The sequence below is a fragment of the Chaetodon trifascialis genome, chromosome 14 (assembly GCF_039877785.1).
Source record: "Chaetodon trifascialis isolate fChaTrf1 chromosome 14, fChaTrf1.hap1, whole genome shotgun sequence".
NCBI classification, from domain to species: domain Eukaryota; kingdom Metazoa; phylum Chordata; class Actinopteri; order Chaetodontiformes; family Chaetodontidae; genus Chaetodon; species Chaetodon trifascialis.
Window position 1 is genome coordinate 6,008,978 of NC_092069.1, and position 521,074 is coordinate 6,530,051.

The window sequence follows — 521,074 nt, forward strand, 5'->3', positions numbered from 1 at the left end:
CACTCAGTCTGCCACACAGTACAATAATGTGTGCAGTTTGTACTGTTGAAATCAATATTTGGGTTAGGGTTATTGAACTGTCATTGAAATCTCAGCCATAGTTTACATCAGGCAATACTTAACAGAGTTCACTATTGTATGTTATCTTATGTATGGACTGCATGGCTAAGCATTTTGACTGTCTTGACACAAGGACTTGTCATTGTGACCATTTGACATTTACACAAATATAAATTTTTGATCAAGTTACAGAACAGGCTTTTACAGGTAATCCATTGTGTGATGAGTGAGTTGTTTGAATACCCTTGACAAATGGCTCCTTTTCAGAACAGGGCCTCAAGATTAGGTCAAAAATTGTATTGGTTTTTAGTTTTAAACATCATTGTGATTGATAATATAGTGAACCAATAATGCTACCTGTGATTTTATACATGGCCTCTTTTATAGCCAGCATAGACAAATGACCAGGGAACATTACAGATATTCAGATATTCAGTTCTTCAGAGAGAGTCAGAAAAACCTTGCAAATAGCAAGGCATACAGTATTGCTCAGATTTTCTGCGTCACTAACTGAATGCACATTGGTTCCCATGGCATAAAAATATGACTGTAATTGCTTTGCCTGGTTAAAATCAGCTTGCTACTTACTAATGCTTAGTAGTATTCTTCAGTCCTTCTGGACTGTGTGTCAAATGCAAGCTACAATTTCTCTTTGAATGGTCTTCTTTAATTAACACTAACACAACAAGATGGTGTTCACCCAACTTCACTCTCTCAGGGTTTATAGCAGAGCCCCCATTCTGCTGCTGAACATTATCTCCAGTCTGTCACACTCAAAACTGTCAATTGTGAAATGATAGCAAAATCAAATCTGAAATTACTCTTAGACAAAGGTGACGTGAAATAGCAATTTAAATGTTACACACACGTATGTACATTTATCTTCTCTTTACTGTTATTATCTAGTCAGTTATATTCTCCATCTTATTTTTACATTGATTTTCTATCCCTGTTTTTATGTTAATTCTTTCTCTTTTTACTTTCTCTGTTTGTGTCTCTGTGTATGCATGATGTTCAAGCCACTACTGTCAATGATCTTCAAATATTACTTAATATTCAGACTTATACACTTGTGATTCTGGACAAAGATGCTTTCATCCCTTTCTATCTTCCAAACTACCTGAAGGTTTATGGCAGGGGTAATCAACTACATTTGTTCAAGGCCCAGAATTTTTCTAACTAGACACTATGGGGGCTGGACATTCAAATGAAAAAAAAAAAAAAAAGTTAGAATTAATTAGCCAATTAATTGCTTAATATTGTCTATATTATAAGAATATTAATATATATATATATAATTATATTAATATTGATATTAATATTAATATTAACATAATATTAATGTTATTTTGATTAGCCTGTGTTAGTGTGACCAGACTCCTAAAAAACATGGAAAATCCATAATGTACATAAATAAAGTGCAGAGCCTCCATTGTGATCCAGTGGAGGTAGAGATATTAATGCATGAACATGAGGACTATAATTAAGCAATACATCAAGCAATACACTAAGGGCGTACCTTTAGCCTGGTATAATGAGCGTATATCAAAATCGGGCAAGATTTGTGTCGTCTGATTGCAGGCTTCTACTTTGGGACATATTTTGTTCTCTATTTTGATTAATTACTTGGGTAAGGACACTGCAGCCAAAAAAACACCTCTGTGCTGATGACACTCTCATTTATACACATGATCCTTTCATAGTACAGGCAAGAACTTCAGACTGCATTTCATTGTATATGTTACACTTTAATGTGTTGTGATTGTGGACAACTGCTACCTTGGCCAGGTCTCTCTTGTGAAAGCGATTTTTGATGTCAATGGGACTTCCTTGTAAACTAAAGGTAAACTGAAAACTAATAAATAAATAGAGCCCTACATTATAGATTGTGATGAATATTAGTGCACGTACAAGGTTGCTGCCACAGCAAAAAAGCCTTATGAAAGAAAACAAAACATTCTGCGATCACTCATGTGATCCATTTCCACAATACATACTTTTCCTGTTAAAGTTTCTGCATTACTGTTGGTACAAACTCAACAATTTCTGTATCTTAAACGGCCTCTAGCATTTCAGTGGACAGAATCTCTTCATTTCTTAACAAATGCAAGGTAGGTTCATTCAGATTTTATCAAAGTTGAAATCTTTTATAGGGGTTGGTGGGAATCTGGGTAAATGCCTTCTTGGCAATCAGTTTTGATCAAGATTCAGTCAGTGTTAAAACTGAATGCTGCACTGTAATCACATGTGGCATTTAGCTCCAACAGTAAAGCCCAGTTCAAATTGGATTAATATCACATGGGGAGGTGAGGAAGGAAACATTCACTGTGCTCTTCCATAATTTAACTGAAAATAAAAAATGGTTCTCACACATAGACATGAAACACAAATTGATATTCAGTGGTTTATCTCTGACATCCAATGTCCATAAATCCCCTTAGAAATCACAGAAAGAAAGACACTTAGAACTTTTAACAACAATCCAGTGATATTGATCCGTAACCCAGGCATTGCAAACAGAAACTTCTAATAGCTAATTTGCATTCTTTTAATGGTGCCAACTGAAAAATTGTTAATGAATAAAGCGTAAAAAAATGGATTTCAAAAGAGCAGGCCTACCTCTATTCGACATCGCTAATTTTATGAGACCTTGTTCCCCTGATGACTTATTCTATATTTTTCTGTTTTCAAACTTGCTCACGAGCACAGTCACACCGCAATACATACTACCGCAATAAATGGTTAACACATAAGAATTCTGACCAAAATACAGAAACAATTTTCTGTTCTGTCTCACAGTATATTAAATGAAACAACCACATTGAGTCCGACACCATAGGACCCCCCCGCATCTAATACAGACATATATCACATACATAAATAGATCATATATACTTTACTATGTATACCATGTATAGTTAAGAGTCATTATTTCATTATTTGAGCTGTCTGTGATTGCATCTGTCTCCCTTTCTCTCTTTCAAGGTAGATGGCTGCCAACTCAGAGCCTGGTTCTGCTTGAGGTTTCTGTCTGTAAAAAGGACGTTTTTCCTCTCCACTGTCACCAACTGCTTGCTCATCAGGGAATTGTTGGGTCTCTGTAGATAAAGACTTTGGTCTGTATCAGCTCTATATGGAAAGTGTCCTGTGACAACTTCTGTTGTGGTTTATATAAATAAAATTGAAAATTGAATTGAATTTCTTATGCCCAACGTTCATTTGTTTCTGTGGTTTACTGAAGCTTAAGCAACTGTTCAAAGCACACAAATCTCTGCTGTTTATATATTGTGTACTTACTGATGGTATCAGTAATGATTGATAAAGACCCAGAGATTTGCTATGAGCTTTCTGTATGTTTTCATATTAAGCAGATTACCCCCATCTGCTACAAAGGGCCAGAAAAATAAAATCACTTCCTATACACTTCCCACAAAGCTTACTTGAACCTTGTCCAGTAAATTTAGTAAGCCTGGTGACAGACAGGTTATCGCCTGTCCAACTGCTTCTGAGGACAGAAAAGGTGGAGGACGGAGGTTGGATTCAGTGTGGATTGAAAAAAATGAATGATATCCAGTGGGATGAAAAACTCTTTCTTTGAATGAGGATGGAGTCTCCTGGATTTGTCAGGGTGCAGCTCAAGTACATTTGGCTATCTGATGTAATGTCATCAGTCCTCAGTGGAGGTTGCCGAGCACTCCATTGGTCATAGTCAGTTTGCTCCACCTCCTCTGATTGAGGAGTTTGCGATTTTGTTGAACTTTTACTCGAACATCAAAAACCTCCTGGATGGCATTTTTGAAGCAGTGGAAGTTGTAGTCAATCAGTCCTGTAAGGGACAGAGAGAGGACAGAGTTATGTCTATTACAGGTCAAAAGGAAGAAAGAGTGAATGAAAACATAAAAACCAACAAAGTTCCACCATGAACCATAATTAGATGAAGGCCTGTAAGGGGAACTCACTCTGATTCACACTGATGTGAATGTTAATATTTTCTTTACTAACTTATGTGGGTATGTAGTCTAATGGTAAATATTGAATTTTAATCACTGTAAACTCTTGAGTCTATATTTAAAACATAATGCAGTTTGTTTAATCGGTGACCTGTGCAGAGGTGCATATCAGGCAATTGGTTAGATTTAGGCCAATTCGAAAGTTGATATGCATTTAAGTGGATTGTTTCATAAAAGATATCTTTTCAGTTGAACCTTAGGGTAAACCACATACAGCTGTAAAACAATCTGTCATGTCTGCCAAATTCAAGTACATTAATGTAATTTAGCAGAATGTGTGTCATCTTTAAATTCCATTGTGCAATTTGTGGCCTTTCACTTACTTTATCTCAGTCGGTATGGTCTTTTGGAAAAAAATGCCCTCCCCTGATCTACATTAAGCTTGTCATTAATTATAGTGCGAAGACATTAGTACTGTTGCACCAACTCAGTCTGATGATTAATCACCACTGGAGAGATGACTGTAGGATTCTTTATAAAATTTATGATGTCCAAGAAGGACGACTTGAACTTGTCTGTAAATTCCACTGCTACAGGGCCATGATCGTGGCCATGACAGCTGAGAAGAGACACAATGACAGAATTGTCAGCAAACTAGATATGACGCATCACATACTGGCTTGGTACCTGTTAGTGTACCAAATAAATGGAAGAGGTGAGAGGACACACCCCTGGGCTGATGCTTGTAGGGGGAAAAGGAAGCTGATAAAATGCCATTAACCTTTGCATGCTGCAACCTTTCAGTTTAGAAATCCATTGACCAGCATATCAGGCCAGGATCAATGTTGCAGACGCTCTGTAACTCTCCTGCTAAAATGTGAGGCTGGATACAATTAAAAGCGGAAGAGAAATCAATAAAAACTTGTTGCACAAAAGAATTGTGTTTTATAGGGCGCCTGTCAACACCCATGCCTGACCTGTAAGCAAATTGGAGTGGGTCCAAAATTGCTTGATTGTGTTCTGAAGGGCATCCTTGACAATCTTCTCAAATGATTTCATAGTGAGAGAGGTAAAAGCCACAGGCCAATAGTCATTAAGTGACTGTGGAGCTTTATTTTTTGGCACAGGTAAAGTGATGGAATCCTTCCAAAGACGAGGAACCCTCTGGAGTTGGTGACACAATGTGAAGACAAAAGACAATTTTTCTGCCATTCTTAAGGTTGATCAGCATGCACACTATTTTGCTTGGGAATAGCATTTTTTTAAGATTGACAGCTCATCACTAAAATCAGTAAAATTAAAAAGATTAGAAACCAACAAGTGACTTACTGGTCACTGCGGGATCTCTGTCAATGCAGAGGGGAACTCAAAAACCTTCTACTTCCAGATTGGAGTGTAAGACTTGAAAATTGGGCAATGTTTCCTTTAGAGCAAGAGGATCAATGAACACTGTTACAGTCTAGGGATGCAACAATACCAAAAACTCATGGTACGATAATACCTCAATACAAAGTCCACTATTCATTATTTATTGTGAGAAAGAAAGAAAGAAAGAAAGAAAGAAAGAAAGAAAGAAAGAAAGAAAGAAAGCGAGAGAGAGAGAGAGAGAGAGAGAGAGAGAAACATTACTTTAAAAATGCCCTTTATTAATAAATTAGTGTAAACAGCATATTAATTCACACAAAATGAGTTTCTAACTTAAAGTACATCTGCTTTCCTTTCATAAAATAAAACAAAAGTAGCCAGCTATGATCTAAGCGTGGCAAAGAATTGGCATGAATTGACTTTGGCACTGAAAGAATGAACCATTTCAAAACAGAAACAATGCAGCCATCAGTAGCAGTCCTTTTATAAAATAATTAAAAGAGCTGTCAGTTAATGTACTGGCAGGTTTAACAGTCTCTGTTTGGTGGTCAGCTCAGCTGTGGGAGTTGAACTGTAGTGAAAAAACTCTGCTACACCGCTCACTCGACCAAGCAGACGGCTGCAGCAGCCTACGTTCAAACCCGCTGGTGAAGCAAGGTTGTCCAGCCTCTCTCACTGCTACATCCATACTTTGTCCATTGTCTGTAACAACAGCAATACCATGATGATTGTTGTTATTCTTCATGTCGAGCTCCCACTCCAAAATGTCACATTTCAAAACCTCAGCTATGTTGAGTAGCTCGTGAAGTTCACCCATCTGTGGTTATTGAGATGCACTCTGCTTATTTGCAAGTATTTGCAAGTTGTTTTGTGTTTGTTTCCTTTTTGTCATTGTCAGTTCTTGAAATGTTGCCACATATCAGCTCTAAAAGTTGAGCATCCTCAATGTCTTCTTTATTATCAGCTTGTCATTGTTTTCTTGGGTTTATTTTTAGCAGCGCTTTGGCTTGAATGCAAAGGATGACGGTAGTCTGTCTTCTAAATAACCATGTAAAATCACGGTAGATAGCGTCAAAGTCCCACGACAGCATCGAGCCAGACTTCTATCACGATATCACAAGATTCAATATATCATTACATCCCTATTATACTCCGTCAGAAACTTCACATTTGTTCATCAACTTTGTTGTGTAGTGACTGAATATTGGCAAGGATGACTGTGGTATAGGGAATCCAAAGGTGGCCCTGTCTCTTGAGCCTCTGGTGGACACCACTGCATCTTTCCCTTTTCTTCACACCCATTGGTTTGGATGCCCAGCGCCAGTTCCCACAGATGGATAAGGCTGGATGATCTCTGTGGCAAGAACTGCCAAGGGATGACGGCCACAGCAGAGTTGCACAATGGTGCAAGAACTCATGACAGAGAAGCCCTTGGTACCCCCAAAGTCCACTGAAAAAGTGGTGTTAAAGTGTCAAATCAAACTGATGTTGAGTCATTGTGATAACTTCTGTCACACACAGATAAGGTATGGCCATGTCTTCTGTCAAATCCAGACTTAAACCTTTGTTTTTAGCGAGACTCTCAAATAATGTAGGACCAGATTTACTTGAAGGCACCTTTAACAGGGTGTAGATGTAATGCATTTGGTCCCAAACATTGGTGTATTCATCAAACAGACACATTAGTCTAGAGTCACAGTTTGGGTGTCATTTCAGTGAGTGTCTGCAAGGTGTGTCTCTCCTCACATGTGTATTTCAGGGAGGATCGTAAAAATAACAGGAGGAGACACATAAAAGTTCATTACATGTTCTACTGGAATTACAAAGTCACACAATTTGCATCTCTCAGTTTTGTGGAAAAAAATATCTGCCTCTGAAGAGCAGAAGTAAACGTAGTGTAGGAAGCACAAGGAAAAGGAATAGACACAAGAAATGTACATTGCATACAAGCTTGTTTAAAAGATGTAATGATTTGAGTTCATCAAGCTTCAATGCAAACTTGTTAGTGCACCATAAGGAACATTCATATACCTAATGTTAACTAAACTTCTCTTTCTTTGGTTAAGACATTAATTGTGTGTTTGGCTGCATTTACCTCATCTATATCCCAGGTGTTTGCAGGGCTACCAATGTTAATTTTAAGGCTTTCATGACCTTTTTTAATATCACATAGAATGCAATACAATATATGTTTCACAATCATATGAACAAAGTATGAAGATATGATGGAAACAAGATTATTACTTCACATTTTGTAGTAAAACTCAAGAGTATATAACAATAATTCTTGATGACAGAATTAAGACAAATAATGCATCCTGGACCAAGACACGGTAAGCAGCAGAAACGGATGTCAGATTAACCGATTAAAAATGACAGAAGCTTTTGCCAAAATTTGAAAGTTTTGATTTCCAAGTTTTTTAGGTTTTTGCCAAAATTGACAATTGTCAATAATGAGCTGCTGAAGTAGTGAGGGGGTTTGCCGACAGAGATACAGATGACACACCTGTCTGAGGAACTGCCAGCTATGAACAACAAGTTACACAATCACTTGGTGTTATTCTTGTACATTCATCAAAGTGCAAAAAGCTAAATTTGACTGAAAGGTAATAAATGTAGTTCACTTTTACTCTTCACAAACACAAGACACAAGTTTTTCTTTCATTATTGATTAGTATACATTACATATATTTCTTTTGACTTACATTACTCACTTTAAGATAATTCCTGAGGTCTCTTATGGCTGCAAGTGAACAAAGTAAGAACTCAGAACAGGCTTGTTTTATCACTCACCAAGTGCAGCTGCTGCTTTCATGTAAGCTGTTATCTCCTGCTGCATGTCTGATTCCATATTCCTCGTGGGCAAACAACTGAAGTTAAAGGTGGTATTCATTTTGTTTGCGATCCATTTCCAATGCATGGAAATTGGTGGGTACTTGTCAATGTGATAATAAATTGCCTTTCATAATATTTGTCTCCTCTATCAGCATGAGACTCTCCTCCTTGATCCAGTTTGGTTTTCATTTTGTTTTCCATTTTCCCTAAATTTCAGTCTAAATTCCTCCTGCCTATTTGTTGATTACTTGCTAGTGGAGATACAATTTAGGAAAAAAATACCATACAGGTTTTTGCAGAAAAAACATTTTAAAGCATAAACAAAGGGGCAGGTGTTCCCTCTGAGCTCTGATCTGTTTGATCATGCAAAGTCTTTTTGAAGCTGATGTAGCAGAACCGGCCTTTAACTGACCCCTTCTTTCCCTCCTTTTCTGGTGATACTCAAGGGAAATGGAGGTGTAAACCCGCCAACCGATTGAATTATAGACCGCCTGGTTTACCTATAATGCAATCTGATTTCGAAGAGAGACAGGAAGTCTGGTTCAGTAAACTACTTTACTCACACACTGAAGAAAGAAAGCCAAAAGGTCAACGCCTATCTCTAAATCAGGATGTCCCACGCTATGCTAATTACTTCCCCAATAGCCCGAGGACTCCATACAACAAGACTGCCTGAAGAGACAAATAGCAGGCCTCAGAGGAATCCACAGACATCAGCAAATGCTGATGGTCGTAAACCGGACATCCCTTGAAGCAACTAGTGACTCACGTTTGTGTGTTTTCCTCAACACTCCAAGATAACCAGATTTTATGTCAAACTTAACTTTTCATGTTTTCGACTTACAGGACTCGGGGTACGCATAATATTGATGTTTTTCCTGTATCTCTGACCCGAAGTATGACCAAGTTGTGATTTTAACGGTTTTATAAAGTTGTATGAATTGTCACCACAAACTATACTGCCATCCAGAGTTTCCTAACCGTCAGATTGAATATGCTTTACTTGGTACATTTATCGATAAGTAACCGTAATCGTGATAATCATTTTTTTTGACAAATATAATCTGCCTCTCTTTATTATTACCTTTATTTTTGTATTAGTTATTCATTGAGTTATTATACCTGTTAGGATAAAACTGTACCATGATTATCATTTAATGTTTTCACCCAACCATAGAAAGTGTCTAATGCATGCTGTGAGCAATGTTGAAATGCCATTGAAAATTGGTCATTGAAATTATATGTGATTGACCATAGTGAGAAGCAGATGAGCCCTCGTATGATTCTTTGATTAGTTCAGCTCCATGAGGCGAGATTACACCGCGCGTCACAAAGAGTCTCCCGTGATTCGATGGCCTGCCTTTCGACACGCCCCGGAGCGACCTTTAAAAACTGCGTGTAGTGCGCGTTTCAGCAGAGTTATAGTAGATTTTATAGTAGAGTAGATTTGTAGTAGATTTTAGTTTTTGTTTTTTTGTTCCGTCTAAGTTTTGTTAGTCAAGTTTTTCTTTTCAAGTCTAATTACTCTCAGCTGAGTTATTTTCTTTGCTTTTGTCTTAAGTTTTGCACAGCCGTTTTGCTCCTTAAGTTTTCGTCTTCGAGCTACTCCAAGCCATTCCGAGTAGCGTAAATAATCTTCAGAAGACGTATTCTTATAATTTGCCGTAAACTTCAAAGTTAACTTCCTCTTTAGCCAAACGTTTTGTTTTGTTTTCATTAGTGAAATTAGGCAAGTAATACTAATTTTGTAGCCTTCTTCGACCGGCCATCGAAGAGACTCTTAATTTGTACTATCAGTCTAAAATAATCCGTCACGGACTCAACCGAACCAAACCCTGCGGCCAGCTGTTGATCCTTGGTCCGGTTCACAACCATCCGGAGCAGTCCATCATCTGTAACCGACCGCCGAACCAGTTCCAGAGACGCCCCGTTCCGCACCAGTTTGTCATCTTGGAGGTCTGGGCCTTCCACTAGACCACCAAGTAGATCGAGCCGCGGACGAACATCTGGAACGTCTTCGAGCCAGTTCGGAGCAGAGCACAACGGGACGCCAGCAACCAAGTAGGCACGCTAAGTGGGTTTGAATAAGAGTTGGTCCGTGAGGTTAAGATTAGGTCAATTCGTCCAAATTCTCTCCATTAATCGTTCTTTCCCCTTAACTCCGCGTTCGCGTCCCCATTACTCCTTTTAGACTGCCTCTCACTATCGCCAATTTATTTACCCTTGTGTTGCCATAAGTTTCTTGTTTATTCTGTCATATCACCTCCCATCTTCTGTCTTATTGTTCATGGTACATTACCCATTATCCACAATTCTGCTTAATAAATGATATTTTGATTTAAGTCCTGGTTAGACGGTGTCCTTTTGAACTGAATATTTACGATCCCTGTATCCAGAATTTACACTTCAGGTTATCAGACTGGTTTACCGTTAGTTCATTCGTTAGTATTTATCAGCGTTATAGCAGTTAATTTCTGCAGTCCTTCTTAGCTGAGGAAGGTGGTGCCCCGACATTTTATCGAATGCAACATCAAATTAAGGTAGTACACACTACACTGACAAATAACTTCTTGGAGCTGATGCTGAAAGTCACTTTTTGTTCATTTTTGTCTCTTTAGAGCATTTAATGTTATTGTCAGAACTTTGGTAATGCGATGATGTGAAGTGACTCCAAGGACATAACCTTCAGCCAACGTAAGATATTGTTCTCATCTGTTGCCGAACACATAGTGTTTATATGAGATATGACAATTGCATTTGGAAAATCAGAGAAGCACTGACAGAACAAGCTGTGGGCGGCTGTGTCTTGACATTCTAAACCCAGTAAAAGTCTATGCACAGGCCAGAAGACAAACTGCTCAGCATCTTGTATTCTTGTCAGTCACTGAAAAGTACAGTTCTCCCTTTGTGATTGCAGAGTCTGTGAAAAGTGCAGTTCCAGAAAGCTTTGCCATTTGATTCCGAGGCTCTTGACAATCAATCATGCTGCTGATGGTTCATCTCTCTGGCATGTTTCCTGCTGTAAAACACTATTCGAGTTTGAACAATTCAAATCAAACTTCAAATCAAACTTTATTTTTATAGCACTTTTCATACTAATAAAATGCAACACAAAGTGCTTTACAACAGTTAAAAACATTGTAAAGGAAAAACAGAGAAAACCCATCTCTCCCACCCTCAATTTATATACACACACACACACACACACACACACACACACACACACACACACACACACACACACACACACACACACACACACACACACACACACACCACTGGCAGTAGCGGATCGAGGAAAGCGCCATCTTTGGGGCCGTCCACACTGAGAGGAGTTGCAGAATATGACCACAGGAGGCACCGGCACCCAGGCCCCCAGGCCCCCAGGCCCCCCCGACACCAACAGACAGGCGGACCACCACACCAAGGTTGGGAGCCCCCCCAGCCAGCCGGGCCAAAGGGACCCGAGGACAGCACCCCCAGCAGCAGACCAGGCACAGCTCTCAGTGTGGAGGACCCCCCTGAGGAAACACTGAAAAAAATAAAAGCATAAAATAGAATAAAAGGCATGAAATAAGAGTAAAAGTCAGGGCGCAAGGCCGCTAAGACATATAAAAACTAGTAAAAGAACCTTAAAATTGATCCTGAAACAGATGGGGAGCCAATGCAGCGACTTTAAAACTGGTGTAATTATTCATGAGAATAAAAAAATGTCAACAGTAGTCTCTAATTCATGTTAATCTTTATCACTCTTTATAAGATCTCCATTGTCCTCTTTAGCGCTGCATAATGCATCACACATTTTCAATGGGAGCAGGTCCTTTCCTCTTTAGCCCAGAGGACAGGTCATCCATGATTTCAAAGCATAATTTGGACATGTGGACCACAGCCCACTCCACTTTGCATCAGTCCATCTCAGATGAGCTTGTGCCCAGGGAAGTCAGTTTGATAGTTGTAACTTGCATTTGTTGATGCAGCGACAAACTGTGTTGACCAACAACAGTTTTCCGAAGCGTCACCAAGTCCATGTAGTCATATCCTTTACACAGTCATGTTAGTTTTGAATGCAGTGCTCCCTGATCGAAAATTCCCAAGACAAACACTACAATCACATGCTTTGAGGTATCATTAAAAAGCAGTCCAGTGCTGACCCAGATGGGCCAATTCACTTCTCAACTCTCCCCACATTCCAATACCACAATACAATTTCACCACATGCTGCAGTGTGTTTGCGTTTTAACTGTAATCTGACTCCGCAGCAGAGGGGTCCCCCTGCTCTGTCTGCGCTTTGCTGTGATTGGAAGTCAGTGAGGGAGTGCTCAAACTTGGCCCAATGCACATGAACTCGGGTGGATTTTCTGGTTGAGAACCATCAGAATTAACAGATGGGTTGGGGTACAATTCACTACAATTCACGTTCAAGGAGTGTGCTAACACTAGCAGCAGGAAACAACAACAACCAACTTTGCAGCAGAGACTGGAAACGCGCAAGAAATGTCCAGACACAACCCGCGGCTGGCAACAATAACAGAAGCTCTTCTGCAGTATGTTGCTCTTGATGACCAGCCTTTATCAGTGGTACATAATGCAGTATCGCCTTCTCAGTGTACAGGAGCTGAGGTATGACATTCCCAGCTGTCACCACATCACGGAAAAATGACCAATCAGTCTCTCATCAAACTGAGGCGGGCTCTGGGAATATTTAGGTCTGAATATGTCCTGCCCTGACTATCTCACTTGTCTCATCTGTTCTGGCTCCGTTTGAGGAGTTGAAAATTGAAGCGTTCTGACACTTTGAGATGAGATGTGATTCCTGCTGTGACTGTGCTTCAGAAACTTTTGACCAAGGAAACACACAAGGAAGCGAACCTTAGCTGTAGCCATCAAGAGATGCTACACTTCACTGTGTGTGTCAGTCTGTCTGTGTATGCCTGAGAGGGACTTAGGGTCTCAATAGCACAGACTTGAACAGGTATGTTTTCCACAAAACACACTATTTTAAGAAGCTAAAGTGTGAAGTGCAAATCTGAGCAAGCATTCAAAAGCGTTCTCCAGGGCCACAGGCGCTTCAGCTGGTAACAAAAAAAAGTATAGAGGTTTAATATCTCACCATAATCATATCCATCTGTGCTGTCAATGAAGAGAATTAATGTCTGAATCTTATTTTCTGGTTGAATTTAAATAAATTTCCAATCCTTAGACAGATTGTGTTTTAATTGTTTGAAGTTTCTGAAAGCATAATTCTACAGCAGTCAGCTTAATGACGTGCTTCGGGTATAAACATACAGTACATCATGCAGACTGTTACAGATGTCTTAATATGAACTGACAGAAATGTTATCAGACTTCAACGTGGCTCCTTAACCAGACTGCTAAACTCATTATGTACTCAGTCAAAAATAATCACAGCAATAAGAGTGAACAGCAGAGCAAACACTTCATCATTCAGGACATCAAAAGGATGCAGCCTCACACCTGCTGAGCAACACTGATGAATCAGTCAGCGAGACACAAGACCACGCACGTTTTCCAGCTGTTTGTGTTGTACATTTTACTTCTCTTGAAGCACATTATTCTTGGACCTTCTGTAATGTGCTTATTGTGCATTTGAATCAAATTCAGCAACTACTGTCACCTCCACATAAACCATTGCCTCTAATCTTCTGTTCTAAAAGTTAGGTCAATGAAGTTAATTGCAGCAACATTATATGAACCACTGCTGGAGGTTGGGGAAGTCAGCCTGGGACCAAAGAATTGCAGATTCAAATCCCTGAAGCCTGAATACAAATATGGGAGGATGAACAAGCAATGCCCTTCACTCCATCAAGAGCCAGTGGATAAGTACCCTTCAGAGAGGCACAGATGCCCCTGCTGCCAGGGCAGCTCCCAGTAGCTGACCTGCCTGCTCAATCATTATAAAGCACTCTGTGTAACAGCGGAAGAAAATATACACAAACCCCCCTGAGCTGTGCTTCCTGCAGAAAACAGGCTCTTTTCTGCAGGTACACAATCATCTATCTTGATGTTATTTAGGCTGTCTGTCTACTAAAGCAAGGTAACAGGTTTATTTGTATAGAATCTTTCAAACAGAGAAGCAAATTACAGTGCCCCTGAGAAAAGAGGGAGATTAAATCAGAGTAGAATTAAATGTAATGGAACAAAATGGACAGCAAGTAAGTGTAACTAAATAGTAATTAAGTTTCAGTTGGCAGTTGATGTAAAGGGGTGTAAAGGGGTAAGTTGAAAAGGGGGTCCATCAGTGTGATTAACATCAGCATTATCCTATATTGACCTTATGCAGCTCTGTATTGACTAGGACTTCAACCGGCCACCCTCTGGTCCCAAGTATTGTATCAACAGTAGGGATGCACTGCTGATACTGCAATACTGATACCAGTATTGGGTATCAGGTCAGACACTGTGCTCATGTACTTGTAGTCATAAAACCACCAATTTGATAAAACATCTAAAGAACCAACAGAATGCAGTTCAAGGGGTTTGTAAACAGCAGCAACCAACTTTGCATCAAATGCTGCAGAAGCAAGAAAAAAATGTCCAGACACAACCCACGCGTGGTAGAGATAACAAAAGCTCTTACCCAGCCCATTGTTCTTGATGACCAGCCTTTGTCAGTTGTACATAATACAGGATTTTCTTCTCAGTGCACTGGAGCCAAGAGATTCCCAGTCATCACAACATGACCGAAAGCGCATTATCAAACAGGCTCTCATCAAACATGAGCAGGCTGGAGGAATATTTGGCTGAAAACCCCGACAACCACTGCTCATTTCTAGAAAAGGCTCTCATCTCCTCTGGCTCTGTTTGAGGCGTTAACCTGAAGTGAGCTCCTCTGATGCTTTGGCATCACATGTGAATCATGCTGTGACCATACTTCAGAGACTTTTGACCAAAGAAACAGACGAGGCCCATGGCATCAATAAAAGGAACCTTAGCTGCAGCCGTCAAGAGATGCTTCACTGACATGGGAAAAAAAACCCTGATATGAACTGAGACGGTGTTTAGCTGATCCCTGCAATAAAAATTCTCCAACTGTTAGTCATGCAATGTCATCTGTGGAAAAAAAGAATGTGACTTTTACCTGCAGAACCAGTGGCACCCAAATAAGCTTTTCCCACTTCCAATTTGAACAACTGTCTACTGTGCATGTATTTTAAAATGTGCTGACCTTTCCGCTCAAAGCTTTCCTTGCGTACGAAGCAGACCATGGCGAGGAACTTGGTGACCTCCTTCAGGTACATGACCGTAGTGTTGTTCAGGTGGATAATGGCCATAGACTCCTTGTCATAGGGTAAACCACCTTCACTGTTGGTCAGACTGCAGGAGATGAGACAGAAAAAACACTCCCATGAGTAAAAACTAATACATTATCTGACACACAATACTGGCCCTGTTTCTAACACGGGGGGGACTTCTATTAAGGCAGCAGTTTCAGTTGTTCAGGAAACACTCAGCATGCTATTATAGCTTCTTGTTTTGGACAATTTCAAAGCATGCACACAGTGGTTGCTTTTCAGAAAAACAACAGACCTCTAATGTCTGATCTGGCATTCATCCACAGAAATTTCAAGGTGGAAAGGGTAGAGACAGAGAGAGAGAAGGGTGGCAACGATCAGAGAGGTTTAAAAGCAGAGAGAGAGGAGTCTCAGAATATCAATAAAATGTTGAGCAGGACGCAAAGAAAGTGAGCACTGGACGGAGAGGACATGCTGTTCTTTCTTGGTTTTCACGTGTAATTCATGCTGTTTTCACAAAGAAAGATAACAAACAGAACACAGGAAATGGCTCAATTCCCATCTTTTCCCAATGAAAAACAGACATTTCATTTTAGAGTATATATACACTGCAGCACGGCGTGAGAGGCAAGCTGGAAGAAAACAGAGTTGAGGATAAAAATACACTTCTGGTGGCAGTTACATGTGTAAAGCACAAGTGAAACCGTGAAGCTCTTACACAGCCAGCATAAACAGCTGAATCATAGAGATATGGATGAGGGTGAGAAGAGCAGCTAAAAAATGCGGAAAAATTTCATGTTACGTGGGTGTAATAGGGACATTTTTTTTGGAAACAGAGGTGCTGCCCTTGAATATTTCTAAATGCTTTGAGTGTTAGGCTGGCAATGCCACCAAATAACTGGACCCAGTAATGCAGACCCGGAGGCAAGACTTAAGTGAATCAAACAATAATTTATTAACAAAACGAGAAACAGAAAACACGCTCACCGACCGGATATGAAATAAACAAAAGGCACACTCAAAAGGAGTGGAGAATAACAAACAAAAGATGCACTCGAACCGAGTGGAAACAAACAAAAGGAGCTCCGACGAAGCGGGTATGAGGCACGCGTGGAAGCGGCAGGAGACACTGAAAAAGAAAATACAACACACGGTAAGTGGCTGGAATGTAGACAGAATAACAAAATAAACTTTCTCTGAGAAGAGATAGAACAAGAGACTTAGTACTTACAACCAGAAGACCGAACACACTCATGGGAGGACGAGAGAGAATAATCCGGCGTCTGGGAGACGACTGCATGCTCTTTAAATACTCCAAGCCATGAGGAAATGTGCTCCAGGTGAGCACCTGGAGGCGGAGCCAGCTGCAGGTACAGGGATGCCCAGCCGCGGAAACAAGGGTGACAGACAGACACACACATAGGGAAAAGGGAGAGTAGACACAAAAGGAGAGACAGGAAGGTAGGATCCTAACATTGAGTGCCACAAACTAAATTCCATGCACCTCCTTTGTGTTGAGGTGGAGGCAGAAAATGGTGAAAAAATGCATTTTGGAATTTGGGCAAACCAATCTTTTAACTGCCTTTGACACGTGTGCAAGGGTACTTTAGCCATGATGCATTTCCAAAGGGATGATGTGAACTTTCAACAAGATACTTCTCATCATCGTGTCAAAAATGTTTCAACTAACACTAAAACAGGTGAAAGAACAATAATGGTCTGATCACTATTACAATCCCCTGCCAGCAGACCCATGAGAAAATTTCAGGATGAACTGGAATGCAGCATCAATATAATGGTGCATTCAAATACAGTAGTACATAGGGCAATGAAAGCGACATTGTATGCAGTTTCCAATTGGTGCTGGTCCACATGTCCTGGAAGGTTTCAATGTCCCGGACAAACGGGAGGACTTTCAGTCAAATATGATGTGTTTATGGACTTTTCTATTTTTTGTGTCTAAGTGACTAAGGGAGACAACAAGTATGTCCAGTATTTAGCAAGAGCGCTGCAGCTGTAATGTAATCCCTCTGGATATCCCACCTCCATGATCGAGTTGACAGCTTTCATTATCTATGTTCTTCAACTTTAGACAAACTTGCTCCCCTCAAAAATAAAAAGATTTAACGAGTTGAATTAAAGCAAACTGTAAACCAAACCTTAGATAAATGAAAGCATTTGTAGCTGTAAGAGCCTGTGGAATGAGTGGAGGTAAAACAATACTAGTCTCCAGGTCAACTATGAAGGGGCTTCTACTCCATTATAAAAGATGCAAGAATTCGGCAGTTCTCAAATCTCATATCAGGAAACCAGCATAATCCCAGGTTTTTATTCAACTATCAATCAACTAGTAAATCCAGAGCCTCCAAATGTTCCTGTTGAATGTGATGCTGACTGTGACATATTTTTAGCTAACTTTACAGAAAAAGTAGTCTATCAGGATTAATATAATGCCCTGTAGAGCTTTTACTGATGCTGATTCCCCAGAATAAGACACCCTGAGCATATTCAACCCAGTGCCCCTTACCAAGATTTTCATTATAGTAACTCACATGTGTCCTCTTGCCCATTTGATTTAATGTTGTCGTTGATCTCAAAAAATGCTTTAAAAATGGCTAAGAACCTCCTAGCTGTGGACAAACAGCATTTTTTAAACCTTTCCATCTGGTTTTTGAGAGACTACACTTCCCTTCCCTTTAAATGACCAGTAATTCTGGCATGGGTTCCATTCTCGTGCGGCTTGATTGGAGTGCTGCTTTTGACACTAGCGATGATATCATTTTATTAGACCAACTGAGGAAATAGATGGGCACATTGGGTAGTGTCCTGAGTTGGATCATATCCTTTCATTTCAGGCACAAAATTCTGTGTGTCAACAACTATATGTCTTCGTTTGCTGTTTTCAAGTGTGGCATACATCAAGGGTCAGTTTTAGGACCAATGTTATTGTCTTTATGCTCCCATTATGAAATATTACATGGTGTTTTCTTTCACTGTTATTTTTAAGGCACACAATTGCATGTTAAACCCACTGACCTCAGTATGCTGACTTCTTTGTAGAAGTGCCTAGTAGATATAAGAAAATGGATGCCTCTTGGTTTTTTTTTTCAGTTGAACTCAACCAAAACAGAAACTCCAGTTATTGGATCCAGCAACACAAACATTCTGGGTACATACTTACTCAGCACCTGTTTGAATACATTAAGCCAGTTGCTGGGGATCTTTGCATCTTGCTTGGCTGTAATTTAAGCTTTGAGTAGCACATTACAAAACTTAAGCAAACATCAATGAAGGAACACTTCCAGAATTTGACCTGTTAGGTTTTAAAGATACAGGAACTATTTAGAGGTTATCAGGGATGTCTGTAACAGCCTTTGTGTGAACTGAAAAGCTGTAAACCGGCTACAGACAGCACAGAACTGAGCTGCAAGACTTTTAATCACAGTAAAAGGACTGAACGCATTAACTCGATTTTAGCTGCTTTACACTGGCTTCCAGTACGTTTTAGAATTGATTTTAAGGTTTTTTTTAATTGCCTCAGTGTATCACAGATCTTCTGTCCTCGGGCAGGGGCTCTCAGCTGAAGACTAATAGGGACAGAACTTTTGATAATAGAGCATCAAGGCTCTGGAACACCCTGCCCGAGGAAATACGTCACGCTCAGTCATCAAATTCCCATCCATGATTTAATCTGATTCTAGTTTTTATTCTGTTTATGGATTTTGCCATTTTTATTTTTTAATGTGGATCACTTAGCATTTTTATTCTTTTATTGCTCTGCTTTTATGTGTTTCTGTTATGTTTTTGTATTCCTTGCTTGCCATGCGAAGAACTTTGTAACTTTGTTTTGAGAAGAGCTACATAAATAAAGATGTTATCTTTAGTTGAAGTATTTTGAATGATAAGCTGTTCCAGAAGAGTGCTTTGTTTTGTTTAACAGTCTTAGGAATTGGTGGCTTGTGAAAACAGTTTGGGGAAATGGAATAAATTTCACAAAACGTGTCTAACTAGCTGTGAAGAATTATAACAGTTTCACATGGAATTATTTTTGCACATTAGGCATCAATCTACACTTCACAAGGGCAAAGAGACAGCGCCAAGCTGAGCTTCTATTAATTTTGAATCATTCATATCTGTACCTGAGGCATTGCTGGCAACCAACACATCACACAGTAGAAATATGATAAAAAGCATCTCTATGCAGCAGATGCTGGATTCAATGTAATTATGTAAATGAATAAAACGCTCTCTCATACTTAATCTCATGTTTTCATGGCCATTGGCCTAGACGTGATGACATATTTGGGCTAAGAATAGCTGCAGTGCTCGACAGATTGGAGACAGCCAAAGAAGAGAAACATGCACAGCTAATGTGCCTTTCATGAAATGTGAATTTATCATTGTTGTCAAAGAGAAAAAGAAACAATTGCATTTCACTGACAAAAGACTTGGCTTAGTTTGTTGGCCGAGGAACATTTCAGACACATCTGAGCTTTCCAAGATTAGCTTGCCAGGTTTCTCACAAGAGAGGAGTTCATTAATTAAATGAGGTGAAAATAAAGACTCCGTTTACGGAAGCCTCTAATTAAGGACAATATCCCAGCTGTTTTGTAATGATAATGATGGCAGCCTTCTGTACAACAATCTGCTGATTTATATGAGCAGGTCCAACTCGCTTCCACACTTGTTAATACTGAACATTTCCAGGACGCAGGTGAGTGCACACATTATTGAGGGTTACTTAAGCAGACAGTTACGGTTGTGTTTACAAACAGAGTGGAATCCACAGATCTCTGGCGTCCACCTCGATCCACTGTCAAAATGTAAAACGAGCAGGAGTCCTGTTTGCGCCCTTGGCCACACATTCCCCAACACAGCTGTGACGGGTTAAATATTCATTCACTTCAGGCCAAATGTGGCCTACTTCACTTAAAGCCCCCAGCTGCGATGCCTCACACACACACACACACACACACACACACACACACACACACACACACACACACACACACACACACACACACACGCATAGACACACGCTGCCCTCTATTATCTCAACAACAAACATGGGTCAGACAAGAATCACCTGCCCAGAGGAGGCATCGTGACCAAATGACTTTCCAGAATTCAATTTGGGTCGTACTACATTTGCCCGTGTGTACCCGACCAACGTCATCAAAACGTTGTTTGTTTTGAACCCTTTCCACCTAAGATTTTAATCTACAGGTTTGTAGCCCGAGATACTGTCTTCTATGGTAGTTGAGAAGCTCAATGCATTGAAACATAATAAAAGAGACAGAAGAAAGTGAAATGAAGACAACATATTGGCAATATATTAGAAAGCTAAAAATGCAGAAAATAAATAAAACACGAGAAAGAATTATGCCATAGGAAGTTGTCATAATCATCAATTGTTCTTAGTTCACTATATAATGTGTTCACCATTTTGTGGTGTTGTCCAAATGACTGATATAAATGATCGTGCCCTATATACCACACTCAAATCATGTGACCATGTATGCAGAAGGTGTTGTACAGTTAATGGTCACTAGTTGAGAAGCAACTACCATCATGCATGCACAGACAGGGAGAAAGGAATGCCAGGTGAAGTGTCTGAACACCCTCTTACTAATTACTCATGTTTTCATTAGTTTTACTGTCTCCCCAGAAGCATCTGCTGTGTCTCTCCACTTGCTCCCTGAGTCCCTTTATAACTGGAGTGACAGCTGGTCTATGTTCTTGTCAAGGAGTCAAGAGTTTTCTGTAGGCAGTGGGCTGCTCCAAACCATGACCTCTGTTCTGTTTGGAATGTTAAAGACATATCCCTTGTTGGCCTTGAGGCCATGGTACTCTGTTAAGCTAAAGTATCTCAGATCTTGCTCTGAGAGGGTAAGATGGAAAGGGAGATCAACGGATAGACTGGCAATTCAGGTATTGTCCCTGATTGTCATATGGTAAGTGACCGCAGCCTAAAGGCTATCAAATCACCTGTCAATCTACATTCCAACCCTCACCTGTGGTCTGGAGCTCTGGGTAATGACCAAAAGAGAGAGTTCATGGGTACCACTGGCTGGCCTTACAATATCTGGAATGACCGTGGAGTCGAACCACTGCTCCTTCGCAATGAAAGGAGGTTTGAGCATTTGATTAGGATGCCCCCTAGATGCTTCCAACTGAAGGTTTTCTGAGACCCCTGGGTAGACCCAGAAGACACTGGAACGATGGCATGTATTCCACCTGGACTGGGAACACAGTGGGACCTATCAGAAAGCACTGGAAGATGCCACAAGGTAGAGGGGCATATGGGCTACCTTACCATCCATCCATTTTCTATACCGCCCATCCCTTTTGGGGTTGTGGGGGGCTGGAGTCTATCCCAGCCGTCAACGGGCGAGAGGCGGGGTACACCCTGGACTGGTCGCCAGTCGACCGCAGGGCAACACACAAGACAAACAACCATTCACACTCACAGTCACACCTAGGGGCAATTTTAGAGTCACCAATTAACCTAATGAGCATGTTTTTGGTCTGTGGGAGGAAGCTGGAGTGCCTGGAGAAAGCCCACGCATGCACGGGAAGAACATGCAAACTTCACAGAGAAAGGCCCCGCCCGGGGATGGAACCGGCAACCTTCTTGCTGTGAGGCACGCGCACTACCTGCTGCACTACTGTGCAGCCCGGGTTACCTTACCTTACTTACTTACCAAAATGTCGCTTGCTGCATCAATGTGTTAAGATTAAGATTAAGATCCTTCCTTTATTAATCACCCACACAACACAACACGCATGCTATTCGGTGCACACAACAACATTACATGCACATGCCATGCTTCGGTGAAATTACTTCCTCTGCATTTAACCCATCCTGGTCAGTCCTTCCTCCGTGACAGACAAGGAGCAGTGGGCTGCCAGCCGATGGCGGTGCCCGAGGACCAAGTTGGTCAGGTGGTGATCTTCTTGCATGTTTTTTAGTAGATTATTTTTTTTTTTTTTAAGGAGGATACCCCAGGTGAACACGGGGAGAACATGCAAACTCCACACAGAAAGGCCCCCTTTTTCCTTGAGCAGCAGGCATCAAAGGCATGGTGGAGGACATGCCACCAGCACCCACAGCGGGATTCGAGCCGGGACCTTCTAGCTGTGAGGCCACAGTGTTACCACTTGTGCCACCGTGCCACCCAGGGAGTGGCAGGGTGTCCATATAATGTAAATTTTATCACCTACCCATGCCTGCAAGGGTTTCATGTGGCCCAAAATCTGTAGCCAGACAGTCATACCTACAAATGTGTGAACATGAAAATGACCCCCAATGTATAAACTCAACCCCATGCACGTCCACTGTGAGTCTTTGGATTATATCCAGCAGGTTAGCCTGTTGCAAGAGGACTTGTACTTCTGAGTGGCAAAACAGATAAAGTCATGGATTCTTTATATCCAGTGGGTTTATGCTATGCACCTTGCATTTGTATCTGTTTTGTTTATTTGAAGTATTTTTCTCTGACTGTGAAGTATATGTTGTCAAGGTGATTAAAATATTTCCTTTCTTTGCTTGTGCATTGTCCATTTGCTTGTCTTTTCATTGGAAAAATGAAATTTCTACAGGTATTTTTTTTAGTATTTATTTGATCAACCTGGAGACAGATGCCTCTCTTAGGCAATCTAATTAATGTCGGCCAATGGGAAGAGTCTGCTCACTGTATTGTTCTCTTACTGCTGCCTTTGATGTTGAAAACTACTGATGTAATGACAGGTGAGAGTAAAAGTGAGATTTCTGTGGTTTGATCAAGTCTAATCATCCAATGCTGCTTTCAGCTGCAGACAAGACATGTTCAGAGAGATAACACTGGCAAGACAGTGAGACTGTCAGGCCAGGCTGAAGCTGGGAAAGAAGGGAGTGAGTCAAAGCAATTTTCTACAGATCTACAACTGTCACAGGAGTGAATTATGATGCTTGAGATCTCAAAAGGGATAAAGTAAGGAGTGTACAATGTGAGGTCTTACTTCAAACGTCTATGGTGTTCCTTTTTTTTCCAAATAACATTAAACATTTTTATATCGAAAATTTGTTTCTCTTTTTCGAAAGATAAAGCTAAATCCATATCAGTTGACATATCATGAGCACATGACTGGGAGATAACTCCTTTTGAGCATGCATCTCTCCACACAGGCACACTTGCAATGAGGCTAAGACGCAACAAACGAGCTGAAGAGGGCATAAGGGAAATGTATCGGAGCCTTCAATTAAAACTCAAATTTGAAGTCTCCTAACTATTTATAAGGAAATAAAAACTATAACAATACCACATCTGCGGGAAAGAGCATCAAAGCCTCTAGCCTCTGAGCGGGTGCTTCCCATGACAGCTGACTGACAGCTGAGAGCTGGCTTTGCTAGCAGTCACTGTTGATCCGCTATTTAAGATTTGGAAGGTTCCATGCTGTTATAGTAACTTTGAATTCCACTCAAAAAGTGGAAGCTAGTTAGACTAGACTCGCACTGATTTTCACTACACGTTGCTTTTCCTCTGTGTTATTTCAACACCTACTGAGTCATTAGTAGCTCCTGCACACTCACTGCTGTGTTTGTCCTGCATTATAGAAAGAATGGGCCTGTCCAGGGCGAGGTGATGGCAAATGACCAAATTGTAAAATTTCTCAGACAAATGTATTCCTGTGACCTCAGTAATAACAAAGTCACAGATGTGGCTAATAATCCCAGTACACCACCAACATCATCAGTTGGAAGTTAAGTTAATTGTTAAATGCATAACTATATAGACAGACATAACATTTCCCAATCTATGCTGATGCAAATCAATTACGGTCATTCTAATCCCATTTGAAACTACAGGTCATACAGCAGTCGCCCTCCAGTGTGTACTCATCTTCCTCTCCCTGCTGCTCTTCTTCCATTGCCAGCCTCTTTTCCATCTCTGACTGGTTCTTTGTTTAAATTTGAAACTAAAACAAAGCCTTTCTACACATCACCTTATTTCCCCTTCAGCCATAAAAAGAATACTGGAAAAGGCAGCCACCACCAAAGAGACGCAGGTTTAATCCCAGACAGCAGCTTAAACTGACTTGATATTGTTACACAAATCACACAGAAAACTTTTTTTTTTAATTATATTGTGCAGCATATACAGCATGAATGATTTGACAAATCTTTAGATAGTTATTAATAGTCAAGAACCATGTGAAACCTGTCTGCTCAAATTTTTTCTGTGTAAACCCCACTGTTCCATTTTCCAAAGTCCAACTTTCTCGTCTCACGGCGGCACATTTCTTTCTGTGGTCTATCACACTGGACAAAGACAAACTTATTACTGAGGCATACGAGTATCTGGACATCTATGACCCACTGCCCTGGCTTTATAGAGCTATGTTAATAAGACTTTCCTGGTGAGCCACAGCTACACAGATGACCTCTTCAGGTGAGGAACATGTGAAGTAGCACACAAAAGACTCAAGAATACAAAGGCAGACCTTCAAATTCACTATTTCTTTCATATTGTGCTTCGTATGCTGTGTGGTCCTGTTTTTGTACTACACCATGATACATCTTATGTGCACTGGGGGTGTCATCTGACCTTTATCATACAGGTATCACACACCAGGTTTTAACTCTGCTGTGTCAAATCAAATCAAATCAAATCAAATTTTATTTATATAGCACTTTTCATGCATATTAAAACGCAACACACACACACACACACACACACATTCTCACCACAGACAGTAGCAAGAGTAGCGAGACATGGCAAGGCACTGAGGATCAAGGAAAACACCACCTTTGGGGCCGTCCACACTGAGAGGAGTCGTCACAGACTATGAGCACAGGGGGCCCGGCCCCCCCTGACCCTGACAGACAGGCGGACCCCCACACCAAGGTGGGGAGCCTGCCACCAGCCGGGCCGAAGGGGACAGCACAGCCAGCTGTGTTCAAAAGTGTATTATATTTGGTGACTGCTATGTAGTTTTCCATTCATGACCTACTCATTCATTTCAACTTTAATAGCATCCACATCTGCCAGGGACACCGGCTTTCCTTTTACATAAAAAAAGGTTTTCTCATTTCTCTTGGAGAGTGCGACACTCTTTATCTGCTAATGTTTTGTTGACAGGTGCCATGATGCACTGATGTCAACCACTTTGTGTGTGAGACCACTCAAAATAGTAGGCTAACACATTCTTCTATGGATGGATGGATGGATGGATAGACTGAAGCTGTCCCCTGATTTCTCCATTATAAAGGAGGTATATTATGTGCTCGAGCACACAAATTCTCAGACTCTAAATGAACTGCAGCCCTCAGAATGACACACGTGTAGATTAGGACCTAATTATAATCCCAGCAGGAGTGATAATTGAAGTGAGAATATAGAGCAGATCGCAGACAATATACTGGGGGACCAGGAGTACAGAGAGTATGCCTTGGGATTTATATCACATTCAACCCTGTACTAAGATAATACTGTGTGCCATATTCACTCTGCCACACAGAACTACCCAGCATACTTCACCTTGACAAGGTCAGTGATTTCAGCCACTACAATTACACATCTCACGGCAATACTCATGACCACTAGTTAACGCATATGCATCTGTGCAAGCTGTGATGAAGGATTGGTAATATTTCTATCTTTTACAATTCGATTACTCGTTAGCATGCCAGATTCACCGTCCTTTCCCTGCCCCCACCTTCTTCCTTCCCCTTGTCCTGTGCACAAGAATGAATGCCACCTGTTGCTGATTGGCTGGAATAGTGTTGTATGGCTCGGTCTGAGCCACTTTCTATTTACAGAGCCAGGGCTGTATGCAAAAAACTACCATTATTTTCAGTGCACTCACAGAAGTGACAGCTAGAGGACCATGAGGAGATGAATTTCAAATTCAGCAAATACCAACAATCTTTTTCCAGATTGAGTCACTCCACCTTTTAGGTCAGCTCATCTCCTCATATCCTGTATGTGTTTTGTTGTGACTTTTTTCTACACATTACAGTACAATAACACATTGATATTGAGTGACATTTGTATAACCCTGCTTAAACCAATATTCTCTAGCTTGGTCAAACAACATGTAAAAAAAATATAAGAAGTGTAACTGGATCTGTCTCAGCATCACTCACAGCGCTGTGATGGAAGTCCCTCGTTGACAACCAGCTGCATTGTATGTGCAATGCAGCCTAAACTATGCACTCTCATGCTGCCCATCGCCTTTCACATGTTGCTGGCATTGTCCCTCAGAATCACGTGGACCTTACTCGACGTACGTCAAACATTTTCTTCAGGGTAGCTGCGATTGCGTCTCTGCTGTGTGACCCACAGAAGTTTGTAGCATTGAGCATTGCACTGTGTGGCACATAACTCTCATCCAGCCAGTGTGCAGTTAAACCTCTCTGTGATTTTTGTTGCCTGGACACTACTAGGTGGAAATTTTTCACCTCTTTCCTTCATCTCCTTCAAAGTTAGCTGCGTCATACCGCCTCTTTTTTGTTTATTCAGTTCAATGAACTCAGCGTGCTCCCTGGCATGAAATCTCTGTAGGTGCTTGATTCAGTTGGTCGTGTTATAACTTGACGTTTTACCACCGGCCCTCGGAACATTTACTGCGCAGGTATTGCAAGTAACCGTCGAGTTTGTAGACTGAGACAGTTCGAAAATCTTCCAGATAGGCGATTCTTTCGCTCGCTCTATTTTGAAAACAACGTGGTCCACATTGTGTGTGCTTCAGCACTTTGTGTTGCTTGCGCATGACGCCACTCACAGCGCCTACAGCATAGAGTTAGACTGAATAGATCAGCCCCTATGTATCGGGCCCATTGTCACCGATATCAAGAATTTTCTTCAACATTGGGACTGATACCGATACCAGTATCGGATTGGTGCATGCCTAGTTGTAACTTATTTTATACTGAACATTTTCCTTTTGGTGTCATACCACATGATGATGCCCGTGAGGCTATAATTTATCCACACGTCTTACCAAGTTATCATCATGTGCTCATGCACACAGTTTCAGATAAAGTGATGGATTACACTCCTATATGAGTTTTGCAGCATTCTGGGCTCAAAAAATCCTTTCACTACTTACAGATATGACTACTATATACACTATTTAAAAAGGCCTTTTGTCAGTTCTTGACATTTTGGCCCTTTGGAAATACACGCTTTTTGCCTTTATCATACTGTTCAATCACTGGGTTTGCTGCTGCAGTTCATCTGTGGAGACTGATGAAGTTTTATCTTCTCAGATCTGGTCTCAGTATTAAATGAAACTGTAACAGTGTTGCAGTGCATCTATTCCAAGGATTTCAGCCAATCATATCTGACTTCTATAGAAGCTAATGGCTGTTAATTCAAAGGAAGGAAAGCATACAGACGTCAAGGTTTATTAAGCTGAAGAACCTTCAAACAGTTCACATCCATTATTCCAGGATGAAGAGTTCAGTTCGAGCCTTCATCGTTGTTCAATTGGGAATGAATGACAGATCTATTTTGCAACTCAACACAAGTCCATTTAGCAAGAATACTGACAGATCATATTTTCTGACTATTCCAGTATTACTGAAGCTCAGTTAAACAGCAACATTTGAAGTGACAGCGACTGGAAACTGTTTCATTGCAAAATTAGGTCAAGCAGAGTCCTGGAACTCTTAATCCAGGTTATTTTTCCAAGAACACGCATATTATGTGCAAAAACTTTTTTTTTCGATATCTGCTTGGATTTGGAAGTTGAGTGAACCCTCCCTCTCCATGACAAGGCTGGCAAGACTCCCAGGTCTATTTTACACGTCAACTGCCACATCAACCAGCAGAGCACTGGCAGACTACAGCCCCAGTTTGTGTCTCTCACTCACACTGTAGCTGCTGGTAGCGTAAGCATCAGCGAGTCTGATAAAACCACTGTGCCAAATTCAGAGCATAGCAAGATATTTACGCTGACAACCACAATAAACAGCAGGGCTGCAGCCATGTTCTGACACTCCCCCGCAGACACACACACCAGGAAAGTCTCTCCAACTGAGCTACAGGGCAGGTACCCACACAGTGCGTGTCTTCCTGGAGGGCCGAAGAGCAGCCGTTTATGGCTAGTTGGCTCTGACTACCAGGTCTATACCTCTGACAATGCTACACCAAGCGGTGGTCAGTCAGTCTCCCCTGTGGCCCTGAATGCCTGCATCACACACAATGTAGCCCTGAGCCCTGTAATACAGTAATGTAACGAATACCTAACACTATTTCTGATGGAGCTGCATTGTTTTATGTGTTGTGACATTACAGATCCACGGATTGACTGGTAATATTATGGTCTGTTGAGAGTGTCCGTTGGCTTACCCATAGATGCAGGAGATGTCAATGACCACATCGATCATGTCACAACACAGTTCATATGTCTGCATGTCCACTGGACTGCTGTCTGTGGCAATGTAAATCTTACTGACCACATCGAACAGGAAGGCCTTCTCAATGCCTGAGTTCTGAAAACAGAGACAGAAACAAAGGAGACCATCACTGTGCAAATAAGTCATATTACCACACCTGCTGGCGAGTAAGATTCTTCTTTCACCAACTCCACAGACAGAAGGTCTTTGATACACACATTTATTTGTTAGGAAAGGGTATAACTGACAAAGGGAAATTTGAACAAGTGCATCCAAATGAATGTAACTTAAACAAGCGATAAGATTAAACAGATGGCTACTTTCAATACAAATCTCACAAAGTGGGCAATTTTTTTCCTCAAGAAAAATCAGTGTGAGTAAGATAAGCCAACACAAACAAACAAGGCTACTACAGACCTATTCGGAACACCTACTCCAAGTGTTACCAAGTATTTTCAATGGAAAGTGATGACATTTTTTTATTAATGATGTCTTAATGAAAAATGCCATTATGGATTTAAAATCAACAAACTGGCATTTTACAATTTAATTAATTACTGACATAGAAAGTATATAATGTGGCCATTTTTTAAAGCATGTCTGTCACTGGATCATTCAAAAATGAGATTTGAATGTGGAACAAAAATACTGCAATCATTTCGAGAATGTGTTTGCTTCAGTTATATGCAGCATCACATAAAGCACAATGTGTGACTCAGTTCAACCCCTGAGACCCACTGACAGAGAATCCACATTCAGCTGTGTGAGGAACGAGCAAACACACACACACACACACACACACACACACACACACACACACACACATGCACGCATGCACACACACACAAACAAATGCAAATATATGTGTCCTGTTTTTAATTAATGGCGTTGTTTATTCCTAATATTATAATGTGATTTAGCTGGCTTTTGTGGGTAAAATTTCCTCGCTCTTGTAACATCATTCTAATTTATTCCACGGAGATGAGTCAGGCACTACATCCTAAATACCAGCCTCTCTCAAGGGACTGTCAAATCAACTGTTTAATTGCCTCATAGAAAGGCGTGAACAAATTAAATATAATATAAAATGTGAGAAATGTCAGTAAAATAAATTGTGATAATTACACAAGCATTCACCAGGCAAATTACATTCAACATAAAATGCATTGTATTATACATGGAAGTGCCTCCTTAGGAGAGTAAGAGTGAGTGGACATCGTAAGTACACCTTGAGTGAGTATTTTATCGAACTCTGGAGGAGGGGTTCACAAAGTGAGGCCTGTGGGCCAATGGCAGCCCTCAGAGACATTCTGTGCAGCCCCCAAACATGAAATGTGTGCGTTATATTTCAATCATTCCATTTCAGTACATTCACTTTCAAAAGCCTACACTTAATATACTTCTCAGCTACAACGGCAAACTGCGCCCCCCGAACAAGTGTCAGGTTTGGAATGACAACTTCTAGAAAGCTATTGGTTGCATGGCAACTAGAGGCACCTTGTGAGTGTTGGGGGAAATTATATTCTGCCATCAATTAAGGTGCTTTATTTCAGTGAACAAGTCGGCAGTTTAATGTGGAAGTGAGACTGAAAAGCCACCACAGGAAAATGCTAAACAGAGGATAAAAGGAGGAAAAATTGTACCAACTCTTACTTTGTTGGACATCAGGGAACAGATAAAGTAAGATAATGCAGTGATTGTGTTCTGAAACACTAAGTACACTTATTTAACAGTAAAGACATAGCTGACTAAATGTGAGTTAATTGGTCTTGCGAGATTCAGATGGATTTTGAAGGTCCATCTGTCTGCAAACAGGTGCAAACAGGCTCAAGAAACTTCATGTTCAATCACTTATGAGAGCATTCACAAATCCTACAAGTTCACAGGTTTTCCTGTGGAGCACTCAATCGTATGCTGGCTCCCTAAAGTGGCACTAAGTCATCAACATTGTGAGGACCCCAGCTATAAAGTGGATGACATTTTGGAAGAATATGGCCAAAGAAGCAAGGTCAATGTTGTTACAGTAGATAATGGAGCCAACATGAATGTAGCAGTAAAAAGGTTCCAAATCAGTGAGCGAGGCTTGTACACTTTCAGCATGGATCGACTGCCAATTGTAGGCTAAGTGCTACACCACTTTTTGCAAATCATCAGAAATACCTGCAGACTCATGTTGAGGAGGTGAAGGCGTCTTCTGCAGATAACTGCAATACACTCACATGAGCATAACTAGCTTCATCAGTGATTCAGAAATTTGTGTTTTGTGTTATCATAACTGTCACATGTTTATGATGTCTTGCAAAACAGCAATATTTCCATGCGCTTCCAGATAATGCTGGGAATAAAGAAATCACAGAAACTGAACAGCTCAGCAACTGCAGTAGATTTTGTTGTATGGCATTGTTGTGTGAGTGGTTTACACACATTACTGCCACCAAACCAGGGAGGTATTTTCTTGCACCAAATACATAACTGCAATGCACTGCAGGTGATATACAGCTCTGAAGTGACCATCGCTCCCTCAGCCCTCCGATGATCGATCGCACCAAGTTCACTTCAGGTTTTTAGATTTATGGAATGACACTTATGATGGCAGTGGGCATCCACCCAACGGCAAGTGCCGAAGGGAAGCCACCGAGGCCACGCTGGAAGACTAATGAAACGCACCTCACAGATATCAAGCCAAGAGGTCTGTCAGCAATTACAATCTTCATAACCTGCTAAATGTTGAACTGATTTTCAAGCAGTTTGGTTTGTTGCAAATGCCACACATGTTGATGATACAGGATACCTGGTTGAATTTAGAATGCGGGTTTCATGCCAAACTCGTAACAGTTGTAGTTTTATAACATGATATTTAACGTACTCTCTGTAATTGGTTTCTAAATATATGAATTTTTCTCCATGTAATCTGCCTGCCATGATATAATTTGGTTTATAATTTTGGAACTAAATGAAGGTTTAATTGAATAAAAATTAAACAAAAAACACTGAAGTTAAAAGATTAAGAAAATGTATGGCAGGTTTCTCAATTGTATTGAAATTACATTTATAGTGAAATATTAAGTTAAACATTATATTAAGTTAAACATTAAACACTGTAATAAAATAAGGTTACAGTTTTGGTATAAGAGTGAATAAATGTTTGTAAAGGAGAGATGACCACAATTTTGCTGTAATCTCTTTAAAATGTAGAAAAAGACTGAAGATGATTAACACAGATTATATCATTTTCAGCACTTTACTGATATAAACTAATAAAAATGTTAATTTATGTTTACTTTACTTGACACAAGTTTGTTTAACTATCACAAAATTTTATGTGAGCTTAAAATAAAGATACCTTACAGCAATGAGAAACAAATGAAACACTGCCAAATGAATTTCCCTTGTCCAAATTTAGACAGGAACAGCAGGTCTTGTTCTGCTGCTGGTGAAGGAGACAACCTTTAAATAGTGAATTCTTTTATGAAGTGATGTCTGCTCACAGATCTGAGCTGTGGCCAATAACTTGAATTTATTGTATTCTTTTACAGAACAAAGAAATCTTTTGGATCCTAGTTCTTAGTTGTTTCACCACTTCCCATGTCTGTTTGGGATCAGATATACGAGAACAAGAACACTTTCCAGATTTCATACTGTATGAATTCAATATGTTATTGACATATGATGATATAAATGTACTGAGATTTGTGCTGCTCAAAGTTTTGTATAGCAACAGCTGTTTTGTCCATGAATTGTACCATTATGGACAAATAAAGAAAATGCCTGCCTGAAAACATTTCTTGTGAAGGTTTGAATGGTGCTCTGTATGCAACACTAATGTCCTTTACCAGTCTGTTTAATGAACTGCACTACTTGAGGTGGGCTTTAGAGATGGGAACAGATGTTTTATATGTTTTTTACGGCCTGTGGTACAAACCTTTAAGCCTCTGCAGCGCAAGCACTATGTGCAAATGGGGAGAGGTCCATTTGAATTGAGTTTATAGGGAAGGTTATGTTTAGTGTGATAAACTCTTTTTGGCCGCTCTCTATTGTAACTTATTTTGAAGGCTGATTTGTGTGCTGGGAGAATAAACAGGAAGAGATTATGCCTGAACCAAAATTCTACTCAACTCCATTTTTGTCGACTCGAGTTCATCTGCTCCAAGAGAACAAAGACCTTCTGAGGTATTTTCAGCCATGCTAGCAGTGTGGCTCCATGGATGTCAGTCAGCCACATCGGTCCAGGCTGAAAGAGCTCAGTAATTACTGGACGGATTGTCAAAAGATTTTGTACAGACAATCACAGACTCCAAAGAATGAGTCCAACTGATTATTTCTTGGCTTGTCATCTAGTCTATTTTGAGTGAAGCATCTCAACAACCCAGGTCAAAAAGCAGTATACTGTGTACTAAGAATATAATCTAAGTATAGAAAAGTCATTACGAGTACACTTTTACTTGCATAATTTAAAGTATGTTTGACATATTCTTTTAAAAGGTGTGCAAACTATATGTCATTCAGTTCTATGTTACTGCTGATACTAATTATGCAACACTTGAAGTGGTCTTTCAAAGTACTTAGAAAAAGTATACTAAATTGCAAATACTTTTAAGCGTAATAAAGTGTACTTTATTAGCAGAAAAGTAGAAATATTTATTATTTATTTAAGTCTTCTGAAATAGACTATCCACACGCTTAATCAAAGTGTACATTAACTTCATTTTATTTGAAGTATATTTAAGTATATTTTCAAGACATTGGTGGTACAATACAATTGTACTACAAGTGTGTTTTGAATGCTCATGAATCCTGATTTTCACTGCTGCACTTCAGTATATTTAAAGTTTGTTAAAAGTTGTGGCAATTTAGCAATTATTCACATTTCAAGTGTACAAGTGATTGAGTATTATTCAAGTGGTACTCAAGGACTACTTGACTACACTTAAGTATGCTTAAAGGTGACAAAAATAGTGTACTTAGTCCACTCTTCAAAAACTATAATTTCTGTTTAATATTTTACATTGTACATTGATGTCCTCCTCAGGATGAACTGTAATAATTCTGTCATCCACTGTCACTTACACTTGCATCATGAACTGATGTTTGCATTTAACTGTAAGCAGTGCTGTGCCTACATACAGCCTCACAGAGCTGTGGAAGTATACTCTTTTTGTGTACTTTTTTTTTTTTTCTTTTACTAATTATTACACCTAAACTTAAACTAAAGCTATAAATCTGTGCATTCTTCAGGTTTGTGTTTTAGTTTTATATTACTAAATCAATGACTGGAGTAAATCCAGCCAAAGACAGATGCTGTTTTGTTAACATGGGAGATGTCCAGAGCCTATTGGGACCGATTTGGCATATTTAAATAGATCAGTATCAGCTAAAATAAAGTCAAAATCAGACTCTTTCTTGATTGTACTCTACTATGATCGCCCCCCTCAGCCTGCTGGCGCTGCAGCATTACTCCCCTTTACAACAGCCTATAGTGTACCATTTTATTGCATATATGAGTGAAAATTAAAATGCATGAGTGTGAAGACTTACTTGGTTGCACTGGTGACTGCTCTGACATCCAGTTGAGCAAAATTCTCTAAGCTCTAAAGCCGTAACCTCTCCTCTCTTCTCTCTCTCTCTCATTAGCACAGCTCAGTGTACAAAACATTCAGCTAGCAGCTTCTCATTTTCAGCCATGCTGGCGATCACTTTCATCAGTTATTTACATAAATGTAGCCAGCAGCAGGAAATAGTATCAGCTGTCACTAATTAATGTTAATTCCATGAGCAACTTAACAACAAGCCAAAATAAAACCCTGCTGTTGTTGGTTTGTGTGCTCTTTATAAGCTCATGTCTGTAGTCAGTAAATGATTGTTAATGGAGTAAAAGAACCATCAGTGTAAGTGGATCACAGAGTGATATGCACAGATAAAAAAAACACCCAATGTGATGTTATGTCATAACTCATGGGATAACTGTCTGCTGTCTAACCTGGATAATGTTTACAATCTATGGGCAACACCTCTGCTCACTCACTGTGGAGTACCTAGATGCTTTACTAAGTACAAAAGAGAGGAGGGAGAGATGTGTAAATTTAGTGTTAGAGCGCAGCTGGTTCATAACTTGTTAGCTAAGTCAAAGTTATTGGTGTGCTAGCTCTCAACAGCAGTGATTTGTGAGCTAAACTAATAAGTTATAACCACCAAACATTGCATTAAGGCCAATCAAGTGTAAACACAGAACACGTTAAGCTATTTATTCCTGAATTTACCCAAGAACTTAAACATTCTAAGCAGTTTCGCCATGTACTATAGCATATTAGCAATGCCATGAGTATTTGCTAGTGAATTTGTGTGTGTGAGCATGCGTGAGAGTGAAAGAAAGACCTTTCCAAGTGCACAATTGATGACAATAAATTAATATCAGGTGTGATTCTGATTAATTTAGGATTTATACATTAAATATATCGCTTAATTTTGCATATTATCCATTGAAAATACCAAAGACAGTTCATACATATCAAGCTCACACAAAAAGGAAAAAAATAAAAATAAATACATCAAATCATTGTAATATAAATGCAGAACTGTAATATAGAAATGCTGGGGTTACATATCTAAACATATGAACATGGTGAACAATTAAGCGAAGATATAGCCAATAATCTCAGGTCTGATCTCAGATGCTACAGAGTGCAGAATGGAGGCGAGTGGTGAGAAGGGACGGGTATAAAGTGTCAAGCAGTACATTATGTTTTGTACAATAATATAGTCCAGAATAATGTAACACAGAACTGTATAATGTGCATGACAGCGGTAAATATTATGTATTCATTAACTCCTGAGTGGCATTCTACAGATAAACTTTCCTTAACATCATATCAATAGTTTAAACTTATGAACTTATAGTACCAGAGCCTCTGTACTTGGATCAGCTTATGAAAAACAATGTGTGCCAAATTCAGAACCCTACACATCACTTCAATGTGCCAGACACATTAAATCTACATTTAGGTACGTATAAGGACCAGATTCAGTATCAGTATCAGAGCTATTCAATATTAACACACATGGATCAGGACACCCCTGGCTAGCATCTCCATCTGACTGATATCTGTCAGTTCTAAAGCTGTTCACTGAGCAGCTAATTAGCTATCTAGCCTCCAAACTGACATTAGCAGTGTTTTTTCCCCAGCTGACATTTGTGTGGTGACTCGCTCCGCAAGCCAAGGTGCAACACAAGAAATGTGCCCATGACTATAGTTAACAAGGAGAAAAGTTGGAGTCTGTGGCCACTGGGATGAAGAGAAAGCCAGTCGCACAGACAGACATGCTACAAACACAGAGAGAGTCATACTTGAAACGGTCATTTTCTGGACAGCCGTATTGATTTTTGATGTTTTCACAGAATGTGGCTCTGGTCTGTAGTTCTACATTCATGTATAAGTATTTCTATCCAATACATCTGTGAAACCAAGCATCAATCTTCATGTCAGTATCAGACAGCATACAGTCTCAATACTTTCCAGCATAGCTATAATTTTGTTTGAAAGCCTCATTTCAGCCTCACAGAATTAAGGAGTGTAAAGAGAAGAGAATCAAGCAATCCTGAACAAGCATAATGTGCAGCTATGTTTAAAGGTAACAGAAGGTCACTGGTGGGAAAGCATTGTCCAGTTAAGTCCTGCCTGTTCTCCTTTGAGAACTGAGAAACTGAACGGTCATCTGTTGTCTTGTGCCACATAGAAACTACATTAATTATTGTGCCATTGTACTAATACACAATCTTCATGGGAAGCCACTACAAGCGTCGTGACTGATAACATAGTTTCAAAATGTGCTCTTTGGTTTCAAAAATAAGGATAAAAACAAGCATCCAGAGATTAATCTAATTAATTGAATTGTATACATTGTACATGTATACAGTTGACTCACTTTTTATTCTGTATCCTTGTTATTGTCTTTCTGATCTTTCAATGTCTCTCTTTTTTTCTTTGCTGGCTGTAACTTTAATTTCCCCAGTGTTGGATTAATAAAGTTTATCTTATCTTACCTTATCTTGAGTATAATAATGGCAAAATACCATTATCTACTAATCTAAGCATACAAATTCCAAACCTTAATTTTTACTATGCCAGATAAAATTAAACAATAAGTTGAAACAATTTCCTCCTCCTCCTTCATGTTTTTTTTTTTTTTTTTATTTATGAGCCCCCCCCCCTTTCATTTTTTCCTCTAATTTGTGTATTTGGTCTCACACCTAGAGCATGTACATGGAGGCTGAGAGTCTGCCAAGTAAACACAGTTGAGCTGCTGATGCTGATGCATACTACACTGCCATCAGACTACAAAGCTCCTTCTGGCTAGATTTTTGTTGATGTCGATATATTTTAGCACTACTTAGTTGTACAAGGCGCGAGGCCTTCTCCTAACCCAACATTTTAGGCTGGGTTAAGGTTTGCTGGCTTATCCAAAAAACGGATGAGAGCCAATGAGAACGTGCATCAGGCACACAACACTCAGGATTAAGACACCTGATAAAATAAAACCCACCATATTTAAAAAAGAATCGTGGTCACAGAATTTAAGCATATTGATCTGAAAACAATTGATTAATTGTTTAAATGGAACACTAAACACCCCTTGGGGATCAATAAAGGAATCTGAATCTGAATCTAAAAGCAAACTGGCTAAAATCCTCCAACAAAAACTGAACATTAGAGTGGACAAGAAAACCAGTACCTGTCAGTGTAATGCAATATAGCATCAAAAACTACATCTAAATGACCATACAGTCAACACACGGCGGGACAAGCCATTGGGAAGTTGAGGAATTTTCCTGAACTGGATCAGTCTTGTCTTTTTTACCCCTAACCATTACAGCACAGAGCCTAGAAAACCAATCAAAAGGTCATCTTAGCTGCAGCTTCACGGCTGGTGCAATCCGTAATAGCAGGTTGCAAGGTGCCAGCATAACTGAAACTGAAAAGCATCAAGCACTCGAGTTAGTTCAGCAATTATTGACCATATCTATGGATAGAAAGAGAAAAACACCCCGCGGCTGGCGGCTTTTATTGAACTATGGCCTGTAAGGCATATATTATTTGACAGCCAACCCAGCGCTAAATATCTTCTGATAAATACTGACTCTACAGGTGAGTGTGGCTCTCAAGAATTATTTATTGTGGCCTTTCAACAAAAAGAATGAATGGCAAGTATGTTACATAATACAGCACATATTCATAGTGAATTTAATGAATACAATATTTGATTCTTATGTCAGATGACACGATCTCTTTTTATGTATTTTAACAAACAGATGAACCTGAGTCAACAGGAGATAGTTGCCTGTGACGACCCACCAGTGGTCCTGAAGGATAGAGTTTGAAAGACATTGAAATGTATGGATCGATATGCTTTGTGGGTCTTAGGGACTGAATACAGCTGAATGCTGGTCATCTGGAAATTTTGGATGCAGAGTCAGAAAGAGAGAGCTTTGACACAGACGGTGGGTGAGAGGCAGCGATGTAAGGAAACCGAATTTTTTTCACACGACCTCATTCAGTACAGCTGGCCTGTTTTCTCAATTTCCAGCCCAAACAAGATGTGCCAATATCGATCACTGCTCTCAAAACATTCCACAGCATGTAGGGTCAAATCACAAGTGGCTGACCTGCTGTGGAGCCTAACTCACTGTACAGGTCTGTATGTTGGGCTTTTTGTGTTTGTTCAGGGAGCTATGAATACCTGCTCCCGCTGGTATCAAAGAACTGAGGAACATGAACGACATGCCACACACAGAGAAAGCACTAATGCATATTTCTTACCAGACAGTAAAGCAGATACTGAAGGTTTTCTGAGTTCTAAGCAAATGTCAGAACATAAAGAATGAGTCTGAACGAGGCGTCAGATGCTAGAGCGCGTGATCAATGTTATTATATTTGAGCTGGATGATGAGACCACCACTTTTTTCCCTGATATCACTATTGAACTGCAATATGCTTTGATTCTTTAACAATATTGTTCGCCTGACACTCATGTCAATAAAATATCATGGATTTAAAAAAAATGATGATGTATCTTCTTCAAGTTTGTATGATGTGTGTCTGCGCGACTGCATTAAAGACGCTACATGACTGCAGGGGCAGAGGAGGGAGGGGGTCCCTTGTTACAGTCCATGCAGTCACTGAAACCATCACTCAAATGATCAAGGACAGTATTGCAAAGGAAGTCAGGGAAGCTGGGATGTTTTCAGAACAGCTTGATACTGTCACGATTTGGTTTGTTCCATTTTGTTACTTCCAGCTTTATGTTGACGGTTTACCTCATGTGTCATCTGCTTTACTTCCTGTTTTCCCATCATTGTTAGTGTTGATTTGTGTCACCTGTCCTTCATTTGTTTTCACCTGTGCTTCATCATTCCTCCCCAGTGTTTTTAAGCCATTGTTTTTCCCCTCTGTCTTTGCCAGAGTTCTTTTTTGTTGGATTGGTTTGCCTCTCTGACATCTACAGCACAATACCTCACTTCCAAGGAGCAATGCTCCAATGTCGATCATGGGAGGAAGAGGTTCGGTGCACTGGGCATTCCACAGCGTCTGCTATTTGTTGACCTGACTCACACATTGTCAAGCATGGGAGTAGATGCCACTCTCAAAGTCACTGCTCAAGTCAAAGCTGAAGCCCTCAGAGAGTCACTTCTCAAGTATGAGACCATCCTCACTGCAAATGTGTTTCTCAGGATATTTGAACACATCACCCTTTCCAAATAAATGCAAACATGCTGGTGAAGGGGACTCAAGAAAGCCTAGGAAGCGTGCCAGGGATTCAATTGAGCAGACCAGTTTGTAATGTGTGTAAATAAGAAATTGTGGAGCCACACTGACTGAGGTGAAGACGCAGAGTGGAATCCAAGAAAAAGATGGGAAAGAAGAAGGCTACTGTATGGGAGGTGAATTGGCATCGGATGAGAACCCATCAGACCCTGTCTGAGTATGAAGTCAAAGTGGCACAAGACAAAGGGTCTCAGTTTTGAATCAAATGCAACAGTCTGGCCAGAATTTGCAAACCTGGATCTGAAGAACTCAACACAAGGTCAGGTAAAGGGTGTGTTTTTTGTGACCTCACCCAGGTCAACCAAATGGATGGCAAGAGTCCATCATCCATGATGAGTAACCAAAAGCTACCTGAGCCACATGCCAGGGACGTGTGTGCACCTTTCAAATGTATTTTCTGGCCTGTTATATTTTCATCATCTGTAGGATCACACACACATATGAAACCCCCACTTTTCACACTGTGAATTGAATATGCTTTGTGTGGTATTTTGTAAATGTGCTTTGTGTGAATATAATTTAGCTCTGTGTTTGTTAAACACTGTTGACTGATATTTTAAATGCAGCCTATTAAGTCAGATTATGTATCAGGTGATCATTATATTGACATGGGGAGGAAAACCTGGAAAATGAGTTTCTTTGTTTTACATATTAGCCTAAAACAAACCATCTGTGTGTGTGTGTGTGTGTGTGTGTGTGTGTGTGTGTGTGTGTGTGTGTGTGTGTGTGTGTGTGTGTGTGTGTATGTGTGATCAGGTATTTATCACGTTGTGGGGACAAAAATCTGTTTACACAGTCATATTGTGGGGACTCACCTCCCTTATGGGGACAAAATGCAGGTCCCCTTAATGTAAATCATTAAATTTTAGGGTGCAGACTGAGGATTGGGTTACGGGTTAGGTAAGGTTAGATTAGGTACAGGGTTAGGAACAGGCAAATAGTGGTTATGATTAGGGTTAGGTTAGGGTAAGGCTCCAGGAAATGAATGTAAGTCTATGTAATGTCCCCACAAGTGATATAAACACAACATGCGTGTGTGTGTGTGTGTGTGTGTGTGTGTGTGTGTGTGTGTGTGTGTGTGTGTGTGTGTGTGTGTGTGTGTGTGTGTGTGCTTTTAGTTGGCCACTCTGCTCCTGAATCAACACCTCTCTCAAAACAGTTTCAACAAAAACTGAACATTAGAACCTCCATGAAGGTTTGCTGAGCTACATTTAGGTAATGCAGAATATTCAGCTGTGAAACTCTGAAACAACTTTGTGAATTGCTATGTAGGCTTACATAAAAATATGCCTGCAATTATTTTAAAAATACCTCAGATGAAGGAAAAATGTTATTGGGATATACAAGACAAGTTAAAACAAGCAGCCCAGTTAGAGCTGCAACAGTTGGTCAATTCATCTTTTAGTCCATTAAGAGAAAATGAATAAATTCTTTAGCAAAGATGACAAACTTTTGGTCATTGCATCTTCTCACGGGTTACGAATTGATCCTTTCCTTTGCCATACATGACAGTAAACTGGATATATATGGGTTTTGGACTGTTGGTTGGACAATACAGGACATATGAAGACCTCACCTCAGGCTGTTGAAAATCACAACATTTATTTTCTAACATTTTTTGGACCAAACAATTCATCAATTAGCTAAAAATATAATTGGCAGATGAAAAATAATGGTGAGCTGTAGCCCTAAATCCACAATATGGATAATTTCTTTGTTCATCCTCACACAGTGCTTTTTTCCAAGCATTTACCATATTAATATATTGGAAACATCATACATAATGGACTTATTTTGCTCAAATTTTAATAAAGGAAAAATTGCCAACATTTTACCATTTGTTTCACTAGGTAAATGGTTGCCATACTTAAAGGTTTAGTGTATTTACATGTATGGTTTATAACTGAAATCACCAATTTTATATGCTAACCTTTTATTGATGTACATTTTTATGACATCAAAGGGACATTGTTCAGTTTCCATAGCTATCCGTCATACATAATTACATATATTATATTACAAGTAATTATGTATTAAGTATCACTATAAAATTGAAGACTGGTTTGAAACTCAGTGAATAAAGGCACTTGGATTTGCACGGGACAATAAACAACACAGACAAAGAGTAAAAGGCAAAGATAAATATTACATGCACAGTGGATTAAGACTTAACTTAAAAACATGCAGGGCCTGCTTTGAATGAATGGCATCAGCAGAGGTTTACAAATTTCATTTATTTAATTTGATTCTGCAATTTAATTTCATTTAATTTGACATTTGACATATAACATAAATATGACTTAACGTGCTCTTTGGCAGAACAGCTATGAGGTGGATTCAGTTCAATTTCAAGTACCACAGAGCAGCAGGAGTGTGGGCATTTTGGTGGTGTGGTAGCCAAAGGCATGTAACAATCAGTGATGAATGCATGTCAGTGAGCACATCTAGTTTGTATTCTTTGGTTTTCTCATTGATTGTTTTGGGGTTTTTTCACAGGCTAATCAGTGGTGGCAATCTATGCAACGTTGACGTTCATGAAATGAAACCCGTATATCTATAATGTGTCACCACCACCTAGTGACTGGGTCGTAAAGTGCAGGAGGACAGGCCCATGCAGTACAATGCAATGTGCCTCATCTTGATTATTAAAATGTGGAGAAATACAGAAGCACATTGGTGTGACGTTTGCATAGAGATTTGGCTACAAGTCTTTAGTCTTTCAGATAAATTCAGCTCATTCAGCAGCAGGATTACTTACAGATATAAAAATGTTGAGCAGGTTTTCCAGTGTAGGCAGCTGTGGGATGAGCTTCTGGACCACTTTACTGAAAGCCTCAAATATGGAGTGGTCGTATATACTGGTTAAATAGAAGCTGTAGAGATCAAGGAAAACGATCTGTCTCAGAGGAGGGTTCAAGAACAAACTGCTTCACAGTTTAATCCTTTTTAGCTTTTCAGCAATCAACAAAACAGCATTTCAAGGACATCACACACACACAGTATTACAGTCCCAACATTACAATTCCTGTAGATTAGGGAGAAGCTTAATGAGCATATTTAGTCACAGTCAATGATAGCAATCATCTTGTTAAGGATGGGGAACATTTTTCAACAAAATTCTTTTTGTTGTTTAAAATATTGCCTAACTTTGCCTCAAAATTGGTCAAATTAAGATTTAAATGAGTTAATGTGGAAAACCCACCTCAGGTGTATCCGCTCCAGGCCTGCATCTGCGAGGTCATCGTTGGCTCGTTTGTGAATGTCCCTCTGCTTCTCGATCTTATGGTCATCTGAAAGGCCGTCCACTTTGTGAATGAACACCTCAAAGTTAATGTCCGGGTTGACTTTGTAGGCCCTGGTCACAGTGAGATGTAGTCTGCTCAGGGCCTCCACATAATCATCCTATCATGACGAAGATAAAAGTTGTGCATCACTTAGGGAGTAATCCCTCTACTGTTCAGTTTCTCCTTTGGTTTGAACTAGGGCTGGGTGATAAGACGAAAACGATATGTCTTGCGATAGATACGTAATCACTATCAATAAAAAATGCGTTCGATAAAACATTAGATTTTTTTTATCTTCGTCGGAAGAAACCTGAAGTTGCAAAGCAAGGTTGGTTGCATGAACAAAGGCACTCGCTCTCTGGTAACTGAGCAACATAGGGAGTAATCGCTAATCAGTGAGAGAGACACGCTAACATGGCAATCATGTAGCAGTATCAAGTTCGGTTGCGCCATCTCGTTGTCTTGTGTTTCATGCTCCACGAGGAGTGAGATGAGAAATAGAGAGTGAGCGCTGCAGCGAGCAAAGAAATTGTTGATAAAACAGGGAAAGTCAGCTCGCCAGTATGGCAGTTTTTTGGATTTTCTAAGTCGGACTGTAGTCAGACCAATGTGGTCTGTAACTTATGCAAGACTGCCATCCCCACTAAGAACAACAAGTAGCACACCACCATGCAGGGGTATCTGCTTCAGTGCCTGATGACAAATCATCTAAAAGGCACAAAGACATAATGGAGGCAGCAGCATATCATATAGCTAAAGACATGCTTCACTGAGCACTGTGGAGAAGCCAGGTTATAAACATCTCTTACACGTACTTTTTTTTTTCTTTTCTTTTTTTTTTAACGCACTGCAATAAAAATATAATTGAATAGTTCATGTATGTTTAGAGTAAGAAGAGTGACTTGTTGTTCATATGTCTAGGCTGGTTTTATAGTTCAGCCAGTGTTACTGTACTGTCTATCATGTTTGTTTGTTTTTGTATGTTACAGATGTCAAGTCTACCTCAGTTTCTGCTATGTTTACAAAACACTGCACATATTTGAAAACATTTTATTCACCAGAAGGTGAATCAGCTTGTGAACTTTCTGCACTAAACCTGCAGAAAAAAAGTTCTCAGGTTTCTCTCTGTTTACATTTTTACACTTTTTTTACATTTATTATTTGAGTGTTTTCCACGGTTGTGTTGACATTTTCTTTCCTTTCTGCCTTGATAGCTGAGGGGATTATAATCAGAGGAAGGGTAGATTCAAAATAAAAATGTTTAAATGTATTGTATTTTTCTCCTGGTCCTTATTTTAAATAGGTCGTAAAAAATATCAATAATTATCGATATCGACCGATATAAAACACATATTGTGATACAGTTTTCAGCCATATCGCCCAGCCCTAGTTTGAGCTACAAAAGTTGTCTTTGAATGACTGTTGGTTAGTGATGGCTAAACAGTCTGGCCAGCGAAGGTCAATACAGAAATGTCAAAGATACATCAGGACACGCTGTCTACCTCTACCTGTGTTTGACAGCAAAGTCGCTGAACTGCTTTCACAGTCTACAGTATTTTTGCTGAGAACTGCACACGTGGAAAAAACGGACCAGACTCCAAATTTATAGATGACATGTGGTGGCTATTTTGTTGGGTACAAAAACTAAAGCATAAAAATGATACGTTGGGGTTTTTTTAGGGGTTCATGTGCTGGACTATTTCCTGGTCTCTATGTCCTCAAGCCTGGAAATGACAGGTGGCAAACTGGCTGCATGTTGAATAGGATAATAAGAAGTCCTTCAGGACATTATAAAGGATTAATTGCTTTTAGAATACAGCTTTGTGGCCTGACCTGTGAGTCGATGACAAAGATCAGAGCTCCGGTGCCTCTGAAGATCATTTCATAGTCAAAGGTGGGGTCGAAGAAGTCGATCTGGCCGGGGAAGTCCCAGATCTGGAAGCTGACGAAGGAACTGCTGGAGACGTCTTCTCTGCAGATCTTATTGGTGCTCTCCAGGAACAAGGTCTCGTTGGGTGACATTTTATGGAAAACTACCTTCTGGATGGAGGACTTCCCACTCCTCCGAAGGCCCATCAACAGTATACGAGGTTTGACCTCTCCATTCAGGGAATCACTGAAGCCCAACACTACGCATCAACAAAAGGACAGAGGCACCATAAATTAGGTGATTAAACCTACATTAGACAACCACCTATGACACATTTACAGGTTTATAGATGGCTTCAAGAGGGATTCACTGATTTTACATGTCATAGTCAACTTACTAGTCAATTTACAAATACTACTAGCAGAAGTGGGTGATAGTGCCTCAAAATATCATGATTATGGCAGAGTAATATTGAGATAACAGTCTTAATGACAATGTGATTGAGTTCCAAACAAACCAGCAGGATATACCTATCTAAACAGAACCAACTGCCCCTCCCTCATGACCACTGCAAAGATCTCCTTGATAACGCCTCTTAAACACTTCTGGTAGAGCTGTTTAATAGCCAACTGATCTGACTTTGTACTGACCAGCTGTGCGAATGTGGATCAATACATTATTTAATATTGTTCTTGTAGTACTTAAATACCCAAACATTAAAACACTATTCCTTCTCCTTACTCTATCAGCAGGAAGCAGTATGAACATACGAGGACTGTCGGCCTGAATTTCCTGTCTCCCCAGGGAAATGTACAGTACTACAGAAGGACAAATGTCTGTGTGCATGTTTGCCTTTGTGTGTATCACATTCCTGCTTTGACATTATGACCTTGATCACTCCATGTGTGGGGCAATAAAATTAAACCCATTCTAACAAAAGGCTTTCTGCTGCAGCCTAAAAGACTGGCCACATACTTGATGAGCTGTGAACTGAGGAGCCTTTAGTCACTGTACAGTAAATAAGTCAATAACACAGTGTCTGATAAAACAATAGCACCCATTATATCTCCACTCCATTTGACTTCATCTCAGTGCAATGTCAGTGTGGGCATAAAGAACTGCTGAGAGGACGGCCATTGACTTTCCAACTATTTACTATTGGCAAAAACATACTCATTTCCATACCTCCCTCTCTTCCACATATCTCATTATAAGCATAAGCATTATAAGAAGACACAAGCACCGGCTAATGCTTCAGGAGTATAACCTGCGTTAAGGTAAGTATATTCTCCTAGATGTTCCATAGTTGGTAAGACTAGTTTTACCTATAGTGCACCAGTTGGCTGGAATGATGTTCAGAAATCACTCAAACTCACAGCTTTCATTTCACCTGCTGAGTTTAAATCACATCTCAAATATACATCTGCTCCTGTTTTAAATTCCTGATCTTATTTTATGTTTATATTTATTACCTTGTCTGTCCTAAATATGTGAATTGTGTTACCTTGGCCAGGGCTCACTTGCAAAAGAGATGTCTATCTAAATGTGATTTTTTTTAATCCCTGGTTAAATAAAGGTGAAATTAAAAAAAACTCCAGATTGAACTAATTTATAAGAAGAAAGGAGGGAGGAAAATGAGGGTGAGCTGGAGACAGAAGTGATTGGAATCCAGACAGCTGTTTGATTGTGTCATCATAGAAGTCCATGTCCATGACTGACCAAGTGGCGCTACCTCGACCACACTGCAGTCCAACAGCCTCTCACAAATGAGTAATGCAACAAAGTTCAATCAGTTCTCATTTTACAATTCTCTACAACTCAAATCATAATTCATTTCAAAAATGAGGCACTGAAGGACAACACTCGCGTTTTAAAGTAGATATTCAGATAAAGTCAAGGTGTCCACAGTCAGTCATTTTCATCCTCTATTAGATTTATTTCTGCCGGTGTTAACTCCCTGTGCCGTTTCTTCATTTTCTATTCAGTCTTTCTGCAGATGCAGCCCAGCCTTCAAAATTGTCATTATCCAAATAAGTTAGAGGAAATGTTGAAGCACCTCATTGTTGTAATAAGTTGTTAGCTTGTGAACAAGTTGCTATAAATTGGAAACAGTGATTTTGACTGTGTCCCTGTTGCTATGGTTACTCATTTTGGATACACTGATTGAGCGCCAGGTGGTCCCATGAATCATCTGGTAGAGTAATACACACACACACACACACACACACACACACAGAGAGAGAGAGAGAGAGAGAGAGAGAGAGAGAGAGAGAGAGAGAGAGAGAGAGAGAGAGAGAGAGAGAGATCTCCCAAAATGCAACACAAGACTGTAATAATTCTAGATAATAAATAAACTATTGGGTGATTTTCCAACGTACTTTTTGTTGTTTTTTTCAGTCCAGCACAGGCTTTAGGGATAAGGTGGTCTAATGTGTGATTTCTATGTGCGTATTGTATTTAAACTGTTGATGTAGGCACATACTCATAGAACTGGAGTTACATCCATCAACGACTATTTTCATGCATCTAGATTAAGGCACTGCAGGTGAAGAGGGTAAAAATCTTAACAGAGATTACTTACATTGACTACTTACATATTGACAATCCGTTGTATTACAAGTAATCATTTATTATTATTATTAAATATGCAAGTGGGTTATTATCATAATAGATGCTAATTCCATACATTGTTATAGAAATCATTAAGAAACAAAGTCCCCAGTTGATCACACATTATCTATTAAACATGTATAGATCTACAGAAATGTTCAGAGCAGAGACCTGAGCTAAAATAAACACCTGCATGTCATTTTTCTTTCCATTAGTCTTAAAGAAGGCATGTTATCAGAAGTTGTGCTCGGCGCTGCGGTCACGCTAACTTTAAGCGCTGACGTCCACTCCGTTGTCCGCTGACGCAGACATTTTTATTTAGCTAACCGGACAGCAGGTCAGCTAAAGTTAGGAGCGACGGCTGCTGAAGCTCCACTAAGACGTGTGAGCGGCGAACACAGCAGAGCCAAGCTGACACGGGACCGTCTCCCCCCGCTCTCTGCCGCTCTGTGACCTTCCTCAGCCCCACACATGTCCGCCTACCTCCGTCCTCGCAGCCCAGCTCGGCGTCTGAAAACGCCTCCAGATCGTCCTCGTCGTCGTAATAACCCAGAGCGGTGTCCTCCTCATCGTCCCGGCTCAGCGCAGAAACCCTCTCACTCGTCATGCTTATTTCTTCTACCGTCGTCTCGTTTCTGCTTTGGGTTTACGCTGCTTGTAGTGTCAAACTTTTCAACAGTGTCACCTGATATGCGAGAGCCATGATGGTGAACTTTCACCGCCCGCCCCCCATCCTCCTCCAGTCTGACAGCGCGGCCGCGCCTGGAGGGTCGGCTGCCAGTGAAGAGGGTGCGCAGTGAAACAATGGGCCTGTAATAGATCTGTGTAAAATCAGTTCAAAAGAACCAACCAAACCTTTGGCGCCAATAAATAATATGTGTGTACATACTGTAGCTACATAATAACACCCTGAATGACACTTCATCTCTTATTCTACTGAAAGATGAAATGGCAGATTGAATAAGATTCGTTGAATCTTCAAATATTCTAGTAGGATTGCAAAGTAGAGGGAACAAAGACATATCAAATTCACTTTTCCAATTTCCTGTACACTGAAATTTGCCTCTTCTGGGACATGTCTTTGTACTCAGGGTACTTAGGGTCAGAGTTTAATTTGGTTCAACTTTGGGCTAAACCTGGTGGAAAACCACAGCAGCGCACATTGTGTGTGAGCAACTTTGACACAAATGCATCTTTAAATGCGAGACAGAGTTCTCCTTATTACGTCCATGCATGGTCCGCTACTGTCCAGGACAGCATAGCCCATGGATGCAGGCAGTAGGGCTGAGAGGGCTGCAACATCCCCTATAATGAGGTACAATAAAAGCCAGTTTTATCTGTTAAACTTTATGCTAAGTTAATACTGAGAGTGAGAGACTCTCTGCGGGGATGAGACACCGATGGCCAGGAGAGACGGAGGTACCAGGACAGCTGATGGTCCAGCAGAGAGAAGCCAGGGTGAAAAGAGAGGGAGAGAGAGAGAGAGAGAGCATTTTTCATCGTCGATTTCTCGTCATCAGCATAAATAAGGGCTGTGAGTCTGAACATTAATAAATTCATTTAAACTGAGACTGACCCACCAGAAGGATAGTGGTAACTGCTAACTACTCCTGAGGTATCCAAGCACAAACTGAAAGTAAAAGGGTGAGTTTTTAGTTTCAGTTTAGAGGCCTCAACAGAGTCAGATGTCTGATGTCAAGAGGGAGCTTATCCCAGAGAAAAGGGGACTGACAGGAGTCCCTGCAGCCAGCTGACACCTTTTTAACTTCTTGGCCAGAAAAAATCCCTGTATTCTGAGAGCGTAGTTCATGGGATGGGATATAAGGTATGATAAGATCACACAGATATGAAGGAGCATTTACAGTTTTATAAGTCAGCAAAGCAAACAACACAAAGAAAACACAAAAAGCACAGAGTTGTTCGTTGTCTTTCTGAGAGTTTATTCTGACGCCTGCAGACGGACTTCCTCCTTGCTGTCTCGAGTGTGAGATGAAAAGAAAGAGCCCGGAGCAGGAGAAGTTGTTAGATTGTATACAATACATTATCTTTGTAAACAGGATGACTTGTTCTATCATCAGAACAATGTCGACACAATAGGCGCGTCATAATGTGTTGTACAATCAGGACACAAGGTTCACTTAATCAGTGCATATTAACATACTGTATGTGGTGTCATGGTTAGCAGATTATGGCACACGCACACACCCAATCATATGACATGGTTATTCATCTGACAGTGAATGCTTATGACTGAGTAAAAGAGAAGATGAATAATAAGAATTCCCATTACATTCCCCCATTTGAGCATATTACGCTCACAAATTAGCATTAATGATGATCCGCTCACTTGGTGTTATCTCATCCGTGGGCTCAGGGATGCGTTTGCAGTGGCTGGTGTGTATCCGGGTGGCCTGTTCTGCAACTTTCACAGCTGTTTCTGTGGTGAATTGGAATTTGGAATGGTCTGTTCCACCTGTGAGAAGTTTTCTGTACAAGCAAAATCATTGAAACAGCATGTAGGAAGTCCTCCAGCGAATGAGTCAAGTTTTGATGAGAAATAGGCTACAGGTCTGTGTTGTCCCCCGTGGTCCTGTGTCAGTATCGAAGTCATGTACCCACCCCGTCCGTCAACAGTCTGTGTGAATGATTTGGTGCAATGTGGAAGGCCTAATGTCGGAGGAGACTGCAATGCCAATTTCAAGTCCACAAAGGCTTTTACTGCCTCCTGTGTCCATGTGACTGTCTTTTGCTGTGAAGCCTTTCCCATGAGCGAGAGCGCTTAATGGTGCCTCAATTTCTGCATAGTTTGGGATCCACTGTCTGCAATATGACATCATTCCTAAAAAACGTATAACTTGTTTCTTTGTTTCAGGCTGTGGGATGTTTTGAATTGGGTGAGAGGGTTTTGCCCTCTGCTGTGATGACATGAGCCAGAAAAGTGACTTGTTTTGAAACAAACTGAAGTTTTGACAGGCTGGTCTTATGGCTGTTATCATGAGGTCATCCACACATTGCAAAAAAGCACTACCAGCCAGTACATTGAGTGAATCTAGGTTGTCCTTTAAGGCTGCATTAAAAATGGTTGGAGATTCAGTGTAACCTTGACAGAGCTGTGAAAAAGTATACATTTTGGATTCAAATAGAAAATTGGCTGTCTTTATCCACTGGGATACTGAAAAATGCATTAATGCATTTTTTGCGAGGTCAGCAACTGAAACCCCGAGAGTGAATTTGTGTGAATTTGATACATTTGGTTGCATGCATATAGACCGCAGCATTTACTGCTTGCAGATCCTGTACGAGTCTCCACTCAGGTTGCCCAGCATCTCTGATTTTCTTTTTTCTTTCCAGGAAAGATTTGGTGTTCGCACAGGAGATTTTTCACATGGAATGATTACTCCTGCTTCAAGGAGGGATTCAAACACTGGTTTGACGCCCTCAATTGCATCTTTTTTTCAAAGGATATTGATTTTTGCATGGTCTGTATGAGGATTTTGGTGTGATCACAACCACTTTGGTGCCTTTAATCAGTCCTACATCATATTTGTGCTTCGCTAACTCAGGAATTTCAGAGACATCTCTTATGAAAGAGTGATCACTGAAGAATTAATCAAAAAAAATCTTTTACCTCTGTAGCTGTTTGGAAATCTGTTTCTGTAATGAGCTCGACAGTCTGTGCTGCAGTCAGTGCAGTAGAAAAACCTTTTTTGGTGCACCTTTGGATGCGGATGGAAATCCACATCAGGATCTGATGTTTTTCCCCACCTGGAGGCCTCATTACATGCTTTTATCCAAGGTCCCAAGTCCTTCCACCTTTTAATTTTGGCTTTGACCAGTGAAACATGGGAGTAGGAGTGTGGTACCCTGAACAGAGTTTGAAGAGATGGATCACACAGAGTTACTCACACAGCACATTGAATCCAGTATAACCAGTTTAGCCCAAGTGTGTCCCTGTTGTGATCTGTTTGATAACAAGTTTCCTTTAACTCACTATCTGATCCCTGAGAGAGTGCAGTGCAGGTTTTGTGCTGTCATGAAGACAGTGTGCGTGTCGACAGTGATTGTCTTGGCCTCCTGTATCAGTGTGTTGTTGACAGAGTTGAGTGGAGTGTCTGGAATCTTCCACTGACAAGCACACACTAGGCGTTCTCCTCCATATTCGACAAAGGAATTTGTTTGGGTAATTGTCCTCACAACAATACATTGCGGAGTGGAAACCAAAATTATGCCTAGTTGTTATCCTGACGTGAGAGTGGAGCTGTGTACTTCTCTATGACATGAGTGCCTGATGCACCCACTGTCTTTGCATACCTGCCGCTTAGTTTTGGGGTTTGGCTGATATCTTTCTGCATGATAAACTGATTCTGTGGCACCTGAGTCTACCAAAAAAGTGATGTCTCAACTGTGAGTGTGTATTTTGGCATTTTCTTGTGTGCCTCGTGTGTGAATTTTGTGTAGATTTCAGAAAGTCTTTCTTACGGAGCCCTGGACCTGACATGGAGAAAAAAAAAATTAATTCGTGCGAACGAAATACTTATTTGTTCCCACGAAATACTAATTCGTGTGAACAAAATACTAATTCGTTCCCATGAATTAATCACAGGGTTATGCTGCTGCCAATCGCACGTGGCACAATGCTTGTCAACAAAGCGGCGGCACACAGCCACATACGCAAGCACAGTCTTTGATATGTCATCAGATACGATGGGACGCGCACAGCAGATAGCCTACTTCAGATATCCAAATCTGCCTGGGAGGTTTTGCTGACTTGTAGGCCTATGCACAGCGCGCAGGTCAGCCAAATTACCACTTCACTGACTGTATTGTGAGGAGCGCGTCTCAAGGGAGAGCCCAGTAGCCTATCTGCTGTGCGCTCCGCGCACCCACCCGCTTCAGAGAGCTCAGCGGCACACCGGTGTCTCATCACCGATCAACCCGGAGGTGACAAGATGGGACTCCGCTCCAAACGGATCGTTAGACTCTACCAATCCGTACGGAAATGGTCTGCAGATCCGGCGATGAACAGCTGTGTGTGTAGTTTTGGAACAAGTGGATGCACGCTGCACTGACCATAACATCATTTTTATTGTGATGTCCCAATGGGACCGAAACACGCGAAGTGCGGTTAAAATTACGCTCATGTTTGAGTTCGTGTTAAATAGGTCTCTGTACAGCGGAGGTCGTCGATATGCATATCAAAGTAAACAGGACGATCTCCTCTACAATGTGGTATAAAACACATGGCACCAAAACGCACTATCGTGAGATCCAATGCTGTAGTTTAAGTTAGGAATTTCACCAGAGACACAGTTATATAAAAGCTATGATCAGCTGTGCAACTCTGTGACACACGCCCACACACAGAGACTTCAAAGAAGATGTCAGGCGCATTTCTGAGCAAAATAATCACAACAAACACTATTTACTACATTAAATTATCTTTATTGATTGTCCCATCGTATCTGATGACATATCAAAGACTGTGCTTGCGTATGTGGCTGTGTGTCGCCGCTTTAATTGTTGACAATAAGCATTGTGCCACGTGCGATCGGCAGCAGCATAATCCTCGTGGGAACGAATTAGTATTTCGTTCGCACGAATTAATTATTTTGTTCCCACGAATTAATTATTTCGTTCACGTGAATTAGTATTTCATTCGCACAAATTATTTTTTTTTCTCCATGTCAGGTCCAGGGCTCCGTATTTTCTTCACTGGTTTTTTGTGTAGACTAACGGCCTGTGAAGGTGTTGCTTGCTGTCTGCGTCTATTTCTGCCTTGTTTTGCATGTCAGTGCATGCATTTTTACTTTTCTGCTGTGTGGAGTGATCTACCGTCTCAACCCATGCGTCATAACCAGATGAGTCCATCACTGTCCTCTGCTCAATCCCTAGTCAATCAGCCTCGGTCTTGTTCTCATTTCCTTGTTTTTCAGACAGTCTCTAGTCCAGCATCCCATCATTCCGTCCGTAAAACAAGCGGCAGGTGCCCCATGGCCCGCTCCCTGTCATTTGTTGTGATGTCCTCGGCCTCGCCTCGGCCGTGTCCACGCTCCCTCCCTCTCGCTTGGCATTCAAACACTGTGAGCTGCGCCATTTGCAATCTCAATCTTTTTCTTTCAGGAATTTGAATATTGAATTGAAATTTCTCCTCGTGGGACGAATAAAGAAATATTGAATTGAATTTCTCTGCATGTATGGCATGCAGTCTTTCAACTTCCTCAGGATTGCCACAGTCCCATGTCAGAGAGCTGCGTTTAACCCCTCAAAAGTGCCTCAAAATTGGACTTGAGTAAATGTTTTTGTTTACAAACATTGCTACATTTCATTCTGCCAAAAAAAAAAAATCATTTGTAATACTTGGGTGTGGAGTTCCCCTAATACAAGTTCTAACCACGTCCAAATATGCTTGCAAAGATGTCATTGGCTGGGCTCAGTATGGTTCCACTTCAGTACTGTACAAGTATGGCATTGTGTTCAGGATCTGGATGTGTTTTGCATATTCAGTCTGGCATATCACATATGTAACAGTAACATACTTATTTTAAACCATGATCTATTCCTAAAACTAACCATGTAGTTTTGTTGCCTAAAGAAAAACTGTGGCAGTTTCACAATGTTCAGGAGAAAGGTTTGTTTAGATGACGCTCATAAAAAAGCTCCACCTTTGTCTCACCACTTTGACGATGTACTTTGACTTGACTTTTTTCTTTTTTTGGTCTAAAGAATGAGGGCGTGCTGTACGTGAGCATGGCGTGGCTGTACACACTTGTACATCCAGTTTGTTCAGTAGAGCTCTGAGACTCAGATGTAAAAACAGCTTTAAATGACTTCTGCTCTGAAAGGATCATTGCGGCAATATTCCTCTTACTTTGAAAAGCTGCAAAATGGTACTGCAAGATGCAAATTAGGATTACACTTTTATTTCAGTGTTTCATGCTATCATCAGCTAAATGTGGTGAGTACTGTATGCATATGACACAGTCTCAGACTTTTGTTAACCTTTTCTTTTCAGCTATGGTTGCTCATTGATTGTGCTTATGACTCCACTTCATTTTTTCTACTACTTTTTCTGTGTTTGTTTTGGCAAGAGAATCGTATTTGGCAGAGTTTTGACATAAAGATAGTAACAGTAGACACAAGATCAGATTTTTGTTTAGTGTTCACTTGATTAGCCTGTTATATGATACTGTAATCAACGGGACACTAGGTTCAAGGTTCAGCTCTAGTGTCATTATACAGCACAGGCTGACACAAAGAAATCCAGAAAATGGACAAACGTCTTCTTATTTTGGAATTAGACAGAAGTGGGTGGGTGCATGTGCATAGAGAGCAAGTGCCACCTGGGTGTTTACATTTCAGTAACGGTTGGCAATCAGATAGTCTAAAGATGGGTTCTATTGCTGAAAATAGACTTAATTCAAATATCACTGAGTTGGTTACAGAAACTGTGATACAGACTGGCCTCCGAGTTACATGAACAGAGCCCAGAATGTTTCTGACTCTTTTTCAGATATCCACACTCTGGAGTTCTTGTCCACAGGACGTGTGCAGCCTGGAGACAGACCTCAGTTTGAACAACTAACTGTGTTTGATGGAGTTCCCATCTCTTACTGTGACAGCTTAAAGAAAAGAGAGGAGCTCAAATCGACCCTGGAATCAAACAACTTCCCTGAATACTGTCATGAAGCAAGTTATAATATCTTAGACTCTCTCTATGAAATTCCACCACTTCTCAGCAGTACAGTGTGTACGTTTTTAAAATATTTGTTTTTGTGACATGTGGATTAAAATTTGGTGAAGGGCCATCTGCTATGTTTTGAAACCAGAAAAATTAATGTTATTTTCTTGCTTTCTAGATGTTGTACAACGGCGCCGTGGCTGCACCCAGTCAGCCAATGGGACTGTCTCTGCTTTTGAAGGCTGGGCAGTCAATGGGATGGACTTCATAAGCTTTGACCCTGCATCTCAGAGATGGATGTCCCAGTCTCCCTCTGCAGTAAGACTTAAACATCACTGGAACAACAGCACTGCAAGGAATTTTGCCTTTAGACACTTCATCACAACACAATGTCCACTAATGATGCAGAGGATTAAATTAAAACCAACACACCAAAAAACAGGTGAGAGCTGGAACAGAACAGTTACTGGGTTATAAAGAATATATGTAGAGAGAGCGCAACTAAAGACTGTGACAGTTAGCATTGGATGTTAGCATTTAGCAGAAAGTACTACTGTAAATCCTCGCAGAGGCACTAGCGTGGCTGTGGACTCGTATTCTTGTTATTACTCAGAAGTATTTGTGCTACTGTGCGCCTGGGAGTGGTGACAAGATGACACCTGAGCTGTATGACAACTGAGTACATATCACCCGCTGAGGGAGTCCATCAGATGTTATTTGAAACCTAAAAAATTATTCTTTTGTGAAATTACTCCAAGGTTAAGCATGAGCTATCACGCTTGTATGTTTATATTTCCTGAACAAGGACCCATGGGGAGGTCATGTGAATTATGTGTGTTGATGTTAGGAGCAAAGGTGTAGCATGCAGTGATGTAGCTGCTCATCCATTGGATGGTGACCCTTTTAGCCTAACACTGATCGTGATCATGGTAACTTTATTTCTCTGCAGAGCTATATGTATTTGCCAAGCCCATTGTTGACAGAGCACAGGCACTGCTGAGGTGTCATGTGACAAGTACAGACAAATCTCTCAGCTCACTCCACCTGATTGGGGATGGGGCTTCAAAGGCCAGCTGGATCAGCGTTATCGGACCCATGCCTTCTGAAGACGGATCTGTGATCCTCAGACTGACAGCTGGGATCTCCCTGAGCCAAAACACCGACACGTACGGCTGTGAAGTACAAGCAGGAGGTCACAACATCACTGTCTTTTGGGGTGAGACCTTTTGTCTTTTGGAAACTTTGGCACTTGTATTTGGTAAATTATCATGTATTCCAGTACAACTGAACACAATCTGTTGATTCAGTGTTTCTCATATTCTGCCCTTCTCTCAGTATACTGTAATCACATCCTATAGCTGCACAAAAATGTTGATATTGGACAGCTCAAACATCTGTGCATGGCAATTACAGTATGGCTACGATTAAGGAAAGATGGTTGAGGCAGTGCAGTGTAGCATCTCAGCTAGTTCAGGCAGTCAACTAGAGTCTGCTGCCAAACATATGGACATGTTTTATATAAATACATTTATCATTTATGTGATACAATAACACTTAATGCTCAGTATTGTCTTTTATTACCCTAACTAAATGTTTTTAATAAGCTCAGAAGAGAAAGTGAAAATGATTTTGAAATTTCTATTATGTTTCCGTGTACAGTTTTGTCTTCTGTGTGATCTCACAGAATGAGAATGAGGAAGTGAGCCAGGTAATAGTCAATATGAACAGAACACAAGTTCACCCCACCTCCACCCTAGCATCCACCTGTAGGCTCTGAGTCTGTGTTACCCGAGGGGGAAGCTGTTATCGTCACCCTGCCTTCTTTCATTGCAGATGGGAAGACTCTTGATGGCAGAAACCTTCTTAACATGGCAGTTCTCCAGTGGAACGCAGTAATCCTCGGATTCTTCTGCATTATGCTTTTAATCATTTTGATATCCCATGGAACAATACTTCTGCTGAAATTTGGTAAGACTGTTTCTGTTATCACACTTTAATAACTCACTACAAGTACAGCTAGACCAGTAAACTGACTGATTAGATTTTTACAGGTGCATGACTGATTTATATGTCAGCTGATAAGTAAATGAGATTTTTAAGAACAGGAATGCCAAAGTTATGCTTGCAATCATTTCTTACAGCAGACACACACACAACACTGGTCTGCTCCACATATATTGGACGAGTTCAGTTGAGTAAGATGTGACTCTGGCTGCCATTGTTAACAGAGCCTCCAGTCTGCAGTGTAGGTCTATACACATCAATAATAAACCACACTTGCACAGAAATGCTTGTTTTCACCTCTGCTTCTGTCCCAACATGTAGCCATACTGTACTCCAATCTGTTCGACAGCCATAAGTCACAAGTTCTCTATCCCAGGTCTTCACTGCAACACCAAGGAATATTGAGTTGTGATTTCCTGAAATGACTGTGAACAGCAATTGTGTAAATGACCTGGCTGGACAAAGAATCAGTTGAAAATGGCCAATCTCCTGATTGAAAATGATCATTATTCCAAATTGGTGTGGATTATGGAATTTAAAGGGAGCCCCTCAATATTTATCGACAGCATTCCAGACTTTAAGGGAATTATATGCAGTACTTCCAAATCTAAGCTGGTGATTCCGATTACCTTTAGCTAAGTCCTGAAGCCTGTATGGAGTAACCCTGCAGGTTTCAATTTGTTGCCATGCTGTTTTAAATGAATGATGAAACCATATCCAAAATAAAGCTTCAAATCAGGTAGAGCCATGTCCTCACATAGATATCTGCATAAAGAAGAGAATACACAGACTTTGAAAACACGCTGCATCCTCTACATTGCTGTGAAAAAACTCTGAAATCCAGTGTAATGAAATACATTCAAAGTTTATTTAGAATGTCATGTAAAGATAATTTATTATCTAACTCTACTATCTTATTTGCCAAGGGTCTCTATACAGATATCAAGTATCCTCTGTGATGTACCAGTCAGTCCACTGTACCAGATGAACGCGCTGTAACTGTCATTGTGTCCTAATTGTGATTCCAATTTTCATTGCAGTTAAGAGGAAGTCCCGTCGTCCTGCAACAGTTGATCTACAGCTGATTGAGCAGTTTGCCAGGATCAGGGAGAGTGTTACCTCTCCAGATCTGCAGAGCGTTATTGCTGCATGCATACAGGGTACAGAGAGAAACAGAGAGTGGGAACAGTGGTTGGAAAGAACTATACTGGCTGAGCAAAACTTCTATGATGCAGAACACTTTGCTCATCAGGATGATGGTGCACAGTGATAGCTATGAAAGGACCAGAGCAAATAATGTGAAATTGTAGGAACAAAACCATTTTAACTGTCTGAAATCTCATCTGTAAATATTTGCTGTCATCGCTTCAGATCAGTAAAATGCTATGCACCCTACTTTTTCCTTCCGTTCTGGAAATATTTGAGGTCACTATTTAGTGTATAAGCTTCACACTGAGATTTCAGACATGTTAATAAATATCCAAAAGTCATATGCTGATTTACGGAAACAGACCATCAGTCCTCAATCTGGCCCTCATCCTGTATGTAATTCACACTTGAGGCCACAGTGGCCACTGTTCAGCAATGTTACATGTCTCGCTTTAAATCCTAAAAGTCTACATTTGAACTATTTAGCAATAAAATCACAAGACCCTAAACTTCTATTCATGAGGAATTTCACTAAAAATACACTCAAAATATTACTCTGGACATTACATCATTACAATATGCACTATGATCAAATTATGTACTTTGTAACATTATGTTACACACTTTAAATGATTATATCAACAAAACTGAGCCTATTATCACCACTTAAAATGCAGCTTCTGGACAAACCCATGAAACCCGTGGTAAGTGTACAGATAAACAGCTTCAACAGCCAGTTGCAAAATTAGAAATAGACAGGCAGCAGTGGTACTAAAGCAGTAATGTATTACAAGAGCAGTATCTCTGCAGGTTGAATAGCTGCCCTTACAAAAACCAGTGATGAGTATCATACACTCATGAATTTATCTCAAGAGCTGGATTTTATCTTTTTATCTCGAGACAATATCAGTCAGTGATAGCACTATGAGCAGGTCTACTTTCTTTGCACAGTGACACTGTATGTAAGTAATGCACATGTAAATAGCATGCAAAGAGTGACCTATAAACTACTAAAACTATAAATACCTGAGCTAACATTTCTATGTCTTGTTAAGCTACTTTCCAGTGTTATTTAGCATTTATGTAACATGCACTTTCAATTCTATTGTCTGCTCAGCTCTGTCTGGTGAAGTTTGGTCTCTTATCTCGAGCTAAGACAACACTACAAAATGAACACGTTTTCTGATGCCGTTACAGACGCATTTACATCAGTATTTTCTGTAAGAGCTGGAGTAAACAAGTCTTTATTTTCAAGTGTGATACGTTAAGGAATGGACAACTCAAACTCTTCAGTCATGGATTTGAATGATCTCAAATGTATGTTGTCAAACAATTACATTAAATTAAATTAAATACAGATTGAACTGTCTATATTTTAGAGAAAGATCAGCTAGGTTTCTGTCCTTTCCCCCACAGCTGAAGTTCATTTTATGTTTGTTTTATTGTGTCTGTGTCATTTCCTGCCTAACATATTTTGTACAGTAAAGTCAAACATGTTCCCTATTTGATTTTGTCATATTTGTAATGAGGTTTGTGTAAATAAAGTTTAATAATGACACTGAATTACATTTCCTTAGTTTAAATTGCCTTTTATTTTTCAGTATTTATTCATTTTTACACTTGAACACTTCATCAAAATGCTATAAGGACCTTCATGTTTGTAAGACTCAGAATCAAGTTCAGTGGGCAAGAAAGCTGGCACGTTAAAGGAATTAGACCCTTATGAGTAGCTCTCAGTGTGCTCACACACCCACTGTGTGTGTATGTGTGTGTGTGGAAAGCAGGGGGGCTCCATGGCTCGTTGTTCTGATACCTTTTCCCAGATGGCAGCAGAGTCCATGGGAGGGGTCTTTGGGTCTTGATCCTGGAGGTCGTGTTTGTGCAGTGTTTGGTTAAATTTTAACAGATAGAGGAGAGAGGTCCCAGTGATGGACTCTGCTGACTTCACTATCCTCTGTAGGGACTTACAGTCTGAGTCCTTGCAGCTTCTCAGGAAGCTCTTGATGGTGCCTCTGTAGAAGGTGGACAGGATCTGTTGGGGGGGTCGTAGGCTGGCTCTCTTCAGACGGCAGAGGCAGAGGAGGCGCTGATGTGTTTTGTCGATCGGGGAGGTGCAGTTGCACTTGAGGCTCTTGACTCTCTCCACAGTATCTGTTCCATGCAAACGTGCTAATATTGTAGTCACATTTAGCGTGGCAGTCGTGGGTCATTAGTGTGAACAGCAGTGGGCTGAGCACACATCCCTGGGGGGCACCAGTGCTGAGTGTGGTGGCGTCTCTGTGAGAAAGTCCAGAATGCAGAGACAGAGGGAGGTGTTCTGCTCCTGGGGAATTATTGTGTTGAATGCTGAAGTGAAATCAATAAACAGCCTTCTAACGGATGGATGTGGATGTTCGTTTCCTGTGGACCTGTTGGGATGTTCTGCAAACTGAAAGGGGTCAAGTGAGGCAGGCAGACAGGGTTTGATGCACCCATGACTAGCTTCTCTAAGCACTTCATTGTGATTGGTGTGAGTGCTACAGCGTGATTGTCACTGAGGCAGGACCCTGTTGACCTTTTTGTGTCTGGGATGATGGCGGTGGCGTTGAGCGCATCTGCCAGCTGCTCTGCAGACTGCCTGAGAGCATGTTCAGGCACATAAGTGATGTGCATTTCTGACAGTAAGAGCAACATTTTGAGGATTGCTTGTGAGACTTTCACATAGTTTTTGTATTTTTCTCCTGGGTTCTTTGGTCAAACTTTGCCTAAAAGTTAGCTACCACTATTTTAGTTTAGTTTAGTTAATTCACATCATCCAGGAGATACAATTCATGATATATACAACAAGCATTTTTACACGGTCGGATGTGTGAAAAGGGTCACCCCAAGTAAGCTATTTAAAGCTTTTAATAGGGGGCCCGGTTTTCCATGAACATAGGATATTGGCCAGATATCCTTATAATATGGACAACATACAGATAGACACACAACAAACAATAGAAAATCTCAGCATTAAGGTTACATTGGATTTGATGCGAAGTACAGTAGCAATGTTAACCAAAAGTAATTAATAGATGCAATAAGATATGCCTAGGAACACAGATTGGGATGAGGTCACATAGTTTATTATTTAGTTTGTGGACAGTCTGGTACATTACACAAGCATTCTGAAAATAGTTGTACTCACTGAGCCTCAGAAGGTTATGGTGGTGGAAAATCTTTTTAGTGGGAGCGTTAAACTCAGACCATGTTAAGGCGCGTATGACTTTTTTTTGGAGTATCTCAAGCTTTTTTAAATGAGTTGGAAATGTGTTACACCATATGATATTGCAGTATTGTAAATGAGGTTCAAACAAAGATTTGTACAAAATAAGAAGTGCAGAGAGTGGCAGATAGTGTCTCAACTATCTGCTACTGCTAAAGCTCAGCTCTGTAGCTTTTGTCTGCTTTTTGGTTTGGCATCCCAAACCAAAAAGAATTCAGTCTGCTGACATGTCAATGCCTGAAGAGAAAACATGAAAGGAACAGTTTAAAAAACTGAACAATTTCATCATACATCACTGCAGAGAACATTCTGCTGTCTTGTTTGCTGCTATTAAGAAGAGTTCTGTGTCACAGTGCTGCCTCATGGAGAAATTTAAGTTCAGTTTGAATCCATGGTGGACACCTGTGTCTCTGAAACTGTGTCATGATTCCCAATAAGCTTAGTTACATTTTACATCTCAATGATGTATTTCAATAATTTGACATTCATCCCAATAATAAGATGAAGTTAGTATGCCTATGCAAGATATTGAATCCAATTGCACCTCAAAGTTGAAACCAAGTAATATAACATAGTTTTTACATTTTTGGTTATTATTATACTGGATTGCCTTAATTAAACAGGGAGTATATTTGCGCCCAGGTAAGAATAGTCACACAACCGCTCTTTGGCTATTTACACCTGTCACCAGGTGACTTGATATAAATAGTGACCAGGGAGTGCACACAGGGAGGAGTTTGTGGTGGATGAGCGAGTCAAACACAGGACTTTAACCCAGGAGACTGGGTTTGGAGAGGTGTGTGAAACCAAAAGTCAAGTCAGATGTCTCACTATCTTCAGCTTTCAATTGCAACAAAATGACTGATTGATTGATGAGGTACCAAATCTGTGTCTATAGATACCTTGCTAGAGATAATAATAATAATAATAATAATAATAATAATAATAATAATAATAATAATAATAATAATAATAATAATAATAATAATAATCGTCTATACCCGACTATCCCTTTCCAGGGTTGCGGGGGGGCTGGAGCCTATCCCAGCTGTCAACATGCGAGAGGCGGGGTACACCCTGAACCGGTCGCCAGCTGATCGCTGGGCAACATATACAGACATACAACCATTCATGCTCAAACTCACACCTAAGGACAATTTTAGTCATCAATCAACCTAATGAGCATGTTTTTGGTCTGTGGGAGGAAGCCGGAGTACCCGGGGAAAACCCACACATGCACGGGAAGAACATGCAAACTTCACACAGAAAGGCCCCGCCGACCCGGCGACCTTCTTGCTGTGAGGCACGCGCACTACCTGCTGCCCTATAATAATAAGAATAAGAAGTAGAATAAGATGGAGAATAAAACTCACTTGATAATTTTTTTTCCTTTTTTTTTTTGTTTTTTTTCTTTTTCACCAGTCTGTGGTTGCTAGTGTTCTCCTTAGTGGTGCTGTCTGTTGGGGGAACAGTATGACTGTTAGAGACAGTAACAGGCTGGATAAGCTGATCTATCTATCTATCTATCTATCTATCTATCTATCTATCTATCTATCTATCTATCTATCTATCTATCTATCTATCTATCTATCTATCTATCTAATGGTAGTAAAAGTAAGATACGGATGAAAATAAAAATAAAGACAATGCACAAAACATAATAAACATAATAAATAACATAATAAAATACAGACAAAAATAGATTTCACAGAATGCATAAAATCAAGTAAAATACAACAATTTAGAAGTGCAGCATTAGTGGCATCATATGCTGTCTTCACTAGACATTTTAAATTTGACATCCTCTGGAAATTAGCTTGATTTAACAAAATGTCTAATAGATTTCTAGTTTAGCCATAATGTGTCCTTCGCTGACTCATCAATCCGCTATCATGCGACCCTTTTCCAGCCTTGAGCGTAGATGTATAAAGCATGAACCTAAATACCAGCAGTTAATTCAACATGGATAAAGGATTACAGCCATTGCTGACCTTGTTGTCTTTGCTCGCAGCTGCTGTGCATTTAAATTCTGCATTTTATCATACCACTACTGCTTACATACACAGGAGGCGAGCTATTATTCAAGAGATTTGTGACAACCAGAAACCAGGAACCAGCCTGGTGTGATAACTCTATCATCTTGTTGTGATTCCCAAGACTGCGAGAAAACCTTTGAATGTCCAGACTGGCCATGATCAACTTCTAAGCTTCTATAGCTAAAGACTATGTATATGTGAAAGGAGCAACCACAAAAATAAAGGAGGGAAGGCTCCTTTAACATGGGAATGTTAAAAATGCTGATGGTGAATAATAGCTTTGGTTAGCCTGCCATTCATGTATTCATTCATTTGTTATTTAGCATTAGAATTTAGCAGTGCAGCGAAGATATTATGAATTAGTACAATAATAATGCAAAAAAGAGAAAAGATTATTCTTCTGTGAAGCAAATACAATTCAAATGCAGTTTTGCAGCACAACTAAAAGACTACATGTGTATGTAGGCTACTAGGCTATAAGTCACATGTATTACATTGTGATATTGTAATTAAATAATTAGTGTTGATCAGTGACTTTATTTGAAGCTTTGGGTGCCATGATATCAAGATTTACCAGAGGCTCTGAACCAAATAAAATAGAACTTGTAGTCCAAGTTTCCCCAGTAGAGGTCACAAAATAACACTCACAAGGTCACACACAGCGACAGTGAGAAGAGGAGCAACCTACTGTACTACTGCAAATGTCACCAGCTTGTCATGTAATAAAGCCTGGTGATCTGGCCAGTGGATTTTCATGTTTGATAATAACCTCACAGTATGTAACCCAGCTGTCATCATACACCATGATGACCTGACTTGAATTTCAATTTAGCTGGACATTTTTTCCTCGATCCCTTTTCATCAGCATATTCAACAAAAGCTTAGATTTAAATGGCAACTTTTCCAGCAAAGCAGGGTAAGTGAGAGATGTGATCTGTGTGTCCTGATCCTAATCCACACGCAATGCATTTCAGAAAGATTCACCAAAGACATGCAGGCCCACACTAGAACAGTGTGTGTGTGTGTGTGTGTGTGTGTGTGTGTGTGTGTGTGTGTGTGTGTGTGTGTGTGTGTGTGTGTGTGTGTGTGTGTGTAATGGAGATTGAAAGCATGCTATTTCCCAGACAAGCCAGAAGTCAGCTGACATCATTTTGTAATTTCACATCAGGGATGCACTGGTCCTAAACACAATTAAAGCTTTTTACATTACCATGTGCAAATGTAGATGGAGGGATAAAGGTATTATTGTAGATGTATGTACTACATTCATTCTCTCTCTGTCTCTCTCTCTCTAAGCTGTAATGCAGTACAACAGCTGGCATCCTCTGAGCACATCCTCACACACTGAGTAGCCAGCCTGCAGCAGCATCATCCGTTTACACACTACGAACACAGCGACCAACTCTTTGTGAGGCTTGTTTGGATTTTCAATGGACGCAACTTTGTGCTACAAGAGGGAATAAGTGACATCTGCAGGCTCTATGGAGGATAAGGTAAAACATATGGAACTGGACCATGCGCTTCTTTTCTGTCAGAACTGAGCAAACATTTTAACAAAAGTCTGCCTCAAGTTTTTTTTTAACAGCAGTAAACACTACAGCTTCTCTGTTCAGTCCTGCTGAACACGTTTTAACATGTAATAAGAATATTATTTGTTAGATAATTTGTTAGCTTTTAATTAGACATCCCCCATTTCCACTATTCTTATGATAGTCTTGCTTGTGCTGCACTTTCTATTCAGGCAATTCAAATTTTATCCACTTAAGTGACTCAGGATTAGTGTAAGTGCTACGTATTGTTTCACAAGATGGACTCAATGTTACAGTGTTTTTTACAATTGCTAACCTACATTTTTCTATACTATCCAACTCTATGAGGAGGTGATGTTTATGTTTGAGTGAGAAAACAGTTTATGACTTTTGACAGATGAGGTCATTGAATGCATTTTGTGTTAAAGCAATGAGAAGTGATCCACACTGTGTGAAGAGTTTTGAAAAAGAGTCAATACTGACAAATGTAGCAATCAGCAAAAACTGTAATAGGATATGTTATAGTACAGCATTTTGCAGTTTATATACAATAAATTTACAACTGCAAATATTTTTGAAAGAAACACTGTTTGATGGAGGAAATGTTTTCAACTGTTCATATCGAACAAACCTACAAAATGTTCACTGACTTGTTTTTCTTCAATATTTACTTGTAGAAGCAGAAAGCATTACAAAAGGAATTGATGGTTCCATTGAGGCATTCACAGTACTCAGTTGTATTTGGGGAAACATGGTGGTTTTTTAGCTTATTTCTCTTGTATGGTTCAACCATTCTTTTTTGGTTTCCCATTGGCAAAAGTTGGGGATGGGACCTGGTACCGGGTACATTTTTGGTGTCAGCACGATCAAGGTTCTAAAAGGAGAACCCATACTACAGTATGAGCTGAACACACTGCAGACCACTGACTGGTCGGAGAGGATCGTCACATTTTCTGAAACAGTTTGTGTCTTTGCTGTGACAAACAGCCGTGCCTTTGATATACTCCATTGTTCCTGTGTTTCTGTGTTTGTGTCACACTGAAGATGATCACAGCAGTTTTACCCAGCCTTGCTATGATGATCAGATAAGAATCACAAGCACAAAACATGTTAATTTTATTCAATAATTAACCAAAAGCAGATTCTCACAAACCATAATTAAAGTCTCTCTGGTGCACAAACCAAACCACACACAGGATACTAGATCCCAAGCCCAGTCTCTGGTGTCTGATGTTTCCTCAAAGACATATTAAACCAAAGCCTTTAATAATTTCTCTGAGACGGTTTCAGTTTTTGTGCATTTGAGTCAAGATGAAATTAAAAATGCCTTTTTAGCCCTTTTAGATCACATAACCGGTCACAGTGCACCTATTTATTTTTTTATATGGCAACCCCCCCCCCCCCCCCCCCCCCCAAAAAAGTCTTTGTATTCTGATATCAAAATCAAACTATGTTTTCCTCCTGTACAACAAAATATGACACACTTACAAAGGCTTGAACCAAAAAATAATATTGTAAGGCAGTCAGCAGTATGTTCTCCCCTCTCTCGATCGCCTTACAAAATGTGTGATGTGTTGCTAAATGCAGTATGTTGATTGGTCAGTTTATTTCAACAAAAGTTAGTTAGCAAATTATCTCTCAGCTCATTGTGTGAGCAGTTCCAGTGTTCTATTCTTTGAGCTGTTTACTGATGTAAACAGCTGTGAGTCCTCTATTCACATGCTGAAGTTTAGTGAAGTTCATAGATGGAAGGTTCCTTGTTCTGAAGTGAAGTGAAATTTCCACTCACCCAGGTGTAGGCAGTGTAACCGAGCTCACTTCAAGAGGTCCAAGTCCAACAATACCATGACATCCACCCTTCAATACTGAAATGAAAAATGAAAATAAAAAAACTGGTGATCAATGAAAAAGTCTCTTCTGTTTGTCCTGCTCAATGACAAACAATCCATTGCAATGGACAATGCAATCCAAATAAAGTCAGCTATTAAGGCTACAGGTTCAAACAATGTTTCTTCTGCATAAAGTGGTTATAATCTATAACACATTTCAAGCTAATTATTTCTTAAACAAAAAGGAAAAGGCCATTCTGTTAAATAAACTACTGTCTAAACTTTACCTTTTTGGGAAATAATACATTGCTTTTCCTTCTTTGGGCTGCAAACTGTAACTGAAATTAAACAATCTGAGATGTTTAGAGGGGAAATGTTTTTTGTTTTTTTTTGGTGGAACTGCTAACAACTCATTGACACCTATAATGTGACAAGTGTCCCCTGCCAGAAGCTGTTTTATTGTGAGGGGTCACAAGCCAAATAAGTTGGGAATCACTAGTTTAAGTTTCAACAATGTACAGTATTTTATTTCTGTTAAACAGATGAGAAAACATAATCAAACAGAGGATTTTATTCATTGTGCATTAGTGTAATTACAGATGTACAGAACCAGCCTTCATTGTGTGGGATAAGAATGTGTCTTTAAACACAAAAGGATTAGAATGATTGTGTGTGACACAGGTGGGATTAGTACAGAGGACTTAGTAAGAGTGACTGATGAGCCCAAGTGTGTCACTGTTGTATGTACACATGCTTTGGATTCAAGACTGTTTATAATCACCCATAAAGATTAAAGGCTGGCTCTTTGCACGGAAATAATCTGAGCTCAAGTGCAGCAGCGTCGACATGAAATCCTTTGTCATTTGGGTCAGTTGCTTAAAAATGAAGGAGCAGGACAGTCAGGATGAGGATTCAGGTCAGTGGTACTGAATGAGTAAGCCAAGAACGTTAGTGAGGTGCAGATGTGAGAGACAATATCTTACGTTTGCTTAAAAAAAATCATGAAATTAAGACTGTCCCTACACAGGGGCCCTTCACATGATACTACTATTATTTATTTATTGACATTACGCACACTGGAAAATGTTCAACAAATTATCACCAGCCAGGTGATAATTCATTCCTGCAGTTCCCGCAGTTCCCCTCAGCAGGAGCTAAAACATAAGATAAAAGATAAGATAAGATAAGATAAGATAAGATAAGATAAGATAAGATAAGATAAGATAAGAATTTCATCACCAACATTTTGACTGTTTAAATTTAAATAGACAAAAATGGCTGCTTAGCACAGGTGGTGTCATGAGAAGATGTGTGGAGACCATGTCTCCACAGTGGCACAGTCAGTGAGTCATAGGGGTGGGTATTGCCAAGGACCTCACGATACGATACACATCACGATACTTGAGTCATGATATGATATTGCAATATCCAAATTTTGCGATATATTGCGATATTCTACATAGTTCACTGAAAAATGTAAAAGGCATTATGCATCTTAAAATCCGAGTTGTATGTACATCAGATGATAGTGATAATGCATGGGACAAACTGAGTCAAAACAATGTAATTCAAATTATCCATGCCATTTTATTGTAACTATACAAGTGCAAGTTACAACAAATATTCATCAATAACATGAGCTGAGCTAATATGTCGGGGTGGTGTCGTGCTAAATGAGTTCGCACGTTTGTTGTGTTACCCGAATATCTAATGGGAGCGAAACAGTGTTTGCAAAGAGCGTACTCTTTGTCCAACTCACTGTGTGTTTCTCCTTTCCTTTGGAATCCAAAGTACCTCCAAACATCAACACAACTTGTTTTTTTCCGGCTCCACTTCCTCACTGCAACCGCCAGGGGAAAAAAAGAGAAGAAGAAGAAGAAGAGTGCCTTGCAGTGAGGTAGCGGTACAGCGATACCCCGCGGAAGTCGTATTGGACTTACAACCCATCTGAAATCTTATTTATTAATTGAAAAAATATCGATATTCAAATTTTGAATATCAATATTGAATCGGAAGTCAAAGTATCGCGATAAATTGCGATATCAATATTTTTGCCCACCCCAGTGAGTCACCTGTGATTTAAAATTAAAATTGAATGGAAAATATTAAACACTAATATGTTCATACAAATGGAAAGTTAAATTTCAATTGGATTAAATTATTTTACTTCAATATTGACAGCTGTGGATCTTTTTAAGTGGAACATATCAGTGGGACTGATGGACTTGGCGAGTTAAGTCGATCATCATCATCCTATCTTGTCTTAAAACTGGGGGAAATCTATATACAAGTCCTTGATTTGATTTTTTTTGTTGTTGCTGTTCAACTAAAATTATCTTCTATTGCTTTAATAATGTGTGATATTCTTGTACATCTATGGGTGTTCATGCATGCACACATAAACTGTAGAGATACGTAATCCTGTGTGCATGAATGTGTCTGCAGTGATGAGTGAGGACCATGTGCCTTCATCACGCCAGGGCCTGGGTCACCAGACGGCCCTGCACCGAGCGGCCATGGTGGGGAACAGCGATGCTGTGGCTGCTCTGATTAAAGGAGGCTGTGCTGTGGATCTGCAGGACAGAGTGAGTGGTGGACATACAGCACGTCCGAACACTTTCACACAGCTACAGGAAAATTTGTTTATGCATTCTCAATTTGTGTGGTTGTTAAAGTGATGATCGTTGTCTGTTTGAGGATGGCAACACTGCGCTGCATGAGGTGTCTTGGCATGGTTTCTCTCACTGCGTCAAACTCCTGGTCAAGGCTAAAGCTGATGTAAACATCAGGAACAAGGTAGGATAATACTAATATTTAAACAAATAATTAGAATTAGAATTATGATTACACGTAATTTTATTATTATTATATAAAGATGCTACAATGGACTGTTTCTCATAGTCTTCACAGTGTTTGGTTTGTTGTCACTGATGTAAATACAGCATACTCTCAGTCTCTCAGTAGTGAAACAAAATGAAGTAAATGCATTAATACAGAAATTTATGCCACATTCTTATTATTTTGTTAGCGTTACGGAAGATGCACAGAGGAATTTAATTTTATGTGTGTTATAGGTGTTAGATTTATAATAAATATTCTTGTATCTGTTTGCATTACACTAGAGTTCATTGTAACTGACACCAAACCTACACCCTCACAATATCAAAACCTCATGTGATTCCAACCCAGACTGTAACTAAATTCAAGTGCACGGTTTACAGTTACTTACGTGTCCATTATAATGTGACAAGAATGGTTCTGCAGATCAAAACCATACCAAATATCACATTCAATGATGTGGACTGTCTTGACAAATTCTCAGAATAACATCAGAATATTTGCCAACAGTTTAACATGAAAGCACAGTGCAGAGCTGTGTTTACTCTGCTGTAACTCTATTATGTCCATTCAGGCAGGAAACACAGCACTTCACCTGGCCTGTCAGAATGCACATGCTCAGACTGCTCGCATTCTGCTGCTCGGAGGATCCAAACCTGACACTAAAAACAATGTGAGTCCTGCGGCATCCCACAATGCACTGAGGTCTCCATGTACCGCGGACTGTCAAGCAGTAAGGACTAGTTTCACAATGCACTGAGCTACAAACTCTGTTGTTGTTCCAGGTGGGTGACACATGTTTGCATGTGGCTGCTCGCTACAACAACCTGACCCTGGTGAAGATTCTTCTGAGTTCTCTGTGCCGTGTGTCAGAAAGAAACCAGGTACAGTATGTGTTATCAGTGCTATTGGTATGTGTCCTGTTCCTAACTATGGAATTTGGTGATAATTAGGGAAAATAGAGACAAAGGTCAGAGATATTTATTTAGACATGGGTGGAGGGAGCATTCAGATTCTTTACTTAAATACAGTGTCATCCATTACAAATAAAAGTCCATTTATTAAAGTAAAAGTACAGAAGCAATCAACAAAATGTGATTAAAGTATTAAAAATAAAGGTAGTTATGACGCAAAAATGTTTCTAAGTGCTTTCCAAAGGCAACTGGACCCAGCTATGTGACCCAAACGAATGAACGAATGAACGAATGAACCACAAGCAAGTCCAGGTGCCTATACATGTGTCTGTGTTTGCCTGTAGAGAGGGGACACAGCTCTCCATGTGGCTGCTGCTTTGAACCACAAGAGGACAGTTCAGCTCCTACTGGAGGCAGGGATTGATGGGACCATCAGAAACAATGTAAGTTCTACTTCCCACCATGCAACCATCCAAGTACAGATGAAACACTTCGGCCAAACAGATTTACTTTAATTATCCTGATATCGCAAAATATCAAACTGGTCTTAAATGATCATCTTATTTCTAGATGCAGTCACAAGTTGTGCTCATAACAACAGTATTGTGTGTAGTCTCACATTCTTTGATATTATTCCTCTGTGAGATATAAACACCACCACTAAACCATTAGTACCATGAGGGCTCACTCACACCTTTCATAGTCTCAACCCATATGTGTTCATGATATACTGTTCACTTCCAGGCAAGTAAAACAGCCCTTGACAAGGCCAGAGACAACAACCACAAAGATGTGGCACTTCTCCTGGCCAGAGCTCCTCAGGTTGGTATCTGCATTCTAAATGTAGGATATTCTTGTATTAGATAGATAAAGGAAGCCAAAACATTAGAGTGTACAGTGTTAAGAATATGATTTGTGTCTTAGCTGTAGCGTTATGATAGTAATAGTTTTTAATAGCATTAGCAAACATCTTGTGTTTCAGGCTTATTGTTAGCAATAAATAACATAATGTGGTAATTACTATTTGCTGACACTTGACAAGGCAACTTACAATAAGTGTATTCAGCCATAAGGATAAGGATACAACCCAGTCTGCTACAGTTTCTGCTATCCTGATGTGATCTTGTTCCACCATTGTGGAGCCAGAACAGCATACAGCTGCAGTTTTGTTGAGTGGTTCCTCTTGTAGTGAGGGAGTAGCATGCAGACTGACAATAGTAGAATGTAGTGGATGAGCTGGGATGGGCCTAAGTCAATTGCAGCATGGTAGGCAGATACCAGTGTCTTGAATCTGATTTGAGCAGCCACTGTTAGCCAGTGCAGGGTACAGAGAGAGAGGTGTAGTTAGGGAGAACTCTATTCTGGATGAGCTGTAGTGGTTGGATGGCACATGCAGGCACACCAACCAGAAGTGAGTTTCAATAGTCTAAGCACAAAAAAAAAATAGCCTGAACCAGAACCTGTGCCACCTTATGGGTGAGTATCCTCCTGATGTTGTGGAGAATGAATCTGTAGGAACTGGTTATCACAGCAACGCTGACTGAAATCAGACAGCTGGTCCTACATTGTCTCAGTAGAGATTTTGTAATTGTCTTCAGGTACATCGACTCATGCGAGGAAGAACAATAAGGAAACGAAGAGAAAGACTGACAGCTGAACGCAGGACCCAGTCTGTCACCAGAGTAGACATTCTACCACACGATGTAAGAAAATACAAACAGCAATACTCTATAGCATGTGGTGGATGAGTGTCAGCTATTGAGAGAATTCTTAGAATTGAGTTTGTCACATTGGGTCAAATCCTTAAAATTTCAGAGATTAAATAAAGGTTCACACATTTCCTATCATTATTTCAATGACTACAGTTTTCATTTGAATTGATCTCTTTTTTATGTGTCCTAAATAGGACAACAGCTCTGTGGTGGAGGAAACACCCAGCAGTGAACAAATGGAGAGCAAACCTGCCATCAAGGTGGGTCCTCGCCAGCAGCCAAAGCAGCAGCAGCATAACCACAAGACTGCCATCAGCAGCCCCAACAACCACCGCAAGAGGAGGAGAGTCAAGGAACAGGTAGGTCAACAACGGAGACACCAACAGCAGCATGCTGAACGTGTGGTTCATTGACAGATCAGCAGTTTGGCTTCTCGCTGTTTAACATCCGGACATTTTCATACAGCTGTGTACAGCTGGGCCATTATATCTTATCACTTCCCTGCTGTTACACTCATGCCATGCTGCAGCTATAACTCCAGCATACCCCTTATGTGTTAAAGTGTAATATTGTTGACTTTGCTGCATATAACAAAATATAATGATAATATATCTCTGAACAGAGAGTATGTAGTTAATGCCGTGTGTGTCATATGCAGGAGGGATTAGTTCCCCTAGCAGAATCCTTGTTGCTGCTCAGATTTTTGAGAGCTCCATTATAGAACCGAGCCCTAACTGCAAAATCTATGTTACAATTTGGAATAAAATGTCAAATCCTTGGCATACCTACTGTATGTGTCTCTGAATGAACAGCCAGACATCAGACAAATGACCACCAATTCTGTAACTTACTTTAAAGTAAAAGTGCTTCACTTTTGGCCAATAATGTGACATATTTTTCTTGATTTCCTGGAGAAAATTTGGTAAATAAGGCTATTAAGAAAGTGGTGTCTGTTTGCAGTATTAATCTTTTATCCCCTCTGAAGCTTGTTGACTTTGATCTGGAAAGCACCTGATCCAGCCATTTCACCATTTTAAGAATCACTGCTCCCCCATTATTATACTTCCATCAATGCATATATGACATTGAGGGGGTTCACCACCAAAGTGTAGCTGCGGATGAACCTCCTGTAAACGCTGGTGAACCCCAGGAGGCTTTGCAGCTCCATTCAGGATGCAGATGGAAGATGGTGGCTTTGTGACTCCTGGGGCCTAGATATTTGTCAGTAGCAATGAGGTCATCCAGGTCAGAGGGGGGATCCCAGGCAACCAACTAACATCAGAACAATCAGTCCATTCTAAAAAGCATCATAAAGTGTTGTGCATTCCACTTAATCCCCACTGCCAAGGTCTGGAGCTGTGTGATCATGTGTGAAGGTCCATATGACTGCTGTGTTGCAGAAACGACAGGCAGAATGGCAGAGCTTCATAATAAAACTGTAATCAACTGTAAAACACAAAATATCACAGAAACAGCCAAAATATGGATGCAATTTATAAAAATCAGACTTTTCCCTATTATAAGCATTTTCCCACAGATATTTTGTGGAACAAATGAAGGAGTCAGGTCTGTTTCTGCTCAAGCATTGTCAACAAGGAGGAGCATTGCCCAAACTTGAGAGTAGCCCTCATTACATCTGCTTACCTGCTGTGTTCGGGCTGCATATGGGGGATGTCAGGCAGAAGATAAAAAATTGGGCAATGTTGTGTTACATTGAATCAATTGATTTGAATTTAGAATATTTTCTTATTGAATTGTAGACATTTTATTCATCCACCATATGATTAGACCCTCTTTCTAATGACAAAGAGTGCTTAAATCATAAAACACAGAATCAAGCAAAATTAAAAGGAAAACAGAATATGGGGGGGGGGGGGGGGGGGGGGGGGGTGAATTTCACAGGGTCCTATGCATGCAAGCTGGCATCTCCAAGAAAGGGAGACAAGAGGCTGAAGCTCTGATCAGGGAGCAGTGAGTGAGGACTAGCCAGCGTACCTGCTGGCCAGAGAACTGTTCTGGTGGTTTGTGCCCTGGTTTTGATGTGCTGAGTGGGTGAACTGGTATGCTGAATGGTGTAAATGCTGCTGAAGACTGGCTATTAAATCAGCTGAAGATGTTTACCATAGCTTTGTTTTGACATGGATAGGCTTTGTTTAGAGACCTTGTCTTTGAGTTGAGCTGTTGCACGTGTGTCAGTGGATGGCATCAGCCTTGGCTGACAGGTTGTGCCTTTCTAACTTGACTGGGTTCAATCTGTCCAGAGCAGGGATGGCACTGAACAGGCAGAAACCCACAAACATGACTCTCTAAGATCAAAGCTCAATGTCTTTAATGCAAGAAACAGTAGGCAGTCAGAGGGAATGGAGAAGAGGTGAGTAGGTGAAGCAGTTCCAGTGAATAAACTAGTATAAAAGGGGTTATAGGAGGGCAGGAGAGAGTGGCTGTCTGAAACAACTAGAAAGTTAGTGACAAGGAAAAACCTGTCAGAATGCATGAGTGAATGAATGATCAAGAAGAATTCATGACAAGTACACTTTGCAGTCTGCTACTTTTACTCCTTTGCAGGCTTTGAAAAAAGATGATCTGAGCAAACGAAAAAATGGCTTCAACATGAAGATGGATCTGCTCTGGGATGATGGTGAAGATAGTTCTGCTCAGAATGGGAAAACCTACCAGCTTTACACACTGTACCGTGACAAGGACGGCAACATCAGACAGGTTACTGATGATTTGGATTTTGAACTGAAGCACAGCACTGAGAGGGTAAAACTGTCACTGAACTTCTGAATTTATCAAAAAAAGCAATGCTTTGAACAGAGTTTGAATAGATCTTGGTTCCAAATCTTCACATTTTCATCATGCTGAGCTATGTTGAGCACATCTGTAAGAAAAGACAAACCATTATCAGAGTGTGCAGCTTGTGACTTGTGACCATTCTCTTTAGGCACCAGCCAATGAATGCCACTGCAATCCCCTGCTCAGGAAGCTGGAGGGCCAACTGAAAGTCACGCAGGAGGAGATGCGGCTACACATCCTCAACGTCCAGGAGCAAGTCAACAGTCGTCTGGGCAAAATGGACCGCAGGAACAGACACCAGGTCTGTGTCTACTTCCTGTGTCTGCTGCTAGATAATGATCTCAGTTTACTTTACACCTGCAGTGTCTTAAACTGTTAGCTCTGGTTATTTAGGTTTTCACAGTTTAATATCAATGTCTGCTTCTTGAATTTGAATGAAAAACTGAATTTTGATTTTAGTTGAAATTAAAGACAATTTTCATGCCAGAATGTTCCAAAGTCTTCACATAATTGCATAATTCAATTTGACTTTTGCTCGGGCAGATTAAAGTGTTGGACATGCTGAATCAGGAAAGAGCAGCAGCAGAGAAGAAGAACATGATTTACAGGATGGAGCAGAGAGTTGCCCAGGGGAGAGAGGAAACCCTGATGGCACAGGTATCAACTAGCACTTGCAGCTGACACTGGATTTCTTTCTCTGCAGGAACACTTTGGAAGGTCTATGTTATGTTTAGCCTTCATAACTGGCCAGTGAATCAGCAACTTCCTGCTTCCTGGATGAAATATGATTAAAACACCTTGAAAAATTAGAATTGTAGGAGTAAAGGATAAATCTGAAGAAAACGTCAGATGGAGATCTAAGTCAGAACGGGCTTTTGTCATGGTTTGCACTCCACAGTGAGACCAGTCTTTTTGGTACAACACAAATGGAAATGAGTAACACCAGCTGCTAAGGTCTGATGAGTATGTGCCCTTCTTAAGGAAAGGTTTTGATCGTGCAGCAGTTCTGTTTCTTACCTCAAGCAGGCAGCAGTGAGTGAAGAATTGAAGAGGTGGTGTGTGTCCCAGCTGAAAGACATGAACGTCCACATCCCAGCCAAAACCCAGTATTACAAACTCCTCCCGTCACCGTCTGTGGAGCAGTCTGTGGCAGACGCTGACCTGGAATCACTCCCCTTGTTGTCCGTGGCATCTGGAGACAGCAGCACTTCACTGGCTACCTACGTCAACATCCTGCCGTCTAAATGCACCCACAGCCCGGGAGGTCCAGAGCGGGAGCTTCTGGGAAACAGGACATACTTTGAAATGAAAGTGGACAGGTCACCAGGTATGTCCAAGAACAGCTTCTACAAGGAAGTCACAAACATTTTTAAGGGGCATGCAATGATTCATAACTGTTATTACCGTAACAGCATCAGCAGCTCAGTGGTACAGCTCACAGTGACCTGTGACTGAAACACACCATAATGACTTCTCAGCAGAGAGGAGTAAAGCAGCCAATGAGATCAACGGAAGTATCTAGCACAGACGTAATGACACAATAACTGATTAACATCTTCTTTGTGAATGAAAATCCAGAATCAGAAACTGCATTTCATTTTCAGTCAGTGTGCACACACATTTTTAAATTAAGCATGGAATTTTCTTGACCTTGCAAATAACAGTTTGACAAGAGGAAATCTTGACTCAAGGTCCACTCAGCCTTCGCTAAAAGTTTCAAGTGCTTCTCATGGTTTTCCTCACGAGGTGGATTTTGCTCAGTTTTCATGGAGATGTATTGTAGTTGTAGGACAATGGAGCCATCTCCATGACAACTAAGCAAACTCCATCAGCTGACAAGGACCATTTCAGAAATCTGACTTGTTTGTATGAATGGCAGGAATTCTTCTCTAAAGTCTTATATCTCAATTACTGAGTGAATGTCATTTTTCAATGCAATTGTCATTTGCATATTGTGTTTATTTTCTATGGGAATATACGAACCTTATTTATTAAACTGATTCATTTTGTGTTAACGCCTCTCCTGTCAGATGACTATGAGAACACATCACTGTTTCCTCTGCCTGCCAAAAACACCTCAGGCCTCCTGCTGGGTTCTGCTGACCCCCTCTGGCAGCCTCCGGGACTGCAGGACAGCACTGTAACAGCGGTGGTGCCGCTGTGTGGGGAGGGCTTTTCAAGCAGCAGCAGCCAGTCCAGCATCAGCGACCAGGGAACCAGACTGATCCGTCAGCAGGAACACAGCAGTGATAGACAATACAGGAAACACTTTAGAGAGCTGATAAGTGCCCCCAGATGTGCAGGGATACATACTGAGGGCAGCAGGACACTGGAGTTCTTCATCGACCGTCCCGCTGAGCCCACATTCAGCCAGGAGAGGGACAATCTGCATGCCAAGGAGGTCAGTGTACTAATGACCACCACAGCAGCCAGTGACAGGCTTTAACGTCAACTGTCAATCAAGCAAACCCACAGCAAAACATGCTTTTCCTTAAACTGTATTGGATAATCCCACTTTATTACAACATGGCCTTATTTTTGCAATTTAGAAAATCATCCCAGTCAAGATAGTACCAGACATGATGATTTTGGGAGGTTGTTGCACACAAAGTAACTCCCCCTGATGCCACAAATTATGGTTCTTATTCACAGATTAAACTAATGGGATACAATGCATGAGTGAGCCTTACAGGTACTGTTCATTTTGAAGCAGGCTTGCTGTGTCTCCCTGCTTTCAGGCCTTATGCTAAGCTGTGCTAATTGCTGCTAGCCCTGCTGCTGGGAATTAACTTTCTGGGGGGGATATGAGAATTCAAGCTGCTCTTAAAATTTCCACTTCAACTGTTATTTCTGCTTTTCTATCAGGTGACTCAGCGTTTCTTTGAGACGGTGTCCAGTCAGCTGGAGCGTTGGTATGAGAGGAAGATCGTGGAGGTGGAGCAGCAGACAGAGCTCAGAGCCCAGCAGGACAGGACAGAGCTGTTGCAGCGAATAAGCGTGCTGGAGGAGGAGCTTCAGAAGATGAAGACCAATGAGAATGCAGAGAGCTGACGCACCTGACAGTAATTAATACTGGAGGGAGAATTGCAGAGAGTGGCTGAACTTTCACTTTAATTGAACTTACTGAAATGTGCATAAATACAAACGAGATAAGAGAAAATAAGAAAAAAAGTCAAAGTAATTACACATGTAGATGCAATTATTGATACTGTATGTACAGTTTGTATGGGGTAGCTATGGAAATACAGCAGTACTAGTTAACTGTTGTACTGACTGTATAAAGAGTAAAAAAAGTGACCTCAGTATGGAGAAATGTGACAAAGCAACTGACAATTAGCTGTTGACTCTGAGTACAGTGGAGGGCACAATGAAGCAAAAACAAACAAAGTATATGCAAGTGATATTTGTGTTACTTTCATCATTCTGATTAAACTGATTGTCATGTGTTCAGTTGATGCACACCTTGACGTCTTTTGCTTCTACTGTTTGATACTAAAAATAAATAAAATAAATCATGATAATAATACTAGTAATAATTTACTCATACATACTTATTTAATCAAACCTTTGCTGTTTAAACATCATAACTCAGCGTGGGTTTTTTCTTTAAGCAAAGTCTTGAGGGAGAGTTTCATACTTGCTGAAATGTGCATAAATACAAGCTACATACCTGCATACCTGAGCAATCATTTGTAAATATTGCACAGCCTATTACGTTAAGCTTGTAGTGTGAATTAAACTGATAATATGTGTTCCTGTTTTGTGTGCGATTTAAAGGTGAGTGAAAAAATGAACTTCTTTGTTGACACCTGCCATTAAAAATTGGCATCAGCATCATGTCAAATTGAGAGATGAGACTTTTTTTCTTTAGAATTTAAGTGAAATGGTGCTTCAAATTAACTCTAGTTCTCTTTCACAGCAGATATTTTGACTTGCCACAGCAGACAACCCATCAGTGAAATTGATATCATTAATTACGTCTCAATTACTGAAATTATGCCAAGCAGTGTCAGTGAACCTGCATGCACAAAATCAGGACCCTGAAGCTGATGCACCTGAAAGGATCACTGCTGTCACTAACCAGTGTTATGAAGTACAACTGTGCCTTTACTATGGCACATCTGCAGTCTTCTGAAGGAAGTTGTGTTATTTTAGAATCCTCTGGAGTAATGGATACTCTTCAAGCTGAGCATTGGACAAAATATTTGGCTTGGAGTATGATTATTTTCCACAGAAAAAAAGTGAAATTACCTTGTTAAAATCCTGAAACTTCTATCTGCGTCTGCTCTTTCAGTGAAAAATCAATGAAAAATATATGATTATCTAAATATTCTTAATTTCAGATTCGTCCTACTTCACTAGTGTGTTCATTCTAGGTGTACATGCACTGGAGGTCCCAGGTTTCTACATTACACTTATGGAAGCTGTGTCCTGGACCAGAATTGGGTTTGAAACCAGTTGTGATCAAAATCATACATAAACACGTCTTAAAGTCAGATCTAGGGAGAGCACAGAGAAACTTCCCCTCCTCACAATGAATGTGAAAACAAACTTATATGCATATACATTAATCAGCAAAGTGATGGTAAAACATTAAAGTGGCGATACAATAAGCAGAACACATTCCAGTGGAGCCAATTCAGTGATTAAGATCATAATAAGTAACGATAAATAAAGAGGATGAGGCCCATAAAAATATTGCTCTATAGTTACTAGTCATAAACTCCACAAGGGACAGCAAAATAGAAGTAGCAATGTCACACTGTAAATAATCCATTACATTGGTCCTGGCTTCAAAATCTTATCTTACTTCAGTACTACTTTCTAGTGTTGTCAACAAAATGTACTATAAGTATTAGACGTATGGTTGTGCCCCAGTAGCCTAATGGATAAGGCACACACCATGTAACATCCATGGTTGAGTTCTGACTGGAGACATGTGTTTCCTGTGCCTTCATATTCTCAGTATATTCCAATTATTGGATAAATATTAGTATCACTGGTGCATTAGTGTGTAAGCAGTAGTTTAATGTTGGACTAGTTATCAGTAAAAAAAAAAAAAAAAAAAAAAAGGAGATGACACATCCAAAAATTCTATGCAGTGCATTACTTTTACAAGCTTATCATCAATGTTGTATGTAAAACCCAAATTTGCAAAATAGGAACTTGCTTTTGAATAAATGCAGTGTGATAAGAATTATATTTCCTTTCTGAATTACTGAAATACATGTGTGAAATAGCATAAAATGGAAATACTCCAGTGTGAAGTATAAGTACAAATAACTCAAAATTGTAAGCACAGTACTTGGGTAAATGTACTTTGTTAAATTCCTCCATTAGTTGCTGAGTAACCAAGGGTTATTGAATTAACTGAAAGTGCGAACAAGGATATCCAGAGCAGCATGTGGGTGAGTGAGGTCTGGTGTCAACAAACAGACAGACTGGACCAAGTCCCGCCCTTGCTGCTCAGCTGTCAGTCAGGCCATCCGACGGAGCTCCTGATGAAGCAGCCGTTGGTTGTGTAACCCAATGATCCTGCTGTGACATCTGGCATTTGGCCTCAGCGGCCACAGCCACAGCTTCTGAAGGGAAAATCAAATCAATGCTCCATTGACTCTGTCAGAGCACGATGGAAACCTAATTAAAGGCCCTCCGGGCACAGCTGGTCATTTTATGCAGCCAAGCACCAGGGCTCTCAAATCAAGCCAGTAATATGTACTATTGCTTTACTCTGTGCACTGAGGGAGGGGGACTGGGGACCTTCCTGATCAGGGTAGTGCCAGCATTCAGCCTGTTAAAAAGTCAAGCCTGTGTCATTTCACTCTTTTACACTTTTTTGACATACAGCAGCGCATTATGGTCTGAACCACACTGCCTCAGTACACCGTTTACAACTGAGCTAATGCATGCCCTGCAGTAAGAATGGGTTAAAGGACTATGTGTAATTTTAAATGTTATGTCTCTTCAACTGTTTCCTCTTTTGAAACAAGAGCCAACGCAATGTATTAGCAAACAGTTGCTTCTTGGAGCATTCAGTGTTCACATACTGATGAATTTAAGGCCAATTTGAACTCTTCTGGAGGTTTATTTCTGATCTCCACCAAGTCCTTAGAAAAACATCTGGCCCTTCAGCTGCTGAATGCTCCACTATGTTCAGCAGCTAAACTGTCACTGTGCCTGTCTGCTGTCTGATGCTGAGCAGGTGGAGTTGCAGGAAGGGAGGATGACAAGAGCTGTGACGCTGAACCAAAGCAGTAAGGAACTAAGAGATGCTATAAAGAAGCAAAAGAATTGGTGAAAATTCTCCGTGGATTCATCACAACAACTGACACCTTCCTCAGTTGACCAGTTGTTAATGTAAAAATACTGACTGGTGCAAAATCCAAAATCCAAATGAGGCCAAGAGTAATCCCCAAGTCCTATGATGATCTTCATGTGGGGATGATGTTTTTTTCACTATTGAGTAATTTTCACAAAAAGACTTTTACAGTGTCCTCAAATTGAAATTGAATTTACACAGCAGGGATGCCAGGCAGTCATGCATGCATGTACATGGACTGACATGCATAACCCCCACATCCCAAATTAAAAGCTGTGTGCAAGAAGGCAGGTAGGACGTGATCCATTAAACCACATTATGCACATGAGATGGGTTAACTGAGCCGAACTTGAATGTTAAGTTCTCCTTATTGGCTCAGTTACATCTTCATGTTTATGGGCACCAGAAGCAGACCCTATGTGAAAGACCAACCATAAAAATATCACCCTCTCTGTCAGAGAGGGTGATATTGATGGCACTGGTTAGAGTTGGCACTGTTGGCGTGGGAGAAGGGAGGGGGGTGGGGACATTGTCCCGTCGGGAGGTGATCGATGCTCACATCCTGTGAACCCTGCATGTAACACGGGAGCGCACTCCCAACACACAGGCAGCCACAGCACACACAGATACACAGAGAGACAAAAACAGGGGAGAGCAGAGGGATGTGGACTATAGTTTGGGACCGGCACAAGAGGACCACCAAACATCTCCATGGGGTAGCCATACAGACACAGTCAGCTTCTGGGATGCTCATATAAACACGATGAAGTGCACCAAGAGACAAAGAGGGAACCCATACCAGTGATATGTAAGTGCTGCTGAAATGCTTGATTTATTGAATGGAGTCATTTGCTGTAATGTCATGCTCTAAAAATCGTGCAACATGCTGGACGCCTTAAAAAAGATTTTCCATTTTACGTCTATGGCACTGCACAATGAAATTTTAGGTTGTCTGTGTGTGCCTCTGTATCAGCATGGGCTGTCTATGAATGTGCACCAAAAAGTAGCTTCGGGTCATAGCAATGGCATATCTGAAAAAAGGATGGCCGCACACTGAGCTCCAGTAATATGACCACAGTTGGTCTTTTGGTGCCCCAGCTGGTCTTTCTCAAAGCCAACTGTAGTTCAAACATCAGTGATACAATGAAATCACTGGAGCTAAGTCATGTTGTTTTTAACAAGTGTCTCTGAGCCTGAGGTTGTTCTGATGATGTCATCCAGGCACGACTTCTGGAGCTACACCATAGACTGCATAATCAAATAAAGGCTAGAGCTCCATGGCAGCAGACAATATAATGGTAATATACTAATATACTGTAATATACAGTTTGGCTTTTCTCTTCTCTTTGGTCTGACCAGGACTAGTTTTTTACAGAGTGTGTACAACACATGATTGACAGTTATCTCCTTCAGCCAGTCATCAAGATGAACCCTGCAACAGCTGATTGGACGAGCATTTGCTGGGATGTCAGGGGCCCATTTTAAAAATGGAAAAACAAAGCAGTTCTCAAATTTCTCCACAACTACCACTGTAGTGTATGTTTAAATCACCTGTCTAGAACATTTCATTGAAATAGCTGTTCATGATGTTTGGAAGTTTTGAAGGGCGTAACATCAACTTGTAGACACTCCCCTCAGTCTGCTGATTGATCCAGCATTTATCTCAGTGCATCCTCAATGTAAATGTTTTTGATTCTGGTGATAATTTTGTTTTTTGTCAACAAATTCCATGTACACTTTCAAACTAACAATGAACGCAAACAGTTTAGTATTATGTGTGTATCCAAATATCTTATTCCTCTGGGTTATAGAGCTCCATCATTGTCCAAAAACTATTAAAAGCACATCAGTGTGCCACACTGTTCCACTGGGTGACGTGTTCCTTCATTACCATGAGTTTACACACTATAGTTTACTTTCACTCCCTCCGACATTCACCGCCCTGCTGCTGGAAATACACTAGAGCACCAACTGTGGAGACTCAGCCGCTGACAATAGTCCCCAGCAAATGCAGTATTTCCTCCCGTCTGACAGTTTGACAGCATCCAGTTGTCTAAAAAAATGGTGTTGAGGCTGAGAGCCAAAGACAAGGTGGGGAGGTCAGAAATTACTGAGAGCAGACTCCGACATTGTTGGTTTGGGTCTTCTAAACTACAGCTTTTTTCTATAAAGGATAACTGGGGTTTATTCCAAATTTGTTTTTGTGGATTTGGCCACTGATTTTATCAGTTCTGATAATTATTATTAGTAGTAGTATTAGTATTCACCATAGCAGTTCCTGAGATCTTGCAATGTCATGACGTTGGCAAAAATAAGTGCAACAGGGCAACAAACACAAGCAGTCTGACCTTCAGAGAGGTTGTAAACAAACCGCCAGATTAGCTACATTTATTTGGAAAAGAAAGGAATGCATATGGTAAAAACAACAAACCAAACTGTCTTGTGTCAACATCTACAACATCTTAAAACCCAACTTTCTGGCTGTACTTAGAGCAGTTGTGCAATCAGGCATTATTAGTGACATTTCTGCTGCACCCACTCTCAGTTTTACCTCCGTAGCAAGTAGTAGGTAATCTGGCTGAACTATCACCTTGTTTACACACTGTTTGTGTATCTTTCCTTGTTGAATTAATTTTTACTAATGTTGCCATGTCCTGAGATCTCAGGAATCACTTTAGTGTGTACAGTGTTATCATAACCAATAGAACTGTTGGCTTGAGCTGCACAAATATAACCCATGTTGTAACAAACTCTACCATTACCTTAGAATTTCAGAGCAAATCTAATGTGTCTAATATGTAATCTGGCTTTGTGAGGTTGATGTATGTGCATGCTGTCTCTCCACAGATTGAGGACATGTGGCATTGAAGTGGTGAGAAGCTGACCATGGGTGACTGGAACCTGCTGGGCAGCATCCTGGAAGAGGTCCACATTCATTCTACCATCGTAGGCAAGATCTGGCTTACCATACTCTTCATCTTCCGCATGCTGATCCTGGGCGCGGCCGCTGAGGATGTGTGGGATGACGAGCAGTCTGAGTTTGTCTGCAACACTGACCAGCCGGGCTGCAAGGCGGTCTGTTATGACCGTGCCTTCCCCATCTCCCTCATTCGATTCTGGGTCCTGCAGGTCATCTTTGTCTCTGCGCCCTCTCTGGTCTACATGGGCCACGCCCTCTACTGCATCCGAACTCTGGAGAAGGAGCGCCACCGCAGACGGGCCCAGCTGAAGGAGGAGCTGGACGATGCTGAGTTGGCGTTGGACGAACATAAGCGCATGGAGAGGGAGCTGAGGAGGTTGGACGAGCAGAGGAAGGTGAAGAAGGCTCCTCTCAGAGGCTCTTTGTTGAGAACTTACATCATCCATATCCTTACACGCTCTCTGGTGGAGGTCTGCTTCATCCTGGGCCAGTATGTACTCTATGGTGTCCAACTGGAGCCTCTCTATAAGTGTGAGAGGCTGCCTTGCCCCAACAGTGTAGACTGTTACATCTCCAGGCCCACAGAGAAGACCATCTTCATGGTCTTCATGATCATTATTGCTGGTGTGTCACTTTTCCTGAACATTCTGGAAATATCCCACCTGGGCATCAGGAAAATCAAACAGACACTGTATGGAGAGAGGTACACAGAGGATGACAGTTTGATTTACAAGTCCAAGAAGAAGGCGTCCTTACCACACCTCTGTGTAATGAGCAATGCATCACCTCACAATGGGCCTTTGACTCAGACCTTCAAAGTGATTCCAGAGGCGGACATGAAGTCCCCTCATTACAATACTGGGCTCAGAGCCAACCAAGATGCACCAAGATACAACAGTCTGTCTCATCCGGGACACAGTCAGACCAGCTATATCTGCCCCCAACCTAGGATGCCACCCAGGTCTGGCCAGAACTGTGCAATCCAAGATCCCCAAATCCATCAAGATTCAGAGGTCCGCACAGCCATGGTAGACCACCACCCAGCCTGGGCTTCTGCTGTGTCCAATGTGGAGAGGAGTACAACAAGCCATCATGAGGACCCCCCTCAACCAAGCCATTTGGAAGCTCTGCTGTCCACTAGCACCTTAAAGCCCAGTGCTATCAGAGACCTGGATGAGGATGAGCGAAGGGAGTCAATGGGAAGCGAAGTCCTTATCCCCAACCCCAGGAAGACCAGCTTCATGATCAGGCCACCATCTGAGAGCTTGTCCTCCATCAGTCGCTCCACGAGCCCCTCCTTACATACCTCAGAGGAGTCAGACGAACTGGGCTCCCTGCAGGGAGACATGCCCATGATGCCACCTCCAGGTGGTCGAAGAATGTCAATGGCAAGTAAAAGGCAGAAATTGTGTCATTTGTCCAATCTCTAGTGGAGAGAACATCGAATCCAAAGTTGTAAACAACAGAGTACACCTATCAACCTGGGTTTCATTAGCAACTGCTATCTGGAACACAACATTATATGTATGAAACATGAAGCCTCTGCAAGTGTATTTTCAAAGTCAAAGTATAAAAAGTTACTCTGAAGCTAGCTTGCTCATAGAGTTATGAAGTTGAGGATTTAGCTGACTACACTAACCAACACATTTGGCCAAAATACCCAATATCAAAGCCAAGACAATGTGACACACAAAGAGACAGACAGACAACAGAGAAAGTGAGAAAGTGATGTTTTGAAGAGAGAAAGATGGAGAGAGAAATCTCATTTCTGTTGATCTGGGTGAAGCCCAGTAGTGACAAACTGGAAGTCCATTCGGTGTTGCCAATGAAATTAAACACAAAATAATGAATAATTGTAAAAATATCAAACTGCACAATGAGATTCAATATGAATCTCACTGATTACTTATCCTTTATAAAAATATCTACAGCACAGAACTCTCACATAAATAATTTGTGTGCACCAGTTAGTAATTCATGCTCTCAAATTATTGCAAGAGCTTTAACAGAACATGCAGAGCATTAAACATGTGTTTAACATTTAACATTTGTTAAAGGGACGTCAAAGACAACACATTAACAATGGGGACTCGTGGAAATACTAACCCTTTACCCTGTTAAAATGTTGACAAAATAATCATATATTGTGTTAATAACTTCATCTATTAATAAGTTTGACCTGCTCTTATAATTTTGATGTTTATTTCTTCATGACACCTGTCAGGCTCCATAGATGTCATATTTAGTTTTATATTCAAAAGAAGTTATTATAGTGCTAACTTATTGGCAATGGTATGACTGAATGTTTTTACAGAAAAACATATATATCTGCACACTATGTTTCTCTTCCATAGACGCATCTTGGATAGATGTAAAGGATTTATTCCTGTTCCAAGATGTGAAACTATTACAGACGTGTTCGAACACTTGAAGAATGTCACGAGCGCTCTCTCTTGAGCAACACTGGATACGCTTTCTGTTTTATGTCCAGCACCGGCTGCAGTCTGAGTCAAAGCTGTCTTCTTGTCTTTTTCAGAGCATGTTTCTGGATATCTCCTCTATCATGAAGAAGTGAAGCGACAGGGCTAACATTATGGCTGTAGGAGCTGTGTTCCGCAGCCCAGCTGGGTCACAAACAGGGGAGGAACTGTATCAATGATCCAGCCATCAACATTGATCCACCACTCAAGTCACGTGGGGCCAAAACCAGTCAGTCAGCCATGATGGGGCAGTGGACTCAGTGCCAAAGCCCAGTATGTTCTGAAGCACCTTATAATGCCTACATGTGGGTACTAACAGGAAAGGATTGTATCTCTTTAAAAACATCTCTCCACATGTTGGCTGAGTGTTTAACATTGTGCACAATGGATAACGGAGCAACTTCCTCAGAGGATTGGTTTGCTTCTGTGACGTGGACTTTCTTAAAAGCTTAAAATACTTTTTTTGTAACTCGCAGACTTGATTAGAATATGTATGTGCATAGTCATTTGTATACAGTCATTTCATGAGAAATTATGATACTTTATATTATATTCAGATTAAATGCTTCTTAACAAAACAGCCATCAACTTGTCAACAAATATTGAATCAAACTGCACACACCAACCCCACATGGTAGAATTCTCATGCTTTTTATTTCTCAACAAAAATTGCCTGGGCAAAATTTTTTTTTTCTTTTCTTTAAAATCTTTTTCATATCAAAGAAACAAAACATGACATGTTGCACAATATTTACAAAAAATATATAAACAAAAACACAGGTCATTTGAACATTCAAAGATAAAAAACAAATCAAAAATGCTGAATCTGCATGTAACAGTCATGTTGCAGTTACTCAAAAAAAGGACACGTAAAAAATGGCTCACCAAAATATACAAATACAATGAAGTAACCACTGTAAAAAGTTAGAAACAATGCCACAGAAACTGTCTACATTTCTATCATACAGTCCTTACCCATACGAAGAGGTATGCTGAATCATCCAGGTAGATAAGTGCTTAGAGTCGGTTCAACTAAACTTAAAAAAACCTCGAAAATCAGAATCTGAGATTCAAGTGGCCCCGATTACCACGTTCTGTAAACAGATCGGATTAAATAATGACTTCCTTTACCGTGCCACCATGTACTGTCGTTCACACTCAAGGCATTTGATTCCAAAATACTAACTTTAAGGGAATGCTCTTCCCTAAGAACCGCTGCTCAAGGTCTAAACAGCACTGCTCTTTGAGATATTGGAAAGTTGAAATATGCAGTGTTACAGCTATTCAATTGACTATTCAGAGAAGTAGCTTAAGTCCCAAGATGGGAAGAACACCTGTTAAAAATGCAATGATGTTAGCCACATCATTTTCAAAATGTCATTAAAGGACCATACCAGTGGTTTTTCTGAACGTCAGTTTGATAATCAACCTGCAGAGACTTGCTGATCTGATCTGTCACAGTGTTTCTGTGGCACGGTGATGCAAATGTAAGAGCAGACTGATCTGAAAATTCTTCCATGCATTACCACACGACAATAATGGAACCCTGGCAACATTAAAAGCATGTGATGGATTACCTAACTCAGGCAAGTTTCAGGTCTCTGGTACCATGCTGAAATGAAGTGAAACCACATCAGAGTATAATTCAGACTGTGCAAATGTGGAATTTGCAATCAATAGACTAACACAAGAACAAAGAGAAACCACTGGTACGGTCCTTTAAATTCTGTTATCGCCATTCTGAATTTGACATTGCACTGGTGTTACAGATGTTCCATGCTAAGTGGCCAACCAATACTGCTAGACACAGCTGTTCTTGTCAGAATTTCAATATTAATGTCTGATCTTTTTTGCGCCATAATCATGTTCCATACATGTGGAACACTGTGCAGTGTCCATGTTGCACCCCAAGTCCTCACAGTTGGACAAAATGCAGAGCAACCTGCAGCGAGTACAGCCTTCAATTAAAGCAACAGGTTTTTAGTTCTTTTGTTTTTGCATTTTAGCATGAGGAGAAGGAGAAGAGAGGTAAACTTCAGAATTCAAAATGAGGCACAGAATCATTTCGGGGAATTTCTTCATCTGTTTTGTTCTGCAAAAAGCCTACATATATGGTGCAAAAGCATTAGCTAATATAATATAGAATATTTTGATATCAGAAATTTTTGTTTTATGTCAAATGAATTATTTAATTCTGTAAAATGATTTGATGCCTAATTCTGATGTTTACTCCACGAGCTTCCTTCAATTTTCTTTAGCTTATTTGCAGAAATATAACTGATTAATTATATCAGGTCAGTTTTTAGCTTTTAAACTCTGTTATGGTATTTTCCTTGGTGACACAAGAACATTTGGCTTTTCCATATGGAGACCCACAGTGGTCAAAATTAAATAAATAAGATGTGGCGAAACAAGAAATCATACGAAAGAATACACATGAAATACATAACGTAGCCATGAAATTGTTAAATAATCCAATGATGTTTTAAAATTTGGATTATTATTAGAAATATTATTTCTTTTCACCATAATAATAATTTATTACATTAAATTTCTTCTTATTATTTATTTCATTTATTTAATATTGAACACTTACGGTCTCCATATTTACAGAGGGGACAATGATGCACTGGCTGATTTTACTATGTCACAAAAGGGATTATTAGGAAAAGTGAGGCAGAAAGTCTGACTAATTGTACTGTTTGTCTTTTCCTCTTGAGGCGTCATCTGAAACAAATAACATGCAGGGGCCAGAAGGGGCCACGTGGATATTTTCTACCACCGCTGCCGCTCACTTTGTGAAAGCTGCAGTGCAGTTTCCTCTGAACCACATCCTCTGATCCCTTACTGGAGAGTTTGGCCTCTGTAACCTCTAAGGCAAGAAATTGTAGCTGCACTTGCATTTTTTCTCACAAATTCATCTACACTTTTAACTTATGTCAATAAAAAAGAACTTTATCAGCTTTTCTATTCAACTTAATTCCCAGGTCTTAATTATATCTTTACAAAACAAAAAGAACAGGTAATACACAAAATTGTAAACATTCTCACACCCCTTGAAGTTAAAATATTACAACTTAAGTAAGTACATGTGCGAATCGTAAATGAAGACTTCTTTTTTGTGAAATTGTCAACAATGAAAGAAAAAATACAACCATAAACAAATCAATTCTAAGAAAGGGTAGTGACCTACATTTTACATCTATGCAATTTCCTCTACACCCGACCCCAACCCCCAACAACAAGAGTCCAAATAAATAAATGAACAAGTTCACATTAAGGAATTACAGTCTGTGAAAACCAGCTGAGGAGTGTTCTTCAGTGTACTCTGAGCATTTAGTACATTCTAATGAGATTATCATTGGCTAACAGGTCCTGTGGTGATGTCATGAGAAGGATCAGCGCTCTTTCTTTTTGTTCTTATTTCTTAGCTTCGCTAACATGGTCAGGCTGCCATTAAAGGATTCACACGGTTTGAATTTAAGAATTCCCATATTCCACTTCGTTCAAAGCTTATCATTTTACATTCACAAAACCACATTAGGAAACAGCAGCCCTTTCTTTGAAGAGTTAACCAATTTCTGACAATCAAGTGCAATGAAATATTGCCAGTTCCAAATCCTAGGCTGACCTTCCCGTGCTAAACGTGACTTCACCCCAACCCTGGTGGACAAAAGAAGCCCAAACACATCCAGTATTCCAATGCCATGGACGTGCTGCGCTGTGAGGCTGACGGTGCAGCAGCAGAGTGTCGGGCAGCAGCACTCACCCCTGCCACGTGCCTCACCATCGACTTTTCTACAGCAGATGAATTTGGCATCTCCCTCAATCAATAACGCGCCAGTGTGTTTGTTTGGAGCTTTGAACTTCATACCCTACACTATTAGGGATACTGATTTGTAAGTAGAAATTGATCATTTTGCTTCATGTTTGAACAAATTCACATACGATGTGTGAATTTGAACATGTAGGTGTCTGACACCAACATACTGTACCAAATACATTTAGCAGGGATATTTGTATTATGTACAATACAAGAACAGTGCAGTTAAATACATGATTACCATAAGTACAAACACTAAATTCTTACTACTTATAAGACAATAAATAAATGTGTGAAAAAGAGCACTTACAGTATGATTTGTTTCAGCTGTGGTTTAAAAACGGTCACACCAGTGTGTTCATCAATTTAACATAGATCACAACCATCCATTTTCCAAAGAATGACAGTGTTTCAAATTTTTAAGATTTTTTTTCTTTCTTTCTTCTTTTTTCTACCTTCCAGGAAACTATTGGTTTCCTTTCATTTCACTCTATAACAACACATAATATCTAAACCAGCCTGGAGAGCTGTGCAGGTACGGAATCCATCATATGGGCAATAGAGCTGTTGTTATTTTTGATAGTCATTTCATTCATTCACCATTTTAGTTTGTTGTGTAGACTTTTCAAGTCAACTTTTTGGAACAATTCCCAGAAACACCTTATTTAACAGGTGCTGTAATTCCTATATAATGAATATAGGATCAAAAATCTGAAATAAAAATAGAACTTCAGAGGAAGTGTCCTGGCGATCATCATGTCATTTGGTACTAACTACACAGAAATGGAGAATGTGTTCTAAGACAAAGCATCCAGTCAGTCAGTCACTGGAATACTTAAAACAGAATAAGGAAATTATGGAATAGTAGCATAGCTGAGTTTTTAATCTCCAGAGTTTATTTTCCAGAGGACAGGCCTGCTCAAATGGCAATAACTGAATAGAGATCAGTTTTAATGAATGTAATTTAGAGCTATACAGATGGGCAAAGATTAAAAAAAAAAGATTATGTTACCAATTCATTGAAATTAAAAGAATGTATACCAACTGTCTCCATTTTGCCTACAATTAATATCTTTCCTGAACCCTAACCTTGTTAGGGCATAACTGGGAAACTAGGAACCTGTATAATAAAGCATCACCCAGTTTGACCACCAGCAGAAATGACGTCATGATCGAGCTCAAGCAGCTTTCAGCCAACTGTCCTGCATGTTGATTTTCATACTGGGCACATCTTAATCAAGTCAAATGAGGGATATGACAGCATTCTTTGGAAAATGGTCGGCGGAAATATAAACTGACACTGGTGTGGTCCTTTAAGTGATTAGCTTGGGACTTGCTTTAAGTGCCAGTGTCACAATGCGCTTGCGCCGCTTCCTGGAGGAGCTGGGCAGTGCTTCAACTTTGTAATGTAGTTCTGTCTCATAGTGCAGAGAAATGAAAAAAGGGAGAAGAGAAATGTGTAGAAATGTCCTTCTGAGTACGAGAGAAAGTAAAAGTGAAGCTTGACAAAAGCAACTTTGCATAATGAGAGTTCATTTGAGCATTTCATCTAATGTGAAATTTAAAAAATACACCTTTGGTAACATTTTACTTTGAAGTCCTGTGTCACTCAACAATTACTAGACCGCTAAAAGTGTCATAAAAAGGTAGGCTGTTTGATGCTGCATCATCCAGTGAATTCTTTAAAGGATCAGTTCAACGTTTTGGGAAATATATATATTTGTTTTCCTTCTTGGAGTGAGGTGAGAAGATGGATATCGACCTCATGTCTGTGTGTTCAGCACAGCGCAGGATGTGGTTAGCCAAGCTTGGCTAAAACAATGAGTGTCATCAACAGACCGGAGTAAGGCTCGCTGTTTCCCGCTTCTTCCAGTCTTTATGCTAAGCTAGGCTAACTTCGCCCTGTACTTAACACGCAGACATGAGGTTGACGACCATCTGCACGTCTCACTCTGTTGAACTCCTGCCTTCGCGAAGTGACGGATGCTGAAAAGTAAAACCGATGTGGAGGTCAAAGGTGAATAATATAAACCAACTGTATGCACTGAAGTAATTATCCAGATTTGACAGGACAGTAAAGTAAAGTGTATGTACATGTTAACAGGGACATTACTGAACATTCTGAGGAATTCCTGAGTTTAACCTCCCGTGACGCAAGAGAGAGGGAGGGAAGCTGACAGGAAGAGAAAGTCAGGATGAGACAGAGAAGGAAAGAAAGAAGAGAGAAAGAGAGAGAAAGCTGCCAGTGCTTCTGTTTTATCACCAGTCCAAAAATACCTGTGGAACAGTATTGCTGATAAGACAACACTTGTGTCATCGATTACAAAAAAGAAAAAAATACTTCAAATATCAAGGTATAGACAAGTATGAGCGTGTCATAGACCGAACGGTTCGCCTCCAGACTCTAAGTACAGGCCTGTCTCCTCTGTTCCTCCGTTGTGCATTTCTCAGTCATTTCCTGACAGAAATCCACTGTTACAGTGGGGCTACATACTTCCTCAGTGGATCCAAGCACCAGTGGGCACTCCAGGTTCTCCTGCTCCAGACCTGACACCTCCACCGCTGGCTGCCTGTCCTCTGGTCCCCCCTGACTGGGACCCACATCGGACAGATATGCAGCGTCGCTCTGCTGCGACACGGGCGACCTGGGCTGGGACGAGCCCTCGTCAGAAGAAGGCGATGGCGGGTTGGACGTGAGGTCGATGCTGGCGGAGACGGGAGGTGGCTGGCTGCCCTGCACCTCCCTGCACACTTGCTGGGAGAGAAAGGAGAGGTTCTGCCACAGCTCAGACATACAAACCTTCAGCTGGTTGCGCTCGCTCAGCAGCTTCTCCTTCTCGCACACCTGAGTTCATAAGACACATCATGGTCAGGTCAGCTTTGCAATACTCTGAGACTCTCATCACCATAAAAACTAGAGTTACTGCCTCCACCGACCAATCAAGGTGCAGTTTATATCCGTGTGTGTCCAGACTCATAATATCTGTAGTGAAGACTTTGAACACTAGAGTGATGTTGATGTAAAGCCTCAAAACAGGAAGTTGGGTTGATAGCCCCATCATGTGACTCTGACACTGTTTGTTTCGCCTCCCAACAGTCAGTGTCAAACAAAGCATTCCTGATAACTGTAATCAGCTGTGGTTTGTGATGACGATTCCAGATTCTGAACATTTAGGTCTTATTTTCAAGGTGTCGCTTCTCTCAGATATAATAACACTGTACTTAACACGTTTAGTTGCTTTGTTCTAAAAATATGAGGCGACAAAGTCCAGAAACACAAGCCATTGATTACAGTTAAGTCCCAATATCAAAACCAATTTTTTATTTAGAGGTCAGACTGACTGCACATGAAATATCTGTAACAACACCTCTTTTCACAAGAAAACTCAACTACAGTAAGTACAGCAGGTCAGAGAGACAGGTCTGTAAACTTTGATGGAAATTTTCAACAGACAGTTTGGACATCGCTTAACTGTCCAACATTGTTTGTCTTAACTGAGAGACATGAAAATAAGACCCAAGATATTAGAAACTGTAATCCTTTAGCCCTTATTTTGTCAGCCACCCCAGAACACCACCAGAAGTTGCACTTCCTGCTGGTCAACAGGTGACAAACATGTAAATATCAGTGGGAAACTCCATAATATTTCACTGCAACACAGTGATGGGGAAGTGGAATGGGGAGCAGCAATCAGTTAAAGCTGAACGATGGGACTGAGGGGCTGCAGTTCTCCAGTATGGCAGCCAGGGGGTGTGTTACACCACCTAAACGCACGCCATTAACCACCAACATTAAAGTCCTGCACAACATACTGTTGTGTGTGTGTGTGTGTGTGTGTGTGTGTGTGTGTGTGTGTGTGTGTGTGTGTGTGTGTGTGTGTGTGTGTGTGTGTGTGTGCGCTTATCCACTGTACGATAGGTTTTTGTCATGTGATCGTACCAGTTTGCGGATCTCGCTCTCCAGGTTCTGGATGCAGTCCAGCTTCCGCTTGCGACAGCGCTGGGCAGCGATGCGGTTTTTGCTGCGGCGGCGGATGTCGTGGATGAACTCCAGCTGCTCTGAGGTCAGCTTGTGCATCTTGACAAGGATCTGGAAGTCATTGCGTGGCAGGTTGGTGATCTGGTCCACAGGGAATGGCAGCTTTACCTAAAAGGACCACAGGGTTTGGGATGATTCGGTCAAACTGCTGATTCAAATGTCAAGAATGAACTTTCATGGTAGAGAAAAATAAAAACAAGCATACAAACTCTATAGGTTCAGTTGCTAATTTAAGCCACCTTAAGTTAATATTCAATTAAAACATCAAAACACCTTTGCTACCCTGGGTTTTGCCTGCCAGGCTTCATACAGGCGATTCAATGGATCTGTCCCAGTACACACACTTGCAGCCTTGAGCACTTTACTGCATGTTCATGCTCCACCAGGTAGTTTGTCCCCGCTGGAAATGGCAAGCACACATTAAACTTGACCTATACTTGATGTGACACACAAATGCTGCGGCAAAGCCGTGTTCAGGGCTCAATGCATCGCACATTTCAATGTGGTCTGCGGCTCAACACAAGTCCAGTTGTGGGAATGAATGCAACTTTAAGCTTAAAGACCAGCAGTCATCAACAGACAGGCACTGGTGCGAGGCATGAGGCGTCCACATAAACGATGTGTGTCACTGTGAGCTCTGATGATCTCCCACATGCTCAAAGTCTAAATATTCATTGGGCACTGTGGCCGTTACTGGAAACACATCACATAAGTGGACATTTGACTACATGCAAATATTGCAGGTGTGGGTAATGGGATGGACCCTATGATTGGTGGAGCTTACTGCCCCATAAGCTGCTTGTTCTTTGTTAAATAACTCTTTTAGTCTGTATTTTGACTCACAGTTGACAATATGTAATTACAGCTGAATACCAATGAAAGACATGAGGACAGCGCTCTTTGTAATCAAGAAGCAAGATACAACATGATCTATCTAATTTAAAGTAAATTAACGGATCAATAAAACGTCTACAAAGTATTTCTAAGAAACACATATTTTATGATGAACCATTTTTAAAGCCCAAGAACTATTTCCATCATAATGTCAGAATGTGTTAGACTTTTGGAAATGTATTCACTATAAATGCAGATAATGGATATAAGCAGCAAATTTCTTGTGCAAAATTAATATTTTTTTTATGTTTTTACATATTCTTTTTCTTCTGTTACATATTTCCTACTGTGCAATAGTAAACACTGTATTTCATTATCCATATCTTACCATGTGCAGTTCAAATACTCAAGGCGATATTATTTTTATTCTCTTTTTGCATATAATGTACATATAGAAAAATATATTTGATTTTTATTTTGTGTCCTTTTTATTGTGCTTTTGTTCTTGTATTCTTGCTGTCTGTAGCATCTTATTTTCCGTGTGGAATCAATCACATTACATGGAGCGCAGTGTGATGTCAAATCCACTAGGTGTCAGTGTTAAGTTGCGTGCTGACCCCAGCAGCTCGAGCACAAAGAGAGCACAGGATGAGCTCTTTGTTTCCACCGGCAGCGAATTTTGATCCCAATTGTGCAAAATTTTAAATATATATAAACACTTTCTTACTTACTATTTCTTTCTTAGCTGATTGAATTACTGTCTGTTTGATGGATTAGGTATTATTTACATTTTTAACACATTTTCCTATGGAAGCATTTATTTACATCTTAATTTTATATGTATCCATTCATGTTGTCATTCACTCTAACTCACTAATTTGTGTAAAGCTTTTGTTTATCAGTGCATTCATTTATCTCTATGGCTCTGCCTGCTATGTGGCCAGTCATTTATTCACTTGTTTGTTTGAATCCTGTAGCTGTGGCCGTCTAAAGCAGCAGTCTTTCTTTTTAAATACTGCTCATCTATCCCGTTAAAGTGTTGACGAGTGACGGCCACTTCTGCTCCGTTTGCTGCGTGTTTCAGGGCAGTAATGTATCTAATGCTTCAGAAGAGTCTGCTACAGCAGCCCGTGTTGTTTTCCTCGTCCAGCAGTGTTCAGCGCAGCGCTTCCAGTCTACGATGATGACATCATTCACTGCTCTGACAACAGAGGAAAGGGAAAAGCGAGGCGAGCGTGTGGGTCTCTGTGTGTATGCTGTGTTTAGGTGCTGCCTGTCCTTTACACTATAGACATCTATATTTAGCTCCACGACTCTCAGCAGTCACATAATAAGGTTGGAATGACAAAGTGTGCAATGGATGGTCATAAATCCCCTCACCAATCCCCCTCCCTCTCTCTCTCTCTCTCTCTCTCTCTCTCTGTTCTGATTTCCATTTCTGACACTGTACATATCCTTTGAGATACACTTGCACTTAGTCACAGTCACAAAAAATAGTTTAAAGCATTCATATCAAGTCAAACAAATAATTGCACTGAATGTAAAACCACTGTCTGATCAGACAGTACGCACAGACCTACAGAGGAGGATCGGGGCTGCATGATGTAACCGCATTTGAATTCTGAGATCAATCTACGAGTGCTTTTATGCACTGGTATCCAGGCTATGATCAGGTTTCTGGAGACTTTGGTTATCTGTTGCACATGGAAACATCATGCTAACTGGAGAGCTGTGGTTTTGGGTTCTGAGCATCCTTTGCTGCAGGCAGATGGTCAGAAACCTGTACACTGTTATGGTCATGTATGGGGATATGAATAACCAGGATGTTCATGCTCTATGTAAACGCCATATCAGATCCTGAATACAGTGATATCAGTGTGCATAAAGCTGACACTGTGTATTAGCCATGTGGATGAAAAGGGGAGAAAAGAAAAAAGAATGAACAGGAGATTTGAGAGCTTCAGAATAACTCATTATTTTGGGATATATTCAATATCTTGTGTTTATTTGCTTTGAAGGCTTATACCACTCTCATGTCTGCTTGTCCAGCATGGAGTATGGAACGTGGTTATCCTAGCTTAGCATAAAGACTGGACGCAGGGTGAACCAATTAGCCTGACTCTGTCCAAAGTTAAAAAAAACTACACCAACAAACACCTCTAAAGCTCACTCATTAGCATGTTATATCTCATTTCTGGCTAGCTGCTTACACTCCTCGTGCTAATCTGGACTCCAGGTCTGTACTTAACAACCAGACACAAGATTAATATCCATCTTACTCTCACTCTCACAGAGAGAGCAAATAAGTGCTTTTCCCAAAATGTTGAGCTCCTTCCAGCACAGTTATATCTACCAGCTGATGTGCAGCCTAATCAATGTCAAATGAAGCAGGATCATGTTTTAAGTCTGACATTCTGGTCTCGCAAAGATACTGCAGGTTCAAACTTTATGCTGCCTGTCTATACAGCAGTAGCTTTTATTCAGATTTTCAGATGAAAGCATGTGAAAAAAACACCTCCCCACCAATGAACTATGTGGAAAATGTGAGTCACATTTCCTACAGAACCCCAGTACAAAATACTGCATCCACATGATCCTGACAAGAAACACAAAGCACGCAGCGGGACCTGTAGAAACACAGACGTCGCTTTACATGTCAGTCTGTCATGTTGGAAATATAGCAAACCTTGCACTGCAGCCAGCATCTCAGGCTTTTCAGAAATATGTAGGTAGATTTTAGTACTGTCAGTCATAAATGAATGTACAGTTTTCTGTTAACCTGTCAGTGTTTTTTTAATATAGTGATCTACTGACATGGGCCCTGGTCTTAGTCGTATTTTTATCTGATTATTCAATTAAATAATCAGTAGTAGTAGTACTTGATTAAGAAAATATTCAAGAATCGCGCCCCTAAAATAAATACTAATCTTGTAAATACTTACCACTACTAAATCAAGACTTAAGTAAGGAGGAAAAAAGCAAAACGGCAGAATGCAAAGAGTGTGTGTGTGTGTGTGTGTGTGTGTGTGTGTGTGTGTGTGTGTGTGTGTGTGTGTGTGTGTGTGTGTGTGTGTGGGTGGGTGTGTGGGTGGGGGCTTGGTGGGCTGGCCTAATTGGGGAGGGCAGATCTGGGGTCAAGAGTAGCAGATGGTGGAGGGGACGTGGACAGGACACCTTCCACCTGCCTACAGGGCAACCTAGGGTGTGTGTGTCCACTCTGTATGGGTGAGACAACTGGGTCAGGCAAAGAAGTGGGACACACACACACACATGCACGCACGCACACAGTACATCAAATGAACAGTGATAGCTTTCAGACTGACAGCACCACAATTGTTAGATGCCTTTATAAATATGCTCAGTTGCCAGTTTATTAGGTACATCTAGCTAAAATGAATACCACAGTCCTGCAGCTAATCCTTCCTTCATGAAGGTTATACTGCTCAGTGTTCAGTGAAGGTAGGATTTATTGCAGGAATTGTTCTCTGTGAGCCATGAATGTCACAATTTCATGGCACTACATCTATTCATTTTTGAGATGTTTCAGCCTGCACCACAGGAGGAGAGCCATCAACACAGAGCCATGCTGCTGCTGTGACTGTAAATCCATTTTCTGTTTAGGGACCCAATGTACGCTGAAATTAGTAACAAATATGTTCCCAAATCTGATTAATCACACATCTACTTCCTCTATAACTGAGTCCCATGTATTTTAGGATAATAGGAAAATTGTATAGCATTAGCCTGAAAATTCATCATTAACCCAAACTCATGATCACATGAGGATTTTAACGTCTGTTTCTACCTCGCTTCTCTTTTTTATGTTGGCATACACAGTCAACAGTCATTCTAATGCTCAACCAGCCTCCATGTCTGTTTGTCTTTGCTTTGTTGTAATCCAACTCACTCGTTAATCAAGACATTACATAACGAGGAGGCAGGATGACTTCAGTCAGTGTCGTGAACACCCGAAACTTTTAGGATATGATCACACATCAGTGTGAATATCCACAGCAGATGGAGCATTTGTAAGATGTTAGAAAAGCACAAATGGCTGATAGTGAGTCTACAAATAGTTCTACGCAGTAGACATTTAGAATTGAAATAAGCAGAGCAGGTCTGTAGGTATGACCCCTGCAAAACAGTTCTCCAAGTCTCTGTTCCCATAGGTCTATTCAGAATCGCTCAGCACCTTATAATAGATTTACATCCGCAACACATTTTCACTGACTCATCCACAGGCCAGAGGCCACGAGCACTCAAATCTAATAAAGCTAATATCCTCTCTATGTACGCGTGTGTGTGCACATGTGTGTGTGAGTGAGAGAGAGAGAGATTCATCTCACATCTCATCAGATATTGCATGTACTTAGGCATCACCATGGCAACCATACAGCTCTTTTAAATCCAAGGAGTACGTGTTGGAAGTGTTTGTGTCACTTCTCATGAGAACACAGTCTAAAAATAGCCCCTGCTGAAAATCACACCTAGAAAGAGCTGAAAAATCATTGATAAATGCTATTAACAGGTTCTAGGTTAAGAGAGAGGCCAGTTAATGCGCAGATACTGTGGTAATATAACATACTGGTGAATTGCAAACCTTGTCATTTATACGTTGTACAGCGAAGTCTGAGAATGGGAAAATAATTGTTAAAAAAAGCATAATTAACATGCAGTATGCATGTGTAGTTAATTACAAAGAAGAACACTAATCAGATGTTATCAGTTCAAATCAAGAACGCTGTCACTGTGATTACTAACAGGCTTATGGCAGCATCCGTGCACGTCTTAGCCAGACGTGCCATTTATTATTCTCAGAATAGAATGGGCTACACAGACACGTCATCAACTGACAAATGAGTAGTACTCTACACAGTATAGTAATATTTAGAATAGTACCTGGAGTACTTTTTGAAAAAAGTACAGCTTGTTAAGCAGTGTCAATTTGCTGTTTGTACAGTTTGTGCATATGAATGCATAGAGGAGTGCTTCAGGGATGCACTGTGAACCATGTTGATGCGACACTCAGCATATTCAGAGTCTACAGCCGTAGCACCTCTGTGGGGCAACAGCACTTTAAACCAAATGATAACATCAGCGTGCTAACATGCTCATAATCACAATGCTAACATGCTGATGTTAATTAGGTGTGATGTTAATCATATTCACCATCTTATCATGTTAAATGCTGTGTGTTTTGCTAGCCAAGTTTCTTCATGGCTACAGGTAAACAGAATATATTGTTGCCAATAATGTAGTCAATGAGTTCACCAAATATTTTCTGTCACTGACATCTAGGCATTTAGACATATTCCAAAACTAAGGGCGATCTCATGAAGCTAATTTCCAGCCAAACAAAACAAGACGTATTAGAAATGTCCTATAATTAACTAACAGATGACAGTGTGGTTTGCAAATATAAAATGCACTTAAGAAACATACATATAATTCTGCAAACACACATTTCAAATACATCATGCCTCAGAAACAGAAAGTGCAGAAACATATCCGACAAAGACCCCAAACACATTTGTGACTTTTGGCACAGTCTTTCTGTTCTATCTAAGGCAACCTATGCGGCTGTAAAATGAAGCCCATCGCAGGAACTGCCAAAAACTGCATTTCCTCAAGTGGCCACTTGAGGCTCTCTCCAAAAGCCAGTCAATCTACTGAGACCATGGCTTGAAAGTTATGCATAACTGTAGGCTTGGGCAACTTTGAGTGACAGCTAGCTGCTCGGTTTCAGCTTCCAGGCTTCGTTTGCTCCACCTCGACGGATTAGCCAGGAGTCAGGCCCTGCCAAGACAGCAACAGCCGGAGTCGCTGTCACTGAGCGTCACACTGGCTCTTCAGAGACCTATGGGTGACGTCACTGAAAGGTTTGTGCCAAAAGCCACATATTTTTTTGTCTTTGTATGACATTCTTTTTTAAGGCATGTTGTTTTTGTTTGTGTGTCTTTTGTAATTGCAAACCACACAGTGTCTGTAAGTTTGTTCTGTATGTTAAATGTTATTGTGATCAAAATTATGTGACAGAAAAATGAATAGGCTAATGCTCATTATCATTAAAAACATAAAATACTAAGAAATGTAAATAAATTTACACAAGATTTTAGCAGGTAACAGATAAACATTTCAATGGTTTTATCACTGATGTAAAACCAGAAACAAACACATGCACAGGCATGTTTGTTGCTCCCTGCTTGTGATCTCATTCCACTTGCTCTCAGACAGATTAACAATGATGTTTTGTTTTTTTCTAAATGACTCACCATGGAAAAAGATTCAACTGTCAGTGTCTGGACTTGGTAAGTCTTAAGAGTGTTACAATTTACCTTGATGCAAACACAAAGGAGAATCCTGGGTAAGAAAGCATAATAAAGGACCATACCCACCTCAGGGGCAGAGGCTCTGGAGATGCCACTTTCACTGTCTCCCTCTGAGAAAGAGCCTGATTCGTCGCTGGAGTTGCCCCCACTGGCACCGAATCCCCGTTCACTTTTGATCTTGGTGCAACCCTGAGAGAAGACCACCTCTCTGCTGTGGGGGTTCCTCTGCTCCACTACCCCAGCCAGGCAGTGAGACAGTCTAGAGGTGGAGCCTGAGTGCGGGGACGAGGAGAAGTCAAACTGTGGAAGGCTGGAAGGTGAGCTACCACTGCCTGTGTCCTCTGGGTAAGAGAATGAGGAACGAGAGCTGGAAGTCTGGGTTCTGGGCTCAGAGGGAGGAGGGGAGTGGCCTGATGTATTGATGGGAATAGGGCAGCTGCTGGTGAGGCATGACCGACCAGGAGAAGGAGCTTCTACCTGCATCAGGGTTGAGACTTTTTCTCTGAACTTCTCATCCATGTAAGAATGGGCCAACATTTGACGCTCGCCAGCTGCTGAAGAGAAAATGACGCTGCATCTGTCCAGCTCCCCCTCTTGTTTAGAGGAGGCGGCTTTGGACGCTGGCCTTTCCATGCTCTTGCCAATGCCAGTCAGCGCTGCTGGTATTACATCTGCAATGCCAGTCTTGAGGTCCACTTGACCCAGAGATTCCCGCTTATGCCTCTGCCTGTCTTTGACCAGCTCCCTGTAGTGGTTGAGGGACAGTCTGTTGGTGAGTAGCTGCTGGATGGTGGTGCTGGGCACGCCACTGAGGTCCAGGCCACCTCTCTGGAGGTAGGAGCGCAGGCAGGAAGAGGGTGAACCTCTGCTCGGAGAATGCTCAGCTGCTACTGGAACCCCTTCTACCTCTAGCTCCATCTCCAGTACCTCTTCAGTACACAATTCTGGGTTGCAACCACTCCTTTCCTCTCCTTCATCCTCAAACACAAATTGTTCCTCTTTGATCCTGGAGGGTGTAAGAAGAGTTTGGGGAGCAGCACTGCTGTCTGCGAGCTGTGAGCTCACAGGGCTGACTGAGGTACGGTTGGCCAAAATGACATCATCACTGCCATGATGGTTTTCTCCATTGTGCTTGTTGTCACAGATCTGGTACTGATATTTCCTGTATTTAGGACATTGAGAAAGGTCAGCGGGAAGTGATGCAGTGCTTGCTACATGCTGCCTTGTCTCTGAAGAATCATCCAAAGATATTGCCTCAGAAAAGACTGTGTCCTCGGCTGTGATGTCATCGTCATAGTCCACCTTGCTATTACTGGCATGTTGGTCGTCATTCTGCAGCTGGGCTTGAAGGAACCGGAAGCAAGAGTCTTCCAAATTGTGAACACCCAAGAAGTCAGCACACAGGATGACCTCACGGATGTTTTCCCGACTTAAAACCAGCTTAGCTGTGTAGGCAAACTGGAGTAGTGGAGCAAAACCCTTAGCTGTCACCTGTAGAGAGGAGCAGAGAAGAAATCTCAAGAAGTGACAGATGAAAGAACGGTTTTCCTGTTCAAATGAGTAAATGTTGCATCAAAAACAATCCTGAGGAGCAGCAGCTCCAAACAAAGACATCAGCAATGATAATATCTGACATGCATGAAGTCAAAAACATTATGCAGGCCAAACTCTTCCTTTGCAATTTATTGTTTCTTATACAGATCTGAGCAGCACTGCCAAAATTGTAAGCACTGCGAGACGTCTACCTAACAGCCTCCAACTTCTCCAGGGAAATCAAGTCCAGGGTGTGTCTGGGGGCCCTTCTACTTTAAGAAACTATTTTTAAGCTTCAAGTCTTTTGTCGTTGCTAATACAGACCAGGGGGAATCATTGAGGGGGGTGAAATGACCTCCAGTCTATACTGACGGTTCACATGGTAAATTTAGTACAACCCCGTTTCCAAAAAAGTTGGGACACTGCGTTAAATGTAAATAGAACGAGAGCGTGACGATTTACAAAATGTCATTGTTTTTGAAAATTATATCCACATTTGGAATTTGATGCCAGCAACACAAAAATGAATTCAAATTCATTTTGAAAGTGGAATGTTTTCCCATTCTTGCTCGATGTACGATTTCAGCTGCACAACAGTTCGGGGTCTGCTTTGTTGTATTTTGTGTTCTGGAATGCACCAAAAATTTTCAATGGGTACAGACCCCTGCTGTTGGAATACGGGCAGAATGTGGTTTGGCAGGGTCTTACCGAAACAAGCCAACTGGTGGTATGTAGGCTGTATAGCTACTGAGGCACACAGACAAATCTCCACCCACATTTGCAGATCTCTGCCATGGCAGAAGTGTAGCAAAGGTCACATGTAAAACGTCGAGAGGCCTGTCTGAGTTGTAACTGATGACTTGTCCAGCTTTTCCAGCTTTTGGAGCAAAACTCATTCAGCCATTAATATCCATGAACACATGCATTTAGAGATTCTTTAACACATTGACACATCTTATTATGCACACACATGGTTGCACAACTCTCAGCTCACATTTGTAAACAGTGTTGGGCCAATAATGGCCCCATAGACTTCAACAAAAAGGTGGTAAGCTGCCAATGGATGAAACGGAATTTTACCCCACAAGCAACAAATCCACTTTTTTCACAGTCAGTGTTATTTGCCATATTCCCACTTTATTAATCTTACATGTCTTGTCCTCTTGCCTGGATCCTTTTGCTCGTTCCTCCTCTCCCACCCTTCACCCTCTCATCCCCCCCGCTTTCTTCTTGTTCCCTACAGTCAGCATGGCTACTGTGTGCACTGTGTCTTCATACATGTGCATGTGATGGAGCGGATGCTGAGAGTGTGTGTTGTTCCATGCATGTGTTTGCTCTCTATATTGCTGTGTGTGCACATGAATATATATATATATGTGTGTGTGTGTGTGTGTGTGTGTGTGTGTGTGTGTGTGTGTGTGTGTGTGTGTGTGTGTGTACTGGTGTGCATGTAAGCCTATTTTCAGCTAGCGTCAGCAGCTGCTGCCTCCTGTGCAGGAACACATCTTTGTAGGCAGCCAGGAGAAGCTGCACTCCACCTTCATACCAGTCTTATGAATGACAAGCAGCGGAGACAAAGATGGCATTGGAGGGAGATGGGAGTAATCAATGATTGATCATTAGGCACTAGCTTTCACCTTTTCTTTCATCTTCACTGACTCTAAGGTTAAAAAAAACATGTTGTTCTACACTGCCAGACAATACGATATATATTCTGCATCATCTTGATGCTGTGTGATATTAACACTGGCAGAAACTGTCTTGTGAATCCTTTTGTCCACTTTCATCCCAATTCTGACATATTTGATATCTTTAGCAAATGTGGGATCTTCACTGGAATTTAAAACAGTTCTGTGGGTTTGAACAATTTTCTGTTGACCCATTGGTTAGTCAGTAAGGTTTAGGGAATGAATAGCGGCTCTCAAATTCAACTGTAAATCAGAAGATTTTAGAAAGGGAATTAATAATCACGCATTGCGTTACCGCAGAGCTATATTATGATTTATTTCATTTTGCTTCATGTGATACATAGAAATTAAGGAGCTGTGAAGAAAAATGACCTTCAGTACGTCTTCAGAAATACACAGATTGGCTCCACTGGACGATCATCATTTAAAAGAGGGAAATTTTATGGCTAAATCAATTCCTTTCAATTACAGGGATGAAGTACATACAATCAATAGTAAATTGACTGACCTGCTGTGCCTGGTGTGACCAGACCTTAATATAGAAACAGGATAATTATGTGGTTAATTGGAGGGAAATAGACTTGAAGTAAAAAGCAAGCTTCAGGTTGCAGCTACTTGTATTAAATGGGAGTGAAAAATGAGTTGCTGTGCAGCTGGTGAAGAGAGCTTTAGGTGCACACTGCACATGAGAAAAGAATATGACAGGTGTTTATATTCTCTAATTCAATGTTCTTTATAGCCATTTTACAAGAACCGAGACAACTAGTGTTTTGTCTACTGCCAGAGTATAACAGTAATATGGCAGTCATGAAAATACAAGATTTCACATCCAAATTTCTTTAACTCTGAGCAACAACGAGTTAAAGTCATTTATTAGAGGGTGAGCAGAGAGGATGTGGAAAATAAAGCCGTGTTGGAGTCATTCGGGGATGGAGTTTGAAGTGGTGGAGGCCTGTGCGAGTGATTACTGGATAAGGTAGAGTCACACAGACATATTAATCAATATGACAGATATGGGCCATTGTATGGTAACGTCGGCTTCTGGGATCATGAGCTGTTCCCTGATCAGCCCCCAACTAACAAGGTAACTGCACTGATACTCATGCCCAGTGTGCTTTGATAAAGAGATTCATTTGTGTCAACCCTGCTTGTCTTTTAGCCTCATCTATCCCAGAAAGGTCAAGCTGCTTTTGTCCAGCACCCTCCAGCCCCTGCTTCACAGTCATGCTCATTCACACTGCCAGCTGACCACAGTCAAAGAGACCTCGACCAGAGTCAAGCTGGATCTAAGGTGTATAGCAGAAGATAACAGTGTCTGAGGAGGGTTCGGTTTTATCGTTCTGGCTCTGTCTTTCCATTATGCTCCACTGGCTCCCTGCTCCCGCTTGCATTAAGTTTTAGTCTCTAATGCTTGCCTACAGAGTGGACACTGGCACAGCACCCACCTGCCTGAACTCCCTCACGCAGGTTTATGAGCCTTCTCATCCTCCACGGTCTGCAAATGAACGACGACTAGCCCTTTTGCCACTGCGAGGCAGGAAGCCCTCCCCCCATTCAAAAACCACTTGAAGACCTAGCAGCTCCTCAGGGAGTACTGACTCACATAATGTGCTCCTTGCCTCCATCCTTCTCTCTCTTGAAAAAGCAACTTGTTATTTCATGCACATGCTGCCTTGAGTGAGGTGGAACATGGAGCTGAGTGGATCGGACCGTATTTGAATGTCAATTTGGACAAAAGCGTTTGTTAAATGACAAACTGTAAATGTAATGTGAATGTGCCTAACACCCAACTGGATCAGACCAGATTCCCTAGCAGCTCTGATCATGTGGTGCGTCATCATCATCATCATCATCATCATCATCATCATCATCATCATCACAGAAGGTTTCTGAGGCAGACAGAGAGTGAACAGTGCAAGCAAAATTCCATGTAGTATTAAGTGGTGGAGCATCTTGCCCATGTTGTTGCTCTTTCTATGTTTGCATCTGTTCAGGTCCTCAGGTCTAATGATCCTCAGGTCCTTTGAAGATCCCGTTTCTCTTATTGAACAGGAAAGTATGAATGCTGGGTAGGTTTTCTATTATATGAAATATTAAATTATTACTGCAGCAATGTTGAGTATACTGTAGGAGGGATAAATACAATAACAAAATCCCAAGTTACAATAAGAATATTTCTACTATTTAAGCACCACATTCTAGTATGTAATATTGAATATCACTGTACTAAGTAGTATAGTATTTTCAGCACATTGGAAGTTGCTAAACATAAATAAATAAATAATTTCCTCATTCGAGACAACAGTATGGTGAGTGAATTTTCATATAACTCATTGTTCAAATTCTATTAAGGTTGAAAGTTATGTATAATTATGGGAATGACAGCTATCTGCTAGGTTTCAGCAGCCAGGCTCCATTCGGTCAGTCTCAGCTCCACCCACACTCCACCCCTGTGCCCATTTTTGGATTAGCCGGCAGTTTGAGGGAGTCAGGCCCTGCCAAGATGGCGACAGCCGCAGTCACTGTCACTGAGCTTCACAATGGCTCTTCAGAAACCTATGGGTGATGACATGGAGACAGCGTCCATGTTTTACACTGTCTAGCTATACTAATCTCTTATCCCACTGTTAGATGGCATTGCAGCGGCCTCTGGAGCATGCGGTGCTCTGCCAGGGTTAGGGGTGGCAAAGCGCCATGAGGACATCTTGAGGCGAGAGGGACTGGGGTCTTAGTGGGGCTCACAGGGCGATCCCCTTCTCCTTCTGCTGCAGATCCTGCTTGTGTGTTGGGTGTTTGAAATGATTGGAGGCAGCAGGGAGAGAGGCGGAAGGTTGTGCACAGCAAGCAAGAGCAACCCTCGTCTTTGTGCGTGTGTGTGCGGTATTACCAGTTGATAGCAACACTGCACATGTACTGGATTTATTGTAGTGCATCTTCAAAAAAGGCAAATGTCTTTGAGGCTAGATGAAGGTGAAGTACTTTGTAAATGCCTCACCGAGTTACAACTCGGGTTGTAACTCGAGTTACAACGCTAGCAAATGTGACTGGCTGACAAACTAACACTGCCCCATTGAGAAGAAAACAGCTTGGTCCATAGTGTTTCATTTCAAATGCCCTGCGCCTGGACAGAAAGTCTGTTGTCCACTGTCGGGAGGCAGAACGTTAATAACAGCACAGCGGAGCGCTCCACTCTTTTCACCCACCTCCAGTGCACACACCAACTTCTAGTTTTATTAAAACATTTATTTTCATTTCATTATTCTCACGCAGGCAGAGGACTATATTATGCTTCAAAATCAACACTGTTATCCTCTCTGAATGAGAAAGGTGCATACTTTCACACACTTTTCTCTGCTTTTTCTCCGTTTATCAGATGGTGACCTTCATCAACATCATTTATCTAAACACAAATGAATGTTGTTGCACACATTGTACTTTTTGAGGAGAGACCTACCAAAAATCTGCACCCATGCCCCCCTGTACAACTCATAGCAGCGACTTTTTCCTGTCTTCTCGTTGTGGACCTTTACCTTGTCTGGCAGGTTAATGATTGGCTCCACTTCGCCCAGTGCCCCGTTGTGCCCCAGCAGGGCCTGCAGGAAGTAGCGGCTACTGGCGGCGAGGACGGCCCTGTGTGCGCGCACCTCCCTCCCCTCCACCAGTACGGTCACGTCGCACAGGATGCCCTGCCGTCGCTGCTCCTCCAGGCTCAACAGCACATTGGAACAGTGGACCTTGGATTCATACACGTACATGGGCGCTGCCGCCTCACCATCCTGCTCCTCGCCTGTCGACATCACTCCTTCTAGCACCCTGCACAGAGGAAAGAAAGACAGGACGTCAGCGAGCAACCTTCATGATAATGCAAAGCCCACCTACCTGAGGAGCCTATGAAACTCTAGGAATTCGATATGGTCTCTGAGAAGGTATTTCAACATGGCACAAAATCTACTGCCATGAACAGGTTGAAATGCTAACAGTGTTCTTTTGTTTGCAGGCAGGTTACCTGAATAGGATTAGGGGCAACATGGTGGTTAAGTATTGCAGTATTTTTAAATGGCCACTGCTCCTCGATTTGAGAGAAAAAATAGGACCAATGCAAATGAGCTGGCTGCTAACAATAGCAATTCAGAGGCATTGTGAAGTTGCAGCAAAAAGGACATGAAGAGCCTGCAAACATCCATTAGTGTGTGGTGCATTCTGTAGGATGTGCAGTATGTTCTTCAAATCCAGGTTCCCATTTCAGAATCAATCACAATCACCCACGAGCCACTGTGGCATCATCTGCAGATGCTACCCAAGCAAGAGTACTGACAACCCCCTGCCAACCAACAATGATAGGTCCAACCAGAAATAATGAGCCCTTTTGGGAAAGTGGGGAAATATAAAGGGATCGTACGAGAGAAAAGCTGATGGATAACAAATTAGTCAAGCAACAGAAAGTCTGTTACTTAATTTAATGAACTGAAAGAGCAAAAATGAAACTAAATAGACTGAACTGACTAAACTATTATGATATCTCAAAATAATCAGGAATTTTACTGTAACCCTTCCTCTAAGTACCTCTACTCTCCTTTGTACAGTAGAAGGACACAAGAGGGTATTTATGTAGTTATTCGCTGCAGGGTTTTTGTTCCAAGGTGTGTATAATCACAAGCACATTCACATTTCCACAAATAGATATTAAAGAAGCAGATATAAATAAATATGAAGCAGCTTTCCACACGGACTTCAGGCAGCTCTGTCCATTGTGTTTCATTTCAATGCTGTGGTACATAAAGCCCTGACACAGACAGCTGAGCACGCAGTCTGTCTGTCTCATCAGCCCTCAGCTTTGTGTGTGTGCGTGTGTGTGTGCGTGTGTGTGTGTGTCAGCAGGCACTGAGGGGGCTGCTTTCTGCTGATTCATGGCTTTTGAAAAGGCAGAGCCCAGCAACTGGGGGCTTGCTGAAGCAGTGTTCTGGCTTTTCTCCCTGTGGCCCACGGGCCAATCATCTCAGCATTGTAGATCATCTCCTGCTCCCCCGGAGGAACACTTCAGGCTCAGACAGTTCTCTATTGCTTTTCATGATGCTTGCAAATTGTTCACGATTTACCCACTGCACGACTCGGTTCATAATTTTGAGCTATTCTGCCTGCTCGAAGTGAAAACAAAAGACAGAGGAAAACATGTCTAATCATCTCAGACTATTGGCTTGGTTTACTCTTACTGTATTGTACTCTACTGTATGCTATTGTACCCTGCTTTTGACCTGTGTATAACCATAGTCTTCATAGTATGGGTGACTCGTGCTTTGGGACCATTTATTTTAAGGCACTATCAAAATAACACTTCCTCACAAACACTGCAGTGTGATGTGATTGTACTGTTACGTGACTAACCATCAAGCAGTTTTAAATGGAAACTTTGCAGAGTTTAAACCAGATTTGTATCACCACAATGTGGGAAGTGTATGCAAGTGAGCCATGTTAAACATGTTGCCCACAGCCAGAGCTGTGTGCTGGATGACGCGAATCGGGCGGTTGATGGCTACAAAGAGTATAGAAGGTGGACCGAGAGATTCGGCCCTCTGTCTCCTCTCTCAGATGGAAGATTTTGATCAGACTGCAAAACTAGGCAGCATTGATAGAGTATGAATAAATACTGCATCACCAATTTCTCACCTCAAATGTTTTCAGAAGCATATTTTAGTGTACTGCTATAACACGAGAGAGTCTGTCACAAGGCCACCATTGGATAATCAAGCACTGTCCAACCTGTAATGCATCACTCACCAACGTGTTTTTTTTACTCCATAGACAGCCCAGAAAAGACCATCCTACCAGCAGTGTAATACCTTTTCAAGCATGTTTAACTAGTTCCTGATGGTTGCAGGAGAAAAGTCACCAAAACCAAGAGGATTCATGAGGGGCTGTAGGTTCATTCAGTGTTAATTTTTTGCGGTATAATTGCATCCAAATGATATGATATTTTATAATTTTACAAACTATGCTGTAAAGTAGTAATTACAAACTAAACAAAATTAGTCTGCTTTAGCACAAGGTCCTATTGATGAAATTGTATCTGTAGTTTCAGCCACATCTCGTGGTCTTCATTAGCAGATCCATTCAAGGATGAAGGCCTAATAAATTGAGTTTGTGCAAAGAAAAATTTGTCAAACTTGGTCCAAAAACATATTGTGGATGGACTTGATCTGCTGACGAAGGCCAACACATGACTCTGAGAGCTCCTGAAAAATGTAGAGCAAAAAAGCAAAAAGGTTTCTTTGCACTGAACATCAACTTAACAGCAGCCTGAGTGATAATAATACCCAAACTGAATACCAAAAATATACTGTTTCATATCAGATCAAGGATAACCCTACAGAAATAAAATATGCAGTAATACCAGAACAAATAAAATCATGGATATTATACTTCCGTGCACACTGTCTTTAAGGCCAGAGCAAATACGCTTCTGTTACACTCTCGCCAAACTGCAGAGCACCTCTTCAGAATTTTAAGTAGCAGCACTTGAGCAGATAAGCAGCTACAACCAATTGCACCACAAATAGGAAAATGGAAGGAGGTGATTAAGGAAAAACAAATGGAGATGATAATCATTAGGGATTCAGTTGATTTATGTGAATTAAGATGGACTAAGATAGGGAAATGATCATTATACAGAGAAGTCTGAGAGCTATTGCTTTAAAATCACCGAGGATGAGAAGAAACTCTGTCATTATACTAATATGCAGCTTGGTCCATTTACAGCTGAACTTAAAACAGCCCTGTGATGATTACAGGAGACGTGAGAGCCAGAGGTGGCTCTGCAGTCAGGGCTGACTATACCATCACAACAATATGCAGAAATGATTTGGAGAAATTGCATAAACATTTCCCACTTTCCACATTTTTCACTTCAAATTAGCCCAGTCTGACGTTTCAAGCCTTGCTTCGCCATGTTTTGCTCTCCCCCCTCCTCATCACGCTGGGTAAATTGTTCAGAGACAGTTGAGGGGCTTTGGTAAACAAGACATTGCCAGTGGTTTCATCATCTTGGCTGGGCTGTGGTTTAATACGTGTGAGGGGAGGATGGCATGTTTCAGCAGCAGACTGAGCTGACAGGCAGCTAACTGATATCCTTAATCCCCAAACTGTAAAATTACAACTGAAGAGCAGTTTTTCAGAGCGTAACTGAGCAAAAACAACCTGCCTGAGTGAAGAACTGTAGCTGCTGAAATGCTCTATGTGAAACCATATAATTGACTATGTTTAGCCAGTTATTTATGATAAAGAAAACACAGGTACAATAGCTTTGGCCCAGATACCCATGAAGGGCACAGTGGGAGTATGCTCTCTATATATGATATTGCTTTATTAAGCTCTTAAGAGCCATAATGATGAAGAATTGAACTGCCACACTGGGCCACTTAAAGAACAGCCAGGTGCTGTGAACAGAGCTACCTGAACCTTGTTAGAAAACTAGTGTGTGTTGTGTTTTCTCACACCAGATTTAGTTGAATAGCTTTGTGCTCGTGTGGCGGACGATTTAGATTTTATTCCATAAAAAAGAAAAAAAAAGTACTTCAGACCAATATATGCTGGCTGATGTCACCTTCTTGAAGATAAACTGGTACTGATGTTTACGTCGGCCAATAAGGACCCAGAAATATCAGCACAGAAATGATAAAGTAGGTTTTTAGAAACAGTGTCTCCATTGAAGACACGACCATTTACAGATGGTCATTAACTGTGTTTTGACATTTGCTGGTGCTGTTTGGCGCACCTGCCAAGAGGAGCTGAGGAGGTCATTCATGACAGATATTGTAATAATACAGGATGGGGAAAACATTTTCAGAACCGGCGTCTTCTCCCACTTCTAAACTCTGTTATAGCTTTTTACAGTTTGCTAAACCACGTTTTTCTATGCTGCTGCAGTTCACTAACTAACTTGCTGTTGTACTGAATGTGAGAAGAAAAAGAGATTGTATTAAGAAAAGCAGCTGTGAACAGCTGGAAGTATGCTGGGGACAGTCAAAAAACCCCACCCTAATACTTTCCATATAGTCCCACTGTTACCTGGAGGGTCTCGGAGAACTGTTTCTGCACCCTTTATGAAAAACAACAGTCAGGCCTGAAGATCATGATCAGCCTATCAAATAAAGGATATTTGAGAATGTGTCTCCTCACAACTCAGAGCAAGCTGCTCCACACAAAATGTTTGAGACATCTAAACACAGCTCTAAAATCACAATCAACAGGCAAACTCCCCCCTGTGAAGCAGAGCAGCAGGAGTTACCTCCTGTCCAAGTGGCACTGCCAGTGTTTCCCACAATACAGTTCTCTGTGGCTGCTCAGCGCTTTGCCCTCATCAGCCAGTTGTTCCGTTAACCTACATTCAACCCAGCAGAACCATCAATCAAACACAGACATCTAAGGCCATTCAAACCCCTGAGACAGCCAGAGACGAGCAAAGGTGCCCACAGACACACACACACACACACACACACACACACACACAGAGACACAGACACACACACACACACATGCACACACACACACACACACACACACAGACACACAGAGACACAGACACAGACACACACATGCACGCACACACACACACACACACACACACACACACACACACACACACACACACACACACACACACACACACACACACACACACACACACACACACACACACACACACACACACACACACACACACACACACACACACACACACAAATGGTGCAGCCCAGCAGGCAGAGTAGATGCATCCAGGACTAAATTATTAATCACAGGAGCAGCAGAGCCCAAGACCAGGCAAGGATCTTGCCCCAGAGCTGCTGCTTCACACAAATATTAATTAACAAACACTAATAATGCACCAATTTCACTCTATGTGTCCATGTGGGTACAGTCCAATGGACTGCTATGGCCTACTTTCCTGTCGTCTCCCCTGCCCTGATTATGTCTTTTTTTCACTTGATGGTGTCTGTGGGGTATACTGAGTAGTGCTTATATAGATACTATATATGTGTGTGTGTGTGTGTGTGTGTGTGTGTGTGTGTGTTTGTTAAGAGCTTGTACATCTATGAGACGAATAAAGAATGGTGAAGACATCTGATGACATGTGTTTGCCAACAGCCCTGCCCAGCTTGAATCATTTATGAAAACAAACTTTATGAAAATGTTCAACAAACATTCCTAATCCTAAGGAAGGGGAACGCAAAATACAGTTCCTGAAAATGAAAGTCAATGGGCTTGTAAGGGCTGAACAGACGAGTCTGACTGTTGGCATGTCTCACTGCTGGACTGAGACCCTGCGTTCCTGAGCGCTGATACGCTCTCGTCAATCAAACCTCTGCAGGCGATTGGCCGACAGGGGAGGGTCATCACATGATTAAGACGGCCTGGGACCTCAAGCTCTGAAAGCTGGCCCATCCGCCCTGCAGCAGTGTCTTTTCTGCTCACTTACACACACTGATTCACTCGTGTTGACTTAAGTTTTAATAAATGACTATAGTTTTAAGTCAGTCTCTTGGGTGGACTTCCTCTTTGTCACATTCTCTGAGCCAGTTTGTGAAAAAAAGGGATTATGCAAATTGGCGGTCCTATTTTCATGGCTGCACAAAGACCAGCACAAGCAGCGTATTTTCCTGACCTTGAAATTCACTTTGTTCCTTCTGTGTGGTATTTTGCCGCCTAGTGCAGAGCGCACAGAGCACGGCTGAGAGGCAGCGCACTGTGAGCTGTTGGTGTTTTGGTGGAAAATGTGTCTTAAGCATTGTGCTGGGAAACCACGTCCACTTCACTCAGCTGCTGCTTCAGTGACTGTATCAGCAACACCTACATATCCAAAATAATGTTTAAAATGTAAATGAACAATTTAAATTAAACTCTCCAAGCAGTGGATGTGTTTGAATCAGCATCAAAAAATAATGTTTCACGTGTTTAAAGCAGGAGCTCGAGTATCTGCTGTCCTCGGCCGCTGTATGAAAAGCTTCTCCTGCAGGTCCTGAAGGCCGCAGGACAGAGACATTGTGAAATCTGCAGCCTCTGACTGGAGACGTGCTGCGTCAGAGTGCAGCGATTACGCACGGACGTCCACTGTTTTAACCTTCATTAAATCATGTTAAGACAACACCAGACCGTCACACACACCTCCCTCCACACACATCAGATGGGTCTGTCATAACTCTGCATTCTGCCCATTTATGCAGGAGACATCGGATTACCGGAGGTCATTAATCCTGCGTGTCACAGCCTCCTTTCATTGTTTTATCTGTTTTATTGTTGAAATGCACCAACCAGACACTGCTGTGTCACATTTTCAAATGTGGAAGCAACACACCACATTTGTTCTTGTTACTGTAACAAGTGTTGTGACAGATAAAAGGTTGCAAAGGTTGCCATTGATCAGAGAAATAAAGCCACTATTTGACAATTTACTATGTTTTTCCTAAAATATTTCACAGTATTGTTGCATGTTAAAACACCCACCTCTATTGTCTACATGAGCCTACACAATGGTGACATCACAATGTGCATCGACTGGACAGAACAGACCACCATCCTACTGCCCAACATCTGTCACCTCTTCAAAAACATGCACTTTGAGCACATCTCTGACTGAGACTGGCACTTTCAGGTTACTGTACCCTGAGACGACGACTTCTGTCTGTACGATGCTTCCAGTGCGTGCTACAAATGTTAACTGACCCAAATAATGTGACACGCCACAATGTGGCTGATGCATGTCACACGATTACAAAGTCTTATTGTCAGCATGCAAATATGCTCACAATGGACACACATTTAACAATGCACACGAAGCATGCGACGTCATGAAACCATCGGTTCAGAGTGGAGCGATGAGTACGCTGATTCCATCCAATATGCCTGCTTGCTCGTCGTTCATTTCTCACTTCAGCAGAAGAAACTCATGCAAATAATGCAACTTTATATGAGGAGGCCATTTCTTCAAAGCAATTCACAGCTAAAGATAGCACTACATCCTGGCTACTTCACCAGGGGCCCTCCCCTGGGAGTTCCTGAGCTCCGGAAATATCCCATCATGACATCAGTGTCTCCCATTCAACAAAGAGCCTTTGTTGAGAAAGCAGCTCTGGGGAAGCTCTCACTTGCACTGTGGTCATTGAGAGCCTGATAAATGACCTCTGAGGTCATTTCCAACAGTGTTTGTTCAACCCTCATCCTCCATCAACCCTGTATAACTCATCTTACCATTGTCAAGTGGAATTGGATTTAGTGAAAATGAAACCCCTTCATCCCTCAGGCGTGCAGCCAGCTCTCCTGAAGAGTACTCATATGTCAGAGGCATACTGCAGCAGGCCTGGAATTAAGTCATTTTTAGGGCAAGGCCGCTTTGGCCTTTGATAAGTACAAGTTTAATGGGGCATCGCGGCCAAAATGTAGGGCGCCAAGGCCGAAAGCAGTGGTGCAATAACAGTAATTCATAATTACACATTATGAAGACAGAACATTACACTATCAACAATTAGGATTCAGCGTATTAAAAAACAGTAGAGCTTATTAAAACTGTAACATGAATGTTTGACCTTCACACCTTGCTGTCTGAGTTCTGGCCACGCTCCCGGGCATCCACAGCATGATGGCGTTTGGCTGTGGGATCGTTCCTGCCGTGAGCGAGGGGCAAGTAACCTGCTGTCTGGCTGAGGGGTTATGGGCAGTAAATGGAGTCTATAGCTTGGAAGATGGTGGAACACTGATGGAGGAAGTCATACTATGTGCTGGTATGAGCAGGAGGGGTGGGGGAAATGGCTGCAGGTGTGTGTGAGTGTGTGTGTTTAACCAGGGATTAAGTTACAATCTATAGCTGCTGAATAGCTGACCTAGGTACTTTGGCTCTCATGCCTTCTCACTCCCCATCAATACCTTCACCTTTTATCCTACAAGCGCGCACACACACATGCACACACACTTTTAACCAGATGAAGGATTTTAGTCATTGAGTGTGTGGATCTTAAACTGTTAGAGAAACAAGTCCTGATTCTTAACTTGAAAGCTGCTTTATTCAGTGTTTTGATTACCAGGCCCGTCCTCTGTGGATAAATCGGCTCCTGCTAAAAACCCTGTGAACGATCCAGTGAAGAAATGCTAACCTAATAACAAGCTGAACTCCTATAAACTGGTTCGCAGCTCCTCCTCACTTCCTGCATCCACTGGAGACTGTGGGGAAACACCGATCTTTAACCTGAAACTGCTTCATTCAGTGTCTTTACCTGACTTAATGACCTGGTCCGTTTGGGGGATAAGACCTGTACAGATTAATCAGCTCCTGATAAAACCCCCATGAACAATGAACACTGAAGGAATCCTAAATGACAATGGTGGGTGTTCACAACATCATCAAAATCCGTCTCTGGTTCTTGTTTTGATCGAGACCCCGAACGGCACTAAATTACATATTGTGTGTTGAAGCCTCTCAAATCAGTAAAGCTTGCGCACTATTATTTCAAGGAATTTCACGGAAAGAAAAACACCCCTCATTATATTGCCAATTACAGGGGGGTGTGATGGCTTCCACAGTTTAAACAGCCATGTTCATATTTCCCATTTAGAAGTCACACCCCTTGGGCTTATAGCCTGATCAAATGTGAAGCAGAGTCTTCTTTCCCAGGGTTATTGTGTGGGAGTGACAGTAACAATGTCAGTCAAAACCAAATGTTGATGCAGGCCCACAGAGGTCTGCTGCTTCATCCCTCTCACGTCATGTATGAACAACTTTTCTTTTATTCTATTACAAAATAGAAGATGTCAAACAGCTGCCAGGGATTTTCACCCAGACGGACATTGTATGTGCAGGTTGAAGCACCGACAGTGTTGCAGGTGCACATGGGTCGAGCAGGACTAAGCAGAGCATCTGCCCCTCAAATCTGCTTCCATCAAGAGACCATTTGTAACCATGAGAAGAACACTTTCGCTACTTGGGTGTTCAGGAAAACCACACTAAGACATTTCACTGCCTTCAACTCTACTGCCAGACAAGAACACTGATACTGTATGATTCAGCAAAGCCCAGGATTACTCTCAAGTACAGAGTGTTTGTTTTCAAGTCTAATGCCAACGTCAACATTTTCACTGTCTATAATATCTGTGCAAAGCAATACAGTATGGTTGAGGTTATAGGTACTTCTAGTATTGTTGTGCTAGCAAGGTATTCAAGTCAGGCGCTTGTTCAGTCTATGGTCAGGAGACGTGTGCCTGTGCATTGACGCCCATAGTGAAAACAATGCCCCAGGCTTAAAAAAATGTGATTAGGTTGCTGGAGTAACATTTAACAGCCTTACATGGTTTGTTTTTTGGAACTATTCATAGAACAATGCATGGGCATTGAGCAGGGCAATTCTATAGTACATAACATTTCTATTATATAACTCAATGTTTTTACGTAGCATTTAACATTTGACCCAATAAATATAAGTATAAATTAGCAAATTGCCCTGATATGTATGAATTGAAATGAAAATAGTTCAGATTTCATTGTACAAATATACTGCACTCTGTGTGGGTCTCATGCTTTTGCAGCAGCATACTTAATATCTACATGTCTCGCTGAACCTTGTTTTAATTACAGTCCCAGTGAAACCACGAAGCAATCAACCACACGTCAGCCTACCATGGTAACCACCCTTCAGCTGACCCTAAAGTATCCCAAAGATGAGTTGATCACTTCTGATCTATTAGGTACTGAGCAGCAAATCAGGATTGTTTTAGTTTCAAGTATGGTTTCGGTATTGAGTGTTACGATACTAAACTTGGTACTGGAACCCAGGCCTAAATTTTGGTGTTCTGACATTCAAAAACATGTTGGCAGGTGGAGGCGAGGATCGAACCACCAACCCTGTGGTTGATTATTCGATAACCTGCTCTGCCTGCAGAGTATCCTAAGACTGAAAAGTCGCTCCTGACTGAACTAAGAGAAAGTCTTAAACATAAGGGCCCTGTCAGTCCTAACTTGAAAACTCATATGTGCGATCTCAAAGAAAGACCACCAGTTCTAGAAGCCCCTCCTCAGTCTGAGAGCAGAGGCAGTCCACAACAGTGCTGTGAGAAAAGTCGAGGTGTGCTGTGGGACAACCATGCATTATTACTGCGAATACAACTCGCGGTGAAACATCAGCCTTGTCTCTGGAGTCTGTGTGAGGAGGAGTCGTGGTCAAACCTAGAATAAACTTTTGAGTTGCCTTTCATTTTGTGGTTGTGAACTGGATTGAAACTGAACTGTTTTGGGGTTATGGGGAAAACAAAATAAACTAGTTACCAAATGGGTTGAACTCTGGGATTGTGGGATGATTATTCACACACACACAATCACTTTTCTGCCTCGCCCTCTTTTCAGTTCCATTACCTCATGTGACCATGGGTGAAATTTTATGTTAAATGTTTAATGAAGAATGTAGTTGTTTGTCAAAGTTTATTTTGCTGAGGTATGAACAGGGAAAAGGTGTGGCTTGGGTTACTCAGGTTGCCGACAACGTGTTGCATCCCACCACGATGTCGGTAAAGACTCATTTCTGTAATTAGTCTGATCAAAAGGAAGCTTTGCTGGGTGTTAAGCTAACTGGCTAGCCTTGCTAGCTTGCCCTGCATTACTGTGAACACATAGTTTACATGGTTTCAGGTTGGTATTTTGTCAGTAGTGGTTACAGATCACATTTTACAGTCCTTTAAATGCTTTTACTTAAGTTATCAGGAACAACAAATATGGGAAAACTGTTTGTTTGTTCAGGTCCAAATCTTCTGTCATTGAGTTTCAATAAACAGAAAAGGAGGAATTGTTCTGGTTTTGTTCCATCCATATGAAATAAAAGTGTTTGAGAAGTCTGAATGGATTTATAAATGCAGAAGAATCTATTCGTCCACCCCCAGCCCCAACCTTCCTACTTCAGTCTGACAACAGTATGGCCGTACATGCTGGCCCTTGAAGATGTTAAACATAACAAAAATGACAATATCAGAAAGAAAATCTAAGAGGTAGAGATGTGTATAGAGACATGTGGAGAGTAGACAGGCTGCTTGATTAGAACAAGAGAGTGAGCCAAAAATAACCCAGCGGACCAGCTGAAAGGATGCAACTGTGTCCCCCAGTCCCTGACTGAGTTTAGACATTGCAAGAAACTGAACTGGGATTAGCTCGTAACCGAAATGGACCTGGCAATGTAACTGGCAATATTCCATGCATTGTGTAGTCGGTTGTTACTTGTGTGCTGCCTCTAAACCCCTGGCTGAACTAGTTTAATTGTTCACAATGCTACAACTGTGCTGCTGGTCTAAAATACCTTCACTGTGTTCGATGCCTTGTTTCCATTTCCTTTTTCTGGTTCACTGCGTTTGTTTCGCTCTCAGTGCGAACAAATGCCAGTTAACTCTTAAGTGTTAACCGTTTGAGGCTCAGCTTGCTGAGCTTCTTAGAGGATTTCTGCACATTTATGAGGATCAGGATACAAATGACAACACAGACTTTGCTGTTGAGGTACTGCCCTGAGACCTTGTTTGCTTTTGTCTGGTTCACACGGGGACCTAAGGATGGCAGTATCGCCAGACATTCAGACCAAACACCGCACCGTGGGAAAAGAAACACAGAAGAGGCAGAGATGAAGAAACACATACAAAGAGGGCCAGCTGAGCCTGTTGGACACCAAAGTACTGCACAGTGGTTATGGTATGACAGGATTTTACAACTCTGGAAAGTTAGCACAATTCGAACCTAAATCTAATGGGCAGATTGCCATGAAATAAACACTATTATTTTGTTTTACCTCAAAGCCTTTTCCCGGGCATCTTTACGACAAACATTTTATATTTTGGCCCATTTAGGGATGTCAGCTTCGCTTAATTTTGCTTTTAATAGCTCGACACCTATCAACAGGTGACTAAGTGGTTCATTTTGAGCTGCGAAGCACTCTGGGCTGCATGTCACACTCAAGGTTTCTGTGAGGAAAAATTGGTGGGAGAAATTCCAGTCAAATGTTATCTGTGTTGTATGGGTCCTTGCAGAGATACACCTTTTTGTTTAACCAGAAACAGCAGTTATATCATTCTCGCCAAAACCGCCGAACTCCATTCACAGAAACACATTCACTCAGACTCGAGAGAAACAAGACTTAAAACTAAAACTCACCAAAACCTTCATGGTGTCCCACTGGTGCAACAATCACCACCAGCTCTGGTTTGGTTGAAATAACCCTTTAATTCAAATAGGATTTGAATCAGCAGTCACAGTAGTTCATAACATACTCTTTTCCTCTGCGTTAACCACACTGATCGGCAGCAAATGCCTCTCAGTCATTCAGCACACCTGGTTGATTGCATGACTGCATTCACACTGTGTAAATGAACCCACAGACCGACATGCGTAATCAGTCAAAAATATTCCTGATGACTAACTGTTGAGTGTTAACCGTTGACATCCCCAGTCCTACGTCTGGTAAGCTTGGAAAAATCATCATTGTTACACTGGAAAGGAACAGTAGTGAGCACTGTTACAAAAGCAGGAAACTCCACCATTTGGTGCCTTTAGTAGCGCCAGCAGTGGATGGTGTAAGCTCTCTTTCTGCTTCCTTTTCACACAAAAATACCATTCATCAATCACTCATCAACATGGCCAATCAAAGATCTCCATGCTTCAGCATTTAAATACATGGGAGTGTGACATATACAATGTCAATTATATGATCATATCTGGTGCAAGGCCAAATGTGTCACATCAAAACTGCAATAAATGAATAATTTCTGAGAGGAAAGCTCTCAGTTGCCAAATGAGTCATAAAGGCAGGGATGTTGAGCAGAGGATTGTTTCATCTCCTTCACAAGGCAACACTGCGTAGGCGTGAAAATGAAAGTACACATGTGGGCTGCTAGACGCCCACAAAGTTTTCATAGAGGAAAACCGACATGATTAACATCACCTTTATGGAATAGTGATTGCTTTCAGTGTTTCAAATGTTTTGCATTGAAGGAAAAGCAAAAGCAGCATTGTGCTGCTGGAATTATACACAGCAAAGGCAGCTTCGGTGACTCAGATGTTGATCTCATCCATACACTCAGGGCTGTCCTGGATACTCATTTCCCATGTTCCTCTGCAGTACGTTGTGTGAACATATTATCCCTATCCTCACAACTCCTCCTGTTGTCATACTGAACGTTGTGGTGACGCCACTAACCCAAAAAACCATTGAGGACAGTTCTGGTGCAGTGGATTTGATTTCACTTGTTTGACCGTTACAGATGTAGCGGCGGAGGACTTTCTCTCCCCGGGGAGCTCCTCTATGGTCATCTGTGTTTCCTTACACCTCCATTTCCTCCTTTCAGCTGGGAGGCTGGGCTGACATCACCTTGCCTCAGGCTGCTAGGGAAGCGTAAATTGGATCAGGCTTGTCAGGTTTCAGGGAAAGTGAAGATTTTGCTGTGTGAGTCATGCTCGGGATGGGAATGCTGGAGAAATTCAAATTTACTACTGTTGGAAGGCTGCCAAATCAAAGAGAAACGAAGAGATGGAATAAAACAAAAAAGAAAAACTCTTGACTCCATATAAGCCCTTAGTGTTTACACATGACACTGCCTATGGTCTTACAGCAATTATGAACAAGCTTTTTCATCCAAATAGCAAATTAAAGACAAGCTTTTTTCTTAAACCAACACTTGGCAGCTGTCTCTGCTGATACTTCCTGCTGACAACCAAAACAATCAGAAAGATCATGAAGCCCAACTGTCAAGGGGCCTCATAACTTGAGTGTGTGCAACATGAAAGATGCATGTTCCACTTCCCACACAGAGGTTTGGGATTTCTGAAAACAAACTGTGTGCACCTGTAATGAAACTCCTCTTAAAGTATGAATGTTTTGGAGACTAGGAGAACTAATAAAAAACTGGTTAGGTGTATGCACCAGAACACTTGGTTAGGTTTAGGGGAGAAGATCATGGTTTGGGTTCAGATGATTCCTCTGAAGTCATGGGACCTTTGCCATTATGGCTGCAATGATCAACACTTGGTTAAGATTGTGGTCATGGTTAAAAGAAACAGACATCAACTGTCAGTAACAAACAGGAAACAAACAGCATTCTCTGGTTCCAGTCTGGTATTTTCTTGACCCATCCATCCACCCACCTCCCCCCTACGCAGAAATGTGTCACCATATAATAACATCATGTGACTTCCCCCTTTGCTCCCATCATAATGACTGCAGCTTTGTCACTTGAATGTAAACAGATGACGTTTCAGGGCGCTGGTTAAAATGACTGATGCTGTCATTGTTCCTGGGAGGACAGTCTCAGAATCTCTGTGGCACGTGGTGTTGCGTCTTACCAGTCCTGTCGTCGAAAAAGCACCAAAGCTAAATGACTGCTAGACCCTGGTGCTGTCAGGCGACATAAATAATTAATGAAGTTATTGGTGCTGTGTGATCCGTGGGTAAATTGTGAACATCACGTCTCTCACACTGGACAGTGCAGGCAGGTTGCATCATTCAACGGCCATTAAACTGCCTTAATTGCATGAAAAGCTGCATTAAGGAGCATCCTGGTGGTCGACTGGTTGGGGCGGCACCACGTGGCCACAGTGTCCACACTTCAGTTCTGAGCCGGGGATCTGTGTTACTTTATCATGCCCCTTTCTGTCTGTGTATCTACATGTTCCATCTAAAGAGAGAAGAATTTCAGTGCCTACCACCTTCCTGCCAAATGTAGACTTCTGCTTGCCTGAGACTCTTAAAAGAAGAAAGAAAAATGAGTGAACAGAAGTCGCTCCGCCATCACGAAGTAAATTATGCCAGGCTGTATCTGGCCTCTTGTCTATTTTCTCCCACATGTAGATCAAATGCGCATCAATTACACAAAGCTTTCAAAAGTATACCGCCAATTATTCTCACTATCTGGCATTCTGTGTGATGAGACACCCAGAGAGACATCAGCCTCTGTGCAGTTCAGTGAGTGTTAATTGGACATGATGAAGCTAATTAGCAGAAGCCCCAAAGACCCTAAACAGCGAGTGTCAAACAGGACATAACATGGTGCTTAGTGCAATTAACACTTCTGCTGCTGGTAATTAACAAAGTTGAAAAAACAACAGGGTTAACGCGCTAAAGGACATGCATCATGGCCCCCTCTGATTTCAATCCAAGCACAGAACAAACAGCCGCATGCATGAACCATCACAACGAAACCTTCAAACTACTGCTGAGAGCATGATGAAATGTGTGGTACTGTTTTCTTCACTGGTGTGCTTTAAATTCACATTATCAGAACAAAGGGCTTCGAGGAGGCTCTTGGAACACTGAAACAGACAGGAAGGAGCCCGGGGGCCAGCGCAGACTATAAGACCTTTGCCACAATTTGTCTGTCCCACACAAATTTCTCTCACCTCAGACTTAAACCCTCAAGTCAGCACAGAGTCCGAGCTTGTGCACGTCAGGACGAGTCCTCTAAAGCAGTTCAGAGACGGGTCTTCACCTCAGCATCAGGCAGTGCAGGGAGCGAGAGGGGCAGCACACACACATACACACAGTTGAAAAGCAGCCATTAAATTCTTTCAAGGAATCGCCCTGTATTGGATTTATTATTAGCTGTCTGACGTGACGGATATTCCTGTACATTAAAAGTCATGTTTCTTTTCTCAGCCATAGCCTTCCATGTTCCTCCTGTTTGTACATTTGGTGCTATTTTTACTCATGCTCTTTTCATTTAGACATACCCCACAAATGTGTGGGTGGAATGCATCATTTTGCACCTGAAACACTGCCATCTACCCACAGTGACCTCTCCCGATTTCCTCATGTAAACTTGAACGCCTCACCCCAGTGGATCACCTCGCTCACTGATTTCAAACTTAGCTTTGAACCTACAGCGTTTAACGATTCAGTGATCTTTGATTGTCCCTGACGCTGCCTGTCTTTGTATCTGCCCCTTGCACTGCTGCTGTGGTGCTGTGTTGGGTCTGAACGCTACCTTAAAGCTAGCCACATGATTGCAAAGCATGACAGAGTGCTTGTTTATCACCTCCACTGCTGTAATCCTTCATAGCACACGAACCCTAATTGCATCACATCAAAGCCAGAGCCATGAGACATGGAGATGGATGTGAGAGCATGTTAATCTGTCTCGACAGGTGTAACCTCCACAACATTAAGCAGCCTTTGCAGCTTCATTGGCGCGGTTACATCAGCCAACAAACAGCTTCAATGGCCCTCGACAAAATACTCAACTGGCTAACCTGTGGGTGTACTGTTTGCCATCAGACAGTTTGAGTACATGTGAAAAAATTTGCACAAATACTACAGTGCGAGGGACGTGGGAGTCTACTCCTCATACTGGTTCAGTTATTTTCTTTATTCTTTTTCTTCTGTCTCTGCAGTGTTTCACCATTAGCCAGCTTGTGCTTGTGATTCGTGCTTCATCAGTCATGCAGCATGGTTTTATGGATGCCATCGCTCCATCGCTTTGGTCCAGGTTGAAATAAACTTCAGGATGGATTGCCAAGAAATTTGGATCACACATTCATGGATCCCTGGTGATCAATTAGAATCACTTTGTTGGTCTCTCAAGTTTGCATGTAGCTGCATCATTAGGTCATTTTTTTTAATTTGTTTAATACCCCAACACTTACACTCACACTGTAGTTGAGTAGTTTAGGTCTCAGCGTGGGCTCTGAGAGGATCCGCTCTGCTTTTACCCTTTCTCTTATTAACATTACAGCTCAGTTTGCAAGTCATTTTAAAAACAACACTTGTCATCCTCTCTGCATCAGCACTACACTTAATCTAGAGAGCAGCAGAGATGGAGGTGATGTCATGCTGGGAGTTTTAGTATGGACCCCTCCCTCCCCCGTGTCTCCCCGGGTTCAGTGGGTTCACTTGGTGAATGGGTGACAGTGTTACGCATGGGGCTGAATGCATTCCAAGAGTGAACCTCATTCACTCGGGAGCTCACCCTCCAACCAGCTTCCTTCCTGCTGCTCCGCTGGGAGGATTCCCTGTCTACTAGAGCTGCTGCAGCTATTTGTTCATTTGATAACAAAGGATTACATCACATATGCATTAGCACCCACCACTCAGCAAATGCAAGTTTACAAATAAGGTCAGCCATTGGTAGGTTGCTAAAAAAGGCCGACTACACTACAAACTCTCATTACCACAACACATATTTGTGTTTTTGCATCAACTCTGATGGCGGCATGCAACGTATGGCCATAAACAACAGCACCTCAGTTCTTTGATTGACCACTGCTGCTATGGTTACGCTTATTTTATTGAGCTAGCTTTGTTTTTCCTTTCATGGGAATTGTAGCTGGGCTTACATATTGTATCCTTTATTGTGAAGTATTTATGTTTAATTGTGAGAGTGAAAATCAGGCTCTTGCAGCTCCAGCCAGGGGCCAAAAGATTGAGATTTCTAAAACTATTTTATACAGTGCATCACGTGAAAAGACTGTGCAGATATGCACAGTTTTAGTCTTCATCCTGAATGGAATTTAGCACTGTCATGAATAGGCTGCAGGCATTTATACTACAACGGGTTTATACTTTAGAATTTTTTGCATTACCGATTCATCTGTAGAATTTGTTTATCAAACGTTTTGCCTTCATGTAGTGAAAAATGTCCATTACAGTTTACTAGAGCCCGAGGTGACATCTTCAAATATATAGTTTTGTCCACCAAGCACTCAAAAATCCCAGAGATATTCAGTTGACGATGATATAAAACAGAGAAAAGCAACAAATCCTCACATCTTAACAACTGAGCGGCATTTTGGTTAAACAACAGAAACAACTCAAATGTAACGGTTGTTGAGGATTCATTTTCTAATGTCTAACTAATTAATCGACAATTGTAGCTCGACACATTCTGAAATAGTCTTTATATCTGTATCCCCCTTACGTAGCACAGCAATTTTCTTTGCTGTGGTACGTAAGGGAATAAAAAAAATAGCCTTTTAGCAAAGAAAGTTGCTGTGGTACGTAAGGGGGATACAGATATGAAGACTATTTTTCATTGCAACCTTACAGGAAAATATCAGGCAGTCAAGTATCAGAGCATGTATCTGCTTGTTCTCTCAGCAGGTTGCCTGCTTTCCTCCGCACACCTCCTCATTTCTTTTATTCTCATTCTCCATTAGCGTTGTCCCTCTGATGAGACGCTCTGCAAGCTAAACAACAGATTTAGCTTTAGCTTAGCAACCCCTACATGGAATACGTGGATTTAAGCAGTGCCCAAAACAGCTGACCATCATCTCACCATCTGCCCCCCTGTCTGCACCAATCACCGCCAGCCATGCCAGATGGGTCGCCAGATCTCTGACAAGGTTATGCACCAGATAAACCAGAAATGCCAACAATGCCCTGGGCAGGGGCAGCTGAGAGTGGTGCAGAGACATGTCTGACTTTTGTTGTTGGTCATTTGGCTTGGATTTTTGGAAAACTGCACTTCATTAAAACGGGTAAGCTGTTCAAATTCGACATATCATCATCTCATTACAGTAACATCCTGAGCGCTGTGAGGATACAAACACATTCTTGTGGACAGATTGTCTCCTCATCAGGAATTCTCAGTGTGTCTCTCAGAAGTCCAAACAATGGCTGTTCAAATCTGTTCCAAGACACAAATTCATGGCAGCAGCTTGGCGTTCGATGAAGCGCTTTAATGTCAGGAACGCCATCTCTCGCACTGGGATTAGAAGATGGTTTTCTGCCATGACAAATTTGCTGCTGGTGACACTTTTCATTGTTGCGAGGTGTGAACAGATGGATCCATGAAATATTGAATGTGCAGTAGTACAAAAAAGGCAGCTGTGTATTCTTTCCAACATGTAGGCCAAGTCAATCTTAAACCAAAAGAAATGTTCTGGAATATTCTGCTGCACATTGGTCGACTGTCTGATAAGACAATGAGGGAAGCGCAATGTAGTGGAGGCCAAATTTGATATCTTGACAACAGTGTATGGAGTGTTAACTGTGGAAACGGTGATCTGAATCACTGGGTTGTGCAACAGATTCATAAAGGCCAAAACATATTTCAGCTACACAAACGTATGTTGAAGTTTCCAAATTTTCCTCAAATCTTTTCTTGTGAATTAATGGACAATAACACCTCAAGAAATGATTCAAGTAAAACCAGGGGAAAAAAAGAATGCAAAACCGGGACAAGAAATTTGTCCAATACTAGTTTCATCCAAATATCTGCAAAATGAATAAAATTCCCATCAGCCTCGGCAGCACCCTTGAGTTTGGAGCTAATTAGCAAATGCTAGCAAGCTAATGCATTAAATTAAGATGGTGAATGTGCCACATTATGATTGCTAAACATTAGCATGTCATGAGCATTGTCAATGTCAACATGTTACCATGCTAATGTTAGCATTTATTAGCATTAGCATTTAGCCAGAGGTCAAAAATAAAGCCAACAATAAAGTCAAAAACTGCAGTTCCTCAAATGACCACTTGGGGCTGGTTCCAAAAGCAAGTCAATCTCCATAGACCACCATATTACAATATTCATCAGCAGAAATAAACATGTTTACAGCCTGGTACAAAATGATTTTGCTCTCTATTGTAAATTTTCCTGTTCATAACAACTATACGGGCGTTTAGGCTTAAATTTATGTCTAATCTTGGACCTGGCTGCTTTAAGCAACAGCTAGCCACTAGGTTTCAGCAACCGGGCTTGATTCAGCCTGCTTCAACTACACCCACGCTCCACCCCTTTGCCCATTTTTGGATTAGCCAGCAGTTTGGTGGAGTCAGGCCGTGCCAAGATGGCGATGGCCAGAGTCACTGAGCTTCACAAGGGCAGTTCAGAAACCTATGCCTGGCCTCATGAAGACTACGTCCATGTTTTCTACGGTCTACGGTCAAGACAGAAACCTCCACTTCACACCAACCACACACCTATTGTTCAGAATGACACTGCTGAGCTAAAGGTGATAAAAATGTGAAGAGGGAGTGTGCAGAGCAGAAAAAATTATGAAGAGCAAGGAAGAGGAAGGTATGGACATTAAAAAAGAAAGATGGAAACACAGAGTGATAGAGAAAGAGATCCAGAAGACATTCTGAATCTAGTTTCCTCTGTCTGCCCTCGAGCTGTGCTACGCCTCCTGGGACAGTGTGTACTTATCACCTTCACACAGTCTCTCTCTCTCTCTCTCTCTCTCTCTCTCTCCCTCTCTCACACACACACACACACACACACACACACACACACACACACACACACACACACACACACACACACACACACACACACACACACACACACACACACACAGTCTGCCCTTGATCGGTTCCTTTCACCTGCACACACACGCGCGCACGCACACACACTGCTGTGAGTGTGAATTATGTATCAGTTTTACACAAACAGTCTTCAGATGGTCTCAGACAGACAGAAGCAGAGAAGAAGAAAAACAGGGAGGAAGACAACGAGCCCTCTTCATTATTGAACTGTGATTGTTGTGGTTTAGCAAATCAAACGCTACATGCTGTCATGGAAACTGTCTCACGATAATGCAGCGGTGACCTGTCCTTTTTCATGCCGTGTTCATACACATGCTGCTGTGATGTTTGATGGGATGCAGGTCGCTTTTACATCACTTCATTCATCCAGCCGGTCAAGGTTAGTCCATCTGCTCCCTAGTGGTCACTGTAAGGCATGACACACACTGATCCAGGGTCAGTCACACAATGCCTCCGTGCCATCCTGCTTTTATATGGAAGGTGCTTTGCATCTATGACACCGCGCCTCCTTGTTCCTCATGTGCCCTGTTTCCTGATTAATGCAGACTCAGCGTGTCCTTCATGTTTACCTGTTGTTTGGATAAATTCAGCATAAAGTACATTTCCAGACTCTCTCTGTTAGAACTACTTTTACCACTCTGCTGAGAACACTTTGCTCTTTTTCGTATCTTTTGAAACACGCTTTTCATTCACTGCTTCTCCCATTTGACAATTCATGTTCCAGCTGCTGTAAAGCTAATGTCAATACCTCAACACCTAACAGCTGTCTTCACATTAAAAACCTTCTAGCTTTTCCTGGTGGACTTTTAATATGAAAATCTGCAGGAATAGTAGACTTAAGCTGATGATACTTTAACCCTTGACAATTTTGAAAGAACCTGTACTTTTACTTTTTCATATCAGATTTTTCTATTTTGATTTCTATTTTCCAAAATGTTCTCTTTTAAATATGTTCTGAACGACATAATTTTCCACACTGCAGTGAGTAGGCTGAATTAAAAAAGTGGAAATTCAGTCCACTCCCATCAATGTAGAAGAACCTGGATGACGACAGGGCTCTGTGTTTGATTTGGGAGGTTTGGCTTAAAAGACTCTCAAAGAGATGTTCCTGGCAGAAAGAGAAAGCATTGTTTTTTTTCCCTTTAAAAGCTTAAAAGAAGAGATTTCTTGACTTCAAGATTAGTTTTTCACAAAGCCTTACTTGTGTGTAATACCTAAATTGGGCAATAAGTAAGACACTGTTCCAGGCTCTTCACTGTGCTGCTGAGGAAAAGCAGAATGTACAGAAAACTGAAGCTCGCTCGGTCCTGTGCTTCACTTCACTTCACTTCACACTGTTGTCATGTGTGTGTGTACGCACACAATAAAAAGTGCATACAGGGGACATAAAGGAATAGAGCAAACACTGACACATAGTACAGACATTTGTGAAGCACGCACACACACATCCCTCAGTGAGAATGTCCTCTGATGACGGCGTGAGGATGAAAATAGACTGTGGGTACGACAAGTACTCGCTAGTGTGTTCAACCCCTTTAAAACAGTGACATCACCCTAACGATTAACATTTCTTAAGATTTTGGGGTATTTTGACAGGAAGGATGAGGAAAAGGTGATAACTCGCAACAAAGGTTCTTTGTTAGACTGCAGATATACCGAGCGAACATATGAAAAGACACCGTTTTCACCGTCTGCTTTCACACAGGCTCTGTTTGCCAATTATGCTTACCTAAGGCTGTTAACCTACTGTAAAGGTGGTTACAAAGATGATCAGACATGCAGACTCAGACCTTCTAAAAAGAAAAAAGCATACTCACAGTACCAAAACTGACAATCTGACTGGAAGGCCTGCTTTAAACAGTGACTGGTCAGGTGTGCAAAGGTGTGAAAAAGCACAGAGTTCCAAACATGCTCCATATTCTTCTCTTCACGTTCCTCTCGTTCCTAGTTTCATGTTCATGGCTCGCCTACAGCTGTGTTGTCAGTGATGGAGGCGGTGTGCCTCTTATGCTCCAAAACAGATGTGGACAGCAGGTCCGCGAGCAGATCCGTATAATGTGCATAGGTATGGCACACGTGTAGTTGAAGCACACGGACGTTTGCAGACATAAGCAAAGCAAAATGAATGTCAGAGTTTTGCAGGTCCTCCTACAACCCTGATTGCAAAAAGGATGGCATGCTGTGTAAAACAGAAATAAAAGCGAATGTGGTCATTTGCTAATCCTTTTTGACATATACTCAACTGAAAACAGCACAAAAGACAATAGTTTTACATCTTCTGAGTCTGTTTGGATCAGCTGCCGCTTTCATTTTGTAATCCTGCCTTTATCTAAACTGCACTGTGTTTCCTGTCTTCAAACATGCTCTAGTCATTTTCTTTAAATCATCCTTAAACCACATTTATTCAGTCACATCACACCACCGAAATGTGGAAAAGAACTGACTTTTATTTATTTTACTTGAGTAGATTCTTGGAGAAAGATTTCTTTTTTGCGGGTTTCATACATAAACATCTTTCTGCACCACAGTCCGCCCACCTATCCTGCATTTCAGTCCACAGCACGATATCTCAACAACTACTGGCCAGCTGCCATGAAGCTTGGTAGAGATTCATGGTCCCCAGAGGAGAATTCCAAATGACCCCATAGTTGTTCATCCTGAACCATCTGGTCATAAATTCCACTTCAGCAACAGAGAAAATATATATGCATGCATATACTCATAGTCTTCACTATGCGTCCAAATAATCTGGTGATTCTCAATTTTGGGCTCAATTTTGTCTCTAAAGCCACAGTCAATTAAGCACACACAATATCTCTTAGTTATTCCCAGTCATTTCAAATTAAATGTACTAAGTGCTGTTTTTTGTTTATTCTTACATTGGTGGCATGTATGGCAGTATCAGGAGTGACAGGGAGGTACTGTCGGTGCTCCTATTTGTATCCATGTTCACACTGGTTTGCTTTAGAGTTCTGCTTAAGAGAAACTTAAAGGGGCGTTCCTGCAGCTTGCACCTCCACACAGTTCAGGGACTTGCAAGAGACAATGTTTCAGAAAATACTGTCAAAATCTCTACAGTAGAGGCCAAGACTTAAAGTCCCCAGTGTGGGTCTGAACATATCTGGTCTGACTCTCCTAGTCCACACCCCCAGTTAGTAACACGGGTTCACAAATAAAGTTATAGTCTCCAAGCCCAGGAAGAGATAACCCTTATGACATCATTGGGGTTACTTTCTCAGACTTGACGAAGCTCCACAGAAGACATTATGTAATGTCATTGCTTTAGCGCGACGGGCAGTATCGCAGGGCAGGAATTATCCCACAGCCAAACGGCCCGTCCGAGGATGACCCAGCGTGCGGCTGGAATGTCCCTTCTCCCACACAGCCAGCTAGGCATGGCCTGTCTTGAACTGGTTGATGTGCTCTTAAAAGAAAGTTGCGGATTTCCTCATTTAAAACTACATGCAATGCAAATAAACAAACTCATGTTTCCCAGCGTCTCCATCATCATGCTGGACATCAACAGTCACACAAGATTTCACCCGGTCCATAAAAAGAAACAGCTACCCTGCCAGCTAACAATTAACGTTTTGTGTTAAGCACAAGTGAGATCTGACTTAACACTTATCTGTGTACGGCATTCAGTAATATTTGATTTCCAGTGATGTTAATAGGTATGCGCCCTGCGTTAAAATCCAAAAGAATGACGCTACATGAAGTATTAGCATTGTTGTGAGCCACTGAGTCATTATGAGTAATTGGATCGGTTAATGGTTTACAGCATTATAATGTGTGTTTGTATTGACAACTGACAGTGGCTCATCAGGCTAATTATCAGCTTTGTGTGCATGTTCTTAAAATACTTTCCTAAATATGATGTGTTTGATGTTCTTATTGTTGACTCCTGATGAAACTTGAAAGCTCAGAACTCTTTTTTTGGCTTCCCTTCTATAAGTAACATTAATATTGACATTTCGCTGTGCGTCTGCAGTGTATTTACAGATTTGTGATTTTTCATATTTAATTATCAGACATATTTTCAACACACCCTTGCGTCCCTGGGACTCACAACATTAAAGACCTACAAGCCCTACATTTTGGCAACAATGCCTCAATAAATTTGTAAGTATCAAAGTGGCCTTGCCCTAAATATGACTTCATTCTGGACATCACAAGTCAACTGACGTGATGTATAAAATCAGGGTGTCTCTTTAAAGCTGCAGTGTGGAATTTCTGTCTCCCCCCTCTGGTAGTGGGAGTAATTACACAAACACTGCTGACATATTGATGATAAGCTCCGCCATATTCCTAGCTGCTGTAGCCTACGCTGTAGCTATGGTTGCTCCGCTCCGCAGCTCTGGCAAGCCATTCATTGGTTGACAAAAAAAAACACATCACTGGCGGTGCAGCTTGGCGGGAACGCCACCACAGACCCAAATTTAAAAACTCTGAAAAACAGAGAGATTTACCCGGCGGTGACAGGCTTAATCAGAATTGTGTGAACTCATTTGGCAAAGGCTTGAACGGAACGGACATTTGATTACATGTTCAATTCCGGCACCGCACCTTTAACTTTCCTGTATTTTCAGTGAATGGTCCCTTTAAGTTATGAATATAAGAAGACAAATGAGAGCGTAATGTGGACAGAAAAGCAGGAATGTCTCAGTCCTCTTTGCTCAAGATAACTCGTCTGCAGCACAAGTGGTGGTGGTAAATATTTAATTGTCCTCAGTCACCTCTCATCCGCTCCATTCAGCTGAATTGCATTTAAACCATGACAGACAGACACCCATTATAACCCAGAACTGAAAATACTCTGATGTTGCCGTTTTCCTGTTCGAGGAGAAACAGAAGATGGTAGAGGGGAGAGAGGGGCTTCGTAGGAAGGATAACAAAGAGCTAATCTGTTCACAACAAGGCTTGATCACAATGGCTTCAAGAAGTCATACAAACAGCCACTAACTCCTCTCATATGTAGGCACAGATTGAAGGTGTTAAATGAAAATCTAACTGTTCCTTGATACATTTATTCAACCTGTCCTGAAAAGAAGACCTCACTGATTCATACTGTATTTTAGACCTTTAAGGTCGCGATTTGTCTTTTAGGTGAAGGCCAGTGGCACAGCTAATAGTGACGCATAAATTCTCCTAGTTTGAGCAGAATTTAAGATAAAATGCATATAAAAGCAGGAATTTCTCCTTTATTCCGACGTAGGTGTTTACTGAAGCGATTGCTCAGCGTCTGAGGGCGGGAATAAGGGGGGTGGGAGGCTGGCTCCTTTGTCCCTCAGCAGCTCCCTTCCTCCCCCAGCGTGACAGGAGCGCGAGCCCCGACCGTGGCAGCGTTTGTCTCCCGTGCAAAACATGTGCCCTCCGTTTATTCCTCCAAAGATAGATGTCAGGGAAAGGGTTATACAAGTGGGATGTTGCTGGCTAATAAATGGCGAGCTTACTGATATAAAGACCGACAACTTCCTTGTAGAATGAACGGACGCGCGCGGTCTCTCCTTCTGACACCGCGCGCGGGGCTGGTCGGCACCGTGGCCGTATCACTGTCAATGCTACTGTCACTATCCGTGCTTTCAAATGACGTGAACTGTGTTTGCCCTTTTGCGGCGGTTTTTGAAAAGTTAGCGTCGGCAAAACAAACAACCTAACGTGAGCTTAAACAGCCCGAATACACAGACACACTTCGGCAGGGCTGTGCGTAATACCGAGGCGAAGACCAACACGTTTTTGAGGGAAACACACATCGGCACAACACCTAGCTAAAACGTGCCGCCGACCACACCATCCCAGCTAACACCCCGGCGTCTAAACCAACTCAGGTAGGACACACAGCGCGGTGAACGCAGCATGTCTACAACACAAACAAGTGAGGAGCGCCGGAGCGAGCAGACAGATTAGTAGAGGCAAATCCAAGGCTGACAAGGGGCTCTGCTTTATCCAGGCGTAGTAAAGCCCAGCGCTTGCTTATCATCCCGGTAACGCGCGGACCGACTTACCCGTTTTTCCTGCTCGTCTGCGTTCAGCTCGTCAGAAACAACAGTGAGTCCACATCGTGTTTTATCTCCGCAGCGCTCCTTCAGCCAGACCCGCTGCCGTTACTGGACCGGAGGCATCAGTCGGTGTGTGGCAGCCGAGTCTCCCGTGTGTGTGTGAGTGTTAGGCTGAAACGCCTTTTCTCCTCTAGGAGCTGCATTGTTGACATTGGCTTCCTGACGTCATGCTGGCCCTCATTCACAACAACGGCCAAGCCCCCCTGCTCTTACGAGGATGAACCCCCCGCCTCGCCTTGACGAGAAGCAGCCGAGGTGTTCCGTAAATTGCCGCTCTCTGTCATCAAATGCTGGACTACTACACATTTTATCACACATGTAGGCATTTCAGCAGACACATACATTTCCGGATGATGTGTTATTGAAGTGCACAATAACCTATGGGAGATTACTTTTCAATTGATCAATGAATCGTCCATAAAATGTCAGGAAAAAGTAGAAAATACCAATGAGAATTTCCCAGAGCCCGAGGTGACATAATGAAATGCCTTGTTTTGTCCAAACAGCAGACTAAAACCCAAGATATGCACTTATTATTGTTATCATCAAGAAACACCAGATGCATTTTTGCCTGAAAACTGGCTGAAATTATTAACAGATGATTAAAACAGTTGCTGATTAATCTTATTGACTATAAATTCTTGACATTGAAGCATTTGATTACAACAAGCAAAATAACTTAATCAAAACTGTGACATGAATCTATTTTGAAGATCTTTAAAGCACCCTCAAGGACACCTAGCTGGAAACTAGAACCTTGAAAGCTCTTCAGAAATGTCTGACATCCCTCTTGGAGGCCTCGGCAGGTCCACAAGGACCCCCAGAACACAAACACAACAAATCCATGAAAGGGGACTCATTCTGAAGTTTTTCTCCTCTCCTGTAGTCTCATTTTAAATGTTTCTACCAGTCAGAATTTTTTCTATGAATTAATCACATAGCCAAAAGCAGTAGTAGGGGTGCATAGGATCATGGATCCTGGTTGGCCATGCCTCAGGAAAACGCTTTGCCCACTAACACTGAAAAAGCTTCACAGAGGTGCAGACTGTCTGCTTCTTCTCATGTCAGGCATTTTGACATGTGACAGGAGGACAGGCATTGGCCAATGATGTCTGAATTCCATTTCGCTGCTTCTGTTCCAGGGTCCTGTATCATTCACGCTGACTCACTGTCACACTGTCGCTTGAATAGAACAGAGCAATCATCAGTGTTATTAGTAACACCCAAGCTTTTCCTGCTGTGACAAATAAAATGGTATGGAAAAGCCCTTTGGCTCAACACACTGTAACAAAGAAAACTTGAACAAAACATCTTTATCAGTTTGACAACACATGTGCTGCAAATACTCACAACACAGCCAGACACCAAAGGATGCTGGAAGTAGCACAGAAGACAATGAATTTGTTTCCATGGGACATGAAAAAGTGATGAACTCAGCTGGGATACAATGGCTGTATTCAGAACCACCCACTACATACTACAAACGTTGGTACTGTTTTTCATTGTAGTATTCAGGATGAAATTGTTAAATTGGTTTTATTTGCAGTATGTGAAGCCAGGCTTGGCAAGTTTCTGGTTTTGGAAAGCACAAGTAAACAATAACACGGCGAATGACAAACCACCACTACTATATAGCATCCCCTTCTGCTCTAAGAAAGTTCTAAATCATAACTTAAGTTTCTGAATTATAAAAGTGTTTTTTCTTATGAGAGATTGGTGACGTTTATCTGACGAAAGGGACCAGATTCACCAGTGTTTCATTGCAAATGCAGTGCGAGTTAGAGCTCGTCCTCCTGGTGTTTCCATTGCTTTGGAAGCACAGCGTTATTCTTCTTATCCCTGGTTCAGTTAAACTGGCTGTCTTTTAATAAAACGTTTTAATTGATGGTGTTTTGGTTCATGTTAATGCCCACGCTGGTTTTATCATATTGTGAACATTCCCCTCTTGGCAATAGCTCTATAAGTTCAATAAAAGTTCAAAAATCAGTGCAATGACAGACAACAGCAGCATGAAAAATAAAAATGTCTTTATGTTTAGGGTCTTTTGCTGCAGTCTGCTGTGTTGGCTGCAGTGGTCTGTGGGGTAAGAGGGGTCTGTGAGCGTGCAGTGGCGTTGCTAGGGTCTCTTGAGGCTCCAAGGAAGAAATCCATGGGGCCCCCACCCCACCTGTGCACGCTGCAAAAATTTGGTTTTTGCACACATAAATGTACAATTTCTGGGACATTTGAGATGAATACTGAAAAAAATAGATCAGTGGTTCTCAAAGTGAGGTCCAGGGACCAACAGAGGTCCCTGAAAGCCCAGGCCTATCAATAATTGTTGTTGTAAATAAGTGGCCAGGGTCCCCTTAGTGGCCCGGGGGCTCCAGCAAATGCCTGGCTTGCCTGTCCACAGTCCCCGCCCCTGTGAGCATGATTGGTCAGCTGGTTAGCTAGCAGCTACCTGCACAGGTGCTAATGGAGCTTCTCAACTCCAAACATGATGGAACACTTCCTCACCAATTTTTGTAAAACTTCCAATATTTGCGACAATCATGGTCCCAAGAGGATGAACCATCAACACCATGAGCACCATCGGAAGCTCAAATTTTCATTTTGTCCAATGCTTTGGTTTATGTCTGAATAACTGCAAAACCAGTGAAATTCTCATCAGTAGCTTCTGTGTTTAATGCAAATAAGCTCATGTTAGCATGCTAACACAAGAATCTAAAATGATGAACAAGTTTTGCAAGATTACCTGGCAAGCATCAGTTTGCAGCCATCACTAGCATAAGATCAGCATCCAAAGAGTGTCAGGGCTCCAAACATTTGGGAAAAACTGGGACCTGTACTGCGATGCAAGGTCAACATACCCAGGATATCTTTTAGTTATCAGATCTTACTCCAACAGCCGCAATCTAAGCAGTCACACGATGACAGTGGTTATCAGCTCAGTAAGGCAACCCAGGTTTTCCCAATTTTACCATGAGCACATTCACGTTTAAGGTGCAGTACAGTATATAAGAAATCATAAACATGTAGTTATGCATATTTTACAAATGAAGAGCAAACTATGATATTAGATGAATATGAAGAAGTTCAACACATAATATAGACTGTGTGAAAGCACAAGTTACACATAGGTGCCCCATCATTAGGGTACAGGTACATTTAACTATAATTACATTTATGTATTCCATTAAATTAGTGTGTTGCTTAGATGTATTATTCTGGTATGACAATTAGCCCTTTTCTTTCAGCTACAATGCTGGCAGGGTCAAACAGATGTAAATAATAAACCTAAAAACATAATTTAAAGTGCTATGGCTTACTTTCATATGTTACAAGTGCAAGGCTTTAGTGCTTCAATCAGTCTGTTATTGGATGAAATCAGTACACAAAGGCTAAACCTAAAAAAATCAAGGAAAGGCAAGGGGCTTTGCCGCCATTTAAGAGACCCTCTCATCATCTGTGCACCAAGCTCCATGAGATCTTCTACAAATGGTGATGCCATTTTCCAAGAGAATTAATTGGTCAGTAGGTGGTGCTTTTATACATGTTGATCTGTTATATCAAGTTTGTGGCGATGTACCTCAGTGAGAAATAAAGCATCCATCACTGGCCCAACTTAGCCACAGAAAGACACCTTTAAAACCACCAAATCCATGAAATATATTAACATAAAGACATACAAACAACCAAGATACCAAATCAAGGCTGACCCAGACCAGACCAGCAGGATCCACACCAGCAGCCTCAGGAGCTTTCAGCCATCAGATGTAGCATACCTGGGCAGAGCGAGAGGGGACGGGAGAGGAAGAGGGACAGACAGCACAGGGAACACACAGCTGTAACAAACCTGAAGTTACCTCACTCACCCCAAATCCTGCTCCAGACTCTGGTCTTCTATCTGACAACGGGGAAAAAAAACTCACAAGGTTCAGGTTTGACTCAACTGTGTAGTACCTGAGTCACTCAGCATTTTTTTTAACTCTAACCAGCAAATGTTGATTTTGATTTGTTTCATTTCTTTCATTTTTTCCTGCTAATGAATTTAAACAATTAAGAATAATATGTTGAGCTATGCAATGCCATAATCAGGTAGTTACTGAACTCACAAGACATGTAAATTTTATTAAAATCAGACTGTGACACCAAGACGAATGAATGGGATCAAGTTCAGAGTAATTCCTGCTTGAATGAAAATCAAATCACAACCGGCTTTGCAGTGTGCTGAGGCCATTCTGAACAGGACAGTAGGTACGATATGGTTTCTAATACGGAGTGTAATCCTGCAGGAGCTGGCAGAGCTGTTACGTTTTATCAGTTTGCCACAGACAGGCACCTCTTGGGCCTCATTCTGAGCGGCTGGATTCAGATCAGCCCACACTCTCAATGTCAAGATGTTATAAATAGCCAGAACTGATTTGTACAGCTCCTCTGGCAGCTAACATCAGCTCAGCGGGGGACGTGATGTTCTCAGGGATGGATCCATGGGTAGCCTGATAGGGGTGGAACGACAAAGAAAAGACAGCTGGTAGCAGCATCCTGAAGGCGCACATGCACCTCAGAGGACGCTCTGTATTTCTTGATACAGAGAAATGATTCGTGTTAGCATGAGTTAACTTGAAGCTGCTATTGTCAATGACAACACAACAGTATCATCCCTTGACTCCCCTCACTTCATTGTTGATAAGCTGCATTTTTACTACAAGGTGCTCAAATTGTGGAGCTCAGGTTAGTCGTTACTGGTTGAGTTGGTGCTCCCATTCCCCGCTCTTCTTGTCCACCTTTCAAAGCGTTCTTGAGCAAGACACTGACCATCACACTGCTCCCAGTCTATGAGCATGAGAAGTGTCAGCCAAATGGCCGCTTTAAAATCCATAGGATTAGCCGCCTCTTTTTCTATATTTAGCCCGTTTGTGCCTCTTAGCTCTGGTTCCTACATAAAGTAGATTTCATAATCTACTGATCATAAAGTAATTTCCAAAACAGCTGACCAAAATGTTCCTCAAACAGGAGGAAATAATGAATTTGCTGGGGATTATTGTCAGGTTAATTCACATTTGGTGCTCTGGTGAGTATTCCTGGCAGCACAGCCAGTGTAGGTGGGATTGAGGTGTTCATGATAATAAAGGAACACGCTAACATGCAACAATGTAGCTCCTTGATGTGTTTTTAAGTGTTTCTAGACAATAATGGAACTCTATGTCACAGAGGAACATGACCTATCAAGCTTTAGATACACACATAATACTTGCTGGAGAATCAGTTCCCAAACTGATGGCTCGGTGGTAACACTGTTGCCTCACAGCTAGAAGGTCCCCGGTTAAAATACCGATGTGGGCGCTGGGGGCATGTCCTCCACCATGCCTTTGGTGCCTGCTGCTTGAGGAAGAATAAGGGGCCTTTCTGTGTGGAGTTTGCATGTTCTCCCCGTGTTCACCTGGGGTATCCTCCATAAAAATACCCCCACTAAAAACATGCAAGAAGATCACCACCTGACCAATGGTGACAAATGAGAGTTGGGTCCCTGGGCACTGGTCGACTGGCAGCCCACCGCTCCTGGTCTGCCGTGGAGGAAGGATTGACCGTGCATGGGTCAAAAAGCAGGAAAGAATTTCACAATTGCATGGCGTGTACAGTTTCCCTCCTCAACTATGCATGTTGTGTGTAATGTGACAAATAAAGGAATTCCTAACCTTAAACTGCCCCGTCTCTCTGAGGACCCTGTAGCCACTCATCATGGTCTCTGTTGTGGCCCTGCAGTGGTGGAACAGATTCTCTGCTGTGGTCAGGACCACAGAGCCACTGCTCATTTTCCACCACAAGCCGGAAACCACCTTTTCAGACGACACTCAGTTCTTCAAAATGAACAAAAACTAGGTACTTGTACTGTAGCACTTTAGGTTGTGTGCGTGAGAGGCATCTTCTTACAATTTTTGATAACATCCAGCTAATGGATGGATCTAATGGATTTTAAATCATTTTGGTCAAAAGAATAATGACAGTGTCTTCATCATGGCAGGACTGGGTACAGTAGACTAATCGATTTAAATGTCATTTAAGAAACAGAAAGTGAAACTCATGCACCAACTCAATTTGGGGGAATAAACATGGGTTGCAGGCAAAGATCTGGATAATCTTCAATAATTTTGTGCGATGCAACCTTGTCCAGCAGCCACCTCTGATGGTAATGATGGAAAATGAATGGGCACTTTCAGCTGTAAAAGCGTAAGTTAAACAAGATACATTACTGTGATGGACACACTCAAGCAAGTATTTTACACTTGACTAATACATGGTCCATCAAACAGCGATGCCCCGGGCCAGTAATTCGGTACTGGCCTCTATTAACCCCCAGTCTCACCCCCCCCCCCCCGGACATTGTGCAATGTTTGCACATTTTCTATACCAGATTGAGTGTATGACAGATGATCATAGATCTTCATCAGCACGCTGTCACTACCTCAGATTATGGAAAACAACTAAATATCTGACTATATTTAACGTTGATGACATTGAAAACATAATTTATTTAATTCACTAAAATTAAACAATAACAAAAAAAAGTTCTCCATCTTATCTTAATGTACATAAACCTGTGCTGTAGCTTTTAACGCATGAGCAGTGACCCGTGGTAAGGACCCCACCAGCATCGAAGACGACCAGAATGATGGTTCATGCGTCAAGCTAATTAGTTATCTAGCCTGCAACGAATGCTTATGCGTTTGAGTGGTTGTTCAGAGTCAGTGGCTCTGGTGTTGCAGACTGTGATAGAACACAGACGCTTTAGATAAATGTGGTTTAAATGAAGCAATTTAATTGGCTGTATGGAAATCAGCTCTGCATCTAGTTACATAGACAGAGAACTAATGCCTCTGGAAAAATAAAGAAATAAATTCGACCTGTTCGACCATGCAGCTCAAGCAGAGAATCCGGTGTGTTTATGGGGTGGTGGAATAGTTTGGGAAACCCCGCCCACCACACCTCTCAGATTTGGGGTTGTGTCCAACCATTCTGCGACTTTCCAAAAGAAAATGATGTTTTATGTCCAACTTGCTTTACCATAGTGTAGGAGTGCTGCAGACATGCCGAGCTCAATGAAACGGTCTAACAGCGCGAAGTGACAGATCCAGCACATCCAGCACACACTTGTGTTTTCTCTTCAACTTTAAAAGGTAAATGATATCTGAGTGTGACATTCATAACAGAGGGTTCAAATTCAGTTCAACCTATCATCCGGGAGCTTTCTCTCTCTCTCTCACTGTGTGTGTGTGTGTGTGTGTGTGTGTGTGTGTGTGTGTGTGTGTGTAAAAGCAAATTACCACAGAGCATGTCAAACTGTTGTTGAAGGGAGTACTGGGATCTATAAAAACCACTGCATTGCTATGGAAACAGTAGCCTTGCGTTTGAGTGAATCTGGTCCTTCACTGAAACCAGACACACACCTCCAGTGGAAATGACTGCTCACATCAATAACCTGCTGTACTGTGGCTGGTGCCGATGAAAAGGGCTTTGGGGACAAATTGTTTCACCTCATTTGTTTTTCAATTTACCCACAAATCAAAGCAATACTCCCAACTTATCCTCAACCAATTGTATCTTCTTAAATGGTCTGTTTAAAGATGTTAATTTAACTGAGCATGAAATTAGAGAAGTTGATAATACATATTTTTGGATGCTCGGTTTTCGAGTCATTGGATCCATCTGTTACTGTCTAACTGCAGCATCCATGCTTTTCCATGTATTCTTGTAATTTGATTTGAAGTGTTAGTGATTTACAGTCGTTCACTGTACCTGTACGTCATGCATTTTTTCCTCTCTAGGGATACAAATAAAACATATTAACATTGCAGCTGGCACTGTATGTTTATTGCTGTATTGTTTGCTCTGCCTTTGATAACATTAGGGCTGATGCACTTCACTTTTTTTGACAATGAGACTCAAATGATCAGCTACATAGCCAAAGCTTTCAGGAGTCTAGGTAGCATCCTTTGTGAAAATAAAGCTAAAGCATTCGGCTGTGCAGTAAGGGGCACAGTGTTCTGGCTAACCGGAGACTGTAAATTGCCTGCAGGTGTGATAGACGGCACCCGGTCCAGGTGGATTCCACCTCTCAGTGTGAGCTGTGGTAGGCTCCATGCCCCCACAAACCCCCAGAAGATTAGGTATAGATGATAAATGGAAACATATTCAGATGTCATGATTTTTTTCAAAATGTTTAATACCTCAGGAATTTGTCTGGGCTCATGATGTCTTAAAATTAAATGTGTTTTGTTTACAAGCCCTCAAAATTACACAGTTCTATATTTTGGGTTCTCACACACTCACAAATATCTTGCTTACCACCAGTGAAGCCAAAAATGTATAGTCTGTCCTGCAGGTGGCGACACAAGAGAGCTCATGGGATGTCAAATTGTCTGGAATAGATTTGGGTTCAGATTCACCAAACAGCCGAAATGAAATGCTACTCTTTTGCATCATTTTTCACTAACTGAGTTAACAGCACCTTAGAATGAGACTGGACTTTATGCTGAAATGATTTATGTGTTTTCTTTTCTTAAAGTGCCTTTGGTTTCATTGATAGGGAGCTGAGACTGGCACTGTATTAACATCTCTAACAACAAAAAAAAATCACAATAATAGGCTTTTAAACGGCGAGAGAGACATGTCCTCCTGCACCCTGTGGAAATCTGACATTTTAGACTAACAGTGGCTCTTGATAAAATGTCACTTTGTCACCAAAACATATTAGGATTCACCCCTTTGGCACACTGAAAGTCTACAGTGTGTTCATGCATGTTATTGATCCCATTGCTTCTTTGACTTGATAATGGAGCTTGAAACGTGATCAAGGGATCCCACAAGTTAAAAGGGTTCATTCTGAGAGTGCGTATTCATACCAGATTTCACAGCTATTGTGCTCATCATTAAGATAACTTGCTCTCGACCAAAGTGTTTAATGGACTGACCAACTGACACCAAACTGCCCTTGAATTGCAGTATTTAGACAGACGAGCCCTTTAACTGGCTGTGCACGGAGGCTGCAGGAATGTGAGGAATGACAGTGAGCTGAGCGGACAGGGCCTGGACAGGCTGGCTGTACGAGTGGGAGGGTTAGCTGCCGTCCTGCAGACAAAGCTGTTTCTCTGTGACTCACCGTGAGCTTGGCTGCCCCGTCACCGCTGACCGACCTGCAACTGCAACATCAGTAGCAGCAGCACAGCACATGGTACGTTCAGAGAGCAGTCCTGTCAGCCAGGAGCACCATGTTAAAGCTTTAGGATAGGAAATCATGCCATCTGCTGCTTTCACAAAGACTTATTTAACACTTGGGCTACTTTAATCCTTTCATTCTTCATTCTTTAGCCATGAAAAATGATATTTTATTCTTTATTCTTTTTGACACACTTTACAAGAAGTGGTTAATGTGTCCACTCTGGTGGACAACATGCATTTATGTGTAATAACACACAAATTAATGCTGCAAAAAACACACATTTAACACACACTGCTCTGGGCCATACATGGGAAAAACCATACAACCACAGCTCATAGCACGCTGAACTGTGAGGACACTGTTTCTTTACTCTCTATTTTGCCTGCTGTACTCTCCTGTGTTTTATTTTGTTTTTGTGGCACGGTGGGACAGTGGCAAGACTGTCCCCTCACAGCTAGAAGGTCTCAGGTTCGATTCCCACCTGGGATGCTGTGGGCACTGAGGGCGTGTCCTCCACCACGCCTTTGGTGCCTACTGGCCCTTATCTCGAGGAAAGGGGCCTTTCTGTGTGAAGTTTGCATGTTCTCCCCGTGTTCACCTGGGGGATCCTCCATAAAAATGAAACCCCCCTCTAAAAAACATGCAAGAAGATCACCACCTGACCAATGGTGACGAAAAGGAAACTGGGTCCCCAGGTGCTGGTCGGCTGGCAGCCCACCGCTCCTAGTCTGCTGCAGAGGAAGGACTGACCAGGATGGGTCAAAAGCGGAGGAAGAATTTCACCAATGCATGGCGTGTGTGTGCATGTTGTGTGTGACAAATAAAGGGCTGACAGTCACAACACAGAATCTGCCTTCAGACAAACAGCAAAGCTGGAAGAGAAGCATGACTGTAAATGAAGACAAGTGACAAAATACTACAAACGCTTTGAACTTTTAAAAGCATATAATTGCAGTCTGTACATTTTAAAATCACAGGAGAAACGTTTCAGGCTTTCTTAGGCTTCAGTTAAAAGTATTGTAAAATAAACTGAGATGAACAAATGAAATGTATAAGAACAATGCTAAGGCAACATCTGAACGAGTGCATTTAATCACCAACTCATCCCAAACTAACCCCAAGAAACTAAAGTGAGTACAACACATGCAGAAGGTTTCATTGATCCAAATAAGTGCAGTGCACAATACCAGTTTGTATAATTCAGTGAAATATAACTGTCTGTGAAAAGTAACGAGAGAAAACTGAAATGAAACATAAAAAAGGTCAATATTCTACACTTATTTCCATTTCAAACAGCCTTTCAACAACGCTTTTCTTTTGCTGCGAGGCAGCATGTCTCTGAAGCTCAATTCCTTTGGCAAGTCTTACATTCACAGTAAAATTGGTTGAAAATGACACCGCCCACACTCCAAGTGCCTCTTCTCTTTTCATAAAACACAATAAACGGGTGTGATAAAGGCAATACATAATACTAAGAATTTACACATCGCAACTGTAGTTACTTTTCAATAATTGAAAAAAGAAAAAAACAATAAAACAGAAGTCACCTTCTAACCCCACCACACCTGAAGCTTCATGTTTTTTCTGAATGGAAATCATCTCTTTGGTCCCACTGGATCAACACTGTCACGAAAGACTGCCATGACCATTTTAGTCAATCTTACGGTCAACCCCATCACATGCACAGACGCCCAGAGAAGAAGTGATGGCTACTATTATTTCATTCACCTCTAGACGACAAAACATGCTCACGTTTGTTTTAAAGTCGAACTGAAATTAATCTGTGCATACATGGTCAAAGCTGTAACTCCCAAAAACAAGTTTGGTCACAGGAGTACCTGTTGCTCTGAAATTTGACGGTTTGGTCATTTGTCACCACCATCTAGACCCGTGAAAGAGTCGCCAGGTAGATTTCATCAGTGGTAATGTTAGCAAGTGAGGCTAAATAGCTTCCACGTTCAGAGAATAACACCCAGGTGGAAAAATACCAGAATTTCCATTAAACAGCTCTCACTTGTCACTCAGCCGATATCTTGGGAGACGCCCACTAGACGCTTTTCCCTCAGATGCCCCAAAACCGGTTTTGATAGCTGCCTTACCGTTATTCATTTCAAGTTGAATTTCAGTTGGACTTTAAAGCCTATAATTGCACAGTAACAGCTGAGTTCCAATGTTGATCCGTTGTTTTCTGGGGAGTTAAATCGTCTTTTCTCAGGATGATGGGCTTCCCTACTTTCTGTTCAGCTCCTCTTATCCTCAGAGAAGGAGGCAGTCCAGAGGAGAGCAGAGTCCAATGAGCAGAGGAGACGTGGACTGTGTGCTGCAGTCCGGCCTCCTGGCCTAGCTGTGGTGCTGGTTCTGGCTCTTGATCAGGCTCAGTTTGCTCTTCAGGCCCCTGCAGTGGGTGGACAGGTTGCTGTTGTCCTCCAGCAGCTTGCTGTGCTCCTGGATGAGTCTGGATGAAGTCTGCTGCTCCCTCTGGTCCTGCTCCAGCTCAGACACCAGCTCCTGCCTAAACAGAGAGAGCAGCACGGAGCTTCTGTTAGCGTCATCAGCACGGCAGTTTAACAAGTCGCTCTCATGTCTAAATAAGCACCCTGGAAATAAGCGATAAGCGGTCTTACCGGGTTGGACCCGTAATATATCCCTATTACTTTAAACATGGCACAATGACCATCAGAGACTCTTGTGTGGCTTCAGCTCTACCAGCTCATCTATATCCTGTCATCAGTACAGAGCAGACCGGCCTGGTTTGCGACCATGTGTACTGAGCTGGACATGTTTGACTGCAAAAGTAAACCTGTCAACACTCTCTGCTGGACAAACTATGCAACAGTGAGCCTGTTTCAGAATGATCTTCAACTTTGCTTTTTCTGAACTGCAATTTCTTTCTCACTTGAACAGGAGCCCCAACTTCACATCCTGTCATTCACTGTTGGATATTGTACAGCAGGCAACAGAATTCTCCATCAAATAACAGGAAATGTTGCAATTGATGTGAAAATGTATCTGTGGTTTCACTGTTAGAGGCAGTGGTAAGCGTCCTTCACACTCATGATGTTCATTAAGGCTTCGACACGTCAATACCTTTTAAAATTCATCAGACACAGCCTGAGAGGGAACCAAAAACTGTCTTCTTCCGCGCCGTCACAACTTTTTGAACTCACTGCTGTTCCCTCTCTCTCTGTGCCAATTATCACACAGCACGCTGCTCATTCCATAAAGATGTGCCGTCATGTCTGAATAAGGCATAAGGAACATCAGTGGAAGAGTCTCCTGTGAAGGAGCCATCCCTTTAATAGACACATGAAGCAAGGCATGTTGAAGTATTCAATGCCTGAAAAGGGCTCATGTCTCAAAGAATAGTTCAACATTTTTTGGAAATGTGCTTATTATTCTTTCTTCATCTCGGTAACAAGACAGAACATGGTTAGCGTAGCCTAGCATAGCATAAAGGCTGGACCTGGGTGCAGTGACTGTGTGCAGCATCGCAGCGAGGTTGGAAGGTTTGGTGCCTTCATGCCTGCACAGAGGCAAGCAGCTGCATCAGCAGCACTATGAGGACCCGCAGGGGGAAATCAAACTCTGGTGACTGACAGCAGAATCAACAGTGCTTAACTGAACCTGACGTGTTTCTTCTTCATCTCTGGTGTTACAGAGAACTCACCAAAAGAACTGCAGCTGGACCTCATGTATCATAAATGACAAACAGGTAGGAAGAGGATGACAAAGAGCCATTGTGTACTGTAATATTAAAGTGAGAAAGTAACTGTGTGGCCACCATGTTTCACTCAGGAACTGATCAACGCCTCTGTCTGAACTCCTCACTTTCGAACTGATCAGGGAGAATCCCTGTACTGACGTGTGGTTACCATGGTTACTAACGATCTCTCAGAAAGAAATCTGTTGTTTACACACAGATGTACAGAGATCCAGAAAAAATAATAACGTTCAACATGTGACTTGACTTACTTCCTCCGAACAAGGTTAGCGATCTCTGACTGGACTTTGAGGTACTCCTGAGCCATCCTGATGTGCTGCTCAAACACGGCCATGGACTCCTTGGAGTTTGGACATGGAGCCAGAGGCTGAAAGCACACAAAGCTCAGTGATGAATACACAGCTCCAGAACAGGGTCTACCCAGCCTCATTTAAGACAACATCAACAACTGGACCACAGTAACAAATCATATTTGTATTTCTTTCACTTAGAGTCATGATGTATGCATTCCATGCATGTGTTAGCATTAATCTGTACTGTCCGTGGGTGTGTCTCTGCATGCATCTTGCTACTCCCCTGCAGGGACATAGTGTGTATTGTGGAGGACGCACTACAGCTGTGATCATGCTCAAAAGCAGACCAAAACAAAGCGCTCTACTGACCCATGATCCATTTTACTGGAAGATATAAAAAATAAAAAAAAAACTGAAAAACTAAATTATGAGACAACAACAACAACAAAACTATGAGACATTATCATTATTCTTACATTATCAATATCAACAATTCTATAGCAAACAAACATATATTTTCAACTCACCTGTAACTTGTGATCCAGTTTCAGGTAGGCCATGGGAATGGAGCTGTCTAAACCGTTGGTAGCTAAAGACACACATATACACATCTGTCATTGGCACTGTAAAACAGCTCCTGCAGCAGAAAGCACACACACCTGCACAGATACTAACACTGGTAGGCTGCACTGTAATGCCCCTCAGTGGTGCAATGCGGTCAGTGCAGCATCACTCAAAGCTCTGACTGTGACTGCATCGGTCCTGGAGAGGTCTGACTCCTGATGAACCCAACGGGCTGAAGGAGGACTCTTCAGCCAATCAAGTCGCAGTTTACATCCATGCCTGTCTAGACTCATATATGGAGTGAAGCTTTTTGTGTGGTCACAGTGACCTTTGACCACCAATATCTTATATCGATATCGATATCGATATCGATATCGATATCGATATAGATATAAGATATATGCCCTCCTAAGATCACTTCTGAGGTGAGGTTGCTGCTCAGCTGTAGTGAGTGTAAGGACGGTGGCAGAGGTTCCTAACAGTAAAATGTTTGATATAATTCTGTGACTGCAGCCTCAGTATCAGCTGTTCCTCCCTACCTGTGGGACTGAAAGTCATCCTCAGCTCTGATTGGCTAGTGGTGGTTACAGGACTGATGGAGTGGGTGGGACTTTGGGAGCGTCCTGGTTGACTGGACAGTCCAGTACGCAACGTGGCTGTCTGAGGGGGAAGGACAAAAAGGTTGAAATGATCAAACTGGCTTGAAGGAAGCACAGTCCTGACAGTTTGGTCTCTTTCTATAGTTATATTACCTTCGAGGGCTTGAACTGCAGTGGAAATTTGGCCTCAAAGCTTTTCAGGGTTTCTTCTCTGCCGACTGAGTTTCTGTGTTCTGTGTTGTCGTCACTCCTGTTACTGTTGATGGTGTAGTCAGCATATGAGCCTGCAAACAGCAAGACGGACTCATGACAACACTTTCTCTGCAGTAACATACAGGGAATTCCCAACACACACAGAGCCAGCTTTTGACGAGACATTTTCTTGAAGTTGACAGAAACAATCGTGCATTAGCATAAAGAGCATAGCTGGCAGTTACCTGAGCTTGTGGCTGAAGAGTGGTGAGGGAGCTTGAGCGGTTCATCAGAGCCGGGGAAGTACTGGAAGATCCAAACACACCAAGCAGCATGTTTAAAAAGAGCTCATGACCTCTACAGGTGTTGGGAGGTGAACTGATCTTATATTTTGTTTGTTTATTCTGTACACAAACAGACATGTAAAACTGATCATTTGTGGTTTTAGGGGGAGTCACAGTGCATCATGGGACTGTACCTTCATGAGATTGCTCATGGTGTTTTTGACCTCCTCCATGGACGGTCTCTGGCTGGGTTCTTTGTCCCAGCAGCGGGTCATCAGAGTCTCTATGGGCTCTGGAAGGTCTTTGATCAGAGGAGGCCGTGTACCTGCATCACAGTAAATGACACAATCTCACAATAAAGTATGTCTGGACACCTTGGACCCTGCTAGTACATCTGATGCTACTAAGGATCGACAGGCAGTCTGCAGCTCTGTGAGACTTTCAGCAGCTTTCATCATTCTTTTGGTTCACTGGATGACGACTGCCTCCATACTGCTCCCGCTGAGCCCCCCGTATAAAAACAAGAGAGCTGTTGACAGCTGAGAAGCTCACACGAGCTGATTGGATGCTACCTGCCCAGCATCAAACAGCAGAGGGAGACAAAGTCAACTATTGTGGTGAGGAAATGGGATGCAGCACCAGTGTCAGGGCATTTTTTAACATCCACCCATTTGGGCTGCTTGATTGAATGATGGAGAAACGGTCTACTCAATAAAGAAATATCGACAATGATCTCCAATAGACTCAACATGGTAGGATTAGACCAATGGAAATGTTTGTACAGGTAAAAACAAAACAAAAACAAGAGAAAACTTGATATCTTAAGACAATAAAGCTCACACACATCAACAATTCTTCCCCTTGAAATGTCTTGGAGGATAACTGTTGAATGTCTAGTATTCACAGGTGTTTTTTTTGCACTGGTTTTGTCCACCAGCTCCTAAAGAACGAGATGTATGACTTTGTCCACTCATCAGCTCTCTGCCATTTGGTGCAGTGAACGCTCTGATCATTGGAGCTTGTGAGCTGAGAGCAGCAGATTGTGGACTGGCAAACCACAATGAAGCGCAGCCCAACAGTTTTGGTGGTAGATTCAGGTGTGTTATGCTGGTGGCAGCTAACATAGACTGGAGCCTGAAGCAGTGATGAGGATGGCTACAGGAGATTGACATTTCACATTACAGGAAAAAAGGACCAACAAACAAAACAAAACAAGCACATCATCACAACAGCTGGCGCAGGAGATTGCTCACCTCTGTGGACAGCCCACATGATGCAAAACGCAGAGCCACCGATCTCATCAAAGGGTTTCTTGCGTGTGATGACCTCCCACAGGATGATGCCCCAACTGAACACGTCACATTTTTCACTGTAGTTACTGCCTGAGGAGTACATGCCAAACTTATGTGCATATGTTTCATTCAACCCATAGATTTAGTTCCTGCTCATTTCATGAAGCAGCTCCCGGTTGGAGCTCCAGAATGAGAGGTGAAAGCAGTGTTTGCGGCTCACCTTCAAACACCTCTGGTGCCATCCAGGCCGCGCTGCCTTTATTGTTGGTCATATAGGTCTGAATATCACAAGCTGTTCCAAAGTCGCATATCTTCAGCACGGTGCCACGAGCCACGAGGAGCAGACTGAAAGCACAGTGGACTGAGATTAGAGACCACAGAAAATATGTTCTCAGATAGCCAGACCTCATGTTATCTCCACAGGAAAGCAACTGCTGCTGCCTGCTGCGTGAACATGCATTATGGGACAGGTTACTCCTTCCAAGAACACATGCTGGCCTATACCTCTTTTTTCTTTTTTAAGATATGTTCCTTTACATTGCTTATGAAGTGAAAAGTGGAGTATCACTTTTATTTTTGTAACACAGTGATATAATGCCATCACCTTAAGAAAAAAAAAAAAAGTGGTACACAAATTTTAGGTCACATGACCCACCCCAGTCCACATACAGCACTTACCGACTGTGTAACTTCTAGGAGTTTGATAATAAAGAGTCTTACTTTGGTGGTTTGAGGTCCCGATGGATTAAGGCCTTTGGCTTCATAGCGTGCAGATACGCGACTCCCTGAGCACACTGCAGACACCAGCTCATGGCATGGGATGCTGTGTAGTGGGGCTGCGGGTCCGCGCTGTGCAACACTTTAAGTGACAAGCAAAAGTGCAAAGAATGAGATAATATGATATGTATGCTCGTGGTATGACAAAACAACAAAACAAAACAAAAAATGAACACAATTATACTGTTTCCAAGACTAGTTCCTTTATGAACAATTACTATAATTACTAGCTTATGTTGTTGATCCTGATACCCAATCATCTTAAATCAAACTGTACAGACATAATATGACTTACGGTTGTATAAAGAGCCACATTCTGCATACTCCATGACCAGACAGACCTGAGAACACACACCACGTTACCTTAGTGAAAGCGTGATAGTGAGGCAGCTACAGTAGCTGACAAGATGTTCCTGCTCAACATAAGCAGATGGGCAAAAATAATGATGTTTTTAACCCACATTATGTTTATTGATGCTTCAGTGTTTTCCACACAGCCACTCTGACACACTCACTGTGTCCTTCCATTGTATTGACTTTATCTCAGTGAGTGGGACATTGCATCACAACATCATAAAGAATGTAACTTTCTCCATGCAGTATTGTGTGTGTTGTTGCACTGAATAATGAAGATCCTATGTGAAATTCACTCAGGCTTTTCTTCTGAAGGCTACATGTTAACACTTCTGGGCTTGTATTTCCCATTTTACTATTTTAAAATGTTGGTATAATATATTTTCATGTAGAGTTTGCGCACGTTTTACAAGGGAATGATCTGTGTTTCAACAGGAAGCAATGTGATTTCCATTTTTTTTTTTTTTTTTAATGAAATGTACGTATTGCACTTAAACTAGCTTTACTTCCTCTTTTTGGTCTTTTTTTTCCAGAAAGGCACAGAGAGCATGGAGACATTGTTTCTACAACAAAGACTGTAGAAGGCTTTTTTTTTAACTTGGCTTTTAATTTCAAGATGGCTGCATTTGAAGGTTTGTTTTGTTTTGTTTTGTTTTGTTTTGTTTTGTTTTGTTTTGTTTTGTTTTGTTTTGTTTTTCTCTCACTTTGTTCAACACAAAAGTTCCACTGACATTTATAGAACATGACATTAGTTCACTATCATCATCGGTGTCATCTGCTGATTTGTAGTGCTATACATCTCGCAGGTGCTGTTCTACTAGCATTTCAACACAATAAATGTGAAGATACCACTCCCAATAGCACACAGAGATTACTGTCACATGTCACTGGCCTGGTTTTGCCTCGCTGGTGTATGTCACACATAAACAGTCCATCAGTGCTTCTCCACTGACACATAACACTTGTTATTTCAACAGTCACCACATGTGGTTCACAGAAAATGAATGGAGGTTCCACTTAGAGTGGACAAGAGCTCAGTCCTGACGTCCCTCTCTGACCTCTGACCTTGCTGTCAAGTGAGGTGATTCCTGACAACAAACAGTACAATGGGTACACACATTTATGCTTTCTGAAACAAATCTCATCTGAAACCTCTGTGGTGAGCTCTGGAATTCATTCAGGAGGGTGATTTGTCCTCAGAGGAGGACACCGATACGCTGAGAATACACAAGCTACGAGCCTGACAGTGTTGGGTCCTGTATACTCACTGGATTGTCACAGGAGCCATAGAGCTTCACAATGTTGGGGTGGTTCACCCTGGAGAGCTGGCGGAGCTGTGCACAAAGAACACACATCACCATGAATATATTCTCCCATATACTCATCTCTCTTTTTGTCTGTCTGTATTACACTGCATATGTATATATGTATGTATAATATGTAGTGTATTGCACTACATATTGTGACCTATAATGTATGAAAATATAGAAACGATGCACTAACATGACTGTGATCAAAGACGTGAACAAAGGCGCTCACAGTACCTCAACAAGGAAAGCGTTCCTTTCATTCTCACTCTCGATGGTCTTGATTGCCACATCCTTTCCCTTCCATATGGCTTTGAACACAACTCCAAATGTCCCTCTGCCCACAGCCTGAAGAAAGACAACAGGACAACACAGTAATCAGGGGTGGAAGGGGTATCTTGTTACTGTATAAAAGTCGTAGTTTTGTGTACAGAGGATTTTTAATCCAGAATTTTACTTAAAATAGTATTAATAATAAGTATTTTACCTTGCTACACTTTAAGCTTTAGAGTACAGAGGAAGTCACATAAAGAAGTCCTGATAAACTTTGGGAGAATGGACCTTCTACATGTTCACCTGCACTGGCCAAGTGTGACGGGGTGTGGGGGATGCAGTGAACCAAGGTAAGAAATGCATTTTTTCTTTTGTTTTTTGCTTTAATATGCGTGTTTGTGGGCTGTAGCTGCTTTAAGGTTTATATTGTCTATGCATCTCAGTGTTGACCGCCTTGGTAAGGTTAAAGTATTATAATAAACTGCATGTCGCCTAATGGGTCGCTCTTTGTATTCACTGTTGGTCACTGTGTTGAGGTCATACATTTAGAAGTAAATGTCACTTGCATGCACAGGCAGCAAATATCAACCCATAGTAAAGAACTGTATTGCTGGTTTGGACGGTGTCGTCACACCTGGGGCCGGCGAGATGTCGACATGTCTGACCTACTTTTTACTTTTATCAGAGTGCAGTTTTACAAAGGTAATTTCACTTTTCCTTGAGTCAAACATCCGCCTACTCTTTGCTCCAGCTGAGGAAGCCATGCACAGAGATGGAGAGGAGCCGGGGGGGTGGGGGGTTACAGGGGTCCAGCAGCTCATTTTCATCCCGGACGCAGGGTTAATGCGGCCATGGCAAACAGGACACAGAGTATCAGCGGAGGGGATTAAAAGCTCTCACTTGTGTTGTCTCACAATAATAACATGTATGTTTACAAACTCTGAACTTTAAGAAGCAGCTAGTTTGACTACCCATTTCATCAAATGCTATCTCGTGGTTTGTTCGGTGTATTAAACCCTCCCTGTATTTCACACCAAAGGACAGTAAACACTAATTATACCATCAGACTTGCTTTCTAACCACCCCGTGTCTGTCTTTTACCCCAGCTTTGCTCATAAAAGGAGACGTAGCTGTACAGAAACTCCTGCTCCCGGAACATTTCCCCCCAGCCAAGCAGAGCTAACGTTATTGCCCTCTTTGAGCTGCTGTTGCTCAGTAAGTTTACCGCTTCAACTTGGATGTCTTCATACTGGATGTCTTCAAACAGACAGCCAGCTGGAGTCTCCACCATCGCGACAGAGCGGCGACACTCTTCAACGCGTCTGGACGAGGCTGGAGCGGACACCCAAAGCTTATCAGTTGGTTATCTGGACAAAAGTAAACGCCGTGGGCTTCGTCGGCTCCTGCCAAACAGCCGTTTTCATCTGTTGCTGTGAATTCAGGAAGTAACACCAGCAGCTCGCGCAGCGTTGTTGCAAATGAGCCATCTGAGGGCTGGGCGCTCGTGAACGTCCCACAGCACAGAGGCGGGAGAAAGACAGCAAAGTGGAGCATTTCTGTCACGTTCAACCGCGATTTCATTGATTTGGTGCATCGAGCACATTTTGCTTTCAGCCTGTGACCTACAGTGTGAATTCATACTTTTATAAGGTTGTAATGAGGCTTTGTCATACAGGCGCTAGCTGAGGCGCGGTCTTGAATGCAGCTTTGTTTTGTTTCTGCGTGCACGAGAGCCTCCACAAGGGGCGACAAACAATGTTTCCATAGCGAATACACAGTACATCATGCAGCCCCCATCCCCATCCCCGCCCCCACCCCGAGACCCGCGTACACCTTGTATTCATTAAGCCTTAATTACCATGAACATCACTGTGTGTTCATTGAACATTCTGCGGTTTCTCACAGTCACATGTCCGGGACGGAGCTAATAAACTGGAGTATACTGTGAATATACTGTCTGTGAATGTACTATCTGTGAAAATACTTCATTGCATGTAGTCTGGTGCTGCTCAGTCTGTTTTGGCCCAGCAGTCAGGCCCAAGCATGCAGCTGCATTTTAAACAGCTGACAGTTTCGGTTTAGCTGAACGGTGTTGATGTGATTAACACCTCATGGCCACCGTAGTTTTCTGGCTCTCTAACTCCTATTGTGTGTGTGTGTGTGTGTGTGTGTGTGTGTGTGTGTGTGTGTGTGTGTGTGTGTGTGTGTGTGTGTGTGTGTGTGTGTTGTGAGGAAGTGGACTCACGAGACAACATAACCAAACATTGTATGTTTATAATTCATTATTATCATTTTAGTGTAACAGTAACAGTTTGACAGTATTGTTGTGAAAGTTACTGTTCTACTACTTCAGTTCAGCTCCTTTAAGTCTTCCTCAATTCTTACCCCAAAAAAATCTAAGAAAATGACAGATAATATACAATCAGTAGCTAACTACATCATGCTTCCCATTTTCACAGACATTCTTACTTTTATTGACATTTAATGAGGTTGACATTGGTGGCATCAGCTGTTGCCAGCAGCACAACCTTTTGAGCGGAGTCCAAATATCCCACACAGTTGAGAAACTGTTTCACACCACAAAACACAAAGTTTTGGAGAGATTTATGCCTGTTTGGAAGCATTCACTCCTCAGGATGAAGCATTTTGATGCTGTGAGGTCATGGAATAGAAATGTCAGTGTTATGTAAATGGACCCAGATCATGGAACATGTGAGTTAAGCATCAGTTTCAACCAAAGAAGCCATTCAATTTTAGTTTGCATTCTCCACACAGACAGAGCTGTGAGCAGAGTCTTAAAGACTGACCACCATCTATACATCTGACACAGTAAAGTTTTCAAATTCACACAGCCAGCCAGCACATCTGAAGCCAGCACATCTGACTCATTGTTAAAATGAGCATTAACATAAACAATTATACCACTTTCCGAATTTCCGAGTGCCTTATCTGCAGCCAACACTCATTCCTCAGCCTTTTCACCACATGCATTCATGGACAAGCTACAGCTGCTTGGAAATACAGCAGCATCCAATGACCAAGCCTTGTTTGGGGACTGTAATTCTGCTGTTTAGCCTGTACACATTTCAACAGATAATACTGATCCTTGGTTGGAGAAATACAATCCTAATTATCTATTTTTAAGGAATGCAGTCCACCCCGTTAAAACAAAGAGTTTTGATAAAAATTATTCTTAATGTTGAAAACGGACACATCAACTTTACAAATGCAACTATTGTACGATATATTTGTGTCAATATTCACAATCTGTTGTCTAGAATGGGTGGAGTCTGAGTAGTGTGTGACAGACAGCAACAAACACTTGACTTGTGAGTGCAAGGAAGCTGTCAGAACTTTAATATTGACAGTTACTAAATTATCCAATGTTGAAAGTTGGGATACACACACACACAGACAGAACTGATCAAAGCAAAGGTGTGCAGTCTCACAGAGGGATGGTGTGCAAATGGACAGGTGATATTCTAACACGATAAGCTGTCAAACATATACTATCTGAGATACATTTTGTTACTTTTCTCCTCTTTCACTGTCTTTGTCCCATGAATAAAACATAAAAACACTTGAGATCAGTCAAAGCAGACTGAGATTTGGAAGGGCCTTCCTCAGTTAGTATGATTGTACAACAAGGCAACAAGGGACAGTTGTGCTTCAGGTCAGTACATTAAGATACATGGAACATAAATCGCACTGTGGGAGCATGTGTCCGTGGTTTCAGACAGCTCAGTGTTGTCTTTACCAATGACATAACACGGTCCAGGTTCTCAAGAAACTGAGACATTCTAAATATACCGCAAACAAACAAAAACACACTTCATCCATGTCAAATTTATCCAAAATCATGAATTTATGCCACTCATGGTCAATTATATATTATGTTATACTGTGCAAAATATCCTTTACAGACACATTTTGAACATGGGAAAAAGCAAAACATACTGTTAGTCAATCATCATCATCACATTCATTCTTCCTGTGCGAGAGTCGACTCAAAAACATGGTACATGGTTGCAGCCACACTTATAATACACACACACACACACACACACACACACACACACACACACACACACACACACACACAAATTAAAAGTTTAAGTAGTGCAAGTTGAACTTATACAGGAAAACTTTGGGGTCTTTTTGTCTCGACAACTGCAGTTTGTTTGTTTGTTTGTTTGTTTGTTTGTTTGTTTGTTTGTTTGTTTGTTTGTTTGTTTGAAATACACTTCGCTTTCTGTCAGGCAGCGAGATTAGAACATGGATGTCAATATACGTCAGAATAACAATTTGCACTGGAACAGTTTCTTGGCAAACGACAGTCACTGCGTGCAGCTTCCTGGAGGCTTGTGACGTTGGATGGTAACCAATCAGAGAGGCCAGCCATTGAAATGTCCTGTATCTGTAACTCGATGGGAGCGGAGTCAAAGTTATTTGTCTTCACTCCCCAAAGGTTGAACTTTTCCTTTGAGTGCTCGCCGTATGAAGCAGTTTATTTTCTCAGTTGTGATCTCATCACAAATGGCTTAAAACATTATTAGCAACCAAATCATCTTCTCAGCCGTGGCCCTCCACTGTGCCAAAGAACAGTGGTTGCACTGTGTCTGTGTACTGTATATATGTGTCCGTATGTGCTCTGTATACAGCCGTGACCTTTAAATCAGAATGTGGATTTCAGTGTAAATGCTAACTCTGTGCCTGGCACAGTGTCCCTGAGGCATTCATGTGTTCCAGCAGAGCTTTCACAGTCTCAGTGATGTGCTGCTGTCCGTAAAGTGTCCTGTTACTGGTTCAGCTTTGTAACTGGTCTCTCTCGGCTGCTGTCCACCAAGTTTTGTTTGCGCTGTTTTCTGCGGTTCATTTTGGACAGATCCTTGTCGAACACCTCTCCGGAGCGCAGAGCAGACACCAAGTCATCAAACTCACCGCCGCCCTCTTCCTCATGTGCTTTCCTCGCCTTCAGCTCCCTCTCTTTCTTCAGCTGGAGAGGAAGAGAGAGAGAGAGATTATGACAGAATGGATGTCTGGGGTTCATTTAGCATCTTTGATGTACATTCATCATGCATGAGGTCATCATCAGAGTATTTAGAAACAGGGAAAGTGGGCAATGTCCGTTACATAAGCTCCACATTTTGTAATGAATGCGTGCTTACTTTTCATTTACTTAACTTCTATGTAACAGACACCTGGTAAAGAACGGTCCAGATATGCTGTATATTCTTTCAAATGACTGATTTTCACATGTCTGCCTAGTGTACATAACCCTCTTATCTGAGCCCATAATGTGTTCTAACCTGTGCCTCCATGAGTGCCCGTCTCTCCTCTTCCTCCTTGCGTCTGGCCATGTTCTCGTTGTCCTGTTTGGCCTCTGAGAACGCTGTGAGGAAAGTTTCGAAGATCCCAAAGAACCCGTCTGGCTGCAGGTTGGACAGTTCTTCTCCAAAGTATTTCAGTGCCTTTCCAAACTTCAACAAAAGACATGATGGGTGAAGCTGGTTATCTGGTCACTCGCTCCACAAGGATACAAATGCAGTGTCTTTAAAAGCACAGTTAAGCTGGTATTCAGTTGGTTGCAACCTCAATGCCAGATGCTGCTAAATCCTACAAACTACACATTTAAGTACAGGACATGGTTAGGTTAGCTTAGCTTAGCATAAAGACTGGAACCAGGTGGAAACTGCTAGCCTAGTGATGGCAGTGGAAAGCAACATGTCACTCCCACATCTCCTATAGGTGTTCAGTGTGTTTCAGACTGCTCAGTGTTATGCTGATGTTTTTTGAAGGCAGAAGCTGAAAATGGGACACAATGTGAATCACTTTTGTCCACTCACCACTTCTTTGGCCTCACTGAGCAACTCCTCTACATCAGAGAAGCTGAAGGAGGCCACAGTGATGAACTGACTGACCACAGAGACAAACTTATCTTCAGGACCCCGAGAGGACTGAGCCTGCTGGTACTGCAGCTCCTGTAGAGGGACAAACACACATCGGACAGACATGCAGTCAGACTGATGTACAGACACACTCATTTCAAATGTGAATTTTTCCATGGCTGTATATGAAGTCTACTGTGCTTACTCACCGCCTCAACACTCTTTAGGCCAGTTCTCAGACTGCCAATGTCCTTCAGCAACTCTGTCATGCTGGAGAGACAGAGGCAGAGGAAAGAGGTAATGAGCAACATTACAACAAAAAATATGCAAATATGTCTCATTTCACAAGTTTAACAGTTGGACACAAGATGTCTCCCACACTCCATTCTCAGAGTGTATGGCTTCAGGTTTCCACGTCACACTTATGTGGAATATTGGACCAGGATTGGCCTCCAGGCAGTTTGTGACGTCACAAATCATGCTTGCATGGTCTTAAAATCAGGTTTTCAATTTGCACGGAGAAAATTCTTGCTTTCAGATCACATCATGTGTTGGTCCTTACTTGACTTTACTAGCTTCTGGCACATTCTGTAGCTCTTCACTGAGAGCCACCACCTTTGGGTACTTCTTTTCCAGCACAGTGATCATGTAGTGGAGCAGAGTGACATTTCTGCAAACACACCACATACATTTAAACACCAATCATTTATCATTTCTCAGCAGCGTTTAGAAGAAATAGTTTTGACTGGTTCTAGCAGGAAAAGCACAGGTGTCACTTATAACATTACAAAAGAACAGTGTGACAGTGAGACAGCATGAACAATACTAAGACCCTGGAACTGAATTCAGCCATCATTCACTGTGTTAATTGGACCTGTGTTTTTCCCACCATCACATGTCAAAATGACTTCTGTGAAAAGTGCCTATGATGTAGAAAGCCTTGTATGAACTTTACCTGTCAATGCTCGACTTGGTGTCAGCTATCTTGTTGAGACTGGCCACTTTGAATCCGTAGGCATTTCCTCGTTGTCCTTTGTTCATATAGTTCCCAAAGGCCAGGACCACCTCGAGGAGCTGACGCAGTGCCCCGCTCTGTAGCACCTCTCTGGAGGCAAGACTCAGAGCTGAAAGTCAGAAGTGTTCACAGACAGCACTCAGATCAGTATTTAAATATCTCATATCGCCATACAAAACAGGACTTAAAGAAACTTTTAGATAGAAATGTATTAATCCTTATTCGTCACATATATCTTTGGTTCACATGTAACCCTCCTGTCAAACACTGACTCTCAGCCATTGGTTCACTGTGAACTGACGAGCCTCTGGGATAGAAAGTACCTTTGATTTGAGGTTTGACCTCAGCCACTCTTTCAGCAAACTTCTTCTTGAAGTAGAGAGACTGGAGCCTCTGATGATAGTGGTTGATGCTGGGTGAGGACAGAAAATAGACAGCAGCACCGTGAGAGGACTCAAGCCTGATACCAGTAGAGGAGTTCGGACTGATGAGGGAACCTCATACAGTACATTTATTTCAGCTTTCCTGACCTCACAGCTATAAACATGTAAGCAGTTTTCCTGGCTAAGGTTTTAACTTGGGAAGCAAGTGTTGTCCTTTCCTGGGAAACCATGGCCTTCAGGTGTTGTTGGTGGAAATCAAAGGTTAGTCATCTACTGAGGAGTTGAGTGTACAGCCTAAACCAGCATAAACCGGCAGGCTGTGTGTTCAGACGTGCTGCCGTGTGTATTCTACCTGCTCATGTCGTACAGGAAACGATCTGCTTTGGCCATACGGTCCAGCTCATGCTTGTGTTCTTCTAACAGCTCAATGTCACTCTTCTCGGGAACAAACTTCAGAAGCTTCAGACACAGACACACGGACCATGATGAGCGCATTTGATCGGGAAAGGTCCTCATGTGATTATTTATCAGACATGTATGAGGCCAAAATGTTTCGAGACATGCATCACAGTTGCTGAACTGATCCAGTGTTATTAGGATTAGTGAATTAGGCTCCTAAAATCAGTCTAGTCACTCTAGATGTCTTTGAATCATTCCATCGTGTGACGTAGTGAATCAGTACAAACACCAGTTCTCACATTGTCTGCAGGGAAAATGAATTGGGCTTTTCCCTCAGGAACCCTTGATAGCAGACACTCCCCCTCCCACTTACCCTCCCTCTTACTGTATTTCTCAGAGTACTCTTAAAATCGGTAATGGACATGGAGCATGTCCATTATGTCCTCAGATTGTGTGTGTGTGTGTGTGTGTGTGTGTGTGTGTGTGTGTGTGTGTGTGTGTGTGTGTGTGTGTGTGTGTGTGTGTTGCGTGTGTGTCTGTGTGCGTGCGTGCGTGCGTGCGTGAGTTCTTTTATGTATGCGCATGTCTTGGCACCTGCTCCAGCATGTCTTTGGGTAAGTCTTCTTGTTCATCCATGCTCAGGATGGCATAGCGGATCTCCTCATTGGTCAGCTTCAGCCTGAAATTGAGATATTATTATTATTATTATTAATATTAATATTATTATTATACAGGGTTTTAAAATGAAATGGAATTCCTGGTGCAGTGCATTAAATGGACCCTGTGTTATATTTTGAAAGCAATCTCTGTCACAGCTGTGACTGCAGTGTGGTGCGGTGGGACAGAGAGTCTGAGCAGCCTGGTTATATTATTCTCTGAGAATGACTGAACCTAAAGCAGACTGTGGAGGACTTCAGGTGCACAAGATTCACAGAGTGATGTTCAGACGGCTTTTTCTACGGTACGAAGCAACATAGTGCTGCGTGTGCCCTCCACAGTGTGCCGTCGCTCTGTGGTGTTTATTGTTCATACATTTCCTTTTTGTCTGTTTGGGTGATGTTTTATTCTGCTGTTGATTCTATGAGAAGTGGAAGCGTAGTATAATCAGGCTGCCAACAGCTAGAGTCTTAATATACGACTCTACACACACTGACCGTGAGAGCAGAATGTTACAGTTCTGTGCTCGGCGACCATCGATTACTGACAGCTCCTTTACTTTTTTGGCAAAAGTATGGTCATCCTCAGCAGTCTTCTGTTAAGACACAGAGAAGTGTTAGAATGCAACAAAATACAGCACATGTAACAGAGCTCTGCAATGCCAAGACTGGGAACATGGCATTTAAATCATGACGATATCATTATCTGGAGATAACAAACTCAAGAAGAAAGTAAGATAAAAGAAATCTGTGAATGCAAAGATAGATATGCCGATGACTCAGAGAATTAATGAACATGAAATAAGAGGCAAAAGAGAAAGTTCTAGTATTGCTGGAGGCATGGCAGGGATGACGCGCAGTGTCAGTGTGTGATGTGTTACTTGTGGCTTCTGGTAAGCTGAGAAGGTCTTCTGGAACTCCTCCAGATCCAGAACTTTGAACACCCTCAGATCATCGATCTCTTTCCATATGGTTCCTTCTATCTTGTTCTGAAACAAACAATATTGCAGCTTGTCAACATAATGTTAATTCAAGGTCCAATGAATATATGTCTTCCAGAGAGACCATTTCATCACAGAAGACTGTCAGATACAGCGTGCAGATTTTCAGCATTATGTTAGAATTGACACAGTGTTAAAACAACTTGTGTACCTCAGGAAGTTTGCTCCAGTTGAAAGACTTCAGTGGGTTTGATGGCTGAGGAATATTCTTCTTCTGGGCAGCTCCTGGTGGAGCTCCTGGAGGAGGAGGTGGGGCAAATGGAGCCATGCCAAAAGCTGGTGGGCCTCCTGGGGGAGGTGGTGGAGGGGGAGGAGGAGGAGGACAAGGGATGGACAGGACGGGAGCAGGAGGAACTAAACTACCAGGAGTTACAGGAGGTCCTCCTGGAACACCGGAGGTCTAGGAAGAGGAGAGAAAATAACTTCACCAAACAAAGATGGAGTCATCATAGAGAAACAGATGACTGAGACATGAGGGATCATTGTGACGCTGGGCTCTTACAACTGTCAGAAAATGATAAAAACCATCTGGTTTGTAGATCATACATTTTAGCACAATATTCCACAAACTTGTCTGTATTGCTACTGTGTGTGTCGATGTCTTTCCTCTCCCCCAGATAAATGTGTGTGTGTGCTGGTGAACATACAGCGCTGAGCTGCTGCAGCCGAGCAGACAGCTCTGCCACTTGGAGTTTGGCTTGCTTGTGGTCGTTGCTCTCTCGCTCCAGTTTGTCTTTCATCTTGCTCAGCGTCGCCATCATGTCTTCTTTCTCCTTGTTCTTGGCCTCACACTCCCTCTCTTTCTTTTCAAAACGCTGCTGTAAGTTGTGATGTTCTGGAGAGGAAAGAAGGCGAGTCAGCTTCAGGGACTCACAGGAGGGTGTTTGTCTAAGAGCTGAGTCACTTGATGAGTGAACGAGCATCTTGACTCACTTACCATGACTCAGTTGCTTACATAGTGAAATTAGCAAAACATGTACTAAGCATTTATTTCCAGTTGATCAAGCCAGCAAACCAGATTTGGAGTGAATTAATTAAAACAAACAGATGTGTCATTGTAATTTAGATTATTCTTTGCACATGTTGCCCTGCAGTCAAATATGCATTAAAACACACCAGTCTGGCCAGTCTTTCCCCTTTGCTGTAGCAGGATGCAAAATTCACAGTCATATATAGTGCGTGCAAGTGTGTGTGCTTACCTTTTCTCATCTTATCAGCTTGTTCTTTCCATTGTTTGACCTCGTCCTCTTTGACCAGCCTATAGAAACAAACATGCACACACAAACAAGACTGAAAGAAGTTTTCCAATCATGATTTATTCCTACATCTACACACACACACACACGCACGCACGCACGCACGCACGCACGCACGCACGCACGCACGCACGCACGCACGCACGCACGCACGCACGCACACACACAGGCTGGAGATGGAGGGTTTTGAGTCTCCTCTTACCTCCTCTTTTGAAGTCACATCATTTATTGTATAGTTATAGTTATAACACATTGTGTTACAGTACAGTTTCTGAAACATGTCTTTATGCTACGCTGACAATTATGTTGCATGTTTTTTTTATAGCATTTAATCAAAATTACAAAAAAAACTATCTTTTTGTTTGCGAAATGTTCACTTCATGCAGTTATTTGACTTGACTGTGTCAACATTAAGAGGTGTTAGATTGGTGTAAGTTTATGGTTCATTATCCAAGTCAATCAAGATTTTGTAGGATTACTGTAAGAACTATAATAAAACTAAACCTTGTCTTGGCTGAATGTGATGTGCAACAATAAACTGATCTCAGAGAGCAGCAGTATTCCACTGCTTCTGTTTCAGTATCATCTGTGGTCATCATCAGCACTCATGCCCCAAAGTTAGGAACCCTGGAAACTTACATGCGTACAATATTTTTAACGTTGAAGTCCTCCAGTGGCGCGACATCAGGGTTTTCACCTTTGTCTGTCTGCAGAACCAGCTGCTGAACTATCCGGTCCAACAGCGTCCAGTACTGCAGTGTGGTGCTGCTCTGCTTATCTGTACACAGACAGAGAGGAGTGCTGTCAGAGATCATTTCATGGCAGTTATACTAAAACATAAACAGGCAAACTGCAGATGAGCAGAGAGACAGCCGGTCTTACATGGCATCATGAGACAGTGCTGCAGTGTGGACAGGAGGTGAGGGTAAGCTTCAGTGTGGTTCAGTTTCTTCTTGATCAGCTCAAACATCTGGCTGGCACTTTTAGTTTCTATGTGGACCTGAGTCAGCATACCAAAAGACATTCATCATCACCTTTAGACGACTTCACACATGTGATTTCTAAAATAAATGGAATGCAAGAGACATGCCGATGCAAGTGTGTTTTATATGACTTACTGCATCGAAGCGTTTGGACATCAGAAGCTCGTCTTCATTCCTCAACATCTCAAAGAAGTCCAGATGTCTGGAAACAACAACGTATGCATCAAATGAACTCAGCTCCAGGGCTTGATGGTGCAAAATGCCAGCTGTGGGTGCACCTCATATACCTGTCCAGGGTGGCATTGTCATGGGAGTGTAGTTTGTCAATGACCGGCTGAATGCCCAACATCAGAAACTCATAGCGCAGATGGATCCGGAACTCCAGACTGGTCTGAAAATACACATATGCAATACACAATGTCATCATATAATGAAGAGATCACATTCATCTTTTTGGTGGACCACAGTGAAGGTAGGACAGGTAAAAAAAAAAGATATATATACATGATATTTTATGAGTTATTCATATATTTTGCATGTACAAAATCTAACTAAAGCTGTCAGATAAATGTCGTGAAGATGTAGTGGGGAAGTCAGAAAGATGCCAGTTATCCTTTAAGAGGATACAGGCTGGAGGAAAGTGAGTACAACAAAAATAAATCACATCATGCTTTCAGCATCACAGAGCAAGTCCCAAAGGACATCTGAGACATAAACTGATGATGTGTAGAACAGAAAAGACAGACAGACTCTTCACCTCTCCTGCTCCCTGACTGAGCACAGCATTGATGAAGGACATGATGGCAGTCTTCAGATTCACTTCGTCTCTGTAGCGACCTGTGGATCTGTCCAGGTCTGACAGCAGGGTCTGCAAGCAGAACAGAGAAGATGCGAATGAAACCTTTGTTTTTCGTGTTTGTGTGGATGAACGGCTAACAGGAGAACAGGAGAGGCGTCAGCATGTTGCTCATCCTCTTTCTTCTGCAATGCTGATGCAGCCTCTGGTGGGCTGTGGTATGCTAACCACATCTGACATCCATCATATATTTAAAAAGGGATGGCATACTTTAAGATGTGTATTTACTGTGGAGAGGTCTGAGCCACACTTGCATCGTCCCTTGCAGAAAAAGAAACAAAGCATAAATTCACAGAGTGAAAGCAGACCTGGAAGCGTGTCCTCTCTGAGGCAAATTTCTGGAAGTGCAGCATGGCCTCTAGTACTTTCCTATGGCCTCCTGGCACCAGACACACTGCCCCGAGGATCTCTAACACTGCAACCTGAGCAGAGAAAGGAGAAGGGTCGGTCAGAAATGAAGAGGAAGAAGTATTTACTGGGATACACCAGATCAAGTTTTATTCTTAAAACAAAGTCATGAAAGCCAAAACAAGAATATATCATCTCAGTGTCAGTGTATCCTCTCTGATATGATGATGATGTCCTCAGGCTAAAATGCTACGAGCAGTACAGAGGTCATGGTGTCTGTTGGCATCCTGTCATAACCAGTGAGGTCTTTTGGCAAACTGATGGATAATCTGTCCACCTCATTAACAAACAGCAGGATTCTGTTGTGACTGATTGGGACCCTCCATTTCTGACAAAACAAAAGCAGACAGCAGCATACAACGAAAACGACTGCAAGCTTCAGTATGTATCAGACAATGTTTCTCCTTGCTACTCTTTTCTTGTACATTATCATAACTTTGAACAAATTTTGTCTCAATATAAGTTTGTAAAATGTGTATTAAAGTATAAAGTACATATATCCTGTACAGGTTTACAGCCTAGTTTAGTCTATTTTTGTGGTCTTAATGTGCCTCCTTGATATCTTTTTTGTGTCTCTCAGGTCGCTCAGTCTCTGCTGTCTTTTTTGTGTCTCTTTCAGGTCTTTTTTGTGTCTTGTTCAGGTCTTTTTGTGTCTCTTTGCTGTCTTTTTTGTGTGTCTCTCAAGTCTTTTTGTGTCTCTTTGCTGTCTTTTTTGTGTCTTGTTCAGGCCTTTTTGTGTCTCTTTGCTGTCTTTTTTGTGTCTTGTTCAGGCCTTTTTGTGTCTCTGCTTTCTTTTTGTGTGTCTTCAGGTGTTTTTGTGTCTCTTTGCTGTCTTTTTTGTGTGTCTTCAGGTCTTTTTGTGTCTCTTTCAGGTCTTTTGCATCTCTTTCAGATCTTTTTGTGTCTCTCTCGGGTCTTTTTGCGTCTCTTTCAGATTTTTTTGTGTCTCTCTGCTGTCTTTTTTGTGTCTCTTTCAGGCCTTTTTGTGTCTCTCTGCTGTCTTTTTTGTGTGTCTTTCAGGTCTCTTTTGTGTCTCTTTGTGGTGGTTGTTTTGTGTCTCTTGTGGTCATTTTTCTTCTCTTTATAGTTGTCTGATGGACTTTTTCAACAGAAACATTAACAGTCACTTCACACAGATGGGACCTGGGACCAGTCTGTCCAGGGAACAGTCCATGTAGGATGGTGCCCAATTTCAAACCATCTGTATTCACCATCCCTCTCAGCATCTAATAAACCTGCTTCATAATTGTAGAGAAAGTTCCAGACTGAGTGATTTGCTGTGTGTGTTGCTTGTGTGTACCTTGGTTTTGATGTTTTCGGTGGTGAGACTTTGTGCGATAATATTAATGCTCTCACAGTGACCCAGGACATGAGCTCTGCCCTGAGAGTTGTTCATCAGAGCTTTGATGCAGCCGATCAGTGAGGTGTGGATCTGAGACTCGGTGGTCTCATAGTCCATCGACTTGAGGAAATTCAGGACACAAGACAGACCGTCCAACTCAATGAACCGCGTCACAAAACTGGGGGAGATGAATCAGAACGGCAGGCTCAGGTTATTCTTTAGGTGACCAGCTTTGGGAAATCTCAACAGAGTAACGTGTGTGCGAGAGCTGGAATTGAACCTCATTGGCTGAGTCCTCAGTGCTGTCTTTAGGTCATCGATGATCTGATGCCTTCCCTGCTCTTCATCATCCTCCAGTGACAGCAGAGTCTTCCTCTGGGGAGAGAGAGGTGAAACAAAATAGTTCCTCAAGCTATCACTTTGGTGGTTTATGTGATATGAGCTGATAATAAGGTAGAAAAAAGTGCAGTGTCATTTAAAGTAACATTATTATTCAAAAACAAATATACCCTGAGAAAAAAACATTCATATGAATTTTTTTAAAAAGGTAACAGAGCTAAATCTGTGAATACGCAGAAACAGCAGGATGAAATCAGACTGCAGAGTGTTACTCACAGCGGCCATGGACCTGAGCTGGTCAATATAGTACTCTGGCCAGCTGGTTGCTCCTTTATTCTCCTCTGCCTCCTGAAATACACACACACACACACACACACACACACACACACACACACACACACACACACACACACACACACACACACACACACACACACACACACACACACACACACACACACAGAGGTCATGCTCATGGGTAGATAACACATTGATGTGTCATATGTCACCTATTAGACTCCCATATATCAAAAGAGAGACTGGCAGCTGCTCCAATAAATGCCATGGGAATCTTTCAGTTTAAGATTGTTGTCAAATTTACACAGGATGGGTGCATAATTCCAGTCACAGTGTCAAACAACTACCTGCAAGTAACATCATAGATAGATACAGCTGTGCATTGTCATCACAGACTACTGGAAATATGGACGTCATGATCACACATTTCTGAAGGGATATTTTGAAGCTTAGATTGTGATTGTTGTCAATCTTTGTTTGTTACTGAAGCTGGAAAATCCCATTTTCACTAGCCAGGACACTGCTGTCTGTTCTTCAGGTGAAGACTTCAGTTTGCCTCAAATGAAATATTTGTGTCGGTCATCCTATTGACATGGGGGGCCTGAAAATGACAATGTTTGTGTCTGTCTGAAGCTGAAAATCCAGCATTTACACCCACTTCATGCAGTCGTTGACACAGGTGAGGAAGTAAGCAGAGTTTGAACTGTCAAACTCCACTTTAACCATCCGCTTCTGTCACTCGACGACTGCAGCACCAGCAGCGTCCACTAGGAGAGGCTGTCTGAGACGTGAGCCATGAGCTCCTATCATAATATTCATAGGTTCATTGCTCACGTCTCTCTCAGATCTGACTTTTCAGTGTGGCCATATAGAACAGGTACAAACATTTTAGACGTGCTCGGACAACACTTCGTATAACACAGTTCATTTAAGGCAGACTGAACTCGTAACCCAACAGAGCCGCTGCCCAGGAGCTCAGGGTACATAAACTGCCATATGCTGGCTGTTATAATAAACTGAAAAATCTTTACCATTTTCTTACTACAGTAGATCTGCCACTTCTTCTCTGCCGGCAAAGCAAACATGGCAGCTCTGTGCTCCTCTGTGAGGTCCAGTTCATCCTGGGAAAGACCACAGAAAGGACAGAGAGGGAGAATGAGGGAGAGAAGAAGAGAGACGCTGAATGATTCTGAGTGTTTGTTGCTCAGAGTTTGATCACTGGTCTGGTTTTGCACTCACCACCAGCTCAGTGAACATGGAGTCCAGCTCTTGAGGGGGGGGCATGGGCAGGGTGGGCTCCAGTGCGGGGACACTGTTGATGTCATCATGGCGGTAGATGATCTCTGGTTGGTCGCTTCCTTTGCAGCAGCAAGAAAAGAGGGAGGACAGGCTACGTCCCTCGGGCTGCTTCACCCAGGACGCCATGGTTACAGCGGGACCTCACCCGAAGTATGGACTGAGGAGGAAGATGAAGACTATCAATCAAATATTTTCCTACTGAATACTATTAAATGAGCATAAACATTTATTGGCTTCCACACCCACAAAAATGCCTCTGTCATTGTTTAGGCTGCACAAACACTCGCCTCCTGTCCATCAACACCAACACCATCAAAACACACACATGTGCAAATTAAGGCAATGAGGCGCACACGAGTTCAGTGTGGTGTGATCAAGAGGCCGGGAGCAGTTCTCACTCCCCCTGATGAGTCATGAGGTGTGGCTCAGCGCGCTTCCAGCACAGTCATGAGTCTGATCATTTATTTAAGGATTTGATTTATGACAGAAACAGCGCTTTGGTATGTCGCACCACACGAACAGTTTCAGTGGAGCAGTGAATAGCAGGTGCACACTCCCTCTCTGACGCAGCCACGAAGCATCTGCAGATGGTACGGCCTCAGAGTCACGATGAATACATCGTTCTATACATTTCTTTGGAATAGTAATGCACGTCACAATGCTTTATGATGTGTTTTATACAACATTGTGGTTATATATACAGAGATATTCTACATTTAACATAATGTTACACTATCTTTATGTTCTTTAGTCGTTGAGAGATTGTCACCAATATCTCTCTTAAAAGCTCATCAGCAGACTTTAAATCCTGCTCTGACAGACTCTGTTTCTCAGAATTACAATCAGCGACTGCATCTTTGGACTTTCAAAATGTGCTCTCATCAGCCTCTGTTGTTGCCAGCAAACTGACATTGTGTCACTGTAAAGGGGTTGAGTCAATGAGCTGTGTGATATAAAGAATTCACAAAGGTGTGATTGAGGACAGGCTTTCACAGTGTACTCTGTTTATACATCGTGTTGGTTCTGTGATCTTTGACAGCTTGCAGCTCAAACTCACGTTCTGTGTTTTTAGATGTTAGCGATGAGGCAGAAACAATAAAGGGTGGATGCGAATTTGCACACTCATAGAAATGTAATTTATTTTTTTACTGTGCTGTACATGTAGGCCTACACTATTTTCCCACAATGCAATGCACAACAGAGCTCCTCACAGCTGCAAGAATTAAACATAAATCACAGATGGTGGTGGGAGAGCGACATAAAACCTCAGAAAACCAAAAATAAGTGATCAGATATTTGAAAAACCGGCAAATGCAACTGACAGTGACATTCTAGTCCCAAGTCAGTTTATGTATTGACACTGATTTACAATCTGGTTTAAACAGGGGATGCTGATTAATAACTGGCTCCCCTCTCAGTGCGTAAAGTTCAGAGTTAGCAGTAGAGAGCAGACTGGGCTGACAGGCGGTTCAGGAGCGACAGGACGGTTATGTGAAGCATGTTGATTTGATAGACAGGCAGCCAGAGGCACACCCTCTGCAGGAGGAGTGTACTGATCAAGCCGACTGATGCTAAACCAGATTCAGTGTGAAGATTTCACGGCTTTTAAATGAAAATGAAAGTCTGGGAAAGGCATGTCTCCTAAAAATGACAGTTATATCAGTTATATACAACTAATCTGCAACAACAAATTTGTTTTGAAGGATATATAATGCTGATTGAGTTATGTTTGCATTAACATAATGAGGAAATGTTGATGTACGTCCATGGCAAGTGGGCATTATTCAGCATTCAGCTACTTAGGCACTGACAGCACTTGGCTAATGTTAGGGAAAGGTCATGGTCATGTTAATACAGGAGAAGTCAGCAGCAATCACAGTCTCCCTCCAACGTTAGCTAAGGTGCTTTTGTTGCCTAAACCTGACCACAGTCTGGATGTGAACTCCTGAGGCTTGAGTCACAGTCCTGCACTGTCTACACCTCCATCCTCCCTCACTGTGACTGTGCAGTGCTTCATTCACTCAAACAAACGCTGACTGATTACGTCTGTCAGCACAATGTAATTCTAAATGCAAATTAGTTGGATAGAAATGGAATTTCTACGAGACAAGGTTGCTGCTGGGTACAATTACCCATGAGGTGCGGTTAGGGCTGGAGCGTACCGTATACCGACACAACAGTGTGGTCGTGATAATGTTCATATAATGTAAGAGCTACACTTATCAGCACAGTTTAAACAACTATTACATCATCTCTGTGAAAAAGATATGAGATCTGATTTAAATGCTGAAGAGAGCGGTTTTTAATTTCCCCCCTCATGTAGCTTTTAGATTGTTACAATCATCTCTGTCCACTTTTGACAGGATCACATAGATTGTATGGATCATATCACCACAGTCTTTTAGATGTGTATCATTTTATACAGTTTACCTCAATGTTTGGGAGTGTATCTATGTTCCCAGGGTCCAATGTTCTCCAAATTAACCTCTGGGTCAAAATCTTGACCCTAATAACATACAACATAGGACTCTTCATCACATTCTCATGACGTGTTACATGAATGTGGGGAACACAGGACTCATGGGAACGTAGGAATGATTCTCAGAATATAAGGGGGAAGCAGAACAAGCCACCTAAAATACAACCTTAGGGTGGTGTGACAGTTCAGGGGATGTGCGCTTGCTTTTCATCAAAGTGAAAGTTTCTTATACAAACCAAACAAATTTAGGTTCATCAGTGTCACTTACGACGCTGCCGTTGCTGCCATGTGGTGGTCGGTAGCATCAATAACTCAGCAGTGATGATTGGTTCAGTGGTAGATAAAGTTTGATAGTTGTCACTGTGCCTTTTACATGCAGTAACTGCCAAAGTAATTCAACCACTTTTGTGAGAACTAGCAGCTGTAACTATAGGCTAGTGTTCAGTAACTGCTGAGTATGTCACATTTGACCCACTGCTCATATGAAAATGCTCATTACAGCAGTCTTAAGTAAAAGTTCTCCACATCAAGCAGAATGGTTCCTGTCAATTCATGACATTTTTACTAATACATTGATATCCAAGCAACATTTCAGTGTTGCAGCTGCTGGAGGTAGAGATAATTTGTACTTTCTACAAGCTGTTTGAGCGTGGAAGGTTATTCTTCAAATAATCTGAACTCAACGTCCACCATTGAGCTTCTTCTGCAGCTTTAAACTGCATCTCACAGTCTTCATCAGCAGATGGAGTTCGCTGGTTGTCACTGAATTGGTTCAATTGTCATTGTGTGACTTTCAGTGTTGACCTTCAGTCTCATAATACGTGGCAGTTTGCTGATGAGGACTGTGAGCTGTGGCTGAAAGCTCAGAGAAAAGCTTGTTAATATTATTTTGTCAAACTTTATAAAGTACACAGTTATATATACAGTTTTACCAAGTGCACTGTATCATCATTTATAAGGTCATCATAAAGTATGTCTTATTTGTAAAATAACTTGCAACTATAGCTGTAATTAGATGAATATAAGCATGTTTTTCCTTTGAAATGTACTGAAGTTATAAGGTAAGAGGTATAAATTAGCATCAAATGGAAATACAGAAGTTAAGTACATTGGAAGTGCACAGTTAAAGTACAGTACAGTGATTGCACCTCACTATCACTGGATATTACTACAGTAGATTTTTTTCAGTCTTTGCTGTTGATAGAGAAAATGTCCCCACAGACATTGATTTCAATGAAAAATGCTGTATGTATTCCATCCCAAAGTGTTGGACAGATGCACTCACCGAACGGCTGACATGATTATACTTCAGCCCCACAAACAATAGACACACACACACACACACACACACACACACACACACACACACACACACACACACACACACACACACACACACACACACACACACACACACGAATAAAAGCACAGGGACTCTTCCAACTGTGCATGCTGATGTTTACCACTGCTCACTGTCAACGTCACGTAAATGCTTTTACATGCACATCAGTGGCTGCTGCAGGGTGCTAATAATGATCAGTGTGTGTGTGTGTGTGTGTGTGTGTGTGTCCATGTTGCATATAGATTAATGACAGAGTTATGCTCAGATGAAGCAGGCAGCTCAGAGTTTGCAGGGTTTAGTCAATGGTTTATGGATCCCTGGAGAGAAAGTGTGTTTTCAGTCAAAGGTCAGTGTCAGTGACAGAACGGCAGCGCTGGAGTTGCAAGGACAGATCAGCCAGTAAATGTTTGCTAGAGGTTGTTCTTTCCCACCATGAATGGGTGTTATTGATGAGGCTCTCTCAGTATCTGTCACTGCTGATGAGGCACTTTTAAATAGCTTCATCCAATTTATGCGGTAGTGAAAACCTGAGGACCAACCAAGAGCAGGTCTGTGATTGGTCCTAATGCATAAGATGAGGCTGGTGTTATTAGAAGAAAGTTGGGATGCTGTGTATAACCCAAATAAAAACCAAATGTGATGATTTGCAAATGCAATCATGTGTTCACAAAGTGGTGAACCTCGCTCCATCCTCGCTTGTGAATGACTGAGCCTTTCGAGAATTCCCCCTTCATACCCAATCCTGATACTATCACCTGTTACCAATCAACCTGTTTACCTGTGGAACGTTCCAAACAGGTGTTTTTGGAGCATTCCACATGTTTCCCAGTCTTCAGCTGCTCCTGACCCAACATGTTTGAAACATGTTGCTGCATCACATTTAGAATAAGTAGATATTTACAAAAATCAATGAAGCTTTTCCCCAATTTCTATTCCCATTTAATTTCATTTTTAATGATAGACTAAAGCACAGGTCTCAAACTCATTCCACAAAGGGCCGAGTGGCTGAAGGTCTTCTTTCCAACTAAGCAGGAGCACACCAGACTTGACTCATTTCATCAGCTGATCTCAGTCTTCAGACAGCTGATTGGTCAGACTGCGTGCTTTTGATTGGTTGGAGGAAAAACCTGCAGCCACACGGCCTTTTGTGGAATGAGTTTGAGGCGCCTGGACTAAATAATACTTTCAATGTTCATTCAAAATTGATCACAACTGTGTAAGTGTTGTGTTTACAGACTCCTTAACAATGTAATCTTTAGCTACCACTTCCTGACATACGTGACGTTTTAAAATTTGAAGCTGAGTGATTGGATGTTTCTTGCTGAAATGCACAATAGGAAAGTTGTTTAATCGTGCCTTTGACTTGTTATCGCAGAGCCAGAGCACAGGTGTTCATCTTTGTACTGATGACTCCACTGGGAGTATTGGGTGCCAATCAAAGCCGTTTTTAAGTGCTCCAACAGTCAGTCAGCTCATGTTGTCTATAAAGAAAATCAATTGGACCTTTATTTCCGGAAACTAGGGAGCTAAAAATAGATCCACCCCCTCAGCAACTCAATGAAACTGCAAATGACTCATTTGAACGTGTCCTCATCCTGTCATGAGTGGTGCTTGTTACACCGCAGTGTTGCATCGCCGCTGAATTCCAATACAGGTGTTTTTATACATGCTGCCACACAATATCAGAACTAAATGACAAACATCTGGCTGCTGTAATGTCAGTAGGCATTTGTCATACACCAGGTGTGAGCCAGTAGGTTTCGCAGTTTTACAGTAAAATGCACTTAAATCTTTCTGTTTTATGCACAATCAGCATCTAATTGGCAGCGTTCTGTGAAATCACATGTACGAAGGTTAAATGTTTCTTTTTAACAACCTCATGACGCTTCCACTGTAGCACCAACAAACTTTTATCATCTTCAGTCCCTGCTCTGCAATCAGCTCACGGCACTTAAGGCCGCATCAACAGATAATCTGGTGTTCATCTGATACAAACTGCTGCAGAGATATGCTTATCATAGCGTTGCTGTCTGCTCACAATATATCTACAATAAACAATAAAGAACACAACATACAGACTGCTGTAGTTTTATGCCATATAGTAACTGTTTTCCACAACTTCAATTTACTGCATCTAGTAGATACACTATTTACAAAAACACTGACAGTATAATTTGTTATAATTTGTTTCTTGTTTTCTTCCAATCTACCCACCTTTGAGCACCAATAGCCAAAAATTATTTATTGGAACCTGTTTTTCATGTTTTCTTTTGTACAGGGTTGGGTTGTGCTGACGGTGTTTTGGACTCTATTTCTAAAATTCTGGTGACATGCCTGATAAAGCCTGAGGATCTATGATGTCATCATCCTCTACATTAAGTGTGTGGGTCCTCGTGAGTGTCCTACCTCTGTGATCCACTTCTATGTGACGCAGAGTGATGCCATGTCCAGCTTGAGCAGTGTGTGGAGCAGCAGGCAGTGTCAGATGAACATCTGGAGCGGAGATCATTCACTCTGTTGTCGCCACAGCTCGAAGTCCAACATTCGAAACAGGTCGCTATTAAGGCTGCTCTGAATGTCTTCTGAAAGACAGTTTTATATGTTTTATATCACCCAGAGCAAAGATAGAGAAAACAAGGGAATAAAAGTGAGGCTGAAATGAAGCTTTAACTCCAAAGACTACAGCAACTAAACTAAACAGAAATAGAAATCTGACCCTTAAATCAGCCCGTGGAGCTTTCAGCAGAGCTGGAGTTGAATTCAAAGTGTTCAAACAGAGTCTGCAGTCATAATCCTCAAGAGGCTGGTTCACCTAGAAACTGCTTCAAATACAAAATCCACAATACAACGAAATTTCCCTCAAGTCTGCCAGAAACTTGCAGGTGTCCGATAAAGTGCAAATCCTCTTTCATGTGCTTCATCTGTCATCTGTGTGCATGTGAGGCAGAGAGAAACTGACCGATCAGCCTGAGTGAGAGCGTACAGTATGCAGAGAGCTCAAAACACACACTACTGCATTCCTGATGGAGGCGGTCATGCCCAGGCCTCACCCACTGCATTGTGTGTGTTCGAGTGTGTGTGTGAGAAAGAGAGACAGGCAGACAGAGAGAGAGAGAGAGAGAGAGAGAGAGAGAGGTGTGACAGGCTCTGTGGTAATATCTGTTCATTGTCTGATGATGAAGACATTTTTCAGATGTTGATCAGCAGATTACTAACAATATCATGTTACATCACCGACAAGTGCAAGTGACTGGAACAGTCCTGATAGAGGACAGTGAGGAAATGTCTGTGGTAAAAAATGAACTTTCAAGCAAGATATATATAAGATATATATAATTATATTCTGTTTTGTTTTTTGTTTTTTTCTTTGTTTTTAGGATTTGGGATGAGGTTGCTTTCAAATATCATATGTTTATATATGAAATAGCAGTGAAAAAAGACAAAGTATGAATGTCCCATGAGATCAGACTCAATAAATGACCCCATTTCTCCTAATTATTATTCATTTGTGACTATTTTGACCATACATTACGTGTATATTTAGACATGTAATATAATTGACTGTTTTTTTGTTTTTGTTTGTTTGTTTTTTTGTTTGTTTTCAAATTAGTGGTATTGTGTAGCCTGTTTAACTACAATATCACTTCACAGATATTGATGTAAAACGTCATCTCACTGCAGGACTGCATTTAACAGTTCAATGGTGGTCCGATCGTTCACTTTTGGACTAAACTGAAGCTAAAAACTAGTCCTCAGTGGTCTTTAAACTAATAATTGTCATCATAAACCCATTTCCTAATCCTCGGTTTTTGAGAAATGAGGTCTTGTAAGACATCTCTCTAAAGCTTTGTTATTACTATAAAATCAAAATTCCTCACTGCAGCACTCACACAAAGATTCATGCACACACACATAGCACAGAGATGCCCAGCTGTGTATTCTGAGGGCAAAGGTAGCAGCAGATGTTGACACAGTTGATACAGAGTAAATACTGCTTGATACACAGAATCAGAGGTAAATGGTTTGAAGAATGCTGCAAAAGGATATTTTAAATACAATCAGCAACGTGTTTATTTCCTGTGCCACAACCCAGCTCACGGACACTCATGTCACAAATGTTTTCAGGATCCACTCACTACACACACCCATGCTGCTCTTTCCACAGATTGTATCGGACAGTTAAAAGCCTCCAGTCCAAACTGAAGCACTGAAAACTGCAGTGTTTTGGGAGTTTGACTCAAACTAGAGAGAAAAGTCTGGATGTTGTGTCTCTGTTGTGTCTGTGTCTCTTGCAAGTTTCTCAGTTTTACAGAAGTGCTGTAGTTAATTACTTGCATTCTCCTCAATGTTTTTAAAATGGATGCAACTTTTTACTTTTAGTCTACTATACACACACACACACACACACACACACACACACACACACACACACACACACACACACACACACACACACACACTATAAGAAATCCTGTATATACGTATCCTACTCGTCATGTCATCAGATGTCATTAGAGTGCAGTGAATACCTTGATGATTCCCTCCTACTCCTTTCTCACTCTCTCTGTGTGTGTGTGTGTGTGTGTGTGTGTGTGTGTGTGTGTGTGTGTGTGTGTGTGTGTGTGTGTGTGTGTGTGTGTGTGTTATGAAGCCAGGTGACATTCCAACACACATGATACTGTTGTAGAGCAGTGAAGGGTGCTGTTCTTTTGTCTTCAACCCCAGACTGATGGGTAATATTAGCTTTGCTAGAATAAACCCATTACCTCTGAACCTGTCACGCTAACAGTTTGTTTCACACCACCTGCACTCATGCAGAGGCCATACTGGCTGGAGCTCAAACAGAATCTTTCGCAGACCAAATTAAAATTCAGACAACATATGCATCAACTGCAGCTGCTGCATATGAGCATCGTTCAAACATTTGGTATCAGAATGAGTATGACTATCAAACAGTTCTGCTATTATTCAAGCTGAACAAGACTAAAACACTAATACATTGCTGGCTCCCCCTAAAGGACACAATCTAAATTGCAGCCCACAGCACAGCAGTACAACCTTATATTAACCTGACAAAACAACTAACAATGTAATGTAACTCTAATGCACAAATAGTAAAGATCAAATGCTCATTATTACATCCAGTGCTTGAATTGAGATAAAAAAGTAAAAAAAATGTGCCAGTACTGAACCAGCATTTGCACAGCATGTGGCTTTCATCCTTTACCCTGTGTTATATATTATACTCAGAATTTACTAGACACTAAACTTCCTGTGCAGTTGGACCTTTACTGATACATTGCATGCTTTAGGATTGTCCACTTTACAAACAGTATTTCCTTTTAATGCTACTTTTCACTCCTACTACAACAGCTCAGATGAAAATATTGTACTTTTCCCTAAATCTATCTGACAACTGTAGTAAGTACTTACTATAGAGGTTTAAGTTTGACATACAAAACATATTATGAACATGTGAAATGTGTCTATTGGTGAAATCCTGCTTGCACATTAAAAACAATTATACAATAAACCAAATGTACAAACAATACACACCCAAAGCCCTTTTTTGGCATTATGAGTATTTTTACTCTTGATTTGAAAGGGGATATCTTTACATTGCAGTAAAGAGTCATGGATGTGAATACTTCTTCAAAGAATGCAGCTCAGGTTGGAGGGACTGGCTGATCATCTCCTCTACATCCAACATGTTCAGTAGCTGAAACGCTCTATACGAGCAAAGGGAAAGGAATGAACGTTGGAGACCAATTCACTCAGAGAAAGCAGTTGACGTTGGCAGTTGGCAGTTGTAGCACTCATATCACTGCAAATGTCACAGTCATGTATAAGTCCTGCTGTGTTTAATACTTTAATTATGTGATTAATGATTAAACAGGGTGCTGTCCTTTTCTGTTCACCCTTAGATCTCCTGTCCTGGTTGTGTTTGTCTTTAAATAGCCCTGCAGGGGAACAATCTTCAAAGACAGATGACCTTTAGGGTTCAGTAGAGGAAAAACAGCATTCATGACAGAGGACAGCAGCTGCCCTGCTGAACAAAGTGCTGGCCCACTGAAAGGAAAAATGTACCGTTCCCCTCCTAGTTATCATTTAAAACTGCAGTTTAGTCAGATTAGCTTAATCATATCAGCTTGAAATGGTTATCACCATGAACTTCAAGGCCAGTGGGTGAAGATCACAGACATGGAAACCAGCAATCTCATTTCTTCATATGTACAGGACACTGATTCCCACACATGAACTGAAAACAGGTGGCAAGGATGTGAAACTGTTCATTTTTATGGGTCTTTTATGCCCATATAATTTCCTAACAAATAACTGTAAAATGTGGCACTAATGATCAGGATAACAAAAAAGTTTAGAGGTACTTATTTAAGTTAGTTTTGTTGCGTTCTTGAGCAGCTGTTGATTTACTTGAAAGGCAGCTCCATAAATAGTATTATTCATTTATTAATATAAATGTGTGTGTGAGCTTGCCTGTAGACAAACTTTACAGTTTGCATGTTGCTGAAATGACTCAAAGCCATTAACTCAGTTCACTGAAAATGTAGTGATTCAACCCTGTTTTTTCTGTAATTACTATAAAATTGCTTATTTATCAGAAACTTCCCAGAATACATACAGTAAGGAAGTTAGCCAGGTCAAAGTGATAAGAAAAACATTTTTTCCTCCTGTTTGGCACCTGAATCCTCTGCACTGCAGCGCCTGTGGACAGTGGAGCTACAGTGCACTGTCTGAGGCTGGCTGATGTGAGAGGCTGGTGGATAAATGGATACAATTACAAGGCTTAGTTAAAAATAAGACAGCAGTTCATTTGGATGAATGGAGTTAACACCCAAGACTGAATTCCAGATGCTTGCCAGCTGAGGTCACTACCTCTTGATATAATCTTATTAGTGCATGGAGGTGACCTGATGTAATCAACCACTCTCAATGCACAGTTTTTGACTTGTTTAAAGAAAAGCATTAGTAATGGCAGTATTTCACTCACATGTACCAGCGCTGCAGTCGTGGCGCTGCACATGGTGCTGGCTCGCTGACATGTCTCACCTGGCACACCTACAGTAAACTGAACAGAGCAATCATCAGTGTCATTCACACCTGTGCTTCTCCTGTTGTGACAAATCAACAGGTCCCATGTGAAGAATGTTGTTTTCCTGTGTTTCCTGTCAGCTACCTGCAGGTCAACAAGCTGTGCTGATGACCACTCTGGTTTTAGAGGAACTAAATCAAGTACAGGGTTGCACAAGACTTCAACAGTGAGCACACACCTTCATTCATTATCTTCTCCTGACAGGTGGTTGTGGTTGGTATAGGCTACTTAATGATAGCTTGCACTACATCCCTAACCAGAGGGGGCTAATCAATACATGCGACCAGCTACATATATGAACTCGGCACGATGACACAGCACAGTGATCAGGAAACGGCTGCATGTGTGCAGCCTACGGAGAGAGGCGCCAAAGGCTAAAACTCAGAGATCCTAGTATCCAAGCCCATTTACTGACGTCTTCACAACTTAACCAAGCACTTCAAGGGTTTGTTGTTTATTTTTTAAATACAAGCACTTTCCAGATTTGTGGCAACACTGCAAGTAGAGGAGTCCATTGGGCCAACGTGAAGAAACAGATCTTTGAAACTCAATCATAACTGAACAAATCAGTAGCTCAATGTCAGCTTATCACCTCAGCCTAAAACTGTGTTATTTCCTGGTTAAAACATACTGAAAGACTGCAAAATGCACAAAATCAATGACGGGAATATGACGGGATAGCTCTGCTAGATGGGTGGTTGGTGAGCCATTATAATACGCTTAATTAACAAAGCATATATAGTCCTGCTCAACTGAGCAAAACACTCTGAACCAGGAAATAAGTGAACTTTTAATCCAAACTGAAGACCATGACGAGCAGCACTGTGACATCACGTTGCATTCAGTGACGCAGTCAAATATTGCAGCAGGGAAATGTTCATGTGCCCAGGATGTCGTCAAACATGTGATGGATCCATTTTTTTCCTCATCAATGCTCAAAACAAGACTTCATATTGGTAGTATCGACACTCAATCCGCCCAAATCTACAACATTGAAAATGTAGTCCTCACACCTTAATGACAAAATAGTTCACGTGGATGCTGACCTAACTGTGTAGGCCAGTGCAAGGCTCAATGAGGGACTGGGAGGTACGTCTGCCATGTAGGAAGCTGAAGCAGAGGACAGTGAGGGAGACACAAGAGGAGGATTATTGTCGTTTTCTTCTGCTTTTGATAACAGCTAGCTCATGTATTTATGTTGTATTCATGTTATCATCATGTGCCTCAAAAAGAGTTTGCCATTCTGTTGAGAGGTGGGTTGCATTCAGGTTACACCACTATTCTTTGTAAATATGACATCTATTACAGCTTATCTAGTTTAGTCTAGCTTATTTAGTTACTGTTTAGACAGGTTTAAAATATCAATTGATTCATTGAAATGGGAACAACGTAGGACCGCTGAACCTTTGCCACTTCAGATGTAATGATACACGACGTCCAGGTCTGGCACAATGACTATGATGGACATCACAGCAAAAGGTGGAAGTCTGCACACCAGTTATTGTGACTACATTGTGTTATTTAGTGAGTACCAAACCCTGTCTCAATCTCCCTGAGCACCTGACTAAAAAAAGCTTTGTGCACTGCTGATCTTAACCTGCTCTGCCAGACTAGAAACTGCTTCACAAAAGCAGACGGTTTGCAGATGAGATGATGCGTCACTTGAATAAATTGCTTTAACTCAAGAAGCTTGCTGGCTGAACAGTGGTTTGAAGAGCTACTCTAACTGGGTGTTACCATGTTCCCTGCTGGCTCCTGTGTGGTTAGCTTGCCAGCTACAGCTACAGCCTCACTGTTTTTACAAAGATGTGTGGATGGCTCCATTTAGTTTTTCCTTCACCTCTGAGGAAGAACAGTCTAGTCATTAGGTGTAACTTATAAGCACTTGAGAAACTGCCTTGTCTGGTTGTATTTCCTTTCGTAAAGAACTTGGTAGCATTGTTCAGAAAAGTGCTATATAAATAAAGTTTATTACTTTATTATCATTACAGAAATGGTTTGCATCGCCTTCTATGTTTAATCACTGAGGGGATTCAGGTGGTCCCATGGATCCTTGAGGACTTCATGGTGCCCTCCAAAGTCAGGAGGGAACTTTTACTGTCTATTGTACAACAGCTGCTTAAATACATCGTAGCTCAAATGAATCTTGTGATTCCTGGACGAAATCTCACTGAGTGGTGGTTTGAATCAGAAACATTTCTGAAAGTCTGTGATGTGAAGACACATAAATACTCCAGCATTTCCAAAAATGTCACAAACTGGAGATAGCAGTCTCTCGGTTCACAACAACAAATACAGATAAGATGAAACCAATCGTTAGATGGTCAGGAATGTCTCCAGAATGTCACAGGCTGGTGTCAGCTGTCTTCATCTTTGGGGCGCTGACAGAGTCGGCTAATCTTGCGGTGTCAGGCTGGGCGTCCCTGCAGAAGACCACAGCAGGGTTTTTACAGGCCCACATTGCCACCTCTCCTCCCCCTCCTCCTTTCCCAGGACTTGAACTTGACAGCCGGCTGTTATTGTTCACCCCTACACGACTCACGTAGCGGTCCCTGATCCTCTCTGCTTGGTTGAGCCGAATCTCACGGTTCTGGGTTTGGCTGGAGAGGTACGCGGCAATGTTTCTGGTCCGATAGCCCTCCTCTCTGCTCCGCCCCAGTAACATGGATATATTTGGGTTCCTCAGGGCGTAGATCAGAGGGTTGATGGCTCCATTTGCCCAGGCTAGCCAGATGGCCACCGTGTCCATTGCGGGGTTGAATGTGTAGTCCCCCATTGCCGTAACCAAACCCATTAAACAATATGGCCCCCAACAGAAAATGATGAAAACAATCATAATCAGAACTGTGGTGGCTGTTCGCATTTCACTGTAAAATCGCAGCAAGTATGCGTACGTCGTCACCGGCCTGACTCGGATTTCAGAGAGCCGAACTGTCTTACAGATGTTATAGTGACAAAAGCACATGAGGGAGAAGGGCAGTAGATAACACACAACAATTAGGCAGATGCTATAAGCTGTCCCCATGCGAGAGCTCCCAGAGTGGAACACATACATACAGTGGTAGAAACCTCGCTTATGGATTTCTGGAGGTGTTCGGACTAACAGATACCAAGGCAAAGAGAAAATGACTGCAGTTAACCACACAGCTATCAACAGCTGAGTCGCTTTCTGACGCCCTATTTTAGCCTGTGGCTGTCTGACTATGGCGTAGTATCTGTCAAAGGAGATCAAAGTCATAGTCAGGGTGGAGATGATGCCAAAGCAGGTGTTGAAAAAGCCGTTGGCCACACAGAATCGGTCCCCGAACATCCAGACGCCGTCCTTACTGAAGAGCATGACGAAGGAGAATGGCAGACACAGAACAGCCGTGAGGAAGTCCGATAAGGACAGCGACATGATGAAAGCATTGGTCACCGTTCGAAGCTGTCTGTGTTTGATGATGACGATGACGACCGCCAAGTTACCGAGGCTGGAGAGGAGGAAGATGGAGAGGAGAACCAGGGCCTGCGCCGCCACCGTGATGCCCTGCAGAACAGAGTTACTCTCAGCGGCGCTCAGCACCGACGGGGTGGACACCTGATGGATGTGACCCAGCTCGCTCCCTCTTTGGTCTCTGAATGCTGAGAGATTTCCTGCGGTTCCCACTGTGATCTCTGTGGTGGTGGTCACAAGGCTGGTCACTATGGAAACAACCCTAAGGAGACAAAAAAAACGATAATCAGTAGTGAGTGATTTATTCATCCAGCCAGCCAACACAATAATCAGAGAAGCAGTGAATGTCTAACACATCAATCAAAGAAATGGTTGAAGAAAATAATAACAATTGCTGAGCTGTTGTTTCTGCGAGTCAGCTTAAACAATCCACAGAGCTGCATCCATCCCATCCATATTTAGAGGCATGTTTAGGGCCATTTTTTGTCACCACTTTTCATAGATGTAGTTTGGTAGTTAGCTGTTTATGTAGGAAGATGAAGATCCTGCCTACAAACCTCAGATTGGCTAATTGTTTCTGCACCCAGAGCTGCTCAGTGACACCAGACCTATTTGAATAACAAATCAGCAATTCACACATCGAAAAACAGGTTAAGTCAGATTCTTATTCAGTAGGTGAGATCAGGCCGAGTCATCCTGTTCCTCACAAGTTGGGTTGATTCATGTGAAATATGAAGGTGATTCAGAGGAATCTAAAAGAATTTAGGGACTGACATGTTAAGAATTAAGCCTCTGCCCTCTGTTCCTCCTGTCCTCCATGCTTTAAGTCACATACACGTCACTCCGTCACAGGACCAAAACACAACAGCACTTAAAAACCCTGAATTTCGTATTATATTGTCCGAGTTCAAAAGGCTAATGATAGCCATAGAACAAAAGTTGTGCAAAGACAAAAGGTCTAAATTTGTTTCTGCGAGCCAACTAGTGGAAGGGCACCTTGGTGGTCAGCCTGAAAGGACTGGGTGGGTTCTTTCAAAATAAAACACTGGAATTGGAGGTTAATATGTCAACCCCTCATATGAACAAATAATTCAGTATCACACTGTGAATTCTGAAATGAATTTGGTATTAATTCAGATTTTCACACAGATGGCTTGGTGCCTTATCTCATTTATTTTTTCCAAGTTCTGCACAGTGCTTTCATTTCAGAGCAGAAAGGACCAATGGAAAGGCGGGTGGACAGAGGGACTCACCTTGGCACAACAGGTGAGGCAGTGCCCAGCTGGTCGGTGAAGCTTGGACCCGAGGCATCACCCGTGTAGTTGCTGCCATCGCCGCCCCGCAGGGCCGTGCTAACAGGTGAATCCATCGACGAAGCACAAGAACATAAGGACAAAACTCATCCCTCGCCTCACACACATCCATTCAGATTAGTCAGTGTGTGTTCGTTTCCTGGGTTTAAATGGAGATGCTCATGATTCATCCATTTGTATTTTTCTAATTCATTGTCTCCAAATCCATCAACAGCAGAAAGGAGAAGACAAGGGGAAGTCAAATCCACGTTCATGGGCGAACACTGACTTTTCAGTCTGGTTGGACTAAACTGTGGTTGTGCATCATCTGGTGTTTCTGTTTGTTCATAACGCCGATAAAAACAAAAAGTCTTTAAGATGAAAAGATGCTGTGCAATGCCTGACCTTATTTTATTAAATTAATGATGGATAATGTTTTACTGCTGAAAACAGTAAGTTACCCTGTGAGTAATTACACATAAAGACAATTATGCTTCAGTGTTGTCACAGCTGCTGGCTCACCATGAAATTGGCTGACTGATGGACAGCAGCTGTCATAAAGAGTGCATGTGGACAGATGAACTGACAGGATTTCACTGTTTGTTCTGTGAGATGTTCTTTATGGATGGAACCACCTGTGCTGTGATTAAGCCAGTTTCATCTCAGTTCTCTTACATTGTTATTTACATACACGTTTGCCAATTCTGATGGAATATTTGGCCCAAATATGAGCTTTGCTTCCTCGTTTTTCTCAGTAAACTATATCAAATTGTATTCTGGGTAAGATTTTGCCACATCATGATACAGATATTATTATTATATTGTAATAAAGATATACTGTAGTGACAGTCATTCAAAAATTACACATCTGCAGTATTTATTTTGCATTTGCTATAACGTTAGTAAGATATGAATTACAGATGTTTAGGTACAGCCTAACGTTTCCACAAAGAAAGACCCAAAAGCTTTAAAAAACATGATCTAACTGCATATTTGTTGGCCTTCACATCACTCTGTTTCTTATTTGCTCTTTGTTTCCATTCAGCGGTGTAAACATTGATTTAAAGCGTGTGTGCTACGTTAGCATAGCTGCCCGTTATTCGGCACTGAGTCATGGTTCTTCATCTCCTGTCCTCCTCATGTCACCTCAAACTTTGATCATTTTCTTAACCACCTGTCTCCAGCAGCCTCCACACCGCCGGGCGGAGGCTCCCTGTCAGTCCCTGAGCTCGTCCCGGAGCTTCGGCTCCGCTCGGCGGAGAAAAAGCCTTTTCCTCGCGGTGTTTGGGAGCGCTCACGGCGGGCGGCTCACGGCCCCGCGTCGCTCATGTCCGCGCTGGGATTGTGGCCTCCTTCGTGAGGAGAAGACAACAAAGTCAGTCCGTGTGTTGCTCCTCAGCTGTGCTCTGCAAGACAGAACAAAACATCGCCGGAGAGCCGTTGACTCCCACCCAGTTGATGTCTGTCAGTGCACATAAAACCAGCCTTCTTCTGCCTCTCTGTATCTCCATTAATAACAGCTCTGAGGCTCGATGGCTGCCTCAGAGCTTCCAGGTGTGGACGGGATTCCGCACTTGCATGTCCCTCTTTCTAGTCTGTCTAAGGGTCTCTGTACCTGCCAACACTCCGACTCCCCCCCACCACCACCACCTCTCTGAAACCACGCCTTCCACAGCTCACAGCTTGGTATGACGTTTCACACGGTTGCCATGGCAACTGCTGATGGATTTTTGCATCCATGTCCCTGGAAAATGATATTATAAGGCGCTTGCAAGACACACAGTTGAGATTGACTCCAGAAATAAGATTTGATTCTCACGCTGGATGCTCACATTTGAGCTGCTCTGCCTGGTCTCCACAGCCACGCAGAGCTTGATCAGCATGCAGTGTGCCGGCAGCAGAAACTGTTCATTCTGAATAAGGAAATAAATTAAATACATTTTGGAAGTCTGTGGCTGCCAGTATTAAAATCAGTTAAGTTTTAAGAAAACCTATATTTAATTTTCCACATGTTTGTAAATTATGATGAAATCAAATTGGATTCAATCTAATTTCCATGTTTGAAAATGCAAACTTCCTGCCAAAATTGAAATAAAAATAAAAAGCCTACATATTAATAATGTTCTGTGTGGACTTACTCCTCGGTGTAACATAGCCATAATAATAATAATAATAATAATGATAATAATAATATTAATAATAATAATAATAATTGCTGCACGGTGGTGCAGCAGGTAGTGCGCGTGCCTCACAGCAAGAAGGTTGCCGGTTCGATCCCCGGGTCAGGCGGGGCCTTTCTGTGTGAAGTTTGCATGTTCTTCCCGTGCATGCGTGGGTTCTCTCCGGGTACTCCGGCTTCCTCCCACAGACCAAAAACATGCTCATTAGGTTAATTGATGACTCTAAATTGTCCGTAGGTGTGAGTGTGAGTGCGAATGGTTGTTTGTCCTTGCATGTGGCCCTGCAATCGGCTGGCGACCGGTTCAGGGTGTACCCCGCCTCTCGCCCATTGTAGCTGGGATAGGCTCCAGCCCCCCGCAACCCCGAAAGGGATAGGCGGTATAGATAATGGATGGATAATAATAATTAGTATTATTATTTAAAGCATATGTTTTCTCAATGGAAGGATTCTAAAGGAATTTAAACTTTTATTTTGGCGGTAATTATCCAATTTTAAACAGAAAAACAAAAATTGGATTTAACATTTTTAACTTCAAACTCGCCATATATTTTGCAGACACAATAAAAATGTATTTTAAATTGATTCATTTTTTTCATTTTGATCCTGGCAGCCACTGGCCTCCATAACCAATACACTATATAACAGTTAAAGCTTGTTTACCATCAAACACCATGAAAAGAGCAGCAACCACCATCTGCTGGTTTCTGATGGATTTAAGCAGGAAGTGGATTAGCGTGGTTCCATATTGATTACTTACACAAAACTAATCAATAAGAAGCCCTTAACCTGACTTTATTATGATCCTGAGCTTCACAGCAGATATTTAGGGTGGGAGTATAAAAACAGCCCCTTACACCAGATATGAATAAGAACAAATCAGCTCTGTGTGCTGTGTGAAAATCCTTCTGTTTGCCTTCTCTTGGTGCTAACTGCTGTTCACTGCCACTCTTGCAGTTGCTCATTTCATGTGGCAGATCGAGCTAACAAGACAACTGTGAATGCAACCTAGAAACTCAGAGACAGATGAGACTCAAGCCACAGGTTTGTCTAAGCTGTGGTTTAAGGTTTAATGTGATAGTCCAAGTGTACCTTTAGTGGTCTGTGGAAGGACCACTTACATGGTCTTGACCTGTGATCACATCAGCTGATCAACTGATGCTGTCATATCACAGCAGCAGAAGAAGAGTGGCTCCAGTCATGTCAGTGTAGCTTTACTGTCATTGTTATTGGTCAGCGGGTTTTAGCTTCCATCCTGTCTTATGGATTACACTGTATATACTGTATATGTTATGTATTCTTGTTATGTATTTTTTTTACTATTATTATCCTGTAGGTTTTCTTCTCATCTTATTCAACATTGATTATGACATTCCGCTCCTGTTTCTATGCATATTTATCTTATTTTCACTATGATTATCAAGAGAGTTTTATTTTCATCTTGTTTATCTGTCTTTTTATGTGAATTCTTTGTTGTAAAGCCCTTTGAGCTGCAGTTCTTGGATGAAAGGAGCTATTATATGTGGCCGTAATGTGTTGTTGTAGCAGTGATCTGATCTCTAATCAGTGTAACCATTGCATGATATTGAAAGCAGCGCTTCATTCCATATTATTCTATATTACACTTGAAAGGACAGCCGGGAATAAAATCAGTAAAATCAGTTTAATCACTGAATAACTTTGTATAGTCACAGATAATATCTAGACAGTGACAGTGCATGACTTATGTTAATCATTATTTTAACATGGCATCCCCTTGGTCCTGTGGTTTTTTGTCCCCCTTCTCTTCTATTTTTCTATCCTTCTCTCTCTCTTTCTCCAATGCTGATTCCATTCCTCTGTCTTTCTTCTCTCTCTCTCTCTCTCTCTCTCTCTCTCTCTCTGTAATTCTTTTTAGTTCCTCCAGCAGCTTCTTCCTTTTAGTCTGCTGCCTCCATATATTACTTCTTTTAGTTCAGGGATGTCATCTAATAGAAACAGTAAATTGTGCTGTTAATCTTTCTGACATGCTAACGGTTTATTCCATTCACCTTTATGGATTAATATTACTACTAAAATGTGTGCCTTGAAGGTTTCAAACTCAGACAGCCTGTGGTGGCACTGTCAAAGAAAGCATGCTGTGACAGACAGCAGTGCACGCTGATGCACCGCTCATTTCACTCATTAGTTGATTTTTCTAAATACAACAACACAATACAACAAGATTTGTAAATAATAATACTGGGGTCCACACACCTGACACAGAAAGTTGCACTGGATGAAGACCCTCATGCACTTTGAATGGTTGACTTTGCTCCTTTGGCAAAAACGAGATCAAGTTAATTCATCATTACTTTATTTTGTACTCACCTTGATAACTTTTGGACACATTGATGTGGGAGATATTTTTTGGTCTCTGTGGTCTTTTTTGGTACTTGACTTTGACGTTGAATTGATTACTTTTTAATTTTTTTTTTTTTTTTACTACTGTCTCTTATCCCATGAACACAATGAAAAATCTTCATTTTGTACCAAATATAACCCTGTTGTGTGAACATCATACATCCGTATTTCTGGATAAAATCTGTGAAAATAAGGAAATTCTGAAGACATCCCTTGTGTTAAAAATATTATGTACAAGTTTGTCAGATGATTTATAGTAATGCTAATATGTTTATTTTCCGCAAATGAATTCATTTATTCTAGTTTCAGCTCTATTCCCCCTGTACTGGTGCTCTGACGTCATGATCGTTTCCGTAAAGGCGTTGAATAAACTTCCTGTTTGTGCTACCTTGTTTCCTTCCGCATCCGGTTTCGGTAATAAATGAAAACACGGCAGCGCTGAAGCCAGAAAAGCTTGTTTTTAATCACCAGCTGGCCCACGATGGGTAAGTTACAGTTGCTTTGTTGCTTTGCTTTTCATTGTCGCTTTTCATTTGAAGATAACCGGCTCGTTAAGATAGTCTGACCGCCGCGTCGCTCATAATACTGCGGTTTTACCAGTTAGCTTAGCTTTGGACTAGCTAACAACGTCCCACTGCGCTGATTGTAATGAACGAGCCCCAGTGATTCAGATAAATAAACAGCTGTTTTCAGGACAGTTTAAACAGCCAGCACTGAGGCTAACATTGTTCTCCTGAGTTTTCTGTCTTGTGGCTTTGTCATGCTAACGTTAACGCTGTGCTTCTTCCCAGAAAGCTCTTAGTTTGAAATAGCTGCTGTAACTGCATTAGCTTTCAAACACAGATCGCATGGAGCAGGTGGAGGAGAAGCGCGTGAAAAACACCTCCCACCACACTGTGGTTTATCTGTTTGTTACCAGAAAACAGCCACTAACGTTATCAGTCAGTCAGTCAGTCAGTCAGTCACGTTTCAATCCAAGATGCTTTGAAACGCACTGACAGTGATAATGTCTAAACACACCTGTAAGACAGCCATCACGTCACCAGACTGTCTGTGTCCTTACAGCTGTGGCCATGAGTTCAACGTGTCCGGGCCTGTACTGTGGCAGGATGATGGTCAACGACTCAGTGGAGGGAGAGTGTGGTGTGAGTATGAAACATCAGTGTGTCTGAATGCTGGAGGGTGTGTGTGTGTGTGTGTGTGTGTGTGTGTGTGTGTGTGTGTGTGTGTGTGTGTGTGTGAACAGGTATTTATCACGTTGTGGGGACAAAAATCTGTTTACACAGTCACATTGAAGGGACTCACCTCCCTTATGGGGAGAAAATGCAGGTCCCCTTAATGTAAATCATTAAATTTTAGGGTGCAGACTGAGGATAGGGTTACAGGTTAGGTAAGGTTAGGTTAGTTTTAGGGTTAGGAATAGGCAGATAGTGGTTAGGGTTAGGGTAAGGCTCCAGGAAATGAATGTCAGTCTCTGTAATGTCCCCACAAGTGATATAAACACAACATGTGTGAGTGAGTGAGTGAGTGAGTGAGTGAGTGAGTGGAGGGCATCCATCTCTGCTATAACAGAGATACTTTGCCCCCCCCCATGTATGTGAATGGAATGGACAAAATATTAGAGACAACTTTCAGTGAAATGTACGACATAATCAATGACGACCTCAACAACAGAACGATTTACCCTAACACAACAAAATCATAAAAGGCTGACAAGAAAACAAAAACGTCAGTCCATTTTTTAAATGAAACTGAACATTTGGCCTTTATCTTTTGTTGAACTGCTAAACAAAATTGACATTATTAATTATTCTTTGCTATTATTTTTCCTAAGAAAGAGTTTCACTGAACTCTGACTCCAATTTATTATTTCTGACATGTTCATGAAGAAGAAAATATACGTTTACCATAGTTAAAAAAAACAAAACAATATCTTAACAGGATTTAACTCATCTTTCCTCTTTTTCTGGCATTTGCATTTTGCTGCAGTCTTCCTTTTGTCTCAGCAGGAAAACAAAGTTCCCCTCATCCCACCCAAACACATGAGATATCAATGGAAAGGCCAGGACGTGCTCTACTGAGCACACCAGGACTTAGTAGGGTAGCTCAAATGAGTCAAAAGATATAGACCAAAACCAAATGTCCACTACAGAGGACACAAATGAATAGGCTGGGTCTCAGGAGGATGAAGGGCTGGGTAAAATAAAGACCTCAGTGCTCTTTATTTTGCCATTTTTTGTATAACTGCTAGTTTTGAGACATCATTAAACATGTATAGTTTTGGTATCAGTCCTGAAGCTCTGATATCAGCAGGTTGGTCTGAAAGGGGAATACATAAGGAGCGTAACACCTCGACAGCCTCGGGCCCTGCTCTCATGGGACCAGTATTCCTCTTGTAATCTGTATTAACTGTGGAGCTCGTCTGTAATGTTAATCCCGCGCTAACTTGCCACATCTGTACTTTGTAAAGTGAAAAGTCCATAAAATGAACTACCATATTTTGCCAGTCAGGTATTAATATTTGTCTGTGAAACGGCATCTCAGTGACTTTGGGTCATGTTCTTTTTTTTTTTTTTTTTTGTGCCTTTTTGTAAACTGTCCTGAATTACTGTAAAGGAGAAGTAGGCTTCTTCTGCATTTGAGCCGTCAGTCTCCAAATAACTATTAATATTTGAACCCATTTCACCATTTTAAGTTCCATCACATTTTACTTTTATAACATGATTTAGACCAGCTGACATTAGTTTGAGTAACTGGTCGATGTAAAAAAATACAGAATGGATGAGGCTGTCATTGTGAGGCTGAGCATTAGCTGTCTGTTACATTAGCATTACCTGTTTTACTGTTTGCTGTGCACCTTAAAGATGGCTCTGCTGCAAAGAACACAGTATAAATAAAGATGATTCATTCATTAACTGTCTGTCTGACTGAAGACAACGGGTATGAGCACACACATATTCATGTAGAGCAGGTGGGAGCAGGATTGTAAAAGCAGCATGCAAATATGACTTTAGTGACTTCTTCCTGAAAGTATGAGGGCTTTTTCTCAGAAATTAATGTGGATACCCCACTGGCCACCAAGACTACACACTCCACCATTGCCATAAATGTCTCTTGTGAAAGCAGAGCTGAAGAAGAAACCAGAGGACTTCTTATTGATTTTTAATCCTTGTTCTTACAGTGAAATGCAGCATAATGGTTTAGATTTGAGTGAGAGAAAAGTATGAGAAAGTGGAAACAATGAAGTGTGGCTTTTGAGCCTGCAGTGAGGTTCTGTTTGCCGTCTCTGATCACAGTCGTTTTTGTCTGTCCCTCCAGGTCTGTCCTCGTGGAGAGCGGACCAACCTCCAGAAGGTGTGTGAACGCTGCACCGAGTCCCCTGAGCTCTACGACTGGCTCTACCTGGGCTTCATGGCCATGTTACCACTAGTGCTGCACTGGTTCTTCATTGAGTGGTACTCTGGAAAGAAGAGGTGGGGCCGCGCACGCATGCACGCGCACACACACACGTCTTCATATTTCATATCTGAGATATGTTGCCGTGTGGTCACTTCACTTAAGTCTGCTGTGTGTGTCTGTTGTTTGAGCTTGTGTTGTTCCGTCTGCTCTCGTGCGTTCAGCTCCAGCGCTCTGCTGCAGCACATCACAGCCATGCTGGAGTGCAGCGTGTCAGCCGTGGTCACCCTGCTGGTCACAGAGCCGGTGGGAATGCTCAGCATCCGTTCCTGTCGGGTCCAGATGCTGTCCGACTGGTACACCATGCTGTACAACCCCAGTCCAGACTACATCAACACGTTACACTGCACGCAGGAGGCCGTCTATCCGCTGTACGTACTGCCAGCAGGGGCGTTTGAAAACCTGTGCAGAGACATGACCCTCCAACCACAACTGCCAATGAGGCCTCTCTCGTTTGTCTCCTCTTCAGCTACACCATTGTGCTGATCTACTATGCGTTCTGCTTGGTGCTGATGATGCTGCTGCGTCCCCTGTTGGTGAAGAAGATAGCGTGTGGTCTGGGCAAGTCCGACCGCTTCAAGAGCATCTACGCTGCGCTGTACTTCTTCCCCATCCTCACCGTGCTGCAGGCTGTGGGAGGAGGGCTGCTCTGTGAGTATTCACAGGCCTCGCAGCCAGCTGCTTGAGTTGTTTCATGATTCCTTCAGGCGTGCAGTTTGAGTTACAGTGTTTGATTGTGCGTGTTGAGCCGTGCAGCAGTGAGCCTCAGTTTGTGTGTTTCAGACTATGCCTTTCCTTACATCATACTGGTCCTGTCTCTGGTCACGCTGGCTGTTTACATGTCTGCCTCTGAGATACAGGTAAGAGCACACACTGCACTGTGTGCATCCCCTGCTGGTATTACTGAACGTGAGTCTGTTTATGTGAAGCTGATCTCCCACTGTTATTAACTCTCACCTCTTTTCTCTCCCGGCGTGCCCTCCCCCTCCACGACCACAGTCGTTTAAGAACCTGGTGGCTAAGAAGAAGCGTCTGGTCGTCCTGTTCAGCCACTGGCTGCTCCACGCATACGGCATCATCTCTATCTCCCGATTGGACAAGCTGGAGCAGGACTTGCCGCTGTTGGCCCTCGTGCCCGGGCCCGCCCTGTTCTACATAGCCACTGCCAAGTTTACCGAGCCCAGCCGCATCCTGTCTGAGGGCGGCAACGGACACTGAGCTCCTGTACTCACCGATCCAACATCGATCAACATGTGATGAATCTAAGGTCAAACCTGTCAGCTTCTTGTAGTGAGCCATCCGTAGACTGACATCAGCAGTTCATGAGCACATAGTGATGACATCATGAGGTGTCAGCATGGCTGCGCATGTTGTTTAACTTTGGAAAACAACTTCATGATCAAGATCAACTGCAAATGCTGTGCAAGTTCATTAACAGTTCAAGTCAGTTCAAGTTTTTTGTGTATTCTTTTTATGATTAGTAAACAGGAAGTCGAGGATGACATCATGGAAACTAGCCCTTCACTCTTTGTTTGCACAGTCCAAGTTGAGAACTGCTCACAGAGCTGTTTACAACATTTCATGTCGGCCTGGATGCAGCTAATGTTTCAATTCAATCGAAGGACGTGAAGCTAGCCATCATTTTCCCATTCAGTCTCCCACAGTCCATTAAGATGAAACCAAACAACAAGCTACGACACAGAAGTGATGTCATCTAATGATTTCTTTAGTTTGACCAACAGGTCAAACCCACAGAGACTCAGTTTCCAGTGATGCCAAACAGAGCAGATGTGGATGAAACCGCTCTCTGTCCGCTTAATGATAAACCTGAGTTTGAAGCAGCTCACAGGATGCTGTGTTTCTTCATCTAAATCGGGGTAGTAGCTGGAAATGAGTTGAGCTTGATGAGTTATACGAAGCAAATTTTAAAAGTTTTATCATCTGTTTATCTATGTTACATGAAACTTTCTTTTTTATTTTCATAGAGTGGCATGTTTGAGATCAGAGGAGAGCTGGACAGGAAATGAATAGACCTTATTATGTTGCAGCGGACAGAATGTGTTTTCATCCAGATGGCTCGAGGGGTCTTGCAGTATTCTGGAAATGTCTTCAGAGCTGTCGTGGGTGGTCCAGCTTTGTGCATTTATCTTTCCCACTAACACCCGATGAGTCACAAACTTGGATTACATGTGAGAGGACACGTAAATCTTGTCACTGCTGAGTTGAAGCTGCTGATGCGGCGTATATGTCCGCTGTTGTAAATATATGTGTTTGTAAATAGTGTAAATTTGTGTTCATTTGTGCCCAAATTACACATGAACGTTTCACTACATTTAAAGTTCAGCGTCAGTCTCAGCACTAGTGCTTTTATTGAATCTGTGAGGTGAACGTCAGCATGAGTCTCTTGAATGCAAACGGGAGAGATGCTGAGCACGTCTGTCCCATCAGTGGAGGGGTCGCAGTCGGCAAAGTTAACCTGATAACTCTGAAACACTCGATGCTTTTGCTTATCTGTTTCATGGCTTCTCAGCACTTTCTCTTAGAAAATACATTTCATGTGCCAAATGTTGCAATAACACGCACAGGTTTGTTAAAGTGGACTCATATTTTCTGAGAAAGCTCCTTATTTAATTTCTCGTGTGAAATATATTGCAGGACATTTAATGAACTGTAAATCGGTGAGTATATTTATTCTGAACTTGCCTTCCTCCTGTTTACCCACATCCCTCCTTGTTTTCTGTCTCTCCTCTGAGGTCATGAACTTTTGCAACCAGTGGCAATATTTAGAAGGAGTCTGACAGAATGTGCTCGTGACTATTTTTTGTATTCGTTGTGAATGTGTTATGAGTCTGTTCCAAATATAACTGCAAGAAATAAAGAAGCTGTTCTTTCCATATGATCACACAACATGTTGTGGATTACTGGGTGGATTGTTTATGTGACCAAAAGGAAGTGGAAACAATATAGGCGATGTCACGCTGCTGTGTTCCTGTGTCTGAAAGTGAGCGCACTACATGGCAAAGTACAAGGCTGCTTTGCACTTTCATTGGCAGGCTTTTGTCTGAAGGAAAAGGAATTTATTACTATTATAAGTGATAGAGGGGACTGACTTTGGTCATGAATTGAAACCGTTTCAGAAATACTAACATTTCTTCAGGTGATAAAAGTGGTAAACCGCTGATGTTTGGGCTTAGATGACGACGTACTCCAGTTTTTATGGCGTCACTGATAAACACTTTTGATTGGGCTTGGTTGGTTGTAGCATTGAAATGCTAGCAGCATGGCTCTGAGGGTGGGCATGCCTTGGTTGGCCCTTCGGTCTTTGGTCCAGAGTGAAACATCTCAACAGCTATTGGACGGATTGTTGGCAACTTTGATTCAGACTCATTCAGGTTTCCTTCAGGGTGGACTGTGATAACTTACTTTGGCTTAAGAACAAATACCTGCATAACACTGCTTTCAGGCACAGCTGTACTAGGTTTTGTGCTAATCAGCAAATGTTTAACTAAGATAGCGAACATGCTAAACAGCATGCCTGCTTAGCATCAGCATGTTAGCATTAAGCCCAAAGCATAGCTGAGCCAAACTGACATCAGAGCCTCACAGAGCTGCTAGCAAGACCAAATGTATCTCATGTTCATGCCTGTCTTGGGGACACTGAAGTTAAATGAAAGTAAATAAGTACTTTAACCTAAGTACAATTCTGTCGTACAGTTTCAGGTGTTTTTTTTTCCATCGTACGTTACTTGATGCTCCTACTGAATTTGACAGCTCTAGATGCTAAAGAAAATACATACAAAGGACATGCTTTGTTTATGGTGCCTTGTTATAGGTTTAACTACCTGACATAAGTAATCTAGTTATAATTAGCTCCTGCTGACATGTAAGAGCATCTGTCATAAAAATCTAATCATATAGAATATACTGCAAAATGCATCTTATTCACAGTTAATCGGGTCATTACCAACACTCCTTTGGTGAACCCTGTAGTATAAAAACACATTTTCACATCATTACCAGGATGATGGAAGATTTTGAGAGAATTCTCATTATTAAACTCAACTACACTGGAACCATAAAACATGGTATTTAACTACGAGCAGGGAGTTTGTTGTTTGAACACTGACATTGTGAAATGCACTTGCCTCCTTAGTACTGACTTTCTGGAAGTTTGTCATAAATGAAATATACATTAAAAGGATTTTGGCAGCGATTCATTTAAGAGAATATGTGAGATGTTGTAGTACCATGCCAGCAAATCATAAATACAATCATATGATCAGCACTGACAGCCAATCACATGAGCACTGATCATTGTTTGAACCCTTTATCACCGTGGGTTATGATGCAAAGAGCAGAGTTTACCAGTTCATTTGTATGACAAATAAATGGAAATGCATGGATACATAGAGGGTGGGGATAAACCGGACAATCTGAGACAAGACAGAACAATTGGAAAAAGGTTTGAAGTGATGTGGAGCATTTGAGTTTTTGTTATACGGGATACAACAGTGACAGCCAAAGACCATTTTTAGGAACGCAAACTTTTAATCATAGACATTGCAATACATTTTGACCCAATATTTCTCTTGTAGGTATGAATAAAACTCTGTGCAAACACACTATACACAATAATTTATGTTCAAAATAACTAATCAGTTCCTAAAAAAAAAAAAATGAACAAATGCAGCATGGCTAAAGTGAACATACTGTTCATCACCATCAGTGATGTTGTTTCCCCTGGACACCTTTTCTACTCAGTAGTAAACTTGAAAATCAGTGTGATGGCTACAGTTCTGTTACTCTACAACAGTGTGTGGTCAGTTAATATGGACATCTGCATGTTTGAATAATCTGTCAGCAAAATGTACAACAAGAACACAAGGGTAACACATGATCAACTGTAATGTAAAAGCTACCTGAGACTACAGAACAATTGAGGTCAAATCAGTAATAATCAACCTTTAGATACTCACATACTGTTAAACATTTATTTGGGAGATGAGGTGATGTAATCAGGTTTATTTCATTTCAACCTCATTAGACATTTCTAATAAGAATCCCCCTATATTCATGTGAAACCGTTTAACATCAGATTGGTTTGGAGAAAACATAATGCTGCAAATGCTTTTTAAGATATGTCAATAGTGATCATATATGCAGGCACTGTAAAATGTTCCACCCCATCTTAAGTCTGCACTGGAGCAAAGCACTGCCAGTGACTGTCAATAGCTAACACAAAAAGAAGCTGCAAAAGCAGGTAATTGATAGGAGACAGGGTTGGCCTCATCTGCTTCAGTTTGCAGCGTCAACGTTCAGCTTTGGATTTATGTGTTTGCGATTGTGGACATTTTCCTCATTCAAGGACCGAGAACACCACAGCCTGAGAGGGCTTTCAGAAGATACGCAAAGGATGATGAGTATGACGACAATTAGATATGATGATTAAAAAGAGGCATTTACTGTTTACCGCCCTCAACTAAAGGAGTTAGGACAGACAGGTTGAGACAACTGCGTAACTCACAGTATGTGTAAATTACACACAAACAAACACACACACAAATTGAAGCTGTTTCACAATATAAACAAAATCTAAAATCAGTATCGACTGTGATATTTTGGTATTGATATTCTATCAGTACAATAACCAGCTCTACGCATAAATAACCTTTGGGAATGAAGTGAGCGTAACACTCCAGTATAGTTGTGTGTGGGAACAATGTAACAGTCACACTGCAGCTCTGCCACATTAGCAGAGACACACTGGAAGACGATAAGCACAAAAGATGTTTGCATCCAGTGCAGAAGTTTAGTTCTGTCGCTCCACAAGAGCTGACAACAACACGACTGTGTCTGTTGAACACTCATGGTTTCTGAAACTAAATAAGTGTTTTATCCCAAGTTATCAATTCTTTGTCTTTGCATGAATGTGAGAAATCTTTAATTACAGACTTAAATTTCTGTCACTTCCCCTGTCAGTGGAAGCCCACTGCAATCTACTGGAGATGTACCGACGTTCAATTTCAGGGCTGATAACAATAACTGATAATGATCTGTTTTATCTGGTCGAAAGTAAGTTAATCAAGCAAGCAGAAGCACCAAGACAGAAATTCAGAGAGGCAAGGTCGCTTACTTGTTTAGAACTGGTCCCCATTCCAGAACCAGGTTTTGCAGATGGCATGCTTCTCCACAGCTGCTGTAATTACTGGATAAAAACACGAGCTGAAATTCCATTACTGGAACAAGAACAGTGACTCCACTTTCTCATTCATCAGCCATCAATATAGTGTGCATTGCTAGTGTAGAAGAAAACAGTTTGATTTTTATCTTTATTTGTGAATCATCCCTCTTGAAGTGCCTGTCCTATATGACAGTGAGCTCTGTGTTGAGGCAAACTATTTTACATGATTTAACAGAGCTGTGTGATTAAATCTTTATCACCTTGTCAGGAGAGCCTAGACCACTTGTGATAAGTCACACATTTACTGTCACAGAAACTTAGCTTCCTATTCAGCTGCTCTTGTTTTTGGTCTTTCATCATTACAACTGTAATCTGAGTAACACTGAAGTGTAATCTATTTTATCCAGGAAGCCCAGTCATCAATTTGCAAAAGAAAAACAAAAGAAGAAACAATTTTACACTGAAATTATGTCAATCTACTCAGACTTGTGAGTAAGGTCTCCCAGACACCCTCCCCTCTCGGGGTGAGACCAGATCTACAATTTCTTGCGACCTGTATCTAATCCAGACCAGAACCTCGCTCTGGCAGACTGAATTGTACAGCCTTGTTGTGAGCACCTGAACCAGCCACAAAGTAAAGTAAACAATTTACAGTAAGGTGTCACAAGAACAGAACATGAAATGTAGTATGTCAGCTTTACATTCAGCCGCTTTCTTATGATTGATTATTGGAGCCATATTACTGCTGTGCTTGCACATCACATTAACATATTGTAGGATAGCTTTGTTTTAGGGAAACACTCAACACAGAGACGTGCAGTTGTGTTTCGTCAGTGCTGGGACTCTTGAACCTTCACGCTGTAGCTTCTGATTCAAACAGAAACAAGCCATTTCCCCACAATGCCTTCCTGTTCCCTGATCAATACCATCAAGTTGTGATACAGCAGCCAAGGCAGCAGGACAGCACCACTCCTGCTGCTGAGGCAGAAGAAGCTCCAGTTCAGACAATCCTGAAGACTGGGCCCAGCTTTGGATTTACTCTAAACAAGCTTCAATCATCTCTAGAAACCTGCTAACCACCCCTAGAGAGTAGTACAGTCCTCTCCACAGCCCCACCCCCCACCCCCAAAAGCACAGACCCACTGCAGACTCCAATCCAAACAGCCATTAGCATGAGTCCCGCATGTGTAAGCACTAACCAAAGAAAACAGCAGGCTCCACTCTGATCAGCAGCTCTCATTACTTCTGGATGTAGATAATGATGATGCACAGAGTTCCCACCAGTCCCAGGGCCTGGATTCCCAGAAACCAGAGCAGCAGCCAGAAGAAGACAATCACCACTGGCTCAACTATCTTGTCTCCAAAGTACATCTGGCTGAAGCCCATCCCCCGCAGACACTTGTTGAGCATCCCAAACAGAGTCCCCATCCGCTCACAGTCGTCCAGTTGAGGCTCTCTGGTGGTGGGGTCGTCCACATGGGGCCACCTGCTGGTGGGATCACTGGGAGGTCGAGGTTGGGTCCGGCTGTCATCGACCTGTGGAGACAAAATCCCAGACAGGTTGCACATACACATGAACACATAGTGAGAGTGAAGACCATCCCACACAAGCATTTGATCAAAACATCTCCATCAGTAATGAACAGAGCTGCACCTCCACTGTTCATGTTCCTCTTTAATTAAACTCGCTCCAATTTGCTTTGTTTAAACTTATTGAGGCCTATAGACCAAAATCCTAATTTGAATGTTGTTCAGGTGTTTATTAAACTATATGTCCCCCTTGTAGGAGTAGCACACAAGGACAAACAAAACAGAATAAGTTTGCAGGCATTTTAATGGGACATGTAAGCCTGCTGTTGCCTGCTGTTTGAACAGTGCAAGTGAGACAACAGTAATTACAGTGAGCACCAGCTCTTTAGACCAGACTGCCCAGTATGCACTGTAAGAAGCTGCGTGCCTGTTTCCTCACCATGTGCACTGACTGGAAGTGACATCATCATACACTGACTATTTCTAATGACTGCTTATGATTGTATCTAACCCATTATTCATTCTATTAACTGTATTTAGTCTCTGTGAAATATGGATGGAATTGATGAGTATGAATGCAGCTTCCAACAGCCTGTGCAGTTCATGATATTATTTTCATGACACCTAATCCTATTTTACTCAATCTGGGCAGGTATATTGATGACGTGACATGTAACTGAATCAGTAATCTCATAGCAGCCTGTAATCCCATTCATTGTACAATGAAGGTTTCCTTCCGTAAAGAACTACAGAGCATTCTTTGACATATTAAAAATGATGTTGAATCCTAAATGAAACTTGCAAAATAGTTGAATAATGACAAACCTGGGAACAGTAGGAACATAATAAATGATCAAATTATCCAATAATACAAACAGTATTCTTGTAAAATAACAGGCTATCATTCATTCAGTCTGAACTCACACTGTGGTAACACTGAAGGCGTAATGACCTCCAGATAGTAGTTCAGGCCTTAGCTGAGGTGAGGACTGTCAACAACGCTAGTCCCAACTGAACAAACTCAACTTGATAACATTGTCATGAGGTAGGTTACCTTCCAACTCTGTTAAACACACTGAAAAAGTATTACTGAAGTCAAAAGAAGGCCCAGCCCTGTCACACGAAGCTCTCTCTCGTGAAGAGAACATGGCACCAAACTACACTGACAAAGTGTCCTATTTAAAGTTGTGCTGCCCCGCTGACACATCACATATGACCACAGAGGAGGGCTTGGCTTGGCTTGAGAGGTTTAAAAGCCACCAATCACTTCGGTGTGTATGAGCTACTGTAATGTACTGTCTAGGGTACATCAGACAGCTCTTAACTTTTGTTTCAAACATATGGTCGCGTATCTATCGTGCTCATAATATGAACGGGATCAAGCATGTTTGATCCAGTTCATGCGTCACTCTCTACCGTAGCGCTTACGTTAGAACAGAAACATTAAAGTATCAGACTTTTAACAGGGGTTTGACTCAGGCACTTGTTTGCTAGGATAACCGCTGACTGAAAACTGCTAAAACTGAGGTGGAAGTAAAGACAATGACAAGCTTTTTCACTAGTTTTTCCTGAGCTCTGCTCCGACGCAGTGGAACCACTCCCGAGTCTTGGTCCGTGAGAGTCGGAAACCAGGGCGTCAGGGTTAGCATGAAACCTAATAAAAGGCTACAGCTAGCTTGCTCGAGCACTTGCTTTACCAGGTGTCGCTGGTGGTGTGATGCGCTCTGCCTCGCACCGTGGACAGGTTGAGGAGTATGCCATCTTCTCTGGTTTTCTGACGGCGGCTCTCCAAATTCACGTCGACGAAAAACATACTGGTCATTTACAGGCGGTGTTGCAGCGGACATTTTACACCTAGTCCACTGACAGTAACTTTCAGGAATCAAAACATGCGAGTGAAATGTTTCATAGCCCACTCCCAACGTCCGCCCCGCGTGCACCCGTCAAATTCGCGAGATTACTGTTGGCTGCCAGCCGCGCGAAGGCGGATTTGGACGTTAAGACACGCCCACATGCAGTACGTTTACCATGCTGCGTTCACTTAAGTGGGAACTTCGGGACTTGCCAATGTCCTGTGTATTTTACTTGCTGCATTTACGTCAGCTGTTAACTGTATGATTTCGTTCGAGCATGCATTTTGAAGTGTGCATTTTAAACATTTATGAAGCAGTTGATGGGGTGTGAATTCACTGTATCCACCTTTTTTTAACATCAGTTCTTTTTTTTAATTTACACAGATGTTTTCATATATGAAGTGGTTTGAGTCATTCTGGAGAAACATTGTTGATATTGATATCTCTCCTTCACATTGCAGGAACGCCTCATCTCACTTTAGCGCGTCAGAAATACTGTCCTTCTGCCCCCCCCCCCCCCTTAAGTGCTAAAGTATGGGTTATTGGTTAGTGTCTATTACAGAGCACCGCCCTGAGTGCGTGTAGACCATGTCCTTAAATTAAAGACGGATTAGCTGTGTTGTAGTATGTAGTTCAGAAGCATTTTTTGTTATATTTGTTGAAATTCTATATAAGGGTAAGGGTAAATTATATAAGAACCATAACTTTGCTTTGGTCAGCATAATTCATGAGACTAGAAGATTCATTAGAAGATTGCAGTGCTAGTGTTGCCATGTTGACCCTGGATAATTTATGTATGTTGATCGAAACTATAAAGATTGAAAATTAATTACTTGATGAAGCACAGAGGAATTTTGCAAGAAGCACAGGAGGAGCACACTGATGATGTCAGAGGGCTGCGATCGGTTGATCACACTGCTGGTCCAGGAACACAGTGTTGATGTTGATTCAGGAACATGTCCTACTTGGCTGAATCACTTTGCATGGCCTGTAACAGCCACATATATCAGATTTGTTTTTTTCATCAGAACATTTAATTTATTGATTGCTGTGAAGATGCAAAGATAACTTCAACAAACACAACAAAAAATGCTTTTAAAATACATGACCTAAAGACATTGGCCTAAATACTCTCAGGAAGGTGCGCAAAGTATATCATAGGCACTGACCGATAAGCCACTAGTCTGGCTTACTTCTGCCTCTGGTTCCTCGTCAGTGGCCCTGCCGATCCACAGTGAAACTTTCTAAACCATCAGTTGGTCATCTTCTCTGATGCCAGGCCAGACCTCCAGCTGCTCGCCTCCTGCTCTGCACTACAGCAGTCACCTGCTCCTGTGCTGCAGCAGCATCTTGTTTCCCTGACTCCACCAGCTCACCTGCCAGTTGTACTGTCACATTCCACCCTGCTCCTTGGGTTATGTTTTTCTTGGTTTCATCTCATTCGTTCATTGTTTCCTGGTTTGTTTTCGAATACCCACCTTTAAAATCAAAACCACAGCAGCTCCAAATAATAGAATGCATTTGGGTCATAACCCCTGTTTTGATACAAACATTACATCTACACCTTTTTGTTGTCTGTGAAAATTTAATTAGGCAAAGGAAAGCTGGAGCCTGATCTGAGATAAATATGTTAGCTATATTGAAGTGAACAGAGAAATTCATCAATGTAAAAAAAATCAATTAAGTCTGGTGGAAACGTGATGATGAGGAAAAAGAATGAGTGCTCTCTTTGGTTTGGATGCATCAGTATCCAGATGTCTTCTCAATACTACACCATAATAAGGGTCTGTCTTAAATCCTGGTCCAGGATTAAAGTCACCACCCAATATTTGGATATTGGTCTATAATGGTCATGACATAACTGAGTTTCTATAGTGCATCTTATATGCTCTATATGTCATATAACATTTTTAAGGGGATGATCCAGTGTGATGGTGAAGTCTTACACACACAAAAATAAAAACCTGACATAAGAGAACAAACTCTGTCCAGACACAGCTACAGATACAGAATCAAAGAAAATGCCAAACTGACACATCAACCCACCAGCACAATAGACTTATAATGCATCCTCATAGCCAGTTTAGGTGGGGAGTACTCAGGTTTAAATGGGTCTTTGTCAACACCTGCTGGAAAGCAGTCTTCACAGCAGCTGGGCCAATCAAGGGAGCAGCTGATCCTCTGCTCATACCAGCAAGTGAAATAAGCACGTATTCTGTGTGGACACACCAATTGATCTTATTCCTGAGGTAAGGAAGCTAAATGTGGGCTCATCGTTGTTTTCCTTGTTACCATCATACCTTCTATGAAAAGGGTGGAGTCATTATTAGTGACTTTATTTTCAGTGCCAGGTGGAGTCGACAGAGACTGTGTCTATTTCTATTTCATACATACATTCACACACACTTCTCTAACAACCTGTCTTGTCACAGCGTCACCGTCTTTGTTTATTATGGATCTTATGAACCTGCTTTGACACAATGTTTTTGTCCTGATTGCAGAGCATGAACTAGATATCCCCCTCAACACACTGCAGCTGTAACTGCTGTGTTTTGAGTATGTTTTCTTTTCGGTTTCTTTCTGTCGTGAGGAAAAGTTGGATTGGCTCTTTTTCGTCGATAATTTTGATGAAACTGTTTTCTTCAGTGTTCACCCCATGTTGCTGTAACCCTTTCCACAGCACTATGCACCCTAACAGTGAGTAGGTTGTGAGCTCCTCCTGCATTGGGTCAGTGTGTTCTTTCACCTTGTTAATCTAATACTGACATCATTAGTTTTTAATGTTCATAAAGGTGTTTTTTCCTAAAACAAACAAACAAACAAACAAACAAATATCTTAGGATAAAGAAGATTGATATTTTTAATTTAATGCTGCTTTCTTGTTTCAACCTGCTGTCTGTGGCTAGTGGGCGTCACATTAATAGCTCCACTAATAAAAAGCAACAAAACAACCTTAAAAGAGCCGCATTAACTCACTGGGGGGGCCATGTCAGCAACAGAACCAGTGGCCCTACACTGGAATACGACCCCTCCCCACTTTTGCGTCATCTCAGTTTGTGATAATCTGATTATACAAGCATAAGAAGATGCATCACATTGAGCATATAGCAACTATATCAACAAAGGGCCCTTCAATAACACATGACCTCATTTGATGAGCTATTGTGTTTCAGCACATTACCAAACAAATTGCCTTACTGCAAAGTGATTGCTACACAGGGAACCTTTGGCCACACTTGATTTGTAGGCCTTTAGCGTATTCAGACACAGGTTGGAGCAACAAACTCTGTTTTATTAACCTACACACTATTTGGACTTCCACTTAACATGTCACAGAGAGATCCATCACAGGTTATCATTTTTCATATTCCAGTTTCTTGCCTGAATACTTCATATTGGGCCAATAAAGATCCATCCACTGTCTGTGTATGCTTCACCGTTAACTGTCTGTCAGTGCTGGATGTATGCATGGTTTTAATCAGGGACGTGTAAATCATCTGTTACATTATTTGCAGGTTGAAGTGCAGTCTCAAAGTAACCGCTTTGAACTCATGGAAAATTACTTACATTACTGCTGGTAGTTTCCACTTCCATAGGGGAAAAAAGCAGGTTCAGCCAGCCTCCTGGTCCTCTTGAGGGCAACGCTTTGTACATACAGCCCCTGAACAGGGCTAAAGCTATTGTTTGGTCACTCCCTGGTGACTGAATATGAGACATATCATACTGCATTTGCATCCTATCAGACAAACAACGCATTCCTAAAGGGTTTTTGTGAAGCTTTAAACTAATTACTTACTAGAAAATACTGTTCAGACCATTTTTCAGATGGTAAATCTGATGAAATACACTGACGCCTTAGACTGTTGTGTGATGTGTAATGTTCCATATGAAATACTCCATAGTACGGGATCAAATTGTCCTCAATGCCCCAAAAGGCTTGGGCTGGCTCTGATGTTGTGATTTGTTATTCTGACAGTGAGGCGTGGGATTACATGCCACTTGTAAGCAGTGTAATCCCAGCTAATCTGGGATTCAGTTTCACTCTGCTCTGTGGCCACAACCTCAGACTGGAGAGGAGTGGGAATATGGAGATACAAAGGGCCTGTCTCAGCACAGGGTTTGTCTAATGAAGGATGTATCTGCTGATCCTCGCTCAAATCTTGCTGTCCTCCCTGTTGGCGGTCCACTCCTGTCCAGCTTTGTGTGCCTGCACGAATGGGAACAGTGGATTGGCAGAGCTCAGGTTGAGTGAGGCTGACTTCATTCTCATCTCTGTGTGTTTGTGTGTGCAAGTGATTTATTTCTATATGACTATATCTCATTATAGCTTGTTATATTTGGAGAATGAGAATTTTATTGAAGTGCTATTGGAACCAGTACAGTTGTGCTAATGCAACAAATGTTACATTTACTAAGGTCATCTTTTGACAAGTTTAGTCATAATTAAATATTTTGGCATTGCATCATTTCCAATGACAAAATATTGCAAAAGAAAGTGAAATCTTTTGGTCTACCTCATGCATATTATCTGACAGTGTTCAGATAATGATGCAGAACATGCACAGGGACAGGATTGTAATGATGCTGTTGCAGCCAAATTTAATACATGTTAACAAACAAAGCATCATTCCAATCATACATGTGTCAAACAGTGTACAATGTTATTATATAACATCACACACTCTTGATTTTCAGTTATCCAGCAGAAAAAGTAAAAGATTCCATTAAAGACTGTACATTTACTGATGGAATAAAATCTTTAATGTTTTTTGCTTCAGCATATCACTATGAAATTAATGTTGACTGGCTATAGAATAATTGTTGATTATGAAGAAGGCCTGAGGGCTGAAACATCTTCAGAACAAAAGAGAAATGCATATGAGCCAGACTGCCACACTCTCAAGTCTGCTTCCAGTCATCAGCCCCTCACCACAGCCTCTGGTGTGCATCACTTTTCTGTTGTGCCACTGGAAACAAAAATAAAGACTGACTGGTGATCCAGTCCTGCTGGCACTGTTTCTGTGCCAGCCAGACTGCTCATTGTCTGTTTCCTTTTTAATTAACATTTTTTCTCTTTTTGGATGTTTTCCATAATTCGCATATACAGTAAATGCAGATCATTTTTTGGTTTAAGTGTACTAGTTAAAGGAGTTTTGTGGAGTTTTTACCACTAGTGGTGCTGTAGAGCAACTGATTAAGAAATGGTTAAGAAATGCATTCAGGATGTTTAGAGGACCTTAAATATATCAGTTGTTTTGATAAAAATTTTTTACAAATGTGACAGATTTGTTTTTTTTCTATTTACAATGAAAACTCCTCACAGTCACTGCAGTTAATCTATTTAAAGTAATTACTGAAAAGCTGTACATTTCTCTAAATTTTCACTTCCACACAAATCTGATTCATCAGGTAAATGTTGTCTGAGTATTTACACTGATGATATTTGCATCACTCCTGTCGTCTTTTCAGAATGTAAAGCAAGAACATGATCAATTAGAGTCAATGAGTACATTCAGAAAATGCAATGTGTATGTGTTTATGTTTGACATGGCAGGTTGGTGCAGTGTAGTGACCCTGGAATCTCAGCTGTCCCCATTAATGTCCCAGCTGATACAGTCAAACTGCGCCTAGAAAAGACCTCGATCTCCAGGGTGCCCCGTGCAGCCTTCTTCAACCTGTCAGAGCTGCGCTTCTTGTGGCTGACCTACAACTCCATCACATCCATCCACCCCAGCAGCTTCGTCAACCTGAAGACCCTACGAGAGTTGCGTCTTGATGGAAACCTCCTGACATCATTCCCCTGGGAGGGGCTCAGGGACATGCCCCGCCTCCAGACTCTGGGTCTCCACAACAACCGTCTGTCGAGCCTCCCAGCCCACGCTTCCCTATTTCTCCCCAACATCACCTACCTCGACCTGTCCAGCAACAGGTATGTCCAGTCGGTACCACAGAACCATTTTGCTGATGTAGAGCTACACATCTGTCATTTCCAAAGATACATTTCTAATTAGTCATAACTTCTCTCCTCTCCTCTCAGGCTAACTATATTACCTGCTGAGCTGCTGGACCTTTGGTTTCCTGTACCAGGACAACAGGAAGGACCAGTTCAAAGAAGAATTTTGGGTACAGTATATTTTGGAGCAATAGAATCACATCAGATTCGATTGCTGCCTAAAGCAGCTACACTTGCTTTAGATCAGAAAAGACATAAAGATGCCCAATATGTAAATATCTAGAAGACATATAGAGCTTTAATCAAGTAAGGCCAAGTGAATGTCCATGTTGATGAGGTAATTGCCTTACCTATCCATATTAGCTCTTTGACTAGGCAAGACCATTTTAATACCATTCTTAGAGGCTTTGGTTAGTAGGCACCATGGATTGGCATCATCATTCCTGCTTACTGTAAGCAGGAAGACTGGTAGTCAGTTTGAGTTGTTTTTTTTTTTTTGTATTATTTTCAGTGGCCTGGATAATTTATATCTAATAGTTCTTCAGACCATTTTACACAAATTTTCGAACGTTTCACACAACAACAGAGAGCACACATACTATATCTCAAAGCAACCGCAGCAACAAATAAGACAACAACGGGATGAAAATTGAAAGGAGATAATGAAGGAGGGAGGCAGCGTGCACATATAAGAGGATCTATCGATGCACATTCAGCCCACACTGGACCCGATCATATGAGACAGCTGTCAGTGTAATTGTCACTGTTAACAGAGACTTCAGTCTGCAGTGTAGTTCATACACTTTAGTGATAAACCTAAGAATTATACTGTCTCGTGGGAGTTGATTAGATGATGTTTGCAAGTTATTAGATAAATAATCTGCCAATCCTCCAGATTTTAGAGACACTTCTTCAGAGTGCTTGGTACTCTCAGCAACTTTGATTCTTTGTTTGGTCTCTGAAGAGCGAACATATAGATGCCCCACATGGATAGTTAACAGACATCACTGTTACCAGTTTCAGTTATTTCTTTGGTAGAAAGTAGTTCAAAGAACAGCACTACTGAACAACACTGAAATAAATTATTGTGTAAATTTGAAAACCTGCCATTACATCCACCTCATTTAACTCCTCACTTCAGAGGTCTTTCCACTCAATTATCAAACATGAGAATGATGTAAACAAGTCAAATTGTCCTGGATACCCAGGTCTCCATGACAACCCCTGGTTGTGTGACTGCCAGATCTCCATGGTGATGTCCCTGTCCATGTCTCTTGGGAGTCCCGTAGTTCTCATGGACCAGCTGCTCATATGCAGCAGGTCTCTGGGTCAGCCAGGGATGCTGCTGACCCAGGCTGAGCTGTCCCGCTGTATGAGGCCTTCAGTCCAGCCTGCAGCCACCAGAGTCATCTCTCCATTGGGCAGCAACGTCATCCTCCGCTGTGATGCCACCGGCTACCCTACACCAACCCTGACCTGGATCAAAACATCAGCTTACAGTGGTAAGAAGTTCGGGGTCACTATCAGGTGATGAAGTCATATTACTAACATCTGAGCATCAGTCAAACCATGCAGTGTTTTGGTTGTCTGTGCAGATTGTTGCCAAGAAGACATCCTTCAGAACTCTGACCAGCTTCCCATGAATTTGGAGAGTTGTAAGTGGTGCTGCTGCTCTTTCCTTTAGACAAACACAAATTTAATACTCACGTCACACCACTGGTTAAGTGATTTGGCTTAGCTCTAGTGGGTGTATCACTGAGCATTATGGCCATCAATCAAATTGAGAATCTAAAATGGGATCATCTATTAGATATTTAAATTCACTCACTTCCTCAGTTTCTTTTTTCCCTTTTCTCTTAATGTAAGCACAATGAAATTGTTTTAGGATGATTCAGTGTTCTTCCGGTTGGGTTAGGGTTTTAGATTGGGAGAACCACTTGGTTTTAGTTGGTTCTTATCCTAAGCTCTAAACTATAATTTGAGTGAATATGTTTGTGTACCTTTCTATGTTCCAGTCATGCAGGAGTCTCCACGAGTGGGTGTTCGTTGGTCTATAATCAGCCTGAATGGGTTATCATACAAGGATGCTGGTGAATATCGGTGCCAGGCAAGAAACATGGCAGGAATATCTGAAGCCCCAATCAAACTGAAGGTGGTGGGAGTCACAAGACTATCCCGTCTTCCAAAGAGGAAGTTCCAAAAGACCCCACCCAAATCATCATCAGTAAAATACAGGAAGCCAAACAAGACTGCAACTACTACCAACATCCTTTCACTGAAGGAGAATCAAATACTGCAAAACATCACACCACTGTCCAAGTCCCAGACTGACCCTAATCTTACGTCCAAACTGTTCCTCATAGACAGAAGGCACAGAATGAATTTACCGCGTGCAAAAAAAAAGACCCAGACCTCCATTAAGTCTGCACGTGAACCCCAAGAAAACTCTACAACTGCTCTGTTGACACAAAGACTTGTATGAAATAAACTGGAGTTGGTCGAGTTCAGTTACTGGATTTACCTCAACAAGCAGATCGGATCGCAGATTAAACAGATAAAACTAGTTTTTGGGTCATTTGTATGTTTGTTATTGAGGTATCCTGTAATTTTGACTTGTTTGTAAAAAAAATAAAACGCTGACATAGAAACTTGGATATGGCATCTGCAATATGAACTATAGTTTTCTGAAGTTTGGGTTTACAGCAGAGGTCTCAAATGACCAGCATGTGGGTCAGATTCAGCCCACAGGATAATGTATTTTAGACTTATCGTTGTAACCTGGTAACCAGACATTCGTTCCTTCCACAGAGAACCGAGAACCTTTCCTAACCTTCTTGTTTCAAGATCTCTGGGTCAAGAAACAGCCCTGCAGGACTCATGGAGGATGACCAAAGGAATGCAGTGTTTCTCACACATTGATTTATTTGTGGCAGCCTGCCACAACATCAGCATTGACTGCCACATGTTGATTTTCTATTTTTTAAATGAAAATAATGTTTTTATTCAAAATGGTAAAATCTTCATTGCAGAGCTGCACATTGACTGGTATTTAGCCCCTCTTTGCTGTTCACTCCTGGCCCTGTCCTCTCTTTCTCACAAACACACTGACAATGGACCCTTGGGCCCTGTGAATGGCCCCTTCTGTCTGTGCACCCTCTCAATCAAAGCATGCATGGGAGGAGGGACTGTTGTTGGCTTTTCCCCAGAGAAGGCGGCTGGCTGAATTCCTGAATGGAATCAATAGGAGTTAACAAATCCAGCTCTTTGCCTTTTTGGGCATCCCCAGAAGGTAAGCTAAGAGCTTATGATGGTAGAAGTATACAGTAGAACAAGAGATGAGTCGATGTCAGTTGATATAATAATCATCCCATCAGCTCAGACATGTTTAATCCATTCCTGAACATCATAGCACGAAGCATGACTTCTTAACTGGTAATATTTCTTTCATGTTCACTCTAGCTGTTCAGAGAGCATGGGGATGCTGACAGGGCAGGGAGAGCAGGTGACATGGAGGTAAGTGAAAAAGGAGCAAAGACCGATGCTTTGGTTGAAGTGACACTGCAACCAAAAACCAAATTTTCACGTTGAAAATCAATTCTACAAGTTTGAATATGATTATATTATTCTGAAATTTATGTCACACACAGGGTGATCGAGGGAGAGAAGGATGGGATCAGGTGTGGCCACAGCGAAGTGTCAGAGATTAGTCTGAGCTCATGTATATATGAGCCTGTTAGGAAAAAGTCACTCTGGGTGTTTTGCCCCGCTCACCCAGAACAGCTGGACCTCCGAGCCCCACAGAACAGACAGAAAGCTGCCACCTAGCAAAGAAAGACACCACCTCTGAACACCTGACAAACGCTGCCATTGGAGGTGCGAGAAGACCTCATCATCCCGCTGCCTGTTGAGAGAGGTAGAGAGAGAGAGAGAGAGGCCAGACTGTACCAAAATATACAGTAATTCACTGCTTTATCTGTTGTCCTCATTCATTCATTCATTCATTCATTCATTGCCTATGACTGTTTGCAGTGATTCATTGCATTTAGTCATGTATTTCTATTTGTAAGTTTATTGATAAGGGATTTAATTACCATTTTATGTTTTATATAATTATATGTTACAGCCTGTTTTTGGGGGAAAATCAGAAAAAATAGAAAAAAAAGGGGTGCATTGTTGCTGACATGTCTCCAGAATTTTTTGTTCAATTGGCCTTGTGAGTGCCGATATCTCAGTGCTCGATATTGGCTGACTGATTAATCGGTCTCTCACTTTATGCTACATCATTTGATTTTCTAGAGGGTCGTAAAATAGAGAATAAAATTGGATTTTTATTTCTCACCTAACATTTAGCTAATCAGCTCTTTAACCAGGACCACCAGCTCTTATGTACACCTTCCATGAAGCCATTCTCCTGAGCTGGGCACGGGGTCAGCATTCATTCTCTCACTGTGGTCTGAAAGTTGAAGCCATGGGTCACATATTTCACAAGGAATACAGTCTCAATGGCACCTCACACATAGGTCCCTTAAAGGAGTGCAGCCTGGCCACTGGTCCTCAGGTATTTTGAATTGACCTGCTGCTTCTCACCATTAGTTGTGCTGGAAAGTACAAATTTGGCCAATCTGTTTGATCATTCTCTCTCTCTGAATCCAGATTTTAGAGGAGCAAGAGATAGCCTGTTAATCAAAAACCCTTTCCGGCATTCATCTTGAGTTTACATCTAAATGTAACATGACCAGCAGGTGGCACCAGGAGATACAACGTTAACTCACTCTGACACTGTCACTGGGCCTCATAATACATGACATACAAATATACAGCACATGATGTGTATCTTTGCTTGTTTGAACCCCAAACATCTGGTCTCATGTTTTTACTTGTGTCTTTGGAGAGGTGTCTGATCTTTCCCATGTCTCACCTTAATTGGGATATACTTTTGAGTTTGCCTTTTGAGTAGTGGATATGACAGAGAACTTTTGTTTATTATTCTCAAAGCAGCACCCCAAGTTTCCTCTGGGACGGGTTCCGCAATTTCCACCTCCCAGCCTGCTTTGATCTGAATCATAGGAGAGTCTGTAAAGGACACCATAACATCAGAAATGCAGGATATAAGGCCCATCAGGGGGAAGTTGGATGTTTTTAACCCAGAACATGATCTTTTCCAAAACCTGACCATGTAGTTTTGATTTGAATTTTTACACGATTTTTCTGATTAGCCGGATATTGTAACTTACACTTGTTGATTGTTTGTTTTAAATACTGCAAATCAGCAGTGGATTGCAGTTCAGTTTCTCACTGAGACAGTGCAGTGCATGGTTGTTGATCTGCAGCACTGAGTGGCAATTGTTGATCACAGTTGTTCTGTGCCACTTCAACGGGACACCCAGAAGAACACAGTCATAAAGTTGTCTCTCAATTAGTTTATAAAATGAACAGCTTTAAACTACAACACAACATCAGTGCCTCAATAAATCACTGTGGAAAAAGTGTCCATTTTCATTCAAATCTTATCTGGATATCTGCATGCTGACAGATGATGTAGAATTAACACGTTAATTTTTGACTGATGTTTATGTGTCTGAGGAGACATGAAATCTGATCATTAGGTTTTATGTTTTGTCTCTCATGCTGACTTTTAGTGGATATCAAGGCGGAGGAGCCGCAAAGTTTGTGTCTTATCTCTTGAGCCTTGCAAACACAATAAAGATAAAACATGAAGAAGAAGCTCAGGGTCAGGCTGGTTACATTAACTTGTCAGTCGAAACTCCTTTGACTGTTTAGCTTCTGTAGACTATAATTCAATTCAAAACCCTCACCCCCTGTTTGCTGCAGTGGTCAAGCGGTGGATAGAACCAACAATAACTCTGATCCTCAAGATGTTGGGACACTGTGTAAAACATAAATAAAACTTCTTGTCAGAATTTACTAATCCTTTTAGACATGAACTCAAGTGAAAACAGGACAATGCAAGACAATATATTTGATATTTTACCTCATCAGTGTCATTAATTATTGTAAATATATGCTCATTCTGAATTCTGTTGTTCTGTATTACCGTTACTCAATACTCCACCATGCATGACCTTTTTAGCACTTTATTAGAGATCAAGAGTGAGAAGCCACAAAATTTATGAGCGTCTTATCTCTGTGAAACTCGCAAACACAATAAAGGTACAATGTGAGGAAAAAGCTCAGGGTCAGGGTGGGTGCATGAACTTGATCCTTTAGCTTCTATAGAAACAAATCAAATATTTGCTGCAGTGGTCACGTGTTGGACAGAACCAAAAGCATATTGACAAATTAGCTATTTTCAAAGACTTAACTGGAGAATTATTGAGGCTAAGAATGTAGAGTTTATCTCTAGGGTGGCATTCAAGGAAAGAACATGGAGTCATTAACGTCACAAGGGATTATCCTCTTGGCAGTATGAATGTTCATGACTATCTGCCTATTGGGTTAGTACAGTAGAGTATGGAGTATAGATGGGTTACAAGTTTAAGGAAAAATTCCATGCCATGGCCTTCACAGTCACCAGATCTCAACCCCATTGAATACCTGTGGGAGATGTTGGAGTCATAAGTTGTCATAAATACAAATAAAGCAACCAAGAATGACTTTTTTTTTTTCTGATAAAAGAAACTAGTAGTAAAATGTTAGACTCACACCACCCTCCAGGTGGTCTCTACACACACGTAAGTAGTAGATGTAGATGTTTCAAGTTAAGCTAATGGGTAAGAAGTTGAAATCTTTTCAGAAGGGGAATTTGTGAAGGAGAGCCTTGTTGCTGCTGCAGAGCTGTTGGCACCACACAAAGTAAAATAAATGATAATAATAATCAGAATTCATGGGGATGCAGGAAAACCTGATGTGGAGCTCAGTGATAGCAAGTGTCTGTTTGATTTAGTCTTCATGGTGGACATCACCAAGAACCTCTCAGAGCTGAACCTCAAGCTCCAGCAGCTTCTCAGCTCTCTGCTTTAAAATGTGAAATCACTATGAAGTGAAATTAAAGCTGAGAGTGCAACTGGAAACAGATGACGCTGTGCATTTTCCTACTCTGCATGAACAAAAACATGCTGTCTGGGAACTCCTCTGGATATTGGCGAGAGGTTTCAGGACATGAACAGCTGATGTGCCTAACAACCTACAACATTTAATCATTCAGCTGAGTGCTTTACTATATAATGTTTAGCCCCTTCTGTATTCGTATTCGATTGTTTGATTTGATGATATCGTCAGTATTACTGAACATAAAAACATGGGACTATGCTGGGAAGTCTAACTGTGAATGTAAAGCAAAACATTGTACTATATTCAAGAAATAAATCCAAAAATGATGTAGAATCTGAAAGTAAATTAATTTAACATGCAGATTGTGTTTAATAATGCTGTTGGCAGAACACATAAACAGATTTTTCATCTTCAGAGTTAAGACTTGATGTTTCTTACTCAAATGCAGTCTGGGAACTGTAGTTGACTTCTCTTGTGTTTCATATACACTGGCTTGTACATTTAACTTGTCAGAGAACCATAGTTGCCTATCTTTTGTTCTGATGATGAGTTTCATTAACTAACATTATCGGTGGGGAAAAAAAAAAAACAGAACTTTTACCACAGGAGCTTGAAAAGACCTGAAGCAGCTGGATTTGTGCAAGCTGAGAATCCATCTTGCCAGGCTTCAAGTTAGGCGCTTGTGGCCAAACTACAGTTATTCTGGACCAGTCAGTGTTTTATGACGTACAACCGGCACCTACTGGTGTAGTTCAGGTGTGACAGCAGCCAGAGAAGCTACTGTTAGCGGACCTTCAAGACGTTAGCATAGATGTTGTTATAGCATCAGTTACATCAGACGTGGTAAAGATGTTTTTACTCTTCTTCAGACTGATTTAAGGACTTTGACTCTCCTACTACTTCATATAGCTCACTGATCTGATTGGCTGACGTCAGCCCATGATAGAAAGTGACAAACAAATGGTTCATTCAATCCCCTGTCAAGTGTTTTTGAAAGCCCCTGCCCTCTTCCAAAAAGTTTCCGATAATGGCTTCCCAGATGGTTTGTTACACAGAGCCATCTGGGAAGCCATCACGTCAGGTAAAAAATAAGTCCTCTCATTCTGCAATTGAGTGTCCCAAATGTGAAGGGTTCATCCAGTGGAGAGCATCACTGTGCTCAGTAAATTTATGTTATTAGATTTTAATGTTTTTGAGTAAAAGTGGGAGTTTTGGCTTTATGATGGGATAGATGAAAGGTCATAGGGTCAACAAATTAACTTGGGATCATCCTCTGGAGATCATGAATATTGACCACCTTCAGGTTCTGCTGCTACTGAAACAAGTAAAAATAAATATTTTGACAAACTTAACCCTACAACTGTGGCTCACCACGATACAGGCAACATTTTTTCTATTCCCAAGGCATTGTGTTGCAATCACTATTATGCAATCACAAAGTGAAAACATGGTATCAGACGCAGTCATGTCCAAACATTATACCTTTCCCCTGATGTATCTGCTCTCAGCAGGACAGATTCCAGTGCATCCAACTCACTGTGCAATCTAAACCTCTCTGATATGGATTCAAACCAAACACACACGTGCAGTAGTTAAATAATTTTTAAAGTCAGTTGTCAGCATTGACTACATGTTCTATTTACATGCCTATGCACAGAGAACACCATTTAGTATTTTTGAAAAACAACAGGCATCCAAGTTGAACTTTAGCTGTTGATTTACAAGCAGATTGTAGATGTTTAACTGAAGGAGGCGTCTCAACAACACTGGGGACAGAATAAATCTCTCACTCAATGTGTGAGATTCTCTCCGCTGTCTGACAGATTTCCTCTCCTCACTTCTCCTCCTCTTTCCTCTCTCCACCCCTCAGCACCACAGAGGCAAGCTCTGAATTGGTTCACACAGCTAATCTAAATACTGTAGGAGCCAAAGCACACAGCTCTGACTTCAGGCCAGTTGAAGAGCAGCTAACCTGGAGAAAGTCGGGTTAGACTTAAGAGTTTTCAGGTTTGAAAGTCATGGTTGAGAGCATGGACTTCGAGAAGAAAGAGAAGCGTTACTGCATCCGTGGTAAGCATGTAATCATCATCTGTGTGGTGGTGGTGGTTTGCTCTGTGGCGGTGGGCCTCGGGGTGGGCCTCTCTAGGTCAGACACCACCACTCTCCCGCCAAACCCCACAACAGAGCCTACCCAACCCCCTCCACCTGGCAGGGGGCCCTGCATGCCCTCCACTGACTCCAGTGGGGACTGGAAGAATTTCCGTCTGCCAGACTATGTGAACCCTGTCCACTATGACCTGCACCTGGAGCCAAACATGGAAGATGACACGTACACTGGCACAGTGGACATCCACGTGGAAGTCACCAAACCTACCCGCCACCTGTGGCTTCACATTCGGGAGACGTTCGTCAGCACCATGCCCAGGCTGAAGATGCTGAGCAACCAGAAGAGCCAGAGGGAGGTGGCGGTGAAGAGCTGTTTTGAATACAAGACTCATGAGTATGTAGTGGTGGAGGCCACAGAGGAGCTGCCTGTCACCAGCCCAGGAGAGGTATACGTGCTCACCCTGGACTTCCAGGGCTGGCTCAATGGCTCTGTGGTGGGATTCTACAGGGTCATCTACACCGAGAACGGGAAGACCAAGTAAGTTCTTTGATTTGATTCCATCACAAACCATATACACTGAACACTCTTGTTTACTCACACAAAAAAAAATCTTTTTTGACTCATCCTCTTCAGTATTTAAAAGCAAAGTTCTTAACACACTGCAATGTAGAAGTAAGTGGAAATTTTGCATTTAATTTTTTTATTAATGTCATTATTAACCAATAAATGGTATAGATAATGAAAAGTAACATAGAAGTGATATGATATGTTTCAATGTGTTTTGAACTGAATATTAACAGTTTGAAAGCAGCTGTGAGTGATTTGTACATGTGCACATACAAACAGTTAATGAATGTTTGAAGGATTTGTTCCTGTACGTAATCTAATATCTTTATATAACTATGTTATACTACATTAATAAGTATTCATTAACTGTATATTCATAATTGCTACCTTGACATTCATACATGTTGAAAAATATTGCTAAAGGGGTTCCCAGTGCCTTAAGAAGTGATGCCAAGGGGTCCTGAGTTAGTGTCTGTATGTGACGAATTGGGAGGAAGAATGTGTTTGTCCGAACATAATGTGTAGAAGCAGAGTAGAAAACAGACTTGCATGTGACTCAGGCGCACAGAAGGGATGGAAAGACCTACAACTCTGACAGCCTCGGGTCTCTGGATACAGATGCATCAAATGAGTGGGACCCCAGTGACACGGTCAAGTGCAATGAGGACAAATAGGGAGTCTTGTCTAACATATGACAGCAGCCTGCCCCCCTGGGGTGGGACAACTCACGAGTTTTGAATCTTTTTTATTAACCAGAGTATTCAATTTAAAATCACAGAGGAGCAAAAAAAATAAATATTCTTGAAATCAATATATTTTGAGATCTATGGTCTTGACTTGAAAATAATGAGCTACTGATGGGATCCACTGAGGGGCCTAGACAGCAAAAGACCGGCCATCCTTGAAGATACTGAGAGCTAATAGTTGAGGGCTGACTAATCAAAAAAAAATAAGAAAACTATATAAAGTTTTATTAACCAGTATTAAATGTTAAAACTCATGAGCAACCAGTTATGGGTGATAAGGATTGGTATAATACTACATACAGTGGGCTATGCTCTACAATACCAAAAGGATATTCACTCCAGACGATACAAGAATAACACTAACCATCCGAATAACAGTCTTTTCTATGTGCTGCGGTCAGATGGAAGGCAGAAGCTCAGGTGGAGCTTCGACCCTCAGACCCCTAGGATCATCATCCGATCCTACATATCCAATCATGGAAGGCAATCGATTATTCTAGCAGGGTGCCTAAACCAGAGCAGGTTTCTCAGTGATCTGTCCTGTAACAGTCATGGTTATTTGTGCACATACTAAAGACAACAGAGTCAATCTTTAGTTGGAAATGACACTGGTTACACTATAACCTTTTTTCAGCAGCAATCATTAACTTCTATTTAACATATTAATGAATCCCTCTATGGTTTGTACACAGTATATCTCATAAGACCACACATTTTAGTAACATACCAAACAAAAAGTGACAGTCCAGATTTTCATTAGGATACCTTTAATGTCCAAGCTTGAAGTTTCATTCTTGACCTTAAAAATAGCAATTAGACAAATCAGTCCCAATTTGATGTCCACTCAGTGGCGTTTTCTGGAGCTTTGGTCACATGGTCTTCATCAGTGGATGGACTTTGGTCAGTTATGGAGATGCTAATATGCTAACATGTGTAACAGCTACTGAAGTGTTAAATGATACATTTCCATGAGCAAACTCTGTCTACTGACAAGACTACAATACAGTGGAAAGCTCCAGGGAAAAGCTATAAATGGACCTTAAGTTGGGTTTGTTTGGTCAAAGTATAAAATTCTAGTTTAATCAAAAATCAACACATTGCGACTCCTTGCACATTTAATTTTTAATTTATTGTTTTTTCTCTTTTCTTTACATTTTTTGGAGTTAATACTAAATTGCATTTTAATGTGGATGCAGTGATACTCCAGAATCTATCTTTTGAGAAACTAACACTCCTCAGCTGTAAGTAGTTGCGAAAGTTTGCAGTTTGCTCCTTCGTGGAAAGCAGCTGGCCTCAACTTGGACACATATCAGTTTGACTGGATTCCAGCGGTCACACATGTTTACACTGCAGAAAAAAAAAGACCAAACAAAGATACTTTTCAAACCTCTCCAGAGACATAATCCGTTTAATTTCTGTCTGTTCTAAACAGCTGTTTGTTGACTAAACACTGCCTCATACATACTGAGCATGATGATGGATGGCAGAGACGGGAATTTCAAGTCTGCCACCATGAAAACATAACTGACATAAATTGAAGCCACATTTCTTTGGGGGTTAAATGCTAAAATTACTCAAAGACTGTCAGAGTTTTGATAGAGTTTCACTTAATTAAAGTTTTGGTTTTGACAAGGGTCCTTACTAAACACTGTCCTGGTTGAGTCTCCTGGGTCCACAGCATTTGGTACATGATTGCATGAGGATACTTTTCTTTTCATTCAGTTGGCTGGGGGGTAAGGGGAGGTAAATCATGCAAAATACCACACATGGTCTCAATCAGAGACAACAAACTTGCCTCTGAAACTATTTGATTTTGTTGCAAGGTTTAAATTAAAACAATTGTTGGTGTTAACAACTATAGGAAAAAGACATAAAGCACCTGGTCTCCAACACCTACAATAATTTGTCCTTCATTTGATCACCAGAAAGATTGCTGCGACTGACCATGAGCCAACAGATGCCCGCAAGTCCTTTCCCTGCTTCGATGAACCCAACAAGAAGGCCACCTACAATGTCGCCATCACTCATGATGCTGATTATGGAGCTCTGTCCAACATGCCGGAAGAGGTAGGACTCAAATCAACAACAATAAACAGTTTAAAATACACAGATGCTTTTTCATTTCAAAATGCTACACAGCATAGCTTGATACTTAAAATACTCCAAAGTAGTGCTTGTCATGGCTGATCTCAGAACACCAGGAACTCAATTTTTTGGTAACCTGTACCCTCCAGGGTACATTCATGTATACATGAAGTCATAAAGCATACATTTTTTTGCTCAAGTTGAAACATTTTCAAATTGTATGGACGGGACATTGCTCAGTTAATCCCACCTAGGGCAAAGTGACAGTCCAATAAAACCCTTCCCTGAAAAACGATTGTCCAATCTGTGCTTAGTAATCATTACTTGGCATGGCAGGTCTGTCAGGCCTTGGATTTCTCAACATGCTGAAACATTGAGCATGGAGAGTCACAAGATAGTTAGATTTGCAAATTTGTTGCTTGTTCAAGTATACCTTTCTATAGTAAGCATGTAAGCAGTGTTTTGGGAATAACATAACATTTTATTTACATCGTAATTATCCAATATAATTGATTTATAATACTGTACTACAATAATAGCTAGCAGCTCTATAGCTAATCAAATCAGGTAGTGACAGTTTTGCCAAATGTCTGTCAAAATGTTTCATTCATTCATTTTCTATGCTGCTTATCCTTTTCGGGGTCTCGGGGGGGCTGGAGCCTATCCCAGCCTTCAACGGGCCAGAGGCGGCGTACACCCTGGACCGGTCGCCAACCGATTGCAGGGCAACATATATACACAAACAACCATTCACGCTCACACTCACACCTAGGGGCAATTTAGAGTCACCAGTTAGCCTAATGAGCATGTTTTTGGTCTGTGGGAGGAAGCCGGAGTACCCGGAGAGAACCCACACATGCACAGGAAGAACATGCAAACTTCACACAGAAAGGCCCGACCCGGGAATCGAACCGGCGACCTTCTTGCTGTGACGCACGCGCACTATCACAAATCTATAACAGCATTGCTTTTATAACTTAAAGGTGCAATGTGGCCAGAATTTTAGTTTAAAACATGAGTTATTAAATACAGCTACTACCTACAGCCAAAGATAACTGCAGCAAAGAGTACAGTGAGCGAGAGTTAGCAGTTACTCTGGTGATATGCTGGAGTGATCTTCAACAGGTGGCCATATCTTACACATTGTACCTTTAAATTTGTGCCTTTTTCATTTATTTTCTACTCAGTAAATTCAAGTCATTTTGACTAGGCTTCATCATCAGTGTTTTTCAGTCTGAAGGAACCCATGCGGTTCATCTATTATAGTTAACATAAATCCTCAAAATTCACAACTCCACCAATAACTTTTTTATAATTCCTGCTAGTGATTGTATGTAGAGAGTACTTTGCCGGTAAAACAATTCATAATCCTGTTGAAAGGTTGCTGTAGTTGGAAGAAGCATAATTTCTCAAACTTTCCCATGGTCAAGGGAAAAAACAAGAAACGGGAAGCCAGACTTGGAGTGAACACTTTGAATACTAAAAGCAGAGGAATCAATCTTGTGCCACTGTTTTAGGCCAGGGGATCCACCCACCTTCATAGTCTGAGTGACATCCACATTAACCCATGATCCATTTTCTCTGCCTCTCCAGGGCCACCAAAACCTGACTGACAATAAAAGGAGGACCTCCTTCGAGAAGTCCATTCCAATGAGTACCTATTTAGTATGTTTTGCTGTGCACCAGTTTGAGTATGTGAACAGAACATCTGCCCGAGGAATTCCTGTGAGTTGAATATTATGTCACTATCAATGCCATCACTTTGCAACAAGTACTGACAAAAAGACTTGAAACTTACTTATTCTATCATATTAAACTGTCAGAGACACACTAACATGTACGCATTCATGTGTTTTTGTCCTCCTCTGCCCTTACAGCTGAGAATCTACGCCCAGCCAACTCAGCTAGAAACAGCAACATACGCAGCCGACATGACCAAGATCATCTTTGACTTCTTTGAGGATTATTTTGCCATGCCATACTCCATCTCAAAACTGGGTAGGTTTAGACAAACTCTTCCATGATCAGGGCATCCTCTTATCGCTCCACATAAGCAGGAAACTCAGTGGAACATTAACAACAAAGTCTCTTATTTACATACTACTATACAGTTATTTACTTTGTTAAGCATGCCCGATTTGTAGTACTTAGATTTATTTTTCCATTTTTTCTATGTAATTCTTACAGTGAGATACATATTTTTGGAGTCACAGTGTCCCTGCTAGGCGGTTTTATTCCCTTGGGAGAATGTTCCCAAATATATATTTTTTAAATGTTTCTATTATGTGACCATATATTCCACTGAAAACAGGTAGCTTATCAGTAGTAGTGGAAATATACTAAAGATTCTGCAGAAATAAATCACTGAATCTTGAATGAACTAAAAGTAATAGTTTCAGTAACAGAGCCATTTCCCAATCCTGTGGAAGAAATCGGCCTGGGTGGGCATCATGGACATACAATGATGGTGGGAAATCTGTAAATAAGAAGTTAAACAGAGTGTCTTTCAAGCCTCATAGATTGTTTTACAGAAGTCTTTCCTCAACAGTCACATTTGAGGAAATAAACATGCCTCTTTGTGATCAATAAGCTCATGGTATTGTAGCCGATAGATTTTGATCTTTCTTGCATACGAGAGGGGAATTTGTTGAAAAGCCAGTGGCAGAGGTGGTTACCTAAAGCTTATTGTTAAATATTATCTAATAAAGTTAAGAATTCTTGTGGTGATGAAGATCCCACTGACGGCAATATTGCAAGGAGTTGTCAAGATAAAATCTTAATGTCTTGCAAGAGTTAATAAGGCAGTAATGCAATAAAACAGATGACATATGGTTACCTCAGTGGACTCTCTTTTGATCCAGATAAGATAGCGATCCCTGACTTTGGTACTGGCGCCATGGAGAACTGGGGCCTCATCACCTACCGGGAGACCAACCTACTGTATGATGAGAACGAGTCATCCTCCATAAACAAGCAGCGAGTGGCCACTGTTATTGCCCATGAGCTGGTTCACCAGGTACTCATACTTACTTACTTATTACTTACTCAGATGCAGGACATTTTTTCACTGTCCTGTGTTGCATACAACTTGACTGCAGTAGTGGAGAATAACTTGTTTAATTAACTCAAATGCTAGACTTAGTAGTAGTGCTTGAACACAATTCCAAAAAAAGCTGGAAACGCTGTCAAAGGTAAATAAAAAAAGACTGCAATCATTTGTAAACAAACTGTGTTTACTGACAGTGGTTTCGCCAAGTGTTCCTCATCTAATATCCTAATATCCTTCATACCAGTGATCACAAATGGTCAGTCTGTGGTCCACATTTGGCCCATCAAAGCTTCCCATCCAGCACAGAACATTAATAAATTCCAAAATGTGTGTATTACTAATCAGTGGAAGGGGCTCAATGCATCCTGAGAGTGATCGTAGATTAGCTTGCCTCTGGAAACGTCACTTGGGTTTATTTTTGTTGACCTAATGTTGTATTGAGGGGACTCAATACAACATTGAAGGATGCATCCTTATATTTCTCTCAGTGTAAACACCACATTTGGCCTTCCGGATGAATCCAGACAGACCTCATGGTGGTGACAAAATCAAAAGCAAAACATTAGGCTGTCATATGATGTTCATTTAGTGGGATTGGAGTATTCCTTCAGACATCCCAGTATATACAGGCACGTGGCTTTCACTGTGCAAAAACAAAATTTTTGTAGATGTAGCAGTGTTTGAGGAGACCTCATGTATGTGCATTAATCATTAAATCTTGTCCACAGCCAAGAGTGTTCTAGCAAAGCTGTGGCCTTTATCTTTATTTCCCACACAATGGAATTGTTATAGATGATGAAATGTCATTAGAAAAAGTTCAGGAGTTCAGAACTGTAAACGTTTATAATCCTTTATGTGCAATTGTTCAAGCTTTTTATGATGTACAGTCCGAGAACACGTCTTTCCAAGGTGTCAGCTATTTCAGTATGATAGGAGATAAGAGGCCTTGAGGCAATCAGTACAGTTTTATGAATTGTTCGAAGTTACAGGATTATGAGATGAGTAGTGACTCATTTTGATTATGATGATGTATGAATAGTCCTCTCGGTGTCAAGCTTTTATGAGGCCTTCTGCTGACATGTACTAAACAATAAACCTAAAACCTTCACATAATACAGTGGTATACTGTAGAGTGCATATAAGGAAGCTAGAAACAACCTCAAGATGGCAAGATAGCTGAAAATGTTAAATGCATTGTGGTGTTCTGAAGAATTGTGTGACGTGTTTAGTTTGATGGACCATATCAACATAAATGAGTGGAATTTGTCTAAATTTGTCAGAAAAAGTTCAAAGATAATAAAAACACTCAATCATAAACTACATGATTCATCATGTCAGCAGCAGCAGAAAATGGATTCCTTTGTTTGGACCCTGAAAACTCACGTCAGCTGTGTTTTTCCAGTGGTTTGGGAACATTGTGACTATGGATTGGTGGGATGACCTCTGGCTCAACGAGGGCTTTGCCAGTTTCTTTGAATACATCGGAGTGGAAGAAGCTGAACCTAGTTGGAACATGGTGAGTTCTCCTTTCAAGGCCCAACAAAGCCGTACCTCACTATTGGTCCCATTGACATAATACCAGTCATTTTAAGGACTTTAGTAATGTGAAACTTGCCTTTTGTCCTACTGTCACACACAGCGAGACATCGTGATCGTCAATGATGTGCTTCCTGTCATGAAGGATGACGCCCTCCTCTCCTCTCACCCAGTCATTGTGGATGTGTCGACCCCAGCAGAGATCACCTCTGTGTTTGACTCCATCTCATACAGCAAGGTACAACGGCTGGAAAGCTTCACACAGTAAAGGTTGCAATTTAGTATTCCGGAAAACATATCATCAAGCAACAAAATACTGTATGTAATGAAAATGATCCAACTTTATCCAGGGAGCATCTATTCTTAGGATGCTGGAGGACTGGATGGGGAAGGACAAGTTCAAAGAGGGCTGTCAAGTAAGTCAGAGGTCGCTGCAGCTTCATGACAGATATTTACCCAAGGATTTATCTCTTTTGATTCATGTTCAGGTTTTAAGTGTTCCACAAGCTCATCGCAAAAACCTGTTTTTTTTTCTCTCCTTTCACCAGAAATATTTGAAAGATTACCACTTCAAGAACGCCAAAACAGCCAACTTTTGGGCATCTCTTGCCAATGTATGTTTTAACTTTAACAGTTTTATCCTCAACTTTTCTACAAGGGCACAATAATTGTAAGAAATAATGCTTATTTGCTTTCTGAGGTGAGGAGATGGGGGCTGAAACGGCGAGCCTTGCTCTGTCCAAAGTTCAGAAATACACCTCTAAAGCTCACTGATGAACGTGTTGCATCGTGTTGGTTCAGTCTTAACACAAACAGAGATAGAAGAATGACAATTTCTCAGAAAGAAAACAAGTAAACATATTTACCAAAATGTTAACAACTTGCTTTAAGCTTTGACTTAATCTCTGAACGCTCGCTATGATCTCCTGCCCAGGTGAGCAGTTTGCCGATTGCAGAGGTAATGGATACATGGACCAAACAGATGGGCTATCCTGTACTGAGCCTCTCTGTCACAGGGACGAATGCCAAGCTGACCCAAATGCGTTTTCTCCTGGATCCTAAAGCTGATCCCAGCAAACCTCAGACACCTTTGGGGTCAGTGATACAAAGAAGACACAAAGACCAGTCACACATGATAGCATTTGATATCTCTTGGTCATATTAGAATTATCTTACAGGATTACAGGATTAAAAACTAAAATACTTTTTGAGAACCATCCCATTGAGGTATTATAATGTGATAATTTAGAAGGCAACATCTACTCATGTTGGAGTTTTGATGTATGAAAGTAAACTATTTTTTGGTCATCTTATCATCTCTATCATGATGTGAAAGGTGTTGTTCATAGTTCCAGAGGAGTGAAGAAAGTGGCACCCTTGTGACCAGGCAGAGTTTGAAAATGAAATGCACTTTTTGTTCTATTGTCCATTGTATCAGTCTTAAGATATAGGCTTTTCCTTAGAATGTCTACAAAATATCCTATATTTTAAAGAAATGGACACTGTGGGATTCCCATGCCAGTGCATTAATAACAATGAAAGAGGTTTTGTTACAGGTACAAGTGGACAATTCCAGTCAAATGGCACTCTGTGACAAACAACAAGACTACGCTGCACATGTTTGACAGCAAGAGCCCAGGTAGTATGCTCATCTATGACATATGAATATCAAATATTTTGTCACTGACGAAGAGAAAATAAATGACCCATAAATAACAGATGAAGAGGAAAGAAAGAATACAGTCACACAAATAAAATTGTCCTTCTTTCTGAATAAAGTCAGAGGGTTCATATTTTACAGTAGAAACTGACTGATGCAGCCAAAATGTCATTTTTCACCTGCCTCACTGCCACACTAATGTGTTCCCAATGATTGTGCTAATTTTCAGAGCTTCTCATCAGTAACTCGAGTTCAAGGGACGAGCTGCTGAAAGTAAACAATGATCACATTGGATTCTACAGAGTCAACCATGACAGCCAGATGTGGAACGTCATCAGTCGGCAGCTTCAGGACGACCACTTGGTAAAGCTGTGCTCTCTGATCCACACACACACTGCCTAGCACATTTAAGTTGTAGTTTAGTTGTAATTTAGTTAGTTTGACAGCTGTTAATGTTGTCTAAACAACAAAATGGCCACAAAGATTTTTCTTTCCATGATCTACTATTTGCCACGTTAACTTTTATTACGAATGGGATTAAAGTCAGAAAAGGAAGGAAAGTCTGTCAGTCAGCAAGAAACACTTTTTATATCATTTCCATTCAGTCATGTGAGGCCGACAATTCCGGAGCACTGAGGTTGATATAACATTTAGCTGGGATAGATTAAAGATTTGTGGAATACCATTTTGAAACCTTGTCGCCATTTTGTTTTTTGGAGCCTGAAGTAATCACATTTAGACAAGCGGTTTCAACCTCTATGCTGCTCGAATCTGACTGAGATCCCGAGGACATGCTGTGGTAGCATCTTGTCAGTCACAAGTCATACTCTGCTTTATTGTTCATTTTACTTTTAATGTGACCATAGTTTACAAAATGAACATCATGTTGAAGAAGAGTAGGAACTTGTGATTGACACAATAAACTCATAAGAAAGTGTTCATTGGAGTAAAAAAATCATATGAAAAGTGTGGTCATTTCCTCATTAACTTACAAACAAGCAGACTTCTGTCTGCAGAAATCAGAGTCGCCCCCTGCTGGTCATTAAAAAGAATGCATGTCTAAGGCATTTCTGCATTGGCTTCACTTTTCAGACACAGAAGCCCTGTTCACTTACTATACCATCTATCACTTCACATGACGCCTCAGAGGAAAGGACTTCTCATTTAGATAAAGACATGTTTCCTCATTTCTTCTTTCATGGTATGTATTCCAATTCACCCAAACAAATCATAACATGCAATTGTTTCCATTCTTACACAGGTATTCGATGCAGCTGATCGAACAAGCTACGTTGATGATGCTTTTGCTCTTGCAAGGTAAGATTTCACCTGTATGAACATTCATGCCACCAGTGGTGTACAGAGATTGTAAATACTGTTTTATTTCACCATCCAGGGCGGACATTATAGATTATGGTGTAGCCCTCAACCTAACCAAGTACCTGAAAAATGAGACTGAATACATAGTCTGGGACCGTCTGGCCTCCTCTATCGCCTATGTTCGGGACATGCTCTCAGGCAATGCTGAACTCTACCCAAAATTTCAGGTAAGGGGCCTGTCCATCCTAAGCTCTGATGAACTGTTTCCTAAACCTTATGTTTTGTTTTTGTTTTGAAAAAGCTATCATTTAAAAGGCCCAAGTTTCATTTCTCTAGTTCCAATGTGTTTGATGGCTTTCGTTTATTTCACTTTTTATTGAATTTTGTGTATTTTATTCTATTTAATTCCCTGTACTTTGTATTTAATTGGTTTAATTTATTTAATTGTGGTGCTAATTAGTTTTAATGTAGTCTTGCCTATATACAGCATTTTGATGAAGTGATTTGATGAGCACCTTTACACCTGTGCAACATTCAGCACAACGTGCAATGTCAAGCTCGGACATGCTGTTAGTCCTCTGATTGATGGTCTCTTTTTCTTAATCTTTTATACATCAGCATCTGCCTCTGGACAAATGAAACTGCCACAGGAGTAATATCCATAGCAGAGAACAAGCCAGAAACTACATTTCTACTGTTGAGACATCATATGGGTCAAAAAGTCATTAGCTATAAATACATATAGGAAATGGTCCACTACAAACCTCAAGTCTTCCTTAAAAGAGTTAAAGTGGGTGAGAGAGGTTCTGTACAGTTCTCTGGTGTTGATAAGGAAACATGTCTTTGTTTCTTTTCTCTAGAAAGTGTTTGATGACTATGTTCTGCCAATCTCAGCAGAACTTGGATGGACTGATAATGGGACACAGACAGAGAGGTACAGCAGGAGCAGTGAATAAAACATGACTTATTCCATTTGGGTTTCATAAAGAAAACACCTCAGATCTTTCCCTGGTCTCCTTCACAGTGTACAGCCAGTAAACCAGTGATAAAATGACTGATGTGAAACCAAATTTGTGGTCTTTTTTGCTCATCCATGCACTAATTTACCAGCCAATGTAAAATGGGTGGTTGGTGATCCTGTCATGTGACTGTTGGGTGTTTGGCAGGTTACTGAGGGAGACTGTGCTCAGCATCGCTTGTCAGATGGGAAATCAGGACGCTCTGAATAGCGCCTCTGCCATTTTTGACGACTGGATTAAAGGAACTCTCAGGTATCACCAACCCAGTGGATTATTTGTGGTTCATTTTCCTTACAGACAGACAATAAGTACTCTAAAGTAACAAACCTACAGGCTAATTATCAAGCCTGCATTACTTTTACTGCTGATGTTTCAAATCGTCAGAACATTTTGCTTTTAACTCCACTGCGTTGCAATATGATGACATGGTGCCACCCTGTAAAGAAAGTAACACCACCAAACAGCATGCTTTTAGCACAGTTACTGTTATCTGACTTTAGAATCTCTCGACCTCTATTCCTGCAGCAGTGTCCCAGTGAACCTGAGGCTGCTGGTCTATCGATATGGCATGAAGAACTCAGGCACAGAAGAAAAGTGGAACATAATGTTCGAGAGGTACAAAACTAGTTCTTTGGCTCAAGAGAAGGACAAGCTGCTGTATGGACTGGCGTCTGTGGAGGACGTCACACTCCTCTCAAGGTAATTAAAATATATCATTATCAAATTCATCATCTGACAAACAAGATTGTGTTACATCACTTTGACTGTGATGAGATTATGTATTTGGTTAGACATGTTTTTTATGTCATGTGATGCCTGTGAGCCAATAGCAAATAGACTCTTGGGCACCCTGCAAAAATTTCACCTGATGCAGCTTTAAAATCACTATGAAGAGTAAATATGAAGAGAGAATAACCTTTCAACTGCACACAGGCTCCTGGAGGCGGCTAAAGATGAAAGCGTGGTGAGGACTCAGGATCTGTTCACTTTGGTGCGATACGTGTCCTACAACCCACTGGGGAAGAGTATGGCCTGGGACTGGACCACACTCAACTGGGACTACCTGGTCAACAGGTCAGTGCAACAAGGTCTATGAGCCGACAAACAGAGTTGGCAACAACCACAGCTGACAGTAACAGACATCAAACAAGTCAGCATAGCACAAAATAAATTGAATTTTAAAGTGACTTTCGGCCACTTGGTCTGCAAAGTATCTGAACTTGTGCTCCAGAGAATTAAATCCTGTATCTTTGTGAAAACCCATTGTACTCACAAGTCCAGGAGGCAGGGAAATGTTGCATGCAGGTTCATTTGAAGACAAAGATCACAACATGACAGCAGGTGATTCTCATCCAAAATGACCCTTAGCTCCTCCTTAGGAATAAGATGCTCACCGGGCCTCTTGGTAATTTAACTCATCGTTCTGGACAACATTTTACCCATTTTGTACAGTCAACAGTCAAATTTAAAAATGTGTGTTTTGGGAATTGTGATGATAAACTTTCTTTATCAACAGATACACCATCAATGACAGAAACCTTGGTCGCCTACTGACCCAAATCAGCACCACCTACAATACAGACCTTGAGCTCTGGAAGGTTAGCCCTGGCTTTTGTGCTCTTTACTCCTCCTTCAGCTGTCATTATTCAGAAATGGGGTGTCTTTTTAGCTCCCAAGACTTTGGAAGTATTATTTAATGACAGCTAAAAATTGGATAAAACATTTGATTCTGTGATATTGTCCAAGCAAATACAGATTGTGTTCTGGCTTCTTCAAACACTTTTCTCCATGCTGGTCTTGTAGATGGAGCATTTCTTCTCGAAAACACCAAATGCTGGTGCTGGGGAGATGCCCAGGAGGCAGGCACAGGAAACAGTGAGGAACAACATCGAATGGCTCAGGAATAATGAAAACGAGATCAGAGTGTGGCTAGACAGCAACGCCCCCTAAAAACTGCACCACTGTAAACTACTGCAGGGATATGGACACACCGTGCCTGCATAGAACCAGAGCATCGCCACCTCCTGTAGACACATGTGGCCTTACAGGGTTCAGTTTGTGTTCTTTGTGAAGGGCCAAAGCAGGCTGCTGATCTGAATCAACATTTGAAAACATAAAATCAAAACAAATATGCACTTTCTTACTCATAAGTAGTTCATACTGAACCTGATCTCATTTGTGAAAGCCTCATTTTAAGATTGTCATGGATCCATTTAGAGTGCTGATTTGGGGTAAGTATCCAAAATATCCAAATTGCTGATGTGGAAATTCTCTACTGTTGTCCAATATCAATAATAGGACATTTAGACCTGGGTTATGAATGAGTAGAGTTCCTGTCTATTTGATGTAAATTAACTTTGACATACATATATGGTTATATATGCTGCACTGTGGTTTTGCAGCCGCTTCTTGTACTTTAAACCTTTTTATTACAAATTATTCACTGTATTTTTGTAAATTTTTAACTTATAAAGGAAATCTGAATTGTTTTGTTTTCAACAAATGCAAGCATTGTATTGATTTGAATTAAAACAACATTAAATCTCAGGTGTGGCTTCTATCATTCTACACCCCCGCAACACAGGGATTGTGTTTACATATATTCATATTCAGTTTTTTGCCCATATTCCCCAAAATATCAAGCTGTATACATGGCAAATGAAAATAAATATTCACTAATATTCCCATTGACATGCAGCAGTGCATTGTTCAGTTGATGAACATGCTGAACATGCACATGATGATGCTGTCTTTATGTCACTTTCTTGTGCCAAAAATTGAGCTTTCCAGCAGTGATGGACTGTGCAAGCACAGCCTCTCTTTCATTTATGCAGCCACTTTCTTGAAAAGGTCAGCATTGCTGTTGCTGTGTCTTTTATAATGTTTAAAAGGGTTTGTGTTTCTCATTCTGAGCAGAAATATCGGCTTTTCTTTTGTGCATCTCTACCCCAGTCTTGCAAACTGCCAGTTAGGCAAAGCATAGAGCTGACTGCGAATGAGGAAGAGGCTGTGTGTCACAAACTGCCGTGAAAAGCCCAGGTGATGTTCGAGGAATGCTTTTAAAAGCAGAATAATACTGGCATATCCCACATCTTAATCTGAAAATGTTACATTCGGAATAATTCGTCTTAATTCAGAAAATGATTTATTGTTGTATCTTAAAGTAGCCAACGGTATATAAAGCAGTTAAAACTAACTCCACCTCTGCCATCTACAATGTCAGACTGCTGCTTATCTGTTAATACATCAATAATGCAACAATAACAAATAAACTATATTCCACAATATTATTATTAATAATAATATTAAGACAATAACATTCTGCTGTAAAATGTGCAATCATTATAATATGACCAAAAAAAAAACAGATGCTGGGTATATCAGATTTAGATACCAGATTTATTACAAAAACTCAGTTTGACTCACTGTTGTTACTGAAGTATTAGCAACATTTTTGCCTGTAGGCTTTTGCCAAAGCACTGTAAAACTTAAATAGATATTATATAGATAAAAACACTACATTTTTAGTTATTCCCAATACCCATCTATGCTATTCAAATAAAACACCTTGACATACATCACAGTACACAGGGTCTACTAGACATGTCTAGCACTGACATACAGAATATTACCAGCATTATTGTTGCTATATTGTTAGTATATGGTCCTAGTTTTTAGTTAAAGTTTCAAGATTGGAGTTATTTTCTTTCATCATTTAATTTTCTGATCTTATGTACATCTTTGTGAATAATTACACTGCATCTAACTAGTTAGAATAGCAAGAATAACAAAAACTATATTGGATTTTGTCAAGCAGTTGAAGAATGCTGTTCACACACAGAGTTTCATTGTCCATTTCTTATTGAATTAACTGGAACACAAAGAGTACAACAGCACAGCAAGTGGAATTTACACAGTAAACACCACAGTGCATTAGGTTATTCAACAGAACAATGGCTATAGTAGAAACACAAAACACTGACCGTGAATGGTATTTTATCCTCGGAATCTTCTATACATGGTTTGAATGCCAGTGTGTATTAATACAGTGTGATGCTGATGCAATTTCACCTCACTGGGTCAGAGGTTGTTGGGAGGTTGTCATGGGAACCTGGGTATTGATGGTGATTCGCTGCCTGGTTTGACATCGGATCATCCCTATGATGGCTCTTCTGAACCTGCAGAAAAAGATCATTTATATGTTAATTTCAAGGCAGTATCTGCTGTGTGTAGTGAGTGGACGGTGCATTCAAATACAGTACAGCATTAAAACAGTAAAATAACATGTCCCCCTCTACCCCCCACAACTGTCTCTCACATGCATATTTAAAACAAGTACCTGTGCACTCACATTAACTGCCATCCAAGCATAATAAAGAGAAAATGCTCACTTTTTGTTTGCAATAACATAAATGCAGGGGTTGTAAAAGGTGGAGGACTTGGCAAAGAGTGGAGCGATGATAGCCATGGGAGCAGGGATAGTCTTGGGGTCACCAAACGATGCCCAGAGACACACCATGGAGTACGGGGACCAGGCCACCAGGAACATGACAATCATCACGATGGACATCTGCCGGCCACAAACACAGCAACATAGCTTTGTTATAATATGCACAGAATATTGTTTACAGTACAGAAGAAATAAGTCAATCAAGCAGATAGACATGGAAGTGAAAAAGGGCATGTTAAATCAGCCAAAAAACATGCATAAGAAGCTGTTTTAGTGCTCTGCTTTGGTTATCCTGGTCAAGAAGACTCAAAGTAAGCTTTTTTCTTGCCCAGAGTACATCTGTTTATCATTTTCATGAGCAATAATAAGTCAATTAAGTCATTTAATGAGTCATTTTTTTGTGTTTCTTTATAATATATGTGACTGGGAACATATAGAGTTTAAATAGTAATGGCCAAAGAATTGAATCTAGGGATTCTCCACATAGAGTACTTACTTCCAGTTTACAGAAAAAACTGTCTGTCCTGTAGATTCTGTTCTGAAACGGGCTGGCTAGGCTGACCTATTTTCTAATCTCTCTAGTAAAATACCATCATCAACAGTGTCAAAGTCTGTGTTTAAAACTGCTGTGTTTGCCGGCTTGATGGCCCAGGCCTACCACGACAGGCTGGGAGGTAGTGATGCAGGTTTAGATGATTGATATCACCTAAATTGATTTTCCTGCATCTGGTGCTTGTCCAGCTGCAGCTGGTCACTTGGAGTGAGATGGACAGAAGGTGTTTTTTTCTGCCTTTCATTTGAGAAGGAGAACCACTACAGGGTGGTGATGGGTGTGGAGCAGGGCAGGGATTTAGCCCCAAACCTTGTCCAGGCCATCTGTCACTGATACAGTTGCTGTATGGTCAATGACATTGTTGATCCAGAACACGGGTTGGTTGTTTCCAGCCCGCTTGCAAATGCAATAATGAGGCACTCCAAGAGTTGGATGTCCTCTTGTATCTGGTGGAACCTAGAGATCCTACCCACCAGTTCAGTGATCTTCTGGCTTGGAGCAGAACACCCATGACAGTTTCAAAGGAGAGGGGAGGGAAGGCATGATAAAATAGCCGAACACAGCCAAATAGCTGGATCTGACGACTTGGTGGTCCAGAGGTAACCCAAACTAGTATGCTCAACATACAAACACTGGTAGGTAGACGTGAAGGGGGTAAATGGGCAAAAGATACATTGGGTCACAGTTACACTGCTAAAGTGTGGGTTGATATCTGGCCCATGAAGACTTTTTTGATTAGAACTGAACACAGATGAATGCGAAACACACATCTCTGCTGGACATTGCTGTGTCAATATTTGATATTGGATTCTGGATGCAATAAGACCATGTCACATGTCACATGTCTGCTGTGGTTACAATGTACTGTACACTGGAAGTGTTTCACAAATAAGACATTTTCACACAATACATGCGGGAAAAACTCTGATTAACTGACTGGTAATCAGCTGAGATGTTGGATGTTGGAATGCCTTCATCAGCCAACTGCTCATTGACAGCAGAGTAGAAGAAATAAGAGAGTCTGAAAATGGCTGAGTGTGGCTCAGCTTTTCACCTTGGTGACATCCATCTGGTCTGACCAGTCAACGTTGATACTGTCCAAGCAGTTGCTGGCTTTGTATCTCCTCACAGTGACCGACACATTGTAGTAGCAGTAAAACATGACAGACAGTGGCACCACAAAGTTCACAGCGATCACTGCCATCGTGTAAGAGATGAAGGAGCTGTGGGGGAAAAGCAGAGCTAGTTATAGTGTGGGACATCGTCAGAAGGCTCAGTCATTCACAGCAAGGATTAGGTGAGGTTCACCACTTTGTGAACACATGAATATATAAAGGATATTATTAGACTGGGGCAGGAACACTTGTCAGTAAACACATTTCGTTTGCAAATGATTGTAATTCTGTTTTCATTTATGTTTCAAACAGCACCCCAACTTTGGAATGATTCAGGATTTTACATGGTGTTCCCAAGCCCATGTAGAAATAACCTTTATATAGCTGTGTTTCACAACTTTTTTTTACAACAGCGTCCCAACTCCTTTGGAATCAGGCTGTAGTGTGCTTTTCTATTGTTGTTTGAAAGGTTCTTTTTGACAGTGTTGACAGAATACATGTTCATTTTATCTATGATTTGTATTAGGGGTATTTGTTTCTTGTGTTTTGGTAATCAGCATTGGTTGATTAGGATAGGAGCACTGTAATTTCCATATTTTTATGAATAAATTGAACTGTGAACTTCGAGAGAATGAGACACGATGGCTATTACAACCCAGTAAGTGCTTTGTCATCGTTTGTGAGTACTGCTTTTAACAAAATGTTCTATACTGCCATGTACACAATAACATATCCAGTCTTTTGTTAACTTACGCATCATTTTGTCTCCAGTTGATGGTGCATGTAGCTCCTGTGGGGTCGGGGGCATAACCAGCCCAGCCCACTATAGGCATGGAGGACCAGAACACAGCATTCAGCCAGGCTGCCAGAATGAGAAGGTTGTACGACCGCACCGTCATTTTCTGCCCTGGAGAGAGGAATGACATGAACTTTCATACTGAGGGTTAGGAACGTCCGTAAACTGAAGATACTGGCTTCATTGTGATTTATTTTTATTAGGTTGATTACACACTGTAGTTACTTTGCGATGTTGTCACGTCAACAAAATTTATTCTGTCGAGAACATGGGGGCGTTCAGTGACTCTCATCAAACTCGACATTTGAGTTGATATTTGATGTGTTCAAGTAATGTTTTTTTTTGATCAGGTGGTGGTGCTAGAGGAAAGGTCAGGGGCCACCAATAACCTTGGAGATCAGATTATTAGCTACACCTAGCTAAAGCTAATGTAGTCTAATACAACATCCCTGCAGTTAATTCTACGTTCATAATGGTTCTAATGTTCAGTTTTAGTTGAAAGTGTTTTAACCCACCCTCAGTGATATAAATGGGGTGGACAAAATAATAGATACTGTACACCACTCACTATAATGCAGCACAGTTCAACAGCACCACAAACTGCAGCCTCTAAAATGTTTTGAGCATTTTAACTGCCATGAAGAGGATTTATTGCAGAACTATTGCATTAGACTACATGGTTTTTAGTTAGATTGACTAAAACTGGCAAATGACTGTATCTTGTCATTACTTTAGTTCTAATTAACAAAATATGGAGAATATGAAAAAAATATGGGGACAAAAGAAAAAAAAAAGAATTCCACCTTTGCCTGGAGAACAGAAGAGCAGTAAATAAATACCTATGTCTGGTCTGCAGATGGTGAGGTAGCGGTCGATGGCCACCACAGTCAGCAGGCCGATACTGGCCATACCAAAGAAGATGTTGAGAGCTGCATAGATCTGGATACAAATGTAATGTAAGTGCTTTTTAAAACACATAGTTCAAAATAATAGCTTTTCACTGTAATGATAATAGGCCTGGGGCTTTATTGGTTAAAACTAAATGCATATTATTGACACATAAATTTACGAAAATGGTTTTCCAACATTTGTTCAGCATATTTCCACCCATAATTTCAGTGTTTCAAAAAAATTCAAATTCACATTTCCCATAGTCCAAAGTGACATTTTAAAATTGGTTGTTTTGCTATCTAGAAAAGTCAAGAACACAAAGATATCAAAGCTTTAATGATTTGTGGAAGGCAAATACTAATTCTTGATTTGAGAGCATACTGAAATAAACTGCAACCAATATTAGATAAACACTTCCAACAGTCTACTGGTCTCTTATGTGCCCATGGTCAGATGGATTGCAGCATATACATCAGTGAGTGGAGAAAATCCTTGTGTTGTCCTTTAAGGTGACATTGATCAGTGCTACCTAACGTAAGCAGTAAATATTGTATCGTTAAAACATTTGTCTCTGGCTCTCCCAGCTCTGCTTCTCACTGTAGATTACCATCACATGGCTCAGTATTACTCTGCAATAACAAGGACTGAGAAAAAATCCATAATCTGCCCTAAGACTCAAACACGCGGCCTGCTGCAGTGCAGTAAGTGAACTTGCGTCAGCCTGCTGACAGGTTCAGTCTCATGGTCAGCTCAGAATCAGTCACGTTTGTCAGGGTGACATTTTCAAAGGTTTGGCAAAACAGGATGGCGTGGAGAACTACAAGGCTGGTCCAACTGACTGGGTCTTATTAGTGAGCAATGGAGGGGCTAAATCCAACCATAAGTTTACATTACACTGTGGTTCAGAGTTAAGCCTGACGAGTACAAAGCTCTCACCTTACACACAACTTGTTGTGAAGTGTATATGTGACTGGTTTTTAGTTTTTTGGATTTGACTTGGAACTAAATAATACGGAGTAATATATCTCATTTTGTTCAAATGTCAGAAATAGAATGAAAATATCATGACAATCTGTTTGTAATGCTGCTGAAACAAAGGAGGGGGTCTGTAATGGGTTGTGTTTTCCTGTCAAACCATCACGGTACGGGGTCATGATTGGGGGCGCACAGACTACACAGCATGTGGACTGATGCACGCAATGCAGACTCAAAGGTCAAACCAAGCTTTTATGAACAGAATCATGATTTCTGTGCACAGTTACACCCCTATTCGCGCAGTGCAAGTGCACAATGAGACCATGTAGGATGGATCCTAGAAAACAGTAACATCGGTGTACATGTTGGTTGCGCAGCCAGTGAAATAACCCACCTGACAACCAGTGTAGCCAAATTTCCAGCTGCCATGGATATCTGAGGCAGCTGACATGGGATAGCCGATACCAGCCACCCCGATGTCAGTTAAAGCCAGGTTGATTATAATGAAGTTGGTGGCAGTGCGGAGCTCCTTAAACTTCACAAACATCAGCAGCACCACAATGTTGCTCATTAAACTAATGACACCTGAGAAAAGAAAAGGAGACGTGAATTAGTGTCGCACTGTGGGAGGTGAAAGTCAAAGCTGCAGCCCGTAATCCTAGATTTATTCTACACAGAGGTCACGCTGGCTGAGGGGTAAACACAGCACATAAGTGCTTTCAGATGCCTTTCCTCTGATGGCTCCAAAAGATTGATTGCATGGAGTTTAAATGGAAATCAATAACATCCACAAGAAGTGAGAGTCTCAATACAGAAATTCACTTGTTCTGATGTGCCTCTTGACGGTAGTTCCTACAGTCCTTGTAGAGGTTGGTAACCATTACCATGTTGTATATAAAGAAATGGCCACATATGGTGCACATGGGACAGAGTGATCATTACTGCAATTCCACAAGAGAAACACAGAAATAGGGATTCAAAAAGAGTTTTAAAGATGATCACCAATTCCTAGCAGGAATCTAACATTGAACATGTTTTCATATCAGCCAGTCTCACTAAACATCAGACACTGAATACAGTGCCAAGACCTGGATACGTTACATAATGCTATCAGAGCAGCTTTTCAAAGGACAACAATGGACTAATTTTCCTACACCATTAAAGGCCTGGAATAGTCTAAGCCCTCCTGTTTATCTGATACGGTTGTTTCCTTTACCAACATGTCCACATTTTCCCTGTTTTTCAAAGCCATTAGAAACAGCTAACAGAAACATTCTGCTACACTGACTAACACTATCCCTGTTTCACACCAACAAATCCCTCCAGAGTCAATATCCCCACCACTGAGGGGAGTTTTCCTTTGTTATAACGGACTTCCAAAGGGATTATTATTTTATTTTTTTTAATATTTTTTCAATGCTGTGAGCACTAGAAACAACATTCCACACAAAAACTACTGATGGATGGATACTAAACATAAGTGTCAGTTGAAGCTTGGGTGCACCCATCATTCAACAATCACTGGATGCAGAACTTTGTCAGTGTAATCCAAAAATGACAAGGACAACATGACGAGATTTGAATGTGTAAGAAACAAACGTGTAAACAGACTGTATGCAGTGCAGCATCAGTGCTAGGCCAACACTTTCTCCTGTAAGTTCCATTTATAAACGATTCGTTTGCAACAGCAGACACCTCTGAGAGAAACATAATGTCTTCTGGACTGTGTTTGTCAGCACAAAAAAAAAAGCCCTCTCATAAAAGAAACCTGCAACGTTGCAAAATGTTGACTCTGAATGAATCAGCAAAAGTTCACAGCTGACGTATTTTATTTGTTTTCCTACAAAACTCCCTCATAGCAACTAAAAGTTTTATGGTTGTGTTATCGTCATTCAAAGGACTCTGTAAGGGTCAAGGGAAAATGGTGGTCTTTGTTAAATATTAAAAGATGTGGCTACTTTATCTGAAGTATAACCTCAGCCAGTATCTTTCCAAACCCTAACCAGTTGGCAGGACGCAGTGTGTGAGTGTGTTTCTAATGACCACCTCTCTTCCTGTTCCCTTTCTCTTCTGATTTCTGACCTTAATGTCACGGATGGGGAGAAAAACACTGCCAGAGAAAATAACCCTGGCAGCATTTATGTTGAAAACACAAAGGCCAGAGCCAATAGGAATGTGTCTATGTACTGTTTGGGTAAAAGCCGTTGGATGGGCAGCATGTTTGGGGAAAGGCTATGTACAGCAGAACAAAGAGTCGCAGCTCCTGACTGGGAATTTAATAAAATCACTTCATACCATTCCTGCATTCATTGATGCTGTTCTTTATAATGACTGTTAAATTTGATCATTTCACTATACAAGGTTCACCAGAAGACCGCGAAGCAGATAAATCACACTGAAACAACACAATACTCACTCACTGGCCGTCTCTGTCTTACCTGCAGTAATAAGGTATGCAGCCACTATGTTGTGCTCCAGTTGGGTAAAGGCACTTTCTCCCCCATAAGGTGCAACATTTTCTGAAATATTGACCCTGGAGTCAATCCCCATCTTCTGAGGTGTTAGACAAACAAGATGACACGTAATTGAAGTAAACGGTCTGTCTGGGAACAGTCCTGGAAGGAAAAACGGAGCGGGGATAAAAAAAAAAATTCAAATCTGAACAAACGAGATGTAGAGAGTGAAAAGTTCTTCGTCTGACCAAAATCTGTAGGGTGTTGTTGTGGAGGGATGGGGGTTAAATGTTGAGGGATGGGGTGAAGGGGATTAATACATACCACTGCTCCCCCGTCCCCTGGTCGCAGGAGGCAGCCTGTATGTTACGTGGGCAGCAGGCTGCACCAGAGAGGCTTACCCCTCACGTGGAGTTGCCTGCAGGTTGGGCTCGGGCCAAAAAGCTTTGACATTACAAAACCTCAGGCTGAAGACTGTTCACTTCACAGAGGGTACAACCACGGCTGGATTACCAACTGGCAAAGAGGGAACTGATCCTGACCCCAAGGCCCCCAGTTCACTGTGTGGAAGTTTGATTCATTAACATCAATGGAAAGAGCCTTAAAGTGACATTTCTTATTGAACCACTGAGTAATAGAAGGGTTTAATGTAGAACTCTAGTTTTAAAGAGTGTTTATGCCCAAAAAACAACTGGCTGAGGAGTAAATGTTTGCTACTGCTACTGTGCTATTATCACTTCTTACTTGTCACACATACAATGAAACAATACTAATCATTTAGTCTGCTATTGAGCACATAATGTGGTGGAGGAAGTCTCAATGCTCCACCCCAGTGAATGAAACAAGAGATCTATCTGACACATTATGGTTACCCCTCTGTTGAGGTACCTGGCACGCTGATGTGGTACTTAAAGGTGGAGTTAGAAACATTGCAGGCTGTTGATTGGTCAACCAGAGCATCTCGTCGTCTGTGCTCTGATGTAGGATTTCCCACGCTTTTCTGTTTTTCTCCAGCAGTCTTTTGTCTTCCTGCCTGCAGCCCGTTCTCAAACAAAGCTTATCCCTTCGTAATATATGACCGCATACTGAGAAGAAAGAACAAGAAACAGTCAGTGTCCTCCATTGTGATCTAGTTGTTATAGATCATATTTACACACTTGGGGTGAGAAGCTCAAATGCTGTTGTCAGAAGGATAATGTTGCACTGCTGGTTCAAAGCTGTACAACTCCAAATCCACAAAAGTTGGGACACTGTAAAACGTAGAGAAAACAGAATGTGATCATTTGCTGATCCTTTGAGTTACCATCACACCCACCCACAGCTTAGCTTCCAAACACATGAGCTGGAGTGTTTTTTGTAGATTTGTCTTTTCTTCGTAACAGAGGCCTCTGTGCAGCATTACATCATTATCTGTTGGGCTTTTTGATAGCATGGGGTTATGTACATCTCTCTCTCTCTCTCTCTCTTTTCTCTTTCTCCTGTCTAACTCTCTCCCTCTCTCTCTTTCTCCCTGTTCGTGTGTGTGTGTGTGTGTGTGTGTGTGTGTGTGTGTGTGTGTTTAGGATAAAAGTTTCGGATAAAAACTGTGATGAACCTCAAGACCTTTACTGCTGTAAATTAATTTGTATTGTTTATTATATATAATATTTGAGTGTTTTTTTCTTTTATCAAATTAGATGATCGTTCCACTTTGTTCCTCATGTTAACCTCTTGGTAATGGAATCATGGACTGTGAAGGAAACAGAGGTACAGACTTCACATCAAATCAATAACTCGAATCCTTTATTTGTGTTGAAACTTTGTTACCTTTTCAGTTGTGCAAACCTTACATACCAAAGGTCCCATCTGATGTGCTGTGATTGATGTGGGATAAGGATTCTTCAAATATAGAAAACTATTCTTCTCAAATGTGTTGACAATGTTGCAAAGTCCAAGTTAATACACACTACTCAAAACCATGTTTTGTGTATTTTTCAGTGGACATGAGGACACAGGCCTCTATGAGGCCGTTGACCAAATAGAGGAGGTCATCCTTACATCCCAGGGTCTGCAGATGGCTTACAGGACTATGAAAGACTTTGTGGACTTTGTGCAGTGTCCCTCGGTGAAAACCTGGCTGCAGCTGTGGAGGCTCCTGTTGCCTGCATCATCTGTGGAGGTATTTGCTATTACTGTATTTCTTGGAATAAAAAACACCATTATTGTCCTTTTTCAGTCACTGTGGGTGTATCTGTGTTTATGTCTCAGCCAACTGTAGTGTGTAGTAATGTACAAGTGCCAATAGATGGCAGTAACTACATTTCAAGTGCTGAATGGGAACAGTGTAATGAGGTTTCCAATACACTTTCCTGGAATTGTGTCACAATAAAAGCCTTGTTAAGAAATGATTTCTGTCCAATTATACTTATAATTCGTGTAAGTAATAAAGAGCAACAGAATGCAGATTGATGTGCATCTGTTCCTGTGTTGAATATTGGCCTGTTGCTGGCATTGATGCTGTGTTGTCAGCCTATATGGAATAATGAGCACTGATGTCTATTTGGCTCCTATGGGATGGAACAGTACATTATTGGCCTGTTTTTTGTATAATCTGATATTGGTTGGTGATTATGGATAAAGGTTACGATCATGGATAAGGACTTAACAATGACTAGCTATAGTTATGAGTAGTATTGTACCTGCATTTTGATTGCTGTTGATTGATGATTGATATTCACACATCATGGCAAATCCACTTTCCGCCACTACATGTCATACCTCCGTGCATATCAACATCCAGTAGGCGGCACTGTGCGACTCGTTGGAGATCTCCGGTAAATCGAAGCAGAGAAGAAGAGAAATGACTCTTTCCGTTGACTCACTTCCTGTTGTCGCCATACCAGCTCCTTCAGTCGATAAGACATCTCTTCACTGTAGCAGACAAACATGCCGCTGCTCCTGACGACCATCGCCCGCCGTGCTGCTCCTGCCCTGCGGGGACAGACCGTCTCTCAGAGGGCGAGTCTCTACACTAAACCGGCCAAGGACAAAGTCGGCCCAGTTGTAAGTCTGCATTTATCTCTAAACCACCTTGGGCTCATGCTAACTGGACGGCTAGCTAGCAGCCGTTAGCTGTCCTTGGCTGATGAGGTCAAAACCAGCGGCTAGTTTTAAACGCGTTTATTTTGTTATTAAAAGCCAGTGTGTGAAATAACTAAACTAACTGAGCTGATACAGCTTTATTTACTGTCAAGTATTTTACGCCGCCCTTTAATATCCTTATATGTCCATTTCCACTTCTCACCAAGCTAGGCCCAAGCTAACACACCGAGGTAACGTTAGCCAGGATGTCTCCTCACGTTCTGTTCCGTGATAAAATATCTTTGTGAAGCTGTGAGTGTAATGACCTCATCTTCAGTGACTGGTGATCATACCTGAGTGAACACCTCAAGTCAGTTCACGGGAAATCCTTATTACATTTATGTTAACTCATTGAAATAGCCAGTACAGGGACTGGGTAAATTAGCCTTTCCCCCCACCGTCTGCTCAGCTCACATAACGAAAGTCCTGAAGATTTTAATCAGTTTTTGGAGAAACCCGGCCTACCTGCTGGGCTGCTCAGCAAAAGAGTTCTTTTACATAGGTATTAGTTGGGTGATATTTGAGACTGCATTGCTGGTTTAATCTATGTAAATGTTAGCAGTATCAGTGTAGCTGGCCGCCTGTTTGTTGTTCTGCAGTCCCCTTAGATCATTAGTTTGTACCATTGGTAGCAACGAGAATAAAGGGCTGGGTTGCTGAGTTTGCTCAGGAACTTGATAACATGGATCATGATATCAGGTGGACGTGTACAGGAGTGAGAAGTCTCCCCTGTCTCTGTTCAAAGGTCTGTGAATAAAGGTCAACAATGAGCTTACATCCTCAAAGTGGAGAACAGTTGAGGAGATAACTAAAAGTTGTATATTACAGAATTAATTGATCACATTGTGTGCAAAACAAACCTGTGTCCTCTCAACGTCCATGTTGCTCCTTCTGAAGGGATGTCCTGATCATGTTTTCTGTTTCACACATTGAGATAACAGGTGCACCATACTGACACCCTGTTTTTCACTAGCTGCTAAATCCAAAAACCCATTAAGTTTCTAAACTATAACTACTGCTATAGCATGAAAGTCTAACTCGGAGGTTCTGACTCTAAACACGATGAAATCCATTACAGAGAAGACGTCTGTCCTCTCACAATTGAACAGTGGTGTGAAAGACTGGAGCTTCTTCCCCAACAATGATGTGTGGCTGAACACACACACACACACACACACACACACACACACACACACACACACACACACACACACACACACACACACACACACCACTTGACTGAGAGGTCTTTAGCCAGACAACAGGCAAGTTTAATGTTTGTCTTCCAGAATTAACATCAGAATTCAGAGTCAGTCGCACTCACGTGCCTAAATAATTTTTCACATTGCTGCTGCACCTTTAAGGCTGCCACCAACAATTATTTTCACTCTCGCTTAAACTGTGTATTATAAATGTAGATTGTCAGAAAATAGTGAAAATGTCCCTCTCAGCTCAGATCCTCACATGTTTTGTTTTGTTCAACAAACAGTCCTAACCTTAAAGATGTGATATAAAACTGACAAAGCCAGAGCATCCTCACACTTGAGCAACTGCAACCAAGGATATTGGGACTTTTTGCTTGATAAATTAAACAGTTAATTAAAACTGGTCATAAAGGTCCAGTCGATAACAAAATACATGTGTACAGCTAATGCAAAAATAAATAGTAAAATAGGTTTTTAAATTAGCCTTGTCCTTTTTCCACCAGAGCACACGATGTAGGGTTAAGGGTTTTATTTATTTAGAGTTTTAAAAAAATCATCTGTTTCCCATGTTGAAAAGCTACACATGCAGTGTATCCAGTAATGTCTGCACGTTATTATATACAGAGTGATATTGGAGCCACAAATGTCGCTCCTCTGCTATGAGAGAAAAGACTGATGGGGCTGTGTGCATGGGTGAATGACACCACTCAGCACATTGAAAAGGAAAAACAAATACAGGCCTGTCGTGGAAAAGATTCCTGGGAAACGGGAGAACAGATTTGAACGGCACTCCCAAGAAATCCTAATATGAGCATTGATTTCAAATTAGGCCTTTGACAGATGTTGATTGGCTGTCAGCTGACTGAATCCGCTCTGTCTCGTGTCCAGGAAACTGTCGTTGGACTCGGCCTGTTCTCCCTGGCCATCCTGGGACCATCTGGATGGATCCTAGCCCACTTGGAGGACTACAAGAAGAGCGAGTAAAGTGGACATTTTAACAGTCTCACGCTTGGTGTGTCCAGCCTCCTGTCTCCAGTGACAACATGGGACCTTCAACATGATGTTCCTCTGCAAAGAAGATTATGGAACAAGTTTTACCTTCACTCTTTTACCTCTCTTACAGTTTCATTCCACATCTCCGATGGAAACACAACTGCATACTTGATAATTGTATTGTACATTTTCCCTCTTACGGAGTATGTTACAGGATTAAATTTTAAACACAACCATGATGCTTGTTAAGGGTATATTTTGTCTCCTTTGGATCAGGCGTTCTATTTAGATCATTATACATTATTTTTGATTTTAATAGGTGAGTTTAAACTCAGTTGCGGGGTTTTGTGCTGCTGAAGACTCAGTTTAACAGGGTCTGACTCTGCTACTCTTATATACAGATACAGACACCGAGAATCTGTGTGAGGCAAGTTACTTTCAAAACGTAATAACATTTCTAGTTACTTTCATCTCATACAATATTACTGTCTGTGTAGAGAAATGTGTTACTGATTACACTTTTGTGCTACTTCCACCAAAATAAGTGCACAAGTATAACTAGGTTTAGATTTGGCTGCATCCATTTATTCATTCAGCCTTTGTTTATACTCAAGAGATCATCGAAGGGCAACTCTCATTGATAATGTCATCAAGTCAATTACAAAAACAAGGAAAAGGGAAACAGAGAGATGCTAACAGAGAAAGAGCAAAACCAATATAAAAAAAAACATTAACACTTCCCATTGAGGGAAAAGAATTTGCGAGACAAATTAGGATTGTTAAGATGTGAAATAAAATACATTTTTTGCAATTGGGACTGACATGAAAACTGCCTCAACAACCGTCTTCCTGCAAACGTGGGAAAGATGGTTTCATTTGTGTAAAAAAGCAAACTTTCTGCCTCAGTTGGAACACAAGATTATCTTCATGAAATGTGAATGTGAGTTTTCCATCAGTCCAGATTTGGAGATATTTCTGTTCTGTGACTCATACTAAGCTTCTGTTCATAGTAGAAATATTAACATCATTATAGTCTGTGTCTTTGGCTCTGGACATTAGCATGAATTTTGTTCTATCAGCTTTTACTACAAGCCGTAGCTCTTCAAGAGCATCTTGGTGAATATTGAAGGTCTTTTTGACTGCTGGATGTGCAGAATCATTAACATCATACAGCGCTGTGGAGAACAAACTGAGCAGTGGTGATAAACTCTGAATCAGGCAGGTGTAACTTGCTGTACATCGACAGTTGGATGCATTAGCTAAATGTCACCTGAAGTGTTTTCAGAAACATGTTTAGCTGTAATGTGAGGAAGTTTGTCACCAGCTGTCATGTTGGAAAATGGACAAGCCCCAACTTTGGTTGAAATTTGGAGATCCACTCATGGCAGAAGAGCACAACAGAGATGCAAGGCTACAGCAAGCTCTTCAGTGGATTGAGTCAGGGGAGATGGGGCTTTTTTTCCAACCTGTGAGTTCATGGTAAGTCCACGTATTACTCAAAGTCACTACTGGGCCAACAACTAAAGAGAAGAAAAGCTGTTCTGACAAATTTGCAGTACCTGTGTAGGACTACCCTGTTTACAGGTATCATTACAAATGAATACAGTGCAGACATCAGATTTGTCAAGGTAACCTTTGATGAAGTGAAAAACATTCATCACAGCACAGAGACGTTACATTATCGTTAATATCAGTCAAACAAATCTGTCAGTGCCTTTGCAGAATGAAATCCACAAACTCAACTTGGTGTTCCTTCATCCACATATTTACCCTGTGTGTTGACTTGTCTAGCTTAGAATATTTTATTTTGGATGACTTGTTAATTGTTTAAGTACTTCTGCTTATTAATATCACTTCTGATAGTAAGACTAGCCTAACTACTGATACTGCTGCTACCAGTAGTCTTTCCAGGACTGTTATGCACTGATGACTTTTTCTTTTGTCTCAGCTCCATCTAAACTGTTTGCTCTGCTGGTGAACTCAATCTAATGACTCAATAACTGAAACAAGTAGCTTCAGGAGGGTCTAACCCTCCCAAACCATAACCCTTTGGCAATGCTCCATCCCAACAGACACTTCCTGTCTGGCCCTCAGCATTTATTTCAGCTGTTCATATCTCAAACTTGACATGAACCAGGGAGAAAATACCAGCAGCAAAGCAGCTCGTTGAAAGAGCGTTCTACAAGTTTCAGCCACAAGAGGTCAGGAGTGCACAGTGTTCAAGCTCATAACAAGCAGCCTGTGGAGTTTTTGATCGGTGGAGGAACTATGGAAAACAAAGTTTTGATGCCTGGCTTGGAGCTAATTGTTAAGGCTCTAATTCTGTCATGTGGCCCAGCATCCAGATGTAGACATTAGAAAGGAAAGATTGCCTGAAACATTAAGAAATTAGACCTGGAACTCCTTATCTGTTGTGTTTGAAATGAGTCTAAGAACGAAGCAAACAGAGAAGAGAAATTTATTTCTGTCCAGTCATCACATTAAGACATGCAATGTAGAAAAACAAAAACAGCTGGATATAATATTGCCAGTGGATCCTCCTAAAGTCATTTCCCTCTGCTATGAAGTCATTTAGAAGTCTTTTTTTTTTTTTTCATTTTATCAGCCAACAGTGTGGCTGGCATTGTTCTAACCATGTAAGCCTGCGTGTGCGTGCATATGCGTACATGTGCATCAACATGGCAAAAAATGTGGTCCTGGAGACTTCTACTGTAGAGATACAGAGCCAATGGAATGAGCGTTTTCACCAACCCTTGCGAGAGAGAGCAGTGGCCTCAGTGGATGAATCCAGGGGGGCAATGTTAATACCCATCTGAGCAGCCGTCCTTTTGATCTACAAAGCCCTCATCGGCATCTGAATCAATGAGGGTAGACAGGGTGAAGGATTAGTCTAAGGTGTCATTTAGTAAAGCTCTAGGGGGAAGTGAACAGACAGTAGAGCCCAGCAGAACATCTCCAACTACTGACAAGTTTCTCCTTTTACTGGATGCAGGGACAGTAGGATAGGAAGTGGACAATCTGACCCTTAACGCTAACCCTACCTGACCACAATACAGGCAACTCTTGATGTTGAGATGGCCTCTGGGAAGGCTTCCTCAACTGCCATCTCAGCGACACTTTGGGAGCCTTGGCAGAGGGACAGAAGTGTCCTGGCAGCATCCTTGCCGTGGACCAGGTGATCCAAAAAAAAAAAAAAAAAGAAAATTCCCATCTCATCCATGGATAGGGAAGAGGAAAAACAAAGATCTGACTGTTTCTCCCACACCACCGAAATCCAGGTAAGAACAGCTCTGTGAAGGCAGCTCATCAGGAAACAAGTCTTGGCTCTTTCGCTGGCATGTGTGAGGGGGTGTTGCTCAAAAACGATTGAGCACTGTACTACAAAGGCTTGGCAGGCTCCTAAATCAGCCTCATATGGAACTGTAGAAGGGAAAAGGAGCTCATGGGGTGGAGCAGAGGGGCTGCTAACTGATTGACTTATCCAGTGACAGTTTATTAGAGGGAGTCCAGAGGTGGGGAAACTGGGGGGTGGGGGTGTGCGCAAAAGAAATGGGATGCAAAGCCAGGGTCAAGCCAAGCAGAGAGACTCGAGACGATGTAGAGAGAAGCTGAGCAGAGGTCAGAGACTGGGGAGCAGGTTTGATGAGATGAAATGGTTTTAGACAGGATCTGAAGTGGAGCAGACGAGAGTGAAAGGAGAGGAGAATCAGTATTAGTCATGGGAAACAGGCAACAAGCAAATGTAAAGGCTGGAAACACACACTGATCTGCAGCTATGAGCTACAATCTGGAAGAGTGGATGTGGCAGAGTTCAGTCTTTGTAGGAGTCTTGAGTACAGGGAAGGATGTGGATCCAGTGTTGTTGGTGTAATTGATGGGAGACTTATGCTTATGGTAGAGTCATTTCAAATAATTAAAAAAGGTGGATTGAAATCATAAAATAGTAAAACCATGTGTTACAGTACAGCACCTCCTTACTTATAAACTACATAAATAGGGATTGAGCTGGTTCTTTGTTGAGTAGTGTTATATAAACTTAGAACAAAGAAAGCTTAAAGTATATGCATGTTTTACAGTTTATTTGTAATTACACAATTTCACCTTGCATTTTGAAATACACACTTTTTACCAAATGCTGTATTAATCCATTGGGCTGATCGCCTTCCCCATGAGTCCAGGCTTATGTTCTCTTCTGATGTATATGTCTCCTCCTGCAGGTAGTGAGTGGGTGAAGTGGTACAGGATTACCTTGATAGGGTCCCATTGATTTTCACATTTAACCAGTAATTACTAGACAACAGAAACCCTGCTCAGTGTTGATGAAGAGACAGGTAGTTGTGATGTTTGTGAGATTAGATTAGATTAGATTAGATTAGATTAGCTTCAACTTTATTGTCATTGCCAGAGTGCAACACAGAGACAACGAAATGCAGTTTAGCATCTAACCAGAAGTACAAATAGTCATAATATCCAAAAATATAAATGCATATAAGTAGTGCTATTGGCATGAGGCATAAACAGTATTGCAGGTATTGCAAGTAATTTCTATGAAACCATAAAACATGTGCAACACGGTATGTAAACAGGTGACGTGATTGGGTGGGAGCTGTCTCTCCTGATGCTGGGTGCCCTTCTTAGACACTACTTGCGCTGGAGGTCCTCGATGGCAATTAGTTGTGCACCAATAATGTACTGGGTGGTTTTCACCACTCGTTACAGGGCCTTACCATATTGATATGCAGTTGGTCAGGATGTTCTCAATGGAGCAGCAGAAGAAGTTAACTAGGATTTGGCGAGCCAGGTAAACTCTCTTCAGTCTCCTCAGGAAGTAGAGGCGTTGTTGAGCCTTCTTTATCAAGGTGGGGGAGTTGAGGGTCCAGGAGAGGTCCTCAGAGATGTGGACTCCCAGGAACTTGAAGCTGGAGACACATTCAACCTCAGGCCTTACCTACTGCCATGTCTTCTTCTGTTCACCTGTGCTGTCAGTACTTTTCCACTCTCACTCCCCTTGCCAGCCACGCCCACCTGCCCACTCACCTGAGATTCATTCCCAATCAGTCCTTTCCTACACTCCCTCAGTGCCAGATTGATTGGGCTGGTCTCTCGTTATTGGACCTGCCTGCCTTTGACTTCACCTGATCTTCTGTTCTCTGGTAAGAACCTCTGCTTTCAGTACCCGACCAAGTGTTTTGCCCGGCACTTCCTGGATCTATGCCTGACTGTGACTGTTGAATATTTGGTTCGCCAAACATTTCCTGAGACTCTCAATAGTTCCGATTGGAACATTGATCTTGTCTCATCTAGTACTTTGAGAGTCAATAGTCTCGTTCAATACTATGGCTTATCCGTCTCTGCCACACAAACGCACACACCTGAGATCAAAGTCAGTGAGAGTGACTTACATGTACTGGTGGTACTGCAATTGGGTCCAAAACTGTTACACTGTTACACTTTAAGCATCAGCTAGTTTAGAAACTGTAGCATAGCAAGTATAAAACGACTGAAAATGACTGAAAAGGTTTGAAAAAATGCTTTGGAGCACAACTGAAGGAAAATCTCATTCCAAGACCAGTGTAGGAAAGTTTTCATGATAAGAAATTTAAACGTCAGCCTCTCAATTAATTAAGTAAACTCAATTTGTTTTTTCAGATAGGAATGTTGCTTTCATCAAAATATCAAGTAAATCTTACAATTTACTGTTATGAAGTAATTAAGTAGATTTTTTTTCTGTTAAATTACTTGTATTAAGTTAGTTTACTCGCTATAATTACGTAAATATTGATAACTTTCTTTTGATGCTAGCTCAAAAAATTAATTTAAAGTGATGGAGAAAGATCCTTAGAGATCCATATTCGATTCAGAATAGGGAATGGCTGGATGATTTAACTAAATGGCCAGCAATCGAGTGGCAGGAGATATATTGTTATCTGGTCGAACAACCTAGCGTCTACACCAAGGAGAAGCTCGGTGTGTACAAATCACTGGACGCTTACAACTACGTTGTCTGTGAACATGTCCAGGATGTGAGGTATAGTGACCTAAATAAGGAGTTTTGTGTCCTGAAGGCTGAAGTGCTTCCAAGTCAATGACAAGGACACAAAGCCCTCATGTCGTGAGTAATCCCACACATATGCAGGCACTTCACCTTGATGGCAAATTGCACATGCATGGCGGGTGAGTAAGTTAATTTAGATAGCTAGCTAACGTTAAGCTAATTGGTTGCAATGCATTCCTCTGCAGTCAATGTGGATGGCAGTCTCTCGGATGGGGGTGATAGTCTCTGCTCGCTGTATTCTCCTTTGAAATCTAAGATTTGATTGCACATGATAGCTTACAAGTGGGCTGCATGGTGGCGCAGCAGGTAGTGCGCGTGCCTCACAGCAAGAAGGTTGCCGGTTCGATCCTCGGGTCAGGCGGGGCCTTTCTGTGTGAAGTTTGCTTGTTCTTCCCGTGCATGCGTGGGTTCTCTCCAGGTACTCCGGCTTCCTCCCACAGACCAAAAACATGCTCATTAGGTTAATTGATGACTCTAAATTGTCCATAGGTGTGAGTGTGAGTGTGAATGGTTGTTTGTCCTTGCATGTGGCCCTGCAATCGACTGGCGACCGGTTCAGGGTGTACCCCGCCTCTTGCCCACTGTAGCTGGGATAGGCTCCAGCCCCCCGCAACCCTGAAAGGGATTGGTGGTATAGATAATGGATGGATGGATGATAGCTTACAAGTAGCTTACAAATAAGCTTTCATCTTTCTCAAAGCATGCAAGAGTATTGATTGTTTAGAAACAGCTTATGTCAACTTGTGTAAAGATGCCTTGCCCCTCCAATTTTGATTCAGGTCTTGCTCTCTTGCTTGTTTCAGTGTACTCAAACACAGAAGGGACAAAGTCAAAGTCAGCCATAATAGTCTATCGAGGCTTCACCTAAGAGAAAATTGCGAGATTGTGCCCAGGATCATTGTATGGGACGAACGTATGAACTACCGGTAAACTAGGCTATGTAACGTTAACACCACCTAGGTAGTTAGCTAAGGATAGCTAGCCAAGATTAGCTACAAGCCAAATCATTTTGGACAAACACTTGCTAACACTAGCTAACCGCTTAGGCCACTATGTTATATCAGAAATAAGTAACACAACAAAACAGACATACCTGATATAAAATGAGCTCCACATACCAGTGCATTTTTAATGATGTTGTCATTCCAGTCAACTCGCTTTGTTGCTTGTAGCCACAGTCTTCGTCTGTTTGCATTGAAGGGTCTTTTTCTCTTTGGAATCCAAAAAAATTTCTGCCTTGGCAGTCCACATGCTGAAGTATCCTTGGGCAAGATACTGAACCCCAAAACTGCCCCTGATGCTGCGCCGTTGGTGTGTGAATTCATATGTTAGTCTGACAAATGACTGTAATTGTAATTGAGGATGTTAACAAACTGCTTACAGGGAGTAAGCTGAGGGGGGGCTCTACTGCCACGCTGCCTATAGGACAAGCAAAACCCAAGCGCAGTGTGTGGCATCTGCAAAATACTCCTTTAAAGTATGTCAAATAAAAAGATCACTGCTAATTTCTGCATTTCTGGAAGTCAAAGGCAACATGCTAATTCTCTGGTAATTATGGCTAAACAATTCAACCACAGACCAATGTTCTCTCCTTCATGAATGAGTTAACACATTTTAAGCCAGCATGTATGAAATGTATAAAACCCAAACAAGCCTTGGATATTTAGAAAAACACATTAATGTGTTCTTCCTTATTGCTATTGTTGTGTTCAGTCTATTGATGAATAAATAGCACAGTACAATATGTATACTGTGTGTTATTTTGGGGCACTTGCTCTGTATGATTTCAGGTGCGAGGTTCGGGATGTCAGTCAGTATGAGGGGTTGGCTTCGATTCCAACTTGTGGCCCTTTTCTGCATGTTGTCCCCTCTCTATCTTTCCACTCTGCAACTGTCCTGTTCAATAAAGGCAAAAAGCAAAAAAAAAAAAAAAAGGTAAATCTGAGGGTTAGTGCTTTGAGCCATGGCTATTTACTGGTGACGTGTCCATGATAAAGACACACTGAATCCCAAATCACTCTGCGCTCTGTTGTAAACATCCATCTTAGTGTATAGACTCATTTCCGGCTCCAGCTTTGACCATACACACAAGGAAACTGTTTATGTGCACAATGAGGAATTATTGGCAGCATTTCAACAAATATCTCTCTGTGTTCACATTAACCTTCTGTGAGATTTCACATCACTGACATTACTCAGACCTTCAAAACATCAGTGTCAAACTGGAAAGCAATACCAAACATTAAAAATTACCATAAGAATGGAGTGATACTGAATTCATTATTCATACCATTGGGTGGCATGGCAACCAAGATATTATTCCAATAAGTGTCTGCAAGATTTTCTTTTTAATGTCTCCCTCTCTGCTTTCATTTCAGAAGGAGTGGCACCGTTCCATCCAAAAACTAAATATCACATTAGTTTGTCTCTGTAATGATTACATGAAATATCCCAGATAAACCAGCCAGGTTGTTCCAAATAACATATCAAACTGATCCACCTGAAAAACCTGGTCTCATTAAGGCATGGTCCTTTCATAAGGATGTCTCATTTGCCCTGCAACTCACCTTTATGTGACACATATCACACATCTCGTCTCATCGTGCTTTCCCATCAGTCTGCCTTTGACAGCTGGAGCTCAGTCACACAGACAGGTGAGGTGTCACACAGCCATTAAAGCCCTCATGAGTCTTCCATTTCAAAGCCATTACAACAAGTGCACTTGCTTTACTGGTCCCAGTGCAGCCATCTGTCAATAGATACAGACCCAGTCATGACCCGGAGGCTTGTTCAGGATCAATAGTGTACATAATGAAGGAATGAATGTCTTCCTTCAGCCACTCTAATCTAGGGAAGAGCAGGGATGTTTGGCTGAAGGTGCTCAATGTTACAAAGAGGGCTGATGGAACACGATCTTCCTGAGGAAAAAATGTCCTCCCTGCTCGGTCATTTCATTGAGGCATTAAGATTTAAGAACATTTAACTTGGTTTGTTTTTATAACCCATACAACACACTGACCAGCTTTAAATTCGATCCTCTTTCATTGTATTTCGAAGGAGCTGGAAACCTCCGTGACAGATATCTTCACACAAAACTGTCTGTAGGAAAGCAAACTGCTGGAAGAAGCTGGAAAGACATGTTGTTTTGGGATTTCAGTGAATCCACTCTTTTAAAAATAATCCACCCGGAATGTTGTTTTGATGTACAACATGACATGATATAACATGCCAGTGAGTGTTAAAGCTCACAAGATATTCCTCAATCAGGTTGTCTGCATCTTCAAGGAAGAGGACAAAGGGCACCCTGACATGAATGTCATCAGTCTAAGACAAAGCATTCTTTCAAAAATAGAGCGGCATTGTAAAACCAGAACAAAAACATAAACTTCAGTGATGTATCTTGGAAAAGCTGGAAAAACATACTGGATTATTAATATAGAAATGTTATAAGTCACTCTCAGTGGTTTGGGTCTGCCTGTGTCACAGTCTCTCTGCTTTATCTCTCCAGCAGCATTCCCTATCCTCAGCCCCCTTCACTGCCATTTTCCATCCATCCACCAGATGCCCTCAGACATTCCCTCCTTTCCCCATCACCTCACTGCCCCACCCATCTACACACCTGTTCCCACTTTCGTCAGCTGCTCTGCAGTTACACCGCCCGCATCTCATTCTCCCAGCAGCCTCTCACTTTGATACCATTACTCGCCATGAGCTTGGAACTTTTCCTGAACCGGAAACATACCCTGAATCTGCCCCTTTACCTGGGTCTCTACCTGCCTGCCTGCAAGCTTTTACACAACTCCATTTTAAAAAAAAATAACTGACCTGCACATGTTGCCTTCATCTGCATTTGGGTCCTGTCCCTGTTTTGCCCGGTGATGACAGCAGAGGGGGGGCAAAGGAAATATCAGGTGTGGGAGTCATAATACCTGCGACAGAACATTTATTATGTGTTTCTTGCTTGGTTTTTTGCTGCAAATCAGCACACAAGCCCGTCGGATCATCACCTTATTGCAGTCATCTATTTTTGGAGGAAAAAAACTCTTGTCTCCTGCATGGTCTCTAAATCTCTCCTAAATCACTTCTCGTGTGTGTTTTGTAGACTTGTTGACAATGTCCTCTAATGTATCACTAATCTCATGTCCACAACCTGATAGGAATGAATAGTTAAAGTTAAAAAGCCTCTCCAAGGCTTTGCTCAAGCAAATAGAGGCAGTGTCCTGAGTGGCTTTACCCCAAAGCTGCACCATCTTATGATTATCCATCAGGGCTGTTTACACACATAAATGTTACATGATGAGAAGAATGGAAAAAGTTAGCTTTGGTTTATATTAGCTTCTTCACTTTTTGATCTGTAATACTCCATGTTTTTTATTCTATATTTACTACCCAAGGACAAATATCTTTGTCAAAGTCGGAGTCCTACTGGAGGGAGTAGGCTGTTTCCAAACCAGTGCATTTAAAATTTAAAAGAGAGGTTACTGTGAAGTTTCACCGTCTTGTCTGAAGTGCCGAGCACCTCCACTACCATCAGAACGAATGAATACACGTTCATAAAACATAACGTTCAAGTGCTTAACTGAAATTAGCTGCATTGATAAAGAGACAGGAGGCGTCAAGATCAGTCTGATGCAGTGACTGATCGATCACACTCTAACGTTATGTTCACTTCCCTGTGATTAATCAGAGCAGCATATCGCGACGTCGGGAAAATGGAATCCCCTCTGTGTCTTTACAAGTTATGAAAGAATATGCCACAATCAGGTGATGGTGTGTGTGTGTGTGTGTGTGTGTGTGTGTGTGTGTGTGTGTGTGTGTGTGTGTGTGTGTGTGTGTGTGTGTGTGTGTGTGAGTGTGCCTCTGGTCAGACACCAGGCTCAAGTTGGTTTAATACCTGCACCTGCAAAAAAACACTCTAAAGTAACTTTTCAGTTGGAAAATCTGGACATGAAGCACACAGTGTGCCGTGAAAACTGATTGATGTGCTTCCACTCAAATTTGTCACATTGAGAAGCCAAATTTGGATTTTAAGATGACAAAATCCACTAATTCAGCAACGGCTCAAATACACTCATTTCAGAGCACACTGATTTTGAGAGATCTACAGTAGAGCATGTGACATCCAGACAGTCAGTTTATTCAGCCTCCGTACACTCAGCGATCTGACGACAGCTCATTTCAGCTCACATGGGAGAATTCACTTGATATAATCAGGGTGTCATTTTTGGAGTATGGCAGGAGGGAAGGGGGAATCATCTCTGCAGCACAAAGACACCCCTCGGATTCTATTCAAACAAAAGAGCCGGACATCTGCAGCCACGGAGGAAATGGACAATGGGGCTTATCAGCTCACATAAAGGTGATTATGTGATGTAAAATTTCCGTAAGTCATATTCTTATTGGGGTTTGGAACATTAGACACGCAAAAAATAATGTACATCACAGAACAAGTGGATTTACTCTGCATACTTACTTTTTTATTTTTTTTAGTTTTATTTGACCACTTTTCCACTGTAAACAAATAATTTACTTATATTAGAATGACTATGTACAGTTACAGTCTATGTAACTGGGACCCAGTTTACTCTATTCTAGAATACATCCCCACTGTGGAGCACACACAGGAAGGAAGCAGAGAGATGTCACTGCAAAACAAAGCTTTCTTGAAGCCGCAGTGTGTGCAGGAAGGGGATGAAAGCTCAGTCCAGAGCAGGAAAAGAAATACAAGTCATGCCATTATAAAAGACTATCAAGACAGAAGAATTGTACAGACATTAAGGCAGCTTATAAAGTGGGGGAAGACAATGATGAATGACAACAGCAGGCCGCTTTTACGCCACATGCTCTGTGCTCTCTGTTATGAACACTGCAGTTTCAAAGATTGTCGTGACCACCTACCTTAATTTCCCATGAACACCCTCCCCCAGCCACCACCACCACACACACACACACACACACACACACACACACACACACACACACATATGTAAGGCAGCTGTGCGAAGCTGTCATCATCCCTTAGTATCACAATCACTTGTCCACAGAGGATGCATCCAACAATAAGCTGTAAATGTTCAAAGCCGTAAATGTCAACAAATGCCAGCCATGTACAGTGATAATTTGTCCAAATAAAACAGTCATAACTACTTCCTGCATGCACATTCATCCCTATACATTATGCAGGGGACAAGGGCACTACATCATTAGAAAAATATGATTAAATTAAATGAATTTTAACAGGCAATTTCCTCATATGTATGTGTTGTAAGTGACTGACTGTAATTTGGGAATTCACATATTTGAATTTGGATTGACGACCGTAGACAGACAAACAAAAAGCTGTGCAGCTCTCCCTCCTCAGGTCAGTGATTCCCACTCATGATGCCATTGACAGCTACTCGCCCTGTATCGCATGACAACTCTGAATTCATTATTCAGTCAGTGTTTACCATCAGCATTATTTTAACCGTTCTCATGGCAAAATTAGGGCCGTAAAATTATTACCCTTAAAATTTCAGTGCTGGTTGATTTGCCAACACATTTGGTTGTTGGTGGTAACAGCAAGTGTATTTTGTGTGGCGTGTGTCTGAGATTTCAGTTTGGAATGACATAGCAAACCCACCTTGAGCCCCTCCTTCCCCATCGAGAGGTTGGTTCAACAGACAGAAGAGAGACAGAAAAAGTTGTGTAAAAAAAATGTGTTTCTTTCTATAAAAGTAGCAGCCAGACTGTCTTCCAATGACTCCCATCTATGTTCCCATATGTACTGCATGGAGAAGCTTTATTCCAGAGTTCCAAGGGTGATGGGCTAGGTGTGGGATGGGTGAGGGGCTGGGTCACTCTGTGCAGCCGACTCGGCCTCCTCGAGGCTGGGTGGTGGACTTTGGTCCCGTCAGACCTCTTCCACTGAGCTGCGGCACTTTTGCTGGATTATCATGTGTTTCCTGGATGGGGGCTTGTTGCTTTCTCTTACCTTGTCAGTACCTTTAAAGCCAAACCCATGGCTTTATGTACACAGACAAATGCTCACACATGCTTGCTTCTAATGCATGTCAGCCTACCCCCAGTCTGGTGGGCTCACCTCTCTGTAAGCCTGTATGCTTGATCTAATCCTGGTAGTGTGCCACGATGCTTCCAGATGGATTCATGCCCATGAGGTCATAGAAATTAAAAACATCTCTATGACCTAAACAGTATTTTTTGTGTGTTTTTGTTTATGAGAGGAGTACCCTGTATTTTGTTGACTGAAATACACGTAAATGAATGGTTCAGTGAAAGAGCAGTGTGCTTGAATCTCCTTTTTATGAAACACTGAGCTCCTCTCCAACACACCTGCATAAGAAATACTGGATGCACAATCTTTGTGTTAACCTCTTTCATGACCATGATATGATTTTGGAGGGTCAGCAATCAGCAGGCTACTTTACCAAAACAGTATAGTAAATTGGCAAAGCACTGAATGTGAATGTGTAGAAATCTCCACCAGCCTTGTGTCACTAACCCAACAGTCTACAAGCTTCCAGGGTCAGGCTAATGCCAAGATGGAGCTCTCCAGATAGCTTTAGGCAGAATTCTTCATACTGGACTGAACCTGTCACGACTCATCTCGCTGCCAAGTTCAGCTATAAGTAGAGCACCATGGCTGGAGCTGGTGTCATGTATGAAACAGCTACTGAAGAGCTTGATGCAGATTTGCAAGAGTTTGACTGAAAAACTTTTTTTTTTTTTAATTACATGAGTATTAAATAGTTAGTTAGAACTAGTTAGACACCCTTCAAATCCTCAGAATAATTTCTGAAATCCCCCAGTACTGATAAACATATATAGTAGAAGGGAGCGGTGAAAGAAGTACATACTTACCCTAATTACAATTGCACTAATTTATCTTTTTGGCCATTTCAGGGCAGTGGAACAAGCTGTCAGCATATAAAGCTGAAATGGTGAATGTGTTACAAAACAGTTGCCCATGTCCACCTTCAAGCAGACACAACAATATTAACATTCATATGGAATTGTGGTTGGTGGCACGGTGGCGCAGCAGGTAGTGTGCGTGCCTCAGAGCAAGAAGGTCGCCGGTTCGATCCCCGGGTCGGACAGGGCCTTTCTGTGTGAAGTTTGCATGTTCTTCCTGTGCATGCATGGGTTCTCTCCGGGTACTCTGGCTTCCTCCCACAGACCAAAAACATGCTCATTAGGTTAATTGGTGACTCTAAATTGTCCTTAGGTGTGAGTGTGAACGTCTGTCTGTCTCTGTGTGTTGCCCTGCAATCGACTGGCGACCGGTTCAGGGTGTACCCCACCTCTCGCCCGCTGACAGCTGGGATAGGCTCCAGCCCCCCCGCAACCCCGAAAGGGATAGTCGGGTTTAGAAAAAAGATGGATGGATGGAATTGTGGTGTGTCCACCTGATGAATATTAGTCCAATATTCACTCTCCTTTTAGCTCTACTTTGGTCTCCACCATCTCCTCAGAAAAAATTCTTGCTGTTCAGCAGCAAAATGCTCGTCTGTGTTCACCAATTAGTGTTTAACTTTGTCTAAACTTTCTTTGAACAGCTGCCTGCATCTTCGGGACGCCATTAATTGTGTAGTTGTCAAACTGGACACCTGGGACCAGGCAGTGCTGGTTGGTTTCAGAGTGTCTCTAGGTACTGTATTTGATGGGAACAACAGAACCTTAGGCCATCCTCGCAGGTTAATTACACATCAAGGCATCTTCATATACGCATACAATAACAACTGATGCAGAGATGTCCTGTTGTTTCTTTTTTTACAGTTTATCATCTTACATCACAGTCACTTTCCACAGGAAAGCAGCCATCCATTAGCACAAAGTTTAAGCAGCCAATCAAAAGATAGTATTTGGTATCCATGATACAGCGATCATTCGTCATGAGACTCCTTTATTCCACTGCCATCATTCAGTCTCTAACAGAAACACGAGAGCATGTGCCTGCTGTGCCTTTGGTAGTGTTCATGTTCAGGTCACTGTGACTGTCTATGACTAAGCATTTGTACTTAATGCCCGGATCCCCACCATGACCCTTCAAGAACAGTTCTGCCCTAACAAAGCCAGGAAATGTGCTGTCCGGAGTGCTCACAGGCATCAGCACTGGCAGGAGAATGCATAAGCCGCTGCATCACCTCACTGACAATCCTTCCAATCAAGATACGTTCCACCATCCGTTTTTCTTTTTTTACTGTGTGTAAGTTCATGTGATTCCTTGTCACGTTGGTGGGGCAAAAGTCAACCCATTCATTTGTTCAAACACTTTGATCCACAACAAGATATGATGAATGAATACTAATGGCTAGAGTTGCATGAGATTTATTCCACACTGTGTAATGACCACATGTCCTTTCCTCTCACTCCTAGGTGACAATAAAATGTCCTTGTGAACACAAGAAACCTCAACATCTAATAGGCAGACTAATGGAATTCACTGAGCATTTTCATGCTACCCAGACTTCCAATGCCTCTAACACCATGCTGAGATCAAATTAAGATTGTTAATACCCCCTGCTCTGAAAACAAATACACATTACAAGCATTTACCTACATAAAGCTGACTGTTTCCAGCATATCTTATTTCTCTGGTTACAGGAGTCTGGTTGCAAGTGAAGGCAGTTGTCTCAATTTACTGGTCAATCCATATTCCAACCTTCGCCTTTGGTTATAAGCTTCGAGTCATATCTGAAATAATAAAAATGGAATTACAAGGGGTTGAAATGAACTTCCTTTGCAGTGCAGCTGGGCTCAAACTTTGAGGCAGGGCGACAGGTATGAAGTGGTTTATGCATCTGACCAGGTTGTCTTCCTTGGCACCTGCTTCTGGAGGTATTCAGGTCAAACACGGAGGAGCTCATGTAAACACATTTAAGAGCACACACAGCACTAAAAATTTAAACCCAGAACTGAACAGGCCAGAGTACACTGCCTGTCTTTATCTGTTCAAGCGGGACTTTCTGGCTTTTAGTCTTGTTTTTTTGGAAGCTTATGTGATTCTTGGTAAATGAAGCACAGTTTATGACCCTGGATTTTATTAAATGTCAAATATACAAGGCTGTTCCCCTGAAGATGGCTGGTTTTCTAAATACTTGAGCACTTGACCTTTTGCCGGTACATTGTTTTGATCTGATCACCCTGTATTGTTCCTTCCTTGCAGGCAACCCCTGACATACAATATGTTAGCATCAGATCTTGGAGCATCTTCACTGACACCAAAGCCGTACTAGCAGGAGGTGGCTGCACACCAAAAGGTATTCCCCTGTGTTTTTGAACAGTTAGTATGGCATGTTCCTTTTTTGTTTGTGAAGGTTGCTGCCATCAGGGACTATTACTTGAGACATTTACGACCTTTCAGGTCTTGGTGCCTGTACAATTCATCTCCTGCTGTTTTTCCTTCTTTCTCAAAATGTGTTTTTTCCTTTGTTTGCATGTGCAGTCATCATTTTTAAACTACCTAAGGGTGCATGTATTGTATATATTGTAAATTACCATAGGCTATATAACACTTGTGCAATATTTTTTTGTCTCCTTGTCCTCTGACTTCTTGTTGCTGCTGTAACATGTGAATTTCCCCCATTGTGGGATAAATAAAGTCTATCTTATCTTTACACAATTCAGGTTTTCATGGTGGAAATAGCACTAGACAAGGAGGGTCCTCTAAGATACCTTCTAACTCTTTGTCAGTACCACATCACCATATTATGCTATGCATGCTGAAGGCCTGTTAATATGTATTTTACAGAATACACTACTTTTCATTGGATATGCTATTTTCTGCAACAAAATGTGCCTCATTTTATTAATCAGAAATCTCTATTTTTGCCAAACACAATGCATGTGTAAATGTTTTACACTTGATAATTTTATTCCTGGCATCCCTGATAAGCATGGTCAGATGTGTTCTCTGTTGCACCTGTAACCACATTCAGAAGTGATGTCATGGTGTATTGTCACACCCTATAGTCCATATCCACACCACTGGAGCGAGGTGAGAACCACTGGAGGTAGGCAAAAACTGAAAAAATGAAGGCAACATTTCCCATATAGTACACAAGTCCAAAGTACAGCATAGGGTGTATTTTTGTACAAATATACAGAGATCAGGCTCATTGAAGCATGTTTTAATTTTAGGCTGACATACATTTTCAGAGGGAGGTTAGAGTAAGGACTGTATGCAGCTGAGCTGTCATGACTGCATTTGGCCGAGGCAGCCACTGGAGGACCTAATGTAAGCTGGCTCTTCTTGACCATATATATGTATGGCTGTCTGATTTGGCTGTGTTGATGCAGCCAGTTTGCGCTGAGAATTTGTTCCAGTTAAAAACACCTGGGCCACTCCAGTGGTGGGCCAATTTTAGCTTATAAGTCTGGCAAATTCTGGTAAGCCAGATTTTGGCCAGTTTGGGGCTAACCAAGTAGTTCCAGTCTTCAGAGGCTGACTGTCCCCAACGCATAAGATAACTCACATCAAGTGGTAACAACAGTGGGAAAGAAGCAAGGAAAGGAACTAAGTCGAATTTTATTGAAAAAAACATTAGCAAGAACATCATCTATTTAATGTTTCTCATTAGTTTCTTTCTCTGGATTTTATTTTTTTATTTGAAGTGGTTGTTTTTTTTAATCACTAAAGTTCACATTTTGCATAGCTTCTTCTCCTCTCACTATTTTATTTTATTTTATTTTATTTTATTTTATTTTATTTTACATTTAATTAACTAAAATTTATGAATTCAAGTGACCATAACAGCTAGTAACACAAATGTATGTCATTCGCTCGCTTTGCATGCAAATTGCACGGTTGATATTCATCGTGCGCAGTAGTACGCACTAATGAATGCCTTATTACCGCGAAATGAGCGCTTCCCTGCAGGCGGACCACTCCGCCTCAGCATTTATCCGGCGGTGTGCTGAGCCCCGGCAGGGCCGTGCTCTCTGTACAGTTTGCTCTCAGGTTGGTGACTGTGTGAGCTGTGGGGACTCCCTGTCGGAGGAGCTGACAGAATGGACGCACAGTAACCGCGCTCTTCTCTCAGGGTTACTACTCTCCCTCTCTGCCAAAGGCTTGTTCATCTCCACCGTGTTCACTCACTGTCCACTCTCTCTTGGCAACCCCGAAGACACCTGTCGCGTTTCAGGTAGGCAGCGTCTATCTTTCGACAAATTACACTTAATTGGGCGCATTTTGCGGAACAAAAGCTGTGAGGAAAGCTCACTGTGCAGGCAGTGTTTGGACAGGGAGTTGGGCTGCAGACCATTAACTGAATTGAACAGAACCTGAGGAGACTAAACGGGTGTCGTGTCTGTTTTTATGGAGCTATTTGTGTGGAGTCCGTTTAATTGCAACAGCTGTAAGGCGCTTTGTGCCGCTCTATCATGTCATTACGCGCACTGAAAGCGTTCCCCGTCTTGTTCACAGGCTTCAGCGATGAGAGGACGATGGAGCTCACATTTTATGTCTGTACTGCTCTCTTTGATCGTGCTGTGGCAGACGCGGTAAGTTTTTTTTTGTCCGTAATTTGTGTTTTTATAGATTAAGAGAGAACAGAAGGAGACTCGGACGGCGGACTGACCGCGCACAGGCAGGGTGCACAGCTCTCTGTCTTTCCATCTGAAGGGTATGTGGTTTGTTAAGAAGCTGTTGTCGGTTACTACAAGTAGCCTACACTAATACCAATGAGAATGAAGCGTGTCCACATAAGAATTGAAAATAACACGTCCCTCCTCACCGGTGGCTCTGTGCGCTCAGTTCATCCCCAAGTACAAAGCGCGACGCCAGACCGCGTTGGAAAATCTAATAATTAATGGATTATTTGCATATCAGAGAAATTGTCTCGTAGATTAATGTTATATGCAACCCTTTAAGAAATGTCATGACGTTCTGGTTAATTCGGCTTTTCGACAATGAACCAACCCCAGATTTTCAATACATTTCAACTTCGGGGATTGGCACTCAATGTTCTTACCACCCATCGCGGTGCACTTTGACAGAAAAGATCGTGGGAGTCACAAGAAAAGCGTGTCTAAATCTGAAATTCCTAATCCATATTAAGCCTAGCATCAAATCACAGGCCCATAATCTGTGTAGTATTTAAATTAGATTTTTACACCGTTCATTGTTGAAATTGTGTTCCACATGAACAGAGCACTTGGTTTTGTAGCACCGCCGCAAATCATAACGTGATAATGTCTAAATGAAATGTATTCATTCATCAAACAGAGAACATGACTGAGGTGCTACGGAAAATAATTCCCCTTGTAATTTATTTTTTAAAAAGACAAGGGAATAAAGAAAGTCCTTTATTTTTCCTATTAGATCTCACTTTGAGTTAGAAATGGCTAAAGTGGACAATCTGGAACAAGCTCCCCTTTCAGCTGACTGTCACTCTGTGCAAAGACACAAGAACAGTGAGGCTGTCCACACACATTCAGAAATTATGTTAAAAACATTGGTAACACTTTCAATTATGGCTTGCAATGGACAGCATCATTCGTCTAAAGTGAAGTCTCTGGTACACACTGATATCTACATGTAACTAAAGGGTATCTGTCCTAATATGAGTATGACCTGATGCTGTTGTTACACATGGAGCTCCTCAGAGTTGATATGGAGGACAGTGAGTAGGCCTAAGCTTTTTCATGATGAGGGTTTTTACTCTGCTGAGCTGAAAACCAGGAGTGTCCGTCTGACGACCAAGACGGTTGCAGAAGCAATTTTATGTTCTGTCACAGTGTAACTAATAGGAACAGTAAAGGACACGATCACTCCAGTCTTTGAAAAACCTTATTGACAGTCAATGGAGAGACAACGCCAAAATTAATAAATGATATGAGCGATGAGACATTTCAGAACTTTCAGAAATGTCAGAGTCAGAGTTTGGACTTTGAAAAGAACGAGTTAAGTTTTGTGTCAGGCATATGTTTACAGCTCTACGTCAGGGAAATAAAATTACACCTACCGAGCCTGAAGGCATAAATTATTTATCAACCTCATCATCATCGCAGACGTCGATTAATACTATGTTGTGGACAGGCTGGTAAAAACACCATGTGTTGATGACATGTTTCATTCAGAACATTGTGTGTTTGGTCAGTAAATTAAACTCTACATTGTGAACAATGTAGCGACTGTGTGCAGCTGTTACCTTTCCGTTTATGCATACGTCAAACCAACAAGGTACAAAGTGTTAGTGAGCTTCAGAAATGCTGGTAGGTGTCCTTTTGAACTTTGGACAGAGGTCACACACTAGAAGCTATTATTTAGAAGAAAAAAGAAGTGTTGAAAAAGTTGTCTACTCTTTCGGTCACTGATCACACAGTTTTCAGTTTGACTAGTCTTCTAATGAAAATTATGAAGAGTCCTCCAAATAGTCTGGAACTGAAGCAATTTTAAATGTGTTAGCTTTGAATTTCAACTCAAAGTATCTCCACAGCATTTAAAACATGTACCATCATTTGACATATGAGGAATGCAGTGCATAACACATTTTTCCAGGTTTGATATGAAATAATCTGGGATAACATGGATTTAATATTGTAGGTGGAGATTACCAGGAGGTATCATCGCCCACAGATCTTAGCAGTGCTTAAGAAAAGCCTATTTTTATTGCTAATGTAGAGAACTCATTTTTCTTTCTGTGAGTCTGTAATCACATGTTTGTCTTTTATTTAGGTCAAAAGCAGATTCCAATTCAACAACTAACTTCAAAGACATCACAACCTTCACCAAGATCCTGGACAGTCTGCTGGATGGATATGACAACAGACTGAGACCCGGCCTGGGAGGTAAGACAGGGCCGCGCACACACACACACACACACACACACACACACACACACACACACACACACACACACACACACACACACACACACACACACACACAGACATAAAGGAGTGATCTGGTGATTTATTACTGCACTTTAATAATGATGGGGTAACTCACAAGAGACAGATTAAAAAGATAATGATCAAAATTGAAGAAGAAGACTGAGATATCTTGACTTTTATTCCCTCACATGAGTCAAATACTGGATTCAACATTTCCCACAATGCAGTTTGGTTAAATCTTTCACTAGACCCTTCAGACTCCAAACTGCAGTTTCTGAATCTTTCAGGTGCAACTTTGAGTACTCATAGCCCATGCTGATACAACCCTGAGGACATCACCATGACTCTTTCAGGGTTTTTTTGATCAGACTTGACGAAGCTCTGGAGGACAATAAATGACTGTTTTCAGATGTAGGACAGGACTGACAAGTAAACTGATTTTGACATTGTTTAGAGCTTGAATGTATATAAACTGCATGAAAAGATGATACGGAGGTGAGAAAAAGCGTGATTAAAATCCAAACTTGATGACAAAATGAAAATGTAAAGCCAGTGTGCTCAGAGACCAGGGCTGCGTCTTTGGCATGCAGATGCTGCCGCGGCTTCCAGTGCCAGCCCACAGTTTAATGTCTGTCACTGTGGTCTGACCACTGACCCTCAGTGGACGTTACTGATGCAACTAATGACTGTTTTCATCATTGATTAATCTGCTTCTTATTTTCTGGATGAATTGATGGAGAAAATGCTCATCACAGTTTTACAGAACTCAAGGTGACGTCTTCTAATGTCCAGCTTTGTCCCCACAGTCAAAAAGCAAACATGTTTAATTGATAGTGAGATAAAACAGAGAAAACAGCAAAGACCTAAAAACTGACTGAAACAATAAATAGACTTTTTTAAGAAGTGTTAAGAAACTTAATTAACTTTAAGCTCTACTTAAGACCAATGTCTTTAATACAGATACAAGAACAGATGTTTCTGGAATATGAACAGATACAGACAGAAGGTACATCTACATTACACACAGAATGAATACAGATGCTCCTGCTATTTAGATCATGAGGGTCAAACAGGGCCGAACAGTTACATGAGGGTGAAAATGATGTGAGCCATATTTTATGGTCTTTAAGGGCTCAACCCAGCTGAACACTGATGGTAGATTTTGAATCAGTGTGCTTTCCACCACCATCATCAACACACCAAATAACGGATTATCTTCTGGAAGAATGATGTTCGTCGGGCTTGTGATGGAACAACACCATAGACATGTTTTTTCCCCCGTGTTGTAACTGTGTTTGAGTGAAAATAACAGTTAAGTATGGGTCAAATAAAAAATGAAAAGGTTAACAAAATGTGATGTCAGCTGGAGCAAATCCTCAAATAGAAGCTGCTCTTCAAGTGATGGCCAGCACAAACCACTCTAACGGCTCATATGGTAAATTTAGAATAATATATATTTCCACAGCACTAATTCCAACAAGAGAGTCATGCAATACTCCTCTCTGCTGCTTTTGCTTTCCCTTTTAACACGAATACTAACTTTGCTTTTCTTCTCTCACTGTTCAATTACCATTGGTGAAACAGTTTTCAAAATGAAAGCCTTTTAAAGGTAAATGAAATTGAAAGCAAAGGATTTTGCACATTGAAATGCTGGAGGACCTTTAATGTGAAACATCTGTGCAGGAACTGTTGCGTCTGTTGATGGTCACTTCACAGTGATCTAAAAGTTGTGAATGAAAAGCAAAGAGATAGTGTTTTCAGTTTCTGTGACACACATTTGGCTTCGTAAACCTTGAAGTCAAATGTCTTTCTAGGTGAAATAAACAGTGATATGTCCTTTTTCTGGTGTGTAAATCTTCATCAAGTCATCACTGCTGAAAAAGAATAGCAGCACAGTCACATTAATCATGATAAGCAGGAATGATAGTCAGCTGCCCTGAGCCATAAGTGACTTAAGTGGCCACTCGGGGCCGTTTGGTCACCTGTGGGCTCCTAAACGAGCATTGGTGCGTTACAACTTCGAGGCTGATTTACACTCAGGGAGCTTCTCACACTTGAGATTCTGCAAGAGTTCATTTATGATAAAAAGCAGAGGCTCACAGGAAATGTCTAGCCATACTGGATATTGTGTATGATCCAAAACCTTGAAAGTATTCCAATAAAACATTGCCTTCTGAAGAAGAAACTATTATTCTGAATGCCATGCTGTCAGACAGTTTGGGAAAGGAGATGTTTTCCCAAACAGTTGATCTGACATTTTGGAGGATAATATGATTTACAGTATCAGCAGATGGCCATTATGTATGCTGGCATTCTGAGGTAGTATTGAGTTCAGGTTTGATTCACATTCTTGCTTTCTTTTATGTATTTCTAGAATCTATGAGACATCGATGCCACGTTCAAAAGCCAAACTACAGCAGTGGGTTACTTGTCATTGACGAGGACCTCTGAGTGAATTATGATTGTTATTTGTCAGGAGCGTAGGCAGCAGTAGCATGATGTTGTTATAGATTCTCAAAGCCTTTAGTCAGGGTGGATGGAGGGATCAACGAAGCCCGAGACATTTATAAGAAATGTCCACTGCTCCTTTCCCATTTCCTGCCAACTATGTTGCTTTCTTTTCAACATGACCACGATCATTCCCTCATGCGCTTCACCCTGACCCTTGCAGGCTTTGAATAAAGGTTCAAAGTAGTTATTTTAACAAGATATTCTCACTAAACCTTAAGCATAGTGGGGCCATATCAGAAAATAAGTCAATTTTATAACACTTGTGGAAGGCACTGACAAATGGATTTCCTGCAGACAGGACTGTCGGTTCAAAAAGCTGTGATTGATTATTTTTAAAGGTGACGGGAAGCTAATAATTTGGTCTTTTTTGGGCTGCAGCCTCACATTAAACAGCTTAAACAGGAACACCAGTGTTTTTTCATAGGGATGACCAAATCTTGTGGTGGTACACCAAAATCAAAACCACAAGTGAATTTCAGAAATCCTAGTGTGCAGTTAGTTAGTATATATTTGAAAACAATGTCAGTTTAGGAGTTAAAGTATCACATCCTGATATACTTTGGTTTCTTATTTTACAGTAGTGTTACTAATTATGTGATGTGCATGGACTAAAACCAGCACAATTAACATCTGGAGTTCCACAACCATCCTGTTTTAATGTGTTTTACATCTGTATACATAGGGCTGGGCGATATGGCTGAACACTGTATCACGATATAAGTGTTTTATATCGGTCGATATCGATAATTATTGACATTTTTTATGACCTATTTAAAATAAGGACCAGGAGAAAAATACATTCAATTTAAACATTTTTATTTTAAATTTAACCTTCCTCTGATTATAATCCCCTCAGTTATCAAGGCAGAAAGGAAAGGAAATGTCAACACAACCATGGAAAACACTCAAATAATAAATGTAAATAAAAGTGTAAAAATGTAAGCAGAGAAACCTGAGAACTTTTTTTCTGCAGGTTTAGTGCAGAAAGTTCACAAGCTGATTCACCTTCTGGTGAATAAAATGTTTTCAAATATGTGCGGTGTTTTGTAAACATAGCAAAAACTGAGGTAGACTTGACATCTGTAACATACAAACAAACAAACATGATAGACAGTACAGTAAAATTGATTGAACTATAAAACCAGCCCAGATATGAATAACTTTAGTCACTCTTCTTACTCTAAACATAAATGAATTATTCAATTGTATTTTTATTCCAAGTGTGTTAAAAAAAAAAAAAAAAAAAAACACGTGTAAGAGATGTTTATAACCTGGCTTCTCCTCAGTGCTCAGTGAAGCATGTCTTTAGCTATATGATATGCCGCTGCCTCCATTATGTCTTTGTGCCTTTTAGATGATTTGTCATCAGGCACTGAAGCAGATACCTCTGCATGGCAGTCAGCTGCTTGTGCGGTGGTGCTGCGGTTGCAGATGTTGTTGGACGTTCGCAAATACGGCTGCGCTCCAAAGAGTGAGCGCGGCTAAGGTGGTTAAACAAGTTTGTGGTATTACTGGTCTTGGTGGGGACGACTTGCATAAGTTACAGACCACATTGATCTGACTACGGTCCGACTTATAAATTCCAAAAAACTACTATACTGGCGAGCTGACTTTCCCTGTTTTATCGACAGTTTCTTCGCTCGCTGCAGCGCTCACTTTCTATTTCTCATCTCACTCCTCATGAAGAATCAAACACGAGACAACGAGATGGTGCAACCGAACTTGATACTGTTACATGATTGGCGTGTTAGCATGTCACTCCCACTGATCAGTAATTACTCCCTACGGTGCTCAGTTACCTGAGAGTGAGTGCCTTTGTTCATGCAACCAACCTTGCTTCACAACTGTTTCTTCCGATGAAGAAAAAAAAATTATCAAATGTTTTATCGAACGCATTTTTTATTGATCTTGATTACGTGTCTATCGCAAGACATATCGTTATCGTTTTATCGCCCAGCCCTATGTATACATGTTAGGCCTTTCATTATTCTTCAAATAAGCCAGTTCTACTTTTTCTAAAAAAAGAACAAATAAGCCAGCCTTCAGACATCATAGCTTAAACTGGGAGACCAAACCTAACCAGACATTCTGGGGATCTTCCCCCAGAAAACTGTTAATTTCACAGACTGTTTTTTCTGCATTCTAGTGAATTTATGGAGTAATTTGGTGGCAGAAATATGGAGTTGGGAGGACAGGAGAAAGAGGGAATTGGAAAAAGTGACTCTCCGGCGAATCCAAACCGCAGCCTCAGGAGCTGAAGATAAAGCCAGTGTGGAAGTGTCAAAAACTGCAGTTGCTCAAATGGCCACTTGAAGCTAACTCTAAAACCCAGCCAGTCCCCATAGACCCCCATATTAAACTGCCCAACTTTACAGCAGAAATAAACATGTTTACAGGCTGGTACCAAAGACAGTTTTAGTCTCTATCTATCTAATTTCCTTGTTCATAACAACTGTGAATTATTATTTAACTCACTCATTTTAATTCTATTAAGGTTGAAAGCTTTGCATAATTATGGGTGTGGCTGCTTTGAGTGACAGCTAGCCGCTAGCTTTCAGCAACCAGGCTTCATCTGGCCTGCATCAACACCAACCATGCTCCACCTCTTTGGCCATTTTAGGATGAGCCAGTTGTTAGGTGAAGTCAAGTCAAGATTAATTGTCACTGAGCTTCAAAGTGGCTCTGTCCAGAAAACAAACAGTAAATTTTGTTAAACTAGAGTGCCAGCCTAGAGATAGAAGAGAGAGAAAAGGTTCCTAGCTGAACTATTTTATTTGGATTTGTCATATTTTTCTGATGTTCTTGTGAGAGGTGCTTTCACACATATTTACTGATAAGACTGCAAAGGCAATTCACCGTCTGACACCTTGGCAGCTTAATTCAGTTATTAATCAGCTGCACTGTCTGGTAAATACAAGTCGGAATAAATAGCAGTTCATGATGATAATTGGGTAATTTGATTTTCAGACTTGTAGCTCTTTCTCCAGGGCCGGTTCGCATGTCACATTATTGGTGAGCCTAATTAATCAAACCTAGTCTGTCTTGATCGAATTTAAAGTTTTATTGCTTATTAGGCAAAACTCTAAACACATATGTTTGTGCCTCTGTCATCTAAAGCCACGCAAGCTGTGTGCTTTGGAAAAAAGCCTGATGACTGTCCCGTGTGCAGAAAAAGCTCCTTTAAGAGTAAATCGTGAAAAAATGGATGTGTGGGGTGACACCGTGTTCAAAGTGTCAATTGCAGAGTTGGCAGCCCTGTGGTGATGAATGTTTAGAGGATTATCACCTGAATCTGCAGCTGCCCTTGGCTTTACAGCTTTACCTGCTGCACCTCTGATTTCACCTATGTTGCAAGTGGTGGTTAGAGTTCAGACTGGATTTTGGTCTGTATATGAGTTTGCTGTACAATGTGGTCTTATTGCTCCTGTCAGTCCTCTCCTTAACACACAGCAGCTTAGCATTTTCTTTCTGAATCACTACTGATATACACAATATTTGTGCACTGAGCGAGCACATATTTACTGAGTGCACCTTGAAGTAGTTCTGGCATTTATTAAATCCCTAAAAACTAATTTCCTGCTCATCAAAATTACATATTTGGATATTTTTCTCACTGAAAAAAATCCCCTCATGCCATTAAAATGGCTTAGATTTACAACCCCCGATTCCAAAAATATTTTGATAGCTGCTGCACGCTACACAATGGCAGGTGGTAATATACGAGTAATTCAGCCATTCAAATAACTGAATGAATAAAGTCTTCATCTAATTCAGCAGCTAAGCTATGTGACAAACAGTTTTGTGTAATATTTGCTCTAATGTTCTCCATCAGCATCCACAAGCTATATGACGTCTTTCAGCGTTCAGAATTCAGAATAAGCAGATATTTAATATTTACAAAAATCAATACTGTCATCCATTGTTTTTTTTGTGTCCCATTTTTTTTTTAATCAGGTTTGTATGAAACCCTGGCTGCCTGAATTTGTTTTTGTCGTTGGTGCACTGCAGCTTTAAAGTGGAAATGCTCAGCCATGGCATTGACTGCTTATTTCACTCATGATATGTCTTGTAGAATATAAAAACACTCTACAGACATGTTAACAGAGTTAAAAGCTTGATTTTCACTGGATGGGATCTTTAAGACTTAACATTTTGTCTGTCATATTTGCTATGGTAGGTAGATAATGGTGGCTGGGACGCTGCATTGGTCAAGCTGGGCTTGGCTGGTCTCCTTTAGCTGGAATTAGCATCAAAGCTTGGTGTCTTGGCATCAAGCAAAAAACAACAACAAACATTGATGAATAGGAGCGGTTGGCTGCACAACAGAGGTAACCAGAGAAATTCTCATTTTATGCTTGGGAGACAGTCATAGCCTCACTGTTTCCACTGTTTGACAGGGGTGATTTTTACATTTGTCCGGAGATCCTGTAAGTGTCTCACTGCTAATGTCATGTGGCGAATGTACAGATGTGCTCTTTTTTAACTGTTCATCACACACGTGTGTGTATTTTGCTTTGCACCTATAACATCTGGAATTAGATGACTGTGACAAGGCTTTGTGTCCTTCAGCAGCAGTATTTTGTAAAAGCTGTTGGAAAAAGACCCAAGTCAACTATCAGAGAAGGCTCATAATGATACACACTGGATAAAACAGTGAAATGAGGCTGCAGTGGTTCCTTGTGTTTTATTTGTGCTTAGAGACTGTATATCAGAGTACTGTCTCATGGAAACAGCTGAACCTAAATAAAACACCAGGGTATTAACAGTAATTGTGTTAGTGTTAATGTCAGTGCATTATGTGCGGACTGAAATGGTCTGGGATTATCAACCTGTGGAAAAAAGATGCAGTAATTGTGTCAGCTCTGTAATGCCGCTTTACAGGATCTGCATTACAGAGGGATGCAGCTCATTTATTACCAGCCAAACGTAATTCAAGACGTCTCTAAGTGCATTCTCACTTGTAAGATTGCAATTATCTTTTATTTAAAGTATGTCATTTAAATATTTACGCTTCATAAAAAAGACGTGTACTGTATTGATACAGTCATGGAAAAAATGATTAGACCACCCTTGTTTTCTTCAATTTCTTGTTCATTTTAATGCCTGATACCACTAAAGGTATATTACCTGAAGAATACAATGAGCACGACAAAAAATGCAGCTGATTCCATAAAACTTTATGTCCTATTTGACATGCTTAAGCTTAATTGTATTCCCAGGGTATATAAGAGGCCATTTCATGTCATAAGCAGCACTGTACATGCAGAGGCCCAGAGTGGTTTCCTGCTTACATTCAAGCCGTAGCACAACTCAGAAGTTGTCAGCTCTCACATAATGCCTAAAACAAAAGAATTATGTGAAGTCACAAAGGCAGCCATCTTGGCACTGCTGGAAATTGGCATGAGTGAGAGACAGGTAGCCAAAAAAACTGAAGATCTCCAAGACAGCCGTTCATTACACCAAGAAAAAGCAAGCTGAACATGGTACTGCCAAATTGCTAGCTGGTCAAGGCAGGAAATGTCTTTCTACCCCACAAGCGGACCGCGTACTCATCTGTCCCTGTGTCAGGAATCGTCGTCAGACCTCCGGGGACCTTAAAAATGAGTGGGCACTGTCGAGAAATGTCACTTGTTCAGCAAGGACAGTTCAAAACCGACTTCTTGAAGCCGGTCTGAAGTCACACAGGGCACGGAAGAAGCCCTTCATCAATGAAAGGCAGAGGAAGGCCGGGTTACTCTTAGCTAGGGATCACAAGGATTGGACTGTTGATGATTGGGCTGAGGTTCTCTTCAGTGATGAATCCAATTTTGAGTTGATGCCCACTCCAGCCAACTTACTGGTTAGGAGGAAGCCTGGAGAAGCCTACAAACCAGACTGTCTTGCCCCACAGTAAAACATGGGGGTGGGTCGGTGATGATCTGGGGTTGTTTCAGTATGGGTGGAACAGGCCAAATGCAATCGTGTGAAGGGCGAATGAACCAGGTCACGTACAGGGCTACTCTTGAAAACAGTCTTCTTCCATCAGCTGATAAACTCTTTCCTGCCTCGAATGACTGGATTTTCCAACAAGACAATGCCCCTTGCCACATGGCAAGGTCAGTTAAAGCCTGGATGGAGAACCAGAACATTCAAACCATGCCTTGGCCTGCTCAATCACCAGATCTAAATACAATTGAAACCTGTGGAACATCATCAAACTCAAAATTCGAACCACAAGCCCAAAAACAAAGCAAATTTGTTTGAATTTTTTGCAACAGGAATGGGCTGCTGTGACAGCAGAACAATGTCAGAAGCTGGTGGAGAGCATGCCAAGATGCATGGCTGCAGTCATCAAAAACAATGGTTATGCAATCAAGTACTAACTCCTGTGTGTATCATGTGACTAACAGACAGAAAAGAAAACATGGAATGCCTGAAAGCACTGTTTTTGGCAGTACAATGCCATAGCTTTTGATGTAAGAACTTAAGTGACTTCGGTTATTATCAAGAAAACCATGGAAAATGGTGAGATATCAGCTCTTAAATTAAACTCTTATGAGCTATTTTTGTTGTTATCATTATATTTGTCCAAACAAATGCACCTTTAGTTGTACCAGGCATTAAAATGAACAAGAAATTGAAGAAAACAAGGTGGTCTAATAATTTTTTCCATGACTGTATATTGAAATGACCTTTTTTCTGCTGCTCACTGTTAAGTGTGGCCACAGCAGATCATCTGTTTCTGTCTTGTTGGGCCCGCCCAACCTGCCATGGAAATCTGATTTGTGATCTGCATATTTGATTTGGTGTATACTTTTTTTTATGCTGGACGCCCTTCCCAATGCAACCTTTCACATTTATCCACACTTAGGAATGCACTTGCTTGTGTATCCCCAGTGTTTGGGGAGCAACCCGGAGCTCACTGTCTTGCCCAAGGACACTTTGACATGTGGACAGGAGGAGTGGGGGATTGAACCACTAACCCTGACAGACAATGGATTTTTGAGGCTAATACCAACTCACATGAAGCTACTTTCATAATATAGCATCCGCACGAATGCTCACAATAAAGAATTAGCAGCACACTGTGGCTGTAATGTTATGTGTGACAGTGTTAATCTGTTTTAATCATTTACTTTCCAATCCAGTAACTGTCATTCTCATTAAAGATTATTATATACCTTTGACACCAAACTGTCCTGGAGACTCTAAGGCTAAATGTTTTTGAATATGTTGTTAGAATGACTAATATAAAGGCTGTGTTTGCAAACTAAGTTTCTTGTGCAAACTGCTCAAAGCTCAGGACACAGAGTACTGACTTCAGTATTGTGAAGCTCAGAACAGACTCTGTGGACCCAAAGAATTATTCATCCTGATTATCTAGAAAGCTGCAAAAACAGGAACAGGTGAAAGGTGGAAGTTCACTGACAAAGAATTTAAAAATTAAAATGCTCATATTAATCTTCCTCTGTATTTTCAGTTAGGTCAGTGACACATATGAATTACAATGTTCCAGCATTTCAAAATAAAAGGCAAAAATTAATGGCAGACAGGATTGAGGTCTTGGCCTCGGTCCACACATGGACCCAGGGGCTAGTCAATCCGGACCCACCCATAACTCAGGGCCACATCCATCCTGCAGAATATTAATGAACTCAGAAAATTCACACATCTGACTGTACTCACCAGAGGAAGAAGCCCAGTCTGTCCTCAGAGTAATTGTAGATTAGCTTGCCAACCCCTAGCAATGAGCCAAAAAGTCTCTAATTCATAGTTCACTCACTTTACAGAACTGGATTACTCTCAAACTCCATCCTCTCGCCTCCTGGGACCCATCATCAAATCAGTCACCTCCCAGGCTGGACATTCAGTGTAGCCGTCAGCAGTGTGCTGGCTGGACTATGGGAAGTAACTCCAGAGTTGTCTGACTCTATGTGACTCAAAATGGCTTCAGTGCACTTCTGAAATACTGTGAGGCTCCATAGTTCTTGTCTCTTCAACTGTCTTTGTTCTGCTAATAATAGAAATGATACTGATATTCTGTGAATATTTTCCTTCTGCATTGATAGTGTAATGTCACCGTTCCTTCGTCAGCCTCTAGATCATGGTTGGCACACATACTTAAGACCCCAGTAAACCAGACCCTACTCAGCCCAGTTGTCCATCCATCCATCCATTGTCTATACCCGACTATCCCTTTTGGGGTTGCGGGGGGGCTGGAGCCAGTCCCAGCTGTCATTGGGCAAAAGGCAGGGTACACCCTGAACGGGTCGCCAGTCGATCGCAGGGCAACTCAGCCCAGTTATACTGAGTTTAATTTGGACCTCGTCCAACTCGAGTCCTGGGTCAGGTCTCAGTTTCTCAGAACTGAGTGGGCCTGTGGAGACCTCTACTGTACACAACCAACCAAAAACAGACAAGGGGAGCACAATCACAATTCATAATGAATGCTAATATTGCTGTTTTGGATGAATAAGGAAGCAACTGTTTACTGAATTGTTTACCATATCGCCTTGATTACTTGGTTATGCCATTGTTGTGTTCACAGCTTGTTTACACTGTCATCAAGTGGCACAAAATTTAATGCAGATTTAACGGTATTTAGATATGAGCTAATGTTACTGTAGTAATGTTGAGTAGCCTTGTTTTTTAATTTGCAGTCAATCAATTTACTAATCATGGGCAGTACTACTTAGCAAGTGGAAATTTGTATAATGTCATCTGTGTCTCAGCAGGAGCCTTGTCAAGTCTGAGAAAATATCCCTGATAAGGTCACCGGGGTTATCTCAGCTTGAGGTTGGAGACAACAAATAAATAATAGAAAGCTGCATTACAAACTGAAGATGTGGAGTTTCAAAGATGTGGTTGTTTACCTGTCTGAGAGGGTTTAATGAAATATTATATTTATTGCATTATGGTAAAGGTAAAATCAAGTGCTTTTGGGGCCTCTGCTACTTAAATTCTGACCATTATTTTATTAATCTGTCTCTCGATTGTCCCTCAACCTTTTGGAAGTACAAAAGAGGAGAGTTGCAGTTACAGCTAACTCCTTCTTCTTCAGTTAACTTTCCAAACTCATGGGTTTCCTCTATGGCTCAAATGTCTGGCTCCATGGCACTTGCTTTTGTTAGGTACTATGATTTTCTACAATAAATTTCATTCTTTGTTTCCACAGATCGAGTAACAGAAGTGAAGACCGACATCTATGTGACCAGCTTTGGTCCAGTATCTGACACAGATATGGTAAGTGTAACCTTACCTCACAGCACGTCATCCTCTCAGGACCCAAGACAACACACAGAGTGTGAAATGAAAATGGCTCCAGTGCCCTTGAAAGCCTTGAGTGCACACTTCGAGCAGTCAAAATAATTATGAAGTTTCAAATACACATCATTGAAGGATTTTGCTTCAGGTGTGAGCAAGGAGTTTGACAAAGTGACAGTCTGTAACAGGCGGGAGGCTCTGAGGCACTGACAGCTTAAAATATTAAGAAATGTCACAGAGAGTAAATATATCAGGGCGATCAAGCTTGTTTGGAAAGACAATCAAATTCCTACTAATAAGGGTGAAATGTGGCCATGCTTTAGGAAGGGTTCATATCAGAAGCAAATCAGTCACTGTGGCTGCCAGTTCAGTTGTCAGTGAGAGTGGGCTGACTGAGTCTTTCATGGTACTGATCTGATATCAGTGTCAGTATAATGACTTAGTGAAGGGGCTTTGGTGGTAATATAATCAGCTATATTTGATAAGAATTTCATAAGATACAGTATACACCATCTGCAAGTAGTTATCATAGTGCATCTTCTCAGCTTCACACTGCATTAAGCCTTGTTCTGCTGATTTTAAAGGTCAAGAGGTTCGGCAGTAGAAAAGGCTGTCAAAACAGTGAAATTGTGGGTTGTAAAACTGAGACAATGAACTGAACCACCAACCTCAATGGAGTCCATAATTCTCCATAGGGGCATCACCACGAGCGACACCTTTCACATCTGTTTGAATTTAAAAATATGGATTACATCAGTTTTAAAAATGATGGCCCAAAAATGTTCATTAGTCATTATTAAATCTGACAGTTGGCATGGAAGGTGTAATGAATATTCATGATCCTCAGATGGTTTCTCTTGACATTGGTGACCATTCCTCTCATGCCACTTTCAGAAGTTCTCCTCTACCAACATTTTTCACTGTCTTGAAATCTAATGGCTGAATTATCATTACATTTGCTGTGGATATTGGATATTGGATATATATGGATATATGTTCCCCAGAGTAATACTCAGACCTCATCAATGCAGGATGTGGTGGGTGGTTTTGGTGACAGTTTACTATTGCTTGGGGAAAAAAATGGAGAGAAGCACTGATGTATGTCATCTGCAAGTCACAAATGACTTTGTCCTGTCAACAGTTGGAATAGCCCGTACATGTATATCAGCTCATGAATCATTTCTGTTTTCTTAGCTAGCTGTTAGTCTGTGTGAAACAAACATGGCAACATGTAGTAACAGTGCACGGGGCCCTTGATGACCCATGATGTAGACAGTAATCAAATCTGAACAAGTGATCAGCTGGCACCTTGGAGACACATGACAGACACAGGTGTGAATGATGATGTGTCTCGGTTGTACACTTGTGATCGGATCAGCCAAAATGCATGTTAATGCCGGGTGTAAAGAGGGCCTTAAACACACTTGGGAGGGAAGGCTAATGAGGGACAGGTGAAACCAATCAACAACCACAAAGGCAGGGAAACAATGGAAGTAAAGCAAAAGATGATGCATGAGGTCTTTCAATGTAAAACAGGAAATAACTAAGCTGATACCCCAAACCATGACAATCACAGCACCATGCAAACATCCTGGCATTACATGCATTTTCTTAAAATGACAACTGAAATGACACAAAAGCAAGGCCAAACACCTCGCTTGCACCTTGCTCCAAACAGCTGCTTTTAAGCCGACACGGTCCTTCGTAAAACCTCAGGGTTGACTTGCTGGGCCAGCTCAGATGTAATTACACACATCCAGCAGATAAAATCTTCCAGACAGAGACATGTCAGCTCTGCTTGTCCTGTTGCTATTGGAAACCCAGCCACTCCAACCAGGAGAGTGATGACATGGCAAGGGTCAGACTATGTTATTAAAAATGAGATCTGATCATCCACTGCCATGCATCTCTGATATAGAGATGTTTAATATATTACTATTAAACATATTAATGATCATTATCATATATTGGCTGCCCTTTGTAAACCCCATTCTGAAATGATTCAAATGTAGCATTTTGATGGGATGGCACATATTGCAGTCCTGCACGATGTATTATGATTGTAATGATGATTGAATCATAGCTGACCTGACACCAACACACATTCAGCTGGGGCAGAGGTCAAACATGGCAACACAACAAGATGAAGAGGACATTAATCCTACATTAGTGGTTTTTTCAAACATTCCTTCATACCTCAGATCATTACCTGCTATCACTTCCACCCAGCATACGGTGAATAAAGAAATATAACCCTGTTACATACGAGGGGCTCTTGTGACCCTAGAAACTAAAACATTCTGACAAAAAAAATATTGATAAAGACAAATAGTTTAACGAATGCCAGGGAGTTGAGATCTGAATTGAATCAAATGAGTTAGAATGGTGTAAGCCTGTGGTATGCATGTAATGGTTAAAGGTCAAAAGCAAGTCAACCCCCATAGACCCTGATATTAAAATGCCCAACTTAACCTGGTTCAAAAAACAGGTTTGTTCATAATAACTGTACAGGGTGAATTTTTATAGAAACTCACTCGATAAAATTGTATTAAGGCTTAAAGTTATGCATAATTAGCATTAGCATAGCATAATCAGCCCGTCTCAGCTCCACCCACACTCCACGCACCCATTTTTTAATTAGCTGAAAGTTTGGTGGAGTCAGGTGCTGCCATGTTACTGAGCTTCACAATGACTCTTCAGAAACAAATGGGCGTCACAGATAGTTTTATACAGTCTGTGGGTCAATCAGTTGATCATTCTAAACACGCACCTCATCACCACAGAATTTAATGAATGTGGGTTTCATCAAACATGAGCACAGTGAGGATCACATGAGCTTACCCTCCACATACACACATTGTTGAATTACTGTATGTAAGATGTTCAAACAGGAGACAGTAATGCAATCGATCATTAAGCATGTGACCCATTTGACTCACCACAGGTGTTTAGAGTTGCTGTCACTTTACTGCAAACAGCTGCAGATTCAACCTGCATCTATTGAGGTTTAATCTGCTTTCTGCCCTTGTCCTGTGCAGAAATATAGTATTTTGCATTGTTTTAAAATAGGGGGGATTTAAAAAAAAAAAAACCTTCAATAAAGATAAAACACAAACGTATGACTTTAAGTCTTGGGTTAACAGATTTGTTTTTTTTGACCATGTTAAAATCGTAAATTAAATATCAACATCCAGTTTGCTCACAGGGAGAACCCTCACTTGCATCAGCTGGCATGTATATGTCACACACACACACACACACACACACACACACACACACACACACACACACACACACACACACACATACACACACACACACACACACACACACACACACACACACACACACACACACACACACACAAACTCAGTGCTTCCTTCCTTAAAAGCTTTCCTCAGTTTTCAGCCACCCAACCCCCTCCCCAGCCTACCTGGTTGTTCTCAAATATTAAAGTGGCACAGAAGCGAGGGGCAGAGGGATGGAAGTGGTCATGATCGAGACAGCGCCTTCAAAAGAAAGAAAAATGAGAGATGGTCTCATGTTTAATTCATGCCATGTCTCCATCAAACTTGCAGCAGATAATTTCACTCCACCACAGTGTCTATCTTTTCTCTGCCTTTGATAGCTCCGATATACACACACACACACACACACACACACACACACACACACACACACACACACACACACACACACACACACACACACACACACACACACTTACACACATCTCCCACGCAACATCACACACACACACATGCACACCTATTTCCTGAAGACCCCCCTGCTGCTCCCTCTGCCTCGTTGTTTGCGAAGGTTTCTCATTGCTGGATTATAATGTCCTGTCTGTGCTTCTCACGCGAATACTGCGAAAGCAGACGGTGAGACGCTTCAGAAGCATAACACCCCTGCTTATTTGTATGAATTGTCACGGCACTGTAAAAACCATCTTTTTTAAAATAATGCTAGTGTTTTATACAAGATCTTGACATTTATTTAAGTCAGACTGAAAGAAAGAACTACAAGAAATTCGATCTATCTGCTACAGTCTACATATCGGATGTGGAAATGACTTGTGTTGCCCTTTGAGAAAAAAAAATCAGAAAACAAAACAGTGAAAATTATATTTCTTATTTTTTGATGTCACGATTGCAGTCATTATGGTCTTTGATGGATGACCATTAGGTGCATCCAATCAAATTTTGCATCAGGCAGTGACATAGCCTTCTGTCACAGGCAGAGCATATGGTCACATTGAAGCCTGGACCACACGTACATAGATATTTTCATCTGTGTTTGGGTCTCTCGTTCACATGCATACTGTTTATGCATATGCCCATTGTTGCTTTGTGAAATGAGCATGCGCCTGAAACAGCAGCAGCGCTGACAGGCTGTAGGGGTGGGCGATACAGTCCATGCCGTAGAGGTGAGAAAAGTGCACTGCTAATATCTGAGCATAGTCTGCAGGTTAGATAGCTACTGAGACATTAGACAGGATGTAAACATACCTGTGAGTGCCTCCTGGATCTGCTCCTTACTCTTCAATAGGACTTACACCACGCTGACTGGCCATGACGTGCAGGCTACAGAGCAGTTTTGTCTGCTTTGTCTCTGCTTCCCTACGGTGCAACACTGGCACTCTGGCAGCCTGCCAGCTGCTGTCAATCAAACTCAGACATCAACACGCCTTACACTAGGCTGAGACATACGGGAGCGTTTCTGATATTTCCCTGAAGACTGTCCTTCTTCCTTTCAATTATAAAAAACCACTAACAATAAATTTGAAAAATGTGGAGTGCTGAGATAGCTCAGCTGGTGGAGCATGCACTCCATGTACTGTGTTCGTACCATAAAACAGAACATTTGGAAGAAGCTTTGACATTACTTTTGACAACAAAAAGGGAAGACTAAATTAAGCTATTCACCCAATATTACAGTATGTTTGAAACTTGTTATTACCAAGATATTGCCAGGTTCCATGCTATTACCACAGAATTACCTTGTTGTCTCTGTTGCTGCCCAATTTCCTTTTTATGACAGAGCTGAAATATGAAGCACTACGAAATACAGGTTTGTCTGATCCCAATCAGAGATTACAGGTACAAATTTAAATGTACAAGTTTCGAAAACTAAAAGCACTTTCAAGCCATACATTGCTGCATTTAAGTTCTGGTCTGGTTCCTGTTCACACTGGCTCTTTGCAAATGAGGCAAACATTTAATGTGGAGTAAATATGCAGTTTTTAGACTGACAGGTAACTCACTGATTTCAGTAATTTCAGCTCAGTGATGTGTGCAGGTGGTGAGTTTAGAAACAACATAAATGTATTTATTCCAAACAGAATAAAGTCACAAAATGTGAAGAGATTAAATATTCGTATACCTATTGTAAGCTAGTTTATTGAGTTGCCTTTTAACCTCCCACTAGTAGCATGTAAACTGGCTTTTATTGTGAAGGGCAGAAAAATGTATTGAGTGAATCTGTAATGCATCTGGCAATGTTAGAAACAGTTGTGTGTTGTGAGTTGTGCCCTCCTTGCTCAAACTGCAGAAAAATACAACCATATGCCCCCTTAGTCCAAGTTTCTCTCATTCACTGAAAAAAGGATGGATGGATACCTTCCCCCCTAAGACACAGAAACAGTGCAAATATGTTTTTGTGGCAACAAATATGTTTTTGTGGCAACAAAATAAACACAGAAATATGGTAAAATTTTGACAGTGATGGAATGCTTATTACATTATGTTACTCATCAACAAAAAAGTAGTCTGAGTAATATAACATGTTACTTTGTAGCACGCTTCCCCCAACACTGATCATGAAAGCGCAGTTTTCCTCTCCTTTCTTTAATGTTTACTTGCAATCCAGCTCCTCACCAGAGCAGGTGTGTGTGTTAAAAATTAATGGGATTTTATTTCAAATGAAATTTACACTGTGCAAAGTGTGCAAAGTGTGGCCTTCATTACAGTTTAAAAGTCAGAGCAGTACAACGCACTGATATAGGACAGAAGGAGATTTGACCTATAGGGATGTTATAGAATGTTAAATAATTTAGTCTTTCAGTCTTTGCCCGACAGCCTATCCAGCTACACAGTGGAGTCACATTTTGTTCTTGTTATGCTCAGTCCTGATTCATTTTTTTTCCTGATCTGTTTACGTTTGTGTGTAGAAATTCCATCAAGTCCCATTCTTTTAAGTCCTGTTCCCATTTGAATCCTGAGAAATGGTTTCCCATGATGTATGTATAACAGAGCTCCTACCAATATATAAGATTTAAGCTCAGTAGGCATTGTGTTGTTAAAGTGGTTTTGTAAGGCTCTTTCATTGAACCTTTGTCAGCTTTACTGATCCAGCTCCAGTCAATATTGGATCTTATCAGATTTTAGAATATGATTAGCATTTATTTGAGCTTACAATATAATTGTGTTTTCTAATTATTATACTAAAGGATGTCATCTTTTTCCCTCTGAAGTTATTATTTGAACATTTAAGCTCAGAGAAGTTTGCTCTCAGAGGCACAGATTTCCTGACTGCTGGAATCTTCTGTAAAACTCTATGTAGTCCACATGGAAATTTGGTTTCGACATATACTGTGGAGTAATCAGAGAGCCAGAACGAGGGTGAGATGTTTCCACTCGGCTGCAGGGACCGAAGGCCTCAGTGATGTTGATGTAAACCACTTTGCCTCAGGGAACAGCTGGATCTGAGACTGACAGACAGGTCTGAACTTGGCCAGGTGCCACTTAGCCAGGCCACAATCACGCAACAAACTGAATCTGCAGGACACAATAGGACAGTAGGACAACAGGATGTGCCTAATTTGGAAACACAATGTACCACATAGTCAAGTCATAGTCAAGGTGTTACTCAAAGTTGAGTGAGATGATCCTGCTCAAATTCAAGTTATATATAACACTTCAATCTCAAAAGTCACTGCAGTCACAATGTTTATTACACCCAATTATAAGCTCTGTGAATGTCAGCAAAAGTAAGGAGCTGACAGTGGACTTCAGGAAGAAGCAGGAGAACTACTGTCCCATCTGGATCAACATGGCCCCAGTGGAGAAGGTGGACAACTTCAGGTACTTTGGTGTCTGAATCACAAAGGACTTATCAGATAACAGTGGGACTTCAAGCTGCCTCTCAGGGTGCTAAAGACTTTATACACCTGCAAAATAGAAAGGAAGCATTGCCACATGGTTTGGAAACAGCACCAAGAGGGACTCCTTTTATGCGGTCACTGCATAAAGTGAATATGCTTGTTGGATTTTCAGTTTCGCAAAGTTACCCTTCAAGCCTCCAATTCTTGGGCCAGAAAGGTGTAGATGATTAGGTGTTCAGATACTGTTTGATGTGAGGACAGGTACTTAGTTTGAAGCATAGGGGTTAGTGTCTTGCATTTAGATGTACCGGGGCCAGAGTCATGACACCTCACATGATGGTAAACTGGCTGGTAAATGGCTTACTGATGCCCTGACAGTGAAGAAAACATAATCTTTGATCATGAACATGAATTCATCAGTTACACCTCTGCTTCACCTGCTGACAGGTCAACATATCCACACATGGGTCTTAGAGGGGCACACCTCTTTTTAACATTGCTCTCCCTGCTTTGTCTCTCTCTCTCAGGAGTACACTGTAGACGTTTTCTTCCGTCAGAGTTGGAAGGATGAGCGATTGAAGTTCCACGGACCAATGAACATTCTGCCTCTTAACAATCTGATGGCCAGTAAGATCTGGACCCCTGACACCTTCTTCCATAATGGCAAGAAATCTGTGGCCCATAACATGACAATGCCCAATAAGCTGCTCAGGATCATGGAGGATGGAACCTTGCTCTACACTATGAGGTAGCTAGTTTTCAATTTTTTTCAAGTTATGACATCTGTTCTATCATCCAGTTTTTACAGCTGGATAGTCAATGTGCCAGTGCCAGTGTCGCTTCTGAAGTGTGGTGGTTCCATACTTTGGACATTATTACCCCATATTCACATCATCACAGGCAAGACACTGACTATCATTTTTATGCAGATGACCCAAAGTTTTACTTCTCCTTTGATCAGCTTGTCCTAACCAGAAAAATGCCTGTATAGGTCATCTGTGCGCATAGGTTATTACGACTCATATTTTTCGTTTGTTATGCTGCAACCCTAGTGGCCATAGTAATTATGACAGGAGTAAATGAAGAAGTCAGGTAACGTAGAATAAAAAACAAGAACCTCCCACATGGGGTGGATGAATGGGTCAGAAAATACAGACAATGATCTTTTCCTAAACCCAACCAAGTAGTTTTGGTGCCTAAACCATAGCAAACTGGAACCATCTCACGTGTTGAGCTTTGCCACAGCCTTGCTTATGAACAGCTGAGCCTGACAAGCCCCTTTCATACCAAGTCATAATACTTATCACCCATTACCAACGAATCTGTGTGTGTAAAATAACAATAGAACGTGGCTGTATGAGGACAGTGTGATGACAGTCAGAGCTACAGACTCTGCAGTGGATGCAACACACCGTGCCACAATTCCAGCCACCTGCGAGTCATTCATTCTCGTTTCAGCTCTGTTTTTTAATGCCACATACTATCTCTCTTGTCATTTCAGATCCCGTCACTCCCTCCTGCCCTGCAGTAACTCCTTTCCCACCTTGCCCCTCAATCTACCCTCCCCATCCATCTGTTACCTGCTCCCACTCTCCATCATCAGCCCTGTAGTTTATTCAGTAGCAGCCCATTTCCTCGCATTCTCTGCCAGATTGTCTCTTGTGCTTATACTTGAGCATTCTAGTGATTGTTCTGCCTGTATAGCCCCCTACCGGACCGGAGTTTTGCTGTGCCTGCCGAGTTAATTCTTGCTGTTTTTGGCCACGAGTAAACATGAACTTTAACCTTACTTGCTTACCTCTGAGTGGTGTATCTGGGTTTAAACCTGGTTATCTCCTGAGCTTTTATAGTTAGGATACATACATTGAATAACCTGCTATTTCAAAGAGCAGAAGAAACCATAACCAAAGCAGTCAACACAGAGATGTGCAGAAAATATAAAGTGACAGCAGCTACTGCACAGTTTTTACACTCTGTGTAGTACAACACACAGAACGCTACATTACATGGTTATGCAGTGGTTGTTGACGTTCTCATCTATACGGTGAGGTAGCACAACCAGTCACTTTGTTGTTGTGCTCGCCTGTCTGAAGGGTTTTGTATGAGCTCTGTGCACTGCAAAGTCGTTCTCAATCTATTCTTGTTCATTGTCAATGCATAACATAACCAGTCCACTAAACCTCTCTGTCCCACTGCGCTTCTCAATGTTTTCAAAAAGTTTTTAGCTGAATGAGCTTTGACAGTCATCAGGGATTATCAAAAACAGCAGAAAGGTCTCACACAGCAGCAGCACACAGCACCACCTTCTTCTCTGCTGCAATGCTACAATATTTAAGATAAACAATAGTTATTTAGGGATGCTTTGAGTTCAATGCTAACGTCAGCATGCGATCACGTTCACAATGACAATGCTCACATGCCATTAGTTTTGCAGGTATTTGGTTATAACCCAAAGTATTGGACATAGTAATGTTATGCTAGACGAAAAATCAGAGGACCATCAGAGTCATTATCTTAAATAGTTGTACCAAATATCATGGCAATCCATCCAATAGTTGTTGAGATATCTCAGTCTGGACCTGTGCCAGTGTGGCTCTACGGACAGCAGCAAGGTCAGGTCTAAAAGACACAGTCACAGTCACAAACAAAGCCCATAATCTTACATCCAGTTAATGAATTATCATGATATAACCAATAAATTGTTGAGGAACTAGAATTCTGTTCTGGTTTATTTACTGTTGTGGACAGTCACCTACCTAATAGCGGGGAGGCCACAATAACAACACAATAACTAAAATTTACAGTTGACAAAGAGGCTTGGATGATAAAGTAGACTTAAAAATAAAGAAGAAGAGCCCGTTCCAGAGCCCTGAACTATGAAGTAGGAGTTGGTGTGAGTGAGGTAATATTTAATCCTGGGTTTTCAGGGTTATGATGGTGGCTCACTTACCAAGGTACATCGCCAGGGTAACTTATGTTGCACACCTAACCTGGTGTCACACACACGATAAGAATATACCTAAGAAACATATTTATTTAATGGAACACACAAATGTAATTGTGCATATTGCCATAATTAAGGACCAAAGATATTATAGGCCAGTATTAACTTCTGCAATGTGACCACTTAGATCATGGTTGTTAGGTTTCGTGAAGCCAGGTAAGTATCCTGGTTATATTGAACTACAGTAGCTTCATATAAGAGGCCCCACGGCCTTCAAATAGAATCCTCCTTTATACCCAAAATCAATCATGTACAGCAAACTTCTAACATCTCACTTCATAACAACAATTTATGGAGACCGTTGTCAATCTCTCATTTTGTGATCATGACTTAATAATCTCATTATTTGCAGACAGTTCAATTCAATTTCAGTTTTATTTGTATAGCGCCAAATCACAACAGAAGTTGTCTCAGGACACTTTCCATATAGAGCTGGTACAGACCAAGCTCTTTTATCTACAAAGAAACCAACAATTCCCCCATGAGCAAGCACTTGGCGACAGTGGCGAGGAAAAACTTCCTTTTAACAGGCAGAAACCTCGAGCAGAATCAGACTCTGGGTGGGCGGCCATCTGCCTCGACCGGTTGGATGAGAGAGGAAGAGCAAGAGAGGGAGAGTGAGAAAGGAAAGTTTTAAGCCTACTCTTAAATGTAGAGACAGTGTCTGCCTCCCGGACAAAGACTGGAAGATGGTTCCACAGGAGAGGAGCTTGATAGCTAAATGCTCTGACTCCTGTTCTGCTTTTTGAGACTTTAGGAACCATAAGTAGACCTGCATTCTGGGAACGCAGTGTTCGAGTAGGGCAATAAGGTACTATGAGCTCTTTAAGATAAGAAGGTGCCTGGCCATTTATGGCTTTGTAAGTAAGGAAGAGAATTTTAAACTCTATTCTAAACTTTACAGGGAGCCAATGCAAAGTGGCGAGTATTGGACAGTTGGTTTTCAAAACAATAACATGATGTGTATACTCTGTCATTCGTGCTCTGTTCCCTGCTTGAAAACCTTGTGCTCTCAAGAAACACATTGTATTCCTCCAAACAATGTTTGATATCGTAGATTCATTTATTTTGCTCTCTTTAAAGATTTGTTTAAATTTAATTGTGTGTGTGCGTGTGCGCACCTGTATGTATCTTTATTGCTAGGCTAACAGTTCAAGCTGAGTGCCCCATGCACCTGGAAGACTTCCCCATGGACTCTCACTCATGTCCTCTCAAGTTTGGCAGCTGTAAGTGTGAACACATTTACATCATCCACACTGCACATGCCTGCACTCTATTTTCATCCCCAACATAAACCTTTTCCTAATTTCAACCTTAAAGGATGTGTTTACTATTTTCAACACAAACTGCAGTAAAATGTTGCTTGTTGGTGTTTTTTTGTCACCTCCCAAATGGTCAGTAGTACAAAAATCTAAAATTTGCAAGGTAGGCTCTAGAGGAGGGAATATATAAAAATGTCATCTGCCTGCCAAAATGTTTGGCAAAATACACTAAACTCTTGCTTTGCAACCACCCACTGCACACTTGGCCTGCTAGCTAAATGATATTCACGTTTAATTATACATTTTTGAAAAAACAACCAAGAAATCTTATTGTAATGTTAAAATGACTCCAAATGTGGTATACATAACTACATTTGTCACAAACATTTTATCCTGTCCTCCAGGCAGGCAGTTGCTTTGGTTGCCTTAGCACCACCAGAAGCTTATAGTGCAGATAACACAAATTTGTAGTTACCCAAACGTAAACGCATGGATGAACAATCCACTGAAGCATCCTTTCATAGAGAGTATTGCTAATATGTAGAGCATTTCACTACTTGTTAATTTACAGAGTGAGCTGTTTTCATAGGCTGAACAATATATTTTACAGTTCAGACAGCTTTGGCTCAGGAGGAAGAGCAAGTCATCCACCAATGAGAATGTCGGTGGTTCAATCAAGCTTTGTTCTGCCCAACAGTAGCAGTGCTCCTGTGGGAGATAAACTAGTCTATTGGACAAAGAGAATCACAGTATCACTCCACAAGAAAGACATTGAACAAGACACAAACATCTCTCCAAGTTGAAAATCCAGGAAAGAAATGTCTTATCCATCATAAACCACACCCATTAAGGACATGCTGTGGATTCAGAGTGATTCCACTTGATGAGAGCCTGGCCTTCCTCTGTAAAAATGGGATGTGCTACAGATGTTGCGCATCAATCTTCCATTTAGCCGAGGACAGTAAAGTTGGTGTGGAATGCAGTGAGTGTGAGAGTGGTCATCATATTGCATCTTTAGATTTTAGACAAGAGACTGCATCAAACATGGAGCTAGAAAGCTACATCCTGACTCTCATGCTGCTTACTGGGGGAGGACACTACCAGTATGTGGAATGTGACTCAAATTGGGAGAATTTAATTCAATTAAATTATTTTAAAATTTAATATATGAATGAATAGGCCTGGATCTCTGCTTGGTTTCAAGGTGAATTTCCTAATTCTACAATTGTACAAACCACAACCTCATAGAGTTCCTCAGTTTTGTAAAACTAAAAACACTACTGCAGGAGTCATTGGAATTAGTAAAGTGGAGGAATAAAAAAAGGTAAAAAATATCATCTTCAAAAACAGAGGGTCAACACTGTAGACAGGCATGTCTTTAAACAGCCAAAATGCTTTCTGTCGTATTGGGTTGACCTTATATTGCACAACTTTCTGCTTCTGTGACAGATGCAGCTAAGAGGAATACATTTTAAAAGAATAATTCATAAATTAACAAAGAGCAATAACATTTGTCCAAAGTGAATGTTGTCAGTGCATCGGTGAAGTTGTGTTGTGCCTGAAAATAAATAAAGGAAGCAACATTTTATGGTCTGTGTTGAAAAAGAGTGAACGTATTATTTAATATTAAAAGCTCTTTCTGTCTGAACCAAAACACCACAGTATAGTCTTCATGAAGTGATAAGACTCTGTCTGTGTCGGACTAATTATACCTCTATTGATGTCAGGGTATGCAGGCGAGGTGTACATGCAATCTGTAATTTGAGCCAAGAGCTTTAATAAGGTGCCTTGATGTGAGATTGTGTTGAGTTTGAAGGAAGGATTTGTCAGGATCAGTGTCTCCTTGCTCTCCCTGCATCAGATGCCTACACGAAGACAGAAGTTACTTACATCTGGACTCGTAATGCCTCCCAGTCAGTGGATGTGGCAGCTGATGGGTCCAGACTTAACCAGTACGACCTGGTGGGCCAGACTGTTGGGAAGGAGACCATTAAATCCAGCACTGGTGAGCATCATGCACCCATTTCAAATGTGACGAACAAAAGGGAGGCAAAAAAGACAAATATATATTTTTTTACTGGGTTATTATTATAAAAGACTAAATAAACATCAGCTGGCTTCCATGTTAGCATGTTTGCTGAACTGAAGTTGTTGGAAAGAAATCATGCCATTTGCTAACAATATATAAAAAGTCAATGGTTAAAAAAATATATAAATAAAAACAGAATGCAGTGATTTGAAAATCTATTTGACCATTACGCTATCACTGCATTTGTTGTAAACAATGACTAGCATGCGGAGGAGGAAGTCTTATGTGGGTATCTTTGGCTACACTGGGAGCTCCAAAACATTGGCCTTGCCCCCAGAGGCTAAACCATCATCAAATGAGCCAATACGTTCTGAGATTGAAAGCAAGAACACCTGATTCACAGTTACATGCAAATTGATTTGTAATAACCAGTGATGGGGAAGTTACTTCAAAAATAAAATCACTTATCAACACTTCTTTGCTAATTACTCAACAACAGAAGTAAATACTTACACAATGTAAAGTGTTACATTCTTTTTGTGTTACTCAGCCTAGCTCCATCACAGTTGCCTTCCAACAACTGCAAAGACTGCACACCCACTCACTTCTGTATTTCTAGCAGGTATAATGGTTTTTTACTGCTCATCAATCGCTAATCAGTTACGACAGTGTAAAATTATATTTCCACACAACATGTACAGCTGTTGTATAGCACAAACCAAGCTGCATCAGAGTTCTCACAAAGACAGCTGAGCCTAAAGTAAGACACTGAGCAATCAATGCACATAACATCTGCATAATGAAACCCTTTGTGCCTGCTGTATGTTTAGATTGTTCTCTCAGGAACAGTTAGAATGGCCAATAAAACGGGATTGAGTGTTCTCCACACTGAACTATAAATAGCACTTCTTTAATTAGCTTATTTCATGATGAATGCATTATACATGAATGTAACACTGTGCATACCTGGCATTTAGAGTTGCATGAAAAAAGTTTGGGCACCCCAGGGAAAAATGTCTGCCTCTGTGAATATTTAAGTGAGTAGAAACTGGACTGATCTCCAAAAGGCATTAAGTTAAAGAAACTATTGTCTTCAACATTTTAAGGAATATTAGTGTTTTAGCTCTGTACAATTTTAGACATGACAAAAGAGAGGAGCACCATGCAAAGGTTTGGGCACACCAAGAGGATTGAGCTCTCAGATAACTTTTATGAAGATCTCTGACCTTAATTAGCTCGATAGTGCTATGACTTGATGAAAATCATCATTAGGAAAGGCCAAGTGATGCAAATTTAGGAGCTTTATAAATACTCTGACTCCTCAAATCTTGTCCCAACAATCAGCAGCCATGGGCTCCTCTGAGCAGCTGCCTCACACTCTGAAAATTGAAATAATTGATGGCCACAAATCAGAAGGCTGAAAAAAGCTTGCAAAATGTTCTCAGGTAGTTGTTTGGTCAGTTTGTAATGTAATTAAGAAAGGGTAGTTAACAGGGACAGTGGAGAGCAAGCTGAGGTCTGGAAGACCAAGAAAACTTTAAGAGAGAACTGCTCATGGGATTACTAGAAAGACAAAACAAACCCTGTTTGACTGAAAAACACCTTCGTGAAGATTTTGCAGATTCTGAAGGGGGTGGCACGGTGTTCTACTGGGCAGTGACACCTGTACTAATATGACCTTCATCAGAAGAAACTTTCCTGCATCCTCACCACAAATTTCAATGTGAGACGTTTGCAAAGGAACATCTGGACAAGCCTGGTGCATTTTTGAAACAAGCCCTTTGGACTGATGAAGTTAAAATAGAACTTTTAGCCACAATGAGTCATGGTATGTCTGGAAAAAAAGGGTGCAGAATTTCATGTAAAGAGCACCTCTCCAACTGTCAAGCATGGCGCTGGATCAATCATACTTTGGACTGATGTTGCTGCCTGTGGCACAGAGAACATTTCACTGGTTGAAGGAAGAATGGATTCAATGAAATACCAGTAAATCCTGTAATCAACCTTCACGCTGTCTGTAAAAAAGCTGAAGATGAAAAGAAAAGAAGTTTCTACAAGAGGATAATGATCCTAAACACACCTCAAAATCCACAATGGACTACCTCAAGAGGCACAAGCTGAAGGTTTTGCAGTGACCTTCACAGTCCCCAGACCGAAAGATCATCACAAATCTGTGGATTGACCTGAAAAGAGCAGCGCATGCAAGACACCCACAGAACTCACAGAACTAAAAGACTTTTAAAAGGAAAAATGGGCAAAAATCCCTCAAACAAGAACTGCAAGCTGGCAACAAAAAGCCTCTACAAGCTGTGATACCTGTCAAAGGGGGTCTTAGTAAGTGCTGACCATGCTGTGTGCCCAAACTTTTGCTTTGGGCCCTTTGCTTTTGTGTTATTTTAAAACTGTAAAAGATGGAAATAAAGTAATCTTGCTTGAAATATTGGAAATTTGGAAATCTGGTCACAGTTTCCTCACTTAGTTATTCACAGTGAAAGAAATTCTGACCGGGTGTCGCCAGACGTTTCCATGCCACTGTCTGCACCTTTTAATCAATCTATTAATACTCTCTACATCGCGGACTCTGTGTGACCAGCCTCACGCAGCTTGCACGTTTACATTTTCCCTCGTATCCTCAGGTGAGTACACAGTCATGACAGCTCACTTCCATCTGAAGAGGAAGATCGGCTACTTTGTGATCCAGACATATCTGCCCTGCATCATGACAGTCATCCTTTCCCAGGTCTCCTTCTGGCTCAACCGAGAGTCAGTGCCAGCCAGAACTGTCTTTGGTGAGTTTGTTATTTTAACATTTCAAACTCTAGTCACATACTGTATGCTCACAGAAAGAAAATACATCTATCCTAGACACTACATTTTCTTTCTCCATCCATATACAGTTGCGTGCATGTGCATCTGCTGACGAAAGGAATGCCCTCTCTCGCTGAAATGACCTGTAACTGACCAAAGTCTTTTTAAAGCCTGAAAACAGAACCAAGAAGAGGCACAGAAATCTAGATTTTATTTATGTCCATTATTGTGATGAAACAGAAATGCACATGAAGCCCAGGCACGATTCCCAAACGGTAATTCTTTGAATCCTCATGTGAACCTGCGGGGCTTACTCTGCCCAGGTTTGCAGTCCTACCTGTAAACTGAATGTTCATGCTGACGGGTGAACATTTTATCAGGCCACTGCAGGCAGGCCACCAGATGAGGGTCATGCTGCAATGAGGCCTTGCCCTGCTTATCTACCAAAGGACAGTGGACCCACACCCACACTCTGATTTCCCATTTGGTAAAATGTCAGGGACCTGTCTGGGGCTAACGTAATGTTCTCTTTCCATTTATCCACTGAAGTGTTATGCATAAATATACCCAGCCATTAGCTATTGTGACAAACAGGACAGAAAGGAAAGGTTGTATTGAAAGTCCTTTTCTGACTTTGAAAGGAGTTCACAGAGACATCTGCTGTACACTTATTCATTGCTGTCCAGGGTTTTAACGGTGCAATGATGTAAGCATTATTGCAAGATTAAAATACATTTCAGCCTGTTGTTTTCTAGATAGTCCTATGCTCGCCAAGGTACTTCTAAAATTACTCGCCTGGCCCTGGGAATGGAATAAAAAGATGTCTCTACCTCACAGTGTGATTCCTGAAGTGCCACTCAGCAAGGAAATTAATCTGCAACTGCTTCTTACAACATCAAAGAAATTCATGGCTGAAGCAATCTCACTGTAACAAGTTTAAATTTTGTATTGCAGCTTATTCCAGTGGTCAGGGTATGAGCCATGGCAGCCTGGGCTTTCAGTGCTGTTTGTTAAAGGAAGCACGGCAACACCAACATCAACAGAACACAATTCATTACATCATTCCCGCAGTAAATAGCGGTCTAATTAAACTGCTCATGTTTGTTTTTTGTTGAGGCTGGGGGGTAGTTAGATTCCATTCTGTGGTCATTTTGATGCTTTTCTATCACTGTTGACATTGTACGTTGATTTTAAAGAGTGTTGTCAGGTGACATGCAGACTAAATAGAAAAGTCCATTTGAAGTCTGAGGCCCGCTGCTTCATTACTCTGATCTTTACAAACTCTCCCCATCCCAAAAGTGCAGTCCCAGTGCTGACTCTGCTCTAGACAAGATAATAGCCTTGTTTCTAATCCTCCTACTTGCTGTTATTTTAAGTGCACCAAGAAACTTAGGAATAGTTTTATCATGAGGCTTGAACTATGGCATTGTGTCTATTAAATACGAGATGAGGATATTTTGTGTGCAGACTTATGTATCAAATTTGGGACTACAGCGAAGCTCATTTAGTGTGCAAGATAGAAAGTTTTTCACACTGCAGGGTGTATTAATATGCTTGACATGCAGTATGCAGCATCATTCTAATGGGATTTTAACTTTTCTTTTGTATAAATTGATTTTTTTTTTTTTTTTTTTTTGGCCTGATGATGAAACTACAGAAATAATGTGCATTCTCTCTCTCATGACCATAAATATCCAAGATTGCATGGAACTCAACTTTGCAAGACATGCAAACATGGAGGTTGTTGTGCAAAGGGACATTTTGAATGGATGGTGGTGCTCGACACAAGGTCCAACTACAATAGTAGGAGTCATCTTCTGGGTACACTGCAAAAGTCCCCAACTAATCAAGTCTTTTCCATCTATATTTGAGTCTTAACAACCCTATTTAATAATACTTTATTTCATGGATCTGCAATTAACACTAACAATCATTGGGAAAACGTGGACAGTGTTTAGCTGGTACCCAGTTCATTGGAATCAGTTAATTGATTGAGAGAGAGAACTTCCACACTAAGTGCACAAAGTACTCTGAAACAAGGGCTGAATTTTGCTGAGTTCCTGCCCTGGGCACCCAAAGACCAGACTAAATGTGTCAAATGATGCATAAGACATCAAGAATATTTATATTTCATAGAATAGTGTAGCCATAAATTATTTTGGTTTAAATACATCCCTCAGTGTTAGGATTATGTAGCCTACCTGTAGCTTCAATGAACAGCTGGAACGAGTTTCTTCCAGCAGCTGACTGAGTAAAATCTAATGTTGTGCAATTTGGAAAAATACAGCCAGTGCTGTATTAGGGGTGATATTTTTGTACATAGCTGTTGGGATGCTTTCAGCAAGTGTAGAAGTTGCCTTAGAACCTTATCAAATAAATTCAATTAGAATTTAAATTAATCATATTTAGTCTTTTTTTTCACCAATATATTTGGTTGTTTGGTAGTTTGATACACATTCCTAATTCCATTCCTAATTTTGGATGGCATCATAATGTCAGGTAGGCCATGCCTTTGTTTCTCTGTTTTTAGATTTTTTATTTTATTTTATTTATTTATTTATTTTTTTTTTCTAGAACCTCCATGATGGAGTCACATCTGGTGCCTGGCCTCAGTTAACTCCATGTGAAATATCTTAATGATAGTGAGATCAAAGCCAAGGGGATGACAGCAATTTAGATTTGCTCCAAATGCAGACAAACACTACAGAAAACACACAATGCAGGATTCTTCAGGATGAAAGGTGAAATGCGAAGAGGTGTGTGTGTGCATGGTTTTCACCTCTGTGTGTATGTACATATGAGGAATCCAACATCAAAGGTAAGGCACATCATCCACTTACAGTGGGTGGTGCTGTGTTCACCGTGTGATAGAGAGCTTCTAAATATGACCTACAGCACAAATAGGATGTACATGCCTGTGTGTGTGTGTGTGTGTGTGTGTGTGTGTGTGTGTGTGTGTGTGTGTGTGTGTGTGCCCATGTATTACTTATGTTGTGGGGACAAAAATCTGTTTGCACAGTCACATATGGGGACAAAATACAAGTCCCCACAATTTAAATCATTACATTTTAGGATAGGGTTAGGTTTAGGGTTAGGAATAGGCATATAGTGGTTATGGTTAAGGATAGGGTTAGGGTTAGGGTAAGTTTCCAGGAAATTAATATAAGTCTATTTTGCTAAATTGTTTATTTTTCATTATTATTATCATTATTTGCTGAGGAACTTATTGTCAGACGTGAGAACCTTGACCTGAGAGAACTGTGAGAAGGTGGTCTACAAACACTGAATCATCAAAGTTTGGATGCACACCCATCTTTTGGTGGGGACAGATATTTCTTCGGTCCACTCCGGTTGTCTTGGCATAGAAGGATGGCATGGAGTTATGCATGGGGGGCACACTGACCTGGGATGATTGTCTTTACAACTGCTGCAGGTGTGTAAAAAAGGCAGTGTACAAACAGAACATGCACACACATTTGCATTTGCAGATTGGCATGTTGAAAAGATGCATCTGATAGCCCAGCTGATCATGACAGGTGTTTTTGACCTGGGATTGTTCCCCATGATTTCCAGTGCTCTGTCAGTGACTAGAGTCACAGTTCTGCCTCTCTGCCTGGGTAGAAGTATGACACTGAAGTGCCACTGGCCTTTTAGTGTCTGTAATGTAGCTTGCTGTTCTGGGCCTCATACCCAGGGTGTCTTTTCTGGTGAGCTTGCACAGTTCAGAGATGGAGATGTGTTTTGATAAACCTGGAGCAAATCTGTCATTAGACCCTGTCTCTTGGTATGCTCCCGCATCTTTCAACCCCCACACTCCATGTTTGTAACAAAGACTTTCTGAGATCAAACTGGGATTTGAACAAGTCTCCTCCAGTACCACAGAAGACATTATACAACTGTTTTCACAGACTGAGTGAAACTCCTTATGACAGGTCTACAGACTTTTACTGTATGCTCAGTTTCGATTAAGTTTTGTTCTGTTTTTATGTGAAATTTCCATCCCATGCTTGAAGCAAAACATAGTGAACATGTGTTGTTGGACAACAATGTGTATTTCCAAACATCTGCGTCTTGGAATTGATCACCCTGTGTCCTTATCTTCTCTTCCAGTATGCCTGCTGTTCTGGAGTCAGGCTGTAAAAAACACTTGGCATATGGGTCACGTCATGATGACAGATTTAGTATCAGTATTTGAAATTTTTATTAAAAGTAACTGATACTTTAAGGCCTTTCTCGACTGTTTGCCTTTTACTGAGTATATACTCACACCCTGAATAAGTTTTTTTAATATATGCTTGCTTTTGCTCCCCCCCCCCTTTTCCAGGTGTAACTACAGTCCTCACAATGACAACCCTGAGTATTAGTGCCCGTAATTCACTGCCCAAGGTCGCTTATGCTACTGCTATGGACTGGTTCATCGCTGTCTGCTACGCCTTCGTCTTCTCTGCACTCATTGAATTTGCTACTGTCAACTACTTCACCAAGCGAGGCTGGGCCTGGGACGGAAAGAGTGTTGTCAATGACAAGGTAACATACCTACAGGGACCATTCCTTTAAACAGTCAGTAATAAAGGGGATGACTGTGTGTTGGGTCGTTCTGTGAACTAACAAGAGAACCTTCCTCATCAGAGAAGTCGGTGTACAAGCAGTACAAAATAGTACTATAGGTAAACTTAATTCAGCAGGACTGCAAATGTAGCCCATTGGTAATGTACACTGAGTGACCATAACAAGCAAACCAGGCCATTTAGTCAAATGCTGTGGATTCCAACTGAGTATGGCAATGTAGTAATATTTAGTTAAAAGGTCACTAACCCTGAGCTATATTCCCTGCAGAAAAAGGAAGCGTCCATCATGAAGAAGAACAATGCCTATGCTGTAGCTGTGGCTAACTACGCCCCCAACATCACAAAAGACTCCACACTGCCCACCATCTCCAAGTGTGCTCTGAGCGATCCCAACAAGAGCACAGCAGAGACAAAGCCTGAGCAGAACAAGAAAACCTTCAACAGCGTCAGTAAGATCGACCGCATCTCCCGCATCATGTTCCCTGTGCTGTTTGGAAGCTTTAACCTGGTCTATTGGGCCACCTACCTGAACAGAGAACCAGTCATTAAAGACCTGGATCCTGCCAAATGAACTGCAAGGAGTCCCATTCCCATTCAGGACTTCTACATCTGTTGGTATTTTCATTTATTCATTCATTCATTCATTCATTTTGAATTTTTTTTTTTGTATTTTTTGTCATTGAGAAGCTGTTTACATGGGTGGGGAACTCCCTTCTCTCTTTCCTTACTGAATACAGTTTTGTTATGATGTATGTAAACATCATATCAGGGTTGAAAAAAACTTGAGAGCTTATACTTCAGGGATAAGCCAGGCATCCTTACCAAGTTATAGTCAAACAGGATACTTTCAGTTTCATCAATGTTGCTCACAAATCTATGGAAAGACATTCCATTCACTCTGCATTTGAAAATAAAGAAAAACAAAGAAGACATTTCCTCCTAATTATGGCTTCCATATGTTATATTTGTGGTAATATTAGAAAACAATATGGCAAAACAAGAAAATAATCAACATTTAAAGCTGCACTAATCATTAATTTCAAATTACTAATGGATCAAATCAAATGACTCTGTAATGTAATGTGAAAGGTGAAAGCTGCAGAGATTCCCTCCGCTGGGCTTTATAGCCAAGCCATTGTTTCACAGGCCACAACTTTCCTGTTTTGGTTCAGTCTCGGCACTCTCATCAACCTCATCTCTAGCTGCAGCAGGCAGCTGCTTTTAGTAAAAAAGCTCTGATAAACCAGGACAGACAGTTAGACACTAGTGGGTGAACATAGTAGAAAATTTAGCAGTTAAACAGCCAGATATTTTACTCAGGCGTTGGAGACCCAAACAGAGCTAAAAGAAGAGTGAATATTGGACTTAGATGCATAATTACATTCATGTATGCTACATGTGTAAATAGGCAATTGTTTGCCAATGCATTTACCATTACTTTAAAAGCTGGCAATATATCGATGTTGTATTTTCAGCTTAACCTCAAGTGGGCAAACTGAGTTTGCAGGAAGTAGCCTGGTTCTCATAGTTTTAAGGTCTGTATCTTGTAATTTTGAGAGAAGCTAAACATTATATGCTGTACAGAAGGATCCAAATGTATTTGCTGTTGCACTGTTTTCACTGTTTAATATGCCAGTGCCTTCCTTAAACATCCTAACCAGTATTTTCCTGCCAGCAGCCAAATTACACTACTGGGTTACGATATAACCCACTTACTAGCTTGTTAAAGAGCTTTCAAAGATATCACATGGCCTCCATTAACAGATGAAGCTTCCTCAGTTGTCATGGAACTGTAATGTAATGAACTGTCAAGCCCTGCGTGACTAACATAAGGAGAAGAGGCCAGTCATGATCAAATAAAGTGGTGTTTCGGTATCATTAAGAGTAAATAACTAAAACATGTATTCAAAGTTGGACTTCATCGTCACACTCTTCCACTCCATTCCTCTTTGCTGTCAATAAGAAATGTACCCTCCTTCCTGTTGTGTTATATATGCTTTAATGCTGTAGAAATCAGCAGCCAGTGCTGTCATACTGTATTTTCTGGAGAGAACACCAACAGCTGGCATGAGGTAAATGGAAAACAATGTAATTTCCATCAACACAGTCCATGAAACAGTCCATAATCGACGGCAATAACAGCAGCTTTTGGAAGTCGTAATTACAAGAAAATGTCTCTGACTTTTATTTTACCATGCCAAACACTCATGACTCCTTGCTTCTTTGCTAATATTTTCTTGCGCTAAAATGAGTTTTATTCCCATGACAGTTTCAGCATTAATAAACGTCCATATTCAGGCAGTAGGGAGTAGGGAAGCAGTCAGTCAGCACTCAGTAGTTGAAAACCTAGTTGAAAATAAAGCTCTTTTGGGTGTTGTCATCAGAACACTTAACATCAGCTAAACCCCCTCCACTGTTATCTCGCCGCTCCTCAGTCCATTCACAGTGAACAGGTATCTCTGAGGCAAAGACTGAGCATGCAGAAGTAGTCTGGTTCTGTGGGGCTAGCAGGTCGTCACATTCACATCTATTCCACATCTGAATATTTGATGGGAACTTATTCCACACTACAGCTTCACCACCATCACACGCAGGGCTACATGGTGCTTTGCTGCTCACTATGTAGCTTTTATACAGCTTTTTAGCCTTTTTCCACTCTGCTTCCCCACATAGACTGTGTCGCACTGCAGAAGATGATTCTGACTGGATACAAACGTGTGAGAATATGTGTCTGTGTGTGTGAAGTATACAGTAGATGTCTTCATGTGTTTTGTTAAAATGTCTTTGTTTATTTAAATTAATTTTTGTTTTATTGTAATATTTTTACAATTCTGATTCTAAAACAGTTGGGACGTTGTCTAAAATATAAATAAAACAGAATGCTAATCCTTTTTTGAGATATACCCAAATGAATACAGTACAAAGATATTATATTTAATGTTTGACCTCATCAGCTTCATTGAATTTTGTAAATATCTGCTCATTCTGAATTTGATGACAGCAACATGTGTCAAACAAGTCCCAGCAGCTAAAGACTGGGAAAGATGTGGAACACTCCAAAAACACCTGTTTGGATCATTCCACAGGTAAACAGGTTGATTGGTAACAGGTGATAGTATCACGATTGGGTATGAAAGGAGCATCCTGGAAAGGCTCAGTCATTCATAAGCAAGGACGGAGGGAGGTTCACCACTTTGTGAACACATGATTGGATAAAGGATAATACTACATGGGCACAGGAACACTTTGGAAAACTGTTGTCTGTAAACACAGTTTGTAATTTGTGTACAAATGATTGCATTCTGTTTTTATTTCTAATTTATTTATTCATTCATTTTACAGAGTCCCAACTTTTTGGAATCAAAGTTGTAGATGCAATGTAGCAGGAACAAAGGACCTATACATATTTAATTGTTTCAACTTACGTCCTCCTTAGAAGACGACACCGTGTCAACAATATTGCTTTCATTGAATTTTATGTTGTCTTTATGTGAAATTAAAGGTTTTTGAAATTGTTTTCTTTTCTGCCAAGAATATTTGTTATATACGTTTCCTATATAAATATATGTATAAACTGTAAACCCTGTGCTTTGTTTAACACACTTTTCCACTTACATATCTTTTAGATGAGAATTGTTCTAGAGATGAATATATTTCCTTCTTGCACACTTGATCCTGTTTGTGTTTCTTTAAATGTTGGAGTTGGAGAAGCTTTTCCTCATTCATATGACCACTAATACAAACTTGTGATATTCACAATGACAAAACTCAGTGTCTTCCTGTTTTTAGCTAAACTATATCTGTACTTTCAATGAAAATGTAAATAACGTCCTTCCATAGATTTAATTCCTGGTTTTAAGAAGAAATCTCAATGTTTCTGTAACGATACTTGACACTTTTGTTCATAGATCCTTCATTGAGAAAGAAAAAAACTGTTGTGAACATTATTTGTTATACTCTTTCTACATTTTCTCTTTCAGCTCTGATCTGACAATTCCAGACCACAGGCCAGTTAGCAGGAAATTAATAGGCATAAGGTTCACCTCTGACCCTGTCTGTGAACACAGAGCAAAACCGCTCACAGCATCCATTATAAAATGCTCAAAGGTCAATGTCCATTATTAGGACATGTGGTAAGATCAGAGATGTGGTCGAAAGCTCTGAAAAGGGTTTAGAAGTGGCCCTTCATTTCTGCTTATTTTGTCAAATCACAACTGTTAATTTTCCGACCCAGTATTCCATCTTCTCATATTTTCTCCCACATTTGTCCTGCTGGGACCACTGTCAGATGATTCTCAGAATTTTGAGACCTCCAAATTCTGCAAAATTCCCCTTCATTCCTCTCAGAAAATTCAGTATTAATGCAAGTGGACGTCCATGTCTTTTAATATTCAACCTGAATGTTGAGGTGAGGGAATTCCCTCAGCATGGAACTGAAGAAACCAAAACCAAAAGATCAAACCAAAAGATACTGGTATTTGCCAATACTGCCGTAGTATTTAAAGTGCTTCAATGCATCACACTATATCAACTAATTTCACTGCAATGTATAAGACAAAAGCCCCAATCATCCCAGTGGGATTCCCTGGTATAGCTGAACTGTCACATGAGTGTTCAAGTCACACAGCGGCAGAACAAACCATTCAAAACCATAAGATCTCTGCTGGTACACCCTGAGGACAGGGCCGACCCTAACAGGAAGACTGGAGTGGTGTTTGACACCGTCGTCACATCAAATGTGATAGCTGTGGGGGACTCTACATCAGTGAAACAGCAAAGGACCCTGGACAAGAGGCTGTGTCTAAAATCATTGCCTATTTACTAGATCTTCTGCTGTATTTGCTGTCTTTGTAAGTAGCCTGAGAGGTGAAACCCAGGGTAAGAAATACCACAAAGCGCTTCAAGCTCATAGTTTATTGCTGTGTGCACAAGGTCAGGATTGAGAGTAGCAGGGCCCAGTTCTTTGTTCCCAGATAACTGAGTTGAGCTTGATTTGATTGTTGATGATTTGACACAAATCTGGATTTATTTATTTTTTTTACTTATCTTCACCTGTTTTTGGAACAGCAAGCCCAAACCTGCTTATTCAGCACAGCTTATCCACAGTTTGCTGGTTCAAGACCAAGTGTTTTTAGGGTGAAATATACAGCAGGTCATACATAACCTTTATTTAGATGGATGATGACTCTAGAGAAGGTATAAACCCTTTTGATCTGTTTTACTATTTACTTAATTTTCGCAATAGTTCTTATCTATATACTGTAGGATAGAACACACAAGATAAAACAGCAAGATGAAAATATCCTTGAAAAGGAACTAACCATAAACCTTAGATACTCAATTCAAACTTTGTGGCTGTTAACAGAGTAACAGAAACAGAAAACAAAGTTCATTTGTCATTTGAACAGTAATAATTTACTGACAAAGTACAAACTTTAGTTGCCTGGACTGAAACAGAGTTGGTCATGCAATTAAATCCCCTTAATCTTCAGCACAAAATCAGTATGCATGCATGCATCCATGTGCTCATAAGTAGCAACTATGTAATTGAACTGTGGAAACTGAAAATATTGTTGAGCACAATGTAGAACAAAACAACACCAGTAACAAAAATGATACACCTTCCTCATGTTCAAGATAAGAGAACACTGGTATTCAAGATAACAACCAATATCCACAAATCAACCCCCAACCTGCATTCAAAGAATCCACTTAGCTGGATGAGAGCTGATAACAGCATGTTGGTCTGGATTAGTGAAGCCGCATTTGAGGAACAGGGCCCATGAGTAGTTTATCTTTATCATCTGAGTTCTGACGGCTGGAAATTTTGACCTGATAGCAAAAGAATTGATACTCTTGGGATCATCAATATGCAAGCAAATTTCATGGGGGTATGGGTTGTTGTCATGCTAAAATGATGAACAGACAAACATCATTATCTTTACATTTTGCAGCTACTGGGGCTTAAATCTTAAAACTTGCACAGGGTACCCGATACAAAGGTGTCCAGATATCCCTAACACACACACACACACACACACACACACACACGCACGCACGCACGCACACACACACACACACACACACACACACACACACACACACACACACACACACACACACGCACACACGCACACACGCACACACGTGCACACACACCCAGTCAGCAGGCTTTGAGGAATCCAAATCCCAACAGTGCTTAGATCCACAGCAGTGCTGAGAGTGGAGTCCTGCTGAATGGTGAGTGTTGCTGAAGAGGCTATAATCAGGTCCAGCACAGCATCCACAGCACATCAGCACATTTACCTTCCTTTCTGCACTTGTTCACCTGCCTTTGATCTGCAATAGCATCAAGTTATCCCTACTGCTGGCTAGCCTTTCAAAGGGTGTCATTAGATTAGATTAGATTCATCTTTATTACCATTGCAAAGGGTACAAACAGTAAGACAACAAAATGCAGTTTAACATCTAACAAGAAGTGCAAAAAGCAGTAGCACTAGCAGTAGTAGTGCAGAGAAATGTACATACGTATAGAGATGTACAGTATAATGTAAATAACACTGAGGGGTACATACGAATACGAATACATACGAACACCTTCTTGGTGTTGAGGATCAGGTTGTTATTGGCACACTATGCTATCCGGTGTTGGATATCCTCGTTGTTGTCACTGATGAGGCCACCCACCTTTGTTTTGTTTAAAAATTTCATATTGGTATTGGAACCATGTGTAGGTGTACAATCATAGGTGAAAAAGGAGTAAAGGATAGGGCTCAGCACACAGCCCTGTGTGATGCCGGTGTTCATGGTGAGGGTTGAGGACGTGTAACATAACACTCAATGATCACTGAGTTTGGAGAAGATGATTGTGTTGAATGCTGACCAGAAGTTGGTCACAGACAAACAGTATTCTAATATAGGTTTTAGTATTGTTGAGGTGTGAGAGGGATGTGGTGCTATAGCGATGGCATCCTCTGTACTCCTATTCCGGCAGTAGACAAATTGCAGGGTGTCAATTGAGGGTGGCAGGCAGGGATGAGATGAGCTAGGACAAGCCTCTCTAAACACTTCATGATGGTGGGGGTGAGTGCAACAGGGCCCAAGTTCTTTTGGCTCACTGCAGTGGAGTCTTTAGGCACTGGCACAATTGAGATTGTTTCAAAGCATGTCAGTTTTTGGACCAGTTACAGGTTGAAGATGTCGGTCAGGATCTCAGTCAGCTGTCTGGCACACAGGCCTTGAGCACTTGCATGGGGATGCCATCAGGGCCAGCAACCCTACATGCATTAGTCATCAGTGCAGCACGCATGTCTGTGGGAGTGTGAGAGACTGGTGGTCTGCAGGGAACACAGCCTTGATGTCCGCCTCCTGGTTGTTCCTGACAAAGTGTAAATGCCGTTCTTCGAGGATGGAAGCGGTGCTGGTTGGTCAGGTACCACATGTGTCAAAGGCCAGAGTTGTTGTTCAAGTGCACCTCAGTTTTTAGCTTGTAGCTGGGCTTTGCCCTCTTGATAATGGTAACCAGGTTAACCCTAGAACTGTAAGCCTGAGTATTGCCTGATTGGAAAGTGGTGTTGCATGCCTTCAGCAGTAGGCAGACCTCTCTGTTCATCCACAGCTTCAGATTATAGTATCAGTCAACTGAGTATACGGTGGCCTGAGTGGCCAACACACTCCAGTCTGTATTTTCAAACTGATGCTGTGGTACAGAGTTTGCTCCCTCTGTGTCATCTGTCCATTCATACAAGAAACTCAAAACTCACAAGCTTTGTACAGTATGTTTTTCCCCACAAAAAATGCACTCACAAATGCACAAAACACAACATTACTTCTGTCAGAGTGACTCATTTACACACACACAGAGTGAGTCTTCTGTCCTCCAGGGGAGTCTTGATTTCTGAGGTTGTGTAGCTTTCTAAGGGCCCAACCAAAGCTAGAGGCCAGACTGTCCACCCTCAGCCCTGTGCTCATCACAGATTCCCCCTCACTCTGCATCCTGGACAAACTCATATATTCAGTGGAGATTACAATTCTGACAGGCCAATGTGGGATTAAGAATGCCAAACCAAATGATTTTAACACCATTAGAAACACCTCAATGGAGAAATAAAGCTTAAAAGGTTTAAAAGCATTTTTCTGACTGAATTTTCTTTACCTGACGGTTGTTGAACCATAAGTGGGCTGCCACCAGGAATTTTATTTAACCCGCAATGAATATATATGGTGGTTGTGATTTGTCCATAGGCCATTACCAAAAACTGAGCGTGAAGGGTCATTCTTGACAGACAGTGGCAAAAGGTTGAGGTAAATGGTTAACATTTAGTGTTTGCCAGTGTACTGCCTTCAGTTCATGTAAAAGCAGTGTAGAGCTTCTGTGTTACCTTAGCCAGCTCTTAGAGAGTAAATTCAATATTTTGGGAAACATGCTTAATTGTTTACTTTCTGATATCAGTCCCATGTCTGTATTGTAGGTATGGAGCTGAAGTCAAAACCCAGTTTATGGCTGGACCCTGTATAGTCAATATGCTATATCCATGGCCATATATAGATAGTCACATACTGTCTATAAAGAGAGTTCCTGGATGTTAAATGGTCTGCAGTTTTCTATAGAGGTCCTATTAATAATCTTCTTATCACATGACATGGTTAAGGTACATCTGTGTTACAAAATGTTGAAAATGCAGTTGCACTTTCCATTCATCTCTTAAGATGTTTGATTTGAAAGAGAGTCCTAATTCTAACCGTTCTAATTATCTATCGACCCCATGCTCTTTCACTTGTTTCTATTTTTGGAATCTCTCTCATTTTCCTGTGACTCACACTGTATTGAATATTTTGTGATTGTTATTTGTGGTGCTTTAATTGTGCCCTCTCCCTCATGCATCAAATACTGGAGCCTATCCCAGCTGTCAACGGGCGAGAGGTGGGGTACACCCTGAGCTGGTCATCAGCCAATCGCAGGGCAACATACAAAGACAGACAACCATTCACGCTCACACTCACAGCTAAGGACAATTTAGAGTCACCAGTTAACCTATTGAGCATGTTTTTGGTCTGTGGGGAAGCCGGAGTGCCCGGAGAGAACCCACGCATGCACGGGAAGAACATGCAAACTTCACACAGAAGTGTGAAGGGGATCGAACCGGCGACCTTCTTGCTGTGAGGCACGCACACTACCTGCTGCTCCACCGTGCCACCTCCGCTGTAAACCCATCTGTGACAATTTTAGAGCAAGATGATATGGTGCAAAAAGGAAGAAGGTTGTCAAGAAGTTGGGGTGGTAAGGGTAAGTGTTAGGACGGGTCAAACAAACGACTTTCAGCCAGAAGACTGGGCTTCATGTCCTGTGAGAATCCAAAAGTGAACTTTCTTTTCCAAAACCTAAGTAGTTTTGGTGCCTAAACTTAGCCAAACTGTGACCATTTTACAACATTAGCCAAGGCTTTGCAGCAGGCAGGCTTAATGTGTTCCAGGGATAAGAACATGTCGGACAGATGGGGCAGTTGTTCTGGTCATCTCACACTGCTGTGGATGGGTTTACATTGGAATTGAAAGGCCGGTGCGCCTCTTACAAAAGCTAAAGGCTATCTTGAGCATTCTTTGAGACACAAGCAACGATATTCAAAAGGAATAAGCAAGGGTTGCTTATGAGACTGAGGTGGGGCCCTTGTAGCATGTAAATGTCTTCATTCCTGCTTGAACATGAGCAAGGAATGAATCCACTCTAGCAATGGCCTCAGAGGGTTATGCCAAAACTCATAGAATCTGGAGTTAAAGTGAAATAAGTGAAGTAAAATGCTGTAATGCATGTCTTCATCTTATGTAAAGCACTTTGAATTTCCTCTGTTTGATAAGTACAAACAAACTTTTCTTACCTTAAAGTTAATTTTTAGTGCTCATAGCTTTGCCTTGACATTGCTGCCAAATTCTCTTTTGGCCATAGTCAGCCTTCTCCTTTAATATGCTTCCAAATATGCAAACAACGTGTTTTGATTCAATAAGGCAAAATTAGTTCAGTTAAATAGTTCAGTGTCAGTGTCTGTCTGCCGAACTGTTTCCTCCCAATATTGTCCCGTAACTTTCTTCCAGCCTGAGGAGTCATTGTTGATGGAGAAAACGTACATGAATTCTGACAGACTGAGGTCACACAAATCAGAAACTGATCATTGCAGGCAGTGGCTAATTAGAATTAAAAATGTCAGATTTAATGTGTTCTTTCATATCACATCACTGGATTACACACCCATTAATTACATGGCTTTTGTTTTCAAACTCAACAAAGTAATTAGCACTAATAGCTTGCTCTTATCACATACTATACCTTTGACACACAATCAGCTTCTCTGTGTAAAGTAAAATGCCACCTAGCAGCCCTCTGTATGCCCAGCAGCTCTGCACTACTCAGATCTAATATATAATTACAGCTACAGCACTGGCCCGGGGGATGGCAAGGCTGTTCACAATGGTTTTATCATGTGTGAATAATTTACCTCTCTCCCTCCACTCTCACCACTGGGCTGTCTGCAGCTTCAGTCAGCAACAAGGGAATCAGCACTGCGCCCATAAACAAATACAAACACACTGTTATCTCACAAAGTAATCTGATGGGAACGAAAGGGAATAATATGAAATATTTTATGTGAGGAAGGCAGATTTTATCTTTTTAAAGGACCATACCAGAGTTTTACCTCACATCATACATACATTTTTGCTCAATGTTTTCAAATGATTGCTATATAGCCAAACCTCCATGTCCACATATACATGAAAACATATAAATGAAAGTCAGACAAAGACTGCATGGTGTCTTGAAACTTTTTTAAAAATGAAACTATACATTTTTGTGGATTTTGTGGATTTACACCTTTAGTAAGCACCACAGGGTTTGGAGCTGAGAGCCTGAGACAGAATGGGAAAATATTCAGAAAAGGACTAACACATGGCTACTTTTGTTTTTTTTCAAGGGATTTATTTCTGACTAAAGTTTAAAGTGACTAAATTACTGTGGCTGGAGCATCTGAAGGGAACTGCTACTATTCTTTGCACATACAGAATACCTTACCAAAATTGTACATCCCTGTCTGTGTGTGAGCCAAACACTTGAGCTAATGTTTATTGAATGAAAATGTAATTGTGTGTGGTCTATCAACAGAAGTGCTGATGCTACAGAGTAGAAACTTTGATGAAAAGATAAAAGCAAGTGGGATTTCTTGAAATTGGTTTCTCTCATATCGTCTTCTTCATGCTATTTTGGCATGAACAATTAGTTGATACAGTTGCTTAGCAACAGCACTAATATTTTCCCCTACAGGAAATTTAGGTCTCAATAGTTAATTTCATTTATTTGAATGTGTTTCTTGATGGTGATTAACAAGAGGTGATATTAAGCTTTAAAGAAATTAAATATGCTTTAGTGTTTACTTGATTGACATGTATCTCCACCTGCTGTGGTGGTTGTTGCTTGCTTGTCCCACATCAGTTTCTTCTAGTCATCAACTCTCCTCACTCCAAAATCAGATTTTTATGCATTCAGGAACTGACAATGATGATAAGGAGCAGCAAATCCAAAGTCCAGGTTTAAAACAACCCCTCAGACAAAATGGTGATGTCACAGACAACCAGAACTCCCTCTGGACTGGAGAGAGCTTCAGCACGTGGTGTACCCACAATCACTTGAAATGCAAAATCAGCAAGACCAAAGAGTTTGTGAACAGCCAGAGGAACAGGAGGCAGAGTCCTGCATCACGTCAGGTAGCCACCAGGTAACTGCAAAAATTGGGGCAAATTAGCAGTTTATGTATTTCTATAAATTCATGGCCATGGATAAAAATCAAGTAAATTTGGGCGGACAGCGAATGAGAGCAAATCAAATCAAAAATAAAAAGTGCAGTATTTCAACATCAAAATCAGATTATCGAACAGCTGGCACGATTTTTACCTACAGTATACAGCCTACAACATAACCTTTGACCAGTAGGTACACATCCAACCAAATAATGGATGGTCACTGATCCAACAGCAATGTAGGCTAGCAGCTAGCAAGTGCATAAAAATGGATGACTTGAAGGCAAAAATAGCCAGTGGTGAACACCAAATTGTGGTATTAGTTTTTGATAGCTGTGAGTTAGGCACATCATCACTGAGGAAACAGCTGCAGGGCCACTGGTACTACAGCAAATGACAGTTTGAAGCTGTCATCACTGGAGGAAAAATGCTGCAAAATTCTGACTTAAATTCTAACTGCATCTCTCAGATCGTCTGCATAAGCCCTCACTGTTCCTGCATCCCAAACTGAAAAGCCTGAATCTTTTCACCAGGGTGAAGTGGTGTGCGTTAACAATGAAGCACGGCGTCTTGTTAAAGGTACTACATTATGCCTGTTACAATAATTATGCTGGGCTCACAAATAATTGAAGTCCCAAATGAATAATGTCAACAATCAAATCTCAATCTTGAGCTCCTTTAAAGTCTATCTGAAGGCAAAAAATCACAACCTCCCATTCATACATTTCTCATGCAACTGATGTGCATTATTATCTTATTAGGAGTTCAAGAAAGTCATAGAAAGGTTTAAGTGTATTAAAATAAACTATTTTTCCTGCAGTACACTCAATGCATGTTTGCACTTTACCATCAATCGTTTCAACCATTTTCTCTGGTTCTATTTCCTTTTTTGTTCAACTTTCCTCTCAAATGTTTCATGAACTCTGGGAAAAACTTGGAAGCTCCCTGCAGTGCACACCAGGTCTGTGCCCACCACTAGTGGTGGTGGGCACAGTCCATGATCAACAGGTGACGTAGACGACTCTGCCAATGAACTTGTGCAACCTTCAAGGCGTGGTGGCAGCCTACATCGAATTCAAGACACCCAAGGAGGATCCTTCTGAAGTTTTGTGTTGGTGGAAGGAGCATGATAAGATGTTTCCTGACCTGCACTGATTGCACAGAGTGTGCTCACCCTCCCGGCATCAGTGCAGAGATTGAAAGAGACTTTTCCTCAGCTGGATTTGTGATTCAAGAATGCAGAACGCAGCTTTAACCAGGGACAGTGAGTATCAGCATAGTTGGTGATTGATTCTGCTTAATAGGCTACGATTAATTATGACTTCAGTTAATGTCTCTAAATGTTCCAATTGCACAAGTAAAAATGAAGCACTTTAAAGATAGTGACTGTGAAGCCTGTGTGTTAAATCTCAGGTTGGGGCACAGGTCTTATATTAACAGGTCAGGGCAGATTGTGGATGCAAGTTTTTCCTCCAACCAATCAAGAGCATGTAGTCTGACCAATCAGCTGTCTGAAGACTGAGATCAGCTTATGAAATGAGTCAAGTCTGGTGTGCTGCTGCTTGGTTGGAAAGAAAACCTTCAGCCACTCGGCCCTTTGTGGAATGAGTTTGAGACCTGTGCTTTAGGCCACCCAATGTGACAAACACCACATCCTATTTTAAAACCTCCTGCTGAAAATGCAACCCTACAAGGTACCGTGGTTCTCTTTTCCTCCTCTTTCATTTGAGGATGAACATTAATGAGTGTTCAGCTGCTTGATCTCTTCATGATAGATCTTCCTCTCATCAACTCGTCCTCTCTGCTGACAGTGAAACCAAGTGACAAAGCGAAATAAAATGAAGCTATGCTGCCCATTATGACTGCCAACACTTGGTCTTCATCTCAGAGAACTTCGCCTCACTAGACCAAAGGGCGTTCAGGTGGAAAACCAACACGCAGAACATACACTATACCAAGTGATTTCAAAAGCAAGTATGTTGATGAGCTTTTTAGAAACAGTGGCAGTGTCCTGGGTTTTTGGCAACATAATATAGTAGTAGTATTCAGCAGACACTACTGGGTTAACTATAATCCACAATACTAATGAAAATCCATTGGAACAGAATAAAGAAACAGGGCTGTAACTCTGAACTCTAAAAATGTAAAATTTTAATGTTAATGTGGCAATTCAGTATCCCCACACAAGAGAACTCTGAGTTTACTTTAGATAATAATTGTGGTGCCATTTGGGATGATTTGCATACACTTAAAACTGAATTCATTTGTTTTATTTATTTATTTACAGCATAACCTTTGATACATCTTAATTAAAAAAATCAACGAATTCTTCAAGAAGAGTTCTTCAACTCCCCTCGCCTTCATCAGGCAAAATGTTTGGGTAATAAAGCACAGCACAATATTCTTTTTAGCTTTGTGGGCCTCTTTCCAGCTTAACAGTAAGCTCTTATCTTTTTCATAGCGGTGATTTTGCCATAGCAGGAGAAACACGGGTGTAATTAATGATGTTAGGACATCATCATTATCATTCAGGTTATGGGTTCCATGCAATGACATGATAAAATGTCTGCTGTGAAAAGAGAGAGACGTGAGATGGAATCTGATCATTAAATACTCACTCACATAATAGACATACATGTGTCTTCAAGCACATATATTCCAGAGCGCAGCAGACTGCCTGCAGTACTTTCAGCCTACACAAAAACTTCATCTGTTAGATGTTTCAGTAACACTACGTTCTACTGTTGATCAAATTACATCCAACACACTGAAAATGTCTGTGCTGTGAGCAGAACTTTATTTGCTTAAGAGCAAATTAGATAGATATTGAATTATGCTATAATGCCTGTATGTTAAACTGTGTAAGAAAAAGCAAACAATTGAAGAAAAGTCAGGAAAAAATGTCCTTTGTTTGTTGCAGCATGAGGCTTTGTCATCTTTCTTATCCTCGTAATCAGATGGCAGCCCCTAAGATTCATCTCCTGACTCCTCCACGGAGTACCCCTCCCTCTCAGGTTAGGTACCATTGCTCTTTATGATGGTCTATATGCTGCTACACTGTCAGGAATAGAATCCTGGTGAAAAACACTCAACTGAAATGATTTTATTTTTGGGGGGGGGGGGGGGGGCTCAAATTGTACTCTGTGTGTACAACTGTAGATGATACATTAGACACTCATTAGCTAGTCTGAGGAGACTTCATGTGAATCTGTTTCTAGTCAGGGCCAGCCCAGTGTCTCAAAATAAAGAATTCTGCGCTCCATCCAGTGCCAACATTCATTGCTTTTGCAGGGGGTAGTGTGTCCTTTATGTAGCAGGGCAGAAAGTCAGGGTGTTGAGGATGGGGCGGTGGATGGATGCGCGTGCTCAGTTTTCATGCCTTAGACGCACCTTGGACTCATGACCTCTGCACTAAAATCCTACAGACCTGATGAGTAACTGAGAAACCAGTGAAAGTGACGCTGTCCCCTCACACAACTCTGTCAAGGTGCCCTTGAGCAAAGCGCTCAGTCCAACCCCTGCTGCTGAAGCTGCTGAGGAGCCTGTGGTGGTCCCCCGTGAACAGCTTCCAGCGGTCAGCAGCACCCTGAGTGATGAGGGTCTGTGTAGCCTGGAGCAGCTCCGGCGCTGTCAATGGATCACACAGCAGCGGGCGTGAATGTGCAGCACGCTTCATCCGCATGTAGGCTACATCAAAATCAGGGTGAATAACAGCGAACAGCAACTCCACAGCCATCAGTCGCTCATTAGTTAGTGGAAACCGAAAGAGGGATTTTTCCAGCGTGCGAGCGTGCGAGCGTGTGTGTGTGTGTGTGTGTGTGTGTGTGTGTGTGTGTGAGCAGCGTCTGTCAGCAGCCTGTTAGCGGCACTGCAGATGAACTAGAGCAGAGTCAGCTACCCGGGAGCAGCCTCATTTACTCTGCCTCATCCTCATCCTCCCCCTCCATACACACGCACGCACACACTCACACACACACTATGGACGCATCTCTCGCACCCTTCCGTCGCTACATTTAAACCTCATCGGCTGCGTTTGGAGGCGACCTGACGACGGAAGGCTCTCATTCCTCCCGTGTTTCCGTGGACACCGTTAAGGTCGTTTCCCAGCTGTGGAGGAGAGAATGAAGCGGCTTTTTCTCAGAGCTGTGCAGGACAAAGCCATGAACCCCTGGCTGCTCTTCGCTCTCCTCGGACTCTGGTAAGTGTGCGTTGGTGTGAAGGAGCAGGGATGCCTCCATCACGGTTAGAGGGGGAAGATTAAACCGTTGCAGATGTTGCCGCCTCCTCCGGGCTGTCATGTCTTCGCCCTTGTTTCGCATCTTGTATTCTACCTGTGATCACGGTACAGTGGGTCATTGTGCGAGATCAGGCCTGGGAGGGAAAAGATTTGATCCTCTGCTTCATCGGGGAATGTTTTTAAGAGTAACCAACCTTGAGTCGTGTATTTGCATTTTTCCTAAGATGTGCGCAATTTTGGCCATAAAAAAGGTGGCTTTATTACACCGGCATGTGAGTTTAGTAGTGTCAGAAGGTCTGTAAGCCTGAAGCCCTTATCTGTCTTGATACAGCAGCAGAATGTCATGTGGACTTTTCTTGGAGGGATGATGGATGGTTTTGTTCCTTGAAAGACACAGATCCTCACTTACCTCAGCCCCAGAGGAAACCTCTGTGGGTCACTTGGTCACAGAGGTTTAAATTGTGTCCTGGTAGGACAGGCCTGCTCCTCCAGTTGAAAAATGTGAAAATGTCAGGCAGTGTACTGTAGAAGCTGCAGAGTAAACACTGCGTATCTTCACATAACAAATCCTTCTGCACACCAAATGTTCAAACACCATTAAGGTTAGTTAATGCACCCAACGACGGAGCCTAAAATGTGCCTTTAAGGTGTGGAGTCTTTTAAGCTGCAAATTAAAAATGAACTAAATAATAGTAAAATCATTGCATTTGTCAATGCTAATTTTTTGATGTAGTCTATTTTGAATTGGCATTTCAAAATTTGACTAATTTTACCTGTAGTCAATGCTGGCTACACATTTAAAGTCCAGTCCACAGAACAGTTGGAGCTCCTGCTGCCGTCATTTAAAGAAATCTGGCTTTTACTTCCTAGTTGTCAAACTCCTGGATCCTACATTTCCCACAATGCAGCAATATCTTCTTTTTAGCCCCTCTCTTCCCAACTGCCCATGCCTTTCAAATGCGTTGCTCATAGCTTGTAACTTGAGCGTTCTTTTGATGATCATTGTGACATCATTAGGGCTATTTTGTCAGCTCCTCCACAGCCACAGAGGAGCTTATGCAAATGTTTCCACAGGCTGAGGAAGTTTAGCAAACTAACTCTGACTTGAAAAAAATAGTTTAAAAGGAGTACCCCTTAAAGCTTTAGAAGAAAACTGTACTGTGTGACAACTTGTTATCCTCCAAAATGACTTCGATGCTGCATAATGTCATCATTTACAATAGAACTTGCGATCTTAGTTTGACTCGTGCACCTACAAGCATAATTTGTGACATGACAACTTGTGCTACAGTGAGAATAAACTCTGTGAGATAGGAGACTTCTCGTGTTGAGAATAAAACGTCCTGGATTTTTCAGTAAGAGAGGAGCAGATTTCTTAATGACTTAAATTAGTTAAATTAGAATTAGTTAATGATTAGTCAAAGTTAAGCAGAGTATTTCTGACACGTGTCTGGAGGGGATTGATGTTAATTCAATCACTGGAGCAAATCACATGAAGCATTTTCAGGAAATGAAAGAATAGATGAATAATGAGTGCAGGACCATCATCTTTGTATGCAGGCTTTGCAGTTATAAACTATATATCAGGACAAACCTTTTATTTTCTCACAACACGACCATCACATCAATTCAGTGTTTCCACATTACTTAAAGTCCTCCTGTTCAGCTCCCCATGTATTATTTGATATAAGACATATTTTATGTTATTACAGCTGTGTTTTGTTATATTGCCATTCATTTTCTTTTTAAACAGCCGCCTCCACTTATGGGTGCAGACAGGAGGAGTTACGATTGTTGACAAAAGCATTAATAAATACAAATCTGCTCACAACCACATTATAGCCCAATATAAATCATAAATATTTATAGGCTTCTTATAAATATTAAATAGAATACACTTTAAGGCATCAAAGCAATGTGTTACCAATTAGATTTACAAGGTGAACAGATTGCCTCCGTTCGGACCTCAAGCTCTTGAGACCTTTCATTCTTTAACTTGGTGATCAGTAGTGGCAGCACAGGCTTTGTTGGGTGTCAGCTTGCCAAACAGCCACTAGAACAGATGACAGTGGAGAAAAGTCCCTGAAGAAGAATATGCTGAGACAGACTGAGCTGCTGCGGAATCAGTGACTCGTCTAAAAGTCTCCAGGGCTCTGGTTGATTCAACGCTCAGAATCAAAGCAAGGAGATTCAGAGGAACTCGCCACGCCTCGCCAGTTATCACTGTTTGACTTTAAACTTCAGTTGAACTCAAGCAGCATCCACCACGGCTCAGTGCTAAAAGCCATGCCCCAGTGTGTTACAGTAATTGTGAGTTGTTGAAATGGCCCACACATGAAAACTCTGACTGCAGTGAACCGAGTAAGAAAACTCCCAACATCTCACTAGACATACAAAGTTAGTTTTTTCCATATTTGAATGGCAGTCTGATGCACTCAGCCATAGTGGCTGCAGTCAGTTTTTGCATCAAGACTGAAAGCTGTAACACTGAATCAAATACAACTGATACATACAGGATTAGTGAACTGTAACTGTTGGGCGAAAAAGGAATCAAGGACAACCGACAAGCATTCACTGTAGCGCCCTTTTGAAATTACACCTCTCCTAAGTAAATGCTCATCAAACCCGTGAAATGAATGCATTTTTTTTTTGTAGTTTTATTCCTATTGATGATAATAATAATAATGTGTTTATCAAAGTCATTGTTGAGATCTGAGAACATGGTGGCATTGCCAAAAAAATCTAATGGGACAAGAAACACAAGCAGATCAGGTTGGAAACAGACCTCTAGGTTAATCCTTCTTATTTGAAAGAGAAAAGAAGGTGAGGGGTGAAATTGTCACCCAAACTGTTTGTTGTAAACATCCGTCACAGTTTATAGACCCACTTTCTGCTTGAGCTTTGACCTACTATACTTACTGTTGCGTGCACAGTCTTCTGTTACAATGAAGGATTATTAGCAACATTTGAGGGGCGGTCACTTCCAGTTAGGACTCTGTAAAAGTGTTTCACATAATGTGAATAAGCTGCTGGTTTCTTTTTAACCTGTTCATCTGACTGCTAGTGTTCCTTGACTTGTCATTCAAGCCTCTTACTTGGACAAAGCATTACCTTTGAAGCTGTCCTTGCACCGCGTTCATACATACAGATAGAAACGTGAACGTGAACCTGAGGCTGGGGGTGTCTTTAGAAAGAGCATTTATTCTACATACTCAGTTGAATAATGCCTCTAGATAAATATTTGTGTTCTTATTCAAGTCCTTGTTTAAGTTCTATTATAGAGACTGAGACACAAGAATGGCTTTGTTAGCATTTTCTTTTAAGTTATTCTATTAAGTGGTGTAGAAAACAACTTTTATTCAGAGAAGTAATCAAAAAAACATTATGAAGCAATGGTGACATATGCTAAACCCAAATTCAAGCTTTAACCTTTTCTCCAGAAACCCGTGGGTGATGTCATATATGACGCTGACAAGGACGCAAAGCCCATGTTTTTAATGGGATCATTTAAAGCATTAACCTCCTTGTTTGTCCTCTGGGGACCATGTATATCCATGGCAGAGTTCATTTACATGTAATTATTTTGACCATTATGAAACAGTGTGTTTGTTGAGGGAACATTTTGGCCTAACAGCAGTGCCAGACGAAAGGAAAGCGGCGCCATCAAAGCCAATATCAATAATTCACCAAGGTCCATTAAGATCCATACTAAATTTCAAAGCAAACATTTGGCAGTTGCCCACATTTTGTCTGTACCGAGGTGTTTAAATGGGCACATAGACATACTAACATAACACTTCTTTTCTTAAATTCCACTTCTAATAGAGCAAAGAAAAAAATATTATTAGAAATGTGTAGCAACCAAATTGCAGAAAATCTTTGATTCACATTCAGGGGTCATGATTCAGATGAACATGGTTTTGTGAAGTCTTGTATGGTATTATTTCTGTTTTCAGCTGATAGCACAGAGTAGCAAGGTTTATTTCTGCCGCACTAGGTTATTGTGCCGTATTTGAGGTCATGTTGTTTGTATTAGAAGCCTGGGCTGAATGCCAAGTCCTCAGGTCTCTTTACAGTATCAGGCCCATGTTCATTAACCGAGAACATCAGCGGCACACCTTTTTGCTGACAGAGTTCAGCCATGTGAAGCTGCCTGTAATAGACACAGCATGGCGGAGCAGCAGAAAACACATATCAAACTGCCCACAGCTGTGTGTCCTTCCCACATTACATCCTAAAAAGGCCTTTTCTGCTTTGGAGCGATGTGATGTAGACTCATGTCTAAAACCTGGAACTGCAATGTCTCATATGTCTCATTTACACCTGAACATTGAATTCTGAATGATAAAACATGAAAATTCATATCAGTAGAGTATTTAAACAATTTGACACATGATCACAATTATTTTATTTTGAAATTTGAATTATTGGGATTTCCACCGGACGCATATTTGCTCCGTCTTCCTGCATCTTCAATCTCCATTGGCCGCATTGCAGACACTGGTTGTCCAGTGGGTTTTGGCTCCCAGCCAATGAACTAATAAGACAGAGACATGTTATTAGCACTTGCTTTCTCTTGGAGCAAACATCTCAGTGTTTTTGATGCTGAGCTTTGCTCTAGAAGGTGAGTCTGTCACCTACCTCTCTCAGTTGCTTCATGCAGATGAGCCATGGCACTGTGGAGTAGTGGTCCAAACAGCCCATCAGGGGAATATGGGACCATCCAGCAGCTCCCGTCTGATGTTCAGGGGGAAGCTAAGACATTGTCTGCCATTATTCTTGACAAAGCCACCATTGAAGCTGTGGTGTGTGAGTCATGACAGTAATCATACCCTTCCTCGTGTCTGTGGTTAGCTCCGGGGAAAGAGCCGTGGGCTTAGTGGCCATGGTGGAGATGACAGAGGATAGCAGCAGGATGTTCTTTTGTGCTGTAGCAACCTAAGCGGCACAGTGGTTCATGAAGATGCAAGCTAGGTTTTGTTCTAGAGGTGGGAAAATGGTGGGAAAATACCAGTGCTCCCAGTTTTCTGGGGTTGCAGAACGCTGCCTCCATGAAGGGCCAGAGCTACCTAAAACAAAGCCATCATAGTAGGGGAAATTTAAAATGCCATGACCAGGTTCAGATTCTGCCATCATTGTGATGCCTCAAAATCTGCCACCTTCCTGATGATTCCCGGTAAATCCTGGAAAAGTCTTTTGGTGGCCAGCTTATGGTGGAGCTCCTTGCCATCGTGGGGATGGAGAGAGCTGAAGAAAATTTGGGAGAGGTGCTCAAGTCACACAGTCATCATATACTGCAGGGGTGGACCTGGGGAAGGCCTGTGGAGGGCACGAGGGCACAAAAGAAGTCTTTATGACTACACATGGTCACGTACGGATGAACCAATAGCTACAGCTCTTTAAGAGTGCAGTCTGTACAAAATAGAACAAAATATGTTTATCACAGTCACCTCACTCTTAATTACAAAAAAGTCACGCATAGCTAAGGCCATAGGTTTAGTTTGAGTAAGAGTTTATGGCAATACAATATACACAATTGACACATATTGAGACACAAATTCATGATATATAGCTTCCTACACCTTTAAGTTGGAAGAAAAAGGAGCATAAAGATATGGTTCAGCTTGCAGCTATGCTTGGTGCTATTATGGGGCTAATATAGACACCTGCAGTGATTAAAACATGTTTGAAATACGTCTGCTGAGGAAAGTCTGTAAGGGCTGCAGTAAACTTTTTTCTAAACTGAATTTGGCATTTTCTCTAACACTGCTGAACACCTCAAGCACACCTTGTGGAGGTACTCCAGTCATGTTATGTAACATATAATATAATATGTCACATATTATGTAATCCCCAACCCAGTACTTCCAGCTTGACATTGGCATATTATGCCATCTGTTGTGGGAATGCCTTTAAATCCCTCTGGAGGATGTAGCATGGTTAGGTCCATATAAATGGCAGAAAATGGATGGACGAATTAGTAGAAATTTGAGTTTACACCTACGGTCAATGTACTGAAGGGTGGAGAGCCAGCCAACCGCTTGTATTGTTGGTATCTTGGAGTGACTCAAGATTACAGTTTTCTCTTCAGCCAAAGTAAACCTACTGTCAAATGAAACACTGGAGGTGATTGCATCACCCGTAATACTTTTCCCATCTGACTGGAAGGGAACCTGAGGCTTAGTAAGGGAGGCTGTGTGAGTTTAGAGGTGGCCTCCTGCAGGTGTGGACTTTTCCTAAATGCAGGTGCTGTGAGGCTGTTAACTTTCATGCCGTGTGGTCACTGCTGGAGCCTTATGTGCTGTTTAAGAGGTTTTCCACCCTAAATGTAATAAAATCTAGGCAGTTTGTAAAACAAGCATATAATTGATCTAGCTTTGAGCTTTTTCACACCAAAACCAACAAATCGGTCAAATCTTAATATGTAATTTTTGGCATTCACCACACACCCATTGAATTGAATGCAAGTTCTGTGTCTTTATCTTTCAATGTTTCTTTTTCTCTATTCCACAGTTCAGCATTTGGACCCAGTAAACAGGAGGAAGAGGACTATGAAGATGTTCCCATAAATAAGACCTGGGTCTTATCACCAAAGGTCTATGAGAGCGATGTGACTTTGATCCTAAATAAACTGCTGCAGGGCTATGACAACAAACTGAGGCCCGACATTGGAGGCAAGTCAAGTTCATCCTCTGGAAATGTACTTCATTGACCGTTTGCAGTATTTTATGGAGTGTCTTCTTTGCTATATGGGGTCCGCGGTCTTCTTCACAGTCTCACTTGGTCTGGTATAACCACTAGTGATAGACCACTGGGTCAGCAGTAATGGCCACTGCTCATGAAAAGTTACATTGGATCTATGAATAATGTGCATAATGAGCTGAGACAGAGATTCAAGGTTTTTTACCTGAGAGCCACAATACACAGTAATGGTTTGTTACATTTGTCAGACAGAAATCCATTTATAAGATGTTATATAAGTGCTTACGTGTTTCTGTGCCTGTGGATATTATTGTAACTTAAGTTATTTCACACTTTTACACAGTCTTCCTCGGGAAATATATGTTGATAAGCTGTCAAACTGTAGATGCTCCAAATTTCAGTGATTTTGAGCACCTGGATACCTTCTTGTTGTCATGTTGTTCGAAAGGTTAGTTTGTTAGTTTAGTCACGTTTTAGTTGCTCTGATTGTCAATTACCAGTAGCAGAGCAGAAATGAGTCATTGAGTGGTTTGTAAGAGTAACTCATCACGTTGTATAAAAAAGGGTCAGATAGGTCACAAGTTGCTGAAATATGAATGTGTCTCCCCAGAATTCTGTAGTGTTTGATGTAGTACAAAGAGGACTGAGTCTGTAGAGGTGAGATGCTGTTCTTTGTTATAGCTCAGTTTGTGATTTAGGTTGATTGACAGACAGCATCTTTTTGGTCATCAGCTTATAAAGATGTACAAAACTTGATGTTGTCCATGTCATTGCAGTATGTCCTCTGTTATGTTTCAGTGAGGCCGACAGTGATTGAAACAGCAGTGTATGTCAACAGTATTGGACCGGTGGACCCCATCAACATGGTGAGACTGCTTCCCTTTCCTTTATGTCTGCTGATATAATGATTAATTTACTGAATGTCCCAAAATTCTAGAGGGCAATCAGAGAAGGGTTGGCTGGGGGTCCTTTTAAAACTTCAGAAAATTAGTTACATTTTTTGCCTTGCTTTATCAACATTAAATAGAATGCTATGCTATCACAAGTTATGACTAGCTAGTGAGCCAGATGGCTAAACTACTGGATTGAGGGATGGCTACCAATTTTAGCTGGTACAGGCTAACTAACTTGCAAAGCAAATTAAGCTTGCATTTCTCAAATGTAGTTAAGTGTATATAATTAACTTACCTGCGTTTCACGTTCACATCTGTACAAAAATTAATGGCAATTTGTGTGCAAAGGTTCATTCTTTCAAAGTGCCTTGGAAATGGCATTTTAACACAAGACAAAATTTTAACTCAAGGTCCTTACACTAGTTTTTCCAGAGTTTTCAACCTCTATCCATGGAAGAAAAAGAAAGAAACAGAAAAGCTAGTCAGTGAATATTGATTTTGTATTTTTGTTGTTTGGATTTCCTAACTCTGTTGCAGGAATACACCATTGACATCTTCTTTGCCCAGACATGGTACGACAGCCGACTCAAGTTTAACAGCTCGATGAAGCTGCTCATGCTCAACAGTAACATGGTAGGCAAAATCTGGATTCCCGACACATTCTTCAGGAATTCCCGCAAATCAGATGCCCATTGGATCACCACTCCCAACCGCCTCCTGAGGCTGTGGAGCAATGGGAGAGTCATGTATACACTGAGGTAGGACAATTATGCACCCAGTTTGCTAACTTTTGTGGTAGCCATTTTTAATTTTGAACGATCAGCTCTTCAAAAATATTTGTTGTTTGTGCAGCTTTAGTGTGTGCATCTGTATTTTTATCATGTAGTTCTCTTTTAGGATCCCAATGATCTCATGGTCATAATTTTTTTTATGAATTAGGTGTAATTACAGAGAGAACATGAAGTACCTTGACTATGCTCAGTCACACTTGGGAGGGACGAAAACAACGCTGAGACTTGCTTTTTCTCTGTCACAATTCTGTTTTTGTCAGGTTGACTATTAATGCGGAGTGTTACCTTAAGCTGCATAACTTTCCAATGGATGAACACTCGTGTCCACTGGAGTTTTCAAGCTGTAGGTGGTCAAACGTATTCCCCTACCATTTTTGAACCCGCCATCTTGACTTGACAACATCTGTAACTTGCCCAGAAAGAGGGGCTTCTGTGTGGGCTAGCGTAGTGGCTAAGCCCTTGTCCCTTCTCCTTGCAAAAAGGCCCATCTGCTTGAGGCTGCCCTCTCTAAGCCTGTACCAATCTATCATCTGCTCCACCAGCGGAGAGAGGAGGTCACCCAGTCCCATTTTCTCTGACAGACTAAATGAATTATGCACCCTCTCCCAGTCTGATTCATGCTGTCTGTGCCATCCTTCATTCGTCTCTTGCATTGTGCTTTAGCCTCTCATGTCTTGTCTTGATGTTAATCTTTCACATACTGGTGAAAAATGCATAGACCATTTCATGGATTGACGGCAAATATTAGGACCAGTACAGTCACAGCAAATGTCATCAAATGAGTACAAACTAGTTTTTCAGCAGCAAAAACTACCAAACAACTAACGAGACACACATGAGAACACATTACCCATTTGTTTAAATGCCTAAAAAGAACATAAGCTTTGCTTACAAGCAAGCATACTCTTGCAGCTGTGCAAATAATGCTCTCTCAGTAGCAGTAATAATAGCAATAGCAATAATAATAATAATAATAATCATCATCATCATCATCATCTTTATTTCTCGAGCACTTTTCAAAATCTGTTACAAAGTTACAAAGTCCTTTACAAAGGCAGCAAAATAAAAACAGACATGTCATAAAATCATCATAAAACAAATAAAAAACAATTTGGTGTATTAAACCCAATACTGTATTGGAAAGGGTAAGTAAAGGAAAAGACAAACATTTTGAAGGAACACTTAAAAGGAAATTCAAACACGAGTAAAATCAGGAAAGGCTATCTGAAAAAATATGTTTGAAGAAGGAACTTCTTTAAGAAGGGAGATAACTGACAGCCGCCCTGATTTTCTACAAACTACAAACTCTCTTTCCCCTTTAATTAACTAACAGGCCGGTACATCTGTGCATCATCAGCATAAAAATGAGAAGAGACTCCATGTGTAGAAATAATGTGCCCAAGAGGAAGCATGTGTAAAGAAAATAAAAATGGTTCCAAAACCAACCCCTGTGGCACACCAAATTTAACAGAAGAAAAAAGAAAGAAATAAAGACATAAAGAGGCACAGAGCCTCTACCTATTTGACAGATAGATGCAAACCAGATATCTCCACCTAGTGCCTCAGTTTGTCTAATTGAATGCTTTGATCTATTGTGTCAAAGGCCAGATTAAGGTCCAGAAGCACAAGAACTGAGCACATGCCATCAGCAGCAGCCTTTAAAAAGTCATTGGTGACCTACAGCAGAAGTGTCTCAGCACTGTGAATTTCAAAAATGCTTTTTTCCAGTGCAGACACACTGTAGACAATTGCTTGGATGTTATTTTTGATATAAAAGGTAACTTGAAAATTGGTCTATAGTTTTGAGGGAGACAGAGATCCTTTTTTTTTGTTTGTTTGTTTCATACGAGCAGCTTTAAGGTAATGAGGGACATTAGACAAGGAACTATTAAAACAGAAAGCTAACAGGGCCTGACAGATTCCATTAGTTTGAGTAAAACTCTTTGTAAAAGTTGTAAAAGTTCAGACAAGGTAATGGGATAAAACTAGTTCAAATGATCTTGTTGCGGGTGAAGAACAGAGTGACATTGGAGACAATAGAGGTTCTAACTGATCAGTAAAATAAGATAAAGAAAATTTCACTTATTTCACTTTCAGCTGGGACACATGCAGTATGAGGACCAAAAAATATTTATTTCTGTGAGAATTTGGAATTTTTTCAAACACTTCAAACTTTAGTCTTTTTTGTGTAGAATAATCCAATTTATAAACCATATAAAGTCAAGTCAATTAAATTATTGCGGCACTAACAAACAAACGTCACTAATGTCACTAACCAATGTGTTAATGACTTTCCGACAGCTCAAGTAGAGCAGTAATGTCCACGCTGTTGCCAGGGAGAAAGCACTAGCTCACATCTACACAGAGTACCTACCACTGACTGTTTCAGGAACGCCTGTCAAAGCTCATGTTTACCTACCACACTCTGCAGTGCACAGACTTTAATTTGCATTTGAATGACGTCTTGCTCATTTGAAGAAATTTCCTGAGACTGTGCGGGTCAGAACCATCTTGAATGCCCCCCTTTGCCTTGTCATGGTGTAATGTTCCCTAATGTACAGTACACTGAATGACTGATGTGAGCTTCGTGTTATTATTATCGGCACCAGTAAGGCTTCTAATTTATTTATTATGTGTCTGTGTTGGGGGGTTTCTGTAGATGGTTATCCCAAGAATGAGATCATGTACCGGTGGCAGAGACGGGCGGTAGAGGTGGCAGACCAGCGCTACTGGAGACTCTACCAGTTTGCCTTTGTAGGGTTGAGGAATACCTCAGATGTAGCACACACCCAGTCAGGTGAGAGATTATTGACAAATCCTCCAATTGTTGCCTGTCTCCAGTTTCACATGAGGTGTTAGTACTACAAGAGTTTGGATAACATTTAGTGTGCAGTGCAACATGCTGATGTTTGAGTGGTGTTTTGTTGTTTATTGTAAGATTTTATTGCTGATCTTATATGGTGACCTTGAGTACCATGCTATAACATTATAGATCCAATTTATTCTTAATTCTTCTTCACTTTAATGTGTAATGTGTTCTATTTTACTCTGTTTTAGCAAAATTCTTTGGAAATGTGTTTCCGCCTTGGCATATCAATTTGTATATCTACCTAAACTTTCAGGCGAGTATGTAATCATGACGATCTTTTTTGACCTGAGTCGGAGAATGGGCTACTTCACCATCCAGACCTACATTCCCTGCAGCATGATCGTGGTTTTGTCCTGGGTCTCCTTCTGGATCAACAAGGATGCTGTCCCAGCGCGCACATCTTTAGGTTTGATGTGCTCTTATTTCATGCCACAGTTCTAGGCTGCCTTTTTCTGTAAATCACAGCACTGGCCATCAATCCTTGAAATATTTCAACATGGTGAGGAAATAAAGGCAGTACAACCCCCACATTATCTCAATCACCTTCTTATATGAGTGATGGAATTTTATCTGAAAAAATTTCTATATTTATTATTCTGTCTTCCTATCATTGATCACATACTCCCGTCTACCAATCGGGATTCAGAAATATTTGAATGAGATTGTCATGTTAGTTCATGGGCTGTTTGGTCACCGTCAGACAAACTTGATCAAATCACACTCTCACAGTCCTTATGAAGCAGAGTCTTATCTTCTTATGTATTTAGCCATAAATATTAATGCTATAACATCTGATTTGAAGTTTCCAGGGGCTTCAGGGTTGCACTATGAAAGTTTCACACAATGACTGAAATGGATAAAAAGCTGAGCTGATTGTTACACCAATGTGCTGTGTCAAAAAAGCTTCGCTGCCTGAGGAAGTTTGGTGTTGACAGGTCTCTGATGACTTTGTTTTACAGATCTTTTATTGAGTCTATTTTTATTTTCTCTTTTATCTGTCGGTATGCTTCCACAATCCTAAACTTACAGTCAAATGAATGCAGAAAACTTTTTGATATTCCACTGATGAGCTTGGCTCTGTGATGATCCATTTAGGTATCACCACAGTGCTCACCATGACAACTCTCAGCACCATCTCCAGGAAGTCCCTGCCCAAGGTTTCCTACGTCACTGCCATGGACCTGTTTGTCTCTGTCTGCTTCATCTTCACCTTTGCTGCCCTCATGGAGTACGGCACTCTGCACTACTTCACCAGCAACAGACAGACCAAAAAGGCTAAATCCAACAGCAACACACAGGTACCTGACACCCATTGTCTTTCTTCTTTTTTTTCAACAATTTTCTTTTAAACCCACTGACTGGTGAGAGTAACATACTGAAATATCTGTGTGTGTTTTCAGCAGAAAGCACCCAGCATGGTGAATATCCGACCCGGTACCTCCCTGCTGCAGATGAACAACATTGTGCCGTATCATGAGGAGGGTGACTATGCTTATGAGTGTTTGGATGGAAAAGACTGCACCAGCTTCTTCTGCTGCTTCGACGACTGCCGCTCAGGTGCCTGGCGCGAAAACAGGATGCATGTGCGAGTTTCTAAGATTGATTCTTACTCACGAATATTCTTCCCCACTGCTTTTGGCCTTTTCAATCTGGTTTATTGGATAGGTTATCTGTATCTATAAAACCAGTACCTCAAAAATAAATGGCTGGAGTTTAACATCTGCAAGCATTTCAGTGCAGAGCTGCTGTCAGAGTGGAAATAAAAGCGACTGTCCAAAATGAATGGAAAAAAGAATCTAAATTCAAATCTAAACATAAATTATGCAATACAAATGATAGATGTCAGTTAGTCTGTCAGTCTGTCCAACAGCTTGTTTCAGAGCAAAAGGAAATTTGTTGTGCATGTTGATGATTGTCAGGGGATTGATTCCATTTTTTATGACCCGCAAAAACCCACTGCCACACCACAGTGGTATTCTCTTAACCTTGAAGTGCGCTTCTTAAATATTTTGTACCCAACAAGAAGACAAACACTTTGGCCCAATTCTACCTTGTCATATCCTCCAGCTCTGCTACTGCAGACATGCCCTCTTGGATGCTCCTAAAGTAAATAAAACATTTATAAAGCATGATACTTGAAGTCCTTCCCTCGGGGCACTGGTTTGTTCTCAACCCAAAGAGGGCAAGGCACCATTTTCCAGCCTGTATAACACAAGAGACTACGTACATAAATCATAGGTGTACATCTTTGTCTTGTGCACATGTTCTTGACATTAAGGCTACAGAGTGTAACTATATTATAGCTAAATTTTATTTTTCCTTTCAAAAGTGCTTCATACTCTTTGTTGATACCACTCATACTGCCCTTTTCACTAAATCTTTATTTCTGTGGCTTTCAAGTTTATCTCAGCCAATAAAATGTTCGGTTCTGATTGCCCGTCCCAATTTTGAATCCTGTTCAAGGTTTACAAAATGTGCTGATTCACTAACCTCCAATGCTAACGACTCACCTACTCCAGTTTTTTACAGCTTCTCAGTCCTTTTTACTTGCAAGCAGCACACTGTTGCTTTTGCCAGTTAAACTGACAAATAGAACGAATAGCAGAACATCAGCTTTCGTCAACATGTGTTAATTCTTCCAAAATGAACTCGTAAATGTTGGAATTTAATCCTCATTAGCTTCAGTTAGGATCCGAAGAGATTCAGATTCAGTAAGCAGATTTGATACTGCATTCAGATTCACCTTGAGCAGCTCTGACCCTGGAAATGTTTGCACAAGTGAAACTCAAGTCGTCTTCACAGAGGAGATATTGCCATCAAACCTAAAAAAAAGCCCAATGTTTGTTTACTCTTTGCCACCGTGCTATTGATATTGTTAAGAAGCAGGAAAGAGGAGGTGCGTTGCACTTGTAGCTGTGATATGGAGTGAAGGGGTGTTGTTCCCTTTAAAGGTATATTCCCTGATTTTTTCTTAAAGAGGCCAATGTTCTTATGATTGATAGATTGACTAAATGATAACTCAGCTGAGTTTGTAAAATCATTTTACACTATAAAAGCAACGGTGAGTTTTACAAGAATTTGTGATTCATTGGCTCTTAGTGTAATACAAGCAGGGAGCCTATCTTTATATATCTGAACAGCTCCAGTGTTCAAAGGGTCTATTTTTCTAGGGAACACCTCACAGCATTATGATTCGGTCAAACTGGACCAGCCTCTGCTCTGAAGCTACTGCATGGAATGACTTTGTAACCTCTGTCAAACAATGAATTGTCATGAACAATAATGGTTGTTTTTCAAGCAGCCAGATTTTATACTCTGATGTATCATTAAATGTGATAGAATTGTCATTGATGCACATACAATCTTAAAAACACTTCAGTTCAGCTGAATGTAAAGTTTTCAGCTCTAAATTGTACATTCACATCCTGAACAGGTTTGAGAAAACAATGTCCTTTACTATACAGCTCATAAATTACTTGAATTTCCTTTTATACAGTTCTGTTGTTTGTAAAAGACTCACTACATGGATATTTAAGTATGGATATTTGTTGCCACCCTACAAACGATCAGAAACACAAGAAGAATGAATGCATACTGAAATATTTCCAACAACATTTTCTGTGTACTGTCTGAATGGCAGCTGGCAAATAACATGGAGCCATCATAAAGGAACAATTAACTACGACAGACTTAAAGCTGATTTTTTTCAGAAATACAGTCCGTAATTTCTTCAAGAATGGCAGAGGTTAGTGAAGTTGATCAATAGTTTGACATTTTCTAGCTTACCCTGAATTAGAGGTGGAAATCATCAGGTTGATGAAGGTCGAAAAAAAAAAGGTTTGCTGGTTGTAACTGTTTCATCAGTTCACTTCAAAGATTTGCTGTCACCATGTTCAGCTGTCGATGGCCGTTCAAATGTAGACGGTCTTGCACCATCATTCCCAACACCATGATGTTACGCTACTGTTTCTGACTGCTTTCAGTGCTGCCTTGAATTGTTCATTTAATTCAGTACAAATCAATTCCAGGAAGAAATGAGCACTGCTCAAGAGGTTCAGAGCTCAACAACCACCTTTCTGCACCGAATCATAGCATCATAGTTGTTTCTGCGGCTTATGCTGCCTCTCAGTGAGCTAACCAGGAACAATGACATTGCATATAACACAACAGAGCTGACAATGGCATTTTTAATTAGCAGTGAGGGGCTCTGAACCAAGAACAGCTGAGTTGGACAATGATACAAATCTTTAACACTGAATCCTCAAGTTTAGCTTGTAAGCAAGTGATACTACTTTTAGAATTTGGTGATGCTGCTCAGTACATCATTATTATCATCTCTGCTGTTCAGTACAGGAAGTATAAGAGCTTTTGCATAGTCAAGAGTTTTGTACACTGACACAAGTTTATGATGGGATAAATGTGCAAACCAGAAGATGTCAAACTGTCATCATGAACCCATGCCATTATTCAAGAATATATCAATATATTCTTTATAATTTGAAGTTATTCAGCATTTTATGTAAATAGTATTTAGAAAAAGATTCAGCTTTCAGCTCTAAAACACCTGTACTCTATTTAGATCTACTAGTTAACCAGCAGTATACTGTGCACCCATGTGGACTGCTACGTCCTTGGCTTTTTTAGTGATACTCAAGAAAGAAAGAAAGAAAGAAAGAAAGAAAGAAAGAAAATGCAGGTGAATATTTCAGGTACTTTTCTCATGCTCTAAAATGTTGGAATGGAAATGTGGCACATGCAGAAAACCCAGATACCAAGAGAGGAAAAAATGCTACACCAACACGTTCCCATTAAAAAACTGCAGATAAGCAGTTCTTGAACTTTTCACATACACCAAAGAAACTGTCAGATACAATTTAGTAGCATGTCCTGTATAAATGTGATGTTGCATATCAGTTCTGATTGCATCAAGTCACCACATATGTAAGACATCAAATACAGAACAGTCTAAGTCCTTGCAACAGCATTTCCACATTGTCAAGATGCTATATTTCTGACATGTTTTTAAGAATTTCAAGGTGACATAGCTATCAATCAACTCACATTTCAGAAAAAAATCATGTCTGAGGTGTCCGTGCACAAGTAGTTTTCAACCATACACGTATCTAACAAGGAATGTACTGAAAGCAACATTAATCTATGCAAACATGAACACAGTTGCAGTTGTTCTTTTACAGTGTGATAACTCTGAGTATACTTAGACTGGACAAAGGATGTACAATTTATTTAATTATTTTAAGCGATTAATAGTATTAAAGAAGTGGTAAATAATCCATTTCCATAGTGACTCAAGCCTGAAGAATACTTCACATGACCAAAATGTCTGTACATCCTTTGTCTGAATCTAACTGAGCTTCAGCATTTTTCTTCATATACTTAGTTCACTTCCCAATTACTATTAAAACATGACACACCACACCAGAGACATATTTTTTCATGTCTTTCTGCGATATTGATGCACCTTGCATCCCTGGGGCAACTAAATAAGTACATAAAAGTGAAAATGATGAAATTGATCATATTTCACTTGGTGTTGTCTTGATAAATTCAGTAGAAAGTGCATTCCCAAAACACCAGTTCCACCAGTTGTCACTCACTGCTATCAGTCAACGCTACTAATACTGAGTGCATTCACTAATTAAATGCAGGCAGTTTTACTTTTCTGTTTGATTCGCTTCAGTCAGTGAAAATCAGCACTTCCTGCAGTTGTTTCACATCAAAAGCCTTCCAGCAGCTCAAAAGGTATCGTGTCTACCTTTCTTAATAAGCTTTTAATGTGAAAGACCCACAGGAAGTGTTGAGTTTCATTGATGGTAGCAACACAGCAAACAAAAGAACACCAGTTGAAGGGACTGGACATAATTAGTGAGTGGACACAGTATGTCTGCTTGATTTAATTCTTTTATGTCTCCAAATAGACACAAACGTTAAACACAAACTTACAATTAAAGCATGACAGAATAAAAACACTGAATGTTAATATAACCTATTTCTGTTGTGTTCAAAAGAGAAATTGAGGTCAGCAGAGTGCAAGTTTGACATGACTCTGTTGTTTAACTGATGAAATTAGTGCTGTGGAAATGTTCATCTATAGTCACATAATGGATACAGTTTTTACCCAGCTTTTATTAGGGATGCATTATTTGTTTGTACCAGATTTTCAAATTGAGAATTTTTAGTATTCCAGTTTAATTATCCATAGTGTGAACTCTGGACACACCCTGCAAGGCTATTGGAAACTTAACCAGTCACCATAGAGAGTAATGATCACTCCACCAGAGTATGGTTGAGTCTCTACAGTCAAAACACACTCTCACCTGCCACCACCTCTGCAGAAGAGAAACCTTTCATGTGGTTTTCCTGCTTCCAGTCACATTATTCTCTGAACTGCGAGCAAAATTAAATTCAGATTCACAGTACATGTGCAAATGACAAATACTCTTCTAATGTAGCATTTATAGCAGGCTTGGTAGACCTGTTGATACTGTACCAAAAGGAAATTCTGTAGATACATGGGTTGCAAAATGTTAGCCTGATTTTCATCATGACAATGCTTTTAGATATAGCAGATTGAATTTTAAGATAGTGTTGGTCAAATATATTGCTCTTCTGAGGAGACTTTTGTTTACTAAATGCATTTGTTCACATTTGGGGCAATAATTCCAAATTACAAACTAAATATGCTTAGCATTTACAATGCCACAAGCTATTTACAGCATAATAAATGCAAGAACCATCTGTTTTTCAAAGCTTCTTTGTCCAAATATTGTAGCTACATTGCTGAGTATATTAATTGCAGAGTATAATTCTAAGAATTTTGCACGTTTTGACAAAGCTGTGTCTTAGGGTTAGCACTGATGGCATCTGCCTACATACAGTAGGCCAGTCCAGTAGTCTTTTTCGGGCCTTCAGTTCCCCCAGCTTCAACACTCCTCTGTCTTGGCTTCAAAAAAGTGATTGTTTTCATGATCTGTGTTAAAAAAAATAAATAAATAAATAAAATGTAAGTTTATATGGCTTTTCAATCTGTATCTCAAATTATTCATTTAAGTGTCTTCACAAGTTGCTCTGTAACTCCAGTACATGTTTGACATTATATTGCATTCCCCTTCTTGTAACTAGCTAGACTTCAAAATCGAATGCTGTATTTTTCAGCCCGACAACCTCAAAAACATGTTCAATGATCATGTGAACATGAGAGCAAGGTTGTTTGCTGTACTAATTATTACTGATTGGCATAATACTATGTATTGCATTCAACTCAAGCCATATAAACACATCTCTCATCTGTGTACAATGTCATTCTCTGTAAATGTTGCTCATATTGTATCGTGACTACTAACTCAATACACTGTGAGAAAATAAAGCAGTGCCTGGAAAAAGTGCAAGTGGAGTAACAAGACTTGATGTGTTATGAGAGAGATTATGAGGTTTAGACTAGATTCAAACGATCAGGAACAGTGTGCCAGATGTAAACATTCAGGGCTTAGCCCAAATTAGGCTGCATGTTCCCCCAGAGAGATTTTTTTTCCCATTTATGGTTGCTATATACAGTATATTTCAAGTCATTTTAGATAATAAAATGCCTAAAACTCTGTTCATCATCATTATCTATATTTATTTTCATGAAATCTAAATTTTGGCTACCTATATTCATATTTAATGTATTTATACCTGTATTTTGGCTATATCTTAATATTGAGGCCATTTACTATATCTGTCACTTCAAATTGTGTTGATTTGAGGTGATTGGAGCTGTAAATAACCCACTGAAGTGACATATTTGCATGTTTAGAATTTCATTGGCTATTGGAAGTGTCAGTCGTCTACAAAATCAGCTGCGACTGGCTTGATCTTCTCACCGGAACATGAGAAGCAGGGCCTTATGTTCAACTCATTGTTATTGGCTTCTCTGGTTACTTCATATCCGAGATTGTGATTGGTCAATTGAGGTGTCATTTGAAACCTGAGACTCCACAGAGCAACTGGAAACAAGATGGTGCCCATCTGTACACGATTCTTGAAGTTGTAATGGGGAAAACACAGAAGGCAAATGGGAGACAAGCATATTACCTGCTAATTTTAAGGGAGAAAATGTCTTTCTGTGGAGTGGTTACTGTTTGGACCTTTGTCAAAGTCACCAGACTGTTTTTGTCAGATTGTTATTGATCTGTGTATCACTGACAGGCAGAGCCGGTGAGTTGCCTCATTGTTGTGTGAATTTTAAAAATGGTTGTTTGTCTGCTGTTGGCATTTATTGTTCCTTCTGTTGTGCTTGTATCTTGAAATTGTTTGCATCAATCAATTTACAAGAATCTTAGATTTTTTACGGTGTATGAGTATAAACATGGCCGTAGCATTTATGGCAGTAAACGGGAAAAAAAATAATAAATTCTTTGACGGCCCACAGGTAGGCTAGCTAAATAACAATCCATATTAGTCTAATTGCTTCACCATCTCACTGCTACTAGCCAAAGTGTTACAGCTGCAGATTCACAAACCTGAAACATCAGTCTATGATTCACTGCTTGATGATGATCCTAAACCACTTTCTGTGGCTGGCGGCTGAAGTTTAATCCCTACAAAAAATGTCCTAATGTCCAGCACTGTTAGTCCATAAACTGGTTACAGTAGGTAGCTGGCTAGCAACCTCGCTCAGACAACCATGCATGACAATATTAGGACCTATAGATAGCCACATTTGCTGGTCCTTTGTGGAGAGGAGCACAACTTCATATCTTCAGGTGGGTGAGATGTTTTTCTTAAAACATAAACAACAATAGTGAAGGCCTTTGCTGTTCCGAACTACAGTTGAAGAGGTCTTCTCATCAGTCAAGTCATACCTGTCAACATTGGGATTTGAACAGCCCCTTCCTGCATCATCCCACCACTCTTACCTCTTAAATTTAGACATGGCTACACACAGTGAATCCTAAAATCACCACAAGGCAACCACTTGCTTTAAAATATCAGAGCAACAGCAATGGGGTAACTAGTTCTTGACTACAGGTAGGTGGTCAGGATCAGATACCTGGTTGAAAATGAAATGCTGTGAGCATCCCTGTGTTAAAGAAATGAAAGCAAAAAAGGGCAAATAAATTCAGCGCTTAGTTTATCATTACTTGAAGGATATGTACACATCACTTACAAGTGACAGTTGGTAGAGGAGGATGATTCTAAAAATGGACGAGAGCTTCATCTTTTAAACTGCTTCTTACACCTCATTTTTATCCAAAGGCCATTTCATGTTTTTTTCATATTGTAGACTTTGATGTTCCTTATGCTTTAAGTTTATTTTACATACATACATTCCACTTCTGTATTTGATGTATTATCTGATCTGTTTTGACTTTTAACTCTGCTGGATTTTAATTTTACATTGTCAGGCACTTTATTATGTAGTTTTAAAAAGTGCTGCTGTATACAGTACATATGAAGTTCATCATTACTCATACTTGGAGAAGGAGGAGGGACTCATTTTTGCTGAGTTAATATTTCAGTGTTATGCATCACAGCATGAGCACATCCCGTCAGCTACTTTTAACACCTAGAGTTATGTAATGTTGCTGCTGGATTACAGCAGGGCAGACTGGAAACAAAACTCACCTTTGTCTTCCTCTGAAAAAGAACCCCAAGCTACAAATGATTCACCTTCGACCAAACACTGCTGAGTATTTATGAAATCACAATTGCTACTTCCAGTGCCTGAATGCTAAAAACACGTAATAAAAAGCTTTAAACTGCAGTTAATTAAATGATCAATGCTGGTTCCTTTTGACTTTATTGATTGACATCCTCCCCACTAGAAATATACAATCAAAAAAATATGTCCTAGAGGGACATTCTCAAAAGTGCATCTTGGGGTCAGGATGAGTGGGGACCTTGTGTGATTTAGGAACTTATCTTTCACATCTGGTTCTTTCACTGACATAAAAAAAAGCTTTATCTGAAACCTCAGAAAGAGCAAGGGGGCTCTGTGTACAAGGAGGTGACATACCCACAGCACTGAAAGGAAAAGTATACAAAGCTGCTAAGAAGTAGAAACACCCATACACCCAGAAATTAAACAGAAATAATGAAATTACAAGTACAGTATACATCTTTACCATTTTAATGTCCATTCAGGCACACATAAGGGACACATGACAGGCGGCAAATCACAGCTAATCTAAAGTGGAATTTTTACTTACAGACTACTAACTCCAGTCCGAAAGTAAAAAATGCTTTTGTCCCATCTGTGATGTGCAAGAATATTAGGACTGTGGGCCCGTGGTTGTGCGCGCACACACACACACACACACACACACACACACACACACATTTCTATGAAAGATTGTCTATTAAACTGACAGTACTCGTGACGTCCTGCAGCCTGGTGCTGTACTGTATAGTTCCTGTATGTTATTTTCCACTGGTTTATGAATGGATGTCTCTCTCTGATGTGCTTGTGACTTGCATTTTTAAATTTTTTATTTGTTTCTTTTTGTGCAAATCACTTTCCCCTTAGGGAAAATAAAGTTAGTCAATTAAAAAGCTGAAATTACTCCATAAACACAGACAATTTGCACTACATTTACCCTATTTTCACATCCTGGATGTCAGTCCTGCAGTCTATGATACCACCACAAAGACATTATTGATTACACAATGATTACTACATGTTTGGTAGTAAATTGAGACACATTTCCATATAAACCCCTTTTGCTCACTGTCCTCTGCTGGATCATTATCTACTCGTCTGTTTATCCTAATAAAGATAAAAATAGAAACATTATTATGCCTTCACTTTTCCTGCTTTATTTGCTTAAAGATTGTTACTGACCATGTAAACTGTTGAATCTTAAGCATCTGATTAAAAAGCCATCATAAATGAGATCTCTAGCACGTGTCTGGAGGGAAAGAAAAACTGTAAACATTCATTTTTCTTTGAATAATACCCTGGCAGCCTGTTAATATTGTCAGTGTTCTACGCAGTGTTTTGCTAAACTATTTAGAATTTCATAAATGTCCCTGATTCTTTTTAAATTGAAATTTAATAATTAAACACTGCGGTCCAGGGAAATGAAGCATTTTCTGCAAGTGGGCAATCTCAGCTGCCGGGTACAGTATTACAAAAAGCTATTTGGAAGCTGTGAGTTATCCAAAGACACTTTGAGATTTCTTTTGTTGTCTAGGTCCCACATCCCTCGAGTTGCGTCTCTTTCTCTTTTTGCTAGAAGTACCAATTACCATGTAAGCTGAATGGGAGAAGGCAGTGGTGCCTGAATGAGAGTGCAGGAGAAGGGATGAAAATAAAGCCAACTGTCGTCTCCTGGTGAGACATGATTATGGGGTATGAAGATGTGAGAAGCTGAAAAGCTCCCACCTCCCTGACTGGCAAATGAGAGTGCAGTGTGAACCCTTTGGATTAGACACACGAACAGAAACACTGTGCTGCCACAGCGCGTCCCTGTGTAAACACAGAGCATGGTGTGTACCGATGTTTTAACTGTGACAGGTATAATATTGTGGCTGTTTAGTGGGTAACTTAAAGTGATGAGTGACTGTATTGCACTTTATTTTAACATCATCAATTAAGCATACATGCATCATTTGCAATAATAGTGGCTACTGTATCATGTAAAGCTTTGGATAGAATTCAACATTAGTAGTTAAATACTTTTGCCAAAGTACTGCACTTAAGTACAGTTTTACAAGCATAGTAGTGTAGTAGTTCTATAGTTTATCAGTGAAGTGTATGAACTACACTGCAGACTGACAGACATCTACATTTTATACACTGCTCTATGAAACATCTGTGTCTTCAATGCACTGCATTATTATAAACTATGATGAGGTCACATCTCAAGTTGTCAAATTAGTGCGACTGTATGACAGAAATTGTCATATTTATGCAAGATACAAATCTACTGCTGGACATATCGTTACGCTTAAGTTTCAACCATGTTGAATTGAAAACATCATTTTTGACAGACTGTTATGGTTAATGTGCTGAATGTTATGATCTGATTATAATCCTTTATATATAAATTCTAATATCTTTGGAACCACCTTGAAATGTTGACACGATTGTGCTTTGAAGTTGTCATGACTGATATGAATTATTTTCATGTTGATGCTGCAAAGAATTGTGGAGGAGCATTGTCTCCTTTCCTTTCGTAAAGGATGGTCCAGTGTATCCTACTGTATGCTAAAAGAGATACAAAAGGAAGCACTGAAGCTCCTTTTCCTTAGCATTTAGAGAATTTGAGCTCTTTCATTCAGATACTTCTGTGTCATTTTACTCAGTTCGGAACCTTCTTTAAAAAAAACATGCTGCCCAAGTTTTTAGTGATTCCCCAAACAAATACAGTACTTCACCCAGGTTGTGTCCTGTGTGAGCTGACTGATTCTAACTTATGTAATGCACTTCACTTCACTTCACCTCATGTCATGTCATATCATGTATATGGTGTTAATTAACTTGACATGTGTAACTTGAGTTTCGTAAGAAATATACTTATTTTAGTTTATACTACTATCTTTTACTTTTTCCAAAAGGGCAATAACAAAAAGTTTAAGGGATGGTTGCAAATTCAAGAAATAAGTCCAAACAGGCCGAGTCCAAAATAAGGTGAGGGACAGGTACAGAGAAAAAAAACGAAGCAATGATCCACAAAAAAAAAAAAAAAAACACTGGAAAACTCAACACAAGGTATATTACAATTACTATTAGTCATTTGGCAGATGCTTTTATCCAAAGTGACGTACATATGAATTCACACACTGATGGCACAGCATTGGGGGCAGTTTTGGGTTACATTTTGGAGTTCAGTATCTTGCCCAAGGGTACTTCAGCATGTGGACTGCCAAGACCAGGGAACGAACCACCAACCTCCTGAATGGTGGACGACCGCTGGTGGACAAATTGATAGACTGAGGGAAAACACTGACTTAAATGCATTGAGGAAGGAGAATTTAGGGAGGGACAGGTAAAACGAATGAGGAATAGGTGAATCAAATCAACAATTACAAAGGAGGGAAAACACAGGAAGTAAATCACTTCAATGACCTTGATGAAATATTAATTAGCAGTTCTTTTATGTTTCCAGATTTTTAGATGTGATGATTTGCTGCTTTTCCTTTAGGTTATTTCATTCTTGGTGTTTGGACTATTAGTTGGACCAAAGTATTTTTACATTCTTTTACAAACCAATCACCCGATGAATCAAAAAACTAGTCAGTGGCTCAATCCATAATGGAAATAATCACCCAGTACACAGTAGCTGAACTGTAGTGCCACCTGAACTGACTGCAGTGGTAAAGCTTCAGTCAACACAGGATGTGTTCAGGCACAGCACTGAGCGTGAGCCTAGCACAGTCATTGTAGTTATGTGCATAAAATGAAGGAAAACAGAGTTGAAGACTAAAAACATGCTTCAGAACTGGATTGGCTTAAATACGAGCGTCAGATGTGCGTGAGATGTACAACTGACAGGCTGAAATGCCTTCTGTGTAGACACAAGGCTAGGCAATCATGAGTACATATAATTATGGTTTTAAAGATGAATTGATTTCTTACATCAATCCAAAGAGAATTCTGGGGAAATTCCTGGTGCTTCCTGCTTGGTCTGGAAAATGAAAACTCAATGATGAAATGATATCCTGAATATGTCTACAGATATTGTAATTGATTCTTCCACGAAGAATCCTCAGCAGTCAGACCGAGCTAAAGTCAGCTGTGCTTCTCAGATGTCCTTCTTCCAAATAATTAACACTAACAGTTGGAGTGTGTCCGTGTAGCTCCCACCCTGTCAGTCACACTGGAGTCAGACATGACTGACTAATCTACAGAGAGCCAGAGGTGACGGTGGCTCTGCTGGCCTCTGGAGGCCTTTTCTCTTCACACCTGCCTGAATGAGATGAGGTCAGTGTGTGTGTGTGTGTGTGTGTGTGTGTGTGTGTGTGTGTGTGTGTGTGTGTGTGTGTGTGTGTGTGTGTGTGTGTGTGTGTTTGTGTGTGCATGGGATAGGTTGTGGGTTGTTATTCCCCTTGTTCGTCTCAGTTCTGTAAAAATCACTCGGGGGTGACATGCTGTGCAAGCGGATGTAAAAAGGAGACGTGAAAATGAGACGAGCCTCTGAAAGTTTTTTGTCTACAGTCCAGTGCGTCTGGCATCCTCTCCTCAATTCTGACTCCGTTCAGCGTTTTTCTGGCCTTTTTTAGCCGTGCGTAAAATGTGAAATTTACCAAAATGAGCTTTTGGAGGGGCACTTGATTAGGTTTCTCCTCTACACGCTGATGAGCTGCAGTATATAACTGTTTGGCTGAGTAGAACAGAACTTGATGTAGGATCATGTAATATCTTCATTTCTCTTTCCTCCTTCCACCTCTTCCCTGATGCGTACCAAAACACTGCTTGTCACATACAAAAGGAATGCACTGAAGCCTACAGACTGCACAGCATGACTGACTCATTGCTCTCGTGCCTCGATGCTTTGGTCTCTCATGACTGGCCCAGGTGCTTTCAGTGTGGATTATGCATGTTTATGTGGGTTTCCTCTTGTCTGGCATCTGGGCTGGGAGAATCTGAATATGAACCATGATGGACTGGTGATCTGTCCTCAGTGTCTCTTTACCTTGTGTCCACTGCATGATGGGATATACTTCAGGGCAAAGACAGCAACTATAAGATTAAAATAAACTGTAAAAAAAGAAAAGGTCAAATGTGGTTCATCTTCTGTTGTAGATTTAGTAGTTTTCAACATTTTACAATAATGTAATGTGAAAGGGACTCTTCCTCTACAGGGTTTAGCCATATTAGACTCTTTCTCAGAAATGCTTTTTTTTTCGCTCTTCTTATTTCTCCAGTCCCACCAAATTATGAGCTCTATGATGTATTCCAGTTGTAACGAGCAGCCTCAGGCCAGAGCTGTGTGCACATGCTCTCACTAACCAGAACTAACACAGGTGCTGAATTTAATCTAGTTTAATTTAGTGGAAAACTGCATAGTCAAGAAGTAACTAATCAAATTCAAGACCTGCATCCGAAAGCAACTTTTTATGTCTGACCAAAGAATCTCATCAACGATTGGATGGATTGCTATGACATTTTGAACAGACATTCATGTGCCCAGACGATGAATCCTACTGTAAGTTGAGCCCCTGACTTTCCCTCCACAGACTCAGACTCAGGTTTATTGGCCAAGTATGTGCACATATACAAAACATTTTACATGGTGTGTTGAATGCCCACATGCTGCCAATCAGTGTAGTAGAGGGCGAGGGACTCATAGAGGTACTTCGGTACCTTGTGGTGGAGAACATTATGCCATCGAGGTCTGTGACTACACACATTGAAAAACACTGTGATGATGAGGATGACCCAAAAGTAAAGTGAGAAAGGGCAGACAAGCTAAAACTCTGCTGACCAGTTCTTACAAATGAAAGCGCCATCACGACAACGTGTCACTTCATCAGTGCTGACTGGGAGACACAGTCACAGCCCTTCTATCTGACTGCACTAAAGTCCAAGATGCTAGAGCCCTCGAGTTCCGGGATGATACTGACGAGAGATCTCTTCAGAGATCTTGCCTATTGTGACAACTCTGAAGTGTTTCTCTAACACCTACCCCGTTGCCTTCGGTGTTCTGGAGAATCACTGGGAATATTTAATTGATTTGATGATGAATTTGTTTGGATTTGTTTGCTTGTTTGGGTAGTCAGAACAACTCTAGTTTACAGAAGGACGCCCATGGAGGCATGTTTGGCATGTGCACCCTTCAGCGAGTTTCACAGGAATGAATGGGTCATTGAACGTGGTCTCTAGTTCTCCTTAAAACATCCATGGTCCTGCTCCACCAATACAGTGGTAAAATGTCCTGCTGTATTTTTTGGCATCATCTTTGATGAAGTTGCATCAGCTTGGTGCTTGATCAACAGCACTCCCTCTAACCTCTAAAGGTTCCTGAAACAGGGATAGAGTATCACCTCCTGAGCAGAGGCCAGTTTAGTTGGAGAAACTTGTTTTCACGTTGGGTGAAAAACAAATGAAAAGCAAGAATTATGACAATGGATGTCATGTCACATTTCTTTAAGATTAAGATGCTATAAATGATAAGATCAGGCTTGTTTAACTTGCTAGCTCACACACGCATAGATTATTGGTGAGAAAATACATTATTTTCCAAAGTTTTCTAACACGCTGTGTGGCTCCAGATTTGTTTGAGTGGGAATAATAAAGCGTGCTGACAGCTCATGCTTAAATGAACACAGACTAAGAAATTCAAATTCACTCACTCGCTGTATTCATTTACAAAGTCAAATCAGTGGAAAAGCCGCAATCCATGTGAATAATAGATTTCAGGCCATTTCCATCTTATGCAATCCAACAGCTCATGCAGGTCTCAACCATGGATATGAAAGGAAAGTGTCTGCCTGTCACTGACACTTTGTTTTTATCCTCTTATTATCCTAAATCTGTCATCTGAGCTTCAGCTTCCTCTCACAGTGATGACTTAAACTCCCTGTACTGCTGCTTAGCCAGTTACTTGCTATTGTGTTGCAACTAATTAACTGTAAATGTAATTATCATACAAATTAGATTCCACCAGTTCATTTGTTATTCAGAACTTTTTTCTTTTCTTTTTTTTTTTCTTTAGTCAAGTGGAAGGTGCTTCATTTCCTGAGGGTTCATGTCTTCACAGAAATGTCTGGACAGGAGATAAGTGCTTCAAATTCATTTTAATGTTAAAAGAAAATCATCTGTGCAGGTTCGTAGGCTTCATCACAGCAGACCCCAGGCATAAACAAAGACAGCCTCTCTTGGCCCTGCACCAAAGAGGCCCCGAACAAGCTCGTTAAAAATCTCTGCCTTTCACGATTGTCATAATTAAATTCATGCATTCAGTTAAATTTGTTGAAATTAGTGGAATCAGATGTTGCTGTTGACGGAAATTGAGTTTTGCTGTTACATTAATTTACACTGCTAATGTTTTCATCACACAGAGGTTCTGCCACTTGCATGACAGCAACCAGCTCTCAACTACACAGAGACCACGACAGCCATATGTTTTATTTACAGGTGCTGGTCATAAAATTAGAATATCATGGAAAAGTTGATTTTTTTCAGTAATTCCATTCAAAAAGTGAAACTTGTATAATCTATACATTAATTTCACACAGACCGACATATTTCAAGTATTTACTTCTTTTAATATTGATGATTATACCTGACAACTAATGAAAACCCCCAAGTGAGTATCCCAGAAAATTAGAATATTGTGGAAAAGGTCAATATTGAAGATATCTGGTGCCACACTCTAATCAGCTAATTAACTCAAAACACCTGCAAAGGCCTTTAAATCGTCTCTCAGTCTAGTTCTGTAAGCTACACAATCATGGGGAAGACTGCTGACCTGACAGTTGTCCAAAAGACGATCATTGACACCTTGCACAAGGAGGGCAAGTCCCAAAAGGTCATTGCTAAAGAGGCTGGATGTTCAGAGCTCTGTGTCCAAGCACATTAGTAGAAAGGCAAAGGGAAGGAAAAGATGTGGTAGAAAAAAGTGTACAAGCAATAGGGATAACCGCACCCTGGAGAGGATAGTGAGACAAAACCCATTCAAAACTGCGGGGGAGATTCACAAAGAGTGGACTGCAGCTGGAGTCAGTGCTTCAAGAACCACCACTCACAGACGTATGCAAGACATGGCTTTCAGCTGTCGCATTCCTTGTGTCAAGCCACTCTTGAACAAGAGACAGCGTCAGAAGCGTCTCACCTGGGCTAAAGACAAAAAGGACTGGACTGCTGCTGGGTGGTCCAAAGTCATGTTCTCGGATGAAAGTAAATTTTGCATGTCCTTTGGTAATCAAGGTCCCAGAGTCTGGAGGAAGAGAGGAGAGGCACAGAATCCACGTTGCCTGAGGTCGAGTGTCAAGTTTCCACAGTCAGTGATGGTTTGGGGTGCCATGTCATCTGCTGGTGTTGGTCCACTGTGTTTCCTTAGGTCCAAGGTCAATGCAGCTGTCTATCAGGAAGTTTTGGAGCACTTCATGCTTCCTGCTGCTGACCAACTTTATGGAGATGCAGATTTCATTTTTCAACAGGACTTGGCACCTGCTCACAGTGCCAAAGCTACCAGTACCTGGTTTAAGGACCATGATATCCCTGTTCTTGATTGGCCAGCAAACTCCCCTGACCTTATCCCCATAGAAATCTATGGGGTATTGTGAAGAGGAAGATGCGAGATGCCAGACTCAACAACGCAGAAGAGCTGAAGGCCACCATCAAAGCAACCTGGGCTCTCATAACACCTGAGCAGTGCCACAGCCTGATCGACTCCATGCCACGCCGCATTGCTGCAGTAGTTCAGGCAAAGGAGCCCCAACTAAGTATTGAGTGCTGTACATGCTCATACTTTTCATGTTTATACTTTTCAGTTGGACAACATTTTTAGAAATCCTTTTTTTGTATCAGTCTTAAGTGATATTCTAGTTTTCTGAGATACTGAAATTTGGATTTTCATTAGTTGTTAGTCTAAAATCATCAAAATTAAAGAACTAAACATTTGAAATATATCGGTCTGTGTGTAATGAATGAATATAATATACAAGTTTCACTTTTTGAATGGAATGAAATAAATCAACTTTTCCATGATATTCTAATTTTATGACCAGCACCTGTATAGCTGACATTTCACCTGAAGATCGAATTTTATTTTGTTATATACACATATGCATGTTTTATGCAATAGAAGAAGGTGATTATACAACAGAAGACCGTGAGATACTTAAAAGTTTCGAGCGTCCTGGAGTTCACAAGTCAGGATAAGATGAAAGGCGAGCTCAGCAGGCAGACTGGTGCAGCATCAGCAGTAATGTGACTCTTGTACCACACTCTCAGGTGAAGAGGGAGCTGAGCTTACGGTTAAGCCCTCACCTGTGGTCTTGAAATTTTGAATACAAGAAGCCAAAATGAGTGTTTTTCACATCCTAGTTTCCTAAATATGAGGAAAACATCCTGTAACATCCTTGAAGAGACCAGCATTGCCTGTTGGTAGGAGCTGGGACATGGATCATGACCTTTGGCTTTGTTAATGCAACCATTTATCCTTGAGCTTATATACATGTAGTGGTCACCTAGTGTGACACCTCTCACAACGAGTTCCGTGAAGTTGACCAATCAGGTGCTTTCTCCAGAATGCAGATGTTACTGCTGTCAGTAGTGAAACAGAAGAAACATTTGTTGCCCACAGTGTCCTTTTCGTGGCACCCAGGAGTGCATCCACAGCCATTTTTCTTTCTTTTTTTTTGCTACAAAAGGCCGCCAGCATCACACATAGCATTTCTGTCAGTTGTGTGATCATGAAATAAGATGTGCTGTGACTGGCTGGGGTCACACATGTAGTCCTGCCAGTCACACGACCAAGAAAGAGCAAGAGTGTATGACACAGTGACCATCAAAAAAGACAAATATATCGTGGAGTTTGACCCCGGAATTTGGAAAATATAAATGTAGGTTGCTTCAGGGTCATTCCTATTGTTTCATTTTACACCTCTTTGTGTTCTTGACAATGAGTTCTGAGGATTTTTTAACCTTTATTATACATCTTGTTGCAGCATTAGATGCTTGTGTGTGCACATTGACAGCTTTATTTCTTGTCAGTGCAATCTGATATTGAGCTTGTCTGATGCTTTTAGAGACAACGAGCCCTGTTTTCTCATGTAAGTGGAGAAAAATGAGACACTAATTGAGCCTATTTGGATAATGGCATTAGGTAATGACTTGTATGATTACAAAATAAATGGAGCTTAGCAAAGTCGACTTCACTCAAATTCATTTCTCTGCTCTTATGCTTAGCCACACCTCACCATTTTCCCCAGTTTCAATTTAAATTCTACAGCCAACTCCCTCTTAGAGTAAATCATCCAATCACTGCTATTTCCCTCTCCCGCCCACAGTGCCACTACCTTTTCAAAAAGCAAAAGCAGAGGATGATAGCTGGTGGGAAGCTGTTGCTATGTGACAAAGGGCTCATTAGTCTGAAACAGGTCTGTGGAGCATTGAGTTTATGAACTAGTCTCATCTGATTGAATTGGATTTGCATTCAGACTGCCTTAGCAGATGTTCTCCACTCTCTCTACTACTCTGGTGTCAGACCTTTAACACAGTTTCTCATGAAATTGTTTTCTCTGGGATTTTGCTTTTCTTTCACAAGGGACAATGGAGGGTGAACCAACAACGCCACCTGGGGAATTTCACCCCAGGAAATACCTTGAATGGTATGTAGAATAATTACTAAGGCCCACAGGTTCGTTACTGACAGAGGCGAGGACGTGTAAGCAATCAAGGCAAAAATGTTTTTATTGATAAACAAAATAATCAAAGCAAATGGCAGGGGCTGGAGCTGCTGAAAAGGAGAAAAGAATAATATTAATAAACAAGAAACAACCAAAGATCAAGGTCGATAAAAATAGTTTATTACAATTTATACTAAAAAAGGCCTTGATAGAAATTCTAAAAATGAATGATACAATAGTTAAAAACTCAGCCCAAAGTAACCAAACTAAAGAAAATAAATGGAGCTGAAGCCACTTGGGAGAGGAGTGTCTAGGGGTGCTACCACTAACCACCACAGGTGGGCACAGAAACAAACACAGCAATCCTTAAAACAAAATGGTGCAGTCTATGGTGTCCCAGTGCAACTACTCACACACAACCGTGAAGGGACCTCACCACGGGTGCCTAGCCTCTCACCAAAATGACTCTCCGCTCCTAAACTAAAGAAAAAAACTCAGAGATAATTAACAAAAACAAAAATGCATGTATCCCAGTTTGGTAAACAATATGAACGAACTCAAAACTTAACTATGAGAACTCAAGATAATAACAAAATAGGCAAAACTAAACAAAATCAGCTAAATCACAAATCAATAATACAATAACTGAAGTAATAAGTAACAAAGGAACAAATTAATGACTTAGGGCAAAACAGGCAAAATAAAGGGACAAAGCAGATAAAACCAAGTAGGGCAAAGCAGCAGTGGTAAAGGGGCAGGAGGGCCTAAAGAAAAAAAGGGAAGAAACACAGTTAGCCCAGCTCGTGATACTTCATTTTAAAATTATGATGAAGTACCCTGCTCACCACCTCAAGGTATCTGATCTAAGGGATGCAGCAGGGCAGGAGGGAAATCAGCTCGGTACCTAGCCAACCAGAAGATTGCACATGCTAAATAAAAATAAGGCAGGTACCATTGCGCATGACAAAGCTATTTTTCAGCACATACCTGGAGCAAGCAACAAGCAGCCACAGCAGGGACAGAGCATGAGGCAGGAAAAAGGGAAGAGGGAAGAGCTACAGGTGGCTTATATTGTCAGGCCCTGATTAGGAGGTGGGAACATAGGAGGAGTCAGGCCCAGGCTGCATTCACTCCCTCTCCTGCACTAGTCCACCACAAGTGCATCAAAGCTCTGATAAACCTCTTGTATACTAACTGCTCACCAAACAGCAGACAGACACAGTTAGAGACTGGCTGGTTGAGCATCAGCTGCTAAAAAGCCATGTTTTTCTTAGGATTTGATGGAGACCAAACCAGAGCTAAAAATAGTAAACATGTATAATAAGTAAGATATTTACAGCTTGTTCTGTTGGCCCCCAACTGATACAGGGTTTGTTCACACAGTAACCCATTATCACGCCAAAGTGTGGAATACAGCGTCTGGTGCCTGCTGGCTCACTGTGTCTCTGTCACCTTTTGCATCAGCTAGACATGAAAACACCCTCTCATTCTGTTAGCATATGCAACATCCAGTTGCCCTTTCAAAATAAAGCTTTGTTGCCCTGCGCCCTACATTTGTCTTTTGGAAACAAGCTTCCAGTCATGCTGTCTTAATAATAATTTAAATATGTTAAAGTAGGCTATTAGAAAAAGATGTAGACTGATGGACTTATGGACACATGTATCGTCATGTCAGTACTACTTTTTTTTATTAGGTCCTACATGGGGAATTAAGTATGACATTCAATAGAAACTTTCAGAGTAATATCTCATGCCATCAGCAACCCAGAGAATAACGGTCATCAGCGTGAAGGCAGAGGGACTCTGCAACACAGCAAAAACACTATGTCTGCTTTTGCAGAGCCAACAAAACGTGCTCACGATCTGCCACACTGAGTCAACACTCTTAGGCTGACAGGATTTGCGTGTTTTTATACAACATGTAGTTAAAAAAAAGAGCTTTGTCATCCAGCAGTGCTTCCAGAGGTGAATTACAGCAGAGAGATAAGTGCTGTGTTTTCAGCCTCTAGTTACTCCACACATGATAGTGTCACATGCTGTTTGCAGCTCAACATTCAGACTTATTTTACTGATGTGCATGTAGATGTTTGGAGGACACACACTAAACCAAAAATTCCTGTTGTTCCTGTTTTTAAGTTCAGAGCATACCAGGTCTGCACTGTACTGTATACAGTATCTTCCAGTTCAAAGCCACAGCCTCACACTGACAGGGGCTCTTGCATTCTGTCAGTGTTCTGTAACCATGACAATGACGATACCCTAACCTTAATGAAGTAGCCTTCTTAACACAAACTATGATCTTTCCCAGTCATTTTTTTTGTCTAAACCTAACCAAACCTTAACCATAGCACACAACATCAAAAAGGCTGATTTTTAACAGTGTTTTGTGATGCTTTTGGAAGGCACAGACAAACGATGTGGTCTGCTGATGGGGGCATCAGATCAGAAAACACATTGTTTGGAAGGGTAGTTACAAACAACATATTTGCCAATGAATTTGGAGAACTTGTTGGTTAATAAACACACTGAACCTTTCATGGACTCTCCTAAACATAATGAATTGCTTTGAGAGCATTAACATAACCATGAAAATGTTGAATAATGTTGATGCTATTATGAGTGGATATTGTCCTGAAGGAGCAGACGTTCTGGCGGAAAGCAAAGGTAATATATTGTCAGTGAACATTTTACTGATACGCTTAGAAACAAAGTTTTTTGACTTTATTTATTATGTTGACAAAAATGCAATCCAAGCGGCATTACATTCTCTCAAAAATATATTTGCTGTCGAATATTAGTATGTAAATGGGATTTCAAGACGACTTGGATGGCTGAAGAATACCAAAGATGACGCCTGGGGCTGACCTGTCAATCAGTGTCTTACCACCCAGTTTAAATATTTCCCTTAAATCTCACGTATTTTTAACCTTTCTAAAAAAAAAGAAAAAGTTGGCTGTAATGTTGGCAGGGGGCATGACTGCCAAGCCTGTTTGATGTGTTGCTATATTCCCCTCCACTGGCAGGTGGTAGTAGGTAGTATGTAGAACACGAGCTGTAACATCTAATGACATCATTCCCTCAAACAGCACCTGCCAATAAGATAAGAAGAAGATGACTGAATGTGAGAGGGGTGGAGTAGGTGCAAAAAGGCTAAAACTTATACTAAAGGAAGCTTATACTAAAGAAGAGCGACTTTGGTCAAAGTCATGCTCTTTGTAAAATATTCCACACAGATTTTAGTGTATCACACGGAGGAAAAAGCGCCATGAGCCGACATGACAAACCTGCCAAAAGCATGCTAGAGGTGCAGAAACATGCTATTTTCAAATCCCAGTGTTGACAGTTATGGTCTGGTGTCTTTGTGATTGCTCTGGTAGTGCATACTTTTCCTGGCTGTCTGCTGCTTCAGAGTTTGACTCCCTTGTTCAACCCCAAAATAGATGCCATGTTTCTCAGACACATGCTGTATGTTTTAAACCAGTTTAACACACAGTCACAAAGACTAGTCAGCTGTTCAATATGATTAAGATACCATGGTCAACTGTATCTGCACTTAGGTCGCAATTTAGTCTGAGGTCACTGATCATTTTGGGGAGAGTCAGTACAGTGACAGTAAATTCTCAAGCTCAGTAGCTTTGGGGTGATTCTTTTTGTTTATATTCAAGTTTTTGATCAATCTGTCATAACTAGTGAAACCGAGTGCGATCAGCTCTGAGAATTCCCGCATAAACACCAGTGAACATCTTGGTGGTTGATATAATGTGACAATGAGCCCTGATAATTCTGGTTCCAAATTTTTCAATTTCGGGGTATTCCTGTCCTTGCACATAGCATCCAGATAGGAAAGTTTCTTGTTGACTGCCAACAGAAAATGTTCTGCTTTCAGACACCATCGGATCTGATGTGGGAGTCTCAGGATCAGCTGCGTCCCTGATAAAGACCAATGAAAATGGTCTGGGAGGTGTTAAATATTTAACACATCCATGATCAACCATGTGTGAGATCACAGTGGAGACTGGAAGAGTACGCCTGAAAGATTGATTATCAGTCGGACAGTTTGCAGTATGACAGTCTACCTTCTCACCTCAACAGTGCTGTTGTTCCTTCTACTGCTGCTCAGATTCTCAGCTGGATCTGAGTAAAGAATCGTCCTCTTGTTCTCACTCTCATTTCTCAGCAAAGTGTATACACAGTATCCATGAACAGTCTTATAGGTGACATTGTGTCAATGCGGTCTGTCATGGAAAAGCTGATTAATAGCTCACTAATTCAGCAATTAGGAGTGATATTAACAGGAAGGGGATGGTACACAAACGAGCACATTTGAAACTTGCTCTCTGAGCTTCCATGGGTTTTTTGGGCCCATAGAGAGTGGTGGCACACTACAGTCCTTTTCCCACTGAACCAGTTTACACCACGCACATCCAACCCGGCTGTCTTCCTGCATGAAAGATTTTAAATTTAATCATATGGGTCTTCCAGACTATCCAAATATTATTGGATTGAATAGGTCAGGCCCTGCAATCGGCTGGCGACCGGTTCAGGGTGTACCCCGCCTCTCGCCCATTGTAGCTGGTATAGGCTCCAGCCCCCCGCAACCCCGAAAGGGATAGGCGGTATAGATAATGGATGGATGGATGGATGAATAGGTCAGATTCTCAATATAAGAGTGAGTCACTTCATCATCACTCCTTTTCCAAAGATTGTCTGTGGGAAAAATGCTTTTGAGGCCAGTGTTCACCTTGTGATGGGAGCAGAAATTGCAATACTGTGTGTGACCACAACGCCAAGATCACTTAACGGTCCGGTTCTTGGGGGGCTTGGTTTAAATAGACATCTTTCACTGGCAAATCACCAAACCACATTTACTAGGATGGAAATCTGAAAGCATATGCTACATGAAATTAATTCCACTTTAATTAGCTTCCCTTAAATCCTCTGAATGGTGTGACAATAAAGGACCAACCAGGCACTGCTAAATACCAGTGTCTGCCTGCAGTGCGCTGCTGATATCTTGCTTGCTAGTCTGGGTTATCTCTACATTGAGTTCCTGAACAAATGTTCACTTTTACAGTTTAATTTCTGAATTTTGTGAGGTTATTTATTTTGTTTAATTACAATGCAAGAAATCCTTAATTGCAAGTTTATTGAGTTATAATTATAAACTAGCAGGTCACACCAGGTGGGTTTACAGTAATTGCTACACAATTTTCAAATCAGCCTTTAGTCCCTAAAGCTGTCACTACCAATTTCAAACTAGTGATTTGAGACATTTAGCTGGGGTAATTTCATCTGTGAGACTTCTGGAGGGGATGATTAAGGACTGTGATCAACCCAAACATCTCTGCTCTCACTCTCAGCAAATGCATTCAGTTTGATTCCTCTACCACAGTAATCCGAGAGCACCACACTTTATCAGCAGCCAGATTGTGAATATTAAGCCAAAGAAGCTGTAATATACTGTTAAAGCTGAAATATTCAGTTTGAAAATGTTTGAAATGATGCCTCTAACAGTCCTCTGTTTCAAGAGTAATAAAAAAAACTGCCAAATGTCACTGAAAAAATGGGAGATCTCATTATTTCTTTGTCCAATTAAATACAGTTTACTGAATGTCACTTGGTTTGTGAAGTTTGCACCACAGGGCCACCATAGATTAAGGTCTAAAGTGACTCTTCTTTGCAAAGAATGTCTAAAACTCATCCACTCCTCACAAGGCCAGCAGTATAAGAACTCGCACATGCACGCACACACAGATAAAGATAGATTCTGGCATTTTTATGAAGACATTTAGAATCTACCAGCTTTAATAAATGATAACGCTAATCTTAGCAGCCTATCTAGCCATCTGAAGATTTCAACAGCAATCTCACTCTTCCAGTCCTAATCTATGTGCCACCCAGAGGGAAAGTATAGTGAGCCTTTCTCTTAGTGAAATGCCTCATAAACAATGCATGACACATATATGTCAGTGGAAGCTCTCTCAGATGCCCTTTCCTTTTTTAAAGCTTTAAGGAGAAATGTCTCATCTATCGCAGCTCTGCAGCATTTAGACCCAGCACTTTGGAGGGGATAGAATATATAACGGGAGTGTGGGGGTGGCACATAAGATGTTTGAGCCATATTACTAACATGTTTCAGCAGCTGTTAGTACACACAGATCAGGAACAGACTGGACAAAAAAAATATCTTTGATTTTTGACAAAATCCAACCCATACAGAACCAGTCCTCCGTTTGTGTTGCACTTAAGACCACAGATTACATGAGATACTGTAAAATGATCACTTGCAGTCTTGCTCTATGAGATGTGCACAGATAATTATCTATTTTTAGGTAAATATACAGTATCTTAAATTACCAATGCAAAAACATATTAATAATAACACCTGTAACACTAATCCCAAGTATTGGCAGCACTTTACGTTGTTATATGAATGGAAATCCATTTGGAAAAATAAATTTAAGTGGTGCAAGGTAGTATAACACGGAAGAATATGCAAAAATAGTTTAAGATTTACATTTAGATTTATTTGTCCCTCTGCAAGGAAAATTGTTTCCACCTTCCATACAGCCTCAGCAAACAAATAGCTGTCAACATCACCAGCTTCAAACTCATGCTGCACTTAATCTCTTGACACATTTTTCTCCTGAGCTGCTTTTAATTTTGAGTATAGTATATTTTTCTCATTGTATGACAATATGATTCATTCCATATCTGCTTATCCCAGCTCTTCATTTCAGGTAAATATTCAAACCCCATGACCCCACAACCAGCTGTTATTAATGTGTAAGCTGTATCTGGATATATTATCTGGATCAGACACAACACATATAATAAAATGCATTAAATTCAGAAGGCTATAGAGAGTGGAAGTCCTGACATCACTTCCTGTGTAGCCCCTCTTCAAATAACAGTCAAAACATCCTCTCATCACTCATCATTCTCTCATTTTTTCTTTGATCTGTCTTTCAGAAAAGGTATGTTCCTGGAGTTTGCTCTCCTTTTTCTAGACAATTGGCATCTTTCTATTAAAAGTTGAAACTTTTGTTATTTCTCTACAGGTTTTGTCCACATCCATCACATTCACTCTCTTCTAAACTGATTTGATTTTTCTGCTTTTTAGCTGTAACATCTGCTGTTCCTTCCTTTCTGGGAAGGTCTCCTGCAGCAACCTTTGGATTCATTATGGACCCCCTCCTATGTGAAACTGCTGACATTTAACTGATGATGGTCTTGGACTTATGGGAAGTGGTATTCGTAAAGGCCACTAAAAAACTGAAATGACATTAGATGCTTCTTTGCAAAAAAAAAAAGAAGAAGAAGAAGAAGAAGAAATCACCAAGCAATGAAGACAAGTCAGTCAGAGGGTCAGTGGGCGGGTGATTTCGGACATTTTAGGGACTCGTGGGGTTTTGGAAAACTGGGCTGTCAGAACAATGGGCAGTCCCCGTGAATCACATGACATACTGTTGAATAAAGGTTATGCTCCACAGCTGTTTTTCATTTTTGTTATTTACATTGTTGCAAATGTCAGTGTTTCTCATAACTCCATGTAAAAAGGAAGAACTGCCAGTTTTACACTTTGGTTGTTTAACAAACAAGATAAAGTGTTGATTAGTGAGCTTTAGATGTGTTGTTAGGTTGCCTTTATTTCTGATGGAGAGAGTGAGGCTAGCTGTCTTCCTGTTTTTCTAGTATTTATGCTAAGCTAACTGCCTGTTGGGAGCACCTTCATATCTAAGGAGAGAGTATACAATAGTGCTTTTCAGGTGGTTTAATTAACATGGAGGGGAATATAGGAATTCTGGTCAAATATTATCTTGGACTCTAATGGCAACAACATAGTGAAATTGGGGCAGTAGTAGTAGGATAGTAACACAGGACTAAGACTAAACACTAAGACATTAAGACTAAATTAATTTAAAAAAATAAATAAATAAATAAATAAATAAATAAATAAATAAATAAATAAATAAATAAATAAAGATAGCTGAAAGAATGAACACTACTGGCAATGTGCACTGATCCCTTTAAGAAAAAATTTGACTGACTATTTTGACTATTTCAAGCTGCTTGTCAAAAAGCTGCAGACAAGCCCTTCGTCTGGCCCCATGATCCTTATCCAGATATTATATCCACATATTTCAATTTTATTTTTTTTACACAACATGCAATGATTCAGATATCTTGTGCATATCTCTATTTCCCCCCAAAATCAGCCTGACATTGGTTGATCTGGTATTTATGGAAACTTTAAGATCTTGACTAGAAATAGAAATTCATCTTCAAGTTGTAATCATATAGGTTGAAGATTGGTTATCGACAGCATGAACTGCTCACCAAGAAATAAGTGAATGTGAGCATCATCTGTTGGCAGTGTTAACACTCTGCTTCCTTTTGACCCCTCAGGCAGTCACGCCTGTAATCAATGCAAACATTTCAGTCAGGAGGAGCAAAAGTTAATTGATTATTTGTATGCCTCTCTTCAGGCATGCAGTTAATGGTCTGCATGCGTTCTTGTGCATGTACAGGTTAATGAGGACATGGCTTCATTATCCCACATTATTCTCATGAGAATACAGTAGCTCCAGAGATGCTCAATTTCTTTTTTTAGCTGATATATGGTTACATTGATCAATTATTGTACTGTCCTGCAGCTGCACAAATGGCATATCAATCCCCACTCCCCCACTTTCACAGGCAGCTGGTCCATGACTTATTAATGCAACCAGGCATATGGGCTCATTATTTAAAGAACACAATGTGTAGCACTGCTCCCTCACTCCTGATGTAATGGAAGCTGAGCGCTTGGGTTTGGGCATTATAAATAACCGTCAGAAATGGTGTCACAGTGAATCATGGGAGGGATGTGGGACTGATGTGTCTTCAGGGAGACACACTCTTAGCAAAACCCTCTGCAGACACCAATATTGGCAGGAATTTTCCCCAATGAGCACTGATTGCTGACAGTCAACATTTGTAATGGCTCCTAAATCTCTACTTTATCCTTCCTATTGTGTCCAGTTTCAATGGACGTGCTGAAAGGCTGACAGTGTGTGTGTCCAGTGACTTTCCTTATACAGTCCAGTCTTGCCTTTTGCTGTGAACAGTATAATAAGACTTGCTTGATTCTTGGAAGGGAAAATTCAGTTTGCATAGCAGGACTGTCTGTTCCCCTGTCTGTCTGAGACTAGGGGTGTATTCAGACCAGGAGAGTCCTTTGGTCCGCTGTCTTTGGTTCGGACCAAAATACAATGTTTCTGTTTTGGTTTGGTGCAGTTCCTTTTCACATTGCAATTTTCGCAAGAGCCCCACATGTGTGCAAAGATCGTTCAATCATTGGACCTGGCTGGGTCTTGGTCCAGCTGTTTGGTCCGCACCAGAGTTCAATGGTTTGTATTCACACCAGCCCAAAAGGTCCACACCAACAATTTTTTTGGTTTGGTTCGAACCAAATAAGGCAGGTGTGAATACGCCCTAGGCGTGGCCTGTTACACTCTCTGCTGGCTTCCACCTAATCACCTGCGTACCTGCTGCACATCAGGCTCATCAGACCAGCAACTTTAAGGTTGGCTTTATGCTGGTTGCCAGTTTGTCCTGATCTCTCCAGTGTTATACGTCTATTCTCTGTTGCCATCCAGCCACATCCAGTGTCTCGCTCTGCCTCAGCTATTCATTTTTGTTACATTTCTGCTCTTGTAGAGTGTGTTTTCTGTTAAGAGTTTTGTTTCCTGTTAAAATAAATTTCCTCTGTTCCTTTCATTCCTGCCTACCGGTGTGCATTATTGAGTCCTGTAAAACACGGAAAGGCTACGCCTTAACATAGTTTGATTTGAGATGTTTGGAGGAGGAGATGACATCCTCCACATGTTGTAGCTGTGTAGGACTAATAAGAAGATGAGAATATTGTGTCTAAAAAAATTGGGACTTCTATGGGTTGAATATCCAATTCTGGAGCCTGAATTTTGGAAATGAGAAGGATAAGCAGTGCAGTTGTGGTACCTACAAATATGACATAAATAGAGAATGGATGGTTGTTGGACAGATATTAATTCAAATCTGCGCATGAACTGCTCAAGGACTGGAGAATGATACCTTTGTTTTGGATTTTTACAGCTGCCATGTTATCAGAATGTATGAGCATGATGTCTGGTGAAAAAATGTCCAAGATCCAGGGTGATCCCTAAACATTCAATGGAAGTGCAAGGCCCTGAGGGGTTCTCTATGGAAAGAGAAACCCTGAGTTCTGAGAAAACTTCTGTGAGAATGTTACGCCAGAGGTCTGGAGGTGAGGATGAAAGAGTGATGACATGAGAATCATCAAGAGGATGAAGACCATAGGGGATTTTCTAGTTGTTAGTAAGGATCCAATACATGGCTTCTCAAAGGGAGTTACAAATCTTCGGACTGCGTCTGCAGCTGAAAGTTGGGTGTACAGCAAAATAATAGGCTCTGTTCCAGAAATGTCAGAAAAACTGCCAGAAGTCTAGTTGGATGGAAAAGACTTTGAAAGAGACAGTGATGTTTGCTTTGCAAAGCCAAGCTCCATGACCTGCTAAAAGGATGGGACAACATGCATGAAGAAATCTGAACTAGGCATGAAAGGATAAGACAAGAAGGAAAAGGAAGAGAAGCTGAGAAAAGCCAACTTGGTCGGCCAGTGGTGGGGCCCCTTGGGTCGCTGGGTGGGACTCTTGGGTTGCCGTGTTGGCTGAGGAATTTTGAGAGGCTGTATTATTGTGTAGAGTTGAAGAAAGGGATGGTGAGATGAAAGTATGTGTGTATGTTAATGTTGTGAAGCCAGGAACCTCCACATTAGTGGCACATGGGAAGATACAATTTGGCCCCCACCATTGGGTGCTGATGATATTGGCTGTGACTCTAGAAATACTGTGGCCTCATGTAATGACACTGGAGGCGGATGGCTCTCATTTACCTGGAAAGGTGGATGTCGGAAGTGTGTAAGGTCTGATGTTTGTTGTCACTGGAGGCTGAGTAATTTTGAGGGGATCTTTTCAAACAAATCTTCACCTGAATCAAATGAATTGATGTGCAGTTCAGGATTCATGATGAGCAGATAATTTGGTGTAACTGGCATGCCGTTAACTAGTTAACTAAATTTCTTGTCATAGCCACACCTTGTGGCAAGGGAGGCCAGTCAGTGAGCCTTTCATTTTCTCAATTGTAAGGTGGTGTATAGCAGACATCTGAGATTGGCAGGTTGGTAGTAAATCAAATCATTACAACACATAATACTTCCTCTCAGCAGTCTGCATGTGGTTTGATCCTTTACATCTGACAAAGAAAAAAATTGACAATATATGATGTTTTTTACATGTAACAACCTGGAATCAGTAGCCTGTAATTCCATTTAAAGTATTATTAAAGCTTAGCTTAGCTTAGCAGCTCCTAGAGGCTGATATGTTTGCTGAGCTTCATCAAAGCTGCAGTGTTCTCATTATTCAAGTGTCGTGACAGAGTGAATGTGGTTCTTCTTCACCTTTGTGGCCTCCTGTTAAATCAGCCTATGTTGGTCTCGGTGTGCCGGCCAGATGTCAGGGGAGGTAAACATGTCTCAGTGGGTCAGGCACATTGTGTTTTGGTGTTTGTGCTGCAGAAAGGCCTCAGCTGGACTTTCCTTCCTCACTCCTTTCAATGGTTGATTATGTAGTCCCTGTTGGTTTGTCTCCCCAGTGCCACTTTCACCCCTGATGTGTCAGACTCATGTCACTGATGTATCTGAAGTCACTCCACTCAAAGTGTCACTGTCAGTAAAGATCATGTAAGGACAGATGTCACTTTAAATATGCATAGAACTCCTTACAGTATACAACCCTACCACTGAAACTCACTGTTTAGATAAATATAACTGCACATTCTTACTTATTCCCTTCCAATTCCATACTGACACAAGACTGATCTTCCATTATAAGAACATTTCCCCAAGATGTTGAACTTGTCTTTCAAGAGTTTACAGTCCATATATGGGTATGATATTATAGCACTATAGCATATAGTCAGTCTACTTGTTTATATTGTGGAAACATTTTTTTTATGATTGAGACAATACACATTAGTTCCAAATGCTGTTCAGCATGACGCTACACTTTTCCACAACAATGGTGGAAGCTGATTGAAAGGAGGCCCAGCAGGTTATCACAGATCTATGATGAAACACAATAGACTCTGGCACCGTGTTAGGTTGTTGTTAATGGGTAGGGATACATTCAGTGATATGCTAATGAGGGTGAAATGATGTAATATAGTTCCTCTGCTGAATAAATCTGTAATAACAAATCCATAGTGTGAGGTGAACAGCCCTGTGTGGATACAGCGCTGCTTGTCTGTCCTGCAGTGAACCTGCTGGCCTGCCGGATGTGCTGGATTACTTCTCGTAACCTTCATTCTCCATTCCTCATCACAGCAGCTCAGTTTCCATGGAAGCAGACGAGACAGCCACAATGACCATGAATAGCATACTAGTGTGCTGAGCATCAGGTCAGAGCCTGTACACACGCACTAGAGAGGAGCTATCATGACTCATAGCGGCGGTACTGAGAAATCATGACCAGGGTGACATGGGGTGAGGAAGTATTTGCTGGGATTAATGCATCACACTCACCACCAAATAGGTTTGGCCAATGGAGCAATCCACCTGAGGCACTGGAATGTGTTTGCTGTTGCAAACGTGCAGTGAAATCCAATCCTGAGATTTGATTTGAGTATGGACAACTTCCTGATGTGATGTTACAATTCTGATGTGGCTAATAAATAAATATTGATCATAGCTCAATTTTGAAACAGAACATCAGTGTCTCTGCTGGCACCTCTGCGCTGTCAAAGCTGAGCCCCTTACTGCGAGTCTGCTGGAGCTGACTCAAAACTGCGCACTGAAACATGAAACACATGCCCAACAAACAGGCCTCACTAGAAGAGAATGGGAGTTGGAGTGAAAATTGATAGGATACAAGTGTCATGTCACCGTACATAATTATCACTCGAGACATGAATACAGCTGTTACTGTTTTGTTTTAGGGTCTCTTAATGGTCTGGTGTGTAGGATTAATCTATTGGCAGAAATGGAATATACAGTGGTATGCAAAAGTTGTGTGGTGGTTTAGTTACTGTGGAGTTAAGTGAGTGGGAGAAGAACTGATCTCCAAAAGGCATAAAGTTGAAGATGACACGACATTGTTAGGAAAGACCAAGTGATGTAAATTTTTAAATATTAAAAACACAGACTCTCAAACCTTGTCCCAACAATCACTCTGAAAATTTAAATAATTGATGCCCACAAAGCAGGAAAAGGCTGAAAGATGGCAAAGTGTTTTAAAGTAGTTCTCAGTTTGTAATATAATTAAAAATGGCAGTTAACAGGAACAGTGGAGGTCAAGCTGAAGTCTGGAAGACCAAGAAAGCTTTCATAGAGAACTGCTCATTTGATTGCTAGAACGGCAAAACAAACCCTCTGTTTGACTGAAAAAGACATTCATGAACATATAGCAGGGGTGAGGGGGGTGGTGTTCTAGTGTGTAGCAACACCTGAACAAATATGACCTTCATCAGAAGAAAACTTTCCTGCATGCTCACCACAAAATCCAATGTCAGAGGTTTGTACAGTAACATTTAAACAAGTCTGATGCATTTTGGAAACAAGTCCTGCAGACTGATGAAGTTAAAATACAACCTTTGGCCACAATGAACAACGGTATGTCTGGAGAAACAAAGGGATTTCATTAAAACCGCTCCAGCTGTTAAGCACAGCTGTGGATCAATCATATTTTGGACTGATGTTGCTGCCTTTGGCACAAGGAACATTTCACTGATAGAGAGAAGAATGGATTCAGTTAAATACCAGTAAATTCTGTAATCAACCATGACACCGTCTGTACAATAACTCGCAATGAAAAGAGGATGGCTTCTACAACAGAATAATGATCTCAAACACACCTCAAAATCCACAATGGACTACCTCAAGAGGCACAAGCTGAAGGTTTTGCAGTGACCTTCCCAGTCCCCAGACCTAAAGATGATCAGAACTCTGTGGATGGAACAGCGCAGGCAAGACAGTCCCACAACTAAAAGCCTTCTGAAAGGAAAAATGTTGAAAAATCCCAGAAACAAGAATTGAAGGACTCCAAGCTGGCTACTCGTGGACCCACCATCAAACCACACACCTCCCACGTTCGCCATTCCCTGGAGCCAATAGCAGCACACTGGACTGACAACTGCAGGCTAACTCTGGATATGTCAGAGAGTCACAAAGTAATCACTAATCACTTGGGTTTACTTGTGTGATGAATAGGCTACAATATGTTATGAAGTGCAACGTTTTCTATTTAGAGATCCATTATCTATTGATCAATAAACTGTTAGTGACATTGAATACACAGTGTAGCCGGAGATCCTGTCCCCAGATGAATGTGGTTTTAATGTGGCTTATTTCCCTATGGTTGACGGTGTTGTCATGGCAGCTGCTGCAGAGCGCTGTGTGTTGGTGCTGCTGAGTTCCCACATTAACGTCACACCAGAGAATTTGCTATCAGATGCAGAATGTGTCTCCTTTCTTCAAGGATAATGACTCAGAAATAAATATGGACTAACTGTCTGAGCCTTGTCTGCCTCGGTTTCATGCTGACCCAGTCACAAGAGATATGATGTTACTTAATTCATTAAATGTTATTTTGTCATCACAGACCACTGACGTTGAATAAAAATCAGATGCAGACCATCGATTAACAAGTTTGAAGAACCCCTGCTCTAGACCAAAATAGGTTGTAGGCAGAAGTAAAAAAAAAAAAAAAAAAAACTGTCATTATTGTGCTGTAATCTGACGATCATTGATTTTTTTTTTTTGCTATGGGTGTGAGCAGGCAGTGTACTGTGGGTTTTAAGAGCCTTTGCAACCATAAAACAATACTTTCAGAGTGGTGAGAGTGAGCTAAATCACTAAAGTTGTGTACCAAACAGCGTAAGCGTCAGTGTAAATGCATTTAGTTAGGCTGTGTGGTGTCACATAGGGGCAGTGATAAAGGTTACAGAAGTGGATGTTTCACAAAAGGTCACCACCAGGACCAGCAGGACAAATCTGGTGGGGAAAGTGAAACAAGAACAGTTGTCTTTCCCTCATTACCACCACAGCGGTGCCATTAAGCAAGGCTATCAATTCCCAGCTTCTTGAGGACTGAAGCTGCTCAGTGGCCATCACATCACACTGAGGTCATAGTGGGCAGCTACAGCTGTAAATGTGTGAGTGAACTGGACCTTTCTGCAAATCTTAATTGACCCAGCCTGAATGAATAAATAAATGCCTCACTCCACATGCATGCACCTTAGTTTTCTAATAAAATGTTTAATTATGTTCCATTTTTTTTATCTTGAGGCAGTGAACATACTACGGTGACTCTTGGCTATGACAGCATTCACTCACAGATCTGCATTGGATATTATCCAGCTGATATGAGATGTGGGATTCCACAGACCCTCGGGGTGTGTGAAGCTTCACTTCCCTGACTGGCAGAGGCTTACCCAATCACTGAGGCAGGCAGTTGCCATGGTGACAGTACCCACACTCTGTCCAGGGGATGTCCAAACTCCCATCCAAAGGGAATCCTAATCATCCACAATCACTGAGTCAGATGCAGAGAGAGGAGGGAGGCTTCATCAGGATGTGAATGACAGACTCAGTGCACCAGCAGCAATACGTGAGGAGTTAAAACGCTGCTGATGGCTCTCTATTCACCGGTCTATTTATATCAGACACATCCAATCACATTTTGATATTTAGACCCAAAACCTGACACTCTGCTGCAGCACAAAGTTCCCACTGGTTCCTATTACAATGATGGCGAAGCCTCTGGTGCAGCATTTGGACTTTGTCCCGACCTGTGTTGGCTGAAGGGACGTTATGGGGGAGTTATATACAGTAACCCTAACATTTATAACATAGTCATGGCAGCTGATCACATGACAAAATACATGAACTGCTGGGAGGTCTATGCTGTGTCCATACATAATACTTACTGTATGGACACACACATAAATGTAATTTTCGTTCTAAATGGACTGAAATGTACAAATGTTTTAGAAGGAATTATGTGTTCTATTTATTGACTATTTGTTCAAACCTGACAGCCTCACCGTGATCATACTATGTTGTGTCCAGGCAGCAGCCAGTACTCAGATGAACAGCACAGACTCAACTCTACAACTGCGTTAAGAGCCACACGCACACTGATGACAGAGTGTGTCACTCAAAACAACAAAACAGTCCTTCTGCAGCAACAGTATGAATGATTGAAAAACAACAGCATTAAAAACTCGATAAGGTTCAGATATTTCTGTTCACAACACACAGTCACTGCACCAAGAAAGAGTTTCAGCATGCACCCCCCCCCAAAATCACAAATTGCCATTTTAACATTTCTGTTTGAGTGCACATTAAACAGACAAGTTCCAGTGAGATATAGTGAGCTTGAGAAGTGTCTAAGTTTACCTTTGAACAGAGCCAGGCAGATGTTTTGCCCTGCTTCCAGTCTGCTAGGCTAATCACGTCCTGCCTCCTGGTCTGTACGTACACTCAGGCCTGAAATCAACAAACATACAGCCCAGATTGTTGAACTATTCCTCGAAGAGCTAATATTTACAATCAACAAGGGGGGAAATGTTTAGAAGAGCTTTTTCTAGAGCTGAGTGCGCCTGCTAAAGAGGTGGAACTGTCGAACAAGCAGGTGCACCCATGATGGAGGTTGTTCCATTCACTTCCAGGAATATATTTCACAAGTTCAATCTCAGCTGGAGAGCATGATGAGTATTTTCTGCATGTCTGATTTATATCTTACAGTGCAGTATGAATCCTTTCGTACCCTCACCTCTATAAGACCCTCTTTGCACACTGTGTCATTAGAGGGGCTCCTTTACACAGAATGTTACCAAATAAAGATATGAGGGGGTAGAGTATAGCAGGGGTGGGGAACCTCTGCCCTCCAGCAAGACTGTTTGATCGCAATTACCTGATTTCAACGATGGAGAAAATAACATTTTAACATTTTAAATAACAGTATAACAGTGTAATGCATACACATTTCAGTTGATATCACATCAATGCATCGTGCTGCCTGTCAGCTAAAGTAGACGACAGTAGAGTGTTGCACTTTCCAGAAGAAATTTACAAACAATTGTTGTTGTTGTTGTTATTGTTGTTGTTGAAGTAATGTAGGCACGCCAGTGTGTTGAAGTTAGTCTGTGGGGAAGAGCTCGAGAGGCTAATTTTGAGAGTCATTATAGCTTCATACAAGCTAAACTGGAGGAGCTGCAAGGATAAACAAGCCCAACAAGCAGTTTTCACAAGACCACATTCAGGGACAGTGTTATGCAGGCAAGTTTTGTGGAAAGTGAGCTAACAGCTTAGAAGCTGAAACCACATTCAGACAGAGAATTTGTGAAGGAGTTGTACTTGGAGTTGCTGGCAGAGGACAAAGTGAATTTGTTCCAAAGTGTCTGTTTGTCTGGAATAATTCATGGAGATGAAGGAAAACCTGTGGAAACTCAGTGATAGCAAGCGTCTGTACGATATGGCCTTCATGGTGGACCAAGAACCTCTCAGAGCTGAACCTCAAGCTCCAGCAGCTTCTCAGCTCTCTGCTTTCCAACATGAGATCATTTGAAGTGAAATTAAAGCTGAGACTGATGAGTGCAAGTGAAAAGAGGAGACACTGTGTATTTTCCTACTCTGCGAGAACAAAAGCCTGCTGTGACACCTGAACATGCTGCTGAGTGTGAAAACTCCTTCAGGTATTTGTTAAGAGGCTTCAGGACATGGAAAGTAAACAAAGGGGCATTTAATGTGGAACCAGCCGTGTATGTCTAACAGCCAACAACATGAAATCACTGAGCTGCAAAGCAACAACCTGCTACTGAGAGCAGCTCTTTTCAAAACTGATCTTGCTAAGACTCAGTTCCTCTCAAGACCGACTGACCCAAACCTGGAAAACCAGCAGTGAGAAGCAATTTGTGGACAACACTGGAGACAACCAAGTGGAAGACCAGCATTAGCCTTTGAAATCACCTCAATGCACCGTTCAGCAGCTGAGAGAGGTTTTAGCTGATATGTCTTTTTCTGCCATGTGAAACTTCCTGAGCTCTCTGGCATTTTGGGGCATTCTCGATCCCACGTGGTGACTTCAGCTTGAGTCTGCTGTTTTTCTCAGCAGACAGCAGTGTGAACAGCTTCTCACACACCCGTCCGAGCTCTGATTTTCCTAACTTTGGTCATGTTAGAAATGCAGCCATCGAGCAGACTGGAGGAGTTTTCTTCTAGAAAGCTCTTGTTCTCAAAGTTGGCAGTTCAGGGACAGCTGAGTTCTGCTCAGGAGAGTCGAGTTGGTCTCCAGACAAATGGGCCAAGCTTTGAAGTCCAGAGACTGAACCCAGGAGAGGAAGAGACGAGAAGAAGCCCGGAAGCTCAGCTTGCTCTTGATGTGGAGTTTGCAGTAGAAAGCAGTGGCGGTGTCCTTTGTGAACAGCACAAAACTTCACTGCTCCTCACACCCGAAGTCTAACTGTCCCAATTTTCTCTCTGTTCCAGTATCTGTCTGAAAGAATTAATAAGGTTTATTACAAGTTGAATGCTTCCATGTTTAAAAGCTTGGCCTATTCACAAAGACGAGATATTAAACATTCATTTCATCTTCGTCTATGAGCCCACAGCTTATCTGTCGACCTCTGGTCCATGCGTGATATGGATGAGAAATTTCAGTGCCAACGCCGTCGTCTCCCTCACCTCTATGACTGTTGTGTCCGTGTGTGTCACTGTCATCAGCATGGTAGTCTCGCATAGCCAGACCTGTCTCCACATCGCTGTGTCAGCACTGGAGAAAGGTCTGGCTGAACCCACAGTCTCAGCCAGCACGGAGATCCTGATTCAACCCAACAGACTCCTTTGCTGCTTTATCCAGATCAGACTCAGAACAAAATCAGTGATCAATACATGAATTATTGAAGTCTGAGTACATCAGTGACCCATCGCCTCGCTCAGCTGTATACCTCTTTGTGGGCACTCACATTTTTCAACATTAGTGTTAAACACAACACACAGGGCCGCTGATAAGCGTTGCTCTATGATTCTACAGACATCTATGGCTGACTAACCGTAACCATCAATCAGCATGTATTTTATCATGGCCGCAACTACAGCTGGTACTTCAGTTTTACACACACTGAGAATGTTTGTCAGTGCTGCTGAGGTCAATACCTGCACAGGATATCCACCAACACTCTTCTCTTCTCCATGAATAAAACATGAATATATTAAAACTAATTCAATCGAAAATTCAGTCAAATATAAAGCATGAAGCATATAAATCATCCAAAGGAAATGATCACGTTGTATCATAGAAACTACCATATATTACAGAGAATTAAAACTCTTAACCAGTTGAGAGCTATCCTAAAAAAAACAAAAGGTAACATGAGACACTGCTCTCCCAACAGATATGAAGAACAGATAGAGAGTGTCTGAGAGCCCTCTCCAAAATATTACAGGGAACCTTCAAAGGAAAGCTGTTATGCAGTCTGTGAATTGAAGTGAAGTTGCTTTGGTAATTTTATTGAAGGCTGGACTCAACAGCTGTATTATGAGAGCAAATCGTGCCATTTGTCTTTCACTGGTCAGTCATGGAAATCATAACGGGCTCGTTCACAGTTTGAGATCTGGATCTTTTCAGGTGGAGTTTTGCATATTTTCTGCTCTTTAAAGTGAAAGTCATATCATGACAGACTTCACAGTCTAGTGGTTTAATTCAATACTTTTTACCTTGTGTTTCGCATATTTGCCATTTTACTGCTGAACTGTTCTGCCAGTAATGTCGAGTGTGTGATGTGTGGTCAGTGAATTTAAGCATGGGAAACCATGAGTGTGGTCTTTTCAGATACTGACTTTCACTTTAACATCCCCCTGCCATTATTTTATGTTGTGATGAGATCTGATGGGCATATCCAGGGGCAGGGCCATGGGGCATTGACCCCAACCAAAAACCTGTTTGGCCCCCAAACCACCTCTGTTTGCTTCAGAACACATCATTGGCTGAATTTAGATTTGAATCTTGTATAGACATATATGTGTACATTACACTTAAATATACATTAAAATGAAATTGCTTTATTGAAATCTGTGTGTTGTGTCCAGAGATTTAGCTTGGAGGGATTTGTATTTGTCTTCCACAGTACGTAACATTGTTATCTGGCGCCTGAATTTTGACTTCAAAAGGTTTCGTGGTTATAATAAGGATATACAGTATAAGGAGATGAAGTGTCAAAGGCACAAAGCCTCTTTCTCGCCCCTAATTTAGAAAAGTCCTCGATCTGCTCCTTGGTGCGTGGTGCATCTGCGACACCTGTGCTGCAGTTTTCCTGAGCTTGTCTGGAACTCACAGTGCATAGACGGGACAGCTGACAGACAAATTAAGACTCCCATGGAGCTCATCTTCCAGGTTTGTGTTGAAAATTGAAGTGGCAGTGGTGATGTGAACAGTGTCAACAAAAACTGAACATTTTAACACAGGTATGGCTTATTGCTGTTATATTAGGCTACATTAGATTTAGCTCAATAGCCATGATAAACAAGACAATGAGTTTATTTTTCATGCATTGAAAAGCATGTTGAGTTACATGTTGCATGTTCCAAAGAAAGCTCGAACGAACAGGAATCTGGATGCGCCGAATGTGGAATACTTCAGTGTGAATGAAAGCTTATTAGTACTGGCAATGAGACCATGAGTAAAGGTATCAAAATCACATTAGTTCATTCAACATAGCTGATGAGTAAAACAGATCAAACCTGCACTAGTTTACACAGCAGGGTAAGTTTTACTGCACTAAGCTGTATGAATGAAGCATGAGTGCAAACGTAATTTATTCATTAAGCAACATTAAGTTGTCTAATAAATATATTCGGCGTTCAGATGACACAATCAGACAGACCAGTTTCACTTGATTTGACTGAATGGAAATATAAATATATGTTTTGATTAAATGATTCTCGCCTGATGATTTTTCTTTTTTCCTCTTTTCTTTTTTTTCTGAGTGAGCACATAATCCTAGCAAGCCAATGTTCCCTCTAACAGCACTGTTTTATGCAAAGATTTCATTTTGTTAAAGGTCACATTTCACTTGTGAATCGATAGGAACTGACAGTATGCGACACTGGAAAACCTGAAGTTCCATTTTGTTGAGCACAAGGCTTTTCACCACTCAGATAGATTCAATGAAAAGGATTCCTATGAAATATGTTCTATATCTATATATAATATGTTTTGTCCATATTGCCTGTAGATGGTATAAGATGAGTGTTTGACATCAGAGGGCTGCTGACATACTACAGGCCTTGTTCTGTATCAAAGTAAAGAGGTGCTCTTTCTGGTTTTTAAGCTGTTTACCCAACATTAATGCACACACAGGTCAGCTTAGATACCACCACTGAAAATGTTTTTGTTCTGGTGTAGAGTGGAAATTCATTTTATCACACAGTACAGCTGCAGCTAATAGTATATTCAGCAAAATTTAAACTTTGAATTTGAAACACGTCATTATGAGCCTTCACCAAACATAATGCTGTTTAATTTTTTTAGTAAAAGCTGTTTTCTGAGCAGACCTTTCCCTCAATGTGCAGAGCTGTTGCCAGGAGAATAATCTAAAATAATCTTTCATCTGTGGACGTGGGACATCAAGTCATCAAAAAAAGCTAAGGTCAAATGCAACTTCATACTCTTCATACCTGTCCAATGAATCCCTAAATTAATTGGATGATTCTGAATGTGGATGTTTGTGATAAAATCTTCCTCCTTCTCAATAAACATTTTAAAAACTTTTGAAACCCTCTTGGATTAGCTGAAAACACACAGCTGCTCTCTGAGCAGTTGACTTTTTTGAGAGGCTACAAACACATGACGGTCTAATAGAATATGACGCATTGCTGTAACATACATATGCTTTAAGTCAAACACAGTGTTGCAGTTTGCTAATAAGTTTAAATTGTTGCTCAGCAGAAGCAGAAATTGCCCCCCCCCCCCATGACTACATTTCTGAAGTGGAGCTCAGACGCCTTATTGCTGCTTGCAGCTATAATTTTTTTAAACTCCTGTGGTTCTTTGTGATTGCAAAGCTTTCCTGCAGAATGGAATTAACTGCAGCTTTCCATATAAACAGCTCATCTGTGCAAAACATGTATCATAAAAATGTACTTTGGTGTTTCTGCTGCACTTTTTCCTGGCATGTGATATTAAATTCACCTTAGTACAGTCATTATTTATACTTATTGTTCTTTAATATTCTGATCTGATTTTCCATCTGCATCAAGCATACTGGGCTTGCTGGTATGGTGCTGCAATATTCCTCGCTATGGAATCTGATTTATATGTTCTTATGTATTTTCTAGAAGTCATACCCAACTCCTGTGCCCAAGAAATCAGGAGCTAGCGTTTTAAATAACTTTAGATGAACAACACTTATCTCTATGATGTGCAGATGTATGGAAAAGGTTCAGTCCAGGTACCTCCCATCATCTAGCCCTGTCATCTTGACCCTCTTAAATTTGGTACAGACACTTGGATGTCAAACATAAACTGTCACGAGTGGTCAGCCAGTGAAATGACGGTGATCACAGAAGCAGCTGTGCAGCAGGCATGTACTGAATACCAGAAAGAAAGACGTTGACATGACAAGTGATCCGTTCCGTCCATTGCGTCCACAACTGAAATGATTCCCTCAGGAGGAAGCTTCAGACGGCCACAAGCCACCAAACTGTCTACAGGAGATCAATTGTCCCAAGCATCATTAAATTGTTGAATTATTACATAGAGTTCATCATACAGGGCTTCTCTCTTACCTCACCCCTCAATACATTTGAATAACTTTATTATGTTGGCAGAATTTGGCACTTTGTACTTTTTGTAATAGGCCTAATGAACTGCACTTGATTGCCTCTGTTTGAACTCCTAATGTACGTTTTTACTGTGATCTTGTAATCCATGTTGATTGTGGTGGAGCCAAAAGGCAGTTTTCCACATAGTGAGCAAATAAAGCTAAGTGAACCCTCTGACTGCATACGGTAAAGGAACACAACGTGTTTTCAGCAGCACAACTGGGATGGAGCAGTGTCCTCCTGCACCAGTGATCAGAGAGGATGCTGACAGCATCTGACACGCCAATAAAACTCATCTGACCGCCGCTCTTCACCTGCAGCCTCCCACGGCTGCCACAGATCAATTTCTACAGCAAGCCGGAGCTCTGAGGCTCCCCATCACACACAGCAAGGAAACATTCACTCTTTCAGGTTCAGTCAAGTGAGCAGTTTCCTGGAAATGAACTGAGGCTTGTTCTCAAAGTCATCACCTACCACTGTTTCATGTCAATAAAACTAAACCTCTGGCCCCTTAGAGGCCTCCAGAGACTGCAATAGAATAGTTGTTACACTGCATCATTTCTGATTCAGATTTGTCACAAAGCTGCTGCTGTCGGAGCAGGAAAAGATGAAAGTCTAACAAAACAGCCGCTGAAAACCTTTTGCAGGTGTAAAATTACAGAGCCTTTTCAAGCCTGAGTACGAAACAGCTTTCAGAAGTGAAACTCAGAATCAGTTACATCAGCTAGGATGGAGGGTTCAGCCTCGCCCAGGAGCTCCTGAGGGACACGGAGGTGACATGTGGTTACATACCTGACAGCATCTTCAAATTTCAATAACATAACATGATTAAAGCTGAAGGCGCTCTTATTTTTTGTGCTAATTTTATAATTTCATTCTATGAACAACTGACAATGAAATCTCGCAGCCTAATGTTTGCTGCTTGTGCAAATGTATTTTCCATCGAAGGCACTGAAACACTATTGAGGACGACTCAGCCTTTAAATAGAACATACAATACGTCCATGTGAGGTGTCTGGAAGAGCCACAGTGGAGCTGCAGGACAGCTGTTTCACACTACGTAGGACAAAGCAGCCTCAGACCATCAGTAAATGTCGTCCCTGATGTGGAACAAATTGTACTATTAGATATACCTTTTCTGTGGCACACACGTCACTGCTCATAAGCAGGAAATGTAAAGACACTTATTTTTAGTGAGCTAAATTGGTTGATATATTCATCATATTGCTCTATACCTATATGATTTGCTGCAGTCAAATCCAGAATTGAAGGTCAGGGACTTCCAGTGATACACCGAGCTCCTGTTCTGTCCCTCTCCACCTGTACGCTTTCATGTCCTTTCATGACTTAGCTTCTTCCCTGGAGTCTTTGTGCTTTGTCGTCTCGCAGGTTCTCATGGATAGTGGTTGAACCTGGATTGTGGATTATCAGCACTTGACAGTGGTGATTTTATACAAACCTCATTGTCATTCTAACAGATGTTTGAACATGACTGCCATCTATGAGCCTGTATAACAAAGTCTATCAGGCAGCAGAGAATGTCACCCGTTCACGAGCAAGGATGGAACGGGGTTCACCACTTTGTGAAAAACTGCGTGGGCAAACAGTCCAGCAGTTTAAGAACAAGGTTTTTCAACGCATCGCAAGGAATTTAGGGATTTCACTATCAGCAGTCCATAATATCGTCAAAAGATTCAGAGAATCCAGGGAAAACTAAAAATAATTTTAAAAACTTAAGTGTGAACACTAAGTATATTGTCCTTGTACTGTGCTGTATGGTGGTGTACTGTATCACTGTAGATCACCACCATAAGGATCTGCATTCTATTTGCTTTATCACATGTTCAGATGAGATCTGATCGTTCCATCAGGGAGGAAAATAAAACACAGAGGAGGGTGGGCTGTTCCCATCCTGCTGCCTGTTTAATCAGGCCTCACTGCATCATAATAAAGTAATTACTCAGTATTTATATATGTCATATTTAATCAGCGGTATGAATTTTGGAGGTGCTGAAATGCAAATGCAGCACTGTTTACGCTGTCAGCCTGCTACGGCGAGCCACACTGAACTCATGAACCTGATTCAAGCAGGCAGCACAACAGTGGACAGGGTGCTGTTTGAATACAGGAAGCAGCGTGTCCAATGAAAATCCACTCAGAGGCAAAGTGTTTCTCACTCCAGAGACTGATGTCGCTCAGGTCACTATGACTGGAACAATTTATTCACAACAACAATCAGATCATTTCATTTTATCTCCAACAGCTCTGACATGTAACCAGTGCAAACCCGTTTCCATTCCACCCTTAACCTAATAGATTCAGATCCAATTAAAGCAAAAATGCAATGTGGTGTGATGTTATATTGATACCATCTGGTGGCTGTAATTGAAACAGATGTTTTTCGAGGTAATTTTACAGTAAATGTAACCTCCTTATGATGTGTGCCTGCAGATTTTTACCTGTTCTTACTTAGAAAAAACACCATTAAATGTCCATTTGAGCACCATGTCAGGAATCCTCCTATGCTACTCTGAGCCATTTGCTAAGTGCTACATATTAATATAATGTAAGAATATTCAACAATGTGATCCGTTATTATTGTCTGTCCTTCAGTTCTGAGAGGTAAAGTTTCTTTTGTCAGTTTTGGATAGCAGAAGGTTGAAGAATTTCATTTTATGAATAGAAAATCTGGCCAAAACAATTAGTAAATTGTGAATTGTTTATTGCTGTAGAAATTAGAATTGCTGAATATTAATAATAAATCAGAATCTTGATGGAAAATATCCGTATCAAAGTGTGTATTAAACATCGTCACATGCACACACTGAGTAAACACATCCTCCAGTGTTTCCACCATATAATTAGAAAAAGCGTTTGCCTTCTATGTTAGGAATATATTCAGAAATAATTGAATTTATCAGGTAATGTATGATTTCAAATGACAGTTCTTTGATTTTGATAAGCAACACACACACACACACACACACACACACACACACACACACACACACACACACACACACACACACACACACACACACACATATTAACTGCCATGTGATAAGCATGCCATATAATGGCAGTTGGCAGTGCATTCATTATTTACTGGGTTTATGTTGGGAGTCAGGAATCTCTATAAAATCTTCATATGAATAGAGAAGCTCTTCACAGCTGAGAAGCTGTTTTGCAATAAAAATGGTGTTTTTAAAGCAGTTTTAAAAAATAATGATCTGTTACTGTGTGTGATACTGATGATATTCCATGAAAAAACATTTGTTGGGAGAACACTTGGGGACCAGTCTATGAAAGCTGCTGGTGTTTTGGCAGATTACTGACAGCATGAGGGCACATCAGAAGAACAAATACCACCACCTTAGGGATAATATTCCATATGCTGTCTGGGTGTTTTAGAAATCATTTAATCCAGTTAATTTTGATAATATGGTTGGCTTTGTCTCCATAGCAACAGTGGTTGAGGAGCATGGTTAATTTAGTCCTCTTGTCTAAAGTTGACAAAAGAAACTTTATTTCTTATATTGTTGAATTATCAAGGACAATTCTTCCTTTTATTTCGATCCAGAGGCTGCTTCACGATGACTGACAGGGCTAATAATGGCGAATGTTATGGGAATAAACAAACACCTGGGCTGTAATCCCATCTGTCTGATGTCCCACCTAACGCCTGCTAATCACATCTAAAACTAGATTACATTACATAACGCTGGCTAGCAGGCTCCGACTTAATTCAGTTATGTTATCATCGCAGTTTAATTTACTTACCAGCCCCTCACATTGGACTAACATAATCTCAGTCACATATGCATCAGAGGATCCAGTCCATTATTAATCTAGCATAACATTAATGCAACTTGCATGCAAATAAGTTATTGAATTAACATACAAATGAAATGTACCTTAGAAATACATGAAATATTCGCCAAATAACAGCTCATCAAAATACTGGCACCTCTATCACCCTGATTGATAACTGAGAGGGCGGAAACCAAGAGGTGGTCTGTCCATTCATCAGTACGCCAGCTGCTTGAGCTTCCAGGTGTGGCACAGTGTGTGTTCACATGCCACACAGTGACATAACAACAGCTCCGTCTTTTGCTGTAGGACACCTCAAGCCTCTAAAATCCTCTAAAACGCCCACAGTCAGAACATCATCAAGATAACAGCCCAGATAACCACACTCCACAAAGAGAGGTATTCAAACAACATGAAGTCCAGCAGCCACCACAGCGACAACAGAAAACACGGCATTGAAACTATTTTCAGCCAAGAGCTGAAAACTCTATTGTGCAGTCAAAACAACTTTTAATGCAGAAGCCATGTTGAAATATTGCATTTCCCGCTGAGAATGAAAGGAATGTCTGTTGATGTGATTTTTCTCTTTCCAAAGACAGACAGTCGTGTGACATGGACGCAGGACAAGAGAAAAGAAATAGACAAATGTGAGTATCTGAAACATCTTACGTTGTAGTGATGTGCTTCAGTCGTTTCAGAGATGAAGCTCTGATCTTCAGACATGACAGTTCAATGCAGGTAGCAGCCCCTCTCCTCATGGTCCACAGTGGAGCTTCAGGTGAGCCGCTTCATGCTTTGGAGGACAGCAGCATGCCTGACGCCCTCAATGCTGATGATGTCAATGTGATGTAAACACACTGATTTTAGTGATTTTAATCAGGCAAAAGTAAGTTCATAGGTCATAGATAAAATATTACTCTACACACCTGTCACATCCTCTGGAGAGAATGAAATTAGATCTGACTGAGATGTTAATTATGTACAGAAACAAGACTTGAATCACAGCTGCAGCACTTTCTACTTCCTGAATTCATATCAACAGATGCCCTCATTTTACGTGCTTCCCACAGTGCAGAATGCATCAGGCAGTGCAGTCATGATGGCTGAGCACCACTGTTGAGAGTAACACACAAGCTGCTTTTGGTGATAACCAGAACATTAAGGAGAGTGCTCAAGTTGATTAAAAAAAAATAGCTGATTCAAATACTGTTTCATACTGTTTCCCCCTTATTGCGGCTGCTAATAAAACCTCTTCCAGTAATACAGTAATAACTTCAATGGATATAATATTCTGGCAATCACATCCTGTGAACAAAGCACTGCAGTCACTTAAGGTCCACAACTGCTACGAGGATGCTGCCCAAACTCCACATGGACGACTCCTGCTGAGCCTTACGTGGAAGTTGAAGTGCCATGAGGAGCTCTTTCAGTCCTTAGTCCCTGCTGCTGTCACTCAGTCGTGATTTCAACAGACTGATCAAACTACGCAACTGTTCACCATCTACACTTCTAAAGTTGCTGCTATGTGAGCAATAACTGTATTTCTCATTGCTGACACTGCTATCTGCGGACACAGTGCACTTTATGAACCACTTGCTTCTGTTTCCTCAAGAGCAATTTCAACATTTGATTAGCAGAGCTTTTTTTTTTTTTTTTGAAAACTCAGATTAACTGCGCACTGCGTTGTCAATATTGTTTTGTTTGCACCAAAAATTGAAGATCTGCTGGCAGATAAAACTTGCTTCAGTGGTTTGGCCACGCATTTCCATCTCACTGCATCTCATGAGGGTACACGTGGGTCTCCACTGGGCTCAAATCTTAGGAATGACTGCCCCGCGGTGGAGAACAATGGCATTGCATCACAACACAGAATATAAAAGTACTTTCTGACACACGTCAAAAACAGGACATCATTATGCATTCTACCCTTAAAGGTATTTCATAAATATGAAGCAAAGGATTCTTAGCAAAGATTTTTATTGACATTAGAAAATAAAGAATTAAAAACTGCAGTATATGTGTGAGACAAGTGCGTAACAGCCTGATAGACAGAAGAAGATACATAAGAATGAAAGAAAACCAAGGAAGGAATGTCGTAAGCTAACACCACAATACACAGAAACTAAGCAAAAGGCTGCAAAAGGATACTGACTATACAAGTGAAGTGTTGAACAGATGCATCAGGAATCAGCACGCAGCTGCATTTGACAGGAAATCTTCGTTAGTCACTGGGGTAAATGATGTCACCGAGGTCTACTTTACACTTTGTCTGATACTACAACTGTGCTGACAGTAGTTAACCATTCACTGTGCATGCACTGAACAGCACGCTACTGGAGGGACTGGCCACTGCTGCAGTGGAGCTGGCAGCGAGTCAGTGAACACTGCCAAGAGGTCAAAGGTCAAAGACCAGGAGTCAGCAGACAACCAGAGAAACATCAAGGAGGATGCTCACATGACACCAGAGAGCATCTTTGAGCAGAGACAGAGGTTGCTTTGCCCTTCATGTAAAAGATCATTTTGTGACATTAAAGCCCTCATTCAATGTGCTTCAGTTCAAGGAAATTCAGTGCTTGGACTTCAGGGTCCTGCGGTGCACTGCGGCTGTGCTTGGCGGCTGACTTATAGTGAAGCAGAAGCTGCTGAACTAGATGGTACAAAAGCGAGTCAATGGTCACTTCTCATTACATTCATTTAAGTAAGTTCCATAACTGCTTAATGGTGTAATAGATACCCATAAACACAGAGCATTTGCTTCCTCTGGGCAATCATTCACTGGGGGATGAATCATTGATCAAATCTTTTAAATGCAAAGAGAAAGCCAGAAGGACAGTCTTCACTGTTGCTGAGTGCAGTGAGTTCATGATTACAACTAAATGCAAGATGTCTGATCGTTCACCTCCCATTAAAGATCTGACCAATCTGAAGCTAACATTATCCAAAGGCAGTTCACGTCTATGGATGAACAATACGCACGTCAGGACAGTTACTCAAACACTGGTTCAACAGTTCCTCAGGTATAGAACAGCACCAGAAAAAGAAGGCTGTCCGTTCATGGAGGATCCAGGGATCTTTGACATCTTCACGTCTTCACTTGTCTTCCTTGGTGATCTCTGTTTTACTGGTCTGGCTTTATGCTGAGCACTGGGTCCACCAGTTTATTATGGACATGCATTAAACCTACAATGAAGATGGGTAAAAAAAAGAGAGACAGAATTACATCTCTATGTCATGACTCTCAGTAAAGGACTGACTTTCAGCGTGCGTGTTGCAGTTGAGTGAATAGTTTAAATTAAGACTCTCAGAATTATTTCTACATGTCCAGTTTAAAAAAAAAACTGGTTCAATTACTGTATTGAATAAACAGAATAAACATGGTGCTGCTGGTGTTGGTACCTTTGAAGTATTTGACCGTTTTGACTCGTAGCTCCAGGGTGGCGTCTTCGTCACACACAAAGATGGTGCGTGGGTGCTGCTGGAAGGCTGAAACCGTCCACATGTGGTTCACTCCCTCCTCTATGGCTTTATACAGAGCAAAGGCTTTGTGTGCTCCTGTGATGAGAATCATCACCTGCGCAGAGGACAACAACAGCGTTACACTCCACGACTTGCTGTGGACCCAGAAAAGCAACATTTGGGGAACAAATGTACATCTTCTGACAGTTTTAAGGCGTGTACAGACAGCACATACTGTGTATAACACAGAATATTTCAGCGTGTTTACATTACATTATGTTTTTGCATGACAGTTGCCTTTTAATCTGACCTCCTTTGCATCCATGACAGTTCCTACGCCCACAGTCAGAGCCATGGTGGGAACCTTGGAGAGGTCGTTGCCAAAGAATCGAGCATTGGCCACAATGGTGTCCTTAGCAAGGGTCTTCACTCTGGTCCTGGAAACAAGGCTGGAACCCGGCTCATTGAATGCTATGTGACCATCAGGGCCAATACCTACAGAGAGAGAACAGGACAGAGACTGAGCATCACACAAGACATGAAATGATCCCTACGAGACCTCCACCAGGCTATTTGACTGACGAGAGGCGTCTGAAGTCTGACCTCCTACAAACAAGTCGATCCCTCCAGCCTCTGCGATCTTCTGCTCATAAGCCTGACACTCGGCCTCCAGGTCCTCTGCGTTTCCATCCAGAATGTGAGCGTTGGCTGGATCAATGTTGATGTGCTTGAAGAAGTTGTTCCACATGTAGGAGTGATAGCTCTCCGGATGAGCGCGAGGCAGACCTGGAGAAAAAGAGTGCCATTTTTTAATCAAAGGGCTGCAGTGGCATGAATCCAGCCTCTGGCTTTTTGTCCTATCTTAAGGGCCATGTGCGACATGAAATAAGCCTGTGAGCTTGCTGTTATCACTCAGTGTGCAGGGGCCTTCCATCATTGCACAGTCAAGTGCTGCTCCTGAAGGCCCGCACTGACATTCTGCTACTCTCTGCATGAACATGAGTACAAGTTGCACTCGCCCTGAGACTTCCTGGAAAGCAACGAAACAAGTACAACAACATGCCTCATGATGTCCAATTTAATGCTAGAGCACTTCAAAGCTGCTTACAAAGACTTAATAGTGAAGTTGAATGAGGTCTAACAGTGAGGGAAAAGCTGAGAGTTGAATTAGTCAGCCTACAACTCACCTACGTATTCATCCATGTTGAAGGTTTTCACATATTTGAATGAGAGATCTCCACTTTTGTAGTATTCAATTAACTTCTGGTAACAGCCAAACGGAGTGCTCCCTGAGAGAGATGGCACACGTTAATGAACAGTTTCAGATGGAGAAAGATACAGAAACACTTTGATCACTAATGCTAGCAGAATAGCACAGTTTGTGTGAGAGGTGCTCACCTGTAGGCAAGCCCAGCGTGAAGTATCTCTCTGCAGAGGGATTGAACTGGATGATTCTGTTGCGGATGTATTTTGCTGCCCACTCACTGGCCAGGTCATAGTCGTCCAGAATGACCAGCCTCATTATGCTGTCTTAAACGATAAGAGAGATGTTATCATGTTACAGCGCCATGCTAATCTGAAGGAGACACAGTCTGAGAAAACATCACGCAGATCTCCATTCAAACACTGACAATTGGATATGTGATGTGCTGAAGGATTGTCGAAGTTGTTGGAGTACAATGTTCATTACCTACAAAAAAATAGAGAAAAGAAAGAAAACAGAAAAAGAAAGAAAAAAGTTCTAAAATACAGGTTTGTCTCACGAAGGGCTGGATGTTGACTACTATCGCGGTAGATACAACGGTCTGTAACGGTTAGCATTACGCAAGCAAGCTCACGGTAAATTGTTAAGATTTTGAATTGAGTTTGGCGAGACGGTGGCTAATGTTAGCAAACCGAGCAACTTGAACAGAAGCGGATTCTGCCAAGTTCAGCTGAATGCACATTTACTGCAGTCAGTTCATGCCACTCAGCTAATGTGAAAGCAACGTTACTAATTAGCTGTTAAAATGAACTATACGGTGAAAAAATGCGTTTCTTTACCTGCTAAAATACGCTGTTTGTCAGAAAAGGAAGTGAAGTCCGGAAAGGCGCCTGCTTTGTCACATGATCTATCAACTACCGGTCAAGTGATTGGACCGTGAATGTATGGAAGTTCATGTAAGCCAAAATAATGCTAACAATAACACGACTATGAAAATATAAAATAAATATGTAAAGAGAAAATTCAGCTCATTAGCTTTTGTTTCAACATTTAAATGCTAAGAATGAGAGTCAGATTTATTCACAAGTAAGTTTTCACAAGGATTTGGCTGATATTTTGGTGTAATAACCATAGTAAGAGAAAATAAACTGAAAAGCATGTCATGAAAGGTCAGTAGCCCTTAATCTGTTTTAGGATGTGACTAAGCAAGCATGGTCCTGCTACTTCTTTGTTTTTTCATTCACTATATGTAATTACTTCTGCCACAGAGGTTATGTTTTGTCCGTTTACATGAAAGAAACAAAAATACTTAGTCATTTATAACAACGAGTTCCAATAATGAAAAGCAAATCTTCCAGTTCAATATTCTTAACAAACATTTAACCCACACATATAGATGACTGAATAAAAATAAAATGAAAATGTGAGAAAATTTCATCTACATTTACAGTTTCATTTACAAACCTGTTTTTCATGGTTTAGTGTTTTTTTTTTTTTCTTTGGGGCAACATCCAAGCCGCAAATTTTATTCTGTTAACTGATAATTAGTGTGATTTTGTTGTCTTCACTCTTTATAATATTTGTTTTTTCCATCCATTTTTCCATGTGGAACCTACCCTACATGCTTACATCTAGAAACATGATTCCCAAACACAGTCCATAAGTTTATGGGTGTGGTCAAATTACTGTCATTTAAACTGCTATAACTTGTGAATTGGTTGTGCATACAATCACTAGTATCTCACAAACTGTAAAGGTTAGAGAAGTGAAACTTGGCTGCTTTCAGCAAAAGCAGTTTCATCAGGAAATGCATTAAACTGAAACTAAGGAAACTAGGAAACAGCCTGGGAAGAAACACCTCCCAGACAAGGCTGAGCCTTACCTACGTGACCAACAAAACCACACTGTGGACCAAGAACTGATCCCACTGATAAACCCATTTTACATCAGCTGGGTTTAGTTAAGGGGTGGAGTGGTCATAACTTTTGCTAGGTGAGCTGGGCGGCTGTTTGTCTGGCCTGTGTTTGTTTTTTGGTGGTAATTTTAACTGCACCCTTGATAGCAGTCTAGAGGAGGTTTAAGTTCCCTCTTCAGAAAGCTTACTCTTTTTTTCCATTACATCATACATGTGCCTGTATAGACTAGCTCCACAGACACAACAAAGCCAGAGTGTGTCAAATAAGTATGTTATTGTGTGTATGATGATCACAAGCCTGTTTTTCATGTCAGCGGCTGCAGTTTGGACCTCCTCCAGCCAGATGACTCCACCTATACTGGCAAAATGATTCACAATGCGTTTGGCTTTTGGTTGGTAACAGAAAGACATTTAGAAAAGAAAGCAATTCATCTAAAATAAAAGACCTATGAACTGAAAAAAACATTATGAATGTCCTTTGGGATGAACCCCTGTCGTTTTAGTTTTCTTTAATTAGCAGATAAGACACCACAGAACATACTGTATGCTGTAAGTGACAGAAAGCACCTTGTGGTATCACACAGGACTCAATATTAAGACATCACAGGAAAGAGACTGCAGAATATTTTAATTTTTAAAAGGGAAAATAACTGCTACACAAGCCTCTAGCAACTCACTGTTTGCATTTACATCTTCAAGAAATGAGCCGGACGCAGAGCGAATACAATCTACTACAAGCCCGATTCCAAAAAAGTTGGGATGCTGTGTAAAACAAATAAGACAGAATGTGATGATTTGCTAATCCTTTTTGACATACTCAACTGAGAACAGAACATGGGCAATATATTAATGTTTGGTCTCATCAGCTTCATTGATTTTTGTAAATATCTGCTTATTCTGAATTTGATGCAGCAACATGCTTCAAACAAGTTGTGTCAGGAGCAACTGAAGACTGGGAAAGATGTGGAATGCTCCAAAAACACCAGGTAAACAGGCTCATTGGTAACAGGTGATAGCATCATGATTGGGTATGAAAGGGCAATCCTGGAAAGGCTCAGTCATTCACAAGCAAGGATGGAGCGAGGTTGAACATTCATCCCAACTTTTTTGGAATCAGGGTTGTATTTGTTATGATACAAAAACAGCAAATTTCAGTTCTCCAACCAGTGAGAACAGACCAGAGAGCTGTACCTTCAGTAACACGGTTGAAATGAATGTGACATGCAGTATGTTGAGGCTGCATCACTTGTTACTTCACCACACAGCAAGATTTACACATTCTTTCAAGTACATTCTGGGGGTAAAGAGAGGAAAAAACTCAGATATTTCTGAGCAAGAGCTAAAAAAAAAAAAAAACACCTTACTATCATCGTCCACTGTAATGTAGTGTGAGTACAATTATCCAGTGCATCTCGTGTACAATAGAGGTAGAAGGGAAAGAAAAATAAATAAAATGAAATCCAGTAATTGAATTCTTGGCCAATTATCACTGATGATGAAGAATGATGTGAAAAACATTCATAGTACTGCGAATTACAGCAAGTCAGAGCAGGTAAGCAGAGGAGCATGTAGAGTATCTGATGTTTCTTCAACTTGGGAAAATCATCAAGACACTGAACCTTAGACTCCTGTGCTCAGCTTTCAGCTCAGGCACCTGGGCTTCATTCCAAATGGAGTTATCTTCAAAGTTCATGTAAGCTAATAAAAGGTAAATGCATTCAACCTGTCCATAGTGTTGAGGTCGCCCTCACTTTGTTCTCTGCAGAGACCATCAGAGGCTTTTAATGTGGTACTTGGGCACCCTCTAGAGACCAAAACAAACACTGCAGCCTCAGGTATGACACTGAAATGACTTGCAAATCATAATCAAAGTTAACATGAAGACAGATAACATGATTCATATTGTGTGGGATAAATGAAAGATCAAGTCATTACAAAGCACACATATTATAATTCACATTATTCTGATGGCATAAATGTTAGTTTGCAGAAAAATATGACACTTCTGGTGAAAACTGGTGCAGTTTTATGTCATTCATTCTCCCTTCTCCTGGGCTGCATTCATCAGTGAGGGAGGAGGTGAAGGATGGCGATGAAAGTCCCTCTTCCCGCCTGTCTTACTGAGCAGTTTAACTTCCGTGATGATGATGTCATGGCTCACTGCCTTGCACATGTCATAGATGGTCAGCGCTGCAACAGAGACAGCTGTCAAAGCCTCCATCTCAACTCCTGTCCGGCCCGTGGTGCGACACGTTGCTGTGATGACCGCGGTGTTCTGCAGCTCATCCAGGTCAAAGGTGACAGAGGCGTGGTCTAACGGGAGCGTGTGACACAGCGGGATGAGGGTTGAAGTCTGCTTGGAAGCCATGATGCCAGCCAACTGCGCCACAGCCAAGGCGTCACCCTTGGTCAGCTGGTTATCCCGAAGCAGGCGGAAGGCAGTGGAGCCTAACATGACGGTGGCGCGGGCTGTGGCCGTGCGACGTGTGGGAGCTTTCCCCCCAACGTCCACCATAGTGGCTCGACCCTGGGCGTCAGTATGCGTTAACTGTGCTTCGGTGGTGTCATACAGGTGACTGTTGTCTGACTCAGTCTGATCACTGGAATCGCTGGAACACTGATTGTGGCACAGTCTAACATTGTAGTGTTTAAGATGTATTTTGGCATTCATAAAAATAGGTGTTGCTGGGGTCCTGAGTAAGCGGCTCCTCAAAGCATTAGGAACACTGGCTTGTGCGTACCTGAGACAGCCTTCATTAATGACATTTGTGCGTGTAGTAAAACTTGAAGTCTCAGTGTGACAGCTGGTGAGAACGAGCCCATTCCCAAACTCACTGGAGTGAAGGGGTGCTGCACTGGCCAGGCTGTCCGTCGCATTGGGTTTTTCTTTGTTGATATGTGATAGAACGTGGGTACCCCCACTCGTTAAGGTTTCAGAGCAGCTAACATGGGCTGCCTGTGCTGAAGGAGTAGAGTCTGGAAGGCACAAAGAACCACTGCTGTTCAGGACTCTCCCGCTGCCTCGATGGACAGGAGCTGCTGCTGGAGAGAGGGGTGTGTGGTTCGTAAGCTGGCAAACAACGGGGAAAGCTCTCTGACTGTTTGGTGACTTTGGCAAAGACAATGGCTTTTGGGATGTGGCGCCTGTTGGAAAAAGAGAACATTAGTCAAGCAAACTTTTACAAAAACAAACTACCTTTTATATTGACACGAAGATGCATTCTTCAAAATTTAGCTAAAAGTTCAATGTAAATGCATCTTGAAGCTGCACAGCTCACAATGAATAAGTTGTGAATGTAGAAAAAAAGTATGGTGGCAGTGATGGAACATACTGTGTGTCAGAGATTTGTACGTACAGCAACGTCACCCACCAATGAGGATCATGGGCCTGTTCTTCATCTGGGAGATACTGAACATGCCTGAAGACACAAACAGGAAGATATTACACTCCACTAGAACTGAGTTTAGTACAAATGATGTGTTGTATATAACCTAACCGCACACACTCTACCTGCGTGCTGTTTCTTCTTCCTGCCCACAGCAGCTCCAATGATTTGCAGTAGCTCTTCATGTGATGCTCCGGAGCGCAAGACATCTCTCAAGGACACCTCAGAGTTCCCAAACAAACACACCTGAAGGAAGACCGACCCATCATGGATGGTGCCAAACCAAAGAAGGGATGAGATTAATGACGTATGTAGATCTATGTGTGCACACAGTGCAGCATTAAGACAAAAACAGACGTCATTAAGAGCAGCTTTACCTTGAGGCTGCCGTCTGCAGTGATGCGTAAGCGGTTGCAGGAGCCACAGAAATGGTCAGACATGGAGGTGATGAAGCCCACCTGACCTTTGAAGCCTGGCACTTTAAATGTCTGCTCCAAGAGAGAGAAAAGTGTCAAACAATGAGCTCTTTAAAAATGGTTTCAAGTGGTCAAACCAGTGACAGAGTGTTTGATCTAAATCATGCACACTAGCTTAAACAAGGATGGACAGTACTAGCATCATCCTGATGTTTATGTCAGAGAAATGAGGAAGCTAAATTAATCATCTTTGCTAGCAAATGAATAATAATGTCACACAGATGGAGACATCGACCTTGGCGGTCTCTGTGTGTCCAGTCTGAAGCATTTCCAGGTTGGGCCACTGCTGCCTAATGTGGTCCAGCATCTCCTGGTAGCTCACCATCTTCTTAAAGTTCCACTTGTTGCCTACACAGAGGAGAAGAGACACCATGGGTCAGTGTACTGTGTAGCATATCAGAAGCCACAGCATCTTTCAGCTCACTGATAATCTAACCAGCAGTGACTTGCATGTGCAGTAGAAATGTTTCCGCAAGCAAAACTGAGCAGACTGCATTTTCTTCAGAGGGAACGGGAGGAAAAAGGAACATTAAAAGCTTAGAATTTGCATAAAAACAAGCTGTGCTGAGTGGCCAAAAACACATTATACATTATATAACACAGCAGTTATTTGAGTCATACCCTTCATTTGTCTTATTTGATTCCTAAAGACTTACATGAATACTGTATATTAAGTATTGTTTAAGACCTGCTGCACCAGCAATAAGCATTGTAGCATAAGCATGTTTTAAAATAATTTAAATTAAGTCAATGAAGTCATATTTAAATGTCTTCAAATGTCTCAATAATGGCCCAGTAATATAATGCTACTCTCCAGATACCTTTCCTGATCTGGATGATGAGACACAGCAGGAAGTCAGCACTCACCATCGAAGGGCATGTATTCAATGAAGCGCACCTCCAGAGGCTTCTTCTCTGTCAGCGCCACAAAATCCAGCAGCTCATCCTCGTTGAGGCCTCGCATCACCACACAGTTGACCTACAGAGGACAGCACCCAACAACAGGCCACTGATTACAACACTGAACATCCATCAGCAGAAGGAGACTGAAGTCTCTGACTCCTCCAGAGCGATGCTGTGTTGTTATCTTTAGTTGTTTTTTTATAAAAAGAGAGATAAACAATAGAGAGATAAAAAAATGAACTAAAATATAGTAAACATTTCCAGGTAAAATACCTTGACAGGGTTGTAGCCCATTTCGATGGCTTTATCAATGCCCTCCATGACCTTGTGGAACCCTGGAAAAACAGACAGAAACTAATGCTGAAATGCTCAAACTTACAGTACACGTAACACATTAATCTTACCTTAATATCTTTGAATTATGTGTTCCATATAATGCATGACACAATATACGTCTGCTTCAGCTTCACAGGCCGTCACAGCACAAGTTCTGCTTTCTCTGTTCACAGCCTTTTACCATCTGTCTGAGCCCACGATGAGACAAACCCCTGATATATAAACATCTCCAGCTAATCCCTCAGCAGCAGCCTGAATGTTTTAACAGCAAACTGCCGAGGTCAGACTCATCATTTAACCCACAAATCCAGGCGGACCTGCACTGGCTGCTCAGCGTCTCTGCAGGAGCTCAGGCTTATGTTGTCATCTAGAATTCTCGTAGTAGCAATTAAAGGCCACGTGTTGTACTTAAAATCCGAGATAAGCTCACTGAGGACGAAGACTCACGGTTTCTTTCAGTTATAGCTACAGATCTAATGTCTGCTAATACTGACTGAAGAACAAAACTACAATTACCAGCTTGAGATTGTTTGCCTCCCTCGGCCAATCGAGTTGCAGTTTACAGAATGTGTCCAGAATCATATATTATTTGGTGCGTCCAGCCATGGTTGTTGCCGGCGCGGAGGCATAAAAATCAGGTGTTGATAAAGAGGACTGGCTCAGACGACCTTTTTTTCCACCTGCCAGTATGGCCACTGCTCCTTTTTCTCTCCTTCATTTCCTGATCTCAGTCGGTCCATCTGTGTCTACCTTCCATACGCCAACCACCCAGAGCTCTGCCCTGCTGTCCACTGACTCCATGTGTTTAGAGCCTACAGCCTCCTTCACTAACCTACAGGGATCGACCCACAGCTATAGGCACATATACACCACAGTGATTTAGGCTGTCCATTGCTACTTTTGGACAAAGAGTACAGCAACAGGGATAGGAGACATATACAGTCTCATCCTAACAAAACTGTAGCAGGGCATCAAAAACTTGTGTTTTGCAACACCTGTTCTTGTACTAATCTGCCAAACTTTTACATATCCCATTACATTTAAGCTTCAGTCACTTAACCTTCCTTCAAGTCTTGCAGCTGACGTTGTGTGACGAACACTTTTCCGTACCTTTCCGCCTGACGATGAACTCAAACTTGGCAGGTACCAGTGAATCCAGGCTTATGTTAATCAGGTCAAGGCCAGCGTCTTTCAGCTTAGGCAGAAGCCTGGCCAAGTTCATGCCGTTGGTCGTCACTGCGATTGTTTTCAGGCCCTCCAGTTTCCTTAGTTCTGCTGTAGAGGGACAGCAAACATGGGAACAAAGAGAAAGAAAGAAGGGAGTGAGTTAGACAAAACTGTGGTGATAAATATTTACACAAGTTTCTGTCATGCGTCCATAGCTAACTGAGCTAACTGTCGAGACTTTGTCTACCTATACATGACCCTTGGACTGAAAGGTAAAAGTGGGAATATGAAAATGTGTAATAATGATGGAAATTGAGGCGACTTTTTAAGGGCAATTTTTAAGTGTTATGTTAATAATGTCAGACTAAATGACTTAATAGCATTAGCTAGGTTAGCTTTAGTTGACATTACCCACTAAGATCTGCATGAATACTAGTTACTAAGCCCCCAAAACCTGCTGGTTGTAGCACTTATCAGCCACAGCTGGTGAGGCTACAGTGACTTCAGGTTTACATAGGTGACTGCTTGTGAATGGATGACTCTAAAGATGTTTCCGAGAAACGGATTTACACATTAAGTCTTTACGTGCAAAGATGTTTCTTACTTTTTTGCAACTTCATTTAGCAAATTATTAGTTTCAAACTAGCTGGTAGTTACTAGAAAACTCAAAAACTATGCACTGTTTCCCATTCTCAAAGAACAATAACAACAAATACAGAAAATCAGAAGTCTAGTTCCTGTTCTGACTTCATTCAAATTATCCGCTTTAATGAGCGTCCTGTGAGGTCACAGTGGTGGCCTGTCACATGACACATTGATAACTGGTGATCTTTATGGAGCTGCTGGAAACCTACGCTCCTCTGGTCACAAAGACATTAGCAATCAGTCACACCACGTTGCTTCATTCATTCATGTCATGCTTTAGCATTGTTCCCACAAGCACTGGTCTCAAAACATGGTCCTCAGGGGCCGAGGCTGCAACGGATAATCAACAAATTAGGCTGTAAAATCAAAGCAGAGTGATGATTTGTCATTGGACTAAGCACACAGCGGTGTGCATACTTTTCCCTTCCACATGTATGTCTTAATCTGAAGGCATGCATGGAGAATTCCTCCTGCTCCTCTTGTCTCTCTCCTTTTCTCTCCTCGTGTCACTTAGAAAAGTTCTCGTCGACAGCACGTGAATCATTGATAGCCTTAGATGCCAAACGCTGCATTGAATAACACAAACCAGCTTCCTGGATTTGTGACTTAAGAGCAGTGGACACACCCGTCTTTCAACATAAATGATAGTGAACTAATGTGACAGACTGGCAGCACACCTTAATCCACCTGAACACCAGCTGAGATAAGCAGGCCCTACTCAGTTTTTACTGGTTCCTTACAGATGATATCCAGCACATCAGGTCTGATGAGGGGCTCTCCTCCAGTCAGGCGGATTTTCTCCACCCCCTCCTGCACAAAGAGACGAGCCAGGGTCAGAACCTCGGAGGTGGACAGCAGCTGGGCCCGTGGCGTAAGCTTCACCCCCTCCTCTGGCATGCAGTACTGGCCTGAAGATGGGAGGAAGGTAAAATGGTAACAGGACACCAAAGATGTGATGTGGCATTCAAAAGACGCTTTTATCCAACATTAGCAAAGTTGTCATTTGCTGCTGGGGTTCAGTTGGGATTGAAACATTCAAGGTGAAAGTGCCACGGAAGTGGATGTACTTAGCAACACACCTGTAAAAATATCTTGCGTTGACTTGTTATCAGGTGTCATCAGTAGCTGTTCCTTACTCTCAAGATTACACTTATGCTGGTGATGAACTGGTTTCTCTGACCTGCACCCATCTGACCCAGCGTGAGCGGATACATGGAGCAGCTTTTTAACCAGCATGTTATGTAACCTGTTCATTATACATATGGTTTTCAAGCCAATTCCCCAATATGTTTAAATATCTGCCCCAGCAGTTCTGCACCCTGCACAAACTTCCCACTGCTTAAGCATCTTTGACTGCTTTTCTACAGTTGACCCTGACCTCTATAAGAGAGGGAAAACTGCATTCCCACGAGGATCAGTGAAATCTAATATTATCAGCCAGAGCTGTGGTGGTGGCAATAGCAGCTACTGAATGTGCTTTCTTCAACTGGCTGGATAAGCACAAGCAGGTAAGCCTTTAATGTGGCACAGTGGGAACATCTACTCACAGCGCAGGTTGCATTTCTCAGTCAGGGAGATGCGCAGGTAGCTGTGTTTCCGGCCAAAGCTGTCGGTCAAGAATGCTGAAAAGGGCAATATGCCATCATCTCTTAACCTCTCCTACGGATAAAGAAAACAGGACAGACATTGTGGCACTGATATGACATGTGGACACACCTGATAAAGAGGGTGCAGTAGACCTGGCATGTCTTGCTTTACAATCTTATTTTACATCAAACTCATGACGACTTGGTTGCTCTGTATGTTTATTATATTTATATCAGTCTGAGGCTGGATCTTTGCCCCTAAACCAGTAAACATTTGGGTTTTTTTGGAAGTTACAAAACGGAGTTCTTTGAAAGAAGGCATGCTGCCTTGTAGCTCCTGACCCTTGTCCACAGCTGCTGGGTCAGATGTTATCAGCAAAAACGTGACTCGGCGGCAGATTAAACACACTGAAGGTAATCACAGAACTCAGCCAAAGACCCAACTGAACATTTCTGCATCTGCTTATTTCTGTGCGACACACGTGGGAAGAGTAATTTGAGGCTAACAGGTTCAATTCAGTGGTCCTCCTTCAACAACAGCCATCACTACTTCTCAGAGAGCCCTTTAAAATGCTTTGGAAACATGTTTCCTAGTTCATTCACCCTGTCAGTGGTGAGTTCAAGTACCGACCAGGCAGACACACAAAGGATCTAACAAAGTGGTGTAAAATTGCTGGCGTCCTTTGTAACCCTGTCGTAGTATTAACTCGTTGGCTTAATGTTTAGTGCATAACAGTGTTAGCTGGTTTAGCTTTTCTCAGGCCCTTAACTAGACAGAGGTTGTAGCTCTGTTACATACTCACACACGTTGTCACCTAACATGACAACGTTACGTTAGCTAATCATCCCAGCAGCTAGCCTGAGGTGAGACCTTCACGGTGAATACCTCAGCACCGTGTGTGACCTGCGGGCAGTATTACCTCTCTCGGTCTGCTTTTCAGAGGTAAGGCGAAGTTGGCAGCAGACAAAGTCGAGTCTCCAAGTTCAAGTTTATTTTCCTTGTGCGTAGCACTGGAGTACAGTCGCTCAATGTCCCGGTTTACGCATTGCACGAGTTTTCTGACGTTTCTTAAACTGTTGTGTCTATAAAAGAGGCGGCAGCGCGTGCTAGCGTGAGTAGCCATTGGTTTTCTTCAGCTTCAGCTTCTCCTTCAGTTGTTCACGGGGCTCTTGGTCCGAGTTGCACTGCAGTAAAAGCTGTCAGTTTACCCGAGGACCAGGAGGGGCGTACGGGGGGTCAGCCAAACGCAACGCACATAAACCCCGGTGCACGCTGGGTAGTGTAGTCTGGGGATTGTTAACACGGTTAACGTGTTAACACTGTAACCCACTCTAAATGACTCTTTCTTTTCAGCTGTTTATATTATATATTTTTTTCATTTTTCTTTGGTGAATCTGTCATCCATGTCCAAGTGTAGTGTGATAGCTTCCAGGTTTGCTCATTGTCTAATCCAATCCTGCACAGAACTGGTATATTGTGTGTTTTTGCATTTACTTTGCACACAAGCTGTAGTATTTTCTGGCACAACTTTCATGTTGGTCCTCTTTTCACATCAAGAGCTTGAAGAGAAGAAACCATAGAAATGATCCATTCAAAGTGGTGAGAGACTGTAGACAGTCAAGGTAAATTGAGCCCCAAAAGTTCTTTAAATTAACGTTTTCCATGAACCTGTGTCGTGTATGCAGTTGCATGACAGACTGAGTTCTGGCTTTGTTGTCTCTTAACAATATCAAGACATCATTTCCATTTGAATATTAATTGAAGAAATAGTAGAAAAAATGGAAAGATTCTTCCCAGTCTCTTTTACAATGTTCATCTACCTAATGTGTTGTTCATCAGTCCCTGTGGCAATCACAGGCTGCCATGCTACACTTTGCGTGGTGACGCTGATATTACCAGGAAAATGAGAGCCTAGCATTTCATTTACACATGACACAGCACACACACTCATGAAGAACATACATTCACACAGAGAGAGACAGAGAAGTTGTGATATTTATGTGAAAATGTCCTTCGGTCACATGATCACACTTGAGCCAGTTCTATTCTAACTCACTCACACAGATGTCTTTCGATATATTCCAGGTGCTTTTTTCAGAGCCCCGTTTACATTTTGTACCATTTGCCCTCATGCAAACGTGATGATGTGAGCCTCATATCATGTGGCTGAAATTTCATACTTAGACAACATGAGAACAACTGAACCATCTCCATGACTACTGAGCAAACTCCATTCACTGATGAAGGCCAAGAGATGTGGTGGAGGGCAGAGGAAAATGTCCAGGAAGTGGTGCACGTGCTGAGAATGTTTTGTCAAGCTGTCCAAGCTCAGTAAGGAAAATCCATGCTCAGTGTGACGGCATTTTTAACAGCACTGCACGAACACTACAGTATGTGCATATGTACTCAAGAATACTGTGAAAATATTAAATATGTTTGACACAAACAAGAAAGTCATATTTCCACAGCAAAGACAAGTGAGCCACTTCATTCTATAGAAGCAATCCAGCAGAAATATTTAGTGAGAGGATCACATGGATTATGAGACTACAGTATGTGCCTCTTGGTACAGACATGTACCCTGATTGTGATAACCCACTCCATTAAATCTAAAATAGATACCAGATCAGACTTGGAATCACAGGTACTCAACTTTAAAGGATCAGGACCAAAAACATGATTGGGACTTGTTAGAGCAAACATTACATGTCAGCCTGTTTTTAATTTAAAATACAGAAGTATTTGAACTTTTGTAACTGGTTCAAACAGAGGGAAAATATAGGAGACAAAGGTCAGCTAGCCATAGGTTTGTATAGCGACTAGGCATACCTACTATGCTATGTTCATCACCGCTCTGCCTTGACTTTGGGAGGATACTATTTGCAATGTGTGGTGTATCCACTAGATAGCAGTGCAATGCTGAATATGTGTTTTGGAGAGTACACCACACTAAAGCATTTAAACAGCTGAGACAAAAAATACAGACTGGCTTCAAATTAATAGAATCACAGAGAACATTTTGTTATTGGAGTAATGTTTTGGAGGAACTCCCAGCATAATCGACATTTCATATACAAGATGACGGAAAATGAGAGAACTGTGTAAAACAAATATTACATGGAGGAAGGTATGAAGGTGAGTGCTCCGGCCATAAAATCACTCTTCATTTCAGTTTTGATACTTCAATCCAGTGCATGTTTGTGGAAAGAAACAACTCTGTCCCAAAGCTATAAATAGAGAACCAGATGCTGATCTGCTGAGTGTTTCTGATCCCTGATGAGGGGTATTGTATCATAATCAACACACCTCATGTACGCTGAAAAGCTGTTTGTCTGTACCATATATTTTTGCAGTAGCCCTGCTGAGTTCAGCCCTGCCAGTAAACACTGTATCTCCATTTCTATTCCAGCACCCTGCGCAAATCAACCTTTTTTACATCTGCACCACAATTAAGTGTGAAAATATGTGCGTGTGCTCTGAGCTCATAAAACCCAGTCACACAGAGTGTTGTCTGAACTATGCTGTACCATGCTGCACGTATAATCTGCAAAATCAAAAGTATGTACCACAAATAGATGACGTGGAGAGTCCTGTTTTGCTGAAATCATGTGCAGGAAGGATGAGATGCACTCATGAGTGAAAATAAATAAATAAATATATAAAAAACTTTTTTTTCTGGTCGTGCCAATCATTTTCCCTTCTCTCAGCAGTGAGGTGAACCATATTCTAACTGACTTAGTGCACATGGCAGTGAGCCCATAGAGGTGATCAGAGGTGACCATTGAGGAATCATTCAGAAGTTAATGTCTTGGGTCAGCACACAGGCCAGAAAGGTCTAGCAGTGGGTGACTGAAGGCTCTCACAGGCCGCAGGGCTGAACAATGAACAGGCGTGTTATTCCATGCATCACCACACTTTCACAGTTTTTTCTTTACATCTGAAGCAGAATTGATTTATTGACACTGAAACATACCCTCCACTTGAATTCAAGGCTGCATTTTGTACCGTACTTATAGCCAATAAGATAACAGTCCAAATCCCAGACAACTGCCAGTGCTGAGTAAATTGCTTCAGCAAAAATCTCTGCAACACATAGATGTCTTTTGACATCCTCGCCACCAGAACTGTTGCTTCTTCATGTTCTCTTGATAATATTTCATCATCATAGGATTTCATCATCCATCCATCCATTTTCTATACCGCCTATCCCTTTCAGGGCTGCGGGGGGGCTGGAGCCTATCCCAGCTGTAGGTGGGCAAAAGGCGGGGTACACCCTGGATCGCAGAGCAACATATAGAGACAGACAACCATTCGCAATTTAGAGTCACCAATCAACCTAATGAGCATGTTTTTGGTCTGTGGGAGGAAGCCGGAGTGCCCGACCCGGGGATCGTACCGGCAATTTCTTGCTGTGAGGCATGCGCACTACCTGCTGTGCCACCGTGCAGCCCATTTTCATTATTTTTAATGTTTTAAATAACAATTCTGTCCATGTCACACATTGCCCCTTTGAAAGCACTGGTACCACTGAAACAATGCAGGAACTGCAGTTAAGATAAACTGCTGAACCATGTGTGCAGCTAAAAGGCAGTTTATGGTGTGTACAGGTAAGAGTGGCAGCAGACGGGATGAATGAAAGCTTCAACCTGTTTCATCTCTCCTTAGGAAACATGCGTCTGATCTGAGGGGAGAATATCAGATTCTTTACGACAATTTGCCATAATTCGAGATTTAAATACAAAATTACACACAAAGCTAAAATGTGGTCTTTCCCAGCAAATGACTGCAGACTTTTCTTTAAGAATATGGACAAACTCTGCATTGTTTCTCATGCTCAACACTGCAATGCAACACTGTGGAACATGTTATGTCCTTTGTGTCAGTGGACATTTTATTGATCATAGAGGTTATTGATTACATAGTTATTGATCAACTTTTGTTTCCATGCTGCACTGTAAAGCACATCCCCAAAGCCCTCTCCATCATTGATGGCTCATGCATGTTTCTTTCGCCGCTCTCCTTTTAGCACCTGAAGTGCATCCAGTACGACAGACAGCTTCGGCTGAGCAGCAGAGCATGAAATCACTGCCAGCCAAGAATTCTGTGAAACATGCTGAGTTCTTCAGCCCATGTGAAACTGACAACAATACACCTTGCTTTCACTTTTTTGTACATTTTTTAAGCTCTTTCTCCATCAAACTGGGCATCCTGCGTGCTGCATGTCTTTTTGTCTCTGCATTTGGGGTGTTGTCAACCATGTGAGAACAGCTCATGCGGAGTGTCACCATGCTTTAGCAATCGCATTTAAACTGCCGGTTTTACACACTGCATTTATAAATTGTACAGAGGTTTCACACAAAGCCCCATGACAACTGCATCAGTGTATTTATTTGACACAACATGACTTAAAATAATACAAATGAGTTCAACTGGCCGTCTACAAGCAATTATTACCATCATTTTACAATATGGCAACTATCACACAATGCTGTGAAATGCACAGTCGTGTTATCTGATCTGAATGCAGTCCTATCCAGTCTGGGTTTGAACCTTGTTAAGACCATTACACGTCTGACACATGGGTGGTGTTGCTGTGCTCTTGTAAGGTGTGAGGAGTACATTAGCACAAATGAACAAGTGTCAACCAAAGCTGGAATCAAAGAGCTTTGAAGCAGTGGACCGCTCCCTCCTCATGTTCGTTCGTACTCATCTCTAAACGCAGTACTGACTCGTGTGTTCATTTTATTTTACCAGAATTTTGCTGCCAACCAGCAACCACGATTCCCCGCAGAACCATGCCAACAGGCAAAAAGTGTTAGGTAGTGTGCGCGCCTGTTAGTCCTCGTGAATGGTTGGAATGACAGTGGTAATTATCCTGTCATGACACAGCAATTAAACAGAGGTATTTAAAGCCAGTGCCGACTGTGAAAGAGAAATGATAGCCTCACTCCCCACTCTTGTCCAGCAGTATTCTCTCCGATTCTGTGTGGGTGTGATTTACTATTGAAAAAGAGGGAAGATGAATTTGCATATGGCTAACACCAAGTGGTGTCACACTAACAGCTAATCTCTGGAGTTGTTTTTCTGAGCACTGCGTAATGGATGGATTAAATATGTTCATCTTGTCCTTCAATTTAATTTTGAACCGAACGGGGGAAAAAAACAACTTTTAATTAAATTTGATGTATCACGCATCATTTACACATATCCTCTTTGTCAGTGTGCCCATTTTTTGAGTCCAGATATCATATACAATGATAAGTGAGAAAGATAGGAGAAATTTTAATTCAAGCATGTAAAATTAAGCCATTTCTCCCTCGTTGCTGTAAAAAATGATCTTAGATTTGAGTCATAAATAATATGAACACCCATATTTGGGTTACTCTACAGAATCCTTTCACTGAATTAGCCAGCTAAGTTGTCCTCTCCAACAGATTTCAGATACGAAATACATGTAACATTAGCAACAGTGGCTTATTTACACATGAAGCAGACAGAACAACATCACCAATCATCTGAGTTGATTTGTGTCCCTCTGAACAATGTAAGTCCAATGTTCACTCTCCTTTTAGCTGTGTTTTGCTGGCATGCCTGCCCAGCAGTTGTAGTGTTTCAGAGTCCAGTAGTAGTTTTCCATGCAGGGTTTGTCACTACAAGCGACCCCTATCACATTACACATAGTCCTCTGGTAAACTATCTGTGTCAAAATATTGATTAGAGCAGCTTTACCCTCAAAAAACACTTTTGCTCTAAATGTAGTCAGTGGGATCAGCAGGAGCCACCTGGAGTCAGCAGGAAAAAGTGACCAATAAGTTGAAAATTAAATCCCGTGAAAACATAGAAACAATTACTTTTTCTTATGACCGATGAAACATCTGATTGTGGATTTGTTCTTTGACAGGGCCGTGCTGACAATTATCCATGACATTCATCTTCTGCAGATCAGGGTAATTTCCGCTGACTAGCCACGGTGCTAATTGAGATCATTTCTGCCCTCAATCAGGAACTCATTGTGATGCTGGCATCAGTGAGCTTCACTCAGTACGCAGGTGGTGCAGGTCTATCAGGCTATTTAGTCATTAGTCATCAGCATTTGTCACGGCATTTGGGATGCATTGAGCCTCCTCCTTTTCTGCTTAAATGGTGGAGGAAGTTGGGCTTCCTCGTGTTCCCCTCTGATCAAAACCTGGCAGCTTTGTAGTTTTGATGCATTCATCACACTGAACGCTGCCCCAAGATGTGAATAATGAGTTATTTAACGGTGCAAACAGCAAATGAGAGATGATTAGGATGATATTCCCTTTCTTTCATGCAGGTTAAAAGACATGACAATGACAGTAGTTGTGTTGTTAGAACCTCAAAGCAAGCTCATACTTTCACATTCACTTCTGCTCAAGTCAACTTTAGTGAACATTATCCAAGGAATTCATAGACACACACGCTACCCACACAGACAGTTCACTTCCTGAAATAATCTTGTTTCAGTGAGAGAAGAATCTTGCAGAAGATTGTGGGAAGAAGAGCATTTTAAATATTCAAGTGTCCAGGGTAGAGCTCAAATCAAATCTCTGGCATGTGAAGTAACAATTAAGAAACAACATATGGATTTCTGTGGCTGACGAAAAAACAAGGAGGATGAACTTCAGATGCTCGAGCAGCAGTGACGGAGACTGTCTGGATGATGAACGTGTCATGGTCTGACGGCACCTCTCCCTCGTCCTTAGTGTGTCTGTTTATCCCTCCCTTGTGTTTCTTGCTGGTCCCCGTTTGTTCTCTCTCTCTCTGCATGTGCGTGTTTGCCTGCGTGTGATGCTTCGTTTTCCCACCAGCTGCCAATCAACCTGCAAGCCATCCAGTCATCCACGACACAGCACTGCTGCAGTGTCCTGTTTGATCCTGTGTTCCCCTGTGCCGCTGGTTCATTGGCCCTCTGTGCTCTCTGTCTGCCTGCTTCGCTCAGCGTTTGCCAGTCCGCCTGCAGCCTACTGCTCTGCTGCTGGTCCAGTTTACCAAACCTCCATCTTAACTTCTGGTTAATAAATCTGCTTTTAAACCACCACAAGCTGTGTGTCAGAGTCCTGCTTTTGGGTCCAGATTAGTTAAACAGAACAGAACGGAGAGACTGACACAGTGTCCTAAATTAAAGCGTGGTGTTTTTTAGCATTGAGAGCAATGACATTCAGCATTTGCCAGAAAACAGTGTAGTGGGAGTTATGTATCCAGCTTGTCTTGTTGTTCTATTTAATTAAGAGGCAGGGAAGACAAAAGAATGTGTCATTGTTCTGTGTCCAATGCAGCAACCCCCTGTTTCATAGATGCCAAGGTCACTGGGACATCCACTGATGGGAACACATCAGCAGCGGCTACTGAAATATGAAAGGAGAGATACAACAACTATAATCATGTGTGTAATTACATGATATGACTGCCTGTTTAGAGACTTACTGCCACAGAATGGTTGGAAGGTGACTTTCATGTTCATGCCTGTAAGCCACTCGGCCAGTAATTTCTCAGGAACAATGGCTGCTCTGAGATGAAACGTGTTAATAGGATGGTTTCTGCACCGCCACAGATTGGAAACCAGCCTCATTCTACAGTCATTGTAAAAACACTCTGAAAACGTACATGCTGTGGCTAACTAGCCTTACTGCCATGTTAAATCATACATGTTTAGACTTAATGAGCTACCAAGTGGGAGAAGAAAAACAAAAAAGTAATTAGCCTCCTAAATTTAATTTTGAGTAGGAGACATCAGGATCCTGACAGCTATGATATCTTCTGTTTGGTGGTAATAACTGGTGGCCAAATGGCTGCACAGCTGCACAGATATATTTAGAAAATCCAATATTAACTTTAATTCACTTGATTCAGCTATTTGAGAGGGAGCTATATACACTGTTTGTTAGTGGGCTCAGCTGGTTATTCCAATGAATAACTTCCAGTAAGAAACATGCCATCTTCTTTTGGAGACTATTGTTACAGAGGAGTTCAGAGGACTGACAGAGAGCTTCATCACATGGTGCAACAACAGTCACCTGAAGATCAATATCAGCAGAACCAATGAGCTTGTGTTGTGCCACAATGGATGTTGATGCAAAACACGGAAGCTTCACACACATCTTCAAGCCGACAGCACAGAAGATCTACACAATCAGCACAGTTTCAAGGTGAACACCAAGATTAGTGTCACCGTTTCAGTCTCTGAACACGTGTCAAACATGGTCACAATCTGCCTTTCTGTTCCTGTGTTCTGGTGCTCAATAATGGGCAGAAAAGTGTTTTTACAGAACATTATCACGTCACAGCGAAAGTGACCTTTGACCTTTTGGATATAAAACGTCATCACTTGCATGTGTGAAAATTTGTCACAATTAGCCTGTGAACTCTTCGGTTATGACCAAACAAATGCTTTGTGTTGTCACAGTGACCTTTGAGCACCAAAATCCAATCTGTTCATCCTCGAGTCGAGTCCAAGTGATCATTGGTGCAAAATTTAAAGATATTCCCTCCAGGTGTTCCTAAGATATTGTGTTCAATGGATGACAAACAAAAAGAGACTTTGTACTGAAGTCTAAATGTTTCCAGCAGCTACAGTAACTATTGCCAGCGTTCTAAGCTGCGTCGCCGTTTTGTCTCCTGATGGTCTGTCTCTGCAGCCGATGCTCTTGACCTGCGCATGGTCGACTTGCAAAATGAATCTCTCCTCAGGATTAATAGCTTCACGACTGCTGGCGGGATTGTCATAGCTCCCAATCCACCACGGATAAACACTAACAATAATCAATATCCTCCAGAGCTGTGCTTCTTTGACATCCAGCCTTATGTGAGGACAAGGCATTGTCCTTTGTTGACTTCATGCTCCAGCAGAGGGACACGGGGACTCCCAGGACACGTGGTGCGTCTCTGAAGTTAATCCTCAAGCTATTATCAATTCTCCGCCAGAGTGGGTGTTAGCCACAAGAGACGGCTCAGAAAACACAGGGACAAAAAGATGTTCAGAAACGAGCGGAGGACAGCTGCAAAATAACTTTGAACACCAACTGATAAGAGGAACCTCTGTGCTTTGGGACAAGGGATTTTCCTAATGATGCAAAGCTGCAAATGCACATCGATTCTCACCATTGATTCTAGAATCGCAGTATACGGTTTCCCAGGCAGGGGAGAGGTTAACGTGAGCACACCAGCTAAGCATTGAAGTTACAATTTTTGCCTTGCAAACGTACATAAATTCCTTCAACTTTTGACGATTTTTAGCCTTGCATCTTGAGTGCTGTAAAACAACAAATTGCATTTCCTGAGATGCTTCAAAAGAAAAAGTCTTCCAGTGCCCATAAACTGATATTAAACCTGTTTTTTTTTTCCCTTAAATGTTATTTTTATGGTGGTGGAGACTGAAGAGCGACAGCAAACATGGAGGCAGACGATGGAGTAGATGAGAGTGTCAAGACTGAACCCAATGATACAGTTTTTCCATATGTGATGTATTAAACATTAGATTGAATCTCAATGAGAGGCACGGGGGAAAGATCATAGCACTGCTATGGAATCCAATGATGATCCAATCATTTTATCTTCAGACCTTTTAAACAGAAAAATGTCAGTTTGATCATCTTGATCTTGAACTTTATCCTCAGCGCAGTTGCTTTGAGTGCCTGCAAAGTAAACATCCCAGGCACCACGTGGACACAGATCATTTGAAATGCACCAGCATGTCCAGTGCCTTAAGGTTAAGGGAAGACTCACTGATTTCAATTACTCTGGGCCTCAGCAGTTTAGCCTCTCCTCCATCCTTTCACTTCTTTAAAGGAGCTATTATTAACTCCTGTGGAGGTGAAGCACTTTCTAGTTCTCAGAGATTAATGAAAAGGTAGTCAGCATGTGAATAATTTAGGTCTGTCCTCTTCATTCATTGCTGAGCTCCAATCGGACTGATACCTACTTATCCCCACGCTGTTCTCTCCCTTCAGCCGAAAACTCTGCAGGAACTTGAGTCTAATGCTGAAACACTCAGTGCACGATTGGCCAGTTTGCAGGACTGCTGTGTTTGTTGCTAAATTATGAAGGTATGAATAACTTATAAGTAAAAACAGAAGCCTATGATAACGTGAGAGGACTGAAAATGCTGTGAAAGACATGAATTTCAAAGAGCCAAGCCTCAGCACCTCGTCTGACATTTGCCTGCGTATTTCCTCAACAGAATTTATAGAACTGCTTAGAATGCAATTATGGAAATATTTATAAGCTTTTTCAGCTAGTTTCAAATATATATTTCACCACGACCCAGGGCAGTGGGTTCAGTGAAACGCTGCAGTGAACTGGAAGATATCTTTAGCATAGCTTGTCAGAAAGTTTACAGTACAGTCATCAGTTCCCACAGTCAAACCACTCAAACCACTCAAGTCTAACCACTGCAGAAGTGCAACAGGTGTTTATCAGAGAGGAATGTGTTAAAATCACACACAGAGCCAAACCACCTGAGAGCTGAGTCTCAATGGCAACCTGAGCTGTTACCTTAATCTCAGTTTCTATCTCTATGGCAACATCAAGCTGTTAATACCAACACAGCAGCCTGGGGAGGTTGAGTCACTTAGTCATGACAAGAACAAGAGGAAAATGACTTTATTTTAACGTTGGCTTCATCTGCGCTAAGTTTTAATTAGCTGAAGAACTTCTCTTGCAAGTCTTCTCAGAGTTCAGTAATGTGAGCGGAACTGTGAAATCTGCTCCAAAAAGGGAGACAGTGAATAATCTGAGATATGATTCTCTTTAGAATTTGTGGTATCCTCAGTATTTTCTAAGTATTTTCACAGGTAACCTGCATGATGTCGCAGTGACAGTCCAGCATGATGGAACAGTTCCCCAGTATCCCCAATTTTTCAGTCCTTGTTTTTGACTTTGAGTAAAAAATGGATCATGAAAGCAGCAATAATCAATATTCTGTATTAACAACAGATGAAATGATTGAATCACCTGATGCTGCAGCTCCCCTCAGCTCTCCAGAACATTCTGGTGTCTTTCAGCACATTGTTTTGGGACTATGCTGTGGCTTTACGTTCTCATCAGTGTAGTTTCCAGATGCAGCAGGCAGATGTTTTCACTGAATAACTCTAAAAACCCACTGTGCATTAGATACCAGTACCAGCTCCCCCAGCAGCTACAAAGCTTAATTCAGAGCCAGGAAGCATAATAAATTATTGTTAAATATTTAAAATGAGAAAATAAAATGCTCTGAAGCATTTTGTTATGAAAAGAAGCACAAACATCTATTTTATATTCTCTTTGCTGACAGGCCAGATCAGCCATGCATTACACACTAATTCATCACTGGCTTCCTTGTGATCTCCATCTAATACAAAAGTAAACAGTAAATGTATGTTTACCCTTTAAATGTGCAAAAGAAAGCAAAATCAATCAAATGCTCTTACAAAAAAAAATCCGGGCTGCTGCTGCAGGCCTGTAATAAGTAATTTCACGGAGGCTGAATGAAATGATTGGATGGGCTTCCTGCCTGTCTGCCTACATACCTGCCTGCCCACATGCACCCTGCCTGTGCACTCACTGCACATGACTGGACTCTTCCACAAGATATCCGCAGACACAAAGCTGAAGCTGCTACACAAAGCAAGAAAGAAAGAAAGACAAGAAAGACAGACGGCTACAACCAGAAAGAGGTTGGATGAAGAGGTCAGATCAGAGTCAACAGCAGCATGGCAACAATAGTGACACCTGAGGGGGTTGAAGGGCCTGAAAAGTGACGCCATGCTGGTAATTGTCTGTTTTGTTTTGATTTTGGAGAAATTTGCCATGTTTGCTGTTTGTGCCATGTTCATTCATTATGATAATGTTAGCTGTTACATGTTAATGTTAATGAGACATGAAGTAGTTGGACCTGCACTGACAGTGATGGAGTCACTGGAGTCATGGACTCGTCCTCCAGCAGTAGTCAGGCCTTGTGGTCATGTGTTCTGGGGATCTGGTTATGCTTTCTAAATCCAGCTTACTCTCGCTGGTTTCTTCAGTGTTACCCAGCCCAGCTTTACCCACAGTAAATGTACCGAGTTACGTTCACCACTGGAAACATGATGCATTATTAATAGGATGTTGAATAAAACACCACAAAGTAGGTGTAATCAGTCCATGCATGTTAAGCCTGTATGTTTGTGAGTTTTTTTCCTTTCTAAGTTTTGACTGAGTGACCAGCTTATGAGTTTATGTTAATATCTTAAATCTTAGTGTGAATCCTGCCGTGAAATCATTTTCACACAAGGGTCAGATTTAACTAAAGAAGGCTGCTACTTCTCTCAGCTGTTTATTCGAAACATTAATACGCATATGCATGTAAGCTGCTGTGCACATGCATGTGTCCATGGCAGCCCCCTGCTGAGGGCTAATGTTGCTCTGCAGCTGCTGAATGTGCTAATAAACTGCAGTTTGATAACACATGCAGTCTCTCTTTCTTCTGCCTATTTTAGCGATTTTAGGAATGCTGGAATAAAAATATGTTAATGTGAAATATGAATATAAGGCCAGTGTATCTCAGTCAAAAAAAAAAAGTCTTTCATCTGCCTTCAAGCAAAGAACAAGCTTCCTTGCTAATCAGTTTCACTTTTAGTTTCTTGTCCCCAAGCATTCAGAGTTGGAACTGCAGCTATGTACATATGGCCAAAAGTGCACCGTGGACCATAAAATATTCCCATCCTTCCCTCAAGGAAAGATTTTTCATGCTCACAGTGGCTCTGCAGTCGGTGACATTTTAAAGAGCAATTTGTAAGAAATGGATGTGAATGGGAAGCTAGCTCAACCATATGATTGAGTTTCCCTCATGTCCTCAACGATATTTAGAAAGGCGAACAGCCCAGAACATTTCAGCTGTGAACACATTATCCTCAGCTGGGCTTTTCTTAAGAATCACAGAGTTATGAGTTTGTTATGGCTGAGGGGCTACTCATTTCTAACGGGATAATAAACAGTCTTATTTGATTTGTCGTACTATGTTTGACAAAATGCGAAACGTCCTGATAGCTCCCCAGCTTGTACACTGTTGTAGCATCTATCTGCGGATTATCAATCAACATAATGCTTGTACCATGCAAACAGACAAGGGGAAACATAATGTTGCATCTGGTGTTGGGGACGTTTGCAAATGATCGAGAAAAGATTGTGCAGAGGACGTATTCAGCTTTTGTCTTTAACTCTTTTGTTATATTGTGTGATTTGTCCACCTTGACCTTGACCTGCCTTAATCTGGCAGGTCAATCTTTTAGCTGTCACTACCTTAACACAAGTTAGCGATCAAGCTAAGTTGAGCTGCTTTAGTCATGTTTCATAAGTCATATCTGTAGTGATGTTATTTCTTTTGTAGTTTTAGGGAAGTGATGGATGAAGATGAACTCTTATGAACATTTACATAAGCCTCAACTAAAAGAATGTAAGCAAAGAATCAGTGTATCTTTGTTTTAGAGCTAATTTGTCCTCAAAGCCAAATTTTGTTTTGGTTCCTTTTTACAGTTTTTCATATAGTGAGTCAAGCATGAAACGCAAAACTGGGGTGATCTTAGATTATCTTTGTTATCAAAAGCTGAACCAGAAACATTCATACTATCATCATCAGGTAATATAAGACAGTAGACTACCCAATTAACACAATAGAAAGCATCTGCATCGGTCTGGTACCATCTGATTTTGTCAGTCTGAAAACTAACGAATGCACACCATCCGGACACCGTCAGGATGTGTCCAATAGAAAGTTAATTTCTATAGTAACAATAAAGAAATTTTAACAATTTTCAGCCTAACGCAGCTGAAGGTGTGGCAGGTAGCACTTCAGGGTCATGGATGGATGAGGAGATTCTGGATATCTCTCATGATCTTAACGAGATGCATTCATATCTGTCAGACTGATCATATGAATACCTGAGCAGGTCTGGTAGGCCTGTTTGAGTGTGTCGGCACTGAGTGATGCATTGCAACCCCCAGCTTAATGGCTGCTCAACTATCAATTTTATGAATCAAGTGCAATTATTTTCTTTCTATAAAATCTTTATATCATTGATTAAATTATACGACCCAAATAATAAGATGGATAATTGTGACAGGTTATGAAGCAGGGACACTGACTGCATCCTATATGTGACACTGAAGATGCATATCAGAATATGGATCCTCTGTCCGGCAGCAGGTAATTCAAGACAAGATGCATGGAGATGACGCACAGGAGGACATTGAGCTCACACGTGATGTTCTGATAGGATCTGAGATTGAGATTGGGATGAAGGTGCACAGATTTAAGAGGTAAAAAATATCATAAAACAGTATGTGCAAGTGCTCAGTGACACTTCTAACATGCTGATGTTTAATAGCTGTAGTATTTGCCATGTTCATCATCTTAGTTTAGCATGCTAGCATTTACTAAAAGCATGGAACACAATGTACAGTTGAGGCTTATGTAAATGTTCATAAGAGTTCATCCTCATCCATCATTTCCCTAAAACTACAAAAGAAATAACATCACTACAGATATGAGTTATGAAACATGACTAAAGCAGCTCAACTTAGCTTGATTGCTAACTTGTGTTAAGGTAGTTACAGCTAAAAGATTGACATTTAGGCTGCTTCCACACCTGAACGTCTAAACCAAGGTTTGTGGTTATGTTCCCTTGTGTACATTTGATGCAGCTAGTTTTAATTTCACATTGCAGTTAGTCATTCGACATACCTCCATCCTGTCGTCATCACCTGCGCAGGGCTGCGTCTTCCTGTCCGTGACATTGACGGGTTTGTAGATTGGCTCACATCTGACGTCAGCGCATTGTCAATACAACTCGTGGCACGTCAATCGCTGTTTGAATTAATGGAGAGAAATAAATGAGGAGATTCATTTCATTTCATTGACAGCATAATAACAGTAATATGGCAACTTCAAATGCAGAGCTCTAGTTTGAATTCACCAAATAAATGTCCTCGTTCTTTCTGACTCATCCTCGCCAAAAATACCTGGAAAATATCGCCATTTTTTCCAGTTGAATTGTCAGACCATATTTCAATAAAAGTCTTGCTCTCCTCCTCTCTGCATTTGCTACCGCGACTCATTTTTCCGTTTTCCAGTTCTGATGAAAGCCTGTCCTAACTTGCTATGATCTGTCTGAAAGTCTGTTTGATCCACGCCGAGGCCACCTCTTTACCTCAGACCAAGGTTCAGCTCTTTTAATTCTGCTTTGGATCAAACTGAAAGGTCTGAACCAAACAAGTTAAGTGTAAAAGGGCCCTTAATTTCATGCAGACACCAGCAGCTCAGTATGTCTGTAAAATATTTAAAATATATTGATGCGTTATTTCACAATTGCAAGCTGTGGTCACATCACTTCCACTAAGTTCATTTAGTTTAGAAGTCACACCTTCTTTTATGTGTTCTGTACATTATGATCTACACATAGGTCCGTTCATGTTCACACAACACGTCAAACAGGACAAACTCTTCATCCCCTGCCAGCAGTGGCCTTTACGGGAGGAACATGCATTATTGACCAAGAAGGACTTTGCTAAACTAAAAGAGTGAGACATAAAGAGTCTCCAGCGTCTGCACTTGAAAACCCATTCTGTGAAAGAGGCGAGCTGCCCTAAAAACGAGACAGAGTGACCAGCTGTGAGCGAGCAGGGCCTGAGGAGGAGTGCAAAGTAATCATTGAGCCGGTAAGGCTGAGTGCTCACAACGCATCAGACCGGGAGACTAAAAAAAAAAAAAACGGATGTCTGAAAGGTCACCATCCTGCTGCTTTTACAGATTAATTTGAAAGATCAATAATTTAGCCGTCAAAGGGACTGTTAAAGTATGGATACTGAACTGTTTTGCACTCTATTCATGAAGTGTTTCCGTCTCTCACTTCCCGGTCGAGACCGAAACCGAAGCATTTCTTCGAAACAGTGAAGCAAAAATCACCCTGAGTGCTGCGCAAGGGATTCAGTGTCAGAGTCAGAAAGAGAAAGATCGCAGTAAAAGAAGTGCACTGTACCAGTGTACATACATCAAGTTGGACATTTGCTGTTTACTTTACGAGTAAAGCATCATGGCTGAGTCTCTCGCTGTTACCTTGAAATCACATTGAGCTGTTGTCCCTGGTGGCACCAATGTGAGAGCTGTTTTTGACACCAGATACTGACTGATATAAGAGCCTGAATAACAAAGCACACCCTGCAAAAAAGTGATTTTAAAGGTGCAATGTGTCAGATGTGCTCAGAATTTTAGTTGAAAACATTTAAAAAGTGAACTGACATTATCAGCCAGAATGTGACAAAGTAACAGTTATTACATCATATCAAAGACGTCTGTGTACGCTGTTGCAGAGAAATCTACTGAAGTTACTGTAGCATGCTGACTACAAAAGCTGCAAGTTTGCTGCGGTTCACAAGCCCTCCTTGCTTTTTTAGTCCAATAAATAAACAAACCGTACTCACAAAACGGAAAGAAACAAAACGTTCTTGCACTAATTTCAGCTTCTGAATTCAAGTTTTTCTTAATTACCAAGTTAACTGATTGCAAAACTTTCAAATTTGACAGAAAGCAAATCAAACTTTCCACTTCCTCCTTTGGTCCTGTGTGGTGGGAGGCTGCTGAGCCCAGTTCAGTTGTCCTCAGTGTAAACACAAACAATCCCCTGTTGCTCTGGGCAGGCTCAGTCAGCTAATAGGACCACTAGCTGCACGGCTAACTCAGCTGACTAGCGATCTGCAGCTACAGCCAAAATTGGCTACAGCAAATAGTTTAGTGAGCAGCAGTGTTGGCCCCTGTCTGTTGGGAGGAGGCTTTGACAGGCAGCCAGGTCTTACACATTGCGCTTTTGCTGGTGTGATCCCGTCACAACATGGTCTCCAGTTTCTTAACAAACTTGCTACCTTAAACATAAAGCCGCCCTGCGGAGTTTGTAGCTTGTAGTGTTCTTGGGCATTGTTTTGATGGGTGGGTCACCATTTGCATGTTTGTATCTTGTGCACATGCACACAGCTGCATACAGTATGCACAATCTCAAACAGACAGAAGAGGTGACAGACACTCCCGCCAATGGTTTCACACTATTCCACTGATACTAATGTGTCAAGAACAGCAGCAGCGCACTGTAAAATGAAGGGAAGGAGACATCAATGTGCAGGTCTGAAATTCACCATGTTTATGAGACCTCAAAGACACACAATGTGTTTTGGTGAGAAACAATGAATGTAAACCTAACTGTGTCTGTTTTGTTGCAGAGCTCTCTGCCTTGCATCCCCTGGAGGAGCGGCCTCATTCAGATAGATGAGAAGGCTGTGCTTTTTCACACACAGGCTTAAAGTCAGTCTAAATCAGTCTGAAAGCCACTTTCAGACATATATCTTAACACAATGGCAATTTACGTGGTGTCATGTCATGTTCAGAGTAACTTTTTTGAGTGTAAAAAGACAAGCTCCAACAGTAACAGACCAGCTGCCTGCTTCCTTTAAACCTCCGTCCATGCCAGCTGCATTGATTAATACATGAATATGCAACAAAACGCTTTAAATACAGCATGTGAGCAAATAGGAATTAAATGAGACACCCAACTTAATGAGCACTTGGCTGATAAATGAAACCAATGAGAACATTTTTTACAGGATTTGCTCGTGAGTTGAGGGAGCGAGTGTCTGACACGCTCACAATGGTCATTAATTAAGGTTTCAACAGAAACATAAGTTTCAAAAACCATTAGTGACGCAGGCTGTGAGGCAACTGAGGACAGTCCTCCATCATATCCTTCCTTTTAAACCCATCCTTTTTTTTTTCAAGAGTCGTATCCTGTCCTCTGTCAAAACTGAATAAAACTGTGAGGAAAATGAACATGAAAGACATGTCTGAACGACAAGAGTCTGTCACTTCAACAGGTAAATAAGACCAGTAAATTCACATATTCCATGTCTGAAAGGGCTTGTAAAATGCAGTAGACACACCCTTGGAAATCCGTCACCACCACCAACTACACCGAGTTAATTGAATTAGTAATTATCATTACAAATAAGAATTTGACTAAAAGCAAAAATGGTAATTTATCCTGACTGCAAAGCTGATATGTGAAGTGGACAGAATCTTATTACATAGGGACTTGATCACATTTCAAGCAAAACAACTCCGTCCCTATTTTCATGTCCAACTCAGCAACATCTCAAAATATCTAGACTGATTCATTCTTCTGACGTGGATAAAATTAAAAAAAAAAAAAAAAAAAAAAAAAAAAAGGCCTGCTGTGTTGCTCTATTAAATCTTTTACAATGAACCACAGAGCACATTCAATGTGGGAGTCCAGTCTAAAAGCAAAAAGCTTCGTTGAGGCAGAATAATGAGAGCGAGTCTGTTATTTAAAGACTGGCGCCATGACAACAGAAGACCACTGCTGGTGAGGGAAATTTGTTGTGCTTTTTTTGAGACAGAAAGAAAAGCGGGGATGGGGATGGAGAGGGGGATGTGTTGCTACAGTATAATGTCATACATGACATCAAATAGAGGATGTATGGTTTGCTTCTGTGTTGAGTGCAGTGGGTTTGACTGACAGGTGTTTTACGCTGAGGGATAAGCTGCCTGCACTGCCACTTCTCACAGGTACGCAAAATGAACAGGGCACCATGTTCAAATCACACAATACTCTTTGACAGTTTGGAGTTTTATTCGCCCAAAGACGGAGAACTCTGCATATTCCCATACTGGTGAGAAGGCTTGACATCTGGGACATAAGAGTCCGCTGCCAAGCAGTGTTCAAGTGCTTTTACTTGTCAGAAAATAGAATCCAGAAAAACATGGACACTGTAGTGCCTGACAAGAATTTTAATATTTGAATTCTTACAGTCACTAGTTGTCTTTACTTGCTATAGCTGTAAAGATACATGAGCATGTAATATTAGTGCTTAGCTGCTTCTTACTAAAACATGTGCAGGTTCGATCAGCTGACTCTTTAACTTCAATGTAGCCCAGGGCTGGACTGAGCCTGTATGGGGCCCAAAGGAAAGGTTGTTGTGGGACCCCTGGTGACCACCCCCTGGTGACCAGCCTCTCAGTGTGTTACACCCTGGATTGCCACTTGATGGCATTGCAACAGGTGTGATCAAACAGTTGCCTAGTTTCACATCCAGCATACACAGAGCAACATTACTCAGTTTGCGTCATGTTTCTGGTCAGCTGATGAGGATGAAATGTTGCACTGTGGGGTCAGTCTTCAAATTGATGAACAATGGATCACTCAATATGTCCTGAAAACAATATTTATTTTTTTATTTCAACAACACAAATCTGATATCTGATATGATATTATTACAGAGCACACATGGGTACACACAAACTCAGCTTGATACGGTACCTAAGCCTTGAAGATATCACACCATAAGGGAGGGGTAGACACAGTGTCTGTGACTAATGCCAAGAATAGCTCTCATCCATGCTTATTACAAAGAAGCATCTGCATGGTCTTCAGCTTATGTACCACACAGCCTGAGCCTCCTCAGCGTGTAATGTAAGAAAAGTGTGAGGGTCCATGAGGCCCCTGAGGTTCCTTAACCATGACTACATTTCTCCATATGCAAAGATTCTTTCTACCACAACTGATGACTAAAAGATGCTGAAATGCTCCGTAGAGATGAGGGGAACTGCTGAGTCCTTTCACATTGCCTGTAGTCATATTTCAATTGTTAGTGTAAAGATATTTGTTGGCACAGCTTTAATACGCCTTAAAATCTCATTTTACTTGAGCTTTAGTTTTACTGTTCTTCCATTGGCTTCTTTCTCACCATAAACTCTTTCTGTTTATCTTGTTTTAATTGTTTAAATCTGCGTTTAAATCTGCCTTTGTGACAACTTTTGAAATATGCTCCAACATTCACTCAGTCTTTTGTTCTAAAATGAAACCTGAGAGGCAAATTATACGCCAGCAAAACTATTATTGCAGCTTTTCAAGTTGAAGAATTGTCTTCTGAGTGCCATGTAACGTAGCTAACGGTTCCAGCTCTAAAACCGATCCGTGTGTGATCATTTGGTGCTTACATTTGGCTTATGCACACTTGTCATTTTGATATACACAATTTACTTTGTAGCCTTTTCATTTGGTCACTGGATTGTAACAGTTTGGGTTTTAAGTTTAAATCAAAGGTGTAGGTGTGCATATGGACAGCAGGGACATGTCTCTGCAGATGTTTTGAGAGGACAGAATTGTCCCTGCCGATATTTGAGCCAACTCAGTGGCATTATCTTTGGACTGAGCAGTCAGTGCTGCTGCTGTTTCAGAACCATGGACAGCGCCGAGAGAGAGTGGCAAACATTTGCCTGTGTGATGAAGTTATCTATCTGTGACAGCTGTTTCTACGCGCCGCCCCCTGATTTTCACAAGAACTGTTCATACATAGCACTCTGCTAGTGCTACGTTCTTATGTGAGTGCTCTGATTAGGAAATGGACTCATTTATTTTGAGCCAGTATCTTGAAGGCTTGTGTCCGCAGAGGGTTTTTCTCTCTCATCACACAAGCACTTCATCCCAGAACCCTGCCAGAGAAAAACACTATAGACACACGTTCTCATTATTAATAATAATTATTATATAGTGTCCTTAAAAACACAATTACATAGTGCTTTACAAGAAAAACAGAACCTCTGTAAAACTCAAAGAGAATAACAGAATGAACCAAAAGCCATAAAACTGAAACACAAAGAGAGTTAAACTAAACCTATTTGTTTTGTCTTGTACATGTGTGACTAAACCATTTATTTTCAGATCAATAAACTTATCTATCCATAACTTTTAGTTGTAGCAAAATGACACAACTGCACAGACGAGCTACATCACAGGTGGATGCCACATCGAGCACGCTGCAAGTACACCATCTTTGGTGTCTTCAGATTTCCAGGAACCAAGTGCTCAAACTCTGAATAAAGAAATCATGTGTGAAACATGATGTCTTCAACAGCTTGAGTTTGTGTTTAATTACACACCCAAATGTTTGTATGGTCTGGCACTACTGGCTACACTCCCAGGAGGTAAAAATAAAACCCACTTCCTTTAAGCCTGTCAGTCAATGCCCTGACTGAGAACTGAACATGTGAGATAAAATAAAAATGCCTTGTTAAACTCTTATATTTCATTTTGTTACATTTTCATAGATATGTTGAGGGTTTTGCACTGAATTTGAATTAAACTGTACATTAAATAACGCCTGATTGATATCTCATTGATATCGGTGAGAACAACGATGACCTGATCGGCATTATTAATTCAATGCCATGTTTGCTGCTGGTGCTGCGATTTGTAATGTTTTCTTTGTGATGCCTCATTTTCATGTCTGGTAAAGTCATCCATCTCTGATTGACGCTGGTAGGCTGTTGGAGAAGCTTTGTTCTTTGTTCTGTGAAACCTCCACCATCACAGCATGGTCCTCATGATCAGATCCAATTAGAAAACTTCATCATTTGAGTCAATTTAATTGAGCTTATAATTTTTTTCTAAGCAGTTTCTGACATGGGGATTAATGAATATTCATGTTTTTTTGCTTTCCACTGTAATTACATGTTGTTACCAAGAAACCCTCAAGAGCTTGTGCAGAAAAAGCTGCAGAGTGTGAAACTTCGGCTACTTAAACACTAACCCACCTTTGCCCCCGCCTACGCTACCACATTAGTATGACCAGTGGGAGCTCATTACAAATGACTAATTATCAGCAGTAAACCATCCTTCAGTCAAAAGCTATTTACCATTAAATCCTCCTCCAGACGCACGTGCACTCTGGGACTATACGGATCATGGGAGACCTCTCCTGTAAAGCATCAAAGCACACTGGGGGAAGCCAGGCATCGACAAGGAGCTCCTACCGCCTTTGACGTCTTTGTGTACAGGTTGCCATGGATCAAACATTGTAGGAGAGCCACAGAAGTAACATGGATGCTCATACAGCAGCTGAGTGAAGATCAGTTTGCATCTTCTGTTTTCAAGGGTCATTGCACACTGTGGTCAGCAACATATAATTTCAACCTGTGTGCGTCCGTGTCATACAGAAGGAGAGAGACTGAGTCATCTGTAATGGCTGCTGATGCATAACATATGAAGCGCTATATTTGGTTAAAGTCAGTGTCAGTTAATGTCTCAATTTCCCTTCATCCCCACACAAATCTGTCATCCGTTAATGTTGACGAACAATCATTTATTCCTCCTATTTTTAGCTTCAGAGTGAAATGCGCTTCTCTTTTCAAATTGGAAGCTATAAGAGCAAAGTTTTGCATCGCTACACGCCCTCCGAAATATGTCAGCACGAAATCTGTGCGTATCACTGAGTCTGATCGCTGCTCTCTGAGCCTCTGAAGCTGACAGATCATCATCCGAGACGGAGGACGAGGAGGTGGAGGCAGGACGAAGAAGTGAGAAGGAGACAGAGAGAAGCAGCGGGTGGGGTGGTAGTGGTGGGGGGGTGTTTTTGAATGTTCGGTGTGTGTGGGTGTAGAGCCTTACTTTGAAGTGCTTTCCCGCTGGGGATGGCAGTTTCTCACAGACCACTGCCTTGGATCATATCACACGCGATGCGGATAAACACAGAAACTTACATGTTAACATGCAGACGACAGACAGACTGATAAATATGTATACACACACACACACACACGCACACACACACACACACACACACACACACACACGCGCACACACACACACACACACACACACACACACACACACACACACACTGAATCAACACAGGTATTCACCTGCAGTCTACAGCAAACACTGACACATGCACGGTCTATGACACAACTTTGTCTTGGTGGAATAACATTTTTCTGTCATCCTCTTTGTGTTATTTCTATACAAGATGGCTGCAGGAAGAGACGCTGACTGTGGCACCTTGGAGAAGTAACACACTGTGCAGGGCTGAACACAGGCAGACTCACTCCTGTGCATTCAAACTGCTTTCAGCTGCTGCCTGCTAGGATTCGCCGCAGCACATCGTCTGTTTCCATGTGGTCTGTAAACTGGGCCTTGACTGATCCAGCGTGGAAACCTGATTTTGATGATCCACATTTTGATTTGCCGTAGGCTTTTATGCCAGATGCACTTCCCGAATCAACCCTCCTCATTTATGTGGGCGTGGGACCAGCAATTAGGAATACACTGTCTCGTGCACTCCCAGTGGCTGGAGTGCAACCCGAGGTTCAGTGTCTTGTCCAGGGACATGAGGACAGGAAGACATGAGGATCAAACCACCAACCACATGATCAGTGGATGACCTGCTCTCCCTCCTGAGCCACGGTGGCCCACTTTTGTGAATTTATTTAATTGATTTAAGTGTGCTGGTGGTATATAGCTACGTACATTTAATCAAGAACTGTACTTAAAGAGCCAGTGTTTATGTGAACGAAGTGAATACCCTTATGTTCAGGTGTTACGTTCACTCATGATACCTCATTCTGAATATTATTTTCAGTTTTCGTTCTCAGTTTCGGTACAAATTTGAATTACCTGTAGGTGACTATTTGAATTTCCTGCTTCTTTATATTTCTGGTCCACACGTCAGAGGGAAATATTGCACTTCTCACTCCAATACATTTATTTGACACTTTCTGGTTACTTTACAAGTTAGCATTGTACACACAAAGCATGATGGAAATTATGATACATTGGTATAGATTAAATGACCCAACAGTATAGTTCAAATGAACTCCACTTCAATCAACTACAACAGTAAAATGCTGCTTACACATGAATGCATCAGTAGGAATAATTAAGTAATATAATATGGAATAGTATAATATTCACAGTGCCCATTTTTCTATGACTACTTTCACCGTTGATACTTAGTATATTTTGCTTAGAATACTTATTCTTCTTGCATTTTCAAAGACACACCTTTATTGTAATGGAGTATTTCTATATAACAGTTTTACTTAAGGATCTGAGTTCATTCACCATTGTTTACCTCCTTCTTTTGGCATGTATTATAAAAAAGCTAAGATAAGCCTTTATTGATCCTCCAAAGGAAAATCCAAAAAAGACAGATATTTGGTTTTCATACTATGTTGAAGTGGATGTGAGGGTGCTGGCATAAGTGGAAAATTCAAATGACACACACACACATGCACAAGAACATTGACACTGAATATTTGTTCACATCTGTGGAGGCGTGGTTGGCGCTGTCAGCAGCCACTTGTGGTTAATATCTGGGTGGGTGATATGTATCCTGCAGTAGAGATTAACAAATGAGAACAAATTGTATTTGAGAAATTGTCACAAAATGTGTTCTTTGAGGCCTTGGATTATTTAAAAGCTTGATTTTCTGTTAGTTCACACCATCATTTCACTGTCTGTCCCATTGGGACAGTCACATGTGCCCACTGGCCAGCGGGGTCAGACACGCACAGGCACATCAGTTTGACAGCTGTCTTAAAGCAAAATATTCCTCCACAATCAGCTGTAATCTCATTAAAAGAGACAAATCACAGCTGTAGTCTGAGGCCTGCAATTTAACATTCACTTTTAGCCATATTTCAGTTTATGTAATTTTCCATTTGAAGGCATTCCTTAAAATGATAGAAGCTATAAATCTGCCATGTTGATCATAACCTAGTCTCAATTTGATACATTGCCACAAAAATCATTGAAACCTGATTACATTACATAATAACTTGTTTAAATTTGATTTGCACTGTCCTCTAAACGAAATTCTAGTTTTTATTATTACTATTATTTATTATTATTATTATTATTATTATTATTATTATTATTATTATTATTATTACTATGGAAATTTGGACTCGAGTATCTAAGGTGTCCAGCAGGTTAGAGGTGATGCTTTAATGATTCTTTTTGTACAAATGTAGGCATATGTACGAGTCTTTTTTCATGCACAACTTTTAATTAGCTACAGCCTTCACAATAACGAAGTTATGGCGGCACCGTGGAATAAGCAGCAGGTGTCAGAGTCAAAGCAGCGACAGAAACCAGAGCAGCTGACAGCATCTCTGCTATGGAGCTATGCACGGGTATGAAGCATGAGCATGGAGCTGTCCCAGTGTGTCCACAAATGTCCTGACATACTGGATTTTGTAAATTAACTTTTGATTTTTTTTTTTATTTTTTTTTTATTGTTTTTTGTTGCATTAGATTTGGACAAGTGGCTGTTTGGTTTTCACATGTACTTCAGGAGTGACACTGCTCTTATGATTCAGTCTGAGTAAAATGTCTTGGGAAAGTCATTACTTGTTCAAACTGTCGGTGCGTCCACAGTCTCATCGTAATTCCTGCTTTTCCGGCGCGCCTCCCTGCCAGACTTCAGCTCCATCAGCTCCACTTCGTGCTTCGCGGCCGTCTCCAATACTTTCTGTTTATTGTAGAAGACCACAAAGTTATTTATGATGGGGTGGATGGGCAAGGCGATGGCTATGACCCCACACAGAAAGCTCACGGCTGCGTTGCACTTGCCGAGCGTGGTTTTGGGGTAGATGTCTCCGTAGCCCACCGTGGTCATGGTGATGATGGCCCACCAGAAAGACTGCGGGATGCTCCTGAAGAGGGTCTCCGGGTGGCTTTGCTCCATGGTGTAGGCCAGCGCTGAGAACACGAAGATCCCCACGCCCATGTACATGAGGAGCAATCCCAGCTCTTTGAGACTCCTCTTGAGCGCGTAGGTCAGGGTTTGCAGCCCCGAGGAGTGGCGCGCCAGCTTGAAAATACGCGCGATGCGCATGATGCGGAGCGCCTGGACAGCCTGTTGAGCGTTAGCCAGCTCCATCATGGATGTAGTGCCGAGGTAGGTGAGAGACAGGACCACGTAAAAAGGCATGATAGCCAAGAAGTCTATGACGTTCATGAAGGAGAGCGCGAAGTGCAGCTTGTTCGGAGAGGAGGCGAGACGCAGCAGGTACTCCGCGGTAAACCATAACATGCAGACGGTCTCGATCATCTCCAGGGTCGGATGCTCCACCAGCTTCCCCTCGGCGTCCGTCACCTGAAACTCCGGGATGGTCCCCACGCACATCACCACTGCCGAGACCAGGACAGAGAGAAAGGATGCGATGGCGATGATGCGCGCCGGCAGGGAGGAACCCGGCTTCTCCATCAGTTTCCACAGGAACCTCTGGCACTGCTGGGTGCGCGTAATGCACTGATCCACCTCCAGATCCTCCAGAATGACTTTTACTTTGCTTGCAATCTCATTCAACTCCTCCTCCTTCTCACCTAGGTAACTTTTGCAGCATTCATCTAAAACACCTTGGTCTATTTTCCAGAACTCCATCTCCTTGATGAAACAGATGGGGCAAATGCCGCGTTTGATGTGGATTTCATCGAAGTAGTAAACATCGATGATGCACTTGAAGACATCGGGATCTCGGTCAAAGTAAAACTCTTTTCTCCCCGGATCGAAGTCATCGCAAAGAGACGAGATAACTTCAGAATTCTGAGTGGAGCAATTCAACAACTCCGCCAGTCTGCTCTCCGGATAGCGGTTCAAAACATCCCCGAAAAGCACCACTCGGACCCCGCCAATGTTCACAGCAATCTCGCCTTCTGCGCACAAACCAGTTCTGTAATTTGGCTTCGGAATTGTCCACATTTTACGCAATGTTGGAATAAATCAATGTTTGTCCTGAAATGTAAAATGAAAGCGTACTAGCCAGAAGTAATGTCCATTATGTCTGCGCTAAATGTTCCCTCTCAAGACTGTTTCATGCACTGAATGGCACAGCTTGAGCGGCCAGCTTTGCCTAACACTTCCCACCTCTCTCTCTCTCTCTCTCTCTCTCTCACACACACACACACACACACACACACACACACACACACACACACACACACACACACACACACACGCACACACACACACACACACACACACACACACACACACACACACACACACACACACATACAAGCACTTGCAGGTCTTTCTCCTCGTGTTTTTCCAGTCCAATATGTAGCTTGTGCGGCTGTAAGGAATCTGTAATTCAAACTTAAAGGCTTTTGGACTGTCCAGTGCTGCAGATACCTGAAGGGAATCTTCCAGTGTCAAACTTACAGATTGGTGGAATATCATTTCTGATGTTAGAGATAAATGGTGTGAACACAGATGCTGCACAGAAGTGCAGATAGTGCTCTCTCTGGTGATCATGGACTGTATAGCATTCAGTGGGGGGGAGTAACAGTATATTTACTCAAATAGCCTATTTGATTACTATTTTGTAGCACGGGTACTTTGACTATTTCTATTATGTGCTACTTAAGACTTCCACTATATTTAACAGGAAAGCAACATACATTTTAGACAGCTGAAAGTACGGCTTAGTTTTAAGATTTTACATTTTTTACAAGAGACCACGCAGTTGGGGCCAGACGTCATGTGTTGGATGTTTATGAGCTGTTAGCAGTTACACCAAAGAGACTTTTGTTTTCAGGCCCACATGGAAAAACTCTGCAATCATGAAAAAATGTTCACAAACACAAGCAAATTGTGTGTTTTCTTCTTTCCTACTTCATTAATCATCTCACAGCCCCTCAGAGATATTGGAGGGGGCCCAAAGCCCAGGTCAGGAACCACTGGACTAAACTATATAATATAATAGTTCAAAGAGTACTTCACTGAGTTAACATTACACTTCTGTGTTATTGTCACTTCCATAATGGACAGTTTAAAAAAATTGATGCAACAGAATCAGAAGAATTGTCTTTTTATTTCATACATTCTTTGTCCTTGTCAAAACCTGGTGCCTTCTTTACCCACAATGCAACTTGACTGCTGACATTCAGGTGTGTTATGCTAGGAGTGGCTAATGTAACCTGGAGCCTCAAGCAGCTGAGAAGATAACTTCATTCTAACTCCACATCCTTATTCTTTCATTCTTTCTTTCCACTTTTTGCAAGAAGTTGTAGTCTTCAGCCTTAGCCTGGACTCAGGTGACATCACTTGAGGCAATTTATCAGACTTCATAGAATGGTGCCACAAAAGACTTTATGTAACTTATTTCCAAATGTGCAGTAGTAGTTACTCCCCAAGGAGTAGGCTATTTTGATGTGTAAGATTGGTGAGATCCCCTTTAAAAGTTGCTCTAGCTTCACCATCTGCAACATTAACATGCTACTTACTCACTGATTCATCAATATAAACATTTTGATAATATATTACATATGTCAAAGGGACCGTTTTTCTGTAGGCCTACTGGTTGATTTGGTTCATCTGTGGTTACTGGCGGTAATCACAGGTGCAGGAATCATGCACCATCCATTACATTTCAAAACATTATGAGCAAATATGTGTTCAAGGAAGAGTGATTCATGACAGTCCTGCGTCGTGATGTGATTTCCGTACAGAATGTACTGTATGATCCAATCCAAACATTGACTATTGAACAATGTGCGATCATACATGAAGAAAGACACTTTATTGCACTGTGATGGCTCGAAGATTTCTTGGTAGACCAGGCTTACTTAAAATGCTTGAAGCTGTACACTGCTATTAACAGTACATGTTCTTTCAAAATAAAACAATAAGCAAATATTTTGAGCTATTAAACATATCTAAATGGTTCCACAGTTGCATATGCAGCACATCACAAAGTGTAGTCCATGTGCAGCTGACACTGTGGTGAGTCCACGTTATTTACATTGCTGCCCAAGGGAAGCTTTTCTCACTCAAGAGAAATGTTGAAAACCATGATATTCAAAGACATGTGCTTCACGAGATGTGTTTCATTTTTAGAGTTGAGGGCCTTTTTGTTCTTGGCTCCGACTGGTTTGGAACCATCCGCCACATGAGTGGCAGAGCCCTCATTGCTTGGTGCCGCTTGGTTCTCTTTGCTGACCGCTAGCTGATCTCCAGCAGAGTGGTGTTGACTTGGAAGCAGATGTAGGAGAAGTACTCTTGCTGACCGAGTCCTGGGATGTCACTGCTTACCTGCTTGGCAGAGGCAGATGGAAAAAGACAGAAAACAGAGTGTCACACACACCTCGTACAGGTTAAAACCAATCATTGTACTGCAAGAGTGCTTTGCACCTTTCAAAGCTCTTTCTTCAGAAGTTCTGTTTTCAGTTATGCACCGACTTCCAGTAAATTTTCAAAATGATTTTAAAATTTAATGCTCCTGGCATCCCAATATCTCTCCGACATACTTGTGAGCTTTGAACCAGCTAGACTGCTCTAATCATCTACAGCAGATGTTTATTCCCTGGATCTCCATGAGAACTGTGAAACTGCCTCTACCGTGGAACATCCAGTCATGTTCTCACTTTTTAATGGTTTTAATTTACATGTATTACTTATATGTTTGTTTTAATTGGGTTTATTTATGTATAGTGTTTTACTGTTTGCATTGTATGTCCACCTGGAATGAAATGTGTCATATAGATAAAGCTTTGCTTACTTGCTTACCTTGGTCTTATTTGCGTGCAGTACATGCAGCACCCTAACACAAATTGACACAATTTCATCTTTCTCACTGCGGTCTGGCAAGGCCATGGATGAATTTGCATGTGACAGATGTCATTTCAAGTAGGCTGGACGGCAGATGGTTGATGGTGCTCTCCTTCGCTCAGACATCAACATGAAATCTAACTGAACAAATTCTCTTACTTACTTACTTATTTACTTACTTACTGGCTGCAGTTGGTCTTTTGAAACTCATAAACATGGGAACTGTTCCGGAGGCATTGCTAAATTCTTTTCATCAGTTTGTCTCTGAATAGAATTGATGTCAAAGTCCTGTATTTTGAAACTGACGGCTTCAATATGTTTTAACCTTTTGAACACTGAGGTAAGCAACAAGCTAAATGAAAAAGCTTCGGTGAACTATAGGCAGTTGTGAAAGACGTATTCATAACCTTTCAGTAGAAGTATCAATATCACGCCTAAAAAAATCCCCATTACAATCAAAAGCCCTGCATTTAGAATGTTACTTAAAGGTCACATACATTTTTCTATATTAACAATGGATGAAATGACTACATACAATGTGAAAGCAGTTGCTTGAAGTGATAACCTCACAAAGAATAATCAAAACTCTGCATTTCCCCTCAGCTCAACAGCAGTCAGCTCATTATTGCTTCGGTTCACTGTCAACACTCAACACTTCAAATTGGTTTTAACACTCAGCAGGTAGTGTTTTAAGAGTCTTGAATAGACACAATATGTCAGGCAGCAAACAGCAGATAAAGTCAGCGGCCAGCTGTGGACATAGGGGCACCTAAAGAGCCAGATATTCCCATGAGGAGTCAGTGATGACTGAAATGGAGATTAAAGGTGAGTTTGACAGAAAGAGGCCTTAAGATGAATGCTGATGTAGCTCTGTGTGTGCTGGAAATATGTTGTGTGAACTGTTTGCTAACGCATTCACCAGAGCAAATTTCTAAGGTGATAGTGTGTCAGTGTTTACAACTCATTGTGCTGCCCCCAGGTGGCCATAAAATCTAAACTAACTAACTATTCATTGTTACTCACTTACTGTATTGAGGTCTAACAAAGCAAAACAAGGCCTCATTTTTTCATGTTTTGAAATCTATATGTTTACATCCATATTCACTTGCTAACAGTCCTTATGTTCCCTGCCTTTGATGTAGACTATGAGGTGGAGCGGTAGTCCACCAATCCCTGGCCCCTGTGGTCTACAGATTCGGTTCCGCTACAGTGTGTATGTGTGAACGATTATTATGAAGCAACTGATACCTGCATATCTAATGTATGGGAATGCTGGCTTGTGATGTGTAGCTTCAAATGGTCAGTAAAACTAGAACAACGCTATGTGAATGCATTCCATTAACCAGTTATCTTGGTGCATTGCCACTGCCTGTAGATCACTGGGATAGTTTGAAACCATTATGTGTATTGTGTCGTCCGTGCATGTGCATCATTGTGCTCAAAACTCATAAAAAAATTCTGCATAGCAGACTACAGGTCGAAAATTCTACAGGGTACATTTGAGTAAAAATAATGAAGTATTATCTGCTAATGTATTAAAGTAAAAGTACTCATAATTAAGCAGACTGCACCCTGTCAGTGTTATACTAATATACCATATATCATATTATCATAAGATAGTTAGTGGACATGAAGTTGAGATTGATTAATCTAAGGTCCTGAGGTCAAGAGTAAACGTCCATGTTCAAGAATATGTTGTAAGTGTCTTCATTCATTTTCTCCTGTGCTTTAGATGAAATACGACATAATCATAAGTGAGAGTGGACCTGGCCTCTTACATCTGTCTTGCCGGCAGTGGCAGTGGGGTCTAGATGCATGAAGAGCGAGGAGAGTTTTTCTCTCAGCTTCTTTGAACGCTTCCTGTCCGTCTGCAGCAGAAGAGCCTGATAGTTGACTGGTAATCCATACCTAGCGGGAGACATCATTATGAGTCTATACATATACAAAGAGAAAATGAGTCATCACAGCAAAGTAAATGACGTGTCATTTTTCATTAATGTTGAAAGAAAATGTTATCAGCACTGACCTTAGAACAGATTCTACAAACACTCTCAATGCTTTCAAATGAATCCAGGCAACAAACACCTCACTGAAATTCACCTTCAGCCAGCACACAAAGATTCCCTGTGGAGGAGACATGGACATTTATAATATACTATGGCACATACACAAATCCAAAACACTCTACAGTGAGCATACATGATATTTGACTTACATATTGTTCCTTCTTGTTAACGCTGAGCTGCTTCATCTCTTGATGCCTCTTTTCCTCCAGATCAAAGCTGTACTCGCGCACGGTGAACCTGTGTGGATCATAGGCTACACTATGGTAATTGACACAGACAACAGAGCTCTAAATTGATGGGGTATTTTCTGGCAATCCGCCCTGCTTACTTGCTCTCCTGGGCTTTGGCTTTGAATTCACACACAGCTCGTTTGAAAAGTGTAACTGAGAAGACACCTCCCTCTCCATCCTCATACAGCATCCTGATGGTCGGACACAGTAACAATAGAAAATTAGAGGGACAGATGACAACATGTAGCAACAGGTCAACCTTAAAGACATGAAAGAGAAAACAGTCAACAGTTATGCCAGTGAAAGCTGGGTCATACTGACATACTGTGATACCGCATTGTGATGGTAGACTTGATATCATGTTTTGTGAAGTTTTAATGGTTTGTGCTAATTGTTAAATGGAGGATCGTCATATTACTATTAAAGGACCAGTGTGTAGGATTTAGTGGCATCTAGTGGTGAGGCTGCAGCTTGCAACCAACTGAATACCCCTGGCCTCACACTGCCCTACAGTGGCTGCTAAGAACATGAACAATGCAAAAGACCCTCCCTGGAGCCAGTGTTTGGTTTGCCACTGTAGAAACATGGAGGTCCACCATGTTGGATCGTGTGGAAGAGGACCGTCACCTTCTGAAAGGTATAAAGGATTTGTTTTAAGGTAACAAATACACAATTATTCTTATTTTCAGGTGATAAAAGACTAACGAAAACATAATTATGTTTATTATATTCATTCTCTGCCAACAGATCCCCCTAAATCCTACACACTGGTTCTTAATAAATATTTTTAGCTGCTGGTGTATACCTGTATTTTAATTCCAATTGAAATTTTTGTTTTATGGTGGGGGGCTTAAGCAGCTCCTTCAGAAACAGACTGCTGCATCCAGTGTTTAAGAAGGAACATTACCGCAGGTCCTTCATTCAACAGCTGTCAGACTCTTTAACTCCAGCATCATGTAATGTAGCACTGTGTTGATGTTGTTTCCCATTTCAACATTACAAACCTACTGTTTTTGCACTACTGTTAGTTATGCTAGTAAAGCTCACATTTATTATCTTGAGCAATTTTTTTAGTACAGAGACTTTTAGTACAAAGACTGTATTTATTATCCATCCACTCATGCAATTCAGTGTTCTTTTTTATGCAGCAGTGCCTCTAAAGTGCAATTCAACATTGGTAGATTATTATTATGAAAAATAGCAACTGTCTTTTTACAATCTGTACATACTGTACATATACATGGTTGATTGTTTTATTTTCTATCCTGTATCCTTTTTGTCTTTGATCCTTCTATGCTACTGTTTTGCCGGATGTTTAAAAACTTTGCTTGCTGTAACAACTTCATTTTCTTTCTGAAGTTTTATCTTATCTGTACATCTATACATGTGTTTCCAATTACCCAGGCTGGTTAGACCTCTAGTCATCAGCAGTCAAGCTATACTGCTAAATTTCATGAGGTCACCAAACTCAATGTACCATTAAAACGTTAATTATGTACAGTAACTCCAGATTCTGTGAATATAGGCATTGCTCTCTAAGAGCTGTTGCTATTGGATTAAAGGCAAAGCTGATGTGGTCAGTAGTCAGTGGTCAGTACCCACTGTGACACCAAGTTTTTCAGTCAAACATATATCAGTTCAGAACCTCATAAACATGAAGTGTAATAAGACAGGGAAGTGCTGCAGCTGTGCCGTGGATAACACCATGTAAACCCTGTGTGGAAAAAAAGGGGTCCTTGTAAGAGTACTGTAGAAGGGTGGCATGTTGATTATGTACTGTAATAGTTCCCAGCCAGCCCACTTGTCCAACACATAATCTTCTGTCTGGCATGTTTAAAACTGAGTGAGTTTGGGAGGACTCAGACATATTGTGCAGATAGAAATGGATAAAAGGGCACAGAGAAGCCCAAGACACCGTTTTGTACACGTCTGGCACTGTGGATAATAATAATAATAATAATAATAATAATAATAATAATAATAATAATAATAATAATAATAATAATAATAATCTTTCATACAGGAATTGCAGCTTAAAGTGTTTTACAACAAAGAAATCATTAACACCAAGTAAGTGCCTAACTTAGAAAAAAAAAAGAAAATGTATGCAAAATAAGATAAAACCCACTTGATAATGATAGTCAAATAAGACAGAATAAGGATGAAAATAAAAATAAGGACAATGCATAAAACCACAGAACAGAATACAAATAGATTACATAGAATGCATTAAATCAAGTAAAATGCAACAATGTAAAAGAAGTTCAGCAGAGCATAAGTGTGAGGAAAAGCACAAAAGTGTCAGACTTGTATCAGGAAGTCATGGCTAGTTAAAGGCTAAAGTGAAGAGATCGGTTTTTGGCTTTCTTTTAAAAATATTCAGTGAGCTGCTTCCCTGATATCTGTCCTGTGTTCCAGAGCTCTGGGGCGTAATGGACAAAGGCTGCATAACTGATTTTCTTTCAGCTGTTGCTGGAAATTTCCAATAAAGCAGCAGCAGATGATCACAGTGTTCTTGAAGGCAAATAGTGAACAAGGGATTGAGCAATGTATCTTGGTCATAGTCCATTGAAGTCTTTGTATACAAGAGGTGGACATTTAAATCAATTCTGAATGTTACATGAAGAGCAGTTAAAACTGGATAATGTGCTCTCTCCTCTTGGTTCTGGTTAATAGCTGAGCTGCAGAGTTATGAATGAGCTGAAGTCTTTCAGGATTTTTTTCTTAAATCAGTTTTTCAATGTCTTTTTGATTTAGAAATGGTCATATTTAAGTTATGATTCCAAGGTGGGAAAATGAAGTTTTTATCACATTGTTGCTTGCACTTGAGGCTTAGATCTGAATCTAGGATGACACCAGGATTTGTAGCCTCAGAATTAATCCAGGGGGTTAATTTCCCCAGATTACTAAACAGCATTTCTCCTTTAGTTTTAGGGCCATCTAGTGGGATTTCAGTTTTGTCCTCATCTAACTTCAATAAATTATTGCTCATCCATTTATTTAATGACAAAAGACAGTCAGTAATGGAGCCTATAGCTGCAGCACCCTTTGGTTCAGCACAGATGTACAGTTGTGTGTCATCTGCATAACTATGGAAACATACATTGTGCTCTCTAATGATGTCACCCAGTGGCAGCATGTGTAGAGAGAACAGTAATGGACCAAGGCAGCTCCCTTGTGCAACCCCAAAACAGATGTCATGCTTCTCAGACACATGACGGCTCCTTCATGCAGGTGAACTGTGGTGCTTTGAAGGAGTCCAAACAGCCTTTCAGCGGACATGAGACCACCCACCAGCTCCCACCTGATGAGAGGGGCAAGCTGAGACAGCCACATATTTCTCTGCATCATAATCTGCCACACCATAATCCTGGATGCAGCCACTGTTGTTGCTGTTACAGAATAATAGTCCTCCCAATGTCTTTTGTTAGATCCAGAGACAGAGCTCTGGGTTTAGTGGCCATAGCAGAGACAGCTGAGGACAACAGCGTTATGTTGTTCTAAGCTGCAGCTTTCTGAACGGCACACTGGTGTGGACAGTGAGGAAGGTCTCCCTGGGAATCAGTACGGTAGCTCAGCTCTGCTTTGATGGTGGGGCACAGGGAAAACCATTTCTGTGTCTTGTGAATGTTGGTGAAAAGCTTGTGCCTGGAAACCAGCCTTTTGGTGTTCCAGGCTAAGACAACACAGCCTCCCTGAAGGACTGGAGCTCTGTGAAGTGAGGCCACAGTGGAGGACATTTGGCTGGTGGCTCCTTATTATAAATGTCCCCGTCTGAGAGGCCACACGCAGGTTCAGGTTGTTCTGCCAGCATTGCAATGCCACTCAGATCTGCAGTTTCCTGGCAAGCCCTGGAAGTCTGGGAAGTTGTTTGTGAAGAGAGTGGCCATGGTCAGGCCTGCATCCATCACTACCGCCCCGCACCTGGAGTACCATGAAGGCATCTAGTCACGGCTGGAGCTCCTCCACAGGCAGGTTTGCACAGCACTGACAGGTGGTCTGTAGAGTAAGCACTAGCCCTGCGTGTTGTAAGTGTTGTCGTTCAAAATATGTCTTATCTCGAACATAACCTGTTCCAAAGTAGGTTAGGTGGTAGTCCCGGTAAGAAGTGAACCACAGTCCTAACCCTGAAAACCCAGAGTTAAACCTGAAGTTAACTCACTAACCCAAATCCTGCATCATTACACATTCCTCAGGACAGTGCTGAGAAAAGGCCCATTCAAGCAAGGCATTAAAAGTGGTCATGCCCTCCAGAATTGCCACTTAAACTGATGGTGTGGTCACCTTGTCTCTTTTACTGTAGATGCCAGCACTACGTCTGGTTGTTCATTATTGTATAGGCATCAGTGAGGAGTAAAGTTATTCTCATCTTCACTGACACTAACCACTATTTCCTTTCATCCACAACACAGAGTCTAATCTGTGATGTCATGTGCACTTTTTAGTTTTGGTGTGGTCTTGTTGTGAGTCTACAAAGCACTTTTAGAGGTACAAGGTATTCTTACTCTTCACTATACGCTTCAAGTTCTGGAATGGTGTCAGAAAGCATTCAAATATTCAAAACTTCAAATGAATACTTGTTTTTTTCCTTTGAAGAAAAAGACATTCCTTCCGTGCTACTGATCCAGGCCATGTGGACTCTTACTTTCTGCTAGTAATGGAACACCAGTGGCTAGATTACGTTAGATTTAGACTTAGACTTCATCGTGCCAGAGGAGATTTGTTTTCACAGTCAGTTCAACACAGAAACACACAGATATAAACACAAAAGCATATAGTTGAAGACAATACATAGAGTCTCCATAAATACATATATCCCAGTACACAACATTGTCAGTGAGGCAGTTTGTTCAATGCTGCAGTGGCAGAGGTGACAAAACTACAGTGAGTCCAGTATATATAATATATAATATATATATAATATATATATATATATTTCTGTATAAGTTTTTGACCTATTCGACTGTGTTCCCTCGGGTTGCAGTCGGGTTATTTAGCCTGACCTTTTGAATGCTGAGAACAGGTATTTGGAGTTTGCGCTTGCCCTTGGATTAAGTGGGATGGCTTGTCTTACAGCTGAGGGTGCTTGAGGACAGCTCACCTGCTGGACCGTGGAACCACAAACTGTGACAAGGTTTCATAGGTCCTCTCCCACTGCAAGTAGCTCCCTCTGTGACGAGAAACACATTTACACATAAAGAACAACACATGAATATGCATACACAAACACTCATGTTATATGTCATAGCATAAACTGCACGTGTCACCGACCTGGTCACTATTACTAGTAGAGTGGTGAGGTACTCTGAGACCACCAGGTCTTCCTTCCTTACAATGTCATTCAGACTGCGAGTTTGCAAAGTCCCACTGGAAACACAGATATTCCAGTTCAACATTTCATAGTTAATATAATCATGTATTCTTTCTTGATTTCTTACTGAGGTCACTCACTGTAGTTTGTGCTCAAGGCTTTGCAAGCTTGTTTTCACACTGTTGTACGCTGCAGCTCGGGATTTTAATTCCGTCTCCATCTGGGAAACTTCCTGGCACACATGCAGGTGTTAACATGTAAGCATCAAAACTGGCCTGAGATAAGAGCTCATGAACTGAATATTCTTAATAACATGATAATTAAGTATCTATGCAGCTTGCATGCATATACAAGATAAAGGATATTGGAAAGATAATTTGATTTCAAACTCAATTTAAAATGCTTATGGATCTGGAAGGAGCTTTCCAGATTGTGAAAAACCAACCCACATGATGTCATCAGGGTTATCTCAACTTGTGCTTGGAGACTAAAAGTCTATAACAGAAATCCTGTGTTACAAACTGAGGGTGTGGAGTCACAGAGGGAGCTACTTGCAGTGAGAGAGGAGCTATGTCGGTGTTTATCAGGCAAAGAGGGTTGAACGAAAGGTGCTGTTGCACTCTGGGAAATGTAGGAAGCAGAATGCGTCTGTACATCCTCCCACTGAACAAAAATGAAGTCAAGATATCCCATAATATCCCCTGCCTATCCTGCACTGGTGGCATAATTTGGAACCAGAATCTATGCAGCATTGACTGAGGGATGGAGCCATGGTGTCAGAATCTCACCCACACGTCTGCCCAACTCAATGGCCGTTTAAATCCCTCTTTTACAGCCTCACTCAGAAATACTGTGCGTCGCAATACTTTCCTTTGTCTCCCATTTTTGCACAAAGAGCAATAACAAATTGCTGGAGAATATCTTTAAGGTAATTAGGACTATAACAATTCTGCTCACATTTATCCTTATTTTCACTGGTTTTTACCTTGCTGATGATGTCTGCCAGGCTGGAGAGAGGCAGGGCCGTGGGGTACTTGGCTTTGTCCCACTGAAACTTGGTCACATAGCTCATTAGGTCCACTGAGAAACACACACGAAGAAGACACGGCCTGACTAAAAACCACAAATTGTATAATTGTACACACCACCACACAGTGGAATACGAGTGTAATGCAGACAACATGAGAGCAAAAGTAGCGTAGCAATGCCTCATATAAGGAGTCACACAGCATTGCACTCCAGTTCAAAGAGGAAATTGCCAGCAAATAAAATACCCTTCAGAGACTTGAGGTAAGCTTTCAGGGGCGACAGGACAGCTTTCTGATTCCTGGCGTGGTCTGGTGGTAGAGAGTGATCACAGACAGAGGTTAGGCTGGTTTGCGTTGGGGAGCTGTTGATCTGTCCCAAATACAAGGTCAAGCGATCAGTGTAGGCGGTGTGCTCTCTGAACGCGAGCGTGTGTGTGTGTGTGTGTGTGTGTGTGTGTGTGTGTGTGTGTGTGTGTGTGGTTTAAGTAGCTATTAGTCTCATTTGCAATGTGCATGTAGCCTGGGGCTTCTATGCACTTACTTAATGAGTTTCTATACAATGTAATTAACACCCTCAGCATGTATGTGTGTGTGTGTGTGTGTGTGTGTGTGTGTGTGTGTGTGTGTATGTGTGTGTGTGTGTGTGTGTGTGTGTGTGTGTGTGTGTGTGTGTGTGTGTGACTCACCTCCATTGGCTAAGGCTTTTTCCAGCACTTTGTCACTGGACTGCTCCATCACCTCCCTCATACACTGATACATTTTTTTAATCACACTGACCAGGCAACAGGGAAAAATATCATTATCACAAAGGTGCGTTGACTTAGTTTATTCTTACATCTTACAAATTTATTAGCTGCCATTTTTATCATTTAAAACAGTTTTCCTGGAAATCTGTATTAATGTGGAACAGGGGACTTCATTTATTCAAGCAAAGCCCTGCAGCTGAAGAGAAATTCAGAAAACAGTGGCTCGAACTAAATAAAACTAGAGTCTGGACTAAATTACAAAACAAAATCTGTCGAGTTTGATCCCTGAGGCCACATTTTGATGTCGCAAATAGGCTTTAACAACCACATTTACACTGTCAGCTCTGATACACCAACAATGAATTTAAAATCAGGAGGGAAGCTGCTCCTGACCATCAATTAATCATGGTGCAACCTGCACACAAGCTCTGGGTTACAGGGGCAAAGCTGCACATTAAGCTCCTCACATGCAATGACCAGTGAGACAGACAGGTTTCGATGTGCGTCAACCAAGCACGGGCAACAGATTCATTCATCATACTTGGAGTTTTTCACCTTTCAGTCAGTGTGTCGAGCTTGGAGAGGTCATCCGACACGCTGAGCAGACTGTCCAGTATTCCCACCTGAGGTCACAGCATAGACAGCACAGTTAGTGTGACTGTGGCTAATGTATCCTCCATTTGACATTATACTGAACCCAAATCCTCAAACACAGCCAACAGTTCTGCTCGTGTTATGATTTGTGAATTTACTGGCTTTTAAGATTCAGAGACATCCACATCTCACATTCAATACACCATTTAAAGGCTTTTTATGTCTGAACTCTAAAGAGAACTGGAAAACCTGCTGCTAAGATGTGACTCCGGCCAGCCAAGGTGAACATTGATCACGTTGAGTGAAATGGGTCAGATGGAAATTTTGCCTCAAACTGTAGAAAGCAACCTGAGCCTTTATCCCTTCACCAGAGAAGGATACCAAACACCATCACCCTCCTCAACCACACTCTACTGTACCGGGACACACACAGAGCTAACAGACACATACAGTTCTTCTCACTCTTTGTTTTGACAGTGCTGTTCTCACAGGTCAGGTCAGGAAGAAAGACTCTTCCATATTTGTGTATATTTAGTCTGTGTACTTTACTTTGCTCTGTTCACTGGGGTAGATGATATATGCAACCTCACCTTGAGCTCTGGAATGGAGAACTTGCAGCAGGAGGCCAGGTTGGTTTTGGCAATGGTGTGCTTGAGTTTTTCTACACTGGTTAAACTGGTCTTGTCCAGAGGGACAGAAATCAACCACAAGTCTGTCATGACTCCCAGTGCTTCACATGGAGACCTCCAGTCTAAATCCTCCAAACCAGAATAAGCTTTGGCACTGTGATCCTGGGCAAACAAACATAGTAAGATTAATTAAATTGTCAAAGGCATACTCCAATTAGGCTTTCATGTTGAGCTTTGGAAAATTACATTAAGCTTCATGATTATATTTTTCTAGTTCGTTGAGTGTCCTGTTACGATATTGACTGTTTCCCTTGGCTATGACTACAAACTAAATTAAAGAATAAATAAAAGAAACTAAGAAATGAGAAGAAATAACCTTCCAAAGCAGGGATCCTTACCGTCAGGTTATCTTCATGTCTGTCCTGTGTCAGTCCTATTGTGAGTGTTGGGAAAGTCTGAGCAGCAGCTCCACCTGAGCCTGACTGACTGACTGACTGACTGACTGACAGCCCACTGTCTTCCAGGATCACAGGCAGCTGTTACATCACTCCAGGTGCTTTGAGCAAGTGCATGCTGTATGGAGTCAGATAAGTCTCAGTATTAATGAATCCACACAAGGATTCTCAAATAGTAGATAAATGACTCACTCAACATAAATATTTCTCTTTGCACACAAAGTGTGTTATTGTTGCATACACGTGTAAAACAAATCCACAAATATCAATAAAAGGTTCACAAATGTATTTCTGATGCACCCTAACCCATAAATATCCCTTGTTTTAAATAAATGTAATAGTAATCAACAAAAAAATATATATTTAAAAGTATTTGAAATTTTTATCAGAAGATATCTGGAGTTGTTGTTGGTTTTTTGAGACTCCCCATTAAATGATAACCTCCAATCAATGCTTACCTAACTGTCTGAAACGGAAGTAGCCATCTGATTGGCTAGAGATGATTCCCTGTTAATTTCGTTTTATTAATACATTGTGATAATTTTAATAATATGGGTTTTACACATTTTTTGTTCCAATTAGACATGTGCAAGATCCCATAGTGAGAGCAGCTCTACTGAACTTGTTATTACATTGTCTGTCACTATGATTATAGACATGTTATAGGAACTAGAGACCTAAACAGCGACTGTTTGATCAAATGAAGACCAGAATGACACCATCAAGAGTCCATATTAATAAATACAATCTTGTAATTTTAAATATCCCTTTGTCCATTTAACAACGGCCAAGAGATGAAGTACACTTAAACATCTCGTCATTGGATATCATCTAATATTTCAAATGGGAGTTTGTATCTTGGAGGGGAAAAATCGCGCATCCATAAGGTAAGTTTCCAGTCGGACCTATTTCGGAAAACTTATCATCACTTCCTGTTTTTGCTGCGAGGCAACAACGTGGGTTCCGTGCACTTCACCGGCGTAGTAAGAGTGTAATGTGTGACCAGAGTCTTGTTGGTTCTCTACAATGCAGATATCTAGCGTGAATGATGTGAAAATTTACAACTTAAGCCATGGAAAGTCTCTTCCAGAGGTAAGAAGCGCGACGTCTTCCGTTCTGTGACATTTAAGCTACAAAGCTACAAAACGTTACTGCTTACCTGAAGCGTAGCTAACCTAGCTAGCTAACACTGCTAGTCGTACAGTTTGACTGTAACGCACCACCTTAATGTAAACCTTCATATAAATGAAGGACCACGCCTAGCTGTAGTAGAACATCATTACACCATACATAAAGGTCGGTAGTGAGTAATAGGAAACAAAGCTGTAAGATTTGAAAGAATTGCTGTAAGGAGTTGCATTAAGTTCCCACGATGCAAAATCCTGACCACCTCTGTGTCTTTCATGCAGTGGCTGTCAGATCGGAAGAAGAGACAGCTGCAAAAGAAAGATGTTGGTGAGTCGACCACTGCAGTTTAAGCTCACAGACTGGTTAATTGTCTTTTAAATGTGTGTCATTATTCTGACTTTCCCGTTCATTATCTTTCCCCAGACATCCAGCGCAGGATTGAGCTCATCCAAGACTTTGAGATGCCCACAGTGTGCACCTCCATCAAAGTGTCGAGGGATGGTCAGTTCGTCCTGGCAGCAGGTGAAGACGAGCTGTGCACCAAACCTTCCCGAACAGTGAAAGTGGTAGCAGTCAGACCAGGCCTTCGAGAAGGTTCAGGTGGTCACTGCATTTCTTATCTGCTTCTATTTTCCATTCATTTCAGGCACTTACAAACCCAGGATTCGCTGCTATGACACCTACCAGCTGTCCCTGAAGTTTGAGCGTTGTCTGGATTCAGATGGTAAGTCAGCAGACACACCCACTTTCTGTGTGGCACCAATGGCATGTTTGACTAAATTTCATTCATTTCCTTTGTTTCTCTTAAAGTTGTGGCTTTTGACATCCTGTCTGATGACTACTCAAAGGTAAGACATTCAGGGCCCTCTTGCCCCAACACTGTTTGTTTTTGTTGTTTGCATTGATATGATTTAATACAACAGTGATTCAAACAAATTGTGTTTACCAGCTACAGTTTTATTAAGTGTTTCAGAGCCCATGTAGTAATATCCTTTATTCAATCATGTGTTTACAAAGTTTTGAACCTTGCTCCATCCTCAGTAGTGAATGACTGAGACGTTCCTTTCAGAACCAGTCATGATACTATCACCTGTTACCAATGAGCCTGTTTACCTGTGAAATGTTCCAAACAGCTGTTTTTGGAGCATTCCACATCTTTCCCAGTCTTTAGCTGCTCCTGTCCAAACTTGTTTGAAACATGTTGCTGCATCAAATTCAGAATAAGCAGATATTTACAAAAATCAATGAAGCTGATGAGGCCAAACATTAAATATATTGTCCGTAAATGCATACGATAATCATACTGTCACTGAAAGGATCTGTGATCAGAAACTGGCGATGACACTTTGTTTGACTTATCTATAAAATGATAGCGATGTAGACGTCAGAATCAAAAATCAAATCTCTGTCGCTGCTGGAGGCCGGGGCTGAGCTCCTGACACACAGTCAGTGGACAGCAGCGTAACTTCAGAGCAGAGTCCACAGCGGAGGGAATGAAACAGACTTTAGGATAATTAGGATAATTTACTTGAGTCAACAACGACAATGCTCATAGCAGATTATCAATAAGTGCAACGAAAGGGAGACAGTATGGTCACTTTATCAAACACCTGTTGAATCAGAACAGGCTTGCAGAAATGTGATGTCTTCAGTGACTCTGCCCTCAGTAACTTGCTGCCTCTTCTTAATCCAGTTCATCCATATTGTTTATGCAGACATACTTTCCGCTAAAGTGGTGAACGTGAGCTCAGGTTATCCTCCAAACCTCCAATTGTTTAGAAAAAGGTAACATGTAGTCAATTATAAGGAAGTGGGTTGGATATCTCAAAAGCAACAGCAAAGCGCAGATTAAGACGGTCTGTTGATCAGTGACAGCCAAAACAGGAAACACAACACAGCTCTTCTGTCACCATCCCAGCAAACATTACGTCGTATGTTTTTCTATCTGTCTGAACAGCTAGTGTTTTTGCACTGTGACCGCTACGTAGAGTTCCACTCTCAGCACGGACACTACTACAAGACTCGTATTCCAAAGTTTGGACGGGACTTTTCGTACCACTACCCCTCCTGTGACCTCTATTTTGTGGGGACGAGGTGAGAGCATGATGAAGGAGAGAGGATGTCAAGTTTAAATCCGTCCTGTGCATGAGGCAGGAATAAGACGTCTGTCGATGCTTTTGTTTTCACTGACAGTTCGGAGGTGTTCAGACTGAACCTGGAACAAGGACGCTTCCTCAGCTCACTTCAGACTGATGCTGTGTAAGTAGAACAGAGTGTTTCCAGAACTGTTCACGGCAGGTGAAAATATTCAAACTGCTGCACCACAGAAGTCTTTGGTGTGGCTCTTTGCCATCATTGCTCTCAGCTGATGTTCATGATGCTTCTTTTTCTTGACCAGAGAGAACAACGTGTGTGACATCAATCCCGTCCATCACTTGTTGGCCACAGGGACCTCTGAGGTGAGCGTCAGAGCCGGCTGTGTGTGAGATGAGGCGGCAGTTATTAGAAGACACAAGCGAAAACTCACCAAAGTCACGAGTTGTAATCTTTCTCAAGTGTTTGACGCCTCTTCCCTTTGACTGCCAGGGAAGGGTGGAATGCTGGGACCCTCGTGTCCGGAACAGAGTGGGCATGCTGGACTGTGCCCTGAGCAGCCTCACTGAAGGAACAGAGTATGTACCAAGCTGTCGCACCGAGACTTCAGCTGGTGTCAGCCAAACAATGCATATAGAGCACATGGCTTTTCTCTGCTGCCTCTGACTCTGCTGCATGAACAGGCTGCAAGCTGTGCGTCATTATGGCACACTTTAGAAACTTTGCCTTTATTCCTTAACATTCTGTTGATACGATGTTGCTCTTCTTTGTGTCTTTGTCGACAGAGTTCAGGGTTTGCCATCAATCAGTGCGCTGAAGTTTAGCAGCTCCCTCGCCATGGCAGTGGGCACCAGCACAGGACAGGTGAACCAAAAGCGTCATGTTTTGAGGCACACAGTGTTTGGGACGTCGCTTCTCTTGGCGTGTCTCTGTAACTCTGGCTTGGTTCTCCACTTGCGCTCTGTTTGGCGTTGTTGTAAGCTCCGCTGCTCACATGGTGTGACATTCAGCCTCTTCTTCCTGAGACTGGTCGACTCACAAAGAAGTGGCTGATGTCACGAGCTCTCCTGTAAAAAAGCTCCACTGTGCAGCCGGTGCTCCTGTGATGTTGCCTCTTTTGGTTTGATGCTCTGTGGCTATTTGCTCTTCATCTTAATGTTAAAGTGAAAGATGCAGTTGTGAACAATATAATCTTAAACACACCCTGAGCATTTTTTAGCCTTGCTGTAGCATTTGGAAGCCTCCTTGATGTTGTGGTGTTTTCACCCTTTGCTTTGTCCTGAAGGTGCTGCTCTATGACCTGCGTTCCAACCAGCCGCTCCTGGTCAAAGACCACTTCTACAACCTGCCGATCAAGTCACTCAACTTCCACAACCAGCTGGACCTCGTTGTGTCTGCCGACTCCAAAATTATAAAATTCTGGAACAAAGACACTGTAAGACTCGGTAACAGCCTGACTTTCCTGCCTGTCTTTGTCCACGTGGACTCTTTCTGATGTCGTTTGTCTTTTATCTGTTGTGACAGGGCAAGGTGTTCTCCTCCATACAGCCTCAGACCAACATCAATGATGTTTGTATCTACCCTAATTCAGGTGAGAACAACTTCTCCAACACCAAAACATTTGAAACTCAACACAAGCGACCCCCTGTAGCACTCACGCAGACGTCTTTCACCTCCGGGTGGCGCCATCTAACAGTCGAGTCACACACTGAGTTTGCAGCTTTGTCCTGTCTGTCATTGCATGCCGGTCAGTTTTCACAAGCTGAATTTGAACTTTCACACTGAAGATCAGATTTTTAATCAGAAGTTTTTTTTTCCTTTGAACTTTTTTTATGAGGGTCTTTTATAGAGCAGCGACTTAAAGACACTTCCACATAATTCAGCTCTCAAATAAAAAAGCAGTTTTCTGAGTCTTTTGGACAGACATTCATCATGCCCTTATATGCAAACTGAACCAGCCACGTTCACTGTGTCATTGACCTTCAAATACACGTGACTGGAGCCAATGTTTGATCTTCCTGTGTCTCGTTGACAGGCATGCTCTTCACTGCCAATGAAGATCCCAAGATGAACACCTTCTACATCCCAGTGAGTACAGAGGCGTGCACTTTCCTTCCTGCTGGCTTGGTGCCAGTGTGTGGCAGAGGGGTCATGTTCGCTTCCTGTCCATCAGGAACTGGGCTGACAGCACGGACGTGTCATAAAACACTTTATGGTGCAGTAAAGGTGTTTTTATTCGACGTTACAGAGCAGCTGTGTGTACAAGCCTCACTCACTCACTCAGGTGACTGTTTTAGGACGTGTGGGAGGAAGCAAGCAATAGAGAGAGTGTGTGAGCTGTTTATTTTCTCTTTCATTGATCTGGTTCTCACAAGGCCACTGCATAATGAGTGAAGCTGCTGAAAACTTGCCATCAGCAGTCTGTCCTGTGACTCTGATATTATCTGACAGCATGTGTTGTTCTGGAGATGCTGTGTGTTTGTTCGACTGTGTATGTGGACTCAAAGTAGACTTTGATTTGTGTAAATGGGTGAACTCCAGACATGATGAACATGGATGGGGGGAACTTGGGTCCCTCTGTTGAATGTTGAATCTATAGCTGAAACAGAAATTTGGCTGATCTTTGTCTTGATGGGAAGCTCAGGTTCATCACTTTGCATACAAGTGGGCACGAACATGTTGTTATCATGATCTAAAGGGAGCTTTGCTGCTTTGACTTCTGAAGTCTGTCTGATGCTTCTCCATAAAATCCTGTGGGAACAGCTGTTGTGTGTTGAATTGATAGTCAGTATGGACATATAAGCTTTGTAAAATGAAATGTTTTTGCAGTGTTGGTTCCACTTCAAGCCAGATTCTTCATTGTCATTTTCTAAGAGGTGCAGCTCTGAGGCGAGTTCAAACAGCACGTTTTGATGCCTCCTGGTCTCATCGAACAGGCTCCTTAGAAAGTCAGGATATGCGTTCAGACTTGTCTGAGCAACCTGCCATTTATGCTTCTGAAATGTTTCCGCGTCCACACATCTTGCCTCAGCCCTCCGCTTGTCACACTGCTCTGATTATCTCTGCAGGACAGCTTGAATCTTTCTCAGCTATCAGCTCAGCAGTGATGTAACTGATGAATGAACGGGCTCTGAACGCTGGAGTCTGTCGACTTTGACCTCAGTGTGTGACTCCACGAGACGTCATCGCCTGCGTGGACACATTCCACAAAGCAGGCAGAAACACTGCGTTTAGCTTCTTCCATAAGACTTCCACCCATCCATTGATTCCAACTCAGCTAGACGTCACAGCATGAGCGGATCTGTGACCTGCATGACTGCACACTAGTTAACCCTTACTGCGTTCTGCTGAGCACCTTCTATGCTCGCATATGGGAAAGAGAAGATAAATGTGAACTCTGAGAAACAGCACTAGATAGTGATAGAAAAATAGCCTCTTAGACAGCAATGGTATCCTTGAAGGATAACATTTTTTTCAAGTCTATCTTCACATGCCACTTGTCCATTGAAAGAGTTGCGGGCTGATGTAATCATGGGGGGCAAAATGCCCGAAATGTCTCCACTCTGTGCAAAAATGCATTCTAAAGTTCAGCGGTTTCTCCCTGTCCAGCGTTTCCTCAGTGAGCCATGAAGGAGGGTTACTTCATGCCAGTAACTTGTAGGTTTGCTGCTGGAATGAACATGTTGACTTGGCTGACTCAGACTACTGAAGCATCACAGAAGCTGAACTTTAGAGCAAGGATTGTGGATTTCCAACCCGTCAGTGCCCCGTCAGTTAGAGGAGAGGAGAGCAGGGTGAGAAGAGCGACTGGAGAAGCTGTTAATAAATGTGTAGTCTTTTATTGAAGTGGTTTGACCTGTGATCATGGCAAGATCCAGTCAGTTCAGCCTTCGAGTGAGGATTTCAATAAACATACTGTATTTAAATGATCAAAACTAAATCAAGCCTAAAGTTTTGAACATGACATAGGAAGTAAATAGAGCTTCACAATGCTCCAACCTCCACTGGAGGACATGAGTGAGATGAGGTTGAGCACTCCGGGCAGATGGAGCACTTCAAAGTCCAGCCCGTCTTTCTTATATCAGCAAAAACAGTGTCCAGTCTTACTGTTAGCTCACTCAGTCTTTAGGATAAAAAGGAACCCTCTGCTTCGTGGTCGAGAGACATCAAGCCTGTTTTTTCACTGAGTCCAGCTGCTGAAAAGATGTGACAGATGTCCCACAAATGCAAATACTTAGAGAGTTCACGAAGGTGCTAACCATGTGCTGCTTTTAAATTCCTAACAAGGTATTGACTTGAACATAGCTGAACTTCCTGGTTTGGCACTGTTACTTGTCTCTAAACATGAGCACATGTAAGCGTGAGAAGTTCAAGCGTGCGGTCAGAGCCAACACTGTCAGGATTGTGAGGTGTAACAGTCGTTTCTTGCTGTGACCACAGAGAATGCATCGCCTGAGGCGCACACTGTGAAAGTGATCAGTCAGCCTGAGCAGCAGTGACGCTTTGGTGCTGCTGTTGGAAAAAGGAAGAGCTCAGTAATGTCTCACTGGAATGGAAACATGAGCTCGGACAGTGAATCTATTTCTGTTTCAACAAATACATGATGGCTTTCATATTTACTCAGTCTAAATGTGAACCAGGAGTGTGTGTGTGTGTGTGTGTGTGTGTGTGTGTGTGTGTGTGTGTGTGTGTGTGTGTGTGTGTGTGTGTGTGTGTGTGTGTGTGTGTGTGTGTGTGTGTGTGTGTGTGTGTGTGTGTGTGTGTGTGTGTGTGTGTGTGTGTGTTTAGGCTCTGGGCCCTGCGCCTCGCTGGTGCTCCTTCCTCGACAACCTGACAGAGGAGCTGGAGGAGAGCCCGGAGAGCACGGTGTATGATGACTACAAGTTTGTCACCCGGAAGGACCTGGAAAATCTCGGTGAGCCGTCGCCACCTTCATTTTTCCTCTCAGACGTCACTGCGTATGGAAACGGATCTCAAAGTTAAACAACCCATTACACAGAAAAGATTAGAAAGCAGTTAGAAAGTACAGAAGATTAAAGAGACCACTGTTCAAAGAGGGAATCTAATCCCAGCCTTGAAAGTTACACCCAAAACTAGGAGTCAATCTGAGCCACTTTGCCGCCTTGGGGGTTAGCTTGGGTGGCTAGACTACCTAACTAGAGGCCTGGGGAATGACTGAGAGGATTTAGGTAAGAAAAGTAGTGTGTGGGTGTGGGAGGAAGGAGGGTTGGGGGAGTGGACACTGGAAGGGTTGAATGAACATTGGAATGCAGGCTCAGCAGTAAAGAGATCAAATGACAAGAAGCGGGAAGGTGGTTGGCTGCTGCGGAATAAAAGGAGAGGAGGGGGCAGGCAGGGGGACCGTGGTGTTGACTTACAGGAGCCGGGTAATGTGGCCCTGTTATGTAATCACGAGGCGGCATGGGCGGAACACGCTGTCGATGTTCCCGGGGAGAGCACTTACTCCACATTCCCCGCGTCCCTCCAGCTCCACACTTCCACTTATCAGCCGCGGCAGACACGTTTTCGAACAATCAGCACAACCAGTGCACGCCGCTGCTCCCATTCACACCCCAGAGACAGGGATCCCAGGGTGCAGACCCTCTGCTTTAATGACACTTTTCATTCTCATATGTAAAATCTCCCAAAACATTTTTTTCTCTCAGGTCAATCGTGAAAACCGTAAGATTAAAGCGCCTCTCCATTGTCTCACAAACTTGTTGAACATTAAATACATTAATGAGAAAACAGCTCCTCAGCCGCCATGTTCCTGAACATAATTAGAGATGTCTTCCACGTGTACACGTACATTCTTCTTCTGCTGAGTCTTATGGTGGCTAGCATCCATAAGTAATGCATTATCGCCGTCTGCCAGACTCTCCCTTGACCCATCTATTGCAGCAATGCCATGGCACAAGATTGGAATGTGTGGAATTGCACTTGTACTGCATCTAAAGTCTCTACACATATTCCTGCCCGTAGACCTCATAAATGTCTGGATTTAATTTTTACAGTTAGAGTTAATTCGTTAGCAAATGCCTGACGTCATTGTGGGTTTTTCGATGTGTGTCAGGTCTGTCTCACCTGGTGGGATCATCTCTCCTGAGAGCCTACATGCACGGCTTTTTCATGGACATCAGGCTCTATCACAAGGTGAGGTGAACGTTGTGGTAATGTAGAGATCGGGACTGATGACGATAAAAGTGTTCTCAAAGAGGTTTGTTTAACAGTTCGGCTGTTTGCTTTGGCCGCAGGTCAAAACCATGGCAAATCCTTTTGCATACGAGGAGTATCGCAAGGATAAGATCCGCCAGAAGATCGAGGAGTCCAGGACTCAAAGGGTGCAGGTTAAGGTGAGACATCCTTCTTTCCACCAGTGGTTACAGCTTCTCCTCACTGGCGAAGCAGACTGCTGAAAGCTCTGTCCATCAGAAGGCATCCTCTCTTTCTTTACGTTTGGATAAGGGAGAAAATCTAGATCAAGTTTTGGACTTCTTCTTGCCTCAGTATAACACATACTATTACCTTGTACATGTTTCACTGTCTTTCACTTAGAGCTACATCCGTTCCCTCTCTGCATTTCATGGAGTAAAATGTACATTTCCAGCAGTTTTTTCCTGAATCCAGCCTGCAAAGCTGCCGTTCAGTGCCTGAATGCAAAGTTTCTTCACATCCTGTCACACTCGTCAGATGTTTCAAACCAATAACCCTTTAGAGATTGTTAGACTTGATAAAAAAAAATGTTAACAACACAGAACCCTTTGTAAACACATCAGAAATCTACCACTTGCTGAAGGGTTACTTATTTGACACAAAGAATTGCATTTTTGCAGCATGTACATGCATTGATGATGGTGCCAATGAAAATGTGCGTGTTGCTTCACAAATGAAGCTGATTGGATCATATTTCCTGTTTCCCGTGTGTGTAACCAACTGGGCAATGTGTTGTGACTGAGACAGAAGCTGCCCAAGGTGAACAAGGACCTGGCTCTGAAGCTGATGGAGGAGGGTGACGATGAAGCAGAGCTGGCCTCGAGGAAGAAGAAGGGCAAGGTAGGAATCTGAATTCATTCCCTCTGAAGATACTCAGAACTCGTCATCTGAAATCTTGAAAGTGTGCTACCACATCTGGAACCAAGAGAAATCCTAATCATTTCCCTCGTCCTACCGTTCCCAAACTGCAGGCTCTCCCCAGCATCCTGGGAGACGACCGCTTCAAGGTGATGTTTGAAAACCCAGACTACCAGGTGGACGAGCAGAGCGAGGAGTTCCGCCTCCTCAACCCCATCGTGTCCAAGGTCGGACAGAAGAGGAAGAAGAAGCTGCGTCTGCTGGCTCAGCAGGCGGCCGCTTCCCAACAGGTAACGCTAAACTTAGCCGTGAGTTACATTTCACGCACAGGCCTGAAAACCTTTACAGTGTCCAGGCATTTAGAAATACAGTGTGAGAAGGAAGACAGGTCTTATGGTTTGAGCCAAAAGAGAGTAGTGTGACAAAATAGTGGCTTTCCACGTTCAGTTCTTGGACTGGAAATACTGTATTAAGTGGGATATTAGCATGCAGCGCTCTATAATCCCCCTGAACACAGTCATCTTCTCATTCACCTGAGTGCTGTTTGCACAAACTGTGTTTTCTTAACATCGTTTCGTGTGAGGGATCAGGCCTGTCCTCAGCGCCAAGACAGAATATCACTCTAATAACTCTGTCACACCTCTGTCCAGGTGGATGAAGATGAGGAGGAGCCCGAGGGGCGAGGCAGCTCTGAGGAGGAGAGCTCGGACGACGACAAGAGCTGGGTGGAGGAGGTGAGGGAGCAGCGGAGGCTGCTGCGGCAGGAGGGCCGAGACCGGCGGCGGCAGGAGAGGAAGGACGCAGACCGCAACACCGTCCTGCTGGAGAGGGAAGAGAACGCCGGAGAGAAAATGGCTGGAAGCAAGAAGACGAGTCAGCCGCAGTTTTATCAGATCAAAGCCGGAGAGGAGTTCAGAAGTTTTAACGACATGGCCCACAAGCAGAGACTACAGAAGTATGTCTGCGTTGAATGGAGGTGTTAAGAGCTGCTCCTGAGACGCTTTGAAACCCAATTTATTGTTCAGACTGCTCACCCTAACCCTAACGATGAGGCATTTTTAACAGGTTTACAAACTTCAATCAATATATGAGAATATTAATTCAAATTATGACCATGGTCAATAAACAACACTACAACACTGCAGCTCAGAGCCGAAACAGTAACTGCTGTGCTCCACCTGCGCTGTTTGGTATATTGTGTCTGACGAGTGTGTGTGTGTGTGTGTGTGTGTGTGTGTGTTCTTCCAGGGCTTCTTTGGAGGAGCGTCTGAAGCTAGAGGAGCACTCTGGAACCAGCAACATGGACGACACTGCAGTGGGCAGCAAACAGCTGACCTTCACACTGAAAAAGGTAAGCTGTTGACATGGGGCACTGTCCTCTGTCTGTCATAACTCGCTCCCATCACTGCACTGTTGAAAGCAGTGAAGTCCAAATAGAAAACTGTAAGCCAAGTGGTCAGTGGAGAGGAGGCACCACGGTGGTCTGAAGATGGTTTATCTTCATACAGTCTGACATGCAATTGATTGTAAAGCTACATTTCGGTACAGTGACCGTGGTCAGGCATTTCATATAGCAAATGGCAGCAATCCCCCTTAGTATGACTGTACGGTCGCTTTACACCGTGAATGTACAGGCGGTGGAAACACATGAGATATTCTGTCCTCGTTTGCAGTCGGAGCAGCAGAGGAGGCAGCAGCAGGCGGAGCGGGAACACCACGAGGAGAGGAAGAAGCTGAGGCGCTCGGCCGGACACCTGAGCAGCGGCCGCGGGAGAGGCCGGGGCGGCGGCAGGGGAAGAGGAGGAGGGAGAGGCCGGTACTGATGAGGGTGGAGGACGGACTGCGGAGGCATTATCGACACAGTCCACAGTCATGTCAGAGTTTTGTGGTGTCTTCCATTAACTCATCTCTGAGCAGAGCAGCCTGCCTCCTGCTCCTGGGTGGTCTGCGCCATGTGTTTAGCTGCTCTCTGGAAATTCAGAGCATATTAAAAAAGATTACCTATGTCACTGCCTGCATATAATGCTTATGCCATTATCCAAAACTACAGTGACTATGGAGTGCTTTTTTTTCCTCTCAGTGGAGCCGACTGCGGGGGGGGGGCAGTATGTGTGTGTAAAAAGTTTAGGATTTCTTAATGCTTTTTTTATTACTGTATATTGTTAAAACAACACTTGTACTATAAATTCTATTTGGTACAACACTTGCTTGTCTACGTTCTTTTTTATCCCTGAAAATCTAAATATGCTCGAGCGTTCTCGACGTGCTTCCTCTGCAGCGCTTCACGGCATGCGTCAGAAGAGGGGAGGAGGACAGTGAATGAGGAAAGTTTTTTTTTTTTTCCTTTCCCCCGCCAACAACTGCAGTTCTTGGAAATAGAAGGACTGCCTGGGTGTCCTTCCCATCCCCCTCAAATGTGCTGATGGCGTGAACCCCCTCTGCTCCAGCACTGGCCCATTTCAAATGTGAGGGAGGTGCATTTAAGCTCTCAGCATGCCAACACTGGCCCCCAGGCTCATTTGAACTCATTTGATGTCACCATGCTTTTTCACCAGGGCCCTTCTGCCTACAAGAGTGCCAGACTATTCCCTGTAACTTTCTGTTGTCTCTGCTGGTTGCCTCTTTTTTCTTTTTTACAGATTACACAAAGAAGATATTTTAATTAGGGAGCTTTAGAGTTGCTAGTGGGTAAATTTATGTTTTGACAGCCATTCAAACTGCGTCCCCCTGTCTTCCTGCTAAGCCCATCTGAAAGGCTGTTGGCTCCAGCTGCATACAGTATTTACTGTACAGACATATGAGCGCTATCAATCTTCTCATCTAATTTCCAGCCACAGCAACAAAAGGTCAAACGATACCTTTCATTTTGCACAGGGTCTATACTGCCCTGTCTCTTTGTACAGTGTGCAGCTGAATGGATCAGGGTCAGGGTTTAACATACTTAAAAACAGAAAATCATCGATACAAAGCCTGTCAGGGATGAACAGGAAGCTTTTTATCCAGGTACTTGTTGAGAGATTACCATCAGTGGAGAGTATGTTCCTGAGGCCAGGCCACATAGCTCCAGCCCAGCTCACTCCTTTGTGTTAGGGAACAAATAAACATAATTTAGCAACAGGCCATCTGGGATAGTTCTTTAATCTGGGTTCCAGGCAAGTGGCCCCCTTTTTTTCAGGATGCTTTGGCCTCACCATGACAACTGGCAATCAGGCCACAGGAAGTGGGTCAACCAAAGCAAGCACAAAGAATAAGGAAACTGAATTTCCACAGCAGCGAGGAAGTGCTGTGTGATATACTGTACCCTGTAAGCCAAACCACTGCATAGACCTGCAGTGTTGCTCGTTGTATGTGATTCCTGTCAGGTGGAGTTTTTCCAGGGATGTCCTCACTTGTAATGATCAAATACAGTACTTACTCCAATCAGCGCTCCATTGCTAAAGGACGCTGGGTGGGACAGAAAACAATGTCGTGTTTCCGGTTTGATTACAAGCTCAAAAACCATGGGTTCCTTTAAATGCGACCTAATAAAACCAACATAAAGGTTTGTGCCTGCGTTATGGTACATCCCCTGTTTCCTCTGGCAGTGTGTCCATTACTCTGCATAATCTACAGCGGACACTGAACAGGTTTCACAGGGACTGTTCAGAAAGCAGCGCCATTGAAACTGCTTGCTTGAGGTCTATGGATTCTGCAGAGCAGCCAGCACATAGTTTCTGGAAATCATTTCCATCTAATACTTTCTGGCAAGGAACAGCTGTACTTTGCAGCGCTAATTAGCACACACGCTAACAGGCTAAATTAAGATTGTGAATATGGTAAATTTATCAGCACTGTCACTGCAAGCAACTGTAATATGCTGATTATAAATTAGCTTGAGGCACAGGTGTACCTCAGTACAGCACCACAGAGTGAGTGTGCATCTGCTGACTAAGAGTTTAGTAATATAATGATACTTTTGATGAAGCAGGCAAGAACATTTTGTTTCACACAATAGGAATGTGGTTGTATGAGTGTGGTTGTAACATATAGCCACCTCATCTTCTTCCATTAAGACAGAGGCTTCATATTATCAAATGCAGAGCTGCTCAGCTCAGACGCCATCCAACTCTTGAACCTTGGTTAGGCCATCTTACATTACAAGGACTTTAAATCTTAACACAGTTGCCTCTGGAAGTGGTCTAAGACATACGCAGTGGTTTGCTCTTTTACTTCTGCTCCTTTCATCTTAAATTTCACAGATCAAATATAACCATTAATGGCAGATCCATGACACCCAAAATGTGAAGCGTGGGCCCACGCCTTTTTCCCCAAAAGGATCAAAGGAGTGAAATGTGCTGATGCAGCCTGTTCGCAGAGATTCAGGCCAACCCAGGAAAGCATAAAAGATGTTCCAGTGAAAATACGATCACTTGGTCTCCACACTGCCGAGCAAACCAACTCTGGGCAACTCAAACTTGAAAGAAGAAGAAATGATGAGTCAGCAGAGAGCCAGATTAAACAACTCTCCTCTCATCACTCCAGGGCTGACAAGTGGGCAAGTCGGCCTGTTGCATGGTCAGACGCTGATTTCATCATAACAACCTGCTGATATGATTTGTAATCAGGCTGACTTTAAATCATTGTTAATTTCATGGAGTGTTTAGATACACAAATGACACATATTTGAACATTTTGTCACATTCAGAAATATAATTTCCATGTTTTTAATCAGTGAGACATTGCTCTTGATGTTACCGCACTTAAAGAGTAAAGTGATTTGTATTCAAACTGACTCTTGTACACAGACAGCTGTATGTACACAGACACAAAATAAACTCGGGACACTGTCACAGAAAGCTTTCATGGGTTGTTGAAGATGTGGCCCAGATGTGTCAGCAGCAGCGCTCCGCCAGACAACAAAAGACAGAGGGATGCCAACAGTGAATAGACATGGGATCTTCTCCCTGATGCACCACAGTTAGCAGGTCGGCAAGTTGACAATTGTGTGTGCAGTGAAAATACGTTTTAGGATTATCATCTCTGCTCTTTGACTTTGTAAAATAGTTTGTAAGCACAAATAATAATGATTATAATAAACTTCCTTTGTATAACGCTTTTCACAACACAGTTACAAATTGCTATACAGAGTCAATCCAAAAAGAATAAATGCACAAAGATGTACATCTAGTCAAGATGAAAACACTGTGCAGCTGTAATAAAAACCCATAATGAGGTGGGCCGTGGGAACAGTTTGAAGGGTGCCGCCTGAGGAGCGCAGGACAGGGTACGAGGACCTGTACAGGAATGATGCTGGAAATCTGGAGACATTCTGACATTCAGATTCAAGGCACACAATCATTTAAGGAAGAGTTCATTTTGATTTGCAGTCACACAGTTCCTCCACACTAGCAGTATGTCCCTATTGCATGGTGGAGGGATGCTGTGCATGGGTCCATGGGTCTTTGTTTAATAAGACTGAGAGTCTACAGCCACAGTGGCGGCTATGTGAGGATGTACTGTACTGTAGCACAGTGGTGCTTTGAGCTAAATGCTAAAGTCAGTATGCTAACATACTCACAGCTGACAACAGGCCTTTATCACAGCAGACATTTTGACTTGTTCCCAAAAAAAAGCATGCTAATAGCTTGTGTCTCTGTTCAAGTATCGTAATAAGCAATGACAGCGAGACTGTGAGCAAGCATGCACAAAACCAGGATCCTCTGGCAGAAGCAGCATGCCAACATTTGCAAAGCACAGCTGAGGCTGATAATGTCATTAGTTTTGCGTTGTGCAAATTTAATGAAATGATCCCCTAAGTTATTAGAGTTCATCCTGAGGGCGAGATTGGTGTTTGTGCCAAAATCCAAATGGCTGGTCCATTTAATAGTTATCAAGACACCAAAAATTCATCCTCTGGGGGAAATTAATGCCTGAATATGCTCTGGCAGTGCATCTACATAGATGTTGAGACATTTCAATAAAAGAACAGAAATGTATATATCAACCTCACGTTGGTTATAGAGGAGAAGACAGGACCTTCATCCCCTATGGATCATAAATGTTTGTACAAAATCTCATGACAATCCATTTCAAAGTTGTTGACATATTTCACTCTGGACCAAAGCGGCAGCCGACAATACATGCAAAACAAATGGGTCAGATACACAGCTTTGAAAGGTTTTAGAATGGAAGAATCTGTGGCAGTTTTGGGTGGAGGCCTGGGGGTCAGTGCCCCTGTGGCTGCACACATTAACCCGTGAAAATGTAGTGGAGATAAGGCAAATGCAAACTAGACTGGAACGGCACAACAGAGAGAACAAGCAACAGAATGAATGTGAGAAGCTGGGTGGAGATGTGACAACTTTGCTCAATCGAAGACACTCGAGCTACAGCAAATTGTAGGCAGGTATGAAAGCTGCTGAGTCATTCCATAGCTCTGTTCTGCTTGGGCTACTGTTCACTATGTTTCAATGTTTATTATTATCCATAAATTGCCAAAGACAGTGGTCGCTGTTCAACAAAAGGCTTGCTTTAAAAAGGCAGAGGGAAGGCAGGAATGTTTCCTTTATTGCTGCTGGTGACCTTTTTCTAAATTCCAGCTCTGTGCAATGCAATTCAAATAGTGTCTTTTTAAAAACTCTTAAGATTTCATTCTGCAATCTCTGTATACACATGGTCCAGAGAGCGAGGACATGCATCTAAACATAGACTACTGTACCTGGACAAGATGTCCAGAAGGCAGGGGTTGTGTGTGAATGAACTGACCATGGTTGAGCTCAGACTAAACTTTCAATTTACTATTTTAGGGCGTTGCGGTAACATGCCAGACACTACAGCAGGACCTACATTACAAGCCACCCATTATCTGTACATTTTATGAAAATACATTTAACTCCATTCTTTCCTTGGAATGCCTTTGACGCATTGCATCCCCTGCTTCTTTTAGGCCAAGCTGCACTGACGTAACAAAACCGACCTCGGGTTTGTATCTAAATTCAGAGACTGCAACACAGTTTACAGTGATGCTCTTCCTCTCTGTGGCTGGCTAGTCATGGATCAGCGGCTGTGTGGTGACTTGTTTTAAGTCTACCCAGCTGTCTGGGTGGAGTCTGTCATCAGAGCTTTAAATTGATTAAGCTGCCTGTGTGTCACATGCTGCTGGGGGCTCGCCCCATCAAAGTCACTCTGTCTAATCTGAGATGACAAATGGATCAGAGTCAGAATAGTAAAGAAACACCACAAGTACCATCTGCTTGAACGGGCCAGGAGCCATGCAGAGAAACCGTAAGATTTCCGATCTCATAAGTAGCTGTCTGGGCCAGCCAAAAATACTCAGGTATATTGAGGTCAAGCCTTCATGGATTTTGTTCTGTTAACGTCTTATGAAGTGTGAACAGCTCCAGTCCTTGACCTCAGACCCCACAGCTATTTGAATTCATGAGTTTAAATTAATGAATGAATCAGCTGCTTCTATTGGTGATAAGTTCATGCAGAGTAACCATGTGAAAGCACAGTTATGATCATGTAACTACTTTGCACCTTTTATAGGCTGTATTAACTGTCATATGATAATTAATAGATGCTTATGGAATGCTGGTCACAGCTCAATAAATGCAAACATTTCAAACTCGATGTTTGATTAAAATGTTGCATGAATGGTGAAATATCTTCAAAAATCCACATTTAGTGATCTAAACCAGTGGCTTCCAACCAGGGGATCAGGACCCCAATGAGATAGTTGCTGCAATAGGAAAGAAAAGCAAATTCTTCTACATCCAGTTATGTTACTCCCACAAGCTTTTATCTAACCCGTCCTTTTTCCTTGTGAAATGCTGCATAGTTATATATCCTCCTCAAAATCCTGTCTTGCATTAAGGGGTCACAGAGAACATGCTAAAGCACAGTGCGCTACTGGGAATATGCAGCAGACAGCTGTGACATGCTTAGTTATGAACACATTTCATGATCTCGACTTCCTCACAATGTAATCTGACAGAATCTTTTCATGGCTAGTACATCAATCAAACACACACTTTGAATGGCATACAGACCAAATATTATCATATCTACTGTACACTTAATACAGAGTAAACTGCCTGCAGTATATACACAGTATGCTTGCGGCATGACCAGGTAAGTCATTTCAATTTAGGTGAAGAAGACATCAGATCTGGCCTTTTAAGCAGAGACACAGACCAGACACTGAGCAGATAACTACTGTTGTGCAAAAAGGAGATTTTAACTTTGTACCCCATGATGCCACAAGCTGATCTTTGGTGTTGGGACATTGCTTAGGAGATCTCACTTGAGTGGTGTTATTTGCTCCAAATGAGGTAGAGAACAGTTGATTCTCTTGCAAAATGTGAGGGAAAGTTGTGGTATGTTTCATCTGCTTATTGTCACAAGGCATATTATGCACACAGAGCAGGTCAGCACAGGATCACAAGCTGATGAAACAGTAAAACTGACTGCGGCATTTCATCGTGCAAGTGTGAGCGAACTAAAAAGTGAAGAGAAATTCAAAAGCAGTGACACACATGACACACAGTCACCAAGGCCCGTACACTGCACTATCTTGTGGGTGGCCAATAACAATCATCATCCTTGTCTTTTGTGAGGCCCTGAAAATGTGGGGGTTAGGTCACAATGGTCCACAGAAATGATTACAGAAAGTCCACACAGAGCGAGAGATAGACATTACATGAGGAGGGTGAAGGAGAGGGTAGAAAGACAGACACTTGGTGGAAGAGGGACAAAAACAGAAACAAAAGGAAATGATGAGAAACAATGTAACCCGGGCTTGCTGCATAATACGTTGTGTTTTGTGATCTTGTGATTTTGAACAAGCCGATAAACATCTGTTGAAAATGAATTAGTGTGGGCCCACTTCCTGCCTGACAGGCATGGTTCTGTGAAGGAGGTGAGGCCTGCTCGAAGAAGTTCAGACTCAGGCCAGGACTGGAAGGAAAACTGAAGTGTATGAAAGTGATGATGTTATCATACATACATGTTGCCGCTTAACCTCATTTTAACTTTTTGACCATTTCAAAAAGGGCTGCGCTTTTTACTTTTTGATAATCAAACCGCTTGGAAACAATTACTTCATTCACCAACCCTGCAGAAAATTTGAATGGAAACCCTGTTGTGCAAAGAGTAGAATGCCATCTTGATTGTGCCCTCAAGACCTGGAAAAGATATTAAGTAAAGCCCACAGATATATGGCCTTCATGGAGCCCTAAGGTTTCCTGTTAGTGTCCTGGAACCATTGCCTGTGCAACATTTCCACATGTACTGTTGGGTCACAGTAACCAAATTCTTCATTTTTCTCCATTTGGTAATGTCTGCTTGCAAACCAAATGTCTATGAAAGCAACCTTTAAACTAATTAGACTGTGCAGTCAAGGGGAAATGTCTTGGGGACAGGGATTTTAGGGTTCTGGTGAAAAGGCATTTTGCTGCTAATTAGAGATTTTCTAAGAATCCTGCACGCCATTTTCAATGGCTGACAGTAAATAGACATAGTAAGGATATAGATATGGTAAAATGCACCACTTCCTTGAGTAATTCCTTGTCTGCATCTGCACATCTTTCCAGAGCTGTTGTGACATACCTGTCACAGCTGTATTGCCACCTTGCCATCTCTGAGTCATCTTGTGATCTCCTTTAATCTCATCAGATAGGTCAACAACTCCAAGAGAGATTGAGCAGACGGCTGTCAAGTCAGGTCACATCACTGAGAGGTTGCAGGCCATCAGAGCCAGCAGCCTGCTGCCGTGTGAGTGAGCATCTCTGGGATGAACATAAAGGCAGTGCAGGTTTCTTCCATCGCAGCTGGCAATGGGAACTGATCATCCCCTGTGCCTGTAGTGCATCATAATGATGTCAGGTAGACTTCATCTGTGAATTATTGTTTTTGTGATTGATAGGTTTCTCTATAAAATGGAAATGGTCAGCATGATCTCCAAAGATATTTAACTTACAATAAAGAAATCGCCACATTGGAGAATCTGGGACCAGAGATCTGGCATTTTTCCTTGAAAATGTACTGAAACGTGTGTAGTTGAGTAATTTTAACTCCTACAATTTATCATGACACGTTTCATTTGAGCCCTGCAGCCTGGCAAAGACTGTCTGGGCACACAGTCCAAACTAAGATACTTCAGGGCAAATTTCTTTCATGGAAGCTCCACATTCCTGTGAGGGATACCAAACCAGCTACCTGGCAGGAACAGTTATTTATTTATTTATTTATTTATTTATTTATTTATTTATTTATTTATTTATTTATTCATTTATTTATTTTACCTAAACAGAAGGCCTGTTTGGTTTGGTTGTGCTATCTTTTGTGATCTTGTGTGTGCGGTACTTATCTAGCGTTCCCTTTCCCACCACGTGGATGAAATGACAAGGCCAAACCGGTTCATACGTGGATGGGAGGCCGGTTTCAGCTGGCTGCGTTGCCACAGTAACGATCTCTCTATAAATACTGTCGGGCTCCTTTACGGCTTCCACTCAGTTTCAGTCTTGAGAGAAAGACGTAACCTCTAGCAGCGGACTTCACTGTGAAGCGAACTGCTTTTTTTAATCCCAGGATCCTGGTCTAATGGACAAACTCTTTGTAAATGCTTTTTAAGGTAAGAAAGAGCTTTTCGAAGTCGTTTTACTAAGAACGTCTCACTTTAGCTTTGCTAAATTCTTGTAAACTAAGTTTAGCAAGCGTTAGCTAGCAGGTTGATTCGGCTATGCCGGCTTCATTTTAAAGCCGGCATAGCCGAATCAACCACGGTAGGGTATTCTTGCTATTTCACCGAAACATCAATTTAATTTTTAATCGCTCTAGAGTGTTACCTTTCTTTAAAGTTAGTATGTTACGTGGCCGGTGTGTCAGACGGCTGGTTAACGTTAGCTAGCAACTAGTTATTCTCGTGTTAAAACTTGCCAACAAACCGACATAACGTTTGCTTGTGATGACAACTTTTCGGGGCCACAGACTTTGGTGAGTTGACGTTGTGCTGAAGAAGTTGTAGAGCTGGCTGTATAAACGGGGACAAACCACTGTAATGGTAACTTAAAAATTGAGTCGCCTCATGGCATGAAGAGCTCTAAACGGAACCGGCATATTGACGTGTGCGTCATGTCTTACATGTGCCCTCACTGATTGGTTCATTCTAATGCCATTGTCGTAAGTTAAAGGCGGTTCTTCTTTGTAATTGGATTAAATGTGCACTGGGCGGGCCTTCAACGCTTCGCCCTTTCTGTGACGGTTTCTGTGCAGATGGTGTCAAGTTGTCATGCCATTATAAAATGGAACGCTATTAGAAACTGGATGTGTATGTCTTGCGCATGCCTCAAGTCTTGTCAGTTTTAAGTTGATTACAATGGTTTTCATAGAATAATTCTTAACTTTGTGTTTAAATAAATAAAAACATATAAATATAACATTCTGAAATTATGTTGTAATTTTAATTTGTATATCGAGTTTGATCTTGAGCTTCAAGCCCATTAAAAATGAGTGTAGATAATTCTGTTACTTATTTCCTGAATCAGCCTTTGCTCCTGAGGAAATGCTGGGGTTTTTTTTATGTTAAAATACTGTCAACTGCTCTTATTTCTAGAATCCTCGCTCTAGGAAAACGCACACTGGCTACTCAGCAGGCCCCGGCCTTGAGTCTTATTTGAAAGGATTCAACTTCACTGGTGAGCCACCTTGGCTTCTCTGCACCTGAGTTACGGCAACGCTAAATTCCATCTCTTTCATATTCAAGTAAGTGTCTCATTGTCTGTTGTTTGCAACTTGATTCAGTATCACATTGTAGTTTTGTACAGATAATACTGTAGCAGAATTGTCATTCACTCACTTGCACTGTGGAAATCTTTCCCTTGGATGGAGAATAAAATGCACTTCAGTAGTCAAGGACACAAAAGATACTGTTCTCAAGGCTGAATACAGTCTCAATATGTTCTTCCCTCCCTCTTACAGTTTACTAGTGACCAATCAAAAGGACTTCTTTTGACCATGAACACTTCTACTCCTGCTGAGTTTGAATTCTCTTTCCTGGAGGAGGGTTTCTCTGCCCGAGATACTGTTGAACAGAAGATCAATGAGTCATCCATGACAGTAAGTGACCTGTTGAGACATTGCTTAGAGAATACACAGATGACCCCACTTGTTATGTACTTAATGTCACCAGGGTGCAACTGAGAGCAAGCTGTTCAACCGAAATCCTACACTACAGTTTTGTCAGTTTTATTATTACACACAGTGTTGTTTATTATTTGCAGGGTATTATGTAATATTCTATACTGGCAAATGTTTTTGTTACACAACTGCTTTTATTCAACTCTTATGTCTCTTTTCCCATCCACTCCATCACAGGATGACAGGGATGCCTTCTACGTCTGTGACTTGGGAGATGTGCTAAAGAAACATCTGCGCTGGGTCAGGACCCTGCCTCGCATCACTCCATTCTATGCCGTCAAATGCAACGACAGCCGGGCTGTCGTTACGACGCTAGCATCCCTGGGAACTGGCTTTGACTGTGCAAGCAAGGTGCATGTTGGAAAATTTCCCTAGCACTAGATGTTCTCAGAAAAGCACAATACAAAGCTCTCTTGATGGCTAGCTGAAATTGCATTGGCAGCTCGTGTTTTTAAATTAGCACTTTTTTTTGCTGACTGTTGCATTGTCCCCCTCTAGACTGAGATTCAGCTGGTTCAGTCTCTGGGAGTGGATCCAAGTAGAATCATCTATGCCAACCCCTGCAAGCAAGTTTCTCAGATCAAGTATGCCTCTGCCCATGGGGTCCAGATGATGACCTTTGATAGCGAGGTGGAGCTCATGAAAGTGGCCCGCTGTCATGACAATGCCAAGTGAGACCCTTTGCCATCCATAATATGAATGCTTTAGTGGTATTTTTTTTTTATTTGCCTTCTCTCCATTTTTGTTCTTTTGACTAACTCTGTTTCTGCTTTGTGCCCAGGCTGGTACTGCGGATTGCCACGGATGACTCAAAGGCAGTGTGTCGCCTGAGTGTGAAGTTTGGGGCCCCACTCAAAGCTTGTCGAGGCCTCCTGGAGCGGGCTAAAGAGCTGGGACTGGATGTGATCGGTGTAAGCTTCCATGTTGGCAGTGGCTGCACTGATGCTGAGACCTACACCCAGGCTATCGCTGATGCACGCTGTGTCTTTGATATGGGGGTGAGTTGTGATAAATGGCATATGCAACTGTGATGTGCAGCTTTTCACCAAGCAAAGTAAACTTAGACTCTTTGTGACCACTAGAATGAGCTGGGCTTCAACATGGACCTGTTGGACATTGGAGGTGGTTTCCCTGGTTCAGACGATGCGGAACTGCAGTTTGAAGAGGTATCTTACAACTCTTTATGTGATGTTTCACATAAACATTATATCTTTTGGACTTTTTAATGCATTTATTTTTGACTGATATTTACCTGTGCACTCTTCTTCTCATTCTTTGCCAGATCACAGCAGTAATTAACCCAGCACTGGACAAGTATTTCCCTGTTGACACTGGTATTAAGATCATTGCTGAGCCAGGGCGCTTTTATGTGGCCTCTGCTTACACACTGGTTGTCAACATCATTGCCAAGAAGGTCATCATGGACGACGAGTCTGCCTCTGACGGTAACAGCCTTCATTTAGAAAAAATATTAGGATTTAGAAAAATGTTTTATTCTGAAAGCAGATTTGAAACCTTTCTCAGTAATAAAAATTTATGCTTCCTTCAGAGGAAGACGAAGGAACCAGTGATAGGACTCTGATGTACTATGTCAACGATGGAGTGTATGGATCCTTCAACTGTATACTCTATGACCATGCTCACTGTTTGCCAACACTACATAAGGTAAGTGAAATTCAAGGATAGAAATGACAACAAAGTCTCTCATCATACAAATGGGTCAGTGGAAGGTGAAGTAAATGGCAGTGTTAACCTGTGTGTATGTGTTTCCGCTCTTAACACTAATAGAAGCCAAAGCCAGACGAGGTCTTTTACCCCTGCAGTATCTGGGGTCCCACGTGTGACGGCCTCGATCGCATTGTTGAGCAGTGTAACCTGCCCGACCTGCAGGTGGGCGACTGGCTGGTCTTTGAGAACATGGGTGCCTACACCGTGGCTGCCTCCTCCACCTTTAACGGCTTCCAAAGACCTGACATACACTATGTCATGTCCCGCCTCGCCTGGTGAGTACGCGTCACAGAGGCCCAAAGTAGTAGTTCGCAATGGATCACTCTCTGAAAGTCTGATAATGAGGAAAATTTAAGCGCAGCTTGCGTTCTTTGACAATCTAACTTTTGTCTGCATTGTCTTCTTCAGGCAACATGTGCAGCAGATCTGTTCGCAGGGCATTCCCACTCCAGCAGAGGGATCTTGCCTGTTTGAAGTGCCAGCCTGCTGTGGTCGAGAGAGCAGCTTGGAGGTGTCCACTAAGCCCTGCCATGCCCATGTGGTTTAAACACATGCGATACATCACATGTTCTAGCATCCTTTTTTGTTTATTAATTATTTGAGAAGGTGCTATTTGTTTTGTTTTTTTTCCCCCCCTCCCTCTTCCCCAAATGTACATGAAATTTCAAGGCCAGTTACTTGACAGGAGAATGAGAGGGACATGATGCACAAATTTCTGCGTTCTGTATGGAAGCTGGGGATCAACCCTCAAAGAAATGAGGCTGAATCACACTCTGAGTGTCTTTGTGTGTTCCAGGACGTGTGACAGGGCAACTCTGTACATGAACTTGTTGCTGCAGTCTTCCTGCACTAATTTTGGGGGATGACTGTAAGGTGTACTGTAGTACATGAAGAAGCTATTTGCTGAACTGGAATAGTGTAGGGAGGTTAACTGTTGCTTTGCAAAATAAATCACAAAACATTTCATTGGTTTCCCATCGCCACATGATTCACAGCACTGTAGTAGTAGTCCAAGAGGTGAAGGGTTACCAGTGCTATTAACTTAATATCAAAAAGCCCACTAGCAGATTGCCTCAAGCCCAGGCAATCACCAGCGCTAACTGACCTGCAAAAGGTAAAGGGGGTTAGTTTGCTACTAGACTGTCCATTGAAAGCCCTGTTAACAGCTGAAGCACATCCCTAGCTAGAAACTCGCAAAGAGGTGGTTGGAAGGGTGATTTAATTCTCAAAAAATGGCTGCTATGTTTATATTTTCCATGATCTCCACTTCTGTACAGAACCTGTTGAGTGTTACTCCTCAAAATGTTTTTCTTAGACTTGCATTCATAATGTAGCTTCATGACTGATTATGGTCAGAGCCAGTCTACCCCACACAAAATCTGAATATGTATAGGTGCACAGAAACAGAAAAGGCATGCACCACATTGTGCATGTCAGAACTCGACATCAGTTGTAACCACTGCTCAGACAGTACTATGGATACATGCCCGAAACAAACATTTCAGGTGCTCCTGTCAAGCGTGTGAGCCTTGTGTTTGTCCAGGTCACAGTCGCTGCAGGTGCCACCAAAAACCAATCTTCTAGATTAACACGTAAAACACAGGGACTCAAGAAGCAAATTGCTCCTCTCCTCTTCTCCTCCTTATTTTATCTTTTAGTTTTTATAACTTGTAGAAGGCAAGAAGTGTATTCATGATATTAATAAGAAGCCGTGCTTAACCATACATTTGAAATGGATACGAAAGAGACGGGATTGCAAATTCATAATGCTTTCCTATGGAAACTTTGAAGTTTTGTATTTTTTTAATAAATAAAACATTAGGTGCAGAGCCGAATTATGGGTTTTGTTTTTTTAATGTTCCATATGTACAAAAGGCATGTGTAGCAGTAACCCTCAGAGAGCCATTCACAGGACGTTTCCAGAGTCCCATCTAGTGTTTGCAGAGGGAAATGGTTCAAGCCAGATGTTGCCACAGTGTGACATTCTCAATTTCGCACACAGTTATATAACAGCTAAAAAGAAAAAAACATGTGTTACAGATGATTTTTCTTTTCCTTTTCACGGTTCTCTCTGCTTTTCCACTTGCAGCTGAGTTTCAGACACACAAGGAAATTGATTTTGCATGTCAGCTTATAATCAACTGAAAATAGCACTCGTTCATCCACAGCAGTAGTATAACAGTTCTTTGCCATGAAATTGACCTTTTTTTGTATATAAATGCACACTTTTCTATCATTTGATATTTCTGTCTAGTTCTCCTTTACAGTTGAGAGTTAATTTAATCAACACATTAAGTTTAGGATAATACTGCAATATGACAAATGGAGACTTCGATCCAACCGGCATTTTGGTGCTTTATGTAGATGTTACATGTGGTAATATCTAGTGAAAAGTTTGAGCTGTATACTTCACACCCCCTAGTGTCCTATTTCAGAGCAGATGAATTGTCTGCAATGGACCAACAGGGGGTGCTGTCCTGCAGTATTCACAAAGAAAATGGAAGCGGACTTACTCAGCATACTGGCCTCCATCTGTCTCTTTACAAACACTCTAATAAAACATAAATCACAATACAAAATAAAGTAATTAAGTTTACAGCAGCAAAAAGAGCAAAATAATCTAAATTTCATGTGTCAATTACGCAGCGTATCTGACTCCTATCTATAAGACAGTATGGTCAAAAATATAACAATGATACGCAAAAAATGGCAGTATATATTACTTAAAGGCACATCAAAAGTAAAAGCTTAACATATTACACAGCCTAACACTTACATACACACTGCAGTGCCTTTTTTCTTTAAATTATCATTTCTTTTCAAGACATCACATCAAAAGTAAAGTAGCCAGTGTAGTACATTAAAGTAGCCTGAGCGTCACACAGTGATTCACCAAAGCAAAGCGTGTTTTGGTGCAGATAACTGTAACCCAGCATCAAAATACTTGCGGATGTGCATGTGAGATTATGACCTCACCACAGCCATGTTGTTCTGCTCATAATGCTTCCTGATGTACTCGGTAATGGCCTGCTGGTTATTGATCTCTTTCCTGAACACCATAATGTAACACTTCGGGGCCAAGTGACATCCGAGGATGCTGTAGCTGGAAATGGTAACGGCTGCACTTTCAATAGCTCGTTTGTACATCCCAAACAAATTGATATAAATGGGGATGAAGAGGATCCAAATGATTAAGAACAGCAGCATACTGGTGGTGATTAAACTTGCATTTTTATACAAATCTGGCAACTGCTTACCTTTGAATGCAAACAGGAAACAACTCAGGGCTAAGAAAGCATTGTAGGCCAACATGGCTATAAAGAACTTGGTGGAGCCTTTGTCACACTGCAGCAGGATGGCCATGTTTAATATCTCTCGATGAGGAAATGGGGGGTAAAAATACAGCCATGGCACACACAAGGCCACCTGGATCCCAGAGATAATGATCACCACAGCCACCGGCTGATTGAGCTTCTTCATCCAGGACTCTAACTTAGTGTCAAAGTTGAAGCCCACTAAGATTTGGAGCAGGTTGGCCAGAATGCAGGAGATGCAGAGGGAGAAAGCCATGCCGAAGACGGGCAGGCCTGCCATGCACGAACCTGCAGTGGGTAACCCTGTGAAGCTAAACGTTAGGCAGAAGCACACCAGCAAGGAAAAAAGCTCCAGGAAGCACAAGTAACCTCCAACGGCCTTCACAATGGGAGTGCTACGATGGATTGCAAACAAAATAGCAAACACAATGGTGACAATGATCCCAAAGACTTCCAAGCAAGTCAAAATGATAACGAAGGGATTTGACCAGTGAAGGAACTGAACAGTTTTGTTCAGACACTTATTCCTCTGTGGAGAGGAATACATCTCTACACTGCAGCGCTGACACTTCTCACCTATGGAAGTAAGCAAAGGAATGCAAATTTAACTGTACAGTGAAAGTAAGAACATTTTTGCATGAACATCAGGAAGAATGCATTCCTTTTCTTTCCTTATGCATGTATAACATTTTGTTTTGCATAAATGGGGAAGTACCAAGCCACAGCATCAGATCACCCTTACAGTACAGTACAGTGCAGTACAGGAAGGTTATGTAATGTTTGCAAATTAATTCGAAACTGAACATAAATCATCAAAACATCACATTTGGCATACTACTCATGAAAGAGTTCGTTTTTAAACTTTTACAATGTAAACTTTTTGGAATTCATTATGTAATAATAATAATAATAAGAGGAAGAAGACGAAGAAACTTATTTATATAGCATTTTTCTTAACACACAAAGTGCATTACAGAAATTATAATAACTGCTTCATGTTTATATGTCTCTTCTAACCAATCAAGTTGCAGTTTTCATCCATGTGTCTCCAGACTCATATAATATATGTGGTGAAGGCCTTGAAGGAATTCTCTAAAATGTGTTAAGTGTCTTTTTTGGTGAAATGGAAGGTCTCACTATATTGACATTTGAACCATCAGTCCTATAACTGTGATGATATTCTCATTTGGTAGAGCTCCTCTTAGATGCTTGGATTTTTACTATTTGAGGTGATGAATATTTCATATGAGAAGGAAACTGTTGGGCTGTCTGCAGACATGATCTTCTTGCTTGAGATGAATGATCAAACACTTACCATTTTCAGCAGAAAACTCTCCATCTGCACATGGAACACAACCAGTGCAGCACTGTTTGCTTTGCTTTTTCAACTCCTGTCCTGGTGTACATGTTTTCGAGCAGTTGTAAACAGTCACCTTTGAAAGACAAAACAGAATCGGTATGACTTGATCTTCATTAATTACTTTGGGAAAGAAATATGCAATGAAAACTTGACCTCACCACCAGACTGCGCTTATTTCTAACAAGATCATCTGGGATTTTGATTTTTCCCTCTGGCCAGTACTCTCCAATGGTTTTGATGTGTACGTGCTGTCTGGATTCAACCATGTTCCAATACACAATATCATATCCAAAACTGGGGTCTCCGTCAGGGTTAAAGAATATCTGTGTGGTGTCCACAGTGAAGTTGATTTTCTTGATTTCCACAAGAAGCTGTGGAGACAAATTACATGAAACTATATCAAAAGAAGAGCTTGATTATTTGGGGGAAATGTGCTTATTCGTATTCTTGCAGAGTTTCTGATGGGAAGATTGATACCACTCACACAACTGTCCACAAACTTTGAGGCTATAGCCAGCAGCTAGCAGCTTAGCTTAGCATGCAAGCTGGAAACAGTTCTGTTAAACAATATCCACATACCAGCACCTCTAAAGCTCACTTATTAACAAATGATACCTCACATGTTTAAGAGATCCAAGCTTGCTCCCATTTCCAGTCTTTACGCTAGGCTAAGCTAACAAGCTGCTGACTGCAGCCTTATATTATCAGACAGATACGAGAGAGGTAACCATTTTCTCACCAAACTCTGCAAGACAGCAAATAGGTTTATTTCTAAAACATCAAACTATTGCTTTAAAGCCAAACGTTAGCAATGAAACATACATCAGTATGATAACTTTACTGTACCTCTGAGGCTGTAAACTTGTGGCTGTGTTTACACTGGTAGTTGTCACACTTAAGTAAGCGCCTGAGACCCTCAACAATGACTTGAACAGCCAAGTAGACATTGTATGATCCATGCTGGTCAATGTACTCGGCCAAGCAGCTTATGTCCAGACATTGCTTGGACACCTCTTGGCTGCTCGGTAGTGAGCAGTTGCTTTCTCTGTTCTCGTCAGACTGATTAGAACAAAGTGGATAATTACTCAGGTAATGTTCGAGAATGGCGTCAGTGGTTCCGTTGAACACTGAGAGGACATAGTCTTTAAAGCTAGGCACTTCATTCCTCTTTGAGATGAATCCGTAAACCTCCCCGGCCCTCTCAATGCCTGGCAGTGCAGAGACCTTTGTTGAGGTGGACCATGAATCGCTTGCAATCCAAGTTCTGTTGAGGTTGTGTTTAATAGCTGCTTCCATGATTATATCAACGTTGGTGTTTTTGGTGAACATGATGACGGCCTCGGCGGAGGATTTATTGATATTGTTCACCAGCTCAGCCATCCTCACATGGGTTTGGGAATTGTTCTTAGAAAAGTAACCAGGCAGGATGTCAATGAATTCAACGCACAGGTCATTCATTCCAGCGAAGATGTCCGCAAGTTTGTCACTGCCGTACTTCCCATATTCATCATCACTTCCTACAATGGCCACTGTTTTCCAGTTAAACCGCATCACCAGCTGAGCAATGGCCTTTGTTTGATGTTCATCACTTGATATTGTTCTCAGAAAAGTGGGGAACTTAAACTTCCTGCTGAGCAGCTCACTAGTTGATGCGTAGCTAATCTGTAACAAACAGGAATCATGATGAGATTATTCTGCATGCAACAGTGATGTATTTAAATCTAGAGACAAAGACGACATTACCATTATTGAATATGTTACAGCATCTTAGATATAGATGCGAAATCTGTCATAATCCAACCAGTTTCCTCAAACTATACAAAGGCATTCAATATCTTTTGCATCTTGAACTGTAGCTAATGGGACAATATCAAGTACAGAGAAGACAAACCTGAGTGACTGATGACAGAGCAAAAACTCGTGCAACAGCTATTGATACTTCAGAATACCTTTCACCAATCACTGCCTTTGTTCTGGGTTCAGGTAACGCAGCTTGAAAGTTTTCAGGCACTAAACACCTCTGAGGGTCTGACTGGTTCTTCAGCAGCTGGAGCGCTGCTCTGATAGCAAAACTGACATCACCACAAGTGTCATAGATGTCATATCCGATGGTGAGGTTGGGTAGAACCCTTGGTGTGCGCTGGTTTATTTCTCTGATGGCGTATATCATCACTTGAATGTGAAGGAACATTTGCAAATCATACCTTCAAAAATTGACAGAGGGCAGATGAAATTTCTGAGATGCTTCTATATTTCAGAAATGTGATTAATTCATTTCAATGAGGCCATACTCACGCATGACAGGAGAGGGGTCCATGTATTCTGCTCCTATTGGTTTGTGTGTGAAGAGGGAAAAGTCCTCCAATGATGATGTCCCCAGGAGAGTAAGCATGCAGAAGACCATTCTCTCCTGAACAAGGACAGAATACGCTCGCAATGCTGACAAAGAACTGTAACAAGAACATTGTGCATACGCAGGTCGAAACGCATGTATGTATGCAGTCGGTCCTCTCTCTAGAGTATGAACTGGTTCCAGGAAAAGAAACCACATATAACTTCCCACTGTGGAAGTCAGATATGATTTGCATTGTCAGACAGACGGAACGAATATTCGTTTGAACTCCAAGGTGATTGGTGTTGCTCATATAAGAGGATTCATTCATACTTGGATGTTATTCATTATCTATCTTCAGACAAGGCAGATATCTGCTTTTGAATTGAGCAATGGCTCTTTTATTTATGTCAGTGACCACAAAAAAGAAACACTGTGGCACGGTTTGCACTACTGTCCATGAGAGGGCAGCATGCTACATGTGTATGATGTTCCATGTGCCTTGACATAGAAGGCTTATGTTTTATTGCATGTTTTATATTCAATCAGAGTAATATACAGTTAATATTATAGATGTTTTATATTTTGCAAAACAATTCAGGCCCTCATAGGAGTCATCATTGGATGACAAGCCCTAAAAGAGCTTAGAATAAAAGAAACTCTGGACATCTGGCCATTTCTTACGTCAGCAGGAGTCACAATTGTAAAACTTATTACAAAATATAACAGGTTGTGGACTTTTGAGACATTACTGAGATATTTTACCTAAGTAAAAGCAATGCCACACTATAAAAGAAGAAGCAAGAATCAAAAGTAAAAGTAATCAGAATGTTGTGTTACATTACTGGATTATTATGACTAATCATTTAAGGTGTAAGCAGCATTTAAATATTGAGGCTGAGGTGGATCTAATTTTAGTTACTTAACTTGATTCTATCTTGGTAGTTTGATTCAAATCAATGCTTATCAGATGATTCTATGTTTTTAAATGAAAGATCTTGATCTTGCAACTGACTGATAACTATAGCTGGAAAATATGTTGTGGAGGACAAAATGGAAATACTCAAGTAAACTACAATTGGCCTACCTTAAAGCAGTATTTAAGTACAGTAATTGAGTAAATAGTTACATTTCACCATTGATCAGTGTCTCTGATCAGTGATGTACAGTTGTCTATTACTTTTACTTCTACAGTCTCCTAACAGCCATATAGACTTATTATATTGTTTGTTAAATAAAAATGAACTACATACATGCTGTAAAATATAATGATAAAAATGACTGGATGTAATGAAGTCCTTGAAATGCAGGATAAATGAAGTCAATTATACTCCAGACCTAGAGAAGGAGCAGCCCGTGCTGCTGCTTTGACACCACCCTCACTTGTGCGCTCCTTCCCTCACCTCCTCCACGTGTCTCTGGATTGGACCTCTGGTTCCCCACGCCTTGTGGGCCGTGGACGGCATCATATAAATAGTCAGTGGTGGAGGACCGGAGGGCGGGCGGAAAACAAGTGTGCGCAGGCAACATGACTCCACTAGTGAGGGCACTGCTCTGTTTCATTGGCATCCTGGCACCGGGAGCTCTGGGAACCTCCTCACAGTTTGGGTCATACAGCCGGAAGATTCACTCAAGTCCTTTTGTCCCACGAGTGTCCCCGCAAGTCCCTCCAAGGGTCTATCAGCGCTTTGAAGATGCCACACCAATTGAACAAACCTCTGACGATGTACCAATGGCTGATACCCTCCAAGAGGTCCAGCAGGGCGATTACACACCCCGAGGCGCACCGCAGCAGCAGGGTGTCCAACAAGGTGCCAACAACCACCTGACGCAGGGGAGACGGAGAGCTGTCAGTGGAGGTTGGTTTGTTCTGCTGTAAGCTCGCTGACAGCAGCCCTTCACCTGTTGCTGATTCTGTGGACGCGCGCACTAACCCTCTAACGTCATTTTGTTTTCCATGCGTCTGTCATAGTTTGGACACATTAGTGGATTATGGCGCAACATGTCTGAATGCAGCTAGTATCACTGCGATCTGAAGCATCTTTACATGAATTGTATTTAAGATTATGATGCCAGGCATCCTTATGGTTTTGTGGCCGCGATGTGGCCCTCGTGTCACTTTCTGTTGTTCTGGAGGTGTTTGCAGAACCCTCAGACTCTATTATATCCACAAGATGAATAGATGACTATCCCATTTCCCAAATTGCTATTATTTTCCCCATCTATATAAATGGATATGATATCGTGCCCTTGTCCTTTTTGGCATACACAAGAAAAATATGAATGTGTTGTTGTCATTTTGTGTGAAAATATAAAATATTGGAAAGGAATGTCTATATGCACCAACATAAGATAAGTGGTAGTAAAATGTTACATTTGGTTCATTTACAAATTGACTGAGGAGATATGACCTTTCTGGCTTTGTTCTGATTAAAAAACAAGGTGCAATATTGAATATTTTCTCATACAGACAATTATACTCTTTCAGGATTGTGGAAATACTTTCAGAGCAGCAGGAAGAGTTGTTAAACGACCTTCTGGGTTTTTCAAACATGGCTTGGTATTTCTTATTCAGAAAATCAGATGATTAACTTGCAGTGTGACTGAGAGGCGCAAACTAATATTAAGTTCAAATTAACTTCAATATTCTCCAGTCATAATTCAAATATTACTATCAATTTCGTTCTATACTCATGCCTATATTACATTCCATTTAGTTACATGCTATTAGTTTTGACCAGGCTTTCCAGCATACATTGGGTACACTGTATATCTTCAGCAACACATACTCCTTTCCCTTCTGTGATCCTCACGTTGAAAATGTGTTGCTAAGCTAATAATCATGCCTGCATGTCTCATTTTGCTTGGGTTAAACCAAAATAACCATTGCTCTAATGCTATCCCTTCTGTATTTTCCATCTCCCTTGGCAAAGCTGGTGGCACTAATTCCAGGTTTCATCGCTATCAGCCCTCCCATCACCAGCTGCCAAAGGAGAGCCAGCCACTCTCAAAGCTGCAAAACAAAGGTGCACCATTTGTGTCTTGGCAGCCTGCTCGAGATTTGATTGGCTCTCCTGCATCTATCAGAGCTGTCACAGGTACTTCACTTCAGCCATAACTAACATGTTTTCATGTAGCTCTCAAAAGAGTGATGTGGAGTTGTGGACGGTCTTTTGTAGCAAATTTAAAAGTGTCATAACTCCTAACTCAAATTTTATGAGCACTATTAGCATCTGATAGAGCTTTTTTGCTTTTCACTTGATTTAAAAATATCTCTGAGCACAGAACGTACTCTTTTTTTTTTTACAGCCACAAGGTCCAACTGCAGAAATCGTCCCATAGATTTGGTCTTCATCATAGACAGCTCCCGCAGTGTGCGCCCTGCTGAGTTCGAGAAGGCCAAGGAGTTCCTGCAGGACATGGTGGACAGCTTGGAGATCGGCTCAGACGCCACACGAGTCGGCCTCGTCAATTATGCCAGCACAGTGCAGATTGAGTTTCTACTGAAGACGTATTTTGACAAGTCGTCCCTGAAGCAGGCACTGGCTCGTGTTGAGCCCCTCGCTTCAGGCACCATGACGGGCATGGCCATCAAGACTGCCATGGAGAAAGCTTTCACCGCGGAGGCAGGGGCCCGAGCTAGCTCTGTGAATATTGCCAAAGTAGCCATCATAGTGACAGATGGGAGGCCCCAGGATAAGGTAGAGGATGTATCGGCAATAGCTCGGGCATCTGGGATCGAGATCTACGCAGTGGGAGTGGACAGAGCTGACATGATGTCCCTCCGCCTCATGGCCAGCCACCCACATGATGACCATGTCTTCTATGTGGAGACCTATGGTGTCATAGAGAAGCTGACTTCCAAATTTAGGGAAACCTTGTGTGGTAAGGATGATGATAATGGGAGTGCGGCTATTCCATTAGACGGTGGAATTGATGATTATGGACTAGGCCTAGATGGCAGAAAAGACGGAATAAATAATGAAAGTGATGATAAAGGAAACAATGGTATGTCAGGCCCGTCCTTTCAATTTCACCTGTGATCATATGGGCAGCACCATAGAGGGATTCTCCATTCTAAAGTTATCGGTCCTCTTCTTTCCATCTGAAGAACAAGGGCAAGGTAACTGGTGATTTACCGCACTTGTTGTGTTTGGATTCCCCTCAGAAAGGTCTTTATTAACTGTTGCCATGCAGATGGTGACAGTAAGTTAAAGGATAAACATTCAGTAATGCACTAACCAACTGTAAGAGGACAAACCTCACTGGTTGATTTGCCAATCCAGAGCAAATTCTGCAACCTTGAACACTTTAAAATGGTTGAATCCTAATATGATGCTGCCTTTACTTTTCACAGGGAGCACACTGCTCTTTGCACCCCGTGCTGTGCTTTATGCCGTATGCCCTGCTCAGTTACCTGAAGACGCGCTAAGATGCCCAGGTCCACAATTTGGGCTTTTACCATCACTGACAGAACATTAACAGCCACTCGTTTTGCCACTGATATTTTACAGTTGCTTAAATTGGTCTGTGAATGCATGAATTTCATAAACATAAACATTCTAATTCTAATAAAAAGACAACAGACCTTTTTAAATGAATAGGTTGACATTTTGGGAAATACACTTGCTCACTTTCTTACAGAGAGGTGAGAAGATTTATACCACTCTCATATCTTTCTGTTTACATATGCGCTGCTTAACTTAGCTTAGCATAAGTAATGGAAATGGAGGGAAACAGTTAGCCTAGCTCTGTCAGGTGAAAATGGTGCCTTCTAGCACCTCTAAAGCTTAATTATTATTTGCTGTATGTAATTTTAAAAGTTTTACAAAAAACTAACTTGCAAAAACAAGTTGTGGTTTCACAGGGGCCTACAGCTATTTAGAGACTATTTCTTGGATGAGTGCAGTGACTTTCTGGTGCCTCTGCAATCTCACAGTGATGACATGATTCCAGGGACCAAAAAATGTCAAACTGTTCCACAGTAACAAATCGCTTAAAGAGTAAGAACCTTCACATTTTTACATGTTTACGTAATGCTTATAGGCTACAGGAATGCAACTGCTCATTGCCATGATTCATTTGGGTGATATCAGAACTTGGAAAATAAGAACTAGGAGAGCTTCAGAATAACGGCGTAATTGTCAAACAGTGGCATTTTTTTCTGAACTGCGTTTGCATTTCCTCACAAAAAGTTATGCATTTTACTTGGAAAAAACTTTGCGTTCATTCCCAGTTGTTTTGCAGTGCATTGCAATATGTTGCACATCTCTCAATGTGTTTTGCATTCCGTCTGCTCTGAAGAAAAAGGCTGGCTGAGCGTTGTGGTGAAGCTGAACTCCTGTGGTAGATTTAGTAACACATCTCTCATATCTGATGAAACATGTGGATCACATCGTAAGCGTCTGCTTTACAATTATATCTCTGCTAATGTTAACAAATGAGGCAAAAGCTGGCAACAGTGCAGCTGAGACCATAACCATATCAGTAATGCTGTGTTTACTGAGGAGGCATAGCATGAGTAGCAAGTTAGCAGAGTAGCAACATCTGGCAGCACAGTGGCTCAGTGGTTAGCACAGCAAGAAGCTCCTGACCAGTGCCGGGTTTGTGAAGTCTGCATGTTCCTCCAGGTGCTTCCATTTTCCCTGCCATCCAAAAACATGTTCGTTAATTCTCCTGCTATAGCCCTGGCAACGCAGGCCCAGCCACAGCTGCAACTGTAGCTCAACCCACTGCCAAGCATGCAGCTACAGCTATGGTCTTCAGGGGGAATGCAAAACGCCATTGTAAGGTAATATAAGACTTATAGCCAGATAACACAGAAATGTTTCATTCAAAACATCTCTAACCCTGACCTCTCAACAGCTCAGTGCCCTTGAGTATGTGTCCACAAGTGAAAATCGATTTAAAAATGTCGCCTCATTTCTCTTTTCAACTTTTGATATCACCCAAACTAGCAAGGTCACTGCTAAGGTTAACCATGCTACTCATGCAAGTTTCTCCCTGGTGTGGAACTTATTGTACACTGTGCTTAAAATTCTGACTCACTTCCAGTCACACAAATTCAAAACTTGTTTTTGAGTGACAGCTTGAACCTGAGGAGTGAGTTCAACCAACCTCTGTGTTTCACAGTGAGCAACCTCTGTCCATCCACCACAATGACGTCATGACCAAAGACATGCAACGATTGTGAATTTTGTGTTTACATGGTCTGAACTGCATGGACTATTGTGTTGGAAAATTAGGATGGATAGTTATTCAGGTGTCTTCAAATGACTATGTCTCTTCCTTCACAGATAACACAGGATTTGAAACGACACAATGAATTTACTATGACATCACTACAGCTGAAGCACAGAGATCAAGTTAACTAATCTGCTTATGGCTCTGTAGAATTACAAATTCCGCAGTTACTGAAGATATACTTACATCTTACTAACAGAACATTAACCCAAAGTGATTGATTTCACAAGGCGTATGCCAATCAGACAGAGTGTTTCTTTTCAGGTTTGGATGCATGTGCTCAGGGACACAATTGCCAGCACATTTGTGTCAACAGTGGCAACTCATACAACTGCGACTGTCGCGCAGGCTATGTCCTGAACCCGGACAAGAAAACATGCTCACGTGAGAATCTTTACAGTATCTTTGTCTTGATGTTTTTGTTCAGTGTCTCAGTGTCACGAAATCCCACGTGTTTCTGCATGAATCTCCTTCTGAACACTGCTGCTGAGAAAGGTGGAACATGGAGAAAAGTTATATTTTGATTGAATCTTGCTCAGACACTGGTTTGGGATTGGATGGGAAAAGCTTTACTAAAGTTGAAGAATGTTAACTTTTGAAATGTTTAATGTAAGAACTTTGACAGAGCCTTGGAATTCCAAGTTCCTAAGCTTTTGAAGGCCCCTTTGGACATCAGTTAACTAGGCATTTTGTGCTGTGGGCACACTGCATGCCATCTCTTGTTATTAATGTTTTGGGTTTCCATAAATAGATTAGGGCAGAGACTGTTTAGCACAAATTAAATGAGCAGGACATGATGAACGCCTGGAGTGCTGAGGGGCACACATTCTAAAAGTAATGACTCAGAGGGTCCACAAAATCCTCCTTAACTGAGGATTTTGTGGACCCTCTGATGTTTTCAAGCTGTGAGGCAAGCCTCCCCTGAGGGCTGTGGGGAGGTTGGGGGGGTCGTGGAAAGAGATGAAGATATTTTGTTAGGTGAAAGGGACAGGTGGTGGAGTTCTGAAAACATGGTCAGGAGCTGGAGCTGCAGCAGTGGCTGTGACAGACAGCTGATGGAGGAAATGGAGGTACTTTAAAAGCCCTTTGTGCCAAACTGCGGCAAGTCACATCAAACATTCTTCTTCTTGTTGAAGCCATAACTCGACTAGATTCAGTATGGCACACACTTCCCAAAGATATTCTATATTCAATATCACAGAAAAGATACATTTAAGATAAGATAAAATAAGGCTTTATTGATCCCACCGCAGTGAAATTTGCCTGTTACCACAGTAGAATAAAAAGGAGAGGTAGAAAACAGAATAAGTAGAACAAATAGATCCAAAATAAAATCAACTATAGTAGATGATATACATTATAAACAGAGTATAAAAATGTAAATCTTGCCAAAAAAGGATAGCATTAGAACTCCAGAACTTGACTTGGAGTCAGTTTCTGAAAGCCCTGACTCTCAACTGAACCCAAAACTGTCAGTCAGATGTGGGAGTGTCTCTTTTCAGGTTCAGATGCATGTGCCCAGGGACATGACTGCCACCGTATTTGTATCAACAATGGTGACTCATACACCTGCGAGTGTTGAGTGGAATACGTGTTGAATGCAGACCAGAAAATATGTTCATGTAAGATCATTTCTCTACAGATTTTATTTCTAGCTTTTGAGATAAATAGGCTGGTTGTCATAAATACATTAGAACAGGGCAAGACTTCAGAAGACTGGGACGGATGCCCATCTAGGACAGTTTGGGACCAATCCTAGTTGTCTAGGGCTGGCCAATCAGATTCCAGATTCCAGAGTAAGAAGGTGACAGGTACTTGGCTTGTAAGTATCACAACCTCTGTATGAAGTGTCTGTGAATATTTGCTGTAAGAAAGTCAATCAAACAACCACAAAAAGATGCCAAACAATCACAAAAAGACCACAGAATCATGCAAAATATCTAATGGAGACACTGAACGACCACAAAGCAAAAGCAATATGACTACAAAGAGATGCAATATGACCAGAGATGCAAAATTTGGGTTAAGGACCACAAAGAGATGCATAACAACCAAAAAGAGAAAATATTAGAAAGAGATGCAAAATAACCACTGAAAGAAACAAAGCAACCCAATGTGTATGCTAAACAGAAAGATTACAACCACAGAGGCACACAAAATGAACACAAAACGATGCTGAACAACTACAAAGAGACACTGAATGACCACAAATGATACAGAAAAATGATCATAAAGAGATTAAAAACTTTACAAATAGACCAAAATGACCGCAAAGAGATATGAGTAGACCTATGTCTATTTGTGACAGTCTTGGCTATTTTGGAGTTACTAATTGCAGCTATTTATTATTGTTAGAATATTTAAAGCTCCAGTCTGTATGATCTAGTGCCATCTAGTGGCTGGTTGTAGAGAACTGAATACCCCTGCCCTCACTCCCCCATTACCTTGAAAGCCGTCTATTTGGCATTCATTTTTAACACTGAGTACAAGTACGTTTTGATAGCTATTAGTACAGTTTATTATTGCAAAGAACTAGTTCTTTAAATATGAATCTGACCACATTTTCGCAAATGTGCCCCACTTGTCTGAGTCTGTCCCCTAGTTTTGGCCCCCCATTCAAAAGTTTCTAAACTGGCCCTGGACCAAGCTGCCACCTCCCATGCATATGGAAAAAGGACAAGTACAGTGCTATAGATCCTGTCTCTAAGTCACAGGCTTAACTATGATTGTAGAGTAAGTCGGCTAGAGTTACAGTATTGTTGTATCCCAATGGCCCTTGGGTGTTTGGAGTCTGGATCTGGGTTTACTGCTTGCTGCCAACTTTCAGTTATGTACTTTAGAGCCAAACTAAGCCATGTATGTTGTTGTCTAAAGCACATACCTACGAAGGCAACAACTCCAGTTCTGTACCACAACCGCTTGGTCCAACATATCGAGTGGTCAGTGAAGACTTATTAGGGTGTTATGGAGGACACTGGGACAAGCCCCATATGTTCATCACAGATTTGCAGTTGAAGTTGAATAGTCAAGCCTCACTTCAAACCCATTTAAAAGGTGATGTGCTCATGTTTGAAACAGAAATGATTCTCGGCTTCTTGTCTTATGTGGTTAGACTTAGTTGGTTAGATGTTTCTTTTCAGGATCAGAAACATGGACATGACTGGCAACATATTTGTGTCTCAGGGATATCTGTTGAATGCAGACCAAAAAACATGTTCTTTTTTCATACAGTAGGTTTATTGTATGTCTTTTGATTGGTTCCTGTGTTTTGAATGACTGACATTTATCCTCCATTTACTGTCCAAAGCAGGAGCTGGTGAGGCACTACCATAAGTTCCACAATAAGGGCTTCATGTTCGATAAGGGAGCTTCTTCTTTTCAGGTTTGGATTCATGTTCCCAGGGGCATGACTGCCAGCATTTTTGTGTCAGCACTGATGATTCTTACATCTGCAAATGTCGAGTGGGATATGTGTTGAATGCAGACCAGAAAACATGCTCATCTACGAACATGGAATTTTCAGGTAGACTTCATGCTTGTATCGCGGCATATTTTTTTTTTCTTTTTTTGATGAAACAAAATCTGCAGAAATAGTCTTTTGGAACGGTTGAAGTGACCATAATGTACTTCCACGCTGGCTTAGTGGTTTCTACTTGGATTTGGGTTATTCTGAAAACAGACACAGATCAGCTCTTGCTACTATTGGTTTGGGGTTATCCTGAGTAGTGTACCACAAATGGGTGTTGAACTTAGCTATAGTCAGTGTTATGCAGATTTGGACACCTGTCCAAGGACATGACTGCCAGCGTATTGTGTTTTACCACTTAGATCTGCAAGCAATATTTGAGATACATGTTGAGTGCTGACCAGAGAGCATAGCACTCATTATCATTTCAGTACATTTGGATAGTATGTTTTTGTCATGTGCCTTGTGAGGTTTGATATGGTTTACAACAATTTAGTGTTTGATTAAATAGAGAAACCACCAGGCCTTTGCTGTTGGACAGGCACACTGTAATTTGGATTTGTGGGTTTTTCTGCATAAAGACATACTGTAATTGTGAGTGGCCAAGAATTGTTGAGGTGCTTTGATCAGACAGACTGTCTTCATGCCTCTTGTGACAAATATTGCACCTTCCTTGTAGCATTTTCACACAGTCAGTTACAGTTGCAGTTGACACAGAAAGAGGAATGGACCATGAGACCACAGTTAACAGTAGTAAAAGGAACAACTGCCAGTCAGAGGCTCCAACAATCTAGGCAGTCCTTGACTGATGTGATGAGGTGTCAGTTACATGTGGACATGTCTCTTTTCAGGTTCTGATCCATGTACCCATGGACATGATTGCCAGCACTTTTGTGAAAGCAGTGGTGACTCGTACATCTGCAAGTGTCGAGTGGGATATAAGTTAGAGGCAGACCTAAAAACATGCTCACGTAAGAACTTGGGCCCTACGATGCACATACCCTAGTGCAGTCTCATTGTTAATTTAAAAAATTAAAATGCATGTGTTTGGATAAAGGCAGAAAGAGGTTTAAAGATGAGGCCATGGTATATATATTTTTAAATAAATACTGGTCTATCCTGATGGTGCAACTGTGGAAGTGTCTCTTTTCAGGTTTGGATACATGTGACCAAGGACATGAATGCCAACATGTTTGTGTCACAAATGCTGATTCATACCTTTGTAAGTGCCATGAGGGATATATCTTGAATGCAGACCAGAGAACATGCACACGTAAGAACTTGAATTTTACCGATATAGATTATCTTGTATGCATGTTAGGGTGCAGTGTCTTGTGCCTCCCTCAAAGTCTGTTATTCAATTGAGTAAATATCAGAGACCTTTTACTCTGGAGCATTAAAAATGCTCAAAGTATTGGTGTTTGCTGCTCCAAATGCTTAACTTGGATAGCAACAGTTGGTGAAGCATTGTGTCATGGACATACATACATCAGCTCTTGTTGGTTGTTCTAAATTATGAAAAAGTTAGATTTGAATTCATTTCGAATGAGCTGGAAGTTGGGAAACTGGGACTGATACATCCTGGGGTACGAAGCACATGGTCATGACTTCAACTGTAACTCCATTGGTGCAGTCAGTTACCAGTGTGATTGTCTCTTCAGGTTCAGATACATGTGCTCAGGGACATGACTGCCAACATATTTGTGTCAGCAATGATGACTCGTACATCTGCAAATGTCAAGAGGGATACATGTTGAATGCAGACCAGAAAACCTGCTCACGTAAGAGTTTGGGCTTTATCATTAGATTCGATATGCATGTCCGACTACACTGTCTGCGGTTACCTACTTGTACAGTCTTTATCGTTATTATTGTATGTACTTGATTTAATGCAGAAAGAGGGACCTTTATACATTTTATTACATTTTGGCCAATCATAATCTTCACCGAGGATGTTAGTTGTGGACTTTAGCTGTGGAAGTGTCTCTTTTCAGGTTCAGATGCATGTGCCCAGGGACATGACTGCCAACATATTTGTGCCAATAATGGTGATTCTTACCTTTGCGTGTGTCATGAGGGATATGTGTTGAATGCAGACCAGAAAACATGTTCACGTAAGAACCATAATTTAAATCTTTTTTGCTTTGTTTTTAACACACTTGTATGCATGCTCTTATTCAAAGAGTCAGGTGTTCCACCAAAGTCTAATAATAGATATACTTGATGAAATGCAACAAAAGTAAACATGAAAATAATGCAGTATTACCAACTGAAGTCAATGCAGCAAGTGCATCAGGAGGCACTGTAATGCACAGTTAATAGTTAATGTGTTTCAAATGTGCAGTAAGTTGTTAAACTGGAGCTGATATACACATAGAGGTATGGAGTACCTACTCATCCAACCTTGTCCTCTAGAAATTTCATTTATATTCAACTCATTTACATTCATAATTACTTTGTGCTGACAAATGTTATCGCTGCCTGGATTATGTTTTTAATCAATGTTTGCATGAATGAAGCGCAACATTTTATGCACAACACTGGATTCTTGGGGTGGATAGAGAGCATGTCAAGTGCAGAACTGTGACACTAAAGCACTTTGGTTAAGGTTAGAGGAAGTTCATGATTGCTTCTGACTTCTTCTATATTAATACAGACCATGATCTTTCCCTTACATTAACCAAGTGCTGTCAATGCTTGAACATAGTCATAAAAAATTAATAACGCTATAGTCACTATGAGTGGATAGTGCATTATTTTGGTGGAAAACAAATAAAATACGTCAGCAGAAAACAAATGTTCAGTATGGATGTTAACTGTGGAAGTGTCTCTTTTCACTAGGTTTGGATACATGTGCCCTGGGACATCAGTGCCAGCATATATGTGTCAGAAATGGTGATTCTCACCTTTGTGTGTGTCATGAGGGATATGTGTTGAATGCAGACCAGAAGACATGCTCACGTAAGACTGAAAGTCTGAGTTTCAAGCACATGCCATGGTACAACATGTTCCCTCCAGATTAAGTCTTTCTAAGTAGGTGCATGGTCTTGGTCTTTCTCAATACAGCCCTATGGTTCACTTGGACAGCAAGTACTGATGAAAGACATATCAGCTTTTGTAGGTTGTTTTTAATAGTTGAGGATTGTCATTAGTTCTATAGTTTAAACAGGCAGCAAATTGGGTCACTGCGGCTGATACATCTGGTATGGTTGACATAGTCGTCATTTAGATAAATTATACAGACATTGGTGGCCATTAAACTCTCCACAAGTGTTCATTGACAGAGGTAATCAGAAGTCAGTTACCTGTATCTGTATTGGATACCTGTGCCAGGGATATCTGTGTCAGCCTGACACTTGGGATACAGATAGTTAGAGGCTCAGTCAGAGGCTCCAATAGTCCAATCCCTGCTTGAATGATGTCATGAGATGTCACATCACATGTGGACATGTCTCTTTTCAGGTGCTGATCCATGTGCTCTTGGACATGATTGCCAGCACATTTGTATAAACAGTGATGACTCATACATCTGCAGGTGTCAAGTGGGATACATTTTGAATCCAGACAAGAAAACATGCTCACGTAAGAACCTGGAAGTGTTTTGTGTCTCAGTTTTATGTGATTGTCCTTTATTTTAAGTGCTCATGCACACTGGTGTGAGCTTTTCTTTTCAGGTTCAGGTTTAGATGCATGTGCCCAGGGACATGACTGCCAGCACATTTGTGCCAACAATGGGAACTCTTACATCTGCAAGTGTCGAGTGGGATACATGCTGAACATGGATCAGAAAACCTGCTCACGTAAGAAAGTTCTTCCTTAACATTGGAGCAGTATCTGCATGTGTTGTGTTTCTTTATAGTACCTCCAAAGACTTGTGCACCAAGAGCTGCTTTGGCATTTGTATCATCTCTCTCCAGGTTCAGATGCATGTGCTCAGGGAAATGACTGCCAGCATATTTGTATCAACAATGGTGACTCATACAGCTGCCAGTGTCGAGTGGGATATGTGTTGAATGCAGACCAGAAGACATGCTCACGTAAGGATCTGGATTTTATTTGTGTCTGTGTATTGAGAGTATCAAGAGATTGTCCATATTTTGAATCACTTCAAGCCTCAGGACTAGCACTGACCTACTGATAGGTGCGGCATACTGTACATGTACATGGTTTTATTGAGTCCAGCTGGTCAGGGGTTGAAGTTTCGACAGCTGGCCTGGGGCTCCTTGAATACTCTTTCCCTATGATATTTGAAGAGGCTTTTTCAAAGAAAAGGTTGGACCATGTGCTTGACTTCACAAGAGCCATTCTCAAACCATCCTAAACTAAGATGATTTAAGGTGAGATGCCAGTTTTCTAAATATTATCTGTTTTATCTTACTATTAATCCTCAATCCAATATAGATTTCATCTCATATATTACCCAGGCTTTGCCCCTTAAAGAGTCCATAGGCCTGGTCATTTTCCTATGCAGAGCAGTACTGAAATTTGCATTTGTGTGGTCTGCAAATCAGGATTTAGCTTCACCTTTTGTATGAAAGCTGGTCTGACTGTAAATGAGGACACTGTGACGCCACTCTGCATTCACTCGTCTTCTGCATCTGAAAACACAAATCTAGACCTACAGAGGAAGAATACCAGTCAGTGACAATGTCACCTCCATTCACTGACTCCATATGATGGTACCTTGCTTACCCTGGTCTTATGGCCGCATCATCTCCACCACATGCTCTGGAATTCATCTTGCTATAACTGACGACATGGACAGTCCAGATAGGCCAGAGTGCATGGTTTTATTACAATGGTCGTATGTCTTCATGCCGACAAGATCAAACTAGACAATAGAAGACAATATTGATGCTCTGGCTCAAAAGGCAACACCAGGAATTTATTATATATCTTACCAGGTCAGTGGATAATCTACTTACCTGAGTTTTTGTTACAGTCTTAGGTTGTGGCATGGCTGTGCCAGGCTTGGTGCAACATGACTGTGCACATGTAGAGAAACTGCTTCTTCCTTTGAACGATGCCAACATTCTACATGGGCAATGTCAGTGTGATGGCCCGCTCCCCTGAGTGTGCCATGATTCACACGGCTCAGTTGATTCTGTACCTTATCAGGTTAGGGTTAGGGTTTGCCATTAACAAAATGAAGAGTCTACGTTGTCCCAAATCATTCATATGTTGGGCTGTGCTCCCAAAACAATCAGAGACACCTGTAAGAATGTAAGAACTGATTTATAGTTGAGCCCAGTTTCCCTTGATTCAAACCCTCCTTAGATAGCCATGACCTGGATGACTGAGAATCTCCACAGAGAGCAGAACATTTCTCATTTGTTGTGAAGGCATTACATTTCACTTTTTTGAAGATGTTCACATTAGCTTCAGCTAGACCCTTTACTGTATGTAGAAACTGTGCATCCATGTTAAGGAACATTTCAATAGAGAACCACAAATTCACCTTGAGGGTGTAGCTTGTCTGAAACAGAATGAAGTTTAAAGATTGTCACCCCGAGAATTTGGTCACGCCTGTGGCACTGATAAGATGCTTTGCTTGTCCTGTGTCTAGAGATTTAGGGTTGAACAATGTATTAACTTCAATTTTAGTCATTATCATACCTTTCATGTCTGTCTTTTTGCATTCTTTAGTTGTGGAGAAGTCTGCAGTTGGCTGCAACCAAAGCTACTGTGTCCAGTGATAATACTTCCACTGATCCATCCATTTACAGCACAGTTTATAGGACATAAACATGTGCTGCGCTGCTGCTTAAGGAATGACAGAGTGCTAAAGCAGTGGAAGTGTGGCCTGAGCCCACCAAGTTTGATCTAGCTTAAGGACTGAAAATAATGGTTGTAATTGATAATGGTTTGCTTGTTATCTTTCTGTTTTTTCTTTTTCAGTGAATTGGTATTGTATGTATATGTAGGTATGTTGCTCAAACAATGTGTCCTCTCTAAAGTTATGTTTGCACACCTGACCGCAGTAACAAGGCCCTCACAGTTTGTGATTAACTAGTTGAAGCGATATAATTAACAGATTTTCTAATCTCACTCACAAAGGAAAATCATGATTATACCTGATCTCTGCTACATTGGTCAAATCAATATCCATTGTGCTAATGTTGTGATTTAAAAACACCTCACTTTTGTCTGATTCTTTTCAGCTCCAAAATGTCTCACATTGAACACTGACATTGACTGGGTGTTTCAAAATGTTTTAGCCATCGATTCACAAAGAGGAGCATAAGATGGGTTGTGCTGTTTTTTTCTACAAAGCAGCCAAACGTATATGTAGTATTACAAACAAGTATTTCAAAGAGGCTATCCTAAACACAGTGAAACGCCATTCATGCTTTGACTTCACATGTTTTTCTCATTCTTTCAGAGGAAATGAGAAGTGAAATAACTCAAGATGCCTGCATGTGTGAAGCGCAGATTGTGTTCCAGAAAAAAGTGCAGTCAACCATTCAGGAGCTGAGCAGAAAACATATCCTTTTTGCTGAGAAGGCTCAGAAGGATCCAGTTTGAATTTGATGTAAGACTTAAACATTGTGATTATTATGTGTGTTATGATGTTGTTGTAAGGTAGACTCTAAGTGCAGGACACAGACACTCAGGTGAGGTGAAGTTCTAAAGGTTTATTGTAAGGTACTGGGGAACGAAGGAGAGGTGGAGAGGAGATGATGTCTGACAGGGGCCGAGAACAGAATGGGAGGTAGTGGAGCGTGGCTCTGCAGGAACAGTGAAACACAAGGGGAACAATACTGGCAAGAAATGTCTGCTTTACATTTGTGGCTCTAAAAAGGTTTTTTTCAGTAGCTCGGATGGCTGCTATAATTTATTTTGTCTTATTTGTACCTTTAATTACAGGAAGTTGAATCTGAATCTAATGTTCGTTGATTTGCCACGGTGCATTTTTACAAGCGGCCAGTGTCGTGATGACCTGGCAAACATTGCAACTACACTTTTGAAATTCTATTTCCTTGACTGTCTGTTCACTTGATGAACTTTCAGACAAAGTGAGCCTGATTGAGGGCCAACACCAGTATTAAGAACATCGATGATGAGGTCAGAAGACATGTTCAGGACAAGCAGTGTAATCAGTTTTTTTTTTGACCAGCCGAAGTCGTCTGTACTCTGTCAAAATTCTTAATATGTCAGTGAAAATGATTTGGTAGATGTCTGCATGGTATTGCCTTCTCATGCAGTGTACTATTAGCATGACTATTTTGCATTGTAAACCTGCATTCTGCATTCACCACACTGTCTGTTATTACTTCTTACAGTAAAGTCAGGTATGACTGGTGTAAATGTTTACATATACCTTTTTATTTGTTAGAAATGTCAGATTTCCTCCTAACAGTTAAGCCATTGAGTGAAGACTCAAACTATGTAAGATAATTAGGGAAGTTATAGACTAGATGGAGATGAAAACTTCTAAAAAAAATGTATATGAAGAATTGTTAAACGTGTTGAAAGTTTACTTTCATAATGAATGTTTCTGGTGGGGACAGTGTTGTACCACATCCTTGTTGTGTATTTACTGCTGTGAGAGCGTTTCTTGGTCACTGTTGTGTTCTTGGTAGAACACAAAGCCTCCATCCACAACCATAACACACCAACTAATCTCTTATACAATAAGATCATTGTTGTTGCCCCTCTGATTGCAGCACTGTTACACAGAGAAAAGACCAAAATAAAGCCTGAGCCAACTGGCCGACGGCAGTGTTACATCACAGTGAATTACTACAATCCTTTCCTTTGATACCTGAAATATTTGAACAACTGGATTGCACAGCATTTATTGGTAATTATTGTTTTATTTGTGACAGGTGCAAGTGTTTTAGGGGGTGAGGGAAAACTGTTGGGGTGATTCGACCGCTTCAGTGCTTTGCACACTTGGCAAATCTTGGACCAAAGTCCTGGCCATTAAAGACTATTTTCAATGCACTAAGTTTTGAAACCATTAGATTTTGAGTTCAGATCTGTAACCAGTTAAAGAAGTATTTCACTGTACAGAATTTTTGCCATACAATACACAAATGTACTGCAGTTTTTCATTGCCATGGAACACTCATAAAACAAAGTGAAAGGAGTATTTGTGGTGCAGGGCTCTTTGTGTAAACTGACACTTCTGTGCTTGACATATTTTGGTGCTTTTGTGATAAAAAATAACTTGCCTGTATATTTTCTATTTGGAGCAGAGTTGCACATGAAAAATAAATATTCTGAAACAATGGATCATACATATAGCTTGTATTGTGTGTTTTCACTCTTAGTTACCATGCCACTGTCAGTATTATCAAAGGTACCATACCTGGAGTTTTGGTATCTCAAAACTTTTGGTATTGACTGGACTGTTTTTATTATTTTGCATCAAACATAATTAAATGCAAAATTGTATTAAAATACATTTTATGTATGGTAGGGTTGGTTTATTGGGCTTTTTCATAGTAAGTGACTGTTGTGGACCTACCACGTTTTCACATTAGTTTGAAGTAAGTCTCTCATGGGTTTCCATACAAGACAATCATGGAGAGTTTAATAAAGAGAGGCAACTTTTCCTAAAAGACTCCCAAACACAGACCAAATTAACAGCCCGTAGAATGAAGGCCAGTGGCACAGGACGATTCCTCAAAAAGGACAGCAGCCATTAGGTCGCGCACAAAAAAAACTACAATTACCACAAAGACCACAAACACGAGTCTTCCGGTTTACGGTTACCACGGGAGACCGAGGGAAGCTACAGCCCTGAGAACTGGAGTCCTCCAATATAAGCAAACGTCGAATTTGAACAGTTCTTCCGATATATTTGCTAACGTTATTGACTACAATCGTGGTTGTTTTTATAATTTGTGGAGCAACATTAAACATAAACTACGTCACTCCGTCGCGTTAGTTTGGTAGCTTAACTAGCAAAGCTAACGGTACAGGCTAACGTTAAGTTGTCGAGGCCGCATGATGTAGCTAGCTAGGTTGAAAGAGTTAGCTCACTTTAGCTATCTAGTTTGTTAATTCACATTAGGGTAGTGTCTTGTTTTGTTAACTAGTGTGTTTAAGGTGTAAGAAATTGATATCGAATTGATATAGGTCTGCAACGTCACCACCATGTTTATCTACCTCAGCAAGAAGGTGAGTGTCTAACAGCGTCTTGTGCTGTTACCTACCAAACCACTCATCGATACGTCTGTTAAGACATAGAACACTGGTGAACTGTGGCTACAATTCCCTGTGTTTTATAGATTGCTATCCCCAACAATATACATCTAAAATGTGTCTCCTGGAACAAAGATCAAGGCTTCATTGCCTGTGGAGGAGACGATGGTCTTCTCAGAGTACTCAAGCTTGAAACTCAGACAGGTGAGTCGAGTGGATGGACACAGCCTGCACAGCCCTGGTACACCTTCATGATTTTCGGGCTACTTCGAGCTACCCCTGATGAATAATGTTGCATACATTCAGCGTTGTGTGAAAGTTTGTCTGTAACAGTCTTATGTAATCCCATGTGATTGAGATTTGAGGATTTTTGAAACAATGCCTCTTACAGTATATTGTGTGGAAACTTTCACAAGCTTTTGGCTCTGTTCTGGTGCCTCAGTGTCCAGTCACTGTAAGCAGAAATGGTCCCACCTGGTCTAATCCATCTGTTGGATAGACCCACTGTTATGTTTAACTAGTTTGCTGCTTTACAACAGATGATGCCAAACTTAAAGGTCTTGCTGCACCCAGTAATCTGTCAATGAACCAGACTCTTGAGGGACACAGTGGTGAGTTACATTCAGTACTTGCCAAATCTGTTGTCTTTACACTATGTGAGTAACAGGCAAGGATGTAGAGCCAGCCATAGGAAAATGATCTGACACGTCATGATTACAACACGTGCAGGCGCGGTGCAAGTGGTCACGTGGAATGAACAGTATGAAAAGCTGACAACCAGCGACCAGAATGGACTTATCATTGTATGGATGCTGTACAAAGGTGACTACTGCCGCCCAACTAGAAATACAAAGTGTCTTGTAATAGATTTGGCTTTTATAGTTGTTTGTGTTTGCCCCTCCCAAAGGTGCGTGGTACGAGGAAATGATCAACAACCGCAACAAATCGGTGGTGAGGAGCATGAGTTGGAATGCTGACGGTCAGAAGATCTGCATTGTGTATGAAGATGGAGCAGTCATTGTTGGATCTGTAGATGGTAAAAACAAATTCATAGTGTGATTGCTAAAAAAAAATGAAGTAATGGTGATAAAGCACGATATGCTTCCAACCAGATTTAGCTTAAAACCACTTAGGCTCCTTGGATAAGGATTGCTTTGTTCACAGACTGAGGGAATGAGTATAAACATGTACAGTGGAATAAATGCCTTTTTATTTTTGCAGGAAACCGGATTTGGGGAAAGGAGCTAAAGGGAAATCAGCTTGCTCATGTGGCATGGTCGCCAGACAGCAAGATCCTCCTCTTCGGCATGGCCAACGGGGAAGTACAGATCTATGACAATCAAGGAAACTTCATAGTGAGTGCATGAGCTTAAGTAAAATAGAAATGTCAGTCATCTCAGTGTGTACCCATTTAGAACTAGATGGCTTCTTGACTCACAGGATGCTAACTGAAAGAATAAACATGCAGGTCATTTGTCATGTGCTCTCAATTACTGGTTGCACATTAGCATATGTTGACTTCTTATGATCTGTGTTAATGTTTCAGATAAAAATGACCATCAGCTGTCTCACCAATGCAACTGGAGCTATCAGTATAGCAGGTATCCACTGGTATGCAGGAAATGGAGGTTACATTGAACCAGACTGTCCATGCCTGGCTATCTGCTTTGACAATGGAAGATGCCAGATCATGCGCTATGAGAATGATGAGAGTAAGTAGAAAAAAGCCTGTAAAGAGTGTTTTCTCCCGGTTACACTTCAGCACTTACACTGCTGCTGCTGCTCTGTTCTTCAGACCCGGTGTGTATTGACACCCTGATGAATGTGGTCAGCATCCAGTGGAATCATTGTGGCAGTGTTCTGGCGGTGGCGGGTTCACTCAGAGCCTCAAACCTGGACAAAGAATTCAATGTTGTGCAGTTCTACACACCATTTGGAGAGGTGAGGATGAAGACTTTGTTCCCTTACTTACACACTGAGTTTGAGAGAAGAATTTACAGAGAATTGACTAAGAGAATACAAAGCTTTATGTGTTTTGTGCTGTAAAACAGAAACAATTTGAATATGTTCACTTAAAATGCTTTTTGGTGTTTAAACAGCATCTGAGAACTCTAAAAGTTCCTGGGAAGCAGATGACAGGAGTCGCCTGGGAGGGAGGAGGGCTGCGTATAGGCCTTGCTGTGGACTCCTACATCTACTTTGCCAACATAAGACCAGACTATAAGGTAAATGCTAACAGTTGTGTAAGATTTAGGAGGATCTGTTGGATCTGATTTAGGAGGATCTGTTGGCAGGATTTGTTAGGAATACTCTTAGTTTTCATTAGTGTAAAATCACCTGAAAATAGGAATTGTGTTTTTGTTACCTTAGAATGAGCTGTGTATATCTACAGAGGGAGCAGGTCTTCTTCCACAGAGTCCACCGTGTTGCACTGCCATGTTTCTACAGTAGACAAACCAAACAGGCACTGGCAAGCACCTTTTGGATTTTTCATGAGTTTCGTGGCCGCTGTAGCTTCTTACACACTTTCAGAGGGAAGGCGAGGAGAGGGGTATTCAGTTAATTACAATCTGCAACCTCACTGCTAGATGTCACTAAACCCTTCAAACAGGACCTTTCAAGGAATAAACAGTTCTTGAAAACATGCATTGACTATCTAAAACCTATATTTAATCTGGCACGAGTATGTTTTAAACACTGGTCAGTTGCAGCCTCAGGGTATTCATCAGGGCAAAGGACATAATAACAGATTTAGTCAAATCTTGTTCCATTTAATTACATTGATGACTATGTGTCTATAAATCAATAGAATGTATTAGGGACAGTGTTTGCATTCATCTGTAAGCCTGTAAAGATTCTTTTGACCAGAGATTTTCTCTTTTACATGAAAGGAGTGTCAGAAAGTACATTTTAGACATCTCTCTGGTATTTTTCTGACTTTTATGAAACAGCTGTTTAAGCCCTGTGGAACTGGCCTGCTGCAATGACAACACCTTGTTTGTACTGATCACATGGTGTATTTCTTTTTTGAACAAAGAGCAGTAAAGTAGTTATAGTATAGTAGTAAGACATGGTCAGCTGGCTTATATAGTAGTACAAAGACTATTATCCACCACTTGACATACAATCAAATTTACAGTATTACACATCTCCACTACTTGGTGGGGAAGCTACTGCACTACACCCCTGAGTTCTTACATTCTGACAAAGGGGTTGTTTGTCTTTTATTTGATCGTATTTCTTTACACAGAGTCTACACAAAAGGTGAACCTCAGCAGCTCTTCTCTGTCTCTTAACAGTGGGGCTACTGTTGCAGCACAGTGGTGTACGCCTACACAAAGCCAGAGCGGCAGGAGTACTGCGTGGTGTTCTGGGACACCAAAAACAACGAGAAGTTTGTCAAATATGTCAAGAGCTTGATGTCTATCACGACCTCAGGGGACTTCTGCATCCTAGCCAGCAAGGCTGATGACACCCAGCCGCAGGTACAAACACCTCTGGGTTATATGCCCTAACATGGCGACAGTGAAAAAGGACCAGGACTTGTAATGGTCAATAAAACACTGCAGGTTGACTTGATGTTAGTTACTTGCTGTATGACTCATAGACAAGCACATCCATTGCTTTTGTTAGATGTATTCTACCTCTGACATACAAAGGGGGAGATGCAGTTTATACAGATACAGACTGAGCTGTAAGAGCAAGGATCACAAATATTTCTCTGCTGTCTTGCCTCCTGTTTTTCTAATTCACTGCCACACAGGAGGATGCTGAGTTAGAGTCTGGGTGTCATGCGAGGGTAACGTACAAATTGAAACCACACACTCAAAATGACGACTCTCTGCTTGGATAAAGAATCCTAAGTTGATCTATAAAATAATGTTGCACTACTGTGTGTTTTTCAGTACGTGCTGATTCTGTGCAACTCCATTGGGACTCCTCTGGACTCCAAATACATTGACATTGGTGAGTTTGTACAGTATGTAGAGAAATAGTAGAGACAAAGAAAAAGCACAAAGCTATCTTCAGGCACTCCGACCGAGCCAAGGATGGTTAAAAAGCCTTTATTAAATTAGGGCATATTGATATGAAATATTCTAGACCGGTTTCGACCACGGCGGGTCTTCATCAGGGCGTAAAAAACAGGTAAGGACCCGAGTCAGGTGCACTGATTGCTAATATAGTGCCAACGTCAAGAACAATTAGACCAGTTAATTCTCACATAACACAAGATGAAATGTTTCATACAGCCGATCATCAGACAGAACAAGAGTTCCAATTACAAAGATAAGTTATGATGATTTTTTCAAAGAACATATCAACTTTTCAAGTAGCCACCGACCTGTGAGATGAGACAAACACTTTCAATATCAGTCAAGTGATTAAACAATTATATAAAAAGGTTACATCAACAGTGATAAACCCATGATGAAAATATATATGTTTCAATCACGGAGTAAAGAGAAAGGGCTAATCTTCAACGACCTACAAAATAATTATAGAAATGGTCTAAAATCCATCTCTTCATTAAGACCGGGATATATACAGGCATCTAATTTGAAAATCCAAAAAGTTTCCCTTTGTAATAATTTGTTGAGACAGTCTCCTCCTCTGATTGATGGTTCTACTTTTTCTATGCCCTCCACTTTTAGTATGTTATCATTATTATTGTGGGCTATATGGAAGTGACGTTAGCTTTGTGATTTTTCTTTCTCTACGAATTCAAGAGCACTCAGTAATTCTCTCCTTTGTTTGCTGAGCGAAACAGTAGAATCTTGAATTGTGAATTTTCTTCCACCGTTCATGTGCTAAACAAGCCACGTGCCCTGCATGCTGGCATACAGAAGTTAACTTAATCTTATGATGTAGTGAGTTGATCAGAATCCTAATTTACCTTAAGGTTGGTGTATTTCCTCAAGCCAGTGTGAGAGATCACACCGTGCTTATAGAGAAACAGCTGGCGTTCTGCCACCTGCCATCCATTTTTCTTCGGGCCACACCATCCTATAGCAAATAGACAGCGAGCACTGGGCATCCTCATATCTCACAAGTATTCAGCATTCTGTCACTGTTTGACATGGCTGAATGTTTGCTGTGAAGCTCAGGCAGAGAAACTTCAAGGCCTGCAGATTTCAAAGCCTCAGTGGCCTGAATGGATTTCAGATAGCCCGCTGTGGTAAATCACAAGAGATTGAGTTCTTGTTTATATCCACGCAGGACATAGGCACAGAATTTTTCCTAGTTCAAAGTTCCAGACAATATTTCCAGTCATTTCCAAACATTTGCCAGGTTTTTCAGTGTAGTTTAGTATAGCTCCCTGTAAGAGATGAACTGTATTTTATCTAAAAGTGAACACCCTATTGCTATGTATGCACATGTATTGAAACTGTATGGTTTGAGAAATCAATATCATTTGGTGACACTGGAAACATGTTTGATCCACCAGATGACATAAACACTGTGAGCAGTGGAAAGTATTGATGAAATTACTCTGGAATGACAGAAGCTCTTAACAATCCACGCTCTGATTTTCCTCTTTGTAATAAAATCTGCCACTTGTCTACTTGATCAGAACCGCTGTTTGTCACCATGACCAAGACACATGTGATCGCTGCATCCAAAGAGGCTTTCTACTTGTGGCAGTACAGAGTTGCGAAAAAATTAACTGCTCTGGAGATCAACCAAGTCACAAGAACTAAGAAGGAGGGAAGGGAGAGGTGAGTTTTTTCCGCCATTGGAATAACATTTCCAGTATAATGGAGCTGCATCTCAGCGGGGTGTCATTAAGATTGTATTAAATGAAGCCAGGTAGTCGATGGGGACAAACTAGAACACCCATGTCAGAACTTACAGTACACATCAAGCAGATCATGGAAAATTACAGGCAGGCCAGATAACCACAAGGCTGGATTCTGTGAGTCGGCGGATGAAACCTCGGGTTTACTAGCTCACTGTTTCATTGTAGGGTGTTGGTACTGCCAGTGTCATGAAAAGGATTCATTCATCTGGATCAAATGCCATTGAGGTTTGAGAGAGGCCGGGCATGACCTAGTGTTCTGCCAGGGCTTTCCTAGCACCTGGACCACAGTTCACCTCGGTGGAAAGGACACCCGTTTGTCTGTCTGGCTGTCTCTCTGGCTTTTTTTTTTTAAATTTCTTCTGACTCTCTGCCTTTCTAGGGTCTATCACATTGACAGCAATCCATCTGGACCCAGTGACAGTGGTGGAGATTTTGCAAAAAGCTTCCCAGTAAGAAACATTTTTAAACAAAAATCAGCTCACTTCTGAGCCATTTCAGTCCAGTATACTGTAAAACTCGGATGTTACATTTTCATTTCATCTCTCCACCCACTCTATGTCAAAGAAGCAAACTAGTTGAAACTGGTTTAGCTGGTTATCAAACAGTCCTATCTTAATACTAATGAGTCTATATGACTTTTAAGCAAATGAGACCATCAGTCATGGCTGAGGGTTGATGCAGAGGTCACAGCCTGAGGAAAGGCTGTTCCATGTGGCTACTTTAACTAAACAAATATAGAAACTACTAATAGTAATTTCATTTCAAGTACATTGTCAGCACTCCAAGGAATTCATTTCAACGAGTGGAAAGCAGTCTTCTACTACAAATCCGTTGTATGAATCCTAATGGTTCATATGTATGCTTGTGTTGCATTTCAGGCAACTCGAGATGCCATTTGTTGTATCACAGCAACAGATAGGACCATGATTGTGGTACGTATCTCTGTTTCAATTGCACGCTGTTTTGAGCTGTGCAGTAAAATGAAAAGTGAACTGAATGTTTGGGTGACTGTGTGCTGACAGGGCCGTGAGTCTGGCACCATCCACAGATACAGCCTCCCAAATGTTGTTCTCATCCAGAAATACACCTTGAACAACCGAGCCTACTATCTGTCATTGAACTGCAACTCCAGGCAAGCACTGATTGATGTTGATGTCCAGATATATATTGTTTACCAGCTCAAGCACAGTTTGTCATAATTTAAAGCTGTTCACATTTTCAGTGCCGTCACATTAAACGTAATGATTGTTTTCCGTAGTCGTCTGGCCATAATCGACATCGCAGGTGTGCTGACTCTGTTGGACCTGGAAGTTCGTTCCTCCACTGATGACAGCACAGGGAACCAGGCGTCTGCAGGAGATCCATCCAAGTTTGAGCGCAAGGATGTTTGGGACATGAAGTGGGCGAATGACAACCCTGATCTGTTTGCCATGATGGAGAAGACTCGGATGTACGTCTTTAGGAACCTGGACCCAGAGGTGAGTGCTCAGCTGTCTGAGTGATGCTCATCTTCATCGTCTTATTGTTAGTCAGTAAACATTTAGCAACCATTACAGTAATGTCTTCTATCTTCAAAACAGGAGCCAATCCAAACATCTGGATACATTTGCAACTTTGAAGACCTGGAAATCAAATCTGTGCTGCTTGATGAAATCATGAAGGTAAACCACAATCATGTTGATATCTGAAACATAACCACTTGTGCTAATATCATGAAACTCAAAGCTGCAGTTTATTGGTTGATTTCATTGAGCACTCAGCAATGAGATCTTGCTTGACAGGATCCAGAGAGGCCTAACAAAGACAACCTCATCAACTTTGAAATCCGCTCCCTGAGAGACAGTCGTGCCTTGATTGAAAAAGTGGGGATTGAAGATGCCTCACAGTTCATTGAAGACAATCCACACCCAAGACTCTGGTAAATGGAAAAACACCAACAGAAAGAGAAAAGGAAAGTTTGAATGAGCAGAGATGGCCACCATGGCTACAGAAAGACAACGTTTCTGCTGGTGTGGGAAGAGGAGAGCAGAGTGAGAGATTTATGGCAGGTCTTTTGAAGCAGCACTGTGATCACTGTAGCTTTTGTGCGTTCTCTGGCTGATGTGTCAGTTTTTGCAGCATCCCTCAAAAACTGGCAACCTCAAGGAATGATCCTCTCCTATTGTAGGAGTCAGTGAAAAGTATCAGTCAGTCCTTGCAGATTGATTTACCATTAGAAGTAGCAGTCTGTCATACAGCTAATAGCTCCATTCCAGTTTAAACCTGAATTCATCTTATTAGAGTGGGTATTAGGATTCATGCAGACGCATCATGCCACGCAGCTCTTCTGGTAATAGTCCCTAACCAACCCCTCTCTCTGTTATGAACCTGTCAGGCGTCTGCTGGCTGAGGCAGCCCTCCAGAAGCTGGATCTGAAGACAGCAGAACAGGCCTTCGTCCGTTGCAAAGACTACCAAGGCATTGAGTTTGTGAAGCGCTTGGGCAACCTGCAGAGCGAGCCCATGAAACAGGCGGAGGTGGCAGCTTACTTCGGCAGCTTCGAGGAAGCTGAGCGGATGTACCTGGATATGGATCGCAGGTACATCCGATCTTGATTCAGTTCTTGTTTACTTGTGCTCAGTCTGTTTTTAGTGTCAGTGTTACCCTATGCCACCAGCTCATGAGGCATGATGGCCACTGGATGTTTCCTTTCTTGTAGGGACCTTGCCATCAGCCTTAGGATCAAGCTGGGGGACTGGTTCAGGGTGCTCCAGCTGCTCAAAACTGGCTCTGGTGACTGTGATGACACTCTGCTGGAACAGGCCTACAATGCAGTTGGAGACTACTTTGCTGACAGGCAGAAGTGGTACTGAAGCTTTGTTTACCCTTTCTTTCTCCGGCCAGTGCATTTAGTGTAGAGGCAATGTATACCTGTGTTAGAAGTTTCTTTTTAAGATGCTGTACATAAAAAAAGTTCTAGAATGTGTACCCACTTGATGTAACTAACTGCTCATACACAGAATGAGGACTGTGGGTTTTGTCCTCAATCACTTACGTTGGATTAGCTTTAGGATGGAACCTCTTCACAGCCAGTGTGGACAGTGGGATTTAATACAGCGACCAATGGCTCTTTCAGTGTATTTATGGGTCTGCCCTTTAAGATAAGAGGTAACACTGCCCCACTATGGCTGTTGAATATAAATCCTCTGTTCTGTTTCAAGGGTCAATGCAGTGCAGTACTACCTTCAAGGCCGTAACCAGGAGAGGCTGGCAGAGTGCTACTACATGTTAGAGGACTATGAAGGCCTTGAAAAGCTGACCACTGTGCTGCCAGAGAATCATAAACTTTTACCGGTGAGCCAAATGTCTTCCTCGCTGTCATTCGCTTCTGCTTCCTGCATGGTAGATGATGAAGATGCACCTCCCAATCCAAGACAGTCTGAGCTAAACAGTCTGCTGTTAGACACAGACACAATGTAAGCAGTCTCCTGCTCGGTTATTGTGATGTCCTCTGATCCATCCTCTGAGCAGCCCCCAGAATTCATCAGACTGCAGCTTTGCTCCTAACCCTGACTTTGAACTTAAAGTGTTGTGACATGGATTTATTTCATCACTGGACTAACAGCAGTTGGTCTGTCAGTCTCCTGAACCAGTGCCATAAACTATAAAAGCTGCACAGGTTAATATAGAAATGCTATGTCAAAATCTATTTCAATAATTCATAGGTCATCCAAAGTACTTCAGACTCAGCTGTTCACTTCCTTGGGACAGACATCAGTGGCTCTGTGTCTGTACCTTTAAATAAAACCTACTGCTCTGCATCTCCTCTCCTGCCTTTCTCTGTCTCTGCTGCAGGAGATTGGACAGATGTTTGCCACTGTGGGCATGTGTGAACAGGCTGTGAACGCCTACCTGAAGTGCAACCAGCCCAAAGCTGCCGTTGACACGTGTGTCCATCTGAACCAGGTGAGAGACAGACTGGAAACCTGTGGCGCCGGACTTTCTTAGTGACACGCAGAAGACATCCAAACCTTGCCTCCTGTTCCTGAGTGATATTTAGCTCCAGTGTGTGAACGCTGCTGTCAGACCATGCTCCTCCAATACCAGCGTTCTTTACATACAAACTATTTATAGCACCGACTCTTATGATCACTACTTCAGCCTCTATCTTTTTAAATATGGCCCTTTTCTGAATTCATCTGAAATAATAATGCTATTTTGTTTTTTGTCATTTTCTTACAGTGGAACAAAGCAGTGGAGCTCACCAGGACCCACAACATGAAGGAGATTAAATCTCTTCTGTCCAAATATGCTTCACATCTGCTTGAGAAGAACAAAACTTTAGAGGCGGTGGAACTTTACAGGAAAGCCCACCATTTTCTTGATGCAGCCAAGCTCATGTTTAAGGTGGGCTTCTGTTTTCATGCTCGATACTTTTGAGTAGCTAAAAAGAAAAGTTATATGTTGCTTCTTCTGCTCCAAAATTACAAAGCTGTCATTTAAGCTGAGCTAAAATGAAGTTTATTAACAAGTTTAATAATTTGAATAAAGGTGAATCAACTGAGATACTAAGAAATGATAAATATTCATGTGGTCAAATATGTTTGGGGGCACATATCATGGAATTTGTGTTTACTGCTGCAGGTAGCAGACAAGGAGGCGGAGAAAAGGACGAGACCACTGCGGGTGAAGAAGCTCTACGTGTTGGCGGCACTTCTTGTTGAAAATTACCACGAGCAGGTGAAGACGTCACAGCAAAACAAAGCCAAAGGGAAGAAGTCTGAGGTAACTTATTACAGTATGCTTTGTACATACATTTATACCATGGATGTATTTTTCTTGGTAAATAAAAGCTTTTAAATATTGTTTATGGCCTTAAATATATAGAGCAGCATCATCATCTGCGTGCCATTTACTTGTCTATGGTACTTTACAGTATACGTTTTATGTAACTAGGCAACCTTCGCACTTGCTGGGCTGCTTGAGGAAGATGCAACCTCTTCCGACAACCGTATTGTGGACAACGCCTGGCGTGGAGCGGAGGCGTATCACTTCTTCCTGCTCGCTCAGAGGCAGCTTTATGAAGGCTACATGGAGAACGCCATGCGCACAGGTGCCAGAGCGCATGCACGTCACCGTAGACAGCAGTTCACACAGTCCCTTCCTCCTTTTTACAGTTAGCTGAGCTGATTGCATGGAGAACTGCCCCATAAAACATTCATATGCTGTCATGTAAGCCGCATTAAGTTCAGTTAGTTTCCTGTAATAGAGTGGAAGTCTAGTGCTTCATTATTTCTCTCCATTTTTAAAGCCCTTCACCTGCGTGAGTATGAGGACATCATTCCAGTGGTGGAGATCTACTCTCTGCTCGCCATTTGCTCCGCAGCCAACAGGGCCTTTGGCACGTGCTCACAGGCCTTCATCAAGCTGGAGTCCTTAGAGAGTCTGGACCCAGAACAGCATCAGCTTTACGAGGATCTGGCTCTAGAGATCTTCATCAAACACACCCCGAGAGACAGCCGCACGGTGGAGCTGGACAGATCACCAGAGGGGTGAGTTCAGATGAGACTCCAAACACCATGAGGGGAGTGTTTTTAAATCATTAGTATTAAAATATCATGCATCCAGAGCAAGACAGGAAGCTGCAGTAAACAGCACCCTGCTTTATCAACACTGTAATACTGTGCATGGCCTGTGAAATAAGCTCTGTAAGGCGTTCTTCTTCTTATAACTGCAAATAGTTTAAAAGTTCTCTGCTTCATTTCTTGGCAAAAGAATGAGCTTTACTCATTGGCCGTTGTTAGAACAGAAGTGAAGAAGAAGAAGAATGCACATTCCTCCAGTTCACCCTAAAATGGATATTTATGTGATTTGTATGCAGTGGCACATCAGTTCATTACAATATTCCCTGACGTCAACTAATTCTATTTTTCCCTTTTTAGGGCGGAGGGAAAATTACCCACGTGCATTGTGACGGGCCTTCCGATCCAGGAGTACCAGTTCTGGATGTGTAGTGTGTGTAAACACTGCGCTCTGGAGCAGGAGATCCGTAAATATAACTGCTGCCCGCTGTGTCACAGCCCTGTGGCATGAAGCTCAGTCCCAGAACTTCATTTTAGGAGGGAAACCCAAAGCATTGTGATGTACTTCAGCCTTCATACATGTGTCTTTTTTAGGAGTTGGTTTCAACTCACTGCTAACAGTTCCGAACCAGCTCTGCTTGTTGTGGCTAACACTCGAACAGGCAGCTGTGGAGATGCTAACAGAACAAGCGCCTGCACTGAAACTATCATATGTGGCGTCAGCAGTTAAAACACAGCAAAATATATGTTGAGTCAGTTTCACTTGATATGTCTTTAATAATTTAGTTAAATGTGTTTATTTTACCGTAAATGTTGTAAAATACGAGTGAATATAACTGCTTTGTTGTTAACTATTTTTATATCAAAGTAAACAGTGAATAAACCGTCATAGATTTTAAAATGGATTTTGATTGGATTTCATTTTGCTGACCTTTTAAAGTTATTGCTGCAGTCTTGGTCACTGCATGATGTGTAAAATACTATTCCACAAAGGACAGTTGGTTTCCAAACAATTACCACCAACAAGTCCAGTTTGGAATAATGCTCAACAAATAAGTGTCTGTGCTAGAAGAAGGGAAACACTTTCTCTTTGGTTTGAATTCTTGGTACATGATGGGATGATATATTTGATTTGGGGTGCATGTCTGTAGCCTTGACATCAACATTGATTACAGGGTAAATAATTAAAACAACAGTAAGAAATATCAAGAAGCCACAGCCTCTTGGCTCCACCACTGTAGTCTTTGCTGAAGCTGCTCTGGCCGTCAGTGATCCAGGCTGACCTGCCTCTGAGACAAACTTCTCCTGCCATCTACTGTCAGTGAATGGGATCAGAGCGAGGCTCCAGCATCATAAACAGTCATTTTTCAATTTGTGTCATCTGACTGATTAACATATATTTTCTCTTGGTATGCAATTTAGTGAGATCTCACTGCAGATGTTTAGGGGTTTGGTGTGCCACTGCAGGTAGATTTATCTGAATTATTACTAACATTGATGAATGATTACTCAATTCTCGCTGGGCCATGCTGATTTTGTTAGATGACAGATAAGGAGTTACTGTTTTATCTGCAGGGTTTTCAAGATTACAGCATCACACTGGGCTTTTTACTCACATTGTACACTTTGGATTACCAGCCTTAATTCTGGTTTTAGGTTTTCAAATGAATTATCTGTATTATACTCCATCACTGTGGATGTCTGCTAACCCTAAAAAACTTACTACTGAGCTACTTCTGACCATTCCTGAGTCTTTTAACTCAGCCTTAACCGTCACTGCGTCCGTGAAGGCTAATACTCTTGATTTGCTGTCATCTCAAGATGTGGCAGGTAGTAATGTGGCATGTTTAAGTGTTCCTGTCACAATTTGACACAGCCACCTTTAGCCATATTTTAAGAGTAATTCATCACCAGCTTTCTTGCACACTTGTCCCTTTGCAGCCAGCATCAAAACTGCATGTGCAAAATCATCATTTCATTTTAATTGGTCCACACACAAAGGTTGCTATTTTATTCTATTCTATTTTTAACCAATTCTTTGTTTAGTACTTTGTATGCCATATTCCCCTCCGGTGTTTACTGTTTGTGCAGTTTTGGGGGGGTTTTGTGTGACATTAAAATCAGCTGAGTAAACACAAATGTCAAAAAAACAAAACAAATGAGAAACAGAGCGCAGCCTCTCCTTAAAGGATAATGTGAGAACTCGGCCTGAAGACGCATAAAATATTTACAGAGATCCAGTTGGTACACCTTCAATGAAGTGGCGCATAGTGGACAGTGGTAGCACATTACACGTGGAAGTTTAAAGGAATTGTGTCAAACAGCTTGTCAGTGGAGAGTGATGTGCCCGCCGTGTGATCAGTTGTCCTGTCGGAAGCTGCGTTCCGCCCTCAGCTGGACTCACAGACAGCTGACCGCTGCTCCGCGCGCTGAGCCTCCGGACAGAGCGCAGAGAAGCAGCTGCTGCTGCGAGGCTGGAACAACCCATGGCCAGGTACGCTGCTGTCCTCCTTTCTTCAGGTGTCTGAGTGTGGAGAGCAGAAAACGTTGTTCTTTTCCTGCAACCGCTGACATTATTTGGCAAAGTAATACTTTGTGCATGACTTTCAGATAATTTGGTGCAATGTCCTTGTGATTGTTGCGCAAAGTGTGTTTTATGTCACTTTGGGTTTCTATTTTATGTGTCTCGACATCGGTTCTTGTTTACAGCCTGAAACACTGACAACTTTTATTGCCGCGCGTGTCAAATCTGACCCTGGTTTGCCATTTCACTGCAATTTGTAACGCTATATTTCTGTGCGTAACACAAGACAAGTAAGACAGCGCTGCTCGTTTCAGGGCTGCAAGCAGAGCTGACAGCAGCTGTTGATGACTTGAAGAATACAAGTCAGTGTTTGCATGTGAAATATTGTCCATAGGTATCATAGAAGTCTCTTATAAAGACATTATCACATGCATCTATATCATCATTTTACCCTCTGAGCCACTGATAGTTAATACACTGAATTTATTGAGCCAGTTTTTTTGTTTTCTGTTGCAGTTTTACACATCTGACTAAAAAAAGTTAAATACATTCATTGCATGCAGTGCTGTCATAGTGTGACACAAATGGAAATGCAGCCACATTTTTTCAACGCCTGCTTGAATCATGTTATCTGTAGGTCAAAACGAATGCAAACTGCACCACAAGTGATGCTGTCGTTTATCCATTACAGGGTGTCACAGAAACCCAGATGCAACATGATACTTGACGGCTCTGATGTAATGCATTTCAGTGTGATCCAATGACATACAAGAAAGTGTGAAGTGTATTAATGTCAGTGCCTTTGTGTGCAGGCCACAAAGCCTCTGAGATTTCCCCCAAAGATTGCTGAATAGCGACCAGCAGCTGCTCCATCATGGTGTATGGACAGATCTTCCATCAGCACAGCCCTGATGATTGCTTTATTAATGTCAACGTTGGCGGCTTTAAACAACGAATGGAGCACGAGGTTCTGAAACGTTTCCCACAGACACGCCTGGGTCGCCTCCTGTGCTGTAGCTCCAAAGAAGCAATCCTGGAGCTCTGCGATGACTTCAGTCCTTCTGACATGGAGTACTATTTTGACCGCAATCCGCTCTTTTTCTGCTACGTTCTCAACTTCTACCTCACAGGCAAAATCCACCTGATGGACGGGTTGTGTGTCGTCTCCTTTTGTCAAGAGATTGAGTATTGGGGCATCAAAGAGCGCCACCTGGACTTTTGCTGCAGCAACAAATTCCATGAGCTGATGGAACTCGCTGAGGATAAGTGCTGGGATCAGAGGAGTGATGAACTGCAGCTCCACAGCATGGACTCTTTCAGTGAGGAGCTGTCAAGTTTGGAGGAGGACATAGAAATGTTTGAAGGTTTGTGGTGTTCAGATGTCCGCAGGAATCTTTGGCTTCGATTTGAGAACCCGGGTTACTCCACTTCAGCCAAAGTGATGGCTGTAGCATCCCTGAGTGTGGTCATTATCTCTATTGTTGCCATGTGCATCAACAGCATGCCGGACTTCCACCCAGTGGGTCTCAATGAGAAGGAGATTGAAAACCCAGTGCTGAATTTCTTTGAGAGCTTCTGCGTTCTGTACTTCTCTGCAGAGTTTATTCTTCGTTTGGTTGCTGCGCCATCTGCCAAGAAGTTCTTGTGCAGTCCTCTCAATATCATTGACTTAATGTCAATTATGCCCTTCTACGTAACGATAGCCTGTGATAAAATGGATGAAGGTGAGAGCACAGAGCTGGAGAATGTTGGCAAAGTGGTGCAGATCTTGAGGTTGATGCGAGTCTTTCGCATATTGAAGCTGGCTCGCCACTCAGCCGGTCTTCGCTCTCTTGGCGCCACCCTGCAACACAGCTCCCATGAAGTAGGGCAGCTGGTGCTTTTCTTGTCTGTGGGCATTTCCTTGTTTTCTGTTCTTATTTATTTTGTTGAGAAAGAATCTCAAGAGTCAGAGCTGCAGACTGTCCCCATAGGCTGGTGGTGGGCCACTATTAGCATGACTACAGTGGGCTACGGGGACACCTTTCCTGTTACGCTTGGTGGGAAGCTGATAGGAACCCTGTGCATCATCTGTGGGCTGCTGATTGTGGCTCTGCCCATTACTAACATCTTCAATAAATTCTCCAAGTTCTATCAGAGACAAAGTCACATAGATCAGAGACAAAGCAATAACAGAGCCCTCTCCCGCTAGCCTGACTCACAGGAAGTAGGGTGTTGGCATAAGCCTGCTATTGGCCAACTATTTCAGTCAGCGCTCCCCTCTTCCGCTATCTGCATGCTGCTATTTCGCAAGGGCACCCTCGCTGCATGCTGGGCTTAGCACTGCCCAAGACAATTGTGATTGATTTAAGAAAGTGCAAACCAGAGCCAGACCTTTGTCCAGCGCTGACACGGCACTAAAACACAGTGTGGAGATAGGTGTGGCTTTGCTAGGCTACTGTCCAGCAAGTACAGCTGTTTTCTAAAGACTACCATAATGCAATATCAAAACTCACGAGAACTAAAAAGAAGCTGTGACATATGCAGGGAAAAAGCTGCACAGTCTACTGTGATTAACAGTCAAGTCTTTTTCTTCTGACAGATATGTTCATGGCTTCAAGGATTAGTTCAACATTTTGGGAAATTTGCTCATTTGCTTTCATGCAAGGAGTTAACATCGAAAGATCGATGGCACTCTCGTGTCTGTGCGCTAAATACGTCAGAAGCTGGTTATTCCAGTTTATGATTATAAAGCTTAACAAAACTGGCGACGGGGAAAACTACTAACTTCGCTCTGCCAAAAGGTAACAAAACCACCTGCCAGTGCAAACAATTTCTGCCTTGGACCTATTGCCAGTCAACCAGTGCAAACTCTAGGTAGCTCGTCTGGCACATAACTCCATGTAAAACAAACAAATTGTTGTTCTGATTGGAAGAATTTGTGCAAATTACACAGAAAAGATATTTCATGTTAATTAGTGATGCCGCTGGATTTTGTTGTCATGGACAGAGCCTGGTTAGCTGTTTTTCCCTTGTCCCCAGTCTTTATGCTAAGCTAAGCTAACCGGCTGCTGGCTTCAGCTACATAGTTGGGTACAGAAATGGATCTAGTATCTGTCTTCTCATGTAACTTTACAAAAAGCTAATAATTTGCCAAAAATATGGAACTGTTCCTTTAACTGCTTCACTTACAGTACGAACAAGTCAATTCAAGTGTAGCTCACATTCATGCTCACATTTACAGCAAGGACTTAAACTCCAAATTTGTGCCCACTGAGAAGATATGACACAGCGTCCTGAGATGTCCTTTGTCCAAGCTTGTCTCCAGTCCTGCTGTGCTGTTGCAGTCCTTATCTACTGTTTATCCATACATCTTGTCCTCATGTCAACAATAGTTAAAGTCAATAAATATCCTCAAAATGTGCTGAGTTCACAGTTCATCCCACGATGAGTATCGGGGAATGAAGGAGAATAAACGGAACAGTAAAGTTAGGCGTGTCTGTGTCTGTCTGAGTTTGTCTTATTATCAATAGCAGGGTTTATGTTTCCTCCATGCAACTGTTCACAGCTTATATTTCACATTCGTTTTGGATCTACTGTATGAGTACACAAACATTTAATCATGCCGTGGTTTAATGCTCTCCTTGCTGCAGTTGCCTCCATCAACACTATCTATGTATCTTTTGTCCGTTATCTCTTCCACAGATAAGAACGTGCCGATCATTGAAAACCTGCCAAATATCCGAGGTGCCCTCCAAAGAATACCAATGCTATAGGCAACAGAAACGTCTCTCTCAGTCCAGTTGATTTTCAATAGGAATAATGGCCTCTACCATACTGCCTGTGGTGAGGTGGTGATCTTTAATCAGAGTCATCCCACCAGCAGCTGTCATTCTGCAGCCGTTGTGGTGTCATCCTAAGCAGCTTGTGGCTTCAACCTTTAGACGTCTCCATCAGCACTCGGAGCTTTGGTCACCTTCTGTGCTCGGGTCCCTCCTCCTACCTTTACGATCAAAGTCACACAGCAGTGCACTCTGATTTAGTTCATTGCTTTAGTCTTATAAGTGAAAGTCACTGTCAGCAATATCTGTGGTCACCTGAAGGACAGCCAGGTGGTTTGTACGCAGCAATATAGAGATAGTGTCCGTGCTGTTTGCTGACTATAATCACTAATAGCACAGGTATGAAAGCCAAAACCTTCCAGTGACCCCCAAGAGCCCTGGAAGAGAACAATTCAACATTTGTTGAACTGAGCTGCTGTTTGGACTGCTTATTTATTATTTAATACTCTATGATGTAATTTACCCCACATTAAGAAAATAAGAAATGTAGGATTTTATGTATTCCCCTTATTCCCTCAGTTGTTCTCTTATTCACGACACTGCTCCTTCCATACTGTTTGATACATTTGTTAAAGGCCCACTCCACATTTTCTCACCACACACTATGATTTACAGATATCTGGACTCATGTAACTAAAGAGTCTGGAGCTGGAAATAAGCATTTGCTGCATTTCTCAGTGGATCATAATTGAAAATATGGGTCTGTTTTTCTTCAGCGTTCACTCATAGCTAATGTAAGCAAAGCTTCCCATCCCATGTTTTGAATTTGATGATGGGAATATGTGGATGGTGCCTTTAACATCTAAATAGCATCACAGTTGTTGCAAACACATAAGGCCAAAGTGTCCTAGACACCAACATCAACCACCAACAGTATCACATCTAAAAGCCTTGGTGCTGTTGCTGTGTTAATTGGCATTTAAGTAGCTAAGCTTAGACTGGCTTCACTTAATCACTTAAACTGGTACATTTTAACATCTTTCCATGCATGCAGAGGTTTAACTGGCACCTAAAATGGCTGTACTATTACAACTGTACTACTACTGTACTACTATTATTTTAAAGCTGGGAACACACATGGTTCTTAATCAATGCTAATGTTGCTGTGATGCATAAATATGCAACTATTTGCTTTAACATTCACAATATAAACTCTAGAAAGTGATGTCTTTACAGCTGCCAAAAATCTCTCTGTGTGTTTTGCCATTCGGGGCTGCACGGTGGCGCAGCAGGTAGTGCCGAGAAGGTCGCCGGTTCGATTCCCGGGTTGGGCCTTTCTGTGTGAAGTTTGCATGTTCTTCCCGTGCATGCGTGGGTTCTCTGCGGGCACTCCGGCTTCCTCCCACAGACCAAAAACATACTTATTAGGTTGATTGGTGACTCTAAATTGCCCCTAGGTGTGAGTGTGAGTGTGAGTGTGAATGGTTGTGTGTTTGTGCCCTGCGATCGGCTGGCGACCGGTCCACCCGCCTCCCGCCCGTTGACAGCCGAGATAGGCTCCGGCCCCCCCGCGACCCCGAAAGGGATAAGCGGCATAGAAAATGGATGGATGGATGGATGTTTCGCCATTCACTGCAGCTCAGTAAGGAAACTTCTCAAACCTGATGTGAACTTCAGCCGACCTCCTCAGTGCAGTTTTACACAGAGTCAGGACTGTGGATTTTGTCCACCCATCACCTACACTGAAATCACTTGAGGAAAGAATCTCTTCACACGGCCGGTATGAACAGGAGGAACAATTACAGCAGCATTAATGATTATGATTTCAAAACACATTTGGGGGCATGTTAGTATTGTTTTAAAATAGACTTAAAAAATGTGAACCTGTCCTTTAAGGTCCACCCAACACAGATGAGGAACACACCACCAGTAGTCAATAATACTGCACACTTTGCTCATTTCCCCAAAGGATTCAACTGAACACTGGTTTCAGGTTTACAGTGTCTGATTTTCCTGTTCAACTCCATCACCATTTTCACCACAGACATGTTGACATGTCATCACAGGAGAAGCACAGGTGTAATGAATTACTTTAATCAATGGCTGCATTCCATTTTGGTGTTCTATCTCGCAGCCCTGGTACTGTGCTTGCTTCTTACTGGCCAAATGATTACATCCCAAAGTGACTCAAACATCTTTAACAATGTAGTTCACACCACTTACAGCTACTCAAACACATCCCACTGACACATCAGGCATTATTTACAATGATTATTATTATTTTTGTTATTATTTGACTGCTTTCCTATTTGGTAACACACAATTAGCTGCATTTAACGGTCTTATTCCATTCAGATATGTGTGCTTAGTTGTTGAATTTTCTTTTGAAAGCATTTTTTAATCGATCAAATACATAACTGAATCCACTTCTGAGTGTTTTCTTCTCTAAAGGTAGGCCATCTTGCCCCAGAACCAGAATAACAAAAAACTCTTTGGTATAATTTACTGGCCATTTAACACAACCTGAGCCACCTCTCACTTAATGTTAATTATACCTTGGTGCCTTTTAGTATGTTGATTTCATTTTCTCAGCAGCTCCACAAGACAGAAATCAGTTTCCCTTTAATTACTCTTGGCGGTGGCGATCAGCTGCTCTGCTTACTCAGCACATGCATTCACAGTGAACATGTGTTCAAATGAAACGCACGTTCTTGAAATGTGACTTTCAGTATTACCTGAAAAAGGGAAGGACCAAAGACAAATAAAAGGTCACAAGTAAGCTTGTATGTCTTTAATTCACTCTGAGCTGTAATCAGATCTCAGGGCAGAAATCAATTTAATCCAAGCACACATGATAGTGACAGGAAAAGGGACACAGCTGAGAAATCTGTTCGTCCAGATGACTGCGTGTGTTCACACAATATGCATCAGAGGAGTGTGTAGCATATTGTTTTGCATGTTTTTTTTAGCTGTAAATGTGTGTGTGTGACATAGAATACGTCCTCATTGTATGAATGATAACTGGACAACTTACACACTAAACAAATGTGCGGTTTATTCTGTTGCAGCTGCCTTTGCAAACCCAGCAAATTCATTTGAAAAGATTAAATTTCACCATGTCTCCGTGCCAACCACCTGACTCAGCGGGAGCAGGCTGAAAGACCCCAGAAACTCGGTGTTTGATTTCAAAGGAAGTGCCCGTGCTAGGATTACAGCTATTCATGTCTGAAGGGCACAGGTCCACAAACACAATCATGTTACATTCTTCTGACATATTAAAATGATTAAAAGTGCCACTGCGCTGCAGGATGTGGGCAAGCGAGCACAGCCACCCCATGGTGTCTCAGGCTGGGTCCAGATTTAAAATGAAGAAGATGTTAGGGATTCGGCTCGACTGAGATCATTTCTGCGAAGACGAAGCACAGAACGGCGTCCACAGCGGCTGGTTGCATGATGTGTGTTTGGCTCTTGAGCGACACAGTCGATGTTCAAGCACTCAAAACAGCTCGTCAGGAGCAAGAAAGGCTGAGGAGTGTAAAAGAGAAGTGTGTGTGTGTGTCATTGTGTGTGAAACAGAAGGCCAGCTTCATTTTGCACACTGCAGGTTAGTTGCTCATTTCACAACACATTTCAGCAGCAGTGTTCAGGACTTATTGTCCAACCTCAGAGAGAAGCTACCTTCAGTTCTGTGATTGATGATATGTAGTATCGTATTAATATGTGAGAAAAGAGCACTAGCTTCATATGGGAATATAACATCGGACTCTTTTGTGGAAAACAAATGCTGTTTCCAGGCAGTTTTTCCAGAGGATATTGACATTATGCTGACAAAGATAAAGTCGGTGAGGGCTATAGGGCAGCATCGTGGCTTCGGTTCAGTGCTGATAAAGCTGTCAGGAGTCAGCACTGACCGCAGCCAACTTTTCATCACTTGAATGGGAAGCTGAGCAACAGACCAGTCCCTGTGGATAGATGGATAAATAAAAAAAAAACATTTTCAGTTGTCTGCAACTGTATCACAAATCAAATCAAATCAAATCAAATCAAATCAAATCAAATCAAATCAAATCAAACTTTATTTATATAGCACTTTTCATACAAATACAAATAACTTAGATGACTATGCTTTGCCTTACATGCTGTAAAATGTCCATAAGTCAATTTATAGTATTTCATTTGTACAAACCCTAAAAAAAAAACACTTAAAATGTCATTTGATTGAAAGCGATTTCACATTGATCTTTTAATTCACGCTGGATTCTTGAAAATGACAGAAATACTGAACAGATCACTGACTAGCCCACTTGGAAAAATTCAATAAAATCATTGGCTGTATCATCAGCGTCACCTGAGAGGAGTAATGCATTTGGGGACAGTGTTTTAGAAATAGGAGTCGATGCTGACTATCTTTAAGAAGCTCCTGTTTACTGCAGGTCAAGGGAGTCAGACTGTGTGTATGTGTGTATCATAAATATAAGATAAGAGAATCCTTTATTGATCTCACCATGGGCTAATCTGCAGTGTTACAGCAGCAGAGGGGATAACACAACAGCAAGAGGAATCAATAAAAAAAGCAAAAGATAATAAATAAGCAAGATACAATGCATATAAGGAAACAGACTCAACAGTTGAATTTACTGGTTGCACATTGGAAAATGTTGATAGAGCACACTTAAAAATCAGAAGCAGACTCACTTTAATTACCATGTTCAGGTGTACAAGGAATTGGCCATGGGCATCTGTCAGTTAAAAAAAAACAAAACAAAGGACAATAACAAAGAAAAAGTAAATGAATCAGAGTAATGTATGAGCTGCATAAAATATAAGTGGAATAATAAATGCAATCTGCTGCACTGCAGCTGTTTCCATGATGTTTCATGACTGCTTTAATAACACATATACAATGTACTTGTACTTCATTTATGAAGGGTATGACCTGGAAGAAGAAGGGATGAAGGTGACGAGTAGTTAACAAAATCTGGGACAGTCCTGAATTATGAGCAATTGTCCCAGAATCCTGAATCCTGTCCTGTTTGTCCTGAAAATGAGACAAAACCAGAGTTTTGATTAGTCATAGCCTAATAAGAGGGGACCGCTCCAGCTCTCCAGTAGAGCCTGCAGGGACACAGCCTGTCTTAAGTCCTACACCACGTAACTTATGGCTGTTGAAGATTTCTTTAGCAATGCAGAGACGTTTGGGCCGTGGCTGATGAAATTGTAATGAGTTATGGCCGTTTCCCTGCTAAGCCCTGTCCCTTGGCAAATTGTTTTGTTGATGGCGGCCATGTTTTTGGACTGATATTGCTCATTTATAATAGAATTGTGTATCTCAGTCCCACAATGTTGTATACCAATTTTGATGTTGATACACTGCAAATCCAAAAAAAAATCCAAAATTAAAAAAAAAAAATACAATAAATAAAAAAATCCATCATGTCAGAATTTTGTGCTCCAAGAGGTTTTTTTGTTGAGCGCATTGAGCTCAATTCAAGCCAGACTCATGGTGTATTGGACATGGCCTTTCCAGAATTGAATCTTTGGCCCTTAATTAGGCTACAGCACCACCATCTGGCCAATGGGGCTCATAATTCTTGGGACGCACTTGCTTCATTTCCAGTTTTTGGCCCAAGTTTCATATTCCTAGCTAATTCCAGCTTCCTGCAATCTGAGCCGTTTAAGTAATGATAATAACCAGTGTCAAGGCAGAAGTTGTCTGATGACACCTTTCAGAATTAAACAAGTAGACATGTATGTATGTACATTACTGCTAACATGAGTATTAGTACTGACACTGCTGAAAATAAATTCCACCATGAATACTTTTACCATTCCACTTAAACCTAGCATTGTAATTCCCCTGTGTGACCACTTGAGGGCAGTAAATACTTATGAATGTAAGCGCTCTCATCATAACCATTCACTACACTATACAAGGCTGAGACAATAATAAGCCTAGACATTTCCGGTGTCCACTTTCAAAGTAAAACAAAATATAAATCTAATATTAAAATATGACTGATATTTGGTTCATTCCAACTTAATGGGGATGGACAAAACACTGACAGTGACAGCACAGGGACAAGTGATTTGAATTCACTGGCAGTCAGCTGGTTCTCGATAAAAGACACATTTTCCAGTTGTGTGGCTTTATTGCAGCCGATAGAACTTTATTGTTAAGACAGTTCTGTTTGATAAAGGTGAAGTGCGTCCCACTGTTTTGACAGACCTAGTGTAGTTTAATTTTTCAGAGGGGACATGAGCCTGGAGAATTATATATAAACTATGTGTGAATGAAGTCTGGAAATGTCATTTAATTATCAGCGAGTATTCTAATTAACCATTGGCATATAGGAATGGTAAAATACTGCCTTTAGCTGGACTGAATATCAGCATAGTGAGACTGTAATTTTAAACACTGAATATACACCCAGTGGCCAGTTTATTAAGTGAAACTAATACAGTCTAATAGAGTAAAACCTACCTTCATGACCCATTCTACAAAGGTACAGATTAAAGTCTACTGTCCTCTAATGGTTTAATATCAGTATAACACTAAAAAAAGAATGCCGTCTAGCACACCAGGCCGCCGTCTCACACTGTAGCATATTCTGGAGAAGTGATTTATATTTGACATTAGATTTTGCCAGTACAGGACATGTAGAGGGTAATACTATCTCATTCAAATATATTCTGGACTGTCTATTTCACCTTTCTGTGCTTGTAACATTAATAAGGTTTCTCTAGAAGTTATTTTAAACATGAAGTCCATACTGAACATGTCAAGATCTCCGAGTTTGCAAAATAAATAGTATCAGTATTAATTACATTGTTGCTAATTTGATCTTCTTCTTCTGTCTCACTGCTCCAAGAGGATTCAAATAAGCAATTAGGCTCTTCAATAAATTTTGAAATAATAGGGTTTTTTGGCTTTTTGGCAGCTCTTTCTTTTTTCTTTTTTCCCAGCTATTGGTTGTTCATCCGGCCTTCTTGTCAGCTTCTGGCCACCTTGTCATCTTTCTATTCCACAAACCAGGTCAAAACAGTGCCACACAGCCTTCCTTATTTCAGAAGTGTGCATCCCCATGAAGGAAAAAGGACAATTTCAGGTTGAAAATGATTTTTTTTATTATCATTATTCATTTAAATTAACAAACACTGCTATACATATTGCTGTTTTTTTTTTTTTTAATTAATTTTGAATCATTTTAAACAGTTAAAGCATTTGGAAAAGAAGTAATAGTAGTTGAAAACAGGCGACAGACAGTAGATGACATGTACAGCAGAAGATCTACAGTCAATGGCTTTCCTATGTGTGTCAAGGGGCTCCAGAATATTTCAACATAGACATATCAGACTCGCCCACAGTTATGTTTTTGGTTATCTTTTCACCTCTTTATGCTGTCACACAGGATAAAATATTTCCTGTTGCATCCACATGATATCATAGCCAGTGATGTTAAACCCAACATTATAAATAATAAATAGCCGACGTGTTCTTTCCAAAGTAGCAGCAGCTTGTATTGAATTGCAAAAGTCCGTTTTCTGCATCCAGCGCAACAAAAGTCTTCCAACCACAATTTTTATCCCTCTGATAACAAAAAGGCTTCGAGCAAAGATGACACCCCCCCTTTGACCCCTGATATTATATTCATTAGGAATGTTTGAAGTAAACCAAAGAAGTCCAAAATATCACTGTCGTGTCCTTCTCAGTGCACAGTATTGGAAACCCTCATCCCTTTAAGATACACACATGTAAAAATAATGAAAAAGAAGTGCTTCATAGAACTTCAGAAATATTACATCTTCCCAAGGTGTCCCCTCTTTCATCCCAGGCCAGCTGTAGAGAGAGTCTTCTTATCCCTTCCTTATTGTCAAAAGTGAACTGTGTCTGGCCCTCGTTTCAAGCCAACAAGACTTCCACTAACTTTTTACTGAGTACCTCTGCGTTGGCATATGTTCATACACCCATAAATCAGCACATGTGAGTTCAATTTAAACATCATTTCTTTACTAAAAGTGACAGATTTACAAACACAGTATAAACAGGGTTGACATCATTGGCAGCTGGCGACAGTCTGGACCACAGTGGCTTTTTCAAATTTGAGCAAAATCCCTCCTTTTAGACAAAGATGAACGAATTACAGGATTACATGTGTCATACAAACCTTTTTGGCTTTTTGAAACCTGACCTGCCCTGAGAGGCAGTGTTGAAAAAAGGCTAGACCTTTATTTAGAGAATGCAAGAAACAAAGAGAGAAGTACGGAATCCAGTGGAGGAGGGCTTTGTTCAAACTTCTGTGTCGTCTTTGAAATGTCTGAGCGAAAAGACAAACCTTTCTCGATGGGACACGGTGAAGCAAAGACGTTTATCGCCCTTTCGCATAAAGTACCACCTCTGCAACACTTTGGCTAGACCATACAACAGCCTGCAGTCCTGCAACGCTCTTCACGATGGGGTTCTACTACACATGAGAGATATCCCTGACATCAATGTAAATCACATACACTTTGTCATAAACATGTTGTAAAGTTCAGGTACAGAATCACTGAGGAAAAGCACACCAATACTACTGTAAAGTCAAGCCACTATGGCAAAATAGAGGGTATAGAGTATTGAGGAACTAGTCATTGATTGAAAGTTGGCTTGTATCCTTTGCAACACTGAGGAGTGCTTTGGTCACCGTGTGGGTGACCATTTTGCTTTTCTACAGGCAGATTAAGGAGAAGACAATGTCTCAACAAAACACTTTGTAAAATTTAATCAGCACAGGCCATAAATACAATTAAAGAGATGGAAATAGCATTAGAAATGTGTGTACACTCTAAGTAGCGATTCCTGAATCAAGGTCCAAGTTACGAAAGGACAAATCTAAATGGAGAAAATGATGAGAGGAAGTCTTTGCTCATTGTCTCTTTCTCTTCTCAGAAATTCCAGTAGAATGCTGACCTCGTTTAGTGATTTATTGATTCGTCTTGGCGGAGTGCAAGTGTCGGCCTCATGGCTTTTTAAACATTTTCAAAAAAATATATTAAGAACGCGCTCTCTGGTTTTTAGTCACATCAACTCACGATTGCCAGATTCAGGCATGTTTTTCTTCAGTATTGTCTGCTCAGTAAACAAGTTGACACTCTGGAGTTGAAATGGCGAAGGGATGACACTTCTTAGGATTGGTGCACACACTTTTACAAAAAAAAAAAAAAAAGGAAATTACACTGAAGCAGAATGAGAAGAAACACATGGCGTAGCCCTTGTGGGTCTCCCTGCAGAGGGGGAAACGGCTCACATGGTCAGCTTGGTCTGGACTGTTGAGTGTGCTCTTGGTCTTTTCAAAGACACTGGAGGGGGGGCGCGCAGTTGATCCTCATGCTTGCCTTCAGCCACAGTGTTTGTTTCTCAGCTGTGCCGAGCCGAGCCCTCGCTCAGAGGGCCAGGAGGGTGGGCGAGTTGAGGGAGTCTGAGGATTGGTCGCCGCTGCTGCTGCTGCGCCGGTGGGCCTTGGAGCAGGACTCGGAGGAGGGTGAGGGGCTTTCGGGCTCCAGCATGCTCGGGTAGGTGAATATGAGACTCGGGGCATTGGGTGTGGCGGCAGGGGTGGACGCTGCCACCACCGGTGTGTTCAGGCTGTCTCCATCTGTGCAATACATCCCGCCGCTGACGCCGCTGCCACCCAGGCAGATGGGCTTGATGACAGAGCGCTGGGTCTTGCCCAGCACCTCCTCATCGTCCTGCGGCTCTTGTTTCACAACCACTTGGTTCATTTGAGGCCGGGTTCCCATGTTAGGGCGCATGGTCAGGGGCAGGGGGGTGCACTGCTGCTGGTGCTGCTGGTGCTGCTGGTGCCCTGATTGCTGGTGGCGCTCCTCCATGGGGAGCTTGCAAACAGGATTGTGGGCGACCAGCATGAACTCCAGCTTGTCTTTCTCCTTCTGCAGGCTCTCGATCTCCTTCTGCAGGTCTGCTTTCTCCTCCTCCAGCTTCTCAGTCTCCTGTGAAGAGAAAGTGAGGGTGAGCGCTTGAGCTTGAGTATGAGACATTTTTGTTTTGGGGGACAGTTTTGGGGCATTTTGTCTTTAATTTGACAGAAACAGCAGAGGAACTTTGCGGTTCATGGTTGGTACCTTAACCCGTTAAGCACCACAAGCTTTGTGCTTGATAAAAATACATATATATGAAGCAACAAAATGTCAAGAAATTGAGAACATATGGCTGCAAAAATGATCTTCAGCCTGACAAAAGCATTGTACACTTGATGATACCTGAATTTCAAGTTTCTTCAAACATGAGGAAGTCAGATTGTGCGAGTGTTCCACTAAAGTGCCAAAAGAGGGCACTGTTAGCTTGCTACACTTTGCCAAACACAGAAAGTAGCACAGTCAACCCATTAAATCAAGAATCTGCCATTTAGGCGTACAACGTGTAATCTTGAAGCCCTCAGCTTGAAATTGAGTTTCACGCAGGGACCGTGCATTGTTTGTGTCTCTGAGATATGCGATCTGCATGAACAGTGTGTCATTAATGTGTCATAAAAGATGGAGACGGATCCCATAAAGCTGTTCATCGGTCCTAGACATCACGCAGATAAAGATAAGCTGACATGCTGTCTGAGAACTTTGACTCATGAGGCAAAGGTATGAGGAAGTTGTACACCAGGAGGCCGGTGGCTGGTGCGGGTGGCGCCCGGTGAGGCACTTAAATGAAAGATATTAATCAGTCAAAGGGGAGACATTGTAGGAATATTGCTCCTTCTTTTCACTGGAAAGCGACACTTCCTTATTTGGAATTAAAAAAAAAAAAAACAGGCGTGCGAAGACAAGAAGGCATTTGGGGTTTTTTTTCCTCCCGTGGAAGCAATGGCTGTGGTGTGTGTGTGTGTGTGTGTGTGTGTGTGTCTATATATGCGTGTACGCAGCATGGCTCTATGTGGGATTGTAAGACAAGCAATTGGCCCCTTTTACAAAATGTCCTGCATTCATAGAGACAGCTGCCTACAGCAAATTCCATTCCTGGGTTTTTTTTAAGGCCTGAAAAGCTCAACCTCACTGTAATTCAGCTAATTAGTCCATTAAGTTGCCGTTACTGTCTGCCAGGCAGGGCCGCGAGACAGCCCTACCTCTGTCTACAGCTGTCTGAGACAAAAAGCTTTTCATCGCCTGTCATCTCCTCAGTCAGACCTTGCACTCAGAGACACAGCGAGAGTCAAACCAGTAATGCGAGGTTGTAAATTTAGGTGTGGAGTTCAATCACTCATCAAAAATCTGGACTCCTGCCAGACGTCTGAACAAGTGTGACTTATTTTTCTCCCTTTTCAGCATTCACTCCAAATTATTTCTTTTGTTGCTCTTTGCCGTTTTCATTTTCCACATCAACTATAAAGCTCGGCACATTTTACCCAAAAATCTGGAAGCATTGGTGTTTATTAGCTGGATGTGTTTGCCACATAAGAGGAACATGATGTTCCAGCACTTACACTGATTTGTGGCCTTTTTATATGAAGGAACAGAGCCCAAAAACAGATTCTGATCTGATCTGATGGCTCCAGTTTTCAGCTTTCTACTTACCCCTTGCAGCATCTCGGTGAGCTCTCGCCTGCGGTTGCGGCATTTGGCGGCGGCTAACTTATTCCTCTCACGCCTCACCCTCCTTTTCTCCTCTTCTTCTGGGGTGAGCTAAGGGCAGGCAAAGACGGAACATGTCAGGTAAAATAAGCTGTTTGACAGACACACACAATCGATATGAAGCAAAGAGCAAGAGTATAAACAAGAGCTGGATACTACTGGCTGGCTTTGAGGGGAAGAACAATGATACAAAGTCATTGATTTTTTTGGCATAATAGAATGAACTTAATGATTTTCTTCTTTGCCATTGAACAAGTACTTCTCTTTTTCTTTATCTAATGCTTTCCAATGAAAAAATAGTGTGTCTTGCTTTATTTTCAGAATGCACTTCAAATTTCTTTGTAAGATACCCTCTGAAGCAAAATGCAGCCTTATGTAAAGAATACATTTCTATCTATAGATGAGAAAAATCCTTCAGTGGCATTTTTGCAGCCCTTTAACACCCACATCATCCTCCCAGGCCCCTCACCTGTTCGTCCCTCTTACGCCGGCCCCTGGCGTCCCCGATGGAGCGGATGACCCCGGGCCGAGCCAGAGTGTTGTGCCCCAACAGCCCTGGCCCGTTGGTCAGGTGATGACCGTAGGGGTGGGAGCGGGAGTAAGGGTTGGACATGGAGGTGATGACGGTGGGCTGTACCATCCACTGCAGGTCTTGGCTGGTCGTGATTGCATTGATGGTGGGTATGAAGGCACTGTTAGAGCCGGGCATGTCGACCCTGTACTTCTGGAAAGAGAAGGAATGAGAGAGATATGATCAGAGGGGATGCGTGATCACATCTGAGGACGTTTTCCAGACAAGTGGGGCGGCATCCATTTGTAGAGGAGCAAGCCTATATGCCGGTATGGGTCAACACATGCAACTCAATCCCATAAGCATCTTAGAGAATATCTATGAGCCCTGCCTCATTTTGCTGACTACACCATTGCAGAAACACACACCACCACCCACCATTATCAAATTCACACATTTTCCACATTGCAAGCTTATAGTAATGATTCAATCCACATAGGCAAAACACTGTGTATGTAACCCCTGGAGTGAAACAGTGACACATGCTGTGAATCATGTGGGAAAGCCCAAGGTGTCCAGTGCATCTCACTTTACTACAATAACCATGAGACAAAACACAGCGCTGGGGAAGTGTTACGCATGTCTGGACTGGCAGGAGGGTAAATGCACACATTAGTTGCTCTTTTCAGAGGGTATATACATAACAGAAAGGGTCATATGGTGACATAGACTTTTTTACGCTTTTAGCTCTTTGGGGGTTTTTTTGATATCCAAAATCTGATAAGCGACATTAACAATTTATAAATCTGATTGCTGCAATCAAGTGCTACTTTGACTAAACTGTTATATAAGCTAAATGATGTGTTTGCCTGCAGTTGTGGGTATGTCTAAAGCCATGCTGTGATGCAAGATAGTCTACTACATGACTGGTCTGAAACCAAGACTGTGACTTCAAGCCACTCAACCTCTGGCTAATTAACCCTAATTCATTATGGATTTGGAGCTAATATTAAATGTATAGCGCTACATATCTACAACCAATATATATGTGTGAATCTGTCATAACGATCTCCTGTATGAGCACCGATGTCAGAACAGTATCGCTTCATGTCTCTGGAGTCCACAAACCGACGCGCTGCCTGTCTGCGTGCGTAATTTACGCACGTCCCCATATCCCCGTTATTCCCGACTTTCCGTCGGATATCCCGGCAGTCAATTGGAACTTTGTTTATCTGGTGAGTCATTGTGTATGGGATTTGTTAAGCACATGTGAAACGCGAGCAGTTCCAGTAAGGGGGGAAGCAGCCAGCTGTAACAAGCCAGACAGTTAGCCAGAATTATATTTCTGGCGAGCTTGGCTTCAATGTAATTAAAATTCCCATTTAAAAAAAAGAACGTGTGTTATGTGCAATGGAGTGTGAAGCACTAATCACTGAGTAGCGCCTTGAAGAAGCTCCTGTTTAACTGATAGAACTTCTGGTCTGATAAAAATTCTATTGGCGTGCCTTGTTTTCGTATGTCTCAATAAACCTTACAAAGAGGTCGTGTTCCAGCCCGCTGTAATGGGAAACAGGCAGCCAGTGTGTGATTACAGGGAACCAAAGCAATGATAGATGCTGGCCAAAAGTCGTTTACCGTAATGTTGCGTGAGCCTGACGACGCTTTTCCACAGAAGTGCACAATACGCAAGACTTGGCCGCGGGTAAACAACATGTCTCTTCCCGGATTTATATCCTATTATTTGTGAATATATGGACATGGCGTCCTCACAGCGTTACGCTGGCCCGCCTACAGTACATGCAGGGTATAACCCACTGAGAATCGATGAAAGCTTGACCTGTGATAAAATATAGGAGTTAGGTTGCAGGGATTGCTGTTTTGAAGCAGTCTCTTCTCGGTAAGGAAACGTTTGATTGCCCTGCGTTCCCGGTCTATGCGCGCTTCCCGCTGGAGGAAATGTGCCATGTGCAGCGCGACAAAATCAGACTACAATCTGATCCATCATAGTCATTTGTGACAGTTCAATAAGACAAATATTTGACATAAATCCCAACTTTAACTGGACTTTTATTACATTCTGCAACAGCACATGTCTGGTACACTCCAACCCGCCTTCAGTGTTGGCCAGGAGAAATTAGACCCCTCCTGAGCCTTGTGTTAATGCCTCTATTAAGCAGTGCATGCCTGCTACATTCACTATACGTTTTATCTCAACTCCGTTTATTGCCAGACTGGCGGCAAAATGTGTCAGTAGCTCAGGGCGTGTTATATAAGGGTTTTGAAGGATTTATTGTTCATATAAAGCACGCTTGTAAAATGCGTCTTCGCTGGGGTGCTACAACGCAGAGACCCCAAAAGATTCTATTTTACGCACAGACAGGAAAGACGAGAGGGGTAGACAGAGAACAGTGGATCTGAAGCTGGCATGTGGAGATCCCAGCTCCAATCCATTTCTGTCAGTGTAGCCTCCGTTTACAAGTTTTCTTTCACCATAAAGAACAAGTGAAGAATAACGTTATGTATTTGTTTCTGTAATCAGAATCAGCACGCAGCCATCGTCGTGTGCTGCATGCGCCCCGAATGGTGCGTAAATTTGATGTTTAATCTAAAGTACATGGTCTGATTGTGTTTAGATATCTTATGACAGGATTCAAATGTTAAGAGTCCTGAATAGTTGAGCATAGATCGCATCTCGCATCTGCTGACTCACCGATGCGATTTGTGTCATTGGGTTCATCGTTTTTATTTCCCCAAGCCACTTGGAGAATTCCTAAATCCCTGTCCATGGGTGGAACCCGTAACATGATTAAAAATAAAAAATAAAATAAAAACATGTCGTACAAACAACCAATAATTTTGAAAGGTTGTGCACATTTGAAATCGAATCCATGACAGATTAAATGAGTGCATTATTCATAGACAACGTCGCGTCAGCCTGGTGCTTCCTTGTTACCTGGTAGCTTGAGGTAGAGATCGGACTTCCGATCGTGCTGCTGCCGCTTGTGAAGGACTCTGGCTGGGCCGGAGAGGTGCTGCTGCCACGGGACGAGGTGTCGTAGTTCCCGGAGTAGTCCTGGTACATGATCCAGGAAAGAGGAAGATTTCTGTTGACGGTCTGAGTTCTGAACCCCCCCTGTTTTTTAAAATCCTCGCAGTGAGAAGGCACCAACAAGAAAATCCTCTGACTCGAGACGCCGTTAATTTGGGATATCCAGAGAAGAGTTGGTAAAGACAAAGTGCAATTATCCTCCTCTAAACTGACCTAAAACATCCCACAGATACTAGCAGTTAGAATAAATATTTTTGTGTGTTAACCCTGCTTGTAAAGGCTATTTCTGATTGTGCCTTTAATACCTTTCAGCCGCAGGTAGACCTGTACTACACTATCGCAGATCCTCTCAGGTGCGCAAACTTAACCTAAAGTCAGCAGCACACCTTCAGCAGTCAAGTCCAGTTGAGACAATGAACCTGTAGTTAGAGAGTGACTCACGCAGGTTAACATTCGCTTTAAAACCTACTGCCTGGATGATCTTCTCAATATTTTCCGTCGCCTTGCCCACTACACACTCTATCTGAGCTCTCTGCTGTTCATGGAACAGTTCGAACTTTTTTTCTTTTCCTTTTTACCACACTTCCTAGAGATGACTCACTTCAATGGCACTATGAAGAACTGCAACGGCTTTTCAACACCAACGAAACAGCCTACGTCACGCCAGGGCGTTGCGACTTCATCCAGGGAGGGGTCGCTTCTGGATAAGGGAGTGAAACAGAAAGATCCGCCGTGGCCATGCTTCGCCCAGCGGACACTGGAGATATAATAGAGAAGCAGGGATTCCGTAAAAGTAGATAAAATATGTTTGGAGAGATTCGTTTTTTCATACGGACGTCAGTGCCTGCTGTGGAGTTCACTATTTGTCTGACTTGCTTTGGTCCATTGACGCATGTTTCCTAAAATGGGCAGTTGCGTCAGAGAGCGCGTGTGGGTTTCCTTGGTAAAGGAAGCGTCAGACACTGGAGGGATTCCCTCCCCTCGCTCACTGCACTCCGGACACGGAGCTCTCAGCGCGTGGTCCCGGTCCGGTCGTTCATCAGTGCAGGAAAACGAAGAAATTAAAGCTTTAAACGACTGGACAGACAGCAGAAAGGCGCGCGCTGGTTTCAAGTCGCGCGGCACACATGCGCGCACGCACTCGGAGTGAGTTTAGAATATTAAAATCATCTCCTGGAAGTTTCCTGTGCCACTGTTCATCAGTTCCATATCAGCATCCGTGCTCAACCTAGATTGCCTAAAATGTATTGACGGCAGAGGGAGGCCACGCGCGTGTACCGTGCCCCTTATTTCTCCAGCCTGAAGACACGAGAGCCCAACATCCACCTGCTTTTGTTAGCGGCCGCTCGTGTTAACAAAGACCGCTCAAAGTGATTGGACATGCGACGTTTCTGCACTGTTGAGCCTTTGTGTTATTTGGCGGAAACGCTTTGTGCGTAATTTGGAGAGGTGCCACGGAACGCAAAATGATGACACAAAACGCAGCACGATCATTTGGTCAGATGAATGTGGCCCGCTGGTGAGGTCTGCACAACAGAGCAGCACGGCGCCTTCAAAGGAATCTCAGTGAAATGTGGGCTAATTGTAATTCGGACGCACCTCATAAACAATGGCACAGCGCCCAGAATGTGACACGTTACACGATATGAAATGGCGTATTAAGTATAATCCAATCTGCCATGGGTCCTATTTTAATCTGTATCACCACAACTGGATATGCTGAGCTCTCTTAAAGCTGTTTGCCGCGCATGTCTTTGCCAGAAAGAGACGCTCCCATCAAAAAGTTTCAGCTGCAGTGTTCAGTCGGGGAAGTTGCGTCGAGGGGAAATAATCTGCAAGGGGTTTTCTGAGGTGACCACTCGCCGCGGAGGGACTGACTTTATGTGCTTGCTCATAAAGCGAACACGTCAATTATGGTGCAGTTACTGTAGCCCGCCAATATGTCACCCTTTCCAAAGTCACTGGGTGTCATTTTCGCTGCATTACCTTTTGACCTGTGCAGCGATCTGACTCCCTGCGTGGAGAGGCTTCTCTAAAGCTTCTGCTGATGGGAAATGGCGACAGAAAGCACGCAGATGTTCAGCAAATCTGTATTTGAATGATATTAATTAATGATTAATGTTTATCGTCTGCCAGCGACACAGCTTTTGAGCGGTAACGGTGTTGCTAAGCGACACCGTTTCTGCTAAATTGCTTGGGGAAATCTAATCTGCCATACTCCTATAATTAATGCTGTAATATAGGCTAATTTGAGATGCACCCATCGGCGGCAATTTGAGTAAAGCAAGGTATGGCACTGTGACAGGTTCTGTTCCTGTATGAGTCCAATTTTGCTATTTAAAAGGCATAATGAGATATCACGCGAAAACTGGAATACACAACAAACAGCGTTATGTGATGCCTGTCAGTCAGAGGTTATTGCTCCAGTTTTGCCATTAGTTTCACGGATGTTGAAGGTAAATGACAGATTCAGGGACGTATTAAAAAGTTGAGTGCCTCAGCAGTGTCAGTCAGGTGACAGAGGCTTCGGGCTCAGGGTTCAGTGTGCGCACTGAGGCCGGCTGATCCGCAGGTCGTGCGCCATTGATGCGTCGGTGTCGCGCCATCACACATCATAAGGAATCATCTGCGTATAGAACATCTCATCCAGCCTGCCGTGCGCGCAGGAATTATGGCCACTGACAGACTACAAGCAAGAGGCTTACCTGGCCGTGGCCGACGTGCCTGTGACGCAAAAGGGTTGGTGGCCCGAATGCTGCGTTCAAGTACCCGTCTGCTAAATCCGAATGTGAGGTTGTCATCTCCCGCGACACTAGGTCAAATCCTGCAGAGCTGCATGCAACAGCTTTGGTATCAGGAGGAGAATATTTTGTTGTTCTGGTTTAACACCAATGTATGCACAGAATGTGCTTTGCACCTAAAATAATGAATTAAAAGACAAAGAATAATCATGGCACACAAAACGCGAAACACGTTTCATTACAGATTTTAGTGTTTTTAGTCGTTGCAGATGCTGAAAGTTTAAGCTCCATCTCTTTCAGCCATACGATGTTTTTGCCTTAGCATGGCAGCAGGAGCACAGAGAGACAGGAGTTTGACTATGAACATGTTTTGTTTTTTTTTAACAGTTCACATGCTCTGTGGTGTGTAATTTATTTCACACATATAATTTACATACAGGCCAACACATCACACATTTTCCTCATGCTACTACCACTGGTGGAGAGTGGCAACATCGCCTACATTTACTGACAGGCAGGATGAGTCGGGTTTGCAAACACAACATTCAAAGTTGGTTCCTCCTCCATCTTTGTAGCTTTCTCTTGGGCTGTTTTTGCAATCTCATGCTAACTATTTCAAGAATGTCTATCTGTAGACTCACAGCAGCTACAAGACACGCCTGCTACGTGATATACACCCTTGAAATGGTCAGATTTAGACACTAAAACTAGTTGGTTTTGGTTGGGAAAAGGTTTCAGGGATGTGTGTGGTGCAGGGACTGCATCTGGACTCCTCTCAGCTGTTTAGCATTATTCACACTAAACAGGCCTATGGCATCAGATTGAGTATGTAGTGTGTTTCAGCTGCAGAGTATGTGGATTGTATATGTGGGAAATTTCCAGATGTATGCCAGATAAGCAAGAATTTTAAGGAGGGTGTATCTGCGGTGTCGCTGACTACACGATACACACACTGACATCTTTCCCTAACCCTAACAGTGTCGTTTTTGTAGCTAAACCTGACCCTCTCTGGAATGTACCGTGCAGCAGGCGTGTCATGTAGCTGCTGCGTCTCTGCAGACAGACCTAATTGAGTATGTAGCATGAGCTCACAGGACATACACAACCACCCCAAGATGCATTGCATCTCTTCAAACTATGCTATTTCATCTCTGAATTAGTACAGCAGCTAGCCAGCCAGCCGGTGACGCTCACAGACCCCTCTTACCCCCACTGTCACACAGACCCCTGCAGCCAACACAGCAGAGCACTGCAGCAACATTTCTATCTCCTGTGTCATATTTATTCTGTTTATTTCCTGCTATTATTATTACAGTTAATCACTGCTTCAGGTAAACTTAACAAGATAACGTACATAACCAGAGATAAAAGCTAAGACAGCACCTCTTCAGGTGCATTCATTTAGTCAGCAGGATGCAGAACATACTGATTTCAGTATGTAGTATGTGGTATATTAGCATTGGATTTTGAACCCTCACACCTCACATGTTGGTCAACGAACTGTGTTTAACGACAACGGTTTTACAAAGTGTTCCCATGTAGTAACATCCTTTATCCAATCATGTGTTCACAAAGTGGTGAACCTCGCTCCATCTTCGACGACTGAGCCTTTCCAGGATGCCCCTTTCATACCCAATCATGACACTATCACCTGTTACCAGTCAACCTGTTTACCTGTGGAATGATCCAAACAGCTGTTTTTGGAGCATTCCACGTCTTTCCCAGTCTTTAGCTGCTCCTGAACCAACTTGTTTGAAACATGCTGCTGTCATCAATTCAGAATGAGCAGATATTTACAAAAAATCGATGAAAATGATGAGGTAAAATATGAAATACATTGTCTTTCACATTCTGTTTTATCTATGGTTTACACACCGTCCTGACTTCTTTGGAATCCTGGTTGTACATTTTGCATGCAGGCCTTTTTACATTGAGGAATTGCTTCTTACACTGAAGTACAGAAACAGAACACGTCCCCATTTCTGGCTATTCCATTATCATCATTGACATTTTTGTTAGAAGATGATTTTGTGTGTAAATTTGAGCTTCAAACACCTCTCACATCACACAGTGTCATTTATTATCATTAGTGCCTTTGGATTAAATTTAGGTATCATTAAGTTGCATGCTGTGTTTTTGAACTTGCGAACTTTTGAATTTCTGAACTTCAGTTTTTGTGAAAGATGAAACAGAATAAAACGAACTGTAAAAGTACTCAAAAGTGAATTTCTTTATTGCTACATAATTAGGAAAACAGCTCAGCAGAACAGGCTGTTTTATCTGAAATGAATCTTTCCCTCAAGTCAGTAAGTTCAGAATTCAAAATTTTGTTTCGTGTTTTTGTGTTTGTTTTTTGTTTTTTACCCTTGCCTTCCTTTTTTTTTCTCTCCTGTGTAGCGTCACTCACTGGTCTTGTTGTAATACCTTAACCAGGATAATAGCTCAACATGATCAGCGTGGCTAATCTCACAGCTCAGGTTCTGGACGCACGCAGGCGCCAAAGTGCTGACTCGTAGCATAGAGAGTGGGTTAAAGAGCAATCAGGGTGACTGACAGTGGATTTATTGTTGTGCATAGTTAATCTATTGTTTTATGATGCAATGCAGCAAAGAAGCAGCAATGAATGTCTGCTAAGTTCACTACATGATACAGGAAGCTGGGTCAACCTGCAAGTGTGCAGCATTTGCCCTTCTCCTGTTCCCACACCGCTGACAATGACATAAAACCTATCGAATCTATCCTGTATGACTTGGTCTGCTGTGACAATGCAGCACCAAACATGTGCTCTGTTGTCACAATGTCTTGTGCATGTTGGACTTTTTTTAAATAAAAATCTAATAAGCAGTTTCATCAGGATGCCCACTGTGCTAGAACACGGCTTTAAAAAGAGGCTGGATGCCAGACTGGCAGACAGCTCCTGTGAATTAAAGTAACCATCCTTCAGTGATTTCATTTACTGGTTGCCTTGGTGACTCATGTAAAGCAGTCAAACACAACAGCGCAGAGGGATAATTTGATCATTCTTGACCTCTGGAGTGTGGGATTGTGGAGAGAAGAATATGAATTCATTGGCTGCATATCCTCCAATAAGGCCAATCACATTCAGGTATGCAAAAGCACCGCGGCTGCTCGACAGCATCTTCCTATTGTCCATATTCTTGTTGTGCACTGCATGTGGACATGAGGCAGATCATTTATGTTATTTCAGCCTCCTTTGGTGCGGTTTCAGCTTGAATTCCAGATCCCATACACAAAACAATGAATTAACATGTCTGCAAGTATTAAGGGACAGTTATAAGTGGAATGGATGAACCTTAGACATGACAGGGACTGATAGCATGCTCACAGTTCTGTACATTGTTGACAGAAGAGACACTTCATACACTCTTCCCATGCCTGGATGGCCAAATGAAAAATGCTACTGAGCTGTATTAGGGGAATTGTAGGATCCAGTGATTTTGGAGTTTGACCTAAAACAGCAAGTCTTGATATCTCAGCCTCTGTCTCTTTTATTTTGTCCATTCTTTTTTCAATCCGTCTCTCACACTTCGCCCCACTGCTCAGCTTAACCATAAAACCACAACTTGTTCTTTTTACACTTTGGTTTCAGTACAGATTAGACATGAATTATATTAAGAGGTTCCACTTACGTAACTAGAGACCATCTTGTGAAGGAATAACACCTGCCAACATGTTAACGTCACTATCCATCAGTCCTCTATAGTCAGCCTTCATTTTTGATCCCAACTACAAACCTGTCAAGTGTCCTGTCTGCATAGGATGGTGAGGCATATTCAATAAATCTGGCACAGTTAAGCCGTTTCACCAGACTCAGTTCTCTCATGTGTTTCTGAACATCATACACACTGATTTGGCATTGTGGCTGGTGTGATCATCATT

The 521,074-nt window shown here is 41.5% G+C and overlaps 27 protein-coding genes across 38 annotated transcripts; 14 read left to right on the forward strand and 13 right to left on the reverse strand.

Annotated features, from left to right (window-relative positions):
* Positions 1 to 1,790: 1,790 nt before the first annotated feature.
* rragd (ras-related GTP binding D) lies at positions 1,791 to 48,174 on the reverse strand. Its single transcript, XM_070979408.1, has 7 exons — positions 47,912 to 48,174; positions 44,782 to 45,077; positions 42,867 to 43,066; positions 42,423 to 42,537; positions 28,801 to 28,943; positions 15,397 to 15,545; positions 1,791 to 3,886 (listed from the first exon to the last, which is right to left on the reverse strand). Exons 1-7 carry the CDS (start codon positions 48,033 to 48,035, stop codon positions 3,735 to 3,737), a joined length of 1,179 nt encoding a protein of 392 aa, XP_070835509.1. The 5' UTR covers positions 48,036 to 48,174; the 3' UTR covers positions 1,791 to 3,734.
* Positions 48,175 to 54,313: 6,139 nt separating this feature from the next.
* LOC139342426 (major histocompatibility complex class I-related gene protein-like) lies at positions 54,314 to 58,380 on the forward strand. Its single transcript, XM_070979516.1, has 6 exons — positions 54,314 to 54,383; positions 54,939 to 55,175; positions 55,285 to 55,548; positions 56,056 to 56,322; positions 56,940 to 57,074; positions 58,151 to 58,380. The coding sequence occupies exons 1-6, from the start codon at positions 54,326 to 54,328 to the stop codon at positions 58,378 to 58,380; spliced, it is 1,191 nt and encodes a 396-aa protein (XP_070835617.1). The 5' UTR covers positions 54,314 to 54,325.
* Positions 58,381 to 64,909: 6,529 nt separating this feature from the next.
* Positions 64,910 to 78,437, forward strand: ankrd6a (ankyrin repeat domain 6a). Of its 2 annotated transcripts, none has more exons than XM_070979489.1 (15): positions 64,910 to 65,032; positions 69,343 to 69,482; positions 69,595 to 69,693; positions 70,310 to 70,408; positions 70,521 to 70,619; positions 70,994 to 71,092; positions 71,394 to 71,471; positions 72,248 to 72,352; positions 72,556 to 72,720; positions 74,927 to 75,079; positions 75,306 to 75,458; positions 75,701 to 75,814; positions 76,181 to 76,484; positions 77,188 to 77,558; positions 78,023 to 78,437. In XM_070979489.1, the coding sequence occupies exons 2-15, from the start codon at positions 69,345 to 69,347 to the stop codon at positions 78,206 to 78,208; spliced, it is 2,163 nt and encodes a 720-aa protein (XP_070835590.1). In that variant the 5' UTR covers positions 64,910 to 65,032; positions 69,343 to 69,344; the 3' UTR covers positions 78,209 to 78,437. The 2 variants fall into 2 exon arrangements, with proteins under 2 accessions (XP_070835590.1, XP_070835592.1); XM_070979491.1 differs by having other exon boundaries at positions 76,184 to 76,484.
* A 3,729-nt stretch (positions 78,438 to 82,166) lies between these two features.
* Positions 82,167 to 87,423, forward strand: gja10a (gap junction protein alpha 10 a). Its single transcript, XM_070979178.1, has 3 exons — positions 82,167 to 82,284; positions 84,324 to 85,788; positions 86,933 to 87,423. The coding sequence occupies exons 2-3, from the start codon at positions 84,363 to 84,365 to the stop codon at positions 86,983 to 86,985; spliced, it is 1,479 nt and encodes a 492-aa protein (XP_070835279.1). The 5' UTR covers positions 82,167 to 82,284; positions 84,324 to 84,362; the 3' UTR covers positions 86,986 to 87,423.
* A 3,045-nt stretch (positions 87,424 to 90,468) lies between these two features.
* On the reverse strand, positions 90,469 to 135,678 carry bach2a (BTB and CNC homology 1, basic leucine zipper transcription factor 2a). The gene is made up of 5 exons (XM_070979177.1): positions 135,388 to 135,678; positions 108,653 to 108,935; positions 101,968 to 103,392; positions 94,640 to 94,846; positions 90,469 to 93,544 (listed from the first exon to the last, which is right to left on the reverse strand). Exons 2-5 carry the CDS (start codon positions 108,917 to 108,919, stop codon positions 93,104 to 93,106), a joined length of 2,340 nt encoding a protein of 779 aa, XP_070835278.1. The 5' UTR covers positions 108,920 to 108,935; positions 135,388 to 135,678; the 3' UTR covers positions 90,469 to 93,103.
* A 9,891-nt stretch (positions 135,679 to 145,569) lies between these two features.
* LOC139342606 (mitogen-activated protein kinase kinase kinase 7-like) lies at positions 145,570 to 155,762 on the reverse strand. Its single transcript, XM_070979812.1, has 14 exons — positions 155,525 to 155,762; positions 154,264 to 154,374; positions 153,988 to 154,053; positions 152,661 to 152,706; positions 152,309 to 152,447; positions 151,809 to 151,933; positions 151,550 to 151,678; positions 150,491 to 150,621; positions 150,258 to 150,318; positions 149,974 to 150,104; positions 149,761 to 149,881; positions 149,185 to 149,246; positions 148,616 to 148,731; positions 145,570 to 147,155 (listed from the first exon to the last, which is right to left on the reverse strand). Exons 1-14 carry the CDS (start codon positions 155,588 to 155,590, stop codon positions 146,984 to 146,986), a joined length of 1,476 nt encoding a protein of 491 aa, XP_070835913.1. The 5' UTR covers positions 155,591 to 155,762; the 3' UTR covers positions 145,570 to 146,983.
* Positions 155,763 to 158,932: 3,170 nt separating this feature from the next.
* On the reverse strand, positions 158,933 to 316,490 carry daam1a (dishevelled associated activator of morphogenesis 1a). Of its 2 annotated transcripts, XM_070978921.1 has the most exons (26): positions 176,649 to 176,856; positions 170,362 to 170,578; positions 170,154 to 170,243; positions 169,102 to 169,173; positions 168,767 to 168,861; positions 168,445 to 168,664; positions 167,045 to 167,158; positions 166,638 to 166,748; positions 166,168 to 166,271; positions 166,016 to 166,082; positions 165,780 to 165,897; positions 165,537 to 165,675; positions 164,841 to 164,899; positions 164,289 to 164,476; positions 163,793 to 164,041; positions 163,522 to 163,629; positions 163,139 to 163,236; positions 162,579 to 162,663; positions 161,938 to 162,044; positions 161,526 to 161,614; positions 161,143 to 161,311; positions 160,750 to 160,857; positions 160,397 to 160,457; positions 160,146 to 160,280; positions 159,609 to 159,779; positions 158,933 to 159,295 (listed from the first exon to the last, which is right to left on the reverse strand). In XM_070978921.1, the coding sequence occupies exons 2-26, from the start codon at positions 170,545 to 170,547 to the stop codon at positions 159,098 to 159,100; spliced, it is 3,141 nt and encodes a 1,046-aa protein (XP_070835022.1). In that variant the 5' UTR covers positions 170,548 to 170,578; positions 176,649 to 176,856; the 3' UTR covers positions 158,933 to 159,097. The 2 variants fall into 2 exon arrangements, with proteins under 2 accessions (XP_070835022.1, XP_070835023.1); XM_070978922.1 differs by lacking the exons at positions 168,767 to 168,861; positions 169,102 to 169,173; positions 170,154 to 170,243; positions 170,362 to 170,578; positions 176,649 to 176,856 and adding an exon at positions 316,487 to 316,490.
* LOC139342295 (G-protein coupled receptor 135) lies at positions 183,305 to 187,723 on the reverse strand. 2 transcript variants are annotated; one of them, XM_070979325.1, is made up of 3 exons: positions 187,253 to 187,659; positions 186,040 to 186,415; positions 183,305 to 185,048 (listed from the first exon to the last, which is right to left on the reverse strand). In XM_070979325.1, exons 2-3 carry the CDS (start codon positions 186,153 to 186,155, stop codon positions 183,698 to 183,700), a joined length of 1,467 nt encoding a protein of 488 aa, XP_070835426.1. In that variant the 5' UTR covers positions 186,156 to 186,415; positions 187,253 to 187,659; the 3' UTR covers positions 183,305 to 183,697. The 2 variants fall into 2 exon arrangements, with proteins under 2 accessions (XP_070835426.1, XP_070835425.1); XM_070979324.1 differs by having other exon boundaries at positions 186,040 to 187,723.
* On the forward strand, positions 191,008 to 196,995 carry jkamp (jnk1/mapk8 associated membrane protein). The gene is made up of 7 exons (XM_070980048.1): positions 191,008 to 191,124; positions 191,705 to 191,784; positions 193,958 to 194,112; positions 194,260 to 194,466; positions 194,565 to 194,746; positions 194,879 to 194,955; positions 195,095 to 196,995. The coding sequence occupies exons 1-7, from the start codon at positions 191,121 to 191,123 to the stop codon at positions 195,311 to 195,313; spliced, it is 924 nt and encodes a 307-aa protein (XP_070836149.1). The 5' UTR covers positions 191,008 to 191,120; the 3' UTR covers positions 195,314 to 196,995.
* Positions 198,620 to 203,759, reverse strand: fam241a (family with sequence similarity 241 member A). Of its 2 annotated transcripts, none has more exons than XM_070980112.1 (2): positions 203,504 to 203,759; positions 198,620 to 201,812 (listed from the first exon to the last, which is right to left on the reverse strand). In XM_070980112.1, the coding sequence occupies exons 1-2, from the start codon at positions 203,651 to 203,653 to the stop codon at positions 201,516 to 201,518; spliced, it is 447 nt and encodes a 148-aa protein (XP_070836213.1). In that variant the 5' UTR covers positions 203,654 to 203,759; the 3' UTR covers positions 198,620 to 201,515. The 2 variants fall into 2 exon arrangements, with proteins under 2 accessions (XP_070836213.1, XP_070836214.1); XM_070980113.1 differs by having other exon boundaries at positions 203,542 to 203,753.
* lrit3b (leucine-rich repeat, immunoglobulin-like and transmembrane domains 3b) lies at positions 207,743 to 212,177 on the forward strand. Its single transcript, XM_070979766.1, has 6 exons — positions 207,743 to 207,902; positions 209,214 to 209,588; positions 209,697 to 209,782; positions 210,821 to 211,114; positions 211,208 to 211,267; positions 211,628 to 212,177. Exons 1-6 carry the CDS (start codon positions 207,793 to 207,795, stop codon positions 212,092 to 212,094), a joined length of 1,392 nt encoding a protein of 463 aa, XP_070835867.1. The 5' UTR covers positions 207,743 to 207,792; the 3' UTR covers positions 212,095 to 212,177.
* enpep (glutamyl aminopeptidase) lies at positions 218,642 to 233,258 on the forward strand. The gene is made up of 20 exons (XM_070979619.1): positions 218,642 to 219,267; positions 221,969 to 222,110; positions 223,722 to 223,853; positions 224,006 to 224,126; positions 224,990 to 225,144; positions 226,580 to 226,693; positions 226,817 to 226,951; positions 227,064 to 227,129; positions 227,262 to 227,327; positions 227,648 to 227,808; positions 228,270 to 228,352; positions 228,603 to 228,736; positions 229,635 to 229,690; positions 229,770 to 229,920; positions 230,554 to 230,627; positions 230,860 to 230,964; positions 231,238 to 231,411; positions 231,646 to 231,786; positions 232,229 to 232,310; positions 232,516 to 233,258. The coding sequence occupies exons 1-20, from the start codon at positions 218,642 to 218,644 to the stop codon at positions 232,660 to 232,662; spliced, it is 2,865 nt and encodes a 954-aa protein (XP_070835720.1). The 3' UTR covers positions 232,663 to 233,258.
* On the reverse strand, positions 234,365 to 242,181 carry rrh (retinal pigment epithelium-derived rhodopsin homolog). Its single transcript, XM_070979665.1, has 7 exons — positions 241,931 to 242,181; positions 239,887 to 240,077; positions 238,466 to 238,565; positions 237,584 to 237,737; positions 236,770 to 236,938; positions 235,104 to 235,282; positions 234,365 to 234,890 (listed from the first exon to the last, which is right to left on the reverse strand). Exons 1-7 carry the CDS (start codon positions 242,040 to 242,042, stop codon positions 234,785 to 234,787), a joined length of 1,011 nt encoding a protein of 336 aa, XP_070835766.1. The 5' UTR covers positions 242,043 to 242,181; the 3' UTR covers positions 234,365 to 234,784.
* On the forward strand, positions 244,803 to 247,502 carry cox8a (cytochrome c oxidase subunit 8A). The gene is made up of 2 exons (XM_070979515.1): positions 244,803 to 244,987; positions 247,159 to 247,502. Exons 1-2 carry the CDS (start codon positions 244,871 to 244,873, stop codon positions 247,252 to 247,254), a joined length of 213 nt encoding a protein of 70 aa, XP_070835616.1. The 5' UTR covers positions 244,803 to 244,870; the 3' UTR covers positions 247,255 to 247,502.
* Positions 265,246 to 301,590, forward strand: gabra2a (gamma-aminobutyric acid type A receptor subunit alpha2a). The gene is made up of 10 exons (XM_070979732.1): positions 265,246 to 265,461; positions 265,743 to 265,819; positions 267,996 to 268,108; positions 279,819 to 279,886; positions 287,540 to 287,760; positions 291,160 to 291,242; positions 293,140 to 293,283; positions 295,944 to 296,096; positions 300,440 to 300,642; positions 300,952 to 301,590. The coding sequence occupies exons 2-10, from the start codon at positions 265,752 to 265,754 to the stop codon at positions 301,252 to 301,254; spliced, it is 1,356 nt and encodes a 451-aa protein (XP_070835833.1). The 5' UTR covers positions 265,246 to 265,461; positions 265,743 to 265,751; the 3' UTR covers positions 301,255 to 301,590.
* Positions 316,491 to 316,518: 28 nt separating the features above from the next.
* On the forward strand, positions 316,519 to 335,357 carry gabrg1 (gamma-aminobutyric acid type A receptor subunit gamma1). 2 transcript variants are annotated; one of them, XM_070978923.1, is made up of 9 exons: positions 316,519 to 316,665; positions 323,218 to 323,382; positions 324,209 to 324,272; positions 324,837 to 325,057; positions 325,351 to 325,433; positions 327,750 to 327,887; positions 328,213 to 328,365; positions 329,055 to 329,257; positions 329,360 to 335,357. In XM_070978923.1, exons 1-9 carry the CDS (start codon positions 316,589 to 316,591, stop codon positions 329,639 to 329,641), a joined length of 1,386 nt encoding a protein of 461 aa, XP_070835024.1. In that variant the 5' UTR covers positions 316,519 to 316,588; the 3' UTR covers positions 329,642 to 335,357. The 2 variants fall into 2 exon arrangements, with proteins under 2 accessions (XP_070835024.1, XP_070835025.1); XM_070978924.1 differs by having other exon boundaries at positions 329,363 to 335,357.
* Positions 335,358 to 376,950: 41,593 nt separating this feature from the next.
* LOC139342736 (glucosamine-6-phosphate isomerase 2) lies at positions 376,951 to 380,555 on the reverse strand. The gene is made up of 7 exons (XM_070979981.1): positions 380,485 to 380,555; positions 379,840 to 379,971; positions 379,629 to 379,730; positions 379,045 to 379,227; positions 378,752 to 378,936; positions 378,382 to 378,556; positions 376,951 to 378,165 (listed from the first exon to the last, which is right to left on the reverse strand). The coding sequence occupies exons 2-7, from the start codon at positions 379,961 to 379,963 to the stop codon at positions 378,104 to 378,106; spliced, it is 831 nt and encodes a 276-aa protein (XP_070836082.1). The 5' UTR covers positions 379,964 to 379,971; positions 380,485 to 380,555; the 3' UTR covers positions 376,951 to 378,103.
* A 1,616-nt stretch (positions 380,556 to 382,171) lies between these two features.
* mocs1 (molybdenum cofactor synthesis 1) lies at positions 382,172 to 391,248 on the reverse strand. Of its 2 annotated transcripts, none has more exons than XM_070980078.1 (11): positions 390,980 to 391,246; positions 390,021 to 390,132; positions 389,214 to 389,381; positions 387,772 to 387,936; positions 386,599 to 386,660; positions 386,290 to 386,401; positions 385,658 to 385,770; positions 385,324 to 385,434; positions 385,072 to 385,192; positions 384,917 to 384,979; positions 382,172 to 384,704 (listed from the first exon to the last, which is right to left on the reverse strand). In XM_070980078.1, the coding sequence occupies exons 1-10, from the start codon at positions 391,181 to 391,183 to the stop codon at positions 384,924 to 384,926; spliced, it is 1,224 nt and encodes a 407-aa protein (XP_070836179.1). In that variant the 5' UTR covers positions 391,184 to 391,246; the 3' UTR covers positions 382,172 to 384,704; positions 384,917 to 384,923. The 2 variants fall into 2 exon arrangements, with proteins under 2 accessions (XP_070836179.1, XP_070836178.1); XM_070980077.1 differs by having other exon boundaries at positions 382,177 to 384,704; positions 384,932 to 384,979; positions 390,980 to 391,248.
* Positions 391,249 to 416,185: 24,937 nt separating this feature from the next.
* Positions 416,186 to 417,731, reverse strand: kcnf1b (potassium voltage-gated channel, subfamily F, member 1b). Its single transcript, XM_070979531.1, has one exon. The coding sequence runs from the start codon at positions 417,634 to 417,636 to the stop codon at positions 416,287 to 416,289; it is 1,350 nt and encodes a 449-aa protein (XP_070835632.1). The 5' UTR covers positions 417,637 to 417,731; the 3' UTR covers positions 416,186 to 416,286.
* Positions 417,732 to 419,862: 2,131 nt separating this feature from the next.
* LOC139342468 (V-type proton ATPase subunit C 1-B-like) lies at positions 419,863 to 431,180 on the reverse strand. The gene is made up of 12 exons (XM_070979583.1): positions 431,052 to 431,180; positions 430,423 to 430,490; positions 429,808 to 429,893; positions 429,079 to 429,173; positions 428,234 to 428,325; positions 428,054 to 428,149; positions 427,884 to 427,952; positions 422,881 to 422,973; positions 422,702 to 422,789; positions 422,513 to 422,610; positions 422,265 to 422,394; positions 419,863 to 419,970 (listed from the first exon to the last, which is right to left on the reverse strand). Exons 1-12 carry the CDS (start codon positions 431,178 to 431,180, stop codon positions 419,881 to 419,883), a joined length of 1,134 nt encoding a protein of 377 aa, XP_070835684.1. The 3' UTR covers positions 419,863 to 419,880.
* A 1,315-nt stretch (positions 431,181 to 432,495) lies between these two features.
* nol10 (nucleolar protein 10) lies at positions 432,496 to 444,037 on the forward strand. Its single transcript, XM_070979201.1, has 21 exons — positions 432,496 to 432,637; positions 432,955 to 433,000; positions 433,097 to 433,195; positions 433,320 to 433,397; positions 433,484 to 433,521; positions 434,631 to 434,767; positions 434,867 to 434,932; positions 435,072 to 435,132; positions 435,260 to 435,345; positions 435,553 to 435,631; positions 436,053 to 436,202; positions 436,292 to 436,358; positions 436,803 to 436,855; positions 439,556 to 439,682; positions 440,841 to 440,920; positions 441,022 to 441,120; positions 441,728 to 441,820; positions 441,952 to 442,128; positions 442,489 to 442,793; positions 443,087 to 443,189; positions 443,512 to 444,037. The coding sequence occupies exons 1-21, from the start codon at positions 432,572 to 432,574 to the stop codon at positions 443,659 to 443,661; spliced, it is 2,160 nt and encodes a 719-aa protein (XP_070835302.1). The 5' UTR covers positions 432,496 to 432,571; the 3' UTR covers positions 443,662 to 444,037.
* Positions 444,038 to 452,326: 8,289 nt separating this feature from the next.
* On the forward strand, positions 452,327 to 457,578 carry odc1 (ornithine decarboxylase 1). Its single transcript, XM_070979819.1, has 11 exons — positions 452,327 to 452,450; positions 453,432 to 453,580; positions 453,797 to 453,934; positions 454,193 to 454,366; positions 454,514 to 454,686; positions 454,797 to 455,013; positions 455,098 to 455,181; positions 455,298 to 455,460; positions 455,565 to 455,680; positions 455,804 to 456,018; positions 456,152 to 457,578. The coding sequence occupies exons 3-11, from the start codon at positions 453,833 to 453,835 to the stop codon at positions 456,288 to 456,290; spliced, it is 1,383 nt and encodes a 460-aa protein (XP_070835920.1). The 5' UTR covers positions 452,327 to 452,450; positions 453,432 to 453,580; positions 453,797 to 453,832; the 3' UTR covers positions 456,291 to 457,578.
* Positions 457,579 to 458,599: 1,021 nt separating this feature from the next.
* Positions 458,600 to 462,882, reverse strand: LOC139342088 (G-protein coupled receptor family C group 6 member A-like). Its single transcript, XM_070978977.1, has 6 exons — positions 462,713 to 462,882; positions 462,309 to 462,621; positions 461,264 to 462,079; positions 460,576 to 460,788; positions 460,373 to 460,490; positions 458,600 to 459,633 (listed from the first exon to the last, which is right to left on the reverse strand). The coding sequence occupies exons 1-6, from the start codon at positions 462,880 to 462,882 to the stop codon at positions 458,708 to 458,710; spliced, it is 2,556 nt and encodes an 851-aa protein (XP_070835078.1). The 3' UTR covers positions 458,600 to 458,707.
* Positions 462,883 to 464,159: 1,277 nt separating this feature from the next.
* Positions 464,160 to 480,704, forward strand: LOC139342086 (matrilin-3-like). 5 transcript variants are annotated; one of them, XM_070978972.1, is made up of 10 exons: positions 464,256 to 464,608; positions 465,683 to 465,847; positions 466,059 to 466,757; positions 469,257 to 469,376; positions 472,375 to 472,515; positions 475,921 to 476,040; positions 476,133 to 476,258; positions 476,376 to 476,495; positions 478,841 to 478,942; positions 479,455 to 480,704. In XM_070978972.1, exons 1-10 carry the CDS (start codon positions 464,278 to 464,280, stop codon positions 479,505 to 479,507), a joined length of 1,977 nt encoding a protein of 658 aa, XP_070835073.1. In that variant the 5' UTR covers positions 464,256 to 464,277; the 3' UTR covers positions 479,508 to 480,704. The 5 variants fall into 5 exon arrangements, with proteins under 5 accessions (XP_070835075.1, XP_070835074.1, XP_070835073.1 ...); XM_070978973.1 differs by lacking the exon at positions 472,375 to 472,515 and having other exon boundaries at positions 464,231 to 464,608; XM_070978974.1 differs by lacking the exons at positions 465,683 to 465,847; positions 472,375 to 472,515 and having other exon boundaries at positions 464,160 to 464,608.
* A 455-nt stretch (positions 480,705 to 481,159) lies between these two features.
* On the forward strand, positions 481,160 to 493,876 carry wdr35 (WD repeat domain 35). Of its 2 annotated transcripts, XM_070979078.1 has the most exons (28): positions 481,160 to 481,587; positions 481,698 to 481,815; positions 482,151 to 482,222; positions 482,341 to 482,433; positions 482,519 to 482,647; positions 482,833 to 482,966; positions 483,158 to 483,323; positions 483,407 to 483,552; positions 483,711 to 483,836; positions 484,911 to 485,096; positions 485,375 to 485,410; positions 485,517 to 485,577; positions 487,184 to 487,328; positions 487,791 to 487,860; positions 488,290 to 488,343; positions 488,434 to 488,543; positions 488,670 to 488,889; positions 488,992 to 489,072; positions 489,193 to 489,329; positions 489,786 to 489,989; positions 490,110 to 490,256; positions 490,612 to 490,744; positions 491,246 to 491,356; positions 491,633 to 491,797; positions 492,035 to 492,175; positions 492,347 to 492,503; positions 492,702 to 492,942; positions 493,333 to 493,876. In XM_070979078.1, the coding sequence occupies exons 1-28, from the start codon at positions 481,564 to 481,566 to the stop codon at positions 493,481 to 493,483; spliced, it is 3,558 nt and encodes a 1,185-aa protein (XP_070835179.1). In that variant the 5' UTR covers positions 481,160 to 481,563; the 3' UTR covers positions 493,484 to 493,876. The 2 variants fall into 2 exon arrangements, with proteins under 2 accessions (XP_070835179.1, XP_070835180.1); XM_070979079.1 differs by lacking the exon at positions 485,375 to 485,410 and having other exon boundaries at positions 481,172 to 481,587.
* Positions 493,877 to 496,370: 2,494 nt separating this feature from the next.
* Positions 496,371 to 497,697, forward strand: kcns3a (potassium voltage-gated channel, delayed-rectifier, subfamily S, member 3a). Its single transcript, XM_070979681.1, has one exon. It carries the CDS (start codon positions 496,371 to 496,373, stop codon positions 497,685 to 497,687), a length of 1,317 nt encoding a protein of 438 aa, XP_070835782.1. The 3' UTR covers positions 497,688 to 497,697.
* Positions 497,698 to 507,243: 9,546 nt separating this feature from the next.
* On the reverse strand, positions 507,244 to 515,048 carry fosl2 (FOS like 2, AP-1 transcription factor subunit). Its single transcript, XM_070979110.1, has 4 exons — positions 514,338 to 515,048; positions 511,343 to 511,597; positions 510,817 to 510,924; positions 507,244 to 509,244 (listed from the first exon to the last, which is right to left on the reverse strand). The coding sequence occupies exons 1-4, from the start codon at positions 514,464 to 514,466 to the stop codon at positions 508,678 to 508,680; spliced, it is 1,059 nt and encodes a 352-aa protein (XP_070835211.1). The 5' UTR covers positions 514,467 to 515,048; the 3' UTR covers positions 507,244 to 508,677.
* Positions 515,049 to 521,074: the final 6,026 nt, after the last annotated feature.

What these genes read in the sequence shown, in the direction of transcription:
- rragd (XM_070979408.1), bottom strand. Translation starts at nt 48,035, where the DNA reads ATGACGAGTGAGAGGGTTTCTGCGCTGAGCCGGGACGATGAGGAGGAC. An exon ending in CTGGAGCGGATACACCTGAG is followed by an intron (nt 42,538 to 42,866) that starts GTGGGTTTTCCA and finishes TGATCTCTACAG; the next exon opens with CTTCTATTTAACCAGTATAT. An exon ending in TGCTCAACATTTTTATATCT is followed by an intron (nt 28,944 to 42,422) that starts GTAAGTAATCCT and finishes CTCTGTTTTCAG; the next exon opens with AACTCAGGCATTGAGAAGGC.
- LOC139342426 (XM_070979516.1), top strand. Translation starts at nt 54,326, where the DNA reads ATGCAAATTAGGATTACACTTTTATTTCAGTGTTTCATGCTATCATCA. An exon ending in ACCAACACACCAAAAAACAG is followed by an intron (nt 55,549 to 56,055) that starts GTGAGAGCTGGA and finishes ATTTCTCTGCAG; the next exon opens with AGCTATATGTATTTGCCAAG. An exon ending in AATACTTCTGCTGAAATTTG is followed by an intron (nt 57,075 to 58,150) that starts GTAAGACTGTTT and finishes TTTTCATTGCAG; the next exon opens with TTAAGAGGAAGTCCCGTCGT.
- ankrd6a (XM_070979489.1), top strand. Translation starts at nt 69,345, where the DNA reads ATGAGTGAGGACCATGTGCCTTCATCACGCCAGGGCCTGGGTCACCAG. An exon ending in TCCTGGCCAGAGCTCCTCAG is followed by an intron (nt 71,472 to 72,247) that starts GTTGGTATCTGC and finishes AATTGTCTTCAG; the next exon opens with GTACATCGACTCATGCGAGG. An exon ending in ACAATCTGCATGCCAAGGAG is followed by an intron (nt 77,559 to 78,022) that starts GTCAGTGTACTA and finishes CTTTTCTATCAG; the next exon opens with GTGACTCAGCGTTTCTTTGA.
- gja10a (XM_070979178.1), top strand. Translation starts at nt 84,363, where the DNA reads ATGGGTGACTGGAACCTGCTGGGCAGCATCCTGGAAGAGGTCCACATT. An exon ending in TCGAAGAATGTCAATGGCAA is followed by an intron (nt 85,789 to 86,932) that starts GTAAAAGGCAGA and finishes TGTCTTTTTCAG; the next exon opens with AGCATGTTTCTGGATATCTC.
- bach2a (XM_070979177.1), bottom strand. Translation starts at nt 108,919, where the DNA reads ATGTCGACAGGCGAGGAGCAGGATGGTGAGGCGGCAGCGCCCATGTAC. An exon ending in TCATTAACCTGCCAGACAAG is followed by an intron (nt 103,393 to 108,652) that starts GTAAAGGTCCAC and finishes TCCTCTCTACAG; the next exon opens with GTGACAGCTAAGGGTTTTGC. An exon ending in CCAGAGCCTCTGCCCCTGAG is followed by an intron (nt 94,847 to 101,967) that starts GTGGGTATGGTC and finishes TGGTCCTTTTAG; the next exon opens with GTAAAGCTGCCATTCCCTGT.
- LOC139342606 (XM_070979812.1), bottom strand. Translation starts at nt 155,590, where the DNA reads ATGGTGGAGACTCCAGCTGGCTGTCTGTTTGAAGACATCCAGTATGAA. An exon ending in CCATGAGCAATCTCATGAAG is followed by an intron (nt 150,319 to 150,490) that starts GTACAGTCCCAT and finishes TGGATCTTCCAG; the next exon opens with TACTTCCCCGGCTCTGATGA. An exon ending in AACTGGATCACAAGTTACAG is followed by an intron (nt 148,732 to 149,184) that starts GTGAGTTGAAAA and finishes GTGTGCTTTCAG; the next exon opens with CCTCTGGCTCCATGTCCAAA.
- daam1a (XM_070978921.1), bottom strand. Translation starts at nt 170,547, where the DNA reads ATGGCGTCCTGGGTGAAGCAGCCCGAGGGACGTAGCCTGTCCTCCCTC. An exon ending in CCATGTTCACTGAGCTGGTG is followed by an intron (nt 170,244 to 170,361) that starts GTGAGTGCAAAA and finishes GGTCTTTCCCAG; the next exon opens with GATGAACTGGACCTCACAGA. An exon ending in ACTGGAGCAAACTTCCTGAG is followed by an intron (nt 163,630 to 163,792) that starts GTACACAAGTTG and finishes TGTTTGTTTCAG; the next exon opens with AACAAGATAGAAGGAACCAT.
- LOC139342295 (XM_070979324.1), bottom strand. Translation starts at nt 186,155, where the DNA reads ATGGATTCACCTGTTAGCACGGCCCTGCGGGGCGGCGATGGCAGCAAC. An exon ending in GCCTCACCTGTTGTGCCAAG is followed by an intron (nt 185,049 to 186,039) that starts GTGAGTCCCTCT and finishes TTGTCTCCTTAG; the next exon opens with GGTTGTTTCCATAGTGACCA.
- jkamp (XM_070980048.1), top strand. An exon ending in TGGTACTCTGGAAAGAAGAG is followed by an intron (nt 194,113 to 194,259) that starts GTGGGGCCGCGC and finishes TCGTGCGTTCAG; the next exon opens with CTCCAGCGCTCTGCTGCAGC. An exon ending in CAGGAGGCCGTCTATCCGCT is followed by an intron (nt 194,467 to 194,564) that starts GTACGTACTGCC and finishes TCTCCTCTTCAG; the next exon opens with CTACACCATTGTGCTGATCT.
- fam241a (XM_070980112.1), bottom strand. Translation starts at nt 203,653, where the DNA reads ATGTCCGCTGCAACACCGCCTGTAAATGACCAGTATGTTTTTCGTCGA. An exon ending in CACACCACCAGCGACACCTG is followed by an intron (nt 201,813 to 203,503) that starts GTAAAGCAAGTG and finishes TTGTCTCCACAG; the next exon opens with GTCGATGACAGCCGGACCCA.
- lrit3b (XM_070979766.1), top strand. Translation starts at nt 207,793, where the DNA reads ATGTATCTGCTGATCCTCGCTCAAATCTTGCTGTCCTCCCTGTTGGCG. An exon ending in AGTGGATTGGCAGAGCTCAG is followed by an intron (nt 207,903 to 209,213) that starts GTTGAGTGAGGC and finishes TTGACATGGCAG; the next exon opens with GTTGGTGCAGTGTAGTGACC. An exon ending in TCCCATGAATTTGGAGAGTT is followed by an intron (nt 211,268 to 211,627) that starts GTAAGTGGTGCT and finishes TCTATGTTCCAG; the next exon opens with TCATGCAGGAGTCTCCACGA.
- enpep (XM_070979619.1), top strand. Translation starts at nt 218,642, where the DNA reads ATGGTTGAGAGCATGGACTTCGAGAAGAAAGAGAAGCGTTACTGCATC. An exon ending in TTTGGGCATCTCTTGCCAAT is followed by an intron (nt 227,328 to 227,647) that starts GTATGTTTTAAC and finishes TCTCCTGCCCAG; the next exon opens with GTGAGCAGTTTGCCGATTGC. An exon ending in AATGGGACACAGACAGAGAG is followed by an intron (nt 230,628 to 230,859) that starts GTACAGCAGGAG and finishes GGTGTTTGGCAG; the next exon opens with GTTACTGAGGGAGACTGTGC.
- rrh (XM_070979665.1), bottom strand. Translation starts at nt 242,042, where the DNA reads ATGGGGATTGACTCCAGGGTCAATATTTCAGAAAATGTTGCACCTTAT. An exon ending in TTGGCTACACTGGTTGTCAG is followed by an intron (nt 238,566 to 239,886) that starts GTGGGTTATTTC and finishes ATTTGTATCCAG; the next exon opens with ATCTATGCAGCTCTCAACAT. An exon ending in CATCTGCAGACCAGACATAG is followed by an intron (nt 237,738 to 238,465) that starts GTATTTATTTAC and finishes TCCTCTCTCCAG; the next exon opens with GGCAGAAAATGACGGTGCGG.
- cox8a (XM_070979515.1), top strand. Translation starts at nt 244,871, where the DNA reads ATGCCGCTGCTCCTGACGACCATCGCCCGCCGTGCTGCTCCTGCCCTG. An exon ending in AGGACAAAGTCGGCCCAGTT is followed by an intron (nt 244,988 to 247,158) that starts GTAAGTCTGCAT and finishes TCTCGTGTCCAG; the next exon opens with GAAACTGTCGTTGGACTCGG.
- gabra2a (XM_070979732.1), top strand. Translation starts at nt 265,752, where the DNA reads ATGAGAGGACGATGGAGCTCACATTTTATGTCTGTACTGCTCTCTTTG. An exon ending in ATCGTGCTGTGGCAGACGCG is followed by an intron (nt 265,820 to 267,995) that starts GTAAGTTTTTTT and finishes TCTTTTATTTAG; the next exon opens with GTCAAAAGCAGATTCCAATT. An exon ending in AGAGTGTTGTCAATGACAAG is followed by an intron (nt 300,643 to 300,951) that starts GTAACATACCTA and finishes TATTCCCTGCAG; the next exon opens with AAAAAGGAAGCGTCCATCAT.
- gabrg1 (XM_070978923.1), top strand. Translation starts at nt 316,589, where the DNA reads ATGAAGCGGCTTTTTCTCAGAGCTGTGCAGGACAAAGCCATGAACCCC. An exon ending in CGGTGGACCCCATCAACATG is followed by an intron (nt 324,273 to 324,836) that starts GTGAGACTGCTT and finishes ACTCTGTTGCAG; the next exon opens with GAATACACCATTGACATCTT. An exon ending in AGAGTCATGTATACACTGAG is followed by an intron (nt 325,058 to 325,350) that starts GTAGGACAATTA and finishes TGTTTTTGTCAG; the next exon opens with GTTGACTATTAATGCGGAGT.
- LOC139342736 (XM_070979981.1), bottom strand. Translation starts at nt 379,963, where the DNA reads ATGAGGCTGGTCATTCTGGACGACTATGACCTGGCCAGTGAGTGGGCA. An exon ending in CAACATGGATGAATACGTAG is followed by an intron (nt 379,228 to 379,628) that starts GTGAGTTGTAGG and finishes CTTTTTCTCCAG; the next exon opens with GTCTGCCTCGCGCTCATCCG. An exon ending in AACGGTCAAATACTTCAAAG is followed by an intron (nt 378,166 to 378,381) that starts GTACCAACACCA and finishes TCTTCATTGTAG; the next exon opens with GTTTAATGCATGTCCATAAT.
- mocs1 (XM_070980077.1), bottom strand. Translation starts at nt 391,183, where the DNA reads ATGGCTACTCACGCTAGCACGCGCTGCCGCCTCTTTTATAGACACAAC. An exon ending in TGGGCTACAACCCTGTCAAG is followed by an intron (nt 386,402 to 386,598) that starts GTATTTTACCTG and finishes TGTCCTCTGTAG; the next exon opens with GTCAACTGTGTGGTGATGCG. An exon ending in TGAATACATGCCCTTCGATG is followed by an intron (nt 385,771 to 386,289) that starts GTGAGTGCTGAC and finishes TCCTCTGTGTAG; the next exon opens with GCAACAAGTGGAACTTTAAG.
- kcnf1b (XM_070979531.1), bottom strand. Translation starts at nt 417,636, where the DNA reads ATGTGGACAATTCCGAAGCCAAATTACAGAACTGGTTTGTGCGCAGAA.
- LOC139342468 (XM_070979583.1), bottom strand. Translation starts at nt 431,180, where the DNA reads ATGACAGACTTGTGGTTGATTTCTGTCCCTCTGGACAAGACCAGTTTA. An exon ending in AGCCTTGAGCACAAACTACA is followed by an intron (nt 428,150 to 428,233) that starts GTGAGTGACCTC and finishes CTGTGTTTCCAG; the next exon opens with TGGGACTTTGCAAACTCGCA. An exon ending in CCACTGCCGGCAAGACAGAT is followed by an intron (nt 419,971 to 422,264) that starts GTAAGAGGCCAG and finishes TCTGCCAAGCAG; the next exon opens with GTAAGCAGTGACATCCCAGG.
- nol10 (XM_070979201.1), top strand. Translation starts at nt 432,572, where the DNA reads ATGCAGATATCTAGCGTGAATGATGTGAAAATTTACAACTTAAGCCAT. An exon ending in TGGGCACCAGCACAGGACAG is followed by an intron (nt 435,632 to 436,052) that starts GTGAACCAAAAG and finishes TTTGTCCTGAAG; the next exon opens with GTGCTGCTCTATGACCTGCG. An exon ending in TTGTATCTACCCTAATTCAG is followed by an intron (nt 436,359 to 436,802) that starts GTGAGAACAACT and finishes TCTCGTTGACAG; the next exon opens with GCATGCTCTTCACTGCCAAT.
- odc1 (XM_070979819.1), top strand. Translation starts at nt 453,833, where the DNA reads ATGAACACTTCTACTCCTGCTGAGTTTGAATTCTCTTTCCTGGAGGAG. An exon ending in GTTTGCCAACACTACATAAG is followed by an intron (nt 455,681 to 455,803) that starts GTAAGTGAAATT and finishes TAACACTAATAG; the next exon opens with AAGCCAAAGCCAGACGAGGT. An exon ending in GTCATGTCCCGCCTCGCCTG is followed by an intron (nt 456,019 to 456,151) that starts GTGAGTACGCGT and finishes TGTCTTCTTCAG; the next exon opens with GCAACATGTGCAGCAGATCT.
- LOC139342088 (XM_070978977.1), bottom strand. Translation starts at nt 462,882, where the DNA reads ATGTTCTTGTTACAGTTCTTTGTCAGCATTGCGAGCGTATTCTGTCCT. An exon ending in GAAATAAGCGCAGTCTGGTG is followed by an intron (nt 460,491 to 460,575) that starts GTGAGGTCAAGT and finishes TGTCTTTCAAAG; the next exon opens with GTGACTGTTTACAACTGCTC. An exon ending in AGAGTTTTCTGCTGAAAATG is followed by an intron (nt 459,634 to 460,372) that starts GTAAGTGTTTGA and finishes TTACTTCCATAG; the next exon opens with GTGAGAAGTGTCAGCGCTGC.
- LOC139342086 (XM_070978972.1), top strand. Translation starts at nt 464,278, where the DNA reads ATGACTCCACTAGTGAGGGCACTGCTCTGTTTCATTGGCATCCTGGCA. An exon ending in TACGAACATGGAATTTTCAG is followed by an intron (nt 472,516 to 475,920) that starts GTAGACTTCATG and finishes GTCTCTTTTCAG; the next exon opens with GTGCTGATCCATGTGCTCTT. An exon ending in TCAGGAGCTGAGCAGAAAAC is followed by an intron (nt 478,943 to 479,454) that starts ATATCCTTTTTG and finishes CTGTCTGTTCAC; the next exon opens with TTGATGAACTTTCAGACAAA.
- wdr35 (XM_070979078.1), top strand. Translation starts at nt 481,564, where the DNA reads ATGTTTATCTACCTCAGCAAGAAG. An exon ending in TTTGCTGACAGGCAGAAGTG is followed by an intron (nt 490,257 to 490,611) that starts GTACTGAAGCTT and finishes TTCTGTTTCAAG; the next exon opens with GGTCAATGCAGTGCAGTACT. An exon ending in CCAAAGGGAAGAAGTCTGAG is followed by an intron (nt 492,176 to 492,346) that starts GTAACTTATTAC and finishes TTATGTAACTAG; the next exon opens with GCAACCTTCGCACTTGCTGG.
- kcns3a (XM_070979681.1), top strand. Translation starts at nt 496,371, where the DNA reads ATGGTGTATGGACAGATCTTCCATCAGCACAGCCCTGATGATTGCTTT.
- fosl2 (XM_070979110.1), bottom strand. Translation starts at nt 514,466, where the DNA reads ATGTACCAGGACTACTCCGGGAACTACGACACCTCGTCCCGTGGCAGC. An exon ending in GGCGTAAGAGGGACGAACAG is followed by an intron (nt 510,925 to 511,342) that starts GTGAGGGGCCTG and finishes GCCTGCCCTTAG; the next exon opens with CTCACCCCAGAAGAAGAGGA. An exon ending in TCACCGAGATGCTGCAAGGG is followed by an intron (nt 509,245 to 510,816) that starts GTAAGTAGAAAG and finishes TTCTCTTCACAG; the next exon opens with GAGACTGAGAAGCTGGAGGA.